This window comes from Rhinolophus hipposideros (assembly GCF_964194185.1).
Source record: "Rhinolophus hipposideros genome assembly, chromosome: 26".
Taxonomy (NCBI): Eukaryota; Metazoa; Chordata; class Mammalia; order Chiroptera; family Rhinolophidae; genus Rhinolophus; species Rhinolophus hipposideros.
The window spans coordinates 3,278,072-3,854,787 of record NC_138072.1 but is presented as its reverse complement, the minus strand read 5'-3'; the positions used below and the strand labels follow the sequence as shown (position 1 = coordinate 3,854,787).

General features: G+C 36.4%; 3 protein-coding genes across 11 annotated transcripts; 2 read left to right on the top strand and 1 right to left on the bottom strand.

Moving 5' to 3' along the window:
* Window positions 1–206,664: 206,664 nt before the first annotated feature.
* On the bottom strand, window positions 206,665–437,531 carry KCNT2 (potassium sodium-activated channel subfamily T member 2). 9 transcript variants are annotated; one of them, XM_081038922.1, is made up of 28 exons: window positions 437,218–437,531; window positions 368,519–368,598; window positions 366,270–366,369; window positions 357,994–358,042; window positions 355,471–355,530; window positions 352,803–352,877; window positions 351,552–351,635; window positions 348,448–348,542; window positions 325,692–325,872; window positions 324,374–324,538; window positions 322,353–322,489; window positions 320,759–320,822; window positions 314,000–314,108; window positions 293,703–293,811; window positions 273,126–273,275; window positions 271,387–271,616; window positions 269,318–269,531; window positions 267,213–267,318; window positions 264,502–264,674; window positions 260,066–260,137; window positions 256,506–256,640; window positions 248,805–248,916; window positions 242,103–242,204; window positions 238,655–238,738; window positions 237,429–237,557; window positions 225,021–225,321; window positions 213,341–213,425; window positions 206,665–209,224 (listed from the first exon to the last, which is right to left on the bottom strand). In XM_081038922.1, exons 1-28 carry the CDS (start codon window positions 437,310–437,312, stop codon window positions 209,116–209,118), a joined length of 3,405 nt encoding a protein of 1,134 aa, XP_080895048.1. In that variant the 5' UTR covers window positions 437,313–437,531; the 3' UTR covers window positions 206,665–209,115. The 9 variants fall into 9 exon arrangements, 6 of the variants coding, with proteins under 6 accessions (XP_080895048.1, XP_080895050.1, XP_080895049.1 ...); XM_081038924.1 differs by having other exon boundaries at window positions 225,144–225,321; XR_013992629.1 differs by having other exon boundaries at window positions 209,160–209,224; window positions 213,341–213,457.
* A 20,031-nt stretch (window positions 437,532–457,562) lies between these two features.
* CFH (complement factor H) lies at window positions 457,563–541,856 on the top strand. Its single transcript, XM_081039178.1, has 38 exons — window positions 457,563–457,885; window positions 466,964–467,149; window positions 467,456–467,561; window positions 470,733–470,809; window positions 472,525–472,716; window positions 474,936–475,106; window positions 479,771–479,944; window positions 481,154–481,348; window positions 482,358–482,543; window positions 484,359–484,541; window positions 486,180–486,356; window positions 490,412–490,588; window positions 491,369–491,551; window positions 491,661–491,840; window positions 493,740–493,916; window positions 497,773–497,949; window positions 498,406–498,609; window positions 499,287–499,460; window positions 500,141–500,317; window positions 508,197–508,370; window positions 509,290–509,472; window positions 509,932–510,122; window positions 517,323–517,446; window positions 519,403–519,597; window positions 520,018–520,200; window positions 521,998–522,180; window positions 523,820–523,996; window positions 528,444–528,620; window positions 529,404–529,586; window positions 529,696–529,875; window positions 532,080–532,256; window positions 536,130–536,306; window positions 536,763–536,972; window positions 537,649–537,822; window positions 538,504–538,680; window positions 539,706–539,879; window positions 540,800–540,982; window positions 541,442–541,856. The coding sequence occupies exons 1-38, from the start codon at window positions 457,828–457,830 to the stop codon at window positions 541,642–541,644; spliced, it is 6,579 nt and encodes a 2,192-aa protein (XP_080895304.1). The 5' UTR covers window positions 457,563–457,827; the 3' UTR covers window positions 541,645–541,856.
* A 17,831-nt stretch (window positions 541,857–559,687) lies between these two features.
* LOC308493261 (complement factor H-related protein 3-like) lies at window positions 559,688–573,481 on the top strand. Its single transcript, XM_081039205.1, has 7 exons — window positions 559,688–560,013; window positions 561,413–561,583; window positions 563,409–563,594; window positions 564,013–564,183; window positions 567,184–567,360; window positions 569,326–569,508; window positions 571,015–573,481. The coding sequence occupies exons 1-7, from the start codon at window positions 559,956–559,958 to the stop codon at window positions 571,209–571,211; spliced, it is 1,143 nt and encodes a 380-aa protein (XP_080895331.1). The 5' UTR covers window positions 559,688–559,955; the 3' UTR covers window positions 571,212–573,481.
* The last annotated feature ends 3,235 nt before the right edge of the window (window positions 573,482–576,716 follow it).

Here is a 576,716-nt window from a genome sequence, read left to right as displayed (position 1 = left end):
AAACACTTATTATATATTTTCATATGTAATATGAACATTTTGAATGCATGACCTACTGAGAGAAGAAATCACAATGAAGTGAAATCAATTCATGTTTCCAGGAGGCCTGTGAGCTATTTCAACAAATTACTCATTTAATTTAAACAATGTTATAATAATCCTAAGCTAGCTAACATTTAACTGAGTAGAAACCTGTACCTGTGCTGAAAATACCAAAGGGTGGTTGTTAAAAAGCCCTCGAACAAGAGAGGAACTTCACTTTTGAAGTGTAAACAACTGCGTGTACAATTTCAGAAGACACAGTTTTAATATCCAGTGGACACTGCGAGGGCATCATTCACTGGAAAAGAAAACAAAAGCTTTCCCTGAGCACAGATACCAATAGAAAAACAATAGTCCAGTGCACTTATCTCGGTGAACAGTGGTCAGTAGAGGTACACACGGCGAATATGCTGATCTGAAAGCACTCTAGTAGCTTTCTCAGCATTTGGGGCAAGAAAATGTTTTAGTCTCCAGAGATGTACTATGCAGCGTAGAACACGCAGTGTCTGAGCAGAGGAAATTAATATTGCTGCTGCCGCCTCCCCAGCAATCCCCCGATTCTACACTGGCAATCTCTGCGTATTTCATCCTTGTTCACTTTTATCTGCTCATTTGTGGGATGCTTAAATCACAGCAGATTAGATTGAGTTACTCCAGGTATCTTTCTCCCTTGACACCTCTAACACTCTCTGTCCAAAACTCACCATTAATGTTCCATTCCTAATTTTTAATGTTTGGAGTGGCTCAAGTATTTATACTTCTATTTCAGTTACTTTTCATCACCCTGTTGTGCAGCCACACTCCTTATGCCCACCCACTGATGTGAGGTCTTGGCTCAGCCTTTGTGGGAGAGAAAGGCCTTTTTTCTTAGTCATTCAGTCCCAGCTTCCCCAGGGGCTCTTAACATTGGATACTCAACATAGTTCCTTCTTCAGAAGGGCTCTGGGTATTGAAGCATCAGGGTTCACTTCCCACTGTCATCAAAGGGACACAGGCCTTACTGTGTGTCTCGAGAGGAGCTGATCAGAAATGTTCATGCACAGTTTTCAAACAAGAGCCTTTCACAGATGATCAATTTGATGGTCAAAGTCCTCTTTTTAAGTAACCAAATTGCTTAGTTACAAACATCAGAATTCATTCTAGCAAGGGTAAGCAGCAAAAGGATGTTTGGTGGGTCACACAATCCCTGGAAAGACCGCGAAACCAAGCTTGACTGCTAAATGTTCTGGAATACTGCAGCCAAACCTCACTGCCATGGTGTTTTGCATTCCTGGCACCCCACCTGACCTGTCCCGAAAGCACCAGGTACCATCACACTTGCAGTCAGAGGCCTTTGTGACAACTCTTCCTCATCCTCGTCACATGTGTGGGAGTCGGCTTGGCTGCACACAGCTTTACCAAGTTTGAAAGTACCTCTCTTTGTTTTCCCGCCAGGGGTTAGAGGTTTATTTTTCTTAAAATTGGATCAACATTTCTACTGAAGTATAATAGGCACAGAGAAAAGTCCATAACTTACACCTTTATAGTTTGAAAAAATACTTCAACATAAATACACCAGGTAAACACAACTACATCACAAGTATAATGTTACCAGTCCCCAGAAGCTTCCTTCTTCCCTCTCTCAGTCCTGTAGAAACATAGCAGGTTTAGTAAAAGAAGTGCGTGAAAGGAATTTCTCCTTGCCCAGTTTGACTGCCTTGTCTTCTAACTCCATCATTTAGTTCTAATTTTTAAAAACTTTAGTACATGGAAACATGCAATCTGCACTGCTTCTTTCTGGCTTTTCCTTTTTTCACTTAACATCATATTTGTTAACTCCCATTCAGTCTGCTTGGGGCGGGGAGCTGTAGACTGCTCATTTTCATTGCTCGGGGTGGTTAGGGCGTAGGGGATGCAGACTTTCAGCAATAATGGTCAAAACAGTACAGATCACACTGTGAAAGGTAGTGTTTATGTCTTGTTTAGTGTTACTTTAGAGAGTCATGTACGTTAAAGTGGAAATTTATAAAATACGTTAGAATTATATTCAAAGAATAATAGGTAACCAAGAATGGAAGATATCTACTGTAATTCTCTCTAAACTCTAATGTAGAAGAGTGTTTTTTTGTTTGTTTTAAGAATTAAAAAGTTTGCAAAGGTCATGAATTATTGAATCATTTTTTAACAGAAGAGTTTCTACACAATGCAGAAGAAGAACAGATATACACAAACGTATGTGTACACGAGTACACAAGTGTAAAGCGTCGCTCAATTTTATGGGAAATAATGCAAAAAACTTATAAAGAAAATATTACCTTTTGATACAAGATGAGAGACATAAGAAGATATTTGTCATAAATAGAATTTTTATTTTGCTTTTTAAATACTCCCTTTACTAAACCTAGTGCTTCTACAGACTATCATATTTTAGGTATAATTTGCAGGTACATATGTTCATTTATTAATAGTCACAAAGAAAATAACCATCTTTGTTCTATTCCCCTGAGTACATGGACTCTTTTTACATAAGATTTATAATCACATAAACTAATCTTCCTTTTTTTTTTTTTTCCAGCAGTATCCATGCCAAAACCAAACAATTTCCTTCTGAGAAAGGCTTGAAATTCTAAGAACAGTGACCTCAGTTTCCAGAATAACCGTAATGATGTCTGGTAAAGATTCTTAGAAGCAGCCTAACATCCTTGTACTTTCTCTCCCCTAGAATTTTTAGTCAAGGAAATGTTACTATAACCAACACAGTATTCAAGATACCAGGCGTATGAAAGGCAGGTGTAGGAAGTGGAGGCCATAGCCTGAGTGAGATGAGGGAGTATACCCGTTTTGAAAAGTGGTGCGTACATCACGTCATGTGTCCTAGTTACACTGTGACCCACCCCCCTTCTTCTCCCCTTCCCAGGATTTTACCAAAGCAACTTCTGGTTGTTTCCAAAGGGTGAGTTTCCTAGAGCAATACTGTTATTTGGGAAGGTGCCACAGTGTTTCTCTGCTGACATCCTTTTGTTTCTTGAAGGAGATAGCACTGCGGGTGAAAGCATTTGCATGTCCAGATAGACCATTTCAGACTGGCAACAGGCAGCGTAGTACAGGATGACCAGTCAGAAAAATAGGAATCCCAAACCTTTCTTCACCTCGTACTAGCTTTGGGCTTTTGAAAATTAACTTCTCTAAGCCTGTGTTTTCTCCGGGATAATTTTTTTTGAGGAATTAACTATGATATTTTATGAATATCCATTTGGTACTCTGTCTTCTTTCTATTAAAAACTCTCATTAAAAAGGATAACCTTATGTCCCAGTCTGCTAGGGACAGTGTTGGTTTGTGCGTGTTTTCCACACTTCATTGTTTTGTTATTGTTGTTGGTTTTAATTTTTGTTGAAATCCAATTTACGTGTAATAAAATTAACCAGTTTTAGTAAATGCGTGCAATCATGTATCCACCACCATACTGACGTTGTAGAATAGTTTCATCGCCCCAAAGAATTCCCTCTCACACCCTGGAAACCGTGCCTTCCACCCATGTGCTGGTCCCCGACAGCCACCAAACTGCTTTCTTTGCCCATTTTCCGTTTCTTTGACTGTCACATAAATTTTTCTTTCAATTAGCTGTCTGCTTTAGAGATGCATATTGTGGCATGTTTTAGTAGTTTGTTCCTTTTAATTGCTGACGATTATTCCATTTTAGGGTTATGTGTGAATTGATGGGCATTTGTGTTGTTTCTGATTACGAGTAAAACCACTGTGACCAATTGACTGCCAGTCTTTGTGTGGATGTGTATTTTCATTTCTCTTGGGTAGGTTCCTTGAAGTGAGACTGTTAGGTAAGAGAGTACATTTAGATCAGTATAAGGAACCGCCAGATTGTTGGCCAAAGTGGGGTACATCACAGCTTTCCTTCCAGCTCTGCCTCCTCACACTGTACGTTGGTTGAACTTCAGCCACGGAGTAGTTGTGGAGTCGTAGGATGTTGTGGTGCTCATATTCACTTTCCTGGTAACCATTACTTTTGAACATTTCCTATGTGTCCATTAGCCAGCTGTGTATGTTTTTTGGTGATGTGTCACAGATGTAGGAGCACCTTATCTATTCTGGATATGTGTCTTTTATCACAGTTACGTTTGCAGATAATTTCTCATTATAGAGTATGCTATCGTAAGGTTTCCCTTTTTGGAATTCTGTTTTAATGCTATTATAGTTTCTCCTTTTACATACACATTATTTAAAATGGTTTAATCCACCCAAATTCTAGATCAATTAACACTGTAAATAAAACAACATAGCCGTTTAGAGACTTTAACTGGTTTTGTGTTGTTTTCATTTAAAATCTGCTGTGACTGGATGTTTCAATGACAACTATAAATACGAGGTCATTCTCTGCTGTTTTTTTTGCAAACCCACGTTTTTCTCTAGACATGCCTGAAGCCGTGGTACTGACCCTGGGCAATCTCAGATTAAATGTTCTAATTAGTGATTAAAATAGTTCTATATTAGAGTGTGAAACATATCATGGGCAGCCTGTATCCAACTTGTAAATATCTTACACACACTCATGTACACACATATACAATGTAAGTTCCAGATTGACACTTTGGCTTTTGTTTCTGTGCTTTAACGTGTTTTAGTTGTTGGGCCAGATTATACAACCAAGGTTTGTCTGAATAACCAGATGGCGTACAGAACACCCATTCTCAGATGAGCCTGTGGTTTCTGAGACCAGAGTAACTGGCAACTACCTTGGTGCTTTCTGGCCCAGAGAGAAAGTGTATTGCATGCCACTGAGTGACCATTTGAAAGCTGTTCTGGAATGGCCGGTGTTGTCCGGTCATTCCCTGTGCTTTTCTCCTCCTACTGAATATTGAGTGAGTGCGCTTCATATTTTTGTTGACTTTGTGGAGTCTTATGAATCCTTCCGATAATTCAAAAAGCATAATTATTGTACGTGACGTAGCATACTGCAATATTTTGGTTTCTTTGTTATATACATTCTTTTTTTTTTTTTCTGAACAAGACCAGTTCCAATTTAGATTGCCATGAAATTCTACATTAAATTATATTTGATAACAGATTTCTAAAGTACCTTATTAAATATGCTATTTCATGTGGCTTTGCCTCATTTTCTCTGCATTTTCTATATATTCTATGAAAATAAATTTAGAAGTTATTTTATCTCCATATTTAACTTTACTTTTAAGTAATGGTTATTAACATATATATTTATAAAATATGAATAATACTTTAATGAAAAACAGTAAATTAATTGTCAAGCGATCTTTTTGATAATTTTCAAGTAGAGGGATGTGGGGTTTTTAAAAATTAAGGTACTAAAATTACTCAGAAATCAAATGTAGGGTGGCTTGCATGATCAGATGATTGTTGTTTTCCCTCTCATCCCATTCCCGTTTTCCTCGCTTTTACTGTATTCACAAGCTGAATCACTCCTTCAGCTTCTGATGTAGTTACCATCCAGACAAAACAAAGGAAGTGAACTTAATTAAAAACAGAGTGTTTAGGACACAAGAATTCATCAATCATTGTCCAAAGAATACAGCAGGTCCTCAAATAATGTCATTTCATTCATTGTTGTTTCGTTCTAACGTTGATGAGATGCCCTCAGAACCTGAACTCTTGTTTATAACGATTAGCCTATGGAAAAATTGGCTTCATTATACATCATTTTGCTTTAAGTCACAGAACCTATTAGCGATGTTAAGTGAAGACTTACTGTAGAGTAGCCGGTGAATGGTTAGATTTGGGGGAAATGAAGATCTGGGTTTGAATTTGGTCTACTGCCCGTGACTTGTTCTGTGACTTTGGACAAATTACCAAAAACCATCTAAATTCCCGTGTTCTCATTTATAAGATGGCAATAATATTATTTGAGAAAAATTCAATTGCATAAAACATACATAATGCTTTGGATATCTTCTGGCACATAGTAAGCTGTTATAAAATATTAGTCATGATTTCAATATAATAATTCTCCAGGCTTTTCTATGGTTTCTGGAAAGTGGCTCTATTCTAAGGTCATATATCTCTTTTCTTGTCTCATTATCTAACTTTTATCCCTGCAATTTTTAATAAAATAGCTTCTTTGCATGTATTATTGTCATATCTTAGATCCTACATAAAATAATTGTTGTCTTCTGGATCCTTCCTTTTATTATTAACTGGAATTTGGGCGAACTTAATGGAAATAGTCATAGTTTTCATTGTTTTACTTTAGGACATTGTTATTATCAATTTTGTTGTGTTTTTCTGAGTAGGCTTCTTGTGCCTGCATAGCTGACAAATTACTTTTTAGTTTTATTATACAATTGGACCCAAACAAAGGACTATAATACCATGGACAGATACTTTTTTTTTTCTGTTTACTGATGTTTATCAGTAGCCTATCACAGGGCCTAGAACACAATAGCTGTAAAATACTGTGGAATGTAAGGATGAAATCAGCATCCCTCGACTAGTATTTTGCAGAGAATCTGTAAAAAAATTTACATTTCTGATGGGCAAAATTATTCTTTTAGGCTTTTTGTATATATTATAGAAAGAAAGCATCTCATTGTTTTGGCAATTCTCTTTGAATATATATTTTAATTAAAAATAAAATATTATTAGTAATGATAAGTTAATATTGACTTAGTTATTAAGTGTGTATGATAAAATGTGTCTTACTGTACATAAATTAGTTTACACAATATTTTTAAAAAGTGATAACTTTACATTATACCCATGTTACAGAGAGGTATAGTAGTTTATCCAATTGTATATAGTTAGTAAATGAGAACTGAGATTTAAATTTAATCTTGTGCAATTTCGAATTGCTCAACCTCAGACACTTTACTACTAATTTCTTAAAACGCTTCTAAAAATGAATAATTCTGAACCAATATATTTTGAATCGGTAGCCAGAAAATGGATGATTTTGGTAAAACTACACTATTATTTTTACTAGGAAAACAAATGTCCCTTTAGTCTGTAGATTTTTATTGGCCTTACTTTTTGTGACACTGCTTTTAATCAAAGAAACAATATGTACTGTATAGACATGAAATGCATAATTATTTTAGAAATAACGTTTAGTAAGATTTTCTCTTTATGGACCCAGACTCTTTGAGAAACACCTCTCTCTCTCTCTCTCTCTCTCTCTCTCTCTCTCTCTCTCTCTCTCTCTCTCTCTCTCTGATTTAAATGAAACAGACATTTTACACAGCACAGGTTCATCACTGGCACTATTATGATGGCAATATGCCAAAGTCCACATCACAGAAGCTAATAGCATTTGGAAACCAGAAGGCTGGTTTTCTGTTGGTATTTAGACGAATAATGAACAACTTTCATGAAGAACGGAAGTAAAAGCAAATCTCGGTATCATGGTTTCTAATTCTCTCTTGCTTTAAGGAGACTATACCAATGTTTTTGTAATCTATATATTTTTTTTTTTTAATTTGACCTCCGTAACCTCTTGGTCTCAGTTTACAGGTCTTTAAAAACGATGACTGTAAAAGTGTGCTCTGTGGTGTCAGCCCCGCCGTAATTGAACTAGACAGGGAAGTAGAAACAGCAGGCGTGGTGTTATTTTATAAAAGAAATGAACACACTTCATGTTCGATGCTCATGCAGATGCACTTAACAGCGTTTGAAAAACGAGCTTTGTGGCATTGCCTCAGAGTGGGCTGGGGGTCGGGAAGGAGAGAGCCCCCCTCCCCCACCATTCAGCTCTCCCATGACCAGGAGGATGCTCTGAAACAGGCCAGCCTGCGCACCGAAAACAAACCCTCCTTTTAAAAACGCGTGTTGCATAAGTAGTGGAAGTGGGTTCCTGGGATTTCTTTTGAACTGTTATGAATATGCTTCAGGTTCATTAAGCTTTCAAGGGGCTGTTAAAGGCCTGCATTAAGTCCCAGGGACTGCGGTGAGTTACTTAATTCCGAGCAGGGGTGTAAAGGGACCGCTGGGGCTTCCCAGGGAAGTGAAACAAAGCCGCTCAGGCTGAACCTTTGGCTCCTCGTGAGCTGAAAAGGGGGCACCTCCTCCTCCAAAGGAGCAGAGACGGTTTAAAATTAACCTTGGCGTTGATCATACTGTTATGTATCCTGCTAATTGTAAGAAACAAATTCCAGGAAACAATTCTGGGAAATAAAACCGTCCTTGGAACAATATCCTGGCCCTTCTAGACTACTAATATGTGGGAAGTATGTTTCAGTTTATTTCCTTTTTTACAATCCATTCTGTTTCATAAATGAGAACATTGATGCTCAGAGACTTTAAGTTTCTCAAAATCAAATAACTATGAAAAAAAGATTTAGAACGAAAACAGTAAAACTGATCAAAGCAATATGGCAAGAAAACATTTCAAAATAATGCAATGTAGTGTTTCCTGTAATTAATTCGAAAATCTCCAAGAAATAAATTTTGCAAGGTAATATATGTCTGTCTCTCTATTATCTGTCTGTCTGTCTGTCTTTCTGTCTATCATACATCTACCTATCTTCTACCATCTATCTATATCTGTCATCCATCTATCCATCTATCATCTATATGGAGATCTCTTGATCTCCATATATTCATGTCCGTTTGCATACTCAATTGTGTCAGAATTTGAAAGGTTCCTATTTAGTAGCCATGGAAGAAATTAAAAATATTATCAAAGATCTGTTGGTTTGGTTTCTACAAAGCTTTTAAGAAACAAATAATTATTAACTTAATTAAACTCCTCTGTAGGGAGGATGAAGAAAAAATTATGCTTTTATTTTTATTTGGTTTCAGTGTACAAAACAATATAGTAGTTAGACATTTACACCCCTCACAAAGTGATATCCCCCCCCCCAACCTACTATCCATCTGATGTTGAATATAGCTGTTACAATTCCATTGACTATACTCCCATTCCCTACTGGGGTTTTGTACTCCACATCCTGTGAATAAATACTTAATTATAGTTGACATTCAATATTATTCAACTTCAGCTTCAGGTGTACAGCATAGTGGTCAGGCATCTACACCATCCCTGAGGTAGTCTCCCTAATAAGTTCAGTGCCCATCTGACACCCTACAAAATCTTTACAAGATTAATCATTATAGTCCCCAAAGTGTGTTTTGTATCCCTGTGGCTATACTATGACTATTAATTTGTATTTTTTAATCCCTTTACCTTCTTCCCCTTCGTCACCCCGCTCCCATCTAGAAATCATCAAGTTTATTTCTCCCCTACATCTCTGAGTCTATTTCTGTTTTGTTTGTTTCTTTGCTCTTTAGATTCCACATATAAGTGAGATCATACGGTATTTGTCTTTCGCTGTCTGACTTATTTCACTTAGTGTAATATTCTCTAGGTCCATCCATGTCGTTGCGAATGGTAAGATTCCATTCTTCTGTATGGCTAAGTAATACACCATTGTATTCATGTACTACAGTTTCTTCATCCAATTGTCCATTATCGGTATTTCAGTTGTTTCCTTATCTTGGCTATTGTGATAGTGCTGCAATAAACATAGGGGTGTATATATTTTTTTGAAATAGTGTTTTGGATTTCTTTGGATAGATACCCAAGAGTGGAATTGCTGGTTCATAACGTAGTTCCATTTTCAATTTTTTAAGGAACCTCCACACTGCCTTCCATAACGGCTACACCAGTCTGCATTCCCACCAATAATTAATGAGGGTTCCTTTTTCGCCACAGCCTCTTCAACACTTGTTACTCTTTGTCTTGTGGATGATAGCCATTCTGACAGGTATGAGGGGGTATCTCATTGTGGTTTTTATTTGCATTTCTCTGATGATTAGTGATGTTGAGCATCTTTTCATATGTCTGTGGGCCATCTGCATGTCCTCTTTGGAGAAATGTCCATTCAGTTCCTCTGTCCATTTTTTAATTGTTTGTCTTTTTGTTGTTGAGTTGTATGAGTTCCTTATATATTTTGGATATTAGGCCCTTATCAGAGGTGTTGTTTGCAAATATCTTCTCCCATTCGGTTGGTTGACTCTTTGTTTTGTTGTTGGTTTCATTTGCTGTGCAGAAGCTTTTTGATATAGTCCCATTCATTTATCTTAGCTTTTACTTCCCTTGCCTGTGAGGTCAAATTCATAAAACCCTCTTTGAACCCAAGGTCTATGAGGTTAGTACCTATGTTTTCTTCTATACAGTTTATTGTTTCAGGTCTTATGCTTAGGTCTCCATTTTGAGATAATTTTGGTATGTGATCTTCGTCTTAAATTTTGCTTTCTTATAACCCACAAAAGATGCTGTGATTCTATATCCCACATCTAGAACTTGGTCATCCAGAAACTTTAATACAGAATCAGTTCAATAATTGGTCATTCTGATTCCAGTGTACAGTCTTCCAATACTTGAACCATAAAAACAGAGAAAATTTCTTTAAGCGTCATCGTGACATTATTTGTCTGCTTAAAATCCTTCAGTGAGCCCCTGCTGCCCTCATGGTTAGGTCTAGATTGCTTAACACTGTTTGCAAAGTCCTTTCTGATTTTGCCCCTGCAAACCCGCCTATCCCCATTCTAAGTAACTGTGCTCTTTGAAATGTATCCTCTAACCACATATAGACTTTCTTATGGATCACTAAAGAAGTCACATTCTTGGCTGCCTTCATGCGTTTGCACATTTTCTTATCACTTCCTAGAACACCCTCTTCATGCTCTCAGCTCCCTAAGCTAGACGAATTTCTCCTCTTGAGAAATAACATGAATTACTAGACAACGGAAACTTTTGGAACAGTCAAATCAGTTTTCCATTTATAGGTCTTCAAGCCTTTTACTAGATATAGCACCAACCCATGTTTTATATTGAAGATTAAAATAGATTAAATTAGTTAATGAAGCATTGTTATCTGGCACAAAACAAACCCTCAAGAAAGCATATGCTAGTTGTAGTAGCAACACTGTTAATACGAATTGGTTTTGTGAAATGTGCTGATATTTCCTGGAGTACAAAGTGAAGTTTGACCTTAATAATGTATTACATGTGGATTTGGGTGGTTTGGTTTATTAGAGAAGCTGAGGAAAAGTATGTAGTTCATCTGAACTTTTAAAAAAAACATTTAATATATTCACCAAATGCTTTATTCTCACATTACTTTCTATAGTGAAAAATATAACAAAGTTTAAAAAAATCCTGTTACTATCAATCAGTTAAATTAATTATTATCAACTCTATGATTGCAAGGTTGATACGAAAAACTGTGAGGTATACTTATCTCAACTGAGGGATAAACTATTGGACTGTTCAAGTCATTTCCATCAGCATCAGCAATGGAAATAGAAACACCACTTATTGGACAGAAAAATAATTGTTTTTGTCGAAATCCGTTAATAATAATACTTATATCACGCTATCCTCTCTGCGAAAAAGAATTTTTATACAGTGGATTTCTCCTTTGTTGGTTGTCCCAGGTGAACTGTGCTAGTTATGGAAAAAAAAACACAGACGTGTGTTTCTTTGAACCATAATGACAGCTTATTTCACTAAGCAGGAATAATGACGAGTCCAGCATGTCCAGTGCAGCTGGTCTAAATTGCTACCCCAAACGCTGTCATTATTAAGTGATTATCCAATGGTGCTTGGTTTGACCACCACCACTAATCAAGAGACACTTGCTCAAGCCACATTCCCTTAGACAAAAACTAAAACGTAATTATTTTCTTTAAGGAGTCCACATCAATTTCACTACATTACAAGTTACAAACATGGGGAGGGGAGATTATTACTACCATTTGCACAGTTGTTATTAATTCTGCAAATATAGGTAACCATGATGGAAGAAATCTCCAATATTAATAATGATTAATGAGTACTAGTACAGAGAAGAGAGAGAGAGAGAGAATGAGAATAATGCTAAATTAAAACACCAATTTATGGAAAAGTAGCTTCCCCCTGAATTGTTTTCAAGACATGGCATTTATAAAAGTATCAAATGTATTTATCTTAGAATACAAGAAAGAATGAAACAACATTCAGGAGGGACCCACCAAATTGAGGAGCAGGTACATAATATAAAGAATTATTTTTTCTTCCATGGGCATTATGAAAAACATGTATAAGGCCACTATACATCTAAGCTTCATGCACTTTATAATTATTTATTTCTGTGATTTTCTTCATTATGCTTTTTAATTTTTATGCTACAAACTGTATGATTTCATTCCCTGTAGTTCAAGAAAAACTATTAGGCACATTTTTGGAGAGCAGGCGTAAATCGAATTTAAGAACTTCTAGATTGAAATGGTCATTTGTACTTTGATTATTTCTGGAGTGCTGTCAACTCAACTAAAAATTTTAATTATATATGAGAATTGATAAGCTGTATATTCACTTAAAATGATCATCAAAGTATTGGAGTAAAGCTTCACAAAATATTTAACTGAATATAATATTCAATAATAAACATTTTAGTATGTCTGTAACTCAAATTTGAAGAGACATTGAGAAGTTAGTAAAATCATAAGCGATATATTATTATAATCACAGATTGCATTGTTGTTTGTTAGATAAAAGAAAATGCAAATAATCAGTGAATAATTTCCTTTTATAACCATTCCAAACTCAAATTTATTAAAAAAAAAATTCCAGTTGTTTTGTTTAGAAATCACAGCTTAAAAGGCAGTGGGCGTCTGAGCATGACACTTCATTATTTCCCAACGACAGCATGAGGTATTACAGATATCATTAACACATCTACTCCTGGGAGAAAACTGGAAAGAAGTAGCTCAAAATTCTCATTAGTTTTAGGAGGTGAGAATTGTGACAGTCTGAATAAATATATAGTGTTAATTACATTTTTAAACATTTACATGCCATATTTTACTAACAAGAGAAAGGAGTGAGTTGAAGGAAAACAGTCTAAAATACTTCTCATGTATAATTCATTCAGTTTTGTTACAAATTATTTCTCTACCGAAGAAGAGATGAGCACTTACAGGATTAGAAAAAGGAGAAATTTTGGGGGAAAAATTGTTATTCAGTAATCTGTAAATATAAAAAGACCTCTTTCTGTTTATTTGCATCAAACCAGCAGAAAAGAAAGTTCGTGAGTATGTTGGATTTATTTGCATTTATTGTATTCTGAAATAAGACCAGCTGCTAACATCTGTAGGGTTATCTCAAGTATAAAAATGAAGGATCACATACCATGTGTCTACATATTAAAAATCTATAAAGCATGAAAATCTATAAAGCATGAAAACATTACATAAAATGTGTTCTGTCTTCCTATCATAAAGATTATACTTTCATAACTATGTGAATGAAAGGCAAGCTTAGGGTTCAGAATTCTTGGGTGCTCAGAATTCTGTACCAAAATTGGAGACACAAGAAGAACCAACTAGTGTGAGCGTATCTCTTGAGCTCCATCGATTCCTCAACCATAAGGAGTAGCAGGGACAGAGGGAAACATTTTAAATGATAGGGTACTATCTAAAAAATTAATGTTATTTAATGATGAAATGTGAGGGACAGAAAAAAATTATATTTCCTGAGACTTTGATGTTGAGTTAGAAAGCAAGGAATCCTTTTTAGTTTGGGTAACGTGATGCTCTGATGTATACTTTCATCACTCTACCCCTATGAAAAACCCCAATAAATTTTTGATGGCATATTATCAAATTTCCTTAAAGTCTGCTACGAGTAACAGTTTGCAAATCAGTAAAGATGATTACTACCTTAAGAAATTGATTGAAGAACAATCCAAAATAGATATGGATAAATCTAAATAAAAATAGACTACATAACAATACAAAAAAAAAAAAACATGAAATACAAACCTAATTAGGTGGTGAAAATAATGACAAATGATGCCAAGAAACTAGAGGAAAGGTTTAACACGTTGAAAAGTGAGGAAATACGTATCCTTCATTAAAATACTTGACATGTTTGTTGAAACTGTGTACCCAGTCGGAGACAAATGATCATCCTCCTGAAGTCAGCATCTGTTATTGATTCAAGAATGTTTCCAAGTTTTAAAAGCTGGTTATTACAATTAAAAATAAAATTAACAAGTAACGTATGACTTCAACAGGGCTAAAATGGACATAGATCGACACTGCTTAAGGTACAAATTGACTAGCAAGAGCCATAAGCTGGGAGTCTCTTCACCGCTCAGCTTTTCTGTGTTAATGTGATGCTCACTTGTATCAGCTCTTGTCCCAAGACCAAGCCACCCTGTATGGTGACAATGAGATTGGGGGACACATTTTGTGTGTATGAGGCGTCCGTGATGTCGTGTTGCATGATCCTCTGCTTCCTGTTCTGTAAAATTTCTGAAAATTGCTGTTGGGTAAGACTAGTGTGAAACTTGATGGACTGTCTGAAGCTGAAACCCACTCCTGTGGTCTTGTAGCTACTCCCTGTTAGCCTGGAAGAAAATCCTAGACAACAGAGAAGCGTCACCCTAAAATCTCCCCATCTTCACCCCCATTTTTTTTTCCATGCAGAAAGGTAAATCTCATCCATTCGTCCATCTTGGCCCAAAGTGGCAGTCTCAGCATATTCATTTGGCTATTAATTTCACCTCTTTGGTGATACATGTCCATGAGATAAAAAAATAGAATTATGAAAAAAAAATTATATGAATAGTGTCTGGGAATAAGTGCAACATACTACACAGAAAGTATTGGCAATAAATCCATGAGCCTCATATGCTATGAAAAAAGTATGTATGCGCATGTGCGATTTCTTTGCTAAGGCAAACCTTAAACATTTAAAAGCATTTGGAACACATTTTTTAAAATTTAAAAGTGGACATGTCAATCTATGAAATGTCATTAATTGTACTTTAATTAATTTGATTAATGAACATGTTGCTATTAACATTTTGCTGAGTATGTAGACATTTTGTTCAACCAGTTTTGAATGTTTGCTGATAAAGACGGTGATTGTATGGAGGGAAAATATGATTATATATATATATGTGTGTGTGTGTGTGTGTGTGTGTGTGTGTGTGTGTGTGTGTGTGTGTTTGTATATTTGTATATTTATACACATGTATATTTTTTAAAGTATGCTGTTAGTGATTTCACATAGAATCTTCTAGAAGTGGGTGGCTAATGTGGCATAGAGGGTATCATCATTGGAAGTAAGGGACCTAAGAGCCTGAAAAGCCAGAAGTGTGGACAGATATCCTCTATGTGGATCGTTAAGTCTCCCAAAGTGTTAGCAATATAGGGCTGGAGAGAGAGATATGGTAACCCCAGTGCTGTCAGTCACAGGTACATAACTACATTAAGAGAGGCTTGTATGGATGGCAATTCTAAAACCTTTTTCCTTTTTTTCCCCCAAAGGGGAGCGTCACAGGAAGTGCCTGGACGTGACATCCACCCTTACTCAGGACTCCAAATGTAAGTACGATGGGAAAAATGATATAAAATCCGTTTACTGAGTACCACAGGGATTCTCAATTGCCAAAAGGGGTGGGAGTGGAGGAAGCTGGCTTCAGAGCAAGCAAAAAGGTGGAAGGGCTGGTTCAGTTGTGATTGCTGTTGTTAGAGGATTTTCCTTTTGATGAAACTTCCACTTCTGAGGGGACTATGGATGAAGTTCCACAGGTCCCAGAGTGGTGGGTGGCAACCAGAACGCAGCATAGGGGATTGCACAGAGGACTGCGTGCTCTGGCTGGTGTGAAGCGTCCGTCAGTCCTGGTGGCCTCTTAGGGGAAATTCAGCTCTACTGATTCATTCTGGGGACCGGGTTCTAAGGCGGTTTGTATTTGCGGCCTGGAAGGAATTGATGAATAAAAACAATGGCCACAGCGTTGCACACAAATCCATAAGGCACTGCAGCGAAAAAGGAGAGACTTTATTCAGGTGGACAGTTTGCAAGCTGGGGAGACACAGCCTCCCACAAAACCAAAAGTGTAACCCGTAGAGACAACAGGTGAGTACCTTTTTTTATACAGAAAGTTCCTGCCCAGGTTCCTAATTAGTCACATTTTATGTAAATACAGTATCTATATTCATAAGGTTTGGTTGGTTTAAATCATGCAATTCTGACTGGTTGTTATGGAGCAGTTCTGATTGGATGGGACAGGTCTCAGTCCATTGGTTGAAAGGCGAAAACAGACTCAGCAGATGTGAATGAGCAGGGCATAGTGTGGGGAGCTGAGAGTCGGGTCAGAGATTCTTCCCGATATAAAGAGAATCGGAGAAGCCCTTTTCATCAGATAGCTGCAAGACTCGCATTGTTTATAAAATGTGGGCTCTTGGTTGACCATAAGGAGTCCATCTCAGCAGATAAATTCAATTCTTTCTTGGTGTTTACCTCAAAGGAATCCCTCCTTTCAAGGGTTTGTAGTGTCAGAGAATTGGTATCTATGAAAGGAGTGCCTATAAATCTGTTGTTTGCTGGGGTTGGGAGTCTACGTACCGGGCACACTGGGGACATCTGTGTTGTTAAATATTTGAAACTCATTTAAAATATAACATGAAGATACAAGAACTTAACTTTTTGCCATCTTATTTCTTTTATTTTTTTTTTACTTAAAAATTTACAAACTGTATCACACATTTTCATTATATTAAAATTCTTGAGTCAGACTGATATTAAATTGATAATAAATTGTAATAATCTGATCATGAGCAAAGAGAAGGCAAATAAAGAGAGATTTATTACCAAGATGCCAGTAAGCCAGTAGATCTCAAACTACATACATAACAGTCCTCCAGCATCTTGCTACAAAGATAAAATCCGGGGCTCAAACCCAGAGATTGTCACTCAATTGTTAGAAGACTCAAAATTTGCATTTGTGTCAATCTCTCTAAAGGATTCTGATGGAAGTGTTCAGAGGACCAGAGTTTGAAACCCTTCTTCACCCCCCCACCCAAAAAAAAGTCACTCTAAGGCATATAGTAGGAAGACTGACACAGTAAGTGCCATGCTATAAATCTTGAAAGTTTTCTCAAAAAGCTAGAGACCACCCTAAGATATCAATCAGTCCCTATTATATTTCTAAACACATTGGAAAATGATCTCTGATGTGACTAACCATCAACTTTCTGTGGTCTCTGCATCTCAGTATAACCTTCTTATATACCCCTCCAGAGAACCCTATCATCAACTTTCCCTCATTTTCTTTCTGATCAAATAAGAAAAAGAGGGAAACCTGGAAGGTATTGGGACCTTGGAGCAAGTAAAGGAAGTGAAAGAAGTGCATAAAATAAAACTGTGAACAAAGTGTCCTTGAGACTTGTTTACAAACCTTGGCCATCACACTCTAAACATGTAATTGACAAACTCCTGTCTCTTTCTGAAATGCTTCCTACACAACAGGAGGAGCGTACTTAGGCATAATAAGCACGTTTACATAGAGTGCTTACAGAGGAAACTGTAGGTCATACCAAAGTCAGTTCAGGTCATTGAAAGTATATTTGCGTGTGCCTCTCAAGGAATCAGCAATCAGTAAAGAGCTCTTCACTCTGGAGTTTCTCTACATGTTCATTTGTGAAAAGTTGCCAAAAGAAATCATTCTCATTGGTTTCATTGTTCTTCTGCATGGACTGGCTTAATATTTCAAAAGCCTTACAATTTATTTTCTCGATGGCATAAAAAAAGTAGACTGTGATATGGAGCATTATATGAAAATGATAAATAATAAATAATATTTTAACAAAAATGAGGAATTACACCAGAAAGAATCATGCTTTTTCATTTTCAACAGGTGTAGACACCGGCCTACCATATGTTGTTTTCTTTTTTTCTTTTGGATGTGTAGGATGTATTAATGGCAAGTGAACACATCAATATAGGTAGCTATTTGGAAATATGAATTAAAACCACAATGACAATAAAACAAAACTTACACAAAAAAAGATAAAGGGATATCACTGCATTTCCCAGAGTGTCTGTTAAACTCACACCCAGCCTGGTGGTATAGGCCATCTGGTTTGCACCACTTGTCATTTATTCAATGATTCCACTCTTTGGCCATGTTCTTTCTAATTTGTTTACTTCTTTTTAATATCCAGTTTGATAATTCTCCTTTTTAACTGAAATGTTTACAGTTTTCTGACATATTTGATTATAGTTACCATAGTAGTATCTATTCTATTCAGTCCATGTTTTTGTAGTTGTTGTTCCTTCCACTGTACTTTCCTGCCTTCTTTATGATAAACTAAGTAATTTTTAGGGTCATTTTCCCTCTTGCTTTATTTTTATATCATTTTTAATAGTTATACTGGCCATTATTACAGTGTGCTTAGCTGACTTTTAAAATATGCCGTGAAGGTGACTTTCCACTTCAGAACATAGCAGAGAATTTACAATATCTTAAACCCTTAATGCTCTCTTAGAGTTTTGCTGCTCTTCTCTGACTTTTAATGCCGTATATAGTATAAACGCCAAAGTACATTGTTATTTTTAATAGATCATCATTTTATATTTTAGTTTTGCCCATATATTACTTTGTACAGTTCCCTTTTCCTTCCTGCACAACCAGAGTGAATCCTGGGAATCTGAATGAAATACTACGTTGAATGAGTGAACTTGGTGGGGGGGTGAATCGAAGGCAAGAAAAGGTGGGCGAATGAGTGGAACCTACAGTAACAATCTAATAAAAATAACATCAAAGAAACTGGTGGAAAACCAGGGAGTGGAAAAGGAAAATAAAGATGGATACACCATAAGCAGAAACACCTAGCTAGACTGAAGATGTGATGTAAATAGTCTAAATAGGTTATGTATGATGATAAGTAATATGTTCTCCACAGCTACATGTATATGTTTTTAGCTGGCAATTTGTTAGAAACCCAAATAGAGGAACCAAAAATTACGATTGAGGACATAAAAAATAACTGAAAAATAGGGCTTTCTTTTTTCCTTTTTTTAATTATTTATTTTGTTTGATTTCAGTTGACATTTAATATTATTTTACATTAGTGTCAGGTGTACAGCCTAGTGGTTAGACATTTATATAATTTGTCTAAATTATATAAACAATGAGTCCCTCTAGGATAGTCTAGTACCCACCTGGCACTATACATAGTTGTTGCAATATTATTGACTCCATTCCTTATGCTGTACTTTACATCCCTGTGACTATTTTGTAACTACCAATTTGTACTTCTTAACCATTTCATTTTTCTCACTCATTCCCTCAATCATCCTCCCCTCTGGCAACCTTCAATTCTCTCTATCAGTCAATCTGTTTCTTTTTTTTTTGTTCATTTGAAAAATAGGGCTTTATTGATTTAAATTATACAATCAGAGCCACCAGCTTTGATTCTGTTTGATTTATATTTGAATCACAAAGGTTTCAGAAACCTGAATTATAATAACTGAAAATTGTTTAACAGTGTGGATGAAAGTTTTAAGCAAACAATTTCTCTTTAAAAATACATTTTGTAAACCATTTGAAATTTTTTTTAGAAAGTGAAATGCCCTTGTAGAAAGTTTTAGGAATTCTTGATAGAGATTTGAAGATAAAAAAAGGTTTTTAAATATCCATTTTTTTCATAAGCTTGATAAAATGTTGTGTTCCACCAGAATTCTAATATACTAGGAAACCCCTGCGGAGTACAATAAAAACTATTTCTGTGTAGTTCATGTCTTTTTTCTGACTAATGGAAAACAAATGAAATGATGAAAAAGTCGCATTAGAGTCAGTCACACATCATAAATTGTCTTTCTTAGTGTGTCATTGCATAAATGACTTAATGTGCCCCAGGGGAGAATTCCATTAGAACATGTACCCTCTTCATTCAGAACTTTAGCTTCATAAAACAGGAAAGATAGAAAAGTGTGGTGAGCCCCTTCTAAACAGCTTGATGTTATATTAGGTACAGGCAATTATAGTTGGAAAAAGTTACAAAGAATGGAAAGCATTCTTTCCATAATAGTCCTTGAGTAACAAAAAGATTAAGATTTATTTGCCTAGACTGCCTAAAAATAATACCAAATTATACTTTTAAATCTCATACAAATTCTATTGTAAGTGTGTGGTAGCAATATTTCTGCATACTAATCATAAAAATATTACATTTTCTTTTTCCGTAAACTCATCTTGTGAGTGGATTTTAAGTGATGGGCTCAATACCAGTAAACCCTGCATGAAATACTGTATTTGGCTGTATCTAAGTGATTCTCTCTCTCTCTTCCTCCCCCTCCCTCTCTCCCCGCCCCCCCCCCCCATACACAGAAAAATATTTTTTAAATCCTCGTATATGAAAAATAATGAAAAGCATGTCTGCACTTGTACCATCTTCTACGTAATACTTAGAACCCATAGTATGTAACTTCCCTCCCAGCTTTGCAAAATCACACACTAGTTTGTATGCCATCAAAACCTAATAGGTAGGCACCATTCAAATAGAATTTAACTTGCCTGGCCACATTCCACAGCCTTAGTACTTCCAATTATTTATTTTACATTATAGTGACTAAAACTTTTCATATTTATAAATTATACAGGAGACAGAATTTTAAAGGTGGTCTCCATTACTGGTGGCAGTAGAATCCAAGATACCAGCGAGACATGGCATTTGTCATTGTGTGATCCTTTTATCACCTAAATTATGTCTCCCTTTATTTGAAACTACTTTTTAAAGTGTCCTTTTATTGATAGCTATTCTTTAGAAAGCCATGTCCTAGCTGTGAGTGACACAAAAAATAACATTATATTAGTAATATGAGTCCACATTGAGTTACCCTTCTGACTTCCATTCCCACACGACTTCTACTCCATTTTCATAGGCCCTCAAATTCTTTCAAAAACATTTTCTCATTTATCCCACTGTACTTGCCTCACCTTTTAGCTGTTGCCTAGTGACAACTTTCATAACTTAAGAATCTGGTTTACTATCTTTTTGTCCACCACGGATACTGTGATTTTATTGCACAAACACATTTTTGACAGAGTAATTTTCCCAGCATTTCCTAAATTCCACAGTTGGAATAATCTCCTTCTCCATATTTTTTTTTTAGCTTCTCATACTCATGGTCAGACTCTAGCCAAGCATTATACAATAAAAATATAATATAACCACACTAAACAATAGTGCAGCAGACACACACACTACACAGAAATTGATTCTAATTGTATATTGTTTTAAAACCAATGTATCTAGAATATTTTGGATGTTGCGTAAAATGTCTGTAGACAAATGCCATTATTTACAATATGCTTTATCCATTCCAAGACTAACAAGAAAATTTATTGTACCTAAGCGCCCTGAAACTTAGGAAAAACCGGAGGAAATTGAGAGAACTATAGAAAAAGCAAAATCTATTTTCAACTGCTCCAATAAAAAGCTTTTTGAAATGGAAGTCAGCTGAGTTATAGAATATAGAATGACACGTTTCTTTTATAACAGGAATGAGATTAACACCTAGTTCAGTATTAACAAGAAAAAGATAGGTTTTCTCTTTTGAGTGTAATATTTTTGATATGCCAGTGAAATGTTAATTTCTTTTCTCTGAAATAACTTCAATATAAATAATTATAGAACATGGCTTTCAAATCTTAATGGGATGCCTTTAAAAATGCAACTTATACGAAATAATACTATTGTTCCTTCATCCGTTACAGTTTTCTTTATTATTATTTCATATTCACATATGTTGTCAATATTTCAACAAAAGTTTTGTAAAGTTGCACATATACCTATTACTACTTTTTTTCTGCTCTCAATTGACTGCAGCTCTCTCTTTGCATCTTTGTGTTGAAAATTCCAAAACTCCACGTTACATCCATAATCTCCATGTGTCAATTAGTTTTTGCCTTTGGTTACAAATTTTTTATATTTTATCATTTAAACTAAATATATATTCCCTTTTATGTCAAAAAATACTTTAATATATCAGGACATAATGTTTGATTTAAAAGAAACACAACTAAAAAGATATTAAAAACTGACAGTTCTGGTATCCTACCTAGTAGCTGTTGACTTTATAAGGAAATTGTGGAATTAAAGTAAACCGTTTTATTTTATTCCTATTATAATATAACATAAAAATAATATAGACAAATACAAGCATCTCAATTTTAAAAAGAAAACTCCCTTTAAACATGCCTTGAATGAGGAATTAAAAATATATATGTAAATTCTGTAGAAAATGTGTATATTTACCTGTGTGTATTGACAGATTTTTGATAACTCTTTTGTTGAGTTATTTTCACTTTAGTGGGAATGAAATTGGAAATTCACTGTGAGGTTTTTAAGAATCCCTATCAAACCAAAAGTATAGCTTTTAATCTAGAAATTCCATAATTGATTTCCTATGGATATAATTGAAAGTCTTCAAAATAATATACTTATAACATTAATTGTACAATTTTTTTTTCTTGTAATGAATATTGGAAGCGATATAATAAGTAGGGCTCCATGAATCACACCACACCCATGGACACCTCTATTACTACTAAGGAGAATGAAGAAACCATATGTGTCCTTGTGGAAAGATCTATAGGAGAGAGTATTAAGTCTAAATAGCTAGTGTAGAACAATATGTACAGTTTGACATAATTTGTCCAAAACAAAGCAAACAGTCAAAAGATAGTAATAAATAAACTTACTGTGTAATTCATGAATTAGAGTTCAAACCATAGAAAGAAAAGTGATGTTAGAAGCTGCCTCTGGGAAGGGCAGTGCAGATTTGGGGACAAAGGCAAGAGAAATGTATTTTAGTTCTTGTGAATTTTGTAACATGAGCATGATATATTGAAATGGCATAACTATTTTAAACTAAAAATAGAATTTAAATGCATATAATGAATATAATGTATCAAATATATCTAATGCTTGACTACTAAATAAGCAAAGAGTTTCATATTTTTAAAACAACCTTTCTTAAGACTTTGAACATAACCATATATATTTATATATCCATTAAGATACAGGTCCATGTAATAAACAACTCTTCAGAGCAAGAGAGCTTAAGGATGTGGCCCTTAAAAACAATTTTTTGCATGAAAAGTTAAATTACTGAAATTAGTATATTTTTTTTAAAGAACAGAGAGAAGTCATTAAAAGGAAAATGTCTTTGCTCCTAATTAAACTTTGAGAAGTTATGTATTATTGTCATCTAATAGTTCAGGGAGAATATGTGTTAAAATGAAATGAAATGAGAGAATTAATGGATGAAAGTGAGAATTCTTTAAACATGTGCCTGGCAGCCTAGACCACTTAATGTCAACGCAGTATATTATAATCTGCAGAGCTGTTAATTAATTTTAACATTTTGGGCTAGCCTTTTAAATGGAGCGTTTTAAAAACACATCCTAATGACTTTAATTTCAGACATGTCACAGATACATTTTAGCTTTTTATTTGACATGAGAGCAGTATAGTAAACTACGGTATTTGGAAAATGCATTCTATACATTTGTTTCCTAGAAGCCAAAAAAAAAAAAAAAAGTAAGAAAGAATATAAAATGTAGAGGTTACAGCTATTGAATGAAATTTAGAGATACTCTTTAAAGAGCATTTTCAGGAATGCTTTTGTTTGTAGCACTATGAAATATTCCACTTAAATTATTATGTGGGAAATTTAGCAGAATGTCAAATGATGAGAGCCTGAGAGTGTATGAAGAGCTTTATGTAGTAAAGTTATTAAATAGTGAGTGATGTATAAATCCGACTACAATTTTTTCTCAAATTGAAAAACAAAGCAATGATAAAAGGCGAATAATAAGTACAGTTTACAGAGAAAAACATAACTATCAATTAGTATATCAGATCGTCAAATGTGACATGTAAGGGCGAATTGCATTGAGAAATATTGAGATAGAGGAAATCATTTTCCCTACCTTTGTCATTATTATTATAATCCCTCACATTCTTTTTCTCCCTTTTTATTGACATCTTTAGCGTAGTCAAGCCAATCACATATTTTTTTCAACTACAAGAAAAAAATATGAGTTCATAATACAGCTGTACACTGGCTCCTTTGACTGTGTAGTTCCAGAGAGCTAATTGAGGGTGACACCCATGTTCTACTTGGAAGACACTGCCTGCTGTCAACATGATTTCACTCCTTATAAAATTGTCACTGTGGTTTGGCCTGTCTCTTTCGTTAAAGGTACCCTGTACTAACGGGGGTCAAGCAAAAAAATCATTTTGATAATACATTCTGTGATGGGTGGCCTCTCTTCAAATGTGAGGCCTGCCTTGATTATATTAACCATCGTTCCTGAAGAAAGAATACTGTTTCTCTGAAAATAAGACTTAGCCGGACCATTAGCTCTAATGCGTCTTTTGGAGCAAAAATTAATATAAGACCCAGTATAATATATTATGTTATATATATTTATGTATTATGTTATATTACATTACATTATTATATTAGGTTATATGTATTATATTAATTACATTATTATATTATATTATATTATATTATATACTGGGTCTTATAGTAAAATAAGACCGGGTCTTATACTAACTTTTACTTCAAAAGATGCATTAGTTCTGATGGTCTGGCTCGGTCTTATTTTCAGGAAAATACGATATACATTCTTCCTGTTAGGAAGTTTATAATGTACAGACATACACATTCCATACCAGAGAGCAAGGTTTTCAAAATACAGAGGGTGCCAAAAAACATATATACACATTTTAAGAAAGGAAAATACTGTTTTAAAACTGTAATCCTCAATCTATACCAGTAACGAAAGATGACTACAAGTCATGTGTATACATGTTTCTGGGGACCCCCCAGTATTTTCCACAAGCCAGAGGCATCAGCATGAACATCTCCAGGGAATAGAAATAGAAATTATGGGGCCCAGACAAACTGAATCAGAATTTCTGGGGATGGAACTCAGCAATCTGTATGTAATCAACTCTCCAGGCATCTGATTCATGGTCTCGTCTTGAGAAACACATTTAAAAGAAATAGCCTGGGAAAGTGGGCAAGTACCTGCCTGTGAATACTTGCTCTCCTAGAGGAAGCAGTTGACTCTAAATATTTACTTGGCCTCTGTGTACCCATAACCGTGGTGAAATTCTGTCTCCACCAGGTATCAACTGTGAGAGCTCAAGAAAGATAATATGTCGGTTCTAATTTTTATCCTATGAAATAAAGTGATAATGGTAGCCTTTTGTTATTATTTAATAAGGACTTAATATAGTCTAGTTATTGTTATATTTTTGTTTTTTCGTATTATTGATTTTACATGTGCTCTTAAGCAAAATGTTTAATCTTCAGAGCACCAGTCTCATACCAAAAAAATAAAATTGGAAAGCAGTGCTAGTCTTGGAAGAACTACGCTACAAATCAAATCTGAAAAGACATGCTGGTGGAGGGTTTGGCACATGAAGAATTCAAGGTGACTTTGTATTTGTTTGAAATGACAATCTTTTAACTTACTTTGACCCTTTGAATGCTTTCATTTGCTAACCATTATTTTCAGTACTTTCTTTACTTTCTCTTGCTCAAAATCCGTTGCTATTTCACATTCTGCTCTTGGCTGTGCAGTCATGCCTGCTCAATGGCGGGGGCACCTCTGAGAAACGCCTCAGTCGGAGATTGGTTAGGTGATTTTGACATGCAAACCTCATAGCATGCACTGACGCAGACCTACATGGAAGAACCTACTAAGCACCCAGGCCAGGTGGTGCCACCCAGCTCCTGGGCAGCAAGCCTGCACAGCCTCTTACTGCACAAAGCAACACAAGACTAAATCGAACACGAGAAATGATGCAACTGAGAGACCTGGTAAACAGGAGATGAATGCGGCTGCTGCCGCATATCAGGGCCACTCTGTTCCAAAAAACTTTTTTCTTTTTTCACAAGTAGGAAAGGTATACTCTAAAATCACGTAAAATGTATACAATAGTCAATATGTAAATCAGTAACATAATTGTTTGTTATCATTGTCAAGTATTATGCCCTGGACATAATTGTATGGTCTACACTTTAGCAACGGGCAGCTCAGCGGCTTTGTTTAGAGAGCATCACTGCAGACACGTGATTAATGCATTGTGCTGTGACCTTAGCACGACCTTGAAGTACTAGGCAAGGAACTGTTCGGCTCCATGACAACCTAGGGGACCACCGTGGCACATGCAGTGGCTCGTTGACTGAACTGTTGTTATGTGGGGCGTGACTGCAGAATGGGCCTGTCAAAATGAATTCTGGAAGCTGAGGTCCTGATTTGCATGTTTTTCCCTTCTACCAGCCAAGACTGCCTCTCTTCCAAATTACGTTCTGTTAGGAGATCGCAATTTTTTTTCTACTTGCTCAGGCTGGAACTTTAAATCATCCTTGATTCTTTCTCTTCATCTCACATTTCCTATGTGAGCTTCCATTTTTTTTTTTCCTATTCTCTGTCTTCAATAATATATCCAGATCATCTCACTAGCTCCACTGCTTCTACTCTGGCTGGAGTCCCCATCCCCCCTCACCAGTTGGTTGCACAGCCACGTCACTCAGGTCCGCTTTTAGTCCTCTGTCCTCCTCTGATCATCTCTCACCATGGAAGCCAGAGTCACCTTCCTAACAGTGGGCCGTGCCCTGTCTCTCCTCTCCTTCAACATCCCCATCTTTCTCACAGGAAGAGTCACAGTCTCCCAAACCAGTGCCTCTCAAACTATCTGCGGGGCAAAGAACCATTTTCCCCCCAAGTTGTCAAAAATCATTGCTGTTGTGGAAAAAAATAAATAAAAATGAATTAGTAGAAATGTTCTTATAAAAGGCATACAAAGTTCAAACCGATCACATGTTCAGATGCCACCGTTACGCTACATAGCTATAAACAAGTGTAAACCCTTTCTCTCAGTGTCTGCATTTATCGGAGCACTAATTCACGGATCACTTTTTTAACAGCCCTGCAGCGCGAAATCTGTACTCAATTGTTTGGCTTCATCTCCTGCATTTCTACCCTTTGCTCGGCCTCCTAACTGCCCAGCATGTGTCTCCTTTATCTGGTGTCCCATTTCTGCTCAGACCATCTCCTTGCTGCTGTCTTTTGCTTGCAGAGCTCTCTGAAGTCTCTCTCTCTCTCTCTCTCTCTCTCTCTCTCTCTCTCTCTCTCTCTCTCTCTCCATATATGGATATGGATATGGATATAGATAGATATCTATATCTATCTATCTTTCTATCTGTCTCCTCATTTGCTCTCTTAAATTGTCATTTCCTCATTGGAGCCTTTTTCTGACTACCCCCCTAGAATTTCACCAGCCTACACACTTCCTTTTCCCTCCGTTTCTTCCTCCTTTCTACTATCATTCTTACCAGATCATGTTTTTACCTAGTTACGTCATTTGTTGTCTGTCTTTCAGACCAGAATGTCAGCTCCACACGGGGTAGGGTTTCTGTCTGTCCGTTCACTGATATGCCCACAGTGGCTGGAAAAGTGCCTGACACGTAGTGCTTAGTACATTGTCATTGAATGAATGAATGAATGAATGAACGATTGTTTAAATAGCATGCAGATCCTTAAAGTGCCAGTGAAATTCTGGTAGCTCTTAGGAGAATCTTCAGTAGAAAACACATTTTAACAAGATAAGTGTGACGGAAGGAGTACCTAATAAACCCTAGGTTTGTGGATAATCCTATATAATTCCCCAAATTACCAGAGATCATATTGGTTCTAAATTAGTTGAAGTAATGCACTTTACCCTAAAAGAGACAGTTAAAAAATTCAGTACAAACCCTTCAGGAAATGGTAACTTGGACTAGTTTATAGGAGTGATGCAATTTCTAGTCTTAAATGAACCGTATCACTTGAATTTTGTTTGCTCACAACTTGTATCCCTTTAATTATTTGTCAGGAAATTGCAATAGTCATCGAGCACCAGTTTGCTACTCCACTATTTGCCAGGAGACAAATTCAATCAAAATTGACCCATCAAACTCCTGAGCCTGGGTATAACTAACCATACTTTTACTCTTTAGAGCCTCCTACTGTTTAGAAAGCCTCAGGTATGTTCCAAGTTTTTATCAAAACATTCTTCTTAGTCCCCTAAAACTTTATCAACCTCCAAAACATTCTTTGTTCAGGTGCAAATGAACTAAGAAGTGAAGATTTCCCAAATACTATGATATCTGTGTATAAATATTCCTGAAGGATCATTTAATCCAGTCTAACTATTTTAAAAAGAAGGAATATGAGTTTCAAAATGAATATATGGTTACGAAAGTCAGTCAATGAACAGATTTCTCTCCTAACCCAGTGTTATTTTTATTATACTATAACAGCTCTTATAGTCTTAGTAAAGCAGTCATAAAATAAAGCAAATCCCTCTAATTCTAATTTAAAAGGTGGTTAAGCAATAAATCTTTGAAAGTTATGTATGTATATTCTAAATATTTGATTTTATTTTATAACAAATAAGTAGCGTTTCCTGTGCTGAAAATTTGATGTAGAGCTAAATGCTTTGAGTCTGATTTTTCTAACGATAGTGAATTCCTTCTCCCGTAAATGACAGATTTCCTATTTGGATTTGTTTAAATTCAGCTGGGAACTTCAGAATTCTCATGGAATCTGAAGAGATAATGAGTTAGAAGTGTATCATCCCCATCACTACCTTATAGTAGCCTTATGTGTATGGATCTAGTAAGAAAAAGGATCCTCTTAGCAACTTATTTTTTTGATATTTCTACAATTTTCAAGTAAGTGTCCTTAAACCACATTTCTTTCTATTCAGGCTCATACCTGAACTATTAAAAAAAACATTTTAATGATATCACAACAATAAAATACAACTAATATTAATAAACGTGGGACAAAATCTGAATGACCACATCATCAGCTTTAGGATGAAGGATGCCAGCCTTTAGGGAGTGGCTTATTGACCATAAATAATCAGCCTTCAATGAGCAACTAAAGGTGTATTTTGCAGTAAAAATAGATATCTATGTTTAATTATCCAATTATTTCAAGATATTTTAGTAAGGGCCCTTGTGTTTATCTGAGCCACCTAAGCTAAATATTAACGCTAAGATCCTAGGAGTCCCTGATGTATTTAGAGTCTACACTGCAGTGGCCTATTGTTGCTAGGAGGCCGAGTGGGTGTCACTGTGCTGTCGCTAGGAAAGACTCTTAACTTTCAAACATGACCGGTACAGAACCACCTCAACATTGTAAATACTGACACATTTAGACAATGTATTTATTATTTATCCACACACTATAAAAAAGAGCACATTTTCAATCATTGGAATCACTCATTTTGATTCAAGTTGGGTATTTACAAATAAATAAACGCAGCTACACACACACACACACACACACACACACACAAACACACATATATGAACTGAAACTGAAAAAAACAGTACACTTTTCCCTATTTACTCATTCACTATACTTTCTGCATGCAAGAGGACAAATTGAAATGTACGAATATGTGTATGTTTTACTTATTTTTCCACGGTTGATACGAAAGAACACTGAAGAAATAGTGATAGGAGGGCAGAAAAAGGGGGTATGGCAAAGGACTTAGAAGTGGAAATTCATAGTTATATTTCCTTTTTTAACATTTCTTCGTTAAAATTGTGCACTATATATGTGTGTGTAAATATGTGTGTGTGTACATGTGTTTGAGTAGGCATTTTTGAAGAAATATGGAGTTTAAATGCATACTACTTTATTATACTTTATATTTTATGTTACTTAAAGTGAATATCCCATGAAATGAGTAAATGCCTGCTATTTTAATATTTACCCTCAAGAAGGATGCATATTATTTTAACAAGCTCATGGAGTTTTAATTTTAGGTTCTAATTCTATTAAGAGTTTTATTGCAAAATTCTTGACAGTTTTAAGATTGCTTTTTTCTCAAATTCAGGAAATGTTATTTGTTTTGGAAAGCTTTATTTAGTGCATACATTACGAAGGACAAAATTTAAAGTCTTACTATTAAACCAGAATGGCTATAATTTTCCAAAAAAAAAAAGTTACATGTATCATTAGTGATGAAAACAAACTCACATTGAAGAAAATCCATTTATGTGGTAACCTAAATGCATAGGATATGACGTTGATAACTCATAATAATGTTCCTTGTGAATACTAAGGAACCTCAACCATGGTTTCTAACTAAACCATGTGATTAACTGGTGCAAAATATAGCTTCTGCAAATAGAATTGCTTTTAGAAAAAAAAAAAAATTCACTGAAAAGATAAATGATCTGTTTCCCCTGAAACACCGTCATCATTCTCAGAATAGTGTTTTATTCCTTTTGCAAAATTACACCCAATAATGAAACATTAATAGAACAAAAATGTCAGTTTTGTGAACTCTTATTTTGCATTCCCGAAGCATTCTACTCAGAGCTGAAAGCCGAATCACTATTCTTGGTGAATGGCACATCCTCTCCAATGGTAGACTGTTATTTTTTGAGAACAAAATAATTTCGTTCCCATAAGCACTGATTCAGCCAAGAATGTTAAAATAATCAGTGAGCAGGATGGTGCTGATTATTGTCCATTTTTTCAAGTCTCCTAATAGAATGAATGTTTATTCTGTGTTCTTTCATGCTAAGCCTCTTTTTTGTGCTTCTTCTATTCCTCTAACCAAAAGTTGGAGGGCTCGGGAAAGTATTTCTGCATGCTGTGCTATTTACATGGAGAAAATGGTTGCACCAAATAAACGAGTATATCTGAAAAGGGTATATCTTACTCTAAAAATGGATAGGGGACCCTAAGTTCTTTAAAATAATAAAATAATATGTTGGATAAGGATCTCATGAAGAATTAGTAACAAAAAGCTATTGCCTAAATAAATCTCTTTCAAGATTCACAAAAAGAGAATAGTCACTGGTCGATCACATCTTAAAAAAGTATAAAATGTAAAAATAAAATCTTGGAAACTTAATTTAGAAGATGATTCCACAAAGCTTCTTAGAAAATCTGTTTGAAGTGTGCCCAGGACGAGCCCTCTAAGAGCATCATTCTCAGGTTATTTGGCTAATATTTTAGGTCTGAGTTAAGATTCTTGTGTTTTCCTTAGTACTCGATGTCTTAGTCAGTTCAGGCTGTTATCAAAGGGCATCATAGGCTGTGTGGCTTAAGCAATGGACATTTATTTCTCACAGCCTGGAGGCCGGGAAGTTCGAGGTCAAGGAGTCAGCCTGGCTGGGTTCTGATGAGGTCTCACTTCGTGGTTTGGGGACAGCTGTCTTCCTGCTGTGTCCTCACAGGTCAGAGAGTAGAGAGAGATCCTTTTTCTCCTCGTCTTTTTATAAATGCATCAATTCCATCATGGACACCTAATAATCTAATCCTGATTAAGGGTTAGGGTCTCAATATATGAATTTTGAGGGAACACAAAGACCATAATACTTGAGATCTGATATTCAGGTCCAGATTACAAATAAATGAACTCTGATTCAGTATGTTTACTATAATGTACTTCTTAAAGGCTTTTCAACGTTTTTCTATGCTAATTCATACACACAGAGATACATTATGGATTATATCTCTGTATATTATATCTGTCATATAGTAGTTAAACTTGATGTTTCTCTAAAACAGTTTATATCTCTTTGGTCTGGCTCTTAATTTTGGCTTTTGCATTTCCTCAGGTCATCAATTGTTTTGTTTTCTTCTTTTTTTAGAGTTATTTATCTCAAATTCAACCTCACAAGTCACCGCTTTGTCCTCTGCCAAATGATTCTTGTGAAATTATTGTCCTTTTTTATTGTAGGATATACATTTCCGATTTAACATTTTGAAATTATGACATTTAAAAATTCAAAGTAAAAAACATGTGCCAGCCACCAGAGGGATAAACTGTGATGCCCTTAGCTTGCCCACGCAAGTTCAAACTTAGCGAAGTCTAGAAGACAAGTGAATGTCACCTCAGTTAAATGTTTGCATGTGTATTTCCTCTCCTGTGTGAACTATCCCACATCAAGCAATGCAAGTAAACAGAGAAAATAGTTAAAACTTAGAATAAATAATGACATATTCAAAATGTCGGGGGTTTGTGTAACTGAAATGCACCTTCTGGAGGACTTTTAGTATGGCCCCAGCTATCTATTTACCAACAGTTTCCATCTAGCATTCTGAGAGTTTGTTTAATTTCCACTGATACATGAGACAAATGATGTGTGAGTGTGTGAATGTGTGTGTGTGTGTGTGTGTGTGAATGTGTGTGTGCAGTTAACCATGCAAAACCATCACAGAAAACTCGGGTACTTGTCATATGAACTGAAATTGTATTTGCTGTTCTAAATGTCTAAAACAAGATCTAGCCTATGTATTGAGCATTCCAAAAACCAAACAAAAAAGTCCCATGTTTCTGTGGTAGTTTCCTGATTGCATTGGTCACGAGTAAGTTAAACAAAACTTTAGACTTCAGATTGAGAAAGAACTTAACTAGAATTCCAGTTTTTGCCTTATAATTGTTGTGCTCTTTCTGTACTCCAAGAACTATTCTCCATATATTACATATGCAGTCTTCATTTTTTATAATATAATATTATGCGGTACGTACTATTATTTGCCCAGGTTTATAGATGAAGAAATTAATGTACATCTGACTTCTTATCAGAAGCAATGGAGTCCAACATCTGACTTCTTATCAGAAGCAATGGAGTCCAACAGGTGGTGGGATGACATAGTCACAGTGTAGAAAGATTCTGTATCCATGAAATCTTTTCAGAACTCAAAGTAACATTTGTGCATGTAAAAGGAACATCTGAGAGTATTACTTGTCTGTAGACCTGCATTAAGAAAAATCTTAAATTCTTTGCGCTGATAACCCCTATGATTTCTCCGCGAGCACATCTTTGAAAACAGTGAACCCATGTCTTATTACACCAATGAACCCATCAGGCAAGAATGACCCACCATTTGTAATTTAACTTTCTAATGCTTCACCAGCCTCACAATTCTTGACTCATTTTTTTTGTTGTTGCAGTGAAAGAAAGAAAATGCTGTGCGTCCTGCCCAATGTTACTTATTTTCCCCCTTGTGCTTTAAATATTATAGTCTAATTGTACTGCATGGCTTGTCCTCTATCATTTCTTCATTATTTCTACTACTACTATTACTACTACTAGTATTCTGACTCTCTTCCTTCTGGATAAAAAATATGCTCAACTTCTTGTTTAATAAAAACAAACCCCAAATGTTCATCCTCAATTCTATGTCCACTACCATTCCTATAACATTTTACCTCTTTCTTGGTCATATAACTGAATTTCTAGAAGGAAAAGCAGTATTGACTGTCCACTATGTCTTTATTGTAATTCATTTGCTACTTACTGCAGTAAAACTTCCATTTTGACAAAAATGACCCTTAACAAATTGACCTATGACCTTTATGTGAACAGAAGCTTTATCCTCACACTTATGCTCATGTTCAGAAAATATAGATTTCTGAGTTTAAAGTAAATTTATATCAGTAATTTGAAGGCATTTCCTCATTATTTTCTGACTTCTAGCATTTCGATTACAAAAACTGAAACTTTTCTAATTAGCTGTATTTAATATATGTAGGCCGATCAATTATCTTGGTTTTGCTTGGGTAATTCTGTTCTACATCAGCATTCGCTGAATAATTACTAATAAAGTTTACTTCCCCTTTAAAATGTAGAAAAGTGAGAGAGATATGAACATTTCATTTATGTAACTCACCTTCCCCCTACTGTTGTAAAATATTTTAAATTATTACATTTTGCCTTTTTGAAAATCTATTTTCTTCCATTGCGCTGTTTGGTTGATGTAGTCTTTCAGTCTAGCAATTATTTATATCTTTAAGTTCTGTCCATTTAAAAATATTTGTTTTATAAATCTATCCCCTCTGCATTCTTTATTCTGTGCATCTGACACTTACATTCAGATATTGCACTTGCTGGACTGATCGTCTAATTTTTTAAATATAATTTCCCTGAAAATTTTCACTTTTGTTTTTTTACCCATTCTGGGAGATGGGGGCACAAGTTTATTTTCCAAACCTTCTGGTTAAATTTCAATTTTTGTAATGTTTGAAATTTCAAAGTTCTCATTCTCTCACTTCTTTTTTTCAGCACAATCTTCTTATCCTCTGTATTTCTGTACCTGAACACCTGACCTCTGACAAGTCAATAACCCATTTCCCCACACCAGGTGATCGTCTCTGTCAGTCTTCTCTGCGTCCTAAAAGTGATTTTGCCTGTTGATCTGTTCTTTTGTTCTTTGTCTTTTATGGGAGAGGTTTTTCCTTAATATCTTATGATTCTTGTCTCTGCTTTAAAAAGCAACGGGGTATTATGAAGGTATTTTAGAAGCTCTTAGCCAATGGCACCCTGCCCCAGTCATGTGACTGCAAAAAAGAGAAAATTGTGGATTTCAACCGATAGGAGAATAATGCTTGCAATGTGCAATTATTTCTCTTCGCTTCTCTCTCTCCATGTATACTGAGAACATATCGCAATTTTCCCTGACTTTAGTTTTTTCCAACTATATTGGATGAAAGGTAGAAAATGTAATACAGTCTTTTAAATTGTGTGTTGTGTGTGTGCGCACATGCGTGCGTGCATGTGTAGAGAGAGATTATATCTTGAAAGTTTCTGAATAACTTAGTAATGTTTTATTGTTTATACATATATATATATATATATACATACACAGATTTATGTAAAGACATATATAAGATGTCTTTTTAACAACGGTTGTAGTCATAAACCTATGTTTGTTTTTATAGTAGTCTTCACAAAAGTTTTACTAAATCAAGAAGGTTGATTTGGAGCCAAAATATGTTGGATTTTACCTGTAAATATTAAGCAGAATGAAGCCATTATGACCAATCATAAAATACTGATTGGATACACTTAGATAACCTTAAAGCAAATTTAAAGTCAAATGAAAGGTTTCCAACTTCTTCCAAGTAGAACATAGAACATTTACTTAGAGGAAAATGGGAATTCATTCAAATTTGCTTGAAAAGCACTTACATTTTACATGGGCAAACAAATAATTTTATAAAGGATCTCTGTAGAACAAACACATTACTAGTTGAATTATAGTCATCATAACGTGTGTACCCTGATAGATCAAATTCATGATATTGTTGTGTTTTTCCTTTATGCATATTACAACGTACATTGGGAACCCTTTGTAAGTGGAGTTGATAATGTACGCTTGTCAATTTCATAGAATTTATACCCAATTTCACTATTCCAGATACCTGCACAAGTTATAGTAGCTGTATCTTTCCTTTGACAGCATGTTATTGATCCTATCTGTGATTTTATATAGAGAAATTCGTGAGGAATGCAAACTCCTGCAATTTTATAATTGCCTTTATGGGAAAGCATTATCCACTTTACAAGAACTAAATCATGATGCAATTTCTAGGAATGCATTGGAGTTATAAATTTAGATGATGTGTAGATGAAAATTTATGTGTACCTTTGATTCTGTGTATCTAATTTGTGTTTTGTTGGTAAGATATGTAGGAGGAAAACAGGTTCAGATGCAAGTCTCAGTGTATAAATGCTTTGAAATTGACCTCTATTGAAGGTCATTTTTTAAAAAAGGTGTTGGAGCTATTTCAGCAGACATAAACTAACACATACAATTTGCTGTATAATCACCCTGTCTTATTGCAGTACAGCGATTGCATTACTTTACATGCAAATTAAGCTATAATCATAAATATATACATATACATATATATGTATATGCATATTCATTTAAGTTGATTGCTCAGAAAGTCAAATTCATTTAAAGCTGCTGTTGGACTCATAATGTACAATTCAGGCCCTAAACTTGATCACAAGAAATACTATAATTACAGTTTAGCTCACATTAGAATCTGACCTGGATCATGCATTTGCTTATTACACACATATTATTGTATTTTATGCTTTGGGAATAATGCATGTGGGGGTTCATTTACCTTAAATTAACGCATGCATTAAAACTTGAAAACCGTATATATCCCTTTATTAGTGGCTTATTCAGCAATAGGTGGCAGGAAGCAATACGATATTGTGGGTGAAAACCTATGCTGCTCTTTAATGCAAAGGAAACTGGCTCTGACTGCATTAAGCCCAGAGCTGCTGCCATAGTGGAGGATGGCACTGTGATATGGCACAGGGCGATTAACTGATGTGCACACTTCCTATTGGAGTAGCAGGCAGGATGCTGGAACATACGGTTCCAGACTTTTTTTTTCCTCAATAGCTACTTATTCTGGCCAGAGATTTTTGTTGATTTGTACAAAATCTCTTGATTAGAATCCTCAGCCATCTGCTATAGGATGACAATGCATGCAAATATCAGCAGAGAGAACAGAGCTGAAAACTTATTTGTGGAAAGGATTTGAAGCTTGCACAGGACGAGGTGATCAGCCCCAATGCACTCATCAGCGGTCTGTTGAGAGCAAAAAGGAGATGAACAATTTGCTCACGATCTTCCTTTGTAAAAGCTAGGACAGCTACACAAACATGTATGTTTTCTGCTGTTTATAGCTCACACAGATGAGCACCGAAATGTTTGTACATTGAAACTCTAAGAATTCTCTCTCAAAGTTGATAACCCAACTGCCAGTAGTAGGTTTAACATATCACAATAATCTTAAAATATAGACACAACAAAAACACACCTAACAGGCCTCCTAAAAGATTTTCCGTTTAACTAACTAAAGAACTAACTTTAGACACAACAGCGACTGCAAAATATCTTAGCTTTTCTTTCTGACTTTCTAATTTTGGTAACAGGTAAGCTAAGACTCTTAGTCCCAGAAGAACAAAAAATAAAATGGCTCAAGAGTTGTAGTCACTTGTAAAACACACATACATATGTGCGACTAATGCTAATCTCAGCAGGCATTGCAGGACCTCCTTGCTTGTACATGGTGGAATTGGACCAGGATTCCCTGGCTTAGAGAGTAAACAAATTGAAGAAAGGACACTGGTGCATAACATCCTAAAGAAACAATAAGATTGGAAAAATAAGTGGTCCATCAGTATTCTAGCTAAAACCACCAGGCTATCCAAATAAATACATTTTTTTTAAAGAAACAAAAATAATTAGGCATACAGTAAATGTAAATAATATGTGCCAAATCCATAGGTAACTTCTTCCCTATTATCCCTGGGCTCCGATGGAATAGAGGCTAGAAAACAGATAGGCTTCCTTTCCAGAAAGCTAACTGCGGGGAGGCCTTCCTCTTTTTCTCCATCCTTTATTTGGGATTTTCTACCCCAAACAGGAAGTTGCTAGTCAAGCATGGTTCTGAGCTTTTTGGTCTTGTGTTTTTCTTTTATTGGCCTGCCTGCAGTTGGAGCTGTTATTTTCTTCAATCCGGCTCTCATATTGTGTCCACACCAGGGTCCAAGAACCCTGAGTCCTGGATTCTACAGTTGGGACTGTAGCCCCAGGGCTCTGTCCTTGACTAATATCCTTTTGTGTCTGGTGAATAAGCATGATGGTATTGGCTGGACTGAAGTAGACACGTTGTACAAATTTTATTATAAAGAATTGGATTCACAGGGTGGTAGCCGGAAGTCCCGACACCAACAATAGGCCCTAGCTTTGTTCATTGAGCTAAGCTAAAAGCAATAAAAGAGATCCTATTTTGAAGAATACAGGAAAAAACCTTTGTAATATTGAGTTAGGAGAAGATTTTTTTTCAAAGATAGCAAAATAAGCACAAGTTACAATGGAAAAAAGTAATTATCAAAAAATAATAAAAATGACAAATTAAAATATACACACTGGATGACATTACAAAGATAATATGAAGGCATGTGCACTTGGAAAACATTTTTTGAAAATATATATCTGACACAGAACTTATATCTAGAATATATGTAGGAGTCTTACAACTCAATAACAAGAAGATAATAACAATCCAATGACAATCAATCAAAAATAGTCAAACTGTTTGATCGTATACTTCCAAATGTAAAAATAAATATAAATGGCCATTAAACACAGGAAATGTGCTCAACATCAAGATTTCTGAGAGAAGTGTAAATTAAAGCAACAGTGAGGTATCAGTACACACCCATTAGAATAGTTAACGACTGACATATTAACAGTGGCTGAGCACATGAATCCACTGGAAATTGTGTCCATTACGGGTGCAAATCAAAATGGTGGAGTCTCTCTGCAGTGCAGTATAAAGGTGACCACATGATTAGATACAACCCAGATGTTCCACGTCTAGGTACCCAAGAGAAACGAAATCACAGGCCGACACACAGATGTCGATATATAATAGCCAAAATCTGGAAGCAAGCATACATAGACGTACATGGTAAATGGATAAACAAATCCTAGTATAGCCATCCTATGAAATACTACTCAGAAATAAAAGGAAACATTATATTAGTACATGTAACAACGTGAATGAATTTCATAACAGTATGCCAAGTGAAGAGCCACACACAAAATATCATTTGCTATATGATTCCAAGTATGTGCAGCTCTAAAAATGCAATCTTATAGTGACTGAAGTCAGGACAGAGAATGTCTGAGGCCAGAGGTGAGTGCAACAGGTTAGCAGAAAACTTTATGATGAGGAAAACGCTTTACTGGGGGTCTATAACTGTAAGCAGTTACACAAGTTCATCAAAGTTTACTGACATCCAGTGAATTTCATTGCATGTGAATAATAATTCAGTGAAAAAAAATGGTCTTCTCTAGGCTACTTTTGATCTCTGTAGCATTTATTTTTTAAAGCTTTATTGAGGTATGTTAGACAAACAGTCTTCAATATTTAAATTGTATAATGTGGTGAGTTTTGACTTACGTATACAGTCATGAATTAATCACCATAATCTAGATAATGAAGAAATCCATCAACTCTACAAATTCTTAGGATGCTTTGTGATGCTTTTGTCCTCATCTTGTCTCTAAGAAACTGGTGTTTTACTTTCTGTCACTGCAGGTCAATTGATGTTTTCTAGAATACTATATTAATGAAATGATTCTGCAGGAACTCTTTTTTCCTGGCTTCTTTCATTGAGCATAAATATTTTGAGTTTAATTCTTATAGTTGCATGTGTAAATACCATATTCCTTTTTATTACTGAGTAATATTCCATTGTGTATATATATATGTGTGTGTGTGTGTGTGTGTGTGTATGCATGCCAAAGTCTATTAATCTAATGAATTATTGATGGACATTAGAATTATGTACAGTTGTGAGCTATTATAAATAAAGTCATTATGAACATTTGTATAGCATTTATATAACTAAACTATGGAAAGGCTAACTAAAAAGAGAACAAATATAAATAATTACACAATATAAAAAAGGAGTTAGGCATAACCACAAATACAGAGAATTTTTAAAATCATAAGATCGATTCACACCTAACTTGTGTGCCAATAAGCAACAAAAACAGATGCATATTACTAGAAAATTATACATTTCTAGAACCAACTCAAAAGAAGGGAAAAAATATGAACCCACATATAAAGAAAATTATGCAATTTTAAAATAAATACCATCTAAATTTAATGCATCAAGAAATTATGTAGGTGAAGGCTATTAAATTTTTAAAAAATATATTGTTTTTATGTTGGCTAAATTAATGTCTTATTTTGTTTTGCCATTTTGACTTAACTGTTTACTGAAAGTATGACACCATAATTTTCTCAAAATGCATTTTTTATTGTGAATATAAATATTTTAATTTGAAGTGCATAATTATTGATAAGATTTGAGGAAGACTCTTTCTATAAAAATTCCATTAAATTCCTTATTTAGATTTTTTAAAATTTCCTTTCTGTTTTTTTTCCATTTTAAAATGTCAATTATAATTGTTAGCAGCTTATTCTTTTTCATTCATTTATTTTGTTTCATGGCCAGGACAATTACCTTTTTGATTTTTCTAGAACAAATTTACCATTAGTCTGCTTTACCATTTTCAGGGTTAGTGGTTACATTTAACTTTGCATTAATTATTTATCCCTTGTTAGATCTCAATATAAATATATTTATTTATATTACAGTAAATAACTGATATTTTGATGTATTTCTTAGCAAATGCATAACAAAATCGCCAAGGATTTTTCTATTACAATGTTGTTTGTTTCCTTTGTTCTTCAGATCACATGATTTTGACAAAATATAATCTGAGCATAGAGAGACCTTTTCGACTAGTCAGTGATGAGTTGTCGGTGCTGGGTTTCCCAGCCTGCTATACAGAACCGCAGAACTATTCAAAGTGCATGCAGTACCTGTTTTCAGGTATTGACAATAGATGGTGAGAACTGCAATCGCTGAGACAATGAAAACACAGACACTGGCTCTCGGCCTTGGAACAATTTTCAGACACCTGCTCAGGGAGCATAGGAGGTCGACCCCAAGGTCATCATGTTCCCCCTGAGCTAAGGAGGCAGGTACTGGACATGCAACTAGAGCGCACGGAGCAGGTTGTTTCCTCTGAAATAGGAAATGGAAAGAGAGGGTTCAATAAATATCTGATAATCCTCCTCTTTCTTTGCTGAGAGCTGGCCTGCAGAGATGCAGAAAAGACACCACAGCCCCGGCAGAAAGCGGGTGCTCCTGGGTTAAGAGCGGAACAGAGTTAACAGAGTACGCAGAGCTTGGGGCCATGGCAGGTAGGGCCATGTAGAGTGAAGTGATCCTAATACCGCGGGCATCTGTTTTAGGAACTGGAGAAGCCATGGAGGAGTTCGTCTCCTGGTTGAAACACTATGTGTGAGCTTTCAGGCCCAGTATTAGGCAGTTACAAAGGCATGAACTGGCAGGTGACATGAGGACAGCGGCTGTGTCCCCAGCACGGTCTCCGAAGGAAGTTGCAGTCAAGACAGGCCCCGGTCAGGGATGGTCTTGGTATATTTGCGCCCTTGGCCTCGGCACCCTCACTTCCTGTCTCTTCACCTGAGGCTGTGAGCAGATGTCTTCTTCAGGCACCTTTCCTGAGTCTTCCTTGTGGGGGGAGGAGGAGGGGAAACGCTTAACAACTCGTCTGCACTCTGACTCAATATTCAGTGCTTTTCTGCTCCTGTCCCTCTCCCCTTGCCCTCCCACCTTGACCTAAGGGTCATACAACGGTCAGAGAGTTTGGTTGGGGGCTCCCTCAGCCGTGAGACGTCCCTCACTATTCACGTCTGTGTTCACCCACTTGATCCTTTCCATGGGGAAACACAAGAAGGGGAGTTGGGGCTTTCTCCAGCATTAGACTCTTGTTTATGTCATCACATTGCATGATTAAAGCCCTAACATTTTCACTTGTGGCTTGTTGCTATTCTGACACCTGGCGCTCAGCCTTGTGTCAACCAGCTCCACCGTGCCCCTCCCAGACGTGGTTTCAGAACGTCTTTACCCATACATGAGAAAGGTTGATAACTAGGCAGTGAGCAAGTGGAATGTGAAGTCAAAGGCGTAATACCATTTCCATTAGCTTGCCCACCCCCAAATTAAATACTTCCGTAGAAATCTAACCAAAGGTATGCAAGATTTATGTGAGGAAAATACAAAACGGATGCCAGATATGAAAACAGAACTAAATCAATGGAAAGATGATGGATAGGAAATCTCAATATTGTCAAGATGTCAGTTCTTCCCAACTTGTTCTACAGATTCAATGCAATATCTGTTAAAACCACAGCAAGTTATTCTTTTTTGGAACATTGAGTAGCTGATTCTGAAGTTTATTTGGAGAGACAAGTGACCCATGAGCCACCACACAACTGAAGAAGAGCAAAATGGGAGGACTGACTTTCCTGACTTTGCCTGAATTCAAGACTTACTGTAAAGACACAGGCATTAAGGTAGTGTGGAATTTAAAAGAAAAAAAAAAGATAGAGAAAAGATCAGTGGAACAGAATAGAGAGCCCAGAAATAGAGCCACATAAATAGTTAACTGATCTTTGGCGAAGGAGCAAGTACAGTAAATGAAGCAAACACAACCTTACATACTGCTAAAAATCAGTATTTCGAAATATGCCAGGAAAATTATCAACACAAAAAGTAATGAGATGATCATATCATTAAAAAATGTAAAGTGTATGATAAAGTGATTATAATTAAAATAATATGAATCAGAGGCAAGCATACACAAGTCATTGTCAAAAGGTATTCTGAAAGAAACTTAATTTAGTTTTCAAGAAACTTAATAGTGCATCATCAATTACCACCATACAACTGATGTGTGAGCAATTGGGTATTTAGACACAACAATGAAATTCAATTATTTTCTAATAAAATGCTGTACATAATTCCAGATGAAAAATGTTTACGTACAAAATAATCCATATGCATACTCTAAGAAAATTGATGTCACCTCTTATTTGACTTTGAGATGTGGCAAGGCTTTCAAATATGCTATCAGAAGCAGATATCTTAAAGATAGATCAATGTTAGCTTCATAAATTAAATTAAAAATAAAAATTTGAATAAGTATGGAAAATGTTCACTATAACACATAGATGCTGTGTTAACATATAATAAGCAATTTCCTATAAATGTAATGGGTAATGGACAAACAAAATGAGAAAGGGTCACAAAAAACCTAATACGAATGACCAATAGGAATGAAAAAATAAATAGGAATGACCAATAGGAATGAATAAAGCATGAAAAAATTCTAAGATCATTTATAGTCAAGTAAGTAAAAATTATATTAGATACATTTGTATAACTTAGGAACTTGTTGAAATCCAATTAAGAAAGATTATGCAAAACAGTGGTTTCCTCTATAGTTCCCCATTCATATTAGTGGTGTTTCTAGACAGATAAATTCCACTATAATACAGCAATTTTGGTTTTGGAACAACTGTCTAAGAAAATAATTTTGTACATTAAAGGGTATGATTCATGGAAGATTTTTACAACACCACTTGTAGTAGTAATCGTATTCTCAAGATTTGAATGGGTAGCATTGGTGAAATACATATAATTCATTAAAATCAAGCCCTTAATTTGATGTTATAAAACTGCTCGCATTATCTTCAGTAAACAAAACTGAATACATAGTAATAAGTACTGTAAAACTTCACGCAAATGTTTAGAAAAGAAATTCTGAAAGCAAAGGATGGAGAATATTTCTTCCTTGTCCTAAAATAAGCAAACTTAAAAAAATAAATAAGAAACACAGTATGAAAGATTAAGCTGTAATAAAAAGAATGTATTGATTTTTTTGTATTTTCTAATGAGAAATATAATTAATAGCTGCTAAAATAATGCACATAAACAAATGAACGTTATACATTATAAATAACAAGCAAAATATAGTAGTATTTGATTTTTTAGGAACTTTTTGAACAGTGAAGCATCTCGTCTTCTGAGGGGGTATACATTTTCACTAAAAGGAAAAACTCATTCAAATAGCTCATCCCTGAATTTCAGGGTTTGAGAGACCAAAATTTTTATAAATTTTTTTTATGTTGTTTTGCTTAGTTCACGTAATAAACCTTTCAAATGCATACAAATTGTCATTAAATCTAGCATATAAACAGATTTAATCATTAATAGCCTCTAAGAATGGGCTCCTAATCCACAAATGAAAGTTAATAATGTTTTAAGTTTTTATGGGTAACTTTAAACTGATTTTATGTTGATTTAGATGAGCACCAGACTAGAGTTTATTTTTGCACAATTTATTTTATTTTATTTTGTTTATGTATTTATTTATTTTTTATTTTTTTGCACAATTTATTTTTAAAATGGGACTTGGCAAGTAAATTAATAATATCAACAAGATATGAGGGAGAAAATGTTCTATGTAAAGAAACAGTCTCTTTCAACTAAGTTAGAAGACCATTTGCATACCAATTATAAATAAAAGTGAGACTTATTTGTGCATTACATGGGATGGCAGGATTTCTAGTTGGCAGCACACTATTTGCACATTAGCTTTCCTTGCTGGATGTCCTGGGAATGGCTGAAACACTTTTTAGAAAAATAATCTACATTTCAGATTATAAAAATGCTTCCTCTAGTTCAGGGGTGTTTAAACTTTTTCAATGTTTTTCACCAAGGGCCATAAGTCGTAAAATACACAAACAGCCCGGCCACTCACTCTAGGTGAAGTATGTATTGCTTCACCTGGTTTATTTAAGTAAACTAAATATATTTTTGGAATTTGCTGTGGGCCAATTAAAAATGGATTGCGGGCCGCAGTTGGCCTGAGGGCTGCAGTTTGGACAACCCTGCTCTAGTTGAACTTAATTAATGAGATTTCATCACATATATACTAGTGATTCCTAAGTATTTTTCTTTCCTTTTACATAGAAAAGTCCCTGTCTACACACATTCTAAAGGAGCATTTTTCATTGAGAATCAGCGAGCTCACTGTCACAGGGAATGGGGAAGCAAATGAAAAATGACATAACTAGTAAGAAGTAAAAGGCTGTGAAAAATAACCCTCAGACGCTGAGGTTCTAATACTTTAGGACTTTATTATTGAATAAAATTCAGGTTGCACGATTACTAAATTCAACAATATTGTTTGAACATTTACTTTTTAACCAATTATTTTCCTATAGGGAGACACCACTCTCCTGTATATAGATAGTGTACCCATGACACAGTTGTCCAAAGCATCTCCTAACAAATTCAGGAAAGCCTTCCTTAAGCAAAGTCAATAACGTATAATCCCTTCAGAGGCATGTCCAATAACAAAGAAGTTAGTAGCTTTGTGAGATGTTACAGTGGGACCATGATTACATTCAGAAAGATATACTCTTCCCCGTTCTGCTGTCCAATTTTGCATAACACTTTTGCCACTGAGTCAAGAATGAGAACTTGTGATTGAAAAAAAATAAATAAATAACTTGAGCAATTGTCAGTCGTGCCATTTTTGAATAATAGTAATGGTGAGGATGATAAACATATGTTAGAGCCCTCTTCCTTCTAAAAGTTCTCAACACATATGAATGTCAAGGACGGAGAATTACACTCTCAGCTTCACTAAAGCAAGACTAGGGTGGTATAATGTGGAAAACATATTTACACGAAAGGTCACGTTTCTCCGTGATTGACAATGGCTTTATCAAAGCTGTGTGCCATCACTAAAATGGCTCCTTACCTGAAGAGCACACATACTAAAGACTTTTGGAATCCATTTGCACATGTCCATGTTATGTGAGTGTGTGTGTGTGTGTGTGTGCGCGCCAGCGCACCTGTGTGTGAGAGAGAACCCAATAAAACAGTTTCTAAGTAAATGAGAATGGGCTGATACTATTTATTCAAGCAGGTCAACTTAATTATATCTTGTGGAGATGCCCTTTTCCTGCTGATAAGTGATAACATGTTTAATTCAGCATAGTTAGGATTCAAGGTAAAACCAGATACCCCATGCTTATCATTAGAGCAATCGGCTATCCCTGGATATTTACTGTCTAATTGCATTCAGGTTAAACTTATACTTATTCTATCTCATTTTATCACAACAATCGATTCTTTCTTGATAATTCAAGAAGTGTTACAGAGAATTTTTGTAATATATAAAAATAAATGGAACAAGTGCAGGGATGCCGCTTCTAATTTTGACTGAGACTGGGAATGCTAGTTACAAGAAATTATATTTGTGAAACATCACGTATTATGTATTTTCAGGCAATGCAAAACTCCACTATTACTGACCCAACTTAGAAATTGTGATGATGAAAATTCAAATGACTTTATGTACTGAGAAGATGTACATTGAAGGATATTTTCTTGTGCCCTAGCCCATGTTCTCTAGAAAACAGAACTTGAGAAAGGCCTTGTGTGGTGATAGCTACCTGGATATGATCCAGGGCGGAGAGAGTGAGGGGAAAGTGCTCTGAGGCAGGGGAGAGTGACCAGCATGTATATGCTAGTGCTATGTCATTAAGCTGGCTGCCATTTCATCGAGGGCAGTGACCCTTAGACGATGGTGCTGCATAGACACCAGAATTGGGGAAGGCTTTCCTCTATCTGGAATGTGCATTAATTCTGGTAGAGAGCAATGGATGTGTCCCTCGAGGTACAGGGTGTCTCATATAGTGACCAGCTGTCAGCTGGAAGGCAGGGTTCTCTTTGCAATGTCAAGGTCTCAGCATCTATCATTCCTGCTGGCAGGTTGGGCATTCATGGGTGTCCATAAAATAAACATAATTTTATCGGTTTTGTTAGAACGGTACACAGTCCCCGTCCTGTTAGTTGTCCACCCTGTCCATGGACCCACGGTGAAATGATTTAGATGTCACATGAGAGACACTACCTCATTTCCACAGCATGGGTCACCTTCTCCACTTGGTGCTTAAAACGTCCTCTGTAATCGTTGCTATTTCTTGAACTTCACCTTCAACAGAGAGTCACATATTTGGCACTCACACAAATGTATCTGTACATGTCCCTCCGTCCGACATACTGCACACTCGTCTCCCAGGTTTGCCCTTGCCAGGTCACTGGCCACTGCCCATATTCACCTCTGCACACAACTTAGAGCTTGCGAGCTCCAAGATAATTGTATCCCCTAGAAAGTGGGCAATCAGGTTTCCTGATCACAACTCTACCTACCAGAAGGATTTTCATCCGCCTCTATCCTTCAGAACTGCCCTGATGTGGCACTGATACAGTAGCAGCTCATTTCCTGTGAATGCCAACACAGAGCATCTATTCCCCAGGAAACGGGGTTTAGACGAAAGCTCTTCTCTCTTCCTTCTGTTGATCACACGGCCTTTGATGTGTATTTAGGGAGAATGGAAGCAAAGATAAGTGACGTGGAGTTTGGGCTACTGTGTCATGTACTTTGCGCATCCCTTGGGTACCTACTCAAGGTTCATCCCAAATGTCCCATCAGAATGGTGTTTTTCAGGAGGTGATCATGGCCAACTTAATTGCAGATAATATTTTAATTGGGAGTGAAAATAAATTACACCTCCAAAGCCATACAGTAAAAATGTACTGTTGCCCTTACTGTATGAAGGTGAACGTTTAATGTAAGTTTCAAAGAAAGGGATTGTCATAAACCCCATGCTAGACACAGGGATGTTCAGCACCAGTAGACAAATCCAGCAGCAGAATAGTTTCAAGAAACTCTGCACTCTCGCTAAGTTCACAGTAGTCCACTGCCTGTTCTAGTTAGAGGTTAGATAGATGAACTGCATGATGACCACCACCCAGAGCCTTCCACCCTAAGTCTTCAAGACACTGAAGGTTTTCACACATCCTCATTTTTTTCCTAAGGATCTTAATGTTTTTATGAAAACTTGCTCACCTCCAGCCCAAAAAAATCAACTGTAAGTTACAGCATTGCTAACATTATATTTTGCTTGGTGTGTAGAAATGAAATTCCCTGGATATCATTTTATAAGTACTGATTCCGCAAAATGCAGCACTTTAGGTTTCTTTTATTTTATAAGGCACAAAATATAATGCTGAATTTGCACTATATAGAAATATGGTTAATTTAAATATAAAATTTCCTAAGAAAGCAAAATAATCTATATCATCCACTAAATGTCTTCCCCCACTAAAATAATGTCATAATTAATCTTTACATAATTTAAAAATAGCAACCACGATCATCAAATACTTTGCAGTAATAAACATAATTTTATCTGTGGTGCAATTTTCCACCCGTTTGTCAACAGAGGAGAAAACTCTATTTTCTAGACTAAAATCATATGGAAATGAAATGGGTACTGTATCCATAGAGCTGCATAAAGATGCAAACGTTAGTGTCTTGGGTAAAAAAAATAACTAGGACACCAGCCTGTCTCAAATTTTAGCAACATCATTTCTCAGAGAAAGGAAAACTGTATCCTATAGGCAAACATAAAAACTAGCCCAATACAATCATTTCCCATTGTCTTTATTACAAATTTCACAGTGTTTTTAAGCTTTAATTTTCTAAACTCCATCCATATCTACATTAGTATGGGGCAACTCTAAATACTTATTTAATTTGAAAAGACCCTTGCAAAACCAATGCTGACAAAGAGCAGAGTTCAGGGTCTAGGAAGAATGAACCATGAAATAGGATATCACAAAGTACATGGAAGTCCAAAGCATGTTATTTTTTTCCTTCATTTACATGATAGCTTTCAAAATCGAATGATTCTGTAACTTTAAAGGAAGATCAGTTTTAAAATATAGTATTCCATGATGGGGAAAATGGAGGGAAATACAGGATTGAATTTAGAGAAAAATATGAAGAGGAAAAAATGTAATAAAAGATGTACAGAATTCCTCCATTATAGCCTGTTAACAACATGCTTTCCACCAGGTAGACAAAGGGGAAGGAGGACCCAGTAGGAGCCCTGTTGTCTGGGCTGGGATGGGCTGAGTGTGGATTCACGCTTAGGTATATTCAACACTATTGGTTGTTTTGCTGGCAGCCATTTCTCGTTTATTCCTTACTAAAAGAAATGTAGTTTACTTCAGATGTTCTTACATGACCCTGGGAGTGTGGCTTTCTGTATTCCATTCCACCGCGTCCCCCATCCATTGAGATAAGTTGTGGGAGTAAGATTTTGAATCTTCTAAGCCAAACATAGTGGTTCTTTTCCCTTTAACAATTACAGGTTTAAGAATGAGGGAGACCAGCATGGGCTGTTGGGGTCCTGGAGCGCTTTCTTTGCCATGTACTTTCTCACACACTTGTTTCCTTGTCTAAAAAATATAAAATGGCGCCAAGTTCATTGACTTCTCTGAACCTCATTTTATTATCTGAGCATCATATTGTGATTTCCTTATGCACACGTACTCAGTTGGTTGTTTTTCTCCACACATGCTCAGTTGGTTGTTTTTCTCCTGTTCATCTATTATTGTGTCCATTTTATCATTTGATAACGTGTCTAGCCGTAAGAACCAAAGAAGCGTAGAGTGGGGAAGTTCACCTGCTCCCCAGCCACAGCATTAGGTTAGCCCACGCTCGTCCTGAAAACATATTTTTCCTCACAAATTTATTCTATTTCACCTCTATCAAAATAATTCCCTTACTAGATGATGATATTTGGTAAAACTAATGTTAGCAAATGGATAACACACAACTGCAAAGGTCAGAGCAATTAGATGGTATTTTTATAGATTAAGCCATAAAAGAATAAAATATGTTCAAAATAAGGATGCAAAAAGATGGAATAACCAAGGAAGCGTCTTATTAAACTCATTCTGAGGAAAAGGATCTTAATTCCCTTCTTAAAATTATAATGAGCCCCTACAAATGAAATTAGAACATGGCTACTTACTGAAACTAGGCAGCAAAAATCTAAGTTGAAGTGTTTGTGGGGCGTGGGGGTGGGGGTCTGTATTTTCAAAATCATCACGTTATCACATGAAGGGAATGTTAATTGTAACATATACGCATACACGTTCGCTATTTCAATACATGCTCTTTTGCTGAAATGGTTGTTTCAATATCCTTTTCAATAATTACATAAAGAGTGTAACTACAGCAGTTCTAGTCCATTGCCTTTTAGTGCTACTTAAAGGGCTTGTATTTCCAGATCAGTGAGTAGAACTGCTAGCTCTGCTTTCCTAAGCCAAGGTGTCCATCAAGGAAGCCACATCTCTCGCCTCAAACTCTTTCTCCTTCCCCTGAAACACTCCTCTGTACCCAGGGTCATCCAAAGAATTTGGTAGGTGCACATCATCCTGACACAGCAGACCACTGCTATCTACATATGAGACTTGTTTCCCTTGTAAAAACACTGTGAGGTTAAACTGAAAGGGATTCTAATGTTAGGAGCGTAGTATCTTTATTATTATAATATGGAAAGACCACATTAATTTGAGGAATAAATTAAGATAACAGTGGCAATGAAAAATTAATATCAAGTTGAACTACTCCTGATTTTATAAATGAAGGATTAATTTTCAACATTAAATTTTTATAGTTCAGTCATACAGTTAAGTCCATTTTAATCATTAAAATTTAGGAACATAAAGGGTCACTCAATCAAAATGTGCAGATAAATATATGAGCTTAAACTTGTTTTGAAAGAGCTAAGTTAAATGTGTCAGATGTGTTTAACACGACTAGAGGTAGACATGTTCTTTAGGGAAATTAGTTTGTTGTGGCATTTTGGGGCAAAGTGAGCAGCCTAAAATATCCCTGCTGCATAAAAGAAGTGTTCAGTGCCATTGGTATGAAGTGATTCACAACACGTTAAAATGTGTGAACTGGACCCAGATTTTAAAGATGTCAAACGTAGGAAAATTAAAATTTTCATCAAATATGATTTAAAACATGATTATTTACAATTTACACAATTTCATCATATCCTTTTTAAAGAAGGCAAGTTCCCCTAAACATATTCTTAGTGATTTATGTTGTCAAAGAGAAAAGCGTCATAGTATTGATTACTTAAGTTAGAGTATTCCAAAAGTGGAAAAATCTACATTATTGTTAGGATTTGATGCATTTGCACAAGGATTTTAATTACTGTTCCTTATTGAAATTCGATTTTTTATATGACTGTCATTTTAATACACCCAGTGTAGTGATGATGACAACAGTGAAGGCTGATATTATTATACTCATTCTCTCAATATTGAAACTGAAGCTCTGCATGTAGTCAGGTGGTTTTGAACACAGGTATCTGATTTCATAGTTTATTTACTTTGACATATATGGCAATCATTAGTGTTATTTGGCAAACATTTCTATACATCTGCCTTCCAGGAATACAATAGGATTGCACTTTTTGAATCGCTTATAATTGGATGTGACCATAGGAATAGTTTTAACTAATATGAGCGAATTAAGGTGTATCTTCCAGGGTGGAGTATTGTATGTCCTTGTGAGATCCTCGGAGTGACCTCTTCCTTTGCCACAATGACCTTCAGAGTCCAAAATGGCAGCTGCTTTGTCCGTCTGTGTCCCGGAGTGATGGGGGAGGGAGGACAGCCCCAGGATCTATCAGTGAGCATGTAGAATGGAAAAGAACAAACCTTTGTTGTTATAAAGTACTGAGATTTAAGGAGTGTTTATCACTTTAATATAACTAGCCTTTTTTGATGGATATGATACAGATAAAGCAATGGGCAGTATGAATGGCATATTTTCAAAAACAGATATATTTAAATCTGGATTAAGTGCTTGACCAAGAGGTTTGCCTCTTCTGCTTATTTTTATCACCGATTCCTAGGATTGGCTTGTTCGATGACTTCCAATCCTCTGTAACCCTCACTTGGCTTTGCATAGTTGCTGGAGCTGCAGTGTGCCTGGGCTGGCAAATGGTGCCAATTCAGAGGACGTGCTAAGTTTTACCAATAGTCACACTAAGAAACATCATAGCAGAATTGAAGTTATTGAACATTTCTTATTCAGGAGAAGGGATTCTAGCTGGAAAATTGACACTTGTCCAAAATCCCCCCCAAAACGAAATGTCAGCCTGATGTTAGTGCCGTCACATGAGTCTGCCTCTCTGCACTTTATATGCTGCCTTGCTATCCACACTGAGCGCCATCAGGACAAGTGGAAATACATAACTCACGGATCCTCTCACTGCCGTTTGTTAAACCCCACTCAGGCTTTCACAAAACCAATATATAAAAATCTGACTACACAATGCCAAAAATTAGCAACAGAAGAAATAAATGCTCAATTATTCATCCTGTTTATTTCTACTGGATGAACTATCTTTAATTTCACTCCTCTTAAATTGGTTGAGTCAATCGTACCATTATAGTTGTAAGTTAGAATTATTCCAATGAATAATTTGAGGACTGTTTTTATTCTGAAGAATCAGGTCCTAAAAGAAGAAATGAACAATAACTCCAAATCCTGAAGGTCAAATAAATTAATTGAATGTGAACATATGGACCGATTTTATCGATGTTTAAAAACATTAAGCTATTTTTTGTCTCATGAGCAAAATCTTGATTAACTAAACTTTTCTCTTTTCAAACAAATAAAAACTGACCATGATCGTATAAGTGCAGTGTAATTTTATATATGGTATAATTTTTTAAAATCTAATTTTGATATATAATATAAACCTTTATGTAAAACACAACACCGTTTTTTCAAAGATAAAGGAAAGCTAAGGGTAATCATAAAATCCTTAAAATAAATTTTGCCTCAACCATTGCCATCAAGGAGCAGAATTGACTAAAAAAAAAAATAGCTAGTGTTCCTTGTGTTCTATTTAGGAGAGTTATCTTTAATCCCATACCTTTAAAATGATAACTTCTAAACTTGGGAACTTAATTTGATTTTAATTCAAAATTTAGCACTCAGGAAGATTAAAAAGTTTGATATATCTTTATGAGCTGTCAGTATGATAGGTCTGTGAAATAAAACATTAATCCCGGGCATGAAAACCCACCTAAATTATTATTTGACAGAATTGAATGTATAATCAAAGTTATTGATCTACTAGCTTTATATAGACCCAGCCAAACACTGATTTCGTCTATTAAACTATCAAGAGCAGTTTCTATTGAAACATCTTCATTTCCTGAATTTTGTCCTTAAGAGCAGTTGAAGCTCATTGCACTGTAAAAGCAAAATTACCTGGAGCAGAAGGTATTTTTAAACACATGTTTTCCCAAAGTAGGCAGCTGCTCACTGCGTGAATTCTTTGAGGACTGCTGTGCTCAGCAGTTAACTTTCTGAACTTGAAGGTACCAGCCAAGGAAGATAACCTCAGCACATTGTTTTTCTATTATTTTTACTACTATGTTCTGAGTACTGTCAAAGGGCAGATACTTGACAGCAAAGAAATTATTAAAAAAAAAAAAAACTATTGCAGGAAAGGGAATTTTTTAGGTGAAAATATTAATCACAAAACTTCATAATCACTTTAGTATTTTTCTAAAGAGCAGCAAAGCAACTTTATATTGTCTCTACAGAGAAAGGAAACTACTGCCGAACACATTTCCTTTTCTTTTCTTGTTTTATGACTTTTTTTGTAATATTAACTTGTATTTCCCTTTTGTCCAATAAGGGACTGACAGTGTAACACTGAATATCTATTAAGTCAAAATGAAGATAATTTGTATTATTATCACCTGCTATGCCTTTGTACATAGGGATGTGTAAGTACATCTATTAGCTGATAGATCACAGAAAATATGAAGAAATAGGAACACTTTTCCTTGACATGCAAACCAATTGCCAAGTATGATCATTATACTAGGCTAACATTATTTATCACCATTCAAAATGTATCATGTGTCACCCAAATATGCTTCATGATTTGCAGCACTTGAGACCTGTATTGTTAGTGTTTGTGATTAGAATGATAATCTTTTGAAGTTGGAGTCAAGATAAAACCTTAAAAAAAAAAAGGTTTTATATTTGGTTGAGTGAATGCTGGAGAATCTGTTGAGCAAACTACAATTGACCCCGTCCCTGGAAAAATAAGAGAATGACTAACTGTTTATGTTCCCCATCTCTAACACTGAGTCATCAAGAATACAATGCCTTCCTGCCATCAAACGAGAGGAATGAGCAAAGGTCAAACCTCGGGCTGCTCCTTGGTCTCTTCCCAGGAAATTGATGATGTCTTGTGAGAGGCAAGGAGCTAGAATCAATTCAAGAATAACTCATTTTTCCCTTGCGTCTTTCTCTTAGTATGACCTCAAATTCTAATTTTGGCATTGTTCTGCAGTCTGTGAAGCATTTATCTGACATACGTACAGCCTTCTTTTCAGTTGGCAGTGGTTTCCACACTATATGGAAATAAACCTTTACCAAATTCTTACTAATAGCTATAAAAACAAGTAAATATACATTATTCCTTCCGTGGCTAAATTTTATAGACACAATGATTTAGCTGAGACTCATTCAACTGAAAAAGAGGGGTTACCTGATGTGATAGGGAGAACTGTGGTCCCCAAAGATGCTCATGCACTAATCCTGGAATCGGTGGATGTCACCTGAAATGACACAAAGGGCCTTTACACATGTGATTAAGAAGCTTAAGATAGGAAGATTCTCCCGGATTCTCCCAGTGGGCCCAGTGTATTCCCAAGAATCCTTCCCAAAAGGTGTCAAAGGGTCGGAGTTAAAGAGAGATGACAATGGAATCAGAGAATGCAATGATGAGCAGTGAAGGTGGACAGCAGGATGGCCTCTAGGTGCTGGAAAGGGACAGGAAAGGGACCACCGGCAGGAATGGAGTCCTGTGAGGACCTTGACTATAGTCCATGAGACCCATTCTAGACTTCCAGGACTGTAGTATAACACGTTTATGGTGTTTTAAGTCTGAAACTGTGGTTGTGGTAATACGATAAAGCTGCAACAGAAACTAATGCGCCCTATAAAAGATTTTATGCAAATACTCTAAACCATAAGAAAATTCACTGAAAGGATTCCCCCACTGACACTATATGGGCTGTTAATTCAGAAATGAATTAGGTTACTGAACTAAACTCTTTTCCATGTAAATGTTTATTTACTCCAATATATCTGTGTTTATTCCACTGGCACTTCCTCCCCTGCTGAGTCTATATGGGTACTCATGCTGTTTCTTTCCAGTTGCCCCAATAATTGTGTCGGTGTCTTTTGTGTTGTATCTTTGAGATTGCGATCATGTCACCTATCCTTAGTGCCAGACAAAGAAAGAAAAATACTGTATGTTCTCACTCGCATGTGGAATCTAAAAAAGTCAAACTCTAAGAAACAGAGTGGAGTGGTGGTTGCCCGGAGCTGGGTGCTAGGAGATATGGGGCGTTGGTCAAAGGGTACAGACATCAAGCTATAAGATGAGTAAGTCTGGGATCTAATGTACAGCGTGGTGATTATAATTAACAGCATATTTGTCAACTTGAAAATCATTGAAAGAATAGATCTTAAAGTTATCACCACAAACTAAATGGTAATTATGTGAGGATATACAAGTATCGACTAACTTTATTGTGGTAATCCTTTTGCAGTATATACGTGGTTGTACACATTAAAACTTACATATGCTATATGTCAGTAGTATCTCAACAAAGCCAGGAAATATTAAATAAAGACACAGCCCTGGAAAAATTTTCCGGTGACGTGAAAGAAATAGTTAATACCTTGGACGTAAAGGGAAAGAAGTGAATTTCAGAAATGGTAGAGGTACAACTGGGAAAAGAAAGGTGTGTGACTAATAGCCAGAGACCCAGCATAATGAGAATTATCTAGAAGTCATGATGGTGTTCAGCACACACTCTGAAAACTAGTTTTTAAATCTTTTCACAATAGAGCTAATGGAGAAGTGTTAGGAATGATGCAGCAGGTCAGGCCCAAAATCATGCTAAAAACTTTGTTTCCTGACATTTGAATTTAAATATGGCACCTTCGCATACCTGCTCTGGTGGCTTGGTTGTCCATGCTTACCTGGTTCAGATACTCCAGTTTCCATAGTTTACTTCATGCCCCTCTATTATAATTCACTGCACAGTAGATTTTCATTTCAGGCTGCTTGCCTCTAGTTAGCTTTTATGTTATTGCAATCCTATGCTTCAGATAAAGTCCCCCTTTGACTATTCTTAAAAGAAGTCTTATATAAGACTGAGTCTTATATTAAAATAAGACCGGGTCTTATGTTAATTTTTGCTCCAAAAGACGCATTAGAGCTCATGGTCTGGCAAGGTCTTATTTTCGGGGAAACACGGTAATAGATACTCAGTATTCTGTAAAATCTACAGTCTTTGAACAAGTGGGTTTAAAATACAATCAGTATTATCATTGAGATGAATAGTTTAGTAAAGATAAACTTTAAAGCAACCCAGAATGAAAGATGACAAATTTTCATTGACAATTTGCAAATTTAAAATGTATGGGATCTTATTGAACACGTACTGCATGTAACAGTTGGTATTTCTAAATAACTGTTAATTTTAAAAATAATTGTAATCCCGTAAGATATATTTAACCACAACAGTGACACAATCAGTCAACTAGCAAGGATTTAGGAGCTATTTTAGAAATTTATGGGGCCCAAGGTAGTCACTGGCAGTAAAAGTATCTACGATTCAATTGCAAACTTGTAGGCTTTGGCAAGCCTCTGGGTTCATTTGTAATAATAGTATTTAAACGTATTGAGCTCGATATACATGCCAAACATTGTTCTATATGTTTGTATACATGTTATCTCATTTAACACTTGACAGTACCATAAATAAGCGCTATAGTTATCGCTACTTTAGAGATGAGAAAACTGAAGGTCAAATAACTTTGTCATTGTTAAACATAGAATGAAATGGTGAAGCCACATTTTAAACCCTGGCTCCTCCTTCATTGGACCACATAACTTCTGATATCCATAAATATGTCTGAGATTCTGTTTTGTGGGAATCTATCATATTATCAAATTGAGTTTGAGAAAGATGTCCTTGATAATACTACAGGTACAGCAATCTTTCAAAACTTGCAGGTAGCATCATACCAGGGATATCAAAGAGGCACCTTTCTGGCCATTCAGTAGTTTTAAATCAATATTTTCAGCAACTGTGTCATTCAGACTCGTGTGGAAATAAGTGAAATCATTGGCAGTGATATACATTGACATAAGTGAGTCCCAGAAATTTGTTTTTTCTGTGTCTTTCCAGTCAATGACAATATAATAAAATGAATAATAAATTTCTTAAAACTAATAATAAGGGAATTTTATCATGTGAATGTAAAACACAAGTTAATTAAACACCAGTTGCTTAGGCAAAAAAGAGAGGGATAAAACAATAGAGGAAGAAAGAAGAGAGGAAGAGAAGCAGGGGTAAGAAGAAAACCAGGAAGAGGGTTATAAATTATAATGTGGTTATTCTACCTAGTGATCAGGGAACTGGGTATGTGCCATGAAGGAGGGCTGCCGTGTCTGCCACCAGCCTGTTTCTGAGCACTTCTCATAGTGACAGAATCTAGCCTCACGAAGTGTGAAATTCATTTTTAAAGTTAGTATGTATGTATGTGTTAGACAAGATGGTTTCAATTACTTTATCAGGAGTTTATTTTAAAAAACTAGAATTTCTTTCAAAATGGAGAAAAAAATTGGTACTTTTTAACAAACTATATGTCGAATTACAAGTGGTATCTAAATATGGTCATATACATGTGGAGGAAAAAGATGAAATTAAATTTAAAAGGGATTACAGTTTTGACTGGAAGATTTCAGCCAAATACCATCCCTGACTAATTTCCCTTTTCCAAATTGCTTTTGGAAACAAAAATCAAAATTCCCCTTCCTTGCTTATTATACTTTGTAGAAGTCAATTACCAAATATATCCTTTTTTTCCTCCTTGGGCAAACAACGTTTTGCCTAAGTTCAATTTACAAACCACAAATTGCACCAAGATAAATAACCAAGAGATCCAGTTTATTTTTTAGCCAGAGACAATTGTATGAAGATCAGATAAATTTTAAATTTGTGCAAATCATATAATGAGTGATAAAACAAAACCTAAGTTCACCTCTGTACAAAATCTGAGTCTCATCTATGTGAAGAATTGTTTAAGATTAGAAGTTATTCCTTACTTCAACAGTCTGTCCTCCACAGTTGCAGGGAAGACATAAGACTCCGGGGTCAGAGACAAAGGGCATCCTTGCTCACAGAGCAGCAGGCACCATGAGCTTTGTGTCCACGGTACTTCCTTTTGTCTTTCCTCTCCCATTGCAGAGAGATGAGCCCAGGTGTATGCTGCACCCGCTGTAGGTTTGTGTCACAGCTGAGGAAGCGCCGTGTTAGGAACCCTAATTGCATACGGAGGTTGATAGCAGACGTGCCCATCTATGCCCTCAAATAAGATTTTATCTTAATTATTCTACTCAAGAGACAATTTTGAATTCTGCCCTGCAAAGACAGACACTATCCTTTAACTTCTTAGGTTGTTTTTTTAAATATCCTTGAAAAGATTGACCAAAAGATAATCTGATACAATATATGCAGAAATATGAGACTTAGGGATAATGATCTCCCAAAAATACATTCACATCAAAATATTTTACGGAGAATAAAGTTTCCTTAATAAGAAATTCATTGTTTATAGACTAAATATCATCGTGAATTCATCATATTCTGTGTACCACTGTGTGTGTTAGACAATATAAAACCCAATATACTGGAAGATTTACGGAATTTTAAGTTAATTGTGATCATACATTATTTTCACACTGAATTTTACCATAAGATATATCTTTCCTTCTCATTAAATTTCAAAACTGCTGCGAGTTATGAACTGTTGTCGTTATTGTTGCCGTTGTTATTAATACATATCAGACAAAGGCTGTTCATAGAGGTTAAGTCATTGTGCAAAAGTAACAGAGCTAAAACCTTTTTTGCTAAAATAAACAATGCTGCTTTATGAAAATAATTACCAAAAAATGAAGTTCCTCACTTTGCTTCAGATGTGAGGATTTTAAGAGTAAATGAATGATTTTTTTTCCACATTATTTGTTACTTTTCTCTGAATTTTTCAGTTCGGATCAAAGTTAGCTGGAAAATGGAGTCTCTTTCTTAGAGAAGAACTTACAAAGTACAATAGGAAAATAACTTAGAAGATGACAAAAGAATATCATTTCCATCAATTACTATCATTGTAATCGTAGCACTGCCTTAATTTCTGTAAACCTCCTTTTTCAGTAAAATAAGGATAATATTAGTTACAAGAGAGCTTTATTCTGCAGATTAAATTAGATAGCATTTATACATTTAACATAGTAGGTGTGATAATTTTTGTAGTCTTAGTAACTTATTTCAACTTCATTTTTCCCCTTCTCTTTTAAAGCTACTTGACATAAGGAATTTGAGTTGTTTTAGTAAATTAGAAGACAGAGATTTTCCCATATAGAATAAAGAACTGCTCCATTAATTTTTTCACAGCATCATAAATCACTTTTTTAAAAATAAATAATTTGGAGCACATATGTCTCGGTGTTCTAAATAAACAGAGCCTTCTCCTAAAAATAAATACATACATACATACATACATACATAAAGAGACCTTTTAGTTATTAACCTGTTGATTTGTGTTCTAGTAGAAGCACATGATTTCTAGTTCAGCAAATGTTACAATATTTTGGTTGTTTGGGTCATTTGTGTGACCTGTTAACTCATGTATATGAAATTATAATTTTATGGTCCCCTTACAACTACTTGTAAAACTTGAAGATGGTGTGAAATTCTGTAGAAACACATTTCGAAGTATATCTTAAATTTATTTTCACTTTATTCTCTATATGAAAGTAATTTTCCACTGTGCATGTATTTTCTTTGGAATTCGTAAGTTTCACTTTATATGCTTTTAATATTTTTGCATATTTTGAGTGATGTTTTTGTTTAAGTCAGTAGCTAGTGCACATTGATGCAATTATTCCTCTTGCCTTTTGCACGGTTTTATTTTATATTGAATGTATTTTCATTGTATCACTGAAATAGAACTTTACATTTTAATTAACATGATGTGCTGCTATAAATTTCACATAAAAATGGGTTCGATATGATATTACAGATACTGAAATATGCACAGTTCCCGTTTTTACCCTACACACAAGTATCAGAAGTACTCATATACTAGGAGTAGACCAACAACAGTTCAAAAGCCAAGTCTGGCCCGCCACCTGTTTTTGCTAATAAAGTTGAATAGACCATAGCCCAACGCAATCATTTATGTATTGTTAATATAGGCTTTCTCATTAAAACGGCAGAGTGAAGTACTTATGACAGAAACCATATGTCTCTCGAAGCCTAAAATATTTACCTTCTGGTGTTTACCAAAAAAAACAAAAAAACGTTTGATGGGCCCTGCATAAAGCACTTACATATGTGTTACTTGCAAAACAAAAAAGCAATTTATTGTTACATTATTTTTGTTATTATGCAAATGATATTGAAGTATATAGGCTAGAACAGAAGCTAAGGTTAATTTATTATTGAAGATAGAAAAAGATTTTTAATAAAGTCAGTGCAGCCTACCTGCACAGTGTTTATCAGATCTCCAGTGGTGGACACTGATGTCCCAGGCCTTCACGTCCACTCACCACTCACTCGCCGACTCACCGGTCCTGCAGAGTCCATTCATCGTAAGAGCCCTGTATAGGTGTTCCGTTTTCTATCTTTTATACAGTATTCTTCCTGTATCATGTCTGTGTTTAGGTACACAAATACATTATGTTACAGTTGCCTGCAGGATCCAGTACATATGCTGTGCAGGCTTGTGGCCCAGGAGTATCAGCTGTATCCTGTAGCCCAGGTGTGTGGCCGTAGGTTGTACTGCTTAGGTTTGTGTAGGTGCCCCTGTGATGTCTGCACAAGGGCAAAATCCCCTATGACACATTTCTCAGAACATGTACCCATTATGAAGTAACACATGACTGGACTATAAGTATGCTTAAGAATTATTAAAAGCAATGGGCAGTTGAAGAAAAATAAAAGCTATATAAAAAAATGGAACTACTAGAGTTAAAAAACATAAAATCTGAAAAAAAATTCACTAGTTTTGATTAACAACAGGTTAGGTACTGCAGGAAAAATAAAGCGATTGAAGACAGAGCAATAAAACTAAAATTAAACATAGAGAAATGCTAAAAATCAAACAGAGCTTCACGGAGCTGCACAAAAATATTGACTGGCTTAGAATATATATTACTGGTTTTCAGACGGAGAGAAAAAGAGTAATAAAATATTTGAAAAAGGAATGACTGAATATATTCAAAGTTCACTTAAAAGTATACATGCTTCAGTCACAGAGGGCAAGGGAGGAAGATAAAGAAATATACTCTGTATACAATTAACGTCATACTTTAGGATGAAAATAAAATGAATTTCTCCCAAGAGTAGGAATAAGGCAAGAATAGCCATTCTTAATATGTCTATTAAACTTTTTACTGACCATCATCAAGCTAGTAGAAAAAGCAATAAAAATATATAACATGCAGATTAGAAAGGAAGAAGTAATACATGCTTTGTCTTGCAAAAGTTTATATAGAAAAATTTTAAAGCAGGGTCTGCATACGTTGCTTAAACATTTCAGGTTTGCAGGGCATACAGTGTCTTTTGCACCTACTCAGCTCTGAAACTGTGGTTCAAAAGCAGCCATAGAGAAAATGTAACTAGAGGGCAATATCTGTATTCCAATACAATTTAGCTTACAAAGAAGGACCAGTGGTGTCACTGAACACAAAGGGGCAGAAAACCACAGGGCCTATCCTTCCCCAGAAACACCCAAACCTGACAAAAACTGTCAGAATCAACTTTATTGGAGCCATGGAAAATATTGTGAGATTTACAGCAACCAAGAAGTGCTTAGCTAGGAGAAAGACCACTGAAGCAGGGTACGAGGTCTTTGTGGCACATTAACTCACCCTTACTCAACAGAATTCATGGAGCATCTTACCAGGTGATAGTTTGCATTAAAGGGCTGAAAATATAGGAGGAAATACAAGGGGCGGAGGAGAGAAATGCTGTTCTGTGTCATTAAATTCCAGTGACAGCAATAGTTAGTACGTAAAAAGTGTTTCTCTGTGTCTCAGTCACTTTTCTACATGTTTTATGTATGTCAATTCATGCAGTCTTCACAGCAACCAAGTAAGCCACATTCCATGATCTTCGTTCCTGCTTTACAGATGAGACAATTAACTGGCCCTCAGGAAGTGGAAGAGCTAGGGTGTAAATTCACACCCGTTATCCAAGAGTTCACACTCTGAAATTCTATGTGGCCCTACTTTTTCCTGTGCTGATTATTCTGTTGTATAATTTGATGTACAGTGTGAAGGGCTTGATTATGACTGGAGAGAATGTGTCTAGATCCACCATGGAATGAAAGCACCGTGAGGTCGCTTTCTGGATGGAGAGTAGCCTTATGACAGTGATAGTGAGTGAAATTAATGTTGAGAAAAACACAGTCACACAAGGGGATCCACTCAATTCATTGCCCCAAACATCATCCAGTATTTAGGATATAAAGAGAGAATATTGAATGACAAGTAGATATTGGTAGTGCACATTATTCTAATATATGAAAAATAACTTTGGAGACCCGAAACAGTACGTGGAAAGTATAAGGGTATTTAAATATTTCTGGAATGACTGTCAGGGTTATGTTTACTAAAGCATTCCTTGTTTTATTTTTATACCTTAATAGCAATTATATAAAGGTAAATATATTCCTGATTATTAGATATGCTTTTCCTTTAAGTTTTGTCTTTGTATCCTGTTTTGTTTCAATTTACATTTATGTTTAAAACTTGTTTAATTACTCCTTTTTAATTTCCTAGTGTTTGTATTTTTGTGTCTTTAAAATTTATCTTTGAAAGAGAGCAGATTTAAATATTTTTTGATGTTTTCTTTTGATTATGCCATTTTTTGTTCCTAATTTATTAGTGATTTCTGTTTTAGTTATAGTTATTTTGTCATCCTTCTAGATTTATTTTCTGGTCTCTACTTCAGCATCATGTGTTTTTTATGGTTTTTTTCCTGGCTTCTTTAAAAGCACCATGTAGTTTTCTGAGACTATACATTGACATGGAGAGATGTCTTAAGACACATTGATAGCGTATGTAAAATTTTTTGAAACAGGGAACATATTAAGATATGTTGTATATGTAAATAATCACACACATGGGTACCTGTATGTTATATTGCTATATAGGTGCTTATATAAACTTTATATATACACTGTATATATGTACAGATATATACTTTGTGGATAGTCACACTGATCAATATATATGCTTAAGAATGGTTATTTTCCATTGTGGAACTAGATATCTTTTTAAAATTTTTGCTTCTTTTTTAAAATGTTTCTACAATGAGCATATATGTTTGCATATTATTTCTAAAGAAAATAATGGTTGAAATGTTAACTTGATGAACTATATACAGTGCCTCATAGGATCAGAGCTTGTTACAGAATGAAAGTTGTGTGTTGGGTTGACGAGTAAATAGGTTTATCGGCATATCTACAACAGAGTATTGATGATAGAGACCAAATTTCACTTGAGTAAGAATTAAAGGGCATTTACAAGTCAATTATGCCACAGTAAAGCTGCAATTAGAAAAAAAATGAAGGCCAAAGGAAAACGTGGAAGAAGAAGTAAAGAACATTGTTTCAAAAAGAATCCAGGTCCAGGAATCAAGGGCAGACACACAGTTGCTGTGTTGCTTTTTGCAGATGGAAGAGATTTGATATATCCATATGCTGGTTTCAGAGAGCGGTTGAAGATACAGAGGAAAAAGGATATATTGGATAAACTAAGGATTCTCCAGGGAGAAAAGTAGATAAAATTTAGCTCCCAGGTGGAGAGATATATCTGTCGAAGAAGGAAGAATGCTTCTTTTCAATTAGCAAGGGTGAAGACAATTGATGATATAGAAATGAAGAGTGGGGCACGGATTTTGATCGATGAAAGAAATGTAGAAGCTATACTCCGATTTGAAATGTTTGCTGAATCAAATACATTCCTTCCTTTTGTTCTATGATTTACATATAAGCAGCAGCATGTTGTCACATAGAGATCACAATTAACGGCCTGCAGGCTACTCTTGGCTCATGGAGGTTTTTGTTTATGCCTCAGAGAAATTAGAGGATTCCAAATGAAAATCTGGACATCTGCTTTGTTTTGAAAATGGGAAGTATTCTTTTGGTGAGTCTAAAAGGTCCCACAAGGACAATATCTTTGAAAGTTATGACCCCTAGCACAGGCTAAGCTGTTTTAATTTTCTTTGGCCAGACATATTATAAGAAATCTCCAGCCTTACATGGACGGCTCCAGTCTCTGCCACATACCAGGGGCCCTGCTCTACAAAACCTCCAACAGCTACCCATGACATTCATCCATCGTGTACAATGGAAACTCTGAGTCACTGAATTAAAGGTGCCCATGGGAGCGGCAGGGAGGGGACAGCACTATTCGATCCCAAGAAATCAGTAACCAATGTGTGAGAATTGGGATGGAGGGGCAGTGACCTGCAATGGTTTCAATAAGGTCCTTCTATCTCAGAGCTGTGAGGCAGAAATTGCCAACCTGCCCTGTGACATTTGTGACTAGTCGGCCTGGTAGGTCAGTAAGGCTGAAGTGCCCACCTGTACGAATGGCCATTTGTAGGCCCTCGTTCAAAATCCTATGACAGTGGACTCATGTTCGAAATTCTGGAAAATCAGTGTTAGACTTATTTCCCTATGTAGTTGCATATTTTCTCTTTTGTGTTTTCAGTAATATTTTAATGGGAGTTCAGAGATGAGTACGTCAGGGATCCACAAGTCAAACTAACACCATTTTAACCCAAGTATTGACTCTATAACTCTGTTACCAGTTCACCCACTTTTGCTCCCCTCCGCGCATTCTAGACCCTGTATTTATTTATCTTCGTGGAATGTATGTCTAAAGGAAAGGCACAGAGGGAGACGGAGGGGGAAGGAGAGGGAGGTGGGGAGAGGGAGAAGGAGCGAGAAATGGGAATGGGTCCCGAAAACTCATAACTTCTGAATGGAACACACTTGTTTGTCCACAAGGTTAATTCAAAAAACAAAGAAACAAACAATATTTACAAGAGCCATTTTTTGCGCAAACTACCTATGCATGCTCCAGGCTGGAAAGAGAGGGATACTGAGTGAAAGCAATGAAGGAAGAGGCTATAGGCCCACGGGAGTGGGCTGGGACCCCAGGGCCTTTGGAGAGAAGCAGAGGGACTGTCGCAAGATGCCCATTCCTTACTGCTGTAAGTTCATCACCAGTACCGAGGGCCAAGTCAGCTCCTACGTGACCTCCTTCCTCATGTCAGAACGTGAACTGCCTGGATCCGAGAAGCTACCTGGATTGGCTTACCAGTTGGCTTCAGCTTCAGAGCAGAACATCCATCAGCTGCAGGAGGTTTAAGATGCTCAGCCCTGGCCTAAGACGGACTGCCTCCCACCCACTCCATGTATTACAGTCAGCAACATCAAGGATACTTAAATGTTCCTCAGGAAAGGGAGTGGGCTCCTAGACGTTTAGTACCGTCCGAATTGTGCCTCCAATTCTCAACCAATAAGTAAGTCCTACAACGTCTGTGATGTGAAACAAAAATGCCTCGTTAGCATCCTTACGTCACAGACCAGTATTTGGGTCAAATTGATTAGCAGTAGCTGGAGATCTTTCCTTGACTGGCACAGAGTTAAACCACACCACACGCATTGAGGAAATTAGGTATAATCCTGAATGCACATGGCAGCATTTGTTGCATTTTAAACCTCCCTCTCTTTCCCCCTCCCTCTCCCTCTGTGCCTTTCCTTTAGGAGAAAGTAGCATGATTGTTTTCCTTTTTTCTTTTTTGCTTTTTTTTTTAATTTTTAGAATATCACTCTGACTGCAGTGTGGAAAAGAGACATAGTGAAGTTAGAAGACAGTTTAACTGGGAGGGAGTGGGAGGAACACCTGGGGAAAAGTCTTACAGTGACATTAAGATCATGTGACCGTGAATAAGTTATTTAATTTCTTGAAACTTAGTTTATTTATAAAATGATAATAATAATTGGCACTGCGTTATGTTGTGAGATTTCAACTGTATGGTTCCTAGGACCACCTGATTCTGTGCCAGCCACATAACCTAAGCGTCTTCCACCAAAGTGTTAATTCCCTCAGGGTAGTGCGTCTAAGTTCGTAGTCAGCACTTAAATGCTGCCTCCATGAGTGATGACTATGTGTGTAGTAGTTATTAGTATACGCTCGTGTAAGAGATGCTGTTTGGAACAGGCTCCATTACCATGGGCTTCTAAAATGTATGAAGTATTTCATTTCCTTATTTTGAATGGTTTTTCATAAACATGATTCATCTAGAAAATATACCCGTGTGTATAATTAATTGAATATGTGAGGAACACAGTAGACTTTTAGGGACTTTTCTTGGATGTTTCAATGTACATATGAAATGCATATATTTAAAGTAAATGGAAAGCCACATCAACAGAAAACATTAATTCATAAATATATGTAACCCCAAAATGTCACAACACACAGGTCATAATTATTTAAATCTAATATTTAGCAATTAATCAATTTTCCCAAATGACTTCATAATTATGCTTAATACGCTTACCTAATTAATGACAATGCTACCTTCCCTTGAGTTTCCTTGTTGTAATGCTCAATCTTTCAAGCTTAGATGAAGATTTCCTTTTGGAAAACAGGAATCTTTTCATTTGAAACACTGGGAGTATTTTTGTTATGCTATCTATCTTTTGAACAGTTAACTTGTTTGAGAACATATTATTAAAAGGAGATTTTAAATAAAGCTCTGATCCATCTGCCAAGGAAATGCAAAGAACTGTATTGACAACTGAATCCAAAACTCATGTTTGCACGTGGTTCAGACTGTAATCATAATGTTAGAAACAGTAGGTGGTTACCAACCCCTATGACTGTTTCTGAAAAGAAATCTACTGCAAGAACTGACTCTGGGTGGTGAGCACACAGTGTGATAGACAGATGATATATTATAGAATTATGCACCTGAAACCTATGTCATTTTACTAACCACTGTCACCCCCAATTAATTTAATTTTAAAAAATCTCCTATATACAGCATGAGATTAATTTCCAAGTATAAAAATTTCTTAAGTCTAAACTGTAAGAGACCCATTAAAAACAATGCATACGTATTCAATTCGATAAAATAGGGCTGTGCACTAGTGGTATGAAAATATTTTAGTCCCTGCAAGTAAAATATTCTTTCAAATACTAAACAATCCACGTGAGTATTTAGCAAGAGAAAACTCACTTGAAATATTTATGCTTAATTTCCATCTGTACGTTTTCTGTCTAACAAGGAGCCAACACAGTGGTCCAAAGTGCAATCGGACTATTTGGTCTACAGCCTAGTAGCTGAGGGACCCAGGGCAACTAGTAATCGTTCTTTGACTCAGTGTGTATATCTCTAAGATAACACAGCTATTGATCTCCTAAAATAGTTTGGAAGATACAGTAAGGTCGTCTATATCAAACCCTTAGAAGAGTATCACGTATGTATAAAATGTTACATAAATGAGCTATGATGACCCTTGCTGGTTTATATAATAATGTAGCCAGTGGCATCACTGGGCTGTTCATAAATTCATTAAGAAAGCGAGGGAAACATACATGCAAACCAGTTATTTTAGTGCCAGGTGCCATGAAAATTAAGCAGACATCCTATGGCAGACAAGTGTGCGTGTGACTCCTTACCAACATTACTCATTAACGCTTCAGTATTTTAGCTAAGTCACTGTGAAAGGAAAGAAGTTCCTAAGTTTGATTCAGTAAAGTACTTTCACTCCCACGGTGTCAGATGATGATTTTCAGATCCAGCTGTGGTATAGCTATTAGGTTGTTTGTCATAAAATCATTTATGATGAAGCTTTTCTAATGGGAAAACAGTACGTTTTTTTTGTTTCTTGTTTTTCCCAATCCAACTAAACTCCTCTCTTCCTGTCCACACTAGTGCTCAGTCAGACAATCACTTTACTGACCACTGTAACATGGGTGATAATGCAGATTAAGTATTTTACTGAAATAGCATCCACTAATATAAATTCCAAACATTTTAAGACATCTTTGTTTTAAAAATACATTCCAAAACTCTTCCCTGAACATGTTGTGTGGCTGTCACACAACCCAAGTTCAGAGCTGAAGTGTCTTAAACATGAGTTATTTCAGGAACACATGAAGGACATGTGATGATATCAGGAACTAGATTATTTCTGTTTCTGTTTTGTCATCAGGTGATAGTTTTGCCCTCAGTTTGGCTCCCTTCACAGTCACAGTAAATTCTGAGGTCACAGCAAGACACAATAATCACCTGAGGCAGGAAGAAAACTAATTTTCCTATGTCTCTCCTTTAAAAACAAAATTTAAAGAGAGAAAGAGAGAGGGAAATCTGACTGACAACATGATCCACTGTCTGTGTACATCTCTTTGGTCAAAAACAAGTCGTATGCTCACCCTTAAACCAATCACTGACAAAGGGAATGGCAACCTCTGTGCCTTAGAACCAAACAAAACTTATATTTGAACAAAAAAGGAAGTCATCTTTCCCTCAGAAACATGGTGAAAGGATGATTGCATTAAGGAAAAGGGGATTATGTTTTTCTAAAAAGAAAGGGGAAGAGAGCATGGGTTAAACAATAGTGCCTGCTTAAACAATTGGCCTTACCTTTCTCGTCAAAAATCATAAGTAACTGCGTATTTGATTATCTACAGATGGAAAAATATTAGACTTTGCTAAGCCATTGGAAATATAATCATCAAATTGATATTATAACAGAATTAGCCAAATTTCAGATGGATCATTAATAACTTCTTTAATTCACTTTCCATCTTTTACAACTTGACCAAAAAACTGACAGTTTATTATATGCCAGGCCTGAATTAGGTGGTAAATAGACCCTGCTAAATAAGGCACATATGGTGAACACATGATGTTAATAATAAGCTTAGAGTGATAGGCCAAGCATGAAACAAATACAGAGAGATATAGATAGATAGATAGATAGATAGATAGATAGATAGATAGATAGATAGATAGATAGATAATAGATAGATAATGAGACAAAATGAATAATATGGAGGAAAATTGCAGGGTACTATGAGTGAGAATAATGTGTGCTGGGGGAGATATGTTAGTTCATATGATCTGGGGATCTGAGGGGGTCTCACTGAGAAAAGCTCATGTAAATTGAATCCCAAAAGACGAGTGTCATTGGCCAATACTATGTGAGCAGAATTAAGCTGATACGTCTGGTGGAAGTTTCTAGAGCCTGCACGTATTCTCTTTGTCCTCTTTGAAGTTTCCAGCAGTCTCTAGAAAAATGGGTGATTCCATTTTTAGGAGAAATGTAATGCAGGGAAATTGTGAAGAACAAGGACATGAGAGACAAATAATTCTTTTTGATAAAGGTCCCTGAGATGTGAGGGTCTTTTTTTACTGAAGCATAAACTAGCTCACCCAAACTGATATAAGGATACAATGTTATCTTGTTTTATGAAGAAAGAAACACTGGCTTTAAACTCTGGGCTAATCAGATTCTGCCACAGATCACTAAGGGCTCTTGTTTTCCTTTAATCTAGCAGTTTTCAATCTTGGTTGACAAAGCTCTAGCACCCTGTAGGGACCACATGGGATAGCAGGGAGCGGGGTGGGAGAGCTGGTGAGGGGCCGGAAAGGCACACAAGTCCATTTCAACCATTTCAGTGCTACTTCAGTGGGATGCTCTACCCTGCTCCACACTTTGAGATTCTATGTAAGATTTTAACTACCCAAATTAGACTCCTCTCAGTTTATTGCAATAGACCCAGTCTGAAAGAAGACTATGTGAGCAGAACGGGAGAAGTAAGCAGAGTACTATAAAAAAAGTAACACTCAGAGAGGAAAAATGTCTTTCTGTGTCTTCAGCTGTCCATTGGGGCAGCCCTCCTGGGCAGATACAGACACCTTCGATCTCAAGGGCTAATGATGACCATCGCTCAGCTATAACTTCTTTGTGCTTTCCGTGAGGATTTTTCTCCTGGGAGCATTGTCCTGAATAAGGAAAATGGACATTACACTCTCTTGGGGAGTATCATTTCTCTTGATGTGTTAATGATTTATTGTTCTACATTTCTCTCTATTGAGTAATAATCTTTCATTTGGTCAGTATGTCACTCTCCTATGAATGTGGCTGTGAGCCATTTCCACTAAGGTCATGCTGTTCCAAGCACATGCAAATATTACAAACACATCCTAGAATTTATAACCTTATCTTAGTCTGCAACTGTGAGGTGCTGTCTGGGCAGGGAGCCAAACTATTTATATCACAGGCCTCATCTCTACCTCACTGGTATGCACCTTTAACATTAGGCAGCCTTGCTTTATTCTTTATTTGTTAACATTTTTTCTACTTTTAGCACAGTCAAAAGAACTGAGAAGCTTAGTTGCTCTGCTCTCACCAGAGTATGAATTCTATGAGGAGCCTAAGTACCTGACTTTGAGTGTACAGGCTTTTTTTTCCCCTCTTTTTTCCAGAGTCCTAAGCCACACTTTAGGAGAGATTTATGCTATCCTTGTGTCTGTGACAACTACTGGTACTTCAAAATGTCCCTAACCTTTCAAGAAAACACATTTAGCATCAGGAACATTGCATGCCTACTGCAGAAATTTCAACCTTGCTAGAATTTTTTATTAAATACTTGAAATACTAAAAGTGATGTTATTATGTCATGCAGTGCTACACCAATATAAACCATAATTTTTAACACTGAATGATTCAGAACTAGGAAACAAACCGTAAAAGAAGATAAATACCAGCACACATTATAAGATGGGATTTTTTCACAGAAAAATTTCACCCATGGAGCTATTATGAAGCTAATTACGTGACTACTGTTTTCTTCTCTCTTTCAGATGAGTTTTCTAAAGAATATTTAAAATGAGAAACGTAAATATCTGGGGAATAAAATTGTAATCAAGTCTTAAATTCAGCTTCTCATAAATTAAAATTCATGACATCATTTGAAATGCTTTGGAGAGAGCAAACTGAACAAATGACAATTGAAAGTTTATAAAACAAAACAAAACACAAAAACATAAATATCTTGCTTTTCCCCACTACCCTTTATTACCGTTCATTTAAACTGAATTTGAAACTCAAATTTCTCACTGCAATACCTAGGGAAAAAACACAAAACACCCTTTGGTAAATTTGTATTGATAGGTTTAATTTTTTGTGTCTTTATTCCCCAATTAGATTTTCTCTTTTTCTCAAAAGCTCTGAAGTAGGAGAAACCTTTGATATGGTATTATTTTAAATATCTCTCTAGCAATGTATGTGTTATTAGTGATCGTCATGTTCTTAACTGATAGATGAATAGCACTGAATTTTATCTAAAACATCAAGACAACAAACAATGACATCACCTAGGCATTTTTTTGGATAAATATTTATCTCTTTTAAAAATTCACTGTCATACAGTGAAAAGGGGTTTTCATTGGCCCATTTAGTAATCAAATTTGATTCAATTTCTCCAAATTCACTTTTTTTTTTTCTATTTTGGTAGTTACCTATAATTTTGACTGTCATCTTTTATCACTAGGTCAATTTTATTTTTAAGGTGTGTGATCGTCAAACCAGTTGAAACATATGCCACAAAATTAGACTTCAGACACACAGACACACATTCAGAACTTTGACATATGTTTTGTAGGACATAGTGCTTTAAGGTTTTATAAAATTGTAATATGTTTAAATCTTTCTTTAAAACCAGGAAATAGTTTTATTTTCTTTCTCCATTGTTCTTGAACTCTTATCTCTGTCTTAAGCCATTTGCTTATTCATACTTTGATTTTGGATTCCGATTCCGATTTTTCTCCTTTCTCTGATACCAACTTTTGATTAACCTTTTAAAAAGAAACAACAGACCCAAAATGGAGTCACTCATGCTAAGCGCCACCAAGACTTAATACGTGACCTAACTGCCATTCATGTCTCTCCCAGGAGTGGGATTTCAAACCAACCAGTCTTGAATTTCCTGACAGACACTAGTGAGTCAGTCTGCCTGAAAACTCCCCTACCTTCACTCAGGGAAGGTGAACTCACCTGAAATAATCCACTCTTTTTAATCCTGGCCCTATCCTCTCTCCAGTTTTATACGATTCCTCAGAGCTCCCTTCTATTTGCTAGATAGAATGCTGTCTAATTCAAGAATCCTCCAGAAAAGCCAATTATTCTTTTTTTTTTTTTTTTAATTTTTTTTTCTTTCTTTTTTTTTTTTTATTTATTTATTAGTTTCAGGTGTACAAGACAAGGTAATACTTAGACGTTCATCATTTATATCCCTCACACTGTGAACCCCCCTCCCCCCATCCACTATCCCTCCGACCTCACACTGAACCATCACATTATATATATAAAATTATAGTTGGCATTCATTAATGTTTAGCTTCTGGTGTACAATGCCATGATCGGGTATCCACAGTATCCCTGAGGTGGTCTCCCAAATAGGACGCATGTCCATCGGATACCCAACAAAATCTTTACAACATTATTGAATACCTTTCCCAAATTAATTTTCAAAAAAACCCTGAGGCCATCTTGTGGTTACCAGCTGCTTCCAAATCCCTTCACCTTTCCCCTTATCCCCAACCCCCCCCACACACCCATTTAACAACTCTCGGTTTTTCCTTTGTGTCCCCAAAACTGTTTCTGATTAGTTTATTCACATAGTCTTTTCTTTAGATTCCATATATAAGTGAGATCATATGACTCAGTTAAATTTTTGTTTTTTAACAAGCTTTAGTTATTTTACTTACATCTCAGAAGGATAGATTTTTCTTTTATGGTGGAAGGATAGGATTAACCAAGCATACAAAATATGCTGTTTTTTAATAGTAGTGAAAGGGGAACAGAATCTGTCACTGCAATAGAAATGCATGCCTCTTTGGCATAAGGATGATTTTACGCTCCTTATTTTAAAAAAACTGCAGACAGAGGCCCTGCAAACTTAATAGAAGTTACCCTTTTATGAAAAACATTTACATTTATGAGGGAAATCTGTATGTGCAAGGGTGTCTCCCTCACTATACCAGAAAGAGAGGGTTGACCCAATCTCTAATATTCTTATCCTTGAAGAAGGCAAGGATTTAAATCTGCATAACAACCTTGCCCATATTTACTGTTGCTAACTTCCAATCATCTTCTTTTGTCCCTAGTTAAAGGTGGTATTTAAAGAGAGATCTTCTGCCATTTTGGAGTTACTCATTTTGCGTGGGTCTCTCTCATGAATACAGGAGGTATCCATGTTATGAAACTTCTGTTTACTTTTCTCCTGTTACCCTGTCTTTTGTTGACAGAGGTGGCTCAGCCAAGAACCTGGAAGGTTAGAGGAAAAATTATTTCCCCCCCCACACACATCATCTTCCAGATATGAATTAGAAACAGAACCAGCTCTTCGCACACCGGCCTGATGGGAATTGTAGCCTGTAATGCCAGGCACTGCATTCCTCTCGGTTCAAAACAGAACATGAATGATTGCATTTGCAAGTCAATGAAAAGAGTGACATGTGAAAAACTCTTTGTTATTAATATTCTGCGAGGTGGTCATTTACCTTAAAGGAGAACACTTTTAGAAAAATTGAAACAGTAAAATTGCAATTCAGAACAATGAGTATTTTATTCCAAAGTTGCTCAGGAATATATTAGAAGAACCCAGGGGTGCATTTTAAAAGGCCTATTCCTCCTGATACAGAGAAAATCAAATACTCTATGCCATGAGTAAAAAAGGATTTTCCCTTGTACATATAATTACCTTTTGCATTCAACACCCTGTCCTTGGTAGCTTTGATGTTTAGACTTACCCACATTTAAAAAAGTATAAAAAAATATGAACTGTCTGTAAACCTTCCCCTAGATCTTTCATAAGCATTTGTGCCACGATTGATTCCTGAATCTCTCGTTCTGAAGAATTGTAGAAGTGGATAATGTCCTGAACTTGGGTGTCAAACAGACAAGATAGAAGCTCTCACATTAGAAATTATATATGTGTAGCCGTAGACATTGGGTCCCCAGTGTTCACAGGTCATAATTCTGTAAATTTATACAATATTTCAAGCTTTGAGCATTTGTACCTTCTTAGTGAAACTTCTTAGAGCCCTAGGAAAAGATTGATATTCAATGTAACTCTTTTTTTGGGTATCTCCATAGAAAATATAAGAGATCCTTTACAAATGTTTTTATTTACTTTTTACGCACAGTCAAAACATCTAAAAAATGTTATTCTTTTAATTAAGAAATGGTTAAAAAGGTGATTTAAACAACTGTCATTTCCACAGTGTTAAAATGTGTATTAAATCCTTGTTCCTTGCAAGGCTGTTTACTTGAGCTGACCCTTAGCCTGGGGCTGTCTGTGCATGTATACAAATACTGTGTTGGGAGGAAGAATTTTTCCCTCTACCCTACAAAGTTTCCTTTGGCTTGTCTAATAATCAAATCGACAAGAGACAGATTAACAACTTTTATTTTATACAAGTACATACAGGAACCCGTTATAGGAGTGGTTCAAAGACACAAACGTGAAATGAAGTATGTATGCCATCTTCAGCCAAGGGATGAGAATAAAAATGTATTTCTGGTAATAATTTTTATAGGCAAGGCTTCCAATTTAAGTTCTTTAATGAAGAGGTAAAATTGTTCTATTGGCCCCCCCTCTGTGTCTCTGTTACTGTTAGCCCAAAATAATCCTCATGCGAAAGCAACACATCTTGGAGACCTGTTCTGAACCCCTTCAATAGACTATCTTGATGACTCAGGAGAGTGAAGGATTTCTTAAATAAAAATGTAGTGAAATAAGCCAATTATAGAAAGACAAATACTACATGATTACATTTATAGGAGTTATCTAAAATAGTTGAATTCATGAATCAAAGAGTCCAATGGTAGTTGCCAGGGACTGGGGGTGGGGGAAGAGTTACTAATCACAAGGCATGGCGTTTCAGTTAAGCAAGATGAGTAAGGTCTAGAGAGCTACTATGCAACATGAGCCCACAGTTAACACACGGTATTGTGCAGGAGCACATTTGTTAAGAGGTTAGATCGCATGGTAAACACTCTTACCACAAACACACAAAGAGACATGAGGACATTTTTAGAGGTGATGGATGTGTTTGTTACCTTAATTGTCATGATGGCTTCCTGGGTGTATGTGTATATCCAAACTCATCAAACCGTACTCATTAAACGTGCAGTTTTTTTGTCTATCAATTATACCTCTATAAAAGCGTTTTTAAAAATCTGACCAAATGCAACTTTGGTGACAAGATAAAAACCACAATTTTGAATACTTCCAATTTTATAAAAAACATGAGAAAAATAAGATAAGACCAATTCACTTACTGTGAATTGGACACATTCTTGGTTAGTACACTGAAAGGAAAATATATGAAAAGTAATAAAGCCTACACAGTGGTTACAATTTTATGTCTGTAACATTGTTCTTATTTTTTATACATTATGTTTCAATGCAGGAACAAAGAAAATGCTTACTTGTGTAGGGGGAAAAAAAGGCATAATCCAAAGAGATGGTTATCTTAAGAAAAAGTGATATCATTACTGTAGTTTACATTCTTAAACTCAAATAACATAAGAGATGTATAAATCTTTAAGGATCTAGAATCAAGTCTCACTCAAAAGTAACATTTTAAAACAAATTCTGAGGTCTGGGAAGGATTTTTATTTCATTTTTCTTTTTTTCACAACTTTTTCAACTACCTAGAAGCATATTTTGACCACCAATCTAGTTTTTCAGATTCTATTTCTGGTTCCACAGATTGTATTATCAACTACCAGAATAGTACGTAATCTAGCTACTAAATATTTATAAATGGTAAAGGAATGTTCTTATCCCTCTACCAAACCAATAGCTTGCATTACATTGATAATCTGTTCCCTTGGTCAAAAAAAAAAAGAAAAAGAAAAACCGCAACAAAACAAAACATAAAAAACAAAAACAAACAAACAACCTATCTGAAGAAACCAACCAGTTTATAAAAGAAAGTTATGAGCTATCTATTGTTTCCATTTATTATTCAAAGCACAAGTGTTTCTTTAATGTCATTTCGTAGGTTTCTGGGACACCAGAAAATGTAGCAAAGCATGCAATGGATTAACAATATAAGAACACAGGAGAATTCTAGATGTTTATCTGTTTACATTTTGATCCCCTACCTAAATTTTAATCAGTGCACATTATTGAAATAGCCACCAGCTAAATTAATTATTCAGCATAACAGAATTCTAAATTGTCCCTAAAATAAATCAAGCTATGCAAGTGTAAAGCTCTTGAGGTTAGCTCTGTGTGCTGTTGTTTTGAGAAAAGTAAAAAAAAAAGATAATTCCCTTGCCCACAGTTATTTATGATCTACTGGAGAAGAAAAATTAACATATACCAAACACTCTGAAGCAGATACAAAGCATCCCAAGTGTTAGTATTAAAGAAACAGTGGGTTTTGTTCTTCTGAACTACAAACACTGATGATGGATAACAATGGGATTTTAATTTCAACGACAATTGGTCCATTACGGATTGTTCTGTTGAAACCATTAAACATTTTATATTGGTAACTAAATGGAATTAAGTCTGTTCAATTTACTCAGAACATTTGAATTTTTACCCTTTTCCGAGTGTTGAGATAATCTAGAGTGCCCAGTTCACTTCTTGACCTCTTTGGATTTTAGTGGTGAGAACTAGAATGAAACGTTCCTGTTTAATAGCTCAGTCCTGTTTTAAGTGCAAAACTAACATATCGGAGTTGATGGCATTTACGTCACTAATGTGTTTTAGCATAACGCACAGCAGCACAAAACTATACATTGTCCGTGACAATCAGACACACACACACACACACACACACACACACACACACACAACATCCCCCACAAAATACCTAACCCATCAGTGGGGAAACTGTTTTCTCATACCAAAATAAAATAATACAACTTTCAGGTGTATCTGGATTACCATTTTATCAAAAGCAAATTGTAACACATATCATCAGTAACTGATGTCTTCCTGAATAACATATATAAAATATGTATAATTTCATATAAAAGTATATGTGTTTATATAAGTATATTACTGAAGTGCAAATAGTGTTCTATAGTTAATAAATCAAAAGTTGTTTAAAGAGTATGTCAAAATATTCTGAACTTGGTGTTCAAACTCAGAAGAATCAAACAGTACAATTAAAACATTTTTTAAATGTGACCTGTTATCATTCTGGTTTTAAATGAATTAGAGAATAATAAGGATTTTTGGACAAATGATAACTTGTTTAAATGGTCACCAGTCACAAAAAGAACTAAACTTCTTATAAGTAAGTAAATAAATACTAAATTCTAGATAGAAAAACATTTAGTGCTGGAGGTGAAAATTTTAATGTGAGACAGTAAAATTACATATTTTCTACATCAATTTAATTTTTAAAATATCATACTTGATTGTTAAGAAAAATTTAGATTTCAAATAGACAATCTTGAATATATATAATTTGCCTGTAATTTTACAGAATATAAAATTTTTATTTTATGTTGGTGAATTTTTAAATAAGCATTGTTAAAAATAGTGTTATTTTATTTTTTGAAATTCTGTGTTTTTCACCAGTATAAAAACGTATTATAAATGATAATGTAAATACAAATTTTTAAAAAAATTCTGAATATCCTATTGCAGTCAGGTGACCATGTCTTTGGAATCTATATTTGTACATGAATTCCAGGAAAGAGAATTATGCTGTTGCTTTCTTCCTTTTATAATTATTAGCAATTGTTAAGTGTCATCTTTTTGTCACCTTGTAACATTTAAAACCTGTATTATATATCTAAACCAAGAACACCTCAAGAATGAATTATATCTAAAAATAATAGGATAACAACTATTAATAGGATAACAACAGAAGTAAAAGAATTGATATTAAGAGATGTTATCAGTCTTGAAATAGGTTGAGATTTTTCTCATTTTGAAATTTGTTAACAAAAAATTAGAAATTACTTATTTTGAAGATATTGTGGGGCACCCATCTCACTGCCTAAAAACCATATTTGTCACAATGCTTATGTACTCAGAATTAGGGTGTCAGTAATAACAACCAATTATAAGTGGCAACGTTTCCTAGAGGAAAATGGGCAGCAAGTATTTATTGGTAATTTTCTACAAAGCATGAAATAAGTATTTGGATACTTCTAAATGAGTCGGAACAGAGGAATTTAAGGCAAACAAAAATATTCTTAGTGTTTAGTAATGCTATGTCATTTTTCGTACATGTCAACAATTTAGATGGTTCATAAATGAATAATTAATTCATTATCACTAAAACAAATATCCATAAATCCACCTGCATTTAAAGTAGTAGAACATTACAATATAATTGATTTACCTCAGTATTTCCTCCCATCCCATCTTCCTGAAGCACATCAGAAATACTACAGCCCTGACCAGTAATGTGCTTATCAGCTCTGCCTTGTTAAACTAGTACTAACTAACATGCATACACGCCTGAATAATATTAATTTAGTTCTGATTTTTTTGAACTTTGAAGTGATATCCTAAACAGGATATGTGTGTCACTATGTGTGTTTTCCCCCTTGCATTATATTTTTCAGGTCTGTCCCAAGTTGCCCCTTATAACGATAGTTCAGTAGCTCAATCCATTTTCATTCCTGCAAAATATTCTACTGTGTGGATATCCTAAATTAATTAATTTGCATGTTTTTCTTTTTTTTTGGAGGAGGTGGCTTTTATGAAAACTGCCGCCATAAGCTTTCTTGCACATGTCCTCTGTTAAATATATGCAAGATTTCTTTAGGGTATACGCTTAGGGAAGGAATTGCTAATTCATGGACTATTTGAAGTTTTAAGTATAATAGCAAATTGTTTTCATTAAAATGAGTTTTCTAGCTATAAACATCATTCTATGTTTTATGTTTCCTTAATGCAGTTAAATGAAGTTTTACAATTTTCTTTGTAAGTCTTACATACCTATTGTTACATTCATCCCTCAGTAAATTACAGTATTTGTATTGCAATTATAATTGTATCAACTATAATCAATGTCTTTAAAAAAGTAATGTTTTTAAATATTTGTGGTCAGTGTATAGATAGCAATTATTTTTTTTTATGTTGTTCTTATTATAAATCCACCCTACTAAACCCTTTTATGTTTTCAAACATCCTCATGTAGATTCTATTGGTTTTTACATACGGAAACCCTCTATATTTCCTAGTTGTTAAATAGTTTATATCATTATCCTTGTAGGTGACCATTCACATAGTAATTCTGTTATACTGCCTAGAAAGTTAAGCTTTCTTTCCCAGTTTTTCTATGCATTTTCAAGTCTTTGTTGTGCTTGCTTTCATTTCTTTGAATACAAAACAACACAGCTTATAAATAGGTGGAGCTCTTTGCCTGGAATGATCTTTCCCTAAAATTAATACTAGTCCTTTCTAGACAACCATGTAAGTTTTAGATTAAATATCAGTTCTTTAGGAAAAGTCATCTCTGACCTTGCAGTCACTCATGCTTTCATTTAATTTCCCTGTCTCGAATGAAATACAATGAGTCCTTACATGTTTATTTTTGTGATTATTTATGAAATTCTCTTTCACTATAAGTATAAGAGAGAAAATCTAAGCTTATTTTTTTCACTGTTGAATCCCTACTACCTAGTACTGTGGGTGTCAAATAGGAAAAATAACCTCTTTTAAATGTAATGCATAAATGAATAAACACATGCACTAGTGAAGAGAGAGAAAATCCCCAAGTGATTTCTGAGATTCTGACTTTGCTAGCTGAGGAGTTTTATTCATATCTGTATTTTCATTGTATACAAGAGTTCCGATGCTCAAATATAAGTGGTAAAAATATTTGTGGAACAAATAGAATTTTATTTTGATGGGGGTGTGTGCAAGTGGTAAAAAGCTCAGTGATTTTTACCCTCCAATTATACTTTACTCAGGAATTTTCTTCTGTCCCAGATATAAGAAATAATCTACATTTTCTAAAGCAATGCTAATTTAAAGATAGATTTCATTGGGTTGATCATTTTAAATTTTATAACATGTACCTTAATACTATACTTAAAACTTATACTTAATGCTATACTTTAAGTATAAGTATGATATTCATATAAATAATATAAATACACTGCACAATTCTAGTTTTGTCATTTTGAATAGGCAAGTGTTTATGAAAAGAAATGAGTTGAGATGCAGATCGCAGATGCTTCTGGAAGAGAAAAGTGTAGGTGTTATTTGGGTGAAGTACATTATGATATGTATACATCAGCAGTTTTAGAAAAATAAGTGACAGCAATCTGATATATAAAAGTAAGAATACCTCTACGTCTGTGAAGAAAATGGGGCACAGTGCTTTAAAAAATTGAAACAAAATTTTGGAGTTTTTAATAGACTGTTTTGGGTGGATAATTAGGCAGAAAACATCTCAAACACATGTCAAAAAAAAGTTAATTAGTAGGCAGTCCTAGACTCCAAGAAAAAGGTACGTTTGGGAATTATGTTTCTCTGTTTCTGGAAGAAAATTCATCAACCACTGTTAAAGTTTTCACTGTAGTCCAGTTTCAGATGACCACAAAAGGAAAGTTAGCACTGTATAACCGTCGGTATTTTGTAATTAAGCCATGTCTTATAGTGGGTTAAGTGCAAGAGTTTCAAAGGCAAATAATACACGTTTTTTAGGAAGAAGACATATGCAGTCTCTTTGCCTATGAATCTAAATTCTCACTAAATAAAACAGATCTGTAACCATTTTAATAGGCCTCTGTTTAAGTACCTGTTTAACTGAGAAATGTTACTGAAGGTCAGGACTTGAGTAGACGCCCTTGTATATGTTCCCAAAGCACTTTATTCTCACCCCACTTGGGTCTGTATCACACACCACACCTGCCTTTTATGCTTTCTTACTACATGGGAAGCTCGTATATCTGAATACACCCCATCCCCAGGCACGTAATCGGCAATCCATACTTACTTGTCAACTGAATAAATGGGTGAGCTTTGAGTGTGAAATGGTAGCCTGTCCTACAAAATTCTTCATTAACTTTTGAGTCAGTCACAGGTTTAGGGAATCACTGCATGAGTAACCTACGTTTTCCTCTGAAAAAAATCTGATTTCCTTTACTTCTGAATCTGAAAAATTTTATAAATGACAAGGACTCCTCCAAGCAACCTTCCCTGGTTGTCCCCAAACACATTTTGTCCCTCTCCTAGTTCCCCAAAAGCACTTTGTTCCTAACTGAAGCCATGGACTTTATACTCTGTACTCAACATTAAGATAGAAACTGAAGACAAAGGCCTGACAACTATTTTCCTGTAGGAATTTATAGCTATGCCCCTATAATGTGCTTGTCGTATTGTATTTTTTGTGCATTTTATGGGTTTGTACCCATAAAGCATCTTCACAGTTGTATTTTTCATCTTTAGGGTGTCATGTGTTATACTCCCTCATATATGTGTTTTCAGCATGATACAAAACAGGTACAGACACCTAAATTCTTTACTTTCCTCCATTAATATAGTTTTGCCCAATTTCAACACAATTTTAATCTGAGTACCACCCTACCTGTATAAAATAAACACTTTAAAACTTATTTTAATGGTTAAATATATGAGCCAGTATGCTAGCAAAAAAAGAAAAGAAAGGGCGAGGGGCTTTGTAGGAATGAAATTATGGAGATGACAGATATGTAGAATTTATTCTGAAATTTTAAATAGAAGCAAACAAGAACCTGAGTGGCCTTATGGAGTGATAAAATAGCTTTAATGGATTTAATTAACTTACCCTATAAGAAATGAAAATTAAGGAATCATTCTTGCCTGAACTAAGCTATTAACATAGTTTTAACTGCAGTCTTTATGGCTAGAAAGTCTTAGAGCAGATGGTAAATTTATAGTCTTTTCCCCTATGGAGAAGAAAGAAGGAGAAAATATAGTGCAAGAACTGTATGTGTTTCATGAATAAACTCAGAATGCAAGTGGTTGGAACCATTTCTAAATGGTGTATGAAAGTTACCATTGTTTTTTCTAAAATTAAATAAACAACACATATTTTTATGCTACGATGAACTTTCATAAATAAGAGAAAAGAACGTGTTGTCTGAAGTATAACAATTATTTTTATTTTGTTTTTTTACTGAAATAACTGCAAGAAAGTAATGAATATGTATATTTCTTTTCTAATCAATTTTAAATACATAGGCATTTAATCTATACAATTTGTGTCCGTTAGACACTAGTCCATGAAAATGCTAATAATAGCATAATGTTATGTCAAGATTAAATTTTAAATATTTATTCAGTTAAATACGGGGACCAACCAATGAGAACTATATGCACTGAAAAATTAAAATGAGCCCAAGCTGTAAGTAATTGGCATGACTCTTCCAGAACATAACAGATAAATGCCAGAATTGCCTTTACATTATATACCTTGGAACAAAATAAAGATTTAGAAATAAATAATCTGTATGCTGATTTTAATACAATTAATGGTTGTTTTTCATCAAAATAATTCCTCCCTTTCTTTATGATGGGTTTCACAAGTTAGTGTATCAGGTAGTTTTTGCCAAAATAATGTTAGATGACCTGCAGCCAGTAGGCCCCAGTGAGGTTGAACAATAAACATTTTGTTCAGGCACACTGGATTAGCTGGAACTAAAGTAGGAGAGTATGCTGATCGTGGCTGGGTTCATTCCTGTACCTAGGGGTTAGCAGGTCATCGGCTGACTTAGGAGAATTTCACTTGCGGTGACATTGTTATTAACTCCAATTGTCTTCCACCTGGCTGGTCCTGGCATATTCTTGTGGCGGAGGAACAAAAGAGTCCCAATACACGAGGGTAGAGTAAGCCTCTGCCGGTTTCATATTTGGCAACATCTGGCCAACTACAGTAGTATGGCTGAGCTCTGGGTAAAGGGACAGAGCCAGTCGGATGACTGTGGTGGGAGGCCACTTCAGAACACGTGGCGAAATGTGTATCCATAGGAAGGAATGAACAGCTGAGAACATCAGTGTTATTTAATCCCGTCCACTTTCATAGATGCACTTACTCACATCTTTCCTACATAGAAATCTGTGTATTCCTGTCCTGGGGGACCAAGAAGTGCCATCCGATGGTGGGATCAGGCTCCATGCCTGGAGTTTGAATTCTACACCAAGGATGACACCTAGATGTCCTGGAGCCAGAGCTGCAAACAAAAGTTGTGTGTCTTCTCCTAGAGCCGACCTTCCATCATGGAAAAGTAGGGACTTTGAAAAGGGAAAGAATCAAAGGGCCACAGCACTCACTAGTCAACAAAAACGTTGAAATCATTGAAATCTCCCTGGACCACTGCTGATAGGTCGCTACGCAACGGAGACCTGGACCATTCTTTCCTGAGGCCGAGGTTCTACTCCCTCAATATGCCTCCTCAGTCCAGTCCCCATTTTCCTTCGTAGTTTTCGGAGCCATTCTATGGGTGTCCTTTCTTTTCTCTCACCTTCTGCAGCCTCTTTTAAAGAGGGCATGTGGAACTTTGCTTCTTCGCTGTTTTCTCAGCATGTCTCCTGCTATAGAGATCATCTTACATGTCCAGCAAGCTCAGCAAATTTTAGTTTAGTGTGGTGGCATGTTTAATAAACTAGTTTTCTCAAAAAAAAAAAAACTTTGTGAGGTTGGTGTATATGAGATCATACTGCAGTCCGTGTTCTAAACTCTGTACTTCCGGGGAGCAGCGTCTTCGTTTTAAGAGTTACCTTTTCCAGTAACAGTTCTCCACCCTTAATTTCTGGATAGAAATGAATTTCAGTAACCAACTTTCAAATCAATGTTGTATTATCTTAATTCTTACGATGTACTCAGTGTCAACCTTCGTTAATAATATGAGTCCATGATGAAGTGCAAAGCACTGGGAAAGCATACCTGTGGGAGTCTGAAATTGAGGGTCGTATTTCTGATGCCCACATTTAATAATATATCGGTACTTGAAACTTTCCAGCCTCTCTCAAGCTTAGAATGCAGAGAAAACATACTCCTATAACATAGGGTATTAGTCACATAAAAACTGGTTGAGAGGGTAGATCTCATGTTAAGTGTTCTTACCTTCCACCACCCCCACCCCCCCAAAAAAGGAACACAAGGAAATTTTGGAGGTGATGGACGTGTCTATTATCTTGATTGTTGTGATGGTTTTGTAGGTATAAACTCATCAACCATATACATTAAACGTATGTAGTTCTTTTTTTTTTTTCAATTGTAACTCCATAAAACTATTAAAAAAGAATAAGCTACCCAGTGACCGTAGTTCAAATTCAAATCGTGTCAATTCCTTAAATGTGGTTGATGTCCTGGATTGATAGTTCTCTGATGGAAATAAATATAAGCCCTCTCTGGAGGAAAATAACATCATTCCAGAAAGTACATAATCTCTGAAAACAACATTGCAAATATAAAATCAGACACAATAAAAAGATAATTAGCATAATAGAAAAAATTGAAAATAATACAAATGTAACAAAAAAAGGAAACCACCATAAGTTATTGGAATTATAAACACAGATTTTGATTTTTTTGGTTGGTTGGTTTTTGTTTGTTTTGAAATACATGACTTTGAGAACTAAAGTCTACGCAAAAGATCTCACAAGGGAATTTGGCTCATCCACTGACAATGAGACAACCTGCAAGGAACTTGAAACTAAAACAGTTTTCATCTTCAGTTCATGTCATGGAGCAAAATAAATTTTAGGTAACTTAACGGTGTAAACATTATTAAAATGAGACAACTAGAATACAATACAATAGAATTCTAATTTAGGTAAGGTAATACTCTGTTTTTTGAACTTACAAACTTAATCATGAAACATATTCGTTATTTGAAGGAAGTACTTGAAATAAGAAGTTATTCCCTGCCCGTCCTTTTTCCTGATTAATGTGGGCATAAAACCATAGCAACATATTTGCTACTATTATCAGAGCCTACCTCACTCACTCCTTTCTATGTAATGAGGTGACAGAATAATTGACTCCAATGGAAATGTGTGTATTCCTTTAACAGGTATCAAATGTGCACCTTTGAGCCAAACATTGTGACATCTGCTGGGAGACCACAGCAGACAAAGCCGATCTTGCGGATAATATTATCTCATGCAGAAAACATATATTAAGCAATAAATTGTAGGGTGTCCCTGGGTACTTCAGAAGCCCTCCTACAGAATTTAGGGCATATCATGGTTAAGTATACGAGAAGATGTGTGGTAGTAGAATGCATTCAAATAAGTTGATTTTTTTTCTCCTGAGTACCTTGATGTAAAGCAGAGCTATTGGTTGGAAGAAATGGAAGTAAAATTAAGTTCTTTTTTTCCCCTACCAACATAATGCTCATCTCTTAGTTATCTGTACTAATGGGGAAGGAAGCAGTGGTGTGGAACATCCAGAATGCCTGATAATCATAGAGTCATGAACGCTTGCAAACAATTTATATGCTATATATTTTAGGACCTTCACTTTCCTGATAATATTTTGCTTCAGTGCACATTAAAATTAGTTTGCATTCTCTGTGTACACACTATCTAGGTGATAAGAGAGCGTGTCCAGGAAGCAGGCAGTATGGTTAGTGGTGACCCTTTCAATAGATTATATATGGAGCAGAGAATCTGTATGCACAATAGCATGACATATGGCATATTTCTCCCAGCCTATGAACCCTCTTCTCTTTACCCCACATCAATCTGCATCATAAGCAGTCAAAATGACTCGTTAATAAGCTAGATATAAGCAATTTTGGAATTTTGCGAAAAGTTAAAAATAAACCATCGTTGCCACGTTTTTATAAAAGTGAAGGGAGTGGTCAGTGGTTTATTAATAAAACAAATAGTGCCACCTACTGACTGCATAATTCTATTATGAAAGTTACCATACACGTCAATGTTATACCATGTAATTTTCCAGTGGGATTGGTCTATTGTCATTCATTAGGTATTCTGAATTTTCCAAGGACTTGTATTCATTTAAGATGAGCGCATTTCTATCTCTGGATCTGCTAACTGGAGTAGAATTTACATGTGCTAATGGGTTCCCAGCCTTCATTCAGCACTATATCTAGACGATGATCGGTGCTCAGTAATCTTTCCTTGAAGGAAAACATTCAAAATCTATTGCAATTAGTTAAAGAGGCCAAGATCTAAATCATCCCAAAGTGAATTTCAGCGTTCAGATCAAGGTGACAGGTTGTCAAATCTTCATGTGTTTTTATAATTTCAGTTTCTGTTCTGTGCCAGCTTCAGGCTCAAACTTCATTAGCAGAGTCACAGAATAGACAGTAATTTATAGATATGCTCCTGCTATATCCTCCTGGTTATCAGACAGCCTGGGAACTGTCTATTTACATCATCAAGGGGTCTTCATGAAAACTATCCCCTGGGCAAGGACAGACTGCCAGGATCTGAATCTGTCAGGCAATGCCCTAAATAGACAGAAACTCACGTAGAATGAATATGAAGAAAAGAAAATGTTTGAGTATTTCCCCAATAAACTGGAAAACAGGAGGAGAGGCTACTTACTTTTGCAGACCACCTAGTTAAAAATCTTCCCTCATTCATTAGCAAGAGGAATCAAGAGGAACTCCCACTTCTTTACAGACAGGGGCTGAAATGCTGAAAGAGTAATCACTTTACACAGTTGGAAAAGGACTTGCACTGTGTTATAAATTGTAAAGCTGTGCTCTACAGAAGTTCAGGCAAGACCATGTGAAGTAAAAAATAAAAGACTGATAGTAAAAAAAAAAAAAAAGACTTAAAATATGAAAAGCCTTTTGTTGCAACTAAATCTAAGAAATTTAACCCACCAGCAAAAAAAAAAAAAATAAAAATAAAAATACTTGCAGAGAAGTTCACAAAAGAGAGTGTGATATCCAAATAATCATATAACAGTAAAGACAAGAGAAATAAATGTGGAGATGCAGTGGTCCCCTGGAAATGTCTGAAATTGAACCAAACTATCTTAAGTATGGTTGCAGAGAATATTAATTGAACAAAGCATAAGTATCAGATAATTGACACAACGTAGGGTTTTAGGATGAACGAAACTACTGATTCAGAAAAAATGCTAATAAATCTGATTGCTTTTATGCGTTTGTTCTTCAAACTAATATATAAATAAGAGTGTTACTGAGTATTAGATACTAAAATGCATTCTCCAGGAATGAAGACATTGAGTGAGACCCTGCAAATATAAAGATGAGTGGGGGGGGAAAAAAATCTCTGTCCTCAGCTACTTAGTTTGGTGGAACAAAAGTTCATAAATAACTAACATCAAAATAAAATCCAAATTAAAGAAATCATGTTCACATATTGTTTTGGCCTCAGCTATTTTATACACTCATGATTAATTCTGCTATTTCTAAAGAGTTGTTTTTCTTCCCCCCCCTTATTTTTAAAAAAATACTATTCCACAAGGGTGAGTGTTCTGCAAAAAGGGAACATTCCAGGCTTAGGAATCAACCTATGCATAAGACATGTAAACTCCAGAAGCATAGGTGGAAATAAGGTAGAGACATCACACTAATGTAGGAAGGAGGTGATGAGAACACCGGTTGTAGACTAGGTGAATTCTGATGTGCACAAGCAACAAACCCAATAGAAGTATTAAAGGAAGGGTTCCCAACCTAGAAAGTAATAGTGTTTGTCTGAGCAGGGTCCATTTTGGTTCCAAGTACTGGGTTTGTGTGCTAGAGGATCTGTATGCTTGAGAAGGGGGCATGAATATTAAAATATGTATATCCCAGGGTGAAATATGTACATGGGAGAGGGAAGACCCAGCTGCAATCATGAGGAGATCAGCTAGAGATGTGGTGTGTAACCCAGAAAATGGGAGCCAGCGGTAACAGGTTGCACACCAGCTAATAGGCGGTCAATAAAATGGAGAGTCGACGAGGATTTACAACCATCCATTCTGTCGGAGCTTGAAATACAGTAATGAGGAATCTTGAAATAGTGAACATATCAGGATTCAGATTCAGCTAATGAACATTATTATAAGACAGCATCAGAAAAAGAATGACTCATATTTACCCTCATAAGAGTAGGGATTTCCACTGCACCCCAGAAAGAATAGACAGAATAAGACAGGGACTTGGTCCTTGGGGGGTAAAGCAAGACCCTCTTAACAGAATTTGGATGGAAAATGTAGACCTGGTCATGGGAATCATACACAGTAGAACTGACCTACCTTGGTCAGAGGTTGTCAAAGAACTTTCCCTGATGATAAGTAGAAATGGGCCTTAGCCATTCACTTCTTACATGTCCACGGACTACGTCTATAACCACTCTCTATATTTTGATAGGCAGGAAATATCTGGAGCAAATTATTGAAAGTTTTGAATTTTCATTATGGTATCACCAGGGGTATTTATTTAAAATTCAGATTCAGGCTCCTTCGGAGCTATCATTCAGTCCATTTGGAGTAAGCTTCAGGAAACACCAGTTTGGATAAAAATCCTAGCTGATTCTGATAAATATTATTTTAGCCACATTTTCAGAAATAATTAGATAAGAGGGGGATAAGCAATAAAACTACTCCTATGTCGTCTTTATCTCCAGGGCAGGACAAATTCCAGGATATTGCACAATTTGGCAATATCCTGGTGACTAGCCTCTGATGTTCATAGCAGAACTGGTGGCTGACACGGTTCATCCATGCCACTGTACTCTTTCCCATTAGCCCAGAAATTATCTCAGACGTGATCCGTGTAGTCCCTTTATGTCAGTATCAGCAACGAAAAGGATTGATAATAAACTAGATCTCCTCTCTGTAGGTAGGAGAAATAATGAATCAAATTGAATCACGACTTTATTTTTGAATCATTGTTTTTAATCACAGACTCAAGTACCCTATAAATCGACTCTACTATAAATGTGATGATTAAAACACTTTGAAACCACTGGACTACATAGATGAATGACACCGGACAGTGACATGCCATCCCTTTTGCAAGATCACCTTTGCTGATCTACCAAGTGATGGAGGCCATAGTTGGAATGGAATTTTATGTTGATGAAATATATGAAATAATACTATATTCTTAACAAATCATTTGGTGGTAGATAAATTGCGTTTCTAGTATTTCAGAATTCGAAAGAAATGCTCGTGACCGTAAGAAATCAGAATATTCATTATGATACTCCACTACAGTTTTTCTCAATCAATAATACACAATTTCAAAATTACATACACAATAGAAACGTAGGTAAATACGTAGAAAGCAAAGGAAACTTCATATTTTAAAAGGCCACTTAGCACATGGCAATTTGGTTTCAAGAGGTAGAGCTTTAATAGCATTAATATTCTTTTAACACAAATCATATACATTTATTTTAGAGCTCACTTTTCTTAAATCATTATGTACAAGAAAGCATGTGAAACATGCAAGAGAAGGAATATGAAATCAGTATATAATTTGTATCCTAGAAAATGAAGAAAATAAAATCAAGTAACAAGTCATGTTTCAGAATAAGTATTATTTTCAGTGCAATTATCCCTGAGCACTTTCAGGAAATTAAATATGAGATTTGCATTCAATGTCCTTTAGGGTTCCATAGAAATAGATTTCATCACTAAGGATTAGTACAATCCATAGTTGAATGTTTCTGCCAACTCAAAATTCCACTACCTTCATATTTTAAAGTGCAACTACAATTTAAACCCAGATTGGCCAGTATAAAACAAATAATTCTCTTTTGTTTTTCGAGAGCTGTATAAGACTTAAAGAAGACATAATGAATCTATCTAAAACATTTACTTACATACCTTTTCCTGGCTTATGATTTTTCTCATTTAACCATGCTTTATGTAGGATGGTTGCATAATTTATAGTTGGATGTCATTTTTTACTAAAAGAATCATGTCGTTTTATTCAGTATTATTTCCATATATTGAGCAAATGAAAAATATGATAATATTGAAGTCTGTAAGAAATCAAATGCAATCTGAAGAGGCACAGAATGCAATTCACCTGATAGGAAATACGTAAATTCTTCTTGGACAAGTGATACTTCTCTAACAAAATTGAAGTTATTCTTTTTAATTTAATTTAATTTTGTTAAATTTATTAAGGTAACGTTGGTTTGTAAAGTTACATAGGTTTCAGGTGTACAATTCTATAATACATCATCTGTATATCGAATTATGTGTTTACCAACCAGAATCGGTTCTCCTTCCATCACCATATATTTGACCCTTTTACCCTCATCTACCATCCCTCTCCCCCATGACCCTCTGGTAACCACTAAACTGTTGTCTGTGTCTATAAGTTTTTGTTCCTTCATTTGTTTGTCTTGTTTCTTTGTTGCATTCAGTTTTATATTCCACATATCAGTGAAATCATATGGTTCTCGACTTTTTCTGACTTATTTTGCTTAGCATAATAACCTCAAGATCCATCCACTTTGTTACAAGTGGTGCTATTTCATCTTTTGTTATGGCAGAATAGTATTCCATTGTGTATATATACCACATCTTCATCCAATCGTCTATTGAAGGACACGTTGTTTCCATGTCTTGGCCACCATAAATAAAGCTGCAGTGAACATCGGAGCCCATATATCTTTATGGATAAATGTTTTCAGATTTTTGGCGGTAGATACCCAGAAGAGGGATTGCTGGGTCATGTGGTAATTCTATTCTTAATTTTTGGGGGAACCTCCACACTGCCGTCCATCGCAGGTGCACCAGTCTGCATTCCCACCAACAGTGGATGAGGGTTCCTTTTTCTCCACAGCCTCTCCAACACTTGTTACTGTTTGTCTTGTTGATGATAGCCATTCTGACTGGGGTGAGGTGATATCTCATTGTGGTTTTTATTTGCATTTCCCTAATAGCTAGTGAAGTTGAACATTTGTTCATATATCTGTTGGCCGATTTATGTCTTCTTGGGAGAAGTGTCTGTTCAGGTCCTCTGCCCATTTTTTATCGGATTGCTTATTTTATTTTGTAGTTGAGTTGCACGAGTTCTTTATATATTTTGGATATCAGCCCATTATTGGAAGCATTTGCAAAAATCTTCTCCCATTCGGTTGATTGTCTCTTTATTTTGTTGATGGTTTCTTTTGCCATGCAAAAGCTTTTCAGTTTGATATAGTCCCATTCAATTATTTTTGCTTTTACTTCCCTGGTCTTTGAGGTCAAATTCATAAAATCCTCTTTGAACCCAAGGTCCATAAGTTTAATACCTATGTTTTCTTCTCTGCAGTTTATTGTTTCAGTTCTTATGTTAATGTCTTTGATCCATTTTGAGTTAATTTTGGTATACGGTGATAACAGTCTAGTTTCATTCTTTTGCACGTGGCTTTCCAATTTTTCCAGCACCGTTTGTTGAAGAGGCTTTCTTTTCTCCATTGTATGTTTTTGGCTCCTTTGTCAAAAACTTTCTGTCCATGTATATGCGTATGCACATTTTGTGAATCATTGCTAGAACATGTAATATTTTCATCCCTTCTCCTTTCTCCAAATCATTTTTTTCTAATAAATAACCTGAATAAACTATGTTGTCTGATGTTTATGCAGTGCCTAATCCAAATCCAGCTGGTTTAAAACTAGATGTATACATATTATAATGTATATAAAGAGAGTAATGCTTAGCTTTACACAGTATTCCCAACAAAAAGTATCATGAATCTTCTGTGTGCATATCTACCCACTAACCCCCCAATTTATGTCATTGGGTAAAAGACATCACACCCTAAAACCTACTCTCTAGGATGTTTTCTCACTGTATTGGACCATGCAACCCCCTACTGAGAACTCTTCTAAACTTCCCTATAATAAGATGTCTTGAATTTTGCTTTGAAATAAATAACAAACACAAACAAAAAAAGGAAAACGAGGTTCCTTATTTTTCTGAAGGAAAACCGTTTCCTCTAAGGCACCATTCAATCATTATGGCCTCCAGAGACTTGACTTGACTTCCTGAATACACAGTGTGAGCCTTCCGAATCTGCAGGGGATTACTGACGTATAGGTTATTGAAAGTTGATGAGAGACAACTCTCCTACCTTGGTGGGGAAAAGTGACCTTCAGAAGTGTTGTTAGCATGAATATATTTTTAAGCACACAGTGTTTTACTCTCATGTAATTGGATAAAGCAGGATAATTAGATAAAAATATTAGATTACTGCTTTATCGCTGGTGGGAGGTTTCATTCTAATGAAAATAAACTCAATAGACATTTGGATGCATTGGTCAGAGACTATAATGCCATTTGTATGGGACTGTGTTGTCTACTGCTTCTAGAAAAGCCTCAAAGTTTAAAGGAGAAAATAAAAATAAACAGAAAAGTAACTTCTTTTAAACTCATGATTTATGTCCTCTGTGTGTCTCGAAACAAATCAAAATCATTATATTGCACACCTAAGGCAAATAATAATAGTAACCTGCTCCTTGGGTTTCATTTTATCAAATCTCGATGATTTATATCCAGTCTTTCTAATGGTGATGTGCAGCTCATTACTGGGAACATATAATTCTGAGTGAATGTACAGACCTATTTGTAATTGATCTCTTTATCAAGATTTAATATTCCGCATGGTTGAATAATGACTTCCTTTGGAGAATATATAAAAATTTCACCTTATTTTCCCACTGTTTCTTTCATCCATCACAGAGCTACAAATAATTGGAGTGTCCTTTTGAGAACAGATGGAATGGGAAAAAGTATAACGATTAATAATTTTTTTTAATTTTTTAATTTTAAAACTTTCATTTCATATTAAGTTATATTTCAGGGAAAGTATTTAAAGTTCAAAGTTTGAAATGCGGTATTTTAAAGTATCTATGTTGCACTTCTGAGTGGTGTGTCCTTGGAAATCATAATCCATGAGGAAAAATCAATTCAGCTCAAGTGATTCAGCATTTGAAAACATCCAGTGGATCTCTTAGTAGATTTTAATTATATTACGTTATTATTTAACAAATGTTTTGTATTTTTTATTTCCAACATGCTCTGGAAAAGGATATAACTTTTATAAATTAGCTGGAGAAAGCTGACTTTAATTAAATCATAAATGTCTGTTCCCAGAGTTTAAATAAACAATAGCAAAGAACTTCATAACAATATTGAAAAAGCTACTTAGTTGTAGAGATCAAATTTGCACTAGTCCACCCTTATGGAGAAGGCAGCTAAAGTCTTTTTTATTTATACTTTCATTTGTAAAGTCAAATCAGTTTTAATGTTTGGTTGACAGTCTAATTTTTTGTGATGTAAACTCAGAACAAACAAGACAAACAAAAACTCATAGACACAGACAGCAGTTTAGTGATCACCAGAGGGTCAGGGGGGTGGGGGGAGGGAGATGAGGGTAAGGGGGTCAAATACATGGTGATGGAAGGAGAACTGACTCTGGGTGGTGAACACTCAATGTGATATATAGATGATGTATTATAGAATTTTACACTTGAAATCTATGTAACTTTACTAAGGATTGTCAGTTTTATATCCAGCATTTGAGCCATTTGTGACAACATAGATGGATTTTGAGACTGTTACGCTCAGCAAAATAAGAAAGAAAAAGTCAAGAAAAAGTCATATTCTTTGATTGTTAGTTTTCATTCTGAACATAAATAAAAAGCAATCAAAGGTGTATGAGACAGTTTAATATTTTCAAGGATATTACTCAAACTCTGATATTAGTAAAATATAGTTAAAGATTTGAGGCTAAATAAATATGAACATGATTAAATTAATTATGATAGTGTGGACTTTGTAATGGAGATGTAATACCAAAAGACTAAAGGAAGACAGAAACCCACGAACAACATAATTCTGATTATGTAAAACTATACCCATGCATAGAGGACACAGTTTAGAGGAAAATGCTTTCAATTACTAAAGTAATTAATCATGGATGCTGAGAGCTTGAGGGATTTTTATTTTTTTATTTTTAATACATAACATTTGTAATGGTGTTGAACATATACAAAGTTGTACCATAGTGGAATTCAATGAAAGTAATTTCTCTATACCCTAAGACCTGTCTGAAAGCAATGACTGACTTTCTCTTCATTCAATGTATAACAAATAAAACAATATATACAAATTAATTATTGAGGTAAAATTCACATAACAGAAAATTCACTATTTTGAAGTTTACAATTTGGTGGCATTTAACACTTCACAATGTCGTGCAACCATTATTTTTTTAGTGCCCTCCCATGTAAATATATATTTGGCATTCCTGCGTATTACTAAGTTATTCAATTCAGAAAGGTATTTTTTTCTCTCAATTTTTATGACCACCCATTTTGTCAGGCTATAGGGTGATTTAGGTTGCTCCTGCTAGATGAATGTATGCACATCTTGTTTTGTCAATCAGCTTGGAAATGCCTCAAGGCAAAATAAAAAAAACTTAGTGTTTTGTATTCACAGAAATTGAAGTTTTTCATAAGGGTTGAGTCCCCCATGAAATGTATCTAGATGTCCCAGGGTCAGCATATGCCCTTTGGAGGAACATGGCTAAAAGCTCACCACTGAAGTTCTGCAGAATCTTTAATTCTTCCACTATAGGTCAAATACCAGCTGACACACAGACGTGGTGCCGCAGGTTTTATCACATGGTCTTCCTGATCTTCTGGTATCACTGTGTGGGGAACACATGAGATACCCTGCTGCATTATAAAGATATGTGCAATTCCACCAGCCCACCTTCTTTTGTACTGTTTTGGAAGCAAAGGCATGCCAAAGCCCAGGAGAAATAATTACTCCACACTTTGCAAATGAAAGCTATAGAGTTGTAACATCTTCTGCTTCATAGCATAAAGATTAAGCACTGGCACTCTGGAGTCAGAATTACTGGACTAGAATCTGAACTTCATGTTTCATAGCTGTGAGGCCTTGGCGGAATTCCTGAACCTCTAAAATATTCAGTAAAATGGGGACAATGATAAAATGCGCATACCACAGGCTAGCTGTGAAAACTGAGTGAGTGAATTATCTAAAGTTGACAGAAGTTCCATCCTAGAACCTCGGTTTGCTGGGAATCAAGCCTGATTTCTGTTCATCTTGGGACAGCTCTGGAGACATGCAGGAAGTGTATTTCAAAAAATACAAAAGAGGGGGTGGCCTGATGGCTCAGTTGGTTAGAGCGCGAGCTCTCAACAGCAGGGTTGCTGGTTCAATTCCCGCATGGGATGGTGGGCTGCGTCCCCTGCAACTAAGATTGAAAATGGGGACTTGAAGCTCAGCTGTGTCCTCCACAACCAGATTGAAGGAAAATGACTTGGAACTGATGGGCCCTGGAGAAATACACTGTTCCCCAATATTCCCCAATAAAATTTATATATATATATATATATATATATATATATATATATATATATATATATATATATATATATATATACAATGAACGAACTGATCAGAAACAGTCTATGAGACATAGAGGAAAGACATGAGGGTTGCTAGATGGGTGGTGTGTGTGAGATGAGGGTGAAAGGATTAGAAAGCACAATCGTTAACCACAAGATTGCCATCAGGATATGAAAGTCAGTTTGGGGAATATAATCAATAACGTAGTAAAGATTTTGTAAGGTATCCGATGGACACTTGTTTTATTACGGAGACCACTTCATGGCCGGTGTAGATGCCTGATTACTGCGCCATACACCTGAAGCTGAATAATAATGACTGTCGACTATGAAATTATAGTCGACAGTCATTATTATTATAGTCGACAGTCATACATATATATATATATATGTATATGTATATGTATTATATATTCACAAGAAAAGGAGTACAGCCTAAGGAATAGAGACAGTAGAAATGTAACAGCTGTATGTGATGTCAAAGTGGTAGTAGATTGGGGGCAGGGCAGTTATCACTTTGTGAGGGGTATAAATGATAAATGTCTAACACATTGTTTTATACACCTGAAACTAATAAAATAATTAAATTAAAATTTTTAAAAAATACAAAAGAGGGTTTGAGGACAGTGCTTTGAAGTCCAAACTAGGGAGGGAAAACAATTATATATTTATAATCCAGCAAATTGTAAACAAAGAATAGGTTTAAGATAAATTTTCCAGAATTAAGATGAGTAATAAAATAAAGCTAAAAAAAAAAAAGTCTAGATTCAAACAAAGGGCTAGGTAAAAAGCACCTGCAGTTTGCGTATCTGTGTATTTGGATTCAAATGAAGCAGAGATAATGCAGACAAATGCTTCCTTTATTTCTACGCAGGTCATGAAATTTTCTCGTACTCTTTAAAATTAAAAATTTAATTTTATTGCAAGCAACACTCTGTGGCAGATGATCAAAACTGTCTGACACAATCTGAGCTTGCTATAGCAAGAAAGTCCAACCTATTCCGGTGCTCTCCTCCGTGAGAAAAGCCGTTATATAGACTTAAACAGTGTAAAAAAAAAAGTTTAAATTTAGAGGTCAGTTGTACCAATGTAACTGAATTTGAGACACAACTCTAATATTTACCAGTGGTGCAGAAAGTTGCTACATTCCACTGTCTTTGGATCATTCATAGGACAGGCCTCGTCGTGACTCTCGCCATGGTCTTAGGCAACAGGAAAGAATAGGACTCGCTCTTTTTCTCAGTTGACCCGTTCACCTTCCTTCAGGGGAAGACACTGGTGCAGGTTTCCCAAGTGAAGGGCCACGTCATGTATTGTATTAATGAAATAAACAACATGTAAAAGTGGGAAGGTTCTCCTCGTATCAGATGTGCTGACAGGTATTGGAATAACACAGTACAAGCCATTCAATTGGAGAAACAACCGAGTGTAAGGAGTCTGTCTTTTGCCTTCAGCATTTCTTAGATCAAAACTGGAATAATGTCTTAGAGAATTTGAAAACCTTTTAATGCATAGAAATGACCACAGAGGAACTGTTTTTCTTGCCATGAAAGCAGAGCTGTCTGTTGCCTTGAGGAAAAGAAAATAATGAATTTAGAAAGTGACATTCATATTTTAAATATTGCCAGGCCTGGTGATTTGTTTTTTATTTGCTATGTTCTAGGGTAACTAGGAAGAAACTGGAAATGAATACTGATTAGAAATTTAATCAAAGAGTAATGAATGCTTTTTGCCCTTTTTAAACCAGCATTGCTACTTTTTACCCCCCTAAGTCCGTGCTTCCTAATAAAAACTAATGAAATTAGGACTCCAATGCAAATTCACAAATGGCCATTGATTTGTATATGTGCCTAAAATGTGCCAAGAGACCCTGATGAAAATGTGTTTTGAAATAATTTTAGATGGTAAAATAGCTTCCCGTGCAGAAGATTTAATATGGAACAAAAGTCAATGATCTAAGTCTAAGACCTAATGTTGAGGCAGCCTTAAATCCTTATGTCGTTATCCATCACAAATCAGAGGTTATAGTATCCTCACTCCCACACACTGAAAGATAGTCTCGCAAATATATTGGGGCCTGTCTTTCTCAGTCACCATTTTTCCGCCAGGACTTGAGTCACATTTGTTGAATACAGTTGCCCAACTGACTGACGGATGTACCGGCAGAAGTCTGAAGTCATTGGGTGTTGTAACTACGTCTTTATCATCAATACGGTGTGATGTTTTTTTCATACTGGAGCAGGTTTGCTATAAACCAATTCAGCAAAACCTTTTGGAAGATAGGCTTTCTCTTCATACTATAAGTGTTTAGTTTTAAATTTGGCTTTCCCTTGTTAGCATATGCCAAGCATCTTGCTATGTACTGCATAGCACTACCTGTCCAAGCCAGGTGATTAAGGTTGTATGTGGACAGGAAGTTTCATTGCAAGCCTGTTGCTGAGCACGATGCTGAGCAGGCTGGTTAGGATTCTCATGACTCCGGCCGTCTAAGGCTAGATTCTGTCTTGTCATAATCTACGACCGTGACCTTAGCTGAATTGCTTTGCTGATTCCAGACCTTGCTTCCATTCCATTCCTGCATAACCAGTAAAAAGGTAGCGCCCGTTTTCCCCCAAATCGTTCCCGCCTGCATTCTTTTGCCTGCTCAGTGTAGAAGTATTTCATCTGGAGTCACTGTAAACCTTTCGCAGCTGTGCCCTGGATTTGACATAGCACACCATTTCTTTCCTACCCTGCACACATGCCTTAAACGGTAACAGCTCTCATCTCGACTCAGATTTGTCTATCTTAATCCTTGTTGAGGTATCTGCAGGCTACAGTGATGAATAGAGGGTATACGTTTGTCTTCTCAGCAATGCAACTACTCTTTTCTACAAGTTTTTACAAAACTTTCCAAAGGAAAAAAAAAATCATATTTTACGATACGTTTATTTTGCTTTTGCCTCCAAATTCTAAATTTTTCGTGAAAAAATAGCAGCAATTCTTAATATATTCTGAATGGCAGTATAATAAAATGGTAAAGGAAATGAAATCTGGAGCCAGCTTGGTTATGATAGAGTCGTAATTCTGCCTCTTCTTGGTATCACTTCGTTCAGGTTACTGTGTCTTCTGTTTATCCACCTGTAAAAGAGCGATCATCATAATATCTCTTAGAGTTTTTTTAAAGATTACATGTACGATGTTTCCCTGAAAATAAGACCTAGCCGGACCATCAGCTCTAATGCGTCTTTTGGAGCAAAAATTAATATAAGACCAGGTATAAAATAAAATAATATAATACCCAGTCTAATATAATACAATATAATATAATATACTGGGTCTTATGTTAATTTTTGCTCCAAAAGACGCATTAGAGCTGATGGTCCGGTTAGGTCTTATTTTTGGGGAAACACGGTATTAATATGTATAAAGCATGTATGGAATGTCCAACACATAGTACACATTACAGAAGCATTTGCCATTATTATTTGGGATCACTGCAATACAGTGAGAGCAATTTTATTAACATCCAAAATTTTTCATTGCATACTTACAGCATATCTTTTAGCAACGAAAGGAATCAACTTATATAAAGTAAAAACTCACTGAGCTTCATCTTTGATAAATGAACTTGTACTCAACTTTTCAAACATGTCACAGGACATTCATTCACTTTTATCTAATTCCTACTGAAATGTTGTACAGTTTGATTTGTTTGAAAATTCTCTTCTGAGAAGAGTTGATATCCTTGTAAATCCCCTCAATAATTGCTGTGGATATATAGTTACTGATGGAGATACAGAGTGTACCCACTGCCTCCCAATCGTTAGTGTCTGACGTCCAGCAACATACCTGCCTTTTGACCACCCTGGAAGCCCAGTGTCTTTAAGTGACTGGATTTGCTGCTTCTAGTTGGCAGCAAAAACGTCTTGAATGATATCTAGCCTTTCACAAGCCTCTTCAATATAAAATTTTTGACCAACCAAAACAGTTCTTAAGGCCTCTTCTAGTCTACACTTCACCATTTTAATTCACAGAAAACGGTGGTCAAAAGTCCTGCTGCTCCAGAATATCAGTTGACTGCCAACTTCTCTTAATCTGCCCATACAATGGCCCCATCCAAGAAGTGATTGACAAGGGTAGAGCTGTATTTCAAGTCAAGTTGTGAATCAGTAACCTATGGGTCACTTACAGTGGAGGGATGTCTCAATCAAAAGTATCATGCATTGTGATCATACAGGTAAAAACAACCCTTTGTAGACCAAGAGTAGATGGTGAGGGAAGAGGGAGAGCCACGGGATTAAGAAAATTTAGCCAAACCACATTTTTTATTACCTCAAAGAGACCATCGCATTTTAGTTCTGATTGGACCAGTATGAACTGTGTTGTCATGATTGAAACACAAAACAACAACTACAGAAAACCATTATTAAAGGAGACTAAAGAGTTTCATTTTACCAGAATGTAATGCTTCAATTTAAGTGTATCTCAGCGCCACACTTCTCAGAGGAAAGCTCATTGCATTTGATTAACTCTTGGACACTTGTGCCACCAATAACACTGAAGCGTGTTTTGATATTATTGTTCTCGTGACTTCCTGTCTTAGATAAAGATGATTTTAAGGTCCCCAAAAGGCTTACCACTGACAGGCAAATCAAAAACCATACAGTTCTAATGAAAATTAAAAAACAGTAAAAGTAAAGATTGTCCAACTCATTACTGCAACTACCATTCACAGATTTCATTGTATGAATTGTTTCCATTAAAAACTTGTTCATCTCAGAAGTTTATAAATACACAGTAAGCATTTTTTGTTATACCTGCATTCATGTTTTACAAGGTCATAGCTGTGACACCATCTGAAAATATTTGGACATTACCTGTTTAGCAATTGGCAAACTGCTGGATGGGAAGGTGATTGGCTCTTGAGGTTTGTTTTTTTAAGAGTTTTAACCTCAAAGCCTTAACCAAGGATAATGTGAATGCAACTGCCTTTAAAAACATAGCTGTGACATTACTCTTTCATAGTGACCCAACTCAAAAGAATTTGGTTTCTGAGATACTGCAAAGTTCTTCCTAGGAGATTCCGTCTGTTCATCTGCTTTCACCAACGTAACACCTAGCACATTACCTTCATTCCAACTGCACACCTCTCCCATTTGCATAAATACACCCTAATAACTATCAATTTCTCTGTCTCACCTGTTAGTTCCTTGATATTTCATTCATCTGCCATCCTTATGAATTATTCTTTCAAGAGTTACAGAAGCACAAAAAGAAAAAGAATGCCGGCAATGTGGCGACTGGGTCATTATCGGAAAGAGCTATTATGTCCAGGAAATCATTGCTTCAATAGAGCATGCTTATACAAAGGTATAAAAATGTAGATGTTATGAGCAGAATAAAAAGGTAAAATAAAAAATTTGTTTTAAAAGCTTCAGGGAAAGATACAAAATATGATTTGGACATACAGGCTTTGTTACAGAAATATATTTCTTAGGCTGTAGTTTTCATGCACCCAGCCATCTTGTCGCCCATATTTTACACTGTTTTTCCCGTTGCATGTTTATGATTGTGTTCGTATATTTTATGGTTATGTGCTATGGCCATGTTTTTGTTAACCCTCTGAAATTATTACTGATATATCAGTGAGCTTTTTTACACAAAACTAAAGCATGCAATACTCATTTTTTCCCTGGACGTCCATATCCTATCTTAAACAAAATTTTCTGTATAATAGCGGCCATTGGTTTCTTCCCCGAGATGTTTATGGATATTATATTTTCAGCATAATTTCCTGGCTTAGCTATGAGTATCCATCATTTTATAGCATTAGCTTTTTCAAAATAGGATCTGTATTTTAGATGTGTAATGATCTTTGGCAAAGATATCAATTGAAATTTGTGGTACAGAGCCTAAATACATTTTTTAAAAAAGCTAAATGATGTTGGGAGAGTATCAGGTTGGTGCAAAAGTAATTGCGGTTTTGGCAATTATTTTCAAGCTTTTAAACTGCACTTTTGCACCAACCTAATAACATATTGTCTGTATGAATGTTAATAAAATATAATGCAAATTGTTTTTTATCATAAAGCTTGGGTGGATTTCTGAGGTTTTTGAAATATCTTATCTCGTAATAAATAAATACACACACACACACATACACCTATACACTCACATATAAATAAAACTATCTCTTATAGTTTTTTAGAATTTATCTGAAACCTAATATCAAATGTAAGTACCATTCTGTTTTTTTTCAACAGCAGACATAGAGCTAAGCAGTTTCACTCTGCATTTTTCACTCATCTGGTTTATGGACAGTAAACAGGAGTGGAATACAAGAAATAACATGTTCTTCATTATGCCATAAAAAGATGTTGTTCTAAAATATTTTTAAATTTAACATATGACTTTCAGGCACTATTTCTACTGTGTTAGCTGAAGCTTTCTAGGCAAGTTTTCATTATTACCTTCCTCTTGAAATCCTCGTTACCTTTCACTAGATCCAGAATCTATTCCCTATTCTGTAAATGAGAAGACAGAGCATAAAGGAAAGCATGTGGGAAGGTCATTGACCCAGGTGGAGGACAGACCTGGAGCTAGTAGGTGGAAATGCTCAGTAGAGCACTCTGAGCTCATATGCCATCGTGCAAAGGAAACATTGTTCCTTCCTCAAGAAATCTGATGGCTGGATATTCGAAATTGTGTGAAGTACTGAGGAATCTCACCATGTGCCAATCTGATGTGGACTCTTTTCTTTCATAATTATTAATGTTCATAAAAAATTTTGAAAAATAGTCAAGCAGCACTGTGCTTTGATATTTGCAGATAGAGTTGATTTACAGTTCGACTGAAATGCTCTTTGTCTCTGGGGTGCCCAGGATGTCTGGTTTTTAGAACTTGGACAAAGGAAGGGCTGTGAAATTTGAAATCTGCCATAGTGACCACCAGTGTTAGTCTCTTTACTAATGGTTTGCAATAGTCTTAAGCAGTTTGAAGGGGCTGGCATGATGATAGAAAGACTACAGAGAGCTTTTCCCAGGGGGTTCTCCCTTGCACCGATCTTGGCAGTTCAAGCCAGAGACTGGCAATACTACTACAGCTATGAGTACGAATGGGGATAGATTTTATAACATAATTTGGAGCAAAAACAGGCACAAGAGAATAGGTGTTTTACGATTCAATTTATATGCATTTCAATAACAATCAGAACTACTCGAGTGGGTTAAAAGTCAGAGCAAGGTTTATTTTTAGGAAGACGTCAGATGCTCATGATTTGAAGAAGGCATGAGTGTTGCTTCTGAGGTTCTGTTTCTTGGCCTGGTGGCGTTTCTGTCGTTGTGTTCATAGTGTAGAAATCTGCTTAAAGGTACATTCATGTATATTGATAGATGCACTTTATGTATATTAAGTTTCAACAAAATATTTTCTAAAACAATGAATGTAGTCTAGGGAGATGGTTTTAAGAAGTAATACACCTTAAATTTTCAGACAGTATAAAGGTCCAATTTTTCAAAATAGGACAATTGTTTTTCTTTGTAGCCTCTGATATTGTTTTGTGTGCAGCAAATCAGACTCATCACAGGCTTACCATTTCATAGATGGTTCATTAGACATTACTGTATTCAGTATAAATGAACAAGAAGTGTAGAATTTCATTTCATTTGTGAAATATCACTGAATGGCTACCCCGGTCTGCATCTCAGATGATATAAACATATTTTATATTTTTGGAAGATACAAAAGAGCTCAAATAGATAACAGAAATGATTTTGGAGGGAATACCTGACTAACTATAACCATTAATCGAGCCCAGAATGTGGTTTTGAATGTCACATTACATTGTAAGTTATTTCATTCCTGTGAAACTATGTTGCTAGAAAACCAAAACCCCTGACGAGTAACTGATTAGGCTGTGATAATAAGTTATATACAAATCTCAGCATATTTTCTGTGCTTTCATGCTGAGACAGCATGTTCTACCTTAGCAAACTATTTTGTAAAACTTCTGAAGACCTGAAAGAAATTCTGAACATTATTTTTTAAAGGAAATAAAATATGAAAAGAGTCAGGAAATTGCCTTCAAAAAGAAAGATCTGATTTAAGATGAAGAAAATATATTTATAAGTTCTAGTTAATTTTTAACATCAAAGCAGTGGTGATTTTATAACTCTGGATGAAATTTAGGTGAAAATTTCCTGGCCGTTGAATACAGTACCGCAGGGCATGTGTGAGAAGACACAGAGAGGCAAAGGATGGGCCTGATGTCACATTCTCACTCTGTCATCTGGGACACTTGCTACACTCTGTTACCTGGACATCACTTAGCCTCACAATTAAAAAAAAAAAAATTGGAATAATATTTACCTCAAAGGTGTTGAATAAGCACTGTTTACTGTTACTTTCTGTCTATTACTTTCTGTCTCGACATTGTCACAAATCAGTAAAAAATGTATGTGAGTTTGATTAAAGGTCTCTAATACATGTTTAAAAACTGTTTCCCCATTTTATTGATTAATTAATAGAATAACATATGGATATGTGTTTGATTCTTGAGGTATAATCAGCACTGCTCTTTTTTGCTTTTCGTTACCCTGGTGATATGGCATTGTTCCTTCCAAATATTATATGTTCTGTGCAAATGACACATTTATTTCATTTGTTTACTTCTCCAATCTTCTCATTATTACTTTGGTTTAAGGGTATGTTGTCCAAATATAGCTCCCCCCATAAATTATAGCTTTTATTACACAATTATAGTTCCTAATTATGATGACTTGTATGAAATTTATTTGTGCATAGAGACCTATTTTCCTGTAAGTACATTAATCAGTATAATGAATACAGGTGAATAAAATTGTAAATGTGCTGGGAAACAAGGAAGGAAATTGCATAAGTGGTTATCATATTATACAGCATTAAATATTTTATCTTTTATATATATTAACCAAGAATAACACTTAACTAAAGCCTGTCAGAAGGCAATATACATTTAGCTGTATTTATTCCTTCAACAAAATGTATTTATTGAACATCAACTTTGTGCTAGTAACTGTAGTCTATAAAGTAGGAACATCAAAAGAAGGAAACAAGTCTGTTGTAACAGAACTTTTGTGTAAAGGAGAGAGATGAGAAATGAGTCAGCAAATGAATAGGTCCCCTATGTTTAGATAGGAATAAATGTCATCAAGAAAATGAAACCCATGTGGGTGACTGGGGCGGTTGGAAGGTGGAGAACGTAAGAGAGGTGGTCAGGACGTAGAGGTCCTGCCTCCTTGTCTGATAGACCAGCGTCAGGTAGGGTGAGCTACGCCAGAATGCCAAGGCTGGTGCAGATGTCCGAACAGCGAGAGTGGTGACTGGATATGTACTTGGAAGCATGGAGCCCAGCTAGGAAAGTAGGAGGCAGGACTAGCATGGCACCACTGAACATGAAGAGATTTTATTTTGGAGAGAAAGGCGATGGCAGTTATGAAGGGACTAGATGTGGGAATGAAGACAATGAAAGAACTCAGGATACTCCTGAGGTTTGGGGACTCCGTAACAGAGTGGTGCCACTTAGGAAAATGTAGATGACTGAGGAGAAGCACGATGTCTTAGTCACTTTTTCATTATATGTCTGAAGGGCACATTCAAGTTGAGACACCTATCTCCTAGTCATGTGCCTGAACTTAGCAGTTTTCCCATCACATGGATGGTATGTAATTTTTGCAGGTTAGAGGAGATTACCAAAAAGTAACATATTAAAAACAGAGCGAGAGTGGCCGGAATCAAGCATCTCACAGCCCTTTTACAGCCCTTCCTTTGTACAGTACATCAGGATACATTTAGGATTCTAGGTGAAGATTATTTCAAGAAGCATTTCTCTAAGAAACCTAGAGGGTATGCGAATTAGGGAAAATTTCAGGCAGTTGGCATGGACCTTGATGCGAACAGGAAAAACAGTTTTCCTTGTAAGAGGACCGGAGATACGGAAAATGAGTAGAGAGGCAGGTGGATTGGTGTTGTAAAGATGAAGCATTTTAGGAGTCTTGCTTGTATTTTCTCAGTAAATTCTGAGGCAAACCTCCGGGGAGGAACAGAAGTTTACAGAGAAAAAAGAAGATAGGAGCTAATCTCATTATGAAGGAAAATGTACTTCTCAGAAAAATGTGGTACGATTTCAAGCCAGTGACACATTTTGTTTACTTGGTAATTTTTACACTTCAGCATTATTTGATGTATTTTGCAGTAGATAGACACGGTCTCTGGAATTCTTAGAGATCAAAGCAATACTTTAGCAAATAAAATAATGATGAATTTACAATTTTGAAATGGGTTTACTTCTCCTTGGCTATTATTTAGAGACATAGATTGATTGTCACAGTTATAGTTAAAGAGAGACGTTTACAAGTCCTTTAAAAATAAATAACGACAAATATGTTTTAATTTTACAACTCACTCCCCAATGAAAGAAACAATGTGATTTTGTCTCTTATTGAACCAGCTTAATGCCTGAGCTTGTAGGGACCATTCCCTAAACCCAAATGCTTCTGCCTCTATCCACCTGTAGATAGCCATATGCCTCAGAGATTTTGTATATTTTAATCTAATGTTTCTTTCTTTTTTTTTTTTAAATCTAATGTTTTATATCTTTAAAGCATATCTTAATTTTGAAAATATATGCAATTCTCTAATATGAAATTTTCCTGTTTCTGTCTTTTCAACACCCTCGGCTCTATTTTTCTGATGTCAATTCACCTGATCTGAGTCTGTTCTTCGCACACAATGGTTTTGATCATGTAATGATCTTTAATAACGGCGAACGGGAAATAAACTAAATAAACTAAAATAGTAAATGATAAAGTGAGTCATGGAGGAATGTAACCTAATATAGTCATTAAAATAAGGCCGTGTTTTTGAAGAGTTTCAATAACACAGGAAATTTTTTGTTATGATGCTCACTGAAAAAGCATGACACAAAGTATACATGAAGTATTTTTTAACACTTCCTATTTGTTCCAAGAAAATTTAAGAGAGCTTGTGAATTCCCATACTATCTGACATCTCAAAAATGTCAAAAACTTGGGAAATGACTGAAAAGGAAATATTATTAGGGAAACTGAAGTGAAACCCTCTTACGTTTTATTTCTAAACATCTGCCCGAAGACGTTAGACACACTTGCTGTATTTGGACACAAATTTTACTGTCAACATCCTCAAAACCTGATATTTCTAATAAAAAAAAAAGTCCCAAGATTAGTTATATAATGTAGAGCATCTGCTGTAGAAAGCAAACCAGATGGTCCAGGGAAAGTCAGCTATGCCTGACACGGACGCCTTCTAGACCTTTCTGTGATGTCACAGGCTTCCTAGCATTTGTCAGGTAACGTGGTCCACTTCAGCAGAAAAGAAGATAGATAAAGCAGAAGATGAACAGGCTGCCATCTTTTGAAAAACACTGTTGTACAAGTAAATAACTGTACATTTAAAATGAGGTCAATTACACTCTTGGTTGATCAATAGATAATCTCAAGATTCTGACTCATTTGTTTGTACTAAAGTGAGAATTACTACTGCTGATGATGATAATGATTAATTACTGTCTCAACAATAGTTTTGTAAGCATAAAGAACAAGCCACTAATATAAGCCTGTGATCACACTCTCTTACTAAGTGTACCATTGTGATACTTACATGGGAAGGAACCAGTTTTGTTTTGGCTTTTTTTGAGAACTGTAGGTAGGGCATCTCAGCCTGAACATTCCGTGCAGGGTTGGTGTAAAGGTTACCTGTGGGATTTAAATGATTTGCCCTCTGCTCGCTGAGTGCTCTGAACACCACTTATTTTGTCCGGGTTCCTGTCAGGCCCCGGGACCCATCAACCACGCTATTTTTATAGGCCTGTGTTGTTGCATAAACAAAGAATGTAGGACATCTGGCTGGATGTCCCCTAGTGAAGTCAGACACGGGTGTTTATGTGGGACATTTAGACTGCAAACCTGTTTATGTTCTTCACACTAGAACAAACGCCATGCTCTTCAGATGCTTACTTTAAAAATGTCAAAAATGTCTGATGCTGGCTTTGTAGAATTATGTCAGGGTGAAAAGTATTAACCATCTCATGAAAGGCAAAAATTGGAACCTTGTTTCCTACTTGAAGAATATATTTGAAGGGTAAGTCAGGATCACATCATTCCTCGTTATACTCTGATGACCAGACGTAATACATCCATATTCTCGCATGTGGTGGGAGTTTGTCAAAAGATCCAAAGCTCGTTCAGTGCTACAACAGGGAATTTATTTTAAAACATTTCAGTAGTGGTTCTGTGTGTTGATAGTTCCATATGGTTTTATTCCTACTGGAGGGCCAAGCTACTTAGAGGTTCTCTCTTCTCCTCTCTTGGATTTGATAACCTGAGAAATGGAATCTTGATCACAAAGCAGGATCGATGATTAGCTGATCACATACAGAAAAGATACCTGGCTCAATTTTATGTGTCCTAATTTTATTCAAAACTGGCTGTTTCAAACAAGTATCACTTATTTCCCATGGGGTTCCAAGACTCTTTTTCTCTCTTCACCTTGTACATACCTGGCAGATCTCCTTGGATTGAAGTTTAGTATGGTTCCCATAAATAAAAAAAGGGTGGAGGATACAGCTGATAAAACAGGGATTTTGCATATTTCACTCTTTGTTACAGTGGCCCTCAGTATCCGTGAGCATTGGGTCCAGGACTCCCCGTGGATGCCAAAACCCAGGGATGTTCACATCCCTTATATAATATGGTGCAGTATTTGCACATAACCTATGCATATCCTCCCATGCACTTTAAATCATTTCTAGATTACTTATAATACTTAACACAATGTAAGAGCTATGTAAATAGTTGTGATACTGTATTATTTAGGGAACAATGACAAGAAGGACAGTCTGCACATGCTCAGTACAGAGGCAGCCTCATCTATCCATCCATCCATCCATTCATTCATCCATCCTATCATCTATATCTGTCATCTATCTATCTATCTATCTATCTATCTATCTATCTATCTATCTATCTGTCTGTCTATCTATCATCTTCTATATCTGTCATCTATCCATCTATCATCTGTCTACATAGATGCATACAATATAAACATTAGATAAAATCAGATAAACATGCATACAATGTAAACATCAGATGTCTTTCTGCTTGATTTAGGTGTCTTTAGAAAGTCTTCAGAATAAAAACTGTTGATAATCGATTTTCAACAGATTATTACATTTCATAACTCATTATGGTAATTTACTGACTATTTTAACTTGATAATAACAAGATTTCCAGTTGAGCTTCACTTAAAAGCATAGCAGTAAAAGTTGAGATGCCTACCAGCTTCAAACAGTGTTTCTCAATCTACTTATTAAAAATGATCTTACCTCGTTAGTTGTATACATGGATTGAATCTTTATCTACAGATGAAGATCCACTGATATGCAGAGTTTTTGTTGTGTTGGTCCATTTGTAGTGAAAATCTAATTGAATGTGTTTCTGCATAGCTTGAATCGTTATTATTCTTTATGAATCCACACAAGTACATCCTGAGGTAGATTTGCCGAGGAATAATGAGCCTTCTTTTGCTATAATAGGACCCAGTCCATTAAAGAAAATGCTCCTTACGAACGCGTTCGTGCCACATTGTGAATCACTGTTTCATGCTGGAGCAGACGATGTATGAGAAATTCCAAGGAAATTTCAAGCCATCATCATTTGGGCTACTCCAAATGATTCCAAAAAGCATTTTAACATTACAATTTTATATCTAAGGGACCAAGAACAGAGAAATCTTATTTCTTATTTACAAACCTGCTGTGATGAGTCCCCTACAGTCCCAGGGACTGGTGAATATTGGTCCAAAACAGTCTTTTGAAGGTGGTAAGCTGAGGTCAGCTGGCATGAAAGACATTATCTCAGACAGAGAAATTATCGTGAATGGCTCTTTCAGAAATGAGCCCTACTGCCACTGGGGTACATGGAACTTTAGACGGAAGGGGTAATTTGTTTAGTGTGCTTCTTCTTACATAGTTTTAGAAAACAAACACATTTGAAACATAAAGATGAATACGTTTTTCTATTAATGTCATTGGAATTCTTTCAAAATTATTTTATAAGAGTAACACTAACTTACTTTTAATTTTCTGTGTTGCATTTTATTTACTTAAACCTCACAGCAATCTTAGGAAGTAGGCACTATTCATATGCTATTCTACTATTAAGGAAAGAGAAGGTAGAAATGCCTTGCCCCATGTCTCAAGACACAGTTCAAATTCTAAAGGTCATGATCTTAACCACTAAACAATAGATATTGTCCTGCTTCAAAAAATCAGATATTAAAGTATTCAGCAGATCCTAAGCTAGAGACACTTTTTGATATTAGGGCAAAAGGCTGGGAGTATGGAACAGAGATTGAATCGGTGTTTGAAAATAAATTATTCAGTAAACCAAGGTATTGCCTTATTTTAATTTTAGTTCAGCAGATAGGTAACTCTACACATATTACTTCTATTTATTTTTATGTCTTGATTTATACTCTTAATTTGTGATTCTAGAGTAAAAGAGAAAAGACAGAACTTAGATGTAAAATTGGAAGGAGGAAAACCAGAAGAGTGTTTCTTTGAAGACAAGTGAAATATTTACAGGTGGAAAAGATCAATTGCGTCAGATACTACAGATGTAACATACAGATGTTTCAATTACCATGTAGAGAGAGGATTGGATTGAGTCAAGGTTGGGATTTTGACAGGACAGTGTAACAAAGTGAACAGAGTTAAGAGAGGTGATAGTGTTTGGCAGCCATGAAGTTGTCATGGAGGGATCTCCCGTAAAGAAAATTGTCTACGTGGAATATAGCTGATTGACAGCCTTCACCTGCCATACCTTTGGATACCAAGCAGTGCTTCTCCTGGCTGCTCCCAGCCAATGACGGAGCGTGGTGGGCATACTATAACTGGACCATTCCTGGTTGGCACAGGATTACTCTATGAGCAACTTTTGCTTAGAGATTCCCTCATTGGGTTGGTCAAGAATTTGGAGACAACATCTGCCTCTCTTCCTAGCCTACCTTTACTTCCCTCTTTTCCCTCGTAGCTGTCAAACCTGTACCAGAATGTAACGGGTCTCTCTTTATCTACCCCTGCTCCCCATGACTTCACCCTTCAAAGGAATTTTACCCAATAAAAATATCCCCGTACATCTTATCCTTTCTTCTCATCTGCTTCTTGGAGTCCTTGACCTGACACATGATGTATGCAAAGGTATGGTTAAAACGATGAATAGTGGAACCAAAGCTAAATTAGAGAAAAATTAATCTGTGAGGGGAGTAATAACGTGTCAGTTTAGTAGGATTAATGATTTTAGGTTCTTGGGGTGTCAGAGGACTGTTGGGATTGGGATACTAGAAAAGGAGACTGCAAATAGAACCAGGTGCTCTTGAAGTTTAAATTATGGAGAAGGTACAGCTTGTCCAAGATGGGATGATATCTAAGGTATACATTGGAGTGAGGGGTTGGGGTAGAATGGAGAAAAAATTGAGAGATCTGAGTTCTCACATTCCCATCTCCATGGATATCAAAATCATCAAGATTAATCAAAGCAGAAATTCGGGGAATTAGACATCAAATCAAGAATTATATCTTCGTAGAATGAGGAGGCTAACTTGGTTGGCAATGTTCCAATAAGGAGAGACACTGGATGGTTTACTCTCATGGTGTAAGAGTAAAGCTGAGTAATTTGAAGAGGAATGGAAGAAGCAGGTTCCAGAATTAGCGCTGGGAAGCAAGGCACAGGATGTGATACTTGTGATTTAGAGTCAGTGGAGAGAAGTCACAGATGCGTGAGCCGCACATGCCACCGAGCCAATGAGCTTCAGTGCATTTCTGCAGAAAGTGTTATCCATACGATCATTGAAGGTTCCAGTTGAGTTGCTTGGCTCTAAATTGTATTCCCATAGAATCCACATACCTGAAATGTACTCTTAGATTATGTCTATTATTCCTATTTTGAGGAAAATAAAATTTAACCCTGTAATTATCCTTTTAAAAAATTCTTTTTCCAACATAAAAATTAACACAACCTCAGGCAACAGTTAGTATGACAATGACCAATATCCACAGGGAATTTAGCTTGAATTGGACTTGACATCTGTATCAAAGTGTAGTTAACCAGAAGCAATAATATATATTACTATACTGCAGAGTACTGGTTTATAGTTAGTTCACTGTCGTATTGTAAGGACAGTAAGTAAGTAACAAGAGAAGACATCACATTTTAATCCCAGTAATCTCAGTGGACAATTTTATTGACTAAATAAAAGATCAAACATTATCTATTTAGTAATGTTTTATACCTGATTATGTATTTTGTCATAAAGTCTATAGGGGGCACAAACGTAAATGAAATCAAAATAAAACTAAAGTGAAAACTAGAAACACAAAAATGAGCTCCCCAGATAGCAAATGAAAAAAACATAAAAACAACACATTCCAATGATTGGCTCTTAATCTTTGATACTTCCATCAGTAATTGCACCCAAGATACACACGTGTAAGTGTGTTATAGTTACACATGGTTAACAGCACTGTAACATTTCACAGAGAAAGGATGGACATTTGTCTTAACATTTAATGAGAGTCATTAATGCACTTTTAATCGATGCTCTCTGCAGTCAGTCTGCCCTGGAGATTGTCCCGGCAGCAGGGTGATGGCTTCACACCTCTGCCTCCTGGACTCCTCTCTGCACAGTTTGACTACTCCCCAACATGCCACCTTACCTGCCAAGTTTCCACTCCAGTATCAGTGTTCCTTAGAATGACTGTCAAAATGTAACCCTCCTCAACACATGCTCCATAGTTGATTGTTCACACTTTTATTTGCACGTCTGTCGGCTTTTATATACATGAAGTAACTGTTCCCTTGGGTAAAGTGCACACGTCAGCTGTGAAAATACTACCCACTTGCTTATATCTTCCAGACTAAAACAATGTCTGACACATAACAGGTGCTTCATGATTATTGAATGAACACTTAATTTTGCCTTTCTCTTCTCTATTTTTGATGAGCAAGAGATTGCTAAAAAGGAGTAACGGCCTCATTGAAGTCACTTGGGCTAAGCCCAGGACACCAAACCAAAACTGAATACCTGGCCTAATTGCTGTTACAACCTCCCCCAAGAATATAGTCTTAACTGGTTACTTTGGAATTTTCAGCACCAATGACGTCATCCCCACATAGACATTTTCATCCCCCAAAAGAAGATGAGGTCATCCTCCCAATAGGTCCTTTTGTCCCCCAAAGGGAGGCACCCTCTCCCGAGTTATTCCTTTTTTTTATAACTTTCTTGCCCTACCTGTAAAAACAGAGCCCGTGCTGTAGCCCTTTGGGGCACCTCTCTACTTGCTACATGACTTGCTGATTTACAGATCATCCAGTAAAACCAATGAGATCTTCAAAATATTTATTCAAAAGTTGTCATAGATTTCGTTCACTCGGTCTTTGTTCAACAAACATTAATTGAAAGCCTACTAAGTGCTTCCCCTTTATTTGATAAACATTGTCTGAAATATTTTTGTAAGCATGAAGTAGCTCTGTAAGAGTATGTATAGCAGGAAAATCAGCAAACTGGGGTACTGAGAGGGGTCGCCCTAAGTTTTGACTCCTGAATAATGATCACAGAGGGCAGATGGACACCAGAAATAGTGTATGTCAACAAGATCATAAAGAAAAAAACAGACGTGGAGCACGCATAAGCTATAGCTTATACCATGGTGGTCTCGTAAGTGACATTCCATTTCTATGTTTGAATTTTTCACATTAACTTGATACAAAGAAGCAGCATGATATTTAATACTGAATTGTCTTCGTATTTCTTTAATAAGAAGAATTAAATGACTGAACTACGCTTAAATTCCTAATGGTGATTTTTTAAAGTGTTTGGAAATGTTTCCCTTTGTTATCTGCACCAACTACTTACGTTCCTAGATGCTATGATGTTGTAACTTTCTCTCCCATCACTTTTGAGATGAAGACGTTCTATCCCAGAAAAACTCTTCTAAAAGGCACATGTTTCAAAATACCCTCATAATAACCGACATAGAAGTTTGTTTTTATCACGTATTCATACTTATTTAACAGAAGCGGCTCTCCTGCCATAGGATTTAATTCTCAGAATAGTATGTTGCAGTAACTATGAATAACACTAAACATTCAAAACAATACTATTGAAAACATATGTGGTATTCAGAGGAAATGAAACAGTTTTGAAAGTATAATTATAGAGAGTGCTTTGCTTCTTTTGTGTTTTAGTTTTCTTCCACTTGTTTTGCCTTGAGTTAAAAAAATGCTTTTGATCATATTCCTTTTGCGGTGTTTTGGAAGCCTTTGGAGAGTGAGGGGTGTTGTGCTTATGAAATCATTTGTAGGAAAACTAGTACATATATGAATTGAAACAGTGCTGAACCATTTCCCATTTTCTTTTTCTGGCCAGTGTTCCTGAATTCAGTAATATGCAATTACAGTAACTGCCAAAATGAACACTAACTCAATAGAAATAAGAAAACAGGCCTGGTGTTCTTGCTTTTGAAAAGTAATTACATAGCTGCACCAAGGAAATAAGAATCATCATGTAAAAACTACTAAAGCTAAGCTAAAGGAATACTGGAAAATTCTATGGCAGAACAGAAAGGCTATTTGGACTGTCATGTGTAAAGCAGGTCAACAGAAAACTATCCAACATAATGTGTCTGTAAATATCTCTGAATTGCTTTTTTCACACTGTTGTGTGTAGGCTTTCTTAGACGGCCAATTTTGGTCTGCCTTGGAGAGATACAGGAATCATTTTAAAAAGTAATTTTAGTTTAGAAATCTTGCCTCACCTTCATTATCTCCATAACCTAAACCTAGGATTATGGTTATGCCCCCTGAAAATGAGTCTTCTCCCTTGTGTTGGCAACCTGAGTAATTTTGCAATTTCCAGCACATGCCCAGGTCCTTTCAGCAATGACGTTAATAAGGAAGGGGAGATGGTAGAAGAGAGTAAAGAAGGTCAAATATATGGTGATGGAAAGAGAACTGACTCTGGGTGGTGAACACACAATGAGATACAGAGATGATGTATTATAGAATTGTACACTTGAAACCTATGTAATTTTACTAACCAGTGTCACCCCAATAAATGTAATAAATACAACAATTTAAAAAAAAAAATAACGTCATCCTTGATTTCCCAGGGATGGTGTCAGCATTCACGGCAAAGGACCAGCTATTACGTTAGCAATTCATGGATGAGGAAAACCCCTGATTTTATGTTCCACTTGCGAGGATCACACATTCCCCCTAGTGGTTCTTTCTGTCTTAAGAAAGGCATCCCTGAAGAGGACTCTCCATGATGAAGTAACACCACTTTGGTAGACAAGATTTAGTATTATTTACTATTAAAAATCATCATGTGTTTATAATCATTTATTTAAAAATTTGAAGAAAAATATCAAGGTAAATATTTTGTATACTTCATGAAAACTGTTCCCAACACCATGGGAAAAACCCCATGTTGAGAAATGACACCCACATTATACTCAGTCACATTCCTAATTCAGGGTCATTACTGGCTAGTGTAGAGGTGGGTCCAGAAACCATAAGTCCATTTCTTTTATTAGCATCACATTCAAATTAGGACACTGTGGAAGCATATAGAATTACTTTAGACACATATAAAAATGGCACATATGGACTCTCCTCTACAGATCTAAAAGCATTGGCACCAGGTCCTCATCATGTTAGAACCACTGCTTCTGCTCTTCTCACTATTTTCATAGTTTTCATTTGAAAAATATAGTTTTTTTCTAAAACCATATGAAACTATAATAGGTTAATCATTGCTACACGTAAACAAATACACCCATTCTAAAAGTCTGTTTTATATCGAATATGGAAAATATCAATAGAGACAAAACCATTTTATGATCGGCTGTCATTTTTAAGAGTACAGAAATCCTGACTCCCAAATGTATGAGAACAACTCTTCTAATAGCTTATTATTCATTTGTATGTTATTTGTATTGTGTCTTGACCTATATTAGTTACTTATAGCTATGTGACAAACAGCTGAAAACCTCAGTGGCTTAAACCAAAAACTCTCTAACTTCTCAATCAGCAAGGTATTTCTGCTGGGTGATCTGGGCTGTACTCACTCCTGCGTATGCTTTGAGGATTAGCGGGCATTAGTTTTTGTTTCTTTGTTTGTTTGTTTTGTTCCTTTGTTGCTTTCCTTTTTATATCCTACATATCAGTGCAATCAAAAACTGGTTGACACAGACAATAGTTTAGTGGTTACCTGAGGGTAAGGGGGATGGGGGTAGTAGAAGATAGTAAATGGGATCAAATATATGGTGATGGAAGGAGAACTGACTCTGGGTGGTGAACACACAACATGATGTATAGATGATGTATTACAGAATTGTACATTTGAAACCTATGTAACTTTACTAACCATGGTCACCCTAACAAAGTTTAGTTAAAAAGGAAAGAAAAAAGAGAAACTCAAAAAGGAAAGCAAATTTGGCATCTTTGTTTACCAGTGTTTTCCCATTGCCTAGTGGGTGCCCCTCTCATAGTGAATGGTTGGTAAGTGTTTTGACAACAAAGAAAATGCTACAGGTGTTCATCTCATAGAATTTACTTGTCATATCCTCATTTGTTCTCTTGGTCATTGAAATGTACTGTCATTTGCTAAATAAAACTTCCTAATCTAAGCTCTTTGAGAATCAGAACAAAACTTTGCACCATAAAGCCCTAAGTAAACATTGTTGTATTAATAAACAGATCTCCTCAATAAAGGAAGAAATATAAAATTATTTAAAGAAATAGAAAAATTATTAGGATAGAAAATTATTAATAGAATTATTAAATATTAAAATTATTAATAGAAAAATTATTAGGAATAGAAGAGTATTAGGAATTATTAGGAATGATTAATTACCTATTTATAAGCTTTCCTAGGGTTAATCCATACTTTTAAGAAAGGTAATTATGTGGACAAATATTTTACAGAGGAAAAAATAAAACAATGGATTATATAAAACAAAAGCACAGATGGGAAGATGAGAGAGGGAGACTCATGTTAATGCTTGCTTAACTTTTTCTTTCTTGCTTTTATTTGTTCTTTTATTTTCTGTTACTTCATATACACCAAGGAGATAGCAATGATTCTAAAAATTCTCAAAGAAAAATTAAATCACCAATTTTTAATTGCATTGTTACTTACAATTCTGAAAAATGCAAACAGAAAAAAATCTCTGCAGAGCAAAATTAGTAAGTCAAATGATGATATTGAAATGATCATGAAATTATCATATATTAATTTTTTAAATGCATAAAATACCCAATGGAAATGATATAAAATATATGTAAATGAATTTATGACCAGAGATGATATTGTCACTTCTGAATGTAGATTGACTTTTATAGCTATTCTTTCTTCAATTGCTGAATGAAAATAATATTTGCAGGAGAGATCGTAATCTTTATCTCCAAGAAAAGATATGCTTAATAATTCCATATGTGGTAGGCAGTAAATGTGCCTTTTCTTATAGAAATGTTCATTAACAATATTCTCTGTGTCATCATGCATGCCTCAGGACCAGCGGAAATACAATTAGACACAATTTTTGAAGGATCAGAGTTACAAAACATTCTTCTTGCCCAAGTTTTCACATTGAACAATGGAAAAATTTATTTGGTGTCGTGGCCTCTATGTTAGACTTTACTACTTGCCTAGTGCAGACGAAATCTTCAGAGGGACATAAATGATGTGGATTTTTAAAAAGTGTTCTCAGCTGAAATATGGTTACAACTGTGCCAAGTTCTGAAGTGTGACTAAAATATCTGTGATATAGAAGAGCAATGAGATTGACCGTTCTGGGGCCTTTGAATAAATTTTCTCTATATAAAACATACAATTCCAGCCTTAAATTACAGATAGAAACTTGAGTAGCTGTAAGCTAATTCAAAACAATTGCAATTTTCATTCATAAGTTGAGGTATTCAATCAAAAAGGTGCTTTTCACGTTCCAATCAATATGGGTAAAATGCAAAATTAATAATCAGACACAGTCTAAGATCAAAGAAAGCCATCTCATTCATCATCGAGTTCTTTTGATACCTGCTAGTTGCCTAACACAAGCAATTTTGTGCAATATTATAAGAATCAGAAGATTATTGAATCTCCTAGAGAGAAGCAGCAGGAATCTTATCTAAGCTATTCTTGATTGTTCCATATTCTTTAAATTTTTCTCTTGCAAAAAAGAATACTAGAATATTTTCAATCTCCCATTATTTTTTTTTCCATGAACAGTTTAGAGCTAATAAACATAGACCACTTTTATATATTTTTTTTCAGGCTACATTAATTTACGCTGACATTAACTGGGGGAAAAATAGTGTGTGATTACTATCATTTCTACTTAAAGAATGCTTCAGAATACTAATTTTTTTTAAAAAAGATTATTATGCAAAAAGAACTTTGAAGTAAGAAAAATAGAACATATAAATTATAATAATGGAAAAAAAAGAATTTACTTGTTTTAATATATCAGTTTTCTGAAAAATTAGGCGGGAAGTAATATGTAATTTTGGGGAACCAGTAAGTTAGGATTAAGATAAAAACATACTTTAAATATATGGTTTCTCTGTTTATAGTAAACATGTACTGTCTTAAAATATCATTCTTTTGTAGATATATATATATATATATATATATATATATATATATATATATACATACATACATGCAAACACATATGCACCCATGCATGCCATGCACAAACAGACACACATACACACACGATATATTTTTCTCTATAATATATAGATTTGCAAGGTGGAATTATTAAAATCTGTAGCTTGCAATAATAGGAAAATCAATAGAAAAGTATAAGTTGTGATTTTATATTTTCCATATATTTTACGAGGTTTCTTACAGTATGGTCGTAAATAGAGAAAGTTCATGTAATATTAATATCAACTCTACTAAATTTCTACTAAACTAAACCATGAGTTGACCAATGCTGTAGATGCTGAAGGCTTTGGTGACATTAAGGAAGCATTTGATTTGTAAACACATTTTTAGAGTAGTTGTATGCTAATGAAATGGTCTTTTAGAAAGAATCCCATTGATGATATAAAGGAGTGAAACCAATGGAGTCACATTTCTGAAAACAGGCGAGTCTGGAATCAGAGAACACACAGAGAAATTGGCATTTGCTAGAAGAGATATTTTACCCATGATATTATATTAAGTAGGAACATCTTAAGGAAGTTTGAGAAGCCAAGTGTAAACCCATGTTCATATCAATAAAAGCAAAGCCAACTATGTGATAATGGATGGAGACTTACACGTGGGCTCCAATGACTTTGGGACTGGAACCAAAAGAGTCTGGGCATCCGTTATTCTTGATCTTGACGTAATGGACATGTCAATTCATATTGTTGTTTTCCCCCCCTTTATTTATAAAATGGCAATAACATTCCTCGTCATGATCTCTCTAAGTTTGGGTTAAGTGGAAATGTAAAGTGCTATGTGCATGTGTTTATTTGGATGGCTATGTTTATAATTTAAATATAGGTTAAGCCAAATGATCCCATGCTTCTTTTTATAAAGAGTATTCTGGCCATTCATTTATTTTTGAATATTATCTGTGTATCTAGAATAAGAGGTAAGCTCATTTGGAAAAAAGTCACTTAATGTGTATTTGTATGTATGCACATTTACTCTCTTATTAAACTTTTCTTTGCCAGTAAAATGAAAAAAATACTGTTTGCAAACATAACAAATCTAAGTGGCCAAGTGAAAACACTGATTCCAAAGGGAATGGTTCTGCTTTACGGACAAATTAAAAACCAGCTGTGCCAGACTTTACAGTAAACATTACAAAGCAACTGATTTGTCCACAAATGAATCATTTCAATGAGTGCAGTGCATTTATTTTCACAAACTAGGTTTAATAAGGTGGTTGAATTTAAAAAAAAAAAAAAAAAAAAACTTCCCTGGTAAAAGAATTTAAAATTACTCTAAATTGTTATCTTTTAACTTTGAAAGGAAAGGTTCTTTTTACACTTAATTGAGTTTCTTAGATTTTTCTATTGCTGTAATACAGAGATACCACATAGATAATACAGAACAATGCATAGTAATTTAGATAAGAGTTCTGTAGTACAGAGTGGTAAATCTACAAGCAAGTCCTATTGGCAATAAGCTATTCTTATTTAAGATGATAGATAGTCATACATTCAGCAGTATTCATTGAGCCCAATTAATTTGAATCACCAATTTAACAACAAATTGACCAACTAAAAGGGTAACTGTATACCATCTCAATAGCTGCAGAGAAAGCACAAAAGCCAACACCCTTTCATGATAAAAACACTCGACAAAGTAGAAGTATAAAGGTACTTCATCAACCTAATAAAGACAACTATGAAAAACCCTCAACTAACATCATGCTTGATGATGAAAAACTGCATTAGTTTCCCTTAAGATCAGACCAAGACAGGGATATCCACTCTTGTCATTTCTGTTCAACAGTGGGCTAGAGATTCTATTCAGAACAATTAGTCAAGAAAAGGAACTGGAACAGAAGAAATCAAAATTATCTCTAGTCATGGATGACGTGATCCTATGATTATATAGAGACAACCCTGTGGAATACACTAAAAACTATTAGAACTGATAAACAAGTTGAATAAGCTTGCAGATTTGAAATCAACATACAAAAGTCGATACTGTATGTTTGTGATTAAAGATACAACAGTGGAATTAAGAAAGCAATTCCATTTACAATGGCATCTAAAAAATAAGAATAAATTTAATCAAAAATTTCAAAACACAAACTCTGAGAACTACAAAACAGTGTTGAAAAGAACTTTAAAAACGGAAAAACATCTCATGTACACAGATCTTGAGAATTAATATAGATAAGAGTGCAGGGCTCACCGAATGTTTCAAAAGATTCAACACACCGTCTCCGTCAGAATCCCAGCTGGCTCGCCTGTAGAAATTGACAAGCACATTTTAAAATTCATATGGAGTAGCAAGGGGCCCAGAAAAGCCAAAACAATCTTGAAAAATTAAAACAAAGTTGTAAGGCTCACAGTTCCCAGTTTCAATTCTTACTACAAAGCATAGTGATCAAGATAGCATTGTACTGTTACAAGGACAGACACATAAACCAATGGAATAGAATCAAGAGTCTAGAAATAAAACTATGTATCTATAGTTAATTGATTTCAACAAAGGCACCAATACCATTCAATTGAGAAGTAATAGTCTTTTCAATAAATGATTCTGAGATTACTGGATAGCCACGTAAAAGAGAATGAAATTGGCCATCTACAAAATTTATCTGAAAATGGAGTCATGATCTAAATGTAAAATCTAAAACTAAAACTTTTAGAATGAAACGTAGGAATACATCTCTGTGACATCAGATTTGACGATGAATTCTTAGATATAACACCAAAAGTATAAATAACAAACTAGTTTTTTGTTTTAAATTGGACTTCATTACAATTAAAACTATTTTGACTTCATTAAAACTATTTGTATTCTGGAAACTATCAATCAAAGTAAAAAGACAACCATAAAATTAAAGAAAATATTTGAAAATTATATATCTGATATGGTCCTTTTATCTGGAATATATAAAGAACACTTATAGCTTCATAATAAAGAGACAACCCAACTAAAAACTGGGTGAAGGGTCTGAATAGACATTTCTACAAAGGAGATACGTAAATGGCCCATAAGCACATAAAAAGATGTTCAGTAGCATTAGTTATCAGGGAAATACAAATTGAAATCACCGTGAGCTATCACTTCACACCCACTAGTATGGCTACAATAAAAAAGTCAGATAATAATGTAGAAACCCTTCATAGATTGCTGGTAGCCAGAGATTGCTGGTGCAGCCCTTTTGGAAAATAACCTGGTGATTCCTCAAACTACCATATGACCCAGAATTTCCATGCCTTGGTATATACCTAAGAGAAACTAAAACACATGGCCACACAAAAACTTGTAGATAAATATTTATAGCAGTATTACTCATAATAGGCAAAAGGTGAAAACAACATGAATATCTGTCACCTAACAAATAGATAAACAAAATGTAGTATATCCATGCAATAGAATACTGTCCCTGACAAGGAATTGCAGTGGTGATACGAGCCAGAATATGGATGAACCCTGAAGAAATTATGCTAAGTGAAAAAAACTAGTCACAGTAGAGATGGTTTGAGTTCTTCCTTTCCAATTTAGTCCCTTAGTAACCTGAGCTAATAAAGCCAAGTATGTTAGTACTTATTTCTTTATGGAACTGGATTTTTATGGTCCTAAAATGAGTTCCCATTCTCTTCTATAACCTGGTATTTAATTTTATTTAGATTGTTCATTTTTATAAATACCAATCAGTATTTTGGGTCCCCAATTTCAAAACTAAGTCGATTTACTGTGTTTCCCTGAAAATGAGACCTAGCTGGACCATTAGCTCTAATGCATCTTTTGGAGCAAAAAATTAATATAAGACCCAATATTATATTACATTACGTCACATTATGTTATATTACATTACATTATGGTATTATATTATCTAAGACCAGGTTTTATATTGACTTTTGCTCCCAAAGACGCATTAGAGCTGATGGTCCAGCTAGCTCTTAATTTCAGGGAAATACGGTGTATAAACTCTATATTTATGTCTGTGTCCATATGTTATTTATATAACTTACTATATCTGTATATACATGTACATTCTATATATAACACAGTAACGCTATAATTACGGTGGTGGCTGTTGCTATTACAGCCGTTTCACTTCAGTATAATGTGGGGACAAAGCCCCAGAGAGCAGTTTCCAGGCTCTCGGCCTCACATGGAAAGGTACTGGCTCAGGTAGTAGATGGCCATCAGCTGTGACTAGTTGTCCATCAGCTGTTACCAGTGAGCCATTAGCCGCTGATATAACTGCCGTGGCTGAGCTAGCAAGCGCGGATTGCAGTTAGCAAGAGGGGTAGCAGATGGCAGGCTGTGGATCCTGTGGCTCCTGCTTCCTGTGTCTCCAACCCAGCCGCCAGCGAGACTATAGCGGTATGACTCCCCTGTCTGTGGCTCCGCAGGTGTTCCTTTTGGGCTTCACCATGTCCTGCGGAGACCCCGCATGACAATAGCATAGGCTGGAATGCAAATCATGACCCCAGTTTTTCTGCTGTTATAATCTTGTTCAAATTATTTCTTTTCCTTCACTCTCGTTTTCCATGACACTACTTATGTATAAGCATATTAGCACGTATCTTGATTGTAGTAATATTAAATAAAAATTATATGTAGAAAGCACCCTCCTGTGCCCATGTTTAAGGTGTCCCGTAGTTTTAATTACTTTAGTCACCTTTTGTGGTTAATATAACGTGAAAAACTTTCTCAGCATGTATGTGTTCAGTAATTTCAGTCAAAATCAATAATTATGTGATAAAAATGCACCAATCTATGGTAAGCTCCATTTAAAGTCAAGCTATAGATTTGAATTTAACAATGAGAAAACAAAATAAAAGAATTCATTGTCAATTCCATGAGTTATTCAGTAGCTTGGAACGTTACCTTTGGTTCAGAAAAAAACATTAAGAAGGTAATTTTTTGTTCTGTCAGAGGTGTAATTATCTAACTTATTAACAAGAGTCAAACTGCTAAATTTTTGGTGATTCTTGCCAAGTAACTAAAATTTGAATATTTGTCTAGAACTTTCTTTCATAATGCCAGCTTTGAAAACTGAAAAATGATACAGGACAGTAAATTTGTAACACTAATGGGCGTTCTTTTTTAATGCAAAAGGCTAACTTAAAACACTTATTGAAGAAACTCAATTCATCACAGCAGGTTTGAAAACCCAGTGCAATCTGAGTTTTACAAAAAACACCTGATATTAAAGCTCTCATCAGTCTCTCATCTAAGATGACAGAAATGCCGAAGGTCCTTGAAATGGGTTATTGCCTCTAAAAGTATTACTTATAAAACTATTTCTTTTTTTCAAATTGTACTTCATGTATCCAAAGTCATGCTAAAACTTCAGTTTCCTTTTTTTTTTTTCTTCTTCAGTTTCCATTGCTTCATGTCCAAAGGCTAAATAAAGGTAGAGATACATTAAATATGTCTTACCATTGAATACTGGTTGTTGTACAGGATGAAGACAATCAGTTCATAAATAATCAAGATCTACCTTTATTTGCACTTAATCTTTAATCTTTACTTTAGATCTCCCTTTCAGCTTATGAGAGTGTGCCCCCTGCACACACACACACACGCACATGCACACACACACATTCATTTATATATGTATTAGATGGTTTTTATTGACCTAAGATACACCATTTCCAATACTGTTGCCTTTCTGATATTGTAATGATTCTTATAATCAGTGGAATCTTCAGATTGCTGAGAGGTCAGCAGGGATAATAAAATAGTTGTCAGTGTCTGTCATTTTACTTTTCTTCTTTGCATATATACCAAAGTGATATAAATATTTAATACAATTCTGTTGTAAGTCTATACTGAATTATAGTTTAATTACCCAGGGTGTTTTTTTCTTATTACTATGTAAGATAGTGGTGACTTCGATTCAGTGAATAATATCTTAGTTTCAGTAATATACACAGGAAATGCACGTCCACGTTTGACTTTGAGTTCACTCCCACGCACGTGTCCCCTCATACCAATTTAATTAAATAATGGTTTGTGCCCACTCTCTCCATTTCCTTGCTGTACATTTGCTGTTCAATTTATTGTCTGGCTTCTGTTCCCACCCCTGGGTAGAATTTTCTGGGGAAATGTAACCAATGATGTTTGAATATTTAGTTCTGACTCTTTGTGTCCTTCCTGCATGCCATATCTGGACTGTTCCTTTCTTCTCGAAATCCTTTTCTCCCTTGGCCTTTTGGCACTCCTCTTGATTTTACCCAACACTTATTACCATTATTTCTCAGTCTTATATGCTGGGGATCCTTCCTCTTAGTCACTTAAGTCTTGTTAACCCCATAGCCCCATCTTTAGCCTTCTCATTCAACCTCTACTAACTTCCTTTTATTTTTTCAAATTTGTTAAATTTATTGGGGTGACAATGGTTAGTAAAGTTACATAGCTGTCAGGTGTACAATTCTGTAATATATCATCTATCTGTATATCACATTGTGTGTTCACCACCCAGAGTCAGTTCTCCTTCCATCACCTTATACTTGATCCCTTTTTCCTTCATCTACCAACTCCTTCCCCCCTTACCCTCTGGTAACCACTAAACTGTTGTCCGTGTCTATGAGTTTTTGTTTGTGCGTCTTGTTTGTTTGTTGCTTTCTATTTTATATCCCATATTATGAGTGAAAGCATATGGTTCTTGACTTTTTCTGTCTTATTTAGCTTAGCATGATATCCTTTTTAATTTTATGTATAATATATGTTCAGAGACACCCCCCAGGGGATTCTGCACCCATGGGTAGTACCAAACCCTATATATACTATGTTTTTTTCTATATATGCACACACTTTACAGCTTCCTGTGGCATATCCGAGTTGCCAATGTCACTGCTCTTGCACTCTGAAGCCATTATTACGTAAAATAAGGGTGACTTGCACTCAAGCTCTACCAAACCATGACAGTCAATCCTAGTAGGTGGCTTCTAAGTGACTAAGAAGTGGGGAGTGTCTACGGTGTGGAGACACTGGGCAAAGGGCTGATTCACGTCCAGGGCAGGATGGAGCCGGATAGCCCAGGATTTCATCACGCCACTCGGAATGGTACCCAATTCAGAGCATAGGAATTATGTACTTCTGGAACATTCTGTGTGCTATTTTTGGACTGTGGTTGACTGCAGTTAACTGACACCACAGAGAAAGGTAGATTATACTGCTGAGAAGCTAGTACACGGCGGAGAAGGTAGATTATACTGCTGCTGTACAGCGTTTGGGACAGCAGTGATCTGGGATGCAAACAAGACCTTTATCATGTATATTTTACTTTTGAATTTAAAAATAGGCTTCTTGTTTTAAAAAATGCATACCTGCAGAGATGTTTGAAGTAAGCTAGTAGTTGATATTTCCTCTCTTGCATGTATGACTTGCACAAAATTGGGCATGAGCATAAACTCTCATGGAAGCTTGACCACGTTGTATGCTAAGGATGTGTTACTATCCGAGCAGTCACTGAATTGAGCCAATTTTGCTGTTTGATTACTTGTTTTTTAATGATTCTGGTTAATATACTCTCAACAGCCCCCTCCTCTCTGACATGGCTTAGTGAGTTCCTTTGGGTTTTGTCTTCAAAGTTAAAATTTCCCCAAATTACTTAGGGATTAACCAGTGAGTTTGTTTTGTTTTGTTGTTAATGAGGAAATTGCTGTTGATTTTTGAGATAGTGTAGGAAAATTGCAAGCTGCCTGAAGCCACATCCAAAATGGTGATGGAATTAGATTTGCCCCAAAGAGTGCAATTTGAGTACATGTCTTCTTGAGAGTTTGTGAGTTTATGAGCTATGAGACAAAGAAGAGGATGGGGGATTAAATAGCCCTTGCAAATCTTCAGTTTGGATTACTTTTTACAGCCAGTTTGCATGTTTGTTTGAATAATGTTTCTTGACATTTTCAAATGAATATAAAAACACATAATTCAGGAAGCAGTATCACATACATGTGCTGAGGTAGGAAATAATCCTGAAGTGTGTGTGTGTGTGTGTGTGTGTGTGTGCACGTGCACGTGCACACACACACACACAAAAATGACTCAAAAGTGTTGAGGGCTGTGTGACATGTTGTCTGAGGTTGAGTGCCACTTTAGTGGCTGCAGGAAGCAGAAATGGATCAATGGGCAAAATTTCAGGAAAGTTGTTTTTATCTCTTTGGAAGAGAAATCTCACAACATACAGCGCTGTAGAGAAAGGAAATGTGCATTCTTGTGAAGGGACCACGTCTGTTTGAAAAAATACTTCATTAGTGTTTATATTGATGTACAGTAAATCTCCCTGTTTGTGGTATACAGTTGTGTTTTGACAAATGCAGTGTTGTCATTTTTTTTTTAGCCATGCACGATCCCATATGGAAGGTCTTATGGGACAGGCCTGGGGGTGGCAAACATTCTGTCCTTGACCTCTGAGTAGAGGACACTTAGTCACATGACCACGCCTGACCGCCTTACCTAAGCTTGCCGGTGTGGTTCACCATGTTTCCCCAGGGAAGAGCAGATTGGCTGGATAGCTTGCTGGTCTCTCATAACCACCAACCATGTTATGGTTAATCTTCGTATTAATGTTAGAAAATTTACACATACATAACTTGAATAATTTGGGTTTCTTTCTCTGTTTTTAAGAATAGCGTCCTGTAAACACACACTTTAAAAGCATTAAATAACTATAAAGTACTGCTTCCATTCTTCATCTCAAATTCCGTATAATATTTGAAGACATATTAACTATTTATCAGTTATAGACTTATAATGTGTATGAAATACTTTTCCTATATGAAAATGCTTAAGGTTTTCTTAAAAATAGCATAGTTTTAAAAACTAACATAGAATGAGTGCCTCTTTTGTACATTTAGACATTTGTTTTCTCAGATGCAAGGGTGTAAAACATAGATACACATTGGGTATTTTCTTGAATATGCCATATGTATAAATATAGCAGTGGATCTAAAATATTCATATGTAGGCATGATCATTTTTACTCAATGTTGTAATTTTTGGAAATAAACTTTAAAAAGTAATATAATTCATCGTAACATAGAATTTTGAGATTTTATTATATTTTCATATAATTTCAATCAGTAAGCAGGTGATAATATATGCATATCTGTTCATGTACAGTTTTACAAAGTTTTAACCATGAGTGTGAATTCAGTTCTTTAACACAGAAAATGCTTCCCAGTTATTCTTCAAAGTAGTTTGGGTCCTTCAACCCTGTTGTCATCCTAAGAAAGAACTAAAGAAAATATTAATACTAAATATAAGAATGAATGGAAATATGGTTGAGTGACAAAATTTAGTAAAATAGAAAAAAATGAACTCAAAACGGAGTTTTAAATATTAAAATATTGTAAATAATTGAGATATTGTTGATATTATCATGATATAAATTAAACTGGAGACACTTGAGCTTAGTGAAACCAAGGGATTTTTTAAATATCTAACTGGTAAGAAAATATTTGGCATCTAAGATGAGCCTAATATATTTGTACCCAGTGTTCTTAGGGGTAAAGATAGAATAGCATCATTTTCAAATTATAAATCATGCAAGATTGGATTTTAATATGTTTCAGATAACCTCAACAATGAGACCATTATAACACTGCTACAGTAAACATGTTATGGTAACAAACATCCTGTTTGGGCTTCATAATAAAATAATATTTGCATTTAGACTTGGATTTTATTATGTCGGTGTTTTATTTACCCTTTGAGTTATAACATTAATAATACGAGGCTAAATTAAGTTTAGCCTAATTTCATTTGTCACAAACTTTGTTTTTATACATATTTGCATAATTTCTAGCAAACGGTAATCACAGCAATTCAGCTGTCTATAAAACCTCCTGTAACCATGTCACTCATAATGTCAGAGAATAGAAATTAACCTTCCTAGGAGCTCAATAGCATAATGTTGTTTTCTGTCCTGGAAAAGGTAGCAGGTGTGGCACTGGGCAGTAGTCATATGTCAACTTAAGTAAACCATAATGGTGACATCAAGAATAAAATTATGCTAATGTAAGAGTAATGTTTCTCGGTGCTATTATTAGCACTCTGTACCCACAAAATGATAATGAAAACCAAGTCCCTGCTGAATTTCCAGATTATTGTTTGCCTACGGTAGTGTTTTGGGTTTTTTTAAATTCTTTTTTAGACTCTGTGAGTGGAGAATTCAACACATAGAAGGTATTTAATAAACTGTAAGTGAGTTGAGTGTAACCTAAGTGTTAAGCATAGTTAGCTAATATTATATGCTCTCACATGATGAATTCATTGTTTTTAATAAATATAAGTTTTCAGTATTTATATTACTTAGACATTTAATAAGACATTAGGATCCCTCCTCTCCTTTACACACGTTTAAGTACGTTTAAGTTTCTTAGTAAACCATGTGTCAGAAACATTCTGTTCTTCCTTGTGACTCAAACTTACAACTTGAGTGCAAGGCCTAAGACTGCCTCAGCCACGTGAACTTCACCAAGTAAATTATTAACCTCTTTTGACTTTTAATGTACTTTTCAGTTAAGAGAAGGAAATAGTAACCACTTGATTTATTTTAAATTGTCGTTGTAAGGGGTTGATGATGATATGTGTCTAAAATCACTTAGCTTGAAAGCACAATATGTCATTAACTTACAATTGTTGCTTAATATTGCTTGACAAAAATTACACTCCACTAAATTAAGTCAGTGTTGAGAGAAAATATGTAATCCATCATTTGAAGAATCCAAGTAGTGAAGTCTAATTGGTTTTGCATTTCTCTGGCTATGTCCAAAACCTGAGAAATCAAAAGGGTATCAAATAGCAGAATAATCAGATTTAAATGGAGAGTAATCCTCAGATTTCCAGGGGTAAAATCTTACCAGCTATTCTGTGTTTCAATGTGTATCCATCCCATCAGAAGGTTCGAGTGGGTTTGTCATCACCACTATTATTAATATTATTATTATTATTATTATTATTATTATTGCTTATTTCTTATCATTTGGTACATTTCATACAGTAAAGTATACAAGGTCCAAGCTATGGGTTCTGAAGCTTTAGACATGATACCATTTGGTTGGGTAATTGCCAGAGGTGTCTCCTACCATTTTTCCCTGAAAATAAGACCTAGCTGGTCTTCAGCTTTAATTCGTCTTTTGGAGCAAAGATTCATGTAAAACCTGCTCCTATTTTACTATAATATAAGACTGGGTCCGTGGTATGGTATGGTATGGTATATGATGTGCTGCCCGGTCTTATATTAATTTTGCTCCAAAAGATACATTAGAGCTGATTATCTCACTAGGTCTTGGTTTCAGGTAAACACGGTAGCATCTTCCACCACTGGCTACAAACATATCTAGAAAAATATGCTGTTTATTGTTTTACTATCGATGATTGTTTAAGAAAAAGCGTCAAAGTGAAGTTGCCTGGGACAGCAATCAACCTGATGGTTTCAGGCCCTTCTGCCATCTTCCTGGTCTACACTCTTCTTCTGTTGGAGGAGGGTTTGAACTGTCCTTTCCCTCTACACACTGAATAGGGGGCAAAAAATATACACAGCCAGACCAACCCTCTCCTCCATTCCCAGGACACTTTAAACATGCATGAAGGTCGATAGTCCAACAGCTAGACCTGCAAATCTTCCTTGGTTATTTCAAAAGGCATGAGCCAGTGTGGACACTTACAGAACCGTGAGCATACCAGGCTCTTAGACAGCCATAAGACACCTGACCATTGTATTTTTGAATTTCAACCAATGTTTGTCACTGCTGTTTTTCCCATCAATATAATGTTTACATGTGATCTGGTATAGACTTTCCCAAAATATGTCCAGTTCTGTATTATTATTTATAATACTAAAAGGTTGACTCACTTTGGGGAGTGAATAGAGGCTGGGGAAGGGTAGAATGAAAATATGAGGAACAGTTATGGGGATTTTGAAGGGATGTTGGTACCTCGTGTTGGATTCATCCCCTTGGAAAGAAAGAAACAGATTATGTTTAGGTTGCAAAGATAGGGAAATAAAGTAGGAAGCAAAAGGACAAGAGGAATCAAGAATGTCTCCTAAATTTCAGACCTGATCAATTGGGCGAATTGTGGTATCACTTAGGGATGGAGAAAACCAGAGTGACAGACAGTAAAAAGAGCTACACTTTGGGGTTCCTCCTCCCAGGATGTGGAGTGTTTCCTACTCCTTAAGTCTGCATTGGCCAAGTGACTTCTTCTGATCAATGGAACATGAGCAACTGTGACACTGCAGACTTGAAAAGCACCTGTACATTTGACATTGATCTCTTTCAGAACTTAAAGCTGTCCTGCCATGTTGGGGACGATTCCAGAATACCCTCTAAACTTGGAGAAAGCACCCAGAAAGCCCAACCAAAACCTTTACAAAACATCCACAGCTGCCGCCCCACCCGCTGATAGCCGTGTGAGCCAATCAGTACAGTCCAGAACAACTAACCCAGAGGGTACCAATCGTTGCTGACCTGCAGAACCGTGAGTGAAATGAATAGTTGTTTCAAAACAGAATTATTTGGGGTCTGTATCCATTACCTGTTGCTGTATAACAAAGTAACTTAACACTATATGCATTTATTATTTTACACTTGTTATGCGTCAGGAGGCAGGGCATGACTTAGCTGAGCCCTCTGCTACAGGTCTCTCAAGGTTGACATTGCATTGGCAAGGTTGTGCTTTCATCTAGAAGCTTGATTGGAGAAAAATGTATGTTCACATGCACTCAGGTGGTTGGTAGAATTTGTTTTTTTCTGGTGGTTGTGGGACAGAGACCTTATCTTCTTGCTAGCTTTTGGCTGAAGGCAGCCCTCAGCTACGAGTGGGTGCCCACTATATGTTTGCCAGGCGGGTTTTCTTAAAGGAGCGTCTCTAGACAGAATCTGCCATCAAGACTGAGTCTCGTATAAGGTAAGGTAATCAAGGACGTGAACTCGCATCACCCCTGCCATAGTCTGGTGGTTAGAAGCAAGTCACAGATCCCTCTGACCCTGAGGGGAGGAGGTTATTCGAGGTCTCCACGCCCTGGAGTATATCTGCCATAAGGTCATCTGTGTCACAGGAGAAGTCAACGGATATAACCAGGTAAGAGACAGTTACTTTTTTGAAGACATTAATAATATGATGTTGTGGTTAAAAGAGTAGATTCTGTTGCTAGGCTGAGTTTATGTCCCAGGTGTCACTTAGCTGTGTGATGTTGGCAATCTGTCATTAACTGGTCATTAAATATATCAACAATCGCTGTTGCAACAATGGGTGTAGATTTTTCTTTTTAACCTATGGGAATCCTTGTTGGTAACAAAGCAAGTCACAACTGATCTGTCTACTCAAATCACAAATAGAAAAGGAACATTGAAATAAGGGCATGTGTAGCTATCACAACTTTGCACCCAAACACCACTGACCAGTAAGAAAACAAAAATTCCATCAGCACCATCAGTGCTGCAGAAGACAACACACCCCAAGTGGTGGGAGTCCCTGAGGTAGCGCTCGACAACATAAATATCAGAGCCACTGAAACGTGAAACTAGCATTGGGGTTTGTGCTGCTGTGATTGTACTGGATTGCATAGTCTGCTTGGATTTCCCATCTGTTTTTTCATAAAGCTGAAAGTAAGAACCTGCTGAAATTTAAGTTGTCTTTACTTGTTTCTCGTTTGTAACACCTAAAATGGCAGGATGTAAGAGGTCAGAGAGGAAGCATTCTGATGCCAACAGAGTAATTCTTTTACGCTTTATTCTTCTGTTTAAACTGGAAGTATTATCTATAAAGGCTCTCTTTTCGCACCTATTATTTCCTTATCTGATTTACATATACATACATGTATATATATATATATATATATATATATACATGTATGTATATATATAAAACCAAATTGAGTTGTATGTGATATTACAATATAGGTGGAGTATGAAATTGCTTACATTTAACATAAAATGGATTATTTTATTCCTACATTTTTATTTTAAGCATTTGAGTAATTCAAGAGTAGAGTGAAATGGGTTTGACATTTCACTACTTCAAAAAAATAATTCACTCATTACATATAAGCAAAAAAATTGTGGGGGTGGCCAGGTGGCTCAGGTGGTCGGAACGCTGTGCTCCTAACACCGAGGTCGCCGGTTCGATTCCCACATGGGCCAGTGAGCTGTGTCCTGTACAACTAGACTGAGAACAAGGCTTGACTCGGAGTTGGGGAGAGTGGGAAGGGAAAAAGAAAAAAGAAATTGTGGAAGCGTATCTACATTGTTGTAATTTATTGAGGGAAAGTTTGTGGCATCGTAGCTTTCAATATTCTTGATACGCTGTTAGTTTTGGACATAAAAAATTCTCCCATAGTTTTTGATCTTCTCTCTAGCAAAATCTGTTTTTTCTTTATTGTAGTATGCTACCTGCTGATACATAGAAATCCTTTAGTATTTATTGGCTTATGTCTTCTTTCAGTGGTTCACTGTCCTTACTTAAAAATGTGTCTTCATGAAAACATGTTCTCTGATGAAGACTATCTGACTCATTTAATTTGATATAAAGGCAGTCTCATTAGTGAGAAAATACACCTTCTGTAAGTCATTTGGGTCACTGCAAATGTATCAGCTGGAAAAAGTAACACGTGAGTCATTAGGATGCTCTCATGTATGGGAGAAAGAAAGGCACCCAGTATCGAGCAGAATGGTCTGCACCTGGTTTCAATCACCACTTTCTTCCTCTGCACCAACCGTTTGGAATACAAATTTCAGTGCTTGCACAGCTGGAACAGAACGCTACTTTCCAGATAGTGGGGAGTCATTAAGAGCACACAAAGAGACTACAATACGATTCTGCAGGATTGGGCTGAAATATACTGAGGGGTAGGAGGGTTTAAAATGCATTTGCTTTGTTCAGAACTACTTTTTTCGTAAATAGCCTAAACGTACATACAGAGAAGATCATTTCATAGCCTGCATGGAATTGATTTTCAAGGCGAGTCTATAAGTACAAGAGTGATTACCACCTAATGGGGGGCGATTGCTGTTGTCCAAAAAGGAGGCATGTGTGTGATTCCAAAGGGTGGGCATTCTGCTACCCAGGGAACAGACTTGAATTTCCATTTATCTTTGAATGACTTCCTGCAGGCAAAAACCTGGAACCAAAACCCTACTGACATCTGTTGGTCGGTATGGGTCTTATTTAGAATCCCCGTGCTAGGTAATTATTCACTAGTTGTTGGCACTAGGATTGTGCAGCTCACAATGTTTTGCAACATTTAAGCTACAATAAATAAAGGAATAAGCAAAATACTTCTCCTAAATACTCATTTATATAGAGCATCAGCAAGACAAATGGGAGAGCATGCAACAATTTATGGCGAGACAGTCACTGCTTAGCATTCGCATTTATCATTAACAAATGCAGGGGAAGAAAACTGTTAGCTTTTGTCATCTTAAATCAAGTTTGATACTTCAGTGATCAAAGGCTTCATATTGTAATTTATGTGGGTAGACAAGTCATGTTGAGCAGTATTTTATTGTATCCTTATATTTAGTTTTAAGGCACCGTAATTTCACTGAAGATTAATGTTTTTTTGGGGTTTCTTTGCTTAAGAAAATGTGAATTTGAGCCTAGACCCTATCTTAGAGATATTAGGAAAATCACTTAGCCTTTCTGAACCTCTTTACTCATGTACCATATGGAAATAATGATATTTATCTCATAAGGTCATAGTGGAGAATAAGTTAATAGACATAGGGTGTATGACATTACTATCTTAAAACGGGTTTATTTCCTCCCTAAACTCTTCAGTTAGAAGCATAAATCAGTGCCAACTATGTGCTGTCTGGCATTGAAAGACAACCCAAGTCAGCTGAATTTAAAGATAGGTATGTCGGCCTACAGGATAGAAATACTCATGAGGCACTTGCAATGTCAGAATGAGTCAAAATGTGGATCATTTTTATGGTAGGCAAAAAAAAATGTCCCCCCAGATATCAGGACCTAATTCCCAGAACCTATGACTATTATCTTACCCGAGAAAAATGTGTAATTATTATTAAGGATTTTGAGGTGGGGATGTTACCCCGGATTATTGCCCTGGGTCCTAAGTGCAATCACACATGTCCTGCTAAGAGAGAAGCAGAGGAAGTGTTGACACAAAGAGAAGATACACAGAGACATAGAGAAGACCATGTCCATGGGGGCAGATGCGGGTGATACGGACGCAAGTCGAGGAAAGCTGGCAGCCCCAGATGCAGGAAAAAGTAGGAGGCAGGCCCCCTTAGGACCTCCAGAGAGAGGGTGGCCCTGCTAACACCTTGTCCCGTGATTCTGGCCTTAAATAGTGAATAATGTACCATAAGTGTGCCCCATATGATTTCTGGGACATATTTTATTTTACACGTATTCATCCTTTATCTGAAGTTCAAGTTTCACGGGGCTTCTTGTGTTTTATTATTTGCTAAATCTAGATGTTCCTCCTGTGTCCCAATTCGACACTGGCTTCCCATCTCACATAGCAAACTTAGAACCTTATGTCACAGATCCAGTGCTTAGAAATGTCAGCTGTTAATTGTATGATAGTATTTGCTAATTTTCCCCAATAATTCTAGCTTTTATTGAAACTATAGCACCCATATTTCAATAACAGAGCAAAATGGACTATGTGGAAAGATTTGTGCACTTTGACTTTGAACTGTGATGCTTATAAATTAAACCCAGGTCTGGCTTATGAAAGGACTGACACACTGTCACACAGATTCCCAAACTGTTCACATTTCCATGTAGTTACATATACACCCAGAAATGCTTTCAGGCTCCAAAGATAAAGGCAAACATTAGAACAACATAGTGGAAGGGAGTAGAACCTCTTTGGTCTTCCTTACCCCAGAAGAGAAGGGAGAACTTAGCGCACGGATGGAAGCCAATCACCTCGGGAAAACCAGGTAATAGGAGTGTCAGGTCGCTCTCTGCCCCAGTACCCCACCTGTCGTCTCCTTGCTGCTGTGAGCATAGCTCAGAGCCACTGGGACTTCCCCGGGTCGACACTGGCAACAGCCCAGCCGCAACATCAGCACAACCCCACTGCTCTGGAAATCCCAAACAAATCTAAGGAGTTTCATCTGTCTCAGAAAAGAGCTTGACCCCAGGGGAAGGCACGGTGCAGGCAGGAATTCCCCAAGAGACCATCCTCACAACAGACCAGTATCACCAATGGGCCAAACCTTACCCAGGCCACTTGCAATCCAGGACAGATGGAATGGATGGCAGGAAAATAACCTGAGATCAACTCCGCTGTTTGTACTCTGAGACTTCCTCGCTCTCTCCTTTGCACTTAACAAGTATTTTTATTTACCAAAAAAAAGCAGACTTGTGCAAAACCAGGGTAACTTTCAAGACTAACTTTTCACTGTGGACCTGTAAAATGTCTAATTTGAAATTCAGAAATGATCTGTGACATTTTTTTTTGTCTTATGCTGCATTTGCTTCCCCCTGAGGCAACATTTGCTGCTGGCTTTGTAAATCAAGGGATGATAGTGCATAAAAAATTCAGAAAGATGCATTTCTGTTAAACACTTTCACATATTATTTGGCTCCTCTTGTCTCTGTCATTGTAAAAATCAACAGGTAGGATATACTTAAATAATTATTAGTTTTATATATATGTATATATATATAAACACACAGAAACACACATATATAGACTGAACCAAGTTTGACTCAGTGATTTTGTGTCTTCAGTATGAGACAATTTTATTATTTTATTTCATATGTATATTGTACCAATCGAAAGCGAAAACCTATCATTCAGACTGTATGACACGAATCTTCATTCAGTTCTGTCTCTAGAATTTGAATTAAAGATGTTTATTACATTCAAAGAAACCCACTTACTGTAAGGAGGATACCGTGCTAGGCAGTGTGTGTAAAGAGACCACACTCTCTGAAGATAAATAAGACAAGCATGTGAATATCTATAACTCCACATACAAAGGGACTTTTAAAATTAATAAAAAAGAACTGCATCACTGGAGACAAAAGAGCATGAGAGACGGTGGCCTGTGTCTACACCAGAACCTGACACAAGAGATGTCATTTTGATAAGCTGGCTGAGTCTCTGAACGTCCCCAGAGAGTTTCCTCGGCTTCCCCGTGAACAAGTAGGCTTTACGCAGTATGTAGGGTAGCCAGCCTCATGCCTGCCTGGTAGGGAGAATTGTTAGACTTACTTCACATGACATCTTAACACAGTCTTTGGTGTACTGGGACTTAAAAGGTCCTTGAATTCAACCTGCCTTAGAAATCCTGAGGGAGTCCTTCAGCATTTTTTATAAAACAAAAAATCCACCATCTGAGAACACTTGAATTTAATAAGCCATCACTGGGAGAGCACTGCGTGGCAAGGTCTGAGTCCTGGAATCCCCTGAGAGAATTTATAGATTACAAGGAAAGGGAAAGTATAGGCTAAAGCTCGCTTCTTACACTTTTCTCTATGCTATACAATTTTTCAGCATGCTTAATATCTTCTAATGTCAGAGAATGCCAGAAGATTCTTTTTGTTACCCCAACTGAGAAAAGTTATCATTGGATACTGACGTTGTCAATCATCTCGAGTGTATAGGGGGCCATAGCACTTCAGGGAGAAAAAACAAATGACCAGTGATGTCCACGGAGCGTGTCCATTAACCTAGCCCTTCCCCCCCCCACTCCCTTCTGAGATAGTTGGGAGGTGGTGTAGGTTTCTCAGTTCTGCTTGGACCTTTCAAATAATGCACAGAAACAGATCTCAGCAAAGAAGGCTAAAGAAAGCCCTGCTTCTGCACAATAGAATACTTTTTAATCAAAGAAAAATATCAAATATACAACATTAGCATTGCATAAGACATTATTCTACATTTCTGAAATTATTACATATTTTTATGTTAAAGTTGCATCATTAAATCTTAGTTAATTCTCTACCCTACTCAACTGTGGTCTTATTGAAGAAAGGAGCTGTCCTCTGCCTAACCTCTTTGTCTCCAGGCCTTCACCTTCTCCAGCATGTAGGTTTCCCAGATGCTAAAAATCCCAAAGAACCTATGCAAATCTGTTTAAGTTATAATTGTGAAACTGGCCATTCTCAGGTGAGAAATATTTTTAAAAACTAATGTATCAAAGCAATAATTAAAACAAGAAACAAATGGAAGTATTTTACAATAAATTCCTATTAATTTGCTAGTGTTTATCTGCACATTTATTAGAAAATGACATAAACATAATTTACATGATCATTTTAATTGGTATTTTCATTTTATACAAGCCTATTATTAATTAATGATAATTACTTTATAATATTTAAGCTTATTTTAAAGCTTAGTGTTTTTCTTTGGCTGTTATATCATTGGCAATACTAAACCATATTTATTAATATTAGAGCAACATTATGCCTCTTACTTTAAGAATGTGGAGGGGAAAAAAGAGTAATGGTCAAAGGGACCCACCTGTGTAATTAAGGCATGGTATGCCTACTATTTTTCTAAATCATTTTTAAGGGGACTGAAGCAACTTAGAAGGAAAAAAGAAATGTTATAGATTACACCTGTCCTTAAGTCAGCCGCCTTCCAGTTTTTATTGCTAATGGAAACCATCGTAGGTATTAACTAGAGAAAGGCAGACAGGCAAGGTGGCAGGGCAGTGAGATTACAGAACTGGCTAGTCACGACCCTGACAACAAGGCACCAAGAGGAAGTGACTTTTTCAGATCTCACCCACAAAACTGTGTGTATTTCTGACACCCTCTAGTTTTCAGCACTTCAAAAATAACAAAGTGTCTTAAAATTTTTGAACAATTTATCCATGTTTAATGCCTTTACCTTAAATGTCAATGTTATTCCATGCTTTAAATTCACTGACAGAAATAAGCTCCATGAAAATGGGAACATTTTTGTAGTGGAGTGTATCAAGTACCTGCACATAGCTTATAACACACAAGAATGCATAGTTCCCCAAGGAATATTTTTAATGTAAGAAAATATGGAAGCGTGGGTGATTTAAGATTTAAAGGCTTTGCAAAATATCAGGTCAGCACTCTTATAAAAATATAGTTTATAATTTTTGTACTAAATAAATAGAATGCCTTAAGTATAAGGTGTCTTAAATAAAAGAGTGTCTCCTAATATGTTAATCAATATAAATCATTTTTCATCAAAAATATCCTATTACTAACAATGCATATTTTATGTAATGCAGCAGTTTGTTCTAAATTGTATCCTGAATAAAAACCCAGTTTCAAACAGCAGTAGTTGGTTAGTTAAGTAACTTCTGAAAGTGTTTAAGATCTCAATTTGTGTTTTGCCTTATTTTGAGTAAATACACAGAGATAGACATTAAAACCTAACATAGAAAAAAAGTAGTATTTCTGACATATAAAATCAGCGAATGAATCTGAAGCAGTTCGTTTCATTCTGCTATAAATTGAAGGAAACCAAACTGGCATAAACAGTAATTAAATTGAGGGCGATGTTTAGCAATGCATGTTCAGCTTCTGAAGAATAAGCAGCTGCTTGTAAAATGTGAGTGTCTCTTCCATTTAAGAGAGGAGCAGAAAATCTTTTAAAAGGCAGAAAAATCACACGAACGGAATCAGTTATTTTTTTAAGTCTACAAGTGTGTAATAAACTTTAATTTGAACAAGCAGAAAAAAAAAGGTCATGCTGGTTTCTGTATGAATATTATAGAATGTTAGTATTTCCATTAAATTTTTTTCTTATACATTTTCAAATATAGCACAAATCATTCAAATATTTTAGGAAATCTATATTTTTATTCTACCTGGCAAAAAAAGTAATGTCAGCACACAATATTCAACACAAAATCTACAGTTGTCCCTAACACAGCCCTAGGTGATGCTCACAAGTGTTTAAATTTATTTTCACATGAGATCCACTGCACTGGTTTCAAAATAAAGTACCATATCTGAAATCTTAGCACATCTTTCATTTGAACTCAAACCACTTCAAATGGAGTCCCTCTCCTCTGATGAAAGCCTTGGCAACCACCACTGAACGCATGCTTTTCATACATCAATTCACAGACTCCACGAACCGTACTTTTCCTAAAGCTCACTCAGGGTTTGATAAATAATTTTCAGATTTCAGTTCAGGGAAGCAGTGGAGCCAAATGGTCTACTTAAGGATGTCACCCTTTCTCATATTCTCCACTCCCGTTAAAAAAAAACATGTAAATATAAAAATTAACAACAATAATCATAGGGGTTTATCCATCTGAATTTGACTAGCCCCTCTCGTCTTCTGCTGGCCAGAGGAAGTAAAGAGCCTGGTCCAGCACAACATGAGCTTCTCAGATAGTTTCTGGTGTTTGCCCTTTTCACAGAAGTTACACTACCTACCTTCCAGCACCAAGTCTTCATTTCAAAACACCGTTCTCCAAAAAAGGAAATAGGGATCCTGAGAAAAAAGGCTGATCCTGGGACATGGGTAAGGAAAATCTGAGACTGGAGCATCTTCTAATATCAGAAAGAAAAGAAATGCTCCAAAATAAATCTTACAAGCCTGAGGACATATCCAGGGGACATAGGAGCCAACTTTAAAGAGCTCCAATGGCCAAAGCAGAAACAATTGGAGCCAGAAAATAAACAATGCAGTGTTGGATTATAACCCAAAGAATAAAATAAATACCAAGGAGTTCAGACAGACATAAATTCATATTGAATAAATAAACAGATGGAGGAGAAAGAATAAATCTCCCATTCTCCAAAGAATATACACAGATACTCTGTTTTCTAGTAGGTGAAACTTCATGCCCCTCTCTTTATGTATTGGCTTTAGTGGTTCATCCCCCAAAATCTAGCCTATAATTACGCTGACCCATGGCCAGCAGTGGCTCTCTTTACTGTAGACAGCACGCTACGATGGGCAAGAATCCTTCTCTGCTTTTTAGAACTCTCTGCTCACTCTGTGTCAAGTAGACAATAATATCTGTAGAAAGAAGAAAGAACCCGCAGCTTTCCTTTTGTTTTCCAAGACTTATCCCAAGACAAGTTCTAATTTCATGGGTGAATCCTTTGGTACACTTTTTACAGCCATCCGCACAATCACATACCTCATCCTTACCAAAACATCCCCTGTTTGCAGGTAGAATGCACTTTAAGGTCAATGGAGTTTGTTCAGAAGCAAGTACAGAAAGGGGAGAAACATCATTAACCTCTTAGCACTCTTCTCTCTAAAGCCATTGTTAATAATTCATACAGCCGCTCTCAGGTTCCCCGTTCGGTACCACTAAAGATGTAGTCTGTGTTGATGATTGACCTTCAGTATCTCAAATTCAAGCTCATTAAGGCAAATTATACAAATCTGCCATCACGTTTCTACACAGCTTTTGAGAAAACCACACTTTTATAAGAGGTGGTGAAAATTTAAATAGACCAGTTGCTAAAGTGCCCAAACAGTAGAAACACAGTATCCATGGATTTTGAACACTGACATCTCTGGGTATTACAGATTTGTGTAAATTTTTTTAAAAAAGAAAAGATATAACCAATTAGTAATTGCACGTTGACTTCTTAGGAGGAGAAAGAAAATCCAGAGACTATGGAAATTCAGCCTGTGGAAGGAAAATAGCAAAATCAGAAAATTAACTTACTCCATAATAGCATAACCACTCAACATTTATTTTAAGCAGAATTTAAGACCAAACACAACAGATGGAGATGTTTCCTATTTTCCTAGGCGTGCAATAATAAACTCTCATAACTTGACGCTTTTGTACATATAGAAAGTGGGTCAAAAGTAGTTCTTTTTAAATGTGTGGGCAGCACTCATTTTGCAAATGCTCTTACCATTCCCAACTTTGATAGGAAATGAGAAGTAAAAGTTCCTTGGTTCTTGACATCCGCTATTGTTCTCTTTGATGTACTCCTAACGACATTAACAACCTGTCCTGATTTATCATCATCAGCTTCTCTTTTTTAAAAGCGTTGGTCAGAGTGTGTCATCGTTGGTTTTAGGGTTTTCTAAAGTGATTTATATCGTGTTTGCTTCCGTTCTCTGGGATGTATGGTTGTCTCCCTCTCTCTGTGACATTCCGATGCCGTGTAGGAAACAGCCTCAAAACAACCTGAGAAGTCATGCTTGTAGAGGGTTGTGAATCATGATTGCCTGGATTGCCTGTTGTTGTTGTTTTTGTTTTGTTTTTCGTTTTTTTTTTTTTCTTGCTGTAGCCTGCAATGATGTTTTTACCTGTAAATTTGTAGGCACAGTGACAGTGAAGGAGTGAGAGAAGAGCCAATTATTTATCACAGTTTTTCTGTAGTAGATGTGGTTTTCCCCTGGAGCCTATCCTAATTTTCTACATAAAAATGGCTTTTCTTTTATGCAAGTGAATGTTTTTGTTTGAAAGTTGTAGCAGCAAATCCCAGATCTGTTTAATTCAATGAAATTCTAAGCCTGGTGCTTCCTAAATAAAATGCATTTCGTCCGCTGGTCTACAATCTGTATGCCATTTGTAGCTATTTCCTTTACTGGTTAAAACACCATACTGTAATGCTCAGCTAGCGTTCCATACTTACTGTATTTTCTATAATTAAAGCTGTTTATAGGGGAGCTAATTGGACAGTAGGCTTAAACTAACTTAGCATTTACTTTTTTATATCAGGTGGTGTGGGATTTTTTTTTTACTGTATTTCTTGTATTTTCTGTTTGTTTTAGGTTAGTTTTGTTTGCATTGGGTGTTCTAGCTTTGAAGGCTAGTAGATAAAACTGGAATGGACCTGAGATGAATAACATCAAATGATTTTAATGCTCATTGTGAGCATAATTTGGTCAAGCTGGCATAATGTCCAGTGGTGGTAATAGATTTCTCAGGGATATTATAAAATAATCACCGAAATAGCATCATTGATGAACACAAATAATCTCAAATGTAGCTTTTAAATCAAGTCGTAAATTACCAAAAAACTGTCATTTTAGGGAAAAAAACTGTATTCCCCAAATCATGCGTTAGTTGAATAAACATGCCTTGATTGGTTTTGCTAGTCACTCTGTCTTTGAATAGTGGCCTGGAAGTATTTTTAGTTCACCTCATATAGCTCAGCCCTATGTTGGTATGTCAATATGTGTAAATATTAGAATAGCAAGTTTCTATGTTTATAGGAAATGCTTAAATGTGTAGGGTTGCAGGAAGTAAGGGATTATGACAATGCATGACATGTACTCCCAGTTTATACCATTTTTATGTTGCCATACTATTAATCGATTTATCTGGAAGTTTTGAGACTTATTAGACTTGAATTAAGTCACTAAAACTAGCCATTTCTTATTTACACTCACAGCTCATATCCAGGCAGTTTCAGACACTTATATTCGGTGGATTAATTTCTCTTCATTTACATTTTTATTATTTTTTTTAATCTGAAATTTTCTTGTAGAGGTTTTTTTTTTTTTGAGGTTTTGATAAGACAAGAAACCAGAAGAAAATTTCAACATCGCCCACTGTTAATATTATGTTTACTCAAAAATTTATTCTGCCAGACAAAAGAGTCCGCATTTTGAAATTTGCTATCCATAAATAAGCATATATTTATTTCGGAAAGTTGGCATCTTCCTACATCTGAATAATCTGTTGTCTACGTCTTACTGTTAACATTACAGTTGTAGGCACTTTGCAATATAACTGAATATTCCTTGAAACTGTTTCGGTGTCACCATACTATGAGTGTCCTGTGCTCTGTGATGTAAGACAATAACCTAAGTGTGTCTTTCCGAACATTATTACAATTGTTGTTACAGTACAATTTGTGCACCTATCTTTTTCCACAATTCTGATTATTTCCATATGTTTTATAAGAATATATATTGAGGTAAACATGTACGTTTAAAGGCTTTGGTAGGTACTGTAAAAATAATTTCAAATTATCTCTATTGTTTGTGTCTCATCCCACACGACTTCCCTTCTCACACTTGATGAAAGAACAGAGATAAATGCTTCTAAGTTTCCCACGTGTATGTTGCTACATTTTGTCTCTGGACTTTTGTCTAACGACTTTTTATTCAGAAATTAAACCTTCAAGATTTACTCTGGGAAACTTGACCCAATCTCTCCAGGGTGGTTGAGAGTCCTGTGTGGTGCCCCCATAAGCTGGGTGTGCCCAAAATGGGACATGTATATCCCTGCATGCACCCGTGTCCCAGGAATGATTGCTACACTTCTTTTTGTAGCCCCTGTGACACCTGGCAGACATCAAATACTTTCTTTGTAAATTAATTAATCATCTCACTGTCATGTTATTCAATCAATAAATTTGATCTTTACAACAAACTTCCCATGTGGGCAAAAATTATTTTCTGCTTCATATTGTGCAAAATAAGCATAAAATGGATTACTTGCCTGAGTCATATAGGTAGAAAATGTATTCAAGGATTTTTCTGAATTCAAATACACACCTTATGAATCCTATTACATTAATCTTCTCAAACAGTCAAATTTGACGCAGGAGATGTGTGCTGGAAGTGGCCAAACGATTTGGAAAATGGGTTTGGAGCTTAGGAAGTATTAGGTTACAATAAATATCATTCTCTTTGGCTATATGATATTAATAGTGGATTTATATTATCTTTTCCACCTTTTTTAGTTCTACATTTTTAATTTCCTTTTAATTAAAAATATGAATGGGCTGTCATGACATAATGCATGATATAATAAATCTTTCTTAATAATCATACATGGATCTATTTAAAGAGAGCGGATATGAACTGTACAATATTATTACTAAATATTCTACATCATTGCAATATTTGTAATATGGTTTTTCAAAAAGTAATTTTACTGTATGTAAAATTGTTCTTTTTCTTAAACTTGGTTTCAGCTAGCTTGTGTCGATTTTTTAAAAAAAAGGCATTTTTATCAGTAAAAGGGAATGGTGGAAATAGCATGATCTTTGGAATCAGGCAGGCCACAGGTTTGAGACCCAGATCACCCCATTTCAGGGGAGCTATGGTGGTAGGAACCTTGTTACACTTTCTGATCCTTGTTAAAAAATGGAGAGAGAAATAAATGCCTTAATAATGTTACTGGAGGATTAAGTAATAAACATCACAGCCTTATATGCTGTGGTTATTCAATAAATGAGAGTTTCACTTTGTTCCCATCACTTTGGGAGTAAGATGAAGTTGGGGGACAAAACGCTGGGGAAATAAATGTCAGGTCTGTCTGCAATGCTTGTATACCCTATGCAACGAGTTCTCCATTAGAGAGCATCAGATTTATCATATGGGCTACTGGGCCCTTAATTGTAAACAATCTTGTTCTGAATGTGTAGGCATGGTTGCAGTTTTTAAAACAAAAATAATAATTCTCTAGCCTACTAAGGAAGAACATATGACTAAATTGGGAAAACACTTGTTAACATTACTGTGGTTATATTTTAAAAGTCAGGTTCATACTTTTGTGCTTGATTCATCATAAATGTTTTAAGAAATAATATTTGACACAGATGTGTTTTCTATATGGTGACTTCGGCAGCATTAACTGGCATTTTGAGCTTGTCAGTGTGCCATCACATATTACTCCACATCAGGGAAGCCATATTTCTGCGTATCCATTTGGTACTCCCAAACAAATAGGCTGTTGCTACAGTTCTGTTTACTAGTGAACAGGATTTTATTCCTACTGCTTTGAATGGACCTTCTGTAGTTAATGATTCTACACACGCATTAATCACATTCTCTTATCAAGTAGTCTAATGAAGCTGAACAGGTGGTATCATTATGGTACCAAGTTATAATTTGCCTGATGGGATGAAAATTCACTTTTAATAATTATTAAAGAGAAAAGTAATAAGAGTAAGAAAATGCCATATTTAAGTTATTAATTTATCTTTCATTTAGAGAGAAATATTTGCAAAACGTGAGCTGTCCTTTTCATCTTGTGACCTATATTTCTTGTCAAGCTATCACCATCTTTGGCTATATGATATTAATAGTGAATCTGTCTTATATGTTTTATATGTATAATAGTTTTATATGTATAATTTTACATATATATTTACATTTATATTATATATTATACATATATATTTATATAATAGTTTTACATATATATTTACATATAATATGTATTATATGTATACTAGGGTCTGTATTAACAAAATCACAGTTCAGTCTGGAAATGAAAAATGTGCTTTCAAGCCCATTGCAGTATTATACTTTTCTTACACTAAGCGTCACTTGTAAAACTGACCTGGATTGTATCCTTATAGCAAAAGAGTATTTTACTAGTTTATATATGTTAAAATGGTTTCAGAACTACAAAGCTCTGTATACACGGGCTGGCACTCAGCCAGTTTTAAATTTTACCTCACAATTATTTGAGACTTATTTTAAAAATTACCAAATTACCAAGAAAAGTAAACTAATTGAACTAGAGAGATTTCAGGAAAACGCTATTCAGAAGAGGGTGACTATTGCAGGTTAAGATGTCTGTGGGATAAATGTAATTGGACATTACCAATAGTTTATCTTTGCTTTAAAGTGCGGAGGTAGAAGTTACCATCTTAATCCAGTGAATTGCAGGGGGACAGTACAGTCATTTTGGATGCCGTCCTTTTCCTTCTAGGTCACATACACTGTCCCTCCCCATGCCCAGGTAACCTTACCTCCTTCACATCCTTCAGACCATCGGAATGGTTATCTTGCCCAAAACAAGAGCAATCCAGTTTATCATTTTCATCTCAGATCTGTATTCATGCCTCAGCTTCCTCATGACACTTTTTTCTTCAGACATGCTGCTCTTCCATAGTTTTTTTCATCTCAAAGTTAGCTTCTGAAACACAAAACTCAGCTGTCACTCTCCTGATTAAGCATTCAGCATCTCCTGTGATGGTGACTTTTATGTATCAACTGGGCGAGGCTGTAGTGCCGTTATTTGGTCAAGCAGCTGTGGCCATGTTGCTCTGAGGGCCTCTTTACGGGGGTGGTTAACATACGCGTCAGGAGACTTGAAGTAAAGCGCTTTACCCTCCATAGCGTGGGTACCTCTCATCCCATCAGTTGAAGGCCTTCAAAGTAAAGGCGGATCTCCTTCTCGTATAAAAACACCAGCCATTGGATTACAGCCCCCACTAACTCAGTATGACCTCATCTCAACTAATTACATCTGTGAAGACCCTATTTCCAAATCCGGTCATATTCACAGGCCCTGGGGTAGACATGAATATGAGTCAGGAGGGAACGCTCTTCACCCCAGGGCACCAAGCCTTTCCTGGAAATATGCAGTGGCTTTCAACTAGATGCTATTAGTTCCTTATAGGAGTATTTTGTTGTTACTGGTATTTCTATACAATATAAGCTAGGTATGTTTTAACACTGTTGAGGTTGTTTTTCTGTTTCTTATGTTTCAATGCTTTCTTAATTCAAGTAAAGTTTTTAATCACAAATTGAAGACATTTGTTCATTTTCAAGTTACTATTAGAAAAAGGTTTTGTATACTTTATCTACTGTCTTTATAGTGACTCTTAGACAATAACTAATTTCCTTTATTTTTGTAAGTGTATAACTGTGTTCAAACTGCAGCTCTGTTTCCCCCAAAAGCGTTTTTCAGCATTATCCGATGATTTCAGCTCTTTTTATCTTTTACATTGATCCATCTCTAAAATAATTTTGCTTTTCAGCAAGCTAGACACCATGCTTCTCACTTCAGTCCCACATTTTCTTTGGCTGATATTGGGTGTGCAGTTGGAAATGACCTTTTTTTTTTTTTCTTTAACATTTGAAGCTACCATCTCTTATTACTCTCATTCTATTTCTAGCAAGAGGGAGCTACAAAATAGTCATATTCCAGCAACAAAAGTATAAAATGCTATAAGTAATACTTATAAAAACTCATCTTCTTGTTTGTGCCATTTTTAATGAAATGTTCAGTAAAAATACATTAAATTCTTTGGAAAAAAGGTAAAGGCTTTTAAAAGTATAAGTGATCTTAAGCTGAAAATCTAATTTCATTACTATCTTATGAGAATAAAAGACATGTTTTTATTCCAGGTATTTTTCTGTATACGTAGCAGTTAAGTTAAAAAATTCTCTTATAATAGGTTACACATAAAATCATAAAGGAAGGGAATTTATATACGTGTGTTTTAATATACATGTATATAACAGGATGAATATATGCTTCAATTATATAGCACAACCATAAAAAGTCAAAAATTGAAATGATTGGTTGCAATCCAAGGTTTTTCTATTTCATTTCACTCAAGTCTCTGGAAAACTTCTGGTTCGTGGAGTTTTGAGATACCCTTGATGTTCAAAGTCATCTGAGTGACAGGAAGCAGTTTCTGAAATAACTAAATTGAGCCCTTTGGTGTTTCCCCTCTCCACGGTTCTGTCCCGAGTCTTCTGGTCCCTGAGTGCTCTGCTGGTATCTGATAATGGAACCTGCGCTTGGCACAGGTGTGTCCTTTGAGCTCTGGCGCTGCTCAGTTGGCACTAGGCTTTGACGTGTGACTATAACCTTCATTAGACCCCTGAGCCAGGTCTCTGTAGATTCACGTCCCTCTTTCTGTAGTGACCAGTCAGACACGGCAGCAGAGAGCACCTACAGCTCGCAAGTGGATCACTCTTCTAGCCAGCGATGAACTGCTGTATGTTGTCCACAACAGAGGTCTCTCAGGAGCTAATTCAAGACCTCTGTCTGCGCTCCCAGTGCTGAGACAAAGAATATATTAATGCTTGGATCAGATCAACTCATGAGGACTTCTCTTTACAGAGTTTAAATGAGAAACATCTGTCTTAGGTCTCCTTCATAGTTTTTACAGAAATTTTTAATTTTAATGAAGTCCAGCCTATCAATCATTGTTTGCATGCATTATAACTTTGGTGTTGTACCTAAAAAATCACGACACCCAAGGTTTTCTCCTGGGTTATGTTCTAGAAGTTCTACAGTTTTGCATTTCATGTTTAGGTCTGTGATGCACTTTGGGTGAATGGTTTGGAAGGTTTAAGTCCTGTGTCTAGATTCATATTTCTGCATGTGGGCGTCCAGTTGTTGCAGCATCGTTTGTTAAAAAGATATTTTTTTCAAGTGGAGAAAATGTGTGTTAGATATACATATAATTTAAACAGTCAGTGTTTATTTGTCACTTCGTAGGACAGTTTCTGTAAAATACTCGGAAAACAGGTTCTGATCATGACACTAGTGGTGTGACCTTACGGCTGAGTCTGCTTTCCAGTTTCCATCTTGGTTATGGATTAGATAATGTCGACTCTTTCTATATCTAAGATTCTGTGAACATGAAATATCAGGTTTGAACTGATTCATGCAAGGCCTTGGGAAGAAGTCAATCAACTAAGGGAAACTTAAAATGCTCTTTAGCGCAGCATACACGTGATCTTAGAATCAATGGAGCACATTTTCGGGAAAAGAAAGACAGACCCTTGGCAGAGAAATGGGACACTTTCACCCGACCTCTGCCTTTTATCCAGCATTTTCCTATTGTATTTCAGTTTATTTCCCTTTGTCAATATTCTCATTCAAAAATTATCTGACCAGTGGCAATTTTCATGACATATTTTTTTTTCAATACAGAATTGTTCACTTACCTCAAAAACAAAATGTAAATCACCAGTGTTTGTATTGATTACGGGAGAGAAGGTGGACAACAATATGATACGTTTATGTATTTTCAGGTAATTAACATAGAATTTTGAGACTCTTAAAAAATCACTACACTCCGTGGAGCTGCATAACACCACATAATAGATTGATTTTTAATGTAGTGCAGTGATTAGTCTCAGTGAGTAGCGATTACTGACTATAATTAGTTTTGGTGACTTAGGAAAAATACTATCTGTGGTGATTGATGATACTCTAGCATTTATGTGAGAGTCAATAATTAAATTGAATTACATTCAAAGCACAGAGAGATTTTATGCCATTTTATTTGTGTGTCATACATTTATTGTCCTTATCTCAGAATTCTTCAGTAATGTTTTAGCCTCTTCAATTTTATTTCCATGGATTTACATAAAATTTTTACTAGCTATTGATTAGTTGGAAATGTTCATATCTGATATACAATGCTGCTTTACATACATATTTTTCATAGAATGTTTTTAAAAAATTATCTTGATTACGGGACACTTTACAAAATATTTTCTATTGCAAACAACCTTGGTTTTTTTGTTTGTTTGTTTGTTTCATCTGAGACTGGGAATATGTCAGTGCTAATTGAGTAAAGTAATGACTTGATCAGTCTGATTATCTTGATTCATGTTATAGAAGTCTCTGCCTAACATAGGAAATTATGCAATTTATTATCTCAGTCAACTCTATATCCCAGATGCTGAAATAATAAGCCCAGTATGTTACATTTCCAAATTTATATGTACACAATTTATACAATCTCCTTTCATTAAAGAATCTGTGCTCAGGATAGAATAGTTGAACTATAATATTCCAAATATTATATGTTCCAAAATATAGACACGATCCCACCTTCTTCTTCACGCGTTTATTTTCCTATGCTTCCCTTGCAATTCTAAGAAAAGGGTATCACACAGACTTGCATGACATGTTTAGCCCTCACTGGCCTCGTCCCCCAGATGTTTCCATCCAATCCTAGAATGCATGTGAAGCTCACCTCACACCCGACCATCAATCTCCGATGGCCTCTGCCCTTTTGTCTTCTGATGCCTTTCCTCTGTTGAGTGCGGTGGTTATAACAGGGTGGTAAGTGTTCTAGTTCACCTTCTTCCGAAAGAAAACGATAAAACTGGACTTTCTGCTCCTTTTGAAGAGAGATGTGGACACACGATGTACCTTAGCAGTTAAACATGAGCAGAAGCCCTTCGGTTCCAGAAGGGAGCTGTAAGAACCAGAAAACTAATCACTGCACCCTCTTCCTCTCCCAGGAGGATCAAAGACACATGCGGTGAGGTATAACCACATCAGGAGAAATATGTTGTCATGCATTAGGGAAAATTACCCAAAATTTGGAAATAAGGCAACGGGAAAGTGGTAACGCCTTTCAGTGGCCTGCGGGGACATGGTTTAAAGAACCACTCAGAGATTATTGAATTCTCTGGGAGAATATACCTGAGTTAGACTTCACTCTTTACTATTTCATTAGTGCCCAGATACTTTCAAGTCACACCTCAGTGTATCAGTTTCTCACCAGTAAAATAGAGAAGCCCAAAGTTTATGATTTCATTGCCCTATAAGATACTAACCAGTGTCATGTCTAACCTGGGATTTTTAATATTTCTCAGTCTGTTTTTCAATGCCTATGACAGTTCCTCAAATGTTCTTTGAACTAGCTTTACTGTCTCTCTGTTCCCCTCAATCATGAAATAATTTTAGAGACATTTATATGTGTATGATCAACATAAAACATTCTTAAAAATTTACCCATTGGCCTAATCAGTTGGTTTACTAGATTGAGTCACTGCTCTAGTATATAGTAAGTGGTCCAGTGGGCACCTAAAAACTCTTGGTTCACTATAGCTTACCTGTATATATTATCCTCTAGCAATTGTATTTATTATGCATAATATCAGATCAAAATTGAAGTATTTCCACCTCAGTTTAGATTGAGGCTCAAGCACAATAAATGCCAACTGTTTCTATATTTCCAACTGAATTGCAAGTCCTCTATTGAAAATGGAGCTTTTTCTTTCATTCTTAACCTTCTCAACCACATAAGGACACTAAAAATGTCAGGATTTAGAGGTTAAGAAGAGACTCTGAGAGAAAGTGTTTGATGTACTTTGAGTCCCAACCACAGTCCCAAAGGAAAGTGGAAGCACGACCCTCTCCACATAATGTAGAAAGATGGGGGACCTAGAAAGTTCACTCCGAGAACTCAGTGTGGCTCGCTTGAGTTTGAGGAGTCCGACTCAGCTCCTTCTGCAGAGCGGATCACTAGGCCTTATCAGGTCAAATCAAAGACAGAGGTGTCTGAGTTGAAACTGGCCATCTCTTGAGTAGTAGTCAGTTTCTTCACACGGCCCTTTATAAGCGAGGAGGTTTCCAATGATTAGAGACACATGAGCACTACAGGTATTCTCTCTCAGTCTCAGCATCAGGTGACTATGTTGCAATGACAGCCAGAGTTAGACTAGATACTGCCATCCTCGTGGAGAAATTCAGTTACAAACAGACCCCAAACAGTCATGGGACCTATTAGTATAGCAGGAGTTAGTCCTATGCTTGGTAAAATCGTCATTGTTCAGCTCTGCATCTAGGACATCCGCACCTTGTAAAACAACGAGTCCTCCTGGTGGCATGTTGAATGGAATAGAGTTGGGGTCAAGACCACAGATGAGGCCCGGAGCTCCCTAGAGCTTGTCCAAGGGCTGAGCACCGTACAAGCTCACTGGTCAATGAACACATCTCCACCACTACCCATCCGGCAACATATACATTTCTGAATTCCCTAATGCTGATTTACAAATCTCGACTGCAGATTGAGATAACAGATGTCTGGGACTCGTGGTTTTTGCTTCTTTAGCTGTCTTCACCCATGTCCCTGTCAGTATCCTCACATTGCCAGTTATCACCATGGGCAATTTAATCTCTGCTTCTATTCCAGGAGGAAGATGATTAAAAAAAAAAAATACTCTATAAACCTTCATGGAAATACAGGCTTCATTCAGGTTTTCCAGAGTGGAGTGTCTAAAAACAAACTTGTATTATTTTTTTTTTTTATTATTCAGTCTTCCATAGCATAACTTTAATGAGTTAAAGGGAGAATGTGTTCCAGTAAGAGTGAGAAGAGGAAAGATAAAGCAAGTGAGGGAAACTGAAGGCATCATCCTGCCTCGTGGTTCTAGGACACTTTATCTTTAGACAAAATCTCAGATTTTTCAATAATGTATCAACTGATTGGCTAAATAATGTCATTCAATGTGCCCATCACTCGCTATCTATTATCTGTGGTTTTCTCTGGGCTGTAGTTCTTCTCTGACAGCCTCAAAATGACCATTACAAGTAGTTTAAAGAGTATATTCCAGAAAAATCGTATAATTGGAGAAAGGATTGTAGAGTAGGCAGTAATTTGAATAATATTATAATTTCTGTTCGTTACTAATTACCTGGTCTGCTAGGTGCAACTCCATATTTCCACTATTTAACATCAGTAGGTTCGTTTTTTTCATATATATTTCCCTAGGAAATTATCAAAGGGGCCAATAAATTTACAGAAAGCTTTTTGTCAAGGAATTTCAGCATTAACGTAAAATGTTATGCTTGTATGAGCCTTGGTAAATTAAAATTAGTTTTCCTGTCCTTAGTGATTCTTTTGTTCGCATACATAGAACCACCTAGGGAGACCTGATTCTGTCATGGAGCTAAGAGTCACCACTCGATTTTAGAGAAGCAGCGGGTGATTATCAGGAGTCACAGGTGACCGGCTGTGCTGCTCAGGTGGTCACACTACTTCCCAGGGCTGAAGAACTGTGCACCAGAGTATCATGTTAGAGCTCTCCAAGGTCATCCTGACCTTGTCATAAGCCAATGTCATCACAGGTCAAGTTTCCCTTATCCAAGTACCAAACCCTCACTCCCGCTCTAAGCAAATGGAGTCTTACCATATTCTCTCACTGTGATACCCGTGATTAATCTGGGATGAATCCAAAACCCTGTAATTAGTAGCAAATTGTATTTTGGGGGTAGGTGAAACAAGGTATAATTAGAGCTGAATGGATATCATGCTGTCATCCATAAGCTATCTATCAGTAATAAATAAGCTATAAATGCATACATTTCCTGTGAAATCAATTCAAAGAAGAAATGAAAAATGTAAATAGAGAAAATTCAATATAGTGTCTGAACAGTGCATCCCCAATTAAAATTAACACAGTGTAGAGCTTCCCTTCAGAATAAAGGGTTAATCAACAAAAGCAAAAGTAAATAAGAATTGAGAGTAGATCTAGAATGAACTTTTCCATGAAGTTGTAAAATATACAGTAAATTTGTGTGTCTGTGAGTGTGAGTGTATGTGAAAATAAGAAATGTTTCCTGCACTTAAGAAATAGACTGATAGAATTAACTAATGAAATACCAACTTACAGAAAATGTAATTTTTAGGAATTTCTCAGCAGAAAATAATGAGCAGGCAAATACTTGCAAAAAACAGTCTATCTTGTTGGATGAGTCATGGGATTTTTCCATTAAGACTTTGAGTTGCTGATATGAGAAGGTCTGTAGCTGTAAAATAAAACAAGTACTTATATTAAAACTTGAGAGAAAAATCACTGTTTCTTAAGCTGGGTAAATTGCGATCAATACTCCGCTTGCCTAGGAGTTGAGATATTTTTACCAATTTATCTGCAATTACCAAAGAAATATCACGCAGAGGTAATTACGAGCTGTTCCCACTTTTTGAAAAGTAGAGTTTTATCAAAGACTGCTTGGTTATATCTACTGGCCCCGCATACATCTGGGGAAACTGCTGAGGGAAATGTATCTTACTTTACAGTTTCATTTCAGGATTATGTAGTTAAGTGCCTAACTGCTAGTTATAAAACAACTATGTGCATCCATTGGTCTGACTTTTATTATTTTACCAATATCTCTGTAGGGGAATACATTTAAAAGATACAATATTTTCTTGGTTTACTTGCACTGACTAAAATATTTACTCCTTTTTCATGTTGCTAATTGTTAAGTTTTGTCCTTTGGGTCCATTTGTTTTCATAGTTTATTAGCCAGCACAGAAGACAGTATTATAATGAGTAACATTTACTGGGCCTTTACCAAATACCAGCCATTATTTGAAGGACTTCACACGAATTAGCGTATTTAATCTGCACAACAAAACTTGGCAGTAGATTGTCATCTCAGTTTTACAAATGAGAAGGAATAAGGTGCAGAGACATCAGGCTGTGTGTCGGGTGCAGGGCACCCAAATCTTTGAAGTCTGTAGTTATGTTAGAAGCCCAATGTCCCAAAGTCATATTTTCTCTGTTATAAAATAATCAGCCAAATAAAAGGAGAAGACTCTTTCTTAGGAACAGTCACCCTTTCAGGTAAAAATCACCAGGGGCTTACAAAAGGCGACATTATTTAACATAAGTAAATAAAAGTTACGACAACGCAAAAATATTTTAAGCAGCTTCAGAATAAAAACAAAAGGACAGGTATACATAAATAGTTTCTGTACATGTACAGTGTACTAGGATGATGCCAAACCTCCCAAATGGTGTGTACATACAGCATTGTTTTCAAACATAATACATCAAGAGCTTAACATTTTAGGGGGTTATTGTTCCATTGAAATGATGGCTAAAGACTAAAAGGCGGATGACTTTATCACAGGCGAATTATTGTTGTTTAAAGAATACAGAGGCATTTGTTTTCATGCTCTGGCATATAATCATTTTTAAACAAAAATGCCCTATGTTTGAAAATTTTTGCACAAACTTTGAGAACTGTAGTCCTTTCTCTCTACTGGAGAACCAAGTGTGACAGCACCTCTCTGTGGTGGGATGTTATTACTATTTTAGACAGAAAAACTGACTTGCTTTAGTCATCACTAAATTTTTCAGGCACTAACATATTTTGTGGATTTTTTTTTTTTTACCCATTTGTTTTTTCCCTTGACTCCTAAGTTTTCCCTCTTTTTTTTCTCTTAATCACTGCTGTCTGAGAATGAGCAAAATTCAGGGTATTTGGCTACTCTTGACTTTCAGAGAAAAAGACGTGACATTCTGGATCTTGAAGAACATTAAGGATAAATGAGTGGACCCACATCTCTTCTTTTTTATGTCTAAGAAAGAACATATCACTCTATTTCCAAAATACGAAAAAAATATTTCAGTGTACATTTAACCAAAGAAGCAGAACCAGTAAGAAATCACATACATCTGTCCATCTTCTGTTCCCAACGGCCTGTCTTGCGATGCCAGCTCCAATATCAGATACAAAGCAACAGCCGTACCTAGACAATCCTATAAGGTCAAATTGTGATCAAGTTTTCAGTTTCTACTAAAATCTAGTAATAGGTCAAGAGCCATTTCTCAAAAGGAGAGAAGTTACCCACAGGGCTTCGCTCCCAGATCCTAATGGTATGTGTAGTGAGTCACCCATAATGCCCTGTCCGGGGCTGTAGTCAGTGTCCCTATTTGCCACCAACCCTTCAAGCACTCTCAGATGTGCTGGTCATATGGCCCCGGGCTCGGAGCAGGTGGTCATACACAGTTGGGACCTGATGCATGCCCCTATTATTTGGATCCTGACTCAAAACTGCATTTTTTGGTGTCACCTGGTAAATGGGTTAGACTAACACACCAAACTAGGAAATTCCGTTAATTCCTGTAGTCTTTGGGGTCATTGAAATGATTTCCTGGAATCATATAAATGTAATGTGGTGTAATTGTACTGATTTCCTAAATAATAAATAGAAGTTCAGGTTAGATTTGGAGACATTTATAACGACACATGATCAGGAAATTTCAAAATGCCACCTGCCACTCTTCAAAGATTTGATTAAAATCTTTAATCAAAGTGGGAGGGAAAGAGGGAGGGAGGCAGGGGGGATGAGGGAGGGAGAGAGAAATGAAAGAAGGAAGGGAGGGAGGGAGGGAGGAAGGAAGGAAGGAAGAAAAAGCATAGAATACAGCCCTGGAAGTATGCTATATATAGAACCAAAAAATGGCAGAAGACAGGGATGTATTCAGATTTCCTTTAGTGTTATTTTTATAATTCATGTTTATAATCCAGAAATTCTACATGTCTATATTCACTGCTAATATTTAATCATGAAGTGAAGCCTGGATTTTGAGTAAATAGATGATTTCGATCATAGGGAGAAGAACTATGCTCCTCTTGTCTTCTGTTGGCCCACATCCGTCTCCAGCCTGGATCATTTGCTTGGCTTCTTTCTCTGCTGCATGTGCACAAATCAAACAGAAGGTTTACGCACCATGCTGTTTATTCAAGCCCACACCTTGTTAAGATACAGTAAATTCGCTAATTTACTAGTGGTATTTAAGACCAGCACCTGAGTGCACAGCAGCTTTCATTCCATGTTTCAAAAGAAGGGTTCCATGCAGACCTACCTGTGAGTTAGCAACGGCCTTGCTAGGAGCACCTCCTCGTTTCATTAAAGCACTAGCTCTCGTTTCTCCCCCGCTGTGGCCCTTACTCCTTGGGACAGGGAGGCTGCACAGAGCCTCATCCTCCAGGAAGTCTTCCTTAGGAATTCACTCTGGTGAGTGGGGTCCTGGTAGGAGGACATGTGATTGACGGCAAGGCCCCCGTGCTCTCAGCCAGACACCAGCTCTGTAACTACTTCCAACAGATGCTTCACTTTCTCAGCTGTAAAAGCTATAATTGGGTGGAAAAATAGCATGTTTCACTTAATTCAATTTACGACGGGCATCTCGTTTAAAACCCCCATAAATAGGTTATTTTAAATAAACGTGCGGCCTAGAGGGTATATGATTCTGTCCATATGCCAATAACACATACTGCACAATCATGGACACTAGTAAAGAGCCACTTACTCCAAATTAGAAATTCTGTTTGATCTTATGCTGAACTCACTCGATAGCTTAGTCTTAATGGAGTCTAAAGCGCTCTGAGTTCAGGTAACTTGTCTACCTGGGCTACTACTAGGTATCCATCTTCTAGGCTGCAATATTAAACATCTGGTAAATGTAAAGTAAAATTATATTTACAGAGACATTGTACATATATTTACATGTATACTATATGTCGTTATTTTTAGCTATATGTGATTTACAAGAGAATAAAGGAAAAGTGCAAAAATATAATGGCATGATTATTTCATATAATTGCATGATTGTTACAGTACCTTTGGTACATGCAAATTCAAATAAGTTCTTTTAATTTACTTTGTATTTTAATAAACACTGAAAAACTGTCAAGGGACAGATAGGGAAAGCCCAACACATTTTAAGTAGTTATTAAATTATGTGGAAGGATCCAAAGCAATTGCAAGCTTCAGAGCTGGATTTTTCAAATGTGATCTGTAATTGTAAAATGCTTATTGGCAGATGAGAGTGGCTGAACCACATGGCAAAGTCTCATTCGGTTGATGACTCAGCATTTCATATTTGTTGCTGTTACATAATATTTTAACATTTGTCTGAGTTTGAACCAATATGGCACATTAATTTTTCAGAATACTATATAATTTATATGTATTGGTTAGCAGGCCATGTTGGAGAGTAGGACCCAATAAGAATTTCCTTCTGGATATTTCTTTTGTTTGACACATATCATTCACAGGTGTTCATTATGGTTTACATATTTTTAATATGAAACAGAAGACTGTGTTACAACTCAGATTTTGTTTTAGAACATATCAGGAAATTCTGTGGAGCCATAATTTTGGAGTTAAGCCTGGAGCTAACATCCAATGTTTAAATAGTTTAATAATTTAATATTATGGTTTTGCTGTATATAGTTGTTATGTTCCTAAACATTTTCTCTGTAGTATTTCTGGGACAATTTACTCTAAAATTTGTTCTTAAAAAGCTCGTAAAATACGAAAGTTAACTCTAAAGCTAGGGAATCACTCTTAATTTGTTTCACCATTGCCGAGTAGATATCAACCAAAACATCTTTCTTACTGAATAAAGAACAGCTGTATAGATGACACATAATTTCTTTCTTTAATAAACACCTTGTCATATAAATGAGGCAGTTTGTAGGGCATACTAATGAATTCAGAACACACAAGAAAGCTATTTTCTATCTCTAAATAAAGTCATAAAAAATATTTTATTGGACCAACAGAAGTCATATAGTGACAACCTAAGTATTATAAATATCAATCTTTATTAAGTCATATCATCCTTTAAGTTTAGCAGGTAGTCTCTCAAGAGGGCGTTCCTGAAGTACTTAATCAGAAATGTGGCACACAGACTTTTTCATAGCAAAACATCTTGAAGCCCACCAACAAAATACTAAGGTAAACATTTATTAAAATTGTAAAATTATTCATGAAAATCATAACCTGTGTCTTCTTTCTGATCCTCTACAAATTATAGTCATCACTTTGTTACCGTATTATGGGTACAAGTTCTCAGTCTAGTTCCATAAACCTCAAAAATGTCCTTAGTCCTGTTATGCACAGGTTTTCTTCTATTCATACCTTCCTTTCAATTTCTAAACCTCTCTTTCATGTCACACTGTATATTCCATTGTTCTAGTGTCTTAAACCATCTACCTACATCCTCCATTCAATGTCAACATTATCAAAGATTTCTGACAGCTCCTGAAAGTCAGATCGTTTTGTGAATTCTCTCTCTCATTGGCAAGGAATGTCACTTTGAGGCAAATTATATCTCCTTCCTCCCCGTTCTCATCCAACACTTTACTTCATATGTATTCAGGTTAAAGAATAAATGAAAATGCTTAAGGAAAAGAAAAAAAACACATAACATAAACACCAATCAATTTATGTAGATGTAATTTAGATAGTGTAAACCTAAATTCTTAGAATGGGAAAAATCTTTCCTTTAATGCAGAAATCTCCTAGGAAGATTTCTAGGAGCTTGCGGAATAGTCTGGAAGACTGTTCCAGAAACTTGGTGAATAGTCTTTGCTTGAACAATTCCAGCAGTGAGGAAGTCATGACTTTATTACTTAGGAGTTCATTTGAAAGTGCCACCTGATATCAGTTCATTTTTCCACATAAAATACGAGCCAAGGGCAAATCTAAGGTAACTGACTCCATCTCGTTGGTAAAGACAGTGACCTGTGCTTCATGTTCCAGATAATTTGACAGCAAATAGCCCTGTAGGGTTCGCCACTCAAATATTCACATGGAAAAACACCTACATAAGTCGTTTTGTTTCAAATTGTATTAAGGTGATAAGGTACGTGCTCGATTCCTCAACTCATAGTCGGAAATGAGAACTTGAACACACTGCATTAGAATATAAATCCTCTCTCCTCCTCACTGAGAATACAGCAAAACTCCTCATCCCTGTGCCTGAAATGTTCATTCTGGTCGGGTCTGAATCCCACAGAGCATGAGCTCTATAGTTCGGGCCCCGTACAATGTGAACTGTAAATGCATTCACTTCTACTGCTTTTGCCCTGGCTAAAGGTGCATATAGTCTTTTATACTAAGCATTGTGTCTTTAATAAATGACCTCTGTCCTCCGCTGTACTTGGCTGGGTGCTGACTATGAAGGCATAGGGCTGCCCACCTTTCTGAGCTTCAGACCCTGTGAAGGTGGAAGGGGCATTCATGTGTGAGGTGTGTGGGTACTGAAGCCCTTTTGCAAAGCAAATCCAATCCTGCTTAGCGTTTGAAAGAAAACAGTGTACCACATCTGGTCAGCATTGGATCAATGCCTTTGTAACAGTGACGGTCCCCAAGGATCATTAGCTGAGGAAATCATGGCGTGTGAGTTTTATAGAAGCCAGCAGAAACCACCAGGTCTCTAGAGTTAAGGAAAGCAGTCGCTGCCTTGGTTGGAAGGTATTGGGGATGGCACAAATACGGTTTCAATTACATATATATATATGTAATTGAAATATAATTATATATGTGTATATATCACCCTGTATACCTTCCAACCAAGACATCAACTACCAACTTGAAGTATCTGAATTCATATGTACTAAATGCATAAAACTAAAACACTTGCCCCTAATTTTAAGTCACAGAGGCTCGGATTGTATCAGTACTGCTTCTTTACTTATGTTTATGTCATCTGAGCCCTTACTGTAATTTACTACACACAATACCAATAAAGACTGTCTGTAGTCTGTGATATGTCCAGATAATCAGAGGTAAGACATGGAAAGTGACAAGTACTATAATGATGAAATATTTCTAAAGCTCTGTTTTACTTAATTTTACTCAACAAGACTGCAATACCATAAAAATAGAAGAAATGCTATTTGACACAAAAATGAGTTGAATTACTATGTGACACTAAAGTATGTTAGTTTGGGCACATGACTAAGTTTGACACAAAACGAAATTTTACTGTACATTCGAGGGATTGTTTAGACATTTTATTTATAAGGCACGTTCTTACAGTGGTTTCAAATGCATGAGAACCCCATGATTGACTTCTTTTTCCCAGGATCAGGATGTAAATCTGACACTTACTTGTTATTTGATAAATCTTTCCAACAATTCGGCCAGAAGTGTGGAAAATAGGGGTCGAAGTTTCTGAAAATGATAAAAGGAGAGTCTAACTATATCTCTGAAAAGGAGAAGACACATAATAAAGATTATGAAAGGGGAAAAATTAGCATTCAAGTATTGTATTAAATTCAGAGAGAAGTTCCACTAAATGAATAAACATATGGAACATGTCACCAAGGAAACCAATTAAAAATGTGATAAGTCCAAAGCACTGTCATCATTCCTAGTGGAACAGAAGTAAAGGGAATAAGATAAGAGAATACAAGTAAATACTTCTTTATTGACAGGTTCGGCCATTATTATTTCCTTTCCAAATATGGAATACACAGATTAGTCCTTCTGTTGGTGTAAATTCCTGCCAGCAGTTTCACCTTTGCAAAGGCAATTTTTTAAATTAACAGTTTTGCCATCAGCATTCTATTCTAACATACCCAATCTCTTAGTTTTATTCTTCCATTAGCTTAATCATTTATTTTCGGATGATTACATCACATGGTGCATTTTCTGTTTTTTATTTTTACTCTTTTTTTTAATTAAAATTTATCAGGGTGACAATGGTGAGTAAAATTACATGTTTCAAATGCACAGTTCTGTAATACATTGACTATATATGACATGGTGCATTTTCTTAGAGCTCACTCTGAAGAGTTGCATTTTCATTTTTAGTTTTAGTGTTTACATTACAGCAGATCAGCATACAGCCACTTCGACAGACTGAAATCACCTTTGGCACGGGTCTTCTGTTGCTTCCTACATGCCTCCCGCCTTTCTCCAAATATTGTTTAGGCAACTACAATTCAGTACTTCTGGTCAAGGTATCCCGATATTTCTGTTAAGACAAATTCCCCTAAATACATAATGTATTCAGACATAATCAGTTGTATTTTCTGCTGGGATCCATTTGTTGAATAACTTTCCAATGAGACTATTGACTGAGAGCAACTGTGACGTGGGTTAAGGTAACTTTTGATTGTGCGGTCTTGAGAATGCTGCAAAATACAGTTTTCTCATCTCTAAGTCAATATGCTCTCTGGTCAAATAGGGAACCAGAAAGGAAAGATACAGGCCTACAAGAACAAAAAAATGGATGGAGGAGAGGGAATAGCAGACAGGCCCCAAAGACAAACTTCCAGAAAACTAATTTCACAATGTAATCTCTATGTTAGGAGTAGCCAATAATGCTAACAAAATGCGTAGCAGAGTGTGCCACACTGAATTATGGTACAAGTATTTTCCGATGTAACGTTATGATTGAAATAAGTTGTAAACATAGAAATGAAAAATAACCAGTTTGCATTTATTGGAATACAAACCTCTCTGGGTATATCTGTATAGATGCAGTACACAAAATAGTGTCAATCACATAGTAAGAAAATAACTATTTGTTAAGTGAATGAATGAATTTAAGTTTAAGTAGACAAAGTAGTTGCTTGCTTGAGCCACTTGTGTTGGAATCAAATCAATATTTTTCTTGAAAACATTCTGTTTGAAGTTCTAAGTGAAGTAAATATGTAAACCCAAATGGAGAACAACAGCAACAACAAAAAAAGTAGAAAAAAGGAGCAGGGAAGAGGAATGGGTCTGCAGTAGGAGGAGAGAGAAGAGAAGGAGAAAAGGGAAAGCATTTGCCATTTACATTTACCTCTGGTGGTCTTCTCCCTCCTCTCAGTACCTTTCCTCCCCTCCTTCTTGCATTCTTTGCCAATTCTTACTAAAGTGGTTACAGCTACTACAATATTTCTGAGATCCTTTTGCAGTGACCCATAGTGGCTTCTCCTAGTTATCATCAATGTCATGAATCTCTGTCTCTCGCAACACTTACAAAACATTCTATTCACACATCATTCTGCAGTAACACCCTCAACAACATTCTATATTGAAAATGACATAATCAAAAAAGATAACCTCCTGGTTGGTAATTAAGGGTAATGGCTTCATAAGATATTCCTCAATGACCAAAAAAAATAAGCAAACCGACAAACAAAAACATGTGTCTCTTATCCTACATCTAAGAAGCCCAGCATGGCCAACCAAAATTACATCACTGCATATCTCTACTTCAGTAACTTAATATGTTTTTCTCTGTTTTGTTTTTGGTTTTTTGTTTGTTTTTCTCACAGGGCATTTGCCTGCTAGTCTATCTCAACGGCTCTTTCAACTTTATCATTCTCCTCAAATTCCTATCTCTGGTTGATTCCCTAGTAATTCTCAAATGATGATTTATAATTCACAATTCCCTCACATTTTATACCCATTGATAAATGTCAGTGCCCCCATCTTTCCCTCCCGTCTCAGAAATAAAAACATCATCATACCCTTTATTAATCCATTAATGTATGCAAAGAATTGTGCTACACACAGTCATTATCATAATCGAGTTATTCAATAATTACAACAGTGCTCTGAGATAAATACTAAAACTACCACCATTTTTTTAAAAATGAGGTTCAGAGAGGGTAGGCAGTATTCTCATTATCACGTGGTTAGTAAGTAGCAGACCCAGTTTTTAACACTCCTGGTTGGAGACCCCCTCTTCAGCTTTACCAAAATTGAGAGAGAATAAATGTTCTCCTTTGGACCAAATTTAATCCTCAACCTGAGCCAGAGATCCTTCCTCCATAATTATCCCCTGAGGATGTAAACGGAAGAGCGCTTAGAAGAGGAAGTCGTCAATGGTTTTCTTTCTTTACTTCTCAGCCTCTGTCTTCACCTCCACTACCGACCCTTCTGTCATGGCCCTCTGCTTGCTGATGGGATTTGAGTTGTAGCTCTGTCTTCCACAGTCATGTGCCTCCCCTACGTCAGCCATGTCTCCCCTTGGGCCTCTCTTTCCTCAGCATCCTGTCCTTTCTCACACCTGACCGCTTCTCCTTGACATAAGCTTCAGCGTCTGCATGGCTTCCTCTCTGAGCCTTTCTGGGAAGACCCACATGCAAAACACCCTCCACAGTGTTCTGCATTGAAAAGTACCTAGTAAGATCCTGGATCTCCTTCTAGCCGGCAAGGAAGGGTGAGCACTTCATGTTTACATGTGTACTTGTATGCACATATGTGCATAAACACGTGTGTGCAAGTGTACGTGTATAATATATACTCATTGCACATGCCTGAATTTAGAAATGCATGTGGTGAATTTCTCTGTATCTCATAACAATCATACATCTTAGAAACAGTCAATAATAATTTCATAATACTGGTATTGGAAGTCACATGTAATTATATTATTTTCAGTTTTTTGGAAGTCATATTTAATCATATCATTTCAATATTTTATACTCATAAACTATTATTTAGTTTATAATAGAACTAAATTGATGTTCTACATAAAGTTATAATGATGCTATATGTAAATTAAAAGGAGATATTTATGGGGGGAAAATCACACATTTTTTTATGATTATGTTTATCAGAAAATATTCCTTTTGGGTTTTTTTTTCACTTCTGATAGGGGAATAGATTCTGAAATCATACTTTATTATTCTTCATTAATGTCCTCATCTTTTGCCATGGTTTCAATAATGATTTCTTGTTCAGATTCATTGCCTAGAAATGTTAGCTACCAGAGAAATTTCACTGTCAATGTAGTTTCAGTTACTAAGGAACTCATGAGGAAACAAGTCAGAGAGAATGTTAATGGATTAGCGTCTATAGCAGGTAAATTGCTACACTACAATTATCCAGAAAGAACCATGTGGAAAATGCCATTACTATTCATCCAACAGTGAAGGTACAAGATAACTAACTCCCCTTTCGTTGACCTTATCACATAGCTTTCCATTGCCCCTGCCCTCAGTGAGTGTACATGCCAACCTTTCCCTTGGGAGAAGATCCTTGCTGCTGTGTTAAATAGTCAGAAGCATCAATTTAATCTGTGAGTGAATAATTCAGTCTCTTTATCGACATCTGAATCTAAGCCCATGTCCATATCCATAACTAGATGTTTCAAATACATGATGAGTATGATAGTTCTAACAGAAATTGGTATCTATTCTTCTGAATATTATATCAGCATGATGTTCCCACTAGCAAATATAAATTCCCATAAATCCCAAACTTAATGTAATTGTATACATTTTATTACCTTTATAATAAAGTCCATTTTTCAACAGGATTTGGGAGACAGCTGGAATAAGACAGAACCCCCTTGCCAAAATGCATCATTAATTTTGATCATATATTTTTTCTCAAATTAGGATTGCTTCCATATTATCTTTTGCATAGAGAATGGCATACCAGTTTTCAACTTTATTCATAGCCAAGTAAATGATATAAAATCTGTGTTAACCAAATTGAATAGTTCCGTCCTTGTGCAGTTGAGTGTTACGACAGCAAAGGCAAAATATGGGTCATGTCTTTTACTCTCAATCGGTGCATTTATTCAATTCAGACATTTTATAGAGCTGAAAATTTTCTCAGTGTTTTTCTATTCTGCTAGTCAAAACTGCACATCCAAGATTGTAAATGGACAGCGCAATTTCAGGAACGTGAATGTCATTTAGACAGTAGGCCCTGTGCTGGTTACTGTCTTAGAATTCTTTTCCCTGAAGACACAGTTTTTATTACATTTTCTGTGTCACATGAGGAATTGCTAGTGTGCTGCAGACAGGAAGTCAGAAGTCAGTTTTAAACCTGATGTTAAATTGATTCACCATCTTTAGCAGAAACACAGAGAAATAAGGAAATTAAAAATCTTATTATCTCCTGCTAAGATGTTTTCTCTTTTCTCCCACAAAAAAGGGGAGGGGGTATGACATTGGGTAATTTATTTAAGGATACTAACATAGGACTATTTAATCCTGTAATGTTCAGTGTTTCACCGTGGTTGTTTAATTTTAGATCTATTTAATTTATTACTTGAGTTTAAAGCATAAAGTTTCAATCGCTAGATTCTAAAAGCACAATTTTTATTTCTGACTTCTATTTTTTATAGTAAAGGTTTATACCTTAAATACATACATACATATCTACATATCACATTATAATGAAAAGCTCGTTTTCAATGAAAATCTAGTTTCTAGTCCCCTAACTAGCCAACTGAAAAAGAAAAGTAGCTTTTATAAACAAAAGGTCTTTGCTTTAAAATACATACTTGACCCTTCTTGCTGTTTTTCTTCCCTATTCTGTTTGTTGTTCTTCCCACACTTTTTTGGACTGTTCTTTCCTACAATTATTTCATCTCTGATTATTTTGATCCAAGGTTTAATTCAGCTGATATTTATTGAACTTTTGTCAAATGACATCAGAACAAATTGAAGAAACGAACAATTAGTGAACACCTAATGTGTGCAAGGCAATCTCTGATACCGATTTCAGGCTCAACTTCTCATGCTCACACAACTCCCCTGTGTGAGAAGGTGTTATTTGGGGGTATCATGGCATGTTCATTTTTTTGAAGGAGCATGTCCCAATCTGCCATGTAAAGGAACCACAGAGACAACATACATATAGATACTATCTTTGACTCATTTATATAACAAGTAGAATAGCGAAGGTCACGTATTAGTTACGGTAACCAGAGGATCTAGTAAATTGATTGACGTAGAAGATATTCTCAGTGTCTATGAAAAGAGGAAGACAAGAATGCATGCAGGCGTGCAGAGCTGGGGTGTGACAGCTGTGGAGAGTGAGGAATGTAGAGACAGCACGTGAAACCTGGAAACTGACTTCCTTGATTTGAATCCTAACTCCATGAATTACCCGCTGTGCTTGCGCCATTTATTAGCTGTCAGACATTGGACAATCCACTTCACCTTTCTGTGCCTTCCCAATCATCTCTATTATAGTAAGATTTTTCTCATCGTATTTTTGTGAGGATTCTGTGAGTTAATGTGTGTAACTGGAAGAGGAAGTATTATATAGATAGTAGCCTTACTATGTGTAATCCATTATAAGAGTAACAGTTTGGTACAGTCATAATACAAGTTGTCCTACATTGTTTCTGTTACAGTTTTGTATCGTTCAACAACCAAAGCATCACCAAATACTGAGAATTTCCCCTCCTACTAGTTCCGTCCCCGGTCCGTCCATCTTGCTCTCTCTACTGGTATCACACTGCCAAGGAAGGAGATTATTGTTTCTCTGATTTCAAAATGAACGCACATGGTGATGTCCGTACTTCTGTGAGCAGTAGATCATGGAACATGTGGGAGACGGGTCAGTACAAATTAATTTAGCAGCTGTTTCTTGATGTTAGTAATATATGTTCAGAGCTCTACCAGGGTTGAGAGAGTAGGTGACAATGCTCAACTATTTACTAACAAAGTATAGGAACTGATGCCAGGAACTGATGACAGTTGGGTTTCAAATCTCCTTTTCTCAGAAATTCTTCTTTGCTCTTCACTGTCTTCTCCACAAAATCCCTGTCACAGCAAAAGCATCTCAGCCTTCCTCCATCAAACGTGGTCCATATTGCCCCACTGAATCATTTCTCAAGTCCTGTGTTCTTTGGGCTGTAGAGCGTGATTGATCCTGAATACATTATAACTTTATTCTCGTTTATACCACTTTAATTTCAAGAATGCATCACAATGGTGGGAAAACCATACATAGTACTTGGAGCCTGGTAAAAACAAACAAACAAAAAATGAAAAATACAAAACTGGTTCATGTTGCTAAATCATTTATTGCCAGCTAATTTGTGCAAATCATTTAATGCATGAATCTTAGGTTTCTTGTCTATGAAATGGAGATGATAGTCTTACCATCTGGCTGGCAAGATTATTATGAGTCTTCAAAAAAAGTTTATAAAAACTACCAAGAACTCTTGAAATGTTAGTTTCTCTTTTCTCTCACTTTAAAATAAATGATATTTAGTAAAAAAGAAAGAGAAAGGAAGAGAAAGAGAGAGAGAGAGAGAGAGAGAGAGAGAGAGAGAGAGAGAGAGAGAGAGAGAAAAGGAAGGAAGGAAGGAAGGAAGGAAGGAAGGAAGGAAGGATGTGTAAATAAGCAACATGAACTTTATCTGGCATTTTCTTCCCTAAAGTCTTTGTGCAGTTGGAGTGAAGAGCGCTTTCACATTTCTGAAACACAGTTTGATTAATTAAAGCAATATCTTATAGTTCGCACCATGATCTCTAAAATTAATGAGATTAAAATTTTCATTTCATATCCAATATTTACCATTATGCTAGTGATAAGATTTGATTCATAACGTTTCATTAGGTGGCTCAGAACTAAAATGTGAGACTTGAAATCATGTGCGTGGCTCTTGATGTGAATCATTTTGGCAAGTATTAGCATCAATATGAGGTGAAAGCTGATGAAATTTTACACACCAGTGGCTCATCATCCTCCTGTTGAACCATCCGACATGACTGCACCACGTATCTCAAAATGATCCCTAACTTCAAGTGCTTTTGTTTTGAAGTAACAACTATATCTCTTCTAAAACCCAGCTTATTTTTGCCATTTATCAAAAGCATGAGAGTAGAAAAATGAAATAATGGACTAATTTTTAAAGAAAAGCTAAAACACATACCCACTGACATTTACAAAGTCTAGTTTTGGTAGATTTCTACTATTGTATGATGGTCATTTGGAACCAAATGTGAATTCCTTTTTTATATTAGGAATCAGCATCATTTTAAAAATAGATGTCTGGTACACTTTTGCTCTATTTACTCTTAAAATCAAGTGTCAGTCTGATTCAACTCAGTAATTTTAACTTAGAACTTAAATATTAACCTAAAACTGGATTGTGAGACACGTGGAAGTATATTCTATTACATTGTTACAAAACGGGGGAAAAGTTTATAAAAAGTCATCGAAGAAAAAAAGAAAAGTAGTGAAACATCAGGTTCAGAAAACCAGCATCTTGTACACACATATAACCATTTCAGTCAGGTGTCTCAGGCAAAGTCATTTCAAGATGAATCTGACCCAGCTGCAGCTCACAGGACCCCTTGACCATGGATTCACTCTCCTTGCACTGATATTTGTGGAAGAGCAGCTGACATCTGCTGTAGCACTCACTTCCACCTAGGACATCAAGGGATTGCCACTTATCTTCTCTATTTTTACTCTTTCGTGCAACTTGAGCACCAGACTCTCACCTTCCAAAGTTTAAAAGAAACATATCAACTCTTATGCAGAAGTCAGTCTCAGATAGTCGCATGATAGCGCCTACCCCCTCGTAGTCTTGGGCTTGACATGTGGACATTAGTCTTCCTCCCTCTCCTATGGCCCCAGGAAAGAGTTCCCTACTACACAAACAGCTATTTGCAAAGAAATGCTGACTTTGGCCAAGCTCCTTCATGCTCCTCCAGATTTCTCCTCTACAGAGGCCGAAAGGAAGGGATGGGTTGGGGAGTCCCAAAGATGTTTTTGGCCACTGTTTAGAGAGTCCTGCCAGGATGTGCCCAGCCTCTCTCTCTTGAATGTGTGGGTATTTGTCACCCATTATCATCAACAGGAAGGCATCAGTTAAAATTCTACGTCAGCAGGAAAAGTCAGGTTAACATCCTTCTGAACAAATACAATGAAATCCTCACAGCTTGTCTTACAGGACAACACTCCAAGAAGGTGAAGTAATTGGCCTAATATCACCCAGCTAGAAGGAAGAATTCCAGGAATTCCAATGCAGACCTCTTAAGCCCACTGTAATTCTGCCAGGTGGAACCTTACTGGGCACATGAGTTTATTGACATGTTTTCAAGGACTTACCTCAAGTTTAGGGCAGCAAGTCTGATTTCTAGTGTCATTCACTGGAGAAAATGGGGCCACTACCATACTGTCAGCTGCTTAATGTTCGGTTCAGGCAGAGAACAGAGCCCAGTCCACAGATGACGGCCTTCCTGCCCAGTGTCAGTTATATAGAGTAAGACAGTATGTGGTACGGCCCACATGCAGTGTCTTACAGAAAAACTAGTACTGTCGGAGAATTTGGAGCAGGTGGCCTGCTGTGTCATGCATTTTTTTTTTTAGGAACAGGACTACTTTACATGTTACTTTGCAATTCCCTAGAATATGGTCATTACTGTCAAGCCCAAAGCTAGGATGATACATGCAGATTCCAGGTTGAGATACGGAACAAGTGTTTGTGAGACACACATTGTCATCTGAAGGCTCCATCAAGGGAGTGACACGTTTCCGCTAATGTGACAGGCGAGGACGTAGTGGTGTCATCACACCTCACTGAAAGAGGTTGGATGAGCAAGTACAGCTGGGCAGACCAATACTGGACTGTAATCCCAGTATCATGGAGGAGGGCAGAACAAACGATTGGGGAAACTAGTGATATTTTACCTGGGCCGACACTAAGACAATGGCAGAATGCAAAAACTGTGCCTCCAGGGAGAAAAGACAATGAAGGCTGGAGAAGGGATGCAGCATGCAAAGACAGTTCCCATAATGTGTGATTGAGACTGCATGTCAGAGCCAGGGTGCACAAAGCCCCTTACACCACACGCAACAGCGTCGAAAGCTGGAGAGCGCAGATAAATGAGGTGGGGTAGGTAGGAGCAAGCCAGATTTGCAGGAGGAATTTGAGGGAAGCAGGAAGAGGATAGAACAGAAAATGTGTGGTTTAGTAAACACACACACACACACACACACACACTCATCCTCATTATCATCAAAAGTAAAACTTGAAGAAAGAGCCCAGAGACCTGGATTCCAGGAATGCATCTACCATCGGTTTGTGAGTAACTTTAAATCACAGTCTTTCTGCACCTCAATTTGCCCATCCATAACGTGAGGACATTACAGTATTACTAAGAATTTTCATAACTCTAATACTCTCGGTTGTGTAAAAAGAATCTGTAAACAAAAGGAACTGTTGCAGGTTATGGTAAATAGAATGACATGTTAGAAGCAGTATTTTAGGAAGTCAGTGGTGTAAGAAGGCATTTCTGGAAGCAGAGAAAATAATGAAGATAACCCCATACGGTCCTGTTTGTGTAAAAGATGTATAAATCTGTAATTGGATGGTGAGAGGGGGGTTCTTACAGAAGGTCAGACTTTGAGAGCTGCATTCTTCAAAACGGTAGCCATTAGCAACAGGTGTCTATTTTTAAAAATATATAAAAGCTTTATTGAGGTATAATAGACATAAGTTTAAAGTACAGAATTTGATGAGGTTTTACATCACAACCAAGATGAGCATCATCCCTCCCAAAATCTTCCTCTGTTTACAGATCTTCCCTTCCACCCCCCATCAGACCCTTCCTCTCTCAGGCAACCATTGAATTGCTTTCTGTCACAAAAGGTAACTTTACACGATTGAGAATGTTAGATGAATCACAGCATATGATTTTGTAATCTAGCTTTTTGTACTCAACACAATAATTTTCAGACTCATCCATGTTGTGTATGTCAGTAGTTCATTCCTTTATAGAGGTGCCGAGTAGTGTTAACATCGTATGAATGTCCCACTACGTACTTATCCATCCACTGACTGATGGATTTGGGGGCTGTGTCCAGTGTGGGGCATAGAATGGGATCAGTGCCCCATAAAAGAGACCCCAGAGAGAGTCCTCACCCCTCTTCCTGTGACACAGTGAAAGGTGGCTCTCTGTGAACCGGAAGCTGGTTCTCACCAGATACCAATTCCACTGGTGCCTTGATCTTGGACCTCCAGCTCCAGAACTGTGACAAATGAACGTTTATTGCTTAAGCCACCCAGTTCCTGGTACTTGCTTATAGCTGCCCAAACTGCTGAAGCCAATGGCCTAATAAAGTGATAATGTTTGTATGGAATGCTAGAATCAGAAGGAGGGGAGTTGGGTACATTTATGGAACCGGGGAAAATAAATTCATTACATTCCCATTTTGTAATTATAACAAAAAAAGGGAAATGTTAGGAAACATATTAAGTATTGAATTTACATCCCATTTCCAAATAAGACCTTCTGTGTTTCACGAGAGTTTATGCTCCGTTATCACTCATGATATTTCGTATCAAATAATGCTCTAGATCTTTGCATCAGGACTTGCGTACCATCTATAAATAATTCTCTGCTTCTTTCTAAAAGTTCCATCTTTTCTGTGTATCTTCTGCATATTAACTGTCAAAGAAATTTGATAGCTAAAGCACTGGAGTCATAAAGTAGGGAGAATTTCAGTAGCAGAGAATCTGTTAGTTGCTCTCTTTGTGTGGAAAGCAAGAGGTCTATAAAATATAGTGAGCTGCAAAGGGGAAATGAGCATGGCAGTGACCTATTGTGGACATATTTCAGAAGACCTCAGCAGGGGACATTAACTGGGAAAGAATTGTGTCTAAGGTACTTCTGTTACATCGTGTCATCAGCAGGAGTACCTAGTTGCTTTGGGCCATGAAGAAAAATATCAATTCAGTATGTGAAAGATAGAATGCTCCAGAAAACTGAGTGCTACCCAATGACCATTTTTGTGAGGGCTTTGGTTTTCCTGATCTTCATATTGGGTATGAGATATTTATTATTTTGAAGTAGATAGATTCAATTCAGGTAACTCTCACTCAAAGTGTTGGACTCAGTGATGAAACTAAGAGCTTTATAATGAAACAGAAGATTTATTTGAAAACAACTGAGTATCTAGTAGAATGATATATATATATATATGGAAAGAGAGGTAGAGAGAGAGACGGAGAGGGAGAGAGAGAGAGAGACAGAGAGAGAGAGAGACAGAGACAGAGAGAGAGACAGAAACAGAGACAGAGATTACAAATTGCATTCTGGGACTCTCGATTTTAATATGACACTGTATCAATTGTTTATTCCTATTAGATAAAACAAAAACATTCTATAAGTAAACTTGCCATATTAACTTCTGTAAGTTAAAAGTGCCAAAACATTTCTCAATACATTTCATTAATTATGTGGTTAATTAGAACTTCAGAAAAAATTATACTGAAAAACCACCTAGTTTCTTGAAATCACTAATGTTGGAAACACATTACGTGGGTAGAGAGAATTGTGTAGTGTGTTTGCATTAGCCATCTAGTCCCAGGGGCCTTATAAACATCAACAAGTACCATTTTTGTCACGCTAGTGTTACCTTTCACTGTAGTTGAGACATCTGACAAGCAAAGTCTCCATGCTACAATACACAAACTCCCCAGACATGTTAGGCTTTCAACAATTTTAATAGCACTTGTTGGATTCAAGAGTTCCAATAAATTGGAAAAGCCATGGTGGTTTTCTCCTTCACATACACTACACAAACAAGAATCATATTATTGCATACTTGAGGAGGAGGAGTGATTATGCCGTCTCCTTTTTTAATATTTTTGTTTGAATACCACTTTTATTCTCGAGTAAAATAAATTTGGGAATTCTTAACTCAGCTTTAAAGTTGGACAGTATCACAATAGTAATAAATTAGCTTTTCATTTGGTTTGATTTAATGCACATGACAATATTCTGGGAGAATTATAATTTGACTGTATTAAAGATCAAAGTGGGTACTTTTCCTTTCATACAATTTAGGAAGTCATAGAATTCTGAATGACAATGATACCACAACTCATCATGTTTCAACTGATACACTGTTACCAAGACCCTTATCACCTTTTGATTGGATTAACAAAAGAATCCCATAATCTTCCTTCCCACAATTTCCTCTAATGAATATTCAATCCACAGTTATCAACCTAAAATCCAAATCCAAGCATGTCACTCTTCTCCTTGAAACTTCCAGTAGCTTCCCATTGCTTTCCAACCTGCACCCTGTAAATCCTCCCTTACCGTTTCTTGACCTTTCTGTGGATTTTGGAATAGTTTATTTGAGGATGAATATTTAATTAAGAATTGACTCAATGAAGATTTGAGGGAGCACAAAATTAATACCTGCTAAAGGAAATAATAATGGATTCAACAATAAAAAATTTGAAAAGCCAGTTTGACCGTATAATGAATTATTTTTCTGTCTCTGTGTACATAGGCAGTTGTTCAGTTGGAGAATGGAGGGTTTTTAGACACACACAAACACACACACACACGATATGATATACTTGTAGATAATAATGCATGCATATACACATATATGTCTATAAAAGATCCAAAGACATAATTTAAGAAATTGGAAGGAAAAGGAAAACATAAACTCAGCTCCCCAGTCTTAGTAGAGAGCAAGAGCGCTAACTAGTGGCCAAGATGATTTTAACCTTTGCTGTAGTCTCTTTATTGGTTTGTATTCATATTCCTGTCTTTTTTTTTTCTTTCACTTTTTAGAAATAATGTATGAATCAATGAGTAGTATAGTTTAAAGTTAATGCAATTAATCTGATAACCTAAAAAATGCACTCGCAGCTAAATTTTTTAAAATAGCTATTTTACTGAAAAAATGTTCTTGAGTAATACTTATAATGATACATTTGGTTACTTATTAAATATTGATTACTTTATGCTTTAATGAAATTTTTATGGTGCATATGAAGTAATCAACCAAGTTTCAACTTGTTAATGTCTAATTAGTAATTGTTACATTAATATTTTATACATTCTTATAAATTTCTGACACCCCGTAAGTGTGTGTTTGACTCTGTTCAGAACACAGATTTAATTAAAGAATTCCAGACCTGCTTACAGCGTTCTAAAATTTCCAATTTTATAAAATCTTAATTCTCCAGTGAACAGTTGCTACAGAAAAAACAGCACAATAATAGACTATGCAACCCAAGAGACACATGCGTATTTTCTGACCACGACTAATTACACGAGTAAATCATCTCATTTATCTCAGCTACAGTTTTACATCTGAAAAACAGACATTCTAAAATTAAATTCAGGACTGTTTTGAAGATTAAGATAATGTTTTTAAATTACCTGCCATCCTTGATGTGCTTACTAAATTTGCCACAATAGATGCAATATGGTGGAGAGAAAATTAAACTGGGGATAATATGATTTGGTTTTAAGTCCTGGCAAGCACATGTAACTATTTGATTCTTGTATATGACATCTGCCTTCTGAGAGTATTTTCTTATATATAGAAATGAATAAAACTGTCCCTGTAGTCCTATGAACATAAAATGAGATACTATACGAGTATGAGAAAAAGTAGCAAAACTAAACAGATGCCGTTAGTGCTTTTCATGACCTAGGAGAGCTCCTCCCCATGTTAGCATGCAGGTGGCGTGCTTCGCTACAAAAATGGCCAAAAAGAAATAGGTATGCTGGGGCTACTCAATGGCACTCCAAATACCTAGGAAAAAATCACTTCCACTCATTTCTAGTCCAACATCCACCCCACTAAACCCCAGGACTCCATCCTGGTTTAAAATCATGCCTCCTCTGGGATGAATTTGTATCAGGGTCAACTTTTACTAGTTCTTCCACTGATGTGAGAGAGCTGTGTTCATGATCTATGATTCTTTTATTACCAGGTCCTATTGCTTTATGTACTGAAGACAAAAGCATTTTCATTCCATCAGCCAGGTGATGGTAATTTCACTTCAATCTTTATTTATTTTGATCTAATTTTAAGGATATGTAGAATGAAAGTAGATGTGTCTTTTTAAAACAAAAGACATGAGCACAGTAGATATATTATTCAAAAGAATAAAATCTTACGTTTATATTATTTGGAGTTATATCACTTTTAAATAATATTTGAGATGTATATGAAAAACTGTAGGGGGAACTGACAACAAAAAAAAAACCCACCACATTGTTCGAATTGTTTCCTTTTAAATTCACATAATTCCCCTGCTTTTTAAATAATAGAATAATCCTTTTCCCCATCTTATTTAACATCATTACTTCAACATATACACACTTGTGCATTCATGTACACATTACGCACAATGTCAAATAGTATCATCAGCATTTTATATAATGAAACTTACTGGCAACACTGCTCTATTTAAAATGGCATTTTTAAAGAAAGCATACAGACTGTCTTCCTTTCTCTAAGGATTATGCTGTTGCTTGAACTATGCCAGAAATTTCAATTTTGTGTAAAAGAAATGCTTGTGAAGGAAAGAAGGGGGTGGAGATAAATTCAGAAGGCAAGGGATTTAACTGGAAACGAAATAATAAATTTTTCTCTGACTCCATCGTATGTGCAAGAATCCCTGTTGTGCATTCCTTAAACGCTATGCTTTATTAAGATTCTGGAAACTTAAAGTAGATATGCATACTCCAACTTAAAAATCCGAGATTCATGAAAGGAAAATCCCTCAGTGACTTGACACAGGTTCACGTTTTGTCTTTGACCAAAATGAATGAATGTCAATTTGCCTGGACATTATAATCGATTAATGCTGGATCAATTGCAGCAAGATGCGTTTCACATGGCAGAGGATCATCATTAGCAAAGTGTCCTTTCTGATAAATGGTTTACGATATCTCTCGCCCTGTGTTTGGCTAGTATGACTTTTTAAAATAATATTTTATTGAAGAGTACAGGAGAAACAAAAGGCTGAAAAATTGAACTATCTCAAGTGTTTGAAATAAATTTCACATCTGTCATGGCCAAGGCATGAGAAATCAAGTAATATATGTTTACACTACTGTAGAAATCCAAACAAATTATATTAACTATCTGTTTTGTATTACTTGTATGTGCCCTTGTGTATTTGATTTCTTTCCAGAAAATTTCAAGCCTCATTTTTAAAGCTGCAGCTAAAATACAATGCTTGATTTCCACTGGTGTTACATAACCATTTCTAATAATAATTTGCTGATCTCTCTGGGATCATTGTAGAATTTAAATGAATAAAAAGATAAATAGTCATATTATAACAATAAGTCCCAATCCTTTATAAATTATTTATGTATTAAAACAAGAATTATAAAAAATGAGGATTTCACAAACATTTCCTGAGAAAGTCTTTGTGACTTTTTGGAAGTCTGGGTTCTGAAGACGACAAGCAAACAAAAAGAATGGTCTTAATGATTTCATAGTTTATTAAAGAGTGATGTACATTCATGAGCAATTATCAAAGTGATGAGAATGATGAATTTGGCATGGGAACTATCATGCAGTGTTACAAAGAACATTCTCGACAGCGATGAAGGACCAATAATGAATATTGTTTGTGGAAAGTGAGATGAGGGTGTGGCGGAGGGACATGGTGAGGAAAAGTTTGATGGGAACCTGAATGTTCTAGAAAAAAACAGGGATTTTAGGTGCCATTCGATATTGATTTTTAGAGTTTTTTCTTTTCAGAAAAACAGTTTGTTGAGTTGTACTTGACATTCAAACTACTCAGTTTGATCAGATTGACATACGTATACACCTGTGAAAACATCATCACAATCAAGATAACGAATGTAGCCATCACACCCAAGAGTTTCCAGGTCTATCTTTGTAATCCATTGCTCATTACCTCTATATGCTTTACAAATACATGAGACACACTATTTTTTTATACCTCATTTTAATGAGGTATGATTGACATATAAAAGCTATAGATTTGTTAAAGAACACACATAAATAGAAAGGCATCTTCTGTCAATGGATAGGTAGAATTAATATTGTTAGTATGTTCCTAACAAAGCTAAAAATTCAGTGCAACCCTTATTAAAATCTCAGTGGTGTTTTTTGTTGTTGTTGTTTTTGTTTTTGTTTTGTTTACAGAAATAGGAAAAAAATCCTAAAATCATTTGGAACCACAAAAGACTCCAAATAGCCAAAACCATTTTGAGCAAAAAAACAAACGTGGAGATAACGTACTTCCTGATCTCAAAATATATTACAAAGCTACAGTAATGAAAACAGTGTGGTACTGGCATGAAAATAGACATATGGATCAATGGAACAAAACAGAGAATTTGGAAATAAATCCACGTATACACGGTCTACTGGTCTTCAATAAGGATGTGAAGATTATACAATGGGAAAAGGATGGTCTCTTCAACAAATTGTGGTGGTAGAACTGGATATCCACAAGCAAAACAATGAAATTGTACCCTTATTTCACACAGTAGACAAAAATCAACTCAAAATGGGTTAAAGATTTAAATGTTAGAATCTGAAATTGTCAAACATGTAGAAGAAAATATAGGGATAAGTTAACAGGTGGGATTTTTGTCCAACTAAAATGATCCTTCACAAATGAAGGAAATAGTCAACAAAAAGGAAATGCAACCCAAGGAATGGGAGAAAGTATTTGCATGTCATATATCTGCAAATACTAGGGGGTTAATATCAAAAATATATAAGAAATTCTTATAACTAAATAGCAAAAAATAAAAATAAAAAAACAACCTGATTTAACAAGGGGCAAAGGTCCTGAATAGACATTCTTCCAAAGAAAGGCATACAAGTGGTCAATGGGTACATGAAAAGGTACTCAATATCCCTAATCATCAGGGAAATGCAAACCAAAACAACAATGAGTTATCACCTCATTCTAGTTAACGTGGTTATTACCAAAGAAGAAAAAGGTGTCTTTGAGCATGTGGAAAAAAGGCAACCTCTGGGCACTGCAAGTGGTAATTTAAATTGGTGCAGCCACTATGGAAACAGTTTGGAGCTTCCTCAAAACTTGGAAACAGAACTATCATTTGATGGAACAATCCCATTTCTGGGTAGTTAACACTGTCGTATACTTAAAAAACTTGCTGAGTGCTAGGAGTGTAGAACTTACATTAAGTGCCCTTACCACAAAAGAAAAACCAATATAAAAAAAAAAAAAAAAGAAATGGGGGTGGGCGGGGACAGAAATAAAACTTTTGGAGCTGATGGATAAATTTATGGCCTTGAATGTGGTGATGTTTTCATGGGTGTACATTTCTAATCTCATCAAGTTGTATGCACTAAATATCTGTAGCATTTTGTATGTCAACTATACCTCAACAATGTAATTTAAAAAAAAATATGTCTTACGTATTTGTAAAGCGTCTTAGGGTAAGTAGGAAAGGATTACAAAGATAGACCAGGAACTTTGGGTGATACCCAGTCTTATTTTAATATAAGACCCGGTCTTATATGAAAATAAGACCGGGTCTTGTATTAATTTTTGTTCCAAAAGACGCATTAGAGTTGATGGTCCAGCAAGGTCTTACTTTCGGGGAAACACCGTAGTTGCATTGATCATCTTCCTTGTGGTGATGGTTTCACACATGTATATATATGTCAAATCTGATCATGTTGTATATTTTACATGTCAACTACACCTCAGTAAAGCTGTCAAAAATGAAAACAACAACTTTAAAACCCAATATCCAATGGCAACTAAAGAAAATAAACTCCACACAAGTCTCTTGCTTCTAAAATAACATTAGGGAGGAAAATTGATAATTGAAAAATAAACGTATTCCATGCCCTAGCTGGTAGACCAAATTGTTGCTAGAGCTGTGACCTTTGGAATCTTCTTATTACTTATTAGTAAGTGAATTTTACCTCAGAGTTTCTTTACAAATCTTGCCCAAGCGCGCCTATCAATCTGTGAGGCAAAGGTCAGTGTTCTCCCGTGCAATATGAGTTTTCATTATTTCCTTATCAACTATGACATTTTCAAAATGTCAGCATTGGAGAGAACTTGAGTGTTTTTCTTTCTTCTTAATATGCACTATGAAATATATTGCATGGGATACATGTGAACTACATTTATATTCTGATGAGTAATAAGTGGTGATACATAAAAGTAATAGAGAGGATTTTTTTTAATTGTTCCTTAAAGAATTTACAGGCACATTGAAGTGTGTCTTTAAGTTACCTGAGATGATAAACTGCTTCTGTGTTAGCAACCATATATTCCACTTTAAAATCTCTCACCCTTAATGTTTTGTAGTGTCTGACGTCACATAGCCAATCAGTGAACTTCAGACGTAGTCTTAAAATGAACAAAATGGAAATAAAAAAAGATATACTATGTAAATTTTGAGTCATTAAATAAGCGTAAATATTTTCCCACCTCTGTAAAAATGCTTTTAAATGGTCCCTTTAAAAATGAAAATTTCATTCATTTAGCAGTTAACTAAAAATTCTTAACCTGCTTTGTTGATTTTAAAGTACATTATTGAGATGTCTGCTTGGTACTAGGTTAAGACAGCAATCTCTTTTAATCGATGGCACATAAGCTCCCAAGACAATTCATAGAACATAGCACTTTTTCATAGACTTTTTCATTTGAGCTGGCATTTACATTTCTAAGACCTCTGACTTCCTTTAGTCTACAATAATTTAGTATTTTCTATATCATATCTCATTTAGTTTACCGTGTTTCCCTGAAAATAAGACCTAGCCGGACAATCAGCTCTAATGCATCTTTTGGAGCAAAAACTAATATAAGTCCCGGTCTTATTTTACTGCAATATAGAACTTGGTCTTTATAATATAATATAATATAATATAATATAATATAATATAATATAATATAATATAATATAATATAATATAATGAAATATAATATATTATAACATAACGTTATGTAACATAACATAGCATAGCGTAACATAACATAATAAAATAATTATAATATAATACTGCGCCTTACATTAATTTTTGCTCGAAAAGATGCATTAGAGCTGATGGTCTGGCTAGGTCTTATTTTCAGGGAAACAGGGTAATTTATTCATTATGAACAGTGGATATTTGAAAGTATGTGGTGAAAAACAAGATATGTCAAGATAAATCTGCAAAAACTCTACAACTTCCAATACAGAGAAAAAGAAGATTTGGGGACGAGTCTCTAGAGCAAACATTCTGAGAGGCAAGAAATGGAAGCTGCCTTGAGACCCAGCGTCACTCTGTCCTATTCTATTGAGCACAATAGTCCCTATGCTGCCTGATTCAAGAGGGTGAGGAAAGGCCTCTGCCTCTTGCTGAGAGGTGGACAATGATACATCGCACAAGAGGATGTGGACCAGGAGTTATCCTTGCAGCCATCTTGGGAAAATAGAATCTGTTACATAAATATTTAGTGAGTTTTCAGCATGTGAAATTGCTACATGCCTTAGAATACAGAGTCTCGGAATCAGCTAGTCATCTGGAATGGAGTTTGACAACAAAAATTCAACTAACACAATACAAGGTGGAAAGTGCCAAATAGCATAAGCAAAGAAGAGAACACGTGACGTTTCAGAGGAAACAACCAACATTCCAGCGGGAAGAACTTGAAAAATCATGCATGCAAGAGTTGAAATGTGAGATGACCGTTGAAGGGAGGATATGATTTTTACAGGTGAGCAAACAGGAAAGAACATAATAATTCGTGAATCTTCTATAGAAAGAACAATGTACATGGAATAGCATGGGGAGTTAACACTGAGAAGTATGTGGATATTTTAGGGCAGAGGAAAGCACATATTAATTTGAGTGCTAGCAATGCATCAGCAAGTATTCTAGGTATTTTGAGTAACTTAACCCAGGATATCTTCATAGCCATCCTGTAGGTTTTAATACCAATAAAGGAAGTGGGATTTTCAGTGTTTCAAAAACGTGCCCATCGCGGAATAGTGCTCATGTTTAATACATTTACCAAGTGTCTCTCTTTGAATGAATCCAATGTATTAGTTAGTGAAGATTCATAGAAGGGCATAGACAAGGAATTAAAATGATTTTAATTATACTGTAGAATGATTTGTGTGGCTTTAAAAGAGAACCCAAAGAAGATAGGGAGACCAGTCAGGAGGGAACTGCACCATATCATTACAAGAGATGAGAAACCTTAATTATGGCCAGGTAGTAAAGGCAGAAAATAGAGAACAAATTTAGAGGAACTTACTGGCTTAGCATGAGACGTGACAACTGATTATCTGTGTGTACATGAGAATCATGGAGAACAGTGGGTCAACAGTTAACCAGAGTAAAAGAGTGATTAGGGCGGATTTAGTCTGAGACACTGGGAGATATGTTTCATCTCTGAGATATTATTAATTTTTTTTAAAAGATCAATTATAAAATTAGCAACAAACAACAAGCAACATTATCAAAAGAGAGACACAATCCTTCCCAGAAAAAAAAAGGCATTAGCAGTAACCTAGAGTATTAAGAGAAGGTTAAAAATTCTCTGAAAGCTTTGTAAACATGGCTACCAAAAATATATGAGAGGCAGGTGGAGTTTATGATTGTCCTGGCATGCTGTTTTATTACCTGCAAAGAGTTCTGAGTACTTAGAAAAAAAGCCAGCTATAAAGCCTTCAGCAATATCTCACTGCTTCTCTTCCAAGTTGAGGCCCTTGATAACTGAAATATTAAAAAGTGAACCCATGTCCCAACTCCAAAATTTTCCTAGTCTGTTTCTCTCAAAGAATGATCCAATATTTTTATGGTAGGCAGATGGTCATTTTTCAGTGCAACGCACACCTCCACTTACTGAGAAACAAAATGAATGCAGTGACATTTCTTTCAGATTTATCAGCATGGTCTCTTCCCTGCTGAACTATTGATTCATAAAGTAATGCTGTGTTTCTGTAGTAATTTTAATTAAAGTCAATATTATGTATTAGCTTCATTTTATCCTTACAGCTCCCCTGAGAGGAATAAAATTATGATACTGTATTTTATTATTAAATACAAGTAAGTAATTGTGAGAAGTGCCACCTAGAAGAATGAATTAACTTACCCAAAGTCTTACAGTGATTGTAGAGTCAGCACAGATATTAGAACCCCAGACTCCCAGCTAGAATTGATACTATTTCTCCTAAATTTAAATGTTTTGTCAATAATTAAAAGTACCCAAGATCACATTTACCTAAATAATATTCTATTCCAAGTGCTTGCCCAACCTTTTCCTGGGTCTTAAAATTCTTAACTCCTATGAAATACAAAAATAAACAAAAACAAACAAACAAACAAAACATATATATACACACATATATGCATATATATGTGTATATATATATGTATATATACACACACACATACACAGAGGGTGTCAAGAAAATGAATACTACCATCAATAAAACAAAAAGGGATCCTACTGTATGGGAAAAGATATTTGCCAATGATATATCTGATAAGGGATTAATATCACAAATCTATAAAAAACTTACTCAACTCAACTCCAAAAAAACAAACAACCCAATTAAAAAATGGGCAGAGGACTTGGGGAGACATTTCTCTAAGAAGGACATACAGAAGGCAAGAAGACATATGAAGAAATGCTCAACCTCACTAACCATCAGAGAAATGCAAATAAAAACCACAATGAGATACCACCTCACTCCAGTCAAAATGGCTATTATCAATAAATCAACAAACAACAAATGCTGGCGCGGATGTGGAGAAAAGGGAACGCTAGTGCACTGTTGGTGGGACTGCAGATTAGTGCAGCCACTATGGAAAACAGTATGGAGGTATCTCAGGAATCTGAAAATGGAACTACCCTGTGATCCAGTAATTCCACTCCTAGGCATCTACCCGGAGAAATCCAAAACTCCAATTCAAAAATCTGTATGCACTCCTATGTTTATTGCAGCACTTTACACAATAGCCAAGATATGGAAACAACCAAAATGCCCATCGGTAGATGACTGGATTAAGAAGCTGTGGTACATTTATACAATGGAGTATTACGCAGCCATAAAGAAGAAAGAAATCTTATCATTTGCAGCAACATGGATGGATCTAGAGAACATTATGTTAAGTGAAATAAGTCAGAAAGAGAAAGACAAGTACCATATGATCTCACTTATATATGGAATCTAAAGAAAAGACTATGTGAATGAACTAATCAGAGTCAGTTTTGGGGATGCAGAGAAAAAACCGAGAGTGGTTAGATGGGTGTGTGGGAGGGGGTTGGGGATAAGGGGAAAGGTGAAGGGATTTGGAAGCAGCTGGTAACCACAAGATGGCCTCAGGGTTTTTCTTTTGAAAATTAATTTGGGGAAGGTATTCTATAATGTTGTAAAGATTTTGTTGGGTATCCGATGGACATGCGTCCTATTTGGGAGACCACCTCAGGGATACTGTGGATACCTGATCATGGCATTGTACATCAGAAGCTAAACATTAATGAATGCCAACTATAATTTTATATATATAATGTGATGGTTCAGTGTGAGGTCGGAGGGATAGTGGATGGGGGGAGGGGGGTTCACAGTATGAGGGATATAAATGATGAACGTCTAAGTATTACCTTGTTTTGTACACCTGAAACTAATAAATAAATTAATTAATAAAAAAAAATGTAAAACAGTATCCCAATATATTAAACAGTGACATTTTATTAATATAAATATGTTTTATAACATTTAATTTACAAAATGTATTTTTACACTGTATTTTTTAAAGTCATTTATGAAGTTGTTTGTTTAAACACAAACGATTCAAAGTTGGGATTATGTCAGCAGGTTGAAGATGAGTCTGAAACTATTGTCTACCCTGGCTTTGGCTCATTCCACTTGGAGAAAGTCCATATTCACACAGACAACTGGTTGCAAATGGTACTTGTTGTTTTAAAACAACTTACCTTGCATTATCACAACTCCCACTAGTTTTACACAGGTGGCCAAAGACTATTTATCCTGAAGACTGCACAAAAGTGAATTAATTTGGGAGTACAAGATAACAAAGCCGGTTGTTTCCAATATAAAATTTGCTATATAATGCATTTTAAAATGCGTGTTGGTTTTGTTCCTGATTGAAATATATTAAAAAATAAAATTGACAGTACATTTCTGTCAGATCCCTCAAGTACCTAAACTTTTGTGGGAAATGCTTTGACAGTACAAGATCTAATAAACTTTGTTATAAAGCAGTATTTTTTAAAGGAGAAATATTTATAAAAAAAAAAAAAAAAAAAAAAAAAAGAAAATGAATACGCATTTTAAGAAAGGAAAAAACTGTATTAAAATTGTTATAATATATACCAATAACAAAAGATGAATACAAGTCATGTGTATACAGTTTTTTGGCACCGTGTGTGTTTGTGTGTATACACACACATGTATATATATTCAGATGTATTCATATATATTCATCATATATTTATATTCATATAGTTTTTATATACAGTATTATATATATAGTACTTATACACAGTATTATATATAGTATTTATATATAGTAAATTAAAGCAGTGTATATGTACAATAAATAAATATGATTTGGAAATGCAAAATGATTTCCAAATGTGATATTCAGAAAACCAAATGAAAGTTAGAAATTCAATGTCAAATCAAAACCTAGGTTATGCCAATACTGGACTTCCTGATTCATACTACTCTAATTTATTGTCTACATTTGGTGTGGAGGAGGTGTACTGATCCATCTGTAATACCAATAAGAGACTGTGAGTTTCGTGTGACATCACGTGCTTTCTGATATAACTCGTGGAGGAGATTGCAGGACACTTCTGTGATATTCATGCCAAAATCACAGTGCCTTTACCTAATCATGAAGAAACACCAGACAAAGGGAAATAGAGTTTTTACAGAATGCCCTATGATCTACAAAAATGTCAAGTCATGAGAGCTAAAGAAAGACAGAGGACCTGTTCTAGTGTAAGGAGAGAGAATAAGGAGAATCACAATTAAATGTAATCCTGGTTTGGACTGTACCTTGAATCAGATTTTTTTTTCTCTTTCTGAATAAATGAAAAAAATTACAAAATTTGAATGTCTGTATGTTAAATATTAATATTGTATCAATATTACTTATCTGATTTTGAGAATTGAACTAAAGCTATTTAAAAGAATTTCCCACTTTTAGGAAATGTCCGTGAAATTATTTAGAGGTAAAGCATCAGGTCTGCAACATACTCTTAAATATTACAGATAAAAGAACACCCACATGTATGCACATGGAGAGAGGAGAGAAAGAATAATAAAGCAAATACGTGAAATGTTAATTTGGGGGGAATCTCAGCAATTTAAATGAGGGTTTTTTGCATTATTTTTTGCAACTCAGTATGAATTCTGAAATTTTACAAAATCAAATATTTAAAAAGATTCTGAATCCTTGTTCATTTTTATTTTGCTCAACTTGGAATTTTTGGAAACCAAGGAAAGTGAAATGGCACATTTAATAGAGAGAGAACTATGCCAAAAAAAAAAAAAGTACTCCATAGGCCAATAAATTACAAAAACATAGCCCCCAAGAGTGAATGCTGAGTGATCAGCATTTAGTTTGTAAATACTACTTGAAAAGTTTTGTTAATATTAATGGATATGGGAATGGATGGTAGGCTGCCATCAGACTATTTCAGTGAGATGAACTTTGTCAGTTACCACCACCTGCAGGTGACTCCACGGTCCTGAACAATATAAACACATCACTGTAAAATTTTGTTGAATCATATTTCTTGGCCCTTCAGACACAAAACCATATTGAAGTATTTACTACTTTTGTTTATTAGTTTTGTGGGGTTTTATATAGATAGTATTAAATAATTCCTTGTTCAAAATAATTACCTTATAAATGAATGATATTCATATGAGTAGTTATATATAACAACAAAGTTGGAGGAGGGGGCCCTCCGTAGTTCTGTCCCAGTACCGCTTTAATTTTAAACAAAATATTAGCAAACTGAATCAAAAAGCACATTGAAAGAATCATACCTTACGACCAGGGCGGAATTATACTTAGAATGTAAAGATGGTTCGATATATGAAAATCAATCTATGTGGTATACCATATTAACGAAATGAAAGACAAAAGCCACGTTATCACCTTAATTAATGCAGAAAAAGCATTTGACAAATTCAACCATCTTCTGTGATAAAAACACTCAACAAACTCGTAATGGAAGGGAACAACATCACCGTAATAAAAGCCATATATGAAAAGTCTACAGGTAATGTCATGCTCGAGGAGGAAAGACTGAAATCTTTTCTTATAAGGTCTTTTCCTATAAGGTCAGCCCCCTCTCTCCACTACTATTCATTATAGTAACGGAAGTTCTAGCCAGAACACTCAGACAATGGGGCGGGAAAAAGCATACGAGTTTGAAAAAAATTAAAATTATCTCTGTTCACAGATGATACGATCGTATATGTAAAGAATTCTAAAAGTTCCAGGAGGAGAAAAACAAACTGTTAGAACTAATAATCAAATTTTCGAGGGACACAAAGTCAGCACTCAAAAGTCAGTTGCATTCTTATCCACTGGCAGTAACCAATCCAGAAAGGAAATTAAGAAAACAATCCTACTTACTAAAGCATCCAAAATGATAAAATACTTATGAATAAATTTAATCAAGGAGATGAAAAACTTGTACACTGAAAACTATGAAACAGAGTGCAAACCTCCTGGTCTCCCTCTAGCAGCTTCCACTGGTAGACAGCACAGAAGAAATGTGGTCTGCAGAGTTCCAGCCCCGGTCTCGCAAAGCTGAGGAAGGATGAAGAGACAATAGCTTAATAACCAGCACAATACACATTACTTACACTGTTTAAAACATACCTGGGTCCCTGAACCAGAAAAATGTCTTACATGTAACTTACATGAATTTGCATGTGTATGCATGTGTGTAGTGTGTAATTGTATGTATGTATATATACATATATACATATTTTTATATATAGATATAGATATATAGATATGTAGAGAGAGAAACATAAAATGCATGTATAATGTGTTTTCTACCAAGACTCCCCCTCGGGTATAATTAAAAAGCCTTTGTCATTTAACCATCTTTGACATGAACTTTTTTTCAATGTTGGACTGTGGATTTATTTTAATTTTGTTTTTCTGGCACTGTTTCTTTATGTTTAGTCATCTAATTTAACATTTGAATAAATTGTCTGCTGTCTTACAGCAGCTAGAAACATTACCCATTGCTGCAATAAAACCTCATTGGCTTTAGTGAATGAAAAATGTATTAATATCTGGCTTATACCTCGAGCCGGGCATCCTGCTGCATTATGAGAGGAAGAGTTCAGCAAATCTGCCATCTGTCAGCATTTTCCCTGGTACAGGCTCTTCTTTCTTGTGTTTCTTCACCTGTGAGCTGAAGACTCATAAACATAGCTTTTCAGGATAGAGGTGTTTAGAAATCCATTTGTCTGACTATCTTAAATCATGCACATATTTTTTTTTCTTTTTTATCTTCTGTGCACTCTTCATCAAGCTTAAAGAGGCTTCCCTTTTCTATTTAAATTATATTTCCATTCACTGAAATAGAAATAAGATACAAATATTTATGTGCATATCATAAAGCCATTAGTGCAGCTGCAAAGGAAAATGTGTATACATTTGTGTGATTCGATCACTATTATTTCACAGAATCTTAACCCCTCACAGGCAAAAAGGAATCTGAATACTCATGAAATTTTGCTCAAGTAAAGAAAAAGAAAAACCAACAGAAAGCTTACAAGAAGTAAATCCAGTTTTATTATGAACCCAGATTTCATAAAGAATTATAAAATTAGATTGATAAAATTGGATGTGTATTGCATTTCGATACAGAATCCAAGGACAAACATAATACACAATCAGAGTTGCATAGATGGCGCCATAAACACCTGTCCACCTCCACAGCCCTGTTTCATTTCATGCAAACATCCATGTTTGGACTACATAATATATAATAGGCCTTGGGATGGATTTATAGTAAGAGGATAGTTACATCTGCTCTCAGTGATACAATTATTAATGGCAAAGGTGGTTAATAAATAAGTAGTTATAAGAATGGCAGGGTGCTCAATGGAACTATTTGTGTCTCATTTTCAGTTGAGGCACCAACACAAATGAAACCACCAATTCAGAGTAAGGTGGGAGACTGCCACGCGTGTCTTCTGTGGAGGAAGCAAATAAAATGAACATCTGTTCCGTCCGGGACAGATTTGAAAGGACCAGCCGAGGACCAGCCCTTAGGACTCTTCCACTCCTTGTACCCCACTCCCACCCTGCAGCTGAGTGTCTGGCAGCGGGAAAGATCCTGTATGTGATGAGTTAGGAGGGGGAGGGCAGGGACACATTGTGCCTCTGGCAGCCTCCTATTCATACTTCACCATACAGCCTAGATGCCACCCTTTCAAAATGTCCGCAGTTCCACGAGACAGTGGCTTCTAGTTGTAAACCCCACAGCACTTTGATCTCCTTAAGACGTTGTAGGAAGATGAGTTACTCACCAGTCTACCTCCCACATAGCTAAAAGGCACTCCCGTAAGGACAAGGAGCAGATTTTTTCCTGTCTTGTCATAATTATTTGACCTAAGAATGTATTTAAAATAGTTTTTTCCATGTTTTTAATCTTTAAAAAACATTTTGATGACAGTTGACATACAGTATTACATTAGTTCAGGTGGACAGAGTACTCATTAGACATTTATATAACTTACGAAGTGATCTCCCCAATTAATCTAGGTGCCATACACAGTTTTTACAATGTGACTTACTATATTCCCTATACTATACTTTACATCCCTGTGACTATATTTATAACTGGCAATTTGAATTCTTTCTCCTTTCAGTTTTTTCACCCCTCCCCACAAACCCCCTCTCATCTGACAACCTTCAAAATGTTCTGTTTCTATGAGGCACCTGATACTTTTTAAAAATCTGTTTGTTCCTTAAAAATTATAATCAGTGCGGCCAGAGGAAAATTAGAGGATTGTAGTGTCCCAGAAGCCCATGGAAGATAGATTTTTTTAAAAGGAAAAAAAAAAAAAAACATTTGTTAAATGCTGCTGATCATTTAGAGAAGATGAGGACAAGTAATTATTACTCGTGTCTAGAATATGGAGGTTATTTGTGAGTTAGATAGATAATATGCTGTAATGGCTAAGAGAATGTACTTTGGAGGCATTTGTCTGGATTTTTGTCCCCCCTTCACTTTTTACCACTTACTTGCAGATTGTGGTGAGGGTTAGATAAGCTACTAAATATTTATAAAGTGCCCGGAATATAGTATGGTATTATTAGTGTGGACTAGTATTCGTAATATTTTTACATAAACAGTTTCTCGAAAGTATAGAGAATATTGGAAAAAGTTCAAGAGAGATTTGGAAGAGAGAAAGGATTATGTGTATGCCTTTGAGGAATGTTATCATAAAGGAAAGAGGAGAAATGAGTTAATAGCTGGAGGGCAATATTAAACCAAGGAAGAGCTTTTCTTTTTAAGAGAAGAGAGATAATGTCATGCTTGCATGCTAATGGGAATGTTTCAGTAGAGAGAAAGAAAAAAATGTCAGTGCAGGAGAAAGTTAGCAGAATTACCGAAATGTCCTCCTCAAGAAGGTTAAAAAACCAACACACATGAGAATTAGTGTATGAGTGGGAAGACTGGATTGGGCATACAAACAGTTTTTCTGTGCTCAAAGAAGAATTATGATTCCTGAAACTTTGGGGCCTAGGAATGGTAGGTGTTAGATGTGATGGGGAAGATTGCAGATGTTCTTAGCTACTAGTTTTCCCAGTGAGCTAGAAAGCAAGAGCTGGAGATGTGAAATAGTCACTGTGGAGAGTGAGTGGGAGAGTAACTGGACGCGGAGATTATGTTAGGATTGTCAGGAAGCACCACGGGCCCAGTTAAGAGTCAAGGTCATGACTTTCAAGTGAGACCAGTCAGTGGATGTCTATGTGTCAATCGATGGGTTAGAGGGTCAGTGGTTACATGAAGGAAATGAGGGTCGGAGCAGTAGATGATAGGACCAGCTGGGTAGACACTTGAGTGTAGGTGATGAAATCCACGCTTCTCTCTTCTCTCCGTTGTACCACACACGATTTAACTGGCCCCCCTACAATTCATCCTTCAACGCTTCCTTGCACTGTGGCCCCTCCAGAAAACCTTCCCAGGCCCCTCAGGCCGGGCTGACCACTCCGCCAATATGCTCCTACAACAGCCTATGCTTGTTGACCAGGATCCATTCAAGTAGCTGAATTCTCCATCTGACTTGTCATACGAGTCTTGAGTGTAAGGGACTTGAGGGCACAATCTGTGATGTTTCCATGTGGATGGAAGTAACCGTTCAAACAGCATTTGTGTGGGCACGTGAGAAGGTCTGTGATGGCCGACACCCCAGTCCCTTGGTTGGTAGACAGAATAATGGCCCCCAAAGATGGTCACATGCTAACTGCTAGAACCAGTGATGATATGACCTGACGATGCAGGGGGCTTTGCAGATTTGATTACATTTGAGGTAGTAAGATTATCCTCAGTTGCCTGAAGGGCTTCTGTGTCATCATAAGGGCCTTCAGAAAAGCGAGGCAAGAGGCTCTGTGAGGGCAGAAGTGAGAGGGGAGAGGGGTGCTGTTGACAGTGGAAGGAAAGGCCACGTGCCACGTAAGGCAGACAGCCTCGGGCCACTAGAAAAGGCTAGGAGATGGGTTCTCCCCAGGAGCCGAGAAGGAACACACACACCTTGATTTTACCCCCTTCAGACACACTTTGGACTTGTGACGTCCAGAACTAAGACAGTAAATGTGAAATGTTCCAAGCCAAGAAGCATATGGTAATTTGTTACAGCACCAGTACGAAACTAATGGACGTGTTAATTAAGCTATTATTCCCCAGGACTGTAAACAGTACACGCTCTACCTCTGTAAAGGGGGCTGAAATCTTCCCTCACAGAGAGCATTGTCCTGAGGGCTGAATTTCTACCTCACTCCTCCATGAACACTGAGATGGCTTCCCTCTGCCTTCTATTAGCCCATCGTTTAATCGTCAAGATAAAAAAGTAAATGAATTCCATTTAACACAGTTATAGCTTCATGCCGTGGGTGACGATAAGATGAGAAGAAAAGGCTCAGAATTATAGACATGTTTCATTTCAGTCATGGATAACGTTCTGTGTACTCCATTCTTACACACAGTCTAGCAGTTCCTTTTGTGATTTAGTCTCAGAGATGCTCTGGCCAATGACATGCAGGTGGAATCAAATTTGAGAAAATATTGGCAGCCAGCTAATAACTTTTTGCACAGTCAGTTGTGAAAGTGACTTACAGTGACAAAATATATTATACACACTAAAATATTTAAGCTTTCTGGACATGTCGTGAATTGGAAGGCAATGGGTGTTTTATTTTTGATGCAGCTAAATGCCTCCGTGGCTTGATGGCCTTCATAAGTAATAATCAGAATTGCCTCTCAGAGGAAAGTGCGGGAGTTATTCACAAAAGGAAAACTAACCCAATAACCCAAGGTGTCACCATTTTATGCAGAAATAAAGTGAATGTGGCAGCAAGAATAATGAAATGAGATAAGCCACACACTTGAAATTTTATATTTCGTGTATTAAAAAAATCCTCATAAAAAACTGTGTGTGTGTGTGTGTATATATATGTGTGTGTGTGTGTGTGTGTGTGTGTGTGTGTGTGTATATATATATATATATATATATATATATATATCTCCACAGAAATAGAATTCATATAACTTGCATAAATTATCAGCCAAAGAGCTGACTTTAAAAGTCCTTGAATGAATCCACTCACCAAAATGCCCACATACTCTCAGGTCTTCTAGCTGCCACACGTCATGTTCATGACTTCTGAGTCTGTCCTTTCTTTCGATGTCTCTAAAACAAAGCCTGTTTATTGCAGGGTGTCTTAGGTCTGTCATCCCTCTATTGTGTAATGGAACCACCCACTCCAGAAGATGCTCTCCATATAAGCCTTAATCTTATTCAGTAGGTACCAGCATTTCCGTTGTAATTATTATCATGCAGATTAAACCAAAATCTGCTTTCCTTATCTGTGACCTATGACTTCTGTTAATTTGTAATTTCCTCAAAAGAGACTTTTTGCAAGTCCTTTCATTTTTAATCTGTACTATAGTCATAACGTCTTCATTTCCCCATTCCCAATTACTGCTGCATTTTATAATTATTACTGAAGGTGGAGTGTGCATGGTATGGGAAGAATATACAGCCCTAGGAGACAACCTCTATTATTTTGTGTCCGTGCCAAGTAAAGTCACTTCCCGTCCTGAACTTCATTGTCCTCTTATCTTTCATTCTACAGTAAAAATGAATATTAACAATTTCTGTTAGGAGAAAAAATTCAGTGTTCAGAAGAAATAAGATCAAATGTGTGAAAGCATCTAATACCATGGCTGGCACATTTGTTAGGATGGGTTTTCTGTTCTTTTGGTGCCTAAGGATATTGAACAGGGCAATGGATCTTAAATTCTGAGCAAGAAAGTTACAAAGAAAGGGAAGAAAAAGTGAGCATGAATTTTAAGTGATCATGATGAATGGTGCACAATTAAAATTAAATGATGATACTATTTGGCTAGAGGAACGAGTTAGCATTCTGCCCTGCAGGGTTCCCTAAAGGAAATTTATGCGCAGAGAGTGAAGCATGGAAAGGAACACTGTGTCATTAATTGGGATTTTAGTATAGCAATGCCAAACACAATTCTAGTGAGTTAGCCCCCAAATATTGTATATCTTCCTTCTAAGCTGCGTATTCGATGCTAGAAGCAAGGAAATAAGTAATCAATACGGTACCTCCTCTTCTGGAGCTTACAGTTCAGTGGGAAATATGCAGATCACAGATAAGTCACTTCAGACAATTGACTGAATGACAAGGCAGGGCGTATGGGAGTGTCTAAAAGTGGATCTAATTCATTGTATACTGAGAAGGGGCTTGCAATTAAGCTGAGGCTTGAAGGTGAATAAGAGTTAGCAAGATGAAGAGAGGAATGAAAAGGAGATATATGCTTGAAGGCCTGGAGATGAGAAAAAAGCAGGAGAAATTGGAGCTTCCATAAATCCAGCACCCAGAAGGAAAGGGATGGTGGCATAAGAAAAGTCCTCAGAGGTAGAGAAGGGCAAATCGTTGGGACCTTGCAAAGCGCTTTCTGGTTTTTAGCTTTTCTCTGACGGTGACAGGGATCTATCGCCCTAGAAAATGGTATGACATACTTTGCATTTTACAAATATGTTCATTGCTCTAATGAGGAGAATGGCTTGGTGGAAAAAAATTCCCGGAGGAGGGAACAGTTAGGCACCCAGCGTGGGTGTCTGGGCAGACAGCCACATTTCCTTACCTACACTAGATGGGCCTAGAGGTAAGAAGCTAGCATTACCAACCACCAACCCCTGTACCCTTACACCTAAAGCCAAAGCAAGTTCATGTGGAAGCATTTAGAGCAAATTGTGAGCGTGTTTGTGTGTGGTGTTGAAATCGTCCTCTGCTTTGTATTCTGTGAAATGTGTTTGGTCAGGTTCAAGGATGAGCTGGCATTGGCATTCCCTGATATTCCCGTAGCTCATCGCTGCCTGGAAATCAAAACTCTAACATCTGGCTCTCATAGGCTATCTTGGCATGAAACCTATCTGCGAAAATTATACGACTTTGGGGGTTTTCACAAAAGTAATTAGCATATTTTATAGAGCTCTTCTAATGTCAACAACTATTTTACATCTCCCCCCTGAGGGTGATACCACCCAGTCATATTAACTAAACCACAGACTCTTGTTTCTCTTTGGATGGCCTTTTTCCTATTACACTTCTTAGTATGCTGCATTTCCTATAAAATAGTATCTTTATCTTACCAAGCCTTTAGATTCTAAAATATTTTAGAAGCTTAATAATATACTTTCATAAACTTTTTCCAGAATGTTTTAGAAGCTCACAGGTGAAAATGCTTCTGATTTTAAATGAGTTCTTATACATAGTACATTATAAATAGTTTTCTCTTTAGGTGTAGCTTTGCTTTTTAAAAGTATTGGTTTTTAAAGTATCACACTGGCCTTGAAGAATGCAACAAGATTTTTCTGAATAATTGATATAATGATCACTTTTTTGAAATTTAAATAATACAAAACCAGTTCTTAAAATCAGTAAAAAAATAAATTAATTAAATTTAAAAATAAATTTAAAAAGACGGTGTTGTACAAGTGTAATAGAGTAGACTTGTGATAGGAAGCTTTACACGAACTAAACCCAGTCTTGGTTATTTGCGATGGAAAACTATTTTAAATTTGACCACACGATGGTGCTATTACAAAACAAATCCAAAAATAAACCAAATTGTAGTCCAAATATTTGTACTTCACCTGTGTTTCTTGCCAAGATATGTAACAATTTTTATCAGTGTCTTCTTCTGACTTGTTTTGGATTTCAAAATCTGTTCCATGTTTTCATTTGGGGGTTATTGTCCCTCACACTATTGCTGATTGTCTCTCAAAGGAAATCAAGTCTATTTTCTTGAAGTCTACCAGGGGTGCAAAAAAAATGTACACAAGTGGACATTCTGGTCAGCGTTGCTCAAGCAGTAGTTTGCCGTAATCAAAAGTACCTGGACGCTGACGGTAACCATTCTGAGCACCTCTTGTCATTGCAGAAGTCAAACATGACTTGTATTCATCTTTTATTATCGGAGTAGATTATTACAATTTTAATGCAGTTTTCCTTTCTTAAAACGTGTATACATTTTTTGGTAATGTCAGTAAAATAGTATTTCAAAATTAAGAAAAAATACACTTCTGGTTGCATTCAATATTATTTATTTGTTTCTTGTTATGTAGCAGAAAAGATATTTCCTTTTTCTAGACCAAGAGTGTCAATTAATGTAAAGGTCAGAAGCAGAGTGGACCCTTGGGAAAATAACCCGCTCACTTAGGAGCTGAAAGGATATTTTCATTAATTGGGTCAGGTCCTTCTCTTTCCTCACCATCTGGATCTCCATGTGTTGAAAGCTTTGTCTCGCCAGCAGAGGCAACACCCTGTAAGCACATTCTCCAAGATATAGAGAAATTGTAAGGAATGGCTAACAAAGCATCATACCCAGATGACATAACTTCCTTCACACCACATTCTGTCCAAAATGTGTGGTTACTACATATTCCTGGTTTGTGAGGCTCCAAAAAAACTTCAGGAGTGCCCTGTGGCAACTTGTGTAGAATCTACGTGTAGTGTCTGAAGGTCCTGGAGACCCTTCATGTGTCATTCAGAGGATAGCAATTTGAGGGTTTGTTGGAGCAAAGAATAAAATCGTACTAGAAACTGCAGAGGCTAATGGTCCAAACATAAAAAATGAGACACTCTTAACACTGTAAAGATTACTCAATGATAACTTTAGAGAGAAAACATAAATTTCTCCAAGGGTTTATAGAAAATACCATCTGCTGGTCCTGTCAGTGCAGAGTACATTCAGGAAACTTCTAGATGAGGGGAAGGCACACTTTTTCTGGGGCAGCAACTCTGCCATTATAGCAAGAGCTGTCAGAGAAAACAGGTGAGCCAATGAGCAGGACTGTGTTCTGATACAGTTTAGGTACAAAAGTAGATGCAGTGAAATACCTGACAGTCAATTAAACAAAAGAAATGCAAGACTGTACACTGAAAATTACAAAGCATTGCTGAAAGAAATGAAAGACCTAAATAAATAGAAAGGTATCCCAGGTCTGTGGATCAGAAAACAATATTGTTACGTTGGCAGTACTCCCCAAATTGATCGGTAATTCAATGCAATACCTATTAAAATCCCAGCTAACTTGTTGGTCAGTAGTTGGCAAGCTAACCCTAAAATTTATGTGCAAGTACAAAGGATTAGAATAGCCAAATGGATATTAGGAGGATGAAATAGGACTCACCATTGCCGATTTCAAACTTACCACACAGCAGCCTCCAGTAGGACAGGGAGGTGCTGGCACGAGGACAGACAGCCATCCCTGAGCGGATAGTGCAGGAAGTGCCATCACCATTCTTAGCACACAGTGAATTTGCGCCTCGAAATCCACATTCTTGTTACCCAAAGTCATTCTTTCAAATACCTAATGAGCACTAATTACATACTAGGCCCTCAGTGAACTCAGGGCTTAAACGGGCAAGATTCCTTTAGACTTAGCACCATACATGTGAACCCTGGGATGGTCTTGTTTGTCTTACATACTGTATGATTGGCTCTAGGACCCTAGGATTCAGGACACTTCTTTCGTGGTCTCCATCCACTTTCTACAGTACAGCAAATGGTTTTCCTCTAATCCCGTGTCTCATCCTCATTTTTCTCTTCCTTTTGCTTATGTAGACTGCCAAGAAATCTCACTAAGAAACAGAAATGTAGAATGGAAGACATACTGTCTGACTCTTTCTGTATCTCAAAAATACACCTTTTTGTATCTCAGAAAACACCGATAGCTTTATTTGCTATTGAATCAAAATGGAAAACCACTTTCCTTAGAACTTCAAAAACATAGCTTCGTGGTCATCTAGATAGACTCTATTAAGAAGAAATCTTCTGCTTACCTGAAACGCATTTATTTTAAATGGCCTGTTTTATTTGTGTGTCCATTTTTGTTTCCCTGGAGATTGCTATTTTTATAAACCATCGCCCTAAATTTCACAACGCGTCTAGGAGTAAGTGGTAGCTGATAATTATGCTCACCTGACATTTCCCGCTCTCTTCTGAGCCATGTGATAGATGAGACCATGCGACCCGCAATGCACAGTAAGGGGGAGAGAAAGTAATATATGTCATGTTGGTTCACAGTATTTAGTTGCTTATGGGAGGCTTCTAGAATGTTCTATTCTTCTACCCTAGTGACCACAATCTTCCAGATAATGACTGTTCGGCTAATGTGGTTTCCAAGTTGAGGACAATGCAGCACAGAGCGCCTTCAGAACTTAGTGGTTCGATTCATAAGTATGACCTTACCTTTCTTGTTCTGAGTCTCTAGCATGTGGGCATTGTTTTTGAGTACATCATAGCCTTGCAAATCTAACTCAGGGTGTTCTCTGTGCTTTCAAGTTCATGTGCACTAGACGGACACTTTTAAACCAAGACATAACCTTCAAGTCTGAGAAATTGCATGTGCTTTATAATTTTGTCTCCTGATTTACACTATGTTTCTTTGTGAATCCATAATACTACACAGATTTTGCAGTTATTGATTCTCTCTGTTCTCTATATTTACCCATATTTTCTTTTTTATCTCAATGTTAACATGTTTTATTTTAGCTCTCTACTGATTTTTTAAAGAAAGTCCTTGTTTGCTTTATATATTATTGTTGTTTTAGAGAATCAAAAATTTCTCAAATAAGACATTAGAATCTTTATAAAGTGTTTTGTTGTGCCTTGAATTATCTATCTCTTCTGGTGTAATTATGCTCTATTTGTAAATCTCGGTATCTATAGTTCTTGTTGTAGCATTTTATTGATTTCGTTGCTCACCAATATCTAAAAATGAGACAATCAGGAAGCCGCCTGCAAGTTTGGTGAATGGAAGCGTCGGCATCTGACCCACACCCTCCAGCATCCCCCCAAACCCTCCATCATCCCACCCCACCCCCCAGATAAATGGACAAACTCATCCTCTTCCTGTAAATGCCATTTCCTCATCTGTACGCAGGATCCTTTCTTGCCCTCTCAGAGACTGCACTGCTGCAGTCATTCCCTAGCTCTCTTGAATTATTTGTTGTGTGCTCTTTTCTGGCCCATTCCTTTAACTGTTTCTCCTTTTCTAGCTGACAAAATGTTTAGATTAGTCCGTTGAGCCCTGGATATGGAGGGACAGTGGTTTTGTTTCTTTTCCTGGTTCCAGTGTGGTCCCCTCCCTGGACTGCTTCAGCCCAAAGCTGCTCTAGCTCTGAGTCCAAGTGAATGGCTTCCCACCTTTTTGCTCCTGCAGTGAACAGCATTTTCACAAGATCCTGCAGAGCATGGCAGCCAGCAGCTGCCTGGGCACCCCCTCTGGGCTCCTCAGCCGAGCTCTGTTATGGAGGAGCCTCCTGCTGAAGTTTCTCACATTTGACTTTGTAGCAAGTTCTGAAGCATAACACATGCCTCTCTTGACAGAGGCTCCCCAGGTCCCCAGAAGGCAGATGTAGAGCAGGTTCTGAAAACATGTCTCTGTCACCTGGTGAGCCCCAGGTGTTGCCTTTTCCAAAAGGGGCAGGGTCTTGGCCTTGAGTTGGAGTTGGGGGGGTGCTCTCCTCTGGGGGCCTTATCTCAATACGAGGGGTGATGGCTACTCCTTATATCTGCTCTTCTATATTCTTTAGTGCTCTCTTTATCTCTTACTAGTCAATCCCCCATTAGTCCAGTCTTCTATTGTTACAAACTCTGTGTTGCGGTGTAGTTTCTCTCCCCTGACTAGACCCAGACTGGCGCAGAACTGGTACCTGGTGTGGTCCAGGAGCTAGAACAGCCAAGATGGGATTTTCCCTTCGGTTGGGTCTTGCCCTTGGACTTGAGCACTGTTCTGACCTCCTTGCCAACAGGAAGTGATTTGCAAGTAACCCATGGCCTGCAGGGGCATCACAATTCATTAAGCTGTCCCCCGTGGTGGAGTGTGACAAAGCGCTGACTAAAACACGCTGCCTGTCTTGGGATCAGAGTGCCTGCTGACACTGGCATGATGACTCAGGTGCAAGAAGAGTTCTAAGAGCACCTGAGGGGTACAGAAAGAAAATGACAAGTCACATCCTGAGAACAAGAGCTCTTCTATGACAACCTTAAAAGAACCTCTTAATTTTTGCAGTCATGTGGCCTATATTGCTGACAAGCAAATGCAAAGTTGTGTGCTTCTGAATTGCAATTGAACACGTAGCCTCACCTACTTTCACAAGGGAAAATGCGTCATGGAACCCTAGGGCAGACTGATGCTTTGAATGGTGGCAAGGTTAGTTTTATGTGTCAACTAGGAGACTGTTTGGGGATGGTATTTACATTTAAATCAGTGGACTTTGAGTAAAGCCCGTGCCCTCCCTAATGCCGGTGGGCTTTGGACAGTCATTTGAAGGTCACAAAAGGCTGCCCTCCCCTGTGCACGAGGAAAGTCTGGGGCAGATGGCTTTTGAACTTGCACTGCACATGGGCTCTTCTTGTGGGCAGGAGGGTGGTTGCAGCCTAGTGGCTTTCCGACTTGGATTGCAGAGTCACCTCCTGCCAGCTCACCCTGCAGACTTCCAACTCACCAGCCTCCTGAGTCAATTCCTGGACGAAGCCTCTTTAAATATATATAGTCAAACCACATCCTATCATTCTGTCCCTTCGGTTTCTTTGCAGAATCCTAACTCTTGTAAAAGGGGATAAGCGATTTCCTCAAGACCCGTCATGATCACTCCTTGTTTCCATTAAACCTGTAAATAGTGTCACATTTCAGCGTGCACCCAGGCGACAGGTACATACTACACTCCTGGAGGAAATAGCTTAGACACTGAAAATATTGCAAGATATATTTGCTACTACGCATGGACAGACACCGGGGTAACACATGTGGGAGTGAATTGTAAGGGAGTTAGACCAAGGGGTATCCAATATTACAGTAGTTCACGCCAAACTCTTAGAGGCAGGTGCACTTACAGAAATGCCTGATTTCATATTACAATGTGTGTCACTGCAGGAGGCTTTTGTAGTTAATTTGCTCAGTTGACTGAAAGTCAGACTCGATGGTAACCTATTTTTAATGAGACCGAGCACCTGAGCATGCCTAGCATGTCGTGGAGAAGTGAATGAAATAAAGTCTTAATTAAATCTTGGCTTTTCAGAAGTAACTCTTGATTTAAAGCCTAAACATTGTTTTGTTGTCGCAGACACACAGTCAATACACAGATTTATGGAGGGCCTCCATATTGGCTAATTTGTCTCAAGTATTCATTTCCACCTTTGAATAATTCTTCCCCAGGTGCTCCTTTTGTTTTGTTTCCTGTTGTGTTTTGTTTTTTGGTTTTTTTTTGCAAAACACACACTATTCTTCCATTTCTCTGAGGGATTTTAACTAGACTGTTCACTGAATTGACATCATTTAGCACTGTAATCTATCTTGTAATCATGTTATTCTGAAGTGACCTCTTTGTGTTTGATATATTTATTAGTCCAGAATATGGTGTTAACAGTTTCATTGCTGGATAATGAAATGGCAATTCCTTCATTTGTATTAAGCTTCCTGGCTTTGATTACTAAGGATCACTTTTTATTTAGCTTCTTAAATTCTATCTGGTACTTATTTTTCTAACAGAACTTAAGAAATACCTATATTTATGACATTTTTATTCGTAAATACTTTGCTGTTTTTTTCTTTTCTCGCATGAAAGGATTCATTTGTGTAAGATGGCATCCAACTTTGCTCTACACTATTTCTTTGTTTGGTAACTTTTTCATTCAAGTAAATAATTTGGGCAGAGAGAGCGTACTTTTTATTTGTATTTTATAAATGTTTGAACTCTTTTTTTAAATAAAATTAAAATTCATATTTCAATGATTGTATACATAATTTTGTACACACTGCTTATTTTATACATAATTTTGATATAATTTTTAAAAGTTCTTAAGAATACAAATGACCTATTTTTGAAACTATTTCTAAAGCAGTAGTCTCCACTCCCCTTACATATTTTATATTTAACTACATTTTCCTTTTAGATATACTTTAATTTGTCCAGTTAATTGTCAACTCTTTTATTTTTTCAATCTGAAAAGTCATCCGATTTGCAAGGCAAGCATGGTGTACTCTCCCAAAATGTTTGTTACAAATTAGGCAGCTAATAAGACTTATTCAATTTTGGGTTCTTAGACCCTGTGATTTTGTGCTCTCTCAGCCCAAGTGATGTAGGTCCAGCAACCAAAATACACAGAGACTCAGTGAATCTCCTGTTCTTCCCAAGCCTTCAGGTTCCGTGCATATTAATAACCCTTAAATACTGTAGATAAGCATGAATCAGTCAGAAATTAGGTAGCAAAAGAGGAATCAGAACAAACTCATCTGAAAGTTCTCATCTGGAGAAAGAACTTTAATAAAGGTCATAGTTCTCATAGTTCTATGAGATAAGATTTCTTTAAAAATTTGAGTTGTCAAGAAAAAAGCTTTTGGGAAAAAGTGACACTGCGTGGAATGGAAATTAATTGAGCGCTAAAAGAAATTAAAAATAATAATAGAGTGGAAAAGAAAAAGAAAGAGTAGAAATACAAAGACTAAATTAGTGACTAAGAAAAGTAAACAAAAAATCATTTTGAATGCAGAGGGAAGATGTCGACAAATTAAACTTATGAAAGAGAATAAAGTAGAATGCATGACAGAAAATATGCTGTACAGAAGAATAATTTCATTCCCTGGAGAACAGAAAAATCAAAATTATGAAAATAGTACAGGAAAAAAACATTCATTAGGTAATAAAACATGTTTTTCTAAAGGAAAGAAAATGAAATTGGCTAATTCAAAGAGCACACAGCATTTCATGCAAAAATAAAAAAAGACACAGAAAATAAATACCCAGACATATGCAAATGAAGTTACTGAACTTCAAAGATAAAGGTTTTTTTTTTCAGTCATTCTAGCAGAAATCTCATGCCCCTTGCAAATAATGATTAAAAATATTATCATGATGGCCCCAGGCTTCCAGACTTTTTCCATCAACACATCTAATGCCAGAATACAACAGAGCAATTTCTACATTGTTCTGAGGAAAACAAGGAGCAATGCAGAAATGTTTATTTTAAAATCCTCTAAAACGCATTCAAGCCAAAAGCCAATAGCAGATATTCTCATACATAAAGACGTACCAGTGGGACTCAATGAAAGACGTGGGCACAGAGACAAAGAAAAATTATTCTACCAGAAAAATCCAACCAACCAAGTATTGATCAGAACAACCATGGTAAAGTGATTTTACTCACCGACAGTCAGGATTTACTTCTAAAACTAAGATGAAACAACTGTAGCAAGATAAATGTCATTAATTTTGCCAAATTTCAAAAATGTTTAAAAACAAGGAGGGTGAATGGAAAATATGTAAATGCATCAATTTCCATGTCTTTCTTTATTTTTTTTTATTTTATTTTTTAATGAGGAATCTCTAGTCTTCGCTAACTAGGATTCAAAAGATGTGGTATATTAAGAAACAAAAACTCCTATAGATTATTAAAAGTTATAATAAAGGGACCAAGAGAATACTTATAAGTAATAACATGACTAGCGTATATCAAGATGAAAAAGGAAAAAGAAATGTGTTTTGTCAGCTGTTGACTTCCCAAAATGCCCACCAGAAAAACTGCTATTGTTGTTTAGCAAGCACACCTATATATCCGTCTTACTGTCATAAAGGAGAACACTGCTTTGGCAGAACTTGAGTACTGGCGTAGAAAGGGAAAAGTCAAGTTTTAAGGCCTGGTCTGGATGACATAAGGTGGTCTTGCAAAGCAAGGAATTGACTGGGATCCAGTAAATTTCAAGACACAAAAACTTTGCGTTGTTTTGGGCACAGAAAGACAGTGTGTACTGTTGAATAGGCTGATAATTATGACAAATAAGTGGTTTGATTGGTTCATAATTTTATCTTCCTGGAGGGAACTTTTCCTGAGCACAAACCTAGTAATTTTTGACCGGGGCCAGTACTGCTTGACACACAAAAGGAAAGCATGTTGTGTGCTCACGATATTTAGCACAGAGACAGGAAAGTATCTTCAGGCCAGAATTTCTGAGCACAAGAGTAGGAACGTTGACGGGTTTCAGTTCTCAGAATGTTCATTGTTTACTCTAGCAGGGAGGTTGAACCGTTATTGTTTGGAGATACGATCAATTGAGATCAGCACTGGTATTTAATATAATTATGATTAAGAAGTGACAAGTAAGAAGTAAGTGAAATAAACAAAAATAACAGACACAGTAAGATGTGTCCTGGTGATCGTAAGTCAGATAATGGAGCCAAGGCTGTGAGTTTTGGGAAGAGAGGATGGGGAAGATGTCGGGGGCTCTGTTTTAATTCAGTCAATTACATTGGGAAGTTCTGGAAAGGAGTAGGTTTACATGTTAGCATATTTGAGGTCTGGCAGTGAGCCAAATAATTATCTTGTTTGCCTGAGCACTTCACATGCATTGCGTCTTTAATTAGTTGCTACAGTTGTGTCATCAGTCCCCAAGACTTTACTTAGTCTCAATGACATGCCAGGAGCAGTCACATGACTCAGAAGGCGTTACACTCTGGTTATGGTTTATCACTATGAAACGCTACAGGTCAAAAGCAGCAAAGAGAAAACATGCATGGGGCAAAGTCCAGAAGACACCAAGCACAAAATTCCAGTTCTTTCTCAAAGGAGCCACAGAGATGTGCTTCAATCTCCTAGATATGAAGTGTGACAACACTTATAATGAGTGGCCATCTTGGGAAGCTCATCTGAGCCTTGGTGACCAGAGTTTTTATTGGGGGTCTATCACATAGGCAGGTGTGCAGCCCCTGAAGGACTTTCTAGTCCCCCAGAGCAGAAGCAAGCATTTACCACAAATGACATTAGTTCACACAAACCATCTAGTTAACTGGCTTCAGAGTGGCCCAAAGCCTCAGCAATAGAAGAATAATACTACTCCAAGATCTCAGCGCTCAGCTCCCAGGAGCTAGCCAAGGGCCAGTCCCACAGACAAGCCTTTCGAATGGGCAGGGTCTGAGAGAGCCAGTGCTGCTGGGTTAACCCTTTCCTGCATAAACCCTGAGGTGGCTGTCACCCTGGAGGTCACCAAGCGTGGATATATTCAGGTGTCCCTAGAATTTAGATGGGGGCAAAATTTAATCACCAATCACTTAGTGGGATTTAGCATATTTACAAGCATGAATATGTTGGAAGAATATTCCCTAAACTTGTAAATAAGTAAAAAAAAAAAAATGTTAGGCAACATATGCAGATCCTTCAGCAATTAATCATTCTTCCCCTAAAATGTTATTTACCATCCCTCGTGCTGAACACTTCTCTAGCCAAAGCTTATTCACAGCAAACCATTCTCCTCATCTGCCACCTGACATTGCCTCAACCTAGACATTCAGGCTATGACTGTAGAATTTTAGCCAAATGGCCAATAGTGTATTTCTGAAAAAAAAAGGTGCATTCTCGCCCAGAGAGAGATTTTGCAGGCAGACTTTAGAATTGGGTTTTCTCCCTATTAATCAAATACTGGATAATAATACTGCTGATGATAACATTAATACAAGTGGAGGCAAGGAGAGGAAAGAAGCGCTGGATACTGTGAGAGTATATCAGGGAACACTTACCAGTTTAGTATGATTAGCCAAGACATCGTGAGACCTTGTTTGAAGAAGTGCTTTTTATCCTTTATTTCAGGGGGGTCTCTCTGTAAGTAGTTTTGCATAACTGAGTGATTAGATGGGATGAATAGGAGTCAGGAAGCCATGGTAGGAGGAATGCAATCTGAGGCAGAAGAAATCGCATATGTACGTCTACATCAGAAAAAAGGCACGTGATGTATTTGAAAAATTGAAAACGGTTCACTGTGAGTGAAACATTGTGGGCAAGCGGTGAGGTGAAAGAGGGAAAGCGTGGGTTACATCACACCTCTTAAGCCTGATAATTTGGGTCTTTATTCTAAGAGCAAGGGGAAGCCTTTGGATAATTTTAACGAAGAATCATTTTAAATGTTTGAAGAATTTTTCTGATCGTTCGATTTGCAGAAAAGAATGGACGAGGGCAAGATGGGGTTTGCAGGTTTTTTAAAGCAGCCCAGGTCTAGGCCAGTGTCAGAGTACTCACTTGGGGAAGCGGTGGTGACAATATGGGAGTGGAGAGTCAAGAGGTAGAAATAAGAGGACTCGGAAAATAACTACTGGGAATCAGGAATAAGGAAGCAGAAGAGAAAGATCAGCTATGGGTCTCAGGTTTGTCCTTGGGCATTCGAGCATCTCTTTTCAGTGCGTGTATGAAAGAAAAGCCTTGTGTTTATATCCTGTGAGCAGATGACAATCTGGGCATGGTCAGCTGAATATATTTTTAATAATTTTCAACAGAGACTTACTTCTAAGCTACTGGGGGCCTCATGTCCTCCATTTTTACTTCATGACAGTATACAGTTGCTACATTATAATTTTGAGGTGGCCAAATCTACAGTAATTTTCTGCTACAAACGCCATTTCCAAGGTCGTCACCCAGGTACCAAGGCCAGTTGGTGGTTTCCTGCTTCCCAGAACCTGTGACAGAGCCAGGTGGAATAAGAAGTGACCCAACACTTACTCCCCTCAGTGGAGCCTTTGTGAGCCTCCCTTGGCATGGAGTTCGTGAGAAATGGACACACACACACACACCGTCATGTTACAAGATCAGGGAGCTGGTGCTGGGTCACCAACCACTTTCCGCCCGGCCCAAATGGCCCGCTGTTTGGCTTCTGCCTGCCCAGGGTCAAGAAGCTGCCTCTGGGAAGCCAGTGCAGTGATCCTAGCAGGTTACGAGCTGTGGCAATCATGGCACAGATCAGTCTAGAGTGCTCAATATTGTATACACAAAACAAATTACCCTTGATCATTGTCTGTGTCCTGTAGTTTATTCTGTGATGATATTGGAAAAATTACAAAGAAACAATTGATTTTGGACTCAGATGAAAATTGTCTTCTATCTTCTATCTGATACACAATGATATTAAATTACTTCACCAAGTTGCTTCAAAGTTATATGACTTTTGTAATTGCTTTGGTGGCTATTTTATATAAAGAAGTAAACAAAAGAAAGGTGTTGAGGGATACTGGAAAATATCCAGGAACTTTGATTCTTTTAAGTTGAAAAATTGCTCGGAAAAGCCCAATAATTATGAGGGAGAGCATATCTTGTCAATATCTTTTAAGAAACACTTTCAAATATTGTAGAAACTATCTTGAAATACTAAGCTTTTCCCTTGCAGATTCTTAATAACACACTTTTAATAGTTTGTTGTGTGTGACATGCATATCAATGTGTCAGCAAACGGGGGGGAAAATGGTAGCAGGACCCCAAAATGACTTAAAATCATTTTCTTAAGTGATTTTAACTTTTGGTAATATCTAGTAAATGTCACAACCATATAAGTAAATAGATAGAAATTTTTCAACAGACAGATACCTTGTCTTAAAAATCTGTGCCCTGAAATATTTACATTCCAAAGTAATCAAAAAACCATCTGATCTCCTGCTAATTTAGGCTTTTGTGTTTGTAGCAGCGAGGTGGAGGTAACTGGTTACTCTACCTTTGGCTTCCAATTGGATTGCAACTGTTGTGTCTTGATCAAGGACACATCTTGATTTCACTAAAGTAAGACATGAGGGTTGCCCACAGTAATTCGGAGGACTCTGAGTGCTTCAAAATAAAGAACTTTGCTCCTTCAGTTGGAGATAATAAATTAAACACGGCTACTTTATTTTTAGCAATGTGTTTCCCAGCGGAAATGTCAGGCATTTCAGTCGATTCACAGCAATTTTTCTTTTCAAAAACATTAAAAATCAGTTCGTTTTCATTAAAAACTGATCCTAAGAGAGTCTATTTTCAGTATCGAGTTACTTGTTCCTTAGTTGGCCCCAAAACATCTTCAATTGCTATTACTTATCCTTAGGAAGACAGGTTATTGTTTTGTTTTTACTGAATAGATATAAACAATAAAACATGATTCTATTAAGTGATAAGATAGGACCTTGCCTTTATAGAGAGAATTATAGCATAGAGTTTGATACAGAAAATTATTTGCTCTCGAGCTTTGAAGTAATGACAGATTGGTTAGTAATAAGTAAAAGAGAACTTGAAAACGGTACAGCAATAAGGCATAGAGAGAGCGAGCACCATATTTGGGGCTCAGGAAGACACCCCAGGACTGAAATTCGTGGAGAGGGCACAGCTGTGGCTCACAGAACCACAGTGAAGTTGCCGTGGGCTCTGCCAAGGAAAGCCATTCTTGGGGATGCTTTTACGGGAGGCCCTCTGCTACAGAACCATCTGAGGGGTGCTGAGGGGCCCTGCTGACCATTAGTGTGTTGACCACTTGGTGTTCCAGGAGTCATTCTCTGCACGGGCCACCACCTTGCAGGAGTATTAGGACTTTGGTATTAGGGAAGATACACAGGCTGCAAGAGTGAATCCTTTGGAAGAAGAGCGCAGCTTTCCGTGGGACGTTTCTGTCTGTACTCATTGGTAGTTCCCACAGTCCAAAGCATGCTCCATGGAGGCAACTAGAACACTAGGAGTCCCCACCTAGTGGGGTGCTGTTCTGCATGCTGCAGTTTCTGAGTCTGTCTTCCTCTTTTCTCCTCTTCTCAGTCTTCTTATGCTCATTGGATGTAGAGTATCTGGGGGTTTTCTCCGCACTTCGCAAGAGGAATAGGGAGAGATGTGTCTACAGCATTTTCCTGGAATCCAACATCTTCCTTTGCCTTTGCAGTTTATTTTTCTTTCCTCTGACCAGTGCTTTTCTGGCCTTTGAATTAGTGTGTTGGGTCGGACATTGTCCTCTCTTCTGTGGGGGCAAAAATTCTTTTCTGGAAACTAAATTAACTTTCCCCACCCTCTTTTCTTCTTCCTTCCTTCCTGCCCTTTGTTCATTTACTCCCTCTATAGCCACCCTCTCTGCCCCTGCCTTCCACCCTCCTCCTTTCCTCCACATAGTCAGACCTTTGCCATAGAGATTACCTGTATGTTTATTTGATTTTGAAATATAAAATGACAAGTGAATTTTGTAGTTTCAAAACCTAATTTGTCTAAACAACTAACATTTCTGTAAAGAAAAAAAAAAGAAAGAAAGAAAAGCACCAAGAGCTTCATCCTCAGAAATAATTTTATTATTAAGTTAAAGCAGTTCAGTTAACTGGTAGCAAAATGGTACATAGACAATAAACAGAGCCAGTTCCCATAGGGTTACAAGGACTATTATTGACTTTGTGTTTTATTTTCATGTGCAAGTCTAACTATTTTTAAAAGGCAACAGTTTCTTAAAAGGCTTTTTATAAGCAATTTTATTTTTTAAATAACAGAAAGACTAATAAACTCTCATTCTTATAGCAAGCTGATATGAATCGTGTCATATATTAAATTTGGACTAATGTTCATAATCAAAAATAAGTATTGTAAAATTTATGAAACAAAATGTTTCGTTTTATGGGAAATATAGTCATGTCCTAACTTAAAATCCTAGTCTTGACAACTGTCATAATGTAAAAATACTAAACTTGAGATCTTGTGAGGAAATAGATGATTCATAAAATCTTACATTGATTCCTATAAATGTAACGAACGAAGTAAAGAAATGGCAACTCAGGAAACATCCTACTTGACTATTGATGTGCAAATATGAAACAGGACCATTAAATTCATTAATATTCTCCATTACATATATCAGTTTGATTCTGCCTTTGGCTTGAATAATTTACATGTTAATATGTATTTGTCAAATGTATTTCCCATGTGTATATAACATACATACCTGTGATACAATATTTGTTTTAAGGTATAATTTCAATTTTAAGTAACTTTTTATAAATTGTACTTCCCTGTCTAAGAAAATTAAAGGTAAAATCTCCCTGATTTAGGGGAAATTCTTGGTGTTTTCGTTATTCCAAAATAAGAGTAGTATAAAATTACTAAAACAACAACAAATAGGCATTTCATATTCTATAATCCCAACTATACAATGGCTAACATCTGTAATTTCACATTTTATGTTTTACATTTCTATTTCCAAAGAATTGTTTGGGGACTATTAGGCTTTCTTTATCTGTATTTTTTAATCCTTCTATTTTCTTTCAATTTGTCTGCTTCTTTATGAAAAAATAGGATAAAACGTCTCTTTCTGGTCTTACATGTCCTATTTTCTGTCGCATTAAAACTCAATATCAAATTCAAAAATTAAAACAAAATACAAAATTAGAAGAAAAGTATATTTCTAAATTTACCAATGTCTCTTCCATGGGAATTCCTTAATACATCCCATCTACCTGGCGAACTTTGCTTTAGTGCTTTTCATTCTGTTTATGATGGGGGACAAATACAGTCAAAAGCACTGGTGTCACCGAGGCTCAATCTATATTCAATTTATAACTGTCGATTTCTACATGATTTACATCAAATTTCAATGGCATAACTACCTATCTTTATTGCACTCTTTCCTCACAATATAAACACAGTTCCTATAAATAATTTTTCAAAATTAAATCAATTGTTTCAACATACCTTGTTTTAGTGTATGACTCTTTAAATACTAAAAGCATAAAGGAGGACTTCCAATGTTTCAGTATTTCTTTGGATTACATAAGACATATCATTTTCCTTTTTTGAATTTTAAAGTATCTTTCTAATGAAGTACTCTGTATAGATAAATGAAAAATTTAAAAACTCAAGAGTGTAATGAACATCATTATTGCATACTTCAGTTACTATCTCAATTCTTGGATTAAATTAAGTCAACAAATGTGTTTGAAGTGTTTTATCTATGTTAAGCATTCTTTTAGGAGAACAATCAAAATTTGCTTTTTAGTCCACTTTTCTTGGCATACAGTGTATCTCAGGCATAAAGTTAGCAAAAAGTTCAGGTACTTGATATTTCTTTTTGTTTGTTTTGCTTTCTTCAATGCACTAAAACATGCTATGAGCATCTCAAATTCTAAAATAAAGATGATATCATGTGAAAAGGCAACAAAAACAGGTTAAAATGACTTGAAGATTTATATTCTAAAGTGAACTATGGTTCTTACAAAAATGTCAGGCAACAAGTTTGTTTGTTCATCTCTGTGGAGAGAAGACTAGACATTTATGATGAGCTCAGCTTTATAAATGAGCGAGTTTAAAGAATATAATATGACACATTTAATTTTTAGGAGAAGCAACAATCTTCTATGTCCGTTGCGATGCCCCAAATATATCTGGACTTTTAATGTCCTGTCATAAAACCTTAGTACTTTTTAAATTGGCTTCATACAGTTTGGATTACTGTCAAACAATTAAATATCAAATTTTAAATTTTGTGTTTAACTTAGGTTTTCAAACTCATTCCATTGATGTCTTTCAAATAGTAACAGGAGGAATGCCAATAATCAGTTCGTTAAATTTCAAAATAATCTATACTTCGAAGAGAGTAGATTTTTAAAATATGAGAGATATGAATATATTCCACTCATGTAATGCCAGCAACACTTTTTTTTCTTTCATTTCCCCTAAGATTCAGAGTTCTTTCAAGCAAGGTCCTTGTAGGAAAAGAGAAGTCTCTTGTTTTCTCATGATCATAGCTGAGTTTCCTCCCGAGAATCCTGACCAGCGGTGGTGACGCTATTGTCTCGACTGGGTTCACTGTTTGGCAGGTACGCCAGTGGGTCTGGTCGGATTAAGTATCTGATGAGAGAAAACAAAGCAAATAACTGTAATAGTCAGTAAACACAAAACTAATTCACACTGAAACTTGAGGTTGCTACTTCAAATTTATTGTTCAGTTTTTAGGTCACCTAAAAAGGTCTCTCTTTAGAATGTTAGTTAGAAGGACTCAGTTTAGTTGCCTTCTAAAATTCTTCAGGGTTTGGATAATTTCTGTAGTTAAGATGGTTAGGATGATGAATACTGATGAACAATCATCATTATATTTCAGTTATGATCCATTTCACTGCCTTTATTTTATCAAAGGTTTATGATTTGTTTTAGTATTTTAGTATGTTTTGATTAATTATCCATCACATTGGGTATTTTTCTATCAAGGAGACCTAAATCCTAACCATGATTCTTCTATTACTTAACTGCTTTTAATCTTATTTTTATCACGGTTAAATACATTTGATGTAAACAATTTGTTGTAGTCTTTTTAATCTAAATATTCTATGATTCTAGAAAATCAGTGATTTATTAAATGTTACGGAGACTATTATGGACAGAGAATCGTTTCATTATTTGGAAATTTATAATCTAAAATTCAGTAGAATAAGAATTACACAAAAGTACCAAAAATAAGTCTTAATTCATTCTGCTACTACATAGGAAAATGTTCATCTGCCAAACTCAATCATTTCATCACTGCTAGAATTTGAGAGGTGTTTTACTTCTGGCTGAGAAATGATGGCATGAATGTGTATTTCCTGAGCACAGTTAGAATTCTGAGCTAGGACCTGGGAATGCAGAAAGTCACAAACCTGACCCCTGCCCTGCAGAAGATCAGTAGAGTTGAACTAATGAAGCAGATACAAAGAAGAGAAAGTTATTCCTATTGTCACAGAAGAGAAAAAGATCAATAGAAAGAACTAGGGAATAGTTTCGTCAGGAGGTCTGGTTCAGCTGTATCTCCAGGCTCAAGTAGAGCCGGGCAGAAAGGCAATTTGAGGTTTGGACTAACGGGGGGCACAGACAAGGGGGGTTCCTGATAACATTTAGGAAACGAGTTGACTTTAAGACTGGTTAGGCCAGGAAATAGCCATAAATTCAGGAAGAAAAGTAGAGAACAATTCATGAAGGACCTTAACTGTCAGTATAATTTCTGTTCCAAAGGCAGCAGGAAGCCGCTGAGGGGTTGAGTTGGGGGCAGGAAAGTAAATATATGTAACGCAGTTTTGCAGAATGTTTTATTTCAGGTGCAAATGAAATTAGTATTCATAGTTTTGTAATAATTTTAGAAGATACAAAAAATGAACAGAGAAATTATAATATAAGAGTGAGAATAATATAAGAAGCTAATATAAGAGTGAGAACTCTGATGAACGTGGTAGTTTTCCTCTAAAAAAATAAAGGAAAAATATTCATAAAATATGTTCCTTAATGAAAATGAGAAAAAGGCCATTTAAAGCATTGCAATCTATTTTCTTTGATCAAATAAAAGTTAATGTGTGTGTCCTTGAATCTATTAACTGGATTTGTTATCTAGGCACACTGCTTCATAATTACTTTAACTATCAATAGCATTATAAATCAATGAACAAAACTAGTAGTGCACAATAAGCTTTTTAATACCATATCATCTAGTGATTTATTGTTTTTTGAATCAAATTAATGTTGCCCCTTCATTTAAAATGAACTTTTGAGAGCAATTTTTTAGAAAAACATAAAAGGCATAAGTATAATCCATTATCCCTTAGAAACTGACGTAACTGCAAAAGTTCCTTCCCCTGTTATTATCACTACAAAACCTACGAGCCTAATAAAATAAATGTCTTAAATGTCTTTTTATGTATCACTTGTCATGGTAGGTATTTTTTCTATGATATTTATCATTGCTCCAGTTGTACTAAAATTTAATTGTCTCAGTGCCACATATACAGATCTTTGAAAAAATTTTTTCATAGCTGTCAAGCTGATGGTTTAGTTGAAAGCTAATAAAAAATAATATCCAGAAGACAGAAAATATTATGCTTATTTTAACTGTGTATATTATAACATACATATTTTATTTGTAAATTTAAGAGTTTGGGGAATTATTTCTGATTATAAACATCTATTTGACACAAGGACATGTACATAGACTTAAAGGTTAATAATATCTTCCTAGTCCATCAGAAATAATCATGGGGAATATCTTAATCTCAGCGAACAGAATTTATTATGAAATATGAATAAGGTAAGCATAGCTTTTTAAAAACCCTCCATAATTAATACAACTATAATTAATTTGCAAGAGGCATAAGAAGATTGGAATTACATGGGCAGATTGGAGAATGAATAAAAATTGCCTGATTTTATGGATTTAAAGGAAGAAAGAAGTGAGGAAAATGGACACAGGTAAAATAGAGCAGTTTTGTTTTATTACAGTAATGGACTAAGTGAAGTGTCCAGAATGGGCCTTTGAGAGCCAAGTGCATCATAAATAAGATATTTTCTTCCAACTTCAAGTACTCCACAAATTCACCACCACCACTGGATTTAAGTTTTGACAGCTGCCTTAAGAACTGCCTTAGCAGCTAAAATGACCATTCACCTGAACCCCACAGGTCCTGTATTCCAACCAGAATCATCAGACAGCAAGTTAAAGCATTATTATATTTGTTAGTTGTGTCTTAGGTGCATTATACAAACCTTTTCACACTGATTTTGGGTCAGAGTTACTCTTGCTGATAACTTCTCCTAAGAAGTTTCTGAAACACGCTCATCTTTCCACCCTAAAACTGACCACTGCTCAATGGTCTGATAGTCATTCTTTTACTTTTTCTTCTTTATGTATCTCCTCTTTGGAACAATCATTCTCTCTTTTGCTTTATTCATCTAGAAGATGAAAAATAAATATTTTCTATATAGAACTAGCCTCCCTTCAGCGCTATAATACTATCTCTATAGACTTTCTAGACGTTTCCAGTTAGCCCATTGAACAATGTATCTGAACCCCAACTCATCAGCTCTCTCTCCTCCCCAGCCAACAAATCCTGTCTCCTGTTTGGAAAATGGCCTCCCTATTTGGATTTGTTTCAGTACACCAGCATTTTGTTTGTCTGTTGGTGTGAAATCTTAAAGCCACGCAGGCCTCCTTTTCCACCTGCCACACCAACGAACAAGTCACACTCTTTGCCTTCATAAGTTTATCTCCAGACGAGCCTGCTTTTATTATGCTAGTCATCATCTTGCTGTTGTGACCGGTTATCCCCTTTAAACCTGCATACCACCTTTCCAACTGGTTTCCCTATTAAAGAAATAGATACTCTTTCCACCCCAGTCAAAATCTCCCACAAAACTGGCCGCCTATAAAAGTAGGCTTCTCATTCGGGGCATATCACTAGTTGTAGGTCTAAGCCACAGGCCGGGATCCATTTTGTGCTCTGCATGACAGAATGTTCTCGGTCCTCCAAGTCTCTGACCTTACAGTTACTTTCCTGACAATAGGTACAAACACACCCTGCAGACCTAACACCCATCAGGACTTACGGTGTCTTTCATTTGTTTTCAGTCACTAAGACAGTCTTGGGTTCACTACCTGGGGGAAGCAGCTTTCATCCAGGGACCTTAGGGGCAAACTATTGTTAGGGATTTCTGTCCTGCACTTAAATGAACAGCAGTCAAAATGCCTTTTCTGAAGACTTGCTACTTTCTTACTCTTACGTGTAGTTTCTGATTAATCAAATTACTACTGTAGACCTTTTCCTCATAAGTGCTTTGACCTATTTACTTTGGCTGGTAAGAAATCTGAGGTCTTTAGAACTAGGTAATGTGAGATATTTCAGGTTTACCTTTGAGCTGTTCTCTTATTTCTCCACATATTTTCTCTGACTTCCACACATATATGTTAGCTCACAGAATACAGAATTCATGCTGCCATTTCCTTCTTTTATTCCTGTACAATCCTACAAGGACTTTTTTTTATATATTTATAGCATTACACAAAGCAACACATAAAATGCATCAGTTTATCGAACACAAAAATTGGACTTGGACATTCATATTGCAAGAACCAGAAGGGGCTCTCATGGTGGAGGTAACAATACAAAAACCAATGAATCAGTGGATTGTACACGTTAATGCCTTATGTGCGGTATGAGGTCAACTTACACGACATCATTGAGCTCTAGTCTGGTGTCTGGAGACGGGTTGATCAGGATGTAGGAGAGGGTGCTCTGATGATCATTCATTTCATCTAGAAGATAAATGAGCCCCACGTTTGTTACACTACGCAGGGAAATTACAGGAATTAGTATCGAGCATCTTATCTTCAAAGCATAGAGCTATCAATGGGAACTTGCTGTCGTTTGGGCCACAGCCCAACTGTGTACATAATTCCAACTACTTTCAAATTACTGTCATTGGAAATGTCTGACAGGTACTCATTTTTTGCTCCAATAGGTGATAAAAATAAAGTTTCTTATTCTGCTCTAAACAACCACAGTTACAGTCTACCCTTTAAGCTTTTATCGTGAAAAAGTATTTCTGTTTAAAAAAGCTAGACGAGATGTTGACTTGATTTATTATGCTTTCTCAATTATAAAAAGTAAATGTGGTTATAGGTGACCATCCCAGACAGGAATATTCATATGGGAAATTCTGTGGAAAGTCAGCTCATGGCATGGTACTTAGAAAACACAACAAAAATGTTTAAAAAGACGTGAAGGCCCTAACTATGTTTGGCTTGGTTACATATCCAAGGTTTGGATCTATCTGATACAAGCCATCTGATCATTTTTGCAGAATGCAAAGAATCCTATGGAGCAGGATTTAACTGAAAGTTTCAGGGCAAGTGTCCTACGGAGTCATTTGTTTTTCCTCGAAAACAATATACTTTTTAAACTAAAAAGCTGTGCCCTTTTAATTTTGTCAATTCACTCTCAAGACATGGTCAGCCTTCAAATTCGGAGAGCTGACCTGGCATTACATAGAGATACTTAAAAAGAAAACAGCTTTGGAGCTAAAGTTTTCAGCTGTCAAGGCTTAGATAAGACGTAAACGTAAGGCCACGTGAATACACGTTTCACAGAGCATCCATCCTTCCAGGGTGAAATGTTTAGGTTGTGAGGGCACCAATTAAAACCCTGCTCTGGAGACGTAGTATGCTTCTAGACACTTCAGTGGTAGACAAAAGACTTGAAAGAAGTACTAACTTTTGCATTTGATCTAAAATCTAAGTATAGATTTCATGCTGATAAAGATATATCAGTACTCACATAACTACATGCAAATAAAGCGAAGGCCTTTTTTCGGCCAATGTAGCTGACCCTGATAGTTTCCTACACTGGGAAATATATACTGTTTTCATAAAATAATGTTTACCACTGGGTTCATGTAATTAACAACGTGTGACTTCAATATGAAAGACAATATTTGTAGTTACGATATTTCAAGTTGATACACAGATGCTCCCTATTTTTAAAGTCTGTAAATGAAAACCTTTATCTTACAAGGCAGATAACTGTGGTATAACTGAACCCATCATAAGTACGCCAGTAAAACTATTGTAATCACAAGACCATCAAAGTAAGATTCAAATAAAGGAATGGATTTGGGTTGCATGTGTCTCTGGGATAGACACACAGAATTATAGTCTGCTGTAAGGATGGGCTGTCAGGCAAAATAGGGAATGTCCAGTGAATTCTGAATTTCAGATAAAACAGTTAACAGTTATTTAGCATAAATATATCCTAAACATTGCATGTGTCAGACTTGTTCTAAAACTTGTTTGTTGTTTATCTGAAAATCAGTTTAACTGGAAATCCTATATTTTTATGTGTTAAATCTGTCAGTCTTACCTAGAGGTAGGTGGCTAACTCAGCTGTTGAAGATGGAATTGCAATGAGTATATGAAATGAGCTTACTCTAAATAAGGAACAATTCCAACTAAAGCATATTGTACTAGCCTGAGACTGCCAGAATCATCTTTCTATAGAAAAAGCAGTTTCAATTTATGTCTCCTCTTTGAGAAGTTTTCCCCTGTGTGAATTTCCACAAATGCTGTAGAAAGGAACAGAAATTGACAGTGCCTTCTGGAAACTAAAGCACAACACTCTGAAATGTAGCAGGTCTCGTAGAACACGTCCGTTTCATTTGGCTAATCAAATTCTTATATGGACAGTGGCATTATCGAACTTTCTCTTACAAACAGTGACTATGATCGAACAGCGGCACTACAGGAAAAACAATTTTAACAAATAACTTCTTAGTCAACATTAACACCCAACTTTTCTTCTAGATGATTAACATGATGCCGTACTCATGTTTGGTTCTGGGATGAAGTCCATATCTATTGGTGACTTGGTTTACCTGTCACAAACAACTGTCTAGATGACAAAGAGGTGTACAGCTGTAGATAGAGCTATTGTGTCAATAATGTTTTTCTGAGCAAGTAGCCTGTTTTATTCATCGTTCTGAAGATTTTGATTTTTTTCACAGACTCCAGGGATTGGAGCCAACGCTTTGCTAATGAGCTCAATTCAGTGGTTCCATGTGGTTTACATTAAGATGTGAGTGACAACAGCATGAGACCTGGACACTGCGGGTTTCTTTCCTCACCCACCCCCCACTGACTTCTCAGGCTTCCTTTAAAAGAAGTGGCTGAGTTCAAAGCCGTTCTGTGTTTCTCTTTCATGTTTGCTTTGCTGTAGAGGTCGTTCCGGAGGGCCTGTGCTCTGCCATGCTGCCTCGTTGGGAAGTCCTACAGTTCACTCTTTCTCTTTGTGACTTTGTGTTTAAGAATTAGGAAGCAAGGACTTTAAAGGCCTGTTGGGGTCACACATCAAAACACCCTTCAACGATCAAGTTTCAGCAGCTGTTAAGTCTGCTCTTTTCTTCACTATCTGTAGTCCTTACGTTATTTTTCAGGTTTGTCTGCATTCTGGGAAGAAAAAAGGTGGTAGGTTCCCTACATCTTGAAGCCTCAGTCATAATAATTATCACTGGTAGAGACAAAGACACAAATGGATTAAATAAGGGTTTTTACCAAAAATATAATGACATGTTCAGTGAATAAAATAAAATATTTATGAAAAATTTGGCTCATGAACCAGAATCAAGACTCATATTTCTTATCAAGCAAAAATATCTACAAAGGAAATCTGTCGTGAGGACATGCGATGTGTTCCTGATAAATATTCTCTGACTTTGGCAAAATAAAAGGCCACGTATAGTTTAAATGGTTTTATTACAATTATTATTTCATCGTTGACATAATTATCATAATGGAACTATTCTTCTTATGAAAATTTGAAATAAATGTACTGGAATATTGAAAACTTGAAAAGAAATTTTAGAGTCAAATTTAATAATTTCTCATATTTATGCAGAAACTTATTTTACTATTGTAATTAATGTATGAAATTATTCAATGAAAAGCTTCATATAACAAATATTTTGTTTAGCGTGCTTCATGTAAATAGACCATATTATAAAGGAAAAAGAATTGTACTCCTATTGTTCTGACAGAATAATTGATTGAGTCCCAGTCTACACACATGAGTTTCATTTTTTTAGTTTGTTTTGGTTTTAAAATTTTTCCTCTGAGGTATTTTAAGAGCACTTTAAAAAAGAATAACATTTGATAAGAAAAGTATGAAATCTTACTTATATTTGTGTGGATTTCATTAAATAATACTTTCAAAAACCCATGCCCATTATGTACTGTGTAATCAGAAAAACATTTCCAATAATGAATACAAAGGTATCACTGAGAGAACCAGTGAAGAACAAAGGCTCTGAAACCAGAGTGTCTGCCTCAAAATCCTGGCCTTCCCAATTACGGATGCTGAGACTACAGGCAGATTACTTAATTAAAAAAAGAAATCTCTCTGGGCTCAGTGTCCTCATCTGTAAAATGGGGTAACAATAGTGCTGTCTCATAGGTTACCATTAGAATTAAATTGTAAATAAATAATCAACATAATTTAAAATTAATACATTAATACAAATATGTCGTTCTTAGAATCAGCACCTATTGATATCAAGTACTACATAATGGTTTCCTATTATTATTGTAGCAGGCAAAATCAATCTGTAACTTGTAAATAACAATCATCATACCTGTATATTGTGATATGAAAGTATTGCAAAGATAAGGAAGAAAAGTGATCAGAGAACAGCAAATGGGAGAGGTTGTTGGTTTTAAGTTGGGGAAACAGAGCCCAGATGATGATGGACTAAAGTGAGCAACGAGGACGTAATTGGAGACGATGTTGAAAAGACCGGCTAGGACCAGGTCCCATGGTGCGTTAAGATCTTGATGAGAAGTTTGAAATTTATTCTAAAACCAATTGGAAGCCACTGAGTGGTTGTAAGTAAGGGCGGGAGATTTGGTGGCACACTGAATATATCACCTTGGCTGCTCTGTGGAAGATGAACTATGAGGGCTCAAATTTGGACAGGGGAATGGTAAGTAGGTGAATAGTGCAGAAGCCCAGGGGAGAGATGATGGTGGCTTGGTAACAATGACAATGGGGAAAATTTGTGAGGAGGGAAGGAAAGTTAGCTGAAGAGCTTCGGAGCTTGAGGGAGGGAGGGACAAAAGGAGGGAGGGAGGGAGGGAAGGAGAGAGAGAGAGAGAGAGAGAGAGAGAGAGAGAGAGAGAGAGAGAGAGAGAGATGGTTTTAAGATGAGAGACACCACAGTATATTTAAGTGCTCATGGAAAAAGCAAGGAAAAACAAAGAAATCGGTGCTGTAGCAGACTGAGGGCATGGTTTTCCTTCAGTCACTACAAGGAATCCCTTATCAGAGAACATACTCTCAGTGACTCAGTGCTTCTTTCTCCTACATAGTCTGCTAATCCAAATCATCCGTCATCACATAACCCACTGGTGATTTCATTTTCCCTCCCAGACCTTTTTAGCAATTTTCTTGACAGGCAGTAAACTGTGTAACACGACCTACGGAACAGGAGTTAGGCGTCTTTATTACAAGTGTGCCTATAAGTTAACTGAAAACTTTCTGTATGATTTTAAGCATATCATTCAAGTTACCTTAGGATAATCGTTAGTGCTGCATTATGAATTCTGAAATCTAGGAGGTTCCATTTGATCTCTTTTCTATCTTTGATTTCTCTCGTTACCATGCTCTTGTTTTTCTCCACCATGTTGACCACACTGTAGTAACTGCTTTAATAGCCTTGTTTTCTGGATCCCTTTCTATTGGTTGATTTTTCTACTGGTACAGGTCATATTTTCTTATTTAGGGTCCACCTGAGTGACTTCTAGCCTATAAAAGGCTTAACTCATTTGTTTTCCTTCCCTCAGGAACAAAGTTATATGCTCTCTTTTGTCTGGTGTCTCCACACTGTTGATTTATTTTTTTTCTAGTTATATAAATTGAGAGCATAAGCAGTCATCATAATCAAGATTCTTCTTTTTGTTTTAGAAATGTTAGAAAGCTCATTCTTTGCTCATTCACTATTTATACTTAACCCATAATAAAATGTTGAAAGTAAAAACTTCACTCAACCAATTAACTTTTTTTCTCAGTGACAAAAGATATTTTATTTTATTCAAATTGGCCACATTTTTCTTATGCATATGCCAACACATAACCTTTGAATTTTAATTCAAAAGATAAAATATATGTATATTTAAGTGGAATTAACTATGGGGTTAAATTATATAAAAATGTTGGTATCATTGAAAAATTAATGTTCTGGGAAGAATGTGGTACAACTCCATGAAACAAAATTTCATAGATTTAATTTAGGGACATATGGAAAATTCATTGCCCAAATATTTTCATTTAGTATATGTCATTATCAGCTCAACAATCACCCTCTTTGAAAGCTTCATTACTTTATCTATTAAGAAAACCACTGAGTTTGTTTTTCCTATTAACATTCTATATATAGAATGAGAAAAACATAAAACAATCCCATGTATATCTCCTAACTACCTCCTTGTGAGAATGGATTGGTTCTGGAAATACAGAACATGAAATCATCCATTTTCTGAGACTCTATGCTGGGACTATATTGACTGGCATATCAATACCACTGAGAAAAAATAAATATTTCAAAAATAATAAAAATTTAGTTTCAATTTCCTTTGAAATAATAAATTGTTGATGAAGTCATTAGAGTGATCTCGGATAGTCTTTTCATTCCTCCCAAGTACTAATGTTGTAAAACATTCTAGAAGAAATATTTAGCTACAGTGACTTTTCCCTCTTTGATAATTTGCTGTACGATGAATTCGTGAATAATTGTGTGCTAGAAGAAGGTAACTGCCATTGATTAGGATTTGGGGGATTTTTGTTGTCATTATTGAAAACTTATATGAAAACGATCAATGATTTCTGTGTCCCAAAATAGAAGGGATGGTGTTATCATTACTATTACTACTACTACCATCACTGTATCTATTACAGTGTGGGTGGGCATAACAATCATTCATTAAATTTATTTCTTCCCCATAAGAAAGAGACTACCATAGTTTGCTATGTCTAGTGCTCCTTTTTGCCCAAATTTGTGAGGGAAAAATAAGGATGTGCATTATACATGAATAGTACTAAAAAACTGAAATGAAAGATATTTTTTCCCCTGAAAGTTTGGGCCAAAAATGTGGGTGTGTATTATACATAGAAAAATGTGGTAACTAACAATTAAGTCACCATGTTTTACACACACACACACATTTTTGGTTAATCTATCCAATCGTTCAGGTAAAGTATAATTTGTTTTACAAATAAACTAAGGCTCTGTGATGGATGTAATGAATTCTAGTATCTAACTAGTAGTTAACCTTTTCCTCACTCACAAGGATTTTTTATTTTCTCCCTTGGCATTTCATCTTTTACTAACAGCATGAAACTTACAACAATCCATGCCACAATTGGCTTGTACCTATAAGCAGCGGTCACCCCAGGAAGACTTACTTGCTAATTTATGCTATTAAAAGCATATGTTATTCTATGGGTTGATCATTAGTAATCTGTCAATAGTTAGAATAATTTTCAGTGAGTATAGGAGCCTTTTTAAAGAGATTGTTGAAAAATTATGCCAGTTATTTACATAAAGAAAACAATAATTATTCACATTGCAGTGTAGTTTATAGATTAAAACATCTGTGTACACACAACCAATCAAATGAAAACCTCATGGCAAACACTTAAAAAATATCTTTTTAAAGTAAATTTGATTGCAATTTTATAACTAGTCTGTAAATTATGGAGGTAAATACTGAAGTACATGCTGTCTGAAATTTACCTAAAAATAATATGAGAAGTGAGGGACATTGGTGGGATTGTACATGAAAGAAGATAGGCCAAGAGTTGATAGTTATTGAAGTATGATAATGAGTCTGTTCATTGTACCATTCTTTCCACATTTACTCATGTTGGAAATGTTCTGTATTAAAATTCTAAAAATATAAAAAGGAAAAGGAAAATGAAAGAGATTAGTCTCACACAGAAAGAACAGCTTTTCTTTTGAGGCTGCATTCTGTATTATTTTCAAAACACTCACCCTTCCAGTTTTGGCATCATTCTCAGGAGATGATTGTGCCTCTTACTATCAAATGAAATATTACTCAACTTCCTTTCAAGTTGTACTACAAGTGTACTGCATTTGAAAACATGCATATTATTCTCATTTCCAAATATCTAAGCAGAGGGCCCCAACTGTGGTCCCTCTCCTGTATTTTCAACTTCTTCTCTCATGGCTCAGTCTTAACAAAAATGCTCATGTGTTTCCGATCTTCAAAGCAAATAGCCCCTCTTCTTTCTTCACTTTCCCATCCAGCTATCTCCATCTTTCCCACCTTTCCTCCACAATGAAACTTCTTCAAAACGACCCACTGTGGCAGAGATCGGCAACTGTCTCTCAATCGCTGTGCTTCTCTTCTTTACTGTTCGATCTGAGCCATCAAAACCGAAACATACTCCCTTGCCAACGGCACACAGTTGAAATGATGGGTGCAACTCCTTGGTAATATGATTTAATCGAAGAGACCACCCTTTCTTCTCTGGTGTCTCAGTCTTCCTGCTAGATGGAATGTGAACAAAATAATTGGTGTTCCAACATCCATCTTGGATCACAGTATGACTTTGGTAATGGAAGCAAGAGATGGTGAAACGATAAGATAGATTAAATGTCCAACACCTCGGGAGCCCCTGATATATTTAAATCCACTACATCCAAATCCTTACCGTCATCATTCCTCATGCCACTCCATGTAGCGTGTGCACATACCATGTAACTGATCCTCACCGAGATCACCCAATGACCCATCACTCTACTTCCAGCACTACTTGGCACTAGTAAGCATGGCCTCCTATTTTCTAGTCCAACACTTCCCAGTGCTTTTTTCACATCATAGAACACATAGGAGATGATATTTGTACTCACATTGGGGTCACAGACAAAACTGCTCAAGGCTGGAAGTAACCAGCCCGAGGGGTGCCTCTGACCATCTCAGGCCCCACCCACACTTCTAAAAGCATAGAAATCAATATCACGATAAAACATGTAACCAATTGATAGCATACTATTGTACTATGGCAGGTCTTTGGGGTAATTCACTTCTACACACTTCAGTCTCCTGTTCTTTAAAAATCCTTCCTTATCATTCCAGAAATATTAGTATTTTCCAGAGCTCTCCTGTAGTCCTTCATCTAGGGGGTTATTTCACCTATTCCTGTGGCTTTAATTAAAAATATATATGCTAATCACTCTCAAGTCTGTATCTTATTTCTTTTTCTGAGCACTATCCAGCAGAAATGCAGCTTCTTACACATTGCCATCAGAAGTCTTCCAGGTGCTCAAATTTATTATCTTCACCCATGTATTCGTCCTCTTCTTCTAAGCTGAGTGAGTACCACCACCGGACACTAAGTTGTTTAAAGAAGACCCCTCAGATGTCAGCATTTGACTCTTCCCTTTCCCTCTCCTTTGTGTCTTATATCCAGTAGTCAAAAACAATGTGTTTCTTCTCTTGGAGCAGGCCAGACGGACTTAAAAATATCGATGACGACTCACAATTAAATCAGTCATCGTGCCTTGTGTGTAAAGTATTTCTAAACATGTTTCATCTGTGAAGCACTATACGATATTCACAGTAATGCAGAAAGGACACATGGTGTAGTGGAAACATTAAAAGATACGGGGTAAAATGTCATAAGTTAAAATACCAATGCGAGCACATGCTTGGCCACGTGATGCAAGCAGACCGTCTTTTCACCTCTAAGCACTCTACTTGTTCACACATTCAGTGTGCAGTTACTGGGTTCCTCTGTGTCAGGAAATGTGTCATGTGTTTGGGATACAAAGATCAAAAGATGAGTGAGACATTCCCTTTCCCTCAAAGAAGGAAGACAAACATGCAAAATAATTGTTTTAAAGCCTGCTTCCTAAATAGAGACAATATTGCCCCCAAGGATGCAGAATTTGTTTTTGTTTTTGTACTGTGGGGAAAAAAAAAACACTACCTTTTCTACGTGTAAAACACAGATAGACTTGTAGTACTTAAATAGACGTATGGTAGCATCAAGTGAATGCCTGTTCCAGCCTAAGCACATTTTCACATATTATTCCACTGGTCCTACACAACAAACTATGAGATAGGTGTTAGTATTTCCATTTCACAAATGATAAAATGGCTTGGAAATGTTCAGTAATTCGATGACTCTGTTGCCTGACACTAGAGTATAAGTTCCGTAAATGCCGAGGTCCTGAATAGGTCCTTGTTCTAGTCCCAATGCCTGGAACAGTGCTTGAGAGGGCAGCCCGCGGGCTGAGAGGGCAGCCGGCTACCATCTGTTGAACACTGGATGAACTTTTGTGAGTTAGAAATGCATGGAAAAGTTCAACGCCCCAGGATGTGTTAGATTCCAAATCCTGTTCTCATAATCCTTCTGTTATCAGGGATGTCAGTACACGAATTTAAAATGGATTGATGGGTCTCCGGACAGATAGATGGACAGAATGAACAGAAAGAGGGAGGAAGAAAGGAGAGAGAGAGAGAGAAAAAAAAAGGGTGGACAGAATCTTTTCTTTCTTTCTGTGAGAGTTAGTGTGAGAATTAAATGAACAAATTTATTTAAAAAAGAAACTCTCGAAAATACCTAAATGAAAGGTACCAGATAGAAGTGTCACAGGCAAAAACAGAACATGTTCTCTGCCATGCAGCAAATTCCAGGGTTTTTGTGTCTCTGAGGCAAACTGTTACCTGCCCCACTGCTTACAGGACCAGCCTGGGGCTGCTATGGGGAGCAGAGACACAGCTGCCACCTAGATGAATACTCACTAGAACTTTTCCAAAGAAGATCAAGTAGCTGACTAATAATGACTAAAAGTGCACAAAAATAATAGGACTGTAGCCTTAATGCCATCAAATTGGCAAAGAGCTACTACTATAATTTTTTAAAATGAAAATTGTGCCGTTTTTTTTAATTTATTTTGCTTCTTAATGTAAGACTTTGTGTGATCATGTTAAAATTATGGCTGAGTTTGTACTACATTTATGTAAGGAAAAATAATTACGGATTTCAATGACATATGGAATCTGGAAGCCAGTACATTTCATCTGTGTGTCCTTAAGCAAGGTCTCTAACCTCTGATCTTCAAACCTGTCTAATCAGGGTTATAAGAAGTAATGAGAAAAAGTACAAAAGCCAATTGTTCCTGGCATAGAGTAGGTACTTAGAGAATATGTTTCCTTTTCTTTTTCAAAGAAACACAGGTAACTCCCTTTGAACTCCATCTAATTTAATGATTAAAAATGTCCCCTGTGTACAATGTTGAGACTCATAATAAAGGTAAGAGGAAGGCAAATGTGGAATGCTTTCTATTTCATCCTTAAACTGCATGATACTTACAAGTCTCTTAGCTTCTGGTTTATCCAAGTTTTATATGTGTATATAAAAGAAACTCTCAAAAATACCTAAATGCATATATATATCTATATATATCTCTATATATATATATTTATATATATATATATATAATTTTAAAATAAACTTAGTCAACTTAGAGGAAAAGCAAATGATACATAAGTGTTTTATATATATACATAATTATAAATGTATATATGTATATAGACACACACACACACACACACACATATATATATATATATATGAAATACTTATGTATCATTTGTTTTTCCTCTAAGTTGACTAAGTTTATTTTTTAAATAAAATTCATACAGTGATGAGTGGTGTATTTTAAAATTATCTTTGTATTATTTATTTAAGCTGTGCCACATGGTCTCTATCACGACCACAGACCCAACATGGGAGCCTAACAATCGCATCAGAACAAGCACTATTTGAGCTTTACATTAAAGCTTTTGAAGACTAAACTAAATTTATAAACTAAATTTGTTTATAAACTAAACAAATTTTGTAGGAACATTTTGGGTCATCTGTAGCTGGTACATTTAGTTACTTACCAATGCCTGAAATGCATTTTATTCCAGCCCTAGAATAAGATGCGGGGTGTATTCCAGCCATGCTATTAACAAGCGAATTAGCAAGTTACTTAACGTAGTTTCCTTATCTCTAAACTGGAAGAGTTTTTGTGAAAATAAAAATGAAGCTAATTCATGTCCTGTGTTCATCCCAGTACCTAGAGAGCTAAGCAGATACTTACAATTTTCAGCACTTTTATTTTTATGATCATTATTATACTTTCCTGCGGGAGAGTAAATATGTGTCCCTAGTCCCTTCCAATGAACCTGTGAAACAAAAATGTGATCCTCAGCTTACTGAGCGCCAATGCTACAATGACTAACGGCCAGAAATCACAAGTCCATTAGCATACAATATCTTAGAGAGCATACCATATCCCACTGTAGAAAGACCCAAGTGTTTCATTCTATTTTTCACAAGTTCAGCAAGCTCTTGTCTCTCTGACCTCCTGTAAAGGTTCAGTCGCTGCTGGGTTATTTTCTCAGCTGTTTTACCAGAGTGTTTGGGACCTTTTCTGCTGAGCCTTCGGGCCCACTGCAAGCTCTTCCTTCTCAGCAAGGGGTGGTCCGACTGGTCACTGGATGTGGAGTTGCGATGGTTGCCTCGGTGGTGGCCGTGTTCTTTGCAGTCTTTGGTGTCTTCCCACTCTTCCACGCTGATAGATATTTGAGACTTTAAAGGAGATGGAGATCAACAGTTAGATATTTTAGGAATTATTGTTGCTGGGGCCTATATCAATATTTTGCTGCGATCTTGGTATAAGTATGCATGTCATGAGGGTTTTCACAGAAAGAGCAAACTCGTAATCATTGATACTGATTTTCCATTACTGTCATTAGAAAATATGTTCTCTGGAAGGTATTATATGAACCAGATAAAACAGCTTTGTACCCTCCAAGTTTTAATGAAAGGATTTACTGTTCCATGTTTCATAGTTATCTTATCAAATGACTATGAACATAGAGTAGTTTGAAACCACAAAAACAACAAAGTATTTCATAACTTTGTTCAGATGAAGTCCACAAAATGGACTTTTCTAAATCTACAACATGTATTTCACATAAAATGTCAATAGAGATTATGAAAATTGTTTTATTTTTTGAATTAATATCTTAAAGGTTTTTAAGTTATTGCTCTTTCCAAAGATGACATTGCAATGATGTTTTATCAGATGTGGAATGTTTTTATTCCCCCATATGACCCAGAAGAAAACAAAGTGCTTTTTAATTCATGCATTAATTATTTATCACATAAAATGTTTTCTGATTAAAATATTAAAACATATTTCAGGAACTGTCTTCCGTAGTCAAAGTGAAAATATGTTGTAAATATTAATAGTTCACAAATGTATTCTCGAATCACAAATAAAACTTAAATCAGGCTGTCCTCCACACGAGGGAAACAATGAACAAACTCAGAAAGTCTATTTTGATGTACTCTTTCCCAACTAAAACTGATTTTAAAGTAAGAATCTCTCCTTTGATGATAAGCCCTTCATAAATAAATGCTTCCTGTTTCAAAATCGGTGCTTTTCATACCAGGAAGTCATATGAAATGCAATGCAGATCAAAGCAGAAAGTCTTACTTTCTAAAAACATGCACATGCAAATGAAAACACTTCCTGAACTTGACCATATCTAGGGCAGCAGCCACGAATCCGCTTACTGGGCCCCCCTTCTATGGATGGAAGACTGAGCTGCAGCTATCACATGCATGTGTTGCTGGCTTTCAAAGTAATAGAATTTAAATTACCACTTTAAGTAAGGTCAGGAGGTAGATCCAATAAATTCCTTCAAAAGTGAATATAAATTATTGAGGCTCAGTCAATGCCTTACATACAATACTGAGTGGCAAGCTACGAAATAATCTCACACTTAAATTCAATCGAAAATATAAATATTTATCTGCCTTTTGGTTTCAAAACATTACTGTATCAGAGTGATGTCAAAAGGAATTTAACCTTCATATCTTCGTGATAAGAGAACTTCTCATTAACTTTTTTAGAAACCTTATTTTAGCTATCAGAATTTAAGTTGGAAGATTTAAAATTCTTAATACCATGGTTTTGCAATAGTGGATATTTTTGTATGTCTTAAGTGATATCTACCATCAGTAAAGAATGTCAGTCTTTGTTCAGAAGTTTCAGTTTATGTGTACTTTGCAGAAAAAATGAAAACAGGTTAGTTCATTCATATTTAGTGTGGCTTGCAGAGTCATGTTAATTTTACTCTTAAATTTATTTTACATGATCTTTTTAGTGATAAGTCTCTGTGAGTAATAGTTTGATTTCCTACAAATATGTGGAAATAATCTTGCTAGACACAATACTCAAAATATTATGTTCATGTAATGTCACTTATAATTCAAGTTATGAAACCATAAAATATTTTAGGTAAGAAGTTAAGATTTCCTTCTTTTCCAAGTAGGGGATGAAATACTATTTGTGAGGACTTTTTCTTAGTTGTGTGTTCCGAGAATTATGTCAAGCATACATCTAAAACATGAAGTGAAGCCTGTGTGTATATTACCTAAACAAGACTCAACACCCCTTTCATCCTTGTTTTGAGTTCCTCAAGGAAGTGAGTATCATGATTTACTCAAAAAACCCATAGGAATCACAACGCCTTTTTGTTAATAATTCCATAAAATAAGTAACATCTCATTGTATATTTCATTTCGCATGCCTTTCTTCCATCCTTCCAATTTGACCTAATGAAAAGTACACAGGATTTTTATGTATTAAGATACACAAATTTGCATGGTATTCTGTATATTTCCTAGCTCTGTCCGTGTACAAAAATGCTTAACCTCTGTGTAAAACAAGAATAATAGTACTCATCTTCAGCCTCATAGAAATGTTATGTAAATTCATGCAACACATAAATGTATAAAAACATTTGCCAACTGTCAACATCCACATAGAGTAATAATGTTAGTATATCTTAGAAAGAATGATTATGCACAGTGTCAATTACCCTGGTTATAACAGTTATTCTATTCCTGGGTACTGGACGTGTGTGTATTGTGTGCCTGTGTGCTTTAAAAGGAGGTCCCTTTGTAAATACACTTTGCTGCTGCCATTTTGTCACCTGGTTGTAATTCTCTTGTGTTTTGAACATGACATCATGACCTAGTGGAAAGGGTGCGGTGACACACAAACGTGCCTGAGCCGTAGGAACTTTTTCTGCCCTGAATCAGTGAAGCAAGTGTTGTGGCTCCCTGCAGACCTGGGTGTAATGACAAGTTCTACACCTACCAGCTCTGTCTTCCTAGTTATGTAATTTAAACTCAAAGATTATCGTCATTACCCTGTCTTAGAAATACTTTTCATTGTACTCTGCCCACAGTGCGTGTCAGAGATCTCAGCGATAACACATGGAAAGTATAGACAATATTGCCTGTCTCAGCACATGCTCAGTAAATACCAGTTAATATTATGGTCATGATCCTGTAGGAAAAAAACAGTAAAAGGGAGAAAAGAAAAAGAAGTAATGATGAGGGGTTCCATCAAAGTGAAAAATGGGTATGAAAAAGTCAGGGAATGGCTCGTATTTTAGGTATAGTTTTTCCTCTATCAGTGACTATATTTCAGAAAAAGTCAAGATGCTATAAACAAATACTTGAGGGTAAAGATTCCTTGGTTAAAGTTTTGTGAATATGAAGAAGAGAGCAAGGACTTGTGAAAGTGGAGATTTCCTGTTCTGTAATACTTGTGTCAGTTATTCCTCACTATCTCCATGAATAATGGAGGGACTCTTCTTTGACTTTTCTGAGTCTAATGTAATTGTCAGAAAGCTAATGTTATTGCTAACCTTTAGAAAAATCAAGACTTCATACTAATGTTTGTGAATGGAAAAAGATATTTGCGTATTATGACCTGATCTGAATGTGTTGTCATCTGCTCAAAATTCATATGCTGCAATCCTGACCCCCAAAGTGATGGTGTTAGTAGGTAGGTCTTCGGGAAGTGATTAGGTCATGAGCGTGGAGCCTCATAAATGGGGTTGGTGCACTGATCCGAGAGACCCCACATAACTCCCTAATCCCTTCCTCCAGGTGAGGACACAGCAAGGACGCTGTGCCCTAAAGAGGTCTCCCACGTACCATGCTGCCACCCTGATCTCAGACTTCCAGCCTCCAGAACTGTCAGAATAAATCTCTGTTGTTTGTAAGCCACCCAGCCTGTGATATCTTTTTACAGCTACGTGAATGGACTAACACACATATTTTATATGAAAGGCTTCTGGGAACATATTGATAGAGTTCAATAAGGCAATGAAAAATTCATAGGGCCACTCCAACAATTTTCATATAAATTTAAAACATGGTCATTTTTTAAATGTTACATTCTTTTCCAAATATTTATCAAACTTACCATAGTTGAAAACAGGCTGAAAATATTTCTTCATAAGGTAAGAACTGAAAACTTTATAAATGAGAAAATGTTTCTTATGCCTAAAATAGCTTAATTTACTTTCATTGTTTTCAGAAAGGTAGAAAGTGTCAGATTCATAAAATATATCAAAGAGTCTTTTCCACACTCCAGACATACCCCGAAGTGACTCAATTCAAGTTTCTCTCAGTTTTTTTATTGAACAGTTATTCATGTCATAGGTTATTGAGCAATGTGTGGAACAAAGTGGTATTTTAAAATAAATCAATTCACCCAGTTGCTTGAATGTGAGTGTTTGTAATCTGGATTCATAACTCCCTTAAGAATAGTTTTATAGCCTTTATAATAGACTTAAACTGCATATCTGATTTATGATTGAAGACATTCCGAGTTGTTGCTGAGAAAAACATATGGTTGTATATCTCATAGGTCAGAATCCAAGTCTGGCCCAAATCATTAACTTTGGATTTGTAAAAAAACTAAAAAGTATTTTTTTCTTAACTAAATGGTTTATTTTATGTCTAGAAATAACTAAATACAAAGGAACATTGTCTTTCTACATAAAATGTCATTTTGGGTATATATGTTTAGGTTTTATGTATTATACATAATTATATATGTGCGTAGAGAATATTCTTGTATAGCTGAATAGCTTTAAACTCCAAAACTGACTTACAAAAAACCAAAAAATCAACAAATAGAATAATATTGAATAACAGGATTAACATATGCATAAAGGTATTCAAATAGTTTACATTATTAGAATCCTACTTTCATTGCTACCTCTGTCCCCTTCACCGCATAATTTTCATTTATCATTTTTCAGAATTACTGGAATTATCGCCTAAAGCAGTGGTTTAAACCTGTGTGTGTGTGTGTGTGTGTGTGTGTGTAGACCCCACACACTGCAGGGTAGGTCAGGAGAGCTATCATTCTAGCACCTCCAGCACATTACAGTCCAGAAGAAAGGACCTAAACATATAAAGTTATGAAAAACTATTATGGTGAATCCAATATGAGTACAGCATCAACTCCATCGTGCCCAAAACATTTTACACACACACACACACACACACACACACACGCAATCCCTTTCTCTTTCTAGCATTTCAGAACCAATACCCTAAAGCATTATGGGGAGGTGAACCAGTGGAAAGAAAATTTCTGTGATATACGTGACGAATTAAAGGACAGGTACAATGACGTAAGACTTGGTAGATATGAATATTCATATTCTAATGTAAAGAATACACATAAAACTGTACTATTGACCCAAGTATATGGTTGCTTAAATTTTACCACTCCCTGATGAAGCCCTACGTGACTTACATTGACCTTGTAATTTTCTATCCATTTTCGATTAGCTTGACTCTCACGCCCATTCAACAAAGAGCTGTGACTAAAGGCTTAATTTACTTCCCCTGGCAGTGGGAAGGGAAGAATGATTCCAAGCACTTTAAGATGTTAAGTGGACTGAAAGCCATGACTATGTAGTTAAATTAAATCAAATAGATTGGATTCATTTAAGTAGCTTCTTGTTAATAAGTGTGCCAGGGAGACTCTTATTAAGTTAAATTAAAGAAAAGTAAATAATGCAAGTAAGAAATGCTTTCCTGGGGTTGGAAATGAACAAGAATCAATAGAGCTAGAAAATATTATAGATTGGAATTGTAAAAAGAAAAAAAGAATAGATTCAAAGGTAAAATTTTTTATGAGAGACTGTGAAAGAAAATTACAGGTGAGCTCAGACTCCGGGAGAGAAAGAGGGAGAGAGAGAGAGGAAAGGAGTGAGAGAGGGAGACATTGAATTACAATGAATTTGAGGTGAGTGAATATATCTATGTTTGACTAAGACTGTAAGGTATTTATCCAAATCACAGGAATACTTACTACATTTTATTTATAAATTTGAGTTTATGGGCATAAATATTTTCTAATCCGGTGTCATGCACTAAGAGATGATGACGTACCAGTAAAACACAATGAAATAAGATCTATGTTACTCTGTGTACTTTGCACATAATTATTTACCACATACTCTGAAAATTCACTTAACACATTTCTTCCTTTTTCTAACTTGCGAAGTGATAATAATATATTCCCTACTTAATCTTCACTCTGCTGTGTGTTGAGAATAGCCCAAGTTCACACATAGCTAGTAAAAGGAGAAACCAAACTCAGATCATCTCGTTCCAAGTCCGGGCCTCATTTGCTCAGGCAAAATAATTGAATAAATGATGTACTAGGAATAGGGATGGAAGGAGTATCAACAAAGAATGGCTAGAATATAGCCATTCTTATCCACGGGGCATACATCCCAAAACCCCAGTGGGTGCCTGAAACCATGGATAGTCCCAAGACTTACATACAGAGGGTGCCAAGAAAGGAAAAAAGTTATATTAAAATTGTAATGCAATGAATGACGCTAGCATTCATTTGACAGATGCCATCTTTCGAGCAAACATCATACTACACATTGCTATGTGATTCAATTCAACTTCGAAAAGTAACACATACATAACATCCCTTAAAATGCGTTTACATTTTTTGGCACCGCCAGTATACTGCTTTTACTTATACAGCCATACCTATGACAAAGTTTAATTTATAAATTAGGCACAATAACAAATTAACAACAATAATAAAATAGAATAATTGTCACAATATACTGTAACAAAAAGTCATGTGAATGTGGTCGCTTTCTCTCACAAATAGCTTGTTATACTGAGTATACTGCGTGAATACATACATTGGAGAAGGGTGATTCATGTCCCATGTGGGGGGGAATGGGGCAATGACATATTTCAGCACATCACCCAGAATGGCATGCAACTTAAAACTTGTGAATTGTCTATTTCTGGAATTTTTCACTTACTAGTTAGGGGTTATGACTGACCGTAGGTAACAGAAACTGCTCAATGCAAAGCCACAGATAAGGGGATACCACTGTACCTTAAAATCCAGCCAAGGGAAATTTCACTTGCTAGAGTAGGAACAAACATCCGTTATAGACTTTTCATCACGTGAGTAAAGTAAAAAAGTGATTATTCATCTGTCTGTACTATGCAAGATACTGAAGGGAAGAGCATTTTCGAACATCACATTAACCAAGAGGTGATTCAATCCAAGAAAAGGCATGAAATTTCATGTCAGCCATCTGGATGCTTTGAGGGAGGGGACCTCACTCCAGGAGAGACGATGCAGAGCCATTAAGTGCCCGGCTGCTGTATTTCACTGTGTGTGACACCATCCAGTAAAATATGTGATTGGATTTGTACATAAACATAACTTGAAGACCAACTGGTGAAATTAATTTGCCATCCTATTAGGGAAATATAAATACGCTCACTTGAACCTAGAACATTTATAACATTTCAGTTTAATTAATTGGTTTTATAATCTGACATATTGAATTCAACCTTTAATATTATTTTCCTGTAACAGCTCTGGATTCATATATTAAGTCATTTGAGGAAAAGGAGGCAAAATACTTACTTGTGATGTTATTTCTCGAGACTGACACAAAGGGAGGGAAAAAGAAACACACAAAATACAGTTTAAACAGTGACTCAATGACACATACAGGAAACAATCAGCAACAAGGACGAAATATGACAAATACCCACATAACATGTATAATCTGATCAATTGATTATCATAGGGCTTTTGAATACATTGAGGTAAAAATTAAGCTATTGTTTTTAAAATTAACCAAAAATGTGTTCTTGTTAGATTATTTTTTTGTTTGTTTTTGTGTGTTTTTTTGTTTTTGGAGTTGTTAAAAATTATCTTTCTCAGCTTTGGTAGAAAAAAAAGGTGGTATTAGAAGAAAATAAAGCAAGTGATTGGAGTTTATGAAACTACTATATTAATGAGAGAATATTTGACATAATGATTGATATTCAATAATCATTACTGGTATTAAGATCTGTACTATTTTAAAATTTAGATCTTATAATATTATAAGATTATATAAGATCTTATAAGATTATATTTCAAAATTAAAATTTTTTTAATTTAGATCTTATAATGAGATTGCCTTTTCCCTATGTATAAATTTAATTAAGTTCACAGAGATACTCTGAGCTTTCACATTGTCTGTAGATTGTCTGTAGACTCTAAAAATCTGGCTGTAAAAATCATGCTATTGTATTCTACATTTTGAAGAATAATACTCTATTCATGTTTCAACAGGTAGAGTGAAATGTCCAATTCTATTCTTTGGGGTAACTCAAGTCTAACTCATCTAGCATTCTAACTGATGTTACAAATATAAAAAATGCATAATAAATATTTGATTATAGGCTGCTTAATTAAAACTGTTTATCTCAGGATTCTTAGCATACCACCCAATGGCATAAACGTTTGAGTAACAGCCGAGAATGGACAGCTAGAGTTTCAAAAGTATTCCATCTTAATCCTTATTAAAAAAAATTTAATGTGATTTTCTAAAAGGTACATTTTTATATTAATGACATTTAACATATTAATCCCAGTTTAATAGTAAAGACTTAATGATTGATAGATGGGGCAGCCAATGATTATTCCATTAGACACATTTTTAAAAGTTACAGGATTTATTGACTATGAAGGTGACCAACCATCAGACTAACACATTCCACAAATTTATTGTGTACATTGTAAAGATATTGCTACATTAATATGCCTGAAAATGATCCCTTTCTAAATTCTAGTAAAATTTTTACTGGCTATAGAACACATATACTTCAAGCAAATATAATTTTTAGTACACTGGAAAACTGGAAGTAAATACGGTTCATTTTTTTACCAACAAACAAACAAACAAACAAAAAACAACATAGGAACAAATATATTTACTAATTCATAAGTTTTCAGATTTTGGAAAGATAATATTATATCATTTACTTTATAGAAGGTTACACCCCTAGTGGGCCTTGGATAACATTTTATAATAAAAAATTTAATATTTATTCAATGAAAAGTATGAGTATTTACTTTAACTGGAATAGTGAACATAAATAATTTGATGATCTCTTCAAGTGAGGTTTTGCCAACAAATGAGTTTAGTGAGCTTTTCAATGTCAGAACTGTAGTTAAAGGATGTGGACAGAAATATCGTTCTTCTTTGTCACCAAGAGGAGTATCGGTCCTTATCCATACTGTTTTTGTTTTGTGAACCATGAAATTCTGATGTTTATAAAAATTCCCTTAAATAGACTCATACTGTTGCTGGTAGAAGCTCTTCTGTCAGGTGAAAAGGGCCAAACCCAGCTGTACCCTACTTTCCACGGACTGGTTTTCCAGATGCTGGACGTACCCCCACTTTACTCTCTGTCTGTGTTTATATAAATCCTCCTCCCACCAATATACAGCCCAGCAGGAAAACCCGAGGGTTGCATTCCAGGTCTCTCATACATCTTATAATTATAATTATAAATATTCTTTGTCATCATTTGTCTTCTCAAAGATGTTGGTGAAGGTAGACAGTGTTTTATCTACTCCCCCAGCCAAAACAGTGACATAACTTATAGTAACTATCTTTCCTCTACATAGAATATGGGGAAACAGTGAAGACAGACTAAAAATGATACGGCATAAAAACCTGTCTGTGCCTTTAAGATGTAGTTTTTCAACTTTGTGAGGTCACAGGGAAGGAAGGCCGAGAGGATATATACATCTATTCCTACTACGTTCTTATGTGAAATGTTAACATGAATAGAGAATTCTACATAGCATAGGATACAGCTTAACACTTGGAAGTTTAAACTGCAGAACTGATCAATGAATCTGCCTAATCTGACAATTTGGGATATAAATCTATTAGTTGTCGTTTTTATCAATTGTAAACACATAGTTTAAATAGTCATAAAATGCTTTTTTAGCACAATACCCACCATAGTCTCTTTTCTTTCCCTCTCACAGCATGCATCTACATTCACCTCTTGCAGATGGATGTGTTAGTATTTAGCTCTCTCTGACTCGATATAACATGCTTGATCGTTATTTTTTTCGGTTCCTACTTTTCTTTATTAATTCCTGACTCTGGAGCATATGCCTTTTCCGTATTCAACTACCTTTGCCAGCTCCCACCATTTCAAAATTCTTCATCTGTGATTTTGGTTAGATCAAAATTCAGGGCATTATTATGACTATGTACAATTTATAGATGAGCAGATGAGAAATATGATTACTATTCACTTCTGCATAAATTTTTTGGTGGTGGTGGTGGTAGTACCATATTCCTAGAGTCTTAACTGTCTTACTTTATTAATTGATAAATTAGGCATATACTTATCAATGACTCACCCTGAACTCTGTGTTATAAAAATGCTCGATGATCCTATTTTTATCTTTAATTATTTCTCTGATAGGCAGAATGTAAATTTTCGATAAAAATATATATGCCAAAAGATGAATTGAGTTCAATACAGGAAGACAGAAGGTGTCATGCTCATTTAACCCAGTTTGCTTTTATCTTCCCAAAGATGTGTGTTTTTCATATCTGCTAGAGGTATGGGGATTTATAATCATTTTCCTGAGGTTTTCTTTAGTTGTGATGGGAAGAACTGACCAAAATGTAATGTTAAATGCTCCTTGGTGGCAATACAGCTCCTCAATTATCCACCTCCTGCCTACACTGTGAAAAGCATGCAACAAAGTCCGTAATAAAACCATCTACTGGTATAGGATTCTCTGGTACCTTAAGAAATAAGAACAGATCTTACGGACTCTGTCCCTTAAAGGAATTATTTAATTCTCAACTCAGCCAATACAGAAATAGCCAAGTTCTAGACTTTTCCATACAGTATTTGGGGTTTTTGCTAATAAATAATAACAAGAATAACACAATGAAAATCACAACTGAAAAAAACCCAAATGACTGATACGGATGTGACCTAACCAGGGCAGCATTCATGGCATTCAAATTCACGAAGCCTATATATATATATATATATATATATATATATAGTAAGAGGACACCGTGATAATGCTCTGCTGGGTGGAAATCGATGTCCTTAACCAAGTGCAAATACGAAATGCTTCATTGCTTAGGTGTAAAAGAGCTTGTCTTTTCTTAACCTCTAATCAGATAATAGATTTTTCAGATCCGGTATTCTTAAAGTTTTAGACATATCTGACCAATCGGTCTTACGTATTTAACTGTCTGGTACTTTCTCCTGTCAGTCATTCCTGATTTTCTATGATTTAGCCTTGCTTTTTGTGGTGTGTACCACAGAGACCACAACCAATGACAAGCTCTGAGCTTGTCAGCAACAGGGATGGCAGTAAATTACGCTTCTTCTAGCCCTCCTGCAGCTACTAGCAAACCACCAAATAGCACCTCAGAAAAACTCAGCTATTTCCTGCTGACCGCAAAATCCCTTATTTAAATATCAAACTATACATTTTAACAAAAAAAAAAAAAAATCCCCACAAAAAGCTGCTCCATTACTCTTATGCTTCCTAGAAAGTTCTTCTTTTCTATACAAGGATTCATTAATTTTTATTACACATTGGTTTAATGGTTACGTGCACTACTAAAATGCATATGACTGATCTGAGCCTCATTGTTGAGCTCATTTTGTATAAAACCACAAAAAGAAATGGTTAACCAAAATTTCAAATAATTTCGAAGTATCTGAAGAAGAAAAATATTTCAGGAATATAAACCATTATTTATAGTACATAATTTTATAAATATAGATAGGATGGTGCATTTATCCAAATTTGTTATTTCATGAGTCGAATTTAAAATGCCGTGGTTTACTAAGCATATATAAACTATTTAGAACCGTGTAACATGGCCAAATCGAACTTTGGACATGTTTGCAGCTGCCCGCCGCCATCAGAAATTGTGCCCCTTATTAATAGATTCTAGTTTGCTTTGAAAATTACTGAGCTTTCCTCCGGAAAGGTATGGCACTGCTACTTGAGGGTTAGTCTGCAATCTAGAGTTTGGAAAGTGGCAGTGTCAGTACTTATTAACTTATCTGTTTTCATTGCTTCCCATGCTAGTCACAGGGAGTTGAGGAGTATATTAGAAAGATAGGTTGCTTGCCCCGAGAACATTCCCTATGCATCACAAGGTTACTTAGAATTCATTTGCTTCCTGACAGTCTTCGAAAAATGAAAAATCCTAGATCAACAGAAGACACTGAGAGCCCCAAATCCACAAACCCTTAGCCAACAATATTTTGAGAAATTCTGACATAGTTTACTACACATGTAGTTGGTAAGTTGTTGTGTTATGTGGTTTTTTTTCCCTGAAAACTGCCACTATGTGCTCAGACAGCACATAGAACTTTTTTTTCTATGACATTTTTCAGACATCTGTTTCCAAGAATGGGAATGGCTGCAATCAATCAGATGAAATATTAAAGTGAAAATTCTGATAGTTCCAAACCTCAGATGTAGTAAGTTTCTGGGACTCTGTCCTGTAGATCCCAATGGGAACATCTCCAGTAGTAGAACACAACTTCTGATAAAGTCGGGCATATGTTCTGATCCATAAGTCATCCTCTGTGATTTTCATCTAGAATCCAAATGAATTATTACATATTAACTTTTTAGGAAATAAAAGCCCAGTGGTTACTTTTTTATTTAAAGGTAGAATTTATTGATATTTTGATTTATTGGTGTGACGGTGGTTAGTAAAGTTATATAGATTTCAGGTATATGATTCTGTATTACATCATCTATAAATCCCATTGTGTGTTCACCACCCAGAGTCAGTTCTCCTTCCATCACCATATATTTGATCCCCTTTTCCCTACTTTACCATCCCTTCCCCTCTTACCCTCTGGTAACCACTAAACTATTGTTTGTGTTATGAGTTTTTAATTGATATTTTGAAATCTCCAAGTGTGTGCCCTGTCATAAGTGCTTATCCATGTATTAAACTTATTTAGTGCACCCCATCTCTGCCTTACCCCTGGGGTTCACCTAAACTGAAGAAACCAACTACATTTGTGGCAGCATGATATTGGTTTATTTCAATGTCAGGAGACAGTAGTCACCAGTAATTAGTTGGGAGGTGCTGTTTGAATGTTGTAATACCTAGAAGTTGTTACTGGTGTTTAATGGACAGGATCTGCTGCTGCTAAAAATCTTAAAATGTGAAGGACACTCCAACACAAAAAAGAATTGTCCATCTAGAGGTCTACTAACCCCCACAGTGAGAAAGCTGTTAGCAGCATTAGCAAAGGCTTGCGGGCCAGAGGCGTAAGTGTAATACTAGTCCCTCTTCTCTAGTCTGAAGTTTCAATTGTTGGCAGATCACTTCCTTAAATACACTTACTCACAGTACACTCATTTATAAAACAAGGTTGAGGGGCATGATCACTGCTTTCCTCGACAACATGGCCCCCTGTGTCAGAAACCGTCAGCTTCAATTGCCAGCTACAAAGGAAGAACACCCATTCTGAAGTTTGTACAGAATGGCTACTTATCATGATTGTTCATTTAAAATAACGCTTTCCTTTGAACATTTTTTTAAGAATTAAAAAGCTATAATGCTAGTCTTTGAGCATGTATTGGGAGGGAAATGACATAGAAGAGTTAGCCAAAGTACATTATAGATGGATTTCAGGCCATCAGAACAAGCGTCTATTCCAGGAGCTAATCACTTACAGAACAGAGGAACCCCGATCCTGGGGTAGTATCCAGTCCCAGCAGAAGTCTGGTGATAGAAATCATATAATCCTTCACAAATGACTGCAATATAAACAAAACATCTACTTACGCATCTGAAATGTGTAGAACAGCTATGGGGGCATACCGTGTCACTTCTAAAAGGTTCTGCCTCGTGATACATCATTAAGCCTCCATAAAAAAGGAAATAAAAATCTGTCTTGTCAGTGTCCTAAATGCACACGTACAGGAGATAGGGGAAGTAATTATTCTCTAGAATATCCCAATCTGCATACATTTTATGCATGCTCCTAGACATAATAAAAACATTTTTAGATTTTAATAACAAAAACACAGGGTTGGTATAAAATAGAGAAGATTATAAAAACTTGAAAGAACTAAACTTTGCAGTGAAATATTTCAACAAGTGTTTTCGGCTTAAGCTCTATGCTAGTAGAATAAATTTCTAATATTTAAGTAAATCTAAATATTAATCAATTAATAGTTTAGTATGCAATATCATTATTAGTCTATTTTATAGCACAATATATATTTTATAATGTGTTGACAAATGAGATATATTTTGACATGTTGCTAAAGCACTACTCATTAGGGTATTAACGACACTTCCAATTTCTTCAATTTAGTCTTAGCTCAGAGTGAAAAGAAAAACTTTAAAGTGATACAAGCACATTTTACCATAGCATGTAACAGTTAGTTAATAAATTGTATGAAATGACTGCCTTTGGCTTGATCTTGAAGTGTTAAAAAACGAAAAATGTAAATAGCAATCTAGTTACTTTGCATAGGAAAGACTTTTAAAAAGTTATAATGCTTTTTAAATAAATCTGCCAGACTATTTCCTTAATTACTAGTTTATTTTACCAACAGCTGGTATCAGAAAACTAAACTTTTGCATCTAGAGGAGGACATATGAACACACAACCCTTCCCTTTATTCAGACCAAGTAATGGCATTTTGGTTTTCAAAGTGTATTAGTCTCCTAGTAGTTTGGACATGAACATATAGGGGGCCACCAAGAAAAACTGTGACATGCACATTTAGAGAATAGTGTTTAACTTCATTTGTAACTCCGGGTGTGCTATGAAAGAGAGATTTTTAAACAAATCCTTGGGCACTGAAGACTATTATTTTCCAAAATGAAAAATGGAAAGTACTCCTGAAAGAGAAAGTAAACTAAAGATTTGGCAAATGACTATTATAAATTATTTTAGAGTCAGATGTGGTAATATAGCTGATTTGTGTGCTGTAATGTCACCAACACATTCCTTGTCCAGAGGTCATTTGTTCTGTAGGTTCATCATGGCATAGACAAAAGGTAAGAGAGAGCCAAAACCATGTGGACAGCCTCGTGTGCATTAAATCTCCCGGAATTCAGTCATGAAAGAATCTTTTCAGTTTCGCTTAGGAGCTGTTTAATTTTATTTTAGATAATACTTATTTTTTATGAACTGGTTTTCCAGCTTTCCAAAAATATTAATCAAAAATTGTTAAAAATATAAAAGTGACCTGTGTTTCAAGTGGGAAGGAGAAAAGAGAATATGGAGAAGATACAACAAAGAAAAACAATCGTCCAATAAGTTAAAAAAAAAAAAAAGAAGAAAAAGGAAGAAGAGGAGGAGAAGGAGGAGGAGGAGAAGGAGATGAAGGAGAAAGAAGAAGAAGAAGAAAGAAGGAGAAGGAGAAGGAGGAGCAGAATCATAAGAAACTCAGACATTACGCAGGATGGGATCATGTATGACAGGTCATGGTCAGGAGTAATCTCATCAGGTGTCCGTCGCCTGAAGATGAGAATTCGCACTGACCACTGGGTAGTTTCTGTCTCTGAGTCTGTCTCATCTACACTTGGAGAGTGATAATTCTGCCTACATCAGAGTTTGCCTCGGGGAAGCAAACCCACTGATGTATAGGATAGAATTATGTTAATAATAAATCACTACACAACGTAGTCATTCATAATCATTCTTGAACACATAATGCAAACATTTATCCCTAAGAAGATGGGCTCGGATGCTCATTAACTGAAACAATTAGGTGGCATGCGGTTTATTTTAAAAATATAAGAATGCTTACTATGTAATTTTAGGAAATATATATATAATTTCTAATATCTGTTTTAACCCGTCTTTTAACTCTTTACCCATCTGAAAAATGAACAGCAATGTATCTCATTTGATGTCAAGGGAAAGTAAATAGGCAGTTATGACTTTGAAAATTATTTTTCAAGTTCACTGTTTCTGCAATAGCTTTAGACAACACAGAACTTCTTGTATCCTATTGATAACAAATGGGAGATAAAAATGAAGAGAAAGAAATCATTGCTTTTCCGCTCCCCCAATCCCGACTTTACCGATCAGAATTGTGTGCCAGGTAATGGTGTTTGGGGTGGAAGCTGGGCCTCCTGCAGGGCCCATATAATGTGTCTCAAAACTCTGGGGTGAGCAGAAGGGTTTGTCCTTTGCTGGGTTCATTCTCGCACTCATCTGGCAAAAACAGATGGTTTGTGACCGGTGCCATTTCTAGAGGCACATTAGCCCAAAGACCAGTAGAAAAACTTTCACTATCTTTGGATTAGTTTATTCAGTCAAGCATCACAGAAGGGATACTTAAAATTATGTGATCCAGAGGTGAATAAGCACAACAAAATGTGTGAATGCTTCATTGGAGATGAAAGTTATCAAATAATTTACAGCCCTGTGAATAACTTTTTCTCTTCATGGAAATATTTAGACATTGTCTGATGACTTGAATCAGAGAATATGAACTATTACTGCTATTCAGTTTATGGTAGAATTAAAAAATATTAAAATATATTTGTGTAAAATAACATCTCCATGAATCTCTTAGCTATGATAAAAACGACAATGTTAACTTTGCCATTCCAAAACAAACTAACTGGTTCTTAGTCATCGTAAAATCATTTGTATATTTTTTCTAAAATAGGCAGTAATTAGCAGATGTTAAAATGTCCTCAGTTTATCAGTTTATTGGCATCAATTTTACATCTTATTTCAAAAAAATGCATATTATGGGAAAGACTGATTTTTTTTTATTTAGTCATTTTTTCTTAGCATTTTTTTCTAGCATTTTTTCTAGTCCAGTAATTTAGTAATACAGTTTCGTAATTTAGTCTAGTAACATAGTAATATGCAATGTGTATTAAAATGTCACAATAAACATTATAGGACACTGGTGCTCAAGAATGCCTAAAAATTAGTTCATAGATTATTCTGAAAAATAATGTTTTCTTACTAAACATCTCATAGGCATATTTATATCATTAAATATGTGAAATGAAAATACTGAGTTACTTCCAGAGCCAATTTTGAGTTAATGGCTCCATGGGAAACACTAAGTATTTATATAATGAAATGTAAGTGAGATATAAAATAGACGTTTTTAGAGAGAAAAAAGGAATACCGCATACCTGGTAAAGAAGAGTATCCAACATACTGATGCTAAACACCCTCCCAGCAGCAAAAGGCAGTCGGAACATGAAGGCCAAGTTAGAACCTCTCTCTCGTTCTTTCTGTTCAAAGATTGGAAATCGAAAAATGTGTGAGCATTCTATATTTTATGCTTTTCTACTCAGTTAAATTTTCCTGATGTCTGTTGAAGAAGATATTCTTATTATACAGTTCTTAGCTTTGAATGTGTCATTATTTCATTTAAAGTCGTATTTTTAATATGTCCCTTTCATTTTCATCGCCAAGATTTCTTAATTAAAATATCCAATAGCTAAGAAAGGTTAATCCTTTAGACAGTCAACGTTTATTTAGTTTTCATACCTGTTTCTGAAAAGGATTTCAGGTGATATAAGAAAAGGAACAAACACAATAAAATCATTTAATCAAACTTTAAAAGGACCCGAAAGCCACATGACTTGTTATAGCACCTAGAACATCTGTGTTGAACATTCTCATATGTTAGCACAACACAGCAGGTTGGAGACCTCCCATCCAGCCGTGCCTTCCAGCTTTGTGTCCTGAGTTTTCATTTCTCTGTGTGCCCTTTAAGTCATGCCAGCTACACCAGAGTGCAGCTAAGCTTCTTTAAATGAAAAGGAAGAGAGAGAGGAGAGAGAGAGAGGGTGGGGCGGGGGGAAAGAGGGAGAGAGCGGAGAGAGAAAAGGAAAAGAGAGAAATAAAGTGTGTGTGTGTGTGTGAGAGAGAGAGATGGTGTATGAGGGATTCCTTTGAAAAATTCCGTTGCTATTCTTTCCATAAATGAAGACATGAGAGCAAATATTTGTATAAGATTGGGAGGGCTTTCTTAGGAATGCAAGTGACCCTTGTACTTAGCAAATGATAACCTGAAAAATGCTTTCATTCATTGTCCCATTTCCTTTCCTGGGAAATACAGATCCAGTTAAGCAAAGAACAAACAGCCCTTCATCTCTGGGCAATGGCTGGAAGCTCCTGTTCCTAATGTAGCAAGTTTGGGGACACCCGGGGCAGCGGAGCCCCCGTCCACCTTTGACGAGGGAGCATTACTGAAGGAATGAGTGGGGAGATGAAGGCTACTTGTCATGATGATGGCATGACAGTGGCTAGACCCCTCAGCTCCCCTGGGAAAACGGGTAAGATTGGGGCTCGGTATGAGCCCTTCCAGGGAACAAAAGCAGTTTCTCCACCACATCTGCCGTGTCTGTCTGGTTAAGGAGAATGACCAGACTCTAAGAATATCCTTGCTTGAGATGTGCAGACAGTAAAAGGAACGGCAGGCCAGTGGCGTCCCCATTTCTGTCTGTGTCCACTTCGTCATAAAATGTTCCCTAATTTATTAGCGTAGGTGACAAGAATGCTTGCTTTGAACAGTCCATGTAGATGGTTTGGACATGACTAGAATTAGCTGCTTTTATTGCAGGGTTACTGGGTTTTCCTATGAAGTGGGGACCAAGTCTGTTTCCTAAGGTGTGGAGAGTATCTTGGATAGGACAAAGCCATGCAAGGCTGATGCCCATGCTATAGCAAGTAGCTGGAGTAAAGGGCTGAGACCCGTGATAATTAGAGGTGCAGCATCTGTTGGGGGCCTAGTGGGAAACAGGAAGTTTCCTGGGGTTCCACGTGGCTCCTCCACAGTCTTTTCCAGTTCCAGGTCGGGGGGCACATGCTGACCTCTGTCAGGTGGCTGAAGAAGGACATAATCCTCTCCTTGTTTAGTCCTCCAGCTAACAAGGCATCTGGGGCACACCACAAAGCATACTTTCATGTTTTTGCATTTTTCCTCATGTCTTAATTTTTTACCAACGTTTGTTGTTTGTGTTTAGTGTCAGGCTCAGCCGGAATAGAAATAAATAGGGAATGAATCTGTTCATATTTACATCCAGAGAGTAGTGGTGACTTGATGAAAGAGGGGAGTCTCAGGAGAGTCTCGCAGTGGTGACATACGTGTGCTGGAGGAGGGTGGGGGGGGGCGCAGTGGCAGGCACGGCCGGAATCAGAGGACAGGGGACACTGGGCAGATTTCAACATGTAGCAGAAAATATGGTATCAAATGCTGTTCAAAAATCAAGCAGGAGGAATACTGAGAAGAAGGAGCCATCATTTAGTAATTAGAACATGATTGCAAACCTGGCTGCTCTCTACTCTCTCAGTGGGCAGCCATCTATTCCTTGGCTTTCGGATGTATTCTCAACCTCCAGGCATGAATGTCAATCTGTGTACCTTTCTGTAAGCTAACTCTTAGGCTTTTACTGAAATGAATTTCTCCTCATGATGAAGAATCTTCTAACTCATTAATCAAAGTTACTAACTAGTCAATCAGAGACTGTTAACACCGCTCCCACATCAATTTGATGAAAGCACAAGGCCGATGATGTCACTTCTCCCAGGGCCTCGCTTAACTGCACTGTGTAAGTGCTTTTCTTCCATATGGGGGGAAAAAAGAATTAGAAATAACTAACACTTAATCTTACTATGTAATCTAGTTTGATTTTGGGGATACTATCATTTATCTACCTCTCTGTATCTCAAAAATAATAATAATAATAACATATAGACTAGAAGTTACATATTGGCAGCAAATAGTCCAGATTGAACTGCAGAGTTTTATTTGTCCTCCAGACATTTCCTGAAGTTTAATAAGTTTCCAGCATTTAACATAAAAGTCTGAATTTCTGATTTCTTTTCCTGATTTGGAAAATCTAATATCACAGGTCATGGCCACAACTGGTCAGAACTGAAAGTATCATCTCCCTTTTAGATTCATTCTTAAATTAAAAATTATAAATAAATCAAAGAAAAGCTGTGCACACTTTACTTATTTTTATCACCTCCTTGCACGGGCACGGTCCTGCGATTTCCACTTTGGAAGGTAAGACACATAGTCTGAAATGACTCAAGGAATGTGCTAGCACGTACCTGTGTAACTAGTAATTGGGGTGAATAGTGATTACATCAGAAGTAACAGTAAAGAAAAAACACATTTTAAAATGTATGTTAAAGAAAAAATTAGAAGCATGCTTTGAATTGACTATTCCCATGGCTTACAAAAAATTCTAATCAGTGCAATCAAGAAACATTTATCAATTAACTGTTACGTATCAGGCACTGAACCACGTTGACAAGATGCAAAGATAATTAACAGAAGGCTCCATTTTGCAGGTATCTGTAGTTTTACGGAGGAAACAGACTTTAAGGCAAACATGTACGAAGCCATGTGACGTGAGCTTCTATATAATGGGGGACTTCTATATAATGAGGTCTATATAATAGGGGACTGGGGGGGATGGTGTCTCGATGAAACGACATCAGAGTTGAGACTTAAAAAAGAACTTTGCCAAGCAATTAGGAGGCAGTCACACATGCCATGGGCACAATCTCATTACTTTTGAGAGATTTAAAGTACTTGTATTTTTTAAACTAGGATTTGGAGAAAAGCAGCCATTATTCTTTCTCATGCTTTCTATAAAACTTTAAAATAAATTAGGTATCTTTACTTTAAAAAATAAAGATGTGTTCTATACCATTTAATGTTATTCAAAAGCTGTAACTCATTAAACAGAACAATAATTTAAAAATAATCACATCAACCTAAGTCAACAATAATCTGCATGACTAAGAAAAACCTGAAAAATACAACAGCTTGTAAAATGCAGGGACCTCACGAACAAGAGATGAAGAAGAATCGGCAGAGAAACAGTTGGCAGTTCCCATTGGGGGAAATTTTGGAACTAAAAAGATTCGGAAATAAACTTGACACGAGAATTAAAGGAGAGAATCCACTCTGTTTGACTAGGTTATCCCTGGAGAAATTAGGTTTTGACTAGTCCTGAAAACCAAAGGTTGCCTTATTTTGTATTAAGCCTAAATATGATAATTTAAGAAATAGGCTTTAAGTAAAGAAGGCTATGAATTTAAATGTAATATTTAAATATCTAGTCCATGGAAGGTAAACAATGGATGCGTAAACCTTCTATTGCAAAGTATGATGACATAGAGGGCTGTGATAAAAATTATGTTGTGGTTTTGGAAGATGAAAGCAGTTCAAATGAATGACTCATTGATGAGTCTAGACTATTGTTTTTTGGTTTCATGCTATTTCCAAAAGACTGTTCCATATGTTGCCTTGTTAGCATAATGTCAGGTATGATTGAAAGGTGTGAGTAACAAAAGGCACTCCTATCATTCAGGAAATTCCAAGGGTCTTTGAAGCTCTGTGTCAGGAACTAAGGGCAAAGACCAAATATGTTTTTCTTATTATACCACACTAGTCATCTCACATTTTTATTACTTTGCTTCTTACATCAGTGTGTAATTACCAGATTCCTAAAGTGTAATTATGATCACTAGAGAATGGTGATAGTTCAAAAGCAATTTTAAAGAAGCGGTCTTGCAGAAAATTGTGCCCTAAGTATGAATAAAAGGCTTTTTTTTTATGAAATGCATCAACTCAAGAGAAGCGAAATAAGTCTTGAGAGGGAAATCAAATGGAAATTTCTCTTTTTTCTATTAGTGTCTTCTCTTCTCTGTTTCATTAAGACACGTCACATGTTCCATCTCTGCTTAGCTCTTGGACGGTTTCTGAAGCCTGCTACACCTGCTTCATTAGCAGGAGTGTCTGACCCATCGTGGCCAGCGGCCAACCAGGGAAGGATCGTTGAGAAAACAGTGACAGTAATGGGAATACCCAGGAGAAGAGGGATAACAAAACAAAACAAAACAACTCAGCCACAAAAGAGGACAAGAAAAGAAAGCTCAAATGAGAAGGAGAATGCAAGCGAAAGCCCTGATGTTCAGGAAATGTTTTGATCGATTTTATAAATTCGAAGAAAATGGTGTGATCGATGGCGTTGTGAAAATCATGTGAACAAAGTCACTTCAAAATGGAGTCAGAGCTGCCATCCCAGAGCAATTGCCTTGCATGTCCTACTCCTCAAAACTTTAGAAAACTGGGCAAAATAACCTTTGGACTGATCCTAAAGCACTACTGCATTCCAAACAACTGTTCGCCAAGATAACAAGAAAGTAGACGTTATCACTACAGACTGAAAATTAAAGACATGCTTTAGAATTAGCATCACTGTGTTAGCTTATCTGCACCCATAGAAAGCCCTTCCTTCTAGTCATGTAATCATTCCCCCTTCCCTTTCTCATAAACACCCTTTGCCTTCACCCCCTAATCAGAGCACTATTTGGGTGTCTGCCTGAATCAGTGCTTCCCGTCTAGCTGTTGTTTTTATTAATCTCAAACAAACACTTGTTGCCTCTGACTTTGGCCTTTCATTTTTAGGTTAACTCTAGTTACTGGCTTTGCTTGTGGGTTCAGCCAGTTTATCCCCATTTGCCACCCTGTCCACGTTGGTAGAGCCATGTGACCTCCTGGAAGTCTTCTGTCCAGCACGGTCATGGCTTTAAATGTCTTTATTGCGTGGACTTGATAGCAATATTATCTTGCAAAAAATGTATTGAACATGTCTTTAAGTCAGTCTCTTTATTCGGAAGCAGTACCTAACAACAATCCAACTGTGACTATGGGAACTGTGAGCAGTGGTAAGACTCTACTCAGGACGTACGCAACCGGCTCTGAAGATAGAATTGAATAGACAGGGGTACAGAAATGACAGTTCTATATTAACAATTAACAATTGGTCTCCCAAGAATTAGGGCAGGGTTTGGCATCATAGATAATCAAAATTAAATTAAGTGAAAGAAAGAAAGAGCCAAAAAAAATGGAAAGCGTCATTATTTCTGTCTCACATATTGTCACAAACAATGAAGATGGCACAATTTAACAAATGATCACATGTGTGAGATTGCATCTTACTTTTTTCTCTCCCACCAAATTCTCCCAATAGACTAGCATTGACTACATGCTGCATACAGAGACCATTTTCTCCCACACTCAGCTTGGACACACCACACCCTTCAGTCCAGATGACTTTGCAGTTCCACCTGCTCCATGAGCATTATTTTGTTCCTTTCTCTATCCTAAAGGCGTCCCTGCTTTGAAAGACCCGTATTAAATAAAATTTCCACTTCTCAGTAAACACTGACTTTGCTTTCCTGCCTCTGAGACATGGCTAAGGCTCACCTGAGGTGACAGTCTTCCTTCCTAGGTAGGCAAGAAACTCAGTTTTGTCTCAGATTGTGTTGGTGATATTTGGGACGCTAACTTTCAACAAAGCCTAGAACTTATTCTAAGGCCATAAGGATTTCTGAAAACTGCAAAGCCCTATATAAATATAGACTTCTTAACATAGCACTTTTGATATTATCAATAAAGTTGACATTATAAATGAGTATATACACTTTTCTTGCATTTAACTCTTTCATAAATTGTGCTGATAATTAATGATGACACAAGATATTTTCATTATGTTCACTTGTGATATAACTCATTCCAATCCATCAATGCACATTTAAAAATGTGAATATATATAAATTAAAATTTTATGTATATAAATTATATATACAATTAAGATTTTATATATAATTATATCTAATTTATATCGAATTAAGAATATATATAAATTAAGACATATATAAATATATATATAAACTAAGATTTTAGCCCCTAAACAGCAATTCAAAACAGCATTTTTATTTTTACCATAACATGGCATTTTTTTCTATAGATAGAAATTTCAGGTTATTCTTTCAAACCAAAATAGTTAAATACAACTTACCTTTTCCAGTTTTGAAAGAGCAAGAGAGTAACAGTCTTTGGCTCTGAATTGCATAAATCTCATGTTAGCTGGGTGAGTAAGCTCTGTGATAATACTGAGGCTGGAAAACAACCTGCATTTAAAAAAAAATTGCATTACACTAACAATACAGTATGGTGTATTTTTATAACCACATATTTATGAGTGAGTGATTCTTAGCCTTAGGCTTAAACCACATGCAATTGCAATAGCAGGCAGTGCCCCGAAAACTGTCCTGTATAATGCAGAAAAATGAGACACAATTTTCCAAAGATGATTTTAACCAACATTTTAGCACCATGCCAAAAATAAATTCATTAGCTTGGCTTTTGTTAGATGTTTTCTGTCTACAATTATGAAACAGCATAGAGGAGAAAGTCACAAAGCTGATTTAAGAAGTTACTCGGTTACTTTATGGCTAATATCGAAATGGAAATGTATAAGGCAAATAGCATATCTTGGCAAAAGTTTCACGTGATGCACTTGTCGTCCACCATGTGAGGTCTTTAACCTCCTGTGCCTCCGTTCTCAGAACAGGCTATTGTCGATGCCAAACCTGGCTACACTGAACTCCTGAGAAGAAGAAACGTTTAAATGAAATAGCATTGCATTGTAATGAATTGAGGCCCAAAGCTCAGCTGACACTGTTGTTCTAAAATGAGCCGAAAAATTTTCACAGGTCCCATAGCTTTGCATTTTCTTTCTTCCCATTTACCTCCTTCCCAAACACATGCACACACATGCACGCACACACATGCACACATACACATGCATACACACATGTACACGCACAGTTTTTTCCCCCAGAAAAAAGGAGCCAGGTAATACCATGGCAAATGCCTTTTTATTGCTGCTTTTGTTGTTCAGTGGATTTTAGCTGGTGTCTCTGTATCCTTCTTGGCAGCTCCCTGGGTTCAAGTAATTGGAGATTCTCTGAGGCAGCCACTAAGGGGATCAGCTTTGTTCTCCATACAGTGCGTCTTTAAACTCAGTTATGGCCACTTAAAATTCCTACCACTAGGCTGAACCCATCCCTTGAACTCAAGCAGTAGAACTGACTGAAAATATCCAGGATATAAATAGCCTGTTAGTGGCTCAAAAACAAATCAGCGTCTCCAGCTGATCTTACTCTCATTTTATGTTTGTTCCAGTAGTAAGGGCGCTGATTTGGGTGGCTTTAGAGCAAAACACTTCTTTTAAGATGGAGCCCAGTCTCTGAACTCCAGTTCTACCCTGGAGTTTGTAACTTCCCTCAGCTCTGACTCCCTAAGGCTGAGTGATAAGTGATGATTTGCCAGGACCCGGACCTTCCTCAGGGAGAGGGGGCCTGCCTGGGGCTTGACAGCCTGAAAGGGTCTGTTCCCAGCCTGTTCCCATACGTTCCCTGATTACCTGCCCCACCGGTCTGGCTCCACTGGGTGTTAACCAGCATCCCAGTTAAGACACTAAAAAATTCTTGAAAATACTCTTTCAGAGTGACCTGTGAAAATTGTATGCCCTGTGGTTACCTTAGTGGACAAATATTTGAGCCTTATCTAGTTAAAGCCATTGAAAAGTATGATATCATCAGATGTTTCATGAAATCCACTCTTTATAGGAAGAAATACAGCCATTATTATGTGGCTTTATCTCCATTTTGAGAGCAAATATTACCGTATATCTTGATCTGGGTGAGCTATAATACGTTTGATTGAAAGTATCAGCAAAACGGCAATCGGCACATAATTTCTTTTGCTGACTTTTTGTTACAGATATAATTTTACTTGCAGTTCATTAGTGTTTACAATAGCTCCATTACCTTGATTTGGTTAAGGAAACTCTAAATCTCACATTCTATAAAGGAGAGGTGTTGTGAAGCTTAGAGATCTGGATTGCGAAAGACAGCAGTCAGGTATACAGTAGGTACTGTTTCTCAGTTGTGGTCACATGACTGCTTTCGTAGTTCCCCCCACACACACACGCACACATTGCTATTTCTCCATGAAATGCACTTTCTTTCCTCCTCATTCTCTGTATTTTAACATTCCAACTATTATTTAAAGTTCTTCTCAACTCTAAATGAAGTGAAGTCTTAAAAAGGCTTAAAATCAGAATCGTTCTCTCCTCACTGTGATTTATATGAATTATTACACTGTCTCACACCAATCTCTGGTTGGTTTTATCCATGCCTAGGCTCTCCTATGAAATCCTGAGAGCGAAAAAGGCAGTTACTCTCTCAACAGAGGGTAATAGATTTATGCACCTTATATTTCATTAATTAATAAGTCATTGTCACAATAAATAATTTCTCATTCTTGTTTGTGTATTTGGGTTTAATAGATAAAATTTTGATGAAGAGAATGTTGCAGTTTAACTAGTTTATGTAGCGACACCATACAATCGTATTTTTTTAGGAGCTCTTTCTTCTCGCTCTAAAGTCACCCCAATGATAGTAAGTTTGATAAAGTAGAGTTCATTTTTTTCAGAAACTTTTGAAAAATAGAAGAGTGGCCTGATGGAAAAAAAATATCAATTGACTTTTGGGCCAGCACAACTCCATCTGCTAAGCTTAGGAAACACCACCATCTGCCAAATCTCATACCATCTGGAGGTTCCAGAAATATTTATTTAAGAAATATTTTAAAACAATGTAACTGGAAATTAATAAAGGAAACCTCAACTAAAATTAGGGTGGGAAAGTCCCATAGCTCACACCCTACAACTAGTAAATTACATCAAACAGGAAGAAGTGAAGAACACCAAACAGAAAGACCATGCCAATTACAACCTCAGTTAATTCAGTTAGACCCAACCGGAAGAGAAAGCTCTGCTCTCCAAGACATATAAAAAACTATGAAGTGAAATTTCTGCCTTTAAATTAGACTCTATGATCTAATAGAGGAAACTAAAAATATTCGTAAATTATAAGACTGTAAATAATTTTCTAAGGTTGATGAATGTGGCTGACTGTTCACAGATTAAGGAGACTCTAGTAAATGGATAGCTTATGAGAAACACCTAGAACACTGTTGAAATACAAGGCAAGATAAGGAATGTATGCCAAAAGACACAGCTGCAAACAAATGAAAGTTTATTTAATCTTTTGAGATTTTTTTTCATTTTCTTTGAGAAATACAGCTTTTAGCTTTCATATGTAATATTACTCGAACATTGGGTAAATTTGTGATTAGTTGATCATATCATCTTTTTCTAACACATTATATCAAATACAAGTATACACTTCTGTGATAGATATATTTGAGGTCTTAGTAAGAGGGAGTGATAATATGATTGACTGTATTTAAGTGACTTGTGGAGATGAAATTAGATAAGACAACAAAATGTATGACGTGCCTGCCCTGTTCTGTATAAATAAGCCTATACCATTTGTGTTATTTTAAACTGAGAACTTGACTGCGTTATCTAAGTCTGCCACCTAGTGAAAATCTAGAACTAGATAATACTTAAATAGTAAAACGTTTTATTGCAGAGTCTTTAATATCAATAAAGTATTACTTGTATTAAATTATAATGTTTTATATTTATAAATTTGGTTGTCTAATAGATTTCGTTGTATGTCGTTAAAATGCTAATACTTTAAATCTATTGCTGAGCCTTAATATGACCTACATACCTTTTGCATATAGGACATTTTAGAAATCAAATGGCATAAGTCCCTTTTCCCTCAGTACTAGGGTCCTAATAAAGCAATAATGTAATTGAAAAATGATATAGTTTGTTCTACTTAAAACTTTTCTACAATTAATTTATGTTCTGACTCAGTGATGTAAGAATAATTGCGGAGATGTGTAAAATATCTATGGAATAGTTCTCTGCCATTCTTAATTAGTTCAATAAATATTTTTGATATGCCCAGTTATGCTAACCCCAACATAAAGATGAAAAATAGACCATATACTTCATTTCACAGGCCACTAGGAGAATTCACACTGGCTGCAATTGTATATTAAAGAAAACCAAACAACCATAGACCCTATAAATTTGGAAAATGTTTCCAATACTTTAGTTTTTTTTAACTAAGCTAGTGTGTTACATTATAAATTATGATCTGTTGTGTGCCTGGGAAGGATATTTCTGAATAACAGGGTTTTACATAACAGATAGGCATATAGACACACTTAGATACATGAAACACTAGTTTTAGATTACAGGTAGTGTCAACACTAACACAAATATGAAGTGTTCGGTTTTGTTTGTGTCACCTAAATCATCTTCCTTAACCACTTCCAACACGGACACTCTTGCCTACTCAATGTGTAAGAATCAGTTCCCTTAGAGAGAGAGCCCTAGTCTTGAATCCTAACTGGTCTGTTATTCAGCCACTGTGATTGAATTTCTGGTTGCCTGGTGTTACTTGTAAGGGTCACTGGATCCTATCTCTGGAATGTTGTCATCTGCTTCTAGGGAATTTTGTGCAAGGTGGTGGATAGACAACCTGAAAGGACAATACTGGGGGTGGGGAGAAAGGAAATAGTGAGATCAGTGTCGGCTCATAGTAGGTACTCAGTAAATATCTGTGTAGGGTTTCAGCACAGGAGTGATTATAATGATTGATCTTGGAATTGAATCTGGGTAAGAAGGGAGGAAAAGCCCTCAGGTGACTATAGACAAATGGACAGTGAAAAAGTAGTAGAATCTGTGAACAGTAGGTTTCAACTTGGGACAAATAATGATGAAGAGTTGGAGGTATTTTAAGAAATAGGTGGAAATAAGTAGTGTACTCAGACAGTTGAATGAAACTGAGAATATGGGAGGTAAAATTATTGGTACTTCAAGGTAAAGGCTATGACCATGAGAAGAAGTGGCTAAGGGAAGATAATGAGAAGATCATTTATGTAGGGTTGTGGAAATCGTTAAGAATCGTGGAAGGGCAAGGTTGGCCCAGAGTCACAGTGAATCAAGAACTGAAATCTTCAAGAAACGTGAAGAGTGTCCCCAAGGATGGTAACTGATTACACCTACAAAATGAAACTCCTAAGTCTGCACAATGTTGGTCATTTATCTACATAGATGATACTTCCTGTGCCACAGAGACCTATTGTTGTCTTACTGTTTTGTCAGGTAAGACTAGCCTAATTTAGCATGCATAGATTAGCAACTCAACAACTACTTCACTGACAAAGTTTCATAGAATTTTTTTTCCTGAAAAAATTATGTACTTAGTGAACTAATGATACAGTCAGACCTCTCTATCACCAATTTCCACATCCATGGATTTAACCAACCTTGGATTGAAAATACTGGAAAAACAATGTTTCTTGTTGCTGACGTGTATGCTGTAGTTTGCACCTAAATGGTTGTATTTGTATTGAACATGCACAGACTTTTCTTCTTGTCGTTATTCTCTAAACAACACAGTGTAACAACTATTTACATAGCACTCACATTGTATTAAGTATTATAAGTAACCTAAACCTTAAAGTATACAGGAAGATACGCATAGGTTATATGCAGATACGGGGCCATTTTATATAAGGAACGTGAGTATTCGCAGATTTGGGTATCAGCAGAGATTCCTAGAACCAGTGTCCCAAGGATACCAAAGGAAGATTTTAATGACTTTATAGGCATGGAAAGGAGAACATAGAAGTAATTACTTTACAATTCGGGTATCGAATAGTTCTTTTGATATCTCTACTTGAAACAATTCAGTGTAGATGTATATACGCACATAAAAATTCCAGAATTTCTTAAATATTCTGCTGAAGATAGGTGATCTTAATAATTAAGGGATTCAGATTTATTCATCCGTTCATCATGCACTCTTTCAACATGTGATTGCCTCCTCACTCAGGTTCTTGGAAGGCCACCTTTGCACAGTCAGTTACCACATGCATAACTGTCTTTAGTTATTCTGGACAGTTAGTTTGTTTTAAAAGATGAATTAGAGTCTTTGTACCTCTCGGTAAGATAGGGATATGTTATTATCATGGAATCAAAGTAATTTATTCTGACAATATACAATAAAAGTCAAATCAATAGAAATTTCACCATAATAGAAATAAACTCACAGGAAGTTCAAAATTAAAATGGCGTGTTTAATCGAAAAGACCCAGGATATCCTCTCCTGTTAAAATTATAATTAGCTTTTGCTAAGCATGAAGTAAAAAAAAGTATGATTTGACTTTATTCATTGGCCATAAATCTCATCCTTCTGAATTAATTTTCTATCCTGCAATTTCCTTTTTCATTCTCTAGAGAGAAAAGAATTGCTTAGATATGCCATATTTTAAACATGTGCTATGCTCCCTTTAAATGTACTACTTAATATATTATAGCTCAGTAACTTGTTAGCTGAGTTCTGATGAACTGCCACATCAGAGTAACGTTAGAGGGTGTATTTCTCCTTCTGGAACAAGAGGTTCTTGTACAAGTTCCGTGTCAATTTTCCAGGTGCTGTGACAGATTCTTTTTATACCTGATTTCCCGTCCTTACATTAACACTGCAAAAGGGTTCATTAATTTCTGTATATTTCTTATAGATGAGGGAAATAATTTCAACAAGGTTAAGAAACACGTTTGAGGTCACAGAGTTACTGAGTGCCTGCTGGAACCTCAGGATGGAGGTTGTATCAGATGGAGTTCCTTCTGTGAGATTCCATGGCCAGTGGCTTTTTCTCCCTGCCACATGAACGTGATAATTATGCTACTAATGATCATAGCAGCTAACGTTCATTGAGTAATTGGAAACTACCAGACTCATATATTTTTAAATGTCAAACAGCCTGTGATTAAGACATTGAGGTTTAGAGAAGGAAAGTAATTCGCCAGAGGTCACAAAATAGTCATCGTCACATAGACTCACACTGAGGCTCTGTCTTCTAAATTCCGAACTCAAACAAATAATTATTCCCAGTATACGCTTTGCTACAATATGAAGCTCTGAGTTGGAGTGAGGGGAGATGACGACAGAGTTCAGGCTGTTTTATTTACTTTCGTAATGTCGTAGCTCAGTTATTTCCTTTAGACATTAGCAAAACTCCAAACACTGAAACAATTTTACATATTTATGTTTTAAAATGAATCAGGCCACTTGACACAGATATCTTGATTTATAGGTGATTTTGACTTTGCTTATAGCATGAACTTTCCTCTGATCAGGATTGTTCATATTTACCCAAAGTTGACCAACGTGGAAATTCCTATCTGCCTGAATTCAATCCAAGAAAGAGAGGAAAGCAGTCCGGAGAAGGTTGTGACTTGGCTCCTAACGTGGGTGAATTACCTGCTCATAGCCCGGCAACCTTTCATTCCGAGTTGCCCAGTATGTACATGCTTATCTTTGACCACTGCTGGGTATCCACCTGAAACTCGAACACGCAAGGTCCATCACAGATGATGGCTGGTACCGCACACAATGTTTTAGAATTTGTTCTTGTTGAACTATACAAGAAAACAGACTAATCATTCTATTCATTTTTAGAAGACTCACTGACCTGGTGTTAAGAATTTAACTTCACATTGCGCCAGTCATGCTTTAGGTGCTAAGTAAGTATTTGTTCTATGGTCAAAAGGATGAAGGTAATTTCAGGGTTAAGTGTCTCATGTTCGTTCCTTCTACAAAGAGTCAGAGTGAAGTATCTCACAGATGCTCGGCAGGAAGTAAATGACAGGGCAGCATTATTAAGACATGCACCTGAAAAACGGCTGCAAATGAGAGAGCAACGTTATCATGACATTTACCTGAACAGGGTCTGCACGTTTACAATCGTTTTGGCATCTGCCATGTAGTCTTCTTCGGCACTCATGGTGCTCTCTTTGTCCACAACCACCATATTGGCAGCAAAGGTCACTCCACACCTGAGTAAGTCATCTAGGCTTTGATAAAAATCAAGAGAAAAGGGGGCTTTCAGTAAATCACAGTAGCAGAATTGGTGCTCAAACTTGCTTAACCCCCGTGCTTGGACAGGTTGCCCTTGTAGGTGGCTTTCGCAGGGTGAGCAGGACCAGATGTTGTCGGAAATCACCATACGATACTCTCTACTGATATTAAATCAGTTGTGTTGGGGGCTCTTTACGTTTTATTATTTTTCAACTGTTTCAAGCATATGTGTTAGGAATCTTTAATAATATTTATTAATTATGTAAATAAAACATGGAAAACACCCATTTTTCAATCAAATAGAACAGGTTAGAACCTTGTTTGTAACAGCACACTATTTCAAAGACATGTTTACATTTTTTTGTCCCTACGGTGCTTTGGGTAAGAGTAGAAATGAATACTTATGTTAATTTAGATGGTCAAGCCTAATAAAGAAATATAAACTGGGAAATGTTTATTTTTAAATTTATATTCTTTCTTTGTGTAAAGCTACGTGCTACAGATAGGTCCTATACAGCCAAAAGAATGGAAAATATATAAATATCAGTGGTATTCAAGCCTACCATTCAGCCAGCCTAGTTTTTGAGCAAGTGACTGAATGAGCTGGTTTCTTTGGTTGCATTAAATAACTCTGCTAAACTAGGATACAAGTCCTTATGAATTATAAAAAAGTCAGTCTTTCCCCCTACTACTGATAAAAACTTGATCCAGCAATGAATTAAAAGAAAATGTTACCATTGGAGCTGAAACAAGGAAACCATTATCTTATTGTCTCTACTTCATAGAATTAGAAAAATAGAACTGAGTTGGATAAGAGACTCAACTTGAATGAGTGTGAGACTGTTCTAGGTACAGAGTTGATTGATGACAGCTAAGAAGAATTGGGCTAATTGATTTCCACAGCTTCTGATTTAAAACAAGAATTGTAAAATTTAAAGAACAGCAGTCCCTTCTAGATTCTCAAATTGAAGAGTCAGTTGCCTGAAGATCTTTTCCAAGTGCATGGTGATGGCTGAACTAACCATGTCACGTGAAAGGGAGTTGTTTTCTTTTTAAGGGAAGGCAGGAGGCAGGATTTCTTACTCTGTTATAAGGCGAGAGGGCATTACCAAAGCTCTTTGAGCCCAAAGTCCCTAGGAGTAGTCCAGAAAAAATATTGCGCTTGAATCAAGAACAACGTTCTGTGGCAGAGATTTTATGGCTAAAACTGTGGAAACGGAATGTTATTATGAATAAATTTCTTGTGGTGAAAGGGGCTAGGCCCAGAACATCCAATCAATATGACGACTGAGATTAAATCCCTGGGAACTCTTTACTTGGGCGTTCCCTTCATCTAGGATTTTCATCGTAATTGTTCTTAATCTATCACAATGTTGTTTTTTTTAAAGAACTAGGTGGACAAAGAATGTAACTTGGTCCCTTATGACCCATAAAGTTGATGTATATGTCATATTCCTTGAACCCACCTTATTGTAATTTTTAAATGACTTTCTCATATCACAGTTCTTACAATCTTTTTCCCCTAATTAAAAATAACTTCTCCGTTATAATCATCTGTATAGGACAAGGGAAAGATAAGGTGAAAGAAGGTAAGCTTGACTGTAAAATATATAGAGATAGAATTTCAATATGAAAGATGAATATTTCATCAGCCATAAATCACTGAATTGACAGCAATTCCACTATGAAAATACCTGTGCTAAACAGCTAATCCCCATACCTAAATGTGTCAGTTAATTCCATACTCAAAATATTGGCTGTTGTAGTGTACAAAAAACCTTGGCAAATGATTTTAGTAATTATTAAATGAGTTTTAATTTATAGAAAATACAAAAAAATGGAATGGCATTTATTAGCAATCTAGAAACTTTTTGTTCATCGCGTTTTAACTTTCAATTGTTGTTTTTACATTTATTTAATATTGCATTATATTCATTTTTTCCTTTTTTTATTAGAACTGTCGGTTTGTTCTTATAACTGTGTCTATCCTACTTTCTCCACACGATCCAACCTACAAAAAAATCTTCACCATGGTTGCTTTACACAGTCCCGCCACCAGATGGCTGCCTAAGAAAAAAGTCAGTCAAGGATGGAAAAAAGTTAACCGATAATCTACTTGGCAAGGCCTCCCTCTCTACCCTTTTCAAGGAGAACTAGAATGTGAATGTATGAGTGTGGGGAGTGTTTGTGTGTTCTAATTTATTGGAAGTGTTTTTATCGTTGTTGTTAAGGAAAATTCAAACAGAAGCCAAAGAAGACAGTGGTATGGAGAACCTCTGTGTATCAGTCACACAGCTTCAATAGTTATCAACTTGTAGTCAAACCTGTTTCATCTCTAACCCTAGGAATTTGATCATCTCAGTTCTTTTCCTCACCATAAATACTTTTATGGAAGTAGAATTCATTTCATAGTTTACATAGACAAAGATAGATGGGAGGTTTATTTTTTCCTTTAAATGTATTGTTTTTCTAATGAATTTTAGTTTGATAATACTTGTATTTCAGAGTAATATTACTAGTGATAAAATACAGGTTGATTTAACTTTCATGAATTTAAATAGTTTTAGTACATCTAACTACATTTTAGTTAGTTAGTATGACAACTGTTAATGTAAATTATATTAATGTAAAATGTTGGCTAAATATATGTTAGTCTGTTTGGGCTTCAGTATATCCACAGCCCATAAACATTTTCAAAGTTGTAAACTGGTTTTCAACATCTATAGGGTGAAATGTAGTTATGAAAGTTCTCAGTTGATAAAGTTAAGCATTTTATTTTGAAGGTTCTGGCTGACATTCTTTTTAGATACAAAATTAACATTTTATATCAAATTAGTTTTCTGATCTTTTCTATGTTTTTGTGTCACATTCATGCATATAAAATAATGTGTTTTTTAATACTAAAGCTTTGCACACATTTGACCTTTTAATTAACCATTATATTTTTAATTAGAAATTATAAACTCTGATATGTGTTCCTAGAATAAAATAAACTCTTAAGGAAATGCTCCAAATTATAAATGTGACTTAAAATGAGCATTTCTGAATTATTTGGAAGGTTTCCAGAAGTTATAATAATGATATCAATGCATCACGAGGTTAAACTTTTCAGTTTTCTCTACCATGATATCGAGAGGAACAACGGGATTGCTGTAAATGACACAAAATTGTAACAGCTTTAGAAACTAGACAAAATGGACAAAATTGGCATGCAGCAAAATTTGCTTTAATTCTACAATAGATTTCTGCTTAGGAAGTTTGAATACTAGATATGTAATACAAGAACATAAGCTCTACATGCAAAATACATATTTGCAGTACTAAAATGGCAAATTACACTCATCATGCAACACGGGGGCACAGCACAAGACAGACCACAGGACACCACGCTAGTTAGTGTGCCAAAGACTTTGTCACCTACTTGTCAATAGAGCCCACCATGTAGTAAACCATTGGAAACCAACAGATTGCATCCAGAAAATGCATATCTGGCCTAAGTAGCAGATGGGTTACAAAATGAAACACAATGTCACAACAGTTGGCAGTACTTGTAGGGAAAGGAGATAAGTCGACTTAGTTTGCATTTCCAAAACTAAACACCACTGACAAGATTAATTTTAGGTGCTTTTTTCTTAACATTAATTAGAAAATGGCATTTATCCTTGTTATGAATAATACAGTGCACTCAGAATTATAAAAACAAGTTGTATGTCTCCTTTCTAAATCAGAAACATTATGGCATTATGCTACGAAAACACTGAATTGATACATAAGCTTCATTATTATTTAATTACAACTAAAAAGTCTTATCCATGAGTTTAACAATTATTTATGCAGAGAAGGCCTTATAAAAGGAGGAACTAATAATTTTTTTCTTGGGTGACCCAAAGCATAGGGAACTGATTAGCCTACCTACTAAGAGCACGTCTCTCTAAGTAATATACGGAATTCCAACATGCCCCTTAATACAAGTATATCAACATATCAATATATATATACATATAGTATATATATATCCGTGCATTCTATGTATTATATAAAATTAAAATGAAACTAATTCACCTTTTAAATTATTGCTACTTAATATATTGTTGAGTAAATATTTATTATAACTGAAATCCTTACTTATATGCATATTTGAGGAAAGAATCATAAACCTGGAAGTTTCTTTAGAAATCACTTAATCTGTTATGTTTATTTTATGAAGTTATTCTTTCATGCATTTATTCACTCAGCACATATATGTATTCAAAACATTTTACATAATAGACATGTTAATATATTCAGGCATATGCAGAAGCTAATATTGTATTAACTTGTACTATAAGAGATATAGATTTCTTAGAACACATGGACAAAAGCACACAATTACAATATATATCTGAAAAAATAAACAATCGGTTGCACTCAAAAGGCAGAATTGGGAGTGATTTCACAGAGGTGATATTTAATTTGGATGTTAAAGGATGAGTAGGAGTTTGCCCAACAAAAGAGAAGGAGACGAAAAATCTAGGCAGAGGGAAATATGGCACCCCTGATATGCCAGCTGCTTGTCTCAGCTAGATGAAGTCTGTTCTTCCTTGGCTTATTCTCTCCCCATTGAACATCCTCTTATCCCTTTACACTCAAAAAAAAAAAAAAAAAAAAAAAAAAAACCACTGTGGCAACGTTTATTAAATTCCTCCCATCATTTTATGCCCCGTATTATTACATATTATAAACATACCTCAATTCATTTTTTAAATCCTGTTATTCCATATATAAGTTATGTTCACTTCTTTGCTATCAATTATTGATGTTACAAGTTATTTCCAGTATCTTGCTATTAACACATAATACTGGTATAGACATCTTTAGATGACTTTTCTTTCCTGGCATTAGTTTCTATCACTTACTCCAAGACATTCATAGAAGGGATATTAGTGAATCGCAGCTTATAAAATATGTTTATTGCTGGTGATTATGTTGTTTGCAACAAACATTGTAACAGTATACACTGCCAGTAGTCTTCTTTGATGGAGCCATCTAGTTCTCTTTCTGGGCACTGCCCTGCTTCTTCAAATCACAAGGACCACTCTAAGTGCTAACTCAAGACCCTCCACGTCTCTCTCTTTTCCATTTCTCATGAAATGGTTTTATCAGATGACTAGATGACCTTTCAGGTTGGGGTGGTAATCAAAATATTTAAAATCAGTGTGACAATAGACCAAACAGAACAGATGGCCAGCCAGTCAGGAGTTAGACCAGTTCTAATGAACCAGTATCAAGTCCAAGATGTTTTCCGGTGTGACTGGGTTTTATTTAATTACCACAGGAGACCTAGAAGACTTTTATTTGAAAACATTGTGGACACTTATTTTGATATATTAGGTGTGTAAATATTACGTTTAATTTACATTTTAAAGTCCCATACGGATGACATCTGTTATTATTTATGTCTGTTATGTTGATTTAATTGGTTCTTCAACTAAATTTCCTAAATAGCCATGTAGAATATTATTTTCAGCAATGCACGTGTGAATTTAAAATAAAGTCTAACCCCACTAAGTTAATGAATAATTGTGTACAACTATTAATGTACAAATTCTTATAACATGGAAGTATTTTAAAGAATTACACATCTTATTTTTTTTTGTAATATTGTGGATAGATTGCAAAATACTAGTCACTGTAAGGCAACAGGCACCTCATTGTTTAAAAAAAAAAAAAAAAAGATTGCATAAAACTTCCTGGAACATTATGTATTTGTATTTAGCTTTTGTTTCCTCATTCTTGACCAAAGGAACAGAGGGCAACTAATAAAAACGTTAGATACCACTTGCAGGAAGTACACAGAAAGCTAATAGATTTTACAGCACGCAGTCATCCTAACTCTTTGAAAGAAAATCAAACCCCACAAAAATCATCTAATAGTCAACAGCATGTGAATAGTTGGATTGCAAAATGTAAGTCATTAGGAAAGCAAAGGAAATTTTTACTGCAAGGTAATCCACAGTTAAAATATTATTCTTGTTTCTACAAAGAATTGACAAACAATATTTTTTGCATATATCAAGAACTTGTAAGTTAGGTAAGATCATATAGATGAAAAGAATAATGAACTCTGAATTGCGTAGATGGCTCTAATTCTAGAATTGACCTAGGCTTGCGATTGGCAAGCTCAGTCTTCTAGGACTGAGCCCTTAATCTATGGGATCTGATGCTGTCCCCAGGTAGGGGGTCAGGACTGGGTTAAATATTGGTGCCCCAAGAATTGCTTCTTGGAGGTGTGGAGAGCCACACACTCCAACACAATTGAAATTGGGTTGGAACCCACTTAGGAGATTTACGGATCAGGACAAGAAATGTTAATCTTGTACAACTGGGGAAAGGACTGCTTTTACCCTTTGTTTTACCACTGAGATCCTATAAGCACAGTTCCACTTCCACTTTGAGCCTCTTCCTATCTTCCTCTCTGCATTCTGGGCTTGAGTTGATCCACTTTGCTCCAAGCCATACAAGATGGCATATTCTAAGGCAGTGAGCTTGCCAATGTCCCTGTCTTAGATTCTATCTCTAAGGTAGTGGACACAACAAATGCAAAAAGAGTGAAAACCTACCACCTTCACATAGTTAATTGAGCATGTCTTGGATGCCAGTTGAACCAGTCCCTTGGAGCTTCTGACCAGAGAAGGTCCAGAATAAGGGATATATGCAAAGGCCCAGGTGATTTTCAACCACTCTGTTGCCGTAGCCATCCTGGAACCCAAAACTTACTCTCCTAAGATTTGTTTTATTAAGCTTTTATTTCTTCTGACATTGGGTTCCGGCGACTGCTTCTCCACACCTAAGCTAAAGTTACCCCACCTTCCCTTGGATGCCAAAACAATCACTGAATCACGACATCTGAAAATTCCTCAACTGAAATCTCTAGAGGTGTGCTCAGTTTTTAGAATCGATTGCCATTGTGATAATGATGCCTAGAAAGATTCATCAGTGAATATTTTGATATTGGTATGTTTAGAATAAACAATGCCATGAAGTTATAATATACTGGGGAAATAGCTCTGTTCTAAGAGATTTATTCTGATACATTTTAAGACAGAGACAAGGCAACAGGTTTTGACCTCATATAGTTTTATCTTGAAATTCACAGCAATTGAAGAGGAGAGTTGGAAGACCTTGAAATATGGTCTTGACCTAAGGACCATCTGCTCCTAATTTCCAGTCACAGAGAGGAATGTTATAATTTTAAGATACAATGGATTTGACCATAGCACTCAGTGACCTATATTATATTTGCATAAGAATTTTGAAATGCTTAAGTAGTCTAATTTCACAAGAGTCTATGAATCCAACGTTTTCAAAATTAATGAACATGGTAAATCATTAATTATTCATGTCATATTATAAAATATATATTTTAACCGTGGAAGAACTATAATCATTTATGATGATGCATCGTGGTTCAACATACAAAGATGGATCGTTAATATGCTTCTCTGATAATTAACGGTTCTTTAGAAAGACAACCAGAAGTATCCAGTTTTGGCAGAGATTTTCCGGGCTAGTTGATTGATTTAAGGAAAACAACTGTAATTATTTCAGTGGCAGGCTTCCCACTGTTATTGAGCAATGACCACTTACAAAATAGTTTTAAGAGAGAAGCTCAGGATATTTCAGTGATGTTTTAAGTAGTAGTTGTGAAATACAACTATAGACAATGACTGTTTTGTCCCATAGCACGGAATCTGTCTCCCAGTGGATCATGTGCCATAATGTATCTGATTTAAAATATTCTAAGCAAATGAAAAGAAATTATTTTTGACATAGTACTAAAAACTCTTTGTCTCATTTGTGTATTTGAAACATACTTACGGGTTATCCAACAGCAGTACAATGGGATTGAGTTCTTTCTTTGGTCTATAATATGCCCTGAGAGGAACGATAAAATTATACAATCCATTTCCAGCTGTTTCAGCTGCAACTATAATTAGTTTATTTTTGAATCCATAGGCTTTTGCGTCCTCATAGTAGTTATGCTGGCAACTCTAGAGAAGAAAAAATATACAAAGAAATGCCATTTTTATACTCCACTAGCATTTGGTGAAATAATGTAGGGTATATGGATATGTAAAGTTAATCTAACTTAGTAAATCCTTTAGTTTCTAACAACTTTGAAAATAGTTCCATTTTCTATGCCCAGTTCTCCAGCCTGCTTTAGGAAATGGAGATATACATGAATAAGACAACTGAATTACAGTTATGCAGTTTGATGTGAGGAAGAAAAAAGTCAGTAATACGTGTGTACACATATTAAACTTGTAAATTAAACTTGTTGCTAGATGCCATCTGGATATCTGTACTGTAAAATGATCATAATGTGTATGTATATGAAAGCATCATGATATGCACCTTAAATATATACAATTTTTACTTGTCAATCATATTTCAAAAAATGATCTACCTCTGACTTCCATTTACCGAAGTATAGTAATATTATGATTAAATAAACTTGGAACATTCCCAGTACTGAATACCTAAAAGGATAGGTCCAAAAAGGGATCTGTTGTTGTTAGGGGAAAAAAAAGCAAAAACAAATAAACCCTAATTGTCTAAATGTGTACGTGAGCGGGCAAGATAATGATACAAGTACTCTAAAAGTAAAATACTAATAGTAGCAACAAAAACAATAACAGCACATCACGAAGGTCACTCACAGAGAGGTTGTGGAAGGGTGACAGGTTCATTTCGGGGCTATTAAGAACTTCAATATTGATGACATAAAATGAGGGAAAACAGCTAATTTGGGAGACTAAGAAGTAGCTCAATTAGGAAGGAAAAATCAAGGAAAGAAGAGGGAATCTAGTGTTGGAAAACCTTGACCAGGAAGCAGCCAGCTGACACTGATGCAAAATGGAGTGGGCAGCAATGACCCCAAGTCACACACTTCCTAGATGCAGTGGGATTGACTGCACAATCCCACCCCCTCATGGCTGAGTGAGCGCTTGTTACATCATTTGCATAGCTGACCAGCACGCCCAGCCAGCCTGATGCTACCTAAGGACTGGATAATCCCAGGGTGTGACTAGTCTGCACCACTCAGCACCTCCTCCTGCATGACACAGAGATAGGTCACAGCCTTGGGGCTTTAAAGAATCCTTGAATGCCCCTCCAGCAGTGCTCATCTCCAAAACATTAGGCTTTCAGTTATTATCAGACTACCTATTTGGCCAGAAATCATTTCCACTCTCTGCCTCCCAATATTTTTTTTTTTTCTCTTTCATTCTGTGTTTACAAAGTTAAATGCCACCAGAAGTGAATCGAGGTTTTGTGGGGCCTAAAGTTTGTATCATTTTGGAAATCCTCTTTAAGGAAAAATAGCAAAAATAGTGTGAATGTAAAATCAGTCACAGCGTCTCGGAAGGGGCCAATGCAGGTGAATAGGTCCTGCAGCTTACAATGTATTCATGTTGCCAAAAATGCACAGCAAGCCCGAGTATGAAATGCTGCAGGACAGTAAAGTAAAGGCTGAAAAGGAAATAAGGTGCTGAGAGATGGACCGTCCAAGGTCCACACAGCCACTTCCAGAAGAAAAAGGCAGGCCGGTTGCCATGTTCTGTCAGTCTTCCAAAGAGGGACAGCAGCAGCCAGGAGTCATAATGCTCTTCATATGAAAAACAATAGCAAGAATATTAACAAAATGTGTTTGGGGCCTACACATTCTCGAGGTTCCTGGCACTGTGTTAAGCTTTTGACATGTACCAATTTATGTCATTCTCACAAGGGCACTGTGGGGTTCATATTAAAATCACAACCATTTTACAGATGTGGACCGGAAATGTAGTGGTGAAGTTATTCGCCTAAATTTGCACAGGTCGTAAGGAAAGAGGTGGGATTTTTTTCTTTTACTCTAGCTAATTCCAAATTTAGAAAAAAGAAGAAATTCTTGTTTAGATTGGTGACATATTTTGACTTGTGGTGGTGGGATGTTAAGAACCTTTTTATTTGCTTTCCTATTCATCAGGAGAATAAATTCTGATATGGGTCAAACCCAATGGCCAGACCATGAAAGAGAGAAAAAGTCTTGCATTCTTAGAACCTTTCTGTTTGGGATGACTTCTCTGACATATCCAAATAGGAGACCAGACCTGTGGTAAAACCTTTAGAAAAGGAGATATTAAGCAGGTACTGATATAAGCTTGCAGTCTAGTCATTAGTAAATCCTTATGAATAATCTGACCATGTGATTCCGCATTGTGACTTCGACAGGAATGCCTGGTAACAAAAATAGTGCACGTTTGGCCAAAGCAATTTGCGGAAACTGGATGTTGAGAATCTGGCACCTGTTTTCCTCTTCGAAAACATGACTAACTGACTCACTGGGTACTTTTTGTAGAGAGGTAAAGCGTTTGGGTCATCTTAGTACAGTTAAAAAAGTAAAATTTCCCACTTTGTGAAACACATTTCCATTTGAAAAGATGATATTCTTTAAACATGTCATTCAGAATACCACACAAAATTAAAGATATGTAATTGCAAAATGCCATAATTTCTTTTCCCAGAGAAAAACGGTCACACATGTTTACCTTGTCTAGTCGTAAGCAGCAAAATGGCACTTTTTCATGAAGGAGATGACAAAAAGTGGGTGAACTTCCTATATATGGAGAGTAAGGTGGGTAGCCTTTAGCATATCTGTAAAACAATTAGAAATAATGAATTGCCTTGACTAGCACGTGCACAATTGGATGATTAAGTTACAGTCATGTTCCCCTGTAAGTTAGATGCAATGACTTTTTGGGTCGCGATTACATTTTGATAAGGAAATAGATTAGATGGGGGAAGGCGAATAGTGTCTGGAGACCAAATCTGGCCCATCACCTGGTTTTGTGAATTATAAAATGGTTTTTATAATATTAAAAGACTGGGGGGGGGGAATTAAAAGAAGAACACTATTTCATGAGACATGAAAATTATATAAAATTCAAATTGCAGTGTCCACAAGTACAGTTTTGTTGGAACACAGCCTTGCTCCTTCATTTTCTGTATTGTCTGTGAGTGCTTTCATGCTTCAGAAACAGTCTTGAGCAGTTGCAGAAAAGACCATGTGATCCAGAAAGTCTAAAATATTTCCTAGCTAGTTCTTTTCAAATAAAGCTTGCCAATCCTCAGCCTAAAAGATTTAGATAGATTTTTAAAAACAGCAGTGTTAATTTTTACAGGCCACATTTAAAGTAAAATGCATTTGTTATGATTCACTTTCTCAATGTTCATTAGTCATAAATGTATAACTGAAAATGAGTAAATATGTAGTCAATCATTCGGTTAACTCTCCACCACAAAGAGTATTTGCTAGAAGCATGCTTAAAATATTATCAAGAATATGTAGTTTGCTGACATAAAAATGGCCACCTGCACATTTTGGCTGTCCTCATTTTTAAAAAGAAACTATCAAAAAGCAGCAGCATGAATGAAAATTAAGAAATGAAAGAAAATCTTTCCGTTTTTCTGGAAATAAAAAAATATCTCTCCCTGTCAACCTTTTGAGAAGTACACGTAAAGAATTGCAATCACACCTTACCACACCATTTCTAGAAATATATCGGTGGTCAAACCTCTGCTTGTTGCTATCAAATAGCTCATAAATATACCTGAGTGCTATTGATTTCTTAGAGAGTAGACTGTGTTTTGTGGGTATAGCAACACTCCTTGTAATAAATGTTTAAAAAGTGTGAAGGATTAAAAGAAGGATCTTTCTAAGTTTCAACGCTATTTCAGTTCACTGTAGTTCAACTCAACATTAATGGAACATCCATTATATGAAAAATATTGGGAGCAGTGCTACCTAGTGCTACAGCTACCAGTAATTAATATCATTGAATGCTTACTCTGTACAAAAGCATTGTCCTAAGCACGTTTTCTTTATCACCTCAATTAATCTTCATGTGACCGTTATGAGGCAACACTTACACTTGGTTTGCAGATGAAGACATTATGGATCAGATTGTATAATCACGGTCATTTGCACAAAAGCCCTAGCAGGTGGACCTGCTCTGGGAAACACATCCTTTCAGACTCAGTAGTCAAGGCTGTGGACCACTATGCTTTGCTCAAGAAACAAAAATATAATAATAATATGTGGCTACGACAAGTAAACCAACTCCACTGAAGACTAAACTGTGATTAATAGCATGTCGAGTGGTACAATTTACTATGGAAGCTTAGTCGAGAGAACCAGTACGTTTATTCGTTCAAAATGTTATTGGTGTTTACAGTATGAAAAACCCTGCTGAATACCGGAAGTGTAATGGAGGAAGCTATGATACACGTTACTGAATAACTGATGGAATATCAGTAAAGACATGGAATAAAATAAATTAAAGGTAGAAGGTACAATATAACCCAAACCTACAATTACCAAAATGCAGTTTATATCATGGAAATACTGATTTATGTAGTTTTTTTTCTTTAAGGATAAAAGATAATTTAGAGGAAGCCTACAAATATATGTTGAAGTCAGAAATTTGAGGGCTTAGAATAAGCCTTTATAGTGAAGAGAGAGACTGGTGTAGGAAGGCTGGTTTGGTAGAAATACGGAGGATTGCCTCTAGGATACCCAGAAGGTTATGGACATTACTTCCCATGACACGCACAAATGCCAGTACATCTTACAGCTTCGAGGGTCTACACATACTCTAAGTTGGAGGACATTTTTTCATCTGGTGTGGTTTCATCTTCTGATTGATCACTTAGAAGGTCACATGTTTGAATGGAGGACGTGTCTGCAACCTCTAACACAGGAGCTATGCTGGGTCTTCTGATTTCTTTGATTCCCTCTGTAGGAAGAGACAGGGTAGGGCCACTTGCTGATCGACAGCTTGTGTCTTGCAAGTCGATAGCGACAGTGCCTAAAACAATGAAACATGAACATCCGTCAAAGCATGTGCCACAGTTATTACATAATCGATCATTTAATGAACAAAGTAAAATGAGAGACAATCAGTCTGACCAGGATATATATTACTGTTTATCCTCGAATCTCAAAGGTTATTTATTTCTTTTTCATGTGGGCATTTTTGCCATGTGAAAAAAAAAAAATCTATAGCACAAAACATAAGATTTCTGAAATTCTGAAATACTTAGGGATTTAAAGTTAAAAACTACCTTTTTTTCAAGTCACATTTATTTAAAATTAACAAAAAAATTATTGGCCATTTCTGTTTTTGTTTTCCTCATTATATCGCCCCCCCGCCCCGACCCTGCCATTTTGCTGACTTATCTTTTTGATCTGCGACCACTTTTTATATTAAAACCATTAATATTTTATATTTATTCAACAAATATTTATTGAGTACCTACTAAGTGGCAAGCGCTATTCTAGGCATTTGGGACGTGCAGGGAACAAGATAGACCAGGTGTCTACACCTATGGATTTATCCTTAAAATAATGAAGTAGACAAATGAGAAAAACGTCTTTTTAGATCATGATAAATACCATACAGAAAATAAAACAGAAGGATGTGTTAAAGAACAGTGGGGCTGGGAGCAGGAGGAGGAAGGGGCTTTTCGCCAGGTGGGATGGAGGGCTCTTCTGAGGTCCAGACAATGGATTTTTGACTGGAAAGACAACTGCGAGCACACAAGCCATGGGAAAACCTTAAGGAAGTCAGAATAGCAAACCTACATGCTTAAGACCAACCACACTCAGGGTCACACCCTAGATTTTGTAATTATTACTTATTTCACATAATCCTTATTCCTGGCATCTCTTTCTCTGGCACTGACCTTCACCTCCTCTCTTTCCAGTTGGAATTATAATCAGTTAATTTACTACCATTTCAGTTTCCTTCAACCAACATGTCTTTCACTTGTTTCCCTAAACTAAGTTCCATAGTTCATCATTCTCCTCCCTCTCTTAAATGTACACCCAGTGACCATACTTCCTTGTACAACACCCAACAGCTATCATGCCATCTCTTTTCACTCTTGTGCAGCTTGCACTGGGTGGAAACATGAGGGCACAGTAAGGATTCAAGCCAGCCCCTGAAAATTCTGTTGAGAAATTTATCTGTGCAGATGGTAGTCCAGAGCGTGTGTGTGTGTGTGTGTGTATGTAAATGTGAAAAGACTCAGAGAGGCAGAGAAGAATGTACCAGTGTCTTTGAAAAAACAAACAAACAAGAATTTAGATAATGAGGATGAATTAAAATAAGGAATGAAGCTGTGAAAAGGAAAAAGAAATGGGTCCACAGCGTAAGCGAAGGTATTTATATTAATTAATAGGATGTTTTTTTCTTGTGACAGAAACTAAATGTTTGTAGGTTTGTAGGTAGTTTGGTGGCAAAATTTTAAGGAAATTTGTCTGGATCTTTTTTTTTTTTTTTTTAAATTAACATCTGTGTCATAGAAGCCATGTTCAATGGTGAGAATGAGATGGGAATGAAAGGAGAGTTTTAAGAAAAATAATAAATAATTGAAATAACCTGTTGATAACTGCATATAATACTTACAAAAGAAATAAAGATGTTTCAGGTGCTTATATTCTAATCAGAAATATAAAATAATTGTTGGTAGCTTTGAATTGGCTTAATTTCTTACCAATTTAACAGCTTAGAAATTTTGCTCTATATACTTGGTTACACCAAGTTTGTAATACACACAAGTATGTTCTAAATTTGACTTTGAGATTTTAATAAAAATTAAAGTATATTATTATTTTTTTAGAAAGAAGCAAATGGCATTTTCAAGTTGCTTGATACTTACCCATGCTGGCAATTATGCTATGTACAGGTAACCTAGAAGGTCCGTGATAAAATGACCTTGGCACATTGCTTTTTTTCTGCTGGTCTTCATTCTTAAATGCTGAATTCTCTTCTTTGGTAATATTAATATAAAAACATATATCTGTAGCATTCATAATGTAACGAGGACCTGGATTCAGTAAAATATTTTTATTATCCTCCCTCCTAACACCAATCAAGCAGACACCATACCTAAATATAAAAAAGAAAATAAAAGAGTTTAAGAATTGTAACTCAGCAAAGGTCTTAGTTTTGTTAAGTTTCCATATGTAAGGAAATCAGTAAACGATTATAAGGCAAAGGAAAAATAAAGCTCCAAATTAAAAATTTTAAAGATTCATAGTATCCTAATAGTTCAAGGCACTTGCTTTTTACAAGAAAACTGTCGTTAGTGTGTCGTGAAATCAATTTAATTGTAACATATATATGTACATATATGTGTGTGTGTGTGTGTATATATATATATATACATATATATGTGTATATATATATATATATATATGTATATATATGAAGAAGAATAGAAGAGAATAGAAAACATCAAAGTGCATACCATATAGTAAGGGTAATAATTTTTGGTAAAGTTTTTTGTGCATATACTGAGTCTTACCACAAAATGTATATCTTGCTTTGTTCACAAAAGGTAAAACAGTATTTCCTACATTAATCAAAAAAGTTTGAAAACCATTGGCCTAAAGGAGAGAAAGAAACTTACCCAAAGTCACAAGAGAAAGAATCAGGATCCCTAAATTTACTTTTGTTCTGTTTCTACTGTATTTGATTCACTCTAAGTTTTAGAAAAATATTCTTAAATAGTCTTGAATAGATATGCAGCTCAGTTAGGAGAAATAACAACCACTGAAGGTAACATACATTATTTTTAAAATTCTTATATATTTTTTCAGGATAGGCTCCAAAACCAAAATATCCTTAATATTTTTATTTCAATATGCTTACAGTATTACAAATAAATCAAACTTAATGTGATATATAGATGATATATTACAGAATTGTACACCTGAAACCTATATAACTTTACCAACCATTGACACCCCAATAAACTTTAATTAAAAGAATATTTTTGAAACATCATATTGAGAATTAAAGTGGAATACACTGGATATTGGATTAGTAGAATACACTAGATATATCACAAATCCTAAGATGTTATATATTTATAGTACTGATAATATATTATTTTTATGATAAACATATATTTTCATTTCTTAATTAAATACTGTTTTCAAGAAAAAGGGGGGAAATAATGCTCCTTGTGTGAATTAAAAGGAACTATCATTAATTTTTTTATATATTTTTCTGGCCAAAGGAAATCTTTAAAAATGTCTAGTTTTTATAAATGTTAATATCACTTTGTTTAAACTTTTAATCAACAATTTAAAATAAACCTCTACAAAGAAAATGAATTTTCACGTATTTGTGAAATCTTAATGGATGAAAATATATTTTAAAGATAATTTAAAAGTTACTAAAGCAAATATTTCTACCGAATTATACTTTGCACCTGACAGTCTTAAGTTGTGGAGACCATGCGGAAGGTCAGAGTTCAAATGTCTCAATAAGCATGTAAAAATGTCCAGTCTTGCAACTCACGAACACCAGTATGGGTTGCATTTTAGAAAACAATATTCAAAAGGTATGGTTGAGTCATATTTTCATTCCACCTTGGAAGCAGAAACATACTTTTTGTGTGCATGGAACGAGGCATATGTAAAACTCTTTCCTTCATATTCGGCAAAAAATGTACTTTCTTCCAAAGTAATATGGTAAACTTCATTCCCAGAGCACCTGCCGTACGTCTTCTGCCATTGTTCTGGTGATTGCTGGCCTTCCCTGCAACGAAAGCGCACACACACACACGGAGAAACACAGTGAGGGTGGCTGAAAGGACAGCTGGTGTTTCCCACCTGTAAGAACCCAGCACAGTTCAAAGAAGGATCTAGGTAGTGCTCTAAATGATGGTGTTATTTACAAATACAATCACTACGAACATTTTGAAACCAACACAATTTATAAGCTTGAGAAGTAGCAGATTCCTAGAAAGTAGATTTTCACACCCTAGTTAACAAAGGCATTGATACTGATCATGAGCCAGTGATACAGCATTTGATTTTCAGTCTCTGTTTATCCCTATCCAGTCATGCCCACTCTATATATATTCAACATGTTTTATAGTCTCAGTAATATGGCCCACTTTGTCTCATTTATAATACCTGTTTGGCCCCTGTAGCTGACTGATTCTGTTTTGTACTTAAAATTATCAATGTATACACATCAACTTATCAATTTTATTCCGTAGAAAATATACTCTTCATTTCTGTCTGCAACGTAGCAGTGGCTTCTTTTCACTTATGTTGCAGTTAAGAAGAGATACTTCTGGATAAATGTAAGGATCTCCAAAAGATATCCTCAGAAGTATTTTTTTAAAAAAAGAAGATATATTTATCACAGAAAGTGCACTTTCTTCTTTTCTGGAATGTTCTGCTCAGTGGCCTTGAAAATATATTTTAAAAATTCAACGTATGAAAAATTTGTTGTGAATACCCAATAGCTCGTTTTTCCCATTTTGTACAGTAAATTCCAATTACTTTCTCTGAATAAAGCTTATGAACTCTGTAAGTACAAGACATGAACATTCAAGAAGGAAAGTGATGAATATATAAAAATCAGAATATTTTATCATACTCTGTAGTTCTGAGTGGATAAAAGCAGAAACAATGTGATATCTACCGTATTTAGAGTTTAAAAAGCCATTTTAAACTCTGAGTTTTGTCTAAAGGATTATTAGGGAGGAAAGACATTTATAAACATTTTCACAGTGTCAATACATTTTTTTAAAACCATACATTTTCAAGGTGTATTTCACTTCATTTCCTCTTAAGAGGCCCTTGGAACCTCACTGCCTGATCTGAATCCCAAGTCTGCAATCTTGTGAGTTATTTAACTTCTCAGTGATTCTTTACCTCTTCTGTGAAAAATAGTTTCGGCCTCCTTGGGTTGGATAAAATGAGGTAATAGAATAAATCACTTGGCAGATGTTGGAATCACAGTAATCGCTCAATAAATGTTAGCTTCCACTATTGCTTGGCTGTTACACCTGCCTTGGTGCTGCGTTTTAGGGCTTTTTTCAACATGACTCGTCAACCTACTGAACAACAAAGCTCTTGAAACCGTTGCCCCTTCTTTTCTATAACGTTAATATATTTTTGGAAATAGGAAAATACAATGAAAACTTTCTGACTATTGGCTACATATGGTGATGCCTATTACTTCCTAAGATGATTGTTCCTGGTGGAGAAAATGTTCCCTTTGGCAAACAAAAGTAAAATTCTTGGTTATGTCCCGCTGCTTATCATGGGGGTACTTGGCAAAGACAGAGCCCATTAAAAAGACTGGAAATTAAAGAGAAGATGCTGGTAATTCATCAGGGCTTGTCTGAGATCCCAAAGGCAGCATGGGGTCAAATAATTGTCACACAAGGGTACAAAAGCAAGTCAAGAGAAGCAGGAATCTAATTCCAGGGGCTGCAGTGGGAATACAGTGTGGTAACTTGGAAGGGAATGGCATTATCATTACAAAGTCGTCCTAACCACGCTATACCTGCCTTTCCAGTTTCATCCATACTTCTCTCTTCCTTCTCTTGGGTGCCCCTGGAACAGGAAGTTCAGGGAAGGCTCTCTCATTAACAAAGCCTTTTCACAGTGATGCTTCTTCTACACCCTAAATTACTCATTCCTTGACCCACAGTTTGGTCATTACTTTCTCAGCTCTACAGTGTACTTTTTTCATAATACTGACACCAAATTGGATTAACTAACCCTTAATGCCCTGCTTCCCTGTGCAATCCACTCCATGAGGAAAGGGGTCAGGTCTTATTTGCCGCCATCTTTGAGACCTGACTTCCGTTTTGACACCAAGTAAGTGTTTAATAGATGTTCTGTTAAATGAACACAGAATAATCTAACAAGGTTCTTCATGCTCACTTACTAAATACCCCGCTTTTCTAATTATATGATACCTTCCTCTTTCACCAGAATCATTTTTCAGGTATAACAAGTTGCTTTCCCTATGATGAATGTGCAGTTAGAATTAGGAGGGGGGAAAAAATCACTGAGTTCCGTAATCATTAACGGGCATGAAATGAATTTACCGTCAGCCTCAGCAGCAGTGAAACCATAAAAGATACTAGGGACAAAAAGCACAGGATGGGGAGCTTAGTAGAAAATTATGAAAAGCCATTTAATGAAGTTTTAAAATGTGTTTACACAAGTCAAACGAACCTTTGGGGAATATAATAGGCCTGTGCATTCACTTACTATTAACTCAAAGTACCCTCCAACCTGCAAAATAGTGCAATCTGTAGTCTGTTTCCTACCTGTTTGAGGCTGCTGGGCTGTGTGATTGATAATGGAACGGTAATGACTTTCTGATATAGGCTTATGTCCACCTCTAGTTTCAAACTAACTGCCAGCTCCTGCTGTTTGTAAAGGTATTAGTGGAAAATGGAAAAAAAATAATAAGACTAGGACTGTGAAAATGAAATATTCTATTAAGAAAATAAATGAGGAACAGAACAATAGGATGTGCTTGTATTTGAAAGACATCTTTGAAATCTTTATTTTCCCCCAAAGGGCCGTGCTGTAGAATTCACACACCTAGTACCAGTCACGAGAGCCTTAGAGAAAATTCAGGGGGACAGTCTAGAAGGAAAAGAAGCTTGTGTCTGCTAGTCTGTGCATTTTAAATCCTAAACAAATGTCCCAGTGAGAAAAAATATTTGAAATTAAAAAAACAAAGAAAGGAAAGTGTAAGGAAAGGTTATAGAGAATTGCTTACAAGAAAGGAAGAAAAATGTCTAGTGAAGTAAATAGTATCAACATCCTCAAGACCTTGTAGCCTCAGCCACGCTCTGTCCAGTGTCCCATTCCTGTCCCTTAATAATGTGTTGGACAGATCCCGTTTCTTTCAAACCATGTTCAGTCATCAGAAAGCCCAGTCCCATCCAATTTGAGACTCTTACCAACTCAGGCTTGCTCTCCCTGGGATGTTGCTGTTCTCTGAAGTCACTTTAACTGATCATCAGTGTCCTCTAGGAGGTGTCGTGTAGAGACGTTTGAAACTTTGTGGGGCGTGAGATCGCTGGCAAGCAAGGAACCTTCTCCCACTCTCCCTCATCTCATTTCTTGGTGGTACACCCTACGTACAGCCTGTACTTTCTCGGGTTCCTCACTGGTAGACAACAGCCTTGGGTGGGGTGCCAGAAAGACAGCTCAAATCTTTTTAAGTTGTCATTGGGCCTTAGGAAACCCACGTGTGGGAGAGAAGGGTGACCTCTAGTTCTGCTGTCTCTCCAAGTCTTCTTCCCTCCATGTTCAAATAATCACAGAAAACTACATAGGCAGGTGTCTGACTGGGAAATGAGACACTAGTTCCCACTTTCCATAGACACCTCTATACTCCATGGGTAGTAGGTAATTCTTTTGTACTCCATCTCACATGCCTGGAGGTAGGTGCAAAAGCTCCCCAACCCTTTGCTCCTTTGCTGCTCTGTCTGCTCCGCCCTCCCCACCCTGCCATCTTCTCTTTCTATAGAAAGGTGAGGAGATTAGAAAATGGGATATTTCACTTTTCTTTCTCCTCAGTTTTGGATTACAGTCACCAATCCTGGCACAACATGAGAAGTCCCTCTCAATATAGAAAGAACGGGTTAAAAAAAAAAATGTATGTTTGTTCCATTCTGTTTATCGTCCCCAAGTTAGAAATATCATTTGTTCCAGTCAATTTTTGAATGGCGCATAAATCAATTTTGACAACTGATTTTATTTTCTTCAAATACAAGTTGCACATTCCTCGTTAATCACTGATTACACCTTCAAGGCAAATGGGTATTTATTGCCAGAGAGCAAATTAACTCACATAGCAGTTTCCTGTGCTTCAACACAATCAGCCAAGTGGAACGAAAACTGTTAGCTAATGAGTATGTACTTGGATCTGCTCTTTGCAGAAATGTGTTTAAATACAGGCCTCTAAATGCAGTAAAAGAAAAAAAAAGAAAAGAAAAGAAAGTCTTACATACTTTTGTTTTTAAAAGTTGCCTCGCATCAAATGTTCCCAGTAGGAGAAAAAAGGATTGAACTGGAATTCCCTGCTACAGATAGAGGAAGTTGAGGTCTTAGTATATTACGTACTCTGTTCTTACCTCAGGAATGTGTTCAGTAATGTAGTTTGCATTTAAAACATAACAGCATAAAACCTTATTCTAGTGACAGCTTCCTACTTTTTATAAATATGTACATTTTTGTAAAATTCATACTAATCAGTTCTAGAAAGTGACAGTTGATTTTTGCAGTCATGTTTTCTGTATGCATATAAGGATGACATAGCACTAACAGTAAATGCCAAGAATAGTGACCGTGATATTCTGAAACCTTCAAGGTTGTAAAAATACAATCATTAACAGGAATCCACCTCTTTTACAATATTATATACGTTGTCTTAAACACCGTGCATTGTAATTATGGGATTTATTTTGCTAGTACGTTTTGTTCTCTTCAATCCTAAATGACATAGTTGAATATACAATAAAGATCAGTATCAAATTCATTAAAATTAACATGGATTGGCAAATTAGTTTTTTGTATATATTTATTTTTATTCTCAAACTAAATTATCAGTGGGAATGAGGGTACCCCGCAACAAAAATCTTTGATATAAAATCCATTCTTCTTGTGGAATAAAAGACTTTGCATGTAACTAGATGGAAACGTTTGCCTGAGGAAAAGGATGTCATTTAGATTTATGCTAGAAGACTTAAATAAAATGATTTCCTTGTTGATACTCCATTTTAAAGAGGATAAGAAAATGTATTTATTATTTCATTATATTGATTATAAGTCAATTTTGAAAGTCTAAAAAAACTGATCTAAAGGTTTGAATCTAATTAAAATTAACATACTATTTAACTCCATATTCTGGTATTTCACCAATTTAATATTGGCTTAGTTTCATGTAGTTATTTACATTCTTTACAGGATGTCTTTCTGCAATGACTCACGAATTGCACTAATTCACAATAGTCTCAAACTTTTACTTTATTTAAAAAGTGAAATATTTAAATAGTATTACAATCTTCCCATACTACCAACATCAGGAATCTAATTAAACTGTAGGTCAAAGAAATGATGTAGACAAATTGTAGCCTGTGTCACTGGAGACTTAATTGTAACTTATGGGGAGAAAGCCTAGTAGAGGGTTTAGAATCTTCCAAAGCAGGTGCAGCTACAAAGGAAATAGCTAACACACAACCTCAAATGAGCTTTTATTCTTGCTAGTCTGCAGATAAAACTGACACACAAGTATCATCTTATCTAGAAAGAATAATGTCCAGGAATTCTAGGTAGGAGACGTAATAAAACACAAGGTGAAGATGTAGGCAGAGGCTTAGGCCTCCCTAGCCTTGAAAGGCAGAACGTTCCCAGCTTTTCAGGTCATTAGACATCTGAGCCCTAAGGTAAAAACAAGATAGAGGGTGGTAATCCGTTTTTTTACCACTAGGTGGAACCCAAAAGCTGTTTGCCATTCTCAGGATAAGAAGTAGAGAAATGCTACCAGATTTCCGGCATTGTTACTAGTGAACATAAACAATGGACACACTTTTGAAAGGACTCCATTTCGAGAAGAAATGAAGTAGAGCTCAAACCGTACGTTTGACAGGTTGGCTGTACATGACGGTGGCTAAGTTCACTAACCTTAAAGTCTGTCCGTCACAGTCTCCAATGTACCTTTCTGAAGTACTCACTTAATTCAAGAAGCTAGATAATTACCACATACAAAAAAAACACAAAAGAAAAATCCTAAAAGTCTGTGAAGACTTTTCATCTACTTTTTAAACTGTCAGGTGAAAAAATAAATTCATCTGTCAAAATGAAACTGTATTCTCAGCTCTTCAACGCTGTTATAAAATAAGTCATTCCAGTTATTTTAAACTGTTCCAAGTCGGCATTTAAAAAAATTTATAGCTAAAATCCCCTCTCTCAACACAAGCTGCTTTTCCCAAATAGCATACGCTTAGCTTCTGTTCCAGTCTCCATGCTCTGTCTGTCCCTTTAATTCAGAAGATCACAGTGAATTCTCCTGTTATGTCCTGTTACAAAAGTATATATATTTACATATAATGTATTTTCATAAGTGTATATTTATATATAATATAAGTATGTATTATATATTAAAGAAATATATATTTCTGTAGATTTATAACTTTAAATCTATAGAAATACGTTTATTTAAATATTAACAGAGATATAGGAGTTTCAGAAGCTACCCTTGTTGTCAGTTACACTTTATTATTTGAGGGGTTTTTTTATGCCCTTTTAAAATTATGTGTGCTTAGGAAGTCTCTCTTCTATCTCTCCATGTTATCATCTGACTGATTTTCAAGGTGGCAAAGTACTCTTACTGTAGCTAAAAGATGCTTTGTTGATAAAGTTAATCTACGCTCCAAATCCATACAGATGCCAGGTTTACATTGTGTCCTGGCCTGGACTGAGTAGCCGTCTTTTGCGATCACAATGTATTCTTGCTGCATTTCCCAAACTCCTAACACTGTGCCTGGCATTGTATGGGTGCCTGATTATCGCTTAGGAAATAAACGAATGGCCAAACCATAGCAATATTGTAACTCTATTAAGTGCTATTTTTAGCATATTACTTCATCCACAGCTTAAATTTTGACACCTCTCCCCCTAAAATTCTTCCAAATTCTGAGCTCAATTCAAAGTTTTCTGGTATCTCTTAATGACATGTATCAGACTTTATTACTGTATCATTGTAGGTATCATCTATGGACCCCCTTCCCTGAGGTAGGAGAGAAAACAGTCATCTCACAACTGAATCCCCACGCTCGGCAGTTCATGTAACCATACTGCTATTCTAAATTTTTCTTTGGAATTCTACTCCAGTGTCCACAGAACAAGTTTAGTAAAGTAAATAGGTAAGACAATGGAAGTGTTCACGCTTGTGGGGAGCTGGCTGTTGCACGTCCACTAAAAGACAAATTCGAAGAAAACAATTCAAAAGAAGAGAAAATATTTACACCAGGCAGGTGGCCAAGCATAACCTATGTGCCGGCAGAATTGGATCGGTTGGTTGGTAGGTGGCATGGCCAGATCCACTGACTAGCTACTTGCTTTGTAACTTCAAATACCATACTTGAAACTCTGTTCCCTAACTACAGAGTCTCTTGATTTCCCATTTTGTAAGATGAGGCTGTTGGCTGCCCTCTTCCCTCCCATACCTTCTCCCCACTTTGACTCTCAAGTGTTCTCTGCTGTGCAGTTACTTTTACATTGTTGACACTGTAAATATTTGCATTTTGTTCACTGGCTATAAAGAAGTCAATGGGTTCAGATTAAAAGTAGAAAACATGTTGTATACCTTAAACTTACATAATGCTACATGTCAGTTATATCTCAATAAAGCTGGGGAAAAGTAAAGAACCTGATTACATTATTGTGATTATTGCAACACAGTTCACTTAAGAGCTGAGTGGAGTGCTATCATTGTATTACCTCCTCTGTAGTTCCTTTAACTATTCAAGAGACAATATTAAAAAATTTCTCTTTACTTCCTGACCACCTATCGATCAGTATTATGACACATTTTAATTTTCTTTATTGGAGTTTGTTTTTAATTTTCTTGGAGTTTAAGATGGCCTTTGTTTTTCCAGCTGGAAGAGAAAAAAGATACCTTCTTTGCCATATCCCATTGTACTTGTTGCTCTGAATCTAGTCCAGCCTCTTGTTGAGATCTGACATCTGGCTTTTCATATCTTGGCCATAACTTTCAGGAACCTTTGGTTTTAGCTGTGGTGTAGACACGTGACCTGGGTTCCATCAGTCAGACACAAAAGCAGTTTATTTTGGAAGTGAGCTACATGAGAAACAGCCAGGCAAAGGACATACACTTTTGTGGTGGTAGGTGGCTGAAGAGGCACCATGGTTCTAGGAGTTGAAAGTTTGGAGGTGAACGTTCCTTATCCAGTTAGTTGTGTGTGTGATGGTGGGAACTGCTCAGGCAAGGTTCTTGTTCTGGGAGTAATTGATATTCTTTCATACGTCTCTTTACAATTAAACTAGTTAAGCGGATTTCCTTGTCAAAGTGAAGCCCCCTATTCAATACTGAGATCATGTTTTCCCCTTCTGCAAGTTTTCAAAAACTTTTCTTCACATTACTGCTGTGTAATTTGGTAATGCCGTGTCTCTACGTGTGGCTCTTTCTCATTTGTTCTCATTCGCAAGCAAGAGACACTGTCAGTTTAAAGACATGCATCGCCCTTCTTCTGCTACAGTTTCTTACATTCCATTTTCTCTGGAACTCCCACTACATCAGACATTCTTGCTCTGGGATTCTATATTCCATCTCTGCATTTTTTTTTAATCTGAACTCAAGATTTCTATGATGTTATCTTTCAAGGTTTTTATTGAATTTTAATTTCAGCGGTGACTGTTAATTTCACAATGTCTACCTTAGTTTCTGTTTCTCCAGCATAACTCCTATTCTTTTTGTGTCTTCCTCAGAATGATAATTGCAATTACTTTAAGCTAGTCTGGAGATGTATATTTTTTTAGTATGGCCTTTACTTTGAAGAGAGAATCCGATCCTCTAGAGTCATAACAAATATAAGTTAAATTTTCTGAACATTAAAAACTCTACAAACAAACAAACAAAAAGCCTCGATCTTGCCTTGAAAATCTAGCTAGTAGTATTCTTCTGGAGCAAAGTGGTAAGGGACTCTGACACTACATTTGGGTTCACTGAAAGTTCTGTGATTAATTAGCACTGTCCACCACTGAATACAGGAGTATTCAATGCGTAGTTCGTCATCGACCAGGTTTGGGTAGGGCCGACCACACTCCAGAAAAGAATGAGTTCCTCTGGCTGATTGGGCCATGGATGGAGAGGGAGGCACAGATTTGAAGTGATTATATCATAAGCAGGAAAGTAGGACTTTCCAACTCCTTCAATATCAATAAGCTAGTTTCCAATTTAGAATAGAGGTCTAAAACCCCTTATGCACCGCTTCTGAAATCTAAAAAGTTCTGAAAACCAAAAGATTTTGTATAACTCATTTGGTGTCAAGACCTAACCTTAACTCAAGTTGAGGCTCTGTATAGTTTTTATTTATCCTACTTTATTTTAATATTCATATATTTAGGCACAGGAATATATGTTAGCTGGTGGGGTACTGCCCGCTGGGAGTGTTACATTACATACAGTTTATGCATGATATTCTCTATCTAATTTATTTTTAAATTCAGAAGTCCAAACTACGTAACTGCAAATGTTTCAAATAAGTGAGATTGTGAACCTGCATTAGGTATTCTGTATTTTCAATAAAATTGTGGACATATAAAGATGATAATATAATAAAATTCTAAAAACAAAACTAACAAAAGCCTCAACACTTTATTTCTTTGAACAACTAACATCACCCTTTTACAATCCTTCAGTATTCTTCTGAACTATTGTTAATAGTTCTCTACTTTTCAAAAATACATTTGTGTTTCTTTTTAATGAATTTATTTTATAATCACAATTATATTCTCATTTACTGAGACTCTCTTTGCTTTCAAAATATATGCTTGACTCTCCTTTCAAACGTTATAAGTGAATGCAAGGCCCAACCTTCCTTGTAGACCCAAAACAATTCCATTGGTCTCCTTCTGGTTGGACTTACTGCCCTCGTTTCATCTGGCATGCGCTGACAGTCCCCCAGTGACAGGAGCCATATTTCAAAATTCTGAGTGTGAGATACAGGGATAGTAAGTGCATCCCTTTGTCGTGAACACGATTTGTTAAGTAGCAGGTTAGACCTGATGGTGAGGAAGAAGGAATCAGGTTCTTTAGTCCGGGGACTCCAAGTGCTAGATTAGAGAGGGTTGGACCCCAACCCCAGCTGTCTGCTAGCATGTAACTCAGACATTTTCTTCTAATTCATCTAGGAAAAATGTGGTTTTAGTCTGACTGAACTGCCGGGAAATGGTGGATGCTGGCTCGTTCTGTATACAGAAATTCAATTAAAATGTGTCCCCTTTTTTTAGAAATCTTACACCCAGAGTCTCACTGGGTGTAAGAGCCTCCCACCATCTTCTTCTAAACATGCCCTGCAATGGGGGTTTCATCAGAAAACATTCCTTTATCCACTTCCCATCTTCCAAAATTCACTGAAATCTCTCATCCCTTCTACTTCTTTTTCATTGAAGAATGCTTATGATTTTTTTGGTTTGTTTCTTTAGTCATCTTTTCAATGGGATCTCATGAAGGAGAACAGAAGAAGGCATGTCATTCATAAAGTACTTTGAACCAGGGGCCTCAATGAATCACCTTTAGTGCATCATTTATTTCCTTCATTGAAGTCATGTTTACTGAGCATCTGTGCTGCGTAAAACATTCTAGACGGTGTAAGAATGAGTAAGTCACACTCTCTACCTTGAAGGAAATAACAGCCGACGAGGCTGGAAAAAAAATACATGAAAGGACCATGGTACGGGCTCTGGCAGAATATAATAAAATTCTATGCGAGTTCATAGAAGGGAGACATCACATTAAGTGGGGATGGTTAAAAATATTCCTGAGGAGACAGGAGTTTCAATTTAGCAAAATCTTCTCAGAAGCAGAAGAAATGAATTTAAGGCAGAGGGAATGACATTATAAAAAGATGCGGGAGGTGGGAACCACAAAGTATATCTAGGATCTTGTTATTTGGAGAACATGCTGTATCTATGAGAATCATGGGAGAGAAGCACATAAAAATAAATTAGGACTCCAGCATAAAAGGCCTTAAATAAATAAAATGGTCATATCTGAATCTAATGTGGTAAATGAATGATGGTGCCACTAGAGGCTTCCAGGCAGGGGGTTGTCAGATTAGGGCAGCATCCAGATTTCTCACCATCTGGTTAATAGAATGCTGTTCTAGTTGGCCTGTAATAGATATGCTTAGGAAAACATTTCCCAGGTAACCAGATAGATTTGGGGTCCACCCAATAGACTGTCGTTCTGTGGAGCTTTTCAGTGCACATTAGCTTATATAAAAGAAAAATAAGAGTAGCTTTCCCTCTCTCGTGATTCTCCCCATTCAGACCTGCAGTGTTGAAGTCGGTTTTGGTTTGTTTTTTGGGGGATGGGGGAGAAATGGAGACAGGCCCACCAGAAAAATGAGGACAGTACCATCTTTTTAAATTTCCGTGATCTAAGAAGCAGGCTTTTGTGGAAGTAGCAGGACTGTTTGTATGATAGGAACCATAACAGCTGACATATGTACACCAGTAAAACCCGTGAGGTCCCCCTGTCCCCCAGAGCCCCCCAACTTCACATGTTGACATCCCAACTCCCAGGACCTCTGTATGTGACTGTATTTGGAGACAGCACCTTTCCAGAGGGGATTAAACTAAATGAAGTCATTAGGGCAAGCCCTAATCCAACCTGACCAGCTTCACAAGAAGTGTAGACACACAGAGACTCAACAGTGTAAGCCCAGGAAGAAAAGACCGGGTGAGAATCCTGGAATAGAAATGGGACATTAATGGGAAAATGGTGAAATTCAAATAAGGCCGATAATTGACTCAATATTAATTCCTCCTTTTGATAACTGTACTACGATTATGTAAGACGTAAACACCAGGGGATATTTATATGGGAAGGGTATGTGCAAACTCCCTGTATTATTTCTGCAATTTTCCTCTAAGTCTGAAAGTAGTTCAAATAAAAAAAGTTTTAAAAAAAATCCATTAAAAATGTAATGTTTAATTTAGCATTTCCCAATCTGCCTTGAGTATGTAATTTTATTTTTCAGGGAAAGTATTAATATCCATCCAAAAGCGTTATTAATTATGCCTTGCAACACAATTTTGGCAATTTAGGGAATAACAGAATGCTATTTATATACCACACACACAAATTAATTATACTCCATTTTGGCTTAATGTGTTTCTACTGTGGTTGCCGATTTCACAAAACTATTAAGAAACCTCTGGAGAAATAGTTCTTTGAGAAAACCTAAATTCACTTAAATTTAAATGTACCCCATTCTCATGCTCATGATAGGAAGTCACAGAGACCCTCTCCCATAATTTGGCAAACTCTTTGCCTTTCATTAGGGGGAGGACAAAATTTTGCAAGCTAAGGAAACAACCACAAACGAAGGTATTCTGTTTTGAAAGACACCAATTATTTCAAAAACAATGAACACAACTTAATATTCATGTCTGTGCGTTACTTTTCATTTTACAAAGTGCATTGCAGCAAGATCCAAATCTGCAGTTTCCAGATCCCATTGATAAAAATAACATACTTGCCCAGTCAGTTAATAAAGGATTCTTATGAAATACCCACCCCCAGAAACACATTTACAAAATGTATGTATCCATGGAATGGAGCGTTGGGGTTCTTATATCTTTTCATCCTTTTCATCCTTCAAAATACTTAAACTATATATTTATATCATATACCAATTGATTTCGATTGGAAGCCTCCCGTGTTTTGGTAAATTAATGTAAAATTATCTCAGAAGTATAAGTATTGCAATAACGTGTTATTATCTAAATCCACTAGCAACTGTTATTTGCTTTTATTTACATCACTTCATTATTTTCTCTGAAACCTATCTTTTTTATTTTTGTCTTCCACAACATTTAAAAATAATTTTTATTGCATGTAATTATTTTCTCTTAATCAAATTATTTCTATATGCAATTCTTCTACACAAAATGTCAAATGGTCTCTAAAAACTTGTATCTTTTAAGGAGACAGTGTTTTATATCTCCCATAATTCTACTTGACTTTCTTCTATAAAAATCTTCTATGACTGAATAACATGATACGTCCCTTGAGAGTAAAATGGCTGACATTGCATGTATTTCAGCCCTTTTCTTCAAGATATAGTTTATACTAATTTCTGTAATGTTTTTAAAAAATGATGGTACAGACTGACCATGGTGAAGATAGGTGCCTTCACTTATCTTGAACACGTCCTAATATGTATTTGCTCATTTGTGTCATTGTTCCAAAAAATATCAAAGTAACATCACAAACACTTATTCTCTTACAATCCTGAGAACTGCCATATTTTGGTGGAACCTCTGAAAGATTCTGATTTAGATATACAGTACGTGTGGGCCAGGCTTTTTCCACTCCATCCAAATACAGCATATGCCACTCAGTGTCCTGCTTGGTCTTTACATCATCTCCCCTGCCACCCGCACACCGTCCGACAGCAAATAAAAACATGATTTTGATGCATATGGAAACTGACTCACTTGATACAAGGGAACAGAGCCAGTGAGAAAGAAAGACTACCAACTCTGGTCTGGCAGGGGTGTCCACGGTCCTCAGAATAATCCTGTGAGGTGACTTCATCTAGTTCCATGACTTTAAATAGTGATGATAGCCAAATTTGTATCTTCAAAGCAGAAGTCTCCCTCACCTCCAGGCTGCATACGGGACAAAATCTGGGGAGTCTCACGAGTATCTCAAACTCATCAAAATAAAAATCCTGATCTTCTGTGGTCTTCTTTATTGTGATAAATCACAATTCTTCCAGCTGCTCGGTTCGAAAACGTGCAATCACCCTAGACTCTTCTTTTTTCCGTCCTGCCCCACATCCTCTTGGCCAACCAATGCTGACAAGCAAGCCTGTAAAACACATCGAGATTCTGAGCTCTTCTCATCACTTCCATCCACGCATGGATCCTGGTCGCAGACAAGGTTTAAAGTCTCTGGCTTAGATCTTCCCTATGATCTCTTAATAGCTTTTGCTTAACCAAGAAGCCAATGCATTTGCTTCTCTTTTAAATCAAATCTTATCGCTCCTCTGCCCTGAATCTTCTGAGATTTCTCCCCGGAGAGTGACAGCCAACAACCTTAGACTGGCCACAAGGGCCCTCCATGGCCCCGCCCCTTGTTGGCTCCCAGATCTCTCCTTTCACGACCATTCTCTTCCGTCTGCTCTAGCCACAGCAGCCTACTTCCTGTTCCTCACATCATCAGATGAGCTTGCATCTTCGAGTCCTTGCTTTCCCTTCTGCCTGGAAACTTCACACCTCAAGTATCTGCATGGCTTCCTTACCATCTTAACGTATCAGGTCACCGATCGGACATCAACTCCTCAATGAGGTCTTGCGTGACTATGTCTTTTCAAGTTGGACCCACGGTTACATCCTGGAAGTCCTCACTGTGCTTCCCTTCTTTGTGTGTCTCCATTGCACTATTGCCTTCTGCGATGTTACGCATTTTACTTATGTATTTGTACTTGTTATCTGTCTCCCCAGTTAGAACAAAAGCTCCCTGGCAACAGTGATTTTTCTGTTGATTTCCTTGTTGAAATCACAACACCCAGAATGGCTCTGTCACACAGACAACATTCAGGAAATAATTGTTAAATAAATTAATGAAGGAGTGGATGAGAAAAGTATTGTATCACATTTTCCATATGAAAGGACTAAGACTTAAATGGGGTATGTCATTGGCCCAGTGGTAATTGGTGTCACTAGTTGTGAGTGGATCATTTCTGTCAAATGCCAAACTGGTGTTCTTTTTCCTATGCCACATTTCCTCCCGGAATGTATGTGTTCTGTTTACAGCATGGGCACTACCAAATGGGGAATTTTAGTTAAGATTAGGCTTTTCAGTTCCCCAGTAGTGCAGTTTCGGTTACTACTTTATTGAGAGAAGTTTCCAAATCACATATTTTATAATAATAATATGTTTGGTTTAGTTCTTTGACAGAAAATATATTTAAAAATTCAGGTAAAGAACTGTCAACAAGTAATAGCTAACAACTATGCTATAGATGATATTTCCTTATTTCAATTGTGCCAAGTTGGCACCACCAGATGTGATCTTTCTCTAACAAATAGCGATGACCTTCATGGTGTTTTATATATAAATCTTAGGCTGTCACAGTTATTTGTATGATTCAATCTACCCACATATCAGAGTCTTTGATTTGCCGTTTCATTCTTACAATATATAACCTATTGATTTAAAAAGAGTAAACCTGTCATTTTAAATAAACGTGTATATATGTGTGTATGCACATAAATGTGTGTATGTACTCGTATACATTTATGTTTTAAATTTAAATTTATTTACATTGCTAACAGCTGCAACTAGAATCAAGCCCCGTATTCTAATATGGAAAATCTAGCTGTATCTTTAGAAGCCAGTGGCAACGGTTGGACTCCATGGGAAGCTTTCAGCAGTCTCAGTTGGCAATAGTTTGTCCTTTTTTACTCCCCCTGTTTCCTACTAAGGAGAAGAGCCTAAAGCAAAGAAGATGTTTTGTGATTTCAAACAGAGGATCTTAAAGGTTCCAGTCTGTAGGCTACAGATGCTGGAAGAAAAACATGGAAGGAACTAGGTGTTCTGATGCCCTCGTTGAACCAGACAACCTGCTCTGGCTGCTGATCCCCAGACTTGTCCTTTGTAAAAAAAACAAGTACCGCTCCTACTTTCAGCCATACTGTGTTACATGTAGTAGAACACATGTATTATTGGGGCAATGAACAAAATTATGGTAGATTACCCTGTCCGTTCCCCAGGCCTTTCTAAGGAAGCTATGATTTTCCTCCTTCCCAGGTGGTGATAGTCCCGAGAGTATCTGGATACCAGCCTCTACTCTCTCATGGTCTTCATGGACAGACCTGTTCAATGGTACGCTCCGACCACGTTCACTCTCTTCGCATCTCCTCTTTGGTTCATCCTTTCTCAAAAATGAGAAAGTCTCCATCTAAAATTGTTTTCTTGGCAACCCCCAGATAGCAGTGTCTTTTAATTCTGTGGCTCAGTCTCCATCAGTCTCAAACCACCTGTGCTGTTAATGACCCAGTTCTTCTGACAAGTCCTTCCTTCTTTGTATTCCACCGTGCTACCTAGATTTGCTTTTCTTCTCTTCCATCTGTTTTATAAAAGTCAGGATTTCCCAAGGAGAAGTGTCAAGAGGTTATTTCTCTCAGGTCCCCACTATTTCTGCTCTCACCTCTGAGGACCTGAATAGCCATCATCCCTCCCCAGAAGCCAGGAGTTGCCCCCATCAGTTATATCTGCATTAGAAAGCAACTATACCCCCATCAGACTCCTTTTTCTGCCCAACCATGCATTTTATAGTCTCCTACTGAACAGACTCAGTGTGTGAGGTAGTTTTGTTTTTTTTCCTTTTCTACATGCTTATCTCATCAAGGGCCAAGATGTGTAAATTGTACCTTTGCAATACTTTTATCAATTCTTTCTTTCCCGTGGATTATTTCTGAGACCAAAAATGTTACCTCTCGGATGGGACTAACGAAAGACATATTCTCATGAAAGTAAATTGAAAGGAAAATAAAAATAATATTAAATTTTGATGAGGATGAAGTGTCATGAAGACAGGGAAGTTAAATGGCTATTAATTGGCCTGATAATTTGGCATTCCCTTGCCCAAATCTTCATGGTCCATGTCCACCAACCTAACCAATTCTTTGTCCAAAGAATAAACTTATGTTCATCTTTCTAACAAGATTGCCAAATAAATCAAAATGCGAATTGAATTGACAATAAGAAATACCCCTGCCAAGAGCACTGAACTCAAATATAACAAGCTAAGCAAAGGGGGAAATTGTGAAGTGCTAAAATACAGAGTGACCTCTCAATGAATGAAAGGAGCACAGTAACTTGAAGTCCTCTCAAAGTTCCTTTCTGACTTGTACATCAACTAGACCTAAATGAATATATCAATACATAGGAAAAGAAAATAAGAGTGTTAGTCAGCCTTGGGAGCTTGGTAGTCAGGATACTGGCTAAGTTGCTACCGACACTCCAAAATACATGATAGAATTTTGTTTTCAGTTAATATTCCTCATGTGTAAAAAAACCAGACATACTGAATCCATCCTTATTTGTGGTTTCCATCTGTGTTCCCATTTCCACTGGTTAGAAGGAGAGAACTAAGGAAAGGATGGTGGTGACTGAGTGGGTACGGCTGATTCTAGCTCAGAACTAGAAACTCTATGTAATCACTGTGACCCAAGGCACGTCTGTCACTAAAAACGCTGAACTTTTGATCTCCAAAGCTCATTCTTTTGTCTGTGTTGTTTGTTTCAGAACTCACATTTATTAATTCCTTTAAGCATCTACAATCTACATAGCATTTTATTTAAAATATATACTTTTAAAATAGACCATTATAGGTAGGTTTTGTATTATTTTTATTTCTGTGCTTATTGAACCCTAAAGTCTTAACTGCTTTTTTCACTTTGCGTCAACTAATGGAGTCCACAATAGTTTGTGAATCTCAAGTATTTTTATTAAAAATCACCATTTATTATAGGATAAAGTTTTAATGATATTGTGCTCTCCTTTTCTCCAAAAGTAATGGAGAAATGTATTACTATTAGCTTTGTTTTCAGTTAAAGGTTTGATAAACCTTGCATAAAGCATTTCATGGGGTAGTCAACGTTTTCCCCATTATACTAAATTCAGCTTGCTAGTCTGTTCTATTATTAAATCAATATACTTGAGCTTTCTATTTTCTGCTGATGCTCAAGGGCAAAATTTCAAACGTTCTGTTCATAAGTGAATTTTAACCACATCTTCAATTAATGCATAATACAGAAGACATGATACAAACTACTTTAGCCAAACAATATTGTTAATAAAATACATTAAATAATTTCAGCTAAGTGTTTTCCTGTTTGGATGATAATTTATATTCAAGTAATGGTATATGTCTGATAAGGTACTTGTATCTAAAATATATAAAAACTCTTACAACTCAATAATCAAAGACAAAAAAAAACAATTAAAATGGGCAAAAGATCTAAATAGGTTTTTCTTCAAGGAAAATTTACAAATGGCTGATAAACACAAGAAATAATACTCAGTGTTTTTAGCCATCTGTAAAATGCAAATCAAAACCACAATGAGATACAACTTTGCATCCACTAGGAAAGTTATGATCAGAAAGCTGGATAATAACAAGTGTACCTAAGGATGTGAAGAAATTGGAACCCTAATACGTTGCTGGTGGGGCTACAAAATATTACAGTCTCTTTGGAAAAAATTCTGGCAGTTCCTTCAAAAGACTGAATAAAGTTGTCATATGTCCCAGCAATTCCATTCCTAGATACATACCCAAAAGAAAGGAAAGCGTATGTCCATACAAAAATCTTTACACAAATGTTAAGAGCAGCCTTATTCACAATGCTAGAAACAAACCAAATATCCATCATCTGATAAATAGACAATAAAACATGATATATTCATAGAATGGAATATTATTGAGTCATAAAAAGGAATGAAGTGCTGATGTATATTATAATATTGATGAACCTTGAATATATCAAACCCAATGAAAGAAGTCAGTCCATAAAAAAAAAAAAAATCACATGTGATTCCAATCATATGCAACACACAATACCCAAAATAGGGAAATGTGTAGAGTTGGTAGGTGAGTGGTTGCCGAAGGTTGACAGAGTCGGGAGGAAGTGTGGGTGACTGCTGAAAGGTAGAGGGTTTCTTTTATGGGGTGATGAAAGTATTCAGGAGTTAGAGAATGGTGATGGCCGCCCAGTTGTATGACCATAATAAAAACCATTGGCTTGTGCACTTTAAATGGGTGACATGTGGTGGACTATAGCATTTATTGTGACACTTAGTTGGGAAATAATTTTGCAGGTCAGTCGTATTTACGGGAAATCCGTACTGAAGTGGTGACAATGTCTTCAACAACATTCCTTTTCTTTTTTTGTTAATAAGGCAAAATTCATTAGAATATTTTGGAGAAAATCATCTTTGAAGGCTCACTAAAATTCATTTTTAAATCATGTCAAGTGCAATTTATTCACCAGGCAACATTGTGGGACAATAAATAATATTTACTGGGGGTAGGATGATGTAATTTAACCAGTCTACAAGTAATAATAGTGTAAATGCCCCTCCTTTTATTATTTGTACAATGAAGCTGGCCTAGATAATTCAGCTCGAAAGTCGTCTGACTCTATAACAAAGGTGGAATGGCAACATAATAAACCCATGTGATGAGATCTATGAATGTTCAAGTAATTGGTGTCACAATTGTTTTCAGCATTTTACTTAATTTCATCACCATACTGAATACTTTCTTCCTTGAAAAACAGTTTCATTCATTATCCTGCTTCACCCTTTGCACTCCACAGAGTAAAGGCTTGTAAATGTATAGGACAGAAATATTCAGAACATTAAAAAAAGTGCTCCTGGGAAATTCTGTCTCAATAGAGCAGAGACATAATTAGAGGAAAGCGAATCAAATCTACTTAAAAATACTACAGGGCATTTGCTATTTTTCAGTTAGCAATTTACTCCATCTAGCAGTAACTCCCAGGATATAATTTTCCTTTTCCTTGATTTATTTGATGTGGTTAACTTACTTAATTTAAATAATCATAAGCACAAGCACCACAGTGACATTTACTTAGAAAATCAACATTTTGTCTAAATTACCAAGTAATGAATATAAAACGTATGAATGCAGTGCAACATTTGTCTGTTTGAGGAGAGTGGTGACTGTTCCCTGATTATATTTTATTTGATCATCCAAGTCAAAAACATCTTTTGTATTTTATGGAACTCTCTCAAAATAAATGAGAACGAAATGTTCTGATGATACATCTTTCTCCATCTACCTTGAAATGCATATTCACAAGTGATTTCTTTTATACTGCATTAGTTAATCCTATACTACTTTGTCATCATTCTATAATGATTAAACATTTTTTTTTTAAATTTTGAGGTCCATTGTATACATACAGCTTTAGATTAAAAACTTACCTCAGGAATATGAAACATTGGCATTACAATCTTATACCAGTGGCTGTCATGATCCTGTTTTTCTTTCAAGTTCATTAATAATTGCAAAGTATCAACCTCGAATATAGAAACAATGCTCTAATCCTAGCCCTAACAAATGATGTAGCCCCTAAAAATTTGGGATGAAACTACTCTCAAAATTGGTTAGAAGAGACAGCAAATCACTGTGAATTTTCTGTTATGTCTTGGACTTCGTAGCCCGTGTGTCTGTCCATCTATCTGTCCGTCTGTCTCTCCATCAGATGAAGGTAACTCATACAAAGACAAGGATAGCTACATTTCTAGCTGCATATCTTGGCTTGCTGCCTTTCTAACTCACATCACAGCACCCATATTATTGTTTGTAACTTGAAATGCATTATCTTAAAGAAAAGACATACTTACTGCCCCCTAGAGGTATGAACCAGGAGTGTGATAAGGGTGGAAGTGGCTGGGCATATGCAGTTTAAAGCTAGCATGGCGTACTTAAACTCTTCTTCACACACAACATGATCTGTTTGAAATAAAATATGTAAATTAGAATAATTTACCTTGGGATGGTCATAGTCTTAAATAATAGGAAAAATAACACAATGAATAAAATTACAAAAGTTTACACACACACACACACACACACACACTTGTTTTAGAGATGTTTTTACACATGCTGTTTTATCCGCAGAAAAATGTTTCATAAAAAAGACTTCTAGACTATGAGTTAAGTGAACCCCAGCTCTGTCTTTAGCAAAAGTGGGAGCCTCTGGCACCATGTTTCATTTTCTTATGCCTCCTCTGTATAAGGGGGTGCAATGTTGGGAGGTTTGAGGTACAGTCTGGAGAATAAATTGGAGACTGTAAAGTCTCCTTTCGTTCTGATAATTCTACAGTATGAAATACAGCAGTATTGATTAAAAACAGTATGGATTTATCAAATTCATGGTCACACAGCATAAAGCTTAGAAAGTTATTTTAAAAGATATTGTAGACAGGATTTGCATAACATGTACGTGACAGATTTTGTACAACTATAATATCAATAAAAATTAATGCTAAAATAAATTTAAATTGTACTTAAACCTCAAGACCTAAGATCATAAACTCAAAAGATGACACAGTCCAAATGATTATTGAAATTCAACAGTAAAAAAAGGTAAAGAGTGCTAGAGATGATGACCCATGGAAGGGTGAGGTCACATTAAACAGGAATGATACTGCGGCACACGTATGTGATTTTCATGCAGGAGTGAAGGCCCAGATACCAGATAATTCAGTTTTCCACAGGAAGTCATATGTTAGAGAAGTGATTAAAGTATTGTATATTCTGAGAGGGAAAAAAAAAAACCAACCACCTTACTTCCCCAAGTAATCAATTACAGCTGGTATTCAAAGTAAAGACAATGTTTAAAGTTCTAAGAAAATAAATGTTCTTAGACAGAAAATAGAAATTTTAGCTAAAATAAGAAATGAAAGTTTAACTTCGTAAGTAAGCCAGATCTATGAATGAACACGTACACCACACAATTTATGAAAAAACAAGAAAAGGTTATTTGGGAAATTGTTCAGCAAATGCTCCAGACAAATAAATATTAACCTCACTCCTGTTTTTATAATATGTTAGCATATGAGAGAGCGCATTCTTTTTATTTTTCTTTCATTTATGTGTTTCTTTCACATTTTATGGAAGAAATTGTATGCTATGGTTACGTTTCAGGATTTACTCTTTAAAAATTCAATAATAATTCTCTCTCTTGCTTGTCAATATATTATAATGATCTTTAAGGAACATTTTTAAAATGCGTAACCATTATTCTCAATATTTTACAGAAATGCAAGTAGACTCTAAATCCAATTTTGAATGTGGAAAAATATATAAAATATTTGCCAAATAACAGCAACATTAAGCCACTATTTCAATATTACTCAAAATAATTTTTTAGTGTGTTTGCCAGTCTGTGAATATAAAGTGACAAAACTGCTAAGTACAGAATGTTATTACTTTAGATTCATATGATAGCAAAACATATGGAATCCATGAATTTCAAAGCAAAAATTGAACATATGATCTAAGGAAACTGTGTACATTTATTATGACATGAGACAGAATATTTCAAATCCAAACTGTATCAGAAATTTTGGAAGCTATGATTACCATATATGCCATACCAAAGGCAATTATTAATAACTTTCCATTACTAGAATGTACCAACCGTATTTCTTCTAGTAGGGGACCATGAGAAAGGTGGTATTTGTGTGCTACTTTGGGAATGTCCCATCATATTTACCTCCATGGGTCCCCTTCCTTCCCTTGTCAGTGAATGTGTGTAACTGTGTCTGGATGGGGATGACAGAAGGAGGATTGTGCTGTAACGGGCTAATTCTTCAAAACTTATACCCATCAGTGGAAAATGGAAGGAAGACTATGGTTAATAAGATTTGGGTAGTCATCTTTATTTCTTCTTTTTTTCTACAGTTAGGTACAAGTGTTGCAGTGTCTATTAACCCACCAAGTAAAGAATACATCACTGGAGGCAATTATACACAGAAATATAAAGAATGGTTTTCAGTGTCTTAGTGTATACTGATGTATCTAAAAACACAACTATTGTATAAAGTAACAGGAAGTTTACTTTATTCTGGTTAACACTGTAGGTGAGTCATCAGTACAAATTTAGGACAACTGCTAATATGACCTGTGTCAGTGCCTGGTACACACTTATTGGTGCAAGAATCTCTCTTTTCCATTGTGTTTCCTGGGTGTTCATACCTGAACATTTACACACTGAAATACATGCCTCTTTATTATCCATTATTTCCTTCTGTTTCTCCTTCACATTACAATTAGGATATTCATCATTTTAAATATATTTGTGTAGATAGATTTACTCTGGATTTCCTTCCAGCGTATTAAAGAAAGCGTTACAAAATATTTATTATAAAAATGAGGCATTGGATCAGATAAGTTGAAAACCATGATCCTAGATAAGTGCGTTAATGGTAATGGTCATGGAATTCCTTGCTAGATAAAAAGTAAAATCAATACTCTTTTCATGAAAAAAATGTATATCAATTTAATCAGTATGTATGATTGACACTGGAAAAGGAATATGATAGAATATTGAACTAGATCATAATCTTCATTGGCATGGATTGCAGAAAAAAATAGAGCCCAATTACTGAAACATGGAAAGGACTGGAAGAAATCTGCTCCAATTTCAACTTTCTCTGTGGCCACAGAGAATAGTAAACAAGGAGACATGCTTATGAATAGACAAAGGAGTTATTCTCCAAGAGCAGAATGTGTGTCTAATCAAGGAATTTACTGGAAGATCTCTGAGTTCATGTCCCACAGGATTTCATCATTGCTGTGGACCAATGCCTGTTGTGTACCTCCCTTTCTTCCCTTTTCCAAAACTCAGTATTTCATTGCAGTTATCTTGCTCCACCAATATGGAGTGGGGGTAGCTAACTAATTTATTAGTGTGTCTGTTGTTAAACCATTGGGAACTCCATCTAGAACTGACTTTGCATTATCCAGATATCATGAACTTTGAGCCGATGCAGCAAGTGATGTAAACTTGAAGTAATTTTCCTAAAATTGATGAGTATTTTTATCTATAGGAAAAATATTGCACATATGTCTTTGGGTGGACAGAGTTGAACTGTGGGTGAAACCAAACTGTCTATGACCCCATATTTATTCTCTCCTTCTTCCTTTAGTAACAGGCTCTCACTTCTCCTGACTCATCTCCCAGATTTAGGTGGGTGCATGACTGCCCAGGTAGAAATGACAGTTCTCAGCTTCCCTTTGAGTTAGATAGGGTCACTTGACTAGGTTTTGTGGAACTTCGAATGATATTGACAAAATCACTTTCCCGAAACTTTTTTCAGTCCTTGCTGGTGAGATGACATATGTGGCAAAAATCCAGCTTTGATTATGCAGACAAAAATGACAACTTAGCCGTGATCAAATTTGTCCACTTTTTCTTTATGGCTTCTATTATAATCTCCCTCCCTTGCTGTAGAAAGCATTTCCTTTTTCAAAGTTTTATATACTTTATCGAGTATTTTCTTCTTGACCTTTGAAAGTTTCTGTTGGTTGGTTTTGATTTAGATCTTTCTCCCCTGTTGCTTGCTGATAAAACATAAGCACATGGGCTCAAATGGCATCACCACTGAGTACACCAGGCCATGCACGAGTTTTCTGTCCTTGTGAGGCTAACTTGTCTTCACTTGTGAACATTAATAGTATTTACCCGACAAGGTTTTCCGAGGAGAAAAGTAGACTGAGTATAAAATGCTGATCAGATTCTAACAGATTCTAAAAATTCTAAACATATATTATCACAGTCATGCAACATTAAGAATAAAAACAGATTTCAAAACTATCTTGAAATAATGCCAATGATATATTTTAAGAGTGACGTAGCAAAACAAAAAACTGCATCGGTATACAGTTAAACCACGATACTAGTTTTATAAAATGCCGAATTCTCTATGTGTCTCCATGTGTGCACATATATGTCTGAATAAGCAGGAATAACTGGGAGAACAGGAATCATACTGATAATTGTAACTACCTTAAGGGGTGGGAACAGTTTGGGGGGATATGACTTTTAAAATGGTAGGATTACATGAGATTGTATTTATTGCTATTTTTATTTTTAATTGAAAAAGCTTTTAAGATAGAGATTGTTTTTATTGCTATTTTTATTTTTAATTGAAAAGCTTTTACGATAAGCAATTATAATTAAAGACAGAAATTTATAGATAAACATGAGTCGAACCTATTTGCAAGTCCGCTTTCTTTTATGAAACGTGAAATTGCTAATTACTTTTTGACAAGTCAGAATATTTTTTAAAAGTCTGCCTCTCAGTATTTTCTGAGCTCTTATATGATTTAAAATACTAAAAGCTTTTTCCATGCAGTTGCTAGGTAACAGCCCTTTGGAAAGCAATAAACAGTAAAAAGTGCACTAAACCTTTCGAGTCCTGGATTTTAAGTTACACAAATCAAATATCCTTTAGAAAGGAGCTTTTAAACATAAATGCAAACCAGGGTAAATTTTTTAAATTCCATATTATTTGTTTTTATTTTATGGGGAGAAAGTTTATTACAGAGATCCACTGAACAAATTATGTTATAAAATCTGTCATATAGCGTTTGCTTATTAAACATTATAAGCATAAGAGGGTTGATTTCTATGCAAGTTGCTTATATTTCTTAGAGGAAAATAGATAATCTCTAATAATTGACTTTTATTTTGATCCTATTGCTTTAATCAATAAATTAGCAATCGGTGAGTGTGTGTGTGTGTGTGTGTGTGTGCACGTACGTGTAAGTGCACATACATCAGAGACTTTTGCCAGTTCTATAATACTATAAGCCAGTCGTCCACTACATGGCTAACAAGAGCTTTAAGTAAACCTTTAAAAGTCATTTAGTTCCACAAGATCTAAATATAAGAATGCTTACTAAATGTATAGAATTCAACCCAATTTGAGATTGGCAATATTCTGAAAAAACGGATTTGATTCATTTCAAAAATACTGAGTATAAAAAGCGTTTTTGTGTTTATCTAATTGCTTGAATCCTTATATTTTTTTCAAGCTGTCATGTTTTTTAAATGTGTCATACTAATTAAATGCTCAAAAAGGAATTGTTGCCTGAATTCTAGAGCAAGACAGTTTTAATTTTATATATCTCCGTTCCTTTAAAACATGTCAGAAAAATAGCAATCAATATTTTATGAAAAATCATTTTTCTCAGAAGTGTAATTATTTTAGGTTCTAACCGAAAGTATTCTTTCCTCACTAATCCATGATAGTTATTGATATTATGAGAGTCATGATATAGTTATTGAATTATCTTAATAGTAATATAATATGAATATCAGCTTTATATATAATATAATATCAGCTTTTTATATTATATATATATATTATATATATATAGTATCAGTTTTTATGCTAAATGATACATCTGTAGGTATGTACGTATATATTATTAAACCTCAATGATTTTATATATGCATATAATTAAGCCTCAATGATGTATATTGTTTTAAACAGAATTCAGATAAAAATCAGATACTCAGAAGTAAATTTCATAAATCCATTATTAATTTAAATTCAAACTGCCTATAAAGAACTGTACAAAAGCTATACAATTCTTGACTTGATTAAACAAGCACATTGAAATGAATGATGTATTCTAGTGGTTTCCCTTGTTTTGCAGCCACTTGAAAGGTTACTACTTGCTACCAGATTGTCATACTGCTCAAAAAAATACAATAACCATGTTCCCCAAACACCCCTCATTTGATCAGGAAGTTTGGGAGGAATGTAGCCAAGCTTGACCTTGAAATCACTTTTGTTACTCTTCAATGATACACGCAAAGAAAAAGTATAGCCGGACTAAAATGATTTGAGTCTCTGATTCAAATGGGATTTTGAAATATCTGTAGATTTATTAAGAACAAATATACTGTAATTAAATGTTATAAAGGAAATAAATTCAGGTGCTATAAAAGATACAAAAGGATACCTTTCCTTCCCTGGGGTATAACAAGAAAAGCATGGCCAAGGAACCAATGTTTAAACTAAGATTTTAAGGATAATGAAGAATACATTATTTGAAAGGTGAAGAAACTGTACAAGGTAATTTAAAAACACACAAAATCAGAAGTAGGAGGACATTTAAATTTTTATGGAAATAAATTAACAACAACAACAAAAAGATATTTGAAGATTAAGGAGAGAAAAGTATCCCAAAGAGAGAAAAGTGTCACAAGACTGAAGATGGGGCAAGAGGCAATGGGATCCAGCCTACAGGTGCACAGGACATCCTATTGTATTAATAATAGGAGGAAAGCAGAACATAATCGTGAAAAGGAAAAAACATTTGGAAAACACGATAGCAAACATTCGAGGACATTTTCACGTATTGGCTTCCCATAGCTAAGAATTAGGATATGAGAGAAAGTGTGAAACGGTAACTGCAAGAGTAGGAGAGTGTTCTGATGAGCATAAAATTCCGCAATATTATAATGGGTCTTTTGGAGTCGCCTGGATGGTGTGTGAAATGAATCTGACTCACTGAGCAACTGCTTTTCTCCAGGAGCGCTCAGTTAAGCAGAAGAGGATTTATCGGTGTAGGATTTTGTTCATTTGTATGTTTGTTTAGTTTCAATCAAGAGTCATAACAAATAAAAACAAAGGAAATTGCTAGATGGATGGGAGGTTGACTGACATAAGAGACAATAGAGTTTGGAGGGCTGAATGGAAGAACGGGAGGTGAGACACAGGGAGAATCCAGAATGACGGTGTATTAATATTACAATAAGGTTCTCAGCTATTCCTGAGAACGGAGGAGCCTTCAGCTTTCTAACTCCCAGACCATGGCAGGGGATGCAGTGCTCTTGTGCATGTCTGGTGCAGGACTCATGCCCCTTGGGAATCACCTATGATTTTAATATGACCCAAACTAGTCTATACGCTTTGCAAAGAGACCTCACACTCATGATGCACTTGGGTGTCAGGTCGCTATCGGGTTTCGAAATGCTTGTTCTTGATTGCGGTATTTGTCTTGTAGCTTAGTAAGTCTGTGGATGGAAACTGGTCTTTGTGCTACACTTTCATTAGCCCTGCGTTAGAACTCTTGATGAGGTGGGAGGAGAGGGTTTAGATAAGCAAAACAGAAAGACAGAAGATGGACGGTGGGCACTGTGAGGTTGGAATAGTGTAAAGGAGACTGGGACCAAGGGGGGGTCCTGTCAAGTCCCAGTATATACTCTATTACATACATTTTTCACTCAAACTCGCAGGGTATTCTTGTCGGTTAAACTGGAAAAGGGATCTTCTGACACCAGCATTCTATGGGGTAACATAATCTCGGTGCTTACATATAGAAATGCAATATAAAGAAAAGCAAGGATAAGAGAAAGGCAGATCCTCTCCTGCCCTTGAGCTAAAGGATCGGTGGATTTGGAGTCGATAAGGCATGAGTTTGAACCTCATGGCTTTGAGCACGTAAGTGTTCGAGCAACTCTGCCTAGGATCATATGAAACAAGTGGGTTCAGGTATTTATATCTATCTTAGCACAATGTAAACCTCAGATGAAAATAACACAGGGCAGCATGCATTAAACTATAAAGTCCCATGACAAATAAAGTTTTTCTCTTATAAAAATAGACAATACCTGATAATATGCCCTGATGGGAGTCTACATCTTTGTCTTACCAGTGAGGGGAGATGCCACTATTGGCCTGATCCTCCCAGGCAAATGACAGTCCATGACCATATTTATGGTTGTCATATGTTATCTGTCACAACACTTTTTGGCAGTGCCTTGACACTGGGCAAAATTGCAGAGGAAACTCTCACCTCGTCTTTTGTAGGCTTGTAGGCCACACTGATTGGCATATCAGTCATTCACTATCCGTGCACTCTTTTTAGCCCTGGAGATAATCCTAAGAGTTGCAAAAAATTCTGTCTGAAAGATAGTAACTCATGTAAAAGTAAACCGATTTAAACTATTAAATGGTAAATCCATGGGTAATCTAGAGGCAAAAATTTTACAAATGAAATTGGTAAATGTGCAAAAAAGAGATTAAACTTCCATGAGTTAAAAACACCATAAAGATGACCCAAAGACAACTTGCAAACTGGAAAAAAAGTGCAATGTATAAAAAGTCAAACTATGAATAACTTTGAAATATGAATTATCTCTGTACTTCACTAAGAGAAAAATAGTCACCTCTGTAGAAAATCAGGGCACAGGGATGTATTTTATAGACAAATGCAAACACAAATGGGTGTGGATGCAGGGAAATGTGCAACTGTTAGTAATCAAAAAATTGAAGATTAAAACGAACTGTTCACAGCAGTGCCACATATTAACGGCCCTCATTCTGGAGACTGAGAATGTGGGGTCAACTCCTGGCCCTCCCACTTAGTATGGCACCATCTGCATTTTACTTAATATCAGTTGGGTCTCAGTTTCCCATCTGTCTAATGGGAATAATAATAGGCTCTGCCTGTGGTAGGTAGCCAGCCTCCCGGACCACCACTAGTAATTCTCATATCCTTGTATTCATGCTCTGTGTAGTTCCCATTACACGGAAGCGGGTGCCTCTGTGTAACCAGTAAGACATTTCGGAAATGACAGGGTGACTGCCAGTGCTATGACAGAAAAGACACTGGGGTTCTGCCTTCCTCTCTCTTGATCAGTTGCTCTAGGGAAAGCCAGCTGCCACATCCTGAGAGCACTCGAGTGACCCTAAGGAAAAGGCCATGAAGTAAATAATGGAGGTTTCCTGTCAACAAAAAGCACTCGCTTGCCAACCACGTGAGGGAAGGGTTTACCACCTTAGAAGCAGCCCCTTCAGATAACTGACGCGCCAGCTGACATCTTCATAGCATCACAACTATCTTAATTATTATTTGTTCCAAATGCCTGAGCCACAGAAGCTATGAGATAATAACTGTTTATTGTTTATACCACAGAATCTGGGGGTTGTTAAACAGTAATAGATAACTAACATACTACCATATAAGGTTGCGATAAAAATTGGGTTAACCTTTAAGTAATGCTAGAACAGTAGTACTTGCATATAGTAAGCACTATAAAAATTTCAGCTGCCACTGTCAGCATAACAACAACGATAATATAGTTCTTACATTATTCTTCATTCAACTAAGGGGCAAAAGGTAAAAGGAATAATGACCCCTTCTGCAAAGCTGATTTATACATTTCTGGAGGCCGTGTTGGTAGAGTGTCTTAAAAACTATTTAACGTAGGAATTCCACTTGATAATCATTTTCAGGCTATTATCACACAAGTCTTCAAAACCTCTTTTATGATAATTTAGGTTTTACATACATTTTTTTTAGTTCTGCATGAAACTGAATCTTAGTAAACTGAAAACCAAAGACTATTGAATAAACAATCCAAGGAGAATCTGATTTCATCAAAATTACTAACCTCCTGCGGTTTCAACACATCACAGATTTCGTCTTCTTATTTTCAAACACATAAACTTCCAAAATTTGTTGGAAATAAGTGATCTCAGCTAATTACATTTACCTTGGTGATTTTTAAAAATAGCTACGACCCTCTCTTATATTGCTTTATTTTTCATTCCATTTTGGAAGCTGAGTTAATGTTTTCAAGAAGGAAGTAGCCATTGGTTGACGCCTCAGTTCTAGTTCCTAAGATTTATCACACAGAACGGTTTGATGTTTTAAGTGAGAACTTGCCACCAATGAAAGTTTTTGTTATATTGAAATATTAAATGAGAATTGATCATGGGTTATAAAAAGTAACATGACACCTGAAACTAATAAAAAAAAAAAGTAACATGATGCTGCTTGCACATATTTATAAAGTCATAAGTAGATTACTTTTACCAACAAAATAATAATATTTCAGTTCACATAAATAAATTACTGTAGTCTAACACACATAACCCCTAAGTCATAATTAAGTGAACAATATGTTCTCTGCTTAGAGAGCACCATTCACAATTCTTTTCATGGCATTAATTATGCTTAATAATTTGGACTTCCTGGGAAAATGCAAAAATCTATAAATCAATTAGAAACTACCATCATCAAAAAAATCCCCTTCTAGCTCGTATGACATGTTTCTATAGGAAAATAAATATAATTTTCTACATTAATATTATGAATATGATTCTTATTCTCCTTTAAGGAATTTCATATCTTGTTTAATTTGTGTTGACCTTCATTTTAATATAATGTCTAATACTGATTTATGGTTGGCTATAATAAACCCCATACACACACGATATCTTGTGGATTTGTTACCATATGCCTAGGAATTTTGCTTCTTTCCACATTCTTATAATAAATAAAATGGTAACAGATGTTCTTTTATGTTAATGCTGTGTGCAGCTTAATTACTTCCCCAAACCTTCACGTAAATGTGTGAACAATTGTTAGCTGATGTCTCCATCCTTTTTGGATTTCTGCATATACATCCTTAGACCACTTTATACAGAAAACACACTCAGACCAATGCTCCCTATCAAGCAGCTCCAAACATTACCTCCATGCTGGCATTCTAACATACATTTTAATTTGACATTCACATGGAAAAAATATTACCGGGACCTGTATTTAGATTTCTGGCACTCTTTCTCTGTGTTACATCTGTCACTTTACTTTCTTACCTCATCATGATGAAATATCAGTTGTATATACTTGATAGCTGTTTCATGTATTTGTGCATATTTCTTTTTATTTTTCTGAATGACAGCATTACTTTCTAACATTTGTACGGGATCTGTTCAGTTTTCAAGTCTTATTCTGTACTATGGTAACAAGACACTCCGAGTCGAGAGCCGTGCTCATCACTGGAGATATAAAGCACTTAAGAAACTAATATTCTAGAGTGAAGTGGACAGCTCAGCAATTAAAAATCAATTAGTTAACTGCTGTAATAGAATTCATATTCAATGTGAGGACAGACCAAAAAGAGACGAGAGTTACACAGAGAAAATAAAGTGATTTCTCACCCCTCTTTGGTTCCCACAGTCGTTTGCTTGTTAAGTCTACAGATTATCTGAACTGACTCGTGAATCTCTTCTCACTTCATGTCTGTTATGGCCACTCTGGTCAAATCTCTCAGTATCCTTTACCTAACAGCTATAATAGCTTCCTAAATAATCACCCCATGAGGTCCTGTTTGTCCTCTCCCCTGCACTGTACATTTCCCCTGAAGTGACTTTGTTACTAAAAGTAAATTTTATACCTTTACCTCTAACTTTTATTAGCATCTCAGTACTTCTCCAACATTCCAGTTGTTCAGTAAAGCCTAATTCACAGTCACACACACACACACACACATGCGTCCGTGTGTGTACAACAGGAAGTTATGATGTTCCTACACACTATGCTTTGACTCAATATTAGATCCCCTAAACCTCCCATTATAATATTTGCCTTCTCTACTGGCTGGCTATCCTACTATTGGGAACTCCTTTTGCCACTAAAAACTGTATGTTAAGAGACTTTTCTCGAGGCAAAGGTAATTACTCCAGGGATGGAGATATTATCTGAAATTATACAAGCCTTTGTTGTCTGTAATAGGTCCATCAGATCAACTAAATTCCTCAAGCAAAATCTAGTGAGACTACAACACAGATGGAATCATGAGTTTTGGTGTATTTGGAGGGAGCGAGGGCAGTAAGGTTACAGCTGCAGCTCCATGTGGAAAACGTAGGCTCAGCTGGAGTGGTATTCTTGATCAGAACACGAAAGGACGCTGGCTCCCTGATTATTAAAGGGTGAGAGGTAATGAAAATGAGAAAATGTCCCATTAGAATAGACAGTTAGTCCCTTCTGCTCAGCATTAAAGCAGTCGTGCCTGGAACAACCAATCGCTCACAGTAGGACTCAGTAAAAAAGTTTTGAATGCGAAAATGAAAGCAAAAGAGGATAGATACGCACTGTCTTCTTTATCAAAAATTGATTTCAAGAAGCTACGGACTGAAAGTCATTCGTTTAGGATATGATAAAATATGCCTGTCCCTTCTCAAAGACAGGAGAAGAAATATGCTACGCTAGTTTATAGAGCCATGATATTGAGTCTTTGAGAAATATACAACTTTAAGAAAATTAATGGAGAAAAACAGAGATGCTATGAGTTAATTTAATTTTAAGTGGTCCCAAGAAAATGGCTTGAAATACCTAATGTTGGATGGCAATGTAATCAACTGTCAAAAACAACAAACAGGAAAGCTGATTTAGCTATTTAATAGATCCACATATTAAACTTTTAAAAGCTACAAAAGGAAGAAAAAGTGTGTTATTGATATTTTGTTGAGAGGAGCAAAAGACAAGCGTGTATTTCACTTAAAAAATAGTCCACACTAATGTTAATTTCTTCATTTTATTTAAGGGGACCGTGGCCAGATAAGATGTTAATGTTTCAGGAAGCTACAAGGTGCAGGGTATGTGGGAATGCCCTGTAGTGTCTACACTACTATTCTTCTGTAAATCCCAACTTATTTCTATATAATTATTTTTAAAATACAAGGAAAAATAAAATATTGATGTAAAACTGAATTTAAAAATCCAGGCTTAGGAAAAGCATACTGAAGTGAAAGTGTGTGTGTGTGTGTGTGTGTGTGTGTGTGTGTACACAGAGAGAAGATTAAGCACATGAAAAAATGTTAACAGTTGTTGAATATAAATGCAGCAATACAGGTCTTCATTGTCTAATTTTTAAACCGTGTATGTTTGATCTTTTCTAAAGTAAAAAATAGTGAGGAAAGACAGAAAAAAATTTAAGGACTCTCCAAGTAGGCTGTTTTTGAACATGCCTTTATGTTACATGGGTTCTGATGATTTACACAACAAGACAAAAATGAAAGAGTAAATATTTCCATCTACAATTAGAGAATTTTCTAAAAAGACATACGTATAGCCGACAGAGATATGAAGAGATGCTAAACATCACTAATAATCAGAGGAATACAAATTCAAACCACAAAGAGATATCCCCTCACATTTGTCAGAATGGCTATTATCGAAAAGACGAGAAGTAGCACATGTTGGGGAATGTGGAGCAAAGGGAGCTCTCGTGCACTGTTGCTGGGTTTGTAAATTGATCTACTACCCACTATGGAAAACAGTATGGCGGTTCCTCAGAAAATTAAGAATAGAATTACTGTAGGACCCAGCAATTCCACTTCTAGAGAAAATGAAAACGCCAATTCAGAAAGATACACGTATCCCTGTATTCACTGCAGCGTTGGTTACAATAGCTAAGACATGTAAGCAACCTAGGTGTCCATCGATAGATGACTGGATAAAAAAGATGTGGTACATATATACAATGGAATAGTACTCAGTCATAAAAAAGAATGACATCTTGCTATTTGCTACAACATGGATGGCCCTTCATGTTGTATGAATGCCAAATGAAGTAAGTCCAAGACAAATACTTATCATTTTACTTATATGTCGAATCTAAACTTAACGAATGAACAATCAAAACAAAACAGACTCATAGACACAGAGAACAAACTGGAGGTTACCAGAGGGGAGGGGCATGGGGGGGATGCATGAAAAATGTGAAAGGGAATAAGAGGTAGACACTTCCAGTTATAAAATAAACAAGGCACAGGGATACAAGGTACAGCACAGGGAACTTAGTCAACAACACTAATAACTTTGTATGGTGACATGTGGTTACTAGACTTATTGTGGTGATCACATCATAAGATATATAAATGTTGAATCACTATGTTGTACACCTGACACTAATATAATATTGTACGTCAACTATACTTGCACAAAAATTAAAAATAAAATTGGGAGATTTTCAAAGTTTTGGTGTTTTCACTTTAAGACATAGGAATTCAAAGCATTATGTTCTTAAGTATGAAGTTTAAAACGATGTGTGTGGGGGCGTTATCTGGGCAATGAAGGAATTATTCAGCATGAAGAACTCACACCTCACCATTTGGTGAAATTCAAGCCTTGCACACACATATGTTATGTAGAAACAGCTAAGATCATTTCCAATATTTATATTGCTTGGAGACATTTTTCCACTCTCTTTTTTGGGTAGAAAAAAGTGAGGCATTAGAATGTCTGGTGTTACATATAAAAGTAGATGGTGGCTAAACTGAGACAAGACCATTTTTTAGTAAATCATTTCTTCAGGAATTGTATGCGTGCACACACGTGTCGTATATGTGCATGGATTTTAAACAACATTGTTTTTATAATGGCAACCATGACTATCTACTCTAAGAAAAATATGTTTATACAATATTGTCAATGATATTGTTAAAAAATTATTTACTTTTGCCTATCCATTGAAATTTTACTGCAATTGAGTTTTTTGAATTCCCAGAACTAACTCCTACCACTCTAGAATAATGATTCATTCTTTCAGGCATGTTCTAGTTGTGAAGTAGGAAGTATTTCGTTCAGTCAGCACTTTACTATTGAGGTATGATTCTTCCTTTCATTCATGAACTATAATTCAAATTCTGTTACTTATGAAGTACCATAATCAAAGCATGGAAAATAAAATTCATATAAAATTCACCAACTCATTTGCAAATTGATTTTTAGATTCTTTCCGGCTACTTGTGGGTGAAAATTTCCCAATTTGATTTTTATATCTTCTTACATCTGTTAAAATAAAGTGGGAGGTTTTCAGAGGGCCTAGTAGTGGAAAGAAAATTCATTGACAGAGGAAAGGGAATTGAATATTCACAGATCACATAACACTTATTTTGGGAGGTGGGGGGGGCGGGGGGGGGTGAGAATAGACTGTTAACCTAAATTTAGCAATTAATTTACTCATATAACACAGCATCATCTCCCACTGATTTTCTGAGTAATTTCATCTGACTAGGTTGGAGACAAATTGGTTCATTCAAGGCTTTTCAGTAAAAGAGTTCTTTTCTTAGTAAAGTACATATTTTCTTCCTTTGGGTGAGTGAGTGTGTGTGTGTGTGTGTGTGTGACTTTTGGAATGTAGAGTTGAGAAAGAGATATGGGCTTGCTTTTATTCTGATTAAATTTGAGGCTACAAAAACATGTCTGAAAACTGAGCTACCGTAATGTTTTGCCTTTTTCATCATGGTTTTGGAACCAAAGGGAGACAATTTATGAAGGACTCAACAATGTAGAGGCCTAGTTCTTTTTTCAGTGGATTTCCCATCAGACATTTGACCTTGAAAAGGCTTTCCTAGATTTGCTAGTCCCACGAGAGGTTGACAGAGAATACAAGACGGTATAAAGCAATATTTTTATATTAGCTATGGCTATGGAACACTGCCATCACGTCTTCCTGTGTCACAGTACCAACTGCCTTGTCTTTAAAAAAATAAGCATGTTGGTTAAAATATATCTCACTGGAAAAGAGCTTTAAGCTATAGTATTACCATTCAACTTCTGATCTACAGAGAGTGACAAAAGTAAGCCAACATAAAGAATCTTTTAAAAATAATGATGATGTAAAAGCATGTTGACATCGATGTATTGGAAAGAGACAAGTGAATTTAGCCTGGCCTGGGAGGTCTGCAGATGTAGCTGCCACCTCTAACACATGGACGGCAGTCTCCATGTGCCCGGGTATGTGAAGAGCAGCAGTAAGCATGTGGGTACAACTGGGAATCCCAAGGGAAAAAGGCAAAGCATGTGCTTTGAAACAGTGAGTGAACATGACCATGCCATGTAGTAGGGTTGTGTCAGTGCATAAGCCTGGGATATACAAGGAGGGGAACCTACAGGACTTGAAAGATTGGAAGCAAATGATGGAAAACTGACTCATGGGATTTTAGCTTGAGTTCTAGGTGTTGGAAAAAATAGGGGAGAAACAGATTTAAGGTTAAGGAAAGTCAAGTATTTCTAGATATCTTAATTTTGAGGTAGCTAATGGAAGTCTAAAAGGAGATAGATTGACTAGGCAGTTAGAGATAAGAGACTGGAGTTCATGGAAACACTAGAGTTCATGGAAGAGATATAATTTTGGAAATCAGATAAATGGATGAGTTCCCCCTTAGGAAAAAATATATAGGGAGAAAAGAAAATTCTTTTCACTTTTCTTTGCAGAGAATCTTAGGATTTGTGGACAATGGCAGTTTTATTTCTGACTTTCCAATGCTTTTTCCTTTTATTTATTTTTGTAGCCTTCCTGCATTCCTTAGGATTTCCAAAGAAATGCTGAGGACAAGTGGTTTCAGTAGGCACCCCCGTTTGTCCCTATTCTTAAAGATAGACTTTCAATATGTGATCGTTAATTTTTTTCTTCTAGGTTATTGTATAGATAATTTGCCTTAGGTTAAGGGATCCTTTATTAGTAGTTTCCCAGTGCTTTTTCTTTGTCTTTCATTGAGAATGGGTGCTAAATTGTATCTCTCAAACACACTTTTTTTTTTTTTGGTATCCATTGAACTGATATCTTTTCTTTTAACATGATGATCTGTTTTGGGAGCAATTTCAACGTGGTGATGATTTATTATTTTTAAATACATTAGTCTGTTCATTTTACTAATATATGTATATGATTTTTAAAACTATGTTAATCAGTTAAATTGATCTCCAGTTACCATTTTTCATGCTCGGAGACAACTTTCTATTCTTCTGGAAAATACGGGCAAGCTAAGAATTATGTGCTTTTTAAATGTCTATAATAAGCTCTTTGTAAAACATCACATGCATTCCTCAGTTACTTTTCCTGGAGACAAAGATCATGCAGATTTGTTAGGAAGATAAAAAATAGGCACTCAAGTTTCATGATAATTATCAATTTGATTGGTACCAATTGCTCGTGGCTGATGTTCTTGTGAGTGTTTTTTATAAATCCTAACAACGCCATAGGATCATAACTTATTATCTTCATTTTACATGTCGAAGAACTCCCAGTTTAAGAGATTAAGAAGTCTGAGGCCATGCAGTTAATATATAGTGAAACAAAGATTTGACTGATGGTCTCATCCCAGAATTTAAAATATGAATCTCTTTACTTTGATGAATTTATTATTAAGAGGACAAATTGCTGAACGCATACTTTATGTTCCTGTGAGCCAATTTGAGATTATTTTCTTCTTAAAATTTGTGATGATAAAAGTAATCAAATTATCTGTGAAGTCTATTTTCGTGTGACTTGAAGCTCACTATAATTTATAGTATGTTTAGGTTTATATTCAGAAATCTCTTCTCGTAACTATTGTTCTACTGAAGAGTTTGTTTGTTCTATCTCTAGGCTTACTATTTTTACCTTCCCTCCTTGGTAATAGGAGTACGAGTGTATAGTTTCTGTTGCAGAAATCATGTCCGTATGGACTTTTACCCTGTGAATTTGATCGAAGTGTAGATGATTATTTTAATTATAATTAATAGCATAATTCATACAATCATTCATTCAAATAATAGTGTAATGATTCAATAATTTAATGAGTGCCTGCAGTCATTTTGTTCAGGAGAAAATGATCCTTATTGGGTATGAATTGTAGATGTGCATAGTCACAGTTGCTGGGGTGCTACATTGTTTTTGTTTTCTAATAGGTCAAATTTTGAAGTTTAAATACATGGACATAAAAACGTTTTATATTTTATAATTAGAAGCATGCTCTTTAGTACTCACGAGACTACAGGGACCCACTCATAATACAATTACAAACTCTATTAGTTACCTATTGCTGCATCACAAATTACTCCAAACTTAGTGACTTAAAACCATCACCCTTTTGCTTCTCGAAATTCTGTGGGTCAGCATGATTCTTTGTGTTGGGAGCTAGAGAGGTGGGGTGGCTGGGATGGATGAGCCCTCCTTGCCATGGGAATTTTCATCCTTGGAAAGGCCAAATTGAGATTCTTCACATGCAGTCTCCGGGCACTCACTTTTCCAGCAAAAGGAGAGTGAATGCTGTATTGTGTGCTGAGGCTTAGCTTCTGAAGTTAAACAATGTAACGTTTTCACATTCTACAGGCAAAGGCAGTCACAAGACAACCCATATTCAAGGGGTGGGGAAATAGATTCCACCTCCTCATGGAATAAGCTGCAAAGTCACATCGCAATGGGACACAGAAGCAGGGAGCAGGGTTCACTGGAGACCATTATGTTAACAATCTACCACACAAGCTCAGTGACAGCTTGATACACTCACAGCCTTTTGAAAGGTAAAGTCCATAATCTTTTTAACCTCATGCCGAGATATAAATATATTATATTGGTTTGAGAGTCTCATACATCATCCTAAACTGTTTTCATGGCATTTCAATGAAACTAGGGTACTTTCATTTTTCTCGTAATATAAAAAGAGCTCTTCTGAGATGCTGCAATTTCAGCCATAAAGGAATAGACTTTATTAAAAGAAATTTCAGCAGATGCCATAAATGAGAAATGCTGATATAAACTGTTGGGATAGAATATTTAAATATCCCATTCATTTCAAGTAGTTTATCAAACATAATGGCAAAATAAGAATGTGAAAAAGAATCAATGCAAATAGTCTTTGTCATGTTTGTAAAAGGTAGACTCTTTCAGTGTGTTGCTCTGCCTGCCGTGAGTATATCGATGAATTACTAAAGGGAGAAGGACCTGTAGTGTGTTCTGCATCTTAGTTATAACACATTCAAAATTACAAATCGTCTTCCCAACCTCTATGTTGTTTCAAAAGCCACATCCAATATCCATTTATTGAATACGTAATATGTTTCAGACATTATTTGTTTAGTCCTTACTGCCAATGCTAGCCAATAGAATAGAGATGTCATATATATGGCCGTTTCACAGGACAGGGAAATAGGGCTCCGAACACTAATTTGCGTAGTTGAATCTTAACTGGTGGCAGTCAGATCTAAATTCATATGTTTAGGACTTGGCCTAGGGCTATGTCATTACTGCCTTCCTAAAAGGTCTTAGCATAGCAGATCATCATTATCAGGCCTGATGAAAATTTTGCAAAAATATTCCTTTTGTCAAATAATAATGAAAATAAGACAACTTAGTTACAAAGGTCTTTTAGATTTTTATAAAAAAAATGGCATTTCCTGAATGTTAATTATATGTATAACAGGCAATAGATGGAGTACTTTAATTTCACAAAATCATCTATGATTTTTTTATTTTCAGTTTAGGAAATAGGCTTAAAGAAAGCCTGGCAACAGCTATAAGCATCTAAATCAGAATCTCCTAAGTTAGCACTTTATAAAAAAAATCTTCCAAAGAGATACTAAATGCAGCCTAAGTTGAGAGTTATTGGTTTAAGTTGGATGCTATACATTTATAGAAAAAAATGATGTCATTAGTTGCAAAGATAAAAGACAGAGCAAATTGCATAGCAGTAATTTCATGATTTCTTATCATTAAAAGTATCTTAGTGTTTGTAATTTCTCACTTAAATATCATATAAGGTGAACATTTTAAGATATATGAACACATCATCTGAAGGAAATACATTTCTCTAACACATAGTTAAAATGATTTATATTTGAATGACTTTTGAAGCTTTAGACTATTCAGATGAAATATAATATAAAACAAAGGTTGTTATATTTGAGGAAAAAATGTATATAAATCACTGCCTGGATCAAAATTAGTTCTTACAGGAGCATTCAATTAAAAAATAAAGTACCATTTTATTGTTCAAGTTTCTAACAGTTTACAGTATAATCTGATGTGAATAATTATTTTAAAGCAGTGCCTCATAAAATAACCCTATAGGTATCTTTCTCTAGAATGGTTTTCAAAACCTACTCCCAAATTAAATCTATTTAAATATACTTGAATATACTTTAGTATATGACTCTACTGTATGCTAAATTTATATGTGTATGAAATAATCTATAACAAAGTATTATCAATCTATATGTAAACAGTGGTATAAATTAATAGATATAACATTTGAAACCTGTGTGTATTATGCATACAACTATCACCACTAATCTATTTAGACTTCATAAGGTATCCAGTAACTTCAGTTGCTAAAATCACCCAGTTATATAAAAAAGTAAAGATGAACCCCAAAACATTAACTTGTCACATTGTAAAATGAAGAAATCCTCATGATAAGTAGACCATACAAAGGAAATTGTCCTGTCCTATAGGAACAGGAATATAAGTTGCCGCTAACCTCAGAGACAGAACTATTCCAGTCACAATGGGAGTTGAAGAAAATTGAAACTCAGTCTCATTCAAGACCGAACTTACCAGCAAATTTGATATGGAATTTATTTTCAGGCTTTAATATCTGGACATACAAAGGGCATTTTGGAGCAAAATCTTTTACAGCCCATGCTCTCAGAATTGTTTGGTGGTCCTGCAATGAGAAAAGTCAAAACATCATGAAATAAGTTGGGGAAATGTGCCCTACAGTCACATGCCATATAATGACATTTCAGTCAATAGCAGACCACACGTGTGACGGTGGGCCCAAGAGATTATAGTGCAGCTGAAAACTCTCTGTCACCCAGTGGCATTGCAGCCACCATAGTGCCATTGTGCAAAGGTTGCAAAAATCAGGAGGGCGGTGGTTGAGACGGCAGACAACTTGAACCTGACTGTGGATGAGGATGACATTGGGCAGCTTCTAGGGGTGGTTCCTGAGGAGACGACTAATGAGTTGATAGAAGTGGAACAGGAACACACAGCTGAAGGAGAGGCAAGAGAAATGGGAACTGCAGGAGAAGAAGAAGAACCACCCCAAGAAAATCCACAGTGAAGAGTTTAGCAGAAGCTTTCTCAGACCTCAACATGCTCCTTAAAATATTGGAAAATATGGACCCAACATGGTGCACTATCTGCTTACAAGCAAATCTATGATGAAAAACACAAACCAAGCAAACCACCGTGGATAAGTATTTCTGAAAAGAGTGCCATATCCTCAGAAAGAGACCCAGTCAGGTCCTTTGGGGGATCTTCCAGAAGAAGGCAGTGTCATCACAGGAGATGACAGCTCCATGCCTGTTACTGCCCCAAAGACCTTCCCATTGGACAAGAAGTAGAGACAGTGATATTATGACCCTGGCCCTGTAGAGGCCTAGATGAATGTGTGTGCTTGTGTCTCAGTTTTTAACCACAGCAACAAAAAAAATTAAAACAGGAAAAAGCTTATAGAATAGGGACACAAAGAAAATATTTTTGTACAGCTGTACAATTTGTCTGATTTTCAACTAAGTGTTCTTATAAAAGAGTTAACACTTTTTTAAACAAAACATTTATAAAGTAAAAAAAAAAGAGTAAGCTAAGGTTTAATTTATTATTGAAAACAGAAAAATATTTGCAATAAATTTGGTATACCTGCATGTACATTATTTATAAAGTGTCCAGTGGTGGACACTGATGTCCCAGGCCTTCACATCCACTCTCCACTCACTCGTCGACTCACTCGTCAGTCCTGCGGGCTCCATTCATCCTAAGAGCCATATACAGGTGTTTCATTTCCTATCTTTTATACTGTATTTTTATAGTACCTTTTCTATGTTTAGGTATATTTGGATAACAAATACTATTGTGTTACAGTTGCCTACGGTATTCAGTACAGTAACTGCTGTGCAGGTTTGCAGCCCAGGAGCTCTGGGCTATACCATTTGGCCTGGGTGTGCAGAGGGCTGGGCCATCTAGGTTTGTGGAAGTGCCTCTGTAATGCTCACACTACAACGGCATCTCCTAACTGTGCATTTCTCAGAATGCGTCCCCATCGTTAAGTAATACGTGAATGTATGAAAAGTAAAACTCGTCAATGAGTGTGTTAAATTGTCCCATACATAGTTTAAAATTAAACTCACAAAATAGGTTATTGTGTAGACTTATTTTTAGAGATACTTATTATTTCTATAAAAGACAGTAATAATACATATTTAATCAGGGCTAATACCAGCACTTAGAAAATTAGCAGAGATTAAGAGGGGAGTCTCTTAAAAATAATTTTCGCAGAAAATACTGGAAGGTCAGAGCCTTTAGAAATGCAACACAAATGATGGTTTGTAATAATGGTTTCCATGGAAAATAATACAGGATTATAATAATTTTAACATATTTAGAAAGATTGGTAAAAGAGGACTGACCACAGTGACCACACATGTAGAAAGCCCAGTATTTCACTTTCTTTATATAACTGTAGAAGTAAAAGGATTTTGACTCTGTGTGTGTGTGTATGTGTGTGTGTGTGTGTGTGTGTGTGTTGGAAGCGATTAATAACTCTGAAATATATTTTTTAAAAAGCAAAAAAGTTAAAAAAGAATATGCTAAGACTAAGAAAGGGCATGAAAAAAATAATGATTAATGTGAAATTTTGGTAAGGGTCACACCATATACTATGCTCTAATTGAATGAATAAATCTAAGCAAATTGCTAGAGAAATATGCCACCCACGTAGCTAACGCATTATTTGAAAAAAAGAAGCAAAAGGATGTTCTGAAGTGGTGCTGTCCATAGAGTAGCTACTAGCCACCTGTGGCTGTTTAAATTAAATAAAAAATTTTAAGTTAAGAATTCAGTTCACATTAGCCACATGTCAAGTGTTCAAAGCCACACGTGGCTAATCCAAAGCTACATTGGACTTGACCTGGTGGAGAAAGGAAAAACATGAAGGAGACAAAAGCCCCATTGATAACTGAACAAAATCGGGCAAACAAGTAAAATAACAAAAAAGGATCTCTGCTAGGGGAATTGGTGTTCCTGGAAAGAAGAGCTTCCGCCTTATGGATGGAATGTAAATGGGAATGAGGGGGTATCAGGAGGTTGTCTGAATTGAAATACTAAGTGTTGTGTTTTTTTTTTCCAATAAGACAGAAAGAAGGGGGAAATGAGTAATATTTGAAGGATATGGATAATACTAGAAGTGTGAAGTAATGGGCACCATAAAAGTATTCTAATGACATAAGTACACGGTATTTAATGTATTCTCTACCTTAATAATTACAAGCGTTCTCATTATATTTTAAGTAAACCTTTCAAATTTTTAAACTAATAATTCAATCTGCAAGGTCAGCCTTCCCTAACATTTCGTACCCTTCTCTCCCATTGTTCTCTCCCCAACACTCATCACTGTGTAACATTCCATTCCTTTCCGTATGTATTAGGTTGTTGCAAAAGTACTTGCGGTTTAAAAGGTTAACTTCAAAAACCACAAGTACCTTTGCACCAACCTAATAATTGGTGCACCATCGATTGAAACTTCTAGGAGGTCAGCTCCTTGTGAACAGAGACTTTTGTGCTGCTGATTCATAAATGGGCCTGCAGCTGGTACATCAGTGCTTGGACCATACAGAATGCTCCCTAAATATTTATGGAGTAAATGAATGGTTAATAATGGTGATCATGTTATACCTAGGACACTTTTGTGTGTGTAAAATACTATGTTCAGCTCTAAGGAGGACCCAAAGAATTAAGTCAATCAGCCTCATGTAAATTTGAAGCTAAATGAATTAAGACATGTACACTTTATATGAAAATGTCAATAATAAGTCGACATATGATAGAATGGTACATGTACATACCAAGTGTGTATAAAAAAGCTATAAAAAAGATGCTATGAATGGTAACAGATTCCTATAAGGTACAGTTGATTTTGAAACTTTGGGTGGCAGGAAACAGCAGAAGAAATGAAAAAGCAAATCTAGACAGCGTGATCACAGGGTCTTCAGGGGACAGTGTGCACATGGCCCCAAAATTTGAAGTGTTTGTAACTGAGCTTTTGTTTTTGGTCACTTTTTACTTTGCTCCTTAATGGTGTCAGTAAGGGACGCATCTACATGTTGATTCTCACTAGGTGATAGTAGTTTTAACACTATTTTTAAATCCATGTTGAATAGTATTGTAGCCTGGGAATGACTCACTGCTATTACCGTGTAGGATGGAAAAGGAATTTCCCAAGAATCCTCTGTAATTTTCCATGTGATTCAATTGTCTATGTGAATAAGCTTGATTAAAATTAGGGAGACCAGCCAGTTCTTAGCCACGGGTAAGAACACATGATTCTGAGACCCGTGGGCCCTCCCGAGACACCCACTTATTTTACTCCTGAAAGCAAGTGAAAATAACAGTAATACAGACTTGATCTTCTAAGAGTAAACTTCTGCAGAATCTGTTTTCCCCCAAATGAAGATACAAGAAAGGTTTGGTGCACGTGAAATGATTAGATGGTAGCAGGACTGGATAATCATAAAGGAGGAATTACTTTTGCTCTTCGTCCAACCACCTCCCAAAAGTAACAACTTACTTGGAAAGAGGCAACTGAAATAGTTGGTCTGGACCAAGCCCTCATACATTATATAGTCATTACGAAAAGATGCAAACAAAACACGATGGTCTAGGTGTTTTTGTAAAGTAAAAAGTGATGGATTATGAACCTTTGAAGAATCAAAGAGCGGAGTCCCATTAATTTAGTATCATTTTGGATTTAACACCCTGATAGGATTTAAGCCAAACACTGGAGGGGAGAGTGGATTTTGGGAACTGTTGAAGCAAACTGCAGCAACAACTGTGCTAGGCCCTTTCTGACACAGAGTAGCTAACGTGAGCAATATGGTAGCCTTTATACTAACATAGATAGCTACTTCCCATAGTGCAACCTTTTCCTGGGTTCTATATTTTGCTTTGCTAAATAAATCTTTAATTGGATCATTGTGCCCACATATGTAAAGATGGCTTAAAAAAAAAGATGAATGGTAGCCTGCTTGTGTCCAGATATGAGCCCACTAGGAAGAGTCTATTTTGTAATCAAGTCCCTTGTTTCTCCAAGGACTGTAGACACTTCTGTGAGACCTTGTACACCCAAAAATAAAACAGTTGAGACACTACAGTCTTGGCCAAAGGAGCTGGTATGCTGTACACTTAGTGCCACTCACACCATTGGTTTTTCTTCTTTATCCCTTCCATCTGTCAAGACCTAACACTCCATTAAATTACCAGGACCCAGGTCCTTCTCCTTGTTCCTCTGTTCAAGACACCCTGAACTCTGACAATTGCTAGAATTGTATGGTTTTGTTTATATTTCCTCTGATTTCATCTTTTCTGTCTGCTTTTTATTTGTTGCTTCATTTATTCATGCCTTTTTCTGTTAGGAATTTCCTTAAATGTCTAGTGATCCCTGTGGTCCAAACATATATAGGAATGAAGCACTCAAAAGGTATTTGAGACCTGAAGTGAATGTGGAGACCTTTTTTTCACATAGACTTTCCTGCTGGGTGATCAGTCTTTGATATTATACTTGGAAATTCCAGAAATTATCTATCTATTTATCTCTCCATCCATCCATCCATCCATTCATCTCTCAATGTGTGTGTGAGTGTGAGTGTGAATGTGCGTGTGTGTGTGTGTGTGTGTGTGTTGTGATAGACTGTTTCCCTAGAGAAAAATCCCTCCATTTTTGTACCCGTGGAGATGTGGACCAGGCTGCTAGGGTTTGAGTCATTTGGGAGAAGCATCTCACGTTCAGTGAGGCAAGTTGCTCTTAAATTCTATTGATTTTCCCCAGATGCTCAACTGTACCTAGTGGTTCAGAATGAAGGGTATTCCTGGATCAAATTCTCCAAACACTAAACCTCTTTTCATGGGGTGGAGAAAGTGACCGGCAATGGATTTGCGTAGGGGTTTAAAGATTCTACTTGCTTCTCTTACAGACTTTTAATCCCTATCCATATGTTTAGTCCTACATATAACCCTACTTGCAGAGACATCTGGTGCCTTTATTTCCTGAGACTTTTGAGGTTCGATTGCAAAAAGCAGTCTTTTCTGATTTGTTTCCTATCAACTTAAATTTTCATTTCCTTCTGTCTGTTAAGTCAGTTACCACTCATCCATCTGCTTTCTAGCTTTTCAACTCATATTAGTGTTCTCATCTACAACCTCCTTTGTCCTCATGAGTGAAATCTTTTTATTTATTTCCTGTCAATTTAGTAGAGTGCCAGGAATACATGTATTACCTGAAAGCTCCCACATTCGCATTGTAAAGGGTACTCTGAAAGATGTTACATGTTTATTTCTTACTGCTTACTTTGTAATTCAAAGCCTTATAGACACTGAAGGACTGCAAATATCTTTAAAACAAAGTGACCAGTTGAGGGGTTCAAGGTTGACAGTGACATAAGTTTCATGATAGAAGCATAAGTTATGAATGAGAAGTTCAGGTAAATTAGAGTGAAGACAACCTAAGACTTACAGCCAGTCCTAAATTAATGTCCCAGGGATGCCTATTAGATGTTCCAGAAAGAGTAAACCACGTTCCTGGAAGACCTATGCATATTTTGTCTCTTCCCCAGTCACTGCAGAAGCCACCAAGGTTCTTAATTGTCTGCACCCCAGACATGGCTAGAGATGGACTCATTGGCTAAGAAACACAGGAGTTAACAGTACCTACTCGACATAAAAAAATAATGCCCTTCTTTAAAATTATAAAATTAACATGTTTTTATAAAATAGAAGTTATAATTTGGTAAATTACCATTTAATTTAAGCATACAGTTATAGACCTGTAAGCCTAACAATAATACATCATAGAGATCACATACACCAAAGGTTACCAAATTGGGATGTGCTTCAAAATCAGGTGGGGACCTTTTTAAAACACACAGATTTCCCTTCCCCACCCCATGTATCCTGAATAGACTTTTCATGAATGCCTGTTTTTTCAGAAAGTCTCCAACTGGTTCTAAGGCAGACGGCTTGATCCATCTGCCTGTTTTTGAGTCAAGGAAATGGTCTAGTTGGTCTGCATGGGACTTATTTTAATCAGCAGGAAACCCAAGGATTAGTAGAAACGGCTACAAAAACACTTGTGTTGACATTGTCAGTGATCCAACTAGTCTTATATCATGACAAATATATCATTTAGAGATATTTGCTTCTCTTCAGAAAAATTTTAAGACCCCCCAATATTTAGTGTTGGCAGATTAAAAATAATCAATTTAAAAAAAATCTTCCAAGGGGAAAAGAAAAACATGACTGAAAAAGATTTTAGAAACTTACAGAGGATGTCCTGTCCACTTCACAACGACTGCTCAGGATAAAACAGGCCTCAGCGTCGTCCATTCTAAGTGCAGACAGAGAAACAGAACAATTTCAGACTTAACGCATCGTCGGAAAAATAGAATTTCAGTGTGTAGTTCAGTGCACACAAACTACATGTAAACTTAGAGTGTCCTCACGCTTAAGTGAAAGGTGGATTTCTACGATATCACGGCTGTATTTGTGAACAAAACAATTGTTGAATCGGCTCCACACCTCAATAGTTTATAATGGCAAGTTAAAAAAAAGTCAAATGTATTCTGTTTAATGATGATGTATTTTTTCATATACAGCAGGCCTTGAATAACATCGTTTCATTCACAGTCATTTTGTTCCAATGTTGATGAGATGCCGTAGAAACTTAACTCTTGTCGGTTTTGTTATACATACATCCTTACAAGTCAAGGATAAATATGAAGGTATATTTAAAACTTTGAAAACAACAGAAACCATTGAGCAAAATCACCTCTGCTAAGAGTCTCTTTTGGCTTCTGAAACTACAGATGCTATTTTGCAGATGCCCTGACTCCCAGGTGTCCGTGGTCTATACAGTCACACTCTCACTCTCCTCATGTGGAATAACCCCCATGACGTGTGACAAATGTTTTAAGACCATGTCACCCTTAAACCGGGTTGGCTGGCACCGTGCAACAGGAAGAGCAACTGAGTAAGATCCGTCACTTTTCTGATTCCTCCAACCCCCAAGCAATGCAAGTGTTATCTATCGTGTGTGTATGTGAGAGAGAGACATGCCATTGATCAGCTGGGACTCCAGTGACCCTATGAATGAATGACATCCACATGTCCTGTCCTCACAGCCCTGCTCAGCTCCTGGATATCAGCCTGTGTCCTCTTTTATGGAGTCCATCCATCTCCTATTTGATCTCTCTTTTCCTGCCGTCTTTGTTTTTTCCCCAGCACTCTTGTCTTTTCCAAGAACCCTGCCTTAAGATGTGCCCGAAGTAGGACAGCTTCAGTTTTGTCATTTTGCCTCCAGTGATGTTCAGGCTTAATTTGCTCTAGGACCCCCTCGTTCATCTTCCTGGAGGTCCAGCTTCTCCATAGAACTCCCCCCAACACCATAGTGCAAATGAGCCATGTTTCCCTATCCGCCTTCTTCCCTGTCCAACTCGGCCCAGCATATAACACAGATTCTTTAAAATTTAAACCCTGACTCCAAGTTCTTTGGCATTTTACATGTTTAGCCCAAGAATTTTATCTGTGGAAGAAAGCCAGTATTGAGAGATTTGACGACTACTGGACGGGTGAATCTCGTCTGTGACAGCTCGTCTCTGACAGCTTGAGTTGGTTATATGCCACACCTCTCATTGTGCAGCGTGGACATGGTCTGCTTTCCATCTCTGCACTGGGAAAGAGAAGCAAATGCATGGATTTTACCAAATCCATGGTTTTAATCAGTTTGCCCAACACCGGGACAGAGGCAAAACTCTATTCAAAAGTAGGCCCGCATATCTTGTAACACCGACCACGGCTAACATGTGGAGGTGAGAAATGCCCTTCAGCACTGCAAGACGGAAAGCGATAGGGGACCTACTTTGCTCTCAGCAGGTCTTGATCCTTAAGGGCTGAACCTTGCAGGTAGATGACACGTTGTGACCACATTGGAATCTGTAGGACCCTTCGAACTTGCACGTCCATTTCAGTAGGACACAGAATGACCACGTAATAATCCTATTTAAAACAAGGAGGGTGATGGGGTAGAAACAGTAAGCTCTGTTATACACCACATAGGTGAATGGAATATCTAAAGCCGTTTTGAAATATGATAAAATAGACATGAACTCTTGCCAACAATAATAAATAACAGTTTGCATTTAAAACCTGGGCAAAAATATATAACACAACACTATCATAAACATAACTGAAACATAAAAATCTCACAAATCAACACATTCATTTTGACCTTTTTTCAATTATATTTGTGCCATGAAGAGAAAGTGATCAGTGCTTATACTCAGCACACATTTCCAGTCTATAAAGTTTTCAGCTTTAGGCTTATTCTGAAATATACATTGCATGGCAGGCAGAAGGGCTTAAGTATCAATTTGTGTTTCAAATCATTGCTTTTAGAATAAAAACAGTGATGGTGTTTTATATCACTTGGTAATACTATGAACTAATATATTGAAATTTTTCTGATGATAACCTGAATGGATAAGGACTCATAAAAAAATATTGGTAATACTGACAAAGTAAATTAAAGAGTTTCAGATAGACATATCGTGTTTCCCCCAAAATAAGACCTAACTGGAAAATAAGCCCTGGCAGATTTTTCAGGATGACATCCCCTGAACATAAGTCCTAATGCATCTTTTGGAGCAAGACAATATAAGACCCAGACTTATTTTCGGGGACACTCAGTATTTCAAAATAAGAGTAATTTGGAGAAAAAAAATGAAGTGGATGAAAGCAACTGATTTATTTGGATTAAAATTCTCTAGTAAATGTTTATCATTTATCGCCCTAAAATATATCTGGTGGGAATTTTTAGAGTTTTAAGATTTCTCCATGTTGATATTAGCATAATAACAATAAATTAGGAGGGAACAAACTTTTCTCCCAAATAAATTTTCTTTATAGTGAGCAAACCTGAAATTATTTAATATGAATAATAAAAAAATAAATAAAAACGGAGTTTCTTTAAAAACTACAAATTAATTTACATGAAAACAAAAGAATGTATTGTATAATGTGAGCATCACTTATAAGTTAGGTTTTTAACATAGAAAACTAGTATTTTAAAAGTTCCCCGAAGTACTCATGCAAAAAAATATCATTGTTCAATGGAGATATAATCAGATATACTTAGTACTGTCTTGACTTCAGGAGTGTCCAACCTCTTGATACAAATTTATTGGGGACAAACAAGAAATTCAAGCGGCTCTCTGTTATTTGGACTAAGCCAAGTGCATTCAGCAGCAGAGAGTACTTAATTCCACACTGTCCCAGTACCACGGCAAATATTAGAAGTGTCTGAGCACTTTATCTGCATAGACAGATGAAGCCGTTTTTGTGAATTCATGTTCTTAATTCAGCTTGTTATTGTCCAGTTTTTGGTCACTTAACAGCTACCATAAATAGCACCTAGTGACACTCCAGGAAACAGAAGAGAAAATAGAACTTTCAGACGTGGACATTTCTATCAGCAACACTTGATAAAATTCAAGGAGTCAAGTGAGCCATGATATTGACATGATTATGTCATTGTTTTATTATAGCTCATGTTCAAATTCACTGTTTCATAAAAATATCGTTTATGCATTACCCCAGGGAGAAAAAAGCAATAATTTTAATTCAAAGAAAACCTTTCTTGGTAACTTGACATAATTCCATCTGTCTTTTAAGTGTAGATACAGAAGGAAACTTAAAATACTGTGTATTCCTTCAGCACTTTTTCTATGTTCCTGGTTATATTTGTAGTGCTTCATTTACACTTTCTAAATTTGAGCGTATAAGTAAAAATCCTGCAGAAGGTAGGATGTATCCTCAGTTAATTGACTTTGATAGTATGTTAGTAGGTAGGATCCAGTATAATGCATAATATAATAAGTGTACCTGCAGTCGTGGGTGAGCATAGAATTCATTTAAAAAGTCCATAAGTAAGTCAATCTTCAAGGAGCTGACACACAGAACAACATGCTTTTCAGTTTGAGCTCTGTGTCGACTATAATTTCCACCTGATTTTTGTCTCTCCATCCACAGATAGGCCATCTGTTCAAACTGTAATGCATTTTTCACATATGAATGAAAAATACTGGACATGAAAATAAAAATCAATGCAATCCATCTGGTGTTTATTAGGTAAACTCAGTTTCTTAGATGGACCTCATTGAGATCCAAATTACCAGTGTTCCCTTCAGCAGTAGACTTTTCATATGATTGCTGCAGCGGTCGCTAATGCCTCCCAGACACTTCAGGTCTCTAAGGAAACACATTAGTATATTTTCCTATTAGATCATAACAGGGCACTAAAGAGGTTTGTGCATCTGCTTTAGGTCTCAATATCGTGGAGCATGCAGCCATATATGTCATGTGCTGAGTGCAAGTGAAAAGACTCATTGGCGTTTCTCCCACGTTCTTTTGTCAAGTTCATTCTGTATCACATGCAATAAGACACCCCGACCACAACACACAAAGCCATATTCTAGTTGTATCGTAGTTAGTGTGTTAGGAAAGTGGAGGGTAGAGGGATGAGGTGTCGGGCAGGAAGATGTGTGTGATTGGACAGGTTGGGAAGACCATTCTTATACCTACGTAAAGTATATTTAGAAACACTGTGGCCAAAGTGTGTAATAGAATATATAAGTTTGATTCGTATATGCCATATCCTGCCCACCCATGAACACCCAAAGCTCATTGTTAGAAAGAATTGGAGATTGCCTGTATTTATCTTACGGGCTTATTAGTATCATTGTATATTTCTGTCTCTACAACCACGTATCCATTCCCCAAAATGCTGCGTAACTGTTAATCAATTTTTATGCATTACGATGCTTGGCTTTTAGATTATTTCAAGAATCAAGAGAAATCAACCCTTCACAAGTTTATTTCCTTGATCTATTGTTCTATAATTAAAAACTGTATTATCCTATCATCCTGTCATTGTTATGGTTAAATACCCTACATTTAAAAGATACACCTTGAAGAACTGAAATAAGATGTGAGCCATCCACTGAGTGAAGGGGGGAAGAAGACCCCTCAGTTTCTAATATGTAAAAAGGCATTTCTGAGACAATTTTACTTAATTGGCTACAAATAATAATAGCCTGTGTTAATATAGTAGATCAATAAACCACCCTGCATTTCTGTTAAACATGGAGGAGTTGATTTTCTAAGACCTCACGCATTTCTATAAAAACCTGGTTATGTTTACCTGTATGGGTAAGACCACGAGCGCAACACAGATCATAATGACGACAAAAAGCTTGGAGGACCAGGTTTCAGGAGTGACATCACCGAAGCCCACGGTGGAAAATGTCACGATGCAGAAATAAAGAGAGTCGAACAGATTCAGCTTCTTTCCGATTCGTTCCAGATGTTGGATTCCACAAATGCTGAAATGAGCATTAAAATTAAAACTTACAAACTGGGCACATGAGTTTTCATCACTATTCCTCTGAAAGCCGAAGCACAGTTCACGGAGCCATTTAATTATTGGGATCTTGCACTGTACAATTTTTTTCCTCAAGAAAACATACTATTAGGTCGGTGCAAAAGTAATTGCAGTTTTTGCAATTATTTTTAACCTTTTAAACTGCAAATTTTTTTTCTACATTAGCCAGATATAGTATAATGTTGAAGTAAAAAGCATACCTTCAGGGTAGGTGAACACACAGATAGTTTATTGCTATTTTCTTATATAATTCTTGGGGCTAAGATGGTTTCAGCATTGAAGTACCCTTGATTTCCATCATACATAAACATTAATATTTCACTTGTGTGTTAGCTGTTTTTCCTAGAACTGTGAATGGTGCACCATGCTATATAAGGATTTGAAGCTATTCAGTGGTTACAATCCATTTTAATATAGATCGTTATCTTACTTCATTCACAGATGTCCTGGGAGCCAGTATTAAATGAAAACTGCCTCCTCTTCCTGATGATAATTGATGAATTTTGGTTAATTATTATTTTGTGTCTGTACCCAGAAGGGATTTTAATGATAGGCACAGATTTTCTGATAAACTCAATCCAGGAATGTGCTCAAATACAGCACATTCATAATCAAAGTATCCTATTCTGTCTTGTTGTGAAACAGATGGCATTTTTCAGTCAAAGGCCAAATTAAACTATCTAAAATATATCCTGACTTCAAAGTAGCAAAACAATTTAATAATGTAGAATTTAAATACACTTATAGCTGGTGGATATTAGTAAACACTCTTGTTATCCTTAAATATCCAATTCAATATAGTTTTGTGACAAGGCAGTAATATTTTTTTCAAAAACTTCCTTAAAATGCTTAATTTCAGTGGATATCTAATTGTAACAATTTTTTTTGTTTATTATCCTGAACCCCCTCTCTAAACATTTGAAATTAAATAATTTGCTGCAATTTAAGATAGAAAAAAATAAATCAATATCACTCCATGTTCTATTTAACTTTTTATTTAGTTAATAGTCATGAAAGTTACTCAGATTCATTTGCAGTGATTGAGTTTGCAATGGAAAGTTTCAAATAACTATAATTTTCTTATAATTTCTCTATTGTAAAAATGCCTATAAATTTCAAATAAAAAAAAATTGATATAAAACCAATAGGTGCTGCAAAATTTTACTTAAATATTTCATAATGGAAAATGGGTAACCTGAGATCAGAAAAGTCATATGTATTTATACAAATACATTTATTGATGATAAATGTAAATACAAGTATGTGCCAAGCTTTGGGCTGTATGTTAGAGATGCAGATTTGAATATGACCCTCTAGTGTACAGAAAAAAAAGTTTCTAAAATCTAACGTGAATGATTTTGACTTCAACTTTCTAATAGTACTACTAGTAATAGTAACAACCATCGGTTAATAATCAAACAATGAACTTATATCTTGATTAATGCTAACTTAGGTAAATTACTTAAGCTTTTTAGACTTCCTGCTCCTCAACTGAAAATTAAATGTGGTATTAACTTCTTCTCTTGATTATTATGAGAAGTAAATGTACTAAATCTCAGGGAAATGGCTGACACTTAATAACACGCAATGAATTCAGCAGCAATTTTGTTATTTATATTCCAACCCCAGCATTAGAGAAATAGAAGTACAAAAGTGAGTACATAAGAAGGACTCAACATCTACACAGAAATATCACAAATTTTTGTTTTCGACTTGACAAAACAGTAAATGTACCCTTTTTTATTCTTTTTAAGAAAATGTTATTATATTTGGGGGGATGACATTGGGTAGTAAAATTACACAGGTTTTAAGTGTACGATTCTATAGAATATCATCCATAGATGTTTTTTCTTCTGTTCTTTATTTTTTATTATTATTTTATTTTATTTTAATTTATTAGTTTCAGGTGTACAAGACAAGGTAATACTTAGACGTTCATCATTTATATCCCTCACACTGTGAACCCCCTCCCCCCATCCACTATCCCTCCGCCCTCACACCGAGCCATCACATTATGTATATAAAATTATAGTTTTATATCCCACATATAAGTGAAGTCATATGGTTCTCAACTTTTTTTGTCTGACTTACTTCTCTTAGCCTGATGATCTCAAGTTCCTTCCAAGTTGTCACAAATGGCAGTATTTCACCTTTATTCTTATGGCTCAGTAAAAGGAAAGCAAAGTGTTCTTTAATGGATAAAGTAAATGCACTCTTAACAACAGGCCGAGACTATGGAGAAAGAGTAGAGGTGAGGAGATAGTGTGTCTGTCCCTGTTTGCTATGGATTGGCCAACAGCAGAAAATCACCCATGAGTTTATGTGTCGCTGTCATCTTGTCCAGTCTTTTCAAGCCTGCAACTCTCATCCATTGTGGAAATATGGGTAAGCGTGAAGGAGTCCGAAAACAAGAGTTAGGCAATTTGCAATGGAAGCCCATTATCTTGAACTGTTTACAAAGAGCTGTCATGCTGATATGAGCTGACCTTTGGCGGGACACTATCGTCATTTACGGAAACTGACTGCTGATTCTTAGTAATGCAGTAGGAAGAAAAAAAAAGACGAAGAACTATTTCTGGGCCGAAATGTCAGTAACAGGCCAGTGACTTGTTTTAAAAAGAGCTAGTTATCACTGAGATTGCTTGAATGAAAGAATTTCTATTGTAATTATATAAAAGACTGCATATGTGTGTTTCATATGCACATATATTTATGTAATTCACTGACCTAGGTAACTACTGAGTACATCATTACATGATAATATTTTAAGATTTAAATGTTAAAATAGTAATATTTGGGGGGAAGTTCCAATACAATTTTCTCTTTTTATATTATTTTTCACATATGCTACGCTGTTATTTAAATGACCCAGCAATCCCTCTCCTGGGTATCTACCCAAAAAATTTGAAAACATTTATACATAAAGACACGTGTGCTCCAGTGTTCATTGCAGCTTTGTTTACAGTGGCCAAGACATGGAAACAACCAAAATGTCCTTCGATAGATGAATGGATAAAGAAGTTGTGGTATATATAAACAATGGAATACTATTCTGCGGTAAGAAAAGATGATATAGGAACATTTGTGACAACATGGATGGATCTTGAGAGTATAATGCTAAGCGAAATAAGTCAGACAGAAAAAGCAGAGAACCCTTTGATTTCACTGATATGTGGAATATAAACCAAAAACAACAAAAGAGCAAGACAAACAAATGAGAAATAAAAACTCATAGACACAAACAATAGTTTAGTGGTTATTAGAGGGTGAGGGGGTTGGGGGGTGGGAGATGAAGGTAAGGGGATCAAATATATGGTGATGGAAGGAGAACTGACTCTGGGTGGTGAACACACAGTGGGATTTATAGATGATGTAATACAGAATTGTACACCTGAAATTATGTAATTTTACTAACAATTGTCACCCCAATAAATTTAAAAAAATTGATATTTAATTTTTACGTGACTTGTGGATTTTCGATTTTATGATGACTAAATATATCTATTTTTTAGACATTCTATGCATGTTGGGAAATATAGAATCCCTGCCATGCACATATTTATGTTTTTGGCAAAACTGTGGTCGATATTCACAATTCTGGGCTTAAACTGGACTTTCAAAACAATTTCATGTAGTCATTTCTGGCTTAATGTAACTTACCTTTATATGAATACCCATTGTGACAATGTCTATTTTAAAGATCACTGCGACACAATAAAAATCTTTCAGGAATTGTACAGCATGGTACATTGGCAAGTCTTTCTAAACCAAAGTGGACGTGCATTTAATTATACAGACCAGAGGACAAAGGGCCAGCCAATTAGTGAAATAAATATCTTTCATATCTGCTCAGAACTTGGTTATCACCAACGTACACTGGAAACATAGGGAAGTCTCCTTGGGGTGTTTTAATCACCTAATACTTACATAATCAATAATGATAAGAGATGGACTGTGTAACTAGAACCGTAGGAAATAAATGCAGCTCTTGAGCGGTATAATGTTTTATGTGGTTTCCAGCCAATATCTGTTGACATTCTAATATGACCTATAGATATCAGGATGAAGGCAACAAATAATAGAGGCATAAGCTAAGGAATATGAGGAAAATTGTGCAGGTGGAGAGCGGTAGGAATTTTTTCATTTTTGGATATGTTGAATCTGTCATTCCTGTAAGGCATGCATAACCAATACATTGCGATAATATGTTTTATTAATATATGTATACATATTATATACCATTTTTATACTCCTTGGGTAAACCCTACTTGGTGGTAATTTTGGTGCGGTTCTAATATTTTCAATTTCAAAAAAATAGTAATGTGCACTTGTTATAAGACAAATAATAAAGACATAAATGAGAGGCTATTAATATAATTCCATTTCTATCTACCCTTGAGGTAATTAATATTTAGTAATATGTCCTGCTGGTTTGATATTTGATTTGTTTTTAATGTATACATGCTTTTGATTTTAATTGACAATTTATCATTATACGATTTTTATGTCCATCTTTTTAAAGGGATTTTGATCTAGTTCTGTCTCTCAGTATATGTTCCTTAAAAAAACAATCTGGCAGAAGACGTTAACCAGATACAAAGTTCGGCAGTCAAATATATCTGGCCACTCTGGATTCCGCATCATTTGTTTAGCAAAAGACTCTGAAGATCCTTTTAATGAGTGAATGTTTATTACGAGAGCAGAACTTTTATAAGATTAACCAAATATATCAGCTAAAGTTCCCAGTTTCTGCAAAGTATTTCAGAGGATTAGGGTTTTATGAACTGAATTATGAGAACATTAGCTCATACTTTGTGCTTTGTCTGAGTGTGTTAGAATCACAGTCTAGTGTCATCGTTAAATGATGGGGATAGCATTTTACCTTTGTCCACGCCCAAGATTACACAGCCCTGGATTAACTATTCTTGGAAGGAATTTAATAGTGAAACTGCCAGGCCCTGAAGTTTCATTTATTTATTTTTTTATGAAAATGAAAAGATACAATTTTAAAAGGCGACATCTAAAAGTGTTCCATCTCTACCCTTCATCTCAGTTTAATACTGCTTAAAATCCGTAAATATGCATTTTGAGAGCACCTACTCTTCCATCCCTACATCCACAAGAATCACTCTGCCTCACTGATCGTTCCTTGGTGTCTGCTGATTTCCCACGAATCTGAGCTTCGAGCACATTTAACAAAGTACAGTTTATAATTACAGGCCCACAGAAGCCATACTGAGTGAGGGATAAGCATCGTTCCTTCCTCTTCCTGTTCACAAAAGAGCTGAGAGAACAGAACAAAATCTTTCGTAAGCCCTGCAATTATTTGAAATGTGGATCACCACACTGGGCCTGCTACATGGAAAGGAGGACTCCAAATTGTTTTCTCAGTAATTTTTTTTTTTTAATTCTACTTTTTTCTATTAACTGGAATACTGGTAAATCTCACTAACGGTAATTTTAAAGACATCATTCAAATGCTTGCAAAGGTCATAACCACATTGAGTAACAAAGCAATAGGCCCCATTGTGTACTAAATACACATAGAGCCATGGTATGTATCATACCAAGCATTTAATTTCTAAGTATCCCAGAAATAAAAAGACACGTACAGTGCAATTAAGTTTCGTTTTAACGAAGTATTCCTCTATTTAGAAGAGCTGACATCTTAATTCATATATTTTTAAATCTAGAGTTGTTGTTGTTTTTTCCACCAACCTAGTGAAAAAAGATCAACAGGGCATGAGATTAAAATTATCTAAGAGAACACCACCATTAATAGGGTGGTAAGTGTTCTTTTTTATATTTCAATTAACAGGATTCCACATTTTCCCTTGCCAGTCCCATAGATTATGTATATTTTTAATGAAATTACATTAAAGTATTTTATTCCATTTCATCTCCTTTCTCCATTAATGATTTAAATAAAATAAAGACATCTGCTGAACAGTCTTGGTAAATTTCTCATAGATTCATCAGCCTGTGAGCCATTACTAGTATAATGTATGCAGATGGAAGGAGAATTTTTGCTGTTGCTGTTGTTCATGGTGGAAAGAATGAAACTTATAATTATGTAGTGTTTCGTTCTGTTTGCGTTCCTCAGGTTATATGCTGCCCTGAGCATGTATTCATATTCTCCTATTATCATTTATTAAGAAATGTGTACTGTGTCTCAATGTGAAATGTATTTTCCAGAGTGAGTTAAGGATGTGAGATGAGAATGAAAAGCTGGGAGAATTCTGATTGTGCAGGAAACTTAGAACTTAAGATGGGATTTTGTATGCATCGCAAGGCACATAGAAAATCTTTAACATTAAGCAAGTGGTGAGAAATTATATTTATATTTCACAAAGGTCACTTTGGTTGCCATGAGATGGTTTGGAATGAAGCCAGAGTGAACATAGTAAACCAATTACACATCTGCTGCTGTAAAGAGCTTAAGATAGTTTCGATGAGCGAGGTGATGACTGAGAGGAAAGGTGTGGATAGATTTTTCAGATATTTAGGAGGTAAAATCCATGGGATTTGTTCACTGTGTATTGTGTGACAGGACACGTATTAAGAATGATTCCATTTCTTTTGGGAATTGCCCAAAAGAAATGGCTGTGGTTACTACTTCACAGACATTGACAGTTTAAGGAGGAAACAGCATAAACTTGCTTTTGGACATATTTAGTTTGAGGATTCTGAGGAAATGTCACAGAAACAGTTGGAGGATAGAAAGGATGTAATGAAAGTCATAGAAACTGGCCAAATCCAATTTGGTCACAATTATCAGGTTCTTTTTGGAGCACATCGATAACCTGTAATGTAAAGAGGAAATGGGTGGCGTTTTCGAACCCCATCCCCAACTTGCTGCCAAATATTATACATTGAGAGGAGGTTTTAGACCAAATTCTGCCACATAAAGCATTTATTAATCCTCCAAAAGGTTCCTGTTCTGTGTGTGTCTGTGTGTAACTCATGGGATGAAAGGTTCATTTTTACAAGAAAAATGTGAAAATGTGTTCAGCTAACGGTCTTGTGAAATCAGATGGCAGAACCCTCAGATGTCCAGGCACTGCTACCCTAAAGGGTCAGCTCGCTGTGCTCCCCATAGTCTCACAATCTAATTATGCAAGAGCAGAAATAACCACACCACACTTTCTTGCCAACCACATGTCTTGAAAATATTTCTAATTCCCCTTATGTTCACTTGTCAGGATTTTGACACAGGTATTGATGCCTGGAGCTCGTGATAGCCTGGTAATGGGTTCCTGATTAGAGTGCTTCATAGTCTTATGAGTTTAAGTGGGTTTCAACGTGTGTAGACACGTATATACCACACTCTCCTAAAATACTTGTGGGACTACAAAAAAACTATAGCTAAAATGTATATGTTCTGGGGAAAAAAGGTATGACATGAAATGAAAGGGCCCAGGACTGTTCACTGAGAAACTGACACATTTAATGGTGTGTTACAGAAGAGGACAAACTTCAGTAGACATAAAGAGTGCACAGATGTGGTGTGTGTGCATGTGCGGGCACCTATGGTGTGTGCATGGGGGTCTCTGGATGTACCCCACACGCCCACACACATTCTTAGAACCATCGTGTACATGTAAATGATTCTTCATATACATTTTTCTGACTTTAATGTTGGGACTGACTTACACAGGCTTTGTGAGTCCTACCTTGACATCAGAGATCCCCGCTAAATACCAGGGGTGCCAAAGAAATGTACCCACGTGGACGCTTTGGTCAACATTGCTCAAGCAGTAGTTTGCCTTAATCAGAAGTGTCTGGACGCTGATGGGAACCACTCTGAGCACCTCTTGTCATTGCAGAAGTCAAATGTGACTTGTTTTCATGTTTTGTTACCAGTATATATTATTACAATTTTAATACAGTGTTCCTTTCTTAAAATATGTGTACCTTTTTTTGGCACCCTCTGTATATCTTTGCTCCATTCCCAGTAATAGAATAGTAGAATGAGATCCCTTTTTTAATGGTTTAACATTCAAAAAGAAACAAATAAAAAACACAGTATCTATTCTGCTTGCCTCTGTATTTGCAATTCCTCTTTCTGTTGGGTTATTTGGAAAAAGGATATTCAACAGGAAAAGCTTCAAATCTAGTCATGAACAGTCAAAGTAACTTCTACTGGTTGCAAAGAAGATATAGTAGATATTTGCATAGAAAACTCAGAACTCGGCTGTGAAAAAACGTTACCATAGTGCAATAGGGTGACAGTATAGCTTTTAGAGTAAAACTAGTAAGGGAGATGAGCCCAGTGAAGTAGTCACAGGGACAGATCATAAGTTACTTTATATAAAACAACAAGGAATTTATATTATTCAGAAGACACAAACGAAGAATTTTAAGCAAGAGAATGAATGGTGTGATCAAATGGAGTAGTGGTGAGCTCATTCACAGAAGTCTGCTGATACCCTGAGTAGTAACTTCTGCCCCAAGCACCAACTGTATTTACCTTAGACTCTTAGTCTCCAGGCTGACAAATCATCTTGGAGACACGCCCGTGCAAATTTCCACGTGCAGTTACAGCTAAGAGGAAAGGAAATACTGGATGTACACTGCTACTAAATTCAGTACTGTGGCATTTTCTAGTTGTTAGCCCTGGCCTCTCTGCAATTCACTTTTTCTTTTGCTTGAATTATTTTTTAATTTAGCTGATTCAGTTTTTAAAAGTGAAGTGCTTAGTCAATCAAACATGAGCTCTACACACCGTTAACCCCCATTGTATATTTAAAGACACATTCACATTTGAGGTTCATAAAAGTAAAATATGTACACATCCCAATTCTCCTCAGAAAAGGTGTGATCTAGCAATGGATTTCTTCTTTACTATCAAGAAATTACTAGATGAGCACTCAGTTTATATGTCCTTGCACATGAAATGTGACATGGTACCAAATAGATATCGGCTGACTTACTCTCATTAAACATGATCCCACAGGATCTGGTTCCTTCACATAACACAACCAATCCCTGACATTCAGTCCCTAGTCAACAGTTTCTGGAAATCAAGTAAGGCACAAAATAAAGCTTTATTTTATATTTTCTAAAATGGTCAAAATTTAAGAAGCCATGAAAAACAAAAGAGAGCAGAGCTTAACATGTTACTTCACATTGTAAGCACTGAGAATTACTCTCATGGCAACAGTGACTCTTATTTTTACGCTCTCATTTACTTGAATAAACATTTTAAAAATGTGATATTAGTATGTCACGTTCATCAACAGAACAACTTGGCCATAATGGTAGCACTTTTACTTTCACGATACTTGATGTCTACTTAAAATAAATTGGAAAATGTCCCCTTTCTAAGAGATGGCCAAGTGAACTGATATCTCTGTCATAGAGTATAATATTCATAGATAAGTCTGTAATATACAAATATAACCCTAGGTGAGTAAGAACACTCTTGAGAAGAATCTGATTGGTTCGTCTGAACACTCGAATAACCTTTATATTGATGGTGGATTTAATTGCTTGTTAGCTAATGTTAAATAGATCAGTATCTATGTAAAATGGTTTCCTAGGTAAATAATTATTCTTTTCACTGGAAATTACAACTGTTTTCCTGAGCAATGATATTTATTCGAAGAGCAGTTTCAGGAGGTCAGTGACACATTCTAAACTAAAAGAATTATCTGGAAAACGTAATTTGTGTTAACATCAGATAATGCACGTTTTGCTTCTATGGTTTCAGTGTTTTAAAAATCTGTAACAGCTTGACCATATCAGATTATTTACATTCGAAGAAATTAAACTAGGAATTAACATTGCAATGAAGTACTACCATTAAAGAAAAATTTTTAATTCTGTACCTTTTTTGCAAGAGAAAAAAAATTAAGCAAAGATAGCATTGTAAAATCCAATGTATACCACAAATAGGCTATTTATTTCCTTTCAGTTTTACTCATCATGAGATCCACTCAGCCCCCTAGTTTCATTTAACAGACAGCATCTTAGTAGCATTTATCTTTTCTTAGAAATCATGAATGTAATGAAATGACATAGCTTTGATGACACTGTTATGGAAGTCTGGGGCTCACTGGCTGAGAACCGGTCTAGTCCAACTCCTTTCTCTACAGAGGCGTCAAATTAGAGAAGAAAACGAGTCAAAAACTTGAGCAAGGGTCTCTCTACCATAAGACATATGCGTCACAGCCAGAATATAGTGAAGTTTTTCATCACTTTTCCCCAGCTTTGTAGAAATCAAATAATGTGAGCCTTTTCTATGGACAGTTTGAAATTAGACATGCTTTTCTTTAAGAGAGAAATCGGGAAGAAAACAAGTCGCCTCAATGCACTTTGTTTATTTAGGCCCTATGTTCTCAATCTTTCTTTGTACCAACAGGAAACCAAATTCAGTATCCAGTGAACTACATAACTAAGTGACTAGAGTGAATGTCCGAAATTAGATGAAATTTGCCTAAGCTATGCTACCTTTCCCAAGTGACAAATGTGTCTACAGTCTCTTCCCCTTAGGTAATGTGAAGAGAAAAAGACTCACTTGCCATCAATCCTTGTACCTGTCTCTAAGCAACTGGACTGTAAACCTCTAACAACTTTTGATGTATGTATTAAATACCTGTGGCAAGGTCTAGAACGGGGCTAGTACAGGAGAGATAAGAGTCCACCAAGTAACCTTTATTCTTAATCTCTTCGGATATGATTGAACTTAAAGCAGATTCACTATTGTTTCTATCTTTAATCAAATATTTTGTCCCAAAACGTATAAATGCAGCATCATTCCAGAACATATATAAGTGAAGGAAAAAACTGAGTTTGTGGTAAACAATCAAACGTAACGTTCTAAGGGTCGTTGGTGGTCATGGGGTAGCAGAATAGTCAGGACATATGACTGAGTTGTTAAGAAAGGTTTCATTAAAGATTTAACATACGAGCCGAGACCTTACGAATGCTGAAAGCTACACACAATGTGACATATAGATGACGTACTACAGAATTGCACACCTGAAACCTATGTAACTTTACTAACTGTTAACGTTAATTTAATGGTTAGGAATGTTTATTGGTCACCCCAATCAACTTTTAAAAAAAGCAAAGAAAAAGAACACCAAAAGGTAAGTGAAGATGAAGCAAGGCAAGACAAAGAGTACATTAAGTTAAAAAAAAAAAAAAAAAAAAAAGCCCAAATCATGACTCATCATGATACCATCAAGGAAAGACAGAAAACAGCCATGGGGCAGCCTGAGCTTGAGAGCATGCCGTATCAGTTGAGATCCGAGAGGTAGGCAGGGCCAGACATGGGCCACCTTATGAGTATCTTTGTCTGTTTATTTGATCTAAGTACGTCGGAGGTCCCTAAGCACATAAGACTATGCTTACTGCTTTGTGGAAATATATTGTAAGAGAACAAGAGTGTCAGCAGACAGACCAGGTCTCCCAGGAAAAAGACAGTGGCTCTTGGACAAGCAGTGACAGTGCAGATAGAGAGGCAGATGAAACCTGGAGAGACTGTGGTCCTAGAGCCAAGAGAACTTGCTGATTCAGTGCATGCTCCGTGTGAGAAGAGAGGAGTCTGGAAGATTTCAAGCAGTTTAGGTTTTGATGGGACTACATGAATAGTGGAATAATTGACTGACAAGATGGGGGAGGGGAGAGATTACCAGTCAGCGTCTGGATGGATTTGGAAGCCACAGGCACCTTTGAGTTCCTCTAAGCAGACAGGTCCTGGAGAACAAGCAGAGCCAAGAGAACCATTTCTCTAACTCTTTTCAGACTTCTGGGAAGAAAATTACTGGGGAAAGTTCGGTGTCATTGTACATTATCCCTTCATGCCTCTCAGTGTTCTAAATTATCTCCTAGGACAAAGCTGAACCCCGCAATGCACCATGATTTGTACCACAACACACTATCCCCTAAAAGCACTGCTTTCCTGGGCCTGGAAAACAGATCATAATCGGACAAAACTAAACCATTTCTGGTGTCGCATTGACGTAAAAACCGCTTACGCCCTTTCTCTGACTATATCTGTCCCCTCTTTAAACCGGAGATGGTTCTGCAGACCTCGTGGTGCCAAGGGGCTCCTATGAGGGCTTATTAACACAGCAAGCCAACAGATACAGCACTAGTGCTCTTTTGGCATTAGGAGTATCCTTATAGGAAATGACGTATGTCAGTGTCTCTGCAACATTCTGCCTACAGAACGCAATTCCTGATTTCTGCAGGGAGTGTGCGGCAAAAGACGCTGAGTCCACGGAGGAACTTGGGTGCTTCCTTCTTCCCATTAACGAGAACTAAGCAACATTACATTTCTCCCTCCACCTCAGCTGCCCCAATGCTTAAGACCAGATTTAGACTTCATCCTGGCTACCTTCATGTGTTGTTTCTTCTATGTCTGCTATCATGACCCAATATCGTGTCTGTTTTTAGAGCTGCCTCGAGTTTATATATTTTTCTCTCTCTCTTTGACAAATGAGTAAAGTAAGGCTCAGAGGGGTTATTATTTAACGAAAGTCACACATCAAGAAAGTGACACAACCAAGACATCTTCCAATTTCATGAATTTCTGTTTTTACCAATAGTCCCTCACATAGCTATGTATGTACATATACCCCTGTAACAAATAAAACCTAAGAACATTATTGTTTGCTGAACTAGAAATCTGGCCCCTGGATTATGGCAATAAAAATCCTGCTTTGTATTTAGATAGTACTTAATACTTTGACAAATGCTTTTGTACAGTTTATTTTGATCTGGGTGGTTTTTCAGCACTGGGTACTGTTTGCCTTTAGAATTGTAAAATAGAAAAGATTTAGAGAAAGGCAAACAAACAAACCAAAAAATCCGGGGAGAAAGGTAAAGCATTTGTGGAATATGTGGCTAAAAGGAAAGTAGACTGAGTACTTCAATTGTGAATATAAAAGATAATTATAAAGCAGGGAACTGAAAGTGGTTTTTCACCTTCACAGCAAGCACACTAATGGGAACAAGCTCATGTGAAATTCAAATGAGATATTCAGAACATCCTAAAATCAATTTGCTAGCAAACCAGGAACCTAAAAATAAATATGTTAAACTTATATATAAAGATACAGCAAGGGTCCATAATAAATAGAATTCCATGGGCTAAAAGAGAGAAACTGTAAAAGAAAAAAAGAGGATTAGGTGGCCAAATAAACCTGGATTACTAGGAAAAATCAGAAATATGCTGCATAACTTTTTATAGCACAATGTTCGTGAAAATTAATATAGCCCTGAGGCAGGAGATAGCGTCCGCTTACAGGATGGATGGACTTAAGAAGGCAATATTAAAATGAGTCTCAACACTGAAATCAAAATACTTTGAAAGACATTAGCAAAGATTATGGGCACGAAGAGCGTAAATTATAATACAATGAAACTGAAAAAATTTATAAAGGGGAATTTGTGAAAACAGCAATGTTACATAATCACAAGTAGAAGGATTCTAAAAATCAGTTGAAATGCAAAAGTCTCTGTGCAATTTAAGAAGTTAGGTAACAGACAATGAATTAATAAGAAAGAAAATACTAGGATGGAAAAATGAGGAATTTGAAAACAGAAAAAAATAGAGTTCATGGTATTTTTAAAAGATGTACGAGTTCTACACAGATTTGGCTGCTTGATGGTAAGAAAATGCTTTTAATATAATGAAAAAGTACTATAAAAGCTCTGACGTTGACTCTGCTTTAAAATAGACAACCATCTGGGTTGGATGGTACAGAAAGGGCTATGTTTGGAGAAATAGAAAATAAAAAAAATATTCTCAGGTTCATTTTAGTAATGTGATTCTTTATGAAAATCTACCATTACATTCTTCTTATCAAGTTCCTGTATTTTAACTAGTTTTTACTTTATACCGGGGGTGCCAAAAGAATGTATACAAGTAGACACTTTGGTCAACATTGCTCAAGCAGTAGTTCGCTGTCATCAGAAGTGTCTGGACACTGATGGGAATCACTTTGAGACCTCTTGTCATCGCAGAAGTCAAACGTGACTTGTGTTCATCTTTTGTTATCAGTATATATTGAGTATTACAATTTTAATACACTTTTCCTTTCTTAAAATGTGTATACCTTTTTTTTGGCACTGTCTATATATTTTACTGTCCCCTTTTTTGGATGCAAGTAAATGAAGATCTTATCTCCTTATCCATTGCCCCATGTATCCTATACAATGCGTCTTACTGACCTGTTCAGCTTTTTTGATTTTGCTCTGTTTTGCACCCAGAATTCCACTTTGTTCATTGCCAAGGTGCTCTCCTCTGATCTCCTGCCTAATGATTACCCATATAACCACCAGATAACACCCTAATAGCCTGCCCCGTCCCAACCCCTCTCCTGAATTCCCGGCTCTTAGAGACAAATGGCTACCCAACACCTCACCTTCGATCTCTAAAAGGCTTCTCAACTATTCTGGACTCTATTTCTATTCTTTATGTTCTTTTCCAGATTTCCTCATCCTTGGGGATGGTACCATCATTCAGTCAGTTTCCCAAAATGCAAATATCAAAGCCATCCTTCCATTTCTCTTTATCTCACACCTTATATCCAATGTATCAACAAAACTGTGTCACTTAAAAAAGAATGATGGCAGTAAGAACACAACACAGACCTATACTGTAACAAATTTATAGTGTACAGTAGATGATATGAAGGTACAGTCATGGAATTAATTCATAGAAAAGGCACACTATGAACCCAGGATTGTCTAGGTCTGATTTATGATTTTTACCCTCGTACCAAAGGGCAAGCGCACCTTAAACCTTCCTGCAGAAAGCAATTCTGTCGTCACTCCAGTGTTGACAATACCCATCATTCAGGTGGAACCTGAGGTTCATAATAAGTGACAGAAAGTAAGATAACTGTGTTAAAATCCATCTGAGTGAAATGCACATGATACATGGAAACATTTAAGCACAGACTGAACCAGAATGGAGAATCTTTCTTATTGATTGTAAAGCTCTCTATTTTTAGTAAAGATTTCTCACGCCTCATTCTTCAGAAAGAGCCAGCAGGTAACACAACTCGATGTACAGCCTGTCCTGGACAAGTCTACACTCACCCACTGACTGCTTGAGAGGACAGATGAGGGACCACTCAAGTGAGGTGTGACCTCACAGTGCACCATTCACAGAAGTGATGGACCTGCGCTCTTAGCAGAGATGAGAACTAGGAGTAGAAGATGGAGCCCTGGGTACCCAGAAGGCATAAGCAAGAATACACAAGACAAAGCAGCCAGAGCAGGTGTGGTGGGGCTAGACAGGTGCAGTCTGGGACGTATTAACTATCTCAGTCCCATCTTGCAATTGGGTCAAACCAAGCCTATTACGGTGTCATAAATACTTTTTGTTAACATATGGCTGCTTCATTAAAAAGGCAACATTAAAAACCAGAGAAGCAATATGAGCACTAAAAATTATACTAGATGAGCATGCATTTCAAATAATCAAGGAATTTAAATGAACTCAATACAGCATTTTTAAAGATTTAATGCTGGCTTGACATTTTTTCTAGAAAAATAGTTCATTTTTGAAATGTTTGATGAAGAATGTTGGATTTGAGTTAAGAGTCTACTGTGAGGTTTGCTTCTTTAAAGAAGACTCGAGTGTTATCTTTGATTCAAATCCATACATCATTTCAGTGTTAAGTAATTGTAAAACAAAATCTGAACATTTCATTAGGACTTAAAATACAGACTCTCGCATTACCCTCTTTAAAAGGACTGAAAATTTATAATCAATTTGCTTACTTAAATAGATCCTCTATATAATAATGAGGGCACCTTAATTGCTAATCACTTACTCTGTGCTTTTTTTAAAATTTTCCTCTTTTTAAAACGTTAACTCTACATTTAGTTATTCAAGCCTTGGCAAGATTTGTAAGGAAAACATTAATTGGAATGAAAGGAAATATTGAGACTGTAAACTTTTTCACCACCTGGTAAATGTCAATTTGTACAACAAAATGTTTTCAGAGGAAAAATGTCACATGGCAAAATGAATAACCTTAAATATCCAGACACCCCAGAGTCCCTTTGCTATGCACAGTTCCTTGAAATTTTTCATTAACAGTGGCATTCTGGGCTGAAAGCATCTAACACTTTGATTTCATGCATATAATTCAGACATTAGCATTCAAAGCAGCCCACATCTTCCACTTTGGTACTTACTGAATGAACACCAATTAAGTTGTCCCAAATAACCATTTTCATTTCCTGTAGAGTATCTGCCTGAAGCCTAATATTCCCATGGAATTTAAGATAATTAGAGATGTTGGGGGTTTACATTTTCAAAGGAGAAACTGTGCTTTTGAAATAATAATAAATCTGGTATTTCTGTTGTTGAAAAAAATTCTTCCTCTACTGGACATTGTCTTTGCATCTATGCAAAAAGGGTTAGTGAACCATGCCGCAAACTCTTAATACACCAGGATTCATTCTGAGATTATCACTTGATTGCTTTCCAACGTGGAGGACCATCTTGAATGGTGTAAAACGAATGTCACAGACCGTTTCCCTCAGAACTTCTATGTAAAGATCTTTTGAAGTCACTGGTTCTGCTGTGGGTATGGTGACAACTTGGGCTTTCTCTGGCTCCTTCACCCTAGCTGCTAACAGGAAACCTCCTTTGGCTGGGCGCCCATGCCATAGAAAATAAACATTCATCCCCACCTCCACCTAGATAAGCCTTCAGCTGCAGCTCTGGTAAAGTGCCATATGGAATGGTGTCCCAGGGCCAGTGACAATATGTTCTAATGTACCATGTTACCCTGAAAATAAGACCTAGCTGGATCATCAGCTCTTATGCGTCTTTTGGAGCGAAAATTAATATAAGACCTGGTATTATATTACATTATTATATTATATTACATTATACCCAGTCTTATAGTAAAATAAGACCCAATCTTATATTAATTTTTGCTCCAAAAAATGCATTAGAGCTGATGGTCCAGCTACGTCTTATTTTCAGGGAAACACCATATATACCATTGCTTCTCATAACCTATATTTTTTCTTTATTTTTTTTCTCATTTCTGTAGCATACTTCTCAGTCATTGTATGTGTAAAAGTAACTATACATCACCCTCATAATTCAAGGGTCGTTTAAATTCTGTCAAATTTCAGGTTCTAAATAAATATTCCTTGGGAACTTGGGAACAGTGTTTTAGAAACTATTAGCACAGATGAGAGAATATGGCTATCAGGCTGATTCTTATTAGTTTGTAGGTAGTGCCTTTATTTCTTCCTGAAGTTTTAGCCTGGCCCTCAGTAGATCAGTGGACATTTAAGTCATAGCTACTCAGCCATCCCTTTTTGTAAATTCCTGCAGTGTTTTGTGCCTTCCTCTATAAATTGAGGATAATAATTGAATTTACTTTATGGGCTGTTGGAGATTAAATTAGTTAATACATGGGAAGTGCTCAGAAAAGCACCTACCGATAGTAACCCCATGCAAGATCATTATTCTCAGTATTTGTATGTTTGAAAATAACTATACATTGTTGTCACGTTTCAAACGTAGTAGCTTGTTTCATACAGAATTTTAATCCCAAACCATGTTATCTAGATTTTTATATTAATAATAATTACATTATTATTATTTATATAAAATAGCCATATTTGCTTTTCTCCCAAATTGAATGTACCTTACTTGACGCATTAACTACCTAAAACCTGCCCACCCACTTATGCAAAATGTCATTGGGACCAACAGTTTTCTGTTTGTCCTAGTGTAACACAAACTTGATCTTCAGACACGTGTACTCTCCGTCATTCATTTGAAATATCAGCCAAACAAATGTGACCAAACAAAAGGAAGAATGAAATAGGACAGTGATCACACCATCCGACCATCTTCTAATGCTTTGTCCACTTTGTAGTCTTACCTCCTCCCTGTCCAGTTCCCAAAGGGCTATTTACCTTAGCACTGAATCCGTAAAGAGAGTTCCAGCATCTAAACATCGAGCATTCAAATAAGTCTTAATCCAGGAGGCTCAAGAAAATATACATACTTTTGAATTCAGCATGCTAATCATGTTTAACTAAATCACATTTTAAGGACAATAACTAAATGAACTTATTGTCTCCTGAACTAAGACTGAGATTTGAACTGAATGTTTTACGTTTGACTAAAACAAGTAGTATCCATTAACCTGCTATAGCTCTGTTATAACGCTGTGAAATAATATGACGATATGTAAACATACTTATTCAAATAAAACTAAACCAAAAACTGAACTTTGCAACAAACGAGGTGCAAAATCAGTCTACTAGTGTAAACTCAGAAAACCAAATGCATCATATATTCAAGGACTTACTGTTGGTTAGAATATGTTAATAATAAAGCTAAAGTCATGCACTTGATTCCCGGATGTACCAGTTTCCTTGGATTTGTTCCAAAGACACAGGCTGCATCTTTGTTCCAGAGTCCCAGCTGCCTTGGAAGTGTGTGTTATTAACCAAGATGGGTACACAGCAGACGTGTAGGCAGATGAGTCCAATTCCATGACAATGACAGGAAAAACAATTCTGAACACATTCTCTACAAAGAGTGGGTCAGCAGCTTCATTTCTATTTCAGTTTGGCACTGAGCTTGTGTCTCTTGTAGACAGATGCTTAATGATAGTTCTTTGTCATGTTTATAATGAAGAGAAGACAGATTTTAAACCTACGTAGCAGTTCCCAAGCAGGTAATTTTAAGACTGTGAGATTCATAAATAACACAGTCAATGCATGAAATATTAGTTCCTGAATCTTTTGGCACTTAAATTACAATGCACATATTAAAAATCCTGATTTTGAAAAGCATTGCTAGGCATACTCTATGATATAACAGCAATTAATTAAAACTAAACTCACCACAAGGTAAAATATATGTACATACGAGTATGTGTGTGTGGGGGTGTGTATATACATTTTACACATGCATGTATATATTTTACATTGAGATTATACACAAATATACATACATATATATCTGAGATACCCTTCTTTTATAGATCTGGTAGAAAAAAATGGTACTTTCTGACATGATATATGGCTCAATATTCATAGAGCAGGCCAAAAAAAATCTTTATTCATAGGAGAAATACTTCTAAATAGTTTTAAAAAGAGTTGTTACTTCTGTATTTAGACAGCAATCTGCTAAAATCATTTCTCTATTTACCATGCCCCTGCTTTCTACTTGTCATTTTATTCTAAGATTAAACAAAGAAACTGCCCTAAACAAAGTGAGATTGGAGCTGTGGGTACATTGCAATGCTGTGTTCATAAAAGTATTCAATGCAGAGAGGCTGCAATTGTCTTTAACTTAGTGAGGCTAACCAGGAGAAACAATATTAAAAATACGTAGGAAGTACAGAAAACCTGAATGCATTCCATCGGAGGAAGATGGTTTCTCATATTTGCTATTAAGTATATTTCAGGCTTACTGCTTCAGTTTTATAGTATTATTAAGTTACTATGCTTAGATTTTGGGGAGTAAATTAGTTTGTGTGGATTCCCATGATAATTTAATCATCTTATATAAAGAGGACATTTAAAGTGGGGAAAAATTAAAATTTTCCAGTGTTCGCACCGTATGCACTCTGCTAGACATTTTATAAACATATCTAATAAATCCTCATTTTAAAAGAACATAAACTTCTTACAGGGTGATTAATATTATCCTCCATTAATTATGTGGAAACTATGACTAGATAAATTAAGTAATTGCCCAAGGGCTCCAAACTAGTATAGCCCTGAGCATTAAACAAATGATACATGTATGGACCTTTGTGACTTATCAATGGTAGAGATTGATTATTGTCCACAGTATCGAGTTTTTCTCTTTTCCATGATAGTACATACGCAGCTAGGGTATCTCACCGCTCAGCTAGGTGACACTTTTTGCAGGGCCCCTTTCAGCCATCTGTGGATATATGACCAAATTCTGGCCTGAATTAGGCATGTAATATCTGGGTTGTGCCTTCTCTTCTTCCTAAAGGCTGGAATTAGGATGTAATGGCAAGACTAGAGCAGCCATCTTGAACCTTTAGACAGAAACCATGTTTTGAGAATGGCGAAAAATAAGATATAAGGAAACTTAGCCTCCAACAGTATTAAGCTGATATAACAGCTTTGGACAGACTACCTAGACATTTCTATTGGTTTAAGTGGCTGTATCTTTGTATTTGTATTTTATAGTGTGTGTGGTGAAACTCTTTGTGAAAACAGCCTGTATGATAAAACTAATATAATGTTCATATTTTTCATATAGATAACTGCACTTTTGATAGTAAATTCAAATAAGACATTCTACCTTACTATGATGATCATGATTTATGAAGCCACTTTACTTGTTATGCTAGACCAGAATACACAGAGAAAAGAAAGTTCAGTTTCTCTAGATATTATAATTGTAAAACATTAATGTAAATGTATTAATATACATGTGATTAAAAACGTTTTATGTAGCTAAACATAACTCTATAATAATTGCACATTAAGATACAGGTTCAGATATCTATATTAGTGACATCTGTAACATTAGATAATATCTGTCAAAGCTACCACTCAGTTGTCTAAAATAGAATCACATACACACAACAATAACAAAAGCAACTAGAATTGCATATCAAACAAACAGCAAAACACAAATAATTTAAATAATGCATAAATTATGTAATGGAAATGTCACGTGGATCATTAACACTCTTTATCTATCATTGTTGCACCCCTTGACATAAGTTGCAAGATGTGTCTGGTGCTTTCATCGAAAATAAAAACCGCTCAAGACGGAAAGTAAAAGCAAAGAGAGAGCCCAGTATAGATGGTTTGTTGTAGTGAGGATGCCTCCCGAGCAAAAGTCAACTGTCACTATATAAAAATAATTCGCCCTTATTATAGCATTGATGTTGCAATTACCGCTTCTCTACATCTACTTTTAACAGACTTCCATAATATTTAGAAATCCTTCGCTTTACTTTTTGTAATTTTCCAGCACTTGAAATATCGACATGTGCATACATACATAAAAATTTTATTTTCTTTGCATAAAATGAGGAAGATTCCTAAATTACCCAAATAATGTCATTCCAGTAAATTAAGAAGTTTAAGTGACTTTAAAAGGGAAGTCATTACTGTTAGTATTTCATATTTATGCACTTAGATGTTTGCAAGGTGAAGAATAAAAACAATTTGTGAGGTGTAAGAAAATTTTAATAAGATGGCATTGCAACAATTTTAGAGGGATATTTGGTATTTATAAAAACATTAAATATCTCCAAATATTTATTTTTTAAATACAAAAGTATGCAATAAAACATTTAAACCTATTTAACAGAGTTACTAATTGCATACTATTGATGCAAATTGGTTGCCATACCTCTATGTCTAAATGTGTTCAGTAATGTGCCCTATAATGATGTTTTGGTCAATGACAGAACACATGTATGATGGTGATCCCAAAAGATGATAATGTTGCTGAAACGCCCCTACCACCTGGAGACGTCATAGCCATCCTTATGTAGCCCAACGCATTACACACCCGTGTGCGGTGATGCTGGTGGAAACAGACCTACTGTGCTGCCAGTCCTATAAAAGTACAGCACATACAATTACAGTAGTTGGCTGGACCATGTAGGTTTATGTAAATGTGCCCGATGACATTTGCACAATGACCAAATCACCTAACTGCGCCTTTGTCAGATGTCCTGAAGTTACACGAGACTGTGTTCACACACATCTGGAGCTAACACATCTGGTTCAGTCATACTAGCCTTTGAGGGAATTCTTGTTTTCGTACTTCCAAATTAGCTTTTTATCTTTCTCATCGCATCAAATCCAGTTACACATCCTATCTATGACTCCTGCAAATGTACATTATTTCACCTCATTTTTTAATGTTCATATTTTCTTCTCTACGTAAGGATCTGCTTGACTCCATATGGGCAGGGCACCGTTCACGTTGGCTTACTTTTGAGCTGTCAAAGTGGGACCTTCCAAAAGAAGAAATAACTATTTTCTGGAACAAAGAGAAGTTTCAGGTCTGGCCTTGCCCGGGCAGGAGGCGCGCCCTTGCGTTATGCCTGGCTACACTCTGAGACATCATGGAGTCAGGGCAGTGGCCGGGACATGAGGGACCCTGACAGTTTTCTCATCAGTGTTTCTGCTAGGAGGACTCAAACGACAAGGGTCCCTCCATGTCAGCGATTTGAAGGACAAATTCTTGTTTGACAACTATGGCATGCAGGACACATTCATAGGATTTGGTTGTTTACAGCCATAGTTGCAGTAAATATCACTGATACCACATGATCGATGTGCTCTCTTGTTTTTTTCTGTAAGACCAAAGGGAGGGTTTTATTTTTATTTCTGTAGGAGATCCATTGCATTTTATAATGAACACTGATTAATTTTCATTGATTCCATGGTCGACGCATTGGTTTGATTTTTATCTATTAATTAAAATGGTCTATAATACAGTTTTTAGAGAAACTATAGTTCAATGAAACATAATAACTGCTGATATGTGCAGTCTTACCAGGTGAAGATAAGGCATAGTAATGTAGATATTAAAATCAGAACTTGATTGAACATTGCAGACTGTGTACGCTGAATGGCTCTATGGAGATCATTCTAAAATAATACAGAAAAGCATATTTTAAATTTTGACAAATATTAAATATTCACGAGTCATTGCAGTTATTACTATGCATTACATTTCAATTGTCTTGTTCATACTCAATACGTAGACGTAAACTGAATACAGCAGCATATTTTCACATTTGTTTAGTTCAAAATGTACCTTACTACCGCATATTACGCAGCCACTACTATGAAAAAGACCACCAAAGCACTAAATTTTAGTTTATTTGCTTCACAAACATCTGTAGAGACTGACACCCCAAAAGCTCTCCAGGGGAAGCATAATGTCTTGTAGAAAACTCTGATTCTAAAAGAATCAGAATATAATGTATTCAATTCAGTGGAAAGTAATAGCTGTGTCAAAGTACTATCAAATCTCATTCTGTGAATCAGGGAAAATAACATAAATTATGCCAGGCAATTTATCAAAAAAAGAAAATTGAATAACCAATGAACAGTTTTCTTAAGTTTAATTTCATTAATATTAAAAGAAATGTGAAAAAAACAACAAACAAAAAAAAACCCTAAAAAAAATAAAATGTGAATTCAAGATATACTTTTTTGTTTGCAATTGAAAGCCATTAAAAGAACAATAATGACCAGTATTAATATGCAAAAAAAAATGAGCATTCACATATGATACTCTTCATGTAACTTCTTATAAATTTCTTGAAGGTAATTTGATAACATAAGTCACAAATCACAAATCTGTACTTCTTATTTCATGCATTCAGTCATTTAACTCAGTAACAACTTCTAAAAATTAACTACATGAAAATCAGAGTTGGAAATCCATATGTATTCATGTTCATCTTTATTACAAAATTATATGTATTAAATGAACTAATAAATGTTCACTACTATTAAAATAACTAAAATATTCAATACAAAAATAGTTAAATAAATTGATGAAAAGTATGTAATGGGCTTAGATGCATTTATTTCAAATGATTTGAAGAAGAATATTTAATGACATAGGAACTTGTCCACTACACACTAGTATATGATAAGAAATTCAAGTTATAAAATTGAACATACAATATAATTTAATGTATGATACGTGGGCATGTTTTTCATAGAAAATATTAGAAGGATATAAATTATTGCTAGTATTCTGTGGTAGATTTCTGTGGATTTTCATAACTTTGTACTTTCTAGTTTCAGTTCATCTCAAATTTTTATAATAAACTTTTAATAGTCAAAATCAGTATAGAATGAGATAACTTCACTAATATAAAATTGCAGTAAGCCATCATTTTATCTTCTTCCACCACACATCTGACCAGACTATTATGAAAACAAAAAACTAAATTGATTAGAATTTCACCTCTCAACTCTTACTTTCTTTTGATAGAGATGTCAATGAGCAAAAAAAATAAAAATTCAGCAACCAGTGAGAAGAGGAGAAGCAAAACACAGAAGCACAATGGAAAATGTGTGACTTCTACATTAGTATTGCAAAGCCCTGCTTTTCTGTTCAGTGATTGACTAAAAATTCGTCTCTTGTTAGGTTATTTTTTTCAAACAACTAATAATGCAGTTTAGCAAAAAGGCCTGTTTTTTTTCTGGTGCATTTTTTTTTTCATTAGCAATTTAGGCAATCTGTATTTCGTGAAATCGTTTTGGTTTTTGTTTTTTTGAACAGTTAGGGCAGCCCAGTGTTTCTTCAAACCACTGCACAAGCCACATTCTCCTTCACTTTGACATGTACTTTCATGAGACTCCAGTGGTCACTTAACACCAATGTTTAGAAACATTCATCCGGTTATGAACTCTCAAATGTTATCCAAATATTCCTTCTGGCCAAAACTTTTGTCATAATTTCTGTTTAAAAACCATTTCAGAGGAAAACAAGTTTGCCTCTGCAAACATCTAATTTCAATGTAGTATAATTAATAATATTGAGCCTTCACTATGTTGATACGTAGGTATAGATATACACATACATATTTATATAGGTATTTATAATTGTATTCTCACAAGTCTGTTATGTAGGTATGGGTATTCTCATTTGAAGATGAAGAAGTTAGCAAAGAAGTGCAATCACGTGGCTTTCCTAGCAGTGCTTAGCATGCAGTGCACTCCTATCAATATTTGGGGAATGTCTGACTAGAAAGCAAATGTCTCACAGATAAGGATTAAAACCTACTGGAAACAGATTTGGGTCATAGGTATAAATCATTCCGTCCAAACAGAGTCAGCCTTGAGCAAAATGCAACGAAGGCACACGCTGAAATCTGCATTTCTCATTTCGTGCTTTCTTTTGTCCCTCCTAATATCCCACGCACAACCCAACGCAACCAAATCTAAAAGGATGACTTTAAATGAGGGGCTTCCAGCTCCAATACAGGCTCATACAAAACCCCACAGATTTTTAATGGAATGCAAGACTACCAACAGTTATCTGTTTGACGCCGGGACCTCCTGAATCCTTAAAACCAGGGGTCCCCTTCTAAGGTTGCCTTGAAAGGTTATTTGTCTTCAGAAGATTGGCTCATTAGTTGGACCAGTCCAAACAGCACTTAGCTTGGTGTGGTGACATTTAGAGAATCTGAACCACTTTTGTTTACCATTTCCTAGGACTTTACTGAGGTAGTGACTTGGCCACATGGACGTTTTACATGTTCTCATTCTGATTAGGTTACAAGCAGACCGGTCACTTAAGGTCCATTAACAGGCATTTATACAACATATCGCTTAAGTTATTTGACAGCATTTTACCAAAACCCTTTCATTTTTAAAAACATTGAAATAAAACTGACTATTGACTAAGATACTAAATTCGTTTAAAAGAAGTTTTGAAATGAACCATTTAGACATTTAATTATAACTAAGTAAATTCCAGTGGAGTGAGTTTATATTTTATGGGCAAAAACAGAATGAAAAAGTACGAGACAAAGACCTCAAGTCATCTCTCTCCCTTTAATCAGAACACTAAAAGCGAGAAATAATGAGAGGTTGAAAAATATTTTCGTATTTGCATTTCACATTTATACTTACAATCATATTTTCCAAGGCATGTTTGGCAAGCCAACAGTTTAGAAAGACTGGGACAAACAGATTCCTTAGGGAAGGCCAGAATATCTGAAAAACAAATCAAAGCTAAACTTTTATCTCAAAGCAAGAAATCATATCCAGCAGATTTAAAAGAGAAGTTATTAGAGACAATATAATGATTTAAAACATGTGACAAATCCTTTAAACTCCTGTTATTAATAAAATGCAAGGAGCAGATGTGATCTTTTCCTTCACCGTCTAATTTTTATTTAGGGAAAAGTTCTTTGGGAAATTATTGTAGAAGCAGAAAGAACATAATAAGCTCTCACTGGATGTCAGATAGAACTATGCTAATTCTATCATTAAATCTTTTTGTGTGACAGTTTATAATAGACATTGCCTCTTTCTTCCTTACAACTAGAGGGGGAAGGTAGGAGCAAGAAGAGAAGGTTTTGCTTTTTATAATATTGCCACTTAGTCTCTTTGGGTTCAAACATTTTAAGTGACATTGGGGAACCATGTTTAATTGGAATTACGTTTAGTTAGTCATTGAATCTAATTCCAGTTTTTCCTCCAGATAAATCATTCAAGTTAAAATAGTTGTCAGAAGTGAGCAACAACTTCAGATATCTACTTATTTTCATAATTTTCCAAATAAAACTTAGAAAGCATAATCCCAACAAACATTATTATGAATCTATCAAATACAGATTAAGACCTAATTTTGCAATGGGAATGTGCAGTTGAACAGAATCTTCATGGAATTCAGAAAGAAGAAAATTGCTGGTTATCTGGCTGTAGGCAACTTTCTTATTAAAGAGAGAACTGGACTTAGAAAATGCTGCCATTAAACTAGAGGTAAATATGTTCTCAGTATGGGAAACTTTTATAAGTACTTGGTTGGACTTGGTTTCTTTCTTTCTTTTCTTTTCTTTTTTTTAACTTCAAAATATACACAAGAAATGGAGTAATTTCCAGTCTGTTTAGACATTGTTGACACTTGTTTAAATGGCACCTCTAGAGCATATATTTCTAAGAAGTATTTTGCTATTGTACTAAATCTCATTAGTTTTCATTTAATTTCACAATCCAGTTATCCATCTGGTTTTACTATTTATTCTTTGACACCATAATTGTAACCAAAGCCTAAATTTATCTATCTGAGCTAATATATGATTTATTAGTATTTAGATTTAAAGACTTGGTTGTCTAATGACAAAATTATATTTTTTTAAAGATTCTTTTAGGACTTACCGAGATAATGAAGGGAACTGCATTAATTATTTCCAAGATGAAGGGTATTCGTAGAATCTGTTCCCAGATATTTCCCTTCCAAGAAAGAATGCATAAAAATGAAAGTCACTTACACCAAATCCCATGAAAGAGGGAAAAAGACAGCCCTCAGAACTTCTCTAGCAATAAGGATGCTTACATTAACAGAATGCTGAATCATTATATAAAGATGTAGCAATGCGTTCTAGAGAGTATTTTGTGAATGTAATCATGCTGTCTCAGATTTGTAGTAAATTCGAGAAGTAAAACAAATGTTACAATAATCCCTGATATTGCACCTAACACATTTTGATCATATATTATTTCAAAGAAAAGTTACCAGTAAAAATAAAACCCAGCAACAAAACCTACAGAATCAATGAAAAAGTGACTCAATCATAGTATGTTTGCTGTACGAATGAGACTCACAAGCCATAAAGCATATTAGCTAGTTCCTAAACACACCACTTGTTAACAGTGTTCACACATATTAACATTGTTTCTACATTAAGAAAACATAAAGGAAGGGGTGTTTCAATCAACTGGATTCTAATCTCCCAACCCACATAGTAAAACAATATTAACCAGGACTGGCTACATAATTCATGGCATCCCAGGCGCAACCAAAATGCATAGAACTAAGAGTTCTATCTGGGCCTCTTATTACCCAATTGTTAACAGTTCCAAGGTGACATCAGCACATTACATCAAGCACTTCTGACTGTGTAACCCTGTACAGCTTCACAAACTACACACACACACACACACACACACACACACACACACACACACTAAGGCAAACCCTGATATTCATAGCTCATCACTGAAACTGTCTCGAATGGTGTCCACTGAAAACGAACTCAGAACTCCCTAAAGCAGCTTAACTTCCACGAAGGGAGCTATGAATGAAGAAGCAATATGAAATCTGGTTCCCTGTCATTTCCAAATATTTTTATAACACTGGCTACCGACTTGGGGATTTTTCTTGATTTTCTTGGAGGTCCCAAAGGCCTGAAGCTTGACGGTGATGTCACATTCCTCCGCATGACAAAGCAAGGCTCTAGGCTGCCTATTGTCTCTGTGCGCAATTGTTAAGTCATAGGTTTCATCAGCACAGTTCGTCCCCCCTCTCCAGGCTCCGTAGGAAGGGGTGGAACAGGGAGCAGGGGGAAGAAAGGGGAGCAATGAGAACTCATCTGTGGGCAGATGTCCGAGGTGCATGGTGCTGCTGCCGTCACCTCAAGCTAAGTGAGAGGGCTCCAGGGAGCAGTTAGAGAGCTTGGCTCAGACACAGACTATATTCCACTCATGCCTCAGACTTCTAATAATGAGGAGACAGCAGAGAGGCAAGCAAGTCGCGATCATGCAGGTTTTAAGACCCAGGTACCTGTTTCTGGGAACCAGGTATAGACCCTACTGAATAACACATACGATCATCTTAAAGGCTTTACACTCACGAAGGCTCAATCTAGGATTAAACTTGCTCTAAATTTAGGATTAAAAAGTAGCCAAAGGACTGTTATTTTCAAAACCCTATGTTTTAAGAAAGTGAGAAAGGAATTGATACGCTAGACAAAGAGTTCACCAAAAACATAACCTGCGTACACTTGTCAATACACTACGTGTCGAACCTGGCAGCTGAAAAGGAGTGATGGATGTGACAGCTGCCCTGGTGATTTATTTCCCACCCTCCTTCTCCAGGCTTCTGTCTTCCCTGATTGCATATTTTTCTTCCATCAACCACAATATAAGCGTCTCCATCTACAGGAGCCCTAGCTTCTCCTACGTCATGACCCCATACTTAAGGGACGCTTCTTCATGTCTGTGAACAGGACTGCCACATCCTAATAAACCCCTCTGTCCTGCAAATTGTACACCCTCATTCTCTGCTGTCTGCATGTCGTGTCTACCTGTCCAGCCACAATCACCTCAGATTCATCATTTCTGCAACCACATCCATTTTTCCCTATATCTCAACCCCAAACTGAATTTTTTTCTTGCTGCAGTTTTTCTTAATTTTACTGCCATGTTGCAGTCATTCAGATTCTGACCTCCCTCTATGAACCCTCCCCCCACCATGGGACTTAATTTGCACCTCACTGAAAGTACCTGTTATTCCGCCTTCTATTACTATCCGTATACATTTTTTGTTCCTATCTAGCCCCATTTCTAGATTGTAAACTCGCTGAAAAAAGGAACAATGCACAATTTGGAGCTTTTCATCAGAAAGGGGCTCAATGAATACTTGTTACATTTGTAGTAGCCAAACAACGCTTTGCCAAAAAATAGTGGAATTCATTAAAATGATTCCTAATAGACAGGTTTTTTCTCCCTCCATGTATTTTGTTCAGATTAGGAAAAGAGGTTGAGAACAATAAAAAGCCAGACCATTCCATTTGATTGGCTCATATAAACGTGTGTATAATGCATAAGTTAACCCACAGGAATTAGTGAAGTGTTTTGAAGCCACCAAGGAAAACATTACTATATTACTGCCGTTTTTTATCACATACTAGAGAGGTCCAAAATAATTAAAGTGGTTTAAGAAGAACTTGCTTTATCCCCAGAGTACGAATTACAAATAGAGGAATGCTAGAAAACACTAGTAATGTGTTCCATCCACAGAAAAGTTGTAATGAAAACAGCTTACCTTATAACTGAGATAACCAAGTAGTATTGTTTCAAATAGACTTATCAAGGCCACTAAAACCTAAAATATAAATTGTACCTTAATGAGAAAATGCAATAAACTTAAGATATAGTCATGGTTATACTAGTATATATTATTTATAATATATATGTATATTATATTCATGATTGTGATAATTTATAAAAGTTAATGTATAAATGTATTCACATATAGGTATGTATATATGTATATATCCATATGTATTTATGTGATGTATACATATGTGACATAGGAGATTTATGTGGCACTTTAACTTCTATACACAGGTGACAAGCTGCAGGCCGTCCCCGTATTACAGCTTAGCTTTTGTAATTTCTAATTCTCCTTAGTATTTTCTTATTTATTATCATAAATAGAAATGTGGCATTAGAGTAGTCAGACTGGCTGGAGTTTGTGTGATATGGAATAAACAGGTCCTTTTGTGTGTATTCCTAATACACAATCACACACGACTGCCTCACTGGAAATAACACCCTGGGCCAGCATCACCACTGCCATCTCCAGTACATTCACCAAAAACAGCAGTTCCCTTCAGACAAAAGAATCCGGGCTTCGAGTTGAGTAACATGGTCCATCCTATCACACTCCCCCCCCAAACGGAATGAAACTGCCACAGTTTTGAACACTAACCAAAACGGTCCACTTCAAGATGCTTTCAGATTTTATTTGAATGAACTTCATAAACCAGTTCCCCTTCTGCAGCTGGAAGTACCAGTCCTGCCTCCTCCAAGGCAAGCTTCCATCGTTCTCTGTATTCTCTGTCATATGTACAGTGTCCACTGCTGAACTACCAAAAAGCTACGACTGCAACAGAAGAAGTATCTAGAAAGGATACCCACATGTATCCTCTCAGCACTTGAGGAGAGATGGATGGAATCACAATAAGCAAACATAAGCAAGAATGACTCATATAGCAAACGCATTTGTTCTAGGCCTCTGAGGCTAACGACCATCTCCATTAAGAGAGGTAGATACCCTGGAGTCTTGCATTTTGACTCCTGTTACAACAAAAACTTTGACTTAAGTGAATTTTAAAACATGAAGACAATAAACGACATATAAATACATGGCGATATAAGTAAAATACGTTCCAAAGTGCATCCACTAGCCATGATACAAAATTGTCATGCTATGGAATTCACACGTCTTAGATTTTTTTCACAGTTCACTGCTAATCACCGTGCTTTGTCCTAGAGGTACTTGCTCATTGTGAAATGATCTCTACAACATTTTTAGCATGAGTTACTCAAAATCCTATTTGGAAATGAGTACGATTATTATTTTAAAATATCACTGTCGATAAAAGCGATTGGTATAGATCAACTTCTATTTCAAGGCCATGTATGACTATTCATAAAAATACTAACTTACTCTAAATGAGCACCTCACCGGAGGATACTTTAGGAATCTAGCTCAGAGATTAAAAGACTGCATTTTTAGTGAATGCAGAAATATTTGAAAAGGGGTACTTGTAAATTAATAATATTGCAATGAACGTCAGTGGAAAAGAACGTAAAACACAGCTTAACTGCAACACAGTAGGAAATATCCCTACTGAAAACTTGATTTCCTAGTTAGGATCACAGTGCATACTTAATTGAAATGATTCATTATTATATATAAAATGTACAGACTTCAGAGTCATCATGACTTTAAAAGACAAACCAAACATACAATTTCAAAGTATTTTAAAGGTTGTTTATAAACAGTGAGTCATTCCGTGCCTTCCAGATTCAGTCTTGTCATCTCTAAACTTTTATTATGTTAGTAACTCTCAGAAACATTTTCACTTTTGAAAATGAAAAGTATTTGTAGGAGGGAGACAGGAGTCAAGGAGATGAGAACTTTTAAGAAGTTTGCTGGCATGAAATTGAATAGAAAAAGGAACCAGGACGAGATGCAGAGGGCTCTAGGGAACATGTCAACAATGTAATTCAGACATGCTATTTGTTCTTTCTCCTATTTTCTTACTTTTTCTGCAGGACTTCCTTATTCCAGAGCATACTTCTTGTTTTATTTACAAATCATCCGCCCGGGGAGCAAGCTCTTGCTATTCGTAATCCGAGCCATTCATTCATTTATTCATTTAATGATTAGTTATTGAGATTCTAACGTGTTCCAGACATTGAGGACATAGGTAAAAAAGCAACCTGAGTATGGGCTTTTGATTAATTTTTCAAGGATTGTATAATAGGAATGCCTAATGTAGGTTAGGGAACTTGCAGCACCTGAGACACTGGTTTTCTCTGCACCCTCAAAAGCTCTCTGCAGGCTAACACCTCACAAGGAAATTCTCAAAAGATAGACAGAAGGGCTCAAGCAAATGTGAAGAAGGGAAAAGAAGTGTTAGTCTAAGATGGGCATCAAGATTAATTAAGCAATAAAACAGATATTGTGAAGATCAACAGTTTCTCTCCAATGGTATTTCTCTGGGAAATACGAATAAATCCAGAAATATAGGGATACAACAAAATAGTACGTAACCTGGAGGCCCCATAAAGGTACACTTCTGTTCACCCAAATGATATGAGACCTATGAAAAGAATAAGAACAGGTTAGTTTTTCAAAATGCAGGAAATGCATTCATTTCTCAATTCTGATTGAAGTTGGAAATATTTAAACAATGCAAACATGCAAAGACAATGAAATGTCAAAATTAAAATTAGAAAACCTTCCTATAACCATATGCAGACTACTTTTTGCTAATACTCATTTCAGCCTCGTGTTAATAAAAGAACAGATAATGAGCCCTATTTAAAGAGTGATTATGACAGGGTAGAAAAACCTCAAACCCTTTCCTAGTCTCCTTCTCCACCGAAAAGTTGGTTAAGGGTCTTCTATAAATTCTAACATTCGGTTCATTTTAAATATGTTAATATTTTGGCAATACGAATGCAACAGTAGAAACCATCTGACTAAAGTCAGTAACTCAGATTACAGAGCACATTAGTATTTCAGATTTGGATTTTTATGAAATATTTAACATGCCACCCAAAAGCTTAGCTTTCGACATTATACAGGACAGGGAGTCTCTGTCCATAAACATCTCATAACAGTCATTTCATCTTTGATGTTAAAAATTGTCTGCAAAGGACATTAAAAACTTCTAGTGCCCCTCTAGTTATAATGTTCCACTTGGGAAAAGATTAAAATAGGTATATTATACTGCCTGGAAAATGCAAATAAAAACCACAAAAGCTAGCAAAACCCACTCACTCTTTAGAGTTATGAAATGAGACCCCTTCCATAACATATTAAGTGTATTTTTAAATCTTTAAGTCATTTTCTTTTTTGTAAAATATTATATAATAACACAGAGCCATAAACTCTTTAAAATTTTTGTTTTAAAAAGAATTATAAAACTTTAAGACTAGTCAAAGAAACTCAAGTACCCTATAATTTCAGTGTCACATGTACCTGAGTACCTGACATCTTCACTTGCTCCAAAACAAACCTGTGACACAATAGAACTGGTCCTGTTACTTTTTCACATCTCAGTAAATGGCACCAAATTCTCCTGTGTTTGGTTACCCGCAAACTTGGGCATCGTCTCAGTTATTTTCCTCTCCTGTATTTGAAATGTGTAATACATGAGTCACCAAAGCTTTTCGAATCTTCTTCCCGTCAACTCTCTGTTGAATTTATCAACCTCTCTTCATCTCCACTAGCACAACCATCTTGATGGAAACTACCGTTTTCTGCACCTTGGGGAAGAAAGGTTGGGGACTCTTACAAAAGCCTTCCATCAGGGACCCTATACTTCCTTCTGCCTTCCACACCATTCCTCCAAATTGCAAGCATTGGTGTGACCACACCAATTCTTTGTAAACTTGTTTTTGCGCACATTGCCACACTGTATATCGACACTGCACTTGGAGATAAAAACCAAAACTCTTAGCACGCCATTCGTAGACTTCCTCCCCTGTGACAGGCTCCCTCCCATCACGGCCCCTTTGCCACTCTCTTCCCTCATCCTAGAGCTCTCAGTTCAACCCTCCGCCAGGGAAACCTTCTCTGAGGCTTCCACTGGGCCAAGTAGGCAACTCTTAAGGGATGTCATTCACTCTACCTCTCCTGCCACTCATCTCGGTTGTATCTTTATATTTATTTGTGAATGTATTTCTTTACTAGATGTTTCCTCACTAAACTGCAGGTTCCACAAAATGGACTAGTGTGTCTGTTTTACTCACTGTAGAAATCCCAGTGTGTTTCTGAGTGCTGGGGGACAGTAGGCTAGGCATCAATATAAGCAAATGGAAGAGTCCAGTAAAGGCAGAAACCTGGCAATGAGTTAAGCAACACTTCCCTTTGCAAAGCACACCTCATATTCTCAGTGACGTTGGGGAAATCAGACCAAAACCAGGTATGTAAAGGGTAGAGGGATAGATACAGTCTTTGTAGATAGAAAAGTGGTATGCTACAAAAACTACTAAATAGTGAAAAGCATGACAATATGTGCAAAATTATAAATGAATTACTAAAAATAAGTTTGTCAGCACTTTCAGAGAAAATTGGTACTTTTTACTTCATGGATTTTCTAAGAGCTAGTTATATCAACAGACAGGTATTGTGTTTGGTCTGGGGTGTTATTTTTTAGAGTTCTTGAAATATCAGCATATTTAAATTGAAATAAGACCATGGAGAAGAGATGTTTTTTTGAACAAGGCTATGTGATGTGGAATAGGTTTCATAACTCTTAAAAGACATTTCTACAAACTTCAAATATATAAATTTCAATGTGAAGTGAGATCTCCTATGCAAGTCCCCTTTTCAGCCATTTACTACAAAGCACTAAATTGGATAAATACATAGAAGGAAACTGTATAAATTGTAATAAAAAGCTAGTGCCCAAACTCGCCTTCAGAAAATGGATTTATCATGGAAAAAGAATTTGGGAGCTGATTTCCACGTTCCTGCTTAATGACCAAAACAAATAGGGGTGAAACTGAAGCGAGAATCCAGACCCTAATTGCAAATGAAGCTTCAATCCCACAGGCAAAAAGCACTAGGAGGAAAGAAAACCTTACATGGATATTTATTGCTGCATTATTTATATCAGGAAAGTAACTGGAATCTACCTGAATACCTAGCAACAAAAGAAATAAAATAGCCTCATCAACAACAGCAAAAATACCATATGTGAGAAAAAAGATAAAATACATACAGATAGGACAATACTACATACATTGATAAAAACGGTGTATGTAATATCGTCCTGCCTATATCAGTATGAGTGGGTTATATGTATGTGTGCATAGAGAGAGAGAATTTGCAGAAGACTGGTCCTCAAAAAGCACTTTTCTACACGTGTGGAGCTTTTAAGTAATTTTTACTTCTTGTTCTTGCCATATGTGTTTATGTTGTAATAATCATAAACCATTTACAAAAAAATAAAAAATAAATTTCTTTTTTTTGAATTATAAAAACATAAAAATGAAAAAAACAAAAGCAGACATACACTAAAATTTGTATCATTCGTTTTTTTCTGACCTAAGCTAGGACGATAGACAGAATTCACATTTGAAGCCTCATTATTAGGAGAACTGGAAGAGCCATATCCAACAACGAGAATCACAGCAGAAGTAACACATGGGAAGTTAATGACATGTAGCCTCAGCCACTTTTAACAACAAACTTATTTATGGCCTCTCCTCTGGCTGAGAAAAGAGCTGCTGAAAATGTCAAATCAGCTTCAGCAGCTGAGATGGAGGTCAGCGGGTGAATATGTCGGCCAGAAGAATAAAACATTTGGTAAACACATGGAAGTAATAGGGTCAGCATGGAGGGCAGAATGCATGGGGAAGGACATGTGAGTCGCAAACTCCAGATGAACTCAGATTGGTAGCTCTCTAAAATAAAACAAAACAAATGCAGGCTTGTATTGTATTAACCAAAGTGTAATAGCCTAAACCTGGGATGTAAGTCATCAAACGCTCCTAACCATAACAAATATTGAGAACTGAGTTCTAGGTGTGCTACTGGGTTCACATCTCAAGGACACACCAAAAGGAGTATGTGTGCAAAACCAAGGTGACCGGGATCCCAAAGCATGGTAGACTTTTGACAATATGTTAGGAAGATGTTTCGATAACTGAATCCCTTTAAAACCCTGGTCATACTTCATACCAAGCTAGACAAGCAAGTGTCAAGGTGCTGTGCAGAGGGCTAAATGCTGACTGTTTGCGAGGATGGGCTTTGAGGGTCTTTCCATCAGACATAGGTTGGCTGAGGCAGAGAGGCTCTCTATGCACAGTCATTGGCCTTTTCTGGCGTAGAGTGAAATGTACACAGCCACTCTCCAGCCAAAGGCTACGTGTCCATGCCTTTGTGTGAAGGTATGAGGATGAACAGATGCTCACTTGAGATCTGATATGGGACACAAGTGGAAGGCAGGCGACGTCTGTTGACCAATAGTTTTAAGTATCTGTCTCCGGTCTATGTTCTGTACCTTTCTGAAAGTTGACTGCAAAGGACATTTCAGTCTCGTGGCCAACACACAGCCACAAAATGAAAATGGCTTGCATATATAATACTGTAGTTTCCATGTTATAGTGTGTGTGCGTGTGTGTGTGTGTGTGTGTGTGTGTGTGTGTGTGAATCACTATATGGAGAAAAGGTCTAGGAAACTGACTAGGGACACCAGCATTAGATTCTGGTAAGCAAACAAACAAACCATATATATTTAATTACAGTTGGCATTCAACATTATTCTACTTCAGCTTCAGGTGTACAGCACAGTGGTCAGGCATCTACACAGTCTATGACGTGGTCCCCCTGATAAGTCCAGTGCCCATCTGACACCCTACATAATCTTTACAATGTTATTGACTATATTCCCCATACTGTATTTCACGTACCCGTAGCTATACTGTGACTACCACTGTGTACTTTCTAATCCCGTTACTTTCTTCCCCATTTCTTCCCCCCTCCCATCTAGTAACCATCAGTTTTTTCCGCTATATCTCTGAGTCTATTTCTGTTTTGTTTGCTCATTTGTTCTGCTCTTTAGATTGCACATATAAGTGAGATCATATGGTATTTTTCTTTCTCCATCTGACTTATTTCACTTAGCATACTGTGCTCTAGGTCCATCCATGTTATTGCAAATGGTAAGATATCATTCTCTTTTATGGCCTAGTAATACTCCGTTTTATAAATGTACCACAATTTCTTTATCCAGTCATCTATTGATGGGCATTTTGGTTGTTTCCATATCTTGGCTATTGTGAATAGTGCTGCAATAAACATAGGGGTACATATATTATTTTGGATTAGCGTTTTGGATTTCTTTGGACAAATACCCAGGAGAGGAATTGCTGGGTCATAAGGTAATTCCATCTTTAATTTTTTGACCTTCACGCTGTTTTCCACAGTGGCTGCACCAATCTGCAATCCCACCATTAGTGCATGAGAGATGCCTTTTCTCCACATCTTCGCCAACACTTGTTGTTTGTTGGATACTGTTTTAATCTCTCCTGTGACCGACATACATGATAGAATAAAAGGTCTACATGACATTCATTGCTATTGGTCATCAAACATTTAGAAGATGTCAAAATTTTATTTCTTCTTTTAGTAGTTGTTACTCTAAAGAAGAAATAATCTTTAAAATTTGTATGTCACCTGAATGCATGTATTGCCATGTTAGACACTGACTTTAAATGCAAACCCAAATAGCACAAAATATAGGCACATTTATGTGTCTGTCACTTGATGTGAATAACTAGTAATCACTCAACAATTTTAAAGTGGAAAAGGATGTAAGAGTTTTGACACGTGGTGAAGAGCTAAGCACCAGGAAGCATGAGTCAACACTGATGGTTCATCTCTCGATGAAATTCATAAACTACACACTGGGGGTGTAGTTTCCTTTGCTAATGCCCCTAAATCACTGACTACAAACTGTGTGTACATCTGAGTTTGTCATTGGTGCCATTTCATACATTAACAATAAAATTCCTTTCATAGCCTTCAATCTGTCCATGTTTGCAACATTTTCATAACAGTTTTGACTCCTGAAGGGACTTAAAAATAAAGCAAAGCAGCACAAAATATCTGCAGCTTTATTATGTCAGAAGCTCTAATTAAATAAATCTCCTTGCTGAATTAGGCTCATTATTTTAAAATAGAGCCTGTGCCCATAAAGACCACTTCTGTTTTTCATTAGCCACAACTGCGTGGACAATGGGAGCTAAACAGGTCATTATATTCAAAATGGAGCCATGAGTTATTGTGGTTGTTGGCTAATTGCAGTAATCTGATTTTCCAAATGTATATCCTCTGTAATTATGGCTGAATATTCTTAGTAATATGGCATAGAAGTTAATTGTAGGAAACTTTGTTCCTCTTAATGTTTTCCAATAATACAATTTCACTCTGCTGTCACCCGCCAATGCCCTTTTACCCTTCGAAGGAATCTTTCATGACCTCAGCTTATGATTTTCAGGTGTCTTGAATGTACATGCTATGAATAAATCTTCAAGTTTTTGAAACAATTCTGATACGTTTTTAGAAGGATTTGTAATGTGAACCATTTTTTATAACACCTAGGCAAAAAATGTAGTAAGTGGAATATACATGAACATGACTAGGTTGTTAGTCATCTCGAGGGGACAATGCCATCGAGAGTACTGTTGGGCATAACTACTGTTGGGCATAACTCCATTCATTCAGGAACATTCCATGACCCACCTAGTCCTATGCTAAGTCTGACAGCTAGAGGCAGATGTCATGTGGCCTTTGCCCTTGGGGAGGTATAGAGAGAACAGAGCAATCATTATAGCTGACCCTTGACCTACACCCATTTGAACTGTGCAGGTCCATTTATACATGGATTTTGTTTTCAATGAATACTGGAAATGTATTTTCTCTAACTTATAATTTTCTTAGTAACATTTTCTTTAGCTTTATTGTCAGAATACAGTATAAAACACATAGAGCATAGAAAATATGTGTTAATCAACTGTTTACATCATCGGTAAGTCTTCCAGTCAACAGTAGGCTGTTAGTAGTTAAGTTTTGGGGTAGTCACAAGTTATCTACATGGACTATGCAGGGGTGGGGGTCAGTGCCCCTAACCCCTGTGTTATTCAAGGATGAATTGTAGTAAAAGCAATGTCAAAGTGTTAAGTGTGTGACAGAAGTATTTAGGGGGTGCTCCCAGAATACCCAAAAGCCACTCCCAACCCAGAGTGGCACTGGGCTACAGGTCATGACGTCAGGTAAGAATTTCAGATTAACTGTTATCTCAAAAATTGCTCTCCTGAAGGAAGGTCTAGGTGTCCTAAAGCTAGTTTAAGAAAAACCGTGTGTAATGAGGGGCAGAGGTGGAAGACAGAGGTCCTAGATGAGGGAGCAGAATGCTCCGTGGCTTGGAGACAGTGGAGAGCAGAGTCTGTGCGCCCTGCTTCCCGGACGTCAGCATGGCTGGAGTAGGTGGCTGGGGAGGGAAGGGAAGCCAAGGTCAGATTATAAAGGGCTTTCATGTACTCACTGAGTCACTCACTCACTCATTTAATAAATAACTACTGAGGGCTCAGTGTGTGCCAGGCTCTAAGGATTTCAACAGTCGATGCCCCCATGGAAAAGCCAGTGCAAACAACATGGAATACACAAAATAAACAAGTAAAATAGGTGTAACATGTAAAAGAGAGAAAGGCAATAGCAAATTAGAAGGGGAAAGGAAAAAAAAGTATTCAAGAGAGTTTTATGAAGAAATTACAGTTTTAAACAGAATGTTTAAACAGGATGTTAGGCTTCACTGAAAGAGTATTTTGAGTAAAGATCTGAGGAAGTGTGCCTTCTGTTATCTGCTTGGAAGAGAATTCCAGAGGGAAGGGCAGGTGTGAAGGCCCTGAGCCAGCCCTGCATCTAGTTCGGATCCAGGAATAGAAGAGAGGCCAGTGTGACTGCAGCATAATGGGTGGGGGAAGAACTTGTTCGTTGAAACGCATATGGCGTCCTCACTTTCCTCATTTCACTTTGATCTTTTTTTATTTTTTTGAATTTTCTGAGGGCAAACCTCCACATGAAAAAATAATTGTACAGAAGTTATCGATGAAATTTGTCTTCTGCTTTGAAATTATTTTAAACGTCATAGGCTGGACAGGGGCCTGGAGTGATAATGAGATAAAAAATTATTCGTGACATTGTACACCCAGTAGCCAAGGATAGAGGGTAAAAAGGAAAGACCATAAACACACAGCAAGGCAACTTAATAAAAGCAACATGATAATGAGTAAAAAAATCAGTCAAATCAATAAGTCATTTAGCTCAAAGAAGGTCAAGAACTACACGATGTAGCTTTGAGACCTGACATAATCATGTAGCGAAGTTGGGGTGTTTCTACTCAAGGTTACCAAATAGAGCGTAACTGAAAAGACTTTCAAAGCTAGAATACAGTAGAATAAGCCTTTGGGGGAATATAAGTAAATAAAGAACAGAAAGTTATTGGATGTTTAAGGAGGCTGACCCATATTAAACAATGACTTAGAGTATTTTGAGTAGCAATAGAAACTGTTAAGAGTAGGTGTCCAGTATTAGCATTAGGGGAATAGAAAAAGAATACGAGAAGAGATGTTTAAAGAGAACCAACCTATAAGGATTATATTCACTTATTACATGACAGGCAGATGAATTTAATTGCAACAAACACCAAAATGTCCTAGGAAAAAATTAATTCTATGTAACAACCTTTAAAATTATAATGCAATTCAAAGTAGTCACAGAATATTGTTGAGGGTCAGACAAAAATACCTTACCATTCATCTCCTTGTGAAGGGTTTTCTAGTAGTACTCGGATTATGTATAATAAGCAGCTTAATAATTTGAGAGAAAAATTGAACAGACGTATTCTTAGACCTTTAAACAAATAACAGAAATTTGATTTTTATTTGAACTTAGTTCACAAAAGACTAGAAAGAATTGTCAAAAATGTCAACTTTAAGTACCGCACTTAATTTTTATTTAGAAACTATAATACTATACTTGTTTAAACTCTCTGAAGTTCTATGTAGCTGAATTTTAATTAGCTGAATATTGAAACAAGAAGTGAGATTGACAAAATTCATGGACTACAAATTACAAACCACAAAAATCATGCTTAATCAAGTTAGTTCAAATCTGCTTAGAAGTTTAAGCATTTTATATATCTTTGAATTTGGGAATAAATCTTAGCTAGCTAGAAAATCTAGCTGCTTACAATTTCAGAGGATAAGTTACAAATCTTGTGCCTTCAGAATATCTTGTGGATTTAATTATAGAGACATTACAATTATGTATATAATTACATATTATACTTTTAATTAGTAATTATATAATTAGAGATAAATTGTAGTAGCATATGATAAGAAATACACACACACACACGCACATTTTATGTTTTTTGAACCTTTCTTTTTATTTTAGGTTAAATACCAATAAAATTAAATTTTTTCTGGGAAATAAGGCTGCCATGTACCGTCAGAACTGTGTAGGTCACACTTATACAGCCTGTAATACTAATGATGAAGAAAAACAATTCAGATTAAGCAAAATATGCTTAAAATCTGATTAATAGAAGCATTACCTGTCCTGCAATTATCAGGTAGTATTTGATTCATGCATTATGAATAAAACTTTGAGAAAGGCCTCCCTATAATGATTACTTAATAAAATCTGGAAATGAAGCGTCATTTTTTTTTCTCTGTTCTATGTGAGTTGTACTTGAGATGACATTTAACAGTAAAAGGCTAATAATGATTATTAATTGTGCAAAGTTTCCTAGGCCATTCTATTTCAATGCTAGGTACACACATTTTATGGGTTAGCTTCTTTATAAAGACGTTTAAATTATTAATGAAATTGTCCTGGTTTTATAGAATTTGCCTCCCCAGTGACTACTTAGTCAAAGCTGGCTGCTGGTGAAATAGTCAAATAACGCATTGATCTTCTCTGGCCTGGAGAGATAGTCTTAAAAATCAAGCAGGCCTACTCAGATGCTGTGGCCCCTTATGTGGTATCTATTGGTGGGGCTGTGTTGGAAATTCTCAACAACCAGGTTAGAGAGGCATTAGTTCTTTGAGCCTTAATCTTGAAGCTAACCTACCTTAAAGAGTCGCTAACGAGTGTGCCTCGAATATTGAAATATTCCCTATAGTTAGTATTTGGATAATTTCTCACACGTCAAGTGTTTCTCTTTGAACCCTACAGAGGCACAACTTACTTAAGATCACCCCAAGAGGATTCGGGGGTCAAAATTCAGAAAGAGCAATGGCTACCCTAATCTAATATAGAACCTCTCCATTCCATGTTGGCATTTGAAGGATAATCATGAAAAAATTGTATATCGGCTCCTTATATATGGCTTTTAAAAACACATGGCATTATGGGGAGGCAACAGGGATCACTAACGTGTCAACCTCGAACAGGCACAGGAAGTCAGTGACTGCCCATTTCATGTCCTCTTGAAGTGTTTCCCAAATTTGTCTGATGGTAAGAATCACGGGGGTGTTAAACCGTGAGCTTAGCCCTACACGTCCTGGTTCTAAATCGCCAGAGAAGAGTGCTAGCAATCCGGACATTTCAGAATACCCTAGATGTTTCTTGTTAATAGGCACCATTGGGAAACCCTGAACTCTTCCCCACAAAATCAGACAATTATTCCCCATACAGATCAGTCAGAATCACTGGAACCTTCTCAGATTAAGAGATAGGCGTCCCTCACAGTTAAAATCTGAGAGCCCCTCATTTAAATATTTTCCTGAATGTTTCTACTGATCCAGATGGCCCACTCAGAAATCTACTTATTGGTGTGGGACTTGTAGAGATAAAGATATTCAAGAAACCTTAACGCCACCAGATGTAAAATCTATAGTTTTCTAAAATTTTGCTGCCTGGCAAACGAGATTGTCAATTGTATTCCTTTCCACAAACGATATGTTGCAAAAAGATTGCACAGCTGGAGACTTTTGAGGGAAACATACCTACAAACACATGGCACATAGACAGGGGAATAAAATGCACAACTTACTTGATCTCTGGTTTTTAATAAAAAATAATTTTAGTCTCTCTTTAAATGTGTTCTCATTCATATAGAATTCAACTTGTACCCTGCAAACAGAAAATAAAAACATAATTAATCTGAACACTAATATATAAGAAAATAAAAGTAAATTATTTGATTTAATGCATCCTATACTTTGAGTAACACCAAAGAAAAAAAAAATAAGAATTGAGTAAACTATTGTGTTTTTTTCTGGGGGGGGCGGGGGGGAAGAAGCAGTTACTTTTAGTATTAGTGATATAGTCAGTTCAAATATCATATGTAGCTAATGGATGTAAAGAGTGGTATGGAGGACTCCAAGCAACAATAATGCAAAAGTCCTTAATATGTGTCTGTGATAATTTTAAATCAGTGTTTGCCCAGTTTTTGCCCACATCGTAAGAATCAAGTGCATGCTTGAAATATTCAGTTCGAGCAGTACCACCCCAGACGGGCTGTATCAGAATCTTAAGGGACTAACCCTGAAAACCTACTGGTAACAAGCTCTTCACCTTGACTCTATTTGTGTCATCACACTATAGGACACTGTACCTTCTTATTTATTTATTTAGGCTCATATTAAAATACGCGTGGGTCAGCAAAGGAGTGCAGACAGTAAGTTAGAATGTTCAGCTCACCAGAGATAGAAGCCAGACAAATTAATTAAGACACAGAACATTATATATTTAATCCACTGTAAAATGATGTCAACAGTCTAAAAATAATATTGATTTAATAAATGCATTTGCTTTCTCCCTGTATTATGATGGCATAATTAATATTTTCAAATTATGGAGTGAAAAGGAAAATCGCGTTCGGTGCATGGTGACTTATTAGTAATCATCAATTGAAATTTTCTTAGTCTCAAGTATGTGTGTTATAAATTAGGATTACAAAAACAGCTAAGAAAGCATTTTAATGTTTATAAAAACAACAAAGATTTCATTTAAACTTTCCTAATATCACAAGATTTTGATAATGTAATCCATATAAACTAGATTGTTCTGTCGTTTTGGTTTCTTTGGCAGCAAAACACATGGGAGATAAAACGGGAGGTGGGGATTAACATATAAAGGTGCTTATGTATTAGATAAATATTTCACTGCTATATCCTATGGTGTAGAATCAAGAAGATTTGTGAGTATTTTTTAAACTGTCTATTATGCCATAAGAGTAAAAGGGATTTTGTTATCAATTGCAAACCAAGTTTTATCTGCTATACCTCCTAAAAGGCTTGAAAGCTCTCTAATTTTACCTTTTATTCATAGAGAAAATATTTCCATGCCTAAACATTTTTGCATTCCTTTTCATCATTTTCTCATTTACTTTCCATCTTTTGTTTTGCATTCCCCTTATACATTGAGTGGGGGTGGTAAAGGTCAGAAATCAAGATTCTCTTTACTTGTTAATTTTTCCAGAAAGAAGCCATGAAAATTGTGATGGTTACTTACAGAACACTGTGCGCATACACACACACCCCACACACAATACACAAACCCACACATGCACACATGCTATAAAAGTACACACACACAGACAGACAAAACTCCGTTAGTATCTTGGAAATTCTTTATCGGCCTGCTTCCCTTGGTTATCAAATGAAAAGGCAGTTCATTTTTTAAAAAAATAACTGGTAGCAGGCTAAATTAGTCAAATTTGCTATGGATACAAAAGCAAATTTGAGAGGACATATGGCTATTACACAAGCAATTCAGCAAAGGCCACGTAGATTTCCTTCCTTGAATTACAAAATTTATAAGACTATGAGTCCATTCTTCAGATAATAGCTGGAATTCACTAATGGGTTAATAACAGAGGTACATTTTTTAAGTAAAATGAGATTGTCTACCGCTTTACTCAAAATAACAAGGGATGGGGAAAGCATTCCATATGAGACAAAGTTTAAGGAGCTGGAAATGTTTTATCTAAATATGAAGACATAGCAGTACCAGAATAGCTTTCTTTACATATTGAGGCTGCCATCGTTATTAAAATGAGATGTCTCATACTGTGATGTTCTAATGCGTAGAACCAATCATAGAAAAATGGGAGAACAACTCTGAAATGGCCTTCACTGTGGAGATCTCTCAAACACGTGCCAAAGCGGATAACCGCTTGCAAATGATTGGTTTTTTGTTTTGATTTCTTTCCTAAAGACAAAGACAATTTTGTATGGTGTGGGGTCTCTCTTTAAATGAAGTCCAAATTCCCTTCTAATTATAATATTATGTGAAGTAAAACAATTCATCTAATGATCTCTCCCAGTTAATATGGTCTCCAAGAATCGTGGATGACAATGAAGTACGGCTTGATACAAACACTTATTAAGTTACAGCTAAAATGAACAAAAAACAAGCAAAACTCTTTTTGATTCATATCTTCTCTCAGGTACAGAAAAATGTCCTTTAGATTTATCATGTATATTATAAAGCGGTGCTTTCTTTTATTTGATTGAACAAACAATTCTTAGCAGAATCGAGGTCGGTGTTAGTGAAACATTTTGGGACCTTCTGCAACACCATACAGTTCTCTAGTACTCATGGATTTAGTACAGAGTTTAGTGTTTATCCTTCTCAATTTTCTTCACGATTTTAATTGGTTTTAAACAGCCTCTTAGTATCTCCTTTTCCAGGTACAAATGACTTCCCTCCTTCCTTCCCTCCCACCCTCCGTCCGTCCCTTCCTCCTTTCTTTCTTTCCTCTTTTCCTCTGTTCCTCTCTTTCTTCCTTTCTTCTAACCTCCCTCTTCCCATTTAACTTTATCTGAATTTACCTCCATCCAGTAGGGCAATTTAGTGAAAGCTTTCTGGACCTTTCCCAGAACCATACAGTTTTAAATAATATACTAAGTCATATCTGCCCTCATCACTTCTTAAAATGACTTTTTTTTTCTTACGTGTTTATACTCCAGATAAAATTTGGGATGATTTGGTGACATTTATCCAAATATAATAGCAGAATTTGGATTATATTTAATAAAAAGAATAAAGTGGTATTGTAATTATTACTACGTGGTATTTTTCTTATTGACATGTTTTCATTGTTTAATGATAGTTTTATATTGGTCAGAAATATTTTATTGTTTTATTTAGGTAGATCCTACATATGCTTTGTGATACTTATTTCTGGGTATTATAATTTGGGTCGCTATTTTAAGAGGGTTTTGTTCCGACCTTTAACTTGTGTTTTTAGTATTATAAATGGCTACGAGGTCGAACTCCTTTATATGTAGTGATATATTTTCAGGTTTATTTCTTGGGTTTTCTAGGCAGACAATCATTTCATGTGGAAAATCTTCTCCAATATTTCTATTTAGATTTCACTGTTCTTGTCTTACTACATTGACTAGCACTTTTTGAAGAAAAATATCCACTGTGGGGTATATTCTTCTTATAAGAGAGGACCTCCTGTGCTTTAGCAGTTAAATTGTTGATCCTGGAATTGCAATAAATATTTATGTTTTACTAAAAGTCATATCAGGAGTGGATGGATGTTGATTGTTATCAAAAACCTATCTTGAATCTGTCAAGTTGAAGGTGTGTCATTGGGGTATTTTGACATAGCTTTGATGAATTGTTTCAATAGTTTTTCTAGTGCAAATTTTTATTTTCATTTCTGGAATAAATTTCCTATATTTTTCATTTTTCTTCTATAGTCACAACTAAGATTGATGTGCTTTCATCCTTAGATTATTCTAATATCTTCAAATATGAATTGAAACACTCTCCAGATGTTTCTTTGCCCTGGAACAATTTTGAATATTGTAGAGATTTATTTTTTTTTTTTGGCATCATCATCAATTTGCCCCAACACTATCAACTGCCTTAATGTTGATATTAATTTGTTACTTTTTTGTTACTTTTTTTTTCATTTTCTACTAATTCTGTTGCTCTGGTTACTTGAATTTAATGTAAAAACAATGCAGCATCTTGTTAAAATGCCGTCTTCCTGCTTCACTCTTAAACTTCTTATTCAGGAACTTTGAAGTAGGCCATACCATTTTAACAACACAGAAAAATGATTCAGACCTGGCTTGTCAATGAATTATACTTTCACAAACACTACTTTGCTTTTCTTAAGAGCTGATGCCCTCAACTCTGTGTAGGGCGCCAGCTTTGGCAGACATTCTCTTTTGGAACTTAGAGTAGATAGAGGTCATCATCAAGGGAAAATCCTCCCTCCGGGTCTAATGGGTATTATTCCCTCCCTGCCTCCCTCTGATTCTGCAGGATTAGTCATGAGGGCCTTACATGTGTGTTTTTTTACTCTCCCAGTCTCAGACAATGCCTACCTGGACTTCCTGGCCTCAGCAGGCAGGTTCAATGGGGGCAAGTAAGTTCTGCTGTCTCACTATTCATCTGGTGGTGGTTTTCCTTTGGAAAATCTACATCTGGACAGCAAGTTCATGAACACAGCTCCCAGTACAATTCCCATTTCTAAGGACTTTGTACCTGACATCATTTCTGTGCTTTTATATTGTGACATGCTCCTAACCCCAGGCTTGGTGCTCGGATTCCAAAAAGTAAGGAGAAAAAGTAACATCTCTCCCTATACCACTGCCAAGATTCCCTCACTCCCTTTGCACCACTACCAAGTTCTAAATGGGCTGTGCACATATGAGAACTCCATCTTTCCAAATGTACTACTTTACTGTGAGTGTACCCCTATTTTCTCTAAAGGCACTGTGACGTCCCCCTAAAAGATATGTTGAATGTCTAACCTAGAGGAACTCCAAATGTGACCTTATTTGGGCATGGGGTCACTGCAGACATAATTAGTTAAATTAAGATAACATCATATTGGAGTAGTATGGGTCCTTAATCCAATAGACCTGGTATCCCTAGAGAAATCTGGACACAGACACAAAGGGAAGGTGGCCGTGTGAAGACGGGTAGAGACTGGATGCAGTCATGATCCCAGGAGGGTCTGCGGCCCCCAGAAGCTTCTCCCCTAGAGGCTTTGGAAGGGACACAGCACTGCCAACGTGGTGATGTCAACCTTCTCTACTCCACAGCTGTCAGTCAACACAATTCTATTCTTTTCAGGCACCGAGTTTACGGTACATGGGTATGGCCATCCTAGGAAACGAATGGAACCATTTTCTATGATGGAGACAGTAGCAATTCCTGATCTTATGAAGTGAGTCTGTTAGAAAGTAAGCTCCACGAGGGCAGAATCATATTGAGTTTTGTTCACACTTATGTCTTTAGCTTCTCACATATTACGTGGGACTTATTGGGCACTATTATGTCTGAATGCCTGAATGAAGGGGTTCAGGGGTCCCCAGGTCTTCCTTTGGTGCAAACCTTAAAGACTCTGAGTGGATAGTATGCTGGGAAAAACAAAAGCATGTCCTTTTCCTCCCTTGGGTTGTAACTATTTGAAGATGAAAAACTTGGGTTGTGGGGAGGTGAACTCTTGAAAATCTTTTCTTATTCCAACTTGATCTCCCTTGTGATTAACGGCAGTTCCTTATAGGTTTTACATTTTTTTTCAATTTTGGTAATTTAGATTTGTTTGTTTATTTATACTGTCTCCTCCTCGTGATTTACTAAATACTTAGGGAAGACATTACACTACTGTTAATTTAATTTTTAGTGTGTTGCTATGATGTGGGTAAGGCAACCATCCACTTTCTTTTACAGAAAAAGAAATTTAATTGAAATAATGTTAGTGACTTGCCCCAAATCATATAGGTCTTTGCATTACTGCTTCTTGCCTCTTGCCTCTTTGTCATTATTAGGAGAGTTCTAGGTCATCTGCAAAATATTACAAAAGAATACAGCAAACACCAGATCCACACAGGGTTGGGGAGTATTTGTTTAGTCCTGCCCTTTGATTATTGACCCTAAATCAGGTTCCTGTCCATTTCCAAATAGTCACTCCTAACTTCTGGTAACTAAATTGTTTAACAGAGCAACTATTCAAATGAAGACTTGTGAAAAATTAATTATTAAGTCAGCCCACGGTCGATCTTTCATCTGAAAACCACAGTTTCACTAGTTCATACTCAAGTGCTCTCAGGGCGTTGACATCTGGCTTCCAACCTTTACTACACGCACAAAAATAAACTCACTTTGGGAACTTTTCCATCTTCTTTTTGCCCCATCTAATTCGTTTCATGATTACTCAAGCCTCGCTCTCCCACCTCCTTTAGTCGCTAACATGTGTTACGGAGGCAGAGATTAATTCTGATGACCTTCGATAGCATTCTCTGCATTTTTAAAAGAAAATCTAAAATAATGTCACTTTTGGAAAAGGAACCCAGCTTTCAACACACACACACACGTACATTCTCATAATACACACACATGTATAAGTGTGTTTAATATACATAATGATGGAATGGTAATGAGGAAAGAGTCTGCGGCGCTAATCACTCATCAATTTTCCTTCATTGTGGAAAATGCTGATCGCCCCCCAGTAATCGCATTCACACTCCTGTCACTCTTTGGTAATCACGGCTTGCAGGTAGCTGGAAATAACGACCTTGACGTTTCCATGGTAAAACACATTACAAGTCCACTCAGGAGTACTTTTATATTCAGATCTCTGCGGTTAGAAAACTCATAGCCTCACGTGCAATGTTTATTTGCAGGGCCTCATTTTATTTAAAATAATTAAATCTAAGCAACTGCATTTTAACTCAACTCTAAGCATGGGAAGCAAAACATAAAGAAAGCTAAGTAAGATAAATATAGAGGTACATGTTTTCATCCTTAAATTGCAAAGAGATTTTACTTCTCAGTGCCCTTGCCCAAATGCAGGAGTAGGGGCAGGTCTGGGTCCAGCCATTAAAAAAAAAAGAAAAAGAAATGCAAATAATAGAACAGTCATTCATTTTTATTCTGTTATGTGTATAATAAGAGCAGCAAAAATACACAGCGTCTGTGCTTGGGATAATTTGTGTTTGGTAAGGATCATGTATATTTACAACCACCACCTGAAAACAAGGGAAAAATCAGATGCTTTAAGATCATTTCCATTTTTTTCTCTTACTTCAATTTTACTCTTCGCATTACACACACACACACACAAACACACACACACATGCCCCCAAAGATAAAATGCATATGAGTACATACATATGCACCTATGCATGCATGCATGCATGCATACATGTACAGAGACATTCTGGAAATATAAAGCTGTTAGCCGCAGAAGGCTTATAAACTTACGAGGTAATATGAGTATGAGGCGGTACGGCTCCACCACAAACCTGCCAACCTCCCAGTCCAAACCCAGTCCTCTATACTTATATGAAGCTAGAAGATACCGTGTGATCTCTGACTCAGATTGGAAGATTGTAAGACCTTGGAGAAAAATATAATGCAGCTCCCACAGCCCAGGACAGCTACGAATAACATGGTTAAATAGCAAAGCCCAGTGTGGGGAGAAATGGTTATGTTTTGGGGGAAGGAACCATTGGGTCTCAAAGAGTCAGGTCCTATTCACCAGACGTTAGTGGTTAATATGCAGCTGGAAATTACATGGAGACACTCCTATGCAGTGAAAGAAGCATCTTTCCACTTTAAGTAGCTTTTTGCACCAGTGACACAAGATGTTACATCAACCCTCCAAGCAGCCTGTTGTTTATTGCACTTCCTCCAGAGGGAGAACAGTTCAGTAATGGGTACAGCTCAATGGCAGATGTATTTCTTTAGAATTTCTCTTAGTACTTAGTACTTAGGGTTCTTACCTACATAAAAATTACACATATGACTTTTAATAGGTAAGTCGTATTGGGTTAAATACAGTTAAAGACAAGGTGGCACCATTTGGAGGAAGAGAGGAAAATACAAATAGTTTCACTCAATAAAATATTATAATAAAGCTAATGGGTTTCCTAGGGAAACCAACTTTCCCCCACAGTAGTTCATTTGAATGTTTATTTGTATGAAGAGATGAAAGGATCGACTTTGGAATCAGATAATGTACATTTGATTATCAGATCTGACAACTTTTATTCCATGTAAAATGCAGATATTACTTTGATTCACAGGACTGTTATGAACATGAAACAAGATACTTTATATGTGACCCACACAACTGAACATGACAACTGAAAACTTTTTGTAGGTGCATTGGTAGTAAAAAGTGTTCCTCGGCCATCTTGGCTGTGGTTCTGATTGACATCCAAAGGAAGAAAGAGACACTGAGGCTTGCTGGTTTCGTTCATTTGCTAGGGCCGCCATAACAAAATACCACTGACTGGGTGGCTTCAAGAAACAGAAATGTATTTTCTCATAGTGCGGTTTACTTATCCTATCGACATTAGACATTAGGCAGGGTTGGTCACTTCTTCATTCTCATATCACTTTCTTCTCCTTGACTTCCAGAGTAACTTGTTCTCTTGGTTTTCTTCTCACCTTACAATTTATTCCTTCTAAGTATCCTCGCCTAGTTCATTCTCTTGTGTTCTGAAAATCAGTCTTCTTTTATAGCTATATTCAAAATGTAATCCATCTATATGCTCCAGATTGCCAAATTTATATATTCAGCCCAGTCCTCTCTCCCAAACTCATACACCCAACTGCCTGCTCAACTTTTCTCCTTTCATCTCTCTGGTGGACATCTCCAACTCAGCATAGCCAAACCTAATTTTCTTGATTTTCTTCCCGACATCTTCTCCCAATCTGAGCTGATTTCAAATCCATCCTTCTGATGGTTCAGACAAAAGTCACGTAATGATACCTGAATCCTCTTGCACTTAAGCACATGTTAATATTATTCTTTAGAGTTCTCTGGGTAGTAAAAATCTTTTAGCACAATAAGGAAGAAGAAAATGAAAAAAAAAAATGCTTATAACATGCTCAGTTGACACTAGCTGGTAAAAATGACCTAAAGATATTTAAACTTGCCTTCAGGTTAAAATTTATTTTCAAGGCAAGATATGGAAAACCAAAGCACAACAAAAATTTAAATGAGAAATACAAATATTGAGACTGAAGGAAGGCTGCATCCGTGTATCAGTCTACAAAAATAATGGTAAAATATTTCACACCATTGAAAGCATTGTGATGTTCAGTCTTCTATTCTAAGGCATGACCTTTAATTAGATATGGCTGCGGAAACTGCCGGATTGGATCCCTGGTGTGAGTGATACATAGTGATAGAGGGGAGGATTAGAAAGGAAATAACCACCCTCTTTCTTCTTCCCCTCACCTTATTGTGTCTGAGAAAGGGGGTACTCTGATCTCCCTACTAATTTTCCCCATGCCTATCCTCTCCCCTCCCCACCATTAATTGCAACTGGGGCTCCAGAGTTTTACAGAAATTCAGAATTGCTTTTAAGGGACAATAAAATTTGTCATGGCACAGTTTTTCAAAGCCTCATTAAATGTCAAGCTCTACTAACGAGATATTAATCAGTTTTTTCTTGTAATTGTTTGCCCAGTACCCAGAGTGTAATGGATGTTGACTAATATATGTGGGATTAAAACTTTCTCATCAGTAGTTGCTTCTGACACCCCATTAGCATCCAGAGTAAACAACTATCAGCACATAGAGGCTGGCAGCCTGTGGCCAGTGTCACCTGGCACCTATGCCGGGAAACAGAAACTCCCAGACAACCTTGCTTCCAAAGGGGGTACACATCTGCCGATTTCAGAACGCATACTTCTGATTTGCTGTGGATAATGTCAGTGCACTAGCATACCACAATTCCTCTTGAGTTCCTCAACCTGCCTTAATTATCATACCAGTTATTGAGCTTTTAAATCGGGGGTCACTACGTTTCCATAAAAACAGTCTCTGGCCATTAAGAATAATGACTCTTAAATAAGCTGTCTTTTGGCTTCCTTCTGGGCCTTGCACTGCTTCCTTCAGGCCTCATTTTAGATGCCCCCGAACACTCTTCCTCACTGAAGTTTTAGTCAAATGACACGTGTAATTTTTGCATAGTGCACTCGGTTCCTTTTACCATAGAACTCATGGCAGTGTCAGAATTGCCTTTTTAGGGGTCTCTATCCTTCAGATGGACCTGAGAGCTCCAATAACTACCTCCATTCCATGAGACACAGAACATGGACATGTGGGGAGAGAAAAGGAAAATTTAAAAATACATAATTAGAAATTTGGTATATTTACATTTGAAAGTGTGTCCCCTCCTTGAGCAAAGTAAAAACAGCCTCGTTTAGTGCTTTGCAGAAATAATGAGCAAAAATAGACTGAAACAGACAGGAAGCTACGGAGTACCAGATGGAATGTGTCATCAATAAATTCGAACTAGAAGCCATCGAGAGTTTATTTGAGGGCAGGTTTCCTGCTCTAGGTCCCTCCAAAGCTGCTGGTAATGCTTTGTGTGGCTCTAAAGTAATCAGGCTGGGAACTGTGTGTATTTGGCTCATTTTGGTTGCATTTTCACACCCGAACACAGTGCCAGGCACACATATTTGACACTCCTTGTATTTGCTGAGTGTTGAATGAATTTTGGTGCATAGAAGTTTGCTCTTTGCGCTGTCTCTTCTACATTCTTAATCTGTCAAAGTCTTACTGTCAATTTCAAATCTCTTCTGAGGGTCTGTTTAGTGTCATGTTTTTTGGCATTTTGTGTCTGTGCTTTTTGTTGGTGATTTTGCTATTTAACCCTCAAGCAGTGATACCAAGGTGTTGTCTAGTGTCCCACATACTAGAAAGATGCCATGTGCCTTACAGAAAGCATGCGTTTGTTAGGCAAGCTTGTTCAGGATTGAGTTCTAATGTCATTGGCTGTGAGTTCAGTGTTCATCCAGAAAAAGGAAGAGGAAACACCTATCTGTATGTAAGCCTGCTCTGGAAAATTAGCATCTATAGCTGCATGACGAAGCTATGGAAAAGATGGGAAACTGGCTAAATTTGTGAATTCATGAGATGACAACCGATGAGAGGAAAAGTATAGTGGACAACATAGTCCTAAGGCTGAAAGCCAAAGAACTTTATGGTCATACTATTCAAGTTCAAGAACATATTAAAACTTTCCCAGTGTTTTATTATAAAGATAGGCCGTGTACATTTAATTATTTTGAAGACATATATATGAAATTAGGTGTCACTAAACAGAATCACATGTGAAACAACAGTATGTTTTGATCAGTTGGTGACAATGTGACCAGAAGCTGTCAGGAACCTAATCCTGTGTTTACCTAAGGACCAGCTCTGTATTCGCTACTTCAGTGTCTGCAGAAGCACCACAGAACAGAACTAGTGCAAAGAATGAGAATTGACTGTGTGCGTGCAAATTATACTTGTGACCAATGCAAACAGTCCCACACATGTCTGTGTATTATCTATATATGCAATATATAAATATAAATAGAATACAAAAGCATCACTTGCTCTGAACATACCTTGGTCAGGATATACCTTGCAGTTTTACTTGGATGACCTAATATATTTTTGTCTGTTCCTCACATGTTACCAACACAAAGCACTGTCTGTCTAGTAGTTTTCTGCATCACCCTTGGTGTGGCGACACTATAGACTATTCCTCCAAAGTTCTTGTTGAAGAAACAAAAGGTCTTTGCAATGGCACGTTATCTCTACTCATTCTAGTGGCAAATAGTGGACCTGAGAGCCTTTCTGACAGCCGTGTATTAGCCCTTTGTTGTTCAAGTATACGGTGTTGTTAGCACAAGGTCTGAACGTGCACACATAGAAATACATCAGACCAAAAGCTGGTTAAAATTACCTACAATGTGTCCAAAATTATTCACATGTAAATAATGGCACTTTAGTAGCAAAAGAAAAAAAAAGGGGGGAGGGACATGAAGTCATTGATATTACTAATCTAAAAAAATTCCTGAAAATGAGACCATTATCTTTACCGTTCCAAGTGCTTTAAAAGCTGCTTGACTTTCTTTCATGGGGAAGAATATCAGTAGGAAACCATTATTCCTCTGGTGAGTCACTATGTGCTCTCCAAAAGTAGCATATCTTTCCAATATATGAGGCATATGTTTAATTACTCAGGAGCAGTCATTTACGTAAAAAATACAACGTACAATTTGAAAAGTCCCTATTAGTTAAATAATTGACTATGCAGCAAAGGTGCCAGTGCTCACAAAGGAACCCGATTCATATGAACAAATATTTGGTGCAAAGCAGCATAGAGTTGGATTGATTTATCACTTTAATCTGCAGATGTTAAAACTATTTCCTAAAAAAAAACAACAACAACAGGGTGGTGAACACACAATGGGATTTATAGATGATGTAATACAGAATTGTACACCTGAAATTATGTAATTTCATTAACAATTGTCACCCCAATAAATAAATTAAAAAAAAAAATAACTATTTCCTATTTTGTTTAGTTCAGCAGTTTTCATGAAAAGGAAAACTTTGACTCCAAATGACTAACACGAACAACACCAAAAATATTTTGATCAACAATGAAAACGTTGATCTCCAAAATGTACTGTTATATTGGTCAATCACACCATCTTAATATATGCCAGCTACATGCCACACATGTATTTTTTACATTTAATATTACAAAAATCCTTTCAGCTGAGAATTATCATCCTCATTATACAGATAAGATTGATGAGGTTCAGAAAGTTGCGTATGTTGCCCAACATCACACTGCTAGGAAGTCCAGAAACTGAGAGCTAATAAAAGTGCAGTTTTACAATGAAAATAAAATACATTTTGAAGACTTATTCCCCCATTCTTTGTAATTTATCTTATACAAATACTAGATACAAAGGGTCATAACTGCTTCTACACAAGAAAAGATTCATAATGGAATGACAGCTATCATGTCACTAGTCTAATGATCTCCACAATCAGTTCTGTGGAAGAATGCAACTTCCAGATAAAAAAAAATTAAAAGCTTACGCTTTTTATGTCTCATTTCCAAATAATTTTTCAATTTGTTTTGAACAACAGTGCTGAGATCATTGTAAATCCGTAGAAAAACAAGTCCTTTTGGGTTTTGCATAAAATAATATTCTCCAGAAAGTTAGAAGAAGATCTGGAATTCCTCTGAACATCATTTTCTTCCCAATATTATAATCCTGGGCCAATACAACCAAGTATTTACAAAGGCTGAGAAATGGTCTTAATTTTATTACTCTTCATTATCCTCTGAGCACAAGAGAAAATTTGAAACTGCAAAAACAAAGCATGCGTCATCCTTTCCTCACTTCTCTCATAGTAAGCATCTTCCGGTTCAAGCAAGGATCAAATAGAAATGCCAATACATTGACTTCTAATTTTCTGATGCTATCCAAGCCAAGAAAGGTGTTAGTGACTAAAGAGCCAATAAGAAATGCAATAAATCTTTACCCAGTTTGAGTTATGACCCAAACACTTATTTTCCCATAATTCATTGAAAGAAGAAGACTTTTAGTTTTAAGTGTAGCTCATAAAAACAATCATTAATGGAATAGAGACTTATTTTTTATGGGAATTTCTTTCTTGCTGGTTCATGACTGCTTGTCAGTAATAAAAATTGGCTAGCACATCCCTGCTCGCTAGGTAGAGTTATTCCCTTCACTGTGGCATCAGTACATTTGTAACAACCACATCGGCAATGCTGACAGCCTGGCCTAACAGTGCAGATAAAAAGGGCAGTAAGAGCAGCTGGCATTTGGAGAGAAAGCTATTCGTATTCAGTCAAGGACAGAAGAAGCCAGGCATAATATAGTCGTGCTTTAGATTTAGATTGCCTTGGAACTTCCATGCTTGCAGTTATGCCACACGTAACCATTGAACAGGTACCATCGATCTTCAACAGGTATCTTAAAACAAATAATGTGATTGACTTCTTCTAAAACAGTGTTGGGCATAACACGTTCAAAAGACCTTCCGTTTAAACAATAATTTAAAGAGAGAATGTTGTATTGAATTAGAGAAATTTGATCGTGATTTAACGTGGGAGTATACTTTATATACTCAATTATTCTAAGGTATCTCAAAACTAAATTGCTGAATTGAATATTACTAATGCTAAAGAGAATTTTCTGAAATCTGTACCTCTTATTGATCACTAAAATCAATATATTTAAAACATGCAATATCAGTTCATTGAAACTATGAATTATAAAGTACTCTCTTGTGGATGAATAATTAACTAAAGAACAAATAATGGTAGCTTTATCCCCGTCAACAAAAACATTCGAACATTGTTCTCATTACTTCAACCCCTTGATGTCACAGCTTACCCTACAGTACCTTTCTCCCGAATCAGATATTGATGGCTGCAGTCGTGGGAAAGGCACAAATGTGGGTCCACAAGGAACTAGCTGTGGAGACATTATGATCTTCTCCTCAGATATTTGTTCAAGAGCAAGAAATTCGTTTACAGCCACAAATTCCTTTTATCCAGATGCTTGATCAAAGGAATGGAGTTTGTTTCTACCATTACTTTGAAGAGAAGTTATAGGAAGTAAACATTTCAGCTCCAGCAGCCGATTCTAATTTCTTTAATGCTATCTTTATTCAGCATTGCTTGACAGACTATTAAGGAAATGTTGATGATACAGGAAGACCATTGACTGGTTAACACGATTATTTTACAGAGCACTGTGCATTCATTAATAGCAAATAAGTTGTCACAATATTCCTCCCCACTTCTTTCTAAAAATCTCTGATTTATATTTACTTATTCTCAGGGTGTTTAGTGTTCAAAACATAGAGCATAGCCCAGCACATGTTTCAGAAAATAGAACGTATAACCTTTCCTCTAATAAACAAAATCAGATATTAATTTTAAGAAAAGTCCATGCTGCCGAGAACATGTCTGCAGACACACAAAGCTTACCACTCAGAAAAATAAGAGTGATCATATTTCAAACAGCAAGGGCTTCCTACAGTAAAAAATGTACACACACCTAAATTCCAAGTGGGCACCCTTGTTTCACCTGTGCCCTGTGAAATGGCTGACATGTTGAGAGACACAATAAGTGTGGAGGTGTTTCGTACAAGCACACCGGGAACTGCAGAATATACAAAAGAAAAGGTAGTCATGTATGAATTCATAGATATGCAGGAATATATAAAAGGTACAAATCTCATTAAAAAGCAAAGAAAATGTTAGGGAGATGTTGGCACCTGAAACAATAACAATGGCACACAGCAGGATATAAACATTTTTTGTAGCCTTAGTCGTGATAATCTTGTTTTGACTCTGAAAAATCAGAGCAATGTAATTGCCCAATTATAGAAAATCAGATAAATATTTTTTGGTACATCTATAGGACGAAATAGTGTGCAATCACAAATAATGATGGAAAGCTTTTCATGATATACTATTAAGTGGAAAACCAATAAATAAGCAAAAAATTAAAAATAAGCTACCAAATGCTGCTGTGCTTTGATCCTGTTTGGAAAAAGCTGAGAACTTTAAAAAAATGGGAAAAAATCCAAAATATAATACTATACATCAAACTATGGGTATTGCTGAAATTATGCTGTTTGTTTGTTTGTTTGTTTTGAAGATTCTGGTGATTGTTGTTAATCAGTATTTTCTGATAGTGACCATGTTGTACTTAACCGTGTTTTCCAGAAGATAGGACCTAGCCAGACAATCAGCATTAATGTGTCTTTTGGAGCAAAAATTAATATAAGACCCAGTCTTATTTTACTATAAGACCAGGTCTAATATAATATAATGTAATGTAATGTAATATAAGACCGGGTCTTATATTAATTTTTGTTCCAAAAGACACATTAGAGCTGATTGTCAGGTCTTATTTTCGGGGAACATAATAAAAATAAAACAATAACCACATAAGACATACCATTTATACCAAGTGGCATCACTGTCCTACGATCTAACCATGATTTTACTTCTCGAAATGTTTATCTATTCAAAATCACTTTCTGGAAGTTATTTACAGAGAGCCAAATAGCTGCTCTCAGGGCCATTATGTCATTATAAAAAATGTTATGCTGGAAATCACATCCTACTCAGAGTCAGAAGTACGAGATCCTTTTCCTCACAGCTACTTACTAGTTAGCGCAGCCAGTTAGGCTGCAGGTCCCGGCCAACTCCCGAGGCTTGATTGTTAGGTACAGACAAAAACTTCCAAAGGCCAAATATGTACTGCAAATAGTAATTTTACTGAACTTAAGTTCTTGCCCTTATCACTACCCAGGGATCCAGACCCTATTACCTAATATCCTCATAACTTGTACTCTTCTGAATAGTCTGTAAGGGGTTATTCATAGCATTCCTTCGGTACAAGGTGTGGGTTTGCTGGTGAGAGCTTAGGAGGCATTTTCTTTAATTCAGCTGAGCTGGACCCATATTGTCTGCCAGCCCCGTCAAGGAAAAGATGGTTCTCAAAGCACAAGCCCCACGCAGATGTCCACAAAGAGAGGCTGCCATTGGGGCGTTATAATGTTGAGGGAAAGCGATTAGCTTTGGAGCTTCGGGGCTCATATTCAAGTTCAATTGTAAGACTGACTAGGTGTGGGACTTTGAAAACACCAACGGCACTTGCTGTTCTGACATTGAGTTTCCTCTAAGTGGTAAAATGGCGGAAGTAATTCCTACTTTCTGATATTAATGAGAATAAAATGAGAGTGGTGTAAAAAATTCTTAATAGAGAAACTGACGTAGAAGCCTCTCAATTAATGTTTTCTTTCTCGTACGTGTATTGACCTAGTCTTCTGATAGTAACCATTATGGCACTAGTTTGATAACAATGTCCCACCAAAGCAAATAGACAGGTTAGTAAGGCTTCACAGAATTATCACTGAGAAATGTAGGTTTGTGGAAAGTTTATTGAAATAACAAAAATAACTCAAGGGCCTTGTGATTATTTCAGCAGGGTCTCTAGTCCGTCAACATACAGTCTCTCTCTGTGAAGTAATCAGAGGTGTCTTTATTTCTGCAATTTAATGTAATTAGACTTAAAAGCTGCTGGTAGAAGTGAAGAAGTGATTGCAGAAGCAGTTTTCTCAGCGTTTAGCACTTATAGAAAGTGGTTACGGGAGAACCTAGTATGCTTACCTGCGAGTTAACTTCTTGCTCTGATTATTTATAGCCATCAAGATATTCAGATTTGTGGTTTGGCTCCCTTTGCACAACACCACAGGAATCAAAGTCTTAATTAGTCTTTTTTTCCTCTCTTAAGAAAGGGATGTTTTATCAAATGTTCAGATTTATTTATTTCACAGTGATTGCAAATGAGGATCAACAGAAATAATATTCTGATTTAAAACTTTAGTCCGTAAGACATCTTTTCAAAACATGAGAGTTTCGGCTAGCAGTACACACTGCCAGGAACAACTCATTCTGACACTCAGTTGAAGGACAAATACAGCAGCAGCCAAGCGAAAAACAGAGAAAAGCAAGTGATCTGTACAATTTCCATGTAATATATTTGGACATCATTTGAGTATCCAGAACCAATGTCAACAGAACCACCCAACAGGTAAGTTCATTTACAGACTTACTACCCAGGAGCCCAAACATTTCCAGACTCAACCTTGGAACAGTCTTATTAACCACAAAAGAAGGAAAATATGGAGATAAACAGCAAAGAAGATACAGATAATCCCTGAGACCATGTGTTTCTCACGTCCTCCTTGAATTTCCATTATATCTAGCAGAATTCCATATACAAAATATTTATTAAAGGAAATGAAAAGGAAAAAAACTAGAAAAACTGTGAACATCTTGCAATCTCCAATTATCAGCAGCAATACTTTTTAGCATATTTAATGATTCTCTGTGGCTGAGCCAAAATCACTTTCTTCCACTCTCTTTGAACTGTCGCATGTGTAAAGCGATGTTTATAGGATTCCACTCTAATGCATTAAAGCGTTAATATGCTTTAATGAATAATCAACTTTTGAGCTTTTTTTATGAACCAAGGCTTAAGACCATATGACTCAGACTGCACTGCAATGAAATAAAGGTGTGAGACTGCCTACTCCACCATATAATCCTAGGAACAGTGTCTCCCTGCCGCACCCTATGTGCATTTTGGTCATTCAGATTTTACACCTGCTCAAGGAGACCAGCAGCAATGCAAAATCAAAGGAAATTATCAAACAATCAACATGCACAAGGACCTCTATCTGGTTGTCCTAGGATCCCGTTCTCTTTCTGGGCAAATCGAACATTATATAAATGATTCAGTGGATAGAATTTGTACTATTAAGTTAGTGATGAAGGTGACTGTCAAGGATATCACAGTCCAACAGAGGTATTGTTTATGCCTACTAATATCTTCTGAGGCTCAAGGTTTACTTTCTGATGCTAACAGAATGACTGAGAAAAGCTACTCATGTGACACGCTCTTCCAGTAGCCAACAGTTATAGGCCTTCTCAAGACTCAATGTATAACAAGAAAAGTATGCCTTAATCACAAAAAGACATCATGGTCCTTATTTCTCTGTGGAGATACCTTATGACTTATAGCTATAAAAATCATTTAAAAATAGAAATATGATGATCTAAAGGAACCAAGTATAAATAGGAACCAAATGACTGGCATAAATTGATAACATTCGTAGGGACCAAAATGTATTTGTGAACTATTCAAGTTCTTCCATCTTCTGGGGTGCTTAGTTTTCCCACCTGTAAAATGAGATTTAACTTGCTTCCCCCCGGGTCAGTGATCAAGGAATTCTATCAGTCAATCCATGTGGACAGAAAAGGCTCAGCTTGGTTACAAAATGACTTATTTATTCATTCAATAATGTGTATGTCTTCTGTGGTGATTTCCATCAATATGAAGCAGTGAGTGAAAGAAAAAAAGTCTTGTTATCACAGAAGAATCTATTCTATTACAGTCAGAAGAATCAGAACGAACAAGCGCAGCAATAAATGTTCAGTTACAAGGTGGAGTAGTGTTATAGACGAAAGATTCATGATGCTAAAAGACTGGACAGATTCAGTAGGTAGAAAGCAGCAAAGTCCTCTACACTTGGACCGGATTTCTTGGGCCACGGAACTGCTTTTCTCTCGACTGACCACCCAAAAGGTCATGTCGTTAACTGAAAGTTGGCTTTCATTCCCAATTTGGAGATAATGTAGGTCTGTCATGAAGGCCAGATCTGTCATACTAGGCCAGATCTGTCATGAAGGTCCATTCCTGCACTCAGTGGGCCAAGACATAGAAAGTGATGATGGATGGGGGCAGGAACAAAAGGGAATTTTTTTGTTTAACTTAAGACATGTAATGCACTAGCTCAGAAAACCACCATTTGCAGAGACTGCTTTCCACAGCTGATGATTGTCCATATTTCAATGTTGAATGCCTTTTATAGACAACCATTTTCAGTACATTTGTACTTTGAGAGAAAATAATAAATAGAGGTATTGTTCCACAGAGTAAACTGATTTCCTGCTAGACTAAGAGGGGAATTATCTCTGCACTCAAAGTACACAACAGGCTAGATGCATTACTTTAGCATTTCTCATTTTGAAATCCTCCTCCAGGCAATAACTATGTGCAAGCCACAAAATTATTATTAACATAGTATTTACTAGACTTGGGAGACTAATTATTTGAGCTGATGCAGAAATGCTTATGTCCTAAGATTATCCTCAGATGAAGAATAAGAATGAAATGGGGAAACCAAGAAACTGTTGCAAACTAAATTAATATTAAATGGGGAAAAAAATAATTTAAAAAAGCTTCCATCTTAACCTTTAAATTTTTTAAAGAAAAAATAATAATAATGGGACATTGATTGAAAGGTAGAGCCCAGAGATAAAAGAAAACAAATTCAATAGCTATAAAAATAAGGTTTATGCATTGTTATCAGTGTGTAATACATACATCTGAAAGTTCACTGCAGGGAAAAGCAGACCACTTTATAAAAATGGCACACCTTCAGTGACTTCTCAGTGCTGAATCAGCTGAAAAGGAGGAATACAAAAACAGATAAACTGTCAACCTTCCCAATACTAGACGAAAATGATTATAATCCTTCTGGTAGACATGAGCTGCAACAGGTTACGTACTACAGACCATTCAGAATCACTCACCAACTCTTTCTCGATTTCTCGGTGCCTATGTTATCAAAGTGTAATTCCAGTGATAATTTCCCTTTCCATGCATATGATTTGATGTGGATGAATTCACCACCCTCGCATCGTGGATTCTAGCTCAGTCATAGTCTAGTCTGCTAAGCAGGAACCAGTTGGCTTGAAATTGCACAGCTCTAGCGGCCCTCACAGAATCAGATGCCCACCATTCTAAGATGGTGTCAGAGGCACTGCACCATTGGCCTCGCCTAGGCAAGGCCACCATAGTGGATTCACCAGATGACCAACCACTATCTCATTTTTTCTCTGACGTGGTTTTTTGCCTTTCAAATTTCAAAGGATAAAATTCCAATGTTCCAGTTACCTATTTGTAAAAGCGTTTGTCTGGACAGTACTCATTTAAAGGTAGTATCAGTATACACAATGAGATATATAGATAATGTAATCCAGAATTGTACACTTGAAACCTATTATCACTTCACTAACCATTGTCACCCCAATAAACTTCAATTAAAAAGCAAAGATAGTATCAGTAGCCTATAGGAAACTGGATGCAGGAGAAGCCTGAATCAGTTACTGATAATTCCAATTTAAAATGGCAATTGAAAACCATTCTAACAAATATTTGAGAAATGTTGTAAAATTCATCCCAACTTGAGATTCTTTAAAACAAAGAGCCCCAAATTTTTTTTGGACCATGCTCATTTCTTTATATATTTTTATGCCCTTGGTTTTGCTGACATCGTGAACTTACAGGAAAGGGTGTTATATATAAAACAATTTATAAGTAATTATGTTCATAGAGAACCCTAAAATGAAGTATCTATGACTGCATGTAAATGGTAAACCACATTAAAATTAACTTTTACTAAACTGTAGGGCTCAATTTTCAGTGGATCAGTTGACTGTCATACACTGACTATTCTTAAAATTTCCTGACTTCTGCTTATTATTATAGCACCACCCAGGTGAAAAATTAACTTAAAAATGTATTGAAAGGATTAGATCATGAGAAATGAAGTATGCACTTCCATGAAAGCTGTCTATTTGAATGAAAAATAAATAGCTTTAGGAAAAAAGAATATGTGCTTCAACAGATTTCATAATTCCCATAGAAATACTTCATTCTTTTTCTAACCACTGTGAAAGACAATCTCTTAATATTGGTGTGTTTTCAAATGTTCTGAACATCTGAGAATTCGAGAGGAAATGGACTGAAATTGCACAATTAAAAATTAAATTATACATATCACTGCACGTTGGGGTCATATTTGAAAAAAACAAAATACTCTGTATTTCAAACTCCATCTGCCAATGGCCCTTAAAAGGAAGCTAGATAAAGCAAAATCACTCAGGTAAAAGTTACATAATAAAAATATGAATTCAATTTTCCTACTTATGTCTTTGAGAAACTAGCAGCATTGGACATCAACCCACCAACAAACAATAGACTGTGAACACTTAAATATGGGTACAGCACTGTGCCAAGTGGATGAAGCATATCTATGTGGCTGAAAAACAGTTGTCCTTTCCTATAAACATGGAGTCTGATAAACCTGAGTTAAAAACCAAGGTCCACCTCTTAGCAAATACGTAACCTTGATATTTTTGCTAATTCCCTTCTTCCTCATTACGTCACCTATAAAACAGAAATAAGAATGTCTGCTTCATAGAGGTGGTGACTGGATTAAGTGAGATAAGGCACAAAAAGTGTCTAGCACCTAATCGTCACTCAATAATTGTTACATCTTCTTCCCTGAGTAATATATTGAACGTATAAGACAAAAACAATTAAGGTATTTAATAATCAGTACTTTTTAAAGACATTTAAGCAAAAAAAATCAATTAGAAATGAAATGAATTGTGTCGTAGAACCCACCATATCTTGCTGTACCTCAGGGGTCACCAAACAATAGCCCATAAGCCATATCCTGTCCACTGCCTCTTCTTTTGTAACCTGTGAACTAAGGTTAGTTTTTATATTTTCAAATGGCTGAAAACAAATCCAAAGAAGAAGAATATTTCATAGCATGTGAAAATTTCAATGTCCATAGTAAAGTTTTATTCAAACTCAAAACATGCTCATTTATCTGCATACTGTCTCTGGATGCTTTTAAGTTACAACAGCATTGAGTCATTGGCAAAGAGACTTTATGGCCTCCAGGGCCTAAAATACTTGCCTTCTGGTCCTTCCCACAGGAGAAATTTGCTGATCCCTCCCCTAGTGATCAGGATATCCTATCTTCTGCCACGATTTATTATTTTGTTACATTTTCGCAGGACTTTTAAGAGCTTCACTTTTTGATTACAGAGGACTTATTTTAATTGTCTGAGAATACACTCCACAATTTTAGCCATTGCATTTCCTGTGAGATGAGATGATATCATGGAAGTAAGAATAATGCTTTTTGAATGAGGATGCAGGTAAAAATTGGGTAGAGGACAACGTTGGGACTCATATCGTCACTGGTTATTAATATATGTAAAATCAAATATTAAAGAAATACATCTTTTTAAGAGATGAGGTGTTCAATCACTTTAAGCACTGTCATTTCATCTGTCAAGTTTGAAAACGTGTATACAGTTTGATTTAGAAAAGCAAGAAATATAAAAGAACATTTAAAATTTTAAAAATTATGATTTAAAGGTATAAATAAGTAACTCACTTACACTGAGCTAAAATTTACCTAACATATTCTACTAAGAGCATATACTTTCTAAAATATACAAGTATACTTTTTATCTAATGAGAATTTCTTAATTACTTTCTATAAATTGTCCATAATATTCATTAGCCTTCCATAGACCTATCCACAAGATAACATCAAATCTTTTCAGGACAAGAAAAAGGAGCCACCTGATAACATTTGATTTACGGATGTGAAACATTGACTTAAAGTAAAACACTTAGGCATTTTTATAGAAATCTGATTTTCCAAAAGATGGAATTCTTGATAAAGGAAATAGGGCAATAATATAAGTCTGCAATATCTGAAGGTGGTTGGAGGAAACTAAATCCCAGACAACAACAAGGTATGATCGAAAAATACAGTGAATGTTTAAATTTAAAAAATTACAGTGAAAGACACATTGCCATTAATCCCCCTCAAAATACTCCCCCTCTCTTCAAACACACTTATCCCATCATTCTTGCCACTTTCTGAAGCTGTTCTGGAAGTCCTCTTTCATGAGTGTCTTTACATCATCCTCCATGACAACACTCTGTGTCACACATCGCTTCTGGTATGGCAGTTTCTGTCAAACCATTACGGTGTGTCCTCACCCACCTTCTTCACTGGGTCTGGCACCATCCAACTTCTGGCTCTTCCCCAAAGTCAAAATGACCATGAAAGAAAAACATTTTGAATCAATTCAGGACATCAAGGCACCTACGACAGTGCAACTAAAGACACGTACGAAAGAGGACTTCCAGAACTGCTTCAGAATGTGGCAAGAACAATGGGATAAGTGTGTTCGAAGTGCGGGGCAGTATTTTGAGGGGGGTTGATGGCAATGTGTCTTTTAATGTAATAAATATTTTCTTTTATTTAAACATTCGATGTATTGTTTGATCACAACTCGTATACTAAAATTGGAATGATACCAAGAGAGATGGGCATGGCCTCTGCACAGACGACAGAGATCAGCAAGGCCCTCCTTGAGAAAATAACCAAGGAACAGAGGTCGCACGGGAAAGAGTCACCAGAGAAAAAGTTGAGGGGGTCATCAAGGAGAAGAAAACGTTTAGGACAAAGTGAAAAACAGAAGTAAATACTGAGATATGTTATATTAAATGAGTAATACAGCTATTTAGAGAATTTATAAGGAAAACTTATTTTAAATATAGTTGTGATGGTCTTGAAAGCTATTGACTTACAGTTGTGCAAGTGTGTTCACTAGAGTTAAGCTTCATACTTAATAAATTTGGCTCATGATTTAGTTTGTAGCTTTCAGACAATTATATTTGATATAGAGATAATCACCCCATCTGTCTCCCGACAGTATCTTAGAGAGTTAACATTTTAACATCCTGCAATTGTGAAGATTCCAAAACCAGAAGACTGACGTTGAATCTCAGTAAAATGTCTTGTATGCATTTCAAGAAGTATTTTCCATCAGGAATCTCTTCCAGTATAACCACAATACTAAAATTTAGTCAGAATTAATAATTATTTTAAAAATCAAGTTTACAACCATCTTACTACTCTCAAAGACTTATCTGTGAAGGTAAGAAGATAATGGAAAAGAAAATGGAAGAGAAAAGGAGTCCAGGCAAAAACCAAACTTAATAAAAAACGTTGTAAGGTATAACCTTTAACATCGTATTTTTATCTTTGAAGAATCATCTCATGTTGGAAAATGGATGGCTGCTACAATTTTCTATAATTTCCTGGAGGGTTTTTATTGGGCGAAGTTTGTAACCTTCCATACTTTAGACCCCATTACACACCTATCAGAATGGCCCAAATAATCAGTCCCAACACCAAATGCTATGAGGACCTGGACAGCGGAATCACTTGTACTTGGCCACTGGGAATATACATGATATGGCCACTCTGGAAAAGTCTGGATGTTTCTTAAAAAAACTAAATGTGCAGCTACCATGAACCCCGCAAATGCACTCTTAGGCATTTATGTCAGAAAAATGAAAATTTATGTTCACACAAAAACCTGCACCCCAATGTTCATAGCACGTTATCTGTAATAGAGCAAAACGGGAAACAGCCCAGATGTCTGTCAGAGGGTAAATAGTGAAACAAACTAGGGCACATCTATCCCAGGGAATGCGACTCAGTGGTAAAAACAACAGATTATTCATACATGCAACTTGGATGAATCTCTAAAACAACCTAAATATCCAAGGAAGGTCACTGTGTTGATAGATTATGGCATGCCTACGCAAGAGACCACATTGCAGATTTTAATAACACGAGCAAACGTGATGCACTGTTGTGGAACTCTGTCCAAGACTTTCCAATAGAGTCAAAGAGAAATGTACAAAATAGACTCTATTGTCACTATAATTTCTACAAAGAGAACAAGTAACAATAATTATACTTTATATATTTATATGCATAGGTGTATTTGCTTTGATGGGCTGTTTCTTGAAGCATATACCACAAACAGGATCAGCTAAACCAATTTTCTTTGGAAATGCAAACTGTGTGGAGACAGAGGCATGAGAATATTTTTAATCTATTTCTGCTTACACAAGTTTTAAAATTTTTAAACCTTGTGAATGTATTCCCTATTCAAAAAAAGTACTTTTTGAGACAAAAAATGTATTTCAGCTTCTAATAACTCTCTTCCAAAAATAACAAAAGTGTTTTAATGCAAATGGAGTTGTAATTCGAAAGAGTACAAGGGTCACTTGGAGAATTTTAGATTTAGAAGTTGGAAATAAATTTCCCTAATAGGTCTCCAGTCTGGAAGTGAATTGCTGGATGTCAAAACACTCCGATAGTTCGGACACTTTCTTTGATATTATTCTGTATTCTCATTGAGAAAGCTTTTCATCCTAATTTGTTTTCAGACAGAGTTCACTGCAAAACCATGACCTGGGTAGCCTCAAGTCACATTGGCGGGCTTGGCACTTTCATGTCTCGTTAGCCGTGATCAAAGTTGTTTTGTAATACACATAATGTCTCCCATGAGACTAAGCCCTGTGCTTTTTCTCAGGATGTGAGCTGTTGAGAAAAACCTTGGAATAATGACTGACTTCACAAAAATAAGGAGATTGGTTTTAAACTAAAGACGATGATATGTTTTTCTGGATGAGAGAAGAGAAAAAAAATTAATCTTCATTCTTAGCAAAAAATTCAAAAAGCAAAAAGCAAGCCCAGTGGACTTCTCAAAAGTTTAGCAGATTTGGAAAACATATCATTTCATTCAATTATGTTTATATTTTCTCCATTCATGCAGAAAGCTTCTGGCAGAAGCTCCAATTCCTATGAATTATGAGAAGTTTCCCACAGTCCTGATCCCATAACACCCATTAAAAAGAGGTCCAGGTTTAGATTTTGACTTTCACAAGAGGTTTTTGGAAATCAAAAGAGAAGGCCTTGGGAGGCAAGCAGGATATAATTATACAGTGACTGCAGAATTCAAAAGAGAACAAGGGAAGAGTAAAACTCCCTCCACGTGCTGAGCTTGACCTTCAGCACCACCGTGGAAGGAATCACCTGGGTTGAGGGGAAGAAGGAGGGTTAGAGGAATGGTACAGAGACAAGTAAGCACAAGTCATGACCTTGGGGAAATGGGTCTGGGGGGAGAATGCCAAGCATGGCAAGCAACCAAAGAGAAACTTGAACATAAGACTACACTACAGCTGGCTTTTTCCTTTTAACAACTTTATAGTGAGACAATTCACATAGCATAACAGTCACCTATTTACGGTGAACAATTCAGTGGCTTTTAGTATATTAACAGAGTTGATGTTCCCATTTTTCTCAAGTACATACCTTCAAGTGAAATTGCTGGGTCATATGGTACACCTATGTTTAACCTTTGGAGAAACTGCCAGACTGTTTTCCATGGCAGCTGTACCATTTTACATGCCCACCAGCAATATGTGAGGGTTCTAACTTCTTCACATCCTCACCCACACGTGTTATCTGTCTTTTTTGTCATACCCATCTTAGTAGGTGTAAAGTAGGTGCCCAGTGTGGTTTTGACTTGTATTTTCCTGCTACCTAATGATGCTCAACATCTTTGCTTGAGTTTATTGGACATTTGGACATACTTTTGGAGAAATATCTATTCGGATCCTTTGTCCATTTTCGTTTTTGAGTTGTAAATACATATTTTGGATAGAAATAACTAGAATATCAGATATATGATTTACAAATATTCTCTTCCATTATGTGGATTATCTTTTCACTTTATTGATGATGCTCTTTGAAGCCAAAACGTTTTTAATTTTAAAGAAGTAAATTCATCTACTTTTTTCTTTTGTCACTTGTACCCTTGGTATTATACCATTTGTTTTCCATCATAGAGGAAATTATGTATCTTCTGAGATAGGGAGCCTAATGAGCTACTTGTCATCTATGGGACATATGGACCTTCTAGTGATAGCGGCCAACAATTGGACGTCTACATTAACAACAGATGGAAACCTTCCCATACTCTGAGTGAGTTCCAACTCACCTCGCTTGTACCCAATGCCACAACTCAGAATGCTCATTAGTCTCTGAAACTGAATGCTAATTTCCAAAGGGTAGTGATAGTCCAGAAGGAAAATCCTAAGCATCAAGGTCTAGTGAGTGATGAAATCTCCCACATGTTGCACAACCTGTTACTACCGTGTTGAAATGGAGAAAAAAAACAAAGATATCTGAACACAGATAGAGTTCTTTAGAAAGAGAACAGATAAATGGGAAAGCAAAACAACAACAACAATAAAAAGAATGAAAAACATTAGTAAAAATAAAACTGTACTGAAATGTTGAAAACTCAAATCTGCAGCAACTTACAGCACACTGCACGGCAACAAAAAATTGATAGCAAACTAAGATATATTCTGGTAAAATTACTCAACTTCACGGAAAATGTTTTATATATATTTCATAAAGTACAAGAAGGGAGAATAGGTCAATTAGAGTGATACCAGGTTTCTTTAAGGAAATGCTATCTGAAAACACACCACTACTTACAGGATTAAGCAACAAATAACATAAAAATTAAGTGTCCATGCAACTTGGCCTTCCAATTAAATGACAATAAAACACCTTCTCAAGCATGCAAAAAATTAAAGAAACCATACTCATTACACTTTCTTGGGTAGAGAATAAAACTACTTAATGAAATCTTTGCATTTAAGACATGAATCAAAATAAAATCTCAGTATGGGAGATGCTATGACGAATATTACTAATGAGATGATTGTACCCCTAAATGAAGAAATAAGCTTGAACAACTATTGAAATTAGGATTTTAGAATGGAATGTGACTGACTATTAGAGAACTTGTCATTGTGTAAAAAAATTTGTTTTGAAGAAACAAAATTGGGAAGTAGAAGTATAAGGCAGTGCGATGACATTTATTTCCTCATCTTTCATTGGACGGATAACAGATGTCTAAACTTGAAACACATCCATCTCATGATGTTATTACATTTTAGAAGACTCTTAAAATCTACTCTTCTTGTAAAGAAATATTTGTTTCAAGTTCAGCAATGCCTTCAATTTCACTTAAATTTCTTTGTTTTTTAATCAATTCTGAGTAATTTTGAATTCAGAAAAATTAATATCGTTTATTTTTAAATGTTTTTATATAGCTTGATTCCATTTCCATAATATTCTCTCTCATCTTTTATCCATCCATCCATCCATCCATCCATCTTTCTTTCTTTCTGTATCTACATCTGTATCAGTATAAGAGGATGTCCGAAATTATCATATGTTGTTATTTCTGAGCAGTTGAGTGCATTTCCTTATTTGCATTTTTGTACTATTTTTATATCTTAAGTGGACATGTATAATTTGTACAAAAACAATACAGCTATCCCTTGAAGCACTGTTGTTAAAAATTCATCGTTTCATAAATTAACTGATTAGAAGTAAACTCTAGTATGACAGAGCCCAAGAAAAAAAAGTATTTAAAAGTAGAGCTTCTCAAATGTTAAAACAAATACAAATCGGTTAAAATATTCTAAAATACAGGTTCTGATACAGTAGGTCTGAATGTGTCCAGAGAATCTGCATTTCTGCTAAGTGCCCAGGGCAGTACATCAAGTAATAGGTTTTATGGAAATTCACAGTTGCTTGTTAATTAAACAGAACATGTATAAGCCACAAAAATGAAGATTTGAGGGAAATTAGAGAAAACAGGAGTCAAATAATAACAGGAAAAACCCACTCTGAATAACCACTCTAATAAAAACAGGAAAAACCTACTCTGCATACTGAGTCACTTAAGGAAGACTTGTTTTCATTTCTGTAGACTTTTATGTTCTGAGAAAGCAAAATTTCTCTATTTTGTTATTCAGTGAAATTTATAATGTTGGAAATTCATTTTCTTCCTTGTTTGTCTATTGTGACTCCATCTTTTTGTTGTTGTTTTTTGTTTTTTGTTTTTTTTACACATGAACTCTAAGTATTCCAAAGTGAACCTCTGTGTGGGAAATTTCATAGGAGAAAAGTAACAGAATTATTGAGTAAGACCCACGCTAGCGAGAGAGAACAATCTAAGGGGTAAAATCTACAAAAAGTATGTACAATTTTAATATGTGATTTGAAGCATCAAATCACAAACCCCCAAAATGCTATCTGTGTTTTATTTATAATTTGAATTAAATCCTTCTAAATCTCTGGTGACATATAAAAATCCTAGAGCAATGATTCTCAGCTAGCATCAGAATGTGTTGGGGAGTTTGTTAAAATGGACATAAAAGGACTCGAGCCAGACTCCAAATGTGGATTTTCAACCAGTAACACATACTAAAATGTGAGAACCATGTAAGTGTTATTTTAGATACATTCAAGTACAATTGACCCCGAAACAGCACGGTTTCCACTAAGACATTCAGACCTCAAGGCCCACAAAATTTCCTACTAAATTCTCTCCTTCTTACAAAGGTTTATTATGTCTTTTACACCTTGTTGTTTAATTTAACTATCGTCAAAATATCCAGGTTCGATTCAATGAGACTCTGCTTTCTGCAACAATAAAAAATAAGTATAGTTGGCCCTTGAGTAATGCAGGGATCAGAGTGCCAAACTCCACGCAGTCAGAAATCTTTATGTAACATTTGACTCCCCCCAGAATTTTACTACTACAGTAGTAGTAGTGCACTGTTTACTGGAAGCCTTACCAATAACATAACAGAGTCGATGAACACATATTTTGTATGTTCTGTGTATTACAAACTAGATTCTTATAATAAAGCCAGAGAAAAGAAAATATTATTAAGAAAATCATAAGGAAAAGGAAATACACGTACTGTATTTATTGAAAAAAATTCGCATTTAACTGGACGTGTCAGTTCAAACCTGTGTTGTACAAGGGTCAACTGTATATCATAACATGATATTCTTAATTATATGCTTCCAAAAATGCCAAAACAAAAGTCAGCAAAAGAATGATATGATAGGTCTGATAATAATATTCTCTCTGGCAGTGTGTGAATTCCTGGATCTCTGTCTAGTTCTTAAATCTTTTCCGTGAACACTAAATCTTTGTAATTCTCAGGACTAAGCAACACAATCACAACTACAATTGAGAAATACACTGCAACCATCCTAAGCCCCACATCAGGATACTGCACATGAGTTGACTGAACTTCTAATAGATTTTAGCCTATCACTGGGTTGTTAAAAAATGTTTTTGATATCTTACATTTTTTGAGTGTTCAATACAAATCAACAGCTTGTCTCCAATTCAGTCCCACTCCCATATGCTTATTATCAGCTTAAAAGGAAAAAAAGCATTGCTCAAATAGATTAAATTTCAAAATGTATGCACTTTCCCAGCAGGCCTGAGAGAAAAAAAATTTAAACCCAAAGATCCTGGCAGAGTCATTTGGAAAATCGAACATTTGGGTTGTCTAGATTCCTCTTAAGTGTTTTGCTTCAAGTTCCATGTGTAAGAAAAAACACAGAATGAAGCCTGGTTATTTTAAACACGGGACATTTTGTGATCACTCTATCAGAAAACGGTGGATTTTTACATTACATATAAATCATTTCTGTTAGATATACTGTTACAACAAAAGATTATCAAAGTCAAGAGCATACCACCGGCCTTGGATCGTTTTATGTTATTAATTCTTGTGTTGACACACAGGGCATCATTTAGGATTTTAAACACAGACCGCATTTATATTGTATCCATGTACACAGGCTTCAAAACAGCACAGCGCAGTTTCTAAAATAAATCAGCCAGCAGACATCAGAAACTCAATATGTTCAGTTTCTACCTTCTATTCCCTTTCTTAGTTATCCTGGAACACGTTTCCTTCAGGTAGATGCTTCTGTCTTTGAACTACACACCAGAGGGACAGTAAAAAGAAATAAAGGGCCAGGGGGAAGCATACTAGGAGGGAGAGGGAGTGCTGAGAGTAAATTCAGGTAGACCCCATGGAAAATTTGAACATAGCATGGGAAGATTATGTTCCTAACGATAAGTTTTCCAAATACAGGAAACTCCTTGCATTCGTATATTTATGATTCATGATTTCAGATTCTTTGCAGAAGTTGTGCCTGACCATCTCTCTTAGTTCCTGGTGCATGTTTTTATAGCACTGCCCCTGGGGGCGTCATTGAAGAAAAGGAGGGGGCTCAGTGTGGCATCAGCAGGGAGGGCAGACTCAGAAGTTCCCTGTTCTTGCGTCTTCTAGGCTGACCACTTAGAGATTGATGGGGATTAAGTCATGCTTAAAATGCTCTCTGAGATCATTCAGTCTATGTTAAATCCGCTACTTCTGTTGAGTTATTTTCATCAGATTGCAACACAATTGCACAGGCAGTCGGAGCTGTTTTGTTTTGAGTTGAGGAGCACAACATAAATTTGACATTCGGAATTGTTTGCATAAATACTAGAACTAGAGGGAATTAGGGAGCCAGTACGTGCCAGGTGGACCAGGAGCTTTCGAGGGTGCTGAAGATGGGAGGACTGTTTAAAAAAGGAGAAGGAGTGTGAAATGGAGAGAGAGAAGTACAAAAACAAACGTTGACTCCTCTGGTATTTCATGTAGGTCATGGTGGCTGCAGCTTTTGTATGCTAAGAACATGGAAAACAAGAGCATATCAAACTAAAATGTGAATGTTTCTGAAAAGCTCATTTCTTCTGTTCCTTAGGGACACACCTTCCAAATCATCCATGAAAGATGAACAGCCACTATTTTCAGTCAGTGTTAGTGGTAGGGAACCCACCTCGTTAAGATGAACTCCATTCCTAAATACAGGACAATTCTTCTCTCTGTCTTCCTGAAGTTTCTTACTATCTGTGTTGTTTTGCATCATGACCAAAGAAAGGTCATGCTTTCCCAGTTACCCTCATTTAAAGAACATCCACTGTGGGCTACGTTTAGTGAAAAGGCTGCCATAGCAACTAAACTAAACATGGCGGCCACTCCCCCAAGGAGCTTGAATAGTGGCAAGCATTGGAACATAGTCCTCATACACACTCTCCACCCTTACATTTTAATGAAGAGAAACATTCACTCTACCTGCACTGTAACTGCAACATGTGAGACTAATTTCAAGTTGGTGAGAATGTAACAAGAATGTACGATGGGGTAAAGACAGTCTGTTCAATAAGTGCTGTTGGGAAACCTGGAGAGACACATGTAAGAAAATGAAGCTGGACCACCTCCTCACACCATATACAAAAATAAATTCAAAATGGCTTAAAGACTTAAATGTAAGATCTGAAACCATAAAATATCTTGAAGAAAATATAGGAAGAAACTTCATGGACATTACCCGGAGTAAGATTTTCACTGATATATCCCCTCGCACGAGGGAAGTAAGAGAAAAAATAAACATGTGGGATTACATCAAACTAAAAAGTTTTTTCACAGCAAAGGAAACCATCAATAAAACAAAAAGGGATCCTACTGAATGGGAAAAGATATTTGCCAATGATATATCTGATAAGGGATTAATATCACAAATCTATAAAAAACTTACTCAACTCAACTCCAAAAAAACAAACAATCCAATTAAAAAATGGGCAGAGGACTTGGGGAGACATTTTTCTAAAAAGGACATACAGAAGGCAAGAAGACATATGAAGAAATGCTCAACCTCACTAACCATCAGAGAAATGTAAATAAAAACCACAATGAGATACCACCTCACCCCTGTCAAAATGGCTATCATCAATAAATCAACAAACAACAAATGCTGGCGGGGATGTGGAGAAAAGGGAACGCTAGTGCACTGTTGGTGGGATTGCAGATTAGTGCAGCCACTATGGAAAACAGTATGGAGGTATCTCAGGAATCTGAAGATAGAACTACCCTATGATCTAGTAATTCCACTCCTAGGCATCTACCCGGAGAAATCCAAAACTCCAATTCAAAAATCTGTATGCACCCCTATGTTTATTGCAGCACTTTATACAATAGCCAAGATATGGAAACAACCGAAAAGCCCATCGGTCGATGACTGGATTAAGAAGCTGTGGTACATTTATACAATGGAGTATTATCCAGCCATAAAGAAAAAAGAAATCTTATCATTTGCAACAACATGGATGGATCTAGAGAACATTATGTTAAGTGAAATAAGTCAGTAAGAGAAAGACAAGTACCATATGATCTCACTTAATACGGAATCTAAAGAAAAGAATATGTGTATGAACTAATCAGAAACAGTTTTGGGGACACAAAAAACCGAGAGTTGTTAGATGGGCGGGGGGGGAGGGGATTGGGGATGGGGGGGCGGGTGAAGGGATTGGGGGGCGGCTGGTGACCACAGGATGGCCTCAGGGTTTTTTGAGAATTACTTTGGGGAACTTATTCAATACTGTTTGGGGATTTTGTTGGGTGTCCGATGGACATGTGTCCTGTTTGGGAGACCACCTCAGGGATGCTGTGGATGCCTGGTCATGGCATTGTACACCAGAGGCTGGACATTAATGAATGCCAACTATAATTTTATGTGGATAATGTGATGGCTCGGTGTGAGGTCGGGGTGGTGGTTGATGGGGGGAGGGGGGTTCACGGTGTGAGGGATGTAAAAATAAAATTAAAAATAAAATAAAATAAAATAAAATGAAACACAATCAAAAAAAAAAAAAGAATCTCAGCACTCGGTTGAAAGCGATGTAATTTCCTGATATGTCAGAAGTATTTGTAAGTACAGTGATCCTCAAACTCTTGCCAGTTCTGCTGTTCTTCCTATCCTTGCCTATCAAGTCATCACAGTAGCATTTCCTACCCAGTTTCAACTACTTTCTTGACCTCGAATAAAATAAACAGAAGGAAAAAAAAAAGGAGCAAACAAGATAAATATTTTTTATGCCAATGGGAAACAAAGAGAACATACTCTAATTCTAAAACGAAACTCTCCAATTCTCTTGATAGTTGTGCCAATCCCTATGTTAAGTGTGTTTGTTTCTAAAAATAGAAATGAATTATTGTTTTATCATTAAAATCATGAGTTTCTGTTTTTTGTTTTTTTTTCATTTTACAGGTGTTTCCATAATAATTTATAGAGAGCTAAACCATTCTATTTTAGAAAACTAAAGAAAGATGGCATAAAAGCTCATTCTTTTCATAATTCCAATAGCATTTGCATTTTTATTATAATTGTCAGTAAAAAACACTCAAAAACACAGTAAATATCATTCTGTACTATTTCTGAGGAATATAATAATCAAAGTGAACTTTCCAATGGAACGTGTCACTGTAGTAGACAGCTTGGTATTAATGAACAGTCATGGTGTAATTTTTCATGGCCCCTATAGATATTTTCCTCCTACAAAGTTTATGACTCAACATGATCTCTATTCGAAAAAAATAGGGGGCTGATAAAACAGTGACAATCTGGCCAGCACACAGATTGTATTAACACCAAAGTAACTCCATTTTGTTTAACCATAGCCCTATAGCCTCATCAGAGATTAGGCATGCAAAAGAAAAAAATAAATAAAATTATAAGATTACTAAAAAAGAGGAAATAAAGTGTCTTTGATATTTTAGAAGTCTTATATCTGATCAAGATCAGGTCATTGACTTGATCAAGTGGGTTCATAAATCACTTTTCCAGTTTCTGCATTCTTTTAAATGTAAACATGTACTTACTATTTTAAGGTACATCATTTGTTCCCAAGGAAATCAAACTTCTTTACTAAAGAACACTTTTCAGAATTATTAAGAAAAGCAATGAGATCAAATTATTCTTATGTGGCGAAACACGAGAAGTGACACATTCTCACAGAGAATGAATGCTCTGTCATATTTTCTCACTGTTGTCACCAAAATGTTAAAAATTAGCATCCTGGCAAATACATTCCAAAAAGCATTCTTTACCTGCAAGCTGATATTATAGTAAAGTGAGTGATTGATTTTCATTTCTAATTAAAAATAACATAACGAAACCAAAGAAATTTTTTCAGAAGCAGTCTCATCCTGTCCACTACTGAAGAAATACACACAACTCTCATAGACTGTATGAAAATGTGCACATAAAAATCGTGTTCTCCAAATAGAACCAATGGTTAAATCTATTCAAATGGACCTTAAGTCAGCAATAGGAAGATCATAAAGTAAGGATATTATATCTGACTTATAGTTTTATAATAACTTTTAAATTTGCCTTTACTTGTGTGGTTTTTCTTTTTCTTCTTTTTTTTTTTTTTTGCTTTGTTTTTTTGTTTTTATTTTTTTCATTTTTGGCCTGCAGCCTTTCTAGGAAAATGATAGGAGAGCTAATATTTCTGCAACCAGCCAAGTAATGCGTCACTTTCCAGAACCTCTAATGTCTTTGGTTCCTGGTCAACGATTTTCCCAGGAAACAGGAACCAAAAATGAATAGACTATGAACAAAGAGTAAGAAGACAAATGCTGAATTAAATAAGCTCAACATTTACCACTTACACTTTTTCCCAAAAATTTTCTGACAGTGTTCTACTTCACTTTTTGGATAGGTAAGATGTGTTTTCTTTCAGAACTGACAACTTACTTTTAATGATTTTGTGAAAATATAGTGAAACTTAAAAATATAAACTGAATCGAACCGGCCAGCTTTTGAAATTTTTCAGTACATACAGAAAATTTGGTTATAAATCTGTGATTCCAACACACTGCTTTGCATAGAGTGTTATGAAACTGTGACAGTACGTTTTTATTCTTCGTAAAGCAAGTAATATGAAAAACACATTTATTTGAAATACACATGAGGTGCACATAAACAAAAGCCATGCGTAATAAAATATAAGTATGTCAACCATGGTTGCTTTACTTAAGGAAAAAGCATTTCCTGATACTCTCAAGTTGGTCACAACTAACCAAGAGCTTATTAAGATCATCTGAAGGTAAAGTGTCTTTTCAACAATTCTTTTATGCGTAATCTACTTACTTTTAATATAGGTAATAGTAAATACGTGGGCTGTTGTTTTGTAATTTAATATTATATACATATATACGCATATACATATATATATATATATACACATATACATATACAGAGAGAGAGAGCTGAAAAAATGTATACACATTTTAAGAAAGGAAAAAACTGCATTAAAATTGTAATACTCAATATCTACCAGTAACAAAATTTGAATGCAAGTCATGTGCATACATTTTTTGGGCACCCCCAGTATATATGCTAAACCAGAGATGATCATATTTTGTGGTTAGTCTCTTTTTTTATATCTTGATCAGTTTTGTCTATATACCAGGAGTGCCCCAAAAATGTAGACACATGACTTGCATTCATCTTTTGTTGTTGGTAGATTGAGTGTTACACAATTATAAATGAACTGTGACTAGTCAGCATCTTTACCTCTGAAGTTTCTACTGCATTTCAGAATCGATTTCCTGAAGTGCATGTACTTGTTCAGAGTATAAACACTTCAGGGTTCTTGATGAATATTGCCAAATCATTTTGCAAAGAGTTGTGCAAATTTACATTCGCATTCCCAAATTTCCATTTCTTACTCACAACGTATGCAGGTTCCTATTTTATTATATTTTCTTTCATATTCAATAGTGAAAAGCACTGCTAAACACGGCATCTCATTTTAATGTGCATTTCTCAGTTAGTTGGTGATTTTCCCCCCTCTGGTTAGTATTTATTTGTACTTCATCTTTTCTAGATTTTGTATTTAATTATTTGCAAAATATCATCTGAAAAAAATGTTTATATTGCTGTATTTTTTCAGTGCATTATCTGCCTTTTGATTTGTGTGTGTGTGTGTATATGTGTGTGTATACGTGGGACACTTCAAATCAAATTCGTCATTCTTTTTCTTAAACAGGTTCAACAGTCTTTTGTTTTAACCTTAGGAAGCTCTCCTCCATTCAGATATTTGATAAATATTCCATTACATTCTCTTTTAATTTTTTACTACCTAATTTTTTCATGTTCTTTTTTATTCATCCCTCTGAAAATATTAGTAAAATGCTTACTATACACCAAGAAAACATAAAGCAAGAGTGACCAAAATCTGATACATCTCCTGCATATTATCTCTCCATATAAATGGTTTTGAAAACAAGGTAGGCCTCTTGTGGGCTGGAAGGTTTCTCTTTGAATGAAAATATCATTCAAAGATGGCGGCCCCACCTTCGTTTCTGCAGTAGTACTTCCACTAATGAAAACTGAAGGACTTTGGTTTTCCTGTAAATAAAGCCAATTAGTGACCACAGATGTCCCCCCGCCCCCAGTTACCAGGTAGAATCGGGATAAACTGTGTGACACGTGGTGCTGTCAGTTCCTCTTACCTGAGGACTGGTTATTGTTTGTCTTGAGAACATGTATGCAATGGGTTGTGTCTGCTATTAGAGGGCAAGATGTCTGTTTTCACAAATTCTCATTGCCATCACATTTTATCATTTTATGCCAATAGAAAAAGCCCCCCCCCCCCATTAAGACCTCAGTGAATATTTACTGAGCTAAGTAAACAGAAACAAGCAGACAGTGAAGGCAAATATAATTCGGGTCAGGAGATCACTAAAGATCCCTTATTGGCAAGAGGGGTGGAACGACTATCTCTAGATCAAATTTCACCCGGTTCAAACAACTGAAAAATAACCTTCCAGACAGAGGAATAAAGTAGCAAAGGACACCATTACTTGAGTAGAGTAGCCTGAGTAGATTTCAAAGGTAATTTGTTATCAGAATGGGTGGTCTTTAAATGGTAAGTGGCAGAGTTCAGACTGTGTCCTTTGGAGCATGGAGAAGACATGAGCATGCACAGGAAGAGTTGTTTCGATGAGAAATGACTTGACCAAAGCAATTGCTATGAACAGGAGTATGGCAGCTGTGTGTAAGATTAATCAGATTGGATGGGACAGGCTATTTCAAGGCCAGATGTGCCGTGATAAAAAGGTAGATTAAACGGGTGGGAGGGAGAATGGAAAAAGGTGAACTTCATGAAATCAACATGCATGCTTACTTATAATTCCAGAATGAACTATTTTTATACTTTCATCGTGCTTACTACCAACTGATAAATAGCTACCTAAAGCACACTTCCTGCGAGATAAGACGGAAATTGTGTATCATTACCATAGCTAAATGTGGTAGCTAATGCCAGAGAAAGATGTTAACTTCATGTGGGGACCTGCTATGACAAAAGTGTAGGACGTACATCAATAGACTGAGATTTAGCACTTTGTTCTGTTACAAGGTATTTTCCAAAACAAGATTAAAAAAATATTGCTAGGTTTTGAGTATATGCTTCAACTGTTTGAGACAGTATTTTACAAAAGTAATGAGTAAATACACGTAAGATCCACAGACAAAAGTAGGGACTAAAATGCATACATAAACACATCAGGAATACATTAACACAGATGTATATAACATCTGATTAAGAAAGATAGTTATGAATATACTCTAATCAAAAACTTGACTGGTTGAATACTAATTACAAAATTAAATGAGAATTCCTCAACTTAGAATAGTTCCATCGTAACAGTTCAGTCTATCCAGTCATCTCTCACTCCTCTACACCACCATCAATGCTTGAATTAAACTATTGTAGACTAAGTACCACTTCTTGAGCATAACTCACTTTTTGCATGTCTTCTTCCATCGTCCTGAAAGCTTTCTTGACAATGTAACCTCTTAAAAATTTCCTTCTCCGTCAAAACTGAAACTCGTGTCCCTTCTAACCCTGTGATAGCATTGCTTACATCTTTTACTGGAATTATAATAAAACTACAAATTTATCTAATATTCAGTGGCCACATTAAGATAAAGCTATTCCTTGACATTTGTTTCTCTATTTTATATATCCCAGTTAAATTTTCTAGATTTCTCCAGGATCATTTGGAACAATTTACTGGTAGAGATATTTATGGCAAAACATTACTGAAGGAGTTCAGACTTCTAGAGACCCAAAGAGCCCTGAATTATTTTTGGTAATGAGGTTCATTCAAAAGGTTAACAATAGAAAAGTATTGTTGGTGGCCCCAGGGAAGGAAGAGAATAGTAGACTTGGCTCGCTACATCCCTATTCAAAGTTAAGCAACTGGGGTTCATGCTCAGCCAAATTCGCTAGACTGGGGAGAGAATTAAAAGACTGATTTCCTCCACTGCTAGAAACTTCTACTAAAAATAAATTCATGTTTTTGGTTCTATTATAGAGCAGATGGGGGGGCAAATTCTGGGGAGTAGGATGTGGGATAGAGATTGAAGGAAATCTACAACCAATTGATCATCTCCAAAGTCACTCAAGGACGACGAGTCTTCTGCTTATTGTAGAGGAACTTGTAGCCAACCATATCTCTCCAGGGCCCAGGAAGCCTGAGCTGCAATAGAAGAAACCTTTCAGTGGAAGAGTTTGGTGTAATGGTAGGCTAGGAAATTCAAACTGACACTTCACTGCACAAAAAAGGATGAGAAGAGAAGAGAGGGGAGGGGAGGGAAGGGGTAGGGAGAAGAGGAAAAACAAACATAACCTGTTCTTAGGGTACAGTGCAGTAATCTTGGAAATAGGAATCTTATTTTGAGGCATTTCTGGATTTTGATAATTCTTACGTTTAAAATCTGTTGGCAGATGTTTACAATTCATTTTTATTGCATAATTTTGATTGAGCTTGGATAAACCTGACTTTAAACGATCAGATAAACTTTTTCATACTATAAACAAAGGAATGTGAAAGATATGCTCTGTTGGCGAATAGGACCTATTGGTGGGCACCTCATCCCAACACTTTCATATCATATTGACTCAATATCATGTACACTGGAAAGTTTTAAGATTCGAGTAGTGAATACTACTCAGAGTTGTATTCTCAAAGCAAGAAAATGCTTTACACCTCTTGTAAGCTGGCAAATGCAGTCGTACACAAATTGTTTGTGGCAGATTGGGGTCCTATATAGGATGTGTGACAAGCTTTCATAGGAAAAACAAAACAGGGATGCTTAGGATTATGAAGAATAAATCCTCCTTGGGTGAGAAACTACCATTCTTTTCAGAAACAGCAAGATTCTTGCTTGCTACTGGAGCTTGGTGAAGACTAAAATGATGACCATTGAACAGCACAGGGTTCACCTTGAAGGTACCCTGTAAATAACTGGTTGCCTCTGATCCATCCAGCCATAAAATCAAGCATTCATCATTTCCTCTGAGGGAAACATCCGGAAGGCAAAATGAAAAAATGAAGTGACATGAGCAGGCAAGACAGCCCACCCACCTAGCCTACCCCTGCCACATGGTCCCACAGGACAAACTACCTGTATTAATCTGTCTTCCCCTCCCCATTAGGAAGTGAGCTCCATGATGGCAGAAATGTTTGCCTGTTTTATTCACATGTATGACCTCAACTCTTTGAATAGTGCAAATGAGCGCATGGGAGATGCTCAACACGTATTAGTTGAAATCACAAATGCTTTAAGATCATATATTTTTACAAACAGTTGGGCAGGATGTGGGGAAATGAAATCAACTTTAGAAAATGCTTTATGTTTGCACAATTACAGTATCTGTTGGAAGAACTCGGGCAGCATGGAAAAAGACCTGCAGAATTCTCCAGACGCTCTCTATTCAAGGTACTAATTTTAGAAGAGAGAAAGATGATGAGGCTATCCTTGTGGAACATCCCAGAATACAGTAGCATTGAGCCTCTGTTCAGACCAAGAGCTGAGGGAAATGTCAGAATCAATGAAATCAGCCTGTTGATGTAGAATTTTGGGTGCCCAAGAGATTGGAGTTAAGCTCTTTTTTTAACGCAAGTCCAAGTGTCCTCAAAAGAGACCTGGGTCCCTGGTTATTACCCATGCTGACTAATGTGCCTCCATTGTGGAATCCATGTCCTTAAACAAGATTAACAGTGATCAACAGGTCTGTCATGCAGCAGTACCTACACATGGGAGTCCAAAGGGTACAAATCCAGAAGTCACAGGAGACAGGGACCCATATTTCCAGAGATCCAGTAACTTCATTGTTTCCCCAGATGTGTAAATCTCTTTCCATAGAAAGGGGCCAGCTCAGCTTTGAGTGAATCGTGTTTATGGAGGTGATGTGTGTTCTTGGGACTTCACAAAGGAGAAACATCAACAGTTTTCATTAGTGGAAACGGTGTATGTTTTTGGTGATGTGTATCCAAGCTGAAAATCTGATCCTGATTCTCCGTATGTTAAAACTTGCCTAAAGAAGAATTTAAAAGTGAGAAGTGGAGCCTGAGCAATAGTGTATTTCAACACTGTGAGTGAAATTGTCCAATTGTCACCGTTGTCCTCTTGTCTCACACAAGGCTCAGATCCTGCAGAGAGATGCTAATGAGCACTTGGTGTCACCTGTTCATCTCTTTCTTTGGTGGACTATGAAATGATAACGAATCTTGAAGAAGAGGTATGACAGTGACATATTGTGAGAGTTAACTGAACCTCTCGGACCAAAATGAAATCCCGCAAGTTCAAGTTTTGGAAGTGATACAAAGACCCACTAGGGACTCGGGACAACTGCCAAGGCGGGGAAAGCTCTGCCTGATAGAAAAGTCCTCAGATGCAGAGTAGCCCAAACTTGGGTGGTAGAAGTTTGGAGTGACTACGTAGGGAATGAGGATCTCTCCCAGCTTCTAGGAAAGACGTCAGATCTAGATAGAAACATACAACAGGGATCTTAGGTGTTTAAATCATAGCCTCCTAGGAGGAAGAGAGAGTGTCATGAAGTGAATCAGAGAAGCCTGAGGAAGGACTACCCAGGTGAGAAAAACAAATGTTTGGCCACCTTGTCAACAAATCTGTCACCATCACCACTTTTGGTGGGACAATTTGTAAGGCAACGCAAATGCTTTCTAATGAGGGTTGATATTATTATTATTATTATTAAAAAGCTATTTTATTTTATTGCACACCATGAGGCATTTGGATAGGCTTTCAAGAAAGGCTGATGAAAAAGGATTCGAGAATCTGCTGAGATGATGGAAGGCCAGGCACTTTGTAGAATGAAGGAACATGTGGGATCCAGCAATAGTGACTAAAAAGACTTTAAGAACCAGAATGTCTAATATATGATTTTCAGTTGTTTCTTGATGCACGCCAACTTTTTCTTGCTTCTCAGAAAACTTGAAGCATAAGCTCTACTCCATATGCTGAAAAAAGGAAAAGGGTGTTTCCATAAAAATGGAAAGAGTGTCTCAGGTATAGATGGATGCTAGGATAAAATATGAAACACACGTAAATCAGGAGAAGAATAATCTCCAGGAACTGTATAGCAGAGCTCATGTTAACCATTGCAGACCTTGTGTTTTCAGAATTTTGATAAACTTACCTAATGCACGGGGTAGAAAACAATTGATGTTCCTTCACAGAAATTTGGTCCATCACATTTAACTTAAAGAATGACCTTAACAAGTCTTCATGACTAATTTTAACTTTTAAGAATAAAATAAAGATACACCAAAAAGAGAGAAAGAATTCTGAGGGATACACTGAAAATTCTATAAAAATACAGAATATAATTCCTAAACATATTTGTGTGTATGTGTATGTTTAATCACTGGCTTACTTAGATCTGAAGTCACTTGCATATTTTGTGGTCGATGTTAACAGACAGTGCTTTTTATTTGGTTATAATCCCGTACTATGTAATTGCATAATTTTCTTTTTTCTTTATTAAGTTACTGAGGTACAGTTTTTATTTCAGACCTGGTGGAAATGATCTTAACAACTTAAATTGATGAATCAATCTGTAGAACTCAACATCAGATTGAAGATTTGATACGTGATTGTCATATTTTCTTCTAGCTGTGTATTCAGTATCCTTCAAAGTGTTTTGAACAGTAAATAATTGATGACTAAAAGAAGGAAGAAGAGAGGAAGGGAGGGAAGGAAGGAAGGAGCATCAGAATGTGCCACCTCAAAAAACTGGCTGAAATATTGATAAGGTTCAATAATTACATCGAACCATTTGCAGTGCTTAATGGAGGAAATGTAAAATCTGGTTTCCCCCTGGATGCATTTATTTTATTTATGTTTACTGCTGACTTCTTTAAAAAAAAAAAAAACTCTTTTATTTTAATATCATTATAAATTCATAAGAAGGGCAAAAAAATGTTCAGAGATGGCCTGTGTACCCTTCACCCAGCCTCCCCCAAAGTTAACATTTGGTATAACTATTCTATAATAAAAAACTAAAACCAGAAAAATTGAAACTGGTACAATCAAAGAGTTTGGGTCTTATGATCCAGGATCATAAAAACTGTTTCTTGACCTTACTACTTGCAAAATCACTTTTTAATAGCACATGAACACTTCTGTGAGACACTCAGGGAAAGGTGTCATGTTCGAGTACCGTAGAATTAAGAGGGCTTAGCATTGGCCTTAGGTGATTTCTACCTTTTACTCCAATTTAATATTTTGACATGCTTATTCTGGTCTGAGTAACTTCCTTTATGTGCAAATTTTATCACAGGGCATTTATCATATTACATTACAACTGTTGAATTACAGGAAGCGCCAGATGGTGTTTTACTCATAAGTTCTTCGTAGAGATGTCTTCCATGACTCTTATCACCAGTAGTACAAAATGGATATGGTTATACTCCTTTTACAGGGGGAAGAATTAAAGCTCCCATTAATTCTTCAATTAATTACCTTAAGGCTAGTAGACATAGATACGGCAATATAAACGCAGATATATCAGAATGAAAAGCCAGTGTTCTTCTTGGCTATACTACCATTTTATAAAGAGAGCACTGAGATTTAGAGGATTAAGTTAATCATCCAAGGATATGCAAGCAGTGACATCACAGAAATGTGAATAGCATTTCTATTTGAATTTCCTGTCTCCTAAAGGACTTACACTATTCACAAAAACATTCCGGGCAAACCTCACTATGAGTGCCAGTTAGTCGCATACTTCCAAGTAAAACACATACTGTCATATGTGTGATTTGGTGAAAAGGGTGCACATTATCCCTAGCACATAATTCTAAACACATCTGTAAGGTCTCATAGCCAAAGGCTGAATTAACACGAATATTTGAAAATTATAAAGTAAATGGAAAATGCTGCTAATCTGTTCTTCAATATCTTGTATTAGTTTTTCTCTTGTTTGTACAGACCTGCCCTTTTGAATAAAAAAAGTATCTTTGGTCACGTTTAAATATACACGTTTATATTCTGCAGTTAATTAATGCTCTTTAAAATCACTAGGCATTATTGAAGTTCATTTTTAAAGACTGCAAAAGTGCATTATAGAGCAACCACCACAACCAGTGATATTTCCCCTATTTCTTACCTATCTTTTCTTAAGTGAGGAAGTCAGTGAAGATAATTATACTCTTCTTTCCCAGCAAAGCACTTTCTTGGCAAAGTGATCAAATTTTCGTTTTTGCATAATTTCTAAGTCGATATCCATGTAAGGACTTTGGATGACATATTGAATAGAAAAAAAATGTATTTCTTGGAGGAACTTTGTCATTTGTTATTCTATACTGCCAACAGATTATTCTTAATGGACCAACTGCTTAAAGAAAACATGGAGTTATTTTAAGAATGTAGAGTAATGATCAGTTAAAAACTGACATCTACCCTGTAGCTTCTACTTCTGGCCACCATAGAGTAACAGGTATCAGAGACATTGCATCATTATTCTCGGGAGAGGAAGGCTGGAGGTGGGGAGAGGAGAGCATCACTGGTAAAAAGAGATTTGCTTTCATTCACTTATAAAAACTTTCTGAATAGAAAAAGAAGCCCTACTCAAATACAAATCATTTTCAAGTAAACTGTCAAGTGTCTTCTAGAAACCATGCCTTATAAAAACACCCAGTTTATTTCTTCTATTACATTTTATTATGTTTTGAAAACAAAATCTTCCATTTTGTTAGTTTCTTATTTAAATTATACTAAATGTGTACATGAATAGACAGATGATAGCTGAATAATGGGCATGATAAATGTCTGAATTTTCACTTTAGAAAAATTAAGTCTCTCAAGAAAATTCTGTGGGAGAAACAATAGCCAGTCCTTCAAGAAAACTTCCCTTAAAATGACTTATTATATATTTCAAAATCAACAAGTATTTAGTTAGCATCTATTATGTATTTACCAACACTAGATTTTAGAAATAAACCAAAGATTCCCCCCTATCCCTCCTCGCATCCTAACAACCCTACCTGTTATCTTCCAACACAGCCTAAGGCAAAAATTAAGGTTTGAGTGTCTGGCTCTGGCTCTGCCATTTTCTAGCTTTGTAACCATTGGTCAGTCACTTCTCTGTATCTCATTTTCTTCATATGTAAAATGGAAGTAATATTATACTTCCCCATGGGAGATGTAAAGCACTTAGAAGAATACCTGGATAGAGTACTGTTAAGTGAATGGCCTATTAAAAAGCTAACGTCCATAAACAAATATCAACCCATTTCTTTAGAGCCCGAGGAAATACCCTAGAGGCAACTGGAGAGATCAAAGCTGTCAGGTCCAGTTTCCTTGACTTCCTGCCTCCTTTTATCTACTTATTACCTTACATTTATATGTTATCTTAAACTTTAAAAAATGTAGGGGAGGAAATCTGGTGGGAAAAAATAAGGAAAAGGCGCATCATACTATTTGGCATTTTGTTCTTTCTTTAGTCTATATGACAACTAAATTGTAACCCCTGGTGTCTCTGTGGGCACCTGTAGTATGACACAAAATGACTTATCTTCTTTCTTATGCAGAAGAAAAGTGAATTTGCAGATGTGAAGCTGAGATGTGGAGAGGATTTGGGGGACTAGGTAGAATGGTAGAGGGCAAGGTGCACAAGCTACCTGAGCAACGAAAGCCAACTTCCTAGTTTCTGTAGCCCTGGGCACTGCCTTACTGCCTCAGTCAAATGCTAGGATAGGGCAGCTTGGACACAGTGACAAGGAAACATCAGAGGTCGTACTCAAACAAACAAACAAACAGCATAACTCAAAGACATAGAGATGGAACTGTCCTTAAGTGATAAGAAGAGCAACACACCCCCAGACCTACAGTATAGAGGTATATATGTGGGTATGTGGGAAATGAGCGGCTTCTATGGAAAAGATTCTACTTTTACAGCTTGGTTCCAATTGAAATAAGCAAATGGAGGGAATTCTGAAAAGAACTGAGGGTGTAGGTAAATTTATTGTTGGTGGTGTGGGAATTCCAGAGGGCTCAGGAGAAAAAGAAGAGGTAGCAGAGAGAACCATACCTGGAGAGTTAAATCAACTGAGTATGGGGATGAGACACAGAGAGAGGACAGACAGACGAATGAACATACTTTCAGCAAATTATATTGTTAAACATGATAGGGATTAGAAATAGCATTGTCAAAAGAAAAAGCCTGTCAGTTGTCTTTCTAATCAGGTTTTATTTTCCTAGAACATTGATAGGCTTTGCCGGACTAAGAATCTTGGGACTCAGGGTAAAATTAATTGACTTGAAGATTTCAGATGGAATTTTGGATAAAGTTTTATCCGAGGACAAATAAAATTTACAGTGTATTACCCAGTCTAATATTCAGGGTTCCAAGTAAAACAGACACTGTGTTTTATGGTGGGGAAAGGGGTGTTTTGCAACCATGAACCCTGGATAGAGCGGGCGCTCCCACTATACCTGGGCCTGGAGAAGAGTCGGCCCAGGTGTTCTGCTCAGAATAAGACTCACCCCAGGGAGAAGAGGCTAATTGCTCATTATTTGCCAAGCTTTGTTATTTCCAATATGAGTACAATATGATGTAAAAGGAATTTGGAGTCTCTTGGGAGTCTAGGAGATATAAAGAAAAATGACAACTCAAGGGCATACTTATAAAATTGAACTTCAATAGTAAGCACAAAGAGAGGTAGGGTATAAATAAAGCTCAAGAGAGAGGAAGTGGAATGGAGACAATCAGAAAGGTAAGGAATTAGCAGTAACATTCTTGAGCAGCTATGCAACTGAAGTGTACAATTATTCACACAAATGATTTCTACAAAGAGAAAGTAGGACTTGCACATCAAAGAACAGGCAATAAGTAAATACATTGTGAAGGGATGGGAAGAAACTTTACAGATTTTCTACACGTACATTGGATCTATATTTTGATTATTCAAAACAGGCACATTTATTTTAACAACGAATACTAACAAATTCCCTTTGTCATTCCGCCTACCCAAAATTGTTCAAGTGAATGGAATTGATTGGCCAATTTAGTGGAAATGACTGAACGATTTATTATGGCCAAGAGGATCTAAGTAATTCAAAATAATGCTCATTATAAAGATCACAAAATGAATTTGGTAATTTATGAATAACAGAAGCACAAAAAGAATGGAATTATTTTAGAATAATTATTTTCTTTCTCTATTTTTGTTTTTTAAAAAAGGTCTTTCATTCACCCATCCATTAGATGTATCAGTCCAATTCCTTGGACAACGTCTTACAAATTCATGGACTGAGAACAGAATAGCTCATCTGGAGGTTCAGGACTTAAAATTTTTGACATACTTCATATTTTCAACTACTTCAGTGTTTATATTCCATCCACAGTATTTTGATAGGGAGAATAACACTGATGGCATCTACTGTTTGGTTCTAGGTAACGGGACCTTTTCTGTACTATTTTAAATACATGCATACGTACATTGATTTTCATATTGTTAGTATATTCAGCATGACACCATCTTTTTGGATAATATTTAAATGCACATAAATCTAGAGATATTTATTTTAAAGGCAGATAAACCTCAACTTTATTGAATTATTAATTATGTAATGACCACATTAATCAAACCTTGAATTCTCTTCTTGGTATGGGAGTTCCTAGTATGTAAGTTTATGTAAAGCCTTATGGGATTTTTAAACTGTTGATTTAAAATTTAAAATATGAGCAATATTATTTAGAATTTAAATTGCTTAATACTAGTCAACTAACAATCTAGACCTCCCTTGTTGCTAGAAGAATAACATTTCTTATATGCATTGGTATTTTTTTCTGTACCATGAATGATGGTAACTGATTTGATACGGTATCACCTTTGTGCCCTGCTATTGGAAGAACCAACATCCAATTGCCTTTTGTGAAACAATTTTTCACTAAGACAGAGAGAAACACACGGCCAGGGAAAAATAGTTTAGACGGCTACAAAAATTAAAATTGAGGGGGAAAAAGTTTCAAGCCCTATTGGTACACGTTATAGTTTCTCCCATTATATCCTACGGTTACAAACTGTATTTTCTTCGTGGGTCTTTCCCTTGATCTCTTAACTACAGAATTTAATACTGCTCATAGGAAAAGAAAAGTCTTGTTGTCTGTAAATAATGAAAATAATTTTTTATCTTGGAGCCTGACTCTCCAAAGCCCAATTACCATGAAACTGTTAAAACTGATCAGAGCTTAGGAAACAAAAAACAGCAATAAACTTTTGCTATCAAGATTCTACTGTTCTCAAAGCTACTAGTTGATGCTAAATGAAATAAGTCAAACAGAGAAAGACAAATCATGTAGATTTCACTTATTTGTAGAATCTTAAGGGGGAAAAAACTTAATAAACAAAATGGAAACAGATCCATAGATGGAGAACAAACTGATGGTTTCCAGAAGGGAGGGGGCAGGGGGATGAGTGGAAAAATAAACAAACAAACAAACAAATAAAAGCCACTTAGTAAAATATAGGAAACAGTCTATATGTGGAAAAATTCAAATGAAACTTAAAGAACTGGCACATATACTTAAAATGTATTTTCCGAAATATTCTAAATCATAACAAAATGTCAGGTAACATACTGATGATTTCCAAAGACTGACTAGATATCCTAAAATTTTTAACATACTCATAAAATAGCAACAAAGACAGCTAATGTTTATTTAGTAATTATTACTTAGAACTGAACAAAGACTTTTCATGGATTATCGCATCTCCCAATGGCAGTAAGATTATTACCATTTTGCGGAGAGCACACTGTTAACCACAGAGTTTAAATCATTGCCCGAGGCACTTGGTTACTAACTGCTAGAGGGCCCCAAACCCAGCAGTAGGAGTCTCTTCAGAGTTTCTGTCCTCAATATTTATACTGTATCAGCATCAGCAGTGTAGGACCTATCCCTTTCAATTATTTAATCGCATACCATCACGCCCCAATTCACCAAGCATTATCATTTATTAACAATTTGATAGCATTATTCAGATTGCTAAATATCATGTTTTAATTTCAAAGTCCTAATTTAGGTGGATGCTTATCAGAGTTAGCTCCGTAGGTTTAATTACAGTAATTTATAGACACATGTTTGTATAAGTGTTCATTATAGAAAAATTACTTTTACTTTCATTTAAATTTTAATCTACCATTTTAATACAGAAATCATTTTTTTTAAAATGCACCACCAATAACCCACAGAGCCTGGAACACCAACTCTATTGGCTTTGAGAATTAAATGGACTATCCAGTGGTTTAGATAAGTGAAACATGATAAAAAATAATAAAGTAAAAGTCCACTGCAAAACTAAGACAGCTCAGATTAACATGTTTTGACATCCTGACATGCTCCACTGCTTCCAGTTGTCTGATTTGTGGCAGAGAAAAATGCATTCATCTTTTCAAAAAAGTAGAGCTCTCTGGCTCAATGCCTGCCTGACATTTGCCTTGATAAAATGGTGTGGAAAGATAGCTATCGTCATCATGTCATCATCAATACTTTAAAAAACGTTTCCTGTCAGCTGAGGGGGGAGCACATTCTCATTACTGTTCAACTAAACCGCCATTTCAAGGGGGTGTGCCTTTTGAATATCTCAGCTTTTGTGGTTCAACTTTTGCTGGGGTAGTATTTGAATGTGGATTAAATAGGCAGAAGAAAAAAAATGAGTACACAAAGAAAACAAAAGCTGTTGCCCTTTTGTGTCAGGTGTAGTGTGTCACAGATGTGCTGATTTAGATAATAAAAAACCTGAATATTATTCACTTACATCATTAGCTTTTCCTAGAGGGCAAGGTCTCTGTGTGATTGGTTCATCTTTTAACTTTTGTTTTCCTACCAACACATAGCAAAATAAGAGGTTTTATTAGCAAATGAAAACATTCTCTTATTGTAAGCTTTTGAAATTTTTTTAAAAGCAAAAACTTTTATTGTTATTGCTAATAATTGCACTGATGTGTCAACTTTCTTGTTTTTATTCTTTTTTGCTTTTGTTTTGCCAATGATACACATGGATAGTAAATATGTAATGAGATTAGGATGAAACACAAGGAAAGTAAAAAGGACTAATATAGTGCTCTCTAGTCAACCATGTTATAAATTTATATTTTACAAAGATCTAGAATCTGTATAGTTATGGGTACCAATTAATTTTTGTCAAATATGAATACACGTACATGGAATAATTACTGTACATAGAAACTGAAACATATTTTTGGAGTACAATCTGGAAATATACATTAAAAGCCCTAAAATGTTCTTACTCATTGACACGGTAAGTCCACATTTAGTAATTTACTTTAGGAAAATAGTCGTAAAGATATCTACAAATAGGTATTTAGAGGCAAGAATGTAAAAATAGCCTGAAAGCAACCTAAATGTCGAACAACAATACCTAATTAAATAAATATGATACATTCATATTATGAAGTATTATACAATCATAAATAATCTTGTTTTGGGAACCTACTTAAAAATACATTTCAGTATTTTTAACCTGCATTTCAGTATATTTAAGTAGATCTATTTAACAATATGTTAGGTGAAAACATTGGATGACAGAACTATCTTCTCCGGTTTAACTCCACTTGTTTAAATATAATTCTTAAAGTCACCACATATAAAATAAATATATATATATATATATATATATATATATATATATATATATATATATGTATATGTATCAATAAAGTATTTTACATGTTCTTTTAACAGTTTTGCACATTCAAATGTACCGACTATATTTAAAAAAATGGTCTCAAAAATACTATTTCGCATAGTATTTGTAGTCTAGAAGTATTAGGATTAAAAGGCCAAACTTGATTTTCAAAATCAAAAAATAAAACTATTTCAATGATTTATAAGCAACTGAATTTTCTAATAAATTTAAACATAACATTTTACCTCACTTTTCTACGATTAAAACTGACTGTCCACCCAACCAAAGACCAACTCCTCTGAAAACAGCCCCATTGTTCTCAATCTAAAACGTTGCCCCCTCCTCATAAAAGTATGCAATGTGAGTATATGTATTTGTGACATGTTTTATGTTCCTTGATACTCATCATATTTGGCTACCCTTGCAAATCCTGATATTGCGGGGTCTTTCTAGGTGTTTTCAATACATCTAATTGTCCTTTTATTCATTGTGTAAGTTATTGAATATATAGTCTATTGAATAGGTCTATTGAATAGGTCATACTCACCTATTTCATTAAAAGAGATCTTTAATTTAGGCATATACATTTTTTTTTAGGCATATACATTCTAAAACCAATTTTCACTAAGCATTACCTAGTATGTACTCCAACAAACCTTCTAAAAGCTTTGTAGAAAAATAATAAAATAACTTGACTTTCCTCTTGCTTTCTTCATTCTAATACCGGAGAAAACCTTGGTCAAGCCATTGCTGTTCATTTAAAATTGTTTAAATAGAATATAGCAGCATTTACGTGCATGCATTCCATGTACCTAATGTCATCATACCATCATTTTTCCTCTGTACTAACAGAATTTCTTCATACTTATATTATTTTTACATAGTACACTATACAATAATTATAGTAAGTCCTCAATTTAAGTCAATAGATTCTTGGGACTGTGGCAAAACGACATGTAACACAACCAAGTTTATCACAAGCTAATTGATATAAACAAGAATTAAATTCCCAGGGCACCTCACCACCACTATCACAAAATGACCTTATTCAAGGACCTTCGTTATTTGGCCTTCTTTCCTTTCTGAGATACGCGAAGGCTGGGAATAGCTTACTGTTTGTTTTCAGAGACCTTAGCACAGACACAGCTCATGGTCAGGACTTCACTATTGCTTATTGAATCAAGTTTGATTCATAACAAAAAATGAGCAGAGGTGGCGTGTTACCTGAGTTGGTTAGAGCGTGGTGCTCATAACACCAATGTTGCCAGTTCTATCCCTGCATGGGCCACTGTGAGATGCACCCTCCTTAAAAAAATTTAAAAAATAAAAAATAAAAAAAGAACTTAAAAAATAGCACCTTTCTTGGATGTTTTGCAACACATGTTGATTAGATACTAGAAATTTTGCCCCTAGAATTTATAATCCAAATGAGTAATATCAAACTGCATTGTAAGAACATGACAAACACTAACACTAATTGATCCTCTTTTCATATTTCCTCTCATTTCACATAGATATTCCCCACCTCAGTCCATTCTCAAGTTTGGACTTCCCAAATTTTCTATTAGGTTTTTTTTTTTTTTTTTTTTTTTTTTTTGCCATTTTCACCGTCAGTGTTCTTCTAGCCCACCAAAGTAGCTTAATAAATCTCCCCACTCTCTCTTCCAAACCATTCCACATAGTTCTGAGTTAATAATTCCACAAAAGCTACAGCTTTTATCATGCTACTTCCTTAGTCCAAAACCTTAAAACATTCCCCAGTCTACAGAAAAGGAAAAAAAAATCACTTTTTCACTTGCCAATGTTAAATTCTCCTTACACTCTTCTGCCAAACTACTAATGTCCATCAGTGAGCCCCATGAACCCCACATCATTTCCAATTTAGTCTACTTACTGCATTTTCCCCCTAGAACTTGCCCTGTGGAAAACCCACCATGCCTTTGTACCAGCCATTGCTACTTCATTTCTAATATATAAATCCTAAGATATCCGATGGACTCTCTTTCTAGAACTCGCCCAGCTTTTGCCAGTGCTCTAACACTTCTGTTCCTTGTACCATGTTCTAACTTATGTGACAGTTCTTTTGTATGCCTACCTCTCCAACACAACGCAAGTTCAAGGATAGTGTGTACCATGTCACAGAAACCTCTCAGATATTGTCCTACCTCACAGGTAGCAGGAATAAGTTCAATTTAAATACACTTCAGGATGCACAGAGGAATTTCCTCCTCACTTCAGTATGTGGGTTTACTAAAAGAAGACATTACTTGGAATATGTTGGAGGATGAATAAAATCAGCAATTCAGGAATAAAATCAGCAATAAAAATCGGCAATAATGAACATACTATTAGTTTTATTTTTTAAGCACACATCTAATTATACAAGTACTAGAATTTGTCTCTTTCCTACCTGCCCTGTGGTAATAAAGCTGCAAGCAAAGATGTATTACAAATTTCTTTCAGGTACTGAAAAGGAGAATGACGTTAGGTCAAAAGTAGTCATTCCATGCAAAAAAAAAAAGAGTAAGGATCTGACTTGGTAAATAGAATCATAATAGGAATATACATGTTTTAGAATAATATGCCTTCTATTCAATGACTTAGAACGTGTGTATTAGGTTGGTGCAAAAGTGATTGCAGTTTAAAAGGTTTAAAATACAGGCAAAAACTGCAATTACTTTTGCATCAACATAATAGGTAATGGTCAGATGCATTTTATATCTATTTTTATTCCTCAAGACAATCTTTCATACCAGCAATGCAAAATTAGACACATTCTACACTGTTCTCCAATAAGAAAAGACAACTTTATAGGATTTAAGACAAAAAAGAATTTTCCATTCGTCCCAATTATATAAGTCCTGCCACCACTCCCCATGTGAGCTGGAGATGGAGTTGATCTTTTCACTACCCCCACAAGTCCCTTAGCCAGTGGCACCCCTGGCTGTCCAGACGATGGATGGCTTTCACTGAACAGCTCGCTATGTAAATCTCAGAATTCACTTGAACAATCATTAGAATTGTCACAGTACGAATTACGGACTGAAGCGAATGAATTACACACTGCTTTGCCATTTCCAAAGGAAAGCTCCTCGCGAATATTAAGAGAGATGTGGGAAAGGCATTTTCAAGTCAAGTGATTGAAATTACCATACCTGGATTGAGAATGAGCTTTAAAACACTATTTTGTTTCCATGGGAGGAAAAAACACTCAAATTGAAATGACCCCTTATTTTTACCATAATCACGTATATATTTACAAATGTGGTGTACATATATTTCATAGCTGTGATGTTTTTTGTCTTTTAAAACTATTTTCCTTATATTATAGAACTAAAATTCTTGGATGCTCTCTGTAAACTAGTTGTGTTTAATAATGTAGGAGAATCCAAAATGAATTGAAGGTACAGCTTTTGCCCTAGAAAAGTTATGTTATACCTGAAATAACATGTGGTTTTAAAACATAACATTAAGTAAAATATATTGAATAGCCTGAGTGACTTCAAAGATTTCATTAGTAACTGGTTCTGTCCAGTTTGGGGTCCGGTCATGACGGAAGGAATGACATGGACAGGAAGAGGTATGAGACAGCCTCAGATCCTGGAAGGATATGAGCAAGAAACAGGTATCAGCATGTGAGGCTAGGGGTGATTTCTGTGAATAAACCACCATGATAACATTTCAAAGAACATTTTAGGATGAATTAATGAAGGAATCAATAAAGAGCACTGAAGACGGGGTTGTGCAGTTTAAATTTCACGTCATAAGCATTAGTGGCATAGCATGGCTTTTCAAACATGAATATTATATGTTAAAATCATGTTTAAGAACATTATGATGAAAGTACATAGATTGAATGAGGCTCAAGTTGGCCACGGAAGAGTATCGGGGGTGGCGTGCATAGAACAGACTTGGAACAATGAGGCATGTTAGCAAGTGTTGTAGTAATTTAAATAAAAAATGAAATCTTACTAAAATAGAATGGATTAGGGGATCAATAACTAATTAGGAAAGAAAGTTGAAAAAATAGTATAAAACTACTGTAAAGTTTTGAAATGTAGAATTCGGGAGGATTACAGTGATGTAAATGGCAAGTTGAAAGCATGTTTTTGTTTGAGGCTGTTTATCTTATGTCAATTACTTAGCAACCATAAGTCTGCAGTAATAATTTTCTGCTTAATATATATCTCTATCCATTTATATACAGATATATAAGGTTGTATAAATACCTAAATTCAGGATGCTTACAAAGCCTTAATAGGATGTTAAGGTGCATGATATTTATTGTACTTTAGGTCTTCGTGGAAAAAAATAATTAACCCAATATCTGGGAGGAGGTGAGAATAACCACAATTCAGGCTTATCTTGTGGTTAGAATCCTTGTGATCGTCCATAAAGAGATGGTCAACATGGCCTCTGTTGATTACATTTATACTTCAGGTTCACAACAAAGAATAGAACTCTACTCTTTGCATTCTTAATTATTAATCAAAGCCAGCAATCCACATGAAAAAGTATGGGTTTTAAGGAAGATTAAATCAAAGAGTCAAAATCTATCAGTAACCTCAGGTTGTAGCAGTAACCTCAGGTGTTTCTTTTTTTGTCCTACAAGATACATCTGAAATACAATTTTGTGTGGATCTCAGCGAATAATTCTTCCTAGTTATATCCGCAGCTGGCAGTGAGAATGTTAGAAAAGTCTTAGGAAACTTGCTGTGATTTACGAGAGGATAGTGGGTGAGGACATCACCCACTAACTGAGGTACATGGGAGCAATGTCCTTTCAATCGGAACATCCAGAAAAGATGGATTCCTCCTGAACTGGTAGTTTATTTCTCATCTTTGCCACTGAGTATGCCTTCTTCTCTGTTCTGGCTAACTTTGTGGCACATCTCCAGTGACTCTGTAGAACTTCATGGAATAGTGCGCCACCAACTCTAACCTGATTTGGTCCCCACCCCACTCCTTACTATTGTTTGTTCTGCTATGTTTCTACTCATTATGTGCTTTTGCATGCATTTGTGTAAAGCAACAAATCTTCTTTGGAACAAGTGAATTCTACTCATAGGTAGGGCTGAGTGTTAAACCCGCAGTCATGTAATCCACATGACTTCATTGATACCTTCTAACATCTCTGCAACACCTCTCTGCAGTACAGTTGTGGAGAAAAGTGAATTTCACATGAGTACAAATGCCTTAGGGAGCGGAAATATAAGTAGGAAATCCCAAAGGTCTCCTGAGAAACAGGAAAAAGAAAGAAAACACCCAACTGTAGCCAAAGAAAGGTCACTGTTGTGGATAAAGTAGCAAACATCCAATGGAGATGGATGGCCCTGAATAAAGCTTCCAAAGTGGACATTTGAAGACTCTTGACAGGTTAATTATATGATCTTATATGATGACTTTTGATTCATATTTGCTCTGGTTTAGACAGATAGATGATGATAGATAGTGAGATAAATAGATAGATAACAAATAGAAGATTGATAGATGATGATAGATAATAGATGATTGATAGATGATGATAATAGATGATAGATAGATAGATGATAGATAGATTATACATAGAATCTTTGCTTTAGTCATTTTATTAATTTCCTATTTCAATCCAGTCACTCCAGACTGTCAAAAAAAAAAAAAACAATGCTCTACATCTAGAGGAAAAACTAATTATTTTCTCCCCCCAAAATATCAACTTCAAAACTTCCCTAACTTTCCTTTTGAGTTAGTGATTTTAATCCTTGACTAGATATACAGATGCTGTAATTTTTCTACTTTCAGATGCTTTCACATTTGTTTGCCTTTTGTTCTGTTACTTAATAATATTAAACTCCCTTTGTTTATGTTATAAACATAGTTGGTAGGCACAATAATTAGTTTCTGGTTCTACCGCTTATAATTATGTAACTTGGAACGAGTTACATATTTCTGTACCTGAGGTCATTCATCTATAAAAAGGGAAAAACAACAGAGTTCCTTAGAGCCAGTGTGCAGATTAAATGAAATACATGTAATATGTGTAAACACTGTGGCATATATTATACTCGGTAAATGTTCACTGTCTTTTACGGTAAGTACTATGTTCAATATCATCATCCATTTTCAATTTATCTTCGGTATTTTCAGTAGAAATAGGTGAAACAGCACATTAACTCTCATGGGGATAGAGGCAAGAAATAGAAACCAAACACGAGAAGCCTCCATCTATAATTTGCCAATGTCACCATCAGATGGTGTGACAGGGACGAGTCATTGCCGTCACTCCTTACTGGTACTGGTCCAGCTTACCGATCATCCTATGTGATTCCTAGATCAAGTGGTATTTCCATTTTTGCCAGCCCTGAGACAGCAAGCTGTCCGTTATTAAACCACACATCTGGTCCCCATTGTTAATACCTGGGAGTTTGCCGTGTGTGGACAAGCTGCACGTGTTCCCACAGGGACTTAAATAAGGTTGATATGTGTTAATCCACTTTTATCCCTGTTCCCACAGTGATTTACAAGATGGTTTAAAAGTGCCCTGGTAATAACAATTCATCCTTATGCTTCTGTTCAAAGTCTAGTGTAAGAAAGCCCAGAACAAGCAGTGCTTTCTTTCTCAGCTTCACTGTGTTATGGCTTTGTATGCAAAGGCCACCTCTTACACGGTTTACGTGCTGTGAAAATTGGAAGTAATTCAACTCTAAGTACGAGGAATGCAGACACAGAGGGAGACGATTCTCACTCTTTACTTAGTTGCAGCATGCTGAGAGCTCAATAGCTTAGCTCCAAAGACAGGCCCAGAGAAGACTCTGCACAGGAAAGGGGTCAAAGACGTGGGGACGTGCTGCCAGCCAGTGCCCAACAGACCACCCAGGCTTGCCAGTCTGGGATTCTGTTTCTCTGTTTCTGTTTTCCTTTAGTGGTTTTATTTGTTTTTTAAAAAAATGAAGACCAATATGATCAACCCCAGACAATAATGTGGAGAGAAATCTCACTGTCCTCAGACTCCCTTTGTTGTGGATCCTTTTATTCCCCAACCCAGGAACATTTTGCCCTGACTGTTTTCAGGCACCTGGAGCTCTCCGGCCTCCAACCTCTTCACATCCCAAATCCAAACCCATCTCTACTTCCAGCCAAAGGGGACAAGTAGCCCTAATAGCGTGTTTCCCCCAAAATAAGACCTAACCGGAAAATAAGCCCTAGCATGATTTTTCAGGAGGACATCCCCTGAACATAAGTCCTAATGCGTCTTTCGGAGCAAAACTTAATATAAGACCTGGTCTTATTTTCTGGAAAACACATTACGACTGAGGCACTGAATTAGTTTATATAAATGATGCTTTTTCCCACGGATATGCAGCGATTTCTCCTTCCCTTGAAATTACACCACATCTCAGATTTTCTTTAAGCACTGTTCTAGTTGTATCTAGTGACTGAGGAACCAAGGTCCGAAATGTCTGATGCACTGTTCTGCTTCCAGATGATCAGATACAAGGAACCTCCTGCCATTTCACAGTGTTTTCTTGCCTTCACGGAGACAACGTTTTTATTCATCTACTGCAAGCGTGTACATGGTCACTGTTTGGTAGGAGAAATAGTCATCCATCATCATTGTGCTCAGGGTGATCCAAAACCCAGACGCAGGGACTAATTATGAGGCCAAACGTCCATGAAAAAAGCTTTAAGTTGGAGGGTGGTCAAGAGGTGGTTGGTTGCATACAAGGGAACCTCAGCTCCTAAGAAACCATAGTCTTTGTTCTGTAATCCATGAGTGTGTAACTAAGAAAACCACAGTGACATAATACATAATATTAGAATAGCTGTCAGTGTTTATGATTGTTTTAGGCAATAGAAAACAAGTAATGTGACCTGGCTGGAAAGGTCAAGCTCATGATTGTTAAAAGGCAGCAGATTTTTTGGCTTCCCTGATAATTAGAATGGACTACAATAATCATGTATAAATGTATATTAGGTATAAATACTTCATATGGATAGTATCAAATGCTGGACAGACTGACAACATTCTATATTTTACTTAATAGCAAGAGTAAAATCTGTGTCTAGACTCAGTCTTTATCATGTGTTTGTTCAGGAAGTTCGGTTATTTGCTCACAACTTTAAAAACTTTGCATACCAGAAAGACATTTTGGGTCTTGCTTATCTTATCTACTCTCCCTTGGAAGTACTGTCAATATGAGAAGGGCTTCCAAGTCCCCTAACTTCACTTATGTCCTATATGTCACAAATCCACGCAACCAATTTTGAATTTGGAATGAGGTTTTTGTCAATGTTCCACATGCAGCCTTTACTTCTCACTCTGTTCTGCAAGTGATTTTCTCGTAAATCACAATTTCATCATGGTTGTATGATTAAGATCCTTGTGAAAAGAATTTTTTTCATGAACCATATAAACAAAACAAAAAAAAAATCCTATATGCAGTCAAAGATTGTCAAAGAGTAAAAGTAATGGTTTTTTTGGATCCTTATCTATTATTTTGATTACTGTTATACAGAAAATTGTAATGAGCAATTTTAAAATTGCTCAGGAAAAGCATTAGTTTAAAAACATCTTGATTGAAGGTATGTGTTAAATATTGCTCCAAAGAGGCGAAACCGATTTCATTTTAAAGTATGACTATAGAAAGCAACAGGGTAAATTTCACTATAAAAAATATTTATTTTGCTTCTTTTTCTAAAGGTAACTTGGGTGACGTAAGTATGAGAGCACTGGCAATATATACACTAATAAAAACTGACGACCATCAATGACAAAATGGTTTACGAACATATAAAACATTTTAATAAGACCGTGATTGGAAAAAGCCAATAAAAATACTGCATTCACTATTAACAACAGCAAAAAGTTAAAATCATGGCCTAGCTACAGTTACATGTTATGACAAACCACATTGTTAGTTTAATTTTTATTTTGTACCAGTAATAAAGATCAAACTATCAGTGTTTAGCCTTCATTTGTATATTTCTCATACTACCACTCCAACCTCTTTTTGCAGAAGTTGAGTTATATTATTAACAGAGAAGGAAAATGGGATGTTAATAATTTTGATAAAACAAATCAGCTGAAATCATGTTCTTCGTCATTCATCTGGGAGTACATTTTTCTACCCATCCTCAAGACTACTTGAAGCTGCACTGGAGAAATTGTTTAATAGAAAGTTTAATCTCCTTAAAATGCCACATACCTTATATGGAAAATGAAATTACTTTCCAACCTCCCTTATCCAAGACATTATGTGTAGAGGTACTTTGAGACAAAAGTGTAATATTCACCTCACAGAAGAGGTGTTATTAATACATAACCATACACAGAAAGTGGATATATATGAAAGTGGAGAGTGGTAGATGGAATCACTCTTTAAAAGTAAACTCTAAGGAATTTGAAAAGCCACATTTCAATTTTATTTACAAGAGCAGGTCAAAAGAAAGGAATCATAGATATTTTTACATAAGATATTAATGTTTGAATTCTTGGTAACTATTGAAAAACAGTAATTATTGATGCATTTTTCTGTTTTACATATATAGATACGTATCTATATATGTATATATATATATCTATATGTAGATAGATATATATATACATGTACCGTGTTTCCCCAAAAATAAGACCTAGCCGGACAATCAGCTTTAATGCATCTTTTGGAGCAAAGATTAATATAAGACCCAGTCTTATTTTACTACAATATAAGACTGGGTCTAATATAATATAACATAATGTAATAATATAATACCTGGTCTTATTTTACTATAAGACCCTGTCTTATATAATATAAGACTGGGTCTATAATATAATATAATATAACACGGGGTCTTACATTAATTTTTGTTCCAAAAGATGCATTAGAGCTGATTGTCTGGCTAGGTCTTATTTTCAGGGAAACAGGGTGTGCGCACGTGTGCACACAAATTGGGGGTACCAAAAAATGTGTACAAGTGGACACTTTGGTCAACGTTGCTCAAGCAGTAGTTCACCGTAATCAGAAATGTCTGGAAGCTGATGGTGCACCACTTTGAGCACCTCTTGTAATTGCAGAAGTCAAACATAACTTGTATTCATCTCTTGTAATTGGTACATATTGAGTATTTCAACCTTAATACAGTTTTCCTTCTTAAAATGTGTATACATTTCTTTTGATGCTGTCTCTCTCTGTGTCTCTGTGTCTCTCTGTGTCTTTGTCTTTCTGTCTATGTCTCTCTCTCTCTCTCTCTCTCTCTCTCTCTCTCTCTCTCAATATGTATATATATATACATATATATACATATATATTTATATATACACATACATATACACACACACACACACTCACACACATATATGGTCATTTTTTGCACTATTACTTCCGTAGCAAGTAAATTTTTATTGCATTATTTATTGAGATTTGCTGTAATATAACAGACAGTGCTAAGAAGCACAGCATTGTCTGGGTTCTCTACTAATAAATGCTTAAATTATTTTTATAGCTACTGCACATGCGTGGTTGATCCCACTATATAATTAAACAATAATAATAACACTTCATTCTTTTTAACAACACTTAAAATACTTTTTATTAGTTTCAGGTGTACAAAAAAACATAATGGTTATACATTTACACCTCTCACAAAGTGATAATCCCAAGTCTACTATCCCTGACTTCGTATATAGCTGTTATAATACTGTTAACCATATTCCCTATGCTGTACTGTATGTAACTCCTGTGCGTGTGTGTGTGTACACATATATATAATTATAGTTGACATTCAGTATTATTTTATATCAGTTTCAGGTGTACAACACAGTGGTTAGGCATTTATACAATCTATGAAGTGATTTGTCCGATTAAGTTCAGTACCCATCGACACCCTACATAGTCTTTACAACACTATTAACTATAGTCCCCGTATTGTACATTACATCCCCGTGACTATTTTGTGACAACCAATTTGTACTTAGTAATCCCTTCACCTTCTCCTCCATCCCCCAACCCCTCTCATCTATCCACCATCCATTAGTTCTCTGCATCTATGAGTCTATTTTTGCTTTGTTTACTTGTTTATTCTGTTCCTTAGATTCCACATATACGTGAGATCATATGGTATTTGTCTTTCTCCATCTGGCTTATTTCACTTAGCATGGTATTCTCTAGGTCCATCCATGTTGTTGCAAATAATAAGATTTCATTCTTTTTATGGCTGAGTAATACTCCATTGTATAAATATATCATAATTTATTTATCCAATCATCTGTTGATGGGCATTTTGGTTATTGTGAATAGCAATACACAATATTGTGAATAGCACTGCAGTAAACATAGGGGTAAATATATTTTTTCAAGTTAGTGTTTTGGATTTCTTTAGATAAGTACCCAGGAGTGGAATTGCTGCGTCATACGGTATTTCCATTTTTAATTTTTTTGAGGAACTCCATACTGTTTTCCATATTGGCTGCACCACTTTGCAATCCCACTAACAGTGCCCGAGAGTTCCCTTTTCTCTACATCCTTGCCTTGTTGTTTGTTGACTTGTTGATGTTGGTCATTCTGACAGGTGTGAGGTGATATCTCATTGTGGTTTTTAGTTGCATTTGTCTAATGATTAGTGACGTTGAGCATCTTTTCATGTCTATTGCAATCTGTATGTCCTCTTTGGGGAAATATCTATTCAGGTCCTTTGCCCATTTTTTAATTGAATTGTAACATTAAAATATTTTAAAAGTTTATTTACTGACCTGAACTCACAAACTTAGAATAAGTACTTTACATTAATAGCTACTTTTCAAAATAATATGAAACTTATTAAGGGAGATAAAATTGGTAAATTATATAAATATATCATTTGCCAATCTAAAATCCGTTCCCCCAATTTAATTTGGTTATATACATTAATGTATTTGCATTGTACAATATCTAAAATTACACACACTCCAAAGTTATCCAAACATTTGTCCCATTTTATAAACACCTTTTAAACCATTAACTGATTGAATCGTACTCTTTGTTCAAATCCTTTTACGTTTTCAATTACTACAATGAATTAGGTGACTTTCCTGCATTTACTTTTATTTTTTTTTCAGTTTCTTTTAGTTTATTCTGCCTTTTATTCTATATTAAAAATTCAAATATGTATATTTTGCAAAAACAGAGTCCCCCTGTATTTTGTATTTTGCTGTATTTCAGCAATTATTATGATAGTTTTCTTGGCGTCATTTTAAATAGCTGCATAATCTTCTATTATATGGATTAAAATTAATTTAAATCATTATATATTTTTGATATTTAGGTCATTTCCAATTTTATGTTATTATAAATGGCATTTCAGTGACCATCCTGAAACCTAATTTTTTGTATATATCTATTACTTCTTTATTTGTAGGATAAATTCCTAAAACTAGAATTTCTTAATTAAATAGTATGCACATTTGAGTGCTTTAGGTATAATGTTGTCAAATTGCCCTCCGGAAAGTATGTTCTAGTTTATACTTCCACAGCTTCCTAAATGCCAGTCATTATCATTAAAATATATTTGTTAATTTTATAGGGAAAAACCAGTAACTTATTGTTTGAAATTTTAACTGATTAGAGATTCCATGTTTATCTCATATGAAATATGTATTTTTAAGGGTAATTTCTTTTTTAAAAAAATATTTTTTTCAGTTATAGTTGACATTCAATATTATTTTTTATTAGTGTAAGGTATACAGCATAGTAGTGAGGTATTTATATAATTTATGCAGTGATCCCTCCCATTAGTCTAGTACCCCCCTACACTCTACATAGTTGTTGCAGCATTACTGAATATGTTCTCTATGCTGTACTTTACTTTTAAATGCCACCTACAAAACATGAAAGATACATCTAAAATTAATGGAGTCAAAACAACAAAACAGATATTTGAAAAGCAGAATGGTGTTAGTTAAGTAAATGGCCTCGTCCTGCATGACTACAGCTGAGAACTGTCCATTAACAGTAATTTATCTACATTGTGATAATTTATCCACATCAAGTGCATTGTGTTCCAAACTTTAAAATTACTAAGTCATGATCAAGGATAAGAAAGGCTTATTCTAACTGTATGAAGGCATTTAAAGCCTGCCATTTACTAATCTTTAACTTCAGGAGAATATACTAAATCTTTATTGTGTTATGAATCTTAGAAATACAAACAAAAAACAATGGATTGTAACACTAGAACCATTCTACATATTACAGAATGGCTGCCATATAAAACCAGTTAAATTCAGTCTCTAGTCCTACTAGTTTCTACAGTAGAGTAACTGTGAAGATACTAGGTATTCTAAATAGTAGATTCCAAATATATTGACTACTTTGCTTCCTCTGTAATATAGTGACCTTAGCTACTTTATTTTCAAGCGGACCTGATTGTCCGACCTACAAATAGTGGCTGATAGACATGCTCACAGTGGAAATTCTGCAAGGACTTCATCATAACATAAACAATACTGTGTTCTGTTGACCTGGGGGGCAGTTCACCTCTAATTCTATCTGCGAACACCTTCTGAGCAAGCACTGTTTCATATTCTTTCCTGTAGCCTTCCTAAAACCTAACTTAATAAGACCCGGAATGCAGCATGCGTTCAAGTATTAGCTAAAGGGACAAACGGCCAGTACAGAAATATTATATTATACAGACCATTTGAATTAGCTATGTGGGTTACTCAGGATGCCAAAGAAATAAACGTGCATCATATATACCACAGACATCCTCAAGACATAAACATTGTCATTTATCAGCTCTCAAACTTATTTCACGGCTCTCAGAACTCATGTCATTCATGAGCTCAATTACCTGCATGGTTGTGGCTAAGTCTTCCCTTGCCCTACTCAGAAAAGCAGAATGCAAACGAGAAGTAATTATATAAGATGTGTTACACATACATATTAATACATATATGTACATATAGTACAGACACAGTATATGTATTTTGTAGAGAACATAGTATTGCTACATATACATCATGCATACAGCAATGCCCGCCTAACTACAGGGACATGTTCTAACAAATGAATTGTTAGGTGATGTCGTCATTGTATGAGCATCATAGAGTCACGTACACACACCTAGATGGCCCAGCCCGCTGCACAGTGGGCCGAATAGTACAGCCGTGCTCCTGGGCTATGAGCCTGGACAGCACGGTACGACACAAAACACAAGACTCAATCAAGCACAAGAGCAAATGATACAATCAAGTGCGGCATAAATACAAGATGCATGAGGCTGCTGCCCAATGTAACACGGCATACCATTCCATAGCAAACTTTCCTTTTATAAGTATACTCTAAAATAATGATAAAAAGTACAGTTTAGGAAATACATACAGCAGTAACATATTTGAGTTTTATGGTACCGAGTCTTACGGATGGTACCTAATTGTGTGTGCTGTACTTTTGTACAACTGGCAGTACAGTAGGTGTATTTACACCTACTGGTACCTAATTGTGTGTGCTGTACTTTTGTACAACTGGCAGTACAGTAGGTGTGTTTACACTAGCAGCACCGCACACATGACAGCTACGACATTCCGACAGCTACGTCACTAGGCGACAGGAATTTTTCAGCTCCATTATCTTCCTGTAGTATATGCGGTCCATGGGTGACGCATTATTTGTCACATGACGATACACATATAAATTACATGGACATTACGTGTGTCTGTTTCCCTACCAAAAGGTGGTACCATGTAAATTTAAGTGAACTTTCCAACATTAGTTCACAGACAACTATGGTGTGTTGTATAGGCCCACCAATGTTCCCTCTTTAACAACACCCTTCACGCATCGATCAGACTCCTCACTCATTTCCACGTGCCAGTCGACCATGCCCTGATTTTAAAATTCTTTAAATGAAGAGTGAGGTGGAAGGTGTCAACTTTCCCATCATATAATCCCCTTGTCATTTCTATGACTCTAGACCAAGAAGATACCCACCTTGGTTCCAATTTCCCCCAAAAGGAGACTTTGAGAAAGATTGCAGTGTAAGTGGTTTATTTGGGAAATGATCCAGAAAATACCAGTAGGGGAAATTGTGGGAAGACAATAAAACCGGCAGTATCAAGCCACTACCACTGTGGGTAACTGGAGTTCAGTCCTATTGGACTTCAGAATTACCCGGATCAAGGAGTCAGAAAGCTAAGGTCCTAATCTAACAAATCCTGGCTTAGTGGTACTTCTGGCTCATTCGCCAAGCAGGCCTGTGTGCTGTTGAGGCCAGAAGATCAAAATAGAACCAGAAACCCAAAAGACGCGGGCAGAGGATGTTCACAGAAAGTAGCCTGAAGAATGTGGGCAGAGCCCCAAATATATCTGTTGGCGGACAGTGTCTATGTATTGCTCTAGGAAAGAGAGCTTCCTCCTTAACTCTACAGGAACTGAGGCCACGGAGATAAGAAGCAGAATAAGATGGCTCCTCAGACTTCACCGCAGAGGAATTGGTGACCATATCAACAACCAAAGAGATGGCTCTACTTACTGCATATGAATTCAGGATGCTAAAGGAAAATAAAAAAGAATTGCGACTGCAAATTACAAGTGAAGACGGCAACTAACATTTAATGAGCACCTAAACTGTGCTCAATGCTGTAAAATTAGTCTCATACATTCAAATTAATTAAGTGGAAAGGATAAGGAGCTTCTTGACGAATTTGAGCCACAAAGAACTGAACCCAAGTGTCATCTTTACATTTATGAAATATATTAGAAAGAGAAGTATTAAATTTCCCAGAAACTTAGTTTCCTTGTCCTTAAAATAATTACCTATTCTTCAGAGAGTATCTGAAGATGGACTGCGATAACATATAGCAGAGTTTCAAATATGCATATGTGTGTGTATATACACACATGCATACACATAACATTTGCATAGTAAATAGAGTACTAGCCACTACTTAGTGCCAATAACTTGGTCTTGTCCCTTATGGAACTAAGATTACTGAATCTCATAATGGTGGAAATGACTTGCCCAAGGCCACTCAACTCGTGAAGGAATAAGCAGAGGATTGAAGCCTGGGTCCGTATTAATCAAAGGGTCTTGTCTTCAAAGATGGACAGGAGATGGAACCAAAACTAATTATTAAGTTTCCATGCAGCCACAAAATGAGTCAAAACTTGAAGACTAGATGAACAGCTTTTTGCATGTTTCATACTTTATTTTAATAGTAAACGTGGCCTAATTTTTAAGTTAAAGTTGGGCTAGCATAAACTTTTATTGTCATAGATATTGTAAATAAATGTACAAAACTTTGGTTTAAATATAGCAGTGATTCATTTAGGTGACATTCAGCCAACGTAAATTCTTAATTACTGACATATATCTGCAACATCCTTCAAAAAATGGGAGCAACCACATGCACAAGTTAATATCTTGGGTCTGATATTAAAAAACAAGGCTACCCCCACAAAGTTCAAAATTTGTCTCCCATGTATTCAGCCCATCTCACACTTTCTGCACAGAATAGAGAATTTCTATGTCATGATCCTAAAGCTCTGAAGTTGAAAATATAGATTCAATCACTATTGACAGTTTATCTCAATGTCAACGAGTGTTGCAAATTTGTTTAAATATTCTTTTCTTTATCTTCAGTCAGCTAGAACACCTTACTTTCCAAGCATACTGGTAAATTGGCATTTGCTCTTTTAATTTTTAATCAATACGTATGTTTTTGCCTGAGAAGAAGAGATTGGGTTGAAACATGATCCTCTACAAAACATCCTTACCCCTTTAAATTACTGATCTGAGACCAAAGAAAAAGTCGATCACTCATGCGCACGGTAAAATTCCATGTGTGTAGGAATAGAAGTTTGTATTGGGTGCTGAGATGATGAGAAAAGAAGGAAGGGATTTCCCAGTGGTGAATGGAGAGGTTCTGAAATCAGACCAATAATGGATCTTTTATGTAATTATATTAGAACAGCAATAGCAAAGTGAACTTTAAGGAAACATTTCAATTGAGTTGAAAGCCTAGTTAGCATATTTAAAGAAAAAAAAAACAAGGAAATGTGGCACGCAATACGTGAAATGACTATTCCAGAAAATACCAAATGTGCTTTTTAAATAATGAGAGAGAGAGATCGGGAGGAATTTCAGAAGTTTAGGTAAAGCAGTGATACTACAGGAAATCCACAAGAGCAATGTTTTGCCAATAATAAATATTCTAGGTTTGAAACTTAGTTTTAATTTTGTAACATGCATACTATTTGGGTTAAAAATACATTAGTTATGAAAAGTTGGGATTGTGCCATACATATGTCGTTATTAATAATAGTTACCTGTTCAAAGTGAAAATTGTCAATGGCAAATGTTGTCATTTTCATTGACTACCTGTTACATATTTAAACCAAATGTCTACCTGCAACTCCAAATGTTTAAAGAGCATGAAATGCCCAGGGACAGGTGGACACCTGATCAGGGAACACTGGCAAGGAGTAAGTCTCTGGGTGCAGGAGATTTTAAGTTTCTAATGTGCTTTTTCCGACAACTTGAATACATTTTCGAATTTGATTACCAACCTAAGGGGGGAAACTGGCCCCGATATAGCGTGCTTTTTGGATGTACTGTACCTCTAATACCAGCCTTATACACACCCTAGGGAAGCACTGAAAGACAAAAGAATAAGCACTAGATACACGCAATAAATCCAAGGCAGGGATGAGAAAGTGAAAAGCAAAGGGTTCCTTGCCTGCAGCAATGGCTCTGGAGTCAAAATGGAGAGACATATCAGAGTCCCTGTACTCCCTCCCCCAGCCTCGGGCTCCCTTTTCCTCCTCTCCCTCCTCTCCCCCTCTGAGCTCCCCACCTGGGTCTCTTTCTCAGCCTATTCGGAGAACAGCGCCGCATCACACCACTCACCTGTCGTCGTTCTGCCATCCTTGGTCCCCTAGAAGCAAATCCCGAAACCTGTACCTGGGAGGCAGAGGGGGCACTTCGCTCTCCAAATCAACCATCCTTCCTCAAAGAGTGGGAAACACGAAACAAATGGAGGAGAGGGGGCAGGCAGAAAGAAAATATTGCGGAGCTGAGGGAGAGGATGGATCACATGCAGTGGCCGGGAGAGGGACAGCAGAAGGGGGAGGGGGTCTGCTTCGAGCCGGAAGCCGAGGCTGCAAGGGGGCTGGCTCCTCTCTCCTGAGGGTGTGATGGGGATGATGCAAACCAGCCCAGGAGCAAAAGTCTGGCTCCGACAGGAATCTACGCTGCCAAGGAACCGCCCCCAGGCTCAGCACCGCCTCTGGTCCCCAGGACTCGGGGGAGACGGGAATGCAAAAGTTACTTCTCCGGGAAAAAACCGCGCGGTGCCTGGAAAGAGGGGACTGTGTGGGAGTGTGCGCGGCCTAATGCTGGGGCGCTCCACGAAAAGGTAGCAGGTCCCTCGGGCAGGCGGACACCGGCCCCGCCAGGGAGGCACGGGGGGCCGGGGGCCTGGGTCCCCACCACGCCACCCGGGCTGTCCCTGCGCGCCCCCTCCGAGCTGCGCTGGAGGCCCAGCCAATGAGACGCCCCCTCATTTGCATAACATGGTGTCGCCGAGGAGGTGCCTTGGGGACGACCAGTGGGGGATTCCTGAGCTGCAGACCCTTGGCTGGGCTGCAAAGGCATGTGGGGGTCACAGGATGCTGGGCGCGTGCAAGGTCCTCCGATCCCCTGGGCTTTGCGCGCCTGCAGCTGGGTAGGCGGGCTGAAACATGCACGTTCCTGCAGAGGGAATCCCCGCTCCAGCCCCAGGAAAGTCCCTTGTATTGTTTTCTTACAGTCTGCAAGAAAGGAAGTGTTTCCCTGGTCCTGGAAAGGAAGGAAGGGCCTCTGTAGGCAGCTGAGTGGCTGGGAAAGCACCCCGAAGTGCGTGGCAGGGCTGTCCACCGGTCCCTTACTGTTGGGGTGACTCAGCGCTATGGGCTTGCAGGTGGCAACCTTCCGATGCCCCCATTCCTAGTCCACAGGGTCAGAGGAGGACGTGAACCCCAGCTCCCCCAGCTGCTGTTCCGTGCCAGCTGCTGCTTACATGCACCTTGCTTACATGGCACAAGCCTAGTGCCATCTGCACCTCCCACCAAGAACTGCCTCCATCAGGGTAGACACAGACACTGAGTACATCCCACCTGAGACACCCACCCGAGGGTGCACAGAAACCTTTATCATTGCGCAGGCCCATAGGAATCTCCAAAGGAGCAGGCTTATCAACGAGACACACTGTGAAACACAGTCATCAAACAACAGGGGAAGAGGTGTGGAAGTACCTGAGATACACTTATTCGCGGAGGGGTAGAGAAAGATACTGATTGAACGTGAACTAAGGCTACTCAACTCGTGTGCACCCTACTTGAGGGAAAGGCAGAAAGCAGAGAAGCAAACAGAGAGAATCGCGTGAGCAGAAGCAAAGTGATGTTTGGTCCGGAGACACTGAGGAGTTTGACATGATTACTTCTTAGTGAGGTCATACGGTGGAAGGTTTATACAGAAAGTTGGCACTGCAAGGAGAAAATAGCAAGGAGGTAATATCAGATAAGACAGAATAAGCATCACAGTGGAAAGAGAGCAGTCAGACCCCATGTCTCTATCTTCAGAATTCTACCCTCTCTTCCTGACTTACCTCAGATGTGTAACACGTCCTCTGCTAGATGTCCTTGTTTTTCCAGCTACTCATGATGCCTTCTTCCTTTGAACACTTCATACCTCTTGAGAGTATTTTGCTTGTAGTGTTTATTGTTCTGGCCTGCTGTATAATTAAATGCAGTTTTCTGACATCTTACCCTCCACCCTCCCTGTGACTTATCTTCCTAGCACAGCTATCTTCAAAATAGCACAATCTCCACAAATGTGCACTGAACTGCATTAAAAGCTTTTAAACTAGGAAATTAATATTTTTTTCACACTTGCTCTAGCTCCAGACTTATGTACTTGTTTGTTTCTTTGGCGTGAACTTCTGGAACCAGTTTGCCAAATGAGAAAGTTACTACACTGCATTGTTAGTTTGGGAGCCAGGGAAGAGAGAATATTTGGATTATGTTTTAGACCTTATCATCTGCTGTTAAGGTAGCTTTTATGAAGTCTACCTTTTTAATGTTGCAGGTTAATATTCATATTTTTATCTATATTATTATAGTCTGCCTTATTTATATCATTTATATTTTTATAGTCTGCATGTATATTATTATAGTCTGCCTCTACATAGTTGGCAGAAATCTGAAGTATTTGCGTATCAGTAACAGACTCAGAAGCAAGGCACTTCCAAAAAAATAGCTGTTGCGAGTTAGACTCCCGGGTACTGGAGATGAGAGAGGAAAGCTGCATTTTAATTAGAAGAAAGCAGTGTACCCTTATTTTATACTTTTGTGGCAATCCTAATTATTTGGCCTCCATGTACCCTGATAACAATTTTGGAGGAAGTATGCTAAAAAGAAAACAAATAATAAACAAATAAGTGAAAACCTGCTCAGCTAATAGTGTCACAGCACAGCTGTTAATGACACAAATGGGACAAAGTACCTGAGCATGAGCAGCCAAGGCAGTTGGACTCGACTGCATCAGCGACACACTGATGTATGTATGCCTTACAAGTTTTGTCAAAGTGGAAACTTACCTTCCAAATTTAAGAAAATTGAAAGAACGATGCAATATATGTAAGGAATGCTATCCTGCCATGCTTACAATATACCGATATTTAGGCAATGGAACTGAAATTTTATAATTGGAATTTCCTTTTTTCACCTTTATGTGTTCTCTAGGCAGGCTTTTTATTTTCTGTCATTCATTTTGGCTTTCCATCCTCCCACCTGTCTTTCTACACTACATTTTTAGTCTTTTTTTTTTTCATGTCGTGTCATGCCATTTCCTGCTGTTAAAATACATTTTCCTCTTTCGCTCTTTTTATCTTGGTTTCCTTTTTTTTTCACTGGGCTCTTTTAATCTCCTGTTTCATACACTCTTTTTCTCTGTGTGTGTGAAAGCTTTCATGCTACTATAGCATGAGATTCAATTTTTAGAAACTGTATTAAACTTGGTTCTGTACATGACAGTTTCACACCTTTCTCCCTGCTGTTCTTCAGTCCCTTTATTAACAGCTAGTGAGGATCAAAGCAGTAGACTAGTTTGCTCCCATTCTACCCAAAGAAAGTCACCCCAAATTTTCTGAATTATTATGCTGTTGGAGTAGAAAGTGTCACGAGTGAGGATTAGGGAGAAGACTGCTGTCCTAATTTAAGAAATAGGAAAAAATTAACTTAATAAAAATAGCTGTCTGTGTCAGGCTGCACACTTCATAGACCCTTCATCTATATAGTCAGACAAACCCAGGACAATCCACTTTCATTCAGAAAACATCAGTACGCTACATAACAACGTTGCAGTGTGTTGAGAGGCACGCATTCAATTATATTTTAACAGAGCTTCATTAAGCAGTGACAATGAGTTGAACATCGCATCATCTAATGGGAGAGAGGGAGTACATGTGGGAGACAGATCCTGCAGTATTCACACTAGGATGTGATAAATCACAACAGCCATTAGCACTCTCTGCTGTGGTGCTGAGGAACACATACAAGCATCTAATTCTGGTTTTGAGAAATCAGGGAAGGCTTCCTGGAGGAGCTGGAATCTACCTTGAAAAATGAAAAAAGCGAGTAAGTAAGGTGGAGTCAGAAGCAGCAGCAAGTATCCACGTACAAATAATAGATATAAGAAAGCAATCGCAGATCCCAGCAAATTCAAAAGGATCATGTCGTTTGAGCTCAGGCTGTGTATTTCAGTGAGGGAGGACAGAAAGGGAGGGATAAAAATCAGCAGGAACATTGGTAGCCAGGAGCTGCCTTCATTTATTAAGGACCACATCTGGAGAGGTCCATGCCAACAAGTTTTGAGTTTTAACTTGAAGACAACCAAGAACTCTTTTGAGGATTGAGCCCAGTTACTCTTTGGAAATATCACCACGGTAGCAGTGTAGATGATTGATTGGTGGGGAGGGCAAGAATGGAAGAAGGGAGACCACTTATGAGCTACACAGTATCGCCGGTGAGACGTGCCGTTTGTCTGAAATGAGGCAGGGGACGCAGTGCAGATGGAAAGTAAAGGACAAATCTATGGGAACTTAAGAAGACAGTGTTGACCAGACTTAGTAACAGAGAGTGTGAAAGTTAACGGAGCGTGAAGAAGCGATGGCCCTTTCTAGGCTTCTGCATGGGTACGTCGGTGAAGAATGTTACTGTTGGGTGAGATGGGAATACAGACATAGGTTTAAGTGAGAAAATGATTTCACTTTGAGCCACCTGCAGAAGTTCAAATCGAGAAGTCCAGAGGTTTGAATCTATGCGTTGGAATGTCAGGAGCAAATTCTTGTCCAGAGATATAAAATTGGGAAGCATCGATGTAGAAATGGCTGTTGAAACTGAGGAAGGATCAGTGACCCTGGCTCTCAGTGTCCCTGCGAGACGAGGAGGCAGAGAGCAAACCATACAGGAGCCGGGGAGAAGGGATGTATTAGAAGTTGGGGGCAAAGCCTGAAGGGAACCTGACCTTCTCCTGCCAGAGTAAAGACAGCTGTTCTTCTCTTCTTGACTAGTTTTCTCCGTGACCTTTGATTCAAGTCGAAATGGATTCTATCTACAGGAAGAAAGCTGTAACAAAATCTGCCCTATATCCTAAGCATGTCCAGCTGCATGAGTAAAATCAGTCTTATTTCAGCACCACTGAAAAGAGGACACAGTAAAGAGAAAATGAAAAAGCAGAATATCTCATACGGTTCCCCAAATCCACCTGAAAGGCACAGGTAGATAGTCTAAGGGAGGAAGGCCATTTGGAGATGGATGAAGATATTCCAATGATTAGCATGATTTACTCAACAGGTCTAGTGTTTTTTTGCCATTCTGAAAATAAAACTGGTCTGAGGGATGAAATGCATATACAAACCTTACAATGGAAACCTGTCAGAGACAAGTAACATTTTTATCACATTAATAGTAACATCCTCTGTCTTCCTGTGGCTTCTTCCCTCTTCGCATAGCTCTCTCTAAATACACGTCTCGTTCAGCATCGTTCTTAATGATAACACATATCGCCATTTATCAGCTTCTAAACTCTCTTCATTTGAATTTTTGGAGGGAGAACACAGACTCTAAGGAAGAATTACTTAGTGTTAAGTGTGATTCAATCACTGAAGCATGTTCTCCTCCCGTAACCCAGGAACCACTGCTACGTCACTCTTCTACCTACAAAACTAAATATATATATATATATATAAAACATATATATTTTTGAGGGAAAATCTCCAGCAGTTTTGGAAAACTCCAGCTTTGTCTTGGATCTTCCAATTCTTAGGTTTCTTGTGTCCCAAGTCCTGCTCATTGGTGGCCTGGAGGAAGCTCCCTGTTCATGACCATCCCTCCACCTCGAGCCTTCTCAGCGCCAAACCTAACGAGTACCAGTGACAACTACCATCTGGCCCTTTTCACAGCGGCTGTCAGTTGGTGGATAATCAATAAACGTCTAGCAAGTGAGTGGGAAGGTGTGGGTGGATCAGGTCCTGTTTGTGAAGATGTTCAAGCATGAGAACACACAAATGATAAAAGAGGAATAGTGGCAGTGTAACTAGTATGTGCTGGATAGTACGTTAGGAGATTTACAATAATGTTGAATAATAACATTGTCAAAACTTAAAAGCTGAGACAACTCAGGCTCAAGTGACGCCCCGCAACTGCGAGGTGCTAAGCCGAGATTCGAAACCTTGATGTTCTGACTCCAAAGGGCAGGCTCTTCCCAAAATATCTGAGAAAGAAGGTTTCTGGTCAATAAGTGGTGGACAGATTTATGTTTACTGGAAATGTACATGGTAAAATGAAATTCTAAAATTGCCCTGTCGATATCCTAGCAATCCACTGAGCTCTGGCCTTGGTTACCTTCGTTCCCACCTGTGGGACTTCTCATCACTTGTTTCTTCCCCGGAAGTCTCCCTTCTGACCACAGCAACCTCATGACTTCATCAGAGAAGACTTTCCTAGTCACCCAACACAAAGACGCCACCTAGTCAGTCTGTCACATCAAACTGTCACAGCACCCATTTTAATTATCTTTTAAATACATTTATCACTATCTCTGTTTGTCATATTAACTTCTTCGCTTGTTTTTCTGCGCCACTCCCACTATGGTACCAACTTCCAATGATCAAGGGCTTTCTCAATCTTGTCAGTATGCAGAGCAATGTCTGGTGTAGACTGTGGACTCAAAAACAACATTTGCTGCATGATAGAAATGGAGAAAGGAAAGAGGGGGAAAGACAGGAAAAAAAGATTTGTTCAAATAATTCCCTAGATTTTTCAGCTGCAAGATGAGAAAATTGCACTGCACATAGAGACACTATTTTTCAATGTGTGTGTATGCATGATATGCATGTGATGCAAATTTAAATAGCATTTTGTCAGGGCCTTATGTGCAGGGGCACTCCATCGTCACACACAGGGTTTGATTTGAGAAATAGAGTAATGCTTGCAAATAGAAAAAAATGTATGGGGTATGGTTGTAGCACTTGAAATGGTTTTACTTGCATCGAACTATTGTCATTAATTTTTATTAATTCTTCTTTAGAAATTTAATTTACCAGGAAGAAAACTTTAGGTGATTTCAGTATTATTGCTATAATGTATTAGCAACTCATAATGTACTCTCACGATCTGCCCATTCCAGACTCATTCGTTTAAACTGTATAACAACTTGACAATATTTTATATTAATAGAATAGATACTCTTCTCAATTTGAAGATGATTAAACAGAGGCAACAGAAAGCTAAAATAAATTACTCAGTAGCCATTCCAGCAAGAAGGATATGAAAGTCCAATTTCCCTGATTATCATGCATCGTCCCCAGGCTACAAGCTAACAGCTTTCATTGCAAATAGCATGGTGGTATAAATGCAACCCATCACAACAAAATTAAGACATTAGAAAGATCTCACAGTTTTTTTTTATACATAATAGTGTTGGATACATTGCAGTCACTGGTGTGGATGAATACATAAGCTCTTTGACATTCATATATTATTTTTACCTATAAAGTTATGTTGTAAATATTAATTCTATTACCTTTCTATATCAAATTTGGATTTTAATTTCTTCTCTGATAGGTCTCCACTTCAAGGTATTAAATGGTAGCTCTGTGTCCATTCCCATCTTCATCTGTACACTTTGAGTGTACAGATTATTAAAAATTGGAGTGTTTACTGTACATTGTTTGACTGCCATCTGAAAAAACAAGAATGAAAGAGAAAAATACAAGTAAGGTACTAATACTCCTGATAAGATGTTGAGCTTTCATCCTTCGGGATTGAGAAAAGGGAGGAAGTTAGTGACACACCTAAAAGGAGCAACTTAGTGAAACATTCTGAAGTCAGTCTTCAGGAAAAGAACAAAATTATAGAAAATGTAATGTATCACTGAAGCAAGAGCTAGGTCATTGCAGACGTTGATATCTAAAGCTGCTATATCATTAGTGATTTCATCTTTTTTTGCTATTTAAAATTGGTCTCCTTTATTTGGCATGTACATCTGTGATTTGAAAGTAGTGAGTCAGCATCTATCTAATTTCAATGTAAATGTTACTTGTGGAGTACAGAAGTTGTATTCTATCTTTCAGACACACACACACACACACACACACACACACACACACACACACACACAGTCTTATTAAATCCTTTGCTGCTCTTCCATCATGTAGGCTCTAAATTCCATGAGCGGACATAGTTTGGCCTAAAATTCACCCTTATGTTTTGCCCCCCCAACACCGGGTTCCATCGCTCCCCAGCCAATTCGTCCTAGTACCTGAGAAGCAATTTCTTTGGTGACCAAGTATACAAATTTTGAATACGGACTGCTTGCATTTAAATCCTAACACTAACATTTGTTACCTGCTTGACCTTGGACCATTTGCTCACTGTGCTTGGGTTCCCCCATCTACAGAATGGAATAATTACGATACTTATTTTGTGATGATCGAATACAGTAATACAACTAAATATTTTAGAACAGTATTCGCCGCATAGTTTGCTATTGTTATGACATGTGTTTTTCAAAATGTAGGCACCCACATTTTTAGAAGTCTTTTTCTTAATATAAACATGTTTTTGCTCTTTAGCAACTAATGAATTTAATTATGCATTTCGAATTTCACACAACTGGTTGAACAGCTTTGATTACCTTTTAAGAGGTAAACTAAAGTATGCACCCTCAGAGTAATCGAGACAAACAAACGGACTAAAGTTAAAAAGAAAAAAAAAAATCTGGCTTCTTGGTGATTCTTCTGAACTCCCATGGAAAGAATAAAGATGGATAATCAGAAAAATATTTTAAATCTTCTCCAGCTAGAAGCCATCATGTAGACAGTTAAAATAAAAACACATATCTTGAATTATATTCACATGCAAAGCAGAACAAATGATGCGGCGTGTTGAATTCAGACCAAGATAAATGTGCATTACAGACCTAAATGAGAAATGCAATTCTTGCACTGGGTCCACGCAAACTCTGCCATTACAGAAAGTAAGGATATGGTGAAAAGCAATCTGGAAATGTCAGGGCCAAATCAATAATTAAGAAGAAAGTTCCCCACCTCCTGCTCAAATATCAATACAAAACCTATTGAAATATGGATTCGTATGCAGAAATATATGACATTGACATATATGAGGGCCATCATTTTTGACAAGGCATTCACCCAGATTTAGGACCCACAAGTAACTCTAAATTTGTCCTTTGCACTTCTGTTTCCTCTCTTTCTGCCTACAAGCCTACGAGCTCACTTGGATTTCAGGCCTGGAAAAATCACCGAGTTGAACAATGTGGTACAGAAAAGCTGAATGCCATTAGATGTTAATGACCTGACAGCTAAAAATGAGTTTTTCCACTAATTTCCAGAATCATTAATAGATTATGTTCCTAGGTGTTAACTACCAAATTCTCCTAAGGCCCTGGTTGCTCTATGATTTATCTGTTTTGCTCAGGCAACCCTTCACAAATAATTTATCCACAGTTTAATTACACTAGAACACGGGTCACATGGGACCAAGCTTGTAAATCCTTGTACAGATTTTGTTTTTGAATTTCCCACCAATTGTTCCTTCTTTCTCAGTTTTCTTTACTGTGAAATTTCTTGCTCCCTGATAAACCCAATCACAGATGACGGAGTCATTCCAAGTTCCTAGGTGGGGCCCCACGACTGAGGAAGCGCAAACTTGAAGCTAGGTCATCTGTGCAAGAGTCATGTGAGAGCTGAGGAGTCGGAAAGAATCAAATAGGAGAGAAAATACAGCTGCCCAGATCAGAACTCAATAGTAATAGAGGAATTCATGTTGGAGATACTGCAGAAGCTGAGTGGGACTCAAAAAGAAGAATCGAGTCAACAAATCCAGTCAGAAGTAAAATATGGATGCTCAGGGGGAAAAGTCTAGGTACTAGACATAGTTAGGTAGAGAAAAAGGAATGTAGGAAGAGGGACATCAAAGAACATGAAATTGAATGTGACATATTAGCAAACTGGTATTTCTCCGAAAAGGGGATTTGGGTGCTAGTAAAGGCGGAGGGTCAAAATGGCCTGGTGTTACCACTTAGAATGTTTTTGATTACTAGTAACAGAAGACCTGATCTATATGCCATAGATTGATTACAGAAATTGATTCTCTCACATATGCAAAAATGCAGAGGTAGAGCAGCTTGATGTGGTGATCTGATAATGCCACAAAGGACTTAGTTCCTCTGTGTTTGATTGTCCTGCCTTCTACATCCGTCCCTGTGATTTCCAGAGGGTAACAGAAACCCTGGGCAAGCTCACTCACTTCCAACAGAAACAAGAGAGCATCTCTGAACGTAAGATTCTCAGCAGAACTTGGAGCTACTAGAGTAAATATCCGGATCCTTTGGTTTTCCAACCTGCACCTAAAGAGTAAGGTCATTGAACTAGTCCAATCTTATGGGTTGTTCTTTCCTCCAGTGCTTTAGAAAACAAAACAGAAGAACCTTCAGATTCCCTGTGCGTACTTACCATAGAAATATAAAGCTTTTTCTGAGATCGTCTTGTCATTAGATATTGACATAGGCTGTCCAAGTTAATTATATTGGACGTGACTTTTGGTCAACCAACATCCTGTTCCTGTATATAAAAGTCATACTCCATTCATGTGATCCTGGTGTGACCTCACCGTCCAAGCTGGGTCAAACAGTATGGACAGTGGGAAAGATGAATCTTTCGTGTATGGATACTGGGACTGAGCAAGTCTGTTTCTGCTGGGGTTTCTAACTATGAGCTATGTGTGTCCTTGTGAATGACTTGGAAATGCCCAGCATTGTGCAGCGATACATGATGTTTCTTGATCTCCTGGAGCTGGCTTTAACTAAAGCAAGAACCCCTCCTAGAATACACTCATAGGGATCAATAGCTCTCTTTTTACTTAAGAGGGTTTGAGCTGAATTTCTATCACTTATACCTAAAAAAAAATCTCCCAATGATAAATATATTTATGTCACATACAGCAATTGCCTCAATACTGCTGTGAATAATCACCAGTCTTTTTTGGCCTAATACTAGTATCATTTCCTCATAAAAACTAAGTAGTATAACAATTTTACATTTTATTTCTCAGCGAATTCCACTGTTGTTTGGATGCCAATTTCCAAATCATTGCCATGGACTAAAATTCCATATTTGGGCCCCAAATTTTCAATTCCGCAGTAATTACACACCCATCACAAAGCACCAGACCACCTGATCCCACAGAAAATGTAAAATTTTACAATTACCACAGGCTTTAAAAGACACGCACTTTGAAAATATTTTTACTGACCAAGTTTTACCCAATTTCAGTGAATTAAGCATTCTTCTGTAAATGTATCTGTTTTCCTCTGTAATGCCAACTGAAACAAGCACCAAATATAAAAAGTAGAGACTGTTATAGTTTCAACGGGACTAGGAGATAGTCACGATCCAAATCACAAACTCCAAAAAGAAATTTTTAAAAAATTATTGGGGCCAAAATGGCAGAAGGTGACGAGAGCAAGTGCAAAGTCCTAGAGCTTCTTTAAATAGTGCAGAGATCCTTCACAGTATATCGTATGAATGGGATGCAGGTATTTTAAAGCAAGACAGCTGGGTGAGGGAAGGATGAATAAGCTACAAAGACACATCCTCTTTCCAGAAAGCAGACAAGAAGGGAGTGCATACACCAGAACCATCTCGGTGACAACCAATCAAAGCTGGATGAACATAAATTAATCACTGCTAAATACGCATATGTCGTAGACAGCTGGAGCATAGGGTTGTACTGTGAAAAGTCTGAAGACTTTGTGTTCACCAGACATGCAATGTATGAGAATAGACCTCATGTTTAAAAATCCAAAGGATTTTTGAATTCCAAAAATGGATCAAGAATTCTACAAAGAGAGTGTTGTATTTCTAAAGCCGGGGTAGGTTGGGTTTACAGTAATTCCTCATATGAGTTATAAATAATCATGTGTCGATATTAAATGTTGAATAAAAAATAGAAGAACGGAAAAGCTTATACATCTTCATATATGGGTTTGAAAAAAGGCTGTTGAATAGTATCAAATTGTTACATAGGTTACCTCAAACTACATACAGTGCATAATCATTACAAACGCACACAAAATTACTAAAATGAAAACACAATTGCACAACACTACGAAGGACGTGGAGAACTAGAGCTCTCACTGACAGGATGGGGATGGCATAACTACTTCAGATAACTCCTCGGCAGAATCTACTAAATTTGAACACACGCATACTTTACAATCCAACAATTCCATTATTGATGTGTACTTTAAAAATGTGTATTCATGTGCACCAAAAGACATGTGACATGTATAAAAATCCCCATAGCAACACTGTTTGTAATGGCCAAAAAAATCACCCCAATGTCCATTAGCAGTTAAATGGATAAATCAATTGTGGTTTCGTCACCTGGTAAAATAGGATGCAGCAATGAGAAAAACCAAGTACACCCACCCACAGCGATCAGTGAATCTCCCAGATATAAAGCTGAGTGAGAGAAGACATAAAATAGTAGAGAGCATATGATGCCATGTGTATAGTGTCCAAAAACATTCTGGTTTTTGAAATCAGGATCGTGATGAGGGACTTCTGATATTCTGGTAATTTTCTGTTTCATGATCTCGGTCCTGGTTTCACGGGTCCTATGAAGTTATGATTCATTCGGACTTGTTTGTAACACTTCAATGAAATGCTTTTTCCAAAAGACCTTGCTAAACAGACTAGTAAGGCCTTGCCTAAGGTAAAGGAAAAAGTGTATTATTAAACATATGGCAGTGAATCGAGATTCAAACATCCTTTCCACAAGTCCAGTCATTGATACCTACAGATATGGAAATTTAGTCTGCTTTCTAATTTAATTTAAATATGATTATTGAAAATACACATTCCTCCTTTCACTTGAAATTATGCTATCTGTAAACAAATGCTTTTAGTAACAAAAAAAAATAAGCTTCATATTACTTCTCCTTTTTCTTTGTGTCTATGAGAAACTTTATTTACCAAAGAACTTGTTTGTTCCCTCTGTTTTAAGAAATAGGCAAAACTGAGTTGTTAGAAGTCAGGATAATGGTTATTCCTTGGGGAAGGAATGACTGAAATGAAGCCTGAGGGACTTCTGGATGCTGGAATGGTACTGTGTTTGCTACTTATGCTGGTGTATTCACATTTATAAAATTAACTCTCTTTAGATACATGATTTGTACATTTTTTGTATCTATGTTATAATTTGATAAATGTTTATATTTTTAAAAATAATAGAAAAACAAGCTCAGGGAGATGAGATTAGTGGAGAACATAAAAGCTATTGACATTTTCTATATCCCTGTGCTCTATGACTTACTTAAGTAGACTCTCTTATTTTGTGAATTAAACAGGTAAATTAAATGAGATTTAAATTTGTTTAAAAAAATTTAAAAGCATCCTGTGGTATCCTGGGGGGGGGGGGAATCACGCAAAAGAGAAAACTGGATAACATTAGACTATTGCACATTATCATATGTAAAAAATGAGTGAAATAATATTTATGAAATCCTCATGAAAAAGAAGCATGACTCAAGACTTTATATTCAGTTAACTTGCCATTTTAGTATAAAAGAAATAAATTCATGAATATGCAATAAATCAAGGAATAGAATCCAAGAGCCTGTCTTAAAATTTTGATTATGAAATGCAAGGGGGGAAAAAAGGATGAATCCAAATTAAGAGCTCAGTAACAAAGGCGCCACCGTTGGAAAGCCCTGGTGATGAAATATAATAATAAAGCCACTTAGGTATAAAACTAAAACTTGAAGAAAATGGAAAAATTCGTTATAAAATGGAATGTAAATGTTAGAACCATTGAATAAAGGTTGCACCGAACAAAATTAGGAAATAATGAAAGGAGGATTCTGGAGGCACCCAGTAGGACCATCTTCACAGATTTTATATTAAGCACATGCATGGAACCTGCATTGGACAATGAAAAGAGAGTTGAAGTGATTCGTGTGATCTCGAGGTAGAAACTGTAAGAAATTGGATACGATTTTTCCGATTTCTTTCCATGGGTCTGCTTGGCGCTGTTGCTCTCTGGGGGTATATCAGGTTTCCTCCCCCTTCTGGAATCCTAGGGGTAGTTTCTCGGACCAAAATCCTAGGGCCACTCTCCTTCTGTTGTCTCTGCCACTGTGCCCAACTCATAGCTTCCAGAGTCACAGACACGTCTGACTCACGCGGTGGCCCTGCCTGGGAGAGGTCCGTGCTGTAATCTGCTTCACCAGCATCTCACCTTCTCAAAGGCGTGGGCTCCCCAGTCCCACACATGCCCTCTCTACCAGGTGATATAAGGGATGGACGCATTGTGCCAGGTGAGGAATCAAAGTCCTCCAAACTTCCAACCCCTGCAGAGGCTCTCACCTCCTTTATATTCTTGACGGTCAGACAGGCTTAAGTCTTATCAAACACAGCTTCTGGAACGAGTGTCTTACCCCAGCAAACGACTCCTAAAACCTCACTTCAGAGCCTGGGTTTGAATTTTCTGCGGGATCACCTCCCATCTTCTCCCTCACGGATGTGCCCGCAAAGCCTGCAGGGACCTATGGCAGAGGCAGGTGGTCACATGTCAACACTGTGTCACAATGTCATCGGCCCATTTTACTGACGTGGGGAAGGAAAACAAGGCCAGGTCTCAGGCGACCATCTGGTGACATATGTGGGCTGTGCAGGCAGCCTTGGGGAAGCACCCAAAACGCCCTTTATTGTCCCTCCCACGTGAAGGCAAATTGATCTTAGTTATCAGAAACCTGTACTATTCAGTCTTTTCCATGAATTTCCTTGAAGATGAAGTACTTTCGCAGGAAGAATTACATTAATAACATACTACTGTATAAAATAATCTCAAGAAAGTTTAAATTCAATTCCTCTTTGACAACACTTCCCATGTAATTTAACATATCAAATAAGCCTAATTTGTTTAATAAGAAGACAGAATTCATCTTTTGAGATGTTTCAAGGACCCTCTGAAAAATCCTAAAAGTTAGTTCAAGGCTGACAAGACTTCATTTAGAATTTGATTTTGGAGATGTTTGTAAAAAATATCAAAACGTATAAAACACTTGATTAAATAAGACCAAAGGTCGCTGTGAAGCAATACTTCGTTATTTATTTAACCAAAGTGACAATTAAAGAAAGCAAAGGCAAATACGGGGAGTTATATAGTTGTGAAAACAAAACAAAACAAAACAAAACAAAACAAAACAAAACAAAAGAGCTCTCTTAATGGAGAAGAATCCATTTTCTTAAACGATCAAAGACCTGATAAAGGCCTCATGAAGCACAGGAAATTATTCCGATAAAACACAGAATCTTTGTTTTCTAGGCAGATTACGTAAAAGGTAAAGATAAACCTTTCATAATCTTATCAAGAACAGACCAACAGTCCAAGAAAACTCCATCCTTTTAGCCGAGGAAAGAAAATTCAGTCTCAGTTTTACAAAAGTACATTAATGATATTAAGGCTAATTTTTTTCTCTAACACAATTAGATAGAACATTTATTTTTACCAAGTAATTTTGACAATACCCTTCGGAGACAGAAAAAACATCACATATACAGGATGATATCCACAGATATATGTAGACAGACAGACAGACAGACACAACAGAGACCCCACAGCTTTCATTCCTAAACTTTAGCCATAAATCCAGGACCCACTCACACGGCCAGAGCTTTTTACCAATGTTTGTGGATAAGACTTGCAAGATTTGTATTTGCCTTTGACGAATAATCTTATGTAGGCTGTGGACCGGATTTGGGGCAGGGAGCTTCTTAGCCGTCTGTATTTTGAAAAGCCTCTTTCTCCCCACTCCTTTTTTTTTTCTTCAGTCTCTGTGGGCAAATCTCTCCTGCGGTGTTTACATTTCAAAGAGATGATAAGATTTACAACTTCAAGGGACAGAGAAAAGATGAAAGTTTTCCCCTAGGAGTTTTAGGGTATATTTCTCTATTATCAGTAGTCTAGGGTGATTGCTATTTGTTTTCCTTGTATTAGGGCTGGGACTGCAATGCCCTCCCTTTGCTCTTCTCACTTTCCCAAGGATTCTTAGTGTCCTAATCAGGCTTTGTCACAAGAGTTCAGACTCTAATCCTGGGCGGCTTGTGCCCCTTCAGCTTTGAAAACTGTCATGTGACAGTCTTCCACTTAATTTGTCATCCTGCTTTCCCACCTTGTCTGCCAGCCAGAAGCCAGCAGAGTCATGGACAAATGTTTGTCCTTCTCTAACCTCAGCTCATCTTCCAACTCTCTAATTGAGCTTCAGCCTCTAGTTGGGTGTCAGTGGCCAGCCAAACTGCCCGCGGTAGAGGCTAGCACTGCAGCAGCCATTCATTTATCTTCTTGGCTGCAGAGCATGATACAATTCCTCAAACAAGCACACTCGAGCATCTGGCACCTGGGGAGCATTCTGTACTCATGTGGTGGTCTAACAGCGTCTAACATACGGACCACCCCTCCCCACACAGAGGTCAGTGGCCACCTCAGAATTTCCCCTGTGGACGCCTCTTTCCCATAACCCATTTCTTCTGTCTCCTGTCTGGTTTGCCAGTTGTTGGTTTGCAAATGGGCCCCTGTACACAGAGGGCAGGTAGAGACAGAAGAAAGAGGCAGACAGCTCCAGATTGGCAGGTGGCAGTTCTAATAGGCAAGGGAACTTACTTACAAAGATGGTTTTGGCAAGTGTTGGAGAGGCTGTGGAGAAAAAGGAACTCTCATACACTGTTGGTGGGAATGCAGACTGGTGCAGCCGCTATGGAAGGCAGTGTGGAGGTTCCTCAAGAAATTACGAATAGAATTACCATATGACCCAGCAATCGCTCTCCTGGGTATCTACCCCAAATATATAAAAGCATTTCTCTATAGAGACACGTGTACGCCAATGTTCATTGCAGCTTTGTTTACGGTGGCCAAGACATGGAAACAACCAAAATGTCCTTCGATAGATGAATGGATAAAGAAGTTGTGGTATATATACACAATGGAATACTATTCGGCGTTAAGGAAAGATGATATAGGAGCATTTGTGACAACATGGATGGATCTTGAGAGTATAATGCTAAGCGAAATAAGTCAGACAGAAAAAGCAGAGAACCCTGTGATTTCACTGATATGTGGTATATAAACCAAAAAGAACAAGACAAACAAATGAGAAACAAAAACTCATAGACACAGACAATAATTTAGTGGTTACCAGAGGGTAAGGGGGTGGGGGGTGGGTGATGAGGGTAAAGGGGATCAAATACATGGTGATGGAAGGAGAACTGACTCTGGGTGGTGAACACACACCCAGTGGGATTTATAGACGATGTAATACAGAATTGTACACCTGAAATCTATGTAAATTTACTAACAATTGTCACCCCAATAAATTTAATTAAAAAAAAAAAAGATGGTTTTGGCGTTTGTAAGTCTAGGAGATCTTCACATCTGCCTGCCACATCTTAAAAGTCTATAGAGAGGCCCTAACTGGGTTCTGCCATGTCTACTGGCAGCATCCAGATGGTTTCAACAACAGGCTTTTCTCTCAAGGCTGTGTCCTTCAAAATAGCTCCCACTGTAGGAATGGTGGGCAGAGCGCACTTCCAAGGACAAGAGGGCAGCCCCTCTGCTCGCCCAGGTCCCGCTCCCTGGTCAACCAACGGTCACATCTTCTCGCTCACCCCCTGCATTGCAGCTCCCAAGTAGCTTTTGACATGATGTCAATAGAATCATACATCTAACCTACTGAAACCTGGTCATGTACCCAGGCTAATTTTTACAGGTGTTTTATTCCTTTTGACCATTGAGTACATGTCAACATTTAAACAAATGTGAAACCTAAAGCATGGTGTCATATTTGAATTTCCTTTAAATGATGACACACAAGCTGACCTCCTTGGTTATACTGTGTTTCCCTGAAAATAAGACCTAGCTGGACAATCAGCTCTAATGCGTCTGTTGGAGCAAATATTAACATAAGAACCGGTCATATAATGTAATGTAATATAATAATATAATATAATATAATATAATATAATATAATATAATATAATATAATATAATATAATATAATATATACCAGGTCTTATATTAAATTTAAAAGATGCATTAGAGCTAATTGTCCAGCTAGGTCTTATTTCCAGGGAAACACGGTATTACCTGGGTTATTAACCATTTACTTTCAACTAACTACACACCATAGGCAAGACTCAATTTTTTTCTCCAAGAAATAAAAATTTCTGTCTGATATGTTGCATTACATAATTTATCAGATATTTTTAGAAGGGTTAACTTACCAAAAGAAATGCTAAAATGCAGCTTAGTATCATTACATAAACCATTGCATTGTGTCCCTATGAATCCTCATAGAGACCAGAAAAAGACCAATTCCAAGAGTTTTCTTTGCTAGAGCAAAAATTGGTAACAATATTTGGGAATAATTCACAGAGTCAGAAAGATGGTGACCCTAGTGTTGAAATGTCCAACTGTGGAACCAGACAGCCTGGATTCTAATTTTAAGTAAGTCACTTGCATAAAAATAGAATGATCGTAGTATTCTGTAAGGTGTATGAGGGAACTAAAGTAGGTAATACATTTAATACAGCTCCTGACACATAAAATGTAATCATTAATCAGCAATTATTGCTGGATCAGTAGAGCTTGGAAAGTTGAAGCACTTTCAGTCAGAACTAAACAAGTGACCACTCACAGGTTCTTAATATAGCCCAGAAAAGACTCAGAAATGTGCAGTTATGTCGTGTACTGTGCCCTGGATGAATGTCTGGGAACCTGGGAAACTGGACATGAGAAAAGGCAGCTGGCATGGCAGAGACAACTAATTTTCTCTGAGGGCTGAAAGGTTTTCTGAATGTCCTCCAATAGGACTGAGAAGGTTGCCAAAGAAATGGTAGTTTTTTTTGTTTTCTGTTTTTCTTTTTCCTCTAAGAGGGTGAATGATTTGGAGAGTTTGCAATCTAGTTTTCGAAAAGCACCTAATAAAATAAGTGCAATAAATAGGAATGGAGGCCCTTGTGTGTTTTCATTTCCTCCCAAATAGAATGAAAGAAAATGCACCATTGTCGTTCTTTACTTCTATGCAAATTATAACTTGGATTATGCTAGAAGTGTCCCCTTGGGAAGAAGTAAAGGTACTAGCCCTCTAAGAAGTGGGAAAGGGAACTCTAAAATGTTTAGGGCTCCTTTATGTAACTGAGGAGATATCCTAAAATAAATCGAAAAGATGACCTTTATCTTAGGCCACTATTATACAGGGGTAGCTTATGCATTGTTTCTCATGTAATCAAGGAGGAAAGATAAAAATTGCCTATGTTCTAACTTGATCAGAAGTAGAAGTCAAGAACTGGATTTTTTTAATTGACTTAAATTTAAATTTAAATAGTATTAAGTTGTTTGTGGCTGCCATTATAAGTATGCTTCAGAAGCCATAGCTACCAATGACCTATCATAAAACAATAACAAAAAATGTCGTGCAGTGTTTAGTGTCAGGAATGTCAAAGGTGCAAAGAACTGTCCCTTTAAAATATGTCCTTAAGGCCACACAAGGGAATTTAGGTGCTGTAGATTTCATAGTATAGACTGACCTTGATTGTTACCTGCCACTTTTAATACTGCACTGTAATCAAGAAAGATCCAAATTTGTTGCATGTTACATATAATTTGAAAGTACCTCCCTAAAAAAGACCACAAACTGAGAACATAAATTAGGTTGAAAGTAAATATTTACCTAAAATTAGAGAAAAAAAGAAAATTAAAATTAGAAATGAATTATTATACTCATAAATCACAAAGTTGAAAAAATTGACAAATACCACAAACATTATAAAAACTAGACACTTAACATAATATGTGTATTCATTAACTCTATCATACCTTCAATTTTTTTACATCTTTGGTTGAACACTCTTTGGATTATCTCTTCACATGACACGATTTTCTAATATTTCCTATACAGAGGAAGTAGAAAAATAATTCAGTCTTTTCTTTAGCATGTTTTATTTTAAATCTGTTACTTATTATTCAAATATTAGACAAGTCCTTCCAAGTTCACAACTGGTGATTTGTACTGTCCTATAAATTTTCAGTGTTATTGTCACATTTTGGAAAACCTCTGTCAAGTTTTCCTGATATAATGAACTACAAGATTTCAGGGCATTGAAAGAGTTCATATGCTCCGACTAATGCTAAATAATTCTTTGTAAATAGTATTGTAAGCTAGTTTGCTCTCAATGTCATCACTGTAGGGACCAAGTGCCTAGTCACGTGAACCTGTTGCTTCCCACACATTTATAACAAGACTTTAGAAGACTTAATTTCATGATTGCAGGAGAAGCAGGCCTCCCCAAATCAGCCAGCACAGTGTTCTTGGCCAAGTTCAACCACATCATCCGGGGTTCAGTTATGAAAGCATTGCCTAACCTCCAGTTCCATACTGGTCTTTTAAAGAGTTTCTATTATTTCATCTCCTGAGGTTTCCTCACAATAGACCCGAGTGGGGTTTAAGTAATTAGAAGGTTTATGTATCCAGAGGACATCACCAGTCACTGCTTTGCCCATTCCAGGAAACTGAACAGGTTCCAGGGAAAGCTTGTCTGGGTTTATAAAAGCAAAGCAAGAGCAGGTCACAGTGTTAACACTGGGGAGGGGACACAGGAGAGCCAGTGCAAACTCTGGCACTGCTGAGGCTTGTGGGTGGTGTTTTTTTTTTTCTTTCACTTTGTAAATGTTTCTTATGGGCGGAGCATTTAGTCATCTCTTTATTTCCTAAGCTGTGTTTCAACTTCCTTCTGAAGCGAGTCCTTTCCTGCACTAATCACAACTTTTCACAGAGCAGAACCTGACAGTGTGTGAGCCAGTGTCAGTTATTAAATGTACCCCTGACAGATCCTCCAAAATGAGATTTGCAGCAAAAATTCTGTGGCTTATGCTGTGGACTGTGTGTGTGGCACAAGGTAAGAGGAAAAAAGAAAAACTTTTTTTTCTGTAACTGTGTTATCACACATTTGCTAATATGCTTTCCATTGTGGTAATGAAAATCTGGTCTAGAAAATGTGATTGAATTACTTCCCTGTAGCTTACTGCTTGAGTGACTTTTGACATTATGAAGTTTAAAACATGTAAGCAGCTTATTTGAATGTCTTTCTGATTATTTGGCACAATTTTATTTAATGTAGAATTCCAGAATATGTCTTAATAAATATTTTTGAAAACTATACTATGCATAATCTCTTCCCTTGTAATTGTCATAAAATATAATATACTTTACTTGCTTAGAATTTTCAACAGAATGCTTTATGTGAAAGTATTAAGAAGTAGGTGAATATAGATAGAACCAGAACATAAATTAGACAATAAAAGCCTTCAAATCATATGATGGTTGGACTTATTTTAGATAAAGAATTTAATTCTTCCTAAAGAAATATTCATTTATTATTTAGAACTGATATTGCCTTGATCTTAATAGTTTTGTAGATGAGCATTACTGTATCATTAGAATGAAAATATTATATAAATTTGAAAAAACAATTGAATGTGTCGTCTTTGTAACACCTGAGTTGTCCAACAGGATTTTTTTTTTCCCGTGGGTCTATATGAGATACATTCTAGAAGAGCAGTCTTTAGGTATAGTGAATGAGTGTGGAATTTTTTTCTGATATCAGTAAGACAATTTCTGGATTCATAATTAAATTTAATTCTATCACTATTTCTCGATAGATTAATAATCTTGGCAGAAATTTGCTTTCCCAGTTCATGACAGGTAATTATGTGATAGTTGATGGACATTTTTAAACCAAATGAATTACATAGCATTTATATTCTCAAAACTTTTCTCTAACTCAACAAACTTTGAGTGAAATTCTTACTCACGTCAGCCTCTAAGCATTGAGGAATATTAGCAAATAACACAGAACCTCTGTCCCTGAGGACTTTTCCATCTAGAAAATAAAGGCAGATATTTTTTTTCAGGTGTATCTTTTAATAATGTATTTGCATTTATTCAAATGTGTTTAATATTTTTTGAACACTAGAGCCTTTTGGTAGTAATGCATTCTAACATACTAGAGCTTGACTTTTAGCTTGTAAACCTTATTTCCAGCCACTTTTTAAACTAAGTATATCATCATTTCCCTGCACATATGAATATGACAGTTAGTGTTCAAAAGTGAAATTATTATTTATTGGCAGAGAGTTCCAGAGCAATGTCAGTGTTACTACGTAGTCATTACAAATACCTTTTTCTTTGTATAAGTTTGGTTGTCTTTCCTTTACTAGGAATACTTTCTGCGTTTCAATATGTACATATTGTTTGCTGAGGTTTTGTGTAGATACCGTTTGTCACGGTAGGAAGACTTGTTTTATCTCTAGCTCATGTTTAAAACTGAAGGATCATGCCAATTTTCATTAAACCATTTCAGTGATTACAAAGTGTAATTTGAAACATTATATAAAATTGGGTGCTACAAAGCATAAGTGACAAAAATTAAATAAAAGGGGTTTAAACTCCTTTCTCATGTAATTGATTCCAGGGGACTTACTTCACTTGTGTTTTATATTTTGTCGATGTTTCTTCAAATGTGATGGTTTCTGCAGGTGAATTGAGCCCTATACACTCGGGGTGCCAAAAAAAGGTGTATACATTTTAAGAGATGTATGTATGCTCAAGCAGGAGTTCACCGTCATCAGAAGTGTCTGGACACTGATGTAACCGCTCTGAGCACTTCTTGTCATTACAGAAGTCAAACATGACTTATATTCACCTTTTGTTATTGGTATATATTGAGTATTACAATTCTAATACAGTTTTCTTTTCTTAAAATGTATCCATTTTTTTGGCACCCCCTGTATATTACAGTGAGAATGACTTTAAGTCTGGCTACTTGTTAACAGATAAAGTATAACTTTCATAGTTAAAGCAATGCTTATTATAAATTTTAATAACTTTTCTGCAACAGTTTTAGTAGGAGAAAGGTCAACATGGATGATGACGAGGTTAAGAAACAGACTGTGCAGTTCTGGAAGAGGTATTGCCAGGTAAAATAGGTCTGATGGATGAAGTGTTACAGAGAGTACTGTGGGAGGGATGCAGAAAACAGCCATAGGAATACCTCGAGAGGGAGCCCAGTGCCCAAGCCAGCCTTGTTATTTGAAGTTGAGGCATATGCTGGAAATGCATATGCTCCTCTTTTGCTTGCATAAATGTTAACCTACACCTGAATGGCTTAAGTATTGCCAAAATTATTCTTAGCTAGAAGTAAGTTCCCAAATATAACTTGAAGCCCAGGTTAGTAAAGATTCTTCATTTTGGCTTTGATTGCGATGGCTGGAACCAAAGTCTAAGTTGATCCATTTTTGTTTGCTCAATCCCTGATTGATTCTGCAGCCTTTGTGGCTTTCCTCCTTCCCACTCTGCCTCCTCCTCCTCACCACACACACCCTCCCCCACCTGCCTGGCCGGTGACATTCTGCCAACCAGTCCATTCAACTAATGTGCTCTTTAGCCATTTCTTAACAACTTGTAACCGGCCTCAGGAAACAGTGTATGAAAAGGACATGATGTAATGGGGAGTGGGGGAAAGTGTTCCATTTCACTTAAAATGATAAGGAAACATTATAAAAATGGCTCAAAGAAAGTAACGAAACAGGAAAAATAATCACAAAAATAATAAAGGGAACCAGGAATAAAAGATTTGACAGAGCACTTTTGTTGGGACATTTTAACGGAGAGAGCCAGGTTTCTCATCGAGCTTGCTAACTAGAAATACAGTAAATAAAAACGTGATTATAGAAATGTTCTTTCAAAGGCTCCCAAAAGTTATTTTGAGCTAAATTAAAAAGACTTCCGACTTTGAATTGAAGTCTAACATCAATTCAAACTTAGGACACATGGCCAGTGGGATCACTGGTGTTAGTCTCTGGGTTTGCGCAGCAGAGCTTGGAGCACACCGAACATTCGTTCCCATCTCTTCTGGCATCGTTTCTATTTATTACAATGTGTTATGCACTGTTTTCTTAGCCAGAACCTCCAGAGATACTGGAAAGGCTCAGAGATAATTTCATATTCATTCCTTCATTGGATCATCCAATGATCAGTTTTTGATTGACTGCTAAGGACCAGGCACTATTAACTAGATCTTTCCAAAAGGAGGTCACTTCGTGGGGAAAACAAAAGGAATGATTATTGCATTTTATTAACATACTGTATTTTGCCACATAAAGCATTGTGCTGGAGAGAAACAAAGGAGACTCTAGGGTCATTTAGGGAAGGCAAGAAACCCAAATCAGATTGAGAGGATGTGGTGGGATAGGTTGAGGAGCTGTCTTGTGAGAGAGGCAATGAAGACAGAGAAACCTATCAGGATTACAGTGGCACCTTGGGTAGGGTTTTGAAGGCTGAGAAGGAGTTAACTAGATGAGGAGGAGGAGGACAGTTAAGACTGAGCATACATCAAGTGTGTATATAAAGAACTTAGAGTAGTTCTGTGAAAACATGACTGGAATCACCTCTCACCTTCCTAATTCTTCCATCAATTGAACTTCTCAAATATTACAGGTATAATTGGGTACAAGCTGTATTTTTCTTCCCTTTCTCTCTTCATACTTGTCCCCAAGATTGTCACGATAACTATTCAGATACTAAATCATTCCTGCTACAGAATTTTCAGGTGGTTCATTTTGATGTTACCTTGTCTGTGACTAAGCTCCTCTCTCTCATGCCTTATGAAAACTTATTCCATATATACTAACAACTTATTTTAAGAAGCTGACATTTTGACATGAGCAATAATTGGCATTAGGTATTAGTTATTCAAATACTATGCATTTCAAGAAACATGATTTCAGTGGAATTTTCAAGCTGTATCCTGGTAATAACTCGCTTCGATCGTAATTATGATGTGCTTGTCATTCTGCCCAGTTTCTAGCAGCTATCCCCTATTCCCCCATTTGCTTCTTACCATCTTGGAATTATCTTATGGTCTTTTTCACTGTTAAAATTTTAATAAGAAATTGTATAATCATCTTTTTAAATTCTAAAACTATACTTTTATTTCTTCACATGTTTATTAAATGCAGTATAATTTCTGCTTTTTCTGCAGTTTATTTTTTGAAATCTTCAACTGATATCAACTGATATTTTCTTTACATATATATATATATATATATATATATATATATATATATATTTAGCCATATAGCCTTTTCTTCATACATATAATATATATATATAATTTTCCAATTTACCTTTAATTATTCTCATGTTATTTGTAAAATAATATGAATATCTTATTTTGAAAAGCTTGTTGAATCATATCAGTTATATGCATATATAAATATTCTGTATATATACCAAGGAAAAGATAGGAAAGAAATTTAACATAAAAGACCTATTTTTGCTATTTCAGTTTTGCCCATTGGATTTATTTTCTTTCTAAGTTGATTTTTAGTTTTGCTTTATATTATAATATCTACTAAGTTTAGAATAAGGTTATTTAAAAGGTAATATTCTCTGTTCTTCTTTTCTCCCAAATAACTTTGGAAAAATAGATCAATTGAACAAAAAGACCAACGTTAGTCTACCCAAGCAAACAGGTTCAAATTTGATTAAGATTTTCTCAAATATATAATTTTATCATGATTTGATTTATTTCATTTGATTAAGAATACTTTTCAAACCACAGTTTATAGATATGTTGACATTGAGAACAAATAATTAGCTCTGTGTTTGTGTCGATAATACTCCCTTAATATTTGAAAGTGGGAAAATGAAGTAAGTAATGATTATTAAAATATATTTGTTTTTAACTTTGACCCAAATTTTATAACTCTGTCCCTCAAATTCAAGTAAAATGAATCCTTTTTCCAGTCCAGTAGCCAAATCCATCCATACTCCTTATTTAAGGACTGAAAAATTATGGACCGAATAACTGGAAAGTCAGTCCAAGTGAATATAAAGTTCACCCAGGTAATATTTTGCAAAAGAAAAAACTAATTGGAATTTAAATGACTATGTAAACACATCAGATGGAGTATTCATTGTTTAAATCCAAGTAAATACTTAGACATAAGAAAACTTAGTTTATTAACTTACAACTTGAGAAATGTGATGGCTGTTAAAAAAAATAATGCAAGCTTCAAAAATAAATCCTGCCTCAAAAAAATGTTTCCTAGCTTTTGAAAATATTTTTATGCTACCTAGTTAATAAACCCTCTGCACCATTTTTCCAAGAACTGTCCATTTAATTCAATCAAATGCTGTTGGTGGACATACATACCATCAGTCTGACTCCTTGGGCTAAAATAACGTTCTAATTAGACATTTTTGAGAATGGGGTTTAACTGAGCTTGAAAAGTTAGTTAGTTATTTGTCAATTCAGGCAAATAAAAGTCGTGCTGTAAGATATGCTTAATTACTTTTAGAACACAGTATAGTGAAAAAATTCCCATAGAATTTTTGTTATGACATGATTTGATAATACTCCGTATATTAAAAATTGGAACAAAAGTGAACAGGAGGTAATTTTGAAGTTATAAGATTTGGGAAATAATGAAAATCCCTCCACTGTGAAGTACAGGACAGAAATAATCCTTATTCTCAGGGAGCTTCTATGTTGATGGGAGGATAGATGAAACCCTAGGAAACATAAAAATAATCACCGTGAGCTATGCTGTAAAGGAAGTAAAGTAGGGACTGAGGGAAAATAACAGCAGTGGGCTAGTGGGGTGTGGAGACTTCAGCCGAACTCATCTTGGAGACTAGAGATAAGTGGGTCACTTTGGGGACATAATATCTGAGTAAAGGCTGAAAGATGAAATGAAGCCACCGTCTAGTCTGTGGTTAAAAAAAAAGGTGTCCGCGTCAAGGTGGCTGTTGATCATAATCAGAGCTAAGATTCTGGGGCGGTGGAAAGATGGAAAAATGGAATAGCGGTGGTAACATCTTTTTCTCACAGTCAAGAGATGCCATTGAAAGAAGAAGCATGAAGTTTTAAGTTTATTTGAAGTAAAAAGGGTAACCAACATGAGAACTCTTGATGCATCGTAAACATATATACACAGAGTAAATATTGTACAAAGATTATGTGAAAGATATGCTTTTTGTCTTTTACATCTGGTTGTTAAAACCAATGCACTAAATATGAGAAATCAAGAATTAGAAGTTTAAATGTATTATCTGGAAATATCTCAACAATCAAAAGGAAAACTATTTGCCTCTGGCTGGCAAACGGGCTGAATTTTTTTCTGTGGCTGGATTCTCTTTTGATAGGTCACTGCGTTAATAAAAATAATTTAAATTGAATAAATTAATTAAGAACAATTATATTGCTTTTTCCGTGCCTTAGCTTAATAATAGAATAGGAACTAAGTTTATCAAAATGTTAACTTATTCATGGAAAATAGTTCTCTACTCAAAATACTGGCATCTACATTTGAAATTTAACTAATTTATTTTTCTAATAACATGACCACCATGAAGTAGTATGAATTTCAAAAGTGAAAAACACACAGTAACCTGTAATTAAACAAAAATTTTTTACATCTGAAAACAAACATGAACTTACATTAAAAAAAAAAGAAGAAAAAGAAAAACCTTGCTTGGATGTTGAGAGGGGTGGGCTGTTTGTGTTGTTTCACGGCAGGGTATTACCACCATCTAGTGGAGAAAATGTATATTTACTTAAATTATAAAAATCAAAATTGTAATGTGGAATCATTTATAACAAAGTTCCCTAACATAAATGTGCTAAAAATTTACAAAAAGTTCAGAGGAAAATTAGTGCATATGAAAGCCCATACAAGTATTATTTGTTACATAAAATGTAGTTTCACATGGAGCTTTCTGTCTAATGAAATGTTGTAAAACGTTTTAATAATGGGTATGTCCATGATGGGATCTGGCTCAGTAATTATTTCCCCACCCCCCATCGCCTTTTAAAAAGAAATTCCAGGATAGAATATTAAACCATTATTATAAAACCAAATAAGAAAAGGAGTTTAGCATTGAAAATAATAGCAATAAATATGTATAGTTGTAAGTATGTGTCTTTGAATTTGCCGTTTTGAAAAATAACCGCGCTGGGGGTTTACTAATATAATCATTCTAACATCAAGGGTAGTTATATCTAAATTGAGCAGTAGGAAGTATTAAATATATTAGCAATTATAATCAGTAGTCATGAGCTTCATTGTTAATTGCTTGCATTATCTTTATGTGTTATTTAGTTGATTATGTCTTTTACAAAATCAGAATCATGCAGTATATGCAAATTCTATTACTTCAATATATTTGTTGTGAAATATAACATGAGTGAATAAACTATGAATGGACTTTCAAACAATTATAATCGGCATGTCAAGAAGTAGGACGTTTCAAGCATCCCAGAAAATGCCTGTGGGTGTCTTCTAGATAAATACCGGTACTTTCCTTCTGGAGGAAAACATTTTCTCAATATTTATGGTAATTTACAGGTTTTTTCTCTTCTTTAATAGTTTCACAGCCTGTGTACTCATTCTTAATATATGTCTCTTCTTGAATTTTATATAGATGAAATAATCCTGTAATAGTTGATGTACCTTTGTATCTTTATCCTTCGTTTCATTTTTTTCATGTCATATTGCAACATTGGTGTATTATTCCATTTCATGAATATACAAATTTGTATCCATTCAACTGTTGATGGACATTGGAGTTGTTTCCATTTTGACTATTAAAAAAATCATAAATGTTACCAAATATGGAATCTGGTTCACATGTGCACAACTTACTCTAAGATATCTTCCTAGGAATATAGTCTCTGAGTAATAAACAATGCATATCTTCAACTGCACCATGGATTGCTAAATGCTTCTCTGTAATGGTGACTCCAGTTTTCCTCTCTACCAGCAGTTTCTAGTGCTCCACATTCTTCCCAAATGGTGGGATTTTTATAGACTTCTTAAATTTTTACCAATGTCATCTTATTCTATTCATGGTTTATGATGGTTTTAATTTTCGTTTTTATTGTGAGCAGTTTTTCATAAGTTTACAAATCACTTAGCTTTTTTCTCTCTGATGAAATGCCTGTTCAAATCTTTTACCCATTTTCTTCTTCTCCACCCCCCATCTCCCATCCCCCCCCCCTTTTTTTTTTTACTAGCCTTGTCAGGTTTTAATAGCTAGGTTATTTCTCCTTGTTTGTTAAAAGCAGCAGGTGACTCCAACTAATTCTACAACTGGAGGCTGGAGGGCTTTATTATATATATATTTTTTTGTACATTTTGGTTCTAGAGCTCTTGAGGTTTAAAATCTCCTTGAGTCAGTTCTGTTGTCATTTTTTTCTAAGAATTCCTCTGTTTCATCAGTATTTTCCAATGTGTTGCCAAATCACTGTTTAAAGTATTCTGTTAAGATCTTTTGATGTTTGCAAGATTTCTAGTGACATCCCTGTTTCATCCCAGATCATGAGTATTTGTGGCTACTCTCTTTTTTCATTTCTTGATCAGTTTTGCCAGACTTTTTCAATATTATTTATCTTATCGAAAAATGATAGCTCTGTTTCATAATGTTCTGTCTTATTTGAAATGCTTCCTTATAATTTTGTATCATCTTACGACGCTTTATTTTCCTAAAGAAAATTTATCTACCTGTAATGCATAGCCTGCATCTCCTTGGTTACTTGTTTAATGGCTAACTTCCCTCCTAGAGCAGATACTTTGTCTCTTTTATTTGTTGTTGTTTTTTTCTTTAGATTAGTGCCCAATAAATATTTCCCAAATTAATGAATCAGTCGTAGCATGCAATGCAGAAGTTAAAATAATAAAGTATAAGTATTCCTCTGGAAAGTTATTGTTACACATTTATGCAGATTCAATTTCTATAAGCTAAAATATATATTATATATATGTATGCGTATGTAGGTACACACATACACATATATAAAGACATCCATTTGGCTGGACCTGGAACCATATAGGTATTTTTAAAAGCAAAAATAACCTAAACATACCGTATATTTAGTTACTTTAAGCACTTATTTTGTTTCTGTTGTTTGTAGATTGTAAAGAACCTCCACCAAGAAAAGAGACAGAAATTCTATCAGGCGTCTGGCAGGAGCAGAGCTATCCAGAGGGCACTCAGGCCACCTATAAATGCCGGCCTGGATATCGAACTTTTGGCAGTATCTTCATGGAGTGCCGGAAAGGGCAGTGGGTGGCCCTCAACCCATCCAAGAAATGTCTCAGTAAGCAAGTCATACGTTGGTGAAATTTATGAAAACGTTTAGTTGTGAAAAGACTGTTGGCTATTGTGGCAGTCCTGCCTGAATTATGTCTCTATTGGCCTCTAAATACGAAATGCAATGGCATCACTGTTCTTAACAAGGGGGTGAATTCAGAAACCTAGCATACAGATGCATTCGATTCTACTCTAATAACTTGGCCATGTATCACTGTTCCGTGCCTTCGATTCTGTCCTTGTCCCCCAAGTGGTACATAAAATATGGTTCCTCGTGTAGCGGGCGACTCCTGTACCCTTTTCTTCCTTTTAGGACGGCCCTGTGGACACCCTGGGGATATGGCCTTCGGTTCATTCGAACTTGAAGAAGGAGATGAGTTTGTGTTTGGTGCCAAGGTGATTTATACATGTGATGAGGGGTAAGTAGTACCAAGAGAGGTTTATAATCGAGGTAATTGATCATTGATGTCGTCAATAGGAACAGTACGAATTTATATTTTTTTAAGGTTACTGTATTTTTCTGTGAGCATTTTTATAGGTATTACACACATAACCCAAAACGTTATTATTAAATTATGGGAATGATTATACCTGTTACCGTGTTATCCCTTTAGCATTGAAAAATTCCAATGAATTGTAATCACTCTGGTAGAATGTAGTGATAGGAGGGTGGGGAAAATGGTGAGCACATAAGTAAAGGGTCACTCCAAGAAATGCTCATGGCATCCTCTTATGTGCAGAGTACTATGGGAGTTCAGTGTGTCAGGGACAGGGGCGTGGTACCAAAATTAGATGACACGGTTCCTATTTTAATAAAACCTTATACAAATTCAGGAGAAGCAAGACTTTTACACTGAAATAATGATAACCCCGTTCTTTAAGGTTCCATGCTCCGTATATTATTCTTCTCACATGGACCAAAACATGCTACTAGGTTTATTATCATTAACTCTGTGTTCTCTTGCTGGCTTTCATGGCTAATCTTAACACTGTGTTACCTCCTGTGTTTTCTTCCCTGATATTTCCAGCCAGGTCAAAAACTTAATTTGGCACAAAGTCTCATGCATGGGAAAATCAATTTTATTACAATTGTACACTACATCAATCTAAATAGGATCAAAAGATTACAAAAGGCATCTTCTCATTTTCTCCTCATTGATTTCCTGATTTGAGGCAGTCGACTGTTTTAAGACTTAGGCTTTGGAAGAATCGTACATTCCAAAACTCCACCACTCAATCAGCGCATGAATTAAAATATCTCTCCACTCCCATTTCCTCACTTAGCAAAGCAGAAACATATCAGATACCTCATAAGACTGATGGGAGAAATAAAAAAGACACACACTTGAAACCCTTAGAAGAATTTCTGGTATGTTGTAGACCCCAAATAAGTATCCATTCTCATGCCTCAGTCTCTCCTTGGTCACTGCCTGGGGGAGAATTTTCAGAAATACTTTCCATTTTTTAGCCCAACCTTCAATCATTACTTGTCACCTTATTACTCATGACCAAAAAGATTAAGACCCTCTGGGCCTGAACTTTATAATTTCCTCCTCTGAACTATGGCTTTCAACCCAGGCCAGGTAGCCGTTTTGAGGTTCCACCTTTGACCTGGCAAAAGGGATGAATACTCACAGCCTTTCCCCACTTGGTTTCCTAAATCTCAGAAATAAGTCCTATGTACAAGTTGGTAACAAAATCAGTGACACGCTTGCCTCTGCTCAGGCCCTCTTCGCCTGTTTCATTGTCTGGAGTATGGAGGACTCTCGGTTGCAGACCCTCCATCAAAGTACATGTCCCCACCACCGAGTCTGGGACTCTTGACAGGACTAGGTATTTGAAATAAAAGTCCTTAGGTCATGCAAGTGCAGCAAACAGAAGTAGTCTGTGCTATTTCTGAACTCTATGGACGGAATGTTCTGCCTATCTGAGGGGATGCCCATCTCTGGACCCCGTTGTAAACTCTAATGGTAGAATGTATTTCCTACACCCATGGTTTCTGCCAGTAAGCATGCCCGCCTGGATCCCTCGTCCCCAATCCCCACCACCTTTTCTTTGCTGAATACCTACATAGCCGAATACTGCCCACTTATTAGGATACTCAGTGTAGATACCTCGTTTCATTACTTGACAGGCAGGAAGTTATAAAGAGGCACTCTGCAAAAAGTTCTGGGTTTTTTGTTTTCACTTTTGTTTTGTTTTTTGGTTTGTTTGTTTGTTTGTCAAGCTGGGTTGCAGAAACAGAACCATTGCCTTTTCCCATCCACCCACCTGTGCACGTTCTTTCTTTCTTCTCCCTCCCTCTGTGTAGATAGGCCCAGGAGTATTTGTGTAGAATTTTGCAGAATTCCTGAAAGAGCTTTGGAGGAATGATGGGTCTCTCGTGTAGACGGAAAATGTTATCCAGGAAATCTGCTTTCTCTGTTGGGAGGGAGAACCTCCCATAAACCAAGTATTTTATTATTTTCTATGACAGAGGCATGGAGTAGATATTTGACTTCCAATTTTGTGGCTGCCGTTTAATTGATTGAAATGTTTTGTTTTGTTTTCCCTTAGAGAATTGGGAATGAACCAATACCAATCAAAAGAGACAAAATATGTTTTGAGGGAGAAAATTTGCTTGTTTTACTTGTATAATGGGCAGGACTATCCTCTTTGCAGATGAAGGAAACATTTGTCTATGTTAAATTATTTAGAAGTTCATGAAAGGCTCTTTTCAAATTATCTCTTTTGTGGTCACCAAACTGCCTTCCCATTATTTACATTTTGAGAGGAAACTTTTTGCTTCCAGCCATCCACTGCAATGTTGAGAAGGGTGCTTTGCCTTAATCTAAAGCCTCTGGGACCTTTTCCACCTGCCTCAAGGAACTTTCCTCCAAGTACAGAATTTTAGATTCTAAGGGCAGGCCTGATGAGTTACTGTAATTAGATTAATTCGACACCGAATGGGTTATATATGCAGACTTGACTCGATTACCAGATCTGGGAGAACTCTCTAGCATGGAGATGGACAGATGGAGACAAGTGCTGAAAATAAACCACACACTAAGAAATTTTTCCTAGCACTATCCTTGAATAAGTAAAAAGTTCAAAGTGACCAGGGAATAGCACAATCATGGAGGGTCAGAGGACAGAATAAGACTGAAGGATGGGTTACGCATGGTTAGCTATCGTGTGTGGCTTTTGTTTTTGGTGACAGTTGATGATGGGGCTTATTACACGGTAAAGTGTAACTAATTAACTGACTCAACAATAAAATAAAAGTGTATTGTGCATGGAACAATGAGAACCAAGGGTTATGGTTATTCCAAGTTCACGTACCTGAGGGCTTGAGGACCTTTCTTAAGAAAGAAGAGTTTAAGAAATATAAAAGGAGATTTAAGAGAGAAAAAGAAGAAGAGAGGAAGTAAGGAAGGGAGGGAGGGAGGGTAGAAAAAAAGAAGGGAGGGAAAAATGTAGGCAGGGAAGGAAAAAAGTGCATATGCTATTAATTTTCCCTGAAACGGAGTTTAGACATTCAGAATGGCATCAAATTTAAAACTGCATGTAAATACATATTAGCTCACCACTCTGTTATTTTGGGTTTTCAGGTATCAGCTGGTAGGTGAGATTAATTTCCGAAAATGTGAAGCAGATGGGTGGACCAATGACGTTCCTATTTGTGAAGGTAGGTGTAAAATTGCTTTACAAACATAGAGGGTGCCAAAACAATGTAGACACATTTTAAGAAAGAAAAAAACTGTATTAAAATTATGTTGATAGTAACCAGTTTGAGCACCTCTTATAATTGCAGAAGTTAAACGTGAGTGGTATTCATCTTTTGTTATCAGTATATATTGAGTATTATAATTTTAATACAGTTTTCTTCCTTTCTTAAAATGTGTATACATTATTTTGGCACCCTCTGTATATTAAAATGTTTAACATATCTAAGTTTTTTTGAAATTTTTTACATTAAAATATCCTTACAGTTTATATTTGCATATTTCTTACTCAAATTATTTTTTGTGACTTCTGATATAATCAGAATGTATTTCTAATCTTTTTATTACCACATTATTTTGTGTTTCAATAACCAAGTATGAATATAACGTCATCTGATCTAATATTCGAAGTTTAGGGATTAAGAAATCAATCCCATATTTTTCATTCCTTTTGGATTCTAACCGCTGGAAACAACACAAAAATCACTATTTAAATAAAGACCAGAATTTCAGTTTTCGTAATGAAGAGGCACATAGCCACCAACCACCCACAGGTGGGATCTGGTAACAGCTGAAGTGGAGAACTTGACTGAGACCTCTCTCCCCTCTCTCCTGACAAGGGAGTTTTTCCTGTGCTCTTATGCCACTGAAAAGAGGCAGGAAGGAAGAGGCTCTGTCCCTGTTGACTGACCCAAAAAGCAGACAGTGAGAATGTGAAAAAGTAGATCCTCTTTCCACATTTGGGGCTGGTAATCCCAGTCTCTAGTCATCACGGAAGTAAAAGAGAACACTCAGAGTAGGGTTTCCTAGTTCCATGGTGAGGAGTGGGAGAGAGAGAGAGAGAGAGAGAGGCAGAAAGAGAGGCATGGAGGGAAGTAGGGACAGAGAAAGAAAAGGAAGGAGGAATGTGATCACTCAAAAACCCTGTTGCCTGGAGAAGAGAATGGAAGACCATTCATCTCTGAAAATGAGAGGAAAGAGGAAAATGTTCTAGGGACATGTACTTTGGAATCACCTGGGGCGTTTGTTAAAAGGGGAAGTTTTGGTTTGTGAAACACCTACTGAATGGGCATCTCAGGGGTGAAAGGGCAGGGAAATAGTCATAGACTTTCTATTTTAACAAGAGTCCTGGGTCATTCTGCTGTTAAATGAGGTTTGAGTACCAAAACCTAAGGGATATGGAAAAACGTTATGTAAAATCAAAAGAAGCACTCACATTATTTTGAATGCTGATGTGGAAGAGGAAGGAAAATGTAAAACTATTCTCTACTGAAGTAAATAGAAAGTTTGCTTTTACACCGTCAGGAATACAGTGTTACATGATTGTGGGACTTACATGGAAATTTTATATTTAATTCCCCCATGCTTCATATTTCTCAATTATTTAAGAGACGCTTGTCTGTCCCTACAAAAATATAAACTGTCATGCAAAGTAGTAATTTTTTTTGTCCACTTGCGTAGAAAAGTATCAGAGGTAAACTCACTACTGTTTTTGTTACTTAGCAGAATTTATCTCTGGCAAACAGGTATATTGAATGTTCCTTAGAAAAAGAAAAGTTTAAGTAATTTCCTCCAGTCTTAGTTTGCTGATGATTTTATGCCTATATTGTGTATATCTATATTTTCCATGGTAAAGTTTTCAAATTCCATTAGAAAAAGTTACATGTGTTTCTTGCAGTTGCTAAGTGCTTACCGGTGACAGAACCAAAGAATGGGAGAATTATCAGTAGTGCCCTGGAGCTGAACCAGGAGTACACTTTTGGACAAGTTATACAGTTTGAGTGTAATGCTGGTTTCATGCTTGATCGGCCTAAAGAAATACATTGCTCGGCAAACGGTGTTTGGAGTGGCGAAACACCGAATTGTGTGGGTAAGATCCACCGACTGTTCATTTGACTTGTTGAATGGTTTTAGAATTTCTCATGGAAACATGCATTTGGAAGCCCTGAACCTCCTAAAGAATCTGAATAATACTGATAATGACTAATTTTTACTGCACACTTATTATTTCCCAGTAATTTATCTAAGTTCTTTACATGTATCATCTCATTTCATGTCCAAGGTGACTTCCATGATATATGGACCATTTTCACCTCTGTTTTATAATTGAGGAAACTGGTGCAAAGAAGTGAAAACATGTGTCCAAGCTTAACGAGGCACAGAGTTCACATTCCAGCCTAGGTTACCTGACACCAGAGACCCTGCTCTTCACCGTAATTAAACTGTAGTAGGCTTTTATGGCTAAAATAGAACAGGAAGCCTTTCTGCTGCAAGTTTTGATACCGGCCTACAGAACAGGCTTTTTAAACATTTGTATTGCCAAAGATTTATTATTTATTTCCACTGCATCATGATGACATTCTGTTTTTGAATAGCAGCTCTAGGCACTGGCCAGTTTTAGACTTGCATTGTGAGTTTATTATAAATATTGCTGAACTGAATTGAATCCTATTAAATAAGTATTTGCCTTTAAAAAAGATTTGTATAGTGAACTGTAAGTCAAGAATTTTCACTAGTGAAAATAGTGAAAATACTCAATAATATTGTAATAACTATGTATGTCAGGTGGGTACTAGACTTATTCTGGTGATCACTTCATAAGTCATATAAATGTCTAATCACTATGTTATACATATGAGACTAATATAATATGTCAACTGTAACTGAAAAAAAAGTTTTTTAAAGAAGTCTTTAGTTATAATACTGCTGGCCTGTGCGTCGTGACCAATCTGATAATTTTGGCTTTCATAGTGAAACATTATGGACAAGTTATCAAAAGTGCCGTACTTTGTTTTACCAATATGTGTTTGGCAGAAATTGTTGCTGTATTTATTTTTTAACATTACCTAAAATCTCCAAATTGTTTACACTTTCTTAGTCTAGTGTATCCTCCAACAAGACACAGAGAAAAAGCATTCCTCTTCTTAAAAAATCTTTTTTCTAACAAAACTAGTTCTTCAAGCCAGTAATGGTAAACAATTTATATTCAGTGTACCAAATACGGTATACTCTTAAAGTTTATGGAAGGGGTTTACTTCTTACAACGAAATTTCTGTGGCTAGTGAAAGCTTCCTAATGCACGATGACTACAATGCATAAGGTAAGTCTTTAAGGGAGAACGAGAATTTTGTAGATGGAGGGAAAGAGAGGGAAACCATACCAATCAAAAGAAACTCATGCAGAGAAAGCTGAGCAAATACTGTGACACTCTCGTTCCTGTTGTCCTCGGGGATCCCCGGTGTAGGAAGCAAATAGGGAATGTCAGTGATGGATTGAAGATAGGCTGGTACAAGGTTCCGAGGGGCTGAAGAATTTGTCTTTTATTCAGACTGAATTGGAAAATCAGTGAAGGATTTTCGGTGGAGCAATGTAGTGACAAGAAAAAAAAGGTCATTAAGTTTCAAAGAGGAAAACAGATTAGGAAAGTGGGAGAATAGGACCTTGGAAATTAGTTCTTGTTGCTGTAATTCCAGGGAATATGTTTGAGAGGTATGGTGTCAAAGATGACACCTGAAACCTATGTAACTTTACTAACAATTGTCAGTCGAATAAACTTTAATAATAAAAAAAAAAAGACGGCCAATTTTTTCTTGATGGAAAACTTGGATGGATGGTGAAACCACAAACGCAGAAGGTCAGTTACTTTTCAGAGTTATAATGACAAAGAGATAAATTAATTTATTGGACAAAGTATTCTGTTAATAATTACTCTATTATCAATAACTAGAAAATATGCATTTCTTGGAGGTTGCTCAGTGAAAATACTTATCATAATAAGCTTATGTCTATATTCAATTTTATATACACAGTTGATGAATATTACTGACCACTGTTTATTTCAAGAGGACTAATTTATCAAACCAAATAATATCTGCAACATAATTTTAATCAGCATTTTAACTTTCTTCAGAACTGAATTCTAAGAACAACAGATAAATTCTTCACCAAGCATTCAAGTCAAAACAGAACTTTGGTTTGGTTGCCTGCTTTACCTAATGGAAACAAAATTTGCACCTTTATGTAACTATGTATTGGACACAATCCTTTAATAGATAACAAACATTTTGGAATTTAATTCTTTATATTTAGCAATTTCCTGCAAACTACCAGAAATTTCACACGGAGTGCCTATGAATCCTAAGAATTCTTACGGAGAAAATGACCGACTTCAATATAAATGTCACAAAGGTTTTGGTTACACTGAAAGAGCAGACACTGTATGCACTAAATTTGGGTGGTCGCCAACTCCTTCATGTAAAGGTAATGTTATGTTTCTTGTCTGTATCTTTTTGCTGTATATTTCATTCATTGTTTTCATTCTTATCCTCCTTATAGTTAAGCAGTTTATTTTTCTCAGAGTGGAATATTATTTTTCATAGGAATCAATGATTATGAATATAGTATGTATTTTAAATTTTTATGTGTGCGAGACCCACTTTGAGATCAATTGGTAGTATTCTCTTACTCTGAAGAGAGACACAGATGGGACCAGGAAAGTTCAGTAGCGTATGAATTAGTTGGTCTATGGTATGGTCAGAAGAAAGTAGAGAGCACAGCCAGCCAGGCCTGTAACCAGCTTTCTGATTCCCATGTATGTACGCTTCTCAAACAACTAGATTGCCCAGCATTTAGCTATAGAAAGTAAATTATATTAATCCCCGATGAGAAACCCTCCAGTGATAATGGAATTAAGTGGCAGAAATTTGAGATTTTATTAACCACGGGCCTCATATGAATCAACAGTGACTAAGGCACTGAAAAAACAAAAACAATAAAAACTCTTTTCTTAGGCTTCATAAAGGCTATTATATAGACCCAAAGAGTTCAACTGTTTCTTTGCCCACTAAAAACTATATCTGGAATAGTATGTTCTACTGAGCCTATTTGGTTTTAAAAGAGTTGGTTTTAAACTATCAGGTCCTACAAGAGCGAATGTTGGTATTTGAGGAGTTTAAGAAATGATATAAGAATAGCGAGAAGATGGTAATAAACCGTGTTGAGATTTTGCAAACATTTAAGAAAAGGAGTGAATTAGTTTTTGATAAGGCCGACTGCAGTGAGTGAAAAAAGTGACAATATTATCATACATAAAATCAGATCAATTGACCGCCTTGAAGAGGGTGACTTACAGATTTTTTCTATACTGCAGGGGGAAGCAGAGCCCTCTGAACTTTAAATCATATCATTCATAACGACATGTATGAACCTTGTTTTAGCGATCCTCTTTACAAAAACTAGAGTGAGTTTTTGAGTTGATTTTATTCCTTAAAAAAAATAATAAAGTTTCATTGAGCCCAGCAGCATCACCTAGGAAATACAACCTTCTACACAATCAAATGATCTTTCAGCCATTAGTAAGAAAATATTTTAGAAAGAGGTAAATGAGCACAAGACAGTGATAACCCCCATAGATCTGTGTCAGGCTGATGGTGTGTGGGGTTCAGCTGTTTGTCTTCATGGCTTCTGTAGTTCCTACACTGAGAAAGTAGGGGCCACACGTCCTCTGTTGTTCCCCTCTGCCATATGTTTTACCTTCAGAGCCCTCTCAATTGATTAGTTAATTTATTCATCCAAATGTAACTTACAAACCATTTCTGTTCTATCAGGCTCTTTGCCTGTATTGAGGATAAACATTATAATGAACCATCCATTATTGCAAGTTTCAATGAATTCGAAGTAAGACTTCCGGAATTCAATTTTGCTTAGAATGAGAACTCAGGGTAGTGTGACTACTTCATAGAAGTTTTCTGGTTTGATTATTTCCTTTTTTTGTTCACTGAGCTGCCTACTTAAACGCTTGCTTAGCACATATTTGTTTTAACAAAGGAAAATCTTTGTTTTCCCGTCTGTGTTACTACAATTTCTTGTGCTTACTTCTCTTCAAACTAGACTCATTTAAACACACACATACACACCACCAAAGATTCCACATTTACAAATCATTTTATTTACAGAATTTCTTTTTCATTTTCTGTTACATGTCATAACTTAAAAATTCAAGAACTGACTCTGGGTGGTGAACACACAATGGGATTTATAGATGAGGGATTACAGGATTGTACACCTGAAATCTATGTAACTTTACTAACCATTTTCACCCCAATAAACTTTAATTTTTTAAAAAAAGGAAAATATGATAAATACAGCAGAATGAAATGAGAGAAAAATAGATTAGCATATTTAAGGTTCATTTGGGGTTAGTGTCAATTACATCAAACACTGAAGACATATTTTACATAAGAGTTGTGTTTTGGTGGTCACATATGTTTTCTCTTATTTTTTAATGTAATCATTGCTAATATAAGTATATTACCATGTTAGCACTAGAGACATAATCAAAGCTTATTCTGTCAGAATGGAGTGTAAATGTAAGACCAATTAAGGTAAACACACAATGCAATATATAGATGACATATTATAGAACTTGAAACCTATATATATATGTATATATTATTAACCAATGTCACCCAATAAATTTAATAAAACAAAAACAGGAAAATAAAAGAGAAACTACTACAATACCTCTAGGAGTTAAATGTGCACAGTGGAGGTATGGTATGGAGAGGAGGAGATATATAAACATTAATTATAACTTTATAGAATATGGCTTCTGAGTCTATTGGAGTGATGGGGAGGAAGAAATATGTGCTAAATTTCCAGGCATCTGACATGGTGTTCTTGTGCCAGAAATTAAAATGTTAGTCACAGGAGGGCACACATATATTGAAGGAAGGATGATGATTTAGTTTGACATATAATAAGTTGCATATACCTTTGAATTATACATATGGACCTGGCCAGTGTGAAACAGCAGTTGAATATACAGATTTGAATCTCACAGAAGAAGTTGTTAGCATAATGGTGGTAGCTTTTTATCAGGAAGGATGTTTCTGGAGTGGTGATAAGAACCAATAGGAATAAGTAGAGAAGAATCATTCTAGAAACAAAGAATAAAAAGTGCACGAGGCAGAAATAACATTGGCATGTGTGAAGATCAGACAGAAGCTATTGTGTTGGTGGCAGAGAGTAAGTAGGAAAGAGGTAGGAGGTGAGATCTGAGTAGGTGGGGCCCAAAATTGAGTAGAGGAAGAGGAACAGCTGTCACTAACATGAATAAAATAACACAGTATCATTCAGTCCAAGATAAGGAGAGGTAGGAGAACATAAGAAAGTAAGGCATTGGAGTACTTCAAGAAGTCAGTGATGAACTGTGTCAGGTATCACAGAGGGTTTTTATCTATTCAGTTCTACAAATAGCTAAGGAGCCCATAGTCCATCCAAGCCACCGTAATGTGTGGAATTCAAAGAGTTTGGCAATTGGGAAAGCGAAGGACATTGGGGACTTTTGTCACAGCAGTACCCGCACAGTGGAGATGTCAGAGGCCAAAAAGCAGAAAGATCGAAAAATAAATGGGAGGTTGGAAAGTGGACAATAACAATTGTAAAATGCCATTTTAAGGACCTTGGTTGTGAAGCGGAGGACAAATGTAGCACACTAGCTGAGCACTGAGAAAAGGAGTTTAAAATTGGAGAAGCTTCATACCCATTAAAGAGAGAGTGGTTGACAAAATAAAACAGAGGGAAGGAATAAACAATGGTTTACAGGAAAATAAAAGGTTTGAGAAGCTAGCGTGAGTATGAAAAAAAAATACCTTATCATCAAAGACCAAGGGAAAGGCTTAAGTTCAGAACAGATACAACTAATGTTAAAAAAAAAATGTTGGAAAGATCTAGAGAACTCACAGCTGGTAGTCTCAATTGTTTTCTGTGAATGCAAGGGTTAATGATCTATTGATAAAGGAACAGTTGTGTTAGGTGACTTGCGTAAGATGCGACTATTGGTCACTTATTCAGGGAAATACAATAGGAAGTAAATTAGGGGTATATGGATGGATTTCATGCAGTGCTGAATATCCAGCACAGGTTTTTGAATCCAAAATGCAACGTTGCACCAGTGTAAATGCTTATATTACATTTCCACGGTAGTTAAAAGGCGTGGCATTTTATTAGAAAAAGAATATTGCAAATTGATCCATTGTTGAAATATAACAAAGTTGATGAAAAGGACTGAGAGAAGGAGCTTTATAAATTAGGATAGACAAGGTCCAGCAGTATGGATTGCAGGGCGAATCCAGCCTGTCCCCGTTCTGTAAACAAGGTTCCATTGGAACAGCCATGCCCATCTGTTTATGTATTGTTTAAGGCTAGTTTTGCTCTTTAAAGGCAGACTTCAGTACTTGTGGCAAACAACTTCTATCTGGTCCATAACATAGAAAGTTTGTCAAACCCTGGACTAGATTATCCTATTCCAGTAAGAAAAATGTCTTTCCAAATTTCAGTGGCCTAGTAAGCTAATTTTCTATTCATGTTCACTTCTAGTGTGAATTAGAAGGAATTCTGCTCCTCTGTCTTTCGTAAGAATCAGAAGATAGAGACATGGTCTTTCCACGTCATTCTACTGCCCCTGCAGCTGTGGGCAAGAGAACATAAAAATTCACACGATGGCTTTTAAAACTTCCTCCCTGAAAGGGAAACATACTACTGCCACCTTCATTATCCTATGCAGGGAAGACGCTCAGAGTCTTTGTAAACAGTCCTTATGAGAACTTCAGAAGCCCAGGAACTTGAGGGAAGTGGGGAGAACAGTTGAAGTAAGATATTATGACGTCATTGCCACATGTGGAATATCATGATATATATGATGGTTTGGAGGAAGGGGATTCAAGAACGCAGGGGACACATACATCAGATGACAAATGTGGTTGAGAGATATAGTGCTGTAGGGGAAGGACATGAGGCTGTGCTCATTTAATGCCATTTTGTCACATGACAAGGACAAAAATAACATCTGCTTTCTTTATTTTCATGTATTTGATTATTTTCATGGGGAGTAATTATGGCCTTATCCACATATCCTTTTTCAGAAATTGCGTGTGATCCTCCCTATATTCCAAACGGTCACTACAGTCCTCAAAGGACCAAATACAGACTTGAAAATGTAATCACATACCAGTGTAAAAACGGCTTTTATCCAGCGACCCAAGGAAATACAGTGAGGTGCACTGATATAGGCTGGGAGCCCCGTCCAAGATGCACCTGTAAGTTCCTTTTGTATCTTCACCTGCTTCTTCATTCTGTAATTACTTTCTCGGAAACACAAAAAAATGGGGACCTAAAAAGTCCAAATCTTTGCCTTTTGTAAAGCCAGGATTTAAAGATATTCTTTGCTTTTTCAAACTAATCAATTCTAAGCAGGAAAAAAACATCATTGTAAGTGAAAAACTTTCAATTTTTTTGCTATTCAATGTTAAGTAGGTACTTCTATATATCATTATATGTTTCTCTAAATGATATATTGCTACTATCAGAATGAAAACAATGGCAAAGCTAGTATTATCTACCACCTAGTATGTTGGTTAATTATTTCTGTGTACCAAATTTTCCCTAAAACATACTGACTTGAAACAAGAAGCCTCCATCACCTCAGAGTCCCCTGGGTCTGGAGTTTGGGAGTGGCTCAGCTGCCAAGGTCAGACTCAGGCTCTTGAACAGGACGTGGGCCTCAGCGGCCATCCTGGAGGGCAGCTGCCAGGACGGCTCCCTCCCGGGGCTTTTGGCAGCAGCCTCAGGGCCTAAACACACGGGTCTCCATCACCTGTCACAAAATGCCACTCAATTCAATGGGGTATTTTATTTCCAGGGATGTTTCTTTAGCCCCTTTAAAGTGTTTTCTGTCCCAACAATCATATTCCTTTTCTTTATCCATCACAGTTCATTGTAAAGGTGGCCCTTTACAATGGATATTTAATTTGGATATTCCATGATTCAAAAGTGTAATGACACTAGTAATAGGTCAGTGACCTTATTGTTATATCAGGGCCCACGTCCAGATGAATTTTGAAAGTATGATACCCTTGAAGAGGTGGCTATTATCACCTGAATCAGACCTCCACATGCAGAACAATTTGAGGGAAAGGATTATTTAGTCATTTATTTACTTACTTACTTACTTACTTACTTACTTACTTACTTACTTACTTAGATAATATTGACATATAACATTATATTAGTTTCAGGAGCAAAACATAATGATTCAGTATTTGTATATGTTGTGAAATGAACACAAAACAAGTCTTATTACGTCATCCGAATTTTATAACTTTCGTTGTCCTAGAAATCTAATGCAATGAGTGTAATTATGTTAATGAGAAAATATGACTCATCAATGAAATAATTTGTCTTTCAATGGATTTTTATTAAGGCAAAACATTAGTCATGCTATTTTTTTGGTTTGTTTTTATTGCCAGTTCAACCCTGTGCTTTTCCTGAAATAAAACATGGAAGCCTATATAATGAAAATAGATACAAACCGTACTTCCCAGCAGCTGTAGGAAAGTGGTATCACTATTCCTGTAATGACAACTTTGTGACTCACTCAGGATCATACTGGGATCGCATTACTTGCACACGAGAAGGATGGTCACCAGCAGTGCCCTGCCGCAGTACGTACACCTCTTTATAATAGTGCGTGTGTAAATATTTCTAAGAGCAGAAGTGAAAAGCGCACAGGAGAAAACAAGTAAGTCTTGTGTGAGGAAAACAAGGTCAAGTTCTATGAGCAAGTGACCAATATAGGTTCTCCTTTTATGAGGAGTCTTCATTAATAAAACATCAGAGATAAAAATAGAGACTTGACGAGAATACCTATTTCATTTACACATTTTAATTATAAAACTACAAATAAGTGATATGAGTATTGATTTTTCTATTTAAGAAACATTTGGCAGTACCTTAGTTTTTCTTATGCTATATGTTATATTTGGATTGTTTTGCATTCTAATTTAAATATTGTAAAAATAACTTTTCACTTAACATTATGTTAAGTGAAATAAGTCAGACAGAGAAAGACAAATATCTTATGATCTCACTTATATGCGGAATCTAAAGAAAAGAATAAGTGAATGAACTAATCAGAAACAGTTTTGGGGACAAAAAGGAAAAAACCGAGAGTTGTTAGATGGGCGGGGAGGTGGGGATAAGGGGAAAGGTGAAGGGATTTGGAAGCAGCTAGTAACCACAAGATGGCCTCAGGGTTTTTGAAAATTAATTTGGGGAATGTATTCAATAATGTTGTAAAGATTTTGTTGGGTATCCGATGGACATGTGTCCTATTTGGGAGACCACCTCAGGGATACTGTAGATGCCTGATCATGGCACTGTACACCAGAAGCTAAACAATAATGAATGCCAACTATAATTTTATATATATAATGTGATGGCTCAGTGCGAGGACGGAGGGATAGTGGATAGGGGGAGAGGGATTCACAGTGTGAGGGATATAAATGATGAATGTCTAAGTATTACCTTGTCTTGTACACTGAAACTAATAAATTTAAAAAAATAAATAAAAAATAAAAATAAATAAATAAATAAAATAAAAATAAAAATAACCTTTAATTTACCATCTTGAACAAATTTATGAGTTTTTATTCATCATTTTGTAATTCTTAGGAAGATGTCTCTTCAGGTATGTGGTAAATGGATATGCCCCACGTTATGAAGAATATTATAAAGATTATTTCCAGGGTGATACTGTAAGAGTTGACTGCCATCCCGGCTACAGCCTTCCCGATCAGCAGACGTCAATGACATGTACGGAGAATGGCTGGTCCCCTCCTCCCACATGCATGCGTGTCAGTAAGTAAACTCGTCTGAGATCCCAGGATGTCTGTGGTTTTCTAAGACTCACCCATAAAAACTGTGGTAAAATGTTCATGGCAGCTTCTTTTTCCGCCAGTGCACCTGTTTGCTTTTATTCTTCCAAGTGTGTGAGTGGATACGCTGAACTCCGGATGCGTATGTTGAGAAATAAATGAGCCTACTGATAGACCTTAGTCAATATCACAGCACAAGACGACAGAGTGGGTCCGTGTAGGAATAACGTGACATCAGCCTGGGGCTCAGTCACGGTTTCTGTCGTCCCTGGCACAAAGCGCACCGAAGGTGACAGTCTCCATGGATAGAGCTTCCCTGTGAGCCCGGGGATCTAGCAGAGAAGTTTCAGCACAGCATCACAGGAAAAGTGTCCAAGAGCGGAGGCCATGAAGAAGCAAGAGGGACAGGCCGCCACCTGAGTTCCCTCCCCTAGGCGCAGGTCTTGGGGGTTTGGGGACTGCTGGCCTTCATTTCATTCTGGAAGGCTAAGTGGGTAATGGGTCAACTTGACCCCTTCAAGGCTCTTAACTAAACTTTACTACGGCTGGTCTGGGAGCTTTACTCCAGGACGAGTTTATTCAGAATGCGGATGAGTGAGGCCTCTTCTGGTCTCTCTACTAAGGATGGTGTTTAAAGAGGTCGTTCCACTCTGATCACATCGGACTGTTTTCCAGGGTTGTGTGTGCTCTGGAAATCTTTGAATTTGTGGGATTCGTCCTCTGGCAGTTACCCATTCTCATGGGGTTGTGCCCTACACTGTAGTGTGATATGTTCTGCCTAAGACTCTAGTGATTTCTGTGCAGATCCGTTGAGCTCTATGTTACAGTCCATAGTTTCTTCCTCTGGTTCTCTACGTTCAAGTTCTAGTGATGTCCACTTCTGTGAGACCATGGACTTTTGTGTACTTTACTAAGTACAATTAACATACTCTGGTATGCCAAGGGTTTTCTCCTCCACTGTTGTAGTCCGGAAAAAAAAAAAAACCCAAATAAAGGCACTTTGAGGGTAGAGCTCACACATTTGCCTCTATCCTTCCAGAATTGTCATTAGGCCCTGGGTGTTTCCCCAAGTCTCACAAGTTGATTTTCATATATTTAATTCAGTTTCCTCATTGTTTATGGAGGGAACTTACTATTTCTCAACTCTTCTTGCCTGGTATTTATCAGTTTGGTAAATTTCTTCAATGAACCACCTTAACTATGTCCATTCCCTCTAGTGTTTGTTTCTATTTCAGTTCTGCTCATATTTTTATTTTCTGCAATTTGATTTTTTCCGCTTTAATGGGGTATAACTGACCAATAGGAATTGTGTATGTTTAAGGTGCACAGCTTGCTATTTGATATACGTATACGTTGTGAAATAATCACCATGACCACCCTAATTACCATATCCGTCAGCTCACATAGTTTGCTGTTTTCCATGTGATGAAAACAGATAAGCTCTAGCCTCAGAATGTTTAAAGTAAAATGCACGAAAGGACCCATTGCTAGGAGAACTCTGGGCAGCTGGAGGATTCCAGGTCCATTAGATACACAGGTTTCTAGTAATTTCTTGGAAGGGATTCTGAGTATTTTAAATCTTGCTTTGCTCCTAAATAATTTTTAATTAATATCTTGTTGTAATACCTTTGGAAACTGATAGCCAATCTTCTCTGACACAAGACCTTGGATGATTAGTTTTTTCCAGGTTTTCATGTACAAATGACTCCATATTTTCTATATGGTTATGTTGTTTGAGTCCTTGTGAAAATGTTTATTGAATACATGCTTATCTTTTCCTATGCTCCCTGCCTTTTAGAAACATGTTCAAAATCGGACCTGGAAATTCCAAATGGATTTATTTCTGAATCTGATTCTACATATCCTCTACATAAACGAGTACAATATAAGTGCAAACAAGGATATGTGACAACAGATGGTCAAACCACTGGGTCGATTACATGTCAGGAAACTGGATGGTCGGCTCAGCCCACATGCATTAGTAAGTCATTCACGATGTTAGTGTTCATTGTCCTGGTGACCAGTGTACAAAACTCTCCTTTATCTGAATTCTTTGGGGAGAGTGGAGGGGAGTAGGCTGAGGTGGTTGCATTTGAAGAGATACAGAATGTTGAGAAACTTAAATAATATTTTGCATGTTAAGATTAATTGCTTGTAGAGGGGAAAGTCAGTCCATCTTTCAGTTTAAGTTCTTTCCACTGTGCCACATCCTGTGACTTAGTAACTAGTTAGGAGCCTTTTGTGGCTGCCAGTGCAAGCCCATTTATTTTTAGCTGAGAACTTTTGCCTGTTGTACCCGATTTTAGGTAATCAGACTTTTATGTCCGAGTGTTTGTTCCTAGACATAAAAGTTATGTTTTTCAGGGAAAGTATGGGTTCACAGGGCATCATGTTGGAATATTGTCACCTGTGTAATTTACATGCTGGAATAATGTCACCTGTGGAATTCGTATGTCAGATATCGAAGCCTGGGTGCTCTTCTGAAAACTGATTTCCTTTAGAAAACCTACACAGACACCTCGTTAGGGGCACAGAGAAGCGCTTCCAGACGGAACAGATCGCTCTGTGCTGAGCAGGGTCCCCGAACCATGGCCCTGAAGTTCATGGAGCTTTTCTAAGAGCTGTTGGCTCAGGTCATGTTATTATCCCAAAGCTGTGCAGTGAGATTTTTGACTCACTTTAGGTGGATATTTAAATTGTCCACTTTTACAATATGTATTTCATTTCTTCCTTTTAATATTTCTTTGCTTAGTAATGGGTATTAGCCAAGTGAAAAAGGATAAAAAATGTCTCCATATCAAACTCACTTTGTACTAAATAGTGATCAGTTATCCATTATAAACTCTTATTAGGGAAGAGAAAATATCTATTATAATTGTTTTCTAGTATATTTGAGCTTTACTTTGTTTAAAGCTTTATGCTAGCTGGCTACGTTAACACATTATAAAATGTGAAGTAAATTATCTAAACCTTTATTAACATCACTCTAGTATAGGGTTAGTGAAATTTTAGACTAGTTTTTAGCATTTTACTATCTTATACTAATTATAAACATGAAACTCTCAGTACATTCACTCTTGAAGTATAAAAGAATGCACAGCCATTAGGAAAATATTTGGAAAAGGAAAGTTAGCATGCAAGTTTTAAAAATTTGTATGTTTAAAGTAGAATTTTGAGAATATTTCAAAATTTAGTCCTATTGTTGAAAATTAATCTTTTTGTTCAACGAATCAAACTTTTTGGCATATGTGTTACAACTGCTAATAATCGTGGCACACAAAATACTCTTCTGCTTCGCAGGGAAAAAAAGTATGACACATCTGTAATGGCCTGTATTATTGCTAGCATAGAATAAATACCTGAGTATCATTTAATTGAGGAAAATGTTCTTAAAACAATTTTTCCATGTAAGTGAGAAGAAAACAGCTTTATACAAACAAACTTTTTCATTTTGAGTAGCTGTATTAAAACAATGATTTATCACTAGTATTCTTAGATTACTTTTATATAATACATAATTTATTAGCACGTAGTAATTGGTAAAGCTTTTTTCCTTGCTCAATAAGACTGTACATTAAATAATATTAGAAATGAAATCCTCGATTCTATTATGCATTAGAATATTGTGATGTGCCCGTATTTGAGAATGCCAGAGCCACAGGTCATGGCACGTGGTTTAAGGTCAACGAAAGGTTGGACTATGAATGCCATGATGGATATAAAAATGAAAATGGACACACCAGTGGTACCATAGTATGTGGTGACAATGGTTGGTCTGACACACCCACATGTCATGGTAAGTACTGTTTTCATGTATTCTTATTTCAGGATTACCAAAATTAACAAAATTTATTTAAAATGCTTCATTTTTTAACAAATTGGAATTATGTAAAGTCATTTTTAAGGAACAATGATTAAAATCAAGGTGTCTCCTGAATTAAACTGGGTGAGATGGTGTTTTGAAGCCCAAAGATAAAAAACTATTTAACCCAGTACATTAATGTAATGTTTCCTATGGTCCATATATATCATAGATTTGTGGGAAAAGTATAATTGTTTTTGTTATTCTAAATGTAAGCTGTTGTATTGTCTAAAAATGGGCACTCATTCCCAAAATTACAGTTTCCTACAACTTCCTCAGACTTTCGGTCCTGAATTACTGCTTTACATCTCCCTCCTTGAGTGTTAATTTTTGCAGGTCCCGAGGAGCTGTTTATTTTTGACTTTGACAAGGTTTGTGGACTATTACATGCCTATCATTTATGTTTGCCAATCAGCTGTCTGTCTACCAGAGTTAGAAATAGAACTTTCATCTGTAAAAAACTGAGTGGATGTAGAGTATTCCAAATCAAAGAAACAGTATGGGCACAGCTTTGAAAACAAAACAATATTTGGGAAATATTGTGCTGAGCTGGTTCTACTTAGAGTTGGGAGAATTTTAGGTGGAGATTTAGATAGGGTGATGGCTGAGGCAAAGCAGAGAACAGATTTGGGATAAATTTTGGTGGTAGAAAACATAGATGTTACTAGATGTTGAGTGTACGATGGAGTAATAATCGAGGGACTCGCATATTTGTTTTTCTATTGTTTTCATAAGCAAGAAAGTGAATGGAAATGCCTTTTTGTAAGGTGGTGAGGGAAGGTGAAGAGCGCTTTGAGGGGAACGTGTCAACTTTTGACTTGGGCACGTGGTGGCTGAACTGTCAAGGACAATCAAGATTGAATTGTAAACTAGAGTTGAATATATTGGTGTAGCCGGAGATACATACCTGTGAGATTATCACCATGTAGACGGCGACATCATGTGGGGAAAGAATACAGAGTAAAAAAAGAAAGAGAACTCAGGACTTAGCCCTACAGCATTCCAGCAGTCAGAGGTCAGACAGAAGAAGAAAGGAGACTCAGAAACAAGAGAAAAGGAAGTTGGAGTGAGTGTTGTCATAGATGTGAAGAGAAAAATTGATTAAGGCAAAGGAAGTATAATAGGGGGGTTAATAGTGAATCCTATGGAGTCAGCTTGGACGGCTTCTAATTCCATTCCACCATTGGCCCAGCATGTATCACAGGGCAACCGCCAAGCCAGTTTTAAGCTTCGTTCACTCTTGCTTAGGTGTACAATGTTCCATTATGACAAATGTCTTAGTGTTTCCAAGGAAGTTTGGGTTATTCGCCTAAATTCTCCGTGTGGAGCTCTGGCCACAGTGCTTGCTGGACAATGAACTCATGGGCATTGTAATCTAGTTACATTATTATCATAGTTACTGTGGGAAATGGTCCTAATTCAGCTAATATGTGCGATTAGAGGACTGTGAAACTGTGGTGCATTTGGCTGCATAGAACCCGACAATAAGTGTAAAAGAAACAGTTTTTGATGGAATAAATGGAGCAGAGCCTACTTAGAATCTGCTGAAGAAAAGGATTAGCGAGCCACTTAAAACAGCATGTAGGCATAACTCTTTCAAGAATAAAGAGGGTCGGGGAGTAAAACATTGAGAATATTGCTAGAGGAAACTGTGCACTAAAGGGAATAGTTTTGGTTTGGTTTGGTTTGGTTTTAAAAAGATGGGAGATGTGAGAGCACTTTGAGTGCTAAAGAGAATATAGTAGAGAGAGCCACAGGCAGAGACTGAATACAAGAGGTAGGTAGTGCCTGGGAAGGGAAGAGGGAAAGGGAACCAGAGCCTCTGGGGAAGGACTGGGCTTTGAAGCAGAAGATCATAGTTTCTAGTCTGGGACCCTGAGATTGAGTGGTGTGGGGCAGAAGGGAGAGAAGGGACATTCAGTTGAGTTGAAAAGGTTAAAATAAAGACCTCGGAGACACACACACATCCATACACCCTTACACACACACACACACACACACACACACACACACACACACACACACAGTTCATTATCGAGATGGCACAGACACACTTAGTTCTGCTTCGGGCCCAGTTAAATGTGCTTCATTCAGGCTGTCAGCAAACACCTAGAAATAGGCTAAGAGACAATGGTGAAAAATACAAATGGTGAAAAAAGCCTGCCTTTTGAGAGCTTTCATTCCAGGATGAAAAAAAAAAGTGAATTAAGCCAAGTAATTAACCAAATGATAAAAATATTTCTAATATACTTTTATTGGCTGTGTTCAAAGAAAGAAAAGAGTCCAAGGATTTAGAAACTAGGAGGAGACTGAAGGCTCTATTTCATGTACAAAGGCATCCGTGCGCAGAAAGGTTGAAAACCAGTCAGGATAGACATAAAGATCTGTGCAACAGCAAGAGAGGAAAGAACTTGACCTATTTAAAAATATTTAAAGACCATAAGGCCTGGAGTCTAGCTGCATAGGGAGAGAGAGATATAAGATGACATTAAAAGTGTAGGGAAAAGATGGATCCTAAGTAGAAGGGGGAAACTTTAAGATGATCATGAATTTCTTTCTGGAGTTATAAGTATGAAGCTGGAAACTTTTGCAGTTTTGAGGGGCCTGCTTTAAGGAAGAACAAAAAATACGTAATTCTCAGGGTCTTTCCAATGTCACTGGACAGGGCAGGAAAACATGAAGGAGAGGGAGCTGAAACGACAGAGACAGTGGTACAGAGAAGCCGATGTGGCCAATATTGCTTCTATTGAAAATTTCATGGCAATTATGACCTTGTGACACACCAGTAGAAACACGCCAGCATGGTGTAAGGCTCCCAAGTATTGAATAAACAAATGACAGCTTTGTATTCTTTTCAAACATCATTCCTCAATCATTGCACACTGATTGGCTGATATCTGAGTTTACTTTAAATGTCCTACAAGGCTTCTCCTTTGGGGAGAGGGTCCCAAAGGGGAATGGTTTTTCTCACAAACTACTTAAACCAAACAGTGTTTACAGCAAGCATAAATAAATATACACTTCAGAATCAATGAAAAAAAAAATCACGCTCTAACCACCTGAGCTATCCGACCACCCTTCAAAAATGTATTTTTTGATAATATTTAGCGATATCATAAGTTTCACAACTTTTAAAAATTTTAAGAGATAAATTTACACCTTTCTAATTTGAATCAGAATCATTAACAATTTATTAATAGCCAACACATATATATAAGTATAATAAGAATAGATAGTGTATACTATATAAACATTCAGGATACCTATAATATGCTTAGCTACGTGACCTTGAACTTGTTCCTTCATCCTGTTTTCAGATTGATTTATTAACTTATTAATTAACTTCTAATGTTTTCCTAACTGAAATATATTAGAAATGCCTATCCTGTATCTTCTGTTTCCCCAATTATATTAAACAAAACTACCAATTTTTATTTAATCATATAATTTAAAAATTATAGCATTCATTTGTTTGTTTTTTCCTGTGAGAGAATAGTTTTATGCCTGGATAATACAAATATAGCATTAAATTTTATAAATGTCAGTGATAAAATCAGATCCACTTTTCAAATATATGGTGATGGAAGGAGAACTGACTCTGGGTGGTGAACACACAATGGGATTTATAGACGATGTAATACAGAATTGTACACCTGAAATCTATCTAAATTTACTAACAATTGTCACCCCAATAAATTTAATAAAAATAAAAAATAAAATAAAATGAAAAAAAATTAAAAAATCAGATCCACTTTAAGCAAGTTAATTTTACAAATATATTTTCAGGACACATGTATTGCTTTTCAATGAGACCGATCTGAATATAAAGGGTGTATAAAACCTAGGTAATGCTTTTCAAGGGAGAGGATTTATCCGATGCCTCTCTCTATATGCAACACACAGCAACTTATTTTTCTAAGACATAATAAAATTTACTTTGGCAATGATTAATCATATATTCTCATTAAATTATCTGACATTTTCTATAGAAAGAGAATGCACAGTTCCCGATATAGAAAAATACGTAATTGCTGAGCCAAGGAAAGACACATATAGAGTCGGAGACGTGCTGAAATTCTCCTGCAGAAACAGACTTCAAATTGTTGGACCAGATTCATCTCAGTGCTACCACTTTGGATGGTCCCCTGATCCTCCAACATGTAAAGGTAAATGTTTATCTGAAGTTGCTGAAGCAAGAGTTAGAATATCGGTTATCACATTGTTGTTCTCTGTTAGTTTCCTGTTGGCTTCCAGAGTGTCTGTAATCTAGGGCCTTGAGCCAGAGACATACGTGAGGAGAACATGTGTTGCGTAGTAGAGAACTCTGATTGCCTAACTTAAGAAATTAATCTTCCTTTTTTTTTGAAATATGTATTGAAAGTATCTGTAGGTACATATATTGTGTCTGACAGTGGACAGACTGCTTTCATCATTTCTTTTTTGCCTACCATTCCCCATTAATATTGGACATTTTGATCAGCATGGGCGTCACTGCAATTTTCACTGCACGTGCCTAATCACTATTCAAGCAACTTATTGTCAACTCAGCTACATGAATGGCTTAGTCAAAATTAAAATGTTTATCAAATGCTTGCCTCAAATGATGGTATTTTTTCAAAAAAATTTGATGAAGTGTTTCCATGGAATATGAATATTGCTGTAAGTTACACAATATTTTATATTTATTAATTGGTTTGCATATATTTTTAGAATATCTAGAATACCAAACTTGGTTTTTGGACTAATATAACACTTCCAATAAGGTAGTTTGGTATAAGTAACGGAACTGGGAGACAAATCTGGGTAAATACCATCCTTTTCCTTTGTTTAAGAATGCTATATTATATAATGAAAAATAAATTGAAGAAAAAATCTCATCATTTTAATATACTTTAAGTTGTAAAATAGAAAAGTTATCCATCAATTACACAACATTTCTACCGTAGCTCAAGTAAAATCGTGTGGTCTATGCCCTGAGCTCCACAATGGGTCAGCTAAAAACACCCCTAAAGAAGAATACGAACATGGCGAAGTGGTGGAGTATGTTTGCAAACCTAGATTTCTGATGAAAGGTTCTCACAAAGTTCAATGTCTTGATGGAGAATGGACAACCTTGCCCATGTGCATTGGTAATGTATACAGACATTAATATTTACACTAGAGTCAGCAATGTTTATCGTCACATAAGCACATAAATTTGAATTTAAAGGTTAACATGTGTTTGTGAAACGTTCACAGAGGAGGACAGCACCTGTGAAGATGTCCCTGAACTTGCTCACGGCTATGTGGTGTCCCCTGTCTCTCCCTATCACCATGGAGCTTCAGTAGAGTTCAATTGCAGAGAAGCATTCACAATGATTGGACATAGATCAGTTACGTGTATCAGGGGAACGTGGACCGAGCCTCCTCGGTGCATTGGTGAGAATACATTTCTCAAATTGACGTTCAATATCATTTAATATTTTTATTGTAAAACTCTATTTGCAAGCGTATCTCTGACATTTGGAGATATTCTTTAAAATGGCAGGTCATAAGTTATAGTGAATCCAAACGTCTGTTGTTTGTAGTTTGATATGTGTCTGCAGAGGAAAAACTAGAAACTAACAATAGAATTGTATGAATCTGTCCCTGATATTAACATTGTTTATAAGTATAAAGCTAATTTGTACTCAAAATTGGCCAAAATTTTCTCCTCTCAATGTGTATTTTGTACCTCCCTCTAGTGTAGTTTTTCACTCTTCCCAAGATGTTTATTTTCTCCTAACAAACAAAGAAGTCCTTTCAGAAACCAATCCATCATAGCACATAGTGACATTAACCACCACTCCACGTTTCACTACAAGTCTTCCTTCAGTTACCATCCCTTAAAGAACATTCGCTTTTGTCTCCCTCAACGCTGTGGCCAGTCCTGAAAATAGGACTAGGTTCTCCAGTCTCTGGTCTGTTTTCAGTTAGTCTCCTTTATTTCGTTTTTTAAAGTTGTGTTACAAAATCATTGCTATTCTTTGTCCAAATACTTGTGTTTTCTTTGTTCATCCTCGCTTAGCCCTGATCATTAACAAATTATTAACAAATATTACCTAGAGGCTCCACTGATATGTTGTCAAATTCAACAAGGATTTCCACCTGCACTGAATTTTTGAAACATAGGAGCTCAATAGAAACTTCAGAGATCTATGTAACTCATACTGGAGCCAGCAAAAATTTATTATGATAGCAGTATAATAGTATGAGATTATAGGGTGATAGGCATATAAAATACCTTCTCAAGGATCCTAAGAGTATATATATATATATATATATATATATATATATATATATATATGCACAAAATATATATACAAAATATATATACAAAAAAAAAAATATATATATATATATACAAAAGAGGTCATGACTTTAAGCACTCAGTTAGTTTCTTATTCTGTTTTTTTGGTCATCATGAAAAGGATCTGTTTTAATATTCATTTTTACACATTACATCTTAGATCAACTTTCTCATCAACTTACATTAATTTTACTGAAAGATTATAATTATACTAGCTCATATATTCTCTTTCCTCAGATAATTGTTTTTATTTTAACATTTTGAGTTTTGGGGTTTAAAAACAATGTGGAGAAACATATGGATGTGGACATTGGCACAGATTCCAAATGGGACCGATTTAGTCACGTGATGACTCTTCCCTATGCATTTCGTCCATTAGTGCAGCTCAGATGCTTTTGAGTCCCCAAAGCGCAAAAGTCGAGCATCATATTCTTTTATTCATGTGTGGGATATAACTGAAAGCAAGGAAAGACCAAGAAAACAAACAAAACCCAGACACAGACAACAGTTTAGCGGTTACCAGGGGGAGGGAAATATTTGAAGAGGCTTATAGGGGGTTACATATGGTAAAGGATGAGAACTGACGCTGGGTGGTGAACATAGAATGCAATATATAGCTCATGTATTACAGAATTGTACACCTGAAACCTATGTAACTTTACTAACCTGTGTCACCCCAATATATTTAATGAAAAATTTTAAAACATACAATTAGTTATTAATTTTTTTATTTAATTTATTGGGGTGAGAGTTATTAAATTTTAAAAGGTCTTTTGATGATATTTTCTATGAAATTTCATGACTGTAGATAGGACTACATCCATGCAGAATAGCCCATCTCATGCAACATGATCAGGAAAGGTTTTGTTGGTAGAATTTCTAGGCATACATTCTAATTTCACACTTCTACTGATTTTATAACTATTTATTGTATCAATTGGTTTGATTCTTATTATTAGTCTTTTCATGGTAATATTATCAATTTATAGAAACAGATGAACATAAGAAGTGTAAAATATCAAAGTCAATTGCACAGGAGACAAACCTATCAGATAACGATGTGTACACCCATAATATGAACGTAACTTACACATGTACAGGAAAATCAGAACACAGACACTCAGTCTGCAAAAACGGAAGATGGGATCCCGAACTAACCTGCACAGGTAAGCTGTTTATAACATTTTCAAAATTTATTTCTTCCTACTTTCTAAAAAGAGTCTCGTTGTGTCCTTTAAAATATTTTTAAACTGTTTATTACTACAAATAACTTTCAAGCTGGAATGTAATTTAGAAAGCAACCAAAAGACTGTTTCTAAATAATAATTGTGTCATATGCATTAGTCAGCTATATAACTAACCACCCAGAAATGTGGTAGCTTTAAGTTAACTTCTGGGCAGTAGGTGTCCTCTTGCTGTTGGGATCCCATTTGCTTCCAGTTCCTTATATTACAAATGTGCCTGTGCCTATAGCTGTTATGTGTGTATCTAGTCTCAATGTATGTATCTTCCTGTCTATCTGTCTCTCCAGGTATCTATCTATGTACGTGCATATCTAGTCATCCATTTATCTGCTTCTCTATACCCACCTGGAAAACTCTGAGTCACGTTGTCACCACCAATTCCGATAGCATGCAGTTCATTCTTCTCCAACTGAAGGGCACCTTGACTCACTCACCTCTACATTTTTACCAGTTTCCTCAGGACTACAATATACAGAAAGTAGTTTCATACAGATACAAAAACAAACCTACTGTCTACAGTTCCACTCATCTTTAGATCGTCTTAGAGGCAGCAAGTAATATTTACAGGCAGTGAAGTACAAGTGCTTGTCTACATTTTCCTCTTGAAGCTTTATCATTTTAGCATTAATATTTAGGTGTATTATCCATCTTCTGTGAATTATTAAGTGTGGTGTAAAATAGGAATTGAACTCTTATTTTGTGTATGAACATCCAATTGTTCTACTACTATGGGTGAGAAAGACTTTCGAATGAAAATCAATTAACTATGGAAGTGATGGTTTATTTCTGGCCCCACTGTTTGGTCCATTAATTTATTTGTCTATCCTTATCCCTGCCACGTATCCTTGGTAATCATAGCTTCATACTAAGTCTTGAAGTCTGACATATTTTATCCAATTATGCTCTTCCTTCAAGATTTTTAAAATGAGTCTGGTCTTTCATTAATATAGAAATTCCAGGGAAAGCTTATCAATTTCTATAGAGTATCAGCATGTGTAATAGAAAAAATGACATGTATAATGAGATATAAATTAAGAATTGACACCTTAGCCACACTGAGTTTTCAAACCAGAAACATATCTCTTCAATTATTTATTTATGCTTCTATTTTCCCAACACTGATTTAAGTGTAGATAATTTACTATTCTAAAATTGTATTTATATTTTTAATATTAACATGTAATTTTCATAACTACATTTTCCCAATTTTTCCACACGTATAAAGACATCCACTCGATTTTTGTGTATTGATTTTATACTCTGAAACTGTACTATTATTATTTTTAGGTGGTATTTTACAGATCTGTTATAGTTTTCCTTAAGCAAGTGTATCATTGCAAATGCAATATTTTATTTCCGCCAGTCCCTTTTTAGTTTGATATTTTGTTTGTTTTATTGAACTGATGAGGACCTTCACTAAACTATTGAAAGAAAGTGATGAAAACAAACATCTTTATACTGTTCCTGACCACTGGGAAGTGTATTCAGCATCTTACCACAAGTATAATGTTAGTTTAGGATTTTTCTAGATGTCCTTTATCAGATTAAAGGAATTTCCTTCTCTTCCCACTTAGCTGAGTAAGGACTTTCATTATCAAGCGCTGCTGAATGTTTTTAAATGCTCTTTATGCACTTATTCATAGGATAATATGACTTTTTAAATTTTGTTAATACAGTGAATTACATATATAAATTTTTGATTACTGAATAAATTTCATTCCTATACTTGGTGGTGATATGTTATTCTTTCTCGATTTCCACGTACTCTTTTTGCTGATATAGTTTTAAGAATTTTTGCGTCTATATTCATGAAGGCTATTAGTCTACAATTACTTTTCCTTGCAATGTCTCTGCCAGGTTCTTTTATCAGGGATATGATGGCTTCATAAAAACCCACTGAGACGTGTGCCCTGCCCCACTGTGTCGAAAAGCTCATGTGTAATATCATTATACCTAGTGTTATTGTATTAATTATCCCTTAAAAGATTGACAGAATTCACCTGTGAAGGCATCTGATAGGAGTTTGATGTTTATTTGGAAGGTTTCCTTGATGGAGAATTCAATTTCTTTAATAGGTGGTAGTCTACTCAAATTTTCTATGCTGTCAATGTAAGGAAGTTGGTTTTTTTGAAGAAATAGCTCTATTTTACCCAATTTGTCAATAGGCTGGTTTTCTATTATTTAATAGTCACTTAGTCTTCACTCTCCCTCTTGCTCTGTAGTATCTTCTCTGGTATCACTCCTTTCATTCTGAGATAGATACTGTTTCTCTCTTGTACCTGATCATTCTTCATAGGGTGTTGTTTTGTTTTTACATTTTACTAATATTTTCAAAAAACCATTTTAAGCCTGTTAATATTCTCCATTTCCGCTCTTTTCTATTTTTAGCTTAATTAGCATTCACTATTTTAGCAAGCTTTATTAATTTTCTGTTTTTCTTTCCTATTTTTCTTTCTCAGTTTTTTCAATTTTCTCTCTCTGGACTTATACTTTCCTTCCTTCTGAATATTTTGATTTTCATTTTTCTCTCTTCTCACTATTTAATGTAGAAAATTAAAACATGGGTTTAAACCATCCTACTTTTAAAATATAAATCTTATGTAAAATTCAATTTTTTTTCCTCTAAGTGCTTAGCTGTTTCTCAAAATATTTCACTTCCATTTTACTTTCATTTAAGTCAGTGTGAAATATATCTACTAGACCATGTGATTTCTCCTTTGACCTGTCAGTTATATAGAAACTGAAAATATTCAATTTCCAAATAATTATTTTCTTTTACCAGTTTTGTTGTAGAATCATTGGTCTATAAACAACAACACATGTTCAATGTTTAGAATGGTGAATATCCTGTGTTTGCATAATTTATTCTTATTGATTCTAATTTAATTATCTTGTCAGAGCTTGTACTGCGTAAGATTTCAGCATTTTGAAATTAATTCATGTTTTTCTTATTGTCCCACACATTTTCTATCTTTTCGATGGTTCCATTTTCATATGAAAGCACACGCAGACTCTCGTTTTCAGACCGAGTGAAAAAGGTTCACATTTGTGTTAAAATTTTTGATGTCTTTTAAAAATTTTTGTCTAGCTGTCCTATTAGAATTAGAAGGCTATCAGTACTAATAACTAGAATTGTGGAATTGGATATTTATTTTTTCAGTTCTGTTCATCTTTGCTTTGTCTATTTGAAATATTTTAGATACATGTATAACTGCTTTGTGCTTGGGAATTAATTTTTATGATTACAAAATAATCCTTTACAACATTCGTAATACTCCTTTTCTTACAATCTTTGTTGTCCTATTTTAATACAATCAATAAATTTAAAACAATGGATCATTTCCATGTGATAATAGAATTCCAAACAAATTTCAATTAAAAAAAGTCCTTAAAACACTCTCCAAATTAAAAGCAAAAATAACAAAATTAGAGATCTACAGACCTTATTTATCCATCTCATAAATATGGAAAGCTGAAAAAGTGCTTTATCAATAATTTATCAAAAAGCAATAGTTTAAATAAAATGGCAAAGTTTGTAGTGCACATTGAAATCGATGAGATACAGCAAAAATGTAGATATTTATAGCTTTAAAACGAGCATTATAGAGCAAAGAACAAAATAAAAGCAAAATAAAAGACATACACCCAAAGAACATAAAAAAGACCATTGCATTATAATTTGGTCTTTTAGGATATATTATTACTGACATTTCTGTTTACGGAATTATCCTTTTAACTTATGACTTTTCATCAAGAAATGTAATTCTAATATTTTTAGATTTACGAAGATGTCCACCTCCACCACAGATTCCCAAAACTGAAAACATGACAACTACAGTGAATTATCAGGATGGAGAAAAAATATCTATTCTGTGTCAAGAAAACTCCCTCATTCAGGGACCAGAAGAAATTGAGTGCAAGGATGGAATATGGCAGCCAATTCCACGCTGTGTTGGTCAGTGTTCCTCACCTGCTATCATCTTCTTCCTAAGGAGGGGAAAACTCCCTGTGCTTTGAGTAAAGGAACCAGATGCAGAGCTTCCTCCATATCTATTCCACCTGCAACGGGAAATTACAGTCTAGCTGCACAAATTCAATCACTCTCACTGGGAAATGAACAGAGACAAAAACTTTAGCTCACAGTGTAACTGCCAGGTACCATTTTTGTTTATGTGTAGTGTCCACCCCCTAGGAACAGGACAAGAAGGGAAGGGCATTTGGAACAAGCGGATGGTAGCATCAATTTTAGGCAGACATATATCCTTGCAACTTTTAAATACTTTTCAGGTTTCACATAACGTAATTTGTTCAAATTATCCTTATTTCAAAATCCGAAGTAGCATTTGATTTTATTTCACAATTGAAACATTTATTTCTGTGCTTGATTCTTTGGTCTCTGTTCTTCACATAGAAAAACTTCCATGTTCTCAGCCACCTCACATCGAACATGGAACTGTGAATTCATCTATCTCTTCAGAAGAAAGAAAAGATGAACCCCACACTTACACACATGGCACCAAATTAAATTACATTTGTGAAGATGGTTTCAGGATATCTGCAGAAGATGGGATAACATGCCACATGGGAAAATGGACTTCTCCACCTCGGTGTATAGGTAAGGACAGCATGCAAACTATAATTCTGTTTTTGGTGCAAGTCATTAAAATAACCAATTGTCTTCAAAGTCATGAGACATAATTCTTTAGCGTTCTGAATATATAAAACCATTTATGTATATTTTACATAAACTACCAAACTATTTGCATGACCGTATCAATCCTATTTTTAGTAGTTGGTTCATTATGAAATCACTTCTAGTTCTAGTATTTTTTATGCTAAAGGCTGTGTATGAAATTAAACCTACCTATTCATATAGGTATATTTATTCATCTTCCTACATATTCATATAGGTAGTGAATGGTTCACCACTAGGTTTTTGAAAAACATTTATGTTCTTACAATGTCCCTTCTGATTTCTTACAACAAATGGCACTTTCCTTAAGATCATTAATTCTCAGTGTGTATCCCTTCATTACTCATGATTGGCTACAGCAGCGTTGATAGTACCACTCATAAATATGTTGATATTTTTATTCTCGAGTTCTTGATCAACTTACAGTTGGTCACACACCACAATGGTTGGTTTCAGGAAGTATTTGTGCACCTTCTCTGTAATATATTAGCTCCTGTGTGGTCATTTCATTTCAAAACAAGTACCACGTCTGACAACCAGTATATAAAATTGATTTCAGAGTTAGTACAATACGCAGTCAATCTTTCTTCTTTTTTTAGGACTTCCATGTGGACCACCACCTTTGATAGGGAACGGTACTGGATCTAAAAAGTTAAACAGTTACCCATATGGATTCGAAGTGACGTACAGGTGTTCCAAAGGATTTGAGATTGATGGACCTGCATCTGTAAAATGTATAGGAGAAAGATGGTCTCGTCCACCAGAATGCATAAGTATAGTGTATTTGATTTTATTCTGAGGCTGACAAATATCTTTAATTCAGAACATTAATGACACCAATATGAATCCAGAATTTAACACAGGAGCTCTGGGGAGCTCTGGGTTCTGGAAGAGAATTAATTAGCCCTAGTAGTCAGAAAAGTTCAATGACATGAGCCAAAATATTTCATTGTGACATCACCTTTTGTGCACTTTCGATATGCTCTGAGGACCATTCTCAGATTTCTCATCTCTCATCCTGTATCACCAATCTCATTGTTATTCAATTTACTGTTGGTTTCTCAAATATAGCCCTATAAACATATCATTTCTAACATATTTGACATAATTGTGGAAAGAGATTTGGACAGAAGCAAACAGTAGTAACAATACCTCATAACGTAGGAGGACTGTATGGGCAAGTAAGAATGGGAGTGTAAGAAGTTTGGTCTCAAACGTTACCTGCATCCATATCTCTCCAGGCTTTAATATCCCTGCTCCCTCGTTATACTTCTGATAAATGTAGAATCAGTCAATGTCCTTAAGTCAAGACTGCTAACATTTTCACGTTAAAAGAAAAACATTGTACAGCATTCAGTGTTTAACATGTGCCTAACTATTATTCCTACTATAATTATTGACCATTGTATATTTTTAATGATTTGCTGAACAAATGTATATTGTTTTCTTTCAGAAGCCGAATGTTCTGAGGCACCCAGGATTGATAATGCCATACTCGTGAGTAAGCAGAAGAGATCATATAGTTCAGGAGAAGAACTGACTTATAAATGTGACGAATATTACCAAATGGAGGGATCCAATATTGTACAGTGTATTAAGGGCAAATGGATAGGGGAACCAACATGCAGAGGTAAGGTGATGACATTTTAAAATTTATTTGTTAAATTGCTTCTAGCACTATCAAAAAGCAGACATAGTTATGTTTTAGGCCACATCACAGAACGTTTATGCCTCCACGAAAGGGATGGCACGTGTACACGATCGCTAGTCTCCTCGCCCCTTAGATCTCAGAGAGCATTCCAGGGATGGCAGGCACTGCATCTTCTGGGATATTGATAGAAATGCAAATGCGAGTTCACAGGTACATTCAGACTCAGAGTCAAAGATTCGACGTATGTGCCCGAGACTGTTGTAACAATTCCAAAAAGAGTCCACCCGCACCTTAGTTTGGGAACCCTCACGATAGCCGATTATGATTTCATATCTACCTGAATCTCTCTGAGGAATTACGGTTGGCTCATGGTGGTGTCCGTAAACATTGCCCCTCCCCCAAATCACTGCAGTGTTTTTATCAATTATACATTTATTTTCTTCTGTTTTTACAACTCGTATTTTTTGGGTCCATTGACTGTATATCGTCTTCCTTCAACAATGGTGTTGGTCAAAGTGTGTTAATTCTTGACTTTTCTCTAAGAAAGTGTGTTCTTGTGTTTATTTTTCTAAGAGCTTAAAATTACAATTCAATTGTACATGACAATTGAAAACTAAATTTTCTTGTCAAATAATCTCTTTATTATGAGTTTCTATTTTTTTTTAGTGCTTGTCACCAGAGCTTTCATTTACATTTTTTATTTTTTTTTAATTAAATTTATTGGGGTGACAATTGTTAGTAAATTTACATAGATTTCAGTTGTACAATTCTGTATTACATCATCTATAAATCCCATTGTGTGTTCACCACCCAGAGTCAGTTCTCCTTCCATCACCATATGTTTGATCCCCCTTACCCTCATCACCCACCCTCCACCCCCTTACGCTCTGGTAACCACTAAATTGTCTGTGTCTATGAGTTTTTCTTTCTCATTTTTTTGTCTTGTTCTATTGTTGTTTTTGGTTTATATACCACATATTAGTGAAATCATATGGTTCTCTGTTTTTTCTGTCTGACTTATTTCACTTAGCATTATACTCTCAAGATCCATCCATGTTGTCACAAATGCTCCTATATCATCTTTCCTTAACGCCGAATAGTATTCCATTGTGTATATATACCACAACTTTTTTATCCATTCATCTATCGAAGGACATTTTGGTTGTTTCCATGTCTTGGCCACCGTAAACAAAGCTGCAATGAACATTGGAGTACATGTGTCTCTATAAAGAAATGCTTTCAGATTTTTTTGGTAGATACCCAGGAGAGCGATTGCTGGGTCATATGGTAATTCTATTCGTAATTTCTTGAAGAACCTCCACACTGCCTTTCACAGCGGCTGCACCAGTCTGCATTCCCACCAACAGTGTATGAGGGTTCCTTTTTCTCCACAGCCTCTCCAACACTTGTTACTATTTGTCTTGTTGATGAAAGCCATTCTGACTGGGGTGAGATGATATCTCATTGTGGTTTTCATTTGCATTTCTCTGATGATTAGCTATGTTGAGCATTTTTTCATATGTCTATTTGCCATTTGTATATCCTCTTTGGAGAAATGTCTCTTCAGGTCCTCTGTCCATTTTTCAATTGGGTTGTTTGTTTTTTTTGTTGTTGAGTTTCATGAGTTCCTTGTATATTTTGGATATTAGCCCCTTATCAGAGGCACTGTTTGCAAAAATTTTCCTCCATTCAGTTGGTTGCCTCATTATTTTGTCAATAGTTTCTTTTGCTGTGCAGAAGCTTTTCAGTTTCATATAATCCCATTCGTTTATTTTAGTTTTTACTTCCATTGCCTTTGGAGTCAAATTCATAAAATGCTCTTTGAACTCAAGGTCCATAAGTTTAGTACCTATGTTTTCTTCAATGCAGTTTATTGTGTCAGGTCTTATGCTTAAGTCTTTGATCCATTTTGAATTAATTTTGGTACATGGTGACAGATAGCAGTCCAGTTTCATTCTTTTGCACGTAGCTATCCAATTCTGCCAGCACCATTTATTGAAGAGGCTGTCTTTCCTCCATTGTATGTTTTTAGCTTCCTTGTCAAAAATTATCTGTCCATATTTATGTGGTTTTATTTCTGGGTTCTCAATTCTATTCCATTGGTCTATGTGTCTGTTTTTCTGCCAATACCAAGCTGTTTTGATTATTGTAGCCCTGTAGTACAAGCAAAAATCAGGGAGTGTGATACCTCCAGTATTGTTCTTTTTTTTTTTAATACTGCTTTGGCTATTCGGGTGTTTTTTTTTTTTTTTTTTTTTTTTTTTAGACTTTACAAAGATTTTATTCAATTGGACTTACTTAAAAAAAAACAGTAGAATTATACGGAAAAAAATCAACATGAAATTACTCATGTAAAATATACTAAATACATAACTCTCTCCTCTCTTTGAACCATGAAGAATATCTATTAAGATTACATCAAACAAAAAAGCATGTCTTTTATTTTTATTTTATTTGTTTATTTATTTTTTTTAATTGTCTTTTTTTTAATTAGTTTCAGGTGTACAAGACAAGGTAATACTTAGATGTTCATCATTTATATCCCTCACACTGTGAACCCCCCTCCCCCCATCCATTATCCATCCGACCTCACACTGAGCCATCACATTATATATATAAAATTATAGTTGGCATTCATTAATGTTTAGCTTCTGGTGTACAATGCCATGATCAGGCATCCACATTATCTCTGAGCTGGTCTCCCAAATAGGATGCATGTCCATTGAATACCCAACAAAATCTTTACAACATTATTGAATAAGTTCCCCAAATTAATTTTCAGAAAACCCTGAGGCCATCTTGTGGTTACCAGCTGCTTCCTAATCCCTTCACCTTGTGGTTCCAAACAAATATGATGATTTTTTTGTTCTATTTCTTTCAAAAATGACATTGGGATTTTTATGGGGATTGCGTTAAATCTGTATATGGCTTTGGGTAATATGGCCATTTTAACTATGTTGATTCTTCCAATCCATGAGCACGGAATGTCTTTCCATTTCTTTGTGTCTTCTTCAATTTCTTACAAAAATGTCTTATAGTTTTCAGCATATAAATCCTTTACGTCCTTGGTTAAGTTTATTCCTAGGTATTTTATTCTTTTTGCTGCAATTGCAAAAGGAATTGTTTTCTCTATTTCTTTTTCTGAGATTTCATTGTTGGTATATAGGAAAGCAATGGACTTTTGTACGTTGATTTTGCAGCCAGCAACTTTACTGTATTCATTGATTGTTTCTAATAGCTTTTTGGTGGAGTCTTTAGGGTTTTCTATATATAGCATCATGTCATCTGCAAAGAGTGACAATTTAACTTCTTCATTCCCAATTTGGATGCCTTTTATTTCTTTCTCTTGCCTGATTGCTCTGGCAAGGACTTCCAACACTATGTTGAAAAGCAGCGGTGATAGGGGACAACCTTGTCGTGTTCCTGAACGTAGAGCAAAGGGCTTCAGCTTTTCACCATTAATTATGAGATTAGCTGAGGGCTTGTCGTATATGGCCTTTATTATGTTGAGGTATTTTCCTTCTATACCAATTTTATTAAGTGTTTAAATCATAAATGGATGTTGTATCTTGTCAAATGCTTTTTCTGCATCAATTGATAGAATCATATGATTTTTGTCCTTTATTTAGTTTATGTGATGTATCACATTGATGGATTTGCGAATGTTGAACCATCCTTGTGCCCCGGGGATGAACCCCACTTGGTCGTGATGAATAATCTTTTTAATGCATTGTTGTATTCGATTTGCTAGAATTTTGTTTAGGATTTTAGCATCTGTATTCATCAGAGATATTGGTCTGTAGTTTTCTTTTTTTGTGTTGTCCTTACCAGGTTTTGGTATCAGGGTAATGTTGGCCTCATAAAATGAGTTAAGGAGTACTGACTCTTCTTCAATTTTTTGGAAGAGTTTGAGCAAGATTGGTATTAGATCCTCTTTGAAGGTTTGGTAGAATTCACTGGTGAAGCCATCTTGTCCAGGACTTTTGATTTTGGGAAGGTTTTTGATGACTGATTCAATTTGTTACTGGTGATCGGCCTGTTTAGATTTTCCAGTTCTTCATGATTCAGCCTTGGAACGCTATATGTTTCTAAGAACTTGTCCATTTCTTCTCGGTTATTGAATTTGGTGGCATATAGTTCTTCATAGTGTTCTTGGATAATCCTTTGTATTTCTGTGGTATCCGTGATAACTTCCCCTTTTTCATTTCTGATTTTGTTAATTAGTGTCTTCTCTCTTTTTATCTTAGTGAGTCTAGCCAAGGGTTTGTCAATTTTGTTAATCTTTTCAAAGAACCAGCTCTTTATCACATTAATTTTTTCTATTGTCTTTTTGTTCTCTATTTCATTTAGTTCTGCTCTGATTTTTGTTATCTCCTTTCTTCTGCTGACCTTGGGTTTCGCTTGTTCTTCTTTTTCTAGTTCTTTAAGGTGTAACATGAGGTTATTTATTTGGGACTTTTCTTGTTTCTTGAGATAGGCCTGTAATGATATAAATTTCCCTCTTAAAACTGCTTTCACGGCATCCCAAAAATTTTGGTAGGATGTATTTTCATTGTCATTTGTTTTTATGTATCTTTTGATCTCTCCTCTAATTTCTTCTTTGACCCAGTCATTCTTTAAAAGTATGTTGTTTAATCTCCATGTATTTGTGTTTTTTCCTGCTTTCTTTTTGCAGTTGATATCCAATTTCAAAGCCTTGTGATCAGAGAATATGCTTGGTATGATTTCAATCTTCTTAAATTTGCTGAGGCTGATTTTATGTCCCAATATATGGTCTATCCTTGAGAATGTTCCATGTACACTAGAAAAGAATGTATAGTCTGATGTTTTAGGATGAAGTGCTCCATATATGTCAATTATGTCCATTTAATCTAATGTGTCATTTAGGGCTGCTATTTCGTTATTTATCTTCTGTTTGGATGATCTATCCATAGCTGTCAATGATGTATTTAAGTCCCCTAGTATAATTGTGTTTTGGTCAATTGCTCCCTTTAGTTCTGTTAGTAGTTGCTTGGTGTATTTCAGTGCTCCCTGATTGGGGGCATAAATATTGATGACTGTTATGTCTTCTTGGTGTATAGTCCCCTTTACCATTATGAAATGTCCATCTTTGTCTCTTGTTATCTTTTTCACCCTGAAGTCTGTTTCATCGGAAATCATTATGGCTACACCTGATTTTCTCTGGGTACCATTTGCTTGGAGTGTCAGTTTCCACCCTTTCACTTTGAGTCTATGCTTGTCCTTGTAGCTGAGATGTGTCTCTTGGAGACAGCATATGGTTGGGTTTAGTTTTTTGATCCAATCTGCTTCTCTGTGTCTCTTTATTGGTGAGTTCAGTCCATTTACATTTAGGGTGATTATTGATATGTGAGGATTTCCTGTCATTCTATCTTTAGTTTTCTGGTAAGGCTGTGTCTCCATTGTTTCTTTGCCTTTTGTTGTTGTCTATTATCTCTGTGTGGTGGTATTCTATGATGTTTCCCTCTGTTTCTTCTTTTATTACAGTATGTATTTCGGTTCTGGATGTTTTTTGAGTGGTTACCCTTAAGTTTATGTAAAAGAAAGTTTGATATTTAGAGTATTCCAGTTTCTTCAGTATGCGTATTTTCTCTATTCCCATATTCCAGTTCAGGCCTCTACTCTCCCCCTTTTTATGTTTTGGTTGCCACAAGTTGTCCCTGTTGATGGTGGTCTAATAGCCTCCTTTAGTATTTCTTGTAGTGCAGGTCGTGTATTAGAAAATTCCTTCAGCTTCTGGATATCTGGAAAGGTCTTTATTCCTCCTTCATATCTAAAGGAGATCTTTGCTGGATATATTATTCTTGGCTCATAATTTCTCTCTTTCAATAGTTTGAATATTTGGTTCCATTCCCTCCTAGCTTGTAGAGTTTCTGCTGAAAAATCTGATGATAATCTAATGGGCTTTCCATTGTAAGTTACCGTCTTCTTTTCCCTGGCTGCCTTGAGGATTCTTTCTTTGTCATTGATTTTAGACAGCTTCAATACAATGTGCCTTGGTGAAGGCCTGTTGGGATTGAGGTAATTAGGTGTTCTATTTGCTTCTTGGATTCGAGGATCCAGTTCTTTCCACAAGTTTGGGAAGTTCTCATCGACGATTTGTTTAAATATATTCTCTGTTCCCTTCTCTCTTTCTTCTCCTTCTGGTATGCCCATTATTCTTATATTGCTCTTTCTGATGGAGTCAGAAAGTTCTTGTAGTTCTTTCATTTCTTTTAAGTCTCAAGTCTCTTTCTTCTTCCATCTGTAAATTCCAGGTTCCTATCTTCGATGTCACAGATTCTTTCCTCTGTATGGTCAACTGTACTACCTAAGCTGGATATTTTATTGTTAATTTCTTTTATTGAGTTCTTAATCTCCAGAAATTCTATTTGGTTCTTTTTCAAAATTTCAATCTCTTTTGTAAAATGCTCATGGTGTTCTTTGATTGTGTTTCTGAGTTCATTTAACTGCCTTTCTGTGTTTTCTTGCATCTCGTTCAGTTTTTTTCAGAATTGCAATCTTGAATTCTCTGTCATTTAAATCACATATTTCCATGTCTCTAAGTTCCTTTTCTGGAGACTTTTCACTTTCTTTCTGAGCTATCTTGTTGCCTTGGTTATTCATGGCAATCACTGATTTACTATTTCTCTTCCTAGACATCTACAGGAGTGGCTTCTGCAATAGGTTGATAGGTATGCGAAGAGCTTTTGGAGTTCCAAAGCTCTTTCTGCACCAGATTCAGAGCCCGTTTGTTTCAGCAGTTCTGTTTACTCCTGCAGGGATCCGCCCAGATAGGTGGGGCCAGGGGCGGGGTGAGTTGTAAGAGGTGGCCCAGAGCAATGGTGGCGACCACCACCACAGCCAGTCCTGCTTCCACAGCTCCCTCCCCTTTGCCGAAACTAGTTGAGCTGCGAATCTGTGTCTGCGGTCCACAGTTCTCAGAGCAGCAAATACTCTGTCCTTTGATCCGACACTGCTACTTTATCGCTTCTAGCACCGGGCAGGTGGGGGCGGGGCGAGCTCTGGGAGGGTAGGGAGGGGGCGGCTAGTCTCCGTGCCTAAGGCTTCTGTTCTCCGCTGGGCAGTGAGGGCTTAAACCACAGTTTTCAGCCTTCTTCCCTCAGTCTTTGCTCCGAGGTGTCTGCCGTGAACTTTCAGCCGTGCTATATGCTGCCCCCTCAGCCCTGTGGGCCGTAAGCGGAGCCCTAGCAGTCCGAGTCCTTCCCTCTCCCGCAGCGGCGGTAGTTCCGGGATGCAGTGAGCACGGAGCACTGAGCTAGGTCTGTGGCTCGGCTCCGTCCCCGCACATCTCCTCTCCCTCCTCCCCCACTCGTGCGATTCACCCACCTATAGGTGAATTCAGTAGTGGGCCTCTTCGTCTTGCCTGTCTGCTGTGCAGGGAGTCCTTTGTGGAGTTATTGTTGTCCGATTCATTGTAAATTCCAGGGAGCGCTACAGAGGCTCACCTCACGCCGCCATTTTTCCCCCTCCCGTATTATGAGTTTCTTGTGCTTATACATTCATTTTGAGTTTATGTAATGTATAATATTTACTTTATTAACCTCAAAGAAGAATGTCCAGAAAGCATGTCATTTTTGTTGGCCTCAAAGATGTTTTTTAAACTTCTAGAAGGGATGGGAGAGGAATTTAATGTATAGAAGCTTAAATCTTTTAAAAAATGCATTGTTTATCTCCTTTCTCAATTTTACATGTAAATTTAGAAAATTATTATTTTTTCATGACAGATTACCCATTGATTTTAAAACTCCCCTGAAATAACGCATATATCGGAATTCCTTTGTTCATTTGCATTCAAAATGGTCGTTACATGAGCGACATGTTCTTTCTTCCTATTCAGATGTTTCCTGTGCGAATCCTCCCACAGTGGAAAATGCTCGTCTAGTAGAGGAGATGCCTAAGTATCTATCTGGTGATAGAGTAAGTTATGAGTGCATCAGACCTTTGGCCCTATTTGGGAATGGAGAAGTGATGTGTTTAAATGGAACCTGGACGGAACCACCTCAGTGCAAAGGTAAAGCACCTTATTTCTCTTCCCTGATTTTGGAGAATACATTAGGGACAAAATATGTTGATATAAATACATAGTGAAGTAGTTTCTATGCAGTAAAAATTTTAGTGCATATAAAATGATGTTGCTTAAAGTCCAATGATTTCTATGGACTGATTAAAAAATATGGTCTATTGATATTAGGAAAGCTTTAACCACAGTACAATAGTTGGAATCATGGAACATTCCCCATCTTAAGCATAAAGACACTCAGTTTTTCCCTAGGAATAAATATAGTAAAGACAACTTAAGTCCATTTGGCAGACCTATAGAATTCCACTTTGAGACCCGGACGAGCTGGGGGGATCATAGAACGGGATATAAATGTGGGGTTTTGGGCTTATGGATTATATTTAAAGGTGGGATGCTAGCTGATCTCACCCAGGGAACTAGGTTATATAGAAAAAACTTCTGAGAACCTGGCCTGGGGTACTCCAGGGTTTAGGGTTCAGGAAACACGGGGTACCAACAAAGGATATATGGCATTATCCACTTGAATTTCGGCCTGGTGTATATTTTTCCAAGTGTTTTACTTTGAGCCTACCTTTGTCTTCAAGTATGAAGTGAGTTTTCTGCAGACCGCAAATAGTAGGGTCTTTTTCACTTAAAAAATAGGCAGAGGACATGAGCAGAAACTTCTCCTAAGAAGAATACAAATGGCCAAGAGATATATGAAAACAATGAACATATTTATTAATGTTTCACATGTGCTTTCATGTGGGGTGAGTCTCAGTACAAGTGATTAAAATTACTTCAATGAGTCTTTTCTGTCATCAGAAATCACAAGTCTTCATATTACAAATTGTGCTATGTTTTTATTTGCTTATGTTAACCTGTGATTTTTCTTTGGTCTCTCAATAAATCATATAATATCTATTCTTAGAGTCTAAAGGAAAATGTGGAGCCCCTCCACCTATTCAAAATGGAGACATCACCACATTTCCATTAGCAGAATATGCTCCAGGGTCATCAGTTGAATACCAATGCCAGTTCTTGAATGAACTTCAGGGAAACAAGCAGATAACATGTAGAGATGGAAAGTGGTCAGAACCACCAAAATGCTTAGGTGAGTTTTTTGATGTTCTCATGGGTTCTGAGAAAATCAGTGTAATGCGTGTGATGTTTTCCGGTTTATAATCAAGTTTTGATGAATAAATATACAACAATTCTACCGATTGCTTGTTGACCCAATATGCATATGTGAAGAAATAATTTAAAAATTCTTAATTAAGCAACAACAGCAAAAGGGATTCTTTAATAACAGCTTTCTATGATAATTGACATTATGAATGTTGGATTATAACAGTTAATTGTCACACATTAAACATGGTTCCTCATTTTTACATCATTACTTGTGTGTAATGATTCCCATGTAAATGATGGATTTTCAGTAAGTTTGTTTGAAAAAGGTTTTGAGAAGGAATTTTTTGCCAAATACAGAGGATTTCTATCTGAAAGTCTGAAAATCTGCGGAAAATGTTTGTATGCTATTTAATGTTCTATGTTCACTTTTTTTCACCTTCAGATGCATGTGTGATATCAGAAGAAACTATGGAAAAATATAATATACAGTTGAAATGGACTTACAAGAAAAAACTTTATTCTAAATCAGATGATATTGTTGAATTTATGTGTAAAAGTGGGTATCGTGAAGAGTCACCAAAGTCTGCATTTCGAGCACGCTGTCAGGAAGGGAAATTGGAGTATCCCACTTGTGTGAAAAGATGAAGATAGAACAAAGTCATGAAATTATAACATGCACACTTATTTAGAATTTTTATTATTTTTCCAATTCTTCTCAATTTGTTTCAAGCATTGAAAAATCAGAAATGTTTTATTCATAAATCAGAATTTGTGTAAATATTATATGGAAGATGTCATGTAATCTGAGAGACCAATCTATCACTTCTTAAAAGCATCTCATAAAAATGTGACAAACCAAAAACCTGTGTGTTTATTCATAAAACATCTACGGGCAGAAATTAGATGCAGGCACTTGAGAGCCTGCCTCTATCCACCATTCTCCAAACTCTCTCAGAGCTTCCTCCATAACTTCGGAGGTGTTCTGAGGCTCTTTTTTTTTTTTTTTTTTTTTTTTTTTTTTTTTTTAATTAATTTTATTGGGGTGACAATTGTTAGTAAATTTACATAGATTTCAGGTGTACAATTCTGTATTACATCGTCTATAAATCCCATTGTGTGTTCACCACCCAGAGTCAGTTCTCCTTCCATCACCATATATTTGATCCCCTTTACCCTCATCACCCACCCCCCACCCCCCTTACCCTCTGGTAACCACTAAATTATTGTCTGTGTCTATGAGTTTTTGTTTCTCATTTGTTTGTCTTGTTCTTTTTGGTTTATATACCACATATCAGTGAAATCATAGGGTTCTCTGCTTTTTCTGTCTGACTTATTTCACTTAGCATTATTCTCTCGAGATCCATCCATGTTGTCACAAATGCTCCTATATCATCTTTCCTTAACGCCGAATAGTATTCCATTGTGTATATGTACCACAACTTCTTTATCCATTCATCTATCGAAGGACATTTTGGTTGTTTCCATGTCTTGGCCACCGTAAACAAAGCTGCAATGAACATTGGAGTACACGTGTCTCTGTAGAGAAATGCTTTTATATTTTTGGGGTAGATACCCAGGAGAGCGATTGCTGGGTCATATGGTAATTCTATTCGTAATTTCTTGAGGAACCGTTCTGAGGCTCTTATACCAGAGGAAATGGAAATAAAGGCTTGTCTCCATCTGCCAAATAATATCACTGCACAAACACGTAAAAATCAAACTACGTCATACCTGTGTTAGCCATAAGATGTAGGAGCTTATTACTAAGTTTTGCTTGTCTCTCAATAGCTAAATATACCCCAAAATGATGAAAAAAATGATGTACAAGATGGCCATTTACCCACATAATAATTCACACAAATCATAAAAAAGAATTAGAATCTCATTGGGTGCATAACTATTATTAAACTGATGTGAAAAGTGATCAAAATACAATACCAAGTGTAAACATATACCCACATCCACACAATATGCTTTGGATGATGAATAACTGTACATAGAACAAAGATTGGCAGGAAGTACAATAAAACACCAGAACTGTAGCTGAATTTAAAGAAAATCGGGGTAAGAATTGGTGTTCCATTCCTATATGTTTACCTGGATTTTCACCTTTTCCTCTCCTTAACATATATCACTTTTGAAGCACAGGACTATGTCAATTTTAAATAAACATATACAGAAAGTAAGGTAATATCTGTCAAGAACTACAAAGAACCTAATAACATTTTCATAATTTTTCTGGTATAAACGGTTTTGGAAAGATTCAAACACAAGTGTCCAAAATATGATTTCTATGTTCATACATTTCTAACACACAATTAATTAAAATCAGTTTACTAAACATTTTTAATTTCTAGGAAAAGATGTAAACTTTAAGTTGAAAATTAATACATAAATAACCTAAAAATAATTTGCAGTGATACCTTGTTACTTCCTGTGGCATCAAATCAAGTGGCATTCCTAAAATGAGAAAACTGGCTGTCACCAAGGAGCCAATTTATGCAAATCTGTGTTAGTGGTGACAGCCAGGATTCTCACGTGTAAAGGAACATTGCTACAATTGGCAAGTTCTTTGCTACTGACGTTAACATTTGTACGTATACTGTGTCTGCAAAACCTTTCACCTGAGAGTCGTGGCATCTATGACACCTGCCTATAATCAATTATTACACTGTTGGCTACAAAATGCTCACTTTTTAAGATCAATTCTATCATTTTTTTCTGTGTTTATAAAATGTCACTCTTGTATAAAGATGAATGTGAATTTACCGACTCCACTTAAAGTTTCACCTAAAAAGCTATGGTAAACCTTTATGTTTTGCCCTTTTCCTTTCTATTTTATTTTGTTTTATTTTATTTTACTTATTTGTTTGTTTGTTTATTTGGAGTAAGGAGTTATAGGAAAGACCTTCCATAATAAGCGTAAAGAGTTTCTAATTTTAAAATTTTGTGTGCGCCAAAATGGATTCGTAAAGTTTCATTTGTTCCATTTGTCACAATCAATTACATTCATTATTCTGTTGGAAGCTCAGATTATCCCTAATTTAGCTAATGGGTGCTTCTTGAACTGGCTTCTCGTTGCTTTTAATATATCCCCATTAGTCTTTCAGCATTTCTCTTCCTTTTAGCACAACACCATATTCCAGGCTCACTGTACACTTATCCTGGCCAACACCCATAATCATATAACTTTTCAAGAATTTCTGGTTTGGGGGAGTTTTGAGGTTTTTTCAGAGGTTTATTTGAAGAATAATGTTTAGAACCCAAGAATTTTGGGCTAGTGGTGCTGGATGGGGGTGTTCAATAGTGTTGAAACGTCTTTACTTCTACGGTCTTCCAGTTGTCAGATCTTTGAAGTAGAAATGAAATTTAAAATTCATAGTGCCTATTGGATTTTACAGTTCAAGTTTCATAATGCAGCATTAAAAAACAACTCTGAAATACATTTTCTCTTCCTCTTTACTTCTCTATTCTTACATTTCAATTTTCATGAAGATAACGTCAAAATTAATGCAAACATTACTATGAGCAGCTAAACTACTGAGTGAAGGTTAAAATAGCCTTGCATTTATTTTGCCCCAGGATGTGTGACACTCGGTGTCAGTACTCTCCTCAAAAGTGACTTGAACTAATTCTTATTGTTGGTTGGCTCGCTAAGCAAATTAATGGAGTTCTACATGTGGTTGTATTAGTATATTTTTCAATTATTGATTTTGCTGCTTCCTCTTTTAGTTTGACCTTTGCTTTTGTTTGTTTGTTTATGAAGAACACCAACATGTTTTAAAAGTTGAAGTGATACGAGAATGTTCTATGCAGGATGGTCTTACTTCCATCATAGTTCCCTCATTTAATAAAGGTATAATTTCATCAGTTTCTGATTTATCAATCCCTTGCTGTTTCCGTTGAGAATGTATCTCACTGAGCCTTCTGCTATTTTCCTCTTATGATAATGACTGCTGTGATGAATCTTCTCAGGTGGGCATACTGTTAAGATAAACTGCTAGAAGTAAAATGAATGGATCGCCAGGCCATTTCATAGGTATGTCTACTTCTTTTCCATAGAGGTCTGTATCTTATTCTCTATAATCCTAACCAGCCTCCTTTTTTTGGTCTTGCCAACTGAGGAAGTTGTCAGCCTTTTAGATATTTTTTTTCTGTTTGTAGATAATAAATGGTATCGCTGTATCGTTTTAATGTGTATTTCATTATTGTAAATGTGGTTATTTGCATTTAAGATATCTAATGACCATTTGCTTGGATTTTTTTCTCTTAATTTTCTATTTAAGATACTGGTCCCCTTTTTCTATTATTGTTCCTTGTTTAGAATTCATAAGATTATCACTTTTCACATTTCTGTGATAGGTTTTACATATATTTTCCAAGTTGTTATTTGGCTTTTGAGTTCATGTTAATTTTTCTAGGCAGACATTGTTGAAAGATATGCTCTTATAATTACTACTTATTTTATTTATTCCAGTTCTGAGTCATAGTTTTAAACATTCTGTTCTTAACAAATGTGCCCATAGATTTTGTGCTGAATGTGGGGGGTTTCTTTTCTTATATGGAGATCTCTACAACTAAATAGAGTGTGGCAGTATGAATTTTATTTTTCAGAATGATTCTCCAGTTATCTAAGAGTATTAAAAACGTTGTCTTGTGCTAGTCGTTTGAATTATGACTTATATCACATAACAGTTTCTTTGTGTGTGTTTCCCTTTCTATACTTTCTACAATAATCCACTTTCTATCTGTCTACTCTGGGGGCAGCACCAACTGTACCATTGTAAAGGCTTCTTAAATATAATATGCAGTGGGGCTAGCTGTCACCTAAGTGTCTCCTTGTTTTTAGAGCTTTTGTGGCTATTGTTCTCTGTCTCTAGGAACCTTAGAAAGAACTTGTCGAAATCAAAATAAAAGCTATGTGTCTTTGCATTGTGTGCTCTGCTTGGATGAATATCACTTGTGGTCTTTAATTCAGAAGTTCATCTTAACAGGAAACTAATCAGTCTTTTTGGCAAAAGTTATCTCAGACTTGTTGAAAGTTTAAGGGTATAAAATACAGCATTTCCTGTCGGATTGGATCAGGAGACCTTGCAGCCATCCAGGTCTATACTTCATGTCCCCATGTGATACCTCAGTAACAAGGAAATGAAACCCTGTGTCAGTGAGGGAGTCATCTAGATTTGGACACGTCAAATCCCATCAGGGTCTGTATCTCTCAAAAAAAACAAAGAAATAAAAACTTGAGCAGAGCTTCAAGGATCTGGAAAGGATAACAATTATATAGAAATCATGATACTCAAAACCCCAAAGCTATGGCTGTCCCCCAAGAATTATCAACGTGGGCCTGTGTTTCTTCAAGCACACATGACATTTTCTACTTACCAGTTTTCTAAAGAGATAGTATTATAAGAAGTTCGATTCTGAGTTCTTTTCCTTTGAAATAAAGAAGAAAGGCATTTGTGAAAACTTTCTCAGTAAATTCGTAGTATGGACAAATGTGTTTATGAACTTAAGAATTATTGACAATGCCGCTGAGACTTCCGCTGCTTTTCTTTTTGGACCAGTGTACATTTGCATTCTTCAGAAAGAGTATTGCACTGTTTTTCTCAGATGTTCTTTGTATGTTTCTGAGCAACAGGAAGAGTCAACGCATTGGTTCCTGTAATTGTGGAATGAGGGGAATTATGAAGGAAAAATCCAAACGAAGCCAACAGAACTGCCTCCAACAGAAATAAATAATAAAGTAAAATCAATACTTTGACGCCTGCTGATGGATTTCAAGGACTGGAAAGTTTCGGGGAGGAGGCATGGTTCCTACTAAATCCCCATCAACTTGCCTATGTGGCTTGTGCAGCAAACAGATACATGTTGGAGATAACAGTGGATGACTGTAAGGGTAATCAGCTGTATCAAATGCAACCTGTTTACCTAATGTTGTTTCATTGATTGAGCAAGTGGAAACAGTCCCTGTAATATCTTAGGACATGCTGATGTGCAGCTTTTCGTCTGGCAAATGCTGCTTTCTCTATACTTGTGGGTATAGATATATACTTGGGGTATGTTGGGATAGCCCTTTTAGCTTAAACACACACACACACACACACACTCACACATACACACACACACACACACATACACACACACACACACACTTCCCCACAACCTAAAAATCCAAAGTGCGACCCGTAGTGGGTCTCCTAAGATTTGGGAGGCAACATAGCCCTCATTTGAAGATGCTCCTCTAGCTCATGTATTAATGGTCCCCAGAAGCTACTGGTGCGAGTGAGGCACAAAACAAGAGGAGGCTTTGTCACAGGTCCAGGCCGCCATGCAAGAGGCTCTGCCACTTGGGCCACATGACCCAGCCGATCCCAGGGTGCTGCAGAGTCAGTGCTGGAAATGAATGGTGTTTGGAGCCTTCCCCCGTCCCCTGTGGGTGAGTCACAGACCTGTGGGCCTTAAGGATTTGGGAGCTTTGGCCTCTACTGGACCTTAGCCCAGACTGAAGACTTGACATAGGCCAACGTTTCATTTTGTTTACCCAAATCCAACTGTTACCTCACCATTTACTGGAAAAAACTTTCCCCACTGAATGATGTGTGTGGGTGTGTATGTCTGGTGTCACTGATTTCCCCAGAAAACTTGCTTATCTTTATGACAGTTCCACATCATGATAAATACAATAACTTTATTACAAATCTAGATATCCTGAATTAGAAGTACTCCATTTTGTTTTTTCAGGATGAATTTCCACATGAATTTTTGAATGATGTCAATTGTTTTTTTGGTTAAATAAGAGAATTTTTCTTGGGTCACATTCAAAGCATAAATTGATTGGGGAGAATGTGTCATCTTAATGAAGGTAAGTGTTCAATCCATAAACATTATGAACTTCTTCTTTCACTTGCATTTCAAATTTTTTCTCAGCAATGTTTCTCAATTTTCATAGTGGACATGTTACAAATATTTTGTTGAATTTATTCCTTGATATTTTAAGTTTTTTCATAGTTATAAAAAATAATATTGTTTTAAGTTTCATTTTCCAAAGTTTGTTCCCAATATAAAGAAAATCCTTTTGTGTGTTAGCTCTAGTTGATCTTTTTTGTGGAAGCCTTAAAGTTTTTCTAAATGACAAATTCATACTAAATCTTTCCTTCCCATTTTCATGCCTTTTTTACCCTTCCCTTTGTGAATTTGATATCACCTGGATTAATTTATTATTATTATCATTATTATTATTATCATTATCATTATCAAATGCTTTTCATTATTCTCTGGTAAGTGTCTTTTGAATTTTGTTTTATCTGGTGTTACCATAACCACTCCTCCTTTTGTTTGCTGAGTTCATACAAGGTTTACATTTTTCAACATTTTGCTTTCAACGTGTCATGTTTTTACATTTTAATGGCTCCCTTTGGAAACAGCATATAATTGGGTTTTCCTTTCCTTCCTTTAATCCAATTCTATTTTATCTTATTTATTATTGGCCTGTTAAACTTATATCAATATTTAGTACTGGCGGATTAATTTACACCATTTTTACCAATTGGTACTATTCGTCCCATCTATTCTTCAGGGTCCTTACCTCCATTCGTTTACATTAGTACCATGCCTTTAGCATTTATTTTATACATTCATTGTTGAACTTTTTGGTAGTTGGATGAACACTTACAGGAGACATCTTGGCAGTCACAAGAGTAGTTGATCATTAATGGGGATTTAGGCCTTTGGTAAAACTCATCGAACTTTGATATTTACAGTGACCTCGATAAAGTAGCTTTCTGGCAGAGCCCTTAAATTCAGAATCACACTTGATGCCTGCTTGTGCAGCAGACTTCAGCCCCACACAGCACGACTGGAACTTGTCCTGGGACTCCATTGGGAAGAGCGAACATGCTGCTGATGATCAATGTCATCCTCACCTTGGGGGTGTCCTTGGGGGCTCACGCAGAAGGTAAGTTGGAACTACTTCAATATTCAAGTTCCTTTTTAAGTGTAACTTACCTCTTTCATTTGTCTTTATTTTTTAAATGAATCAACTGGTACAAATAATCTGTTTTATTAGAGGTGGGATAATTATCACCTATTCACCTAAGGGGAAATCAAAATCAATTTTCTGTCTTCTGAGTTCCACAGCCTGAACAGCCAGTCCTATTGATTAGGGAGTCATGTTGAATAGGTTCATGAAAACTTGACATGAAAATGTTTTGCAGAAAAGCTTGAATATAACTCCAAAGTGTTTGGGGGATTCTTATTTGTAGCACAGGAAACTTTGGAGAACGATGGAATTCTTCATGATCTTACCTATGGCAATGATTTTACGGGTTCTTATGTCAAAACTCATCAAATCCTACATTTTAAATATATTCAGTTTACTGTGTTTTAATATATAAAGCTCTTAAAGGTCATTAATGTCGCTATCAATTATTAATATTTAACAAAATTAGCTATATGCAATAGACATATTGCCGTTAATAGAAATGGAATATATTCTTAATTTCCATTGTAATCCCAATACATTTTAATTTGTTTTCTGAGATCATGGACAAATGTTGAAAATTTGGAAGTTTAAAAAAAAATCACTTCTATCATTACATTTACGAATTCTTCATTATGATTTTCTGTCTGTCATTTTAGTTTATAATCCCGTCCTCTCATTTTCCAGTTCTCCTAACTGAACACTCTCATGACCTTTATAGCGTCTCATTAAATACCAGATATGAGTAAAATATGCATCACTGTACATTATTAATTTCATAATTTGTTGCATGTGGGGTTTTGCATATTATTTAATTGGTGTGTTTCCTTCGCTACCAACAGTAACGCCTCAAGAAAGCTTCCAGAGGTCCCCCTTAAATGCTCCCCACACCCCAGCTCCCCCAGAAGAACGACTTCTGTATCCATCACCTCAGAGTCCCCTGGGTCTGGGGTTTGGGAGTGGCTTAGCTGCCAAGGTCAGACTCAGGCTCTTGAGTCAGGACAAGGCCCTCAGCGGCCATCCTGGAGGGCGGCTGCCAAGACAGCTCCCTCCCGGGGCTTTTGGCAGCAGCCTCAGGGCCTAAACACACGGGTCTCCATAGGAGGCTTGATTGGTGGCTCAATTCCCCAGAGACAGTGATCTGAGAGAGAGGAGGAAGCCTCCACACCTCTCGTACCTGGTCACACACTGTCCCCTCAGCCATACGTGGTCTAGAAAAGAGTCACTGAGTCCAGTACAGGTACGAGGTGGGGAGGGAGGCAATTAGGCGGGAGGAGATTAAAGATACTGGAACTTTGTAAAGCCATCACCTGTCACAAAATGCCACTTAATTCAATGGGGTATTTTATTTCCAGGGATGTTTCTTTAGCCCCTTTCAAGTGTTTTCTGTCCCAACAATCATATTTCTTTTCTTTATCCATCACAGTTCATTGTAAAGGTGGTCCACACTTAAGCTGGATATTCCATGAATCAAAAAGTATAATGACACTAGTAATAGGTCAGTGGCCTTAGTGTTGTCTCAGGGCCCAAGCCCAGATGAATTTTGAAAGTCTGATACCCTTGAAGAGGTGGCTATTATCACCTGAATCAGACCTCCACGTGCAGAACAATTTGAGTGAAAGGATTATTTATTTATTTATTTACTTACTTACTTACTTACTTAGATAATATTGACATATAACATTGTATTAGTTTCAGGAGCAAAAAATGATGATTCAATATTTGTACATATTGTGAAATGATCACAAAACAAGTCTTATTACGTCATCTGAATTTATAACTTTTGCTGTCCTAGAAATCTAATGCAATGAGTGTAATTATGTTAATGAAAAAATGTGACTCATCAGTGAAATAATTTGTCTTTCAATGGATTTTTATTAAAGCAAAACATTATTCATACTTTATTTTTGCTTTGTTTGTTTTTATTGCCAGTTCAACCCTGTGCTTTTCCTGAAATAAAACATGGAAGCCTATATAATGAAAATAGATACAAACCGTACTTCCCAGCAGCTGTAGGAAAGTGGTATCACTATTCCTGTAATGACAGCTTTGTGACTCACTCAGGATCATACTGGGGTCGCATTACTTGCACACCAGAAGGATGGTCGCCAGCAGTGCCCTGCCGCAGTACGTACACCTCTTTATAATAGTGCGTGTGTAAATATTTCTAAGAGCAGAAGTGAAAAGCGCACAGGAGAAAACAAGTAAGTATTGTGTGAGGAAAACAAGGTCAAGTTCTATGAGCAAGTGACCAATATAGGTTCCCCTTTTATGAGGAGTCTTCATTAATAAAACATCAGAGATAAAAATAGAGACTTGACGAGAATACCTATTTCATTTACACATTTTAATTATAAAACTACAAATAAGTGATATGAGTATAGATTTTTCTATTTAAGAAACATTTGGCAGTACCTTAGTTTTTCTTATGCTATATGTTATAGTTGGATGCTTTTGCATTCTAAATTAAATATTGTAAAAATAACTTTTTAATTTAACGTCTTGAACAAATTTATGAGTTTTTATTCATCATTTTGTAATTCTTAGGAAGATGTCTCTTCAGGTATGTGGTAAATGGATATATCCCACGTTATGAAGACTATCTTAAAGATTATTTCCAGGGTGATACTGTAAGAGTTGAATGTTATCACGGCTACAGCCTTCCCGATCAGCAGACATCAGTGACATGTACGGAGAATGGCTGGTCCCCTCCTCCCACGTGCATTGTCAGTAAGTAAACTTGTCTGAGATCCCAGGATGTCTGTGATTTTCTAAGACTCACCCGCAATAACTGGCAAAATGTTCATGGCAGCTTCTTCTTCTGCCAGTGCACCTGTTTGCTTTTATCCTTCCAAGTGTGTGAGTGGATACGCTGAACTCCGGATGCGTATGTTGAGAAATAAATGAGCTTACTGATAGACCTTAGTCAATATCACAGCACAAGACGACAAAGTGGGTCCGTGTAGGAATCACGTGCCATCAGCCTGGGGCTCAGTCACGGTTTCTATGGTCCCCGGCACAAAGGGCACCCAAGGTGACAGTCTCCATGGATAGAGCTTCCCTGTGAGCTCGGGGATCTAGCAGAGAAGTTTCAGCACAGCATCACAGGAAAAGCGTCCAAGAGCAGAGGCCATGAAGAAGCAAGAGGGACAGGCCGCCACCTGAGTTCCCTCCCCTAGACGCAGGTCTTGGGGGGTTGGGGATGCTGGCTTTCATGTCATTCTGGAAGGCTAAGTGGGTAATGCGTCAACTTGACCCTTCAAGGCTCTAAACTAAACTTTACTACAGCTGGTCTGGGAGCTTTACTCAAGGACGAGTTTATTCAGAATGCGGATGAGTGAGGCCTCTTGTGGTCTCTGTACTAAGGATGGTGTTTAAAGAGGTCGTTCCACTCTGATCACATCGGACTGTTTTCCAGGGTTGTGTGTGCTCTGGAAATCTTTGAATTTGTGGGATTCGTCCTCTGGCAGTTACCCATTCTCATGGGGTTGTGCCCTACACTGTAGTGTGATATGTTCTGCCTAAGACTCTAGTGATTTCTGTGCAGATCCGTTGAGCTCTATGTTACAGTCCATAGTTTCTTCCTCTGGTTCTCTACGTTCAAGTTCTAGTGATGTCCACTTCTGTGAGACCATGGACTTTTGTGTACTTTACTAAGTACAATTAACATACTCTGATATGCCAAGGGTTGTCTCCTCTACTGTTGTAGTCTGGAAAAAAAAAAACCAAATAAAGTTACTTTGAGGGTAGAGCTCACACATTTGCCTCTATCCTTCCAGAATTGTCATTAGGCCCTGGGTGTTTCCCCAAGTCTCACAAGTTGATTTTCATATATTTAATTCAGTTTCCTCATTGTTTATGGCTGGAACTTACTATTTCTCAACTCTTCTTGCCTGGTATTTATCAGTTTGGTAAATTTCTTCAATGAACCACCTTAACTATGTCCATTCTCTCTAGTGTTTGTTTCTATTTCAGTTCTGCTCATATTTTTATTTTCTGCAATTTGATTTTTTCCACTTTAATGGGGTATAACTGCCCAATAGGAATTGCGTATGTTTAAGGTGCACAGCTTGCTATTTGATATACGTTGTGAAATAATCACCATGATCACCCTAATTACCATATCCGTCAGCTCACATAGTTACTTTTTTCCTTGTGATGAGAACACGTAAGCTCTAGCCTCAGAATGTTTCAAGCAAAATGCACGAAAGGACCCATTGCTAGGAGAACTCTGGGCAGCTGGAGGATTCCAGGTCCATTAGATACACAGGTTTCTAGTAATTTCTTGGAAGGGATTCTGAGTATTTTAAATCTTGCTTTGCTCCTAAATAATTTTTAATTAAGTATCTTGTTGTAATACCTTTGGAAACCAATAGCCAATCTTCTCTGACTCAAGACCTTGATTAAGTTTTTCCAGGTTTTCATGTACAAATGGCTCCGTAGTTTCTATATGGTTATGTTGTTTGAGTCCTTGTGAAAATGTTTATTGAATACATGCTTATATTTTCTATGCTCCCTGCCTTTTAGAAACATGTTCAAAATCGGACCTGGAAATTCCAAATGGATTTATTTCTGAATCTGATCCTACATATCCTCTACATAAACGAGTACAATATAAGTGTAAACAAGGATATGTGACGACAGATGGTCAAACCACAGGGTCGATTACATGTCAGGAAACTGGATGGTCGGCTCAGCCCACATGCATTAGTAAGTCATTCACAATGTTAGTGTTCATTGTCCTGGTGACCAGTGTACAAAAGTTTCCTTTATCTGAATTATTTTTGTCTGTGGTGGGGAGTAGGCTGAGGTGGTTGCATTTGAAGAGATACAGAATGTTGAGAAACTTAAATAATATTATGCCTGTTAAGATTAATTGCTAGTAGGGTGGAATTCAGTCCATCTTTCAGTTTAAGTTCTTTCCACTGTGCAGCATCCTGTGACTTAGTAACTAGTTAGGAGCCTTTTGTGGCTGCCAGTGTAAGCCCATTTATTTTTAGCTGAGACCTTTTTGCCTGTTGTACCTGTTTTTAGGTAATCAGACTTTTATGTCCGAGTGTTTGTTCCTAGACATAAAAGTTATGTTTTTCAGGGAAAGTATGGGTTCACAGGGCATCATGTTGGAATATTGTCACCTGTGTAATTTATATGCTGGAGTATGTCACCTGTGGAATTCGTATGTCAGATATCGAAGCCTGGGTGCTCTTCTGAAAACTGATTTCCTTTAGAAAACCTACACAGACACCTCGTTAGGGAGACAGAGAAGCGCTTCCAGACGGAACAGATCGCTCTGTGCTGAGCAGGGTCCCCGAACCATGGCCCTGAAGTTCATGGAGATTTTCTAAGAGCTGTCGGCTCAGGTCATGTTATTATCCCAAAGCTGTGCAGTGAGATGTGTGACTCACTTTAGGTGGATATTTAAATTGTCCTCTTTTACAATATGTATTTCATTTCTTCCTTTTAATATTTTTTTTTGCTTACTAATGGGTATTATCCAAGAGAAAGAGGATAAAAAATGTCTCCATATCAAACTCACTTTGTACTAAATAGTGATCAGTTATCCATTATAAACTCTTATTAGGGAAGAGAAAATATCTATTATAATTGTTTTCTAATATATTTTAGCTTTACTTTGTTTAAAGCTTTATGCTAGCTGGCTACGTTAACACATTATAAAATGTGAAGTAAATTATCTAAACCTTTATTAACATCACTCTAGTATAGGGTTAGTGAAATTTTAGACTAGTTTTTAGCATTTTACTATCTTATACTAATTATAAACATGAAACTCTTAGTACATTCACTCTTGAAGTATAAAAGAATACACAGCCATTAGGAAAATATTTGGAAAAGGAAAGTTAGCATGCAAGTTTTAAAAATTTGTATGTTTAAAGTAGAATTTTGAGAATATTTCAAAATTTAGTCTTATTGTTGAAAATTAATCTTTTTGTTCAACGAATCAAACTTTTTGGCATATGTGTTACAACTGCTAATAATCGTGGCACACAAAATACTCTTCTGCTTCGCGGGGAAAAAAAGTATGACACATCTGTAATGGCCTGTTTTATTGCTAGCATAGAATAAATACCTGAGTATCATTTAATTGAGGAAAATGTTCTTAAAACAAATTTTCCATGTTAAGTGAGAAGAAAACAGCTTTATACAAACAAACATTTTCATTTTGAGTAGCTATGTTAAAACAATGATTTATCACTAGTATTCTTAGATTACTTTTATATGATACATAATTTATTAGCACATAGTAATTGGTAAAGCTTTTTTCCTTGCTCAATAAGACTGTACATTAAATAATATTAGAAATGAAATCCTCGATTCTATTATGCATTAGAATATTGTGATGTGCCCGTATTTGAGAATGCCAGAGCCATAGGTCATCGAACGTGGTTTAAGGTCAACGAAAGGTTGGACTATATATGCCATGATGGATATAAAAATGGAAATGGACACACCAGTGGTACCATAGTATGTGGTGACAATGGTTGGTCTGACACACCCACATGTCATGGTAAGTACTGTTTTCAGGTATTCTTATTTCAGGGTTACCAAAATTAACAAAATGTATTTAAAATGTTTCATTTTTTAACAAAATGGAATTATATAAAGTCATTTTTTTTGGTTTTTCTGGGTTTTTTTGTTTTTTTTATTTATTAAATTTATTGGAGTGACAATTGTTAGTAAATTTACATAGATTTCAGGTGTACAATTCTGTATTACATCATCTATAAATCCCATTGTGTGTTCACCATCCAGAGTCATCATTTTTAAGGAACAATGATTAAAATCAAGGTGTCTCCTGAATTAAACTGGGTGAGATGGTGTTTTGAAGCCCAAAGATAAAAATCTATTTAACCCAGTACATTAATGTAATGTTTCCTATGGTCCATATATATCATAGATTTGTGGGAAAAGTATAATTGTTTTTGTTATTCTAAATGTAAGCTGTTGTGTTGTCTAAAAATGGGCACTCATTCCCAAAATTACAGTTTCCTACAACTTCCTCAGACTTTCGGTCCTGAATTTCGGCTTTACACCTCCCTCCTTGAGTGTTAATTTTTGCAGGTCCCGAAGAGCTGTTTATTTTTGACTTTGACAAGGTTTGTGGACTATTACATGCCTATCATTTATGTTTGCCAATCAGCTGTCTGTCTACCAGAGTTAGAAATAGAACTTCCATCTGTAGAAAACTGAGTGGATGTAGAGTATTCCAACTCAGGAAACAGTATGTGCACAGCTTTGAAAACAAAACAATATTTGGGAAATATTGTGCTGAGCTGATTCTACTTAAGAGTTGGGAGAATTTTAGGTGGAGATTTGGATAGGGTGATGGCTGAGGAGATGTAAAGCAGAGAACAGATTTGGGATAAATTTTGGTGGTAGAAAACATACATGTTACTCGATGTTGAGTGTACGATGGAGTAATAATCGAGGGACTCGCATATTTGTTTTTCTATTGTTTTCATAAGCAAGAAAGTGAATGGAAATGCCTTTTTGTAAGGTGGTGAGGGAAGGTGAAGAGCGCTTTGAGGGGAACGTGTCAACTTTTGACTTGGGCACGTGGTGGCTAAACTGTCAAGGACAATCAAGATTGAATTGTAAACTAGAGTTGAATGTATTGGTGTAGCCCGAGATACATACCTGTGAGATTATCACCATGTAGACTGCGACATCATGTGGGAAGAGAATACAGAGTAAAAAAAGGAAGAGAACTCAGGACTGAGCCCTACAGCATTCCAGCAGTTAGAGGTCAGACAGAAGAAGAAAGGAAACTCAGAAACAAGAGAAAAGGAAGTTGGAGTGAGTGTTGTCATAGATGTGAAGAGAAAAATTGATTAAGGCAAAGGAAGTATAATAGGGGGGTTAATAGTGAATCCTATGGAGTCAGCTTGGACGGCTTCTAATTCCATTCCACCATTGGCTCAGCATGTATCACAGGGCAACTGCCAAGCCAGTTTTAAGCTTCGTTCACTCTTGCTTAGGTGTACAATGTTCCATTATGACAAATCTCTTAGTGTTTCAAAGGAAGTTGGGGTTATTCGCCTAAATTTTCTGTACGGAGCTCTGGCCACAGTGCTTGCTGGACAATAAACTCATGGGCATTGTAATCTAGTTACATTATTATCATAGTTATTGTGGGAAATGGTCCTAATTCAGCTAATATGTGCAGTTAGAGGACTGTGAAACTGTGGTGCATTTGGCTGCATAGAAGCCGACAATAAGTGTAACAGAAACAGTTTTTGATGGAATAAATGGAGCAGAGCCTATTTAGAATCTGCTGAAGAAAAGGATTAGCGAGCCACTTAAAACTGCATGTAGGCATAACTCTTTCAAGAATAAAGAGGGTCGGGGAGTAAAACATTGAGAGTATTGCCATAGGAAACTGTGCACTAAAGGGAATAGATTTGTTTTGTTTAATAAACACACACAGTTTATTATCGAGATGGCGCAGACACACTTAGTTCTGCTTTGGGCCCAGTTAAATGTGCTTCATTCAGGCTGTCAGCAAACACCTAGAAATAGGCTAAGAGACAATGGTGAAAAATCCAAATGGTGAAAAAAGCCTGCCTTTTGAGAGCTTTCATTCCAGGATTAAAAAAAAACAGTGAATTAAGTCAAGTAATTTACCAAATGATAAAAATATTTCTAATATATTTTTATTGGCTGTGTTCAAAGAAACAAAAGAGTCCAAGAATTTAGAAACTAGGAGGAGACTGAAGGCTCTATTTCATGTATGAAGGCATCCATGCGCAGAAAGATTGAAAACCAGTCAGGATAGAAATAAAGATCTGTGCAACAGCAAGAGAGGAAAGAACTTGACCTATTTAAAAATATTTAAAGACCATAAGGCCTGGAGTCTAGCTGCATAGGGGGAGAGAGATATAAGATGACATTAAAAGTGTAGGGAAAAGATGGATCATAAAGAGTTTGGATTTTATCCTGAGTAGAAGGGGGAATTTTTAAGATGATCATGAATTTCTTTCTGGAGTTATAAGTATGAAGCTGGAAACTTTTACAGAGACCTGCTTTAAAAAGAACACAAAATACGTAATTCTCAGGGTCTTTCCAATGTCACTGGACAGGGCAGGAAAACATGAAGGAGAGGGAGCTGAAACGACAGAGGCAGTGGTACAGAGAAGCCGATGTGGCCAATATTGCTTCTATTGAAAATTTCATGGCAATTATGACCTTGTGACACACCGGTAGGTACACGCCAGCATGGTGTAAGGCTCCCAAGTATTGAATAAACAAATGACAGCTTTGTATTCTTTTCAAACATCATTCCTCAATCATTGCACACTGATTGGCTGATATCTGAGTTTACTTTAAATGTCCTACAAGGCTTCTCCTTTGGGGAGAGGGTCCCAAAGGGGAATGGTTTTTCTCACAAACTACTTAAACCAAACAGTGTTTACAGCAAGCATAAATAAATATACACTTCAGAATCAAAAAGCCATGCCTACATTTCCAACTATCAGTGCTAGGATTTAAAATTTTGACTCTTGGAAAGAGATAAACGTCTCTAATTCAGCGTATACTCATTCATACTCTTCAATCACATTTCTTAAGTCATTGTCTCTAAATAAATATAACAGCTGGAAATAGCCAACAGGGAAGATTATTTTGTTATTGTTAAGGCAGCATTTTTGTGCAATATGATGACATAGAATACTTATATCAAATGAGCACAAAATACATAAACAAAGACACGCAAAACTAAGTAAACTTCATAGAATATTGGAATAGAATTTTAGGAGAGGAATCACAGTGATTCAGACTCAGCTGTGATCTCCTCAACTAAGCTCAAAGCTCAATATTAAAAAACAAAAAATATTTACTCACGTTTTTTTGGTTTTTTTTTGGTATCATTATTTTAAAAAATAGTTACCTGACATCTACTTTGATGATTGTGTGTTAATGCTTGACTTTTAGGTAATATGAATTTTCTTTTTGGTATGATTCCAGTTTTTAAATTCCAGGTGTTAATTTGACCTACTAATTAGCAAGATGGAAGGATTCCAAATAATAAAAATGTATTTTTTATTGGGTAATATTGGGGAACAGTGTGTTTCTCCAGGGCCCATCAGCTCCAAGTCATTGTCCTTCAATCTAGTTGTGGAGGGTGCAGCTCAGCTCCAAGTCCAGTCGCTGTTTTCAATGTTAGTTGCCGGCAACCTTGTTGCTCAGAGCTCACACTCTAACCACCTGAGCCATCCGACCACCCCTCAAAAATGCATTTTTTGATAATATTTAGCAATATCATAAATTTCACAACTTTTAAAAATTTTAAGAGATAAATTTACACCTTTCTAATTTGAATCAGAATCATTAACAATTTATTAATAGCCAACACATATATATAAAAAGTATAATAAGAATAGATAGTGTATACTATATAAACATTCAGGATACCTAGAATATGCTTAGCTACGTGACCTTGAACTTGTTTCTTCATCCAGTTTTCAGTTTGATTTATTAACTTATAAAACATTAATTAACTTCTAATGTTTCCCTAACTGAAATATATTAGAAATGCCTATCCTGTATCTTCCGTTTCCCCAATTATATTAAACAAAACTACCAATTTTTATTTAATCATATAATTTAAAAATTATAGCATCCATTTGTTTGTTTTTTCCTGTGAGAGAATAGTTTTATGCCTGGATAATACAAAATATAGCATTAAATTTTATAAATGTCAGTGACAAAATCAGACCCACGTTAAACAAGTTAATTTTACAAATAAATTTTCAGGACACATGTATTGCTTTTCAATGAGTCCGATCTGAATGTAAAGGGAGTATAAAACCTAGGTAATGCTTTTCAAGGGAGAGGATTTATCCGATGCCTCTCTCTATATGCAACACACAGCAACTTATTTTTCCAAGACATAATAAAATTTACTTTGGCAATGATTAATCATATATTCTCATTAAATTATCTGACATTTTCTATAGAAAGAGAATGCACAGTTCCCGATATAGAAAAATACGTAATTGCTGAGCCAAGGAAAGACACATATAGAGTCGGAGACGTGCTGAAATTCTCCTGCAGAAACAGACTTCAAATTGTTGGACCAGATTCATCTCAGTGCTACCACTTTGGATGGTCCCCTGATCCTCCAACATGTAAAGGTAAATGTTTATCTGAAGTTGCTGAAGCAAGAATTAGAATATCGGTTATCACATTGTTGTTCTCTGTTAGTTTCCTGTTGGCTTCCAGAGTGTCTGTAATCCAGGGCCTTGAGCCAAAGACATACATGAGGAGAACATGTGTTGGGTAGTAGAGAACTCTGATTGCCTAACTTAAGAAATTAATCATCCTTTTTTTTTTTGAAACATGTATTGAAAGAATCCGTAGATACATATATTGTGTCTGACAGTGGACAGACTGCTTTCATTATTTCTTTTTTGCCTACCATTCCCCATTAATATTGAACATTTTGATCAGCATGGGCGTCACTGCAGTTTTCACTGCACGTGCCTAATCAGTATTCAAGCAACTTATTGTCAACTCAGCTACATGAATGGCTTATCAAAATTAAAAGTTTATCAAATGCTTGCCTCAAATGATGGTATTTTTTCAAAAAAGTTTTGATGAAGTGTTTCCATGGAATATGAATATTGCTGTAAGTTACACAATATTTTATATTTATTAATTGGTTTGCATATATTTTTAGAATATCTAGAATACCAAACTTGGTTTTTGGACTAATATAACACTTCCAATAAGGTAGTTTGGTATAAGTAACGGAACTGGGAGACAAATCTGGGTACATTCCATCCTTTTTCCTTTGTTTAAGAATGCTATATTGTATAATGCAAAATAAATTAAAGAAAAAAATCTCATCATTTTAATATACTTAAAGTTGTAAAATAGAAAAGTTATCCATCAATTACACAACATTTCTACCGTAGCGCAAGTAAAATCGTGTGGTCTACGCCCTGAGCTCCCCAATGGGGCAGCTAAAAGCACACCTAAAGAAGAATATGAACATGGCGAAGTGGTGGAGTATGTTTGCAAACCTAGATTTCTGATGAAAGGTTCTCACAAAGTTCAATGTCTTGATGGAGAATGGACAACCTTGCCCATGTGCATTGGTAATGTATACAGACATTAATATTTACACTAGAGTCAGCAATGTTTATCATCACATAAGCACATAAATTTGAATTTAAAGGTTAACATGTGTTTGTGAAATGTTCACAGAGGAGGACAGCACCTGTGGAGATGTCCCTGAACTTGCTCACGGCTATGTGGTGTCCCCTGCTGCTCCCTATCACCATGGAGCTTCAGTAGAGTTCAATTGCAGAGAAGCATTCACAATGATTGGACATAGATCAGTTACGTGTATCAGGGGAACGTGGACCGAGCCTCCTCGGTGCATTGGTGAGAATACATTTCTCAAATTGACGTTCAATATCATTTAATATTTTTATTGTAAAACTCTATTTGCAAGCGTATCTTTGACATTTGGAGATATTCTTTAAAATGGCAGGTCATAAGTTATAGTGAATCCAAACCTCTGTTATTTGTAGTTTAATATGTGTCTGCAGAGGAAAAACTAGAAACTAACACTAGAATTGTATGAATCTGTCCCTGATATTAACATTGTTTATAAGTATAAAGCTAATTTGTACTCAAAATTGGCCAAAATTTTCTCCTCTCAATGTGTATTTTGTACCTCCCTCTAGTGTAGTTTTTCACTCTTCCCAAGATGTTTATTTTCTCCTAACAAACAAAGAAGTCCTTTCAGAAACCAATCCATCATAGCACATAGTGACAATAACCACCACTCCACGTTTCACTACAAGTCTTCCTTCAGTTACCATCCCTTAAAGAACATTCGCTTTTGTCTCCCTCAACGCTGTGGCCAGTCCTGAAAATAGGACTAGGTTCTCCAGTCTCTGGTCTGTTTTCAGTTAGTCTCCTTTATTTCGTTTTTTAAAGTTGTGTTACAAAATCATTGCTATTCTTTGTCCAAATACTTGCGTTTTCTTTGTTCATCCTCACTTAGCTCTGATCATTAACAAATTATTAACAAATATTACCTAGAGGCTCCACTGGTATGTTGTCAACTTCAGCAAGGATTTCCACCTGCACTGAATTTTTGAAACATGGGAGCTCAATAAACACTTCAGAGATCTATGTAACTCATACTGGAGCCAGCAAAAATTTATTATGATGGCAGTATAGTAGTCATGCAGGGGACCCTGCTCGCTGCACCATTTGTCGTGCAGGGCATCCGGTGGGGTCTCAGCTCCCGCTCCCCACATAAGAACGCAGGACACAGTAAGGCCAAACAGGAACACCCACGGAGCCATAAGTAGGGGAGTCATCACTATATTCTCGCTGGTGGCATCCACCTCTCTGCAATCTGCTCTTGCTAGCCCCCATTCCTCTGCTAGCGTAGCCACAGCAGTTATATTAGTGGCCAATGGCTTACGGGTTACAGCTGATGGCCAACTAGCCACAGCTGATGGCCATCTGATCACAGTTGATGGCCATTTACTACCCGAGCCAGCACCTTTCTATGTGAGGCCGAGAGCCTGGAAACTGCTTTTTGTGGCTTTGTTCCCACAACAATAGTATGAGATTATAGGGTGATAGGCATATAAAATACCTTCTCAAGGATCCTAAGAGTATATATATACATATATATATACAAAAGATGTCATGACTTTAAGCACTCAGTTAGTTTCTTATTCTGTTTTTTGGTCATCATGCAAAGGATCTGTTTTAATATTCACATTTTTACACACTACATCTTAGATCAACTTTCTCATCAACTTATATTAATTTTACTGAAAGACTGTAATTATACTAGCTCATATATTCTCTTTCCTCAGATAATTGTTTTTATTTTAACATTTTGAGATTTGGGGTTTAAAAACAATGTGGAGAAACATATGGATGTGGACATTGGCACAGATTCCAAATGGGACCGATTTAGTCACGTGATGACTCTTCACTATGCATATCGTCCATTAGTGCAGCTCGGATGCTCTTGAGTCCTCAAAGCGCAAAAGTCTAGAATCATATACTTTTACTCATGTGCGGGATATAAAACTGAAAGCAAGAAAAGACCAAGAAAACAAACAAAACCCAGACACAGACAACAGTTTAGTGGTTACCAGGGGGAGGGAGATATTAGAAGAGGCTTAAAGGGGGTTACATATGGTAACGGAGGAGAACTGATGCTGGGTGGTGAACACACATTGCGATATATAGCTGATGTATTACAGAATTGTACACCTGAAACCTATGTAACTTTTCTAACCAGTGTCACCCCCAATAAATTTAATGAAAAATTTTAAAACATACAATTAGTTATTAAATTTTTTATTGGGGTGAGTTATCAAATTTTAAAAGGTCTTTTGATGATATTTTCTATGAAATTTCATGACTGTAGATAGGACTATGTCCATACAGAATAACCCATCTCATGCAACATGATCAGGAAAGGTTTTGTTGATGGAATTTCTAGGCATACATTCTAATTTCACACTTCAACTGATTATATAACTATTTATTGTATCAATTGGTTTGATTCTTATTATTAGTCTTTTCATGGTAATATTATCAATTTATAGAAACAGATGAACATAAAAAGTGTAAAATATCAAAGTCAATTGCACGGGAGACAAACCTATCAGATAACGATGTGTACACCCATAATATGAAAGTAACTTACACATGTAGAGGAAAATCAGAACACAGACACTCAGTCTGCAAAAACGGAAGATGGGATCCCGAACTAACCTGCACAGGTAAGCTGTTTATAACATTTTCAAAATTTATTTCTTCCTACTTTCTAAAAAGAGTCTCGTTGTGTCCTTTAAAATATTTTTAAACTGTTTATTACTACAAATAATTTTCAAGCTGGAATGTAATTTAGAAAGCAACCAAAAGACTGTTTCTAAATAATAATTGTGTCATATACATTAGTCAGCTATACAACTAACCACCCGGAAATGTGGTGGCTTTAAGTTAACATCTGGGCAGTAGGTGTCCTCTTGCTGTTGGGATCCCATTTGCTTCCAGTTCCTTATATTACAAATGTGCCTGTGCCTATAGCTGTTATGTGTGTATCTAGTCTCAATGTATGTATCTTCCTGTCTATCTGTCTCTCCAGGTATCTATCTATGTACGTGCATATCTAGTCATCCATTTATCTGCTTCTCTATACCCACCTGGAAAACTCTGAGTCACGTTGTCACCACCAACTCCGATAGCATGCGGTTCATTCTTCTCCAACTGAAGGGCACCTTGACTCACTCACCTCAACATTTTTACCAGTTTCCTCAGGACTACAATATACAGAAAGTAGTTTCATACAAATACAAAAACAAACCTACTATCTACAGTTCCACTCATCTTTAGATCGTCTTAGAGGCAGCAAGTAATATTTACAGGCAGTGAAGTACAAGTGCTTGTCTACATTTTCCTCTTGAAGCTTTATCATTTTAGCATTAATATTTGGGTGTATTATCCATCTTCTGTGAATTATTAAGTGTGGTGTAAAATAGGAATTGAACTCTTATTTTGTGTATGAACATCCAATTGTTCTACTACTATGGGTGAGAAAGACTTTCGAATGAAAATCAGTTAACTATGGAAGTGATGATTTATTTCTGGCCCCTCTATTTGGTCCATTAATTTATTTATCTATCCTTATCCCTACCACGTATCCTAGGTAATCATAGCTTCATACTAAGTCTTGAAGTCTGACATATTTTATCCAATTATGCTCTTCCTTCAAGATTTTTAAAATTATTCATCCTTTTCATTAATATGGAAATTCCAGGGAAAGCTTATCAACTTCTATACAGTTTCAGCTTGTATAATAGAAAAAAATGACATGTATAATGATATATAAATTAAGAATTGACATCTTAGCCACACTGAGTTTTCAAACCAGAAACATATCTCTTCAATTATTTATTTATGCTTCTATTTTCCCAACACTGATTTAAGTGTAGATAATTTACTATTCTAAAGTCGTATTTATATTTTTAATATTAACATGTAATTTTTCATAATTACATTTTCCCAATTTTTCCGCACGTATAAAGACATCCACTCGATTTTTGTGTATTGATTTTATACTCTGAAAATGTACTCTTATATTATTCATTTTAGGTGGTATTTTACAGATCTGTTACAATTTTCCTTAAGCAAGTGTATCATTGCAAATGCAATATTTTATTTCTGCCAGTCCCTTTTTAGTTTGATATTTTGTTTGTTTTATTGCACTGATGAGGACCTTCACTAAACCATTGAAAGAAAGTGATGAAAACAAACATCTTTATACTGTTCCTGACCACTGGGAAGTGTATTCAGCATCTTACCACAAGTATAATGTTAGTTTAGGATTTTTCTAGATGTCCTTTATCAGATTAAAGGAATTTCCTTCTCTTCCCACGTAGCTGAGTAAGGACTTTCATTATCAAGCGCTGCTGAATGTTTTTAAATGCTCTTTATGCACTTATTCATAGGATAATATGACTTTTTTTAATTTTGTTAATACAGTGAATTACATATATAAATTTTTGATTACTGAATAAATTTCATTCCTATACTTGGTGGTGATATGTTATGCTTTCTCGATTTCCATGTACTCTTTTTGCTGATATAGTTTTAAGAATTTTTGCATCTATGTTCATGGAGGCTATTAGTCTACAATTACTTTTCCTTGCAATGTCTCTGCCAGGTTTTGTTATCAGGGATATGATGGCTTCATGAAAACCCACTGAGACGTGTTCCCTGCCACACTGTGTCTGAAAGTACATGTGTAATATCATTACACATAGTGTTCTTGTATTAATTTTCTCTTAAAAGATTGACAGAATTCACCTGTGAAGGCATCTGATAGGAGTTTGATGTTTATTTGGAAGGTTTCCTTTATGGAGAATTCAATTTCTTTAATAGGTGGTAGATTACTCAAATTTTCTATGCTGTCAAAGTAAGGAAGTTGTTTTTTTTGAATAAATAGCTCCATTTTACCCAATTTATCAATTGGCTGGTTTTCTATTATTTAATAGTCACTTAGTCTTCACTCTCCCTCTTGCTCTGTAGTATCTTCTCTGGTATCACTCCTTTCATTCTGAGATTGATACTTGTTTCTCTCTTGTACCTGATCATTCTTCATAGGGTGTTGTTTTGTTTTGTTTTCTTTTTACATTTTACTGATATTTTCAAAAAACTATTTTAAGCCTGTTAATATTCTCCATTTCCTCTCTTTTCTATTTTTAGCTAAATTAGCATTCACTATTTTAACAAGCTTTATTAATTTTCTGTTTTTCTTTCCTATTTTTCTTTCTCAGTTTTTTCAATTTTCTCTCTCTGGACTTATAGTTTCCTTCCTTCTGAATATTTTGATTTTCATTTTTCTCTCTTCTCACTATTTAATGTAGGAAATTAAAACATGGGTTTAAACCATCCTACTTTTAAAATATAAATCTTATGTAAAATTCCATTTTTTTTCTTCTTAGTGCTTAGCTGTGTCTCAAAATATTTCACTTCCATTTTACTTTCATTTGAGTCAGTGTGAAATATTTTCTACTAGACCATGTGATTTCTCCTTTGACCTGTCACTTATATAGAAAATATTCAATATACAAATATTTACTTTCTTTTACCAGTTTTATTGTAGAATCATTGGTGTATAAAGAACAACACATGTTCAGTGTTTACAATTGATGAATATCCTGTGTTTGCATAATTTATTCTTATTGATTCTAATGTAATTCTCTTGTCAGAGCTTGTACTGGGTAAGATTTCAGCATTTTGAAATGTATTCATGTTTTTCTTACTGTACCACACATTTTCTATCTTTTCAATGGTTCCATTTTCGTATGAAGCACACATAGACTCTAGTTTTCAGACATAGTGAAAAAGGTTCACATTTGTGTTAAAATTTTTCGTAGTCTTTTTAAAAATTTTTATCTAACTGTCCTATTAGAATTAGAAGGCTATCAGTACTAATAACTAGAATTGTGGAATTGGATATTTACTTTTTTAGTTCTGTTCATCTTTGCTTTGTCTATTTGAAATATTTTAGATACATGTATAACTGCTTTGGGCTTGTGAATTAATTTTTATGATTATAAAATAATCCTTTATAACATTCATAATACTCCTTTTCTTACAATCTTTGTTGTCCTATTTTAATACAATCAATAAATTTAAAACAATGGATTATTTCCATGTGATAATGGAATTCCAGACAAATATCAATTTAAAAAGTCCTTAAAACACTCTCCAAATTAAAAACAAAAATAACAAAATTAGAGACCTATATCATCCTACATCATCCATCTCACAAATATGGAAAACTGAAAAAGTGCTTTATCAATAATTTATCAAAAAGCAATAGTTTAAATAAAATAGCAATATTTGTAGTGCACATTGAAATCTATGAGATACAGCAAAAATGTAGATATTTATAGCTTTAAAAGGAGCATTATAGAGCAAAGAACAAAATAAAAGCAAAATAAAAGACATACACCCAAAGAACATAAAAAAGACCATTGCATTATAATTTGGTCTTTTAGGATATATTATTACTGACATTTCTGTTTACGGAATTATCCTTTTAACTTATGACTTTTCATCAAGAAATGTAATTCTAATATTTTTAGAAGTACGAAGATGTCCACCTCCACCACAGATTCCCAAAACTGAAAAAATGACAACTACAGTGAATTATCAGGATGGAGAAAAAATATCTATTCTGTGTCAAGAAAACTCCCTCATTCAGGGACCAGAAGAAATTGAGTGCAAGGATGGAATATGGCAGCCAATTCCACGCTGTGTTGGTCAGTGTTCCTCACCTGCTATCATCTTCTTCCTAAGGAGGGGAAAACTCCCTGTGCTTTGAATAAAGAAGCCAAATGCAGAGCTTCCTCCATATCTATTCCACCTGCAACGGGAAATTACAGTCTAGCTGCACAAATTCAATCACTCTCACTGGGAAATGAACAGAGACAAAAACTTTAGCTCACAGTGTAAATGCCAGGTACCATTTCTGTTTATGTGTAGTGTCCACCCCCTAGGAACAGGACAAGAAGGGAAGGGCATTTGGAACAAGCGGATGGTAGCATCAATTTTAGGCAGACATATATCCTTGCAACTTTTAAATACTTTTCAGGTTTCACATAACGTAATTTGTTCAAATTATCCTTATTTCAAAATCCGAAGTAGCATTTGATTTTATTTCACAATTGAAACATTTATTTCTGTGCTTGATTCTTTGGTCTCTGTTCTTCACATAGAAAAACTTCCATGTTCTCAGCCACCTCACATCGAACATGGAACCATGTATTCACCTATCTCTTCAGAAGAAAGAAAAGAAAAACATGAACCCCACACTTACACACATGGCACCAAATTAAATTATATTTGTGAAGATGGTTTCAGGATATCTGCAGAAGATGGGATAACATGCCACATGGGAAAATGGACTTCTCCACCTCGGTGTATAGGTAAGGACAGCATGCAAACTAAAATTCTGTTTTTGGTGCAAGTCATTAAAATAACCAATTGTCTTCAAAGTCATGAGACATAATTCTTTAGCATTCTAAATATTTAAAGTCATTCATATATATTTTACATAAATTGCCAAACTATTTGCATGACCGTATCAATCCTATTTTTAGTAGTTGGTTCATTATGAAATCACTTCTAGTTCTAGTATTTTTTATGCTAAAGGCTGTGTATGAAATTAAACCTACCTATTCATATAGGTATATTTATTCATCTTCCTACATATTCATATAGGTAGTGAATGGTTCACCACTAGGTTTTTGAAAAACATTTATGTTCTTACAATGTCCCTTCTGATTTCTTACAATAAATGGCACTTTCCTTAAGATCATTAATTCTCAGTGTGTATCCCTTCATTACTCATGATTGGCTACAGCAGCGTTGATAGTACCACTCATAAATATGTTGATATTTTTATTCTCGAGTTCTTGATCAACTTACAGTTGGTCACACACCACAATGGTGGTTTCAGGAAGTATTTGTGCACCTTCTCTGTAATATATTAGCTCCTGTGTGGTCATTTCATTTCAAAACTGGTACCAAGTCTGACAACCAGAATATAAAATTGATTTCAGAGTTAGTACAATACGCAGTCAATCTTTCTTTTTTTTTTAGGACTTCCTTGTGGACCACCACCTTTGATTGGTAATGGTATATTACCTTTAAAGTTAAACAGTTACCCATATGGATTCGAAGTGACGTACAGGTGTTCCAAAGGATTTGAGATTGATGGACCTGCATCTGTAAAATGTATAGGAGAAAGATGGTCTCGTCCACCAGAATGCATAAGTATAGTGTATTTGATTTTATTCTGAGGCTGACAAATATCTTTATTTCAGAACATTAATGACACCAATATGAATCCAGAATTTAACACGGGAGCTCTGGGGAGCTCTGGGTTCTGGAAGAGAATTAATTAGCCCTAGTAGTCAGAAAAGTTCAATGACATGAGCCAAAATATTTCATTGTGACATCACCTTTTGTGCACTTTCGATATGCTCTGAGGACCATTCTCAGATTTCTCATCTCTCATCCTGTATCACCAATCTCATTGTTATTCAATTTACTGTTGGTTTCTCAAATATAGCCCTATAAACATATCATTTCTAACATATTTGACATAATTGTGGAAAGAGATTTGGACAGAAGCAAACAGTAGTAACAGTACCTCATAACGTAGGAGGACTGTATGGGCAAGTAAGAATGGGAGTGTAAGAAGTTTGGTCTCAAGCGTTACCTGCATCCATATCTCTCCAGGCTTTAATATCACTGCTCCCTCGTTATACTTCTGATAAATGTAGAATCAGTCAATGTCCTTAAGTCAAGACTGCTAACATTTTCACTTTAAAAGAAAAACATTGTACAGCATTCAGTGTTTAACATGTGCCTAACTATTATTCCTATTATAATTATTGACCATTGTGTATTTTTAATGATTTGATGAACAAATGTATATTGTTTTCCTTTCAGAAACCGAATGTTCTCACCCACCCAGGATTGACAATGCCATACTCGTGGGTAAGCAGAAGAGATCATATAGTTCAGGAGAAGAACTGACTTATAAATGTGACAAATATTACCAAATGGAGGGATCCAATATTGTACAGTGTATTAAGGGCAAATGGATAGGGGAACCAACATGCAGAGGTAAGGTGATGACATTTTAAAATTTATTTGTTAAATTGCTTCTAGCACTATCAAAAAGCAGACATAGTTATGTTTTAGGCCACATCACAGAACGTTTATGCCTCCACGAAAGGGATGGCACGTGTACACGATCGCTAGTCTCCTCGCCCCTTCGTTCTCAGAGAGCAGTCCAGGGATGGCAGGCACTGCATCTTCTGGGATGTTGATAGAAATGCAAATGCGAGTTCACAGGTACATTCAGACTCAGAGTCAAAGACTCGGCATATGTGCCCGAGACTGTTGTAACAATTCCAAAAAGAGTCCACCCGCACCTTAGTTTGGGAACCCTCACGATAGCCGATTATGATTTCATATCTACCTGAATCTCTCTGAGGAATTATGCTTGGCTCATGGTGGTGTCCGTAAACATTGCCCCTCCCCCAAATCACTGCAGTGTTTTTATCAATTATACATTTATTTTCTTCTGTTTTTACAACTCGTATTTTTTGGGTCCATTGACTGTATATCGTCTTCCTTCAACAATGGTGTTTGTGAAAGTGTGTCAATTCTTGACTTTTCTCTAAGGAACTATGTACTTGTGTTTATTTTTCTAAGAGCTTAAAATTACAATTCAATTGTACATGACAATTGAAAACTAAATTTTCTTGTCAAATCTCTTTATTATGAGTTTCTTGCGCTTATACATTCATTTTGAATTTATGTAATGGATAATATTTATTTTATTAACCTCAAATAAGAATGTCCAGAAAGAATGTCATTTTTGTTGGCCTCAAAGATGTTTTTTAAACTTCTAGAAGGGATGGGAGAGGAATTTAATGTATAGAAGCTTAATCTTAAAAAACAAAATGCATTGTTTATCTCCTTTTCTCAATTTTGCATGTAAATTTAGATGACCATTTTTTTCGTGACAGATTACCCATTGATTTTAAAGCTCCCCTGAAATAATGCATATATCAAAATTCCTTTTGTTCATTTGCATTCAAAATGGTCATTACATGAGAGACATGTTCTTTCTTCCTATTCAGATGTTTCCTGTTCGAATCCTCCCACAGTGGAAAATGCTCGTCTAGTAGATGAGATGCCTAAGTATCTATCTGGTGATAGAGTAAGTTATGAGTGCATCAGACCTTTGGCCCTATTTGGGAATGGAGAAGTGATGTGTTTAAATGGAATCTGGACGGAACCGCCTCAGTGCAAAGGTAAAGCATCTTATTTCTCTTCCCTGATTTGGGGGAATACATTAGGGACAAAATATGTTGATATAAATACATAGTGAAGTAGTTTCTATACAGTTAAAAATTTTAGTGCACATAAAATGATGTTGCTTAAAGTCCAATTATTTCTATGGACTAATTAAAAAATATGGTCTATTGATATTACGAAAGCTTCAACCAGAGTGGAATAGTTGGAATCATGGAACATTCCCCATCTTAATCATGAAGACACTTAGTTTTTCCCTAGGAATAAATATAGTAAAGACAACTTAAGTCCATTTGGCAGATCTATAGAATTCCACTTTGAGAGCTGGACAAGCTGGGCAGGTCATAGAACGGGATATAAATGTGGGGTTTTGGGCTTATGGATTATATTTAAAGGTGGGATACTACCTGATCTCACCCAGAGAACTAGGTTATATAGAAAAAACTTCTGAGAACCTGGCCTGGGGTACTCCAGGGTTTAGGGTTCAGGAAACACGGGTACCAACAAAGGATATATGGTATTATCCACTTGAACTTCGGCCTGGTGTATATTTTTCCAAGTGTTTTACTTTGAGCCTACCTTTGTCTTGAAGTATGAAGTGAGTTTTCTGCAGACCGCAAATAGTAGGGTCTTTTTCACTTAAAAAATAGGCAGAGGACATGAGCAGAAACTTCTCCTAAGAAGAATACAAATGGCCAAGAGATATATGAAAACAATGAACATATTTGGTAATGTTTCACATGTGCTTTCATGTGGGGTGATTCTCAGTATAAGTGATTAAAATTACTTCAATGAGTCTTTTCTGTCATCAGAAATCACAAGTCTTCATATTACAAATTGTGCTATGTTTTTATTTGCTTATGTTAACCTGTGATTTTTTCTTTGGTCTCTCAATAAATCATATAATATCTATTCTTAGAGTCTAAAGGAAAATGTGGAGCCCCTCCACCTATTCAAAATGGAGACATCACCACATTTCCATTAGCAGAATATGCTCCAGGGTCATCAGTTGAATACCAATGCCAGTTCTTGAATGAACTTCAGGGAAACAAGCAGATAACATGTAGAGATGGAAAGTGGTCAGAACCACCAAAATGCTTAGGTGAGTTTTTTGATGTTCTCATGGGTTCTGAGAAAATCAGTGTAATGTGTGTGATGTTTTCCAGTTTACAATCAAGTTTTGATGAATAAATATACAAGAATTCTACCGATTGCTTGTTGACCCAATATGCATATGTGAAGAAATAATTTAAAAATTCTTAATTAAGCAACAACAGCAAAAGGGATTCTTTAATAACAGCTTTCTATGATAATTGACATTATGAATGTTGGATTATAACCATTAATTGTCACACATTAAACATGGTTCCTCATTTTTACATCATTACTTGTGTGTAATGATTCCCAAGTAAATGATGGATTTTCAATAAGTTTGTTTGAAAAAGGTTTAGAGAAGGAATTCCTTGCCAAATACAGAGGATTTCTATCTGAAAGTCTGAAAATCTGCGGAAAATGTTTGTATGCTATTTAATGTTCTGTGTTCACTTTTTTTCACCTTCAGATGCATGTGTGATATCAGAAGAAATTTTGGAAAAACATAATATACTGTTGAAATGGACTTACACGAAAAAACTTTATTCTAAATCAGATGATATTGTTGAATTTATGTGTAAAAGTGGGTATCGTGAAGAGTCACCAAAGTCTGCATTTCGAGCACGCTGTCAGGAAGGGAAATTGGAGTATCCCACTTGTGTGAAAAGATGAAGATAGAACAAAGTCATGAAATTATAACATGCACACTTATTTAGAATTTTTGTTATTTTTCCAATTCTTCTCAATTTGTTTCAAGCATTGAAAAATCAGAAATGTTTTATTCATAAATCAGAATTTGTGTAAATATTATATGGAGGATGTCATGTAATCTGAGAGATGAATCTATCACTTCTTAAAAGCATCTCATTAAAATGTGACAAACCAAAAACCTGTGTGTTTATTCATAAAACATCTACGGGCAGAAATTAGATGCAGGCACTTGAGAGCCTGCCTCTATCCACCATTCTCCAAACTCTCTCAGAGCTTCCTCCATAACTTCGGAGGTGTTCTGAGGCTCTTACACCAGAGGAAATGGAAATAAAGGCTTGTCTCCATCTTCCAAATAATATCACTGCACAAACACGTAAAAATCAAACTACGTCATACCTGTGTTAGCAATAAGATGTAAGAGCTTATTACTAAGTTTTGCTTGTCTCTCAATAGCTAAATGTACCCCAAAATGATGAAAAACATGATGTACAAGATGTCCATTCACCCACATAATAATTCACATAAATCATAAAAAAGAATTAGAATCTCATTGGGTGCATAACTATTATTACACTGATGTGAAAAGTGATCAAAATACAATACCAAGTGTAAACACACACCCACATCCACACAATATGCTTTGGATAATGAATAACTGTGCATAGAACAAAGATTGGCAGGAAGTACAATAAAACACCAGAACTGTAGCTGAATTTAAAGAAAATCGGGGTAAGAATTGGTGTTCCATTCCTATATGTTTACCTGGATTTTCACCTTTTCCTCTCCTTAACATATATCCCTTTTGAAGCACAGGACTATGTCAATTTAAAAAAATATATACAGAAAGAAAGGTAATATCTGTCAAGAACTACAAAGAGCCTAATAACATTTTCATAATTTTTCTGGTATAAACGGTTTTGGAAAGATTCAAACACAAATGTCCAAAGAATGATTTCTATGTTCATACATTTCGAACACATTATTAATTAAAATCAGTTTACTAAACATTTTTAATTTGTACGAAAAGATGTAAACTTTAAGTTGAAAATTAATACATAAATAACCTAAAAATAATTTGCAGTGATACCTTGTTACTTCCTGTGGCATCAAATCAAGTGGCATTCCTAAAATGAGAAAACTGGCTGTCACCAAGGAGCCAATTTATGCAAATCTGTATTAGTGGTGACAGCCAGGATTCTCACGTGTAAAGGAACATTGCTACAATTGGCAAGTTCTTTGCTACTGACGTTAACATTTGTACGTATACTGTGTCTGCAAAACCTTTCACCTGAGAGTCGTGGCATCTATGACACCTGCCTATAATCAATTATTACACTGTTGGCTACAAAATGCTCATTTTTAAGATCAATTCTATCATTTTTTTCTGTGTTTATAAAATGTCACTCTTGTATAAAAATGAATGTGAATTTACCGACTCCACTTAAAGTTTCACCTAAAAAGCTATGGTAAATCTTTATGTTTTGCCCTTTTCCTTTCTATTTTATTTGTTTTGTTTTAATTAATTAATTATTTATTTATTTATTTATTTATTTATTTATTTATTTATTTGAAGTAAGGAGTTATAGGAAACACCTTCCATAATAATCTAAAAGAGTTTCTATTTTCAAAGTTTTGTGTGCGCCAAAATGGATTCGTAAAGTTTCATTTGTTCCATTTGTCACAATCAATTACATTCATTATTCTGTTGGAAACTCAGATTATCCCAAATTTAGCTAATGGGTGCTTCTTGAACTGGCTTCTCATTGCTTTTAATATATCCCCATTAGTCTTTCAGCATTTCTCTTCTTTTTAGCACAACACCATATTCCAGGCTCACTGTACACTTATCCTGGCCAACACCCATAATCATATAATTTTTCAAGAATTTCTGGTTTTGGGGAGTTTGGGGGTTTTATGAGGGGTTTATTTGAAGAATAATGTTTAGAACCCAAGAATTCTGTGCTAGTGGTACTGGATGGGGGTGTTCAATAGTGTTGAAACGTCTTTACTTCTACGGTCTTCCAGTTGTCAGATCTTTGAAGTAGAAATGAAATTTAAAATTCATTAGTGCCTATTGGAATTTACAGTTCTAGTTTCATAATGCAGCATTAAAAACAACTCTGAAATACATTTTCTTTTCTTCTTTACTTCTCTATTCTTACATTTCAACTTTCATGAAGATAACGTCAAAATTAATGCAAACATTACTATGAGCAGCTAAACTACTGAGTGAAGGTTAAAATAGCCTTGCATTTATTTTGCCCCAGGATGTGTGACACTCGGTGTCAGTACTCTCCTCAAAAGTGACTTGAACTAATTCTTATCGTTGGTTGGCTCGCTAACCAAATTAATGAAGTTCTACATGTGGTTGTATTAGTATATTTTTCAATTGTTGATTTTGCTGCTTCTTCCTCTTTTAGTTTGACCTTTGCTTTTGTTTGTTTGTTTATGAAGAACACCAACATGTTTTAAAAGTTGAAGTGATACGAGAATGTTCTATGCAGGATGGTCTTACTTCCATCATTGTTGTTCCCTCATTTAATAAAGGTATAATTTTATCAGTTTCTGATTTATCAATCCCTTGCTGTTTCCATTGAACATGTATCTCACTGAGACTTCTGCTATTTTCCTCTTATGATAATGACTGCTGTGATGAATCTTCTCAGGTGGGCATACTGTTAAGATAAACTGCTAGAAGTAAAATGAATGGATCACCAGGCCATTTCATAGGTATGTCTACTTCTTTTCCATAGAAATCTGTATCTTATTCTGTACTATCCTAACGAGCCTCCAATTTTTGGTCTTGCCAACTGAGGAAGTTGTCAGCCTTTTAGATATTTTTTTCTGTTTCTAGATAATAAATGGTATCACTGTATCGTTTTAATGTGTATTTTCTTATTATCAATGTGGTTATTTGCATTTAAGATATCTAATGACCATTTGCTTGGATCTTTTCTCTTAATTTTCTATTTAAGATACTGGTCCCCTTTTCCTATTATTGTTCCTTGATTAGAATTCATAAGATTATCACTTTTCACATTTCTGTGATAGGTTTTACATATATTTTCCAAGTTGTTATTTGGCTTTTGAGTTCATGTTAATTTTTCTAGGCAGACATTGTTGAATGATATGATCTTATAATTACTACTTACTTTATTTATTCCAGTTCTGAGTCATAGTTTTAAACATTCTGTTCTTAACAAATGCTCCCATAGTTTTTGGGCTGAATTTGTGGGGTTCTTTTCTTATGTGGAGATCTCTACAACTAAATAGAGTGCGGCAGTATGAATTTTATTTTTCAGAATGATTCTCCAGTTATCCAAGAGTATTAAAAACTTGTTGTCTTGTGCTGGTGGTTTGAATTATGACTTAGATCACATTACAGTTTCTTTGTGTGTGTTTCCCTTTCTATACTTTCTACTATAATCCACTTTCTATCTGTCCACTCTGGGGGCAGCACCAACTGTACCATTGCAAAGGCTTCTTAAATATAATATGTGGTGGGGCTAGCTGTCACCTAAGTGTCTCCTTGTTTTTAGAGCTTTTGTGGCTATTGTTCTCTGTCTCTAGGATCTTTAGAAAGAACTTGTCGAAATCAAAATAAAAACTATGGGTCTTTGCATTGTGTGCTCTGCTTGGATGAATATCACTTGTGTCTTTAATTCAGAAATTCATCTAACAGGAAACTAATTGGTCTTTCTGGACTTGCTGAAAGCTCAAGGGTGTAAAATACAGCTAAATTCATAGTATGGACAAATGTGTTTATGAACTTAAGAATTATTGACAAAGCTGCTGAGACTTCCGCTACTTTTCTTTTTGGATTAGTGTATGTTTGCATTCTTCAGAAAGAATATTGCACTGTTTTCCTCAGATGTTCTTTGTACAATCTAGGGATTGGGGATGTGGGGTATGTTGGGATAGCCCTCTTAGCGGAAACACACACACACTCACACACACACACATACACACACACACACACTTCCCCGCAACCTAAAAATCCAAAGTGTGACCCGTAGTGGGTCTCCTAAGATTTGGGAGGCAACATAGCCCTCATTTGAAGATGCTCCTCTAGCTCATGTATTAATGGTCCCCAGAAGCTACTGGTGCGAGTGAGGCACAAAACAAGAGGAGGCTTTGTCACAGGTCCAGGCCGCCATGCAAGAGGCTCTGCCACTTGGGCCACAAGACCCAGCAGATTCCAGGGTGCTGCAGAGTCAGTGCTGGAAATGAATGGTGTTTGGAGCCTTCCCCCGTCCCCTGTGGGTGAGTCACAGACCTGTGGGCCTTAAGGATTTGGGAGCTTTGGCCTCTACTGGACCTTAGCCCAGACTGAAGACTTGACATAGGCCAACGTTTCATTTTGTTTACCCAAATCCAACTGTTACCTCACCATTTACTGGAAAAAACTTTCCCCACTGAATGATGTGTGTGGGTGTGTATGTCTGGTGTCACTGATTTCCCCAGAAAACTTGCTTATCTTTATGACAGTTCCACATCATGATAAATAGAATAACTTTATTACAAATCTAGATATCCTGAATTAGAAGTACTCCATTTTGTTTTTTCAGGATGAATTTCCACATGAATTTTTGAATGATGTCAATTATTTTTTTGGTTAAATAAGAGAATTTTTCTTGGGTCACATTCAAAGCATAAATTGATTGGGGAGAATGTGTCATCTTAATGAAGGTAAGTGTTCCAATCCATAAACATCATGAACTTCTTCTTTCACTTGCATTTCAAATTTTTTCTCAGCAATGTTTTGCAATTTTCAGCGTTGACATGTTACAAATATTTTGTTGAATTTATTCCTTGATATTTTAAGTTTTTTTCATAGTTATAAAGAATGTTGTTGTGTTTTAAAGTTTCATTTTCCAAAGTTTGTTCCCAATATAAAGAAAATCCTTTTGTGTGTTAGCTCTAGTTGATCTTTTTTGTGGAAGCCTTAAAGTTTTTCTAAATGACAAATTCATACTAAATCTTTCCTTCCCATTTTCATGCCTTTTTTACCCTTCCCTTTGTGAATTTGATATCACCTGGATTAATTTATTATTATTATCATTATTATTATTATCATTATCATTATCAAATGCTTTTCATTATTCTCTGGTAAGTGTCTTTTGAGTTTTGTTTTATCTCATGTTACCATAACCACTCCTCCTTTTGTTTGCTGAGTTCATACAAGGCTTACATTTTTCAACATTTTGTTTTCAACGTGTCATGTTTTTACATTTTAATGGCTCCCTTTGGAAACAGCATATAATTGGGTTTTCCTTTCCTTCCTTTAATCCAATTCTATTTTATCTTATTTATTATTGGCCTGTTAAACTTATATCAATATTTAGTACTGGCGGATTAATTTACACCATTTTTACCAATTGGTACTATTCGTCCCATCTATTCTTCAGGGTCCTTACCTCCATTCGTTTACATTAGTACCATGCCTTTAGCATTTATTTTATACATTCATTGTTGAACTTTTCGGTAGTTGGATGAACACTTACAGGAGACATCTTGGCAGTCACATTAGTAGTTGATCATTAATGGGGATTGAGGCCTTTGGTAAAACTCATCGCACTTTGATATTTACAGTGACCTCAATAAAGTAGCTTCCTGGCAGAGCCCTTATATTCAGTATCTCACTTGATGCCGGCTTGTGCAGCAGACTTCAGCCCCACACAGCACGACTGGAACTTGTCCTGGGACTCCATTGGGAAGAGCGAACATGCTGCTGCTGATCAATGTCATCCTCACCTTGGGGGTGTCCTTGGGGGCTCACGCAGAAGGTAAGTTGGAACTACTTCAATATTCAAGTTCCTTTTTAAGTGTAACTTACCTCTTTCATTTGTCTTTATTTTTTAAATGAATCAACTGGTACAAATAATCTGTTTTATTAGAGGTGGGCTAATTATCACCTATTCACCTTAGGGGAAATAAAAATCAATTGTTTTCTTTTTTCTGAGTTCCACAGCCTGAACAGTCAGTCCTATTGATTAGGGAGTCATTTGAAAAAGCTTATAAAAACTTGACATGAAAATGTGTCGCAGCAGGCAGGTCCCATTTGGGAGACCACCTCAGGGAAGGTGTAGATGCTTGATCAATGTACAGTACACCTGAAGCTGAACAATAATGAATGCCAACTATAATTTTATTTATATAATGTGATGGCTCGGTGCGATGTCGGAGGGAAAGTGGAAGGGGGGATGGTGGAGGGGGGGTTCACAGTGTGAGGGATATAAATGATGAACGTCTAAGTATTACCTTGTCTTGTGCACCTGAAACTAAAAAAAAAAAAAAAAAAAAAAAACAGAGACCATGAAAAAAAAATGTGTCGCAGAAAAGCTTGAGTGTTTGGGGAATTCTTATTTGTAGCACAGGAAACTTTGGAGAGTGATGGAATTCTTTATAATCTTACATATGGTGAGGATATTACAGGTTACTTTGTGAAAACTAATCAGATCATACATTTTAAATATATTCAGTTTACTGTGTTTTAATTTTACATTTATAAAGCTCTTAAAGGTCATTAATATCACTATCAATTAATATTTAACAAAATTAGCTATATGCAACAGACACATAGCTGTTAAAAATGTTATATATTCTTAATTTCCAGTATAATCCCAATACATTTTGTTATCTGAGACCATGGACAAATGTTGAAAATTTGAAAGGTTTTAAAAATCATATCTACAATTAAATTTACGAATTCTTCATTATGATTTTCGGTCTGTCATTTTAGTTTATAATCCCGTCCTCTCATTTTCCACTTCTCCTAACTGAACACTCTAATGAGCTTTATGGGGACCCATTAAATACCAGATATGAGTAGAATACGCATCACTGTACATTTTTCATTTCATAAAATGTTGCACATGGGGTATTGTACATTATGTAATTGGGGATGTTTCCTTCGCTAACAACAGTAACGCCTCAAGAAAGCTTCCAGAGGTCCCCTTTAAATGCTCCCCACACCCCAGCTCCCCCATAAGAACAACTTGTATATCCATCACCTCAGAGTCCCCTGGGTCTGGAGTTTGGGAGTGGCTTCGCTGCCAAGGTCAGAGTCAGGCTCTTGAGTCAGGACATGGGCCTTGGCGGCCATCTTGGAGGGCGGCTGCCAGGACAGCTCCCTCCCGGGGCTTTTGGCAGCAGCCTCAGGGCCTAAACACACGGGTCTCCATAGGAGGCTTGACTGGTGGCTCAATTCCCCAGAGCCAGAGATCTGAGAGAGAGGAGGAAGCCTCCACACCTCTTGTACCTGGTCACACACTGTCCCCTCAGCCATACGGGGCACAGAAGAGAGTCACTGAGTCCAGTATAGGCAGGTGGAGGGAAGTTAGTCTCATTTTTAGGAGGGAGGAGTGCTGAAGACACTGGAACTTTCTAAAGCCATCACCTGTCACAAAATGCCACTCAATTCAATGGGGTATTTTATTTCCAGGGATGTTTCTTTAGCCCCTTTCAAGTGTTTTCTGTCCCAACAATCATATTCCTTTTCTTTATCCATCACAGTTCATTGTAAAGGTGGCCCACACTTAACGCTGGATATTCCATGAATCAAAAATGTAAGGACACAAGTTATAGGTCAGTGGTCTCTGTTATCTCAGGGCCCAAGTCCAAATGAATTTTGAAAGTATGATACACTTGAAGAGGTGGCTATTATCACCATGAAACAGACCTCCACATGCAGAACAATATGAAGGAAATGATTATTTGTTTATTTATTTATTTATTTATTTATTTAGATACTATCGAAATGTAACATTGTATTAGTTTCAGGTGCAAAACATAACGGTTCAATATTTGTATATATTGTGAATTGATCACAAAACAAATCTCATTTATGGCATCTGAATTTTATATCTTTTGATTATGTCTTTTCAGTATAATTATGTTACTAAGAAAATATAACTTATCAATGAAATAGTTTGTCTCTCATTGGATTTTTATTAAGGCAAAACATTACTCATGCTGTTTTTTGTTTGTTTTTATTGCCAGTTCAACCCTGTGCTTTCCTGAAATAAAACATGGAAGCCTATATCAACCATGAAAATAGACATAAACCATAGTTCCCAGTAGCTGTAGGAAAGTGGTATCACTATTCCTGTAATGACAACTTTGTGACTCACTCACGATCATACTGGGATCGCATCACTTGCACAGGAGAAGGATGGTGACCAGCAGGGCCCTGCCACAGTACGTACACCTCTTTATAATAGTGCATGTGTAATTATTTCTAAGAGTGGAGAGTGACAAGCAGACAGGAGAACACAAGTAAGCCTTGTGTGATGAAAACAAGGTCAAGTGCTGAGCTCTATGAGCAAGTGACCAATATAGGTTCTCCTTCTATGAGGAGTCTTCATTAATATAACATCAGAGATATAAATAGAGACTTGATGAGAATACGTATTTCATTTACTCATATTTTAATTATACAAACTACAAATAAGTGATATTGAGTATTGATTTTTCAATTTAAAAACCATTTGGCAGTACCTTAGTTTTTCTTATGATATATGTTATATTTGGATGCCTTTGCATTCTAATTTAAATATTGTAAAGATAGCCTTTATTTTACTATCTTGAACAAAGTTATGAGTGTTTCATTTACATTTGTAATTCTTAGGAAAAAGTATCTTCAGTTATATGGTACATGGATGTGCCCCAAATTATGAAGTGTATTTCCAGGGTGATACTGTAAGAGTTGACTGCCATCCCGGCTACAGCCTTCCCGATCAGCAGACGTCAGTGACATGTACGGGGAATGGCTGGTCCCCTCCTCCCACGTGCATGCGTGTCAGTAAGTAAACTCGTCTGAGATCCCAGGATGTCTGTGATTTTCTAAGACTCACCCATAAAAACGGCGACAAAATAAATGTTCATGGCAGCTGCTTCTTCTGCCAGTGCACCTGTTTGCTTTTCTTCTTCCAAGTGTGTGAGTGGATACGCTGAACTCCGCATGCGTATGTTGGAAAATAAATGAACCTACTGATAGACCTTAGTGAAAAATACAGCACAAGACGACAAAGTGGGTCCATGTAGGAATCACGTGACATCAGTCACGGTTTCCATCGTCCCCGGCACAAAGATCACCCAAGGTGACAGTCACCATGGATGACAGCTTCCCTGTGGGAGCTCAGGGATCTAGCAGAGAAGTTTCAGCACAGCATCACAGGAAAAGTGTCCAAGAGCGGAGGCCATGAAGAAGCAAGAGGGACAGGCTGCCACCTGAGTTCCCTCCCCTAGGCGCAGGTCTTGGGGGTTGGGGACTGCTGGCCTTCATGTCATTCTGGAAGGCTAAGTGGGTAATGGGTCAACTTGACCCTTCAAGGCTCTTAACTAAACTTTACTATGGCTGGTCTGGGAGCTTTACTCAAGGACGAGTTTATTCAGAATGCGGATGAGTGAGGCCTCTTCTGGTTTCTCTACTAAGGATGGTGTTTAAAGAGGTCGTTCCACTCTAATCAAATTGGACTATTTTCCAGGGTTGTGTGTGCTCTGGAAATCTTTGAATTTGTGGGGTGTTTCCTCTGGCAGTTACCCATTCTCATGGGGTTGTGCCCTGCACTGTAGTGTCATATATTCTGCCAAAGACTCTAGTGATTTCTGTGCAGATCCGTTGAGCTCTATGTTACAGTCCATAGTTTCTTCCTCTGGTTCTCTACGTTCAAGTCCTAGTGATGTCCAATTCTGTGAGATCACTGACTTTTGTGTACTTTACTAAGTACAATTAACATACTCTGGTATGCCAAGGGTTTTCTCCTCCACTCTTGTAGTCTGGAAAATAACCCCAAATAAAGGCACTTTGAGAGTACAGCTCACACATTTTGCCTCTATCCCTCTAGAAGTTTCATTAGACCCTGAGTGTTTCCCCAAGACTCACAAGGTTATTTTCATACATTTAATTCGGTTTCCTCATTGTTTATGGAGGGAATTTACTGTTTCTCAACTCTTCTTGCCTGGCATTTATCAGTTTGGTAATGAACCACTTTTTAACTATGTAGATTCTCTCCAGTGTTTGTTTCTATTTCAGTTCTGCTCATATTTTTATTTTTTGAAATTTGATTTTTTTCCCAGCTGTAATGGGGTGTAACTGACCAATAGGAATTACATACGTTTAAGGTGTACAGCTTGCTATTTGATATATGTATATGTTGTGATCACGTGAATTACCATATCCATCAGCTCATATAGTTAACTTTTTTCCTTGTGATGAGAACACATAGATCTAGTTTGAGGATATTTAAAGCAAAACTCAGGAAGGAATCCATTGCTAGGAGAGTTTTGGGTAGCTGGAGGATTCGAGATCCATTAGATACACAGGTTTCTAGCAATTTCTAACCAGGGATTCTGAGTATTTTAAATCTTGCTTTGCTCTTTAAAAAATGTTTTATAAAGTATCTTGATTTAATACCTTTGGAAACTTATAGCTTATCTTCTCTGACACAAGACCTTGAATGATTAGGTTTTTCCAGGCTTTCTTTTACAAATGATTCCCTATTTTCTGTATAGTTATGTTATTTGAGTCTTATAAAAATGTTTATTGAATACATGCTTATCTTTTCCTTATGCCCTCTGCCTTTTAGAAACATGTTCAAAATCGGACCTGGAAATTCCAAATGGATTTATTTCTGAATCTGATCCTACATATCCTCTACATAAACGAGTACAATATAAGTGTAAACAAGGATATGTAACAACAGATGGTCAACCCACAGGGTCGATTACATGTCAGGAAAATGGATGGTCGGCTCAGCCCACATGCTTTAGTAAGTCATTCACGATGTTAGTGTTCATTGTCCTGGTGACCAGTGTACAAAACTCTCCTTTATCTGAATTCTTTGGGGAGAGTGGAGGGGAGTAGGCTGAGGTGGTTGCATTTGAAGAGATACAGAATGTTGAGAAACTTAAATAATATTTTGCCTGTTAAGATTAATTGCTAGTAGGGTGGAAAGTCAGTCCATCTTTCAGTTTAAGTTCTTTCCACTGTGCGGCATCCAGTGACTTAGTAACTAGTTAGGAGCCTTTTGTGGCTGCCAATGCAAGCCCATTTATTTTTAGCTGAGAACTTTTGCCTGTTGTACCCGATTTTAGGTAATCAGACTTTTATGTCCGAGTGTTTGTTCCTAGACATAAAAGTTATGTTTTTCAGGGAAAGTATGGGTTCACAGGGCATCATGTTGGAATATTGTCACCTGTGTAATTTACATGCTGGAATAATGTCACCTGTGGAATTCGTATGTCAGATATCGAAGCCTGGGTGCTCTTCTGAAAACTGATTTCCTTTAGAAAACCTACACAGACACCTCGTTAGGGGCACAGAGAAGCGCTTCCAGACGGAACAGATCGCTCTGTGCTGAGCAGGGTCCCCGAACCATGGCCCTGAAGTTCATGGAGCTTTTCTAAGAGCTGTCAGCTCAGGTCGTGTTATTATCCCAAAGCTGTGCAGTGAGATGTGTGACTCACTTTAGGTGGATATTTAAATTGTCCTCTTTTACAATATGTACTTCATTTCTTCCTTGTCATATTTCTTTGCTTAGTAATGGGCATTAGCCAAGTGAAAAAGGATAAAAAATGTCTCCATATCAAACTCACTTTGTACTAAATAGTGATCAGTTATCCATTATAAACTCTTATTAGGGAAGAGAAAATATCTATTATAGTTTTCTTTGTACTATATTTTAGCTTTACTTTTTTAAAAGATTTATGCTAGCTGAACTGTGGGCCTTAAGGATTTTGGAGCTTTGGCCTCTACTGGACCTTAACCCAGACTGAAGACTTGACACAGGCCAAGGTTTCATTTTCTTTACCCGAATTCAACTGTTACCTCACCATTTACTGTAAAAAACTTTCCCCACTGAATGATGTGTGTGGGTGTGTATGTCTGGTGTCACTGATTTCCACGGAAACTATGCTTATCTTTATGACAGTTCCACATTGTGGTAAATAGAATAACTTAAAAAGGATTTAAAAAGTCTCTATATTAAATTCATTTTATAGTAAATTGTGATCAATTACCCATTATACACTCTTATTAAGGAAGAGAAATGTATTATCATTTTTACCTGCATAGTTCTGCTTCTTTAAATGCTTTAAACAAGCTGCCTACATAACACATTATAAAATGTGAGGTAAATTATTTAAACTTTCATGAACATCATGGTAGTATAGAGTTAGACACTATTTTTTAGCATTTTACTTTCTTATATTAATTACAAATGTAGAACTCATTCTGCATTCAATTTGAAGTATATAAAACAATACACAGCTGTTAGGAAAACATTTGCAAAATATTTGGAAAATATTCGCACCTCAGTGCAAAGCAGAGCATCTTATTTCTTCCCTAGTTTTAGAGAATACATTAGGGACAACATATGTTGATACAAATGCATAATGAAGTAGTTTCTGTGCAGTAAAGAATTTTAATGCACATAAAATGATGGTGCTTAAAAGCCAATTCTTTTTATGGACTGTTTAAAAATTATGGTCTATTGATATTACGAAAGCTTCAACCAGAGTAGAATAGTTGGAATCATGGAACATTCCCCATCTTAAGCATTAAGACACTCAGTTTTTCCCCAGGAATAAATATAGTAAAGACAACTTAAGTCCGTTTGGCAGACCTATAGAATTCCACTTTGAGAGCCGGACGAGCTGGGCGGATCATAGAACAGGATATAAATGTGGGGTTTTGGGCTTATGGATTATATTTAAAGGTGGGATACTACCTGATCTCACCCAGAGAACTAGGTTATATAGAAAAAACTTCTGAGAACCTGGCCTGGGGTACTCCAGGGTTTAGGGTTCAGGAAACACGGGGTACCAACAAAGGATATATGGCATTATCCACATAAACTTCGGCCTGGTGTATATTTTTCCCAGTGTTTTACTTTGAGCCTACCTATGTTTTCAAGTATGAAGTGAGTTTTCTACAGACAGCATATAGTAGGGTCTTTTAATTAAAAAAAAAAAAAAAGACAACATGAATAGAAACTTCTAAGAAGAATACAAACGACCAAAGTTATATGAAAAATATGGTCAAATTCACTAGCTATAAGGGAAACGCAAATCAACACCACAAGACAACCGTTTCTTCATGCTGGAGTACTGCAAAACAGACGTATTTGTTAATATTTCACGTGTGCTTTCACGTAGGGTGATTCTCAGTGTAAGTGATTAAAATTACTTCAATGAGTCTTTTCTGATATCAGAAATCACAAGTCTTCATTTTACATGTTTTGATATGTTTTTATTTGCTTATGTTAACCTGTGTTTTTCTTTCAATAAATAAAATAATAAATCAATAAATTTATTCTCTCAATAAATCAAATAATATCGTTTTTTAGAGTATAAAGGAAAATGTGGGCCCCCTCCACCTATTCAAAATGGAAACATCACCACATTCCCGTTGGAAAATATGCTCCAGAATCATCAGTTGAATACCAATGCCAGTTCTTGTATGAACTTCAGGGAAACAAGCAGATAACATGTAGAGATGGAAAGTGGTCAGAACCACCAAAATGCTTAGGTGAGTTTTTTGATGTTCTCATGCATTCTGAGAAAATCAGTGTAATGTGTGTGATGTTCTCCTGTTTATAAACAAATTTTGATGAATTAATATACAACAATTCTACCAATTGCTTGTCTACCAAATATGCATATGTGAAGAAATAAAGTTTAAAAATTCTTAATCAAGCAACAACAGCAACAAGACATTCTTTAATAACAGCTCTTTCTATGATAATTGACATTACAAATGTTTGATTCTGACTATTAATTATCACACATTAAACATAGTTTTTAATTTTTACATCATTACTTGTATGAAATGATTCATATGTAAATGATGGATTTTCAATCAGTTTGTTGAAAAAGGTTTTGAGAGGGAATTCATTGCCAAATATAGAGGATTCTATCTGAAAATCTGAATATCTGTAGAAAATGTTTGTATTCTACTTTATGTTCTATGTTCATTTTTTTTTACCTTCAGGTCCATGAGTAATGTCAGAAGAAATTATGGAAAAACATACAGTTTAAATAGACTTATAAGAAAAAATTTTGTTCTAGAACAGATGATATCGTTGAATTTGTGTGTAAAACTGTGTATCGTGTACAGTCACCACATTCTGCATTTTCAGCAATCTGTTGGGAAGGAAAAGTGGAGTATCCCACTTGTGTGAGAAGACAGAAGTAGAACGAAGTCATGAAATTATAATATGCACACTCTTTTACGATTTTTTATTATAATCACAGTTCTTCTCAACTTTAATTTTTGAAGTGTTGTTTAATTCATTTTTGTTCATAAATCAGAATTTTTATTACTCTGAAGTACATGAAATAATGATACTCTGAGAGGATAAAACCTTACTACAAAAAGCACTGCATTAAAACGTGGCAAACTGAAGTGCCCTGTCGTATTCATAGGACACCTGAGACCAGAAAGTAGATGCAGTCACTTGAGAGCCCGCCTCCATCCACCATTCTTGACTCTCTCAAAGCTTCCTCCATAATTTCTGTGGCATTCTGAGATACACTTTTGTAGGAAATAGAAAACATTTCCTGCTTTTTATCTTTGAAATAATATCACTTCACAAACATATAAATACCAAACTATGCTTGTGACAAGATACCAAAAATGATCAGTTTCTCTTTTAAGCTCACTTACACGTAAAGAGAAAAATATACACAAAAGGATGACATACAGCCTCCTACAAGATTCTAACACTTTTAATAATTCAAGGAAATCATAAAGAGGACTTAGAATCCAGTTGAGTATGTAACAGTTATTCACTAAAATAAAAATGATAATCCGTATCAAGAATAAACATACATACCCACATCCCACTTTGAACTCTAGTGTTTACAGAACAACACTGGCAGAATTTTTACAGGGACTAGAGTTCAGCTTAGAGATAATAGAGGTAAGACTTGGTGTTTAACCTCCTTATTCTTATCTCTAGAATCTGATTGTTCCGCCTTTAGCATGTTATTGTTTAATCAGAAGAGTACATTATTTTAAAATAAAGAAGACTGAAAAGCAAGGCGATGCATGCTGGGAACTGTGAAGACCTTGTCGTAATAACCTTGATGGCCGTAACAGTTTCATGCACTTATTGGTATAGAAATATTTTGGAAATGTTCAACAATATCCTGAAAAATAATTTCTATGATCACACATTTCATCAGCATGAATTAGCTAAAATCACTCCTGGACAGATACATTTTAAAGTTTCTATAAAAATCTGAAAAATGTAGACATGAAACTGAGTGTCAGTCCTAGATTTTAGGGGGATCAGCAGGAACTCCATGATGAACAGCTCATCCATGGAAAGCTGACTGGAAAGAAGGAAAGGAGGGCCTGCATCTCTCCTCACTGCTGACCAGTCTCTGAGTCTCAGAATCTCCAACAAAAATATTTTGATGCTACCACTCTTTGGAGTGAGGCATGTACTTCATTTTCTGTCACATCAGAGATACACAGATGGTGAAGAATAGTCACACGCTATCCCCTAAGTTACATTTTCTCACTTTAGAAAACAAAACTGCTTTGTGTGCTGTGCTCTTGCCATTGAATATTGGGCAGCAACCATTTATGAATATTATTGTTATTAGACGTAACTTACTAATGAACATCCAATGAGCTCTATACCACAACCAGATGGAAAGTTCTGTGGAGATGATAAACTCAGACCACACTTTCCCCCCAACCATCCAACATACAGAAGAGTTGAGATAATAGATTAATGAACACTGGCGGAGCCCCAGTGAATATTCAAGCAGTGTTAACATTTTTCCCTATTTCCTACTGTACTTACCAGTGTCCACATAGATTTCTCTCGTGTGTGTGTGTGTTTCAGGAGAGTGAGGTAAACCATCAAAAATATTTGCAGACATTATGAAATTTCTTCTAAATTTGTAATGTGTCTCTCTAAAAAGGAGGTAGTTTCATGTCTAAGCAATATAGCACCGTCCCAATTATGAAAATGGACATGACTTCCCTAGTATTATTTATTCTTCGTCTTTTAATAATTGTTACATCAAATGAGGTACTTATTCAGTGCATTCTCTGTTTTTATTCCTGTGCCATTTCAATATGTTTTCATTTAAAATTTTGAAGCTTTATTGATGTAACTGACACAGAATAGTGTGTCAATTTAAGGTGAACGGTGTGATGACTTTATATACATTACAAAATCATTTCAACAAAAAGGTTGGTTAACACACCCGTCTCCTCACACAATTCCATTCCTCCTGCTGAGAACATTTAAGACCTACTCTCTTTCGAGTGTACAATACAGGGTTATTCACTATAATCACCATACTGTCTGTGAAATTCCAAGACTTTATTCATCTTATGACTGAAGTCTGTGCCTGTTCACCAGCGTCTGCCCATTCCCCATACCCACACCCCCGGGGTGCTGAGACTGGATTAGAGCCCCTCATCTAACCCTTGCTGTATGGGTTTGGCTTTCTAGATTCCACACAGAAGTGAGATCGAATACCCTCCATCTGTCTCTGACTTGTTTCACTTGGCATAATGCCCACAGCTTCTATCAGGCTTTATTTCGCTTCAGCCTAAAGGATTTCCATGACTGTTCCTGGCAAGGCTGGTCTGCCCACAATGACTCCTTCAGGCTTCATCTGTGAACGCGTTTATTTTGTCATTATTACTACTTTTAACAATAAGACCTTTTACTGTCAATTTATTTGTGAGTTAAAGTTTCAACACACAGGAGACATAAACCATTGTATTACAAATGTCTGTTGTCAGTACACGCATTAGCTATTACTCATTTCTTCAACATCTACTTGTTGACCCTCTTTTGGGAAGTACCTGCAAAAGCTCTCGCCAGTTTTCCATCACGTTCCATGCATTTTCTTTTTTACCCTGTGCATGACATCCTCGGGACATTCATTTGGTAACTGGAAGTTTGTTGTTCTTCACTCACTTCCCCGTTCCCCCACCTCCCACCTCCCACCTCCTACCTCTGGCTACCACCAGTCTGTTCTCTGTACCTATGAGCTTGTTTGTAACTAGATACAGATAAGTAACTGTATCTTAAAAGATGACATACGTAATTGGACATACATATAATGGAAACAGAGAATAAATCAATTAAGAAGTCACTGAAAAGGACTGGTAAGGATGCTTAAGTTGTATTCCTACTTGGGAATCATTGTATGCACCTGAATTGTTGGACCCTAACACAAAAGGTGCCTCAAAAATCATTAGTTAAGGGCCAGCCCGGTGGCTCAGGTGGTTACAGCTCCATGGTCCTAACTCCAAAGGCTGCCGGTTCGATTCCCACATGGGCCAGTGGGCTCTCAACCACAAGGTTGCCAGTTCAACTCCTCGAGTCCTGCAAGGAATGGTGGGCTCTGCCCCCTGCAACTAAAATTGAACATGGCAACTTGAACTGAGCTGCCTCCTGGATCGCTCAATTGGTTGGAGTGCATCCTCTCAACCACAAGGTTGCCAGTTTGACTCCCACAAAGGATGGTGGGCTGTGCCCCCTGCAACTAGAAAATGGCAACTGGACCTGGAGCTTAGCTGCACCTTCCACAACTAAGACTGTAAGGACAGCAACTTGACTTGGGAAAAAAAAAAAAAAGACCTGTTCCCCAATAAAGTCCTGTTCCCCTTCCCCAATAAAATCTTTTTAAAAAAAAATCATTAGTTAAAGACGCTTTCAATGCCAAGAATATGCTGAAACTCTTGTACGCTGTGTTGGGTTTATTGTGAGTTAAAAATAAACAAACAAATAAATAAATAATCTGTGCTTCCCTAAGCAGAAGGAAATCCAGATGGTTGAATAGGGTTCAAATACTCTGCTTGTCCACACACACCTGAGTAACAAAGTTGGGGCCGGGGAAGTAAGAACAAGAGAAAGTTAAAGTGCTTTCACTCAGTTATTCCCATATGACTCTCTTGGCTGAGAAAGAATCTCGCCTGTTTTCAAAAAGTGTTTTATTTTAAAAGTTAGTGTTTCATATCACTTTTGGAGCTAGTCTGTTACTGTCCCTACAGAAAGTCTTACAAGCAACTATCAGGAAAGGTGGTCCAGAAGTGAATGTGAAGTCATTAACAGGAATTCAGGAATATTGCAAAACTCTTTGAACTTTGATGTTTACTAACTGACCTCAATAAACTAGCCTCTTGGTAGAGCCCTTAAATTCAGAATCACACTTGATATCTGCTTGTGCAGCGGACTTCAGCCCCACACAGCACGACTGGAACTTGTCCTGGGACACCATTGGGAAGAGCGAACATGCTGCTGCTGATCAGTGTCATCCTCACCTTGGGGGTGTCCTGGGCTCATGCACAAGGTAAGTTGAAACTACTCAATATTCAAGTTCCTTCTTAAGTGTAATATATTTCTTTCACTTGTCTTAATTTTTTGAATGAATCGATTGGTAGAAATATTCCACATTGTGAGATGACAATAAAGATTACCTTTATGGAGTAATTATCACCTATTCACCTGAGAGAAAACAAAATCAATTGTTTTCTGTCTTCTGATTTCCACAGCGTGAAAAGCCAGTCTTATTGATTACGAAGTCATGTGAATAGACTCATGAAAACTTGACATGAAAATGTGTTTCAGAAAAGCTTGAGTATAAAGCTTGTTTTGGGGATTCTTATTTGTAACACAGGAAAGCTTTGGAGAGCGATGGGATTCTTCATAATCTTACATATGGCGATGATTTTACAGGTTCTTGTCAAAGCTCATCAGATCATACATTTTAAATATATTCAGTTGTTTTAATTATTTCTTTATAAAGCTCTTAAAGGTCATTAACATCACTATTATTATTAATATTTAACAAAATGAGCATATGCAAGAGACACGTCTTTTAATGAAAAATGGAATATATTCTTAATTTCCAGTGCAATCCCAAGACATTTTAATTTGTTTTCTGAGATCATGTACAAGTGTTGAAAATTTGAAAGTTTTTTTAAAAATCACTTTTATAATTAAATTTACAAATTCTTCATTACGATTTTCTGTCTGTCATTTTAGTTTATAATCCAGTCCTCTCGTTTTTCAGTTCTCCTAACTGAACACTCTAATGAGCTTTATTGTGGACCCATTAAATATCACATATGACTAAAATATGCATCACTGTACATTTTTCATTTCATAATTTGTTGAATGTGGGTTTTTGTACATTATTTAACTGGGATAGTGTCCTTCCCTAACAATAACAACACAACAAAGCTTCCAGAGTGTACCCATTGAAAGCTCCTCAGACCCCAGCTCCCCCGTAAGAAAGACTTGTGCGTCCGCAGATTTTGGTATCAGCAAGCAGCTCCTGGGGCCCATCCTTCATGGACCGGGAGGGTCAATCATACAAGGTGCCTGAAAGTTAGACACTCAGAATATTTGTAAACAGTCCTTATGAGAACTTCAGAAGTCCAGGAACTTGAGGGAAGAGAGAAGAACAGTTGAAGTGAGATATTATGACGTGGATGCCATGTGTGGAATATCACAATATATGTGATGGTTTGGAGAAAGGGGATTCAAGAGTGTAGGGGACACAGATACATCAGAGGAAAATGTGTTTGAGGGATATAGTGCTGTAGGGGAAGGACATGAGGCTGTGCTCATTTAATGCCACTGTGTCACATGACAAGGACAAAAATAACATCTGCTTTCTTCATTTTCATGTACTTGATTATTTTCCTGGGGAGTGATGACGGCCTTATCCACATATCCTTTTTCAGAAATTACATGTGACCGTCCACTTATCCTAAATGGTCACTACAGTCCTGAGAAGACCAAATACAGACTTAAAGATGTAATCGTATACTATTGTAAAAAAGACTTTTATCCTGCAACCGAAATTATAGCAAGATGCACTGATACAGGCTGGAAGCCCCTTCCAAGATGCACCTGTAAGTTTCAGTCATATTTTCACCTGCTTCTTAATTCTGAAATTACTTTCTCTGAAACACAAATAATGGGGACCTCGTAAGTCTGAATATTTGCTTTATGAAAAGCCAGGATTTAGAGGCATTCAAAGTAGCCAATTCTACGTAGGAAAAAAACATCACTGTAAGTGAAAAACTTTCAAGTTTTTGGCATTTGATATTAAATAGGTGCTTGTGTCCCTCATTCTATATTTCTCTAAATGATATAATTCTACTCTCAGAATGAAAACATTGGCAAGAGTAGTGTTACCTACAACCTAGCATGTTAGTTAATTATTTCTGTATACCAAATTTTCCTGTGGGGACAGACTCCTAGAGAGCAGTTTCCAGGCTCTCAGCCTCACGTGGAAAGGTGCTGGATCGGTTATTAGATGGCCATCAACTGTGATTGGATGGCCATCAGCTGTAACCAGTTAGCCAATTATCTACTGATATAACTGCCATGACTGGGTTGGTTGGTTGGTTGGCTGGTTGGTTGGTTGGCTGGTTGGTTGGTTGGTTGGCTGGTTGGTTGGTAGGGAGAAAAGGGGATGGTGGGTTGCAGCTAGCAACGGGGTTGGTTGGGAGGGAAGTGGGCTGTGGATTGCTGATCATGTGGATCCTACTTTGTGTGTCTCGCCCAGCCACCAGCGAGAATATAGTGGTATGACTCCCCTATCTATGGCTCCGTGGGTGTTCCTTTCTGGCTTCACCATGTCCTGTGTTCTTATGTGGGGAGCAGGACTAGAGACCCCACATGAGTCCCTGCATGACATTTCCCTAAAACAAATTGACTTGAAAGTACTAGACTCCATACCTCAGAGTCCCCTGTCTTGGAATTTGGGAGTGGCTTAGCTGCCAAGGTCAGACTCAGGCTCTTGAGTCAGGACAAGGGCCTCTGCGGCCATCCTGGAGGGCGGCTGCCAGGACGGCTCCCTCCCGGGGCTTTTGGCAGCAGCCTCAGGGCCTAAATACACGGGTCTCCATAGGAGGCTTGACTGGTGGCTCAATTCCCCAGAGCCAGAGATCTGAGAGAGAAGAGAAAGCCTCCACACCTCTCATACCTGGTCACACACTGTCCCCTCAGCCATACGTGGTCTAGAAGAGTGTCACTGAGTCCAGTACAGGCGCGGGTGGGGAGGGAGGCAATTAGGCTCCCTTTTAGGAGGTGTGTCCAGTGAAGACACTGGAACTTTCTAAAGCCATCACCTGTCACAAAATGCCACTCAATTCAATGGGGTATTTTATTTCCAGGGATGTTTCTTTAGCCCCTTTCAAGTGTTTTCTGTCCTAACAATCATATTCCTTTTCTTTATCCATCACAGTTCATTGTAAAGGTGGCCCACACTTAACGCTGGATATTCCATGAATCGAAAATGTAATGACAAAAGTTATAGGTCAGTGGTCTCAGTGTTATCTCAGGGCCCAAGTCCAAATGAATTTTGAAAGTCTGATACCCTTGAAGAGGTGGCTATTATCACCTGAATCAGACCTCCACATGCAGAACAATTTGAGGGAAAGGACTGTTCATGTATTTATTTAGATAAAATTGACATACAATGTTATGTTTGTGTCAGGTGTAAAACATAGTGATTAAATATTTGTATATATTGTGAAATGATCACAAAACAAGTCTTATTTACATCATCTGAATTTTATAACTTGTCCTAGAAATCCTAATGCAATGAAATGAATTGTGTTAGTATGACAATATTATTCAATGAAACAATTTGTCTCTCATTGGATTTTTATTCTGGAAAAACATTATTCATACTGTTTATTTGGTTTTTTTTTTTTTTGGTATTGCAAGTGAAGCCCTGTGAATTTCCAAAAATAAAACATGGACACCTACATACTACAGACAGAGAGAACCCAGTACCTGTAGGAAAGTGGTATCACTATTCCTGTAATGACAATTATGTGACTCACTCAGGATCATACTGGGGTCGCATTACTTGCACACCAGAAGGATGGTCGCCAGCAGTGCCCTGCCGCAGTACGTACACCTCTTTATAATAGTGCGTGTGTAAATATTTCTAACAGTGGAGAAACACACAGGAGAACACAAGTTAGCCTTGTGTGATTAAAATAAGGTCAAGTGCTGAGTTCTATGAACAAATGACCAATATAGGTTCTCCTTTTATGAGGAGTCTTCATTAATATAGCATCAGAGATAAAAATGGAGACTTGATGAGAATACCTATTTCATTTTAATTATAAAAACTACACATAAATGATATTAAACATTGATTTTTCTCTTTAAGAAACATTTGGTAGTAGCTTAGTTTTTCTTATGCATTCTAATTTAAATATTGGATGCTTTTGCATTCTAATTTAAATATTGTAAAGATAGCTTTTAATTTACTGTCTTGAACAAATTTAGGAGTTTTTCATTTACATTTTGTAATTCTTAGGAAAATGTGTCTTCAGTTCTGTGGTACATGGATGTGCCCCAAATGACGAAGTGTATTTCCAGGGTGAATCTGTAAGAGTTGAGTGTTATCCCGGCTACAGCCTTCCCAATGAGCAGACCTCAATGACATGTACAGACAATGGCTGGTCCCCTCCTCCCATATGCATTGTCAGTAAGTAAACTCGTCTGAGATCCCAGGATGTCTGTGATTTTCTAAGACTCACCCATAAAAATGGTGACAAAATAAATGTTCATGGCAGCTTCTTCTTCTGCCAGTGCACCTGTTTGCTTTTCTTCTTCTAAGTGTGTGAGTGGATACGCTGAACTCCGCATGCGTATGTTGGAAAATAAATGAGCCTACTGATAGACCTTAGTGAAAAATACAGCACAAGACGACAAAGTGGGTCCTTGTAGGAATCACGTGACATCAGCCTGGGGCTAATTCACGGTTTCTATCATCCCCGGCACAACTAGCACTGAAGTTGACAGTCACCATGGATGAGAGCATCCCTGTGGGATGCTGACTTTTGTGTATTCTATTCAGTATGATTGACATACTTTGGTATGCCAAGAGTTTTCTCTTCTAGTGTTGTAGTCTGGAAAATTGCCCCGTCAAAAAGTCACTTTGAGTTCACATCATTTGCCTCTATCCCTCCAGAATTTTCGTTAGGCCCTGAGTGTTTCTCCAAGCTACACAAGGTTCTTTTCACATGTTTAATTCATTTTCCTCATTGTTCATGGAGGGAACTTTCTATTTCTCTTCACTCTTCTGGCCTGGATTTAACAATTTAGTAAATTTCTTCAATGAACCACATTTTAACTATGTACATTTTTGCTAGTGTTTGTTTCCTCTTGATTTCTGCTCATTTTTTTTTTGCTTTTTATCTTTTATTTATTTATTTATTTATTTATTTATTTATTTATTTATTTTTATTGGGGAAGGGGAACGGGACTTTATTGGGGAACAGTGTGTACTTCCAGGCCTTTTTTCCAAGTCAAGTTGTTGATCTTTCAATCTTAGTTGTGGAGGGTGCAGCTCAGCTCCCTGTCCAGTTGCCATTGCTAGTTGCAGGGGGCGCAGCTCACCATCCCTTGCGGGAGTCAGACCGGCAACCTTGTGGTTGAGAGCCCGCGCTCCAACCAACTGAGCCATCCGGGAGGCAGCTCAGCTCAAGGTGCCGTGTTCAATCTTAGTTGCAGGGGGCAGAGCCCACCATCCTTGTGGGACTCGAGGAATTGAACCGGAAACCTTGTGGTTGAGAGCCCACTGGCCCATGTGGGAATCGAACCGGCAGCCTTCAGCGTTAGGAGCATGGAGCTCCAACCACGTGAGCCACCGGGCCGGTCCCTCTGCACATATTTTTATATCTTGAAATTTGTCGTTTTCAGCTTTAATGGGATATAATAACCAATAGGAATTGCGTATGTTTAAAGTGTACAGCTTGCTATTTGATATATGTATACATTGTGAAATAATCACCATGACCACCCTAATTACCATATCCATCAGCTCACATAGTTTACTTTTTTCCATGTGATGAGAACACATAAGATCTAGCCTCCGAATATTTAAAGCAAAATGCATGAAAGGACCCATTGCTAGGAGAGCTCTGGGCAGCTGAAGGATTCCAGGTCCATTAGATACACAGGTTTCTAGTAATTTCATAGAAGAGATTCTAAGTATTTTAAATCTTGCTTTGTTCCAAAAAATTTTTTTAATCAAGTATCTTGATTTAATACCTTTGGAAACTTATAGCTTATCTTCTCTGACACAAGATCTTCGATGATTAGGTTTTTCCAGGTTTTCTTTTACAAATGACTCCATATTTTCTATATGGTTATGTTGTTTGGATGCTTATAAAAATGTTTATTGAATACATGCTTATCTTTTCCTTATGCCCTCTGCCTTTTAGAAACATGTTCAAAATCGGACCTGGAAATTCCAAATGGATTTATTTCTGAATCTGATCCTACATATCCTGTACATAGACGAGTACAATATAAGTGCAAACAAGGATAATGTGACAACAGATGGTCAACCCACAGGGTTGATTACATGTCAGGAAAATGGATGGTCGGCTCAGCCCACATGCATTAGTAAATCATTCACGATGTTAGTGTTTATTATCCTGGTGACCGCTATACAAAAGTTTCTTTTATCTGAATTTTTGGAGGTTGTGGGGGGAGTAGGCTGAGGTGGTTTCATTTGAAGATAGAATTTTGAGAAAGTATACGTTTTCCTTTTTTTGCCTGTTAGGATTAATTACTAGTAGGGTGGAAAGTCAGTCCATCTTTCAGTTATTTCCACTGTGCGGCATCCAGTGACTTAGTAACTAGTTAGGAGCCTTTTGTGGCTGCCAGTGTAAGCCCATTTCTTTTTAGCTGAGACCTTTTGCCTCTTGTACCTGTTTTTAGGTGATCAGACTTTTATGTCAGTGTTTTTCTTAGACATAAAAGTTAACATTTTGCAGGGAAGGTATGGGTTCAGAGGGTCTTATGCTGGAATAGTATCACCTGTGTAATTTATATACTGGAATATGTCACCTGTTGAATTCATGTGTCTGACACCGAAGGCAAGATGCTCTTCTGAAAACTCATTTCCTTTAGAAAACCTACACAGACACCTCGTTAGGGGGACAGAGAAGTGCTTCCAGACAGAACAGATCGCTCTGTGCTGAGCGGGCTCTCCATCCCACAGACTTCAAACTGTTGGATCAGATTCATCTCAGTGCTGCCACTTTGGATGGTCCTCTAATCCTCCAACATGTAAAAGTAAATGTTTATCTGACAGTTGCTGAAACAAAAATTAGAATATCGGTTATCACATTGTTGTTCTCTGTTAGTTTCCTGTTGGCTTCCAGAGTGTCTGTAATCTAGGGCCTTGAGCCAGAAACATACATGAGGAGAACATGTGTTGAGTAGTAGAGAACTCTGATTGCCTAACTTAAGAAATTAATCTTCCATCGTTTTTTGAAATATGTATTGAAAGTATCCATAGATACATATATTGTGTCTGACAGTGGAGGGACTGCTTTTGTCATTCTTTTTTCATGGTATATAACTCTTCAGCGCAAAATAGCATTGACTGTCAGAGCATTTTAAAGTGGTGCTTACTATATACACAGACATGGTAAAGTGTCTGATTCCCAGAATCACGTTCATTTGGCTTTAGAATACTGTGGCATGCCGGTATTCGAGAATGCCACAGCCGTCATTACTGGTGCCCGGTTCAGAGTGAATGACACACTGGACTATAAATGCCTGGATGGATATGAAAACCGAGATGGAAAAAGCACAGCGTCCATGGTCTGTGGTGAGGATGGCTGGACCCACTTGCCGTCATGCTACAGTAAGTATTTTTACTCGGGCACTTCCTTGGTCAAGAGTTGAAAAGCACATATGTATGTAGTCCTGGTTGGAGTGTGCTTTATCTGGGACATTTTTAAGACACAATATTTTTTTTCGTGTGTGTTTATTTATTTAATTAAAGTGTATTGGGGTGACAATTGTTAGTAAAGTTACGTAGGTTTCAGGTGTACAATTCTGTATGACATCATCTATAAATCCCATTGTGTGTTCACCACCCAGAGTCAGTTCTCCTTCCATCACCATATATTTGATCCCCCTTACCCTCATCTCCCACCCTTCACCCCCCTTACCCTCTGGTAACCACTAAACTATTGTCTGTGTCTATGAGTTTTTGTTTCTAATTTGTTTGTCTTGTTCTTTTGTTGTTTTTGGTTTATATACCACATATCAGTGAAATCATATGGTTCTCTGCTTTTTCTGTCTGACTTATTTCGCTTAGCATTATACTCTCAAGATCCACCCATGTTGTCACAAATGTTCCTATTTCATCTTTTCTTACCGCTGGATAGTATTCCATTGTGTATATATACCACAACTTCTTTATCCATTCATCTATGGAAGGGCATTTTGGTTGTTTCCATGTCTTGGCCACTGTAAACAAAGCTGCAATGAACATTGGAGCACATGTGTCATTATGTATAAATGTTTTCAGATTTTTTGGGTAGATACCCAGGAGAGGGATTGCTAGGTCAAATGGTAATTCTATTCGTAATTTTTTGAGGAACCTCCACACTGCCTTCCATAGCAGCTGCACCAGTCTGCATTCCCACCAACAGGGTATGAGGGTTCCTTTTTCTCCACAGCCTCTCTAACACTTATTACTATCTGTCTTGTTGATGATAGCCATTTTAACTGGGGTGAGATGTTATCTCATTGTGTTTTTTATTTGCATTTCTTTGATGATTAGTGATGTTGAGCATTTTTTCATATGTTTATTTGCCATTTGTATGTCCTCTTTGGAGAAACGTCTCTTCAGGTCCTCTGCCCATTTTTCAATTGGGTTTTTTTGTTGTTGTTGAGTTGCATGAGTTCCTTGTATATTTTGGATATTAGCCCCTTATCAGAGGCACTGTTTGCAAAAATCTTCTACCATTTAGTTGGCTGCCTCTTTATTTTGTCGATGGTTTCTTTTGCTGTGCAGAAGTTTTTAAGTTTGATATAGTCCCATTCATTTATTTTAGCTTTTACTTCCCTTGCCTTTGGAGTCAAATTCATAAAATGCTCTTTGAACCCAAGATCCATAAGTTTAGTACGTATGTTTTCTTCTGTGCAGTTTATTGTTTCAGGTCTTATACTTAAGTCTTTGATCCATTTTGAATTAATTTTGGTACATGGTGACAGATAGCATTCAAGTTTTATTCTTTTGCACGTGGCTTTCCAATTCTACTAGCACCATTTATTGAAGAGGCTGTCTTTTCTCTACTGTATGTTTTTTACTTCTTTGTCAAAAATTATCTGTCTATATATATGTGGTTTTATTTCTGGGTTCTCAGTTCTATTCCATTGGTCTATGTGTCTGTTTTTCTGCCAATACCATGCTGTTTTGATTATTGTAGCCCTGTAATACAAGCTAAAGTCAGGGAGTGTGATACCTCCAGCATTGTTCTTTTTTCTTAAGATTGCTTTGGCTACTCGGGGTCTTTTGAGGTTCCAAACAAATCTCATGATTTTTGTTCTATTTCTTATAAAAATGCCATTGGGATTTTGATGGGGATTGCATTAAATCTGTATATTGCTTTGGGTAATAAGGACATTTTAACTATGTTGATTCTTCCAGTCCATGAGCATGGAATGCCTTTCCATTTCTTTGTGTCTTCTTCAATTTCTTTTAAGAATAAGACACAAGGTTTAAAATGCAAGGTAGGGTTCAGGTATGGAACTTTGTAAAGATAGTTTCCCATAAAAGTATAGATTTTTCCTCAATATATAAAATGCTGTTTTCCAGAATCTACAGACATGTGTGGGCGTCCTCCATCCATTAGCAATGGAGACATCACCTCCTTTCTATTAGCAGTGTATCCTCCAGGGTCAAGAATTGAATATCAATGCCAGGCCTACTACCAACTCCAGGGTTCTAAATATGTAACATGTAATGAAGGAACGTGGTCAGAACCACCAAGGTGCATGGGTAAGTGATTAATATTCTTCTGCACCCTGAGAAAATAATGTTTGCTACATGCCCATGTCTGGTCCAGTCGCCATGGATTCACTCTAGAAGTGTGTTCACACACTGCTGTTCTGCTGAAAGCTTGACATTCAAAAACTGATGTGCGAGGTGATAAGCTTGGGAAATTCCAGTGTAGACAATGACTCAGTTTCTTTAAAACACGAGCGTGCACATACTCAGATGCTGATACATTAGCTGACTTCACTGTGGATCAAAACTTAATCATTATCCTCCATTTATGTGGCCTTTTCTACACAAGATCTAAGGAAAATCGGGGCTCCAAATCCTGGAAGTGGCAGGAACAAAGAGCAAAGCAATATACCCAAGTCAGAATAGTCTAGGAACAGCCCCAAACTAGATTTCATAGGAAAAACGCGTGTTGAATTTCAAAGATAAATTCTAAATCTCAAGTTTGGTTGAGGAGATTGTGAAGTTTAAGATTGTGTGACAGTACAAGCATTAGCTTTTCTGAGCTTTACAAATACGAACTGATTATCATTATCTGAGGACATAAAATCAGTTCTATGACAGAGGTAAGACTTTACTTTGAGTCTCTGAATTGAAAGAAGCATTGAGCATTCAAGAAGGTAAATTTGTGCTTGCAATAGTAAACTTGAGAAAGTTCTGGAACATATGTTTGGAGCAATATCTAGAGTTCAAATGATATATCTTTTAGGATATAAACAACATCTGAATGTACTGAGGATCTCTTGAAAACTTTTGATATCGGAAGATACATTTATATATATATATATATATATATATATATATATATAAATGTATCATATATATATGTGTGTATATATATATATAAATATATATATATATAAATGTATCTTATATATATATAAGATATATATATATATAAATGTATCTTATATATATATGTGTATATATATATAAATATATATATATATAAATGTATCATATATATATATATGTGTATATATATATATACACATATATATATATATATATATATATATATATATATATATATATCACCTACTTCTTTCAATTCAGAGTCTACAGTGACTTCAAACACTCCCCATTTATTCACATTCTGTTATTTTAAATCTATGTTTGTATTTTCCTCTTATGCCCACAATGTGGGACAACTATAGAAAATCACAAATTTCTAATAAACAGTCTTCTATTAAAATGCAACTGTCTATACACATATACATCTATCTGTCTATCAATCATCTGTCTGTCTATCTGTGGACATCTATATATCTATCATCTATCTATGTATCTATATATCTATGTATCTATCTATGTATCTATCTATCTATCTATCTATCTATCTATCTATCTATCTATCTATCTTTCTATCTTTCCATGTAGCCATCTATCCCACTTATGTGGCCCTTTCTGTACAAGATCTAAGGAAAACATTCATTAGGTTGAAGTTTTCTTAGTCCCAAAAAGGGAGGATTATTGTTTTTATGTATGTTTTTCTTTCAGATCCATGTGTAATATCTGAACAAAGCATGAATAAAAATAACATACAGTTAAAAGGGAAAGATGACAAAAGATACTACGCAAAAACAGGGGATCTCATTGAATTCGTGTGTAAATCGGGACACACTGCAGCGACATCACAGCAAACGTTTCAAGCAGTGTGTCAAGAAGGGGCAATGGAGTACCCCAGATGTGAATAAAGAAGCAGTTACCCCACATATCTGGCCACCTTCCACCTACTGCTCTTACTTCTCAGAGCTTGCTAAGATAACTTCTGATATCTTGCTGCTAAGTCCTGCTTTATTTCAAAGAAAATAAAAGCAATATGGTAGTCTCAATGTTCAACTTATCTTCCCACAAATGCGTTAAAACAAACTGTATCATCCCTTACACTTGTACTAAAACAATAGTTATTTTCCAGTCCCAAGTATTAGACTATAATACTTACCAATACATTAAACACAGCAATGTGGTAATTATATGCTTTCTGCATATTGAATAGTGTGTTGAAACATTCAAGCAAAATAAGCGAGCTTAGAATTTATTGGGGGAAATGATGCAATCATAAAATTAGATATTAAAATAGAAAGTGAAAACAATCACATTCTCCCTTAGTGCGGTCACAGGCTGAATCTCTGGATGAAGAAATGGCATTGTGAGGCATAAAGGGAACTTTCATTTTTTATCCTATTTTCATTTGTTCGGTTGGAACTGGTTTACAGCGTCGAAGAGTTGTTCTTCCATTGACAAAAATAGTAAATCGTGTTAAATCTTAAAATATCTGCTTATAGAAATATTTACTTGTTGCTAAGTAAATATAGCAACTGAATGTTTATTTCCTCATCTGTAATTTAGAAAGCATATAAAGCCAAATTAAAATCCCTGTAAAAATGAAACCTCGTCTAATAACTACTCTCCAATTCCTACTTCAGAAGAAGTCTATCAGGCAAATTACCTCTCCGTTTGGGTTAGACGTTTTATATTTCCCATTTGCTCCATTTTTCCTCCAAAGGAACTATGCTGACTGCCAATGAATTCTGTTTTAATGTGTAATAATCTCCAGTGGTTTGATCTTTCTGTTATAATACGAAATACATCCCTATGAATTCCATGGAATCCAAAGACACGCTTGACCCTTGACTCCTGACCCGGACCCTAACCCTCACTATGGCCGCCAGAATCTCGCGAGAGCAGAGGTTCAAGCGATAAATATGGCCCGCACAACGTGGCGAGCAGGGGTTCGCGAGATAAACGTGGCCACCACCCTGTCCCGAGAGCGAGGGGTTCTCGGATAAACAAAACATGGCCACCGCCACGTCGCGAGAGGGGTGTGTTTCTCACGATGAACAAAACAGTGGGCCCTGCCGTGTCCCGAGGTTGGGTGCTCTCGCGATAAACTAAACATGGACGCCGCCACGTCACGAGAGGGCGTGTCTCTTGGGATAAACAAAAGTTGTGTCCATTGCAAGGGCCCATCGTCTGGACGTGGACCGGGAGATGTAAATAGTGAGACACACCAACCAGCCTCTTTACAGCTCAGGCCAGGATGCAGCGGCCTCTCCACGCTGAGTGCAGAGGACGCAGCCCTCCCGGAGCCGGAGGGTCACAAAGGTAACGAGAGAAAGCACAGACCTTGGTCACACGGGTGGTTAGGATGGGGGGATAGGGTGTCTCAGGTCTCCCACAAAACGGGAGGCACTGCCAGGCCCAAGCCCACTAATTCTGCCGATCTAAATTCAGAAAAGAGAAAAAGGACTCGCACCCCTTCTAACTTCTCTCCAATCCTGCAGACAGAGACCAGCAGCTGTAATATATGAACACGTAGAATTCTCCGAAAAATTTAATTTGCAAAGACCGTGAGGAAAAATCAGGTAAATAGAACATTTTTGACAAGGGTAGGAATGTGCTCTTAGATCATAAATGTAAATATAGGAGATTTACAGGTAATTCAGGAAAAGCTGAACACACGTGGCAGGTAAAGTTTTGTGAGGCCCCTGGTTGGAGTCTACCCGTGTACTGCTAAGGGGCGTGTGCTCAGGTTTTTATTTGTCTTTCACAAATTTTAAGGAGGTAGGGAAAAGGGGAGCCAGGCTGGACAAAGGAGGCCTGTGTTTATAAAAGTGCCCTGTAGAATACTGTAGCACCAGGACTGCCTCCTCAAGGGTCAAGAAGCCCTTTTCTGAACAGCCCCCAGACCAAAATACCTAGTCATTAATCGTAAACACCACGTATTGCAAGGTCAGGAAGCTCTGTTGAGAAAAGGCTTATCTTGCAGCAAAAATGTAAGCAAGGACACAGGACCAAAAGTCTTGTGAATATCTTGCCTGCATGGAAAATTACTGAGAGGCTTAAAATGTTATGCTATGAAAACCCGTAGCTTTGTGTGTCTGGGGTCCTTGTTGAAACCCGCTGCGTCGGGCAGATACTCGGACCCCAGCTAGCTGGAAATAAACCTCGCTGTGTGACTTGCATTATCGTGTGACTTCTGTTCGCTTGAGGAGGGGCTGTCCCTGGCCACCCATTACCTTAATGCCACCTGGCTCAAAGTAGATCTGAGCCCTGACCTCAGTCAGGAGGTCGTGCCCCACAAGGGGGCAGGGCTCTCAGGAATAACTAGGAAGGAGTGGGTCACTTGGTGGCGGCCCAAGTCCACCCGGCGCCTACTGGTCCACCGATAAGTCTTGGACCCAGTTGCCCCTTGTACTAGACTGGTTTTCTGAGATAAAGGCTCTGTAAGCTTATTCAAAACTGAGTACTAACCCCCTGTGTCTACCATGAATCCCACCGGCTCCCCCTCCACATACACGGTTACCCAAGACTCGGAGAGGGGATCCAAGTCCCGTCCCCCCTAGTCACTATCTATTCCCGCCCGCAGAACCCGAGAGTCCTGTCCGGTTTGGCCCTGTCGCTTGGGACATTCTCTCTTCCAATGTCCATATTCTTTGCAGTATGCACACTGTCCCCTATCCAGTCTGGGCCCCGTTCCCCGAGGTCAGGCTTGTCTGGCTGGACTCGGTCCCGGCCCAGCTATGCCTTGCACTCCTGCCAGCAAAACCTTTGCCATCTCCCTCCGCTGTCTCCTGTTTTCTCTTCTCTGATGCTCTCTGTCTTGCCGTCTCTCTCTCTCTCTCTCTCTCTCTCTTTCTCTCTCTCTCTCTCTCGCTCAATGTCTTTCTTTTTCTTTTCTCTCTCTCTCTATGGCCCTCCACATCTGCTGTTTCCTCCTCTCCCTGGTTCTCCTCACTTTCTCTCTTCCTTGTAAGATCGGCATCAACATGGTGTCCTCCCGGGAGCGGGGGACCACCAGGTTGCCTAAGGAGGGGTGAACTGGCCCAGGTCGGAGACGGAGCAGGTCAAGCTCCGTGCTGATCAGTAGTGGGATCGCGCCTGTGAAGACCAACTGCACTCCAGCCTGGGCAACATAGTGAGAGCCCGTCTCTACCCCATGTCCTCTGAGGCGCGGAAAGGGAGTGCCACACATAGTAACCGCCTACTGGAAGCTGGGATACTGAAACCCTGCCACTCTGCCTGGAACACCCCGCTTCTCCCCGTTAAGAAACTGGGGGGGGGCGGGGGGGAGAGATTATAGGCCAGTTCAAGATTTGAGGGAAGTAAATAAGAGGGTCGAAGACATCCACCCACGGTCCCCAACCATTGTACCCTGCTAAGTCGTTATCCCGCTTCACATGTTTGGTATACCATCTTCCACCTAAAGGATGCATTTCTTAGCATAGCCCTGGCACCCAGCAGCCAACATATTTTTGCCTTTGAATGGCATGATGACAGTATGGGAACCCCCGGGCAGTTGACCTGGACTAGACTGCCACAAGGCTTCAAAAGCTCTCCGACTCTGTTTAATGAAGCCCTGAATCAGAACTTGGACTCGTTCCGCCGGAGCCATGATTCAGTTCCACTCCTGCAGTATGTAGATGATTTGCTCCTGGCAGCCCCCTCCGAAGCCGAATGCCGACGGGCCCTGGAGACCTTCTCCAGGAGCTGGGGCAGTTGGGCTATCAGGCCAGTGCAAAGAAGGCTCAAATATGCAGGCAAACAGTCACCTACCTGGGATATTAAACTGAAAAGAGGAACCACATGGCTGACAAAAGCCATGAAAGAGACTACGCTCAGACTTCCAGTTCCGACCTCTACCCGAGAGGTCCGTGAGTTTTTAGGGACAACAAGCTACTGCCGGCTGTGGATTCTGGGGTATGTTGAGCTAGCGAAGCCCCTATGTGAGGCAACCAAGGATAAGGCCCCTGGGCCTGGGGGCCGGACCGACAGAAGGCCTTTGACGAACTCAAGGCCGCTCTCTTGAGAGCCCCGGCCCTGGCATTGCCGGATCCCCTGAAGCCCTTCACTCTCTTTGTTGATGAGAGGAGGGGGATAGCGAAAGGGGTGCTGATGCAGCGCCTGGGGCCATGGAAACTTCCGGTTGCCTATTTCTCCAAGAGGCTAGATCCAGTTGCAGCAGGGTGGCCCCCGTGCCTAAGGATCATCGCGGCAGTAGCCCTCATGGTGAAGGATGCAGATAAGCTCACCTTCGGGCAACATTTGAAGGTGGTGACCCCCCATGCAATCGAGGGGGTCCTGAAGTGTCGCCCTGGTAGGTGGATGACTAATGCCCACCTAACCCATTACCAAGGACTCCTGCTAGATGCACCCGGATCATCTTCGCTGAACCTACCGCTCTGAATCCTGCACCTTGCTGCTGACCCTGGATTTGAAAGCCTCCCTGCATAATTGCCAAGAGATCATAGCCGAAGTCACCCAGGTGCGGCCCGACCTCAGGACGCCGCCCTTCCTACCAGTGAGTTGGTATGGTACACTGATGGAAGCAGCTTCATTATAGACGGGGCGCGGAGGGCGGGCGCGGCAGTGGTGGAGCAGAGCGCGAACATCATTTGGAGGGCCCCGCTTCCCCCCTGGGACCTCAGCCCAGAAGGCCGAGCTGATCGTGCTAGCGGTAGCACTGGAACGGGCCCAGGGGAGCCCAGTGACTGTCTACACCTATAGCTGCTACGCTTTCGGCACTGTCCATGTGCACGGCGCCATCTGCCGGGAGAGAGGCTTTGTTACAGCGGAAGGAAGGGACCTGCGCCATCTCCCGGAGGTGCAGACTGCTGGCAGCCGTGCAAATGCCCGGGGCAGTTGTAATTGTCCACATCCCTGGACACCGGTCTGCCCAGACCCCGGAGGCTGAAGGAAACCGGCGGGCGGATGAAGCCGCCAAGCAAGCAGCAGTTACTTCATCAGCTTTAACACTCGCCCTGCCCGCACCCAAGCTCCCGCGCCTGCCCCCGCGACCTGACTACACCCCGGAAGACCTGCAATGGATCCAGAACCACCACTGCCCGGAGCCTGATCAGCATGGGTGGCGTCGGGATGAAGAGGGAAGATCCATACTGCCGGCGAAATTAGGACTGTTTCTCCTTTACAACCTGCACCAAGCCACCCACTTAGGAAAGAGGAAGTTACTGACGATTCTCGAGTCCGCTCGCCTCCGGCTCCCCCGACAAACAGCTCAGATCCAGGAGATCGTGGATCAGTGCGTTGGGTGCCAGGCCATGAAACCCAGTAGGAAGGGACCCCTGCATACAGGTACAAGGGTACAGGGGAGGGCGCCGGGACGTAGCTGGGAGGTGGATTTTACTGAGGTAAAGCCTGGGAGGTATGGGTATAAGTACTTACTAGTAATGATTGACACA

Excerpts from the sequence above, each read along its gene's own strand:
- KCNT2 (XM_081038922.1), bottom strand. The coding sequence starts at position 437,312 with ATGGTTGATTTGGAGAGCGAAGTGCCCCCTCTGCCTCCCAGGTACAGG. Across the intron at positions 320,823-322,352 it reads CAAGACCTGCTGAGAGCAAA|AATGGACGACGCTGAGGCCT; the intron begins GTAGGTCCCCTA and ends GTCTGCACTTAG. Across the intron at positions 238,739-242,102 it reads TGGATACTCTTCTTTACCAG|TCATTTGTGAAGGATTATAT; the intron begins GTATGCGGTATT and ends TTTATATTGCAG.
- CFH (XM_081039178.1), top strand. The coding sequence starts at position 457,828 with ATGAGATTTGCAGCAAAAATTCTGTGGCTTATGCTGTGGACTGTGTGT. Across the intron at positions 479,945-481,153 it reads GCCCCGTCCAAGATGCACCT|TTCAACCCTGTGCTTTTCCT; the intron begins GTAAGTTCCTTT and ends TTTTATTGCCAG. Across the intron at positions 540,983-541,441 it reads AGAACCACCAAAATGCTTAG|ATGCATGTGTGATATCAGAA; the intron begins GTGAGTTTTTTG and ends TTTCACCTTCAG.
- LOC308493261 (XM_081039205.1), top strand. The coding sequence starts at position 559,956 with ATGCTGCTGCTGATCAGTGTCATCCTCACCTTGGGGGTGTCCTGGGCT. Across the intron at positions 560,014-561,412 it reads GTCCTGGGCTCATGCACAAG|AAATTACATGTGACCGTCCA; the intron begins GTAAGTTGAAAC and ends ATCCTTTTTCAG. Across the intron at positions 561,584-563,408 it reads GCCCCTTCCAAGATGCACCT|TGAAGCCCTGTGAATTTCCA; the intron begins GTAAGTTTCAGT and ends TGGTATTGCAAG.